Genomic DNA, 576716 nt, shown 5'->3' with positions numbered 1-576716 from the left:
TTAAAAAGGACATTTCAATGCATGTTAATGATATAGACGGAATAGGAGATTAGTTATTAAAAATTGAGGTAGTAAAATCCCCACTGTGGAGACAGAATTGCACACTCAGCACAGAAAATAATAATAATAAAAAATAATAAAAAAGAAGAATCTGAAATGCTGTTGTGTGCCGATTGTTCTTCCATCTCTGTAAAGCGCAACATGGAAATTCATATTTAGCATTTTTTTACTATGGCGACCAATCCACAGTGTGCACAGGCCAAAATGAGCTGGGATAGTTAATCAACTAATCAATATAAAGTTTTTTTTTTTTATTCAGCTCACCTTTCTTTAACCACCTGTCAGTTTTGCCCACTTTCTTTCATATCCTCATACCTCGTCTCAGCCTGAATGACGAAAAATTAATAAAAATACGAGCGAAATAGAGACGCGTGACCTTCAGTAATCATTTCATCGCTTCTATTTTTTGATGACACTTAACAGATTCTCTCTCTTTTTTTTGTTTTTGTTTTACAGCCTTCCCTCGCACTCACACAAGGAAGATTCTCACCTTGGTATATAAGGTAAAGGTCAGCCTTTGAACTGATCATCAGTACAAGGTTGTGTTCATGAAAAATGAATGCATAAAAATATGTGTAGTGCTTCATGAAATGTATGAGACCAGCTGTCCTTGTTTGTCTCAGAGACCATCAAAATAATTGAGGAGGGGACACATCAAGTTGCAAAATCACTGTTTTTGTGTTCAAACTAGCGCTGTCACTATCAAATATTTTAGAATATTGATTATTTAAACGATTACTCCATGATTAAAAAAGTTGTCGATTAATTTGTTAATCTATTACTTGTCGATCAATCGATTAATTTTGACAACTTTAGTTCAAAACCTAATATAAAAACATTACTTTGGCACTATGTCGAAGTGAGGGGAGGAGCTTCATTTAGTCAGGTCGCAGACCTTCCATTCTGTAGAGTAAATTTGACTATTTAGAGTGGGACCAAATAGACTCAGTTTTAGAGTAATATTTACACTTGGAAGGGAGTAAGAATAAAAAATCTACTCCTCGAGCCGCGCAGCTCTTGCTGTGTGTTATTATATCGCTCGTGTCAGCTGGAATCTTCGTAACTCCAACAAACAAAACAACTTTTTGGGTCTCCACTTGGAGGCAAGCAAACAGTAGGAGGGGCATAGCTCAGGCGGTATGTTGGCAGTCTCCCAAACTAAAGGTCGTGAGGTTGTTCCTCAACCCTTGAGTGACTTGTATTTATTAATTATTTTCCCCAATTCTTTATTTTACTCTCTTCCAAATGTAAATATTACTCTAAAATTTAGTCTATTTGGTCCCACTCTAAATAGAGTCAAATTTACTGTGTACAGTATAGGAAATAAAAATAAAAATAATAATAAATATAATAATAATAATAAATAAATAATGCTACTAATAATTAATAAATAATGATAATAATAATAACAGTTATTAGTATTATTACGATTATTATTATTATTTCTTATACTGTACACAGTAAATTTTGTAGAGTAAATTTGACTATTTAGAGAGGGACCAAATAGACTAAATTTAGAGTAATATTTACATTTGGAAGGGAGTCAAATAAAGAATTGGGGGGGAATTATTAATACTAATAATTAATAAATAATGATAATACTAATAACAATTATTATTATTATTATAACCCTTTTTGGGTGTAGATTTTCATGATTTGTAGCATGGGAATGCTGTGTGTTTGAACCAAGTGGTTTAGACGATGCAGTTATTTGAGTCGCAGACCCCCCTGGGATCCTGCAACAAGATAGTAATGTTAAACTACTGGCGGGAAGAGAGACTGCTGCAGCCCCACGGTCTGGCATAAAAACACTCTTGATGTAATCGGGCCATCGAATAGAAATGTTCCGATCTCATCTCCATCTTTTCTACCTAAAAATGCTAAATTTTGCCCTCCCTCGGCACAGAGGAGAGCGAGGATCGAGAGAGAGAGAGAGAGAGAGAGACAGACAGAGAGAGAGAGAGAGACGATTCAGTGTCAGAGCGTCTGCCTCGACTCTCCTCCACATCCTCTCACGCTGCCTATTGCATCCACATCTCCTCCTCCCGCTGATGCCTCTCTTCCTCACTCTTGTTTTTCTGCCCTCCTCCTCCTCCTCCTCCCCCTCCTCCTCCTCCTCCTCCTCCTCCATCCTCATGTCCATGTGAAACGTTCTACGCCACTTGCGTGCGTGCGTGCGTGCGAGCGTGCGCTTCCAAACGGGGGAAGAGATTAAAAACAAAAGCGGGGGCACATGCTCAATGAGGAGGTGAAGGAGAAGAAGAAAAGGAAGAAGAGGAGGAGAAGGAGGGTGAAAGGCGCACGCAGGCTTTTTTCATTGAGTGCCTTCGCCCTGAGCCGAGCAACAGCATGGATCTCTCCTTCATGGCCGCGCAGGTGAGTCTTCGTCTCGGAACTTTTCATTTTCAGAGTGTTTTCTTTTAGAAAGCACGATGTAACTAAATTGCTTTGCCAAAACTACTTCATCCCACTTAATGTACTTTGCCATGACGATAGCGGGAGTGAATCGGAGATCGGCAGTGACCAGTGTTGGGATTCAAAGTCTTACATTTAGGAGCTCATAATAAAAATAAAAATAAACATTCTTTTCTATGGTAGCACTGCTCAGGGTGAGGGCAGCCCATCACTGCTGATTATAGCTGTGTCGCATTTTATTGATCATCAAGCAAGCACACATATTTTGTGTACCCCCAAATGAATACCCCCTCAATCGTACGTGTTAATGGTTCGCGGTTGATTAAATAAAAATAATTTCCTTTCTTTCAATTTCATTTGAACGTTTAACTCTTACAAAAGAAATATGCTGCCTTGAAAATAAATGAGTAAAATAAATGTAGGAATCAAAATAAATAAATAAACTGTCTTTGTTATATTTAAGTCTTATAACATTTTACCACAAAAAAATAAAAGTAGCTACTTTGAGTAAGTCCCCTTTAAACAGCCTTTTAAACTCTAAATATCGGGAAAGACTTCACTAGATGACATATTCCGGTGAACTAGTGTCTCAGGGCATATTCCAAAATGTTCCCAAAAAACATGCATGTCAGATTAACTCATTAACTGCCATTGACGGTTATAGACGTCAAAGTTCCATTTTAACTGTGCTGGCAGTGAATAAGTTCATCAAAGGCTCTAAATTGTCCGTGCAACTGCTTGGCAACCATCAGCTGGGATGGATAGATCGATCAATAAGTGAAATAAGTCCTCTTTCATACCACACGTCACTCAACTTAAATAAAGAAGAAACGAAAAAGGGAAAGTGCAACTGTTGATAAACAACGTGTGAAGGAAATGTATTCCCTGGTTGACCCGCAACGCTAACGAGGACAATTAAGGAAAACGGGGCCATGTAGGGGCCTATTTGCTAACCAAAACAGCAGCACCCACCAAGCCATCAGGCTGCATAGTTCCCTGCGCACAGGGGCGAGTCAATCATGGGGTCACCCCCGTATCCATGTACGCAGTGGCAAAAGTTTTATTTTCACACCAGCACAAGCTCGTTTGAAATCTGTGACAAAAATATCCAAACGTTTTTTCATATGTTCCTTTAACAGCAAAGATTTTAAATATTTTTGTCCATCATCAACTAAATGTTCATTTGAGAAAAAACTCCTCGTTCCCGAGCTCAATAAAGTCCTTGAAGTGAATCATCTCAATGCTTTTAGGGGAATTGTTAAGAACGTGAATCCAGCATTTTGACGGCTTTCATACTCGCTCGCACCTTTTTGACAAAAAGCGTTGTTTGTGTCACTCTCCACTTCTCGTCCACTGCATTTTCCTTGACTGGAAGTGACAGACAGTGGCACGATATGTAATAGTGTCTCGCTTTTTGGTTTTTGGTTGAAAGCGTTTGCGGTTTTGCTAAAATACTCACAACGGTGCCAAAAGTTGACTTTGCTGTTGTCTTCCTCTCCTCAATCAAGTCTGCACACGCATTGTACTGTACGAAAAGGGAGCAGCAAAACAATGTTGTTCAAATTTGGCATTCTCTTGATTATTTTACCGATTAATTGGATTCAAAAACATGAAAGAAAACATAATTTATGTCCCTTTATTAAAAAACATTATTTCAAATTGAAAGGACAGAAAACATCCAAATAGAAATTACCGTATGATTCAGTTATTGGTTTGGTGCGTCAGAAAATAGACACACACAAAAAAATGCTGATCGTAGTTTCCGAAGTAAAAGATGTTTGCAAATGTTTTTTGGATTCAACACAAAGATAATCAGTCTGCTTTCATGAAGAAAGTTGAGAATTTGAAATGCCAACGAATCTGGACAATTTAAAATTAAAGGTCTCTAAACAACTGATTGATTATCACAATATGTATTGATTAATTTGATCATGGATAATTTAATAGTCAATAATTACTTTCATGAGTCATATTTTTTGGGGGGTGGGGGGAGGGGGACTTTAGCCTGCATTTGCCTTACCGTAAATCCACCCCTGCCACCACAGTATTATTAACTCATTCACTGCCATTAACGGCTATAGACGTCAAAAATTCATTTGAACTATTTCTATTAGTTTAACATTTTTTTTCCTTTTTTGTTAACAAGAGTATGAAAACCTAGAAAAAAAATTTAATTGTACATTTAGAACGATATAATATTTATGATTAATCGTGAGTTAACTATTGAAGTCATGTAATTAATTACAATTAAAAAATTGCATCGTCGGGCAATTTAAATCGTAATTAATTGCATAAGTTCATGAGTTAACTCACAATTAATCACAAATGTTATATCTGTTCTAAATGTACAATAAAATTAATTCTAGGTTTTCATACTCTTGTTAACAAAAGTGGAGAAAAAAATGTTAAACTAATAGAAATAGTTCAAATTAATTTTTGACGTCTATAACCGTCAATGGCAGTGAATGAGTTAAAGATGATTCTTTGTTGTGCAGATACAGTAATGCTGTCATTCCACAATGTGCGTCCATGTTTCTGACGTCTGATGTAGGCAACTTATTAAATTCCTCACTCAAATACTGGTAGACGCTTCTCTTTTCTACATCAGAAAAAAACCCACCACAAAATCTGCATTTTCTTAAACTTTTCTATTTTAATAAAATTCACTTTTATTCAATGAACTACTGACAACATAGCTCTCAAATATTGTCATTGACAGCATTTATCCCCCCCCCCCATTGGTGTATATATTCACAGACAAACATGTTGAACCCAGTCAAACACTGTCGCTAACTGAAACAGCAGCACCTATCAAGGCATGTAAATGGTCTCTCAGACGGAATAATGTGTTGAGTCTCACGGCATGTTGCAAATGCAATATTAATTATGAAAAAAAAAGTAATAAGACAAAAAAGTGCTGAAGCTTATTTGCCTACTCAGAGTGGTGATTTTTGGTCATTTTATTCCGACCGTTGAGTAACTAAGCATCCCTGGCCATCTTTAGGAAATACAATAGTAATTAGGAGCAAAAAGTGGCGTTCAATTTTTGTCGTTAAATATTATTATTATTATTGTTTGCTGTCGTGTAGTCTCCACTGTATGCAATATCGCGGCTCTGGTGTCGTCACGGCGTATACAAATGCTCGCAATTAATTTCTACAGTCTTTGCGATGTTGTCTCCGAACAAGCATCACCTTCTGTCTTCCGTCGAGAAATGCATCGGAGCGCGCCCCCTTCGTCCCAATATGAATATGACGCGAGCGAGCGCCTCCCATTCGCTAATTGTGTCAAACTTTTTTCCGTGAGTGAAATATCAAAAGCGGTAAATTATTCACCTCACGAAGGCACACGCACCCAAAAAAAAAAAAAAATGAAAAAAATGTGACCGAGCTGCTGGGCTTTTGAAAAGCAAGAATAAGCAAAAGCGGAGGCTGGCAGCGGTCTTGGAAGCAGAACTACCAAAGGGAATTTCTTATAATCATATTCATAACTGGCGGATGGTTGCGCATCATTGTGTTGAGAGCCGCGGGTCGCTGCCGTCTTCGTTGCATGCGCTGTGTGTTACTTTTGAGAACATTGAGAAGCAAGTTTGTATTAAATAGAAAAAGAGCAAAGTTGCATCGCTAAACTCTTGATTCATGTTTGTGAACTTGAACTTGCGTTGTTAAACGGAAGCCAGATGTTACGTGAGCTGTTTTTCACAATTTTTAATTACATGCGTCCCATCCATTCTATAGCTTGTCCTCATTAGTCGAGTCGAGATTTGCATCTGGGACGGCGAAACGGACGCGCAAATGTTCACTTATAAACTCGTGGTTTAGCACCCACACATTTGCATATTCATTCATTTATTTGTTATTTTAAATCTTTTAACAATATTTCTTGTACGTTTTGTCCCCCCCCCCCCCCAAAGATTTTTGGACAGATCATTAAAAAAAAAAGAGAAAACAAAAGCAGGTTACAAAATGTACTAAAAAGAACATACATCGACCATGTTAGAACATTAGACAGCAAACTTTGAAAACATTTAGCGTAAGGAAGTTTAAAAATAAATAAATAATAATAATGAAAAGGAAAAGAAAATATAATTAATCAAAGGTATTTCTAACCTGGATTTAAAAGTATTTACACTCTGGGCTGACTTTTGTTTCATTTGTGTGCAGCATAACAGCTAAATGCAGCTTCACCATGTTTACTTCGCACTCTGGGTTCCACTAGTTGGCCAATGTCTGTAGATCTCAGAGCCCTGCTGGGTTTGTATTCAAATCGGCATTTGAAAATATTCAGGACCCAAAGCATTCAAAGATTTATAACAATAGCAGAATTTTGAAAGCTTTTCTTCAGCTGACTGGGAGCCATTTTTTCTTAAAATTGCATGAAATGAATGGCAATTTTCTATTCTACTCATTTCTAGTTCTTGAGAGTAAAATGGCCACAATACTGGTATCAGTACTCACCCATCCTAAAAGGGATACTCATTTTTCCACTTGCTGTCGACTGAAGATGACATCACGGGTGCTCAGACTACGACCAATCATGGCCCAGTTTGCTGACCAAACCCAGAAAACAGGTGAGCCGAGATTGGTCGTTACCTATTTCCTCAGCACGCGCGATGTCATCTTTAGTCAACAGCAAGTGGCAAAATGTGTTTTTAGGTGTTAATTGTACATGAAAAATAATGAAGTTATCAAATTAATCCTGGACAAAATCGTAACTCTTTACTGCTGAAAATGTCTCAATGAGTCAAGTAACCCTTTCATAAAAACTACAGACAATTTAAAACGATTTTGAACAAAACATAATGTGGTATTTAATGGAATTAAGTGGCATTTTTTGGGTTAGTTAAAAAAAAATCTTAGTTTTGCCCAATTTCACAATCGAAAAATATTAAAACGAAACAGTTTCTGGTGGGGCACTGCCCCCAACGCAGGGTTTACATTTTACAGATTAGAGTTTCATTTCATGACCGATTCACTGCTCTGTATTAAATATAAAATACATATTAGAAGGACAAAATCAGACCCCCTGCCCCCCAAAAAAAGCACATCACAGCAACTTCTATTTCCTGTTCAATGGTGATCATCACAATTCAAATTGCTTCATCGGTAAAGCATACATTAGTATTTTAGCAGCTGCAGTTTAAGTTGAAGTTACCTCCAGAGCCTCAAGGCGCCCCCAGTGAGGCTCCAGTGAACCTCCGCCATCATTTTATTTCCTAAAGATGACAGAATCCGTCTAATAACTGTCCTCCACCTTGTGAAGCTTCAGTCATTTGAGAAGCGGCGAGGATGAAGTGACCATTAGAACCGCGGACTGTGACAGCACGCCATGTTCATTAGTGCTGTAAATCCACCAGAGAGGAAGAAAGTCGTCCCTCAAGACGAGAAATTGCGAGTACAGAATCTCGCTCCCAGCTGGGAGCGCAATTAGGCCTCGTATCACCAGTTTAGTGATGCAGTCGCACAAACATGCTAAATAGCAAAAACAAGGATACTCTGAGTACTCAACGATGCCAAGTACCTCGAGTACTTTTCGTATGTAAATATTACAAAAAAATCTGGTGGGGCACTCTCGACCCCTGCCCCTAATGCGGAGTTGACCGAGAGCATGCTATGAACCCAAAATCACGAACCACGTTGAGCCAGACAGATGACTTCCTCTCCTTAGTTAGCGACCCACCAACCTTGAGTGAGCGCGTTTCAGACAAGTGCTACTTGGTTCCTGGGCAGACCGCCACCCTCGCACTCACTCGGGCCCAAAGGAGCAAACGCACCGGGTGTCAAACCCTTCAGGGCTCTCTCGGTCAAGAGCGCGTTGACCCGATGGTGTCAACCTTGTACTTTCTCCCCTCCCTCCCGTTGCTTCCCAAACGTCTTTATTGAGCTTGCGCAGGAATCGGTTATGGAAACGCTAAATGTTCAGCATTCTGGCCTCGGGTGTTTTGTCTGCGACGGGCGACAGCCCATCAGCATATCTCATTAGATCACCTTGTTCGGAGAAGCGGCGGCGGCCGAGACGTTCTCTCTGGCGCGGTTGTCCGTGTCAGCCTCGCAGACAGATGAGTGAAAGGCCAGACAATAGCCGCACGATAACCTCTTCTAAATCCTTCAGCACATTCGGACAGATGACAAATATCTACTCGGATAATGAAACGTGTGCAAAATGCAGGTTGGGTGTTTTCATCAAACGCACTAACGAGCACAATGGCAGCCGCCATACGATCCAGACGGAGACCGTCTTTGTTCTCGGGTGGCACAACAATTCAATTACGGGATCATGTTGTCTCACTGTCTATTCTTCATTATAAAAAAAAGAGCACAGTCTCGGTCTCTATAGTTGAGGCTTATTTCCAGGATGTAATAAGCTTTTTAACTGGAGGGGACAGACTTCCTCTTTTCCCAGCAATTGCTTTTCAGTGACGCTGCGTGTCTTGGATAAATAGATAACTGGAGTGGCACTCCATCGCAACCAGGCGTGGGGAGTAACGGGATACATGTACCGTCGTTACGTAATCAGATTACTTTTTTTTTTTTAACTGTATTCCATTAGGGAGAGAGAGAGAGAGAGAGAGAGAGAAAGAGAGAGATTGCCCCAGCTTAATAATGCTAACCTACAAAGAGAAAAACATTACTTCTTTGCTTGTGGAAAGAAACAAAAAACATTGCTCTTAAAAAGATATTCATGATGAAAACCAAAAAGATACAATTCATGTTGCCCTTTTCTACCATATAATTTCATTAAAAATACATTAAGTAGTTGTTAAGTAATATTGTCAACAAATATCTTTAAACAAAAAACAACAAACATTCAACTATCCTTGAGGGAGGTAATAACAAACAGTTATGAAACCACACCATCCTCCGTTGAGGATAAAAAGTTGAATTTAAATGGTTTTCCTTGATCTGCGCTCTAAAAACAGATGGGTCCAAAATAACCAAATTTGGGTCAAAAAAGGAACCAACCTGCTACTTGAGCCAATTTGACCCAATTTTCTGTCTTGTTTTGTTCAAGATAATTGTGTTGGAAAATTGATCCAAGTGCCTTTTAACTCATTTGGGTAATTTCGTATTCACTTGGTTTTGGATTATAGCCCCCCCACACACACACACACTTTTTTGGTCTTATCTTGTTTACAAAGACAAAATAAAACATTATCTTCTTGGCAGAGGCTTTAACAAACCTCTTCAGCAAAAGTAAAAAATCTTATATTGAAATGAGATTTCCTTAAGCCTGTGCTCCCCAATTACACACTTCCATATAAATCAGTTTGAAATTGTTTTTGTATAATCCTATTAATCAAGAAATACCTGAGGGGTGGGGGCACATTGTCTCCTTGACAGAGGTAATAACAAACCTCTTTGGTGGAGGTCAAAAAGTTTAATTGAAATGGGTTTATATCCTTGGACAACAGTTTGCCCAACAGTTTTTGGTCGAGCTGTTTTTGTGTTATGCTGTTTCCAAGTAGGAGTAGGAGATATCCTTGAGAGAGGACCGGTAATAAGAAAGGTTCTTCCCTTGGTGGAGGGAAAACACTTAATTTGGGATTTTTCCTGGGTGCATGTCCTCCTCGACAGTTTTGTAGAAATCGGCACATATCGTCCTTGGGGGAGGTAATTGCAGTATAACATCAAAACATGACACAGGCATATATTACGACCATTAAAGCAATGCTAACGTTTACTTTGGTTGCGTAGCTGCCTGCTTGCTACTAGGAAAAAGATACATAGCGAAGCTGGCCTCCATGCTAACCCCTTAGTGGGGGATTTATTATTATTATTATTATTGATGGGTTGAAGGGTAGGTCAGCCTCTTCGCGGCTCACTTTCACACCATTGAGCCATCGTGTTTCCAGATCACATTTGAGGATTCCAGAGTAATCCAAACCTACCACTGCCATCATTTAAAATGGAATAAAAGAAGTGGTTTTAACAATGCTGGACAAACGGATTCATCCAAGTGTGTCTGGCCATTGTTGTTGCGGTTACTGGGGTCAGGCACACCTGGATGAATCCGTTTGTCCAATCGTGAAAGACAGGAAATGAAGGAGTGGTACTGAGTTCAGGAAGTCGTGGATTTGTGCAAAGAGCCCATTAAATAGAATAAAAACATATGTGAGGTTAGTGCCTGAATCTTCTCGCAAAAACACTTTAAACAGTATAAAAATCAATGACCGTTGAAGTACAAACATTTTAATTTGTCTCCTTCTCTACTGTGGAATTGGTTCAATATAGTATCATGATTATCCTGTCAATCAAAGTTTAAAAAAACAAACAAACATTAAAAACAAATATGGTGAATGATAAACTTACAAACTGTTTTCTTCCTAGTGAGCTAGCTAGAACCGTGGTCAACTTTTCACTCTGGTATTTCTGGTAAATCCAAACTAGATGCCGCAATTATCTATTTATTTATTTTTTAATCAATACATGACTTTTGAGTCATAAATAATAGTCATTCTTATGTGCAACAAATTGTTTGCTTTGCTACTGAGCTAGCTACTACAGTTATACAGTTAGCAATAGCATTTTTAAAGATTGTGAACTGCATATGATTTTTATTAATTTTTTGCCTTTGTGAAATAGTCTGCTGCCTAAATTAAAGGTTGAAAACTAGCTCATTAATTCAATACATATGATCTAGATGTCATTAATTCTTAAATAATGCAAATGTTATTTTGAATGACAATCCAACAAATTGTTCACTTTGTTAATGAGCTAGCTACAACAGTTACACAGTTATCAATAGCATTTTTACAGATTGTGAAATGCATATGATTATTTTAGCCTTTGTGAAATAGTACAACCAAAAACTCAAAAGTTGTTAACTTGACTAGCAAGCAAACGAGCTACAAACTTTAGCTGTAGCATTTCTGCTGGCTAAATTACCGGTCACAAACTCGATGATCTAATTCTTTAGTAAATCACTTCCGAAGGTAACTTTAGCATTTTTGATGGCTAATTTACAGGTTGCCAACAAATTATGATTATTTTATTATGAATAGATTACATTCATAAATTACTAAATAATAAAGCCAAGAAAATTCATAAAGTATTTGCTTCTCGCTGCAGCATTTCTGCTGACTAATTTACAATTACCATTTCTAGCTTTCATGCATTAAATCAATACGTAATTTTGGAGTCATAAATTGGTAAATAAAGCCATTATCGTGAACAGTCCAGCTACAATGAAAGAGAGTCTTGATAAACTGCAAAGTATGTGGTCATAACATCTTTCCCTAATAGACCGACTCCATGATGCTTCCTGTATACAGAAACTGCGCCTTTGGTATTAAGAAAGTATGAATTATGCATTCCTGCATAAATTATCTATTCCAACTCAGCATGGGATTATTTCGAAGCATCATCTTGTATTGGTATGTCCCGGAATAAACTAGATCTATGATTCGGGGTGAAATAATGACAAATATCATCATAATGTAGCTCCGCACTGATGCGCGCGCCATTAAAGCGCATCATCAAATGCAAATATGAAATGGGAGCGCGAGTGGAAAAAGAAGCACAATGAGAGTTTCATAAGTGGGTGGAACGCAGCGGCTGATTAAAACCAGATTTGAGATTTGCAGATGAAATATGATTGCGGGTAACCATCAGTCTGGCTGCTTGAATTATTGTCATCATTTGAGACGCAGTAGTATGTAAAACACAGAAATGCGAAACTTTTAAAAGTGCAAATTTCGTCTGAATTGTGGCGTGAAACTGAATGAATGAGGCGGCCTTGTTGGCTCTCAGGAAAGGCTTTTGACTGAATTTCCCCGATTCAATCGATTAATTGGTAGTGGGATTATTCGGAACTCCTGTTCCATTGCTAGTGTCGTCAATTTCTCATTTAAAAGCTGTTCTTAGCTGTGAATCCTCAAGTGGAGGCCTTCACTTGAATAGATGCATTGTCTCAAATAATTGCTGGGCATATCGTCCCATGACAAACTACGGTGAATATGTTTATATATATAGTTTTTTTTGGTTTCATTTATTGTACTAAAATATATGACAGGCAAGCATCTTTTCAGCTGAATGTGCCAAATGGTAATGTCAACTTTTCTGACCACTTCCGACTGGCACAGCGAAGTGGATCCATACTTTTCAGTCATTATTTTACATTAGGCCTCATACACTACATCTCCATTATTTCAGCCTGACAGCTCATTTGTGTGGACCGCATGCAATCATTTCAGCTACAAATGGTCTCGATTTCCCTCCTTCTCAGAAAATATTATAATATTATATCCTATGTGTTGCTTTGGCATCGGGAGATTTATCGAAGTTATTTTCCATCATGCTCGTCAAGCTGCCCGGGCTCGTGGCTAATGGTTTATATAAAGCACACATGACGGGGGGGACCGTCTCATTTCGGATGCATGCAACTTTAATGGAGAGGCGATGAATCGGGCACTTGCAGTATAGTGAGTTGTATTACATACAGACATGATTCCGGATGCACACCGCCGGCATGCTTGAGTGCTGGTGAAGTACACTAACTTTGATTTTCCTGAAAATGTTTAATTTTTTATGGCGGCGATCCCCCAACATTGCCGCCTCCCCCCCCAGTGCTTTCCTGGCTAAGGCTGTTTTGCTGAGCTAAAAGTCTCAATTGTGCATTCTCGGGTTCTGGCTTGAAATATACTCAACACAAATATAAACGCGACTCAAAGATCTAAAACTTCTTCCACATACACAATAGCATCATTTCTCTCAAAAATTGTTCACAAACCAGTCTAAATGTGTGATAGTGAGCACTTCTCCTTTGCCGAGGTAATCCATCCCACCTCACTGGCTGATTTAGACACCATGATTAGTGCACAGGTGTGCCTTAGACTGCCCGCAATGTGAGGCTTTGTAAAGCGCTTTGGCCACTATAGCTAAAAAAAAGCGGCAAAAAAAAAAATAGATAAACATTCAATCATGGCTGATTACTGATAAACCCAAATGATGGTGGTAGGCTTTTGCTTTGTCTTTATTGACAATCCACGCAAGGTAATGGATTCTTCATGCCTCATGCTTGCACTTCACTCACTGCAACATTCATAATCACTCAAGATTGAGGGCATGCCTCTGAAGTGTTGCGCTACGTGAAACGCTGTATCTAGGCCAACATGCTGCACATGTGACAAACTCCAAACACATACAACTCCGCCCCCACTCTCGCGGCTCATCTTCCCGCAGGGAAATATGTGCGGCAATCATTCACAAACGCCGAAGACCACCTGCCGCAATACACACCTCGCTATAGCAGCTACGCCCACGCGCCAATTTCATTTTACAGCTGTTGTGTTGTCAGGCTGTCGGCTAATTGTTATTATGGAAGCATAAACTGTCATATAATATGGTAAAAGACATTTTGCTGCCCATTCAAATATTTTCGGTGACGGGTGGTGGGGGGGGGGGGGGGGGGTGGCTGTGGATGCCCTTCCCTTTGCACGCCCCTGGCATCCATTTTAATGTTTTCAAGGAGCTATGTGAATTCCAGGTCTGACGTTTTATTTCAAAATCTGTTCCAGTATCCACGACAATCACAGCTCGTCACCTTTACCTACATCCTGTTTTAACCAGGCTGGCCTGAAATGGGATTGTGTAAATATAGCATTAGCATTCTGGTGACAGCTGTTCACATTTGTCTAATATAGAAAGGGGAAGTCAACCCCCCCCCCCAAAAAAAAAATTCTTGACAATAATATGTTCTATGCAGCCCCACTAGTCTAAATATGTTATTCTGGTTTATATTGCGTTAGTGGAATATGAGTTAAGCAGCAAAATCCAGCCGTTTTTTTCCCCATCTCATGGGGCGGCCATTTTGCCACTTGCCGTCGACTGAAGATGACATCAATGTTGCTCAGTTGTCCGGTAACAACCAATCACAGCTTCAGAAAACAGCTGAGCTGTGATTGGTCGTTTTGCCTGTTGAGAATCTGTGATGTCATCTTAAGTCGACAGCAAGTGGCAAAATGGCCTAAGATGGATAAAAACAGCTGGATTTTGCTGCATAACTCATCTTCCACAAATGTAATATGAATCCGAATGTCATGTTTAGAATTATTATTGTCAAGAAATATTTAAGCTTCACTTGACGTGCTACTACTATTATTCCAAAAATGCCTCCCCCTCATATTCAGTTTTTTTTTTTTTTTTTTTTTTTTTTTTTACATATAACTGTATCAAAATATTAAATAATATATACAGTATATAAATCATAAATGCAATTCTGCTGGTGACCGGTATTAATGTAACAAGTTTGGCGGTGCAGCATGATGACAGCAGTCTCGCACTCTCCAACCTTATTCAAGTCTGATGGAATCAAAGAGTTAACAGAACCTTGGCGGCATCATCCATAAGCACACATTCACATTAGTGCAAGTAGGACAATTAAGTTGAGCAATACCTCATTTTTCATTTTATAATGAGACCGATCACAGAGAGACACATTTGTAATATTTATAGTGTCAGCTAATGCAGTGCATGGCTCATATATGTGTATAAGATTAACAAGCGTTAGAAGTTTGTTCAAGAAGTTTTGCTGCGAAGAAAAGGTGACCATGCTGTGTAATGTATTCAAATAGAATTCCACCGGAAGGCCGCTTGCTTGCGTTGGGTCTTTTGTCAATGTGTCCAGAGCTTCGTGTTTAATGGCCTTCTCAAATAATAGGAAGAATTGCAGGGCACGTTAAATATGCAACGTGTGTACATATTGACTCACAGAGTCAATATGTGTTCACTTGAGCGCATTTTCTTGGAGTCGACATAGACTCGCATTGACTTCTAAGATTATCAGACATAGATGAGAACATGTTATTGGTTCTTACTGAATTCATTTTTATAACTGATAATGAAGAATGTTAAAATCATACATAGAATTTTGCCCGTATAGTTATATAAATAAAGTGCTTGGGTAAATATCGCTCTCAGGTGCCTTTGTTGTCCTCATCTCAATCATTCAGTCATCATGAAAAGTAAAAGAGTTAGGTAAACAAACAAATTTAACTTATCATCTCACAATATAGATCAATAATAATGCGCAAAGACATACATTATCAAATGAAACTACAACCGTTGCTTTCTGTAGGCATAAAAAGCAGGATTACAGAGGATTGTCTTTAGCAAAAATGACGCTGGACTTGAAATACTTCCTGTTTTCACTTGTTTACAAAGTTTCGAATTAAAAAGTGTGACCCCATCTAGTGGCTGATGGTGGAATTAAGCCCCAAATAAACAAGAGGCAGAAGAAAACAATCCTTAATGCACCCAAAAATAATAATAATAATCTTTGAAATGGCAGGACCACAAAACCGGAACCCATGATTGAGGGAGGTTTGCTGTATACCAGTATTTTGTAAAATTATTTTGTTGCTTATAACAAGTTATCTGATCAAATAGGTATTTTTGATCATGTACATTCCATTTTAATAATCATACTGAACATTTTGCGTGCCCCTAAAAAGCTGTTATAGTGAAATATTAACAGATATAAAATCCTTTCAGAAATTTGAAATATATTTGTTAAACTTTACAACTAACATGAGTCAAAAATGTCCACCCTGTCAGCAAAATCACTTTTTTTTTTTCATGTACATATGCTTGCAGTTAAATAAAGATGGCAGTAGTTAGACAAGTTTTTCTATTTCGATTTCCATTATATCCTATGGAAATGTTTCCAAAAAGAATACAAAACCTAAGTGAAAATCAATGACCAACCATCTTGCCGGATTAGATTGATTTCATCTTTTAATCTGAAAATAAATGAATTTTTGTTGTTTTTCGGACAATCTGTCACAGTTTGGAGTTGAGGCCATAGAAACTCTGTTGCTAACCAAAACAGCTGCACCGAAACACATAAGTTATACATTCACCTTTAAACTTTCATATGGAAACATTTATGAGGGGTGCCAGTTACTCACTTTTTCTCTCTCTCTCTCTCTCTTAGCCACCACATGAATAATGACTTGAGAGCCGAGTTAAATGAGAAACAAGAAGCCGAGCGGCCTAATGATGCTTCGCATGCCACGTTTGCTCTCCCGCCGAGTACGATCCATGTGGCCGACGCAATTTGACAATTCACAGTGTCGACAGAAAGTGGAGGGGCACTTTGTAAATGTCTGGCAGGCCAATTTTAACATTTATTTGCAATGATTCCAAGTTTCATGACCTTTATTTATTTATTTTCGCCATGCAAAAACATAACCTCAAGGCTTGGCGACATTTGGGTTTGCAGAGACGACGGGAGGTGCGATAGTTCTTGAGGAGGTGTGTTACCATGGCGTGTGATGAGCAGCGAGCGTTTTTGCAGCCTTCGGGCGTCGGGCGGGGAAAAGATCGCAGAGCAATAATGACAAGGTCGCAGCGGCCGGCTGGAGCTGCGAGTGGCGTCCGTCGCCGAGCGTAACCCGGAGTGCTTGGACGCGTTGTTGGGAAGTTGTTGTCCCGCACCCTGCGAGAGACAATTGACGTGCGGTGAGCGTGAGGAGGCTAAAGTCAAAGTTCCCTGGGCATTGTGTTGCACCGTCTGGGAGGACGGCATTTTATTTTTGTGCTTTCGCTTTCTATTTTAGTTTTGGAATTTTCATTGTAGTTAGTTTTTATTTTGTTTTGAGTTTTTTTAATTTGTATTTAGTTAATTTTAATTATTTTTCTGGGCAGCTCTGTTAGTTTATGTTATAGTTTTCATTTAGTTTTAGTATTAGTTTTACTTTTTTTTTTTTAAATGTGCATTACTTGTATGCAAGATTTAATAAATACCACGGTACCATGAAAAAAGTAGCGCACTTCTTACCTAGCGTTGACACGGTGTGGCAGTTTTAGGACTCAGACGCAGAGATTGGGGTTTGAGGCCGAGGCAAATATTTATTAAACAAAAAAACTCCTGCAAAGCAAAGGCTATTAAAAGTTAACTAAAGGCGCTCACAAAAAGGGAGGATGTCTAAACTACAAACAAAACAATATAATTCCTAAACAAAACCATACTGTGGCTATACAAAAATACAAACCAAAGTTATGACGAGATACAGGACAACAAGGCTGAGGCTTGAGTGGCTCTGACGAAAACACTTAAGCACAAGACAGGGGAGACGCAGACCATTTAACACATGACGGTAATGGGAAACAGGTGGACACAATCAGGAATCAGGGTTGACACTGACACCACACGAGGAAGAGCAAGTGACCTGAAACGAAAGGAGTCAGAATTTTCTAAATAAAACGGGAAATGACAAGACAACCTCACTGCGGTGTGACAAGCGTGGCATTTCGACTGAATTAAATGAAAAAGCAGGCAAGGCGAGCCATTAGAGCCAAAAGTCAAACATGCAAAACTAGGAGCGACGTCATCTCAAGGTACTTTTCTATTGGCTGCTGCTTGATGACATCACTTCCCTGTGACACTCTTTCTGGTTAATATAAAAATAAATATACTTAAAATCACATTTAAAATCATGCTCATGTATTAAATTAATTACCAAAGACGAAAACTAAGAACATTTTAACTATAATTATAGTTGGTTTTAGTTAGTTTTGTAAATGTAATATGTAGTTTTAGATAATTTAAGTTTTTTAAAAACATTTTTGTTTTTATTTTATTTTGTTAACAAAAATGTTTTTGGAATTTATTTCGTTAGTTTTAGTTAACTAAAATAATCTTGATTCAGGCCCAACCCAATATACTTTTTTAAATTTTATTTATTTAGGCCTTATCACATTTAATCTTATTAAAACAGACTTGAAAATAAATAAATGTCAAGCCTAAAATGTTTATAATAATAATAATAATAATAATAATAAAAATATATAAAGTGTTTAGATCCAGACTTTTATGTTTGATCCAGGGTAATACAATAAATAATTTTCATGATGACCATTGAATTTTGAAGCCTTGTAACTGTGTTTGATCTTTTCAGCATAACAGTGATTTTCCCCTGAAATTGGTTGCATCATTACTTAAAATTATGTTTATGTGTCTGATGGCAACGCAGCCTTTAAAATCTTTGTCTTTTTCATGACCTGTATCCATTAGTGAGAAAAAAATTAGATGGTCATCATAGAGTTGAATGAATGAATTAAAGGATTTTTTTTTACATGTTCTTATTTAATGTTAAAAAGCTGCTGTAGTTGGTGTCGCAACATTTTCATTTCCATCGTGACCCAACCTTCATCATTTATAAATGGTGATGTTCTCAGGGTTAAAAATGAAAAAAAAAATCTGCATCTTGTCGTCGCCCTACGCTCTGCACTTTAAAGTGGATTAAAGTCGCTGTGCCATGTTATTTTAGTGGTAGGGAGGTGAAACCCCCCACCCACCACCATCGACTCACTCTGGACCAAGTCTTACATGAGTGGAGATTCAATTAAGGGCCTCCATCTCAATGCCTGGAATGTGTCTGCACTGCAGAGACGAAGAGCTTGTTGAAGTCTTTCCTTCTTTTTTTTAAACTCGTGATTGGACTTAAGGCCTAGTCATTAATTGGTTGCGTTTTAATCATCACATAAAAATATTTGACACAATAAACAATGTCAAGTACATTACAGTGCATGCCTGCCAAACCCAACTGGAATGGACATCGTAAATAAATACAGTTGGCACCTAACACAACATGCTTTGAGCGTTTTGAGACTCCACATACAGTTTATCTACTTTTATTAAACCATAATGTGATGGTCAGGAAGAATTGTTTTTAAAGAGATGAAGTGGGTGAGAATGAAAGAGTGTGTTGATATTTTGAGGGGCTGCCTTAAATCGACAAATAAACATAAAGTAACGTAAAGTCTCAAGAGCACACTGCTGCCGACTGTCAAAACAAATCATAGATAGGCTTTTCCTGTCTTTTAACTAGGAATGCTAATGCTAAAAAAATAATGCTAACATGAGCGTTAAATACAGTAGACAGGATTTCCTTCATTTGGAAAATCCAGAAGATCACTATCAGGACCCACCAAATTTCTTCACCTCTATCCAAGACAAACTAGCCATGCTCGTACTGGAGCGGCGCTAATGCTAGCTCCATGTTTTTGCATTAACGTGACATTGTAAGGGCCCTGATTTTTACACTCCAGACATTTCGTCCTGTCTGTAGGTGTCTTTGTCGCTCGTAACTTCATTTGTGAACTGCTATTCATTGCCGCAAAAAAACAAACAAACGTCAAAGCCTCTAGCGAAATGCTAGGATGTGCACTAGATGCTAACAAGTGATAGCGTACAAACAGCTGGATCCTGAAAAAAAATGAACAAAAGTGCTCAGCGGGAAGGTGTGACGCAGCGGGGATGAACAACACAATCAAGTGACGAGGATTTGAAAGGACTGAACAAAACAAACAGTCAGACGTAACACAGCTGTGCATCCCATAATGTCGTCACATTCATCTAAATGACAACAAACTGGCTAGAATCCTATAGTATTATTGTATACAATCACCCCCAAATGGTGGAAAATAATTTATCTAAACGAAGCTCCTCAACTCACTTCAAATTGTTTCCTTGGCACCAAAATGCCAGCAGATGGAGCCTCCAAAATAATATCTGCCAATTTGTGAATGCCAAACTGCGAATATATGGCAGTTCGCTGTACTCATCAGTCCCCACTTTGCTGCAGCACTTGTTTTTCTCTCTGCCTCAAGTCTCCTTGTGAAGAGAAGTAAATAAAGGAGACCCTCGTTCTCCTGCATCGTTGTTAATTGTCAGCGCGCCTCGCTCCGACTGATGATGAAGTAATCTAAGGTTTACAGAACCGTAACACCCGCTGTATGAGTCATGTAATCCTTAATGAGCATTGTTAATCTCCGCGTTTGCATGCGGTCAGTCATCTTTCCTGCCTTTGTTTTTGTGCAACCGCATGCAATAAACGGAGCCTGTTGTTCTGCAGAATAATGCCAAAGCGTCAGTAATTACTGCTGTGCTTGTATACTTGCAAAAGAAAAGCACAAAGCAAACTAGAGAAGGACCGTTCTGGACAAAATGCCACAGGGTCAGGATGCAGTGCTTTATCATCATTCTTTATTGTCTGACCGTGACTGTCGCCTTGTATTTGTCTACAATAAAAAGCCAACAAAGCCACATTTTCTCATTAAACAATGTCAGTATTGTACTTAGTTCCATTTATTTTACATTTTAGTATAACTATTAACTTATTACTTAGTACATAACAAAAATAAATCAATGATAACAATAATTTAAAAAAAATAATAATAATTCATTATTTTGTCTCATTACTTCAGTAAAAGTGATTTTTTTTTTTTAAATAATTTTTTTTTTTTTACTAATATTTTTTTTTAAAGTAATTATCTGGGGGGGGGGGGATCATTTCTATTGTCTATTGTCTTAATCTTTTTTCATCCCAAAAATAAAAATTTTATTTTAAGAAAATAAATTATGTATAAGAAAAAAATGTATGTTTAAAAAAATTATTAACAATTATTTTGTTGTCTATTTTGTTTGAAGTATGTCGTTTTATTTTAAATAGGAATTAGACATTTAAAAAAACCATCCCAATATTTAAAAAAAATAAAAGATTTTAAAACTGACTATTAAAATATTATATATATATATATATATATATGTGTGTGTGTGTATAATATTTTTTTCTGCACTGTTGTGGCATTGATTTTATGATGTTTATTTTAAAGATTTTTTTTCAACTCAAATTAAGCATAAGTAACATTTAAATATTTATAAATGATTAAATGAAGAAAATCAATGACGTATCCATTAATGGCTGTTTTAGTTTATGTAGTACCTTCATGGAACTGAAAGAAAGAAAGAAAAAAAAAAAGAGTTTCTAATGTATAATGCACCAAGTCGTGCCCCGGGCACCGTCCTCCATCTATATGCAGCCAGCCAGAGAGAGGTGGCATGTGACTTTGCTGTTGAAAAGGCATCACAATGCAAGATGCATGAGCGGGTTGTGCATATAGATTTTGAAGCGCCGTGCGATATTTCACTGCTAGAAATGTGTTCTTGCACCATGATATGGTTCTATGGTGTAAAGTGTAATAACATAAAACACATGCTGCGCATAGCCAGCTTGATGCATATTTAAAATATGTGCTTTGATGAATGATTCATGGCCTTTGGCTTTGGGTGAAAAAGAGGCATATTATGTCAATTTTTAGGGGGGGGGATATGATGATGGATATGGTGATATGGCTGACAAAGATACAATAAGTATATTTGCTTCTCTTCACATTTAAACCCAAGAAAATCAGCTACACTGATTAGTTATAAAGAGAACGTCGTATTCTTTATTGTTGCCAGCGGTGTCCGTGATTACTTAGATTAGCGGTCGATCATATTGGTGACAAGGCTGGACACGCCCATTTTATGCTAGTACTAGTATTAGCGCTAACATGGCTGTTCAGAGTGACAAAACTTGTTAGACACCGTTATAACAAAACATAGATCCAACTGTAAGAGTCCTGGAGCAAAAAAGGCTTTTAACATTAATACACTGAAGTATTTATATAATTTTAAAAAGTGCTTTTGTCACATGTTATGTTAGCATCATTTAATGTAGCCTAGTTTTAACAAAGTTGTGTGCAGTGTTAAAAAAAATTGAAGATGTTCGGTACAATTTTGCTTTAGCTTTATACTAGCTACCTAAAATAAAATAAATAAAATACAATCAGTACATTTCATAGACGTTGAGAGGAACCAGTTGAGGTGGCTCGGGCATCTGGTTCGGATGCCTCCTGGGCGCCTCCCTGGGGAGGTGTTCCGGGCATGTCCTACCGGCGGGAGGCCCCGGGGACGACCCAGGACACACGCTGGAGAGACTACGTCTCACGGCTGGCTTGGGAACGCCTTGGGATCCCGTCAGAGGAGCTCGCGGAAGTGGCTGGGGAGAGGGAAGTCTGGGCTTCCCTGCTAAAGCTGCTGCCCCCGCGACCCGACCCCGGATAAGCGGAATTGAAGACGGAACGGAACGGAACATTTCATAGAAGCTAGCTTTCATTATACCTAGTTATATCTAAGTTTTCTTTGACAAAGTTGTATCTTATTAAGAAAAATAATATCTCAAAGGCATTTATTGCATGACTTTGAAGGGGAAAAAAGTAACAGAAGTCCTTTGTAATATTTGGGCTTTTGTGGCTTAGGAGCAATAAACCGCAATAAATCTAATAGGTGATAATGTGTTTTCGTAGTCACACAACCTCCATGAAGGTGAATGTAATAAAATTTTATTCAATAAGCGCTCTTCACACCAGAACATAAAAGAGCTTCTGTATCACAAATTTTATTCCGACAGGACACTGTTGTAATTAGGTTAAAGAAAATCACTTTATTCTTCTTTGGGCCAAGTACAGATCTGAAGGAGGAAACTAAATGACATTCTGACGCAGACATTCCAACTGCGCTTGACGGCTATCGTCCCGTACGATTTGGCTCGTGCGAGGGCTCTGAACAGAAAAAAAGAACAGTTCAGTCATTTTGGCTATGATGCCCGGTTTGCGGTGGCCTTAACGTGCTTGTTTTGAGAATGTGTAAACGGGAAGGCTGAAATCAAGATTCTAACTCAGAACCTCCGAATTGTGAGGCAGAGATGCTCACCACTAGTTTCACTGTGCTGCTATTTTACCTTGATCCAACACAACAGACTGGCCCACAGTTTGACTCGGAATGCAACGTATCCCCCTGGGCTTCCCCAAAGTTATACAATATACATGCTTTCACACACTGCGCTGTAATTCCCATCTGGCGAGAACAATAAATCCTTTTTTTGTTTGCGGGGCGTGAGGGGGAATTCTCCAGTTTCATAATTGATGCATTCAGTCGCATCTCATACTTGCGTTTGTCGTGCGACTGCAAATTAGTGGCGTATATTAGCGAGCGACGGACCCAGATGCAAACATGCACTCGCTCCCTCCTTTCTCACGTTTGGCAAAGCACTTCCTCCTCGCACACCACCTTTGTTTTGCTGGTACCGTGCCTCCACCATGCCTGCTGATTCAAGAGATTCATTTAGCGTTATTCCTTCCGCACAACTAGTTTTCTACGTTTAGAAATAGAGATAGAGATATCAAGAGACAAGCAGGTAGATAGATAGATAGATAGATAGATAGATAGATAGATAGCTAGTTTGCTAGCTAGCTATCAACTACATAGATGGAAAGCTAGCTAGCTGTCATCTAGATAGATAGATAGATAGATAGATAGATAGATAGATAGATAGATAGATAGATAGATAGATAGATAGATAGATAGATAGATAGATAGATAGATAGATAGATAGATAGATAGTGTTAGAGTAGACAATATTAAGTATTGTACTCTTTGCGTGTTCAATTAACTGAATGGTGAGATTCTGGTGAAGAAGTCCCTTTGCAAAGGTATTATAATTATCAGAAGCTTCTGATGACAAAGACTGACGACACTGAAGCCGTGTTCTGGTCAGATTGTGTGTCGTCTACTCCGGCACATCATTATTTATTGAAAAGTGGGTGAATACGAAAAGTCTCCTCCCATCAGCCCACAATACATTTGTTTACAACTCAGTAAATACAAGAGAATTCCTCTCTCCTCCCTTCTGCAAGTTCCCATAGCTATAAATCAGATTAGAGAAAAACAATAATCAGCCTGTGCCTCCCTTCCGACAGAGACAGGTACCAGACTACATACACTCCCTTATTTTCTCAGGAGCGTGAGACAGATACAATAGACAATCCCATTCATTGAGCTCCACAGCTATAACTAAATCCAAAACGGCTAAAATATAAATTGAAACTGAAAAACAATGTTAATAACTTAACAATAGATAGATAGATAGATAGATAGATAGATAGATAGATAGATAGATAGATAGATAGATAGATAGATAGATAGATAGATAGATAGATAGATAGATAGATAGAGTTGACAAACAGGCCCGGGTGTCAAGCACAGATCACGTTACACTGAGTTGCAAGATTTATGAAAAAAGGGGAGAGACGAACCAGCACAGACCAGAAGTGGGGGAGAGAAAAATCAATGAGAAGCGATGCTGTAAATCTGCGTAGCAGGAACCAGGCTTGAAAGTGGAGGTCTTAACGCAGCTGAGAGGGTGAACAAGCTTTCTTTAAACCGCCTCACAAATCTCCCGGCAGATTTACAGTCAGACGTACAGGCGATATGCTACAGTAACGCTGCACACATTGTTCGTGTTCTTTTGTTTTTACGAAGCGTTGATAGTCTTGAACAAAAGTAGCTGCTAGTATTTGTACCTTGCCTCATCAGAGAGTTGTGGTCATGTGTAAAGATTAATTTGTTCATTTGCGTAGTATCAGGTATAGCGTTTACTGTTTTTGACCATTTCAGTTTCCCTGATTTTTGGTGGGACATGACACACTTGTCATCCCTCCCACACCGTCTAAGAACTGAGGGTCTTTGTTCCATTAGTGGCGCAATTGCAAGTTGCTTTGTTATCATTGCGTGCTGATTTTTACAGCGACAGCATGCTGGTTAGCTAGCTAGCTCGGTGTCTACAGTCCAGAAATGCACCATAGCCACAGTTTAAAGAACAGCTCAGCGTCATTATTAAAATTCCCAAGTGTTACCATCGTATTGGCTAACCCTGCCGCCCATCCGCGGCATCCATAAGCCTCTTAGCACGCAAGCTAGCTGGTGGCTAGCCTCTCTTGTGGAAAAGCCCTGTGACGACTCAGTGAGATATTCAGTATTCCACACACCGGAGGCTTTAAGCGGATATATTTTTGTGGCTCAAACATGTAGGCATATGTTAGATTTACAAACGTATATGATTGACGGTTCAAAGACGTGCGGTACGTGTTTTCAGCGCACAGCTTCCACCATTCAACCATTTTTTAGGGTAATGTAGTAAAATGAGCTCCAATTGATGACTGTTTTGGGATGATAGTTTTTCGTATGTTTATGGTTTGAACTCTTAATAAACCGAAATAAATTCAAATTCTTTCTAGGGGTGGTATCAATTACTTGCGGTTTTTCAAGTTACGGGGACTTGCTAGTGTTAGTAATGTCAAAACAAATACTTGAACAAAACTTGTCTTGCAGGTAAAAAGAAAAGGTGCTGTTCTATCCTACAGCGTGCTGTCATCATAAACAAGAGTCTATTCTTTCATACTCCAGGGGTCCACCCCAGTGGCTGTGTTGCTTCCCCACCCCCGTCCTCTGAACAGCTTGTTTCCTGACGACGACAACACGAGCCTATCCCCTTTGAGAGTCTTTTCATAAAATCATCGCCGCAGGCAAAAACGCAGCCACATGAGAGAAAGAGTCTCGTGGATTTTTTGGATTCCCTCCATTGCATAACATTTACATACATTGTTTACGGCCATGTTGCGAAGTCAGTTGAGCAAGAAGTCAACTGGTGGTGGAAGCAATTACAGCTCATTCTATTTCACATTTATCGCGATCATCCATGTCACGCCATGAGAGGTGGAATCATAGTCCGTCCTAAACTGCCTGTAAAAGTTGGAATTTTTCCAGCTATCTGGAATTGGGGGGCGCGACATCAGAGATAGTATCAGAGTCGTAATAGACAGCAGACATGCCGGTTAAAATTTAAAATTGTAAAATTAGGTAGACTGAAAATGGAACCGTGTTTGCGCCGGTCCATGTTTCTACATGGAACTTTTTTGTAGACGCACGCAGTGCACAGGACATTGTTGAGCTTATTGTCTCAAAGAGGTTTAAGACTATTGTTGAAGCAATATCTGTAAAGGGACTTTTAAGACACTATTACATGTAAATATGATGATTTATGTGTGAACTAAATGGTGGTTAGTGTTTGTTTACCTTAAATGGTGCTCGCTAGCGCGCTAATGCTAATCGCAATTGCTAACTGTTTAGCATTGGCTAATTTTGTTGGTGTTTAATGATGTATATGTACCGAACATAAATAATGAGTAGGTATATACACGTAGTAAAACTCAGGTTCAACCTTACTGGATTAAAGAAAAAATATTTTTGTTTTAATTAATGCTCTACTGAAAACCTTCACCCTCAAATCGCAAATTTGCTAATTCAACGAAAGCCCATAAAGCCATTTAAGGGTGAACGTCAGGGTATGTTCAAAGTCGCAAGATGTTTGCCAGACGTTTGACAACAGTTTTAATGGTTTTACTTGTCACAACATTCAAAATTTCCTTGCGACAAGAAAAACTGTCGGCGACCATTAAAACTATAGGGCGAACGTCTTTGCGACCTTGAACGAACCCTGACGAAAAAATCTATATCGGCTACCCTCGCAAACACTCGCAAACGTTCACCGCTCAGTGGGATATGGACTTTAGAGTCAAGGCAGTCTAAATGCTGTAATTATTTTTTTTTTTTATCCATGGCATATTTGGACAGTAGCGTGTCACAGACAGCCGGAAACTGTCTCGTTTAGAGCAACTGTCAGAAGGCATCACTGCTATAGATGAGCTCATGTTAAATATATTTTTGCTGACAACAACAAGGACCTATGTTCATAGGGACATGTCCATTCTGTGGGAATTTGACAGATGGGTTAGTTTCATGTTGTAAATAGGGAGAACATAATGTGACAGTAGCAGCTGCCAGGACACATTCCCCTCGCCGCGGATCACAAATAGTAAACCATCTGGCTGAAGATCACAAGGACTTGTGTTTCGAAGGGAAACACAGCAGCTATCGGGCTAAAAACAACAGAGCGCTCCAATATTTTAGTGAGCCGTGTCCGTCGGTAAGAATTTTAAAAGGTGTGTCACTCCTTTTGGATATCAGACACGGCGGGTAACAGGGTCTGACAGGAGAGTTTCTCGCTGTCAGCGCGAGTTTCTTCCGCTACAACGGACAAATTTGGGGATATCCGGTTGGAGATCGCAGGGCGTTTCAGTTGAAGGGAAACAAGAGTGCAGAGTGTGTTTGCCAGAGCTTTTAGCCTCTTTTCTTGAACACGACCTGACAGCGTTACTCCCAGAATGCAATGCCATTGTGACGACGAGCAAATTTATGGTGACGGGAGATGGCCGTTTGTTTTATGGAATACGAGTATGGCATCTTGAAAATCCCTGTGCAGAGACATTGTGGATCCTCCCAAAAGATGTAATTCAAGGCTAGACAGCTAGGGGTCAGGACATGCTCTGAAGTCAGAAATATCTTATTTACTCTGTTCGGCTATTGCGATTGGGCAGCTCTCCATCAATCTGAACTTGGAAACTTTTCCTCATCAGAGTTGGAAAATGTCATATTCCACAAGCTAACCACCAGAGAGAGATGACAATGGCGCTCGCTAGTAGAACTAGACAACATTTTGACTGACTTCAACTGTTTGCTAACTATAATATACACACAAAAAACAATACGTTAGTTTTGGTTTTGTTGTCCTGACCTCATCTTATTTGGCAACATCTATCTGTGTTGTGTTTTTTGTCTCAATACTGCCTTTTGGTTATGTCCCGACATATTTCTAAGAATACATTTTGGGGCCATTACTCATAACTTCACAACTTCATATCACCTCACCTCCTATCACTTTCTGATGAATGTTATTTTATAGGGAAATATGGTGAAGAAATTAATTTGTGTTTGAGGCCCAATAAGAGGGGTACAACGAACCAAGGTTATTTTAGTAAATTAAAATGAACGATATAACTAAAAGTAAAATTCGAAAAAATATTTTCGTTAACTAAATAAAATAAAAACGAAAATGCTTTAAGAAAAAATAAAACTAACTGAAACAACATTTTTTCATTTACAAAACTAGCTCAAACTAACTATAATTATAGTGAAAATGTCCTTAGTTTTCATCTTTGGTAATTAATTTAACACATGAGCCTTTGGGGTTGATTTTAAATGTCATTTAAGTAGATTTTTTTAAATGTATTATTTTAATACTGAAAGTGTGTCGCACGGCAGTGACGTCATCGAGCAGCAGCCAATAGAATGGCACCTTCAGATGACTTTTGTAGCTGACAATTTTGCGTGTTTGACTTTTGGCTCCAATGGCTCGCCTTGCCTGCTTTTTCATTTAACTCAGTCGAAACGCAACGCTCGGTAAGAAGTGCGTTACTTTTTTCATTTGACCACGGTATTTATTAAATCTTGCACACAAATAATACACTTTTTTACACGAAAACTAATACTAAAATTAAGCACTGAATTTTTTTTTTTTTACCTAACTATAATGAAAATTCCAAAAGTATAATAACCCTGCCACAAAATGCTGTATTTAGTGTTTTCCTAATTGGCTTCATTAAGAGACCCTCGCCCCTTTCACACAGTTTCCATAAAATTGTTGCATCACGGGCATAATATTTCTTTGACCCTTTAAATACCATAATTACTGTGTCAGTGTATGACCTCAAACCTCACATCTGGCAACCCCAGCCACCGCTGCCGCACTGCCTCACGCGTCATAAAAAATAAGTGAATGACTAAATGGGTGGCAACAATGTAGAAATGACAGTATTGTGAGTGTAATGACTTACAGCAACATATATAAAAAATATATATAAAAAATAACTAGTTTATTTTTGAAACTGTAAACTAAAAATGATGAATGAACCCTTTTATTTAAAAATGTGTGAACTTCCAAGGAGTTTGTGTAGAAATTGAACTTTCAACTTTGCACTGTGCTTCTCCGTCAGGTTAAGCATTACCATCTGGAGGGCCATATCGTACGGGGCCACTGGAGCCACCCATCCATGAAATGTCAATAAGCATCCATTCCCTGCCAGTAATGCATAGGGGACGCCTTTCTCCGGGCCACTTAAGGGCTAAGACACTTTCGGAATGTGGAGTTCCATTAGTGATCAACCTCTTGTTGCATTTATGTCAAGCGTGACATGCTCATGGGATTTGCGACTGTAGAAAACACACAAAGGTGAAACCCCAAAGAGGATCCAGCACTATTGACATTTTGATGTACTGTATATATTTAGGCACCGCATACAGAAAAAAAAAAAAAAAAAAACTTAAACCCCGACAATGAAATATTTAGAAGCACGGAACGTCGACTGGAATATCTTTGCACACTTCATTTTATTCAGTGCACTTCCCAATTTATGCAAACAGCTCGCTTCTGTGGACAATGAGTTACTGAATAAAACATCGATATAAAGAATGTAGACAGCGTTGAGAGCTTCCGTTGAGCATCAGGCCAAACGCTGGAGAAAGCTGGCAGAGCAGAGTCTCATTTTAAACAATTAAAATCAACAGCATGTTTTAATATGACCCCTTTTTTTTCACTCTAAATAACATTTTAATTTCCCAGTTATCAATTTTTTTGATTGGCTCGGAATATTTTATTTGTCATACTATAAATTATTTTTTTGTGGAAAAAAACGAATCATGCTTATAGCATACTCAACAATGTCACTGTCCATTCAGTCGCATTTCAATAAAGTTTTATCCAGTTAAACAACACATACAATTTGCATTCTCACAACTAGAAAAATGTCAAACTAACTTTTAACTACTGTAACAACTTAAACGCTAAGACGCATACGATTAAATGCAGCAAAAATTAGGAATTTCAATGAATTGTGTTATGAAGCGGTAGAAGTAAAGAAATGTTCCACCAAAACTTGTTTAAACCAAGTAAATCCAATCAAAGCACTTGTGAGGCAAGGGGCTGCTGCATTTCTGTTAAAATATTACGTTTCAATCAAGTACTTCATGGAAAACTAAGCGTTTTTAGCCGAAAAAGGACACAATAAAACAATTAAATAATCTCACATTTTTGTGGTGCTGATGTTTAATTTCCCCACATACGCACACAAAAATGGGATCGAAACACCAATGTGGAATAATTGACCCCCCCCCCCCCGTCCCCCCAAATAAAAATATCAACTAAAGAGTACAGACTATAGACTGCATGGGCTGTCTGTGTGCGCGCGCGTGTGCATGTCTGTGGGGGAGATTGGGGGGGGGGGGGTGCGCAGGTTTGCTCGACGTGGCGCACGCCTGTCTGCCTCCATCATGCTCACGTTAACAGCAGGCGCTCCACAGGACGTGTCATGTCATTATTCACCACCAGGGGCCAATGAAGGGAGCGGGGGAAGACCTGAAGTGTGTGTGTGAGTGAGTGAGTGAGTGAGTGAGTGAGTGAGTGAGAGTGAGAGAGAGAGAGTGAGAGAGAAAAAGGTGAGCAAATGAGGAAGCATGAATTTCTGTGAGTGCAACATGCCTGCGAGGTATTTTTAGCATTGTTGTTCAGCCGAGTTTTTCAGCTGAAGCCCGCTACACGAATTTCTCAATCACACACACACACACACACACACACACACATGCCCGCCATCAATGCAGCCGGCGTATGGAAAACACACGCCACACACAAATGATATACACCCACTCAGACACTCTCAATAGAAAGTTCCTTCTGCTCTAATGACTGAGGCTTCGATTGTCCAAAGCGATCTATCATTTCTGCTTGTCATGTGTGAAATATGAATTCCATGTTAATCATGTTGATCAAGCACCGCTTGCTAAATGTATGTGCGCAGGTGGAAACCTTGAGTTGTATTGACTAGTACGGAAAAGTATAAGGGCCAGAGAAGGGAGAAGGGGGGGGGGGGGGGGATTCTGACTTAAAAGTGAGAATTCTGATTTTAATCTCAGATCAGAATTCTGACATAAATTTGAGAATACTAGCTATCTTTTTTTTCTTCTTCTTCTTCACTTCTTCACTGGCCCTAATCTTCTTCCGTAGCAAAGTAACGCACTTGAAATAACTTTGGCTACATTTTTTATAAGTAATTATATAAAAGATTAAAAAAAAAAAAAGAGAGAATTGTAAACCCACATATATATGCCGATGAAAAACCTTTAAAAAGCAAAAGATAAAATGTATATTAGTGGTGTTAAAAAAACAATTCGGCAATATATCGCGATATTACAGCGCACAATTCTCGCATCGATTTTTAAAGCTCAATTTTCAATGGAAATATTCAACAAAATGTCTTAATTAGAATTAGGGTTCACATTTTAAGCATGGAAGAATGTTATATTAATGGAACATTAAGCCTTCAAATTTGATTTCAATGCTGTTTAAACATAAAAACAGATTACAACCTGTTTGTTAAATACGGTGGACCACAGTTATATAAGCCTGAAGTAGATCTTCGTTCAAATCTTACAGTGTACGTGTACAAGTTTACTGATTAGTATTTTCTAAATTTGAGTAAAAAAATAAATAATAAAAATTCGCAATAATTGATTTATAGATTCGTATCGGGATTAATCGGTTTCAAATCGAATCGTGACACAGATAGAATCGCAAGCTACTAGGCAATTCACACCCCTAATATATATATATATATATATATATATAAACATGTATTGACGTGTGCAAACATGAATGACATAAAATGGTGGTCGGAAACATTTTTGACCGTGCTGTTCTTTCAGATCCCAGTCATGACGGGAGCCTTCATGGACTCGTCGCCAAACGATGACTACAGCGGCGAACATTCGCTCTTCAACTCATCCGCCAGCGTCCACGCTGCCGCCTCGGCGGCCTCCGTGCACGGCCAGCCGGACGACTCGCAGTCCGTGTCCAGCGACGCCATCTGGCTTTGGATCGCCATCGTGGCCACCATCGGAAACATTGTGGTGGTGGGCGTGGTTTACGCTTGCACCTTCTGAGAGGAAACGTACGCTCCCACGGACAAAAAAAATCCTCACGTTTGTTGCTGGTCTTTTGGAGAGTGGGTATGCCGCCCCCGCCCCCGCCGCCGCCATCGAATCGCATCATGAGCGCCAAATACTCCTGCTTTTGTTGGATTCCACCATTTGAGGATAACGCGCCGTTAACAAGAGGAAACCTGTTCTCTCTGTTTACGAATCAGAGGAATGTTCCTCCCGCCTAAGTTTCTTTCCATGTCTTCCCCCCCCCCCCCCGAAGAACACACTCTTCACTTGCCATGCGAGGGAATGCGAATGGAGGTTAAATGGGGCTTGAGATTCGGGTTGATCCGGGGACGTCGCCAGCCTCCGTCGCCACAAAGCAATTTAGGGCAGCGCTGTTTAATTATGCCGTCCAACACGGATGGCGAACGTTAAAACATTTAGAAGGCGCCGGGATTGTTTTCATCCGAAGCAGCCCCGAGGCCCTTTTGCCATTAAGGGCACATGTGAGGAGAGGAGACTGTGGAGCGCACACGGCATGGACACACTTCATGACTTGATCATTATTGCACACTGAAAATCACACGGATATCAAATCCGAAGGCCTAAACTTAACAAGGCAATAATTCAATTCAAACCCCAAACTTTTAGGCTTGATCTAATCGCCGCCGCTGATCCGAGCCATTCCTTATCTTTGACAGGGTTGCTGGGGTTGTCGGTATACGGTACTGAACCTTCTCCCGCTTTGGCAGCAGGCGGACAATCTGCTCGCTGTGACCTTGAGGTGTTGTTTCTTCAGGTTTAAGGGCAAGTTGTAATTATTTTGTTTTTCTTAAGTCTTGCTTCATCGAAGGTACGTGGCTGCTTTGTGGACTAAGGTTTTGACGGTAAACAACAATTCAATGTGACCCAAATCAAAAACGAATCAGAGCTTGACTGGCCCAAAAAAAAAAAATCGGCCCTGGCATTTTGACCTTAAACCCTGGCTGATGTTGGTTCAGTTTGTTGTCTATATTCCAATTGGATTAATGGACCAGTCCCTCTAAATTGTAGGCCAGTCTCTTGGGGTAAAATGCAGAAAAATAATAATTAAAAATCACTGCATTGGTCCCAAATGACGCCGGCCCACCGGGCATCTGCCCAGTATGCCAGCTGGCTAGTCCAGCCCTGGGGAGAATGCAGCTTTTCTAGTAATTTTGTACAGTCGTCAGTGAAATGCATCAAGAATCCACAATGGGGGAAAGGAACCATCAATTAACAGGTTGTTGTTTTTTTAATTGTGGATTTCATAAATACCGTTATTTTATTTATAAACACACAGTGGACATCACAATGCTTTTATTCGGAAATGAAATTAGTTAAGCCAAGTAGTGCTCTCAATTGTTTCTAGGCCTGATGAATTGACAATCCCAGGTAATTGACCACATCCTTCAATAGAATGGAGTAAAAAAAAAAAATCTGTGGATTTAAGCAGATGCACAAATCCGTTTGAGAATTTGATCACATAAATTCCATTTTGTCAATTAAAAAAAAAGTCATTTGAAAACGAAGGCTGTTGCGCAATGTTGTTTTCGGATCCATCTTTTATTGTGTTCTGAGTAAAAGACAAAGTCGCATAAATGTTTTGCGCCGTCTGGGTAAAGGACGCTAATAAAAAGTTGTTGTTTTTTAAAGCAGGGAGGCGTCGATGTAGTTATTTTCTAGTCATGATGACGACTGCGTGTAAGGGGACTTCAAAGTTGTATTGAAAGCAATTGTCATACCACGATGCCCTTGCTGAAGTTATGATCTCATTGTGTTTCTTTTTGTGGTACGCCGCGTCGCCATCTAAAATCCAAACAAACGGCAGCAATTTTGTTGTTCTTTCGTGCTTTCCGCCGTTGCAGCGGAAGTCATCGCGTATTAAATCTTACAGCCAAAGATGCCGTTTATTCTTACGTAGGCGCCATTCACACAAATATACGACGAGCTTGTCGCCTTTGTTCCAATCCACTTTATTGATGTTTTGTGCTTTTCCCAGTTTGTCATTTCTTCTCCAACGTGAACTTGAAGTCGTTTGGCTTCCGTAGAACATTTGTTTTCCTTCAGCACATGTAACCATGTTATGATGAATATACAATAGCATAACACTGTTGTAATGTTTTTGTAGCAACTTACAACGTATCGGCGTCCTCGACACGAGTGTACATACTCGCTAAATGCTCCTAGGGGACTTTTCAGGCCTGCTTTTTAACAACTGGTTGATGTATTTAGACTGTGTTGTGAACCACGGACACGAAACTTTTGTAAAGACGTACGCTTTTAGAATCAACGCAGCATACTGTTTTTCTCTGCCGACACAAAGCTACGGTATGCCGTATAATCGATGTGTGATTTTTGAGAAGAGCCGCGGTGAAGCGTTTGACGGCGGCCATTTTAACACGGGTTGTTTGGAACTCCTATTCTTGTGCACCCCACCAAGTCTGTAATCCATTTTTTTTCCCCCTGGAGACGGATGAGGCCGGAACGGTGAAGCATTGTAACATGATCTTGTGTTTTAGTAAAAACAACGTGATTTCTCAGCCGTTTGACTCACTTGATTTTTTTCTGATAAATCGTGTTCAGGTTGTTTGGCCTTCAAAGAAAGCACTTACAGTGAAAAGTTTTGTAATATTTATTGCATTCATTCAGCCATTCTTGTTGTCATTGTTTTAGCTCAAATTGATGTGATTTAGTCTCAGGGGTTCAGCGGAGGTCAAGTCGCACACAAGACTCAAATGATATGGCGGGGAATTTGGAACGCTCTTCACTGGTGTGATGGTACGTCGTGTGATTTATGTTATAATTGTAATTAGGGCTGGGCAATAATGAATAATAATAACAATAAAAATAAAAATGTATATAATAATATTAATTAATAATAATAATAATAATGATGATAATAATAAATAAATAAATAATAACAATAAATTCGATTAACTGTCATTTCAAAAATTGAATCGTTGAAAATTTGCTAAATCGTTAAAACAAGCGTTGTCTCCTGGACTATTAAAAACTGTTGTTTTTTTGTTCTGTTACACCCAAATGTTATTGCAAATTGTAATTTTGCACAAGTGGCAGAATGCTGTATGAGTAGTTTACAAGTCATGTTTACAATAACACTACCAACTACTTAATTGTGGCATTTAAGTGCAAACTATGAATGTTAGGTTTATGTTCAAACTGATTTAGAATCAGTATACATTATTGTTGTCTGAACATTTTTTCACAGGAATTATTTTTTAATAAATTAAACCTTTAAATAATAATAATTTAATTTTAAATAATTGTTTAAATTAATTTAATTTCAATAAATAATAATAATAACAAAATAATAATAATGTTTGTTAGGTTTATTAGGTTAAAATCGGTTGAAATCGTAATAGTCCTGAATAACAGAAATAAAATGGGGATTTTTTGGGGGGGGCCTTATCACCCATCCCTAATTGTAATCCCTTCTCACTAACTATGATAAGCAAAAAAGAAAGTGGTCGGACAAATATGTGCAATATGAATTCACATGCAAAACGGAACAAATGGTGTTCCACAGGGTTCAATTCTGGGGCCTCTGCTGTTTTCATTTTATCTGCCCCCCTGGGTTCCATCTTGTATGCTGCTGGGCACACCACAGACCGGTCGCCAACCAATCGCAGGGCAAATATAGACAAACAGTCATTCTGGCTCACATTCACACCTACAGGCAATTTAGAGACTTGAAGTGAGCCGAATGTTGACATGCTAACCTCACACGGGAAGGCCGGAGCTGAGATTCAAACCATCAGATGTGTTAACTAACTGTGCTGCTGGAGAAATGTATCAAAAGATAAAAATCAAGGTACATTTTTCCGATTTTAGGTGTACAACAAATGTGTAACCTTGACCACAAAAGTTTCCTGTTGCAGGTTTGAAATGGAAAGCGGCAAGTTGCATCATTTTTCTTCAAGTGGAGCAAGGTTATCAGAAAAACCTTGTCCGTGAAACAAACACAATCCAAGAAGAGATAGTTGTTCTTTACACACCGACTGCGTCTTCTGCACCGCAAAGACAATGAGTCACTCACGAGGGCTGCAAATCCCCCCCCCCCCCCACACCCCCACCTTGAGGAGGAGAAAGTAATGTCTGAGAGATTTACAGATCGCATTTGTAAACGCACTTGTCAACCGACGCGCCACCTCGCAGACTGAACGAGTCGCCTAGCTACCCCGCTTTTATCCCCCCCCCCCCTTCCCTCCTCTGCTTGATTCGATCAGCTCCCCCTCACGTTCTCCGCGGGGCCTTTGCGATCCCTCTGGATGGAAGCGATGAAGGTTGTTTTCTTGTTGCTTTCTGCTGCTTGTTGACTGGAAAAGATGTGACCCCTGGAGGCAACGTTAGATTAAATGGATAATCACAGGGTCTCACGAGCGCTTAATGTATGTTAATGCATGGAGGGTTATTAGACGCTCAGGTGGGAAATCTATAGTGGCTAACTGAGACTTTGCCAGATAAGGCCAACTCGAGACGGTGACTAATAGACACCGATGGAAGTGATTCATTGGTCTGGGGCGATGAAAGGAAGGAAGAGGCCTCTTTCACACCACCTTTTATTTATTTACGGAGAACGGATTGAGGAAGTTGATCTGTAAAATAATCCCTAATTGAGCACACCGTCATTGGGAGTGTCAGTCTGCACTCACAGTGGCCACTTTTAATTAAAACTAAATATCTGTGGTTACATCGTCACAAAGTCTTTTTCAAAGGTCTTAGAGCCACGAGTGATGCCATCGATAAAACAATGAGCTGACTAATAATAACGTAATATGCACTGCGTACTTCCTTCTGCAATGACGAATTTCATTATTGATTTGAAAGAAAACAGCCTCACTGAAATATTTCGAACCTCATTTATTTTCATGCATTATTGTCTCGAAAACATGGAGTTTTACAACACTTCTCAGATCATGGAGCGTTCAAGAGCATTGAATGGTAAATCCAGGCAAAATGTTCTACTCGCCTTCACGAGCCTCAACTTGGTATTCTGATTAATATTCTATTTGTGGAATAAGATTTAAGCAGATTAATCCATCCATTTTCATCAACGTCAGGGCGCATGCATTTTGTCCTGTACTGCCCTCTGCTGTCAACTGAAATTGACGTCAAAGTGCCCTTGGGCTCACATTGCGAACGCCACGTGACCAAACTCAGAAAATAAATATGTGAGCCCTGGTGAATAATGAGTATATGTAACCTCCATCTTCCCCCTTCTACTTAGTGTCACTCCGTAGGAGCTGGTTCTGACCGTTTTCACTTTTCATTTGATTGTCATGGTCTAAAAGTGTTTTTCATACAAATATTTCATTTAATCTAATTCTGACCAGGTAACTGCTTTAGCAAATGTTCGCGATAGACTAAGACTAGCGATATACGGATCTGTCGTACACTGAAGACCCCTCCCTCCCCCCCCCCCCCCCTATATTGTGCGATAGCTCTGCTTGAAAGAGGCAATCGTCTCACAGGACGGCGAAGTCTGACCTCTGTCTGGTAAAACGTGACAGGCAGGGTGAGGAGATGCTGGCTATGCTAATGTCTGCCAAGCCGCTTACGAGCATCCTGTCAACCTGACACTTAGAAGAACGCTATTTTTATCGCTCTCTTCCCATGTCCATGCAACATTCAGATTGACGTTACCAGGAAGTAGGTTTTAAATTATGTTTGTTTGTTGGCCAATTACTAGAGTAATAGATCATCTACATTTCCGTTGCAGATATCCGTAATTCGCATAGCAAATGAATTGTAAATCTGGCAAACCCAATTTACATGGAAAGCAAATGTGACGTCATTTCCCCTTGACTAAATAACATTCCAGACAGGTAAACTTCTAATTGGGCATAGGAAGAATATAGTTAGTTATCTGAAAAGTTTATTTTTAATTAGGCAAAGCAAAATTACAGATATCTGTAACACGTATCCAGTCTCGATGTTAAATGGTAACTTGACGGGCGACGTCACACATTGCGTCAGAACAGGAAGTAAGAAGTAAGAATGGTCTTGCTTGCACATACAACATATCACCACTAAATGTCGCTGTTTATCCAAATTAAAAAGTTACATAGGATTTTTTAAAAAGTTATTTAAATTGTCATAGCTGTGTTACCATTTACTTGTAAAATAAAATGTTACCCAAAATCTCAAAATAGCCCATTTGTGGTCTAACATTTCAACTTGATAATTAACATTGTTTTATTTCTGAAACTTCGTTTTTGTTTTTGTTTTGTGTGTGATTCCTTTTAACAATAGATGAGATTGTTTGGCTGTCTTTGATCAGTTTTGGGAAGCATAGCGCTGTGAGTTAGCACATCCTCCTATGAAGGATGTTGTAGTCTTGGAACTTCCTGTGTGGAGTTTGTATGTTCTCCCTGTACTTGAATTATAGTTTGTGGTTATTTTTGCCTATATGTGCCCAGCAATTTTTAGCAACCAGGACAGGTTGTACCCCAACTTTTGCCCAAATGTAGCTGGAATAGGCTCCACCCACAACCCCAATGAAGATAAGCAGTCTAGAAAATAAATGCTAGCTAACATTAGCTCTTCGACATGCTATCCATTTTAGCGTGAACGCAGGAGAGATGATGACTAAAATCATCGTTCAAGGACGTGCGAGGGATGTCATGGTTAAAAGAGCTATCGTTTTAACTTTATTACGTTTTCTTCTCTTGTCGCTTGGTTGATGACAGCGCCGCAGCGCCCCCGGTAGGATGCTGGTTCAATAACCACATTTAGTATTGATGGAACTGTTATTGAATATTGAAGGGGGAAAAACAGCCTACGTACGAGCGCTCGTATATCCGGCTACCATTTAACAACACCGAACTCCCCAGAGGAGCCACATGAATCTTTTTACACCGCAATTACAGATGTCTCCTTGACGGCGGCGACCACTGGGGCACACAAACACGGCAGTGTTGTAAACTGATGTAATCATCACACCAGTGGCAGGATCCCCCCCCCCCCCTCCCAAAAGGAACAGTGGAATTTGTTCTTGATAAGAAGGAAGAGCGGCTTGGCGAGAAAAGGATTTGAGGTCATCTGCTGCCATGGCAACAGCCGACGAGAATGGATTTGGGTTGCATCTTGTCGGCTTGTGGCTGACATTTCCGGAACTGACTTGTGTTTGTTTCTGCCTCTTTTGTTTTTATCACAAACACTGCCTCTCTTTAATGGGGGCTCATTACAGATCCTTGTCAATACAGCTAATTATCTTGTGAGGGTGCGCGGGAGTGGGCTGATTCCATTGCATGATGGGAGCTCAGCATCAGATGTTATCTCTGTCGTTTGGATGCATCAAGGTGGAATTACAGAAAGATGGCATTTTTCCCTCACATATGGTGGTTTAACCATTTCCCAATGCCTTTTAAAGGCTGTCATGTGCATGCCAAAGCACAGGGGGCGCTATGAAACTGAATTATTGAAGAAGAGGGTCATCAATCATGTTGAATGGTGGTGTTACTATATATTGTAAACAAACTTAAATACAGATTTTTTTTTCCTATAACAATCCGTCAATAGCTCTAATGATTTGAAAAAATATTATCAATAAAATGTAATTGAACATATTGAAAAAATTATATAGGTCATTGTTAATACTAATTATAGCAATTAAATGGAAGCTACTTAAGTTAATTAAAATGATTTGCTAACTATTAAATGGTCAATTTATTTTTATATCTAGTTGGAATAAGCATTAAAGATACAAAAATGAGGGTAATTATTTATAGCAAATACAAAAAATATATATATAAAAATTAGGTTAATTATTTACTGTAAATACTTTTTTTTAAATTATTGAGAACAACAAAAAAAACGCATATAAAACAACTCTGCATGTTTTTATATATATATATATATATATATATATATATATATATATATATATATATATACACACATTTGTTTTGTTTGGAACAGTGGACCAGTGTTCATTTTGACAAGAAATTTTAATTTAGTTTTAGTTATAGTCTTTCGACTAAAATTAATTAAAGTTTTAGTCATAATTTAGTCATCTGATTGTATTTTAGTTTTAATCCAATTTTAGTCAACTAAATTCTTAATTTAGTCTGTATCTTTAATTTAGTATCCATCGAGAAATGGATGGATAGTCTGTGTTTTCCTTCAGCATACATTTGAACTTTTATCCAGACAATTATAATACAGTTATTTGTAACTGTAGTTTAACACCCAAGACACATTTAACAACAGTGTCTTTATTAATTGTTGAACTGACAATAATATGCCGTCTTATAACTTAGTTTTCATCTAAATAAAATAAAAAAAGCATAATTGCTTGAGATTAATCTTAGAGCTGCACAATGAATGTAAACATGAACATTAAATAAAGTCCAGTGAACACTGAACAGTTTCTGACTGGTTATTTTCTCCCACCCGCGTTTCATTCCTTCTGATTGGATTGTGTGAATTGTTGTCAGTCAATTTTAGTTATCCAATGAAAGGCTTCTATTTTAGCTTTCATTTTTTTGTTTTTGTTTAATTTGCGCACGACTGATTAGCAAAGGTTGTGAGTTTGAATCCAGGCTCCGGACTTCCTTTGTGCAGTTTGCATGTCTCGAGATACTTGGTATTTCTCCCACATTTCAATAATATGTATGATTGGCTAGTGGAAGACTAAATTGTGCTTAGAGGTAAACGATTATGATGGTATAGACATACAATAAACAATAAGTAAAATACTGATGCATATAAACAAATGTAAAGTTTAGAACCAAAAAATAGACAAATATAGAAATGCAAAAATTAAACATCGATTTGCTTTCTGGTATTTTTCATATATGAGAATAAATACCGACCTGCATCGGAATTTGCATGTCGGCAAAAGGTCGAAACCGCATAAAAGATATACATTTACAACATTGCCCTACAGTGTCATTAGCGACCTTTAATGCTTTTGCATAAAGTCGCCTGTAGACAATAAAGATGATAATGAAACATAACTACGACATATAGCGCACATACAGAGATGTGAGGAGAGTTGAACTCAAGTAACCTCTCAACAATCTTTCATCATTATAGTGAAGAAGAATTGAACTGCAACCACGACGTGATGTTTCATCTCCCAAACAAGGAAGCATGTCAGGCGGCGGAGTGTGTCTCCGAGTTAATGGTGATGACTTTGAGCTCAACAAGACGTAATGAGGTATCAATCAGCATGCGCAACATGTAGCCTGTCACTGCGGAGACTGACGGGAATCGCTCATCACTCATTGGCAGACGAGGCGAGATGAAAGTGGAAAAGCACTTTGGAAGGTCAATGGAGGCGACAACGAAAATACAACAAAAGAATGGAGGGAGAACAGGAGCTCATTTCCTTTAAGATAATATCAAAACACAGCAAAATTGGCAGTGTTAATTCGACACCTACAGAGTTAAATTTAACAATTCTCAAGTGTTGATACTGGTCCACATGAGATATAGTTAAAACAACACTTTTGAAAGTGTTACATTTTTTACACTGACAAGAAGTTAAAACAGCCCTGATGGTAGTTGAAATGTAACACTAGTCAGCACTGGTCAGTGTTGATTTTACACTGCACTAGTATGTATGCTAACATATTACACCATCCAGTGTTTTATTTTCTAATACTCAAAACAGGTTGCTTTCATTCATACTTAGAAATGTTAATATTAACTCATGAATGTGTTAAATCAACACAGGCAGTTGAAAATACTCAACTTTAGCTCTCCATTTTTTGCTGTCGTCTCGTCTGTGAGAGAAAATGACTTAATGTGCCCAAACTTTTTTTTCCCCAGTAATAAGCCAAGAGGAGGAAAATGGCTCAGACTCGTCTCGGAGCTTAATTACATCTCTGCAGAGTTAAATCTAACACGAGATGGTCAACTGTAAAATAACACCTACTCTGGACACCATTTAACTTTTAAAATGTAAAATTACACTTCAGGAGTTAAAATCAACTTCCCAAAATTCTAGCAAAATTTAACCAACAACTATTGTTTAGAGCAATTGTGTGACATAAAATTGTTCAATTAAATTAAATACAAGCTGTTTGTATGTGTTTATTCCATTGGTTGTAGTTTTCAGTAGTGTGGAAATCCACTGCATCATACAACTGAGAGCTTTTTTCTAATACTTGGTTGACCTTATGACACGATTGTGAGGAGAAGTAAAATGTCACCGTATCCAGCATTTTTCCTGTACACTTGTCTTTTTCAATCAGAGAGACGTTCCAGTGACGACGACGACGACCGTCGAGAAGTCCCGTCGAGAGATACTCAGTGGCCCGCTCAGTGTGAGTATCGCCATGTTGTCAAAAGTCATCCCGTCAGTCGTCAGGCAGTCGGCCGTCTGACTATGTCGGCTGACGGATGTCAGTCCGCATCAGCCACAGCACAACAACAAAATGACGTTGTTTCATGTGTTTGTGTGCGGGACCAGCCACTTACGTGGAAAAAGAAAACTTCTCCAAAACAATTTGTATTTATATGAAATTATGTTTATTAATAAAAAAATTAAAAAAACAATAATGCTGTCGGATGAGATTTAACTGACATTAAGGGATTATAGTTTGTGGTAGAATTAAAGTTTGAAATAATACTATGGGAATTAAGGGGAGTAAATGGCAACATTCTCAACAATCAATCAACTACTATGTGTGACTCACTATAAAATGTCAAATGCTATTTTAGCTAGCGACCAATATTGAGAGAATTGCCTCACGGAGGCAAAACGAAAGAAAGAACACCAACGAGATTGCAAAGAACCGCAAGATAAGCACTTTTTGATCCCACACCGCCCTCTGCTGGATGTGATGGGACACTCACCATGAATCAACCAATAAATGTCCTGTTTTGATTAGCCTTGCACTTGACCAACTGTACTTTGTGTGGTGAGACTTCAAACAGAATGTGCTGAGAGGGAAGTGGCTCCTGAAACAATGGTCAGGTTGTATCATGTCAAATGAAATCCTCCTGGAAAGGCTAAAAAGCACTTTTGTTTCATCCTGAAATGTCACCCGGGAGCACAATATCACAAACTGTTGATGATTTGCCACCATTATTCACCCTCGATAGTTTACATCTCACTTTCTAAACTATAAACGTCCTCCGCCAGAAACATCTTCGCTCAGCTTGAGCACAAACACGTTTATTTATCACCCAAGTCCAAGTTTTGAGTTTCATTACGAGGAAAGTACCCGAATGGAGACACGTAGCCGATCCAACTGGTTGCACGGAACCTCCTCATTATGGTCTGCTGTAAATATAACATGAGCGGGTGGTCTGTGTGGTTTCTGCCACTTTGCATCCAAAACATTTAGAACGCATACAGTATGTTTCCACGATAGCGCCATTAGCACCATCTCGCTGTCAAGTTCGAATCGAGGTCGCTTTCTGAGTCCAAGCCAGACGTTGGCTTGAGTTCTGTTCTCCTCCTCAAAAGGCCCGACTCTGGCAGACAGCTGCGAAAACAGCCGGGCCAGGCCCGCCGTCTCGAAAGAGGGACGAGTTATGAACGAAGCCGCAGGGACGGGAGCGGCTCCCAGTAATCCAGCCGAGCGCCTGCGAAGCACGTTAAGCGAGTATACGAGGGAAATGGGCAGAGTGTGTTTTGGAAAAGAGGCGCGGGGCCTGCCCGCCCCCTCAGCCACATGTCGTGGTGCTTGCTGCATTACGGCCCATTTCACATCAGTGAGACATAACAGTGCAACTGCTTCCATAATTAGCCAAGGGACTTTCAGATCGTCACAATAAACATGTGTACTCAAATCATGAGACCTTAACAATGGTTTGTAGTGGAGCGGCATTCAAAAGTACAGCACAACCCTTGACCTTTTAATGTGCCTTAAATATTTGTGTGTGGCCAGCAGCATATACCAAAATGTTCAATTGACAGCCTGTGTCTGCTTTGTGTCAAGGTCAGCTGAGTACAAATTGCTCTTGTTTTGGTTCTGGATGTGGGGATGGATGGATCTATTTTAGTTTGACACGGGGCCTCTGGTCACCCAAAAATACAGAAGAATGTGTGACTTTCTGCTTTATCACCAAACTTGATGGATGGATAGATAGATGGATAGATGGATAATGTAGCTAGCTAGATAATTAGCTAGCCTAATATACAGGTATAGCTAGTGTTGGATTATTAACATTGTTTTTCAGTTTCAATTTATATTTTAACCGTTTTGGATATTAGTTATAAAGATATAAATATAAGACAACAGTTAATTCATATGTTAAGCCAATCTATAGTCCTTTGTTTTCTTGCCTGGGAAGGAGACGGGTAACAAGTTTCTTTTCTATATTATCTAAAGGGAGCATAGCTAGTGCCAGTCTCAGTCGGTCGAAGAGAGTCCAAGGACAGGCTGATTTACTATTGTTCAAGTCTAATCTGATTTGTACTCATGGGAACTTGCTCATGGGAGGGGAGCACTGACTTGGAATAAAAATCTGTGTGCGAGAGGAGGGGGCACACACAATCTGAACGGAACACGGCTTGAGTGTCTTCATTTTGTGTGATCAGAAGCTTCTGAATAATTATACCTTTGCAAAGGGACTTCTTCACCAGAATCTCACCATTCAGTTAATTGAACACGCAAAGAGTACAATAATAATATTGTATATACTCTAACAAAATGGTGACCTCCGACGCTGAATTCTAACGAATGGTGACGCAAATATTTTGACGATTTGCGAGCTGCGGCGTTCCCGGACGGGCGGAACTTCTAGGCCTAAATAATAAAGTACGGTAAGTGGAGACTTTTATCCACGTAGGGAAGTTCTGTCTGTTTGGGACCGCTGCAACTGGTTTTTCGTCTTCCAAATTGTCTAAATTTTTACATGAGGTCTGTGTGAACAAGTTGTAGTTTGATGTCGTTCTAGAGTTGGGATTTTTCCTACGACATCGAACTGTACACGTACGTGGGGTGGTGCATTTAAAAGTGACGTAAGTGCAGACCTAGAGATAGCGGTTTTTGAAGCAGGATGAAGTAGCGAATTGATTTTTGTTGTTGTTTTGTTTTCATCGATGTTTACAGCGATGATTGGATTTGTGTCGCTGTATTTGCAATCGAGAGATTACGTGGTTTTTATTTTTATTTATGCCGCTTCTACTTTTGTAGTTTTGAGGTCAGGATTACCGTATGAATTACTTTTGTTCTACGGTTTAATTCGATAGCGCGTGACGAGTTATTTTGAAAATAAGCGCCTTGCAAAAATTTTGCAATACATGGAGGACAGTTTAGCTCAGCGGGATTGGGTAACCGCTGTGTATAAACGAGAGGTCACGTGATTCTTATGTGTGTGTATGTTGTGTGGCCATTATGTTATTCCTGTAGATTGTTTAAGCGTTGTCGACATTGTTTAAACGTTGTCGACTAAATGTAACCTATTGAACTATTATATTAAAAGTGAGACGTCACTGTATTGATAAATATTAATACTACTTGCGTAGAATATAAACCGAAAGTACAAAAAACTACAAAAATGGAGGGCGATTTCGACCGGGATACAGAATGGTTTGTCCTGAATGTGCTTCCGGTTTATAGTCGGAACTTGTGCTTGGCGTCGCAGCCATGCAGAAATAAAAGAACGTCGATGAAAAATGAAAAAACAAACTATGGATCGATTGTATGAAAAGCTGTCGCTGGACAAAATGGTACGAGAGACTTTTGTATTTTCTTTGATAGATGCTGGTGATGATACAGTGTCTGATCTTGATGCTAAAATAACTTCCCCTCCGAAATAAGTTAACCCGTTTATTGAAATTACCGTACAAAACTGCGGTTTAAATGCCATAAGATTTGTAGACAACGAATTGATAGAATAAAACCGTTTATTATTTTATAATGACTATAAGTGTGTGCGTATGTATTTGAGTGTGTGACCTAGCTTCTAAAAGGTGGGGGCTATTATTGTGATTGTGAGTGAGAAATGTGCGTATGGTGATTTTGTTTGTTTTTCTTCAATATCTTTAACTAAGTTTGGTGTTGTTTTTGTGTGAAATGAGACTGGTGTGATAGTGGCGTTTGTTTTTCGAATGGGAATGTGGTAAAATAGGTTTTGCGATGTATAATGTTAAGATCCACCCCCCCCCCCCCCCCTGTTTCTAGGTTAGAAGAAAAGGAGGGGGCTGTGGGTTAGAGCATAATGTGTCCTCGTAATGGGACTTTTTCTCTTTTCTAGGTAAGAGAGGAATGATAAACAATAAAAAATAAGTAATAGTATTTGAAAGATATTGTTGAGTTTTTGTAGAAGAATATTAAATTAGTGTTTTATTTTTTATTTTTTTAGTGACTGAATTGATAGTCTTTTACACTATAATAATTGATGAAGATGGTTAATTTGTTGACTTTCCCTTTTCGGGGCAAATTAATAAAGAATAATGATAAAATAATAGTATTTTGTATTGAGCTATATTGAGTTAACATAATTATACCAACATCTGTGGCTAGAAGTAAGATAGTTGAATAAGAAGTTATAAATGTTTTTGAAGTCGACATAATGATAATGATTTTTAATATTTGTTTTTTCTCTGAGTGTGTCATTTCAGAAACTGATGCTTAAGTTCCAAAGCAGATGAGGGTTTGATGGCCTTCACTGATTACAAACTGCGAACGGGATGCGCCCCAGCTGCTGATACGTTGTATTTGCAAGTATTGCTAGTAGCTATTTTGAAGGGTATTTCAAAAAAAAAAAAAAAAAAAGCTGTTGTTTTTTTTACGAAACATTTTTGAGAAAGCAGGAAGTGAACTATCTTGCTATGATCCCATTTCCTCAGCCTGGCATTGTAGTGCACAATAATACAATTGAATACTCTAACACTAGCTACATACATACTATAGATAGATAGATAGATCTGTGCTGCATCTGAGTTTCACCATATTTGTTTACAACCAGAATGTCGCTAATATAATATTCCGTAAATAGTTATTGACTGTATGTAATGTAAACATAATGATTGTGCTTTTTCTATAGGATTTGAAAGAATGTGCCATCAGTATGCAAAACTCTGCTGGCCAATGACAATCGATCACTCGGGGTTGGCTGTTAGCTTGCAAATACAAATGAATGCACGAGATAGAGCACGCGTGTGCAAACACGTGCGCGCCCACGCATGGGGCATCCAACATGACCAAGCAGGCCTTATACTGCAACCCGGAGGCAAAAGAAAACCACTAATCCAACGAATTTGGAGGAAGGTTAGTTGTGGCAGAGCCTAAAGAAGCGGCAACATCTTGCCCAGGACTTAACAAATGAGCTACACTCTCTAAAGAGCAAGGTCCAAGAAGAAGAAGACATACTTGTTAGTACGTACCTGTACAGACTACGTACTTTTAAATGCATTCTATGAAGGACATATTTGTAAGTACTGCATACTTAAGTTGTGTTTGTGGTGTTATCAGTCAGTTAGTCGATAAAGATCAATAACACCACTCATCTTGTTCGTTACGTCATGACAGTAGGAGTAGCAAGGTGGGAGTTCAACATGGCAACATCAAGTAAACAGTGCAAGGGGTTGCTAAGTGGGAGGAGCTGAGCTGTTTCTAAAATGAATCGCAACATTTTCCTTTCTATTTTTCTTGGTTTAACTGTTTCATGTCAGGAACCCCTTGCACTGCCGATCCTATTGGAATAAAGTCACTTCGTAATTTTACAGGCAGCCAATGAGTGGATATTTCATGACCACTAGGGAGGGGGCTAGCTTTGATAATGAATGTGTTGTGGGGGGGGTTACATTTGATATGTTATTTAATTTATTTTACAGGGTAGATTTTTTATTTACAAAATATTTATATCATTTTAAATAAATATTCATAATTATTTATAAGAACAATCACTATAGTAAACAAAACATAATATATTTTGTATAAAAATTCTATTTGTAAAATAATGATTTACGGGAAACAAGTTGTAATATAAAATAAATGTAAAAAATGTATAAGAAAACATCATAATTTTATGAGAATTTATTTAAGCATTTATTTTAGCATTTATTTTATGACAAAAAAAAAAAGTCATACGTTTAATCATTCTCATTTATACTGTGTTCATGGAATATGAAAAATACGCCTGATTTTCTCCATTTCAGGGGGTGGCCATTTTGCCACTTGCTGTCAACTGGAAATGACATCACAGTGCCTAAGGTCTCAGGTAATGACTTCACCTGTTTTCTGGGTTGGCTTGTGACTTTTGCTGAGCTGAGCCCATCGGCGCTGTGATGTCATTTTCGAATTTCGGTTGACAGCAAGTGGCAAAATGGCCGCCCCCTGAGATTTTTCTGCTTAAACTCATATTCCACAAATGCAATATCAAATACAATACCGTGTTTAGACTAGTAATATAGTATTGTAAAATAATATTTTTTGACTTTCCCAACAAATATGTTACATAATGAATTTTCATTCCAGTGTTTTGGTATTTAACTTTCTCGATGGGTTGTTTTTTAGTTTGTTGTTTTTTGCAGTGCATTTTGACAGCAATGAAATGTCACAATTAATGCTTTGTTAAAGATGGAACCCACAAAATGCATTTGAACACATTTTGTTCCTTATCTCGGGCTCCAACAAGGAAACACATAACGAGTAATTCCCACTTTTTAGACTGCTCGTCCGATCTGCCGTCACAGGAAGCAAACTGCGGGCGAGAGAATGGAGTGACACCACTTCCGTAACTATGACGACTGAACGCCAACTTTCTGGAGCCACACTTTGCGTCTCTAACAGCCGCTCAATTATTCATTTTAAAGTACTACAGAATTCTTAAAAGCCTCCGTGCACGGCAGGAAACTGCAGCGGTGGATATGACCAAGCGGATGTTTTCGCACATTATCGACTACTCTCAAACATGCAATCAATGCTAACTAGAAACGTGTCCTTCGGGAGCAAATGCATTAGGCCTAATGAGCTGAGCTGTGACAATTGGACAGCTCACAAATTGCTGTGTGGCGCATTCAAATGTGAACCGCGAAATCGCCAAAAGCTCAAATGCTAACTGCACTTAGGATGCTTATTTGAGTGGTCTCAAAACTGGAGAGAGCAGCAACAAAGACTCTTTTGTTTGAGATTATAACTAAAAAAAAAAAAGTAGTTTTTAAAAGGGTATTGCGTGATTAATCACACAGTTAAAGGGTATGTAATGTAGATGATGCTTTTATTACGTATAGTTTTGCTAGTTTCTGGTTGTTGTTTTAGTGTTGACCTTTGCCGCAAGAATAAAATAAGAGCGTTAATAAATTAACTCATTCACTGCCATTGACAGCAATAGATGTCCAAAAATAATTTGAACTATTTCTATTAGTTTAACATTTTTTTTCCATTTTTGTTAACAAGAGTATGAAAGCCTAGACATTTTTTTTGTATATTTAGAACAGATATAAAATTTGTTAACGAGTGCAGTCATGCGATTAATTATGATTAAAATTGTAATCGCCTGACGCCCCTAATTTTTAATAATCTTTTCTTTAAAAAAAAAACAAAAAACGATTATTTAAAAAAAGGAAAAAAAAGAAAAGATTATTAAAAAATTAGGGGCATCAGGTGATGACTTCACTAGTTAACTCACAATTAATCACAAATTTTATATCTGTTCTAAATGTACCAAAAAAACTTTCATACTCTTGTTAACAAAAATGGGAAAAAAATGTTAAACTAATAGAAATAGTTCAAATTAATTGTTGACGTCTATTGCTGTCAATGGCAGTGATTTAAAAAAAAAAAAAAAAGCATAATTTTTAAATACTTAAGTCTCAAGTTTCCAAGAACATTCTTATGGGTGATAATGTGTAATGAGGAAATCACAAGAATCAACAAAATATTTAAATTTTTCTGGAATTAAGAATTATATTTGCAGGAAAATACTTTCACTCTTACAAGAGTTGTTTTAAATTTTAAGAAATTACAGTAAACTTTTAATATTACAAGAATATCGGAAAAAAAATTGTGTTTGTCACACCATCTGTTTATTAGTCATCAGGCTACTTTTAGAGTTGTGGAGGATGAAGTCAGATGTTATACATTGTGCAATGAGTTGATCATTTTGAACAACTCAGTGTGAATGAAAACTGCTAGATAGCGAGCAAAAGGTGAAACCGTCAAACAGCAATCTGATCAAATGAATTCAAAGCTCAGATATATTGTAAATCAGTACTTATGGTATTAGTACTACTAGTGTTCATGCTCACTCTGTTATTATTTGAAAGAATCACTGCCCAAGTAAGTACAGTTCAATTGTATTTGAGCGCTTAGAATTGTTTTGTGTTGTTACAGTGACTTGCAAATTTTTTATTTTCATGAATACTTAGACCTACTAGGACAGTATGGTGGCACTTGTCAAAACTGATTAGAAAAAGAGGAGCATGAGCGTGTGCAGTGTATCAGAAAATGTCGAAGACGTCCTCATAACATTAAATGTCAAAAGAATTATCACATAATCTCACTTCAAATTTGGCGAGGGAAACATTTTTTATTCATTAAGCGATTAATCGTGATTAATCAAAATTCTAAGATGTGATTATTCTGATTACAATTTTTAATCGTTTGACAGCTCTAATAAAAATGCAAGTAATGGCCTCCCCATTTGCAAGCATTTGCACAAGCACAGCTGATTCAATCATGAAATGTGTTTTCATCTCCAAAATATGAATCCACTGGAAAATTAAACACGTGAACAGTTGCAAAAATGCAGACATAATGTTACTCACTGTAACATCATGTCTGCAACAACTCAAAAATGGGAAAAAGCGCGTGAAGTGAAGTCATATTTTTTTTGGCTGACATCAATCACTTCATCTCCAGTTTCTTTGAAAAGAGCAAGTCACAGACGAACAGGGCGGAGTCGACGAAGGGGGAAGCGCGTCGACGAGCGCAGGCTGGCATCTGCACACTTCATTCACATCTGGACTGACTTTCCTCGGGGGCAAATGGATCTTCCGACTACAAGGTAAACCCTTTCAGATTGCAATCTTATTTCTGTCTTATTGCGAGGTTTAACATACCGCTACTGACCGGGGACTCTTGGATCTGACTTTTGAAAAAGTTAGCGCAGTTTCCTGCCATGCACGCTCCGTGCATGGCAGGAAACTGCGGTGGTGGATATGATCAAGCAGATGTTTTCTCACATTATCGACTACTCTCAAACACGCAATCAATGCTAACTAGAAACGTGTCCTTTGGGCGCAAATGCATTAGGCCTAATGAGCTGAGCTGTGACAATTGGACAGCTCACAAATTGCTGTGTGGCGCATTCAAATGTGAACCGCGAAATCGCCAAAAGGGCAAATGCAAAAATTTTTTTTTAAAGAAATACTTGGAAGTGAACTTTTTACAACAATATATATTTTTACCTGACTGCATATGACCCCCCCCCCCCCCACACACACACACTTGCATACGTAAATTCAATTTGTTAATCTAGTCTATTTAGTTGTCTAATAATAATGCGCAATGCATGCTTTCATTATAAAACACTTGAAATGACTCAACCGTGATTCTTCCAAGAAAGTTCAACATTTATGAAATATTAATTTGGGTTATTGTCAACTTTGTTAATATAGTCCGTCCACCCCCTTACAATACTGCTGATGTTGTCTTAATGGCCTGAAGGAAAACAGATTGCCGGACGTGCAGCACAAAACTCATAATGCGCTAACTCTCTTTTACACAATTACAGTCGGCAGACGCCAGCCTGTTGCTCATTACTGGAGCTGATTCCGTGGCGGGGACGTATAATATGCACGATGTGCTATATGTGGCTAAAACGCTCGATAATGCAGTTAACTCATTCACTGCCATTGACGGCTATAGACGTCAAAAAATTCATTTAAACAATTTCTATTCAATTTTAAAAAAAATCCACTTTTGCTAACAAGAGTATAAAAACCTAGAATTTGTTTTTTGTAAATTTAGAACAGATATAAAATTTGTGATTAATCGTTGGTTAACTAGTGAAGTCATGTGATTAATTCATATTAAAAAATGTAATCCCCTGGCGGGCCTAATTTAACAAAATATATTAAAAACGAGGGGCGTTTAATCCTTATTAATCGGGTTTTATATTATAGGATCAGAGTTTACATTGAACATTTCACAAGGCATTCGAGGCAAGCCTTGAAGTGTCAAAAGCTAACTGAAAAGCTAAATCCAAACAAATCCTCATGATTTATGATACCGGGATTTCTTTATCATGGGAGGATCTGTCCGTGATTGTACAACAGATGTGAACTGCTGGAGAACTTAAGTGGAATGCTGAGGAGAGAATACATTATCATCTGTGGTTCTTAAAGCTGCACTTTGATACAATTTGCCCAAAAATATCTTCACAATAGCCTTTTTATTTAACCATTTATGACTGAAACTTTTTTTGAATTCATAGATTGACATATTAGCTGCTCATAATGGGAACTCCTGTAAATCCTCTGGCCAATAATTTGAAGACAGGATTCGGGTTAGAATTTCCCGCCCTCTGTCTGCGGAAGTGACATCATGTGCGCGTTTTGTATGTGAAGAACGGAAAACGCAGTTTCTTTCTTCGGCCTCGGGTGGCAGTAGCGATTCAAAATTAAATTCAACCCCCCTCCAAATATGGCATTCTGGTTAATATTGCGTTAGTGGAATATGAGTTAAGCAGCAAAATCCAGCCATTTTTATTCATCTCAGGGGGCGGCCATTTTGCCACTTGCTGTCGACTGAAGATGACATAAATGTTGCTCAGGTATCAGGTAACAACCAATCACAGTGCAGCTTGAGAAAACAGGTGAGCTGTGATTGGTTGTTGCCTGAGCCCCGGGCAACTGTGATGTCATCTTAAATCGACAGCAAGTGGCAAAATGGCCGCCTCCTGAGATGGATAAAAATGGCTGGATTTTGCTGCTTAACTCATATTCCACTAACACAATATTAATCAGAATACCATATTTAGACTAAATATTGTAAAAAAAAAAAAAAACTCTTTTTTTTTTTTTTTTAAATCGCTACTGCCACCCGTGGCCGAAAAATGAAACTGCATTTTCTGTTATTTGCTGCATAACTCAATAATAATAATCAGAATGTCATGTTTAGACTAGTGAGGTCACAATAAAATATATTATTGTCAAGAAATGTTGAAGGTTGACTTCCACATTAACCTGGGTTCGATCGAACGGTTTGCCGGAGTTCAAGACTCACACCCGACTCAAATGATTGTAATGGTACATCATGTGACTTCTTTATGATTGTAATCTCTTTCCCTGCAGGCTGCCAGAGCTGAATGGCACGGCGACAGACGGATACCAAAATGAAACGGTTCAAAAGAGCTGCTTAGATCCAGACGTATGGGAAGCGCTCACCAACAGCCAGCCCATTTACATGGGGGTCGTGGCCGTGCTGGGAATCGTGTTGAACGCCTTCGTGCTGCTGGTTTTCTGCCTTCACAAGAAGACGTGCACGGTGGCCGAAATCTACCTGAGCAACCTGGCGGCCGCCGACTTCCTGCTGGTGTCCTGTCTTATCTTTTGGGTGGTCAACATCGCCAACGATTTCAACTGGCCTTTCGGTGTGCCCATGTGCAAAATGGTCAACGCGGGCGTCAAGATGAACGCTTACAGCAGTATCTACTTCCTGGTTCTGGTTAGCATAGATCGCTACGTGGCGCTGGTTCACCCCATGTCGCACGGGCGAATGCGTCGGCCCAAGTACGCCAAACTGGGTTGTCTGCTGGTGTGGGCCTTCAGCTTGTTCCTGTCCACGCCGACGTTGGTGTTTAGGGCGGTGAAGCACTTCCCGCAATTTGGCGTGACCGCCTGCATCTTGGATTTCCCAAGCAGCACGGTCATGCTGCTCTGCGATGTGATGCTAATTAGCTTTAGCTTCCTCATCCCCATCACCGTCATCTCATTCTGCACCGTCAAGATCATCCAGGCGCTGAGCAAGCGCTCGATAGAGAGGTTCAACGCTGAGAAGAGCGAGCAGAAGGCCACCACGCTGGTGCTGGTCGTGCTGGTCGCCTTCCTCGTCTGCTGGCTACCATTTCACGTCGTCACCATCCTGGATGTGCTTATAAAGGCCGGTGTGATGCGAGGGTGTCGGCTGGAAGCCGGCGTTGACATTTCCAGGCAGTTATTTGACTACTTGGCTTTTATCAACAGTATCATTAACCCCATCTTGTATGTCATCGTTGGGAAAAACTTCCGGAAAAAGGCTCAGGAAGTGTGCAAGCAGTGGCCTGTCAGTGGCATGACGACAACGTCCACGCGTTCAAACACTTCTGCAACATTGAGGACGTTTGCATAAAAATCTCATCAGTCGGGTCAGGGGTGAGAATTCGCCTTGGCATAAAGTGGTGGTGATGAAAAATTATTATGGAAATACCTCAACTACATACCAGTACATTTACATTCAAAGGCAAAATTCTCCTACAACACCTGATTCAAATGATCAGCTCATCAGCAAGCTCTGTGGAAACCTGATCATGATTCTGATCATTTGAATCAGGTGTGTTGGAGGAGGGAAACATCTGAAACAGACAGGATAATGGCCCTTGAGGACCGCATTTGGGCACCCCTGTTTTTGATGTTTCCCTCCTCAAACACACCTGATGCAAATGTTCAGCCAGGTGTGTTGGAGGATGGTAATATATAAAACATGCAAACCTTTAAGGTCCAGATTTGGACGCCCTTGTTTCAGATGTTTCCCCTCTTCTGACACACCTGATTCAAATGATGGTCCAGGTGTGTTAGAGGTTGGAAATAGCCAAACCATGTTTCAGATGTTGCCCTTCTTCCAACACATATGATTCAAAGGATGGTCCAAGTGTGTTGGAGGTGGGAACTATCCAAAATATGCAGGATAGGGGCCCTTGAGGACACCTGTTTTGGATGTGTCCCTCCTCCAACACACCTGATTCATATGATCAGCCAGGTGTGTTGGAGGGAAACATCAAACATGCAATATAGTAGCAATTGAGGATCAGATTTAGACACCCCTGTTTCAGATGTTTCCCTCTTTCAAAACACCTGATTCAAATGATCAGCTATTAGAAAGCTCCAGAGAAGCCTGATAAAAGCCCTGATCATTTGTATCAGGTGTGTTGGAGGAGGGAAATATATAAAACATGCAGAAGAGTGGCCCTCGAGGACTGGATTTGGAAACCCTTGTTTTAGATGTTTCCCTCATCCAACACATCTGATTCAAATGATCGGAATATCACCAAGTGCTGCAAAAACCTGATAACGATCCTGATCATTTGAATTAGGTGTGCTAAAGGAGGAAAATATCTAAAACATACAGGGTAGTGGCCCCCCAAGGACCGGATTTGGACACCCCTGATATAAAACATGCAGGATAGTGGCCCTCAAGGCCCGAATTTGTTCACCCCTGTTTTTGAGGTTTCCCCTCAAACAACACACCCTGATGCAAATGATCTGGATTGTCAACAGGCTTCGTCAGACCTCGTTGATGAGCTGATCATTTGAATCGGGTGTGCTGCAAGGAGGGAAATATCTAAAACATGCAGGATAGAGGCCCTCGAAGACCAGAGTTGCCACCCCCGGTGCTTTTATGATCATAAAATCTGTCTGGTTACTATAAAGTCACTTGATTAAGTACAAATTCAAATGTCTGCACACGTTTCAACTTTAACTGTCGCCGAAGTACTCGTAATTTTCTTTTAATGAGTTTAAAGTTTGGAGCAAGCAAGAGAAAATGACTCAGTGTCCACTAACAAAGTTTCCAGTGGTGACGCGCCATCACGCTGTTTTCTTTTTTTTCCACGACACCACAATCAAGCAACCCACTCGGTGTTGACTCAGATGTCTGTGGGAGGGTTCACGGACACTCCCCAAAATAAAGGCATGCAATACCAAAAAGGCAGTCAGCCTTGAACCACATGCCAGGCTTGCGGACTACCACTGGAGTACATTAGATGACCTCAAAATACGGCAAACATTTGAGATCTTGTCGCCGGGATCCCCCCCCCCCTCCTCCCCCAATCTTTCACGATTTCTGTCACGCAATACAATTATTGCTTGTATTTGTTAGCATAATCAACTGTCTGCTCGTATTTATTATTAGAATTGTGATGTAAATGAAATACAAAACACGCAAATAAAGCTTTTTGCACAATCCAAAAAGGTGATTATGGGTTCCATTTATTTCATCATCTTTCACATAACGCAATACAAAAAAAAAAGAGGATAAAATATTGATCTTAACAAATCTCGTTCAGTCTGACTGCCTTTTCCAATAAATATTCGTGGCAGTATAAATAACCACAAATGGCGTATATCAAACTCCCGTTGCAGAGGAAAACTGCATGACCACACACTAAAACAGTCAACCAAACAAAACCACCCACAGAAAACATGTGGGTTGTGTCAGGAAGGGCGTCCAGTGTAAAAACGGTGCCAAACAAATCATGCGAGTGAAGTGACGTCACCTTACAGGAGCACTTTGCTTTTTCCTCTTCTTATAACATTTTGGTCATACAAATTGCCAGCTATACTGATAACCAAGTTACCAATTTCTTGGTAGTTTTAACTCTTAATAGTGGGGAGTTTTGAGGAAGGTGCAATCCGCATCATTACCACAAGACGTCGCTGCGTCAGACCTTCAAATACCCTTGGATAGTTAACGCACTTTAAAAAAAATAAATTAAAACAATTCTGAAACACGTCAAATCCACCAAAGAGAATGCCGTCATACTTTGAAGAAAAAAAGTCATCAATGTGTCATTTATAAGCTCCAGGTGAGAAAATCCAACTTCCCTCTCTGTCATATAAATCTTCCGTTGTCTTAACAGTTTGATAAACTGGGCACATTTGGCGCACTGTGAATGTTTTTCTCCATTTAGGGTCTCGCAGAAATTCGCGGATTGGGGGCTGTTCATAAACAAGCTGCTGTGTCGGGGTGTTGCAAGAATGCCGCTCTATATACAAAAACGTCCCCTCGCTCTACTGCTCCTAATTCCACTCGCTGCATGAGCACACATCAGCTGCTTGATAACTATGGTAAGAACTTTTCATATTCTATTATTTATATCGACTCGAATGAATCTTAAATAGCAGAAGTGTGGAGAGTGTTTATAGGAATCGCGAAGGAGCGGAGGAAGCGTCTGTTGATTGAGTCATCATATTGTGTCGTAAATAGGAGGTCATGACTAAATCACATGGTAAATATTTTAAGAACTTAAAAAAAGCTAAACATGACTTGTCAGCACTTGTTTCATGATAAGTTATGCTGCTCATAATTCAAATACTTATTCAGTTACCTATAAAAAGAAGCTTGTTTGTAGAAGACGGCTTGGAGATTGTCACGCAACGCAAGCATTAAAACTTAAGTAGCCTATTGTGTACTCTATTCAAATGTCACCTCGGAACAAATTTAATAACTGCCACCTTTTTTACTTCGGTTGTCAATTGTCCATTTGTTAATTCTGAGCTTTATTCAAAATAAAAGGCAAAAATTACCATTTTAAGGGGTTTTGTCCTCTAATTTCTACATTTTTTGACCAATTCAAACCAGCCCATCTAACTTTTTTCCTCCTCATTTCAAATTTATTTTGACCGATTCAAAATGTTCCAACTTTAAACTGTTCAGAAAAACACCAAACGTTTTTCTTGTTTGTTTCTCTCTTCTTAGTCCCACATTTTTTGAGCTAGTCAAACAGCTCCAACTTTAAACTATTCAGCTTAACTGAATATAAATTTTGCCCTCAAATTTTTTTAAATAAATGCCTTCTAATTTACAAATGTTTTGATGAATTCAAACCGTTGCAACTTTAAACTGTCCAGCTCATTCCAAGTCATTCAATATCATTCCACAATTTTCCATTCAGCCTCCCAGCCTTTACTCGCAATTTTTCCAGAAATTGCATTATTTAGTTTAAACTGTATTCAAATGTTATGGGATCTTAATTTGTAGTACTAATATTGGAAACTGTAAAAAAAATATATATATATAGTTTAGTGTTTTTTTGTGTGTGTGTTTGTGTAAGCATCGTAAATGACTACAATAAAACCGCCGTTATTTTTGTTGTTGTAAAGGCTATGGAGCCAGTGACCCTTCAAGCTGCGACACATCAGTGGTGTGAAAACAGCACCCTTTCAGCCGCTCTGGCATCCATCGAGTTTGTCACCATCCGCACCATCGTCCCTCCATACATCATCAGCGTATCCGTGCTGGGCCTCGCCTTGAACGCCTTCGTCCTGTGCGTGTTCCTCGCGCAAAGGGATCGCCTGACGGTGGCCGAGGTCTACCTGGGCAACCTGGCTTTGGCCGACTTCGCCCTCCTGTGCGGCCTCCCCTTCTGGGCCGCCAACATCCTCAACAATTTCCACTGGCCGTACGGCGACGCCTTGTGCAAGATGGTCAACTGCGTGATGACGGTGAACCTCTACACCAGCGTCTACACCCTCGTCATGATCGGCGTGGACCGCTACCTGGCCATCGTGAGGACCATGAAGGCCAGGGGGCTGCGGCGGACGCGCTACGCCAAAATGGTATGCGTGTTGCTCTGGATTTTCGGGCTCTCGCTCAGCACGCCGACCATGCTGCACAGAAAGGCGATGTACTTTGAAGAAATCCAGATGACAGCCTGCATGCTGGACTACGGCCACGGTAGCGCGTGGAAGTTAGCCAACCAGGTTTTGCAGAACACCGTCGGCTTCCTGATCCCCGCTCTGGTGATCGTCTCCAGCAGCGGCGCCATTGTCAAGGCTTTGCGACAGAGGAAGGAGAGTGTCGGCCTTCGGGATGCGAACGACACAAAGGCCTCCGTTCTGTTGTACGCCATCACTCTGCTGTTCATCCTTTGCTGGGGGCCCTACCAGGTCTTCACCTTCATCGACACCCTCTGCGACATCCACGTACTGGACGTCAAAGCGTGGTCGGACGCTTTGGACATCGGCGGGCAGGTCTCGGTCTATCTCGGAGTCCTCAACAGCGCTCTCAACCCCGTGTTCTACGTGCTCTCTGGGCAATACTTTAGGAAGAAAGTTAGCGCCATCTATAGGAGGGCGCTGCGTCACCGCAGGGGATCGGACATGACCACATATCAGCGCTCTGTCGTGTCAACTTTCATTAACAGACCAGAGCAGATTAAGCCTGTTGTCATATAGGATGATGGGGGGGGAAGCATTTCTATCATGTTTATTCAATTCTACATAAGGTGGGATGCAATAATACTACAGTTTAAGTCATGGTATGATATGATATACAGTCTACTGTTTGCAATATTACTGTATGCGATTTATTGTATAGTATGTTTTAGGGGTGGGGGACTCGGGTCAACCGGTGTCACTGATTTTATGACATGCTTGACTCAAAATTAGAACGGCTCAATTTTATTTTTGACCCGGCATATATGAGGCTCTACTTGACTTTAACTCAAAGACAAGCCATTTTTTGTACAAATGAAATCTATTTTTTAATATTATGTGCCATTATTATCATTATAATCGCACGCGTGATTTTTGCCGCTTGAAGATAAGAGACAGAAACTTCGACATTTACCTTCATCTGCCAGATGCAGGTAAACTAGCTGTGTAAGCTATGAAGCTAAGCTAACTAAGTTAGCTTGACAGTTTAGCTCACGAATAGCTGGTCAAATATTGACTAATCTTTATGCTAGTTGTGCTTTTAATTGAGAAGACAAAACGTGATAAATTAGACACTACGGAAACTGCAATCTTGTGCAACCAGGGCTACTGCGGGGTCTAAAAAAAAAAAGTCTTAAAATACAGAAACTTACATTTTAGGCCTTAAATGTCTTCTTTTTTTTTTTTTTTTAAACTATTTTCATCCCAGGTCTATAATTTAATTTACCCAATTCTTACACCCGCTCATCCATCTGTAGTAGGCTACAAATAATTTTTTAACATGTTCAAAATTAATCATCACAATTAATAAAAACAAAGAAACAGGCGTGCGCTGACTGCACTCTTTGACAGACGAAAATGTCATTACGCAGGTTGTCACACCCCGTCACAATAAAGCTGTAGGGGACAGCTTTAATAGGTCGACACTTTTATTTTGTAGGTACCACGGGAAGTGTTAACTTAATCTTCATGAAGAGTGGATGGGGGGAGGAGGGTCTTGTCTTAATCTCATCTGAAAGGTGTCGCGTTGGTAAACATCGATATAGGCATGAAAACCACCATTGTTGGTCTAAATTTTGTCATAATGGTTAAAAAGGGTCTAAAAACATCTAAAAATTAACTTAATATAGCATAAACTATATTACGTACGGTACAGTATGTAGTATAGTACTGTACATGTATGCATATGTTGTGCAGCACTTTGACCACACGGGGCCGCTATGATCTTGCACCAAATTCAAAGCGCAAAAGTCTGAACAGGACAATGTGCGGGCACTTGGTCATCTATCTTGACAAAGTCATGCAACTGACTAAAGTAATACATTTGGACATTTCAAAATTTACCGCATGTAATTGATATTTTCCACAGAAATCTCACACCAGTATAGGCTATACATTTTGCGATCATTGATAAGAAATATTCAGCAATAATCAATCATCCAGCAGTGGAGTCTCTCTTTAATCTCGTTTTAAGCAAGTGAGGGTTTTCCAGTGCATGTGCACACAGTGTAACAGTCGACCAATCCCTGTGTTTACAGAAAACATTTTCCCCCTCCAATCTAATCAATATATATATTATTGATATACATAAATAATCATGGCAATCAAAATGAACCTACAGCCTTGTTCTCTCCATTCTTTCACATGTATATTGTTAAACGCAGTCGTGTGCCGCCATCTCGAGGCAAAAAGTAGAATTACATCCCGAAATAAAAAAACAAAATTGAGTGATAACCAAAAGAAATAATCGAAATAGCGGGATTTTTAACCCGGAATATGGGATATAAGGTATGTACTGTAACTACAAATTCAATAAATTCATATCTTAAATACTATATTGATAAACAAGCAAATACAGTTTGTACTTTTGCACAATGAAAGTGATATATAAAAAGGAATCGAGGTAGACACAAATGGCCAACTAGAGCCCAGCAGAGGGTTAATATTCTTCCCTTTAAAAAAAAAAAAACCTGGATGTAAACGAGCATGATTTATTCCCTCGACATTACACGCATGACACTTCCAAATGAGAAAAGGCCCGGTGAGGAGCATGTGCTATGCCATGTGAGTGCTTGGCCCTCTCCTCCCTCCTCCATCCTTGCCTTTTCCCATCCATCCGTTTCACTTAACGTGCTTCATCTCAGTAACGGCAAAAGAACCCGCATCAGCACAACCCGGCGGCATTTTAGTCTCAATGTTCCATTCTTGGTCACCTTCGCCTGTCCTCAGCTCTTCTGCACATTTTTCATCACGTGGAGATGGAGATAAGGGAGGATCAATAGATTTTTTTTGTCTAGCTGATAGGGAGGTGTTATCTGTACAGGTGACCATGATCTGCGGACATGGAGCCTCTTTTGGGTAAGACTAATAGGTAAAAACTACGGCTCATTAAAAAAGGAAAGCAGATGGACAAATATAGCAAGCAATGAACAAAATTACATAAGACACGCTAATAATAGCATCACTTTTATACTGGATTGTGTTGACCTTTATGTGTGATTCAAAATTCTCTTTTTTAACATTCATAATTTTATTTGGTCACAAATAAGCTTTGGTGGTTTACAATATTTTGAACAATTTTATTATTTTACCAATTCCCAATTATTATTATTTGTATTCTTTCAAGGCTGATTTTGATGTCCCCAGGAGGATACAAATGTCGATTTTTGTGTGTATGGACTTTTCCTAACCTGTCACCTGATGTCACCTCAAAATTGTTGCGGTGTGGTCACGGAGCGGCCTTGGGTGTCTGTCGGCGTGTGAAGTGGAGGACCCAAAATGCAGGGAGGCAGGAGAACCACAGCAGGAGTGCGGGCGAGACTGGCGTGCGTTATTTTACAGAAAACACTAACCAGGGTACTCGCTAATGCTAACTAAACAACAAACTGAAAAGATACAAAATCAAAATGACAGCCTGAACTCCGGTGGTGACCGTGACAAGCGGCAATGATCCCACGCCGACTGATCACCACCCGGGAACTAAATACACCCACACTAATTGGGTAACTAGCCACACCTGGGGCCAGGCACAAGTGGCTGAGGGCTCGGATTGGTCAACTCGCGGAAGGGCTGGAACCCACTCAGGACCAATCGGGAGCCTCAACCAAAACCAGATCTTCCCAGACATGACAAAAATAAACACAATGGCCAAAATGTTGGGTGCTGTGGATGCCCACCCCTTTTGGCCCCACCCTCTGCACGGCAATGGTTTGAAACCCTAATTTGAAACATTCATCCTTGTTTTAAATTCAAATTTTAAACCCTAACCATAGCTATAAAACCCTCATTTGAAACCCTAACTATCATTTTTATACCTTATTCTAAAAACATAACCCCAATGTAAACCCATATTTGAAACCCTAATAATATTTTAAAGCACTGATTTTAAACGTTTACCCTAGTTTAAAACCCTACTTTTAAACTATAACTGCTATTATTTAATTTAATGTTGTTGTTGTTGCAATTTCCATCTTATCCCTTTAGGGGTCGCCAGTGTGTCACACGCATGATTTGTTTGGCACAGTTTTAAGACCTTCCTGTTCCATATTATCATGGCTAGTATAATAGTTTAACGGCTACATTTTTCTTAACCTTTTTTTGAAAAGGTTTTCTACTGACTTCTCAATGATTACTGGTCTGAGATTTGCTTTAATCATTATTTTTTTTTTAATAGCTAGCTTTTGTGCTTTCGTTTTTTCCTGCTAAATTTGTCACAGATTTTCTTCTCACCACCCCTTATCGTCTTCCTACTATTAAGGTGCATATTTATTATGATACTCTCACCTAGGGCTTTGATGTACAGAATTAGATTAACGCTCAGTCTCGTATTGGATGTGAAGCCTCGCAGGCCACCGTCTCACACTTGCCTGGCGCGTTCACACGTCTTCCGGCTGCGGGTGGCGGAGTGGTTACCGTCACTTGCCTTCGTTGCAGGTTGGCAGGTGTCCGTATATCTGTCTGAGTGCACAAAAAAAAAAACGTTCACACCTCTTCATCTTTCTCCTACTCCTGCTTCTTCTTCTTCTTCTTCTTCTTCTGCTCCCAGATGAGAGGGCCAGGTAGCTCAAACGCGGTTTTCACAGTTGCTTTGGTGTATTTCTCAAATCACAACAAAAATTATCATCAGCGATTTGACGGTCTTATTTTCTTAGACAATGAAATCAAACACAGATATTTACTTTTGTAGCCCTACTTTGAAACCCTAAACCTAGTTTGAAACCCTACTTCCACACCCTAAACTAAGGATTTTGAGCAAGAAACCATGATGTTTTTCTGTCTGTATGACTTGTTTTGAAAAATGACACTTGATGTTTTGCAAATGACAAGTGTCAATATATCATTTCCTATGAATGTTTTTCTTTTAGGCTTCTCTGTCTCAAAAACAAGTCGTGATGAGATGCAAGTCCGAGGAGAATCACGAAGCAGACGTGTGCGAGAGATGGGAGCGAGACGTGCCAAAAGGAAAGAAGGGGTCACGTTCACCTTGGACGAACACTCACATACTCACGAACAGAATTTATAGCCATCTCACGCCCCCTGATTCATTTGTTTTGTGGCGCTGCCAGCTGGCTGCAAACATTTGGACGCACGTGACTGCGGGCATGCACGGACGGACCTCAGGCTAGCCCGCATTACGCCAATTACATAATGCCTTGTTTCCTTTGGAAAAAAAAAAAAGGTGCATTGAATGTGAGCTTATTCAATAAGTAAGAAAAATGTGGGGTGAAAAAACGTTATTGAATCCTACAGAGGTGGGGCTTTGTTGACATATGCAAATGACTAACTTTGCAGAGTGTCACTCTGTCCTTATTTACTTATGTTGAAGGGCAAATGAGAATTGGCAACTAGAAAAAAAGATTTTTTTAGACGTGTGAATACAATGTGTATGATATGAAGGTCAGATTTCATCTAATTTCTTTGATATGAATCATAACTCATCTCTATCCCTGATCATAGCCGACGGTTGAGATTCAAATGTAAAGAGAAGACGTCTGCGTTGACATTTTTTTTAACCATATTTATTATCTGCAAAACCAAAAAAAAAAAAGGCACTGAAAACAATTAACGTGGAATTTTCATAAAACGTTCACAACATCATCACAGATGGCCATGAAGAGGTTATAACCATTTGTTTGCAAAATTACCTTTTAGAATGCCAATAATCAGCTTTATGATGCATTTGGATGCGTTCTGCAGTACCAGCAGTACCTTTTTGTTGCATTCAGTTTCGGAACTGAATTATCATTTCATATTGTTTTTAGGTGGAGACTAACTCTTAACTCATTCACTGCCATTGACGGCTATAAACGTCCAAAATTCATTTGAACTATTTCTATTAGTTTAACATTTTTTTCCCCACTTTTGTTAACAAGAGTTTTGAAAACCTAGGAAAAAAATGTATTGTACATTTAGAACAGATATAACATTTGTGATTAATCGTGAGTTAGCTATGAAACAAAAGAAAGAATTATTAAAAATTTGGGGCATCAGGCGATTACAATTTGTAATCATAATTGATCGCATGACTTCAGTAGTTAACTCACGATTAATCACAAATGTTATATCTGTTGTAAATGTACAATAAAAAATTCTAGGTTTTCATACACTAAAAAAATGTTAAACTAATAGAAATATATATATATTTTTTTATTGACGTCTATAGCCGTCATTGGCAGTGAACGAGTTAAGATCATTTAATGGACTAACTGATTATTATACTCACCCCAGATCCGGCATGACATATCAGCGAATAAAAGTGTTCAGAATGAGACAAACAATTAACAACAATACAAGTGCCTCACTGATGTCGAAAAGAAACGATTTCAAATATGCAAAAACATGCTCGCTGGGTACAAAAAAAATGCAGTGTTAGAAAAAGTTAAGTGCCTATCAATCCTGATTTCTTTCCCCTCAATTCCGAGGGAAGTGCATTGCATTTCAAAAAAACACTCAAGTCCATTCACAAACAATAAGGCGGATTAGCATGATGCGGTTTCCAGTCACTTAGTGCGTGTTCATTGATCCGAGCCCTGTCCCACCTTCCGCCACGTCTTCAGCAGCAGTCCAAAAATAGACACATGACGACAAAGCGGCAATCGATAACTCAGCCCGCAGATGGACGATCGTGTGGATTTATGTCCAAGTTTGTTTTTCTTTTTGAGCAGAAGCAAGCTAGCCTAAGAAAAGAAGCGTGATGAGGTACTGAGACGACTTCAAGTCTCCTTGGTTTTGCTTTGTTTTGTTTTGTTTGTTTGTTTGTTTGTTTTTTTGGCAACAGGTTTCGCTTCCCGTCATTTTATGGCACGATGACAGCGATTTCCGGGAGCGGCTCCAAACTAACCGAGGGAACGGAAAAAAGGCACATTTCTTCAACGTATGCCCGTGGACCTTTGCAAAAACCAAGGCTTGCCAGTGGGGATGAAAACCTCACTGGAGTCCAGATGTTGCACTTTGAGAGGACTCCATTTGAAAATCTCTTCCTTGATCTGGGAAGTTTCTCGAGCAAACATGGAATCATTTTGGTTTATAACAAATGTGGTACGCAAGCGTTCACCTCGGAGGCCAGGAATGATCGCAATGGCGTGCGATTCTTTTCGATGGAACCTTGAGCGGCAAATATGGATTCCTTCCACAATTCTATATTCCGTTGTGTGACCAGACAGGGAAGCATTTTGGCGTTGGGCAGTTTTGGTATGCACTTGTTCGAACAACTTGGAGGACTGCTTGAGAATTGATTTCTATGATTATAGGCCAATGGTGCCGTTCACGATTCACGATCATTATTTTTGATGAATTTCTCCAGCAAGCGGCGAAACGGTTCACAGTTCTGGTATGCAAAACGTTCATCTTGGATCTTTTACCTTGGAGTCCAGAAATCGCAAATATTTTTCAAACGTATCTCAACGGGATTCCGCCAGTCTATGTCCCTCCGTCTGACGAGTTCCTCGAAAGAACTGCTCATCATTCCGTTTTGGACAGTACCCGTATGCAGTGCGGTACCCGGTCCTTGGAGTCCAGAAATTTTCCCAACGGGGTACTATGATTTGGACTCAAAATGACTGGAAAGTTCTGGTCCAGGTATAAATGCTTCTTGGAGTCCAGAAATGATCCCAATGGAGTACAAGTCTTTGAGACTTCAAGGGGCATGAGTAGACCACGACTGACTGTTTATATTACCCTTAATCAGATGAGTTTCTCCAGAGAACTCCTAATGGTCCTGGTGGTTCGACAGTTCCGGTATGCAGCCGTTCAACTTGGAGCGATCCATGGAGTACTGCGACAGGTTTGTCAAGCTGGTGTTCCTCTCCTTCGTCTCTCGGTTTTCCTCATCCATCTCGCCGTCTTCCTCCCCGCCCTCGCCCCGCTCGACGTCAACCACGCCGTTCCCGTTGCCGATCCCGACACTGGCCCGTCGAGAGTCCCCGGGGATGTTCCTCCGGATCTCGCGGTTCTTGCTACGCCTGGCCAACTTGGTGAGCGTGCCGAAGCGCAGGTTGAAGAGGTTCTCCTCCGACGAAGACGCCGTCTGCGGCATCTGCTCGACGCCGCGGTGGCCGTAGGGCTCGCAGGCGCCCTTCAGCCGCAGGTTGTTGAGCTTGGTGTCGATGCTCTCCTGGGACGAGGTCTTAAAGCGGCCGGCGTCCAGGCTGGCGAAGACCGCCCTCTTCTCGGGCGACAGCATGTCCAAAGAGTGGGCCCGCTGCTCCAGTCCCAGCTGACGGCGCTCCATGCTGCGGATGGTGGCGGCGCGCTGGAGCTTGTCATGGATCTCGACGCTCAGCCGCCGCCGCGTCTCCCGGAACTCGGCTCGGACGTTCGCCTTCCATTCGACCGCGTGGGCTTTGAACTCTCCGACCTGGGAACGATTTTGAAGCATGTTCGGACTGATGTTTAATCGTAGGACACCGTTTACATTTCATTGACAGATCGAGACAATTTAGGCTCTTCAATTAATTCATTCGTTCCCAGCCATTTTCACTGAAGTAAACCCCTTCGCTCCCGGCTGTTTTACTGGATTATGACTGATTTTGCAAGGCCCAGAAAGAAAGATTCTTTCATCAGGAAAAAATAGTTGCAAAGTTTCATCAATACTCACATTCCTGGTGTGTCACTGACAAAAATAGCTTGTTGCAACATGACCCTGGATGATCTCTTGTACTCTGCTGCCACCTGCTGGCCTTTATTTATTTATTTATTTATTTTATTTTTTTAATAAGTACCATTTAAGAAAAAGCTGCATCAAAGCCTTCTGTATGCTTTTGAGTAATAATAAATAAATAAAAACATTAAAAAAAAATGTAAATCATTTTGGGGGAGTGAAGGAAAAAGTATTTTAAAAAAACGCGTTTACATGTTTTTGGGTTTAAATGAGATAGTAGTTTGAAAAAGGCCCTTTTTCCTTTTTGCGTGACTGGACAAGTGACAGTGAGACATGCTTGGTTGATTTTGGTCTGGAACATCTTTTTCGATTGTCTACCGATTTTCCTGTTCAGGCTAAGCTGAAGTTTACCCGAACTGACTATAGGCGAGAAGCATGTTTTCTTGGGGTTTGTTTTCTATCCGTCTCGTTGGGGTTTTGTGTCCACATGTTGTCGTCACGCATGCCTTGTCCAGGTGTTCCTCGTCTCGTCAGTTTGTTGGTCTATAGTTCCCTGCTTCCTTTCAGTCTTGATTAAATTGTTGCTTCTGTTTGTAGTCCCTGTCAGGTATCACATCTTGATGAGTTTAGTTTTTGTTTTTCTTGTATCTGCTTTTCTGGACTATTCATTCCAAAGTGCCTTGTTTTCATGAGGCTCCTTAAATTAACTCATTCAAACCCAAACACGTGTAAACACGGTTTTTAAATACTTTGTCCTTCACTCCCAAAAACGTATTTACATGTTTTTTATGGTTTTGATGCAGCTTCTGACATGAAGAGGTGGCTTAAAGCAATGGTAGTTATTACAAAAAACGGCGAGATCAGCCAGCAACAAGCTCTTTTTGACAGTGTTTTCACCAGGAATGTGAATATTGATGAAACTTAGCTATATTCTAACACCAATTGCTGTAAAACGGAAACAGATACAAATGTACTTTTTTTTCCTGATGAAAGAAGAGACTCTAAACTTTATTTTGGTAGGTTCCATGTTTTTATAGCAATAGAACACAATATTCTGCGGGCCTTGCGAAATCAGTCAAAATCCAGAAAAACAACTGGGAGTGAAGGGGGTTGCTTTAGTGAAAATTAGTTAAGGGAGGAGGACACAACCCCGCCAGAGCTCAACACCGACCTCTTCTTTGGTCTTCTTGGACAGCACCCGAAGCCAGTCTCCGATCATGCTGAGGACGGCGGCAAAGTAGGCCAAACCCACCAGGATCCAGAACCACACCAGAGGCTTGTACCACTCCATGTAGTCAATTCTGCGGTTTCCGCCTGGAAGAAAAAATGAAACGATCAATCGGTCAGGTTGGACTTATTGATTGCGAGCACATGTCAGGTTGGATACAAACCCGCCACGTAGTCGCCGATGCCCACTGTGGTGAGAGTAATGACGACAAAGTAGATGGCCTCCAGCGTTGTCCAGCCCTCGATGTGTTTGAAGATGACGGCAGGAACGGTGACAAAGACGATGCAGCCAGCAAAGATGAAGAGGATGGTGGACGTCACCCGGATCTTCGTCTGACTGATCTGTTTGTGTTTTTGCTGTGGAGAGGAACAATGGGAAAGGGCCCTGTCAGAGTCATGGCGGCATCACTCGGACAGACTCGAGGTTTGTCAGTACTTGCAACTCACCCGGAAAATCTTCTCCACTCTCAAAATACTTTTCACAAAAATAGTGCCCAGCTGATCTCCAATGCCGGCCAATAGGAAACCGAAAAGAGGGATGCCGAATATGGCATAAAGGATGCAGAAGATCTTGCCGCGCTCCGTGCTGGGAGCGATGTTTCCGTAACCTGTCAGAAATTACAATCTGTCATTTTGGTACATACAAAGAAATGACGCTTTGACATCATCGAACTTGCCTTTGCTGACAAGCTCATAAAACGCTAATAAGGGCATCTAGATGTGCTCCAAAGGGGGGCGGGCATTAAGACGAAGATGATATCATCAATAGAAGCCCTTATGTAATGTTCCTGGAGGAAAGGGTCAGGGCTAAATAAGATTACAGAAAGTCAATAATTAAGTTGTCCTTAAGGGGAAATATGTTCGTTATTGTCAAAGAAGCAATCTCAGTATGATCGATAACGATGAGCTCGGTTATATCAATAATCCAGATTTCCTACTACGCATATTTTCATTAAATGGTAGAGTTTGGTTCACTTGTTTGGAAGGGTAAATCGTGATCTGGATGAAGTTTCCGCTGTCTAGTTGAGATGAGAGTGTAACAATTACATTTAACAAAGACCCACAAAAACCTCGGTCAGTAAGTCATTGAAGGGTGTGAGCACTTTACAATTGGATCATGTATACATAAGTCACACTAACACTCGAAAATACAATTTCTAGACTAAAGCAATGTAGTCCCCCCCCCAAAAAAAATGCTTTCTATATAAGTTTTTTTTTTTTTTTAATAAAATAATATTAACTCATTCACTGCCATTGACGGCTATAGATTTCAAAAATTCATTTTAACCATTTCTATTAGTTTAACATTTTTCCCCACTTTTCTTTAACAAGAGTATGAAAGCCTAGAAAAAAAAATGATTGTACAATTAAAAATGTGTGATTAATTGTGAGTTAACTACTGAAGTCATGCAATTAATTACAATTAAAAAATGTAATTGCCTGATGCGATTAGAAAAAAAAGAAAAGATTATTTAAAAATTAGGGGCGTCAGGCGACTAAAATTTTTCATTGTAATTAATCTCATGACTTCACTAGTTAACTCACAATTAATCACAAATCTCACAAAAAAAATCTAGGTTTTCATTCTCTTGTTAACTAAAGTGGGGGAAAGAAATGGTTTTTTTACATCTATAGCCGTCAATGGCAGTGAATGAGTTAATTAACATCCATTTTTGGGGGGATTTTTTTGGGCTGCCAAAACATTGTTTTTGGCGCCACAATATAGCACTTAAGTATTACCTTTTCAAGTTTGGCAAAAAAAAATTGCTTTCCAGCAAGACTTTTTGTGAAAATATTTTGATGCAAACCACACATTTTTGGGGGCGCAAAAGATTGTTAAATATTGCAAAATATTGAATTTCTGTGCTAAAATATAATATCCAAAAGGGGATTTCATTAAGGTACCGATGGTCGTGATGACGGTTCCGGCAAAGAAGAAAGCGCTGGCCAGGTCCCAGTAACTGGAGTTGTAGGACGTGTCACCTATAGGACTCACCCCGGCACTCACAGCGTCGATGGAATGCTGCAAACACACAAAAAGTTTCGTTTTTATAGCACATGTCATGTCGTGTGCATGCTAACTACTTTCTTACGCATCCGTATCATTGCTCGGTATGGTACATCGCAAAAACACATTGCAGCTTTACATTCACTCTGATATTATTCACGCTCGTGCTTCATTACGGTGCCATAAAATCTCCATCTGCTCACTTTCTCACTCACAATGTTTAGTGTGAATTCTTTGTTTCCCTGTCTCCATGGTGACGTGCACTTTGCCTCTACATTCTGTGCGGGAGCCAACACTCCTGGTGGCATAATAATAATAATACAGGTTTCATTCAAAAAGCCGTGCAGTGTTAGTATAATGCTAATTGGAACAAATGACTGTGTTTTTGTCAAAACAAACTCACAAAATAGTGGCAAAATCCTGTGTTTTGTTGCGATCCATTGTATTTTAGCAAAAAAAATTAAATAATAAAAATAAATTAATTAATAAAAATAAATACATTCATAAAAATAAATTAATTAATAAAAAATAAATAAATTAATAAAAATAAATTAATTAATAAAAATAAATTAATTAATAAAAATTGCATTTTGATAGTAAAACATTGCACATTTGTGATATTTTTTAAAAATCTTTTGTGACAAAATAGTGTTTTTATCCAGTACAAAAAATTAAAAAAAATTCAGCAACATTTTGTGTTTTTGTGGCAAAATATACCATTTTAATCTATTTTGGGGGAACGTGTGTGCTTGGTGGCTCAAAGTTGCATTTTTTGGGGAAGAACAATTTTATTTTATTTTTTGCAAAATGTTGTGATTTTGTGGCAAATTACTCACTTGTGGCAATGTGTAAAAAAAATATGGATTTTTTTTTTTTTTTGCATTTAAATGCCTTTGTGTGCTAAAATATAGTGGATATGAACAGTCTACCCAGCTCTGTTCAAAGGTCAGCTTCTTGTGTTACAAAAAAAGAGAGATTACGAGAAAAGTAAACCAAATCAAAATCAAAGCTTTTTCCATTGTTAATCTAACCTAGAGCATTAACAAAAAAAATTATTTTCAAGAGCAGAAGTAAAAACAAACAACTGTGATAATGTCATTGCAAAAGTGTACACACCCTTTTGTAATCTAGCTGTGTTCAGAATTAACCAATCGCAAAAACTCATTATCAATGAGAATCAGCACCATTGAAAGTGCCTCTGATTTTCCCCAAGTCACAAAAATCCGACAACAGGGGTGTGTAGACTTTTATATCCACATTTTAATGACATTGCATTGAATTTTTGTGGCAAAACATTGCGCCTTAATGGAAAAAGACTGCATTTTTGCGCTGGCCAATTGTTGTGATAACGCTCTTGAATGTACCGCTCCCTTATTCAGGGCCGCCCACACACATTATGTGCAAGCGTTTTGAGAACGACTGCATTATGAAATGTGCATGTACTCTCGTGACATACATTTCAAAGTAGACTGACGGACCTCTTCAGGCACACATTATTCATAGTGTTGCACATGTTCATTTCAAATCCACCACCCTTTTTTAATTAACTAATTTTCATATCTATAATTAGCTAGAACAAATATCAAAATAATCTCCAAATAACCTATTTCGAGTGTGGTGGGAAGGCTATAAATAGCCGTGCAATGTGTCTGAATATTTTATGAGCTGTTCTATTTATAGCCATCGTCTGTTTGCCAGCCAACATTGTGCTGCATTGAGGATGTGGAAAATCCTCTTTAGTGCACGTGCACTTTGCAGGCACGAGGAATCCTGAAGGACTCCTTTGTTTTTGTTTAGATTTTTTTTTCTGGTTAGGGATAAGGCATTTCTTTTTGAGGGTCAAAATATTGCATTTCGCAGTAAAACATTGCCTGTTTGTGCAACTTGCATGGCAATTTCTGTGTCAAAACGTTGTGCTTGTGGCAAATCATTGCACTTTTGTTGGATAAAGACTGCATTTAAATAAAATGTGAGTTTTGTATGTTGTTCTTCGGGGCGGCGGGGTTCGGTAGGGGCAATCCTATGTTGGAGGAAAAATATTAAAATATTGAATTTTTCTAGATAATCAGTGCATGTTGCAATGTGTCAAAACAGTAATTTTTTTCTGTCATAGTGGTTTATTTATTTATTTTCTTATTTTTTATTTTTTTTTATTTGTGTAATTTTTTTAATTTTGTAATTTTGTATTTTTTTAATTTTTTAATTTGTAATTTTTTAATTTGTAATTTTTTAATTTGTAATTTTTTAATTTGTAATTTTTTAATTTGTAATTTTTTAATTTGTAATTTTTTAATTTGTAATTTTTTAATTTGTAATTTTTTAATTTGTAATTCTTTAATTTGTATTTTTTTTATTTGTAATTTTTTCATTTTGTATTTATTTTGTATTATTTGTATTTTTTATATATCTTTTATATATCTTTTATGTATCTTTTATTTTATATATATATATATATATATATATTATTTTTTTGTGTGGCAATAAACTGTGTCTACAAGTGTAGCCGGACATTTCAATGGTAAAACCTACTTTTGCAGCATAATATTGTATTTCCGTGTCAAAACAATATGTCATTTTTATGTAAAAATATAGCATTTTCGAAGCAAACCACTGTTTTTTTTTTGTAGTGAAACATTGCCTTATCATACGCAGTTACAGTAGGGATAAAGTGTCTTTCTGGCCCACATCAGCAAAAGAGACGTCGGCGCCCTACCCTTCAACGCTCGCTCTAAAAATTCCGTGACACGGCGCCAACCACTGCAGCACTTTCACTAATGTCTTTATTGTCATGCTGGCCGGCTTGAGCTGCGCCGATTGCTGCCAAACAAGATTGTCTCAAGATTGATGGTGTGAGATTGTCAGGAGCAAAAAAAAAAAAGAAGCTTACAATACAATATGGTGAGAAGGGGCTTAAAAGATTACCGAGGTGAAGAGAAAGTAATTTTAAAAACATTTGTTCAACTTTGACAAGCAGCGGTTTCTGCAAGCTGTAGATTGCGCTCTGAAAATAATGAGGCAATACATGGCAATAAGTATAGCGTTAAGGGTGAAGTCAGAAGCAAAAGACGTGACCTGCATACAACCTGTTGACTCTATTTTGGTGGGTCTAAAAAAAAAAAACTCCCTAAAAGTCTCACAATTTGGAGATACAGTTTTTTTAAAACAGTGATTATATAACACTTATTAGCATTTACAATATACTTTTGTCTTTTTAAGCCAAAACAAAACAAGTTCCTAATCAGACAATATATGAAAGCAAAAAAAAAAAGAATAAATAAATTGGAGATACATGCCCATTTTGCAAGATGTTGACATCATATTTCTTAGCATTTTTTTTATTTTATCAAAAGATAAGATGGTGGGGTTTGGTAGGGGTAAAAAAAGAAAAGAAAAGAAAGAATATTTGAAAGCACAATGAATATTAATATATAAATACAGTTGTGTCTTTTGAAGCCAAAATGCTGTATTTTTATCACAAAATTTGAATATATGTTTTTTAATCAATGTTGTTTTTTTACTTTTTATCCCAAATATAACAAATCCCCCCCAAAAATGAAATGATTTAAAACATTTCAATTTGGCAAGTAAAAATATCAAATCATTGTTTATTTATTACTACTGCTTGCTACTGTTTATATTAAAAAATAAAATGTAGCGCTACACCACTGCAAACTCAAAACAGTCACATAACATCTCTTAGTTATTACGACAATCAAACGAGAGCATTATGATGATGGATGTGTGCCTTGACAAAGATTTTTTTGCGTGCGGTGACGTAACGGTGCTGCAGGTGTGCTGAATCGTGACTCATCACTAAATATGGCCTGTAAATAATAGTGCGGCGTCACATTGTGCCACAGAGTGCGTCAGCCCCCGGGGCTTTGGCAGAGGTAATTATAAGGATGGGCAACGTGGGGGGACGTTCACAGTGGGTAGGTGGACGATGAAAGAGCAAACATGGCGACGCGGGGCATTGAGTATCTGTCAATGGTTATTTTTTTGCAGCCATTTTTCTTCCTGTGGCTTCTGTCTTCCAAACTCCCCCGCAAAAAAAAAAAAAAGAGTGACATGAAACAAATGCATTGATAATGTGTAGAAATTGAAGTAGCAGCTGCGTGGCCGTGTATTTGGATTCCGATATAATCTTAAGGTGCAGAGACAGATTTCTGATATTTCCCCAATGCAGCGCTTCATTTTGTATTTCTTTTGCCTGCGACTAGCATTCAAACCAGGCAGATTTTTATAGTAGTCAAACATCATCTCATCACATTTTCAAATCAAAAATAATCCTCAAAAATCAAATAATAGCGATACAAAATCCAATGCTTTTCAATGGACGGAACGAGTCATTTCACAGAGTGGGCTGCCATTTTGATTTAAGCTCGGAATTGTCAACGGGGGTATAGTTGACAATTCTTCAAAAAAAAAAGAAAGATTTAAGCTGTTGATGTTGTTGAAGCTGTTTACTCTAAAACTAAATACACATGATGTATTTAACCAAACGACATAACTCTGTCCTACAAAACACCTCACTCTTACTGCTAACGCATAATGTGAAACGCCTTAGATGGGCTAGCAAAGCTAGCACCTGATGTGGGCGGAGCATAGCGCCAGCGTTTGAGGAGAATCATTCGGAGGATTCGCCACGAAAAAATAACAAGGTGGCAGCTAGGGCCTGTCCATTGCTTTAATTATAGTTATAGCCAAAGTATAATCATTCCTTCAGCACTTGAAAGCCGATATTTAGCAAATAGCATGTTAGCTTTTCACTTCCTGCTCGTGTTGTATGTGGAATCGGCTCATTTGTCCAGCTGCTGCTTCTGGCACTTCAGGAGGTCTCCCACTCCTGCCTTGTGCGATGAATAATTGATTCCCTCTGGACCCCCCCCTTTGCCTAACACACCATGTTAAAGGTTTTCATTTCCTTCCCCCGCTCATTGATTTCTACAACAAACTCTCTCTAGCCTCTCTTTGGGAGACCCTGAGGTTAGTCAGGAAGAGGAACGGACGCTTGTGTCGGTGTGTGGGCGCGAAGTGTAAAAATAAATATATATATATGGAAAGACGGACCAAAATTCGCCAGTGCTGAAGATGTTAACATCAAACGGGATTGTTCTGGCGGAAAGTGGGCCACTCTAAATTGTATGTGCTCGGTTCCCTGGTCGTCGGGGTTATTCCGAGTTTAGCAGGATGTCAAGAGGGCGTAATTATTTTATTATTAGTCGAACAAGTGAGAGCATATTACAGTTGAATGTAACCAGAATTTTCCGGAGGAATATGCCTCAAAGCAGCATGGCGGACTAGCGGTTAGCATGTTTGCCTCACAGTTTTGAGGTCTTGTGTTCAAATCTAAGCTCCAGCTCCAACTATAGTGTGTTTACATAATTCTTCAGGTATTCTCTTCTCCTTCCATTTTCCATTATCGGTCATGTTAGATTAATTGAAGATTCCAAATTGACCACAGACAAGCGCGACAGAAAATAAATGGATTTATTATGGATTTCCTCAAGAAGCCTAACAAACATTTGTACTTTGGTTTTTTTTTCCATCTTTGTCAATTAATTTCTGAAATGATTTTTTTGGGATTGATTTTCAGTTTCACAAAATGGCAAAAAAACAAATCAGATACTGCTAATTTGCATATGACTAGCCTTGAAATCACCTGTGATGCATGTATTTTCTTTCACATCCAACCGCGTCAAACTGTCAAAGGGTGAACAGTTTCACTTTATTTATTTTTTAATTTGATTTTTTAATACTTACCCTTGTGTGACAATTAAAAATGAGAAAATATTACATAAAACCTAACAGTGAACGCTACTTTACCACGGTCTTCTGTTGTTAAAAATCAAGTTTTGCTCTCAGCCAACTTATATCTCGATTAACACTGCTTTTGTTCCCTAATTAGCATAATAATGTATTGGGGATACACCCAGTTGCATTGTGATGGGGAAATTTGGTATTTTCTGCATGATCGGCATAAACACGAAAGAGTGTGTGAGAGCGACAGAGACGATACATATGGCATAAAAAAGACTGCACTGAATCTCCCTGTCACATTTTTTTTTTTTAAATCAATCTTTTCCGTTTTTCAGGTGCCTTTATGAGACGTTGGCAACACAAGATTACCCGTCATTTTTATAGCCGCGCTGACTTTGACTCAATCTTGTATGAAACTGCGAGTAAAAGAAGGTCACAAGGTCCATAAAACAAAATGTCTGCTTCTCAAGTATAATGTATTTCATACATTTCATACGGTGTGTGTGTGTGGGGGGGGGGGGGGGTAGATAGATAGATGGATAGATGGATAGATGGATAGATAGATAGATAGCCAAATATACAGGTATAGCTAGCTACATACATAATGTAGCTAGCTAGATAGCTATAGATAGATAGATTAGCTAGCCAAAGATAGATATATTAGCTAGCTAGATAGATAGACAGACAGACAGACAGGCAGACAGACAGAACGTTAAATGCCAGTTATACACAACACGCAATACTTCATTAAGGGCAGACTGTTATCTAACCGTCTCTCCCTACAGACAACTTTGATGTTGTGTTATGTAACACTGTTTACCATAAATTGTCAAGTGAAGTGTCACTGAGCATTATGGGTTGTCTCGCAATGCCTGAAGGTAAGATTGAGGTTCCTGCTGGAGGACTTCTCTGCTTGTTGCGTATTACGTTTTTTTTACGTATCAACTGTAAACACCAATACAGGTAGTCCATCCTGTTTTAAGATGTGTTTCCAAGGAAAACCTGGAAAGCAAATGAATGGCCATTTTTCATTGTGAGTAGAATGTGAAACCTCTCAAACAAAGTTTAGTCGAAATTGGTGCGTAATCATGCTAACAAATCGCTGCACGCATGCTCATTGCATGCAATCATTCTCTAAACCCCAAATGGAACCATTAACATAAACTCGCAATAGAAGGCTTCGTTTTTTCTTCAGGACACTCAGCACATAAAGGATCCGACCGTCGTAATTCTCCAGGGGACATGAGCAGCCAATGAAACCACATCTAATCACCCAATTACCCCGCCAATGGCCATCTATAAAATCACTGTCATCAACTCACCTTGATGAGAGCCTCCAGCTCGTCGCGTGTAACACAAGGATGCCTCGCCAGGAAGGAAGCCTTCTCCAGGGTGATGCTGGTCTTCTGGTGGCTCTCAAACGGCTGCTCCAACGCCCTGAACGCCAGACCCCCACACACCAGGTACAGGACCACCACGATGAACACGGCCAGCACCGTCTTCCACTTCATGACCGAGTGCAGAGCTACCAGCGAGCCGTCGCAGCTGGTGTCCATGCTGGCCACCACGCTGGCGGAGCGTGACGAGATGGACAGGCGAGGCAGGGAGCAGTGGCCGTTGGCTTTGGGCTCACAGCCCATCGGGTTCTGCATGGTGGCCACGCTGGCCTGGACCAGGCTGGACTTCACCACGCCGGGCTGGGACTTCTTGGGAGGAACTAAGTTGGTCTGGACCGCCACTGGAAAACATGGTAGCAAAAGGTCAAGATAGGTTGTGATCACAATTGTAGCACACATAGTTTCCTTAGTCTTTCAAAACTCTAATATGAGGAATGTTTATGGTCGATATCAGAGTTTCCTCTTTTGTCATCGGGCCTGCAGCTGGCAATACCAAAGGCAACCTTTAAATCGTTGTGCCACCTGACGAATGAGTTTTAGGCGCCGCACATTAAAGCCATTAGTCGGGCGTTGCCGATCGCTAATGCAGAAGAAAACCGCATCGCCGTGTATAGGATTCACACGAGAGATGAAGAAATCATGCTGACTTTGGGTGCGTTATGTGAATGATTATGTGCGAGACTATTACATCAATCTATAGCATAACTTGAAAAGGTTTGGAGAAATGTGAGGCATATTTTTCTTTTTTAAGAACATTAAGAGCTATCAAAATGTCCCACACCCAAACTTACTCCTACGTTTGGACCTGAGTCAACCTTTAAGTCAATCTTAAACATTTCTTGACAATAATATGTTATATGTGACCTCACTAGTCGAAACATGACATTCTGATTAACTCATTCACTGCCATTGACGCCTATAAACGTCAAAAATTCATTTGAACTATTTCTATTAGTTTAACATTTTTTCCCCACTTTTGTTAACAAGAGTATGAAAACCTGGACATTTTAAAAAAGTATTTTTTGAAAAAAGAAAAGAAAAGATGAATAAAAATTAGGGGCGTCAGGCGATTACATTTTTTTAATTGTAATGAATCGCATGACTTCAATAGTTAACTCACAATTAATGACAAATTTGATCTGTTCTTAATGTACAATACATTTTTTTCTAGGTTTTCATACTCCTGTTAACAAAAGTTGAAACAAATGTTAAATAGAAATAGTTTAAATGAATTTTTGACGTCTGTAGCCGTCAATGGCAGTGAATGAGTTAATATTACATTCATGCAATACGAGTTATGAACCAAAATCCAGCTGTTTTAATCCATTTTAGGGGGCGGCCATTTTGCCACTTGCTGTCGACTGAAGATGACATCACAGTTGCTCAAGGCTCAGACAACGACCAATCACAGTTCACCTGGATTCTGAAGCTGAGCTGTGATTGGTTGTTACCTGAGAGCTGAGAAACTGTGATGTAATTTTCATTTGACTTGAAGCAAAATGGCTGCCCCCTTAAGATGGATACAACAGCTGGAGTTTGCTGCTTAACTCATATTCCACTGACAGAATATTTAACCAAAATACGGTATTTAGACAGATGGGGCTGCATATATCATAATAATATTATCCAGATTTTTTTCTGGTGGGGGGGGGGTGACTTCCCCTTTAATGCTCCAACTTCACTTTAATAAAACAAATACGGCATGACAAAGGTGCCACCTGGCATCCACTGTAGCAACAATGATGCAAAGCTCAAAAGTGGGAGTGAGGTTTGCCCCACCCACACGCATACAGTGGCAGGATGACTCAAGGACATCCAGGAAGCGTCCCATGCACACCCACTGCACTTATGAATCTTGTTAGTTCATCCTTGTTGGATGACTGAATCAATTACGACTAAGTGATTTTTCTGTTCTCCCCAATAACACTCCATGACGATAGCAGCAGGGCTATTTTTAAAAACACAAAATAAATGACGACTTTAAGAATGAACCAGCAGAAAGATACCGAGCCGGAATTAGTATTCTGGGATGCATACGATGAGGTCATTATGACGGGAAAATTGTCTTACAAAGACATGAATTGTATTGTTTTGCTGAAATGGATTTAAAATATGTTTAACTTAAATTAACATGACGTTAACTGCTAGCTGACAACGATATTGCCGCTATATGCATTCTATAGTCAAAGTTTTGCCTTATATTTACACTTGTATAGATTCGTCCAAGAGCCACTACTGCAGTGATGTTGTTTTAATGCCTTATTATTGCAGCGGTTAACTTATTGTTACCTGAGTCTTTGAGTTAAAAAGCTATAAGGCTGCCTGTACAGTCAAGAAAGGTGTTAATAGGAGACAGTTTGTCTCGGGAACAAACCAAACTCAGTTTTAGTATTTCCAAAGGGAAAATTCCTGATTGGATTGCCTCGTACTGTGTTATAATATAAATTGTATTAACGTTTCTTGTGACGTATGCAACCATCAAAAATCCAAGGCACTAACTCCTCCTATTGATTGCGGCTAATTGAATAAGGCTTGAGTGGAAAGCCATATTTTCATCTCAGACTCTCGCTTCGTGGGGAGCTCTGCCCCATAGCATGAAAATCCTGAGAGTTATATGTAGTTAAATGTTGTATATATATTTTTCACACAAATATTGCCACATAATTTTCTTGTATGCATACTTGGATTTGAATGTATTCTAATCTTGACACTGTCAAAGATTCAACAGTACTAAGTAAGCAAGTAAAGTAGAGGAGTTTTCGGTCGAATTCAAGGTTGTTGTTGTTGTTGTTGTTTTTGCACGTCATTCCGGGAGAAACACTGCAGGTCGAGGGACACACTAGCAAGAAGGGGGGGGAAAGAGATAAATAAATGATCAAGGGACGGACGAGCTGAACCTTGCAGTGCAAAATCTAACAAAATCGGACAATTATAGCTACTATTTCCGGTTACAAAATAAGATAAATTTACGTATAATCGTTTTTACGTCACATGTTGATAAAGATAAGATTTAAAAATTCAAAAATCACACTTTACAATGTATACAAGAGGGGTTTATATGTCTAATGAATGGGAGTTTACCGTTTTCAAATTCTAAATGCTTTTGTTTTGACATGACTGTCGGTTGTTTGTGCTAACTTGCTTTGTGGTTACACACCCGCAGCTCCGACATTAAAAACGTGTATATTGATCTAAATAAGTAATGTATAGATATGTACTGACCTTGTTCAGGGTCCCAGTTAACTTGTTTCCTCGGGGTTTCTATTGGGAATTTCATCTTTTTCCAAAATAATTCCAATAAATAGATAAATTAGGTTAAAAAAAATAACCGTTTCAAAAAAGCAAAATGCATATATTATACATAATTATAAATAATATTTCTCCCCATCTTCAGACGTCAGCACGTTTGTTTTTTTGTAAGGACGTGTCTGCTAATGACAAGCGAGCAAATAACCGCATTGTCTGCTGTTCGAGTGTCCCCTCCTTTTTCTGCATCTCGCCTGGACCAAGTGAGCGAGAACCGCGTGAGATACTTTTGTTTTCGAGGGGTAAAACACAAGTCACCCCATGCAAACGCAAACGCATACATAAACGTACACTAGGGACTGGCACACCCAGTGGGTGCCCACCCAACTTTATGCACGCGCCTCAAGGAGAACAACGAGGGAGTAAAAAAAAAAAAAAAAGAAGAAGAGGGATGCTCTGCTTCCTTTATCGTGCTCCCCGTGGTCCTTTAATAGAGACTGAAGCTGAAACAAATCTACTCCTGAAATGTACACTAGTATCAAATATCTATTTCCAATACTCACTTTTGTGTGGGTTTTTTTTTCCTGGCTGGCGCAAAAAAAGGTGGATTATTTGTTATTCCCTCATCGTTGCAGGCAGCCGGTGAGCGTGTGTGAGCACATGGTGCAAAGCGACGAGTCACGCCCAACCATTGGTGGACCTCCGCGGTGACATCATTCATATGTATGAGGAGTATCTGCATTATTGATGAGCCTTCAGATACAGGGATGGGGGACCTTTAGGACAAATAATAATAATAATAATAATAGTAAATGTTCTGATCTATAGACATCCAGTTAAGATGGAAGATTAGTTTTTAATCAATGTCAGCAATTTATTTTATTATATGGCGTCATATGTACAAGGGAGACAACACAAATAGCATACACTGCCTGTTATACTTTATGATTATAATTGTTATGCTTACATCTGATATTGGCAGTAATTGTACACATGGGATTTTAACTAATCTCAACATTATTAACAAAGTAAATTTAAAACAACAATTGCTACACAAGTTCTGTATATATGCAGTAGAAATCAGCCATACAATAACAAAGGCAGGTAAAATGCAATAATTAATAACACAAAACAAATAAATAATTATTACTACTCTTTGCTGTCTTTTCTAGGGAGGTGTTCACAAATTCATCCTGCTAATTTTCTGCCTTCATGTGGTAGTAACATTTATTATTATTATTATTATTATTATTATGTGGGAGTTGTTTTAGAGTTCTTTTTTTTTTTAAATGTAAAGTATAGATGTGAAGCTATCTGACCCTACGTCAGTTGTCGATGCTATACAACATCGCGTTTAAAAGGAAAAGTTTTACGTCATCCGTCACCCGCCCTGAACTTCCGTTTTTTTTGTTGTTCATATGCGCATGCGTTCGACGTCATCACTCCTAGCAACTGGCATGGCGACGGCGAAGCTTTGCAATCCTCCGCTACTGCTATAAGAAGCTAGCTTCACGTTGTTCATTATTAGTCACCTCGTCGCAATAAAATGTCAACAATAAACCGCCTTGTGCTTTCCGGATGTAGCGCGTTACGGCTTCGGAATAGTCCTGGAGAAAATGAGATACGTTAAGAAAAGCGTTGACATGGAGTCGAGAAGAAGTACGTAGCAGTGCTAAGCATTAGCATTAGCTTTGTGTGTCTGACAAATGTACTTAATGGATAATGTAGCATAGCAATGTTTATCATTCTGGATGAACAAACGAAAATATAGGCACGTAACCAACAAAATACCACAAATGATCATTAATGCATGCCATGCATTTGATGGCGACCAAAAACTTTATGAAGACAAGTATTGTTTAAAATAGATGGATAGTCTTTATGTTGACAGCACCCATAAGTAGTATATATGTTTATCTATGTTCTTATTTTAGGGAGCGTATTATCTGGTCCTGGGTCCAGCTTTAACATCAGTGGGCACGCATTGAAAAGTAGCCGTAAGTATTGATTTTTACTCATTTTAAGACAGTATGGGTTGAATTTGAGAAATGCTTCTTGTTGTCTTATTTTTTTTTCAGCATTCTGTCCCCACTCCTCCAGCAGGGTGGCTCAGGCTATGATTAAAGATCACATGATGTCTCACTACAAACGGATCTATTCAGCTAAAGGTGAGCTTTTAGGAATAATCACAGCACATAGGATACTAGATCTCTTTCTCCGTGAAATTTACATTTTCTCACGTTTTCTTGCAGCTGTTATCGACACCTCAGTACCCAAAAGCCTTACGCAGAGTGTTAAATGTAAGTAACATGTCACAGATTAATTCTTAACACCCAAGTTCAGTGTAAAATAACACTCACAGCACATGTTTGACAATTAAAAGGAGCTATATGTGTCATGCTGTGTGCGGACAACCTGCTTGCTGAGTAGATTTTCTCAAATGGTGCCATGTGTAAACAGACAGCGACCGGATGAGACAGGAGCGTATGAGGAACGGAGGTCGTCCCCAGTCAGCACAGTCTCTGTCGCACAGGAACAGCAGAGCCTCATGTTACTCGGCGCAAGTAAACAAAATGAATACTAGTTAGCCAAATCCAAACATTCAATTCCTCGCAATTTTTCGCTGTTTGCAGCTTGGCTCCACAAAATTACCGTGTCATTTTTCTTCTTCGTCAGAGTCGTTGTTCCGTGCAGTCAGAATGCAGGCCTTACCTCTGCTCAAGAAACTCCGTGCACTCCAGCCCCGAATTTAACAGCTCCCTTCACGCAAAGGAGGTCCGTTCTCCGTCAGCAAAAGCTACCTCTAAGAATCATCATAATAATCATCGACCTCACTCAGCCGCGGAACTCAAGTTCCGAAGCCAGGAGCCAACGTCGCACAGGCAGCCATTGGCGAGTTACCTGTGCGCCTCGGGCGAATCCGGCTTCCTCAAGGCGTTCCGGGATCCCGTGCAAAAGACGTACAGCGGCGACTTGCTGGAGAAACATTCGCAGCGTTTCACACAAGACAAACCTTTCACGCCTAAGATGCTGAAGTCGGAAAAGAGCTCATACCTGTCTAGTTATCGCTACTATCGAGCGCCGCGGGGCACCAATCCGCCTCAGGAGTGTGACGACTTGAGTGCGGAGAAACGGTAGTCGTCGCCGTTTCTCACCTCGAATATGTCTTCAAATTGATTCATGTTTTGTCTCCTTCATGTAGAGGAAAATCTGCGCAGCACACACTGGAGTTGGATGAGCCAGCAGAGGTAATTTTGCTATCAAAATCTTTTACTATTACTATAAATTTAACATCACATAAACATATTAGGTGAACTTAAAAAGTCTACACACCCTTGTTTAAATGCCGTTTTTTTTTTTTTTTTAATGTCACCAAAGTTAATAATTGAAAAACTTCCCCCTATGAATATGACCTATATAGCATGTTCAATTTTAATGTAGTTGCACAAGTTTGCACACCCTCTAATAACTGGTGGTTTTGCTGTGTTCATCATTAATCACTCTCATTTTTAATATCACAAATCTTGGCTTTTAACTCATTCACTGCCATTGACGGCTATAGAAAAAAAAAAATTTTTTTTTTATTAGTTTAATATTTTTACCACTTTTGTTAACAAGAGTTATGAAAACCTAGAATTGTTTTTATTGTATTAGAACAGATATAAAAATTGTGATTAATCGTGAGTTAACTAGTGAAGTCATGCGATTAATTACGATTACAAATTGTAATCGCCTGATGCCCCTAATTTTTTAATTATCTTTTCTAAAAATATATATAAAAAAATAAATAATAATAATAATAATTAAAAATATATATTTTTTAAAGAAAAGATTATAAAAAATTAGGGGCGCCAGGATTTGAATCGCATGACTTCACTAGTTAACTCACGATTAATCACAAATGTTATATCTGTTCTAAATGAACAAAAAAAAATTCTAGGTTTTCACTCTTGTTAACAAAAGTGGGGAAAAATGTTAAACTAATAGAAATTGTTCAAATGAATTGATGACGTCTATAACCGTCAATGGCAGTGAATGAGTTAAACAGGTGTGTAATTTCTCACTGTAAACTCAATGTAATATTGTAAATATAACAACACTGAATGCCTCTTTGTCCCAGGAACTCAATAAAGAGCAGCAGTCGGCAGAGGACGAGCACACCGGCACATATTTAATAACGCCAAAACAACAACCAAACAAAAGTCGAGACTATGATCCCTTCGACTATTCCACCAGGTAAAAGTGTACAAAATGACATATTACTCTGTGTGCTTTATTAAAGGGATACTTTCTTCTAGGTTCTCCTTGGAGGGCGGAAACATGTCTCTAAGTGCCGAGTAAGTTAATCTTCATAAGCCCCAAATGCATTAAGATCAAATCAATAGTATATTAGGAATGTTTTTGAAAGAACAATACTCTGTTCTTTGGCAGGGATGAAGAATTAATGTACCTTGAATTTATTAACGATGTAACAGAAGACATCTTGTCCAGGGGATCAGTCTCTGACAGGTGAGGTGTGTTATCAGTCAAATGTAAAATTGCTTCTTGTTTTATGCGCGTTATATTTCAATATGTTGTGGGATCTTAGTTTCAGAGTGGGCTGAACGCAAATAGTTGGAAATAGCTTCCAGATTGAAAATAAAATAAATAAATAAATAATTATTTGGGGGGGGGACTCCAAAAACATAATATGTGGATTACTCCTTCCTGTTTTGATTTTGAAAACTTTGGCCGGGGTCCCATAAAAAAAAAACGAAAAAACTTTGCAAGTCGTGATGGGGAAACCTAAGCTCTGACATCATGCGTTTTCAGACTTTTTCATTATTGGGTTAACATCCACTTTAGGGTGGATCGCGTACGTGATGGTTACAGGCTGCAGCGTATTAAATGTCCGTGTCTCCTTCAAGGGTCCTCAACCGAGTGATACAGCGGCATATTGATATGAATCTGCATCGTCTGGATGAAGTGAGTATACATGTGTCTGGTTGTGATTTATAGCCATATACATAAAGTATAGTCCTGGGGGGGGATTCAAGGCTTCAAGGTGTCACCTTGTGTTGTTTTAGGCTAAAATGCGCCACCTTCTGGACATCCTGCGAAATAACCTGGACGAGCCTTCCACTCCTTCCAACAGCGAGGAGCTTGGGAAAAAAGACCTGCTCGATTCCCTCCTGGTGATGCCCGAATCGGCGCCGGGGCGGGTACAAGCCGAAGAGGACACCAACCTGTTTTGTCTTACGAGAGAAGGCAGCAATTCTCAAGAGGCCTGTCTGGAGCCCGCGTTGAGCCCCACGCCTTTGTGGTCTTCTGAAAGAAGTTCTCAGCTGACAGCTAATGAAAAGACAGAAGAGGAGGAGGACGACGAGAACTGGGGAGAGGGCGCGAGCGAGCATGTTAGCGATAATGAAGAAAAGTCTGAAGAGGACTACCCGCTGGTCGTGACGGAGAAGGAAGATGCAGGCGGCGATGCCAGACATGAGGAGCTCCTTCAGGACCAAGCTGAGGCAGATGCAGACTCTGACGAAAAATCCAAAGCGCTTGAAGACCTGGAAATTAGGTTTTCAGAGTGTCTGCATATCCCTAAAGATGTTAAAGGTGACATTTTGGACTCTTCCAGTGAGCTCCAAACAAATACATTGGCCTCTGTCAGTGATGATGACTTTTAAATGTTGCATATACTGAACTTGAAAGTCGCTGCATTAGAAACGTTTTACGCAAAGCACAACCATGACAACTGTGATTTTATTTTACACAGCAATCCCGCTACCGGACAATTAGGCATGTAGATGTAAAAATCATTAGTCCTTTTGCCACCTGCACAACCAGAAAGGGGCAATGAAGTCCAAACTCCATTTTCTGTAGAGCTTTTCCTGTTTAGCCGTTGAGCTGCAGCCTATCCCAGCTACCTGGACGAAAAGGCAGACTACACCCTGGAGTGGACGTCAGTCAGTCACCGGGCACATATAGACACAGACGATCACCATTTGTACTCACATTCTCACCGTCACCGAACCCATGCTGGATTCAAAGACATGAAATTAGAGCGGGAATTTATTCACCTGTTGTGCCTTTCACACAGATCGAGATATTGCTTTCAACAGAACAGGACAGGAGAAGTGAGTGTCTAGCAGGCAATGTAACACCACTGACCTTTCTTTCCAATAGGGTTTTCCCGCTTTGTTGCTATTTTGATATTCACACCTTTTATTTAATTTTTTTTTACTTTTCTTGTTATTTGCTGAAAACATCATCCAGTTTTTGTGCTCCTTTTAAAATACTCTAAAATGCCACAAGATGGTGCCAAAGCCCTAGCAAATAGGAAATTAGTTTTTTTGGCACCATCTTGTGGAATTTATAAGCAACTGCAAACCTTTTGGGGACGCATGATTTGCTGGGTTTATTTTTGCTATTTGTTGCAAAGCTCTGTTTATTCACGGGGGTTACTTTACTCCCTTTCACACAGCTGATGCCCTGTCTGTTACACAGAACAGCAACTCAACTTTAATGATTTCCACTGTGATACTACCTCCAAAGGCGAAATATTGGCGGAAATAAGGCGAAAAAGTAATGGCTTGCACTGACTGTGTGAAAAGGCTTATGTTATCAGCTACGTGTTGCTCAAGATTTGTACATTTTACACGGATTTTTTTTTTATGTGTCATAATATGCGTTTGAGTGTTTTATTTTTATTTTTTACTTTTAACTGCCTGAAAGTGTTGCGTCACCACAGTGTCGTTTTCATTTGCAATATTTACAGTCCACTGTATTTGCACGGCCTATGATTTGGCGGAAAAATAATGTGACTGTGGGGGTTATGTTGCAAACAAACTTCGGTATTCTTGCACAATGCGATGTTTATCGTGCGTGATAAGGGCGGGCAGCCGAGGTGGAAGGTAAACATGGAGGTCAGCGGCCAGCCGGACCGGTCAGCTGTCCGTCCGTCGCATTTAGAGAATTCTCACCACTCGGCATTCCAGCTGTCTGAGGTCACGGCTCCCCCTAAAATCACCGTGTATCCCTCCGCGACGGTGCCACAGTGCTTGTTTACGAATTTTACTCAGCCATAGTATCATTATGTTTGCAATTATAAATGTTTTAAGTATACTGTATGTTTGTGTTATGCTTTTACTGACTAATAAAACACAAACGCAAAAGTTGTAGATCCGCGGATGAAGACACTTGTTGCGCCTCCTATCCCAGGAAGCAAAACACGCTTGGAACCTGAGTGATGCGGGACGCGGAATTGGGCATGGAGTGACACATTCGCCTTGACACAGGAACTCACGCATTTGGAATTTAATGTAGTTATTTAAAGTTGTAAAAAAAAAAAATTGCAATAGATTTGTGGTCGAGCCGCCGCTGGGACGCAAGCTCTCTTCGGACCTTTAAACTCTACTGGCGGATCAGCGGTAAAGTCAAGCGGCTCCGGCCAAAATATTTACCGGCGACGTCAGCTACTCGCGGGTGCCGTCTATTTTCTGGGTCTGTGTTAGCAAGCTAGAGCTAAACCTGCAGTTTTTGCGTTTATATAACTCACCCGAGTGACTACCGAAACGAAATTAATGACCCGGTCGGTCACTTTGATATCACGAGCTTTGGGTGCGATTAATACTATAGCGGTCGTTGTCATGTAGTGGAGTTGAAGCGTAGTTTTGGCGTAAGTTCATTTGAACCTCGGCTAAGTTAAAGGAGGCAGGGATTTAAAGTATTTGGATCCGACTAATGACTGGAGGGCGAGTCACTAGAGTAAATTACTAAACATTCAGAACTGCGCAGAACTTCTAATTTTATTGTTTACATTATTTTATGAATGCATCGCTATATCAAAACTAAAAAAGTTGGCTAAATTGTATGATGTACACCTGCGCAGTCTCCATTGTTGTTGTTTTTTGTTTGTTTTTAGCAATTGACTACAAAGGTATAGTTAGACTAAATACTAGTTGTGTAACTAAATGAGTAAACCACAATCGTCAACTTTTTCAAATAATGGCCCAGGTCCGAATAAGTCATACTTTGACAATAAATAAATATCTCTTGATACTGGTCATTTTTGCTCAAATCAGTTACATCCCAAGTTAAACAGTTCAACTCTATCCCTGAAATGAAATTAATAATACATATAATTATATAATCAGCTATTAGTTAAGCTTTTCATATTTTCTGAACAAAATAATTAAAAAAAATGGCATAGGCTTTTATTTTAGGAAGGTGACCATTAGAAAAGTTCTGCGCCATGATAATCACCCCAAAAAAAGCATGGCTGACATCATTACCCACTAATAGTATACCTTGTCACCTTTTCAGGTCTGCCTGACAATGAGCCCCATGATTTACATCATTCATAAGGTCTTATTAGAAGGACCAGCGAGGCGAGTCATTTGCGAGGACTAGACACCAAGGATCTGCACCGGCGTGAATCATGCCCTTGCCTTTCGGCTTGAAGCTCAAGCGCACGAGAAGGTACACCGTTTCCAGCAAGAGCTGCCTGGTCACTCGCATCCAGCAGCTCAATGGCGAGTTTGTGGAGTTCACACTGTCAGTGGAGAGCACGGGCCAGGAATGTTTGGAGGCAGTCGCCCAGAGACTGGAGTTAAGAGAGGTATGTCAGCAATAGACAGCTTTGCTTGTTCTTTTCCCATATTAGGTTTGTTATGCAAAAGGCAAGAAAATGACAAGGATTGAATTGTTGAACAGGAGGTTATATAACATTTGCTATTACTGAATTAAATTTACACCATATAATGCAATGGCTGTATCATACCTATAGAGTAGAACCTGCTTAGTCTTATGTGTACCGGTCATATGATGTTTGCGTTTTCTCCACGCTAGATAACATTCTTCAGTCTATGGTACCTGAACAAGCAGAGCCAGCAGAGATGGATCGACCTGGAGAAGCCGCTGAAGAAGCAGCTGGACAAGTACGGCGTGGAGCCTACCGTCTACTTCGGAGTGGTCTTCTACATCCCCGGTGTTGCCCAATTGCAACAGGAGATCACAAGGTAACAAGGTTTTGTTTTGTTTAGACCAAACGAGAGAAAAAAAAAAAAAAAAAAGATGACTTGTTCAAAGAAATTGCCTGAATGCTGAGAAACGCCACTAAATAATATAGTGGAACCAGTGAGGGTCAAAGAAACAATATTGTGGCTAGTAGCACTAGCGGCTAATGTTAGTGGTCAACACCATTCCATTGCATCTTTAATTTGTCCACATTTTGTGGTACAACTGTACATCATCACTGTATGTATATCATAGCATAGCCTGCATATCAAGTAAATGCCCCACATAGTGGCTGAATGCAACAAAGGCGACTGTACCAAGCAGTCTGGCTGGACGTTTAGTCAGTGCTATGATCTTCCTGCAATGCCATGACGGTTACATTTCATCATTAACCTGACAACATATTTTGTGTAAATTCATGCTGTTGACTGTTAGCATTTTTTTGTATAATTGAATTTTGGACAATTACATAGGATAATTCTCTTTTTATTTTTTGACAATTTGTCCATTTGCTGTACTAAATTGACCGCATTTGTTCTGACAGATATCAGTATTATCTACAGTTGAAGAAGGACGTGCTGGAGGGCCGCATCTCATGCACTTTAGAACAAGCCATCCGCCTGGCTAGCCTAGCCGTACAAGGTAACATGAATGTTTTACATGCGTCTGCTATTTTGGAACTGATTCATCACCTGCTGTCTCAGACACAGTAATTGCTGGCACGACAAATAGAGATTAAACATAAGACGCAATGTGAACAACATACCATGGAACACTGCCTCGCAAGTAGTTCCCCGTATAGTGGCCTTTGATGTCGATTAGCTCTGTTGCAGAGAGGAGCTGGCGTTTAAAACAACTACCTCAAATACGCATACTTTCCACTTTCTGGACTGAGTCCATTTGCACTCATGTTGCTAACGAAAAAAGCAGCACCAGCAGATACACCATATACCTACATTTCTCCATAAAAGTTGAGTATAGTATAATGGTAATATTGTTCAATAATGTAGTTAAAATGTTTTCTAAATCATATTCTCAAAACAGACGTAGACTTGTAAATGTGTGAATCTGGGTTCCAGTACCATGCGTCTAAAGCGCTGACATCCTACCAACCTTTTGGCCAGCCAGAAGAATCTCAAACACTGCTAGCAAAGTTATATTGGGCTCTACTGCTTGTGTGCCTGCAAGTTAGCATAGCAGAACCTCTGAGATCCATTTTGTGCCTCAAAGGCCTGCACCATTTGCATATTTTTGTTAGCTTCCACCACTGCCTTAAAAAAAAAAAAAAAGTCAATTTGCGTCCAAAATAAAAGGTGTAACTGTCATGCAGGCGCTGGAGTGAAGGGTGTGCTTTAGAACATTGCTGATGCCGAGGATAGTGAACTTACTTGCGAGTGTTGCCAGCAGTCAGGCTGGAGCTTCTGAGGTTGTGCTGACACCGTTTGACATGTTTACGTCTGAAAGAAAAATACAATTACTATACCCCATTCTTAAATGCAAGTTTTACCTCTCACCATTTGACAGAATGGACTTTTCTTGACTCTTATTTTCCTCTTTTCACAGCCGACTTTGGAGACTTCAATCGCTACGATTCCCAGGAGTTTCTCCAGAAGTTTGCGCTGTTCCCTATTGTAAGCAGTTTCCCTGTTATCTGCTGCACCCAGATGAAGAAACGGTATCTTGCCCATTGGTGGCATTTTCTGTAGTCACTTTGCATCATTGGGGTTTGATCCTTGCAGGACTGGATCCAGGATGAGCGGGTGCTGGAGGAGGCCACTCAGAAAGTGGCCCTTCTCTATCAGTCTTACAGGTGAGCGCCATTAGCGTACTGTCAGTAGTCCCCGTTCTCGTCGTTTGAATGAATGCCTCACAACAAACCGCAAAGTGCTCTCCTCCCGTCAAGAATGTAAACAGGAAGGAGAAAATATGCTAATAAACACAACAGTGATGGTAATCCAACTGTAATCTACTCAACCACAACAGAGTTCTCTTGCAAGATGGCCGACACCGCCTCTTCAGTCTTGGCCCTCATTTGAGCAGTGTGAATACGTTGAATTCATTGACTTGTATCGTTCTCAGGGGTTTGTCGTCTCCGGAGGCCGAGATGTTGTACATGCAAGAGGTTGAGAAAATGGAGGGCTACGGCCACGAGAGCTATCAAGCCAAGGTGGGTTCCGGTTAGCCTCCAATGCGCGCCATGAAATGTCAACCCTTTATAAAAAGGAGTGACTTTTCCCATGTTGTGTAAACAGGACAACACGGGCACGGACGTGACGTTGGGCTCCTGCCTCGATGGCATCTTTGTCAAACACAAAAATGGCAGGCCTCTTCATTTATTCAGGTAATCCAAGTGGTTCTTAAAAGGAACTGAGTCAGGAAGACGGACAGCTTCATAAACATTGTCTCACTCTTGTACCTAACATGAATTGCTCTCCCATGCGTGTCGTCGGTCGTGAGCATTTTGCTGTGACTGCCATGACATCATGCGTTCTCTTCTTTTTGCTTGAATTGGCTGCGCAGGTGGAATGAAATTAACAACATGAGTCACAACAGGTCTTTCTTTGCCTTGGAGTTGCTCAACAGAGAGGAGAGTGTCCAATTCCAGACAGTAAGTCTCTCTCCCTGCACCTTCTCGACATTGCGCTCTCTTTTCGGAATTAGGTTCAGCCAGTCAGAACAATGTGCCTGTGTTGTTGTCTGGCCATTAAAGTCCCGTCAGCTGAAAGTCTGTGTGCAGGAATGCGTTCTCAGCTGCAATCCTCTCACCTCTTTTTCACTTCCCCCTTTTTTTTCTTTTTTTTTTGTGCCACAGGAAGACATGGAAACTTCCAAATACGTGTGTCGCATGTGTCTGGCCAGACTCAAGTTTTATAAGCTCAACAAGAGCAGCCTGTAAGTTTCACACGTCTAGCCCACTTCCTGCCTCTTTTGTCGCTTGTCTGGCGAGCGCCACTCCTGACTTCTGGAAGACTCACTTCTGACCTCCTCAGGGAGGAGTGCGACCCCATGCCTCCAGAGGGCTCCCAGAAGTCCCTCCTCTCTCTAGCCTTTCCTCGTTTTCCAATGCTCTCTCGTCCCTCTCTGCCTTCAAATAAGGGGTGAGCAGCGCAGTTAGCCAAGTTGCACGTTTCAAATACAAGTACAACAACCACACTGTCAGAGAGGTGTTCATTTAACAAGGAGTTGATTCTTGTGGATTATTATTCACGCAGTATACTGAGAGCTGTTTTTAATGTTTTTGTTTGTATTTACCGGTCCCTCACCGCCCCACTTTACCTCTAAATTAACGATAATTTTGATCTTGGAATTGTTTCCAATTCAGAAATTCTTATAGTTCCTAAAAACGTTGGGGCGGCGTGGCTCAGTGGTAGAATGGTTGTCTTCCAACCCAGAGGTTGTGGGTTTGATTCCATGCCATTGTGACCACGTCAAAGTATCCTTGAGCAAGATACTGAACCCCCAGTCGCTCCTAATGCTGCATCAGTAGTTGAATGAGCAGTCGAATGTAAAGCTCTGTGAGGGCCTTGCAAGGTGGAAAAGCGCTATATAGATGAAGTACTGTTTACCATTTATTTGGTAGATGCGTTGAATCTAAAATTGGACTCTTAAAACACAATTTATTGCCAATGACAGCTGTCAAAGATGTATGGCCTGGCAGTGAATGAGATAAAAAATAGTTTTCCTCCTTGTGGCAATTTTACTGAGTTGTGGCTTGTGATGAGTTGACTTTTTTGTGTTCACTCCTAAAATCGGGACTGCATATTTGTGTTCTAGTGAAAATATATTACATGCGTTTAAGTGTCCTTTTAAGTAATGTGTTATTTTTTGGTGGTTGGTTGACTGGCTTGTTTTCTCACCAGACAAACACAGTCCACAGTCATCAACCCAGTCAGACGCCGATCGTCAACAAGATTGTCCCTGGTGAGTTCAATGCTCGTTCTTGGTATTTAACTGTTAGTTCTCACCAAGCAATTTGATTGGACAAGAGTAATTCCATGAGTGCAGTTATGCAGTACATCAACATTCTGACTTTAAACTTTACACATCATTCTGCTTCATGTGTTTTAACCTGTTAATTGGCCTGCATCAACGGTTAGTGGTTATCTAACATTACTGCATTGGCCATGCCAAATAATTTTATCACTTGTTGTATAAACATCACAAGAGTACTAAGTCATTCAAATTTTTTTCTCTTTCTGAACAGCAGCCAAAGCCTCAGGGCTACATGATGCCCCCGCCACCAATGCACTACAACGGCCACTTTACGGAGCCTTACACCTCATCGCAAGGTAACGTTCAACTTGTTGCGTCGGTATCGATCAACGGAGCTCATCCTGGGCTTGTTGCTCTGTCATAGACAACCTGTATATGAACAGCCAGAATGGTTACTACTACCACTCCCAGACCAGCCTGGATTGCCCACCAATGGAGTACAGCAGCGGCGGGCGCTTGCGTAACGGCAGCGTGTACAGCGCCCACAGCACCAGCTCCCTGACCAACCCCCAGCACTACCTCCAGCCCTCACCCATGTCCTCGAACCCTTCGATCACCAGCGATATCACCCGGCCTGACTACGTGCCCTCGCACCGGCACAGCGCCCTCATCCCGCCTTCCTACCGCGCCACTCCAGACTACGAGACGGTGATGCTGCAGAAGAACCGAGGCGGCGGGGGGATGCTTTTGTCCCAGGAGCACCGGCAAAGCCACTCCATGAGGAACCTGAACATCGGGAACTCGTACGCTTACAGCAGGCCAGACCCTCTTGTTTACAGTCAGCCCGAGATCCGAGGAGAGCACGGCGGCGCCGCCCAGCACCACCACCACTATCCTTTCCACATGGGCTCCAGCTTCCACAGCCCGTCGCCGTACCACCCTTACCCCATTGAGAGGAGACCCGTGGTGGGCGCGGTCAGCGTCCCAGAGCTCACCAACGTCCAGCTACAGCAAGCCCAAGAGTATCCGGCCCCCAACATCATGAGGACGCAGGTGTACAGACCGCCGCCGCCGTACCCCTACGCTCACCCCCGGCCCGCCAACAGCACGCCGGACCTGTCGCGCCACTTCTACGTCAGCAGCAGCAACCCAGACCTGATAATCACACGTCGCGTGCACCACTCGGTCCAAACGTTCCAGGAGGACAGCTTGCCCGTGGCTCACTCTCTGCAAGAGGTTTCCGAGCCCCTTTTGAGCGGACCCATGCACAGACACCCTTACCACGCCCAGAAGCGCAACTCCATCGAGGTAGCCGGACTGGCACAGAGCCTCGAGGGGATGCGGCTAAAAGAGCGACACATGTCCTCTTCGGCGGTCGAAGCTGCCACTCCTCCTCCGGCCCCGCGTGGAGGTCGCTTGCAGGGTTCCCAGCTCAATGTGTTTTTGGAGCGTGCCAAGACCGAAGACAGGAGTGACACCAAAGAAGACGTGCAGTACGGGCACAAGAAATCCCTCTCTGACGCCACCATGCTGGTGCACAGCAGTGGCGATGAGGAGGAGTTTGAGGACGACGCAGGGCGCCACACGCCGCTCTCTCATGACGCGGTAGCCGCCATCATCCCAGAGGAGTCTCCGCATCACGTCTTCACGGCTCCTCAACAACAGACACCCCTTGAGCCCCCGCCTGCTTATCCCATCGGCTCGTCTCTGGAGCCCTCGCTAGCCGCCGCCCTCACTTACAAGGCTCATCCTCTGATCCACGAGACGGAGCCTCTGTACCTGCGCGAGGTGCGGCAAGCCAGAATTATGCCCTCGGTGTCCGAGGGAGACCTGAGCGGCGAGGCCAAGCACAAGTCCAAGAAGGACTTCAAGAAGAGGCCCGTATCTGATGTGCCTCATTCCAAGAAGACCATCGAAGGTTTGCCTCCTCCGGTGAGTCATTTTTTACATTTTACATTAAGCCCCTTTCAAACAGCCTATCATTGCAGGTTTTTCTAGGTCGCTGTCCTGTGTGTTTGTTATTAGATAGTTTCATAGTATTCCTATGCAACTATGCATAGTGTAGTTTTTGGTTCCATTTTAAAATGTACTAAACATTTACAGCTAAAAATGTTAAGGCCACAACACAGTATCACCTTCAATGTATGTTGCACCATCATTTACAAGCAATTCAGGAATGCTTGTGCAAGCAGCAATTACATAGGATCCAATTAGTTGACTAATTATGAATATTATCAGTGACTAGCAAAATAGACTTTGGTGGCAGCCCTACTTCAGACTTCTGCATTGTTCAATTTTTCTTGACCTCACCTTGGAATATTCAGTAAACCCCCGCATTTGAACCATTACTGCAACCCGATGACAAGTGGCATTTTTTGGGCGGGTTATCTCTCTAGTACCCACCCACTTTACTAGCTAGTTTCATATGTCTTAAAGAGCTACAAACAAAAGTACAAGCACCTTGTTTTTGTCCCCCTCCCTTCTTCCATATAAGCTCATTTTCTGTCACTGGCCCTTCCACATGGGCCCGTTCAATCTCAATAGGCCTTAAGCATTGTATCAGTATGACAATCAGCCGCTGTGGTATGCGATTTGATTTTCAAAGATGTACGTCAGGAAACTGGCTGGGTGACATTTCACGAGGCTCCCACCGGGGACGTTTGTTGTCTCCACCCTCGAAGCCAACTATAACACAGTCGCTGGCTGTGAGAATTATACAGGCAGTCATCCTCACCATTTCCCTGCATGTGTTCTTCTTGCCACGCCAGGGCATGAAAAAGAGCGTGCGGTCGGATGTGAGGAAGATGGGGCCCCTGAAGGTGGCCCATCTCAACGGCCTGTCAATGTCCCGGCACCCGATGCAGAGCGAAGTCAAGGGTCAGCCCGAGCGAGACTCCAATGACGAGAGGGTAAGAATAAATTATAACACTTTGTGAAATTTAGCAGCCATTTGACTTGTTTCTAGCTCAACTTTTTCACCCAGATTAGCTTTAAACTGTGCAAAACAATTTATAATAAATTCACTGTGAGGTGTGTGCATCTTGTGGTGGAAAGCGGGTTCATTCCAGCGATATACCCGAACGTGGATGAGTGTGTACAGTGTACACTATGTGAATAGTTAGTTAGCCATCTAATCAGCATCAAATCAAAGTTCAGCAATGAAGCCCATCTCAGTAATTTAGCAACACCTTTGTCCTTAGTTTGCTGTCGGCCTCTCTTTCACTCAGTCACGCACGGCAACAAACCATGATTGTTTGTCCTGTAGAGAACGTCTCACCAGCTAGCTAGCAAGCTAGCTAACTACTTTAGCTACAGGATGCACCTGATCCTTACCAATGCCATTGTACAACACCATTAGATAAACTAACCAAGCCAGATTCTGTTTGGTAACAATGCAGAGCAAGATGCTGGTTAAAGTAAGCCATTTTAAACTTCAAAAGAAGAACTTTTAGAAGTTGTAGGAGTTGAAAGTAACGTTGATGGCTGCCGCTGTACTTTCCAAGTTATTAAAAAAAACGGAAATATGAGGCTTTGTGAAGCGCTTTGGGTGCCCACTGGTGGTGAAGATAAAGTGCTATGTACCATTTTGATCAAATTTAATTTTTCATCTGTTGGACAATGACATGTTTTTTCAAAATGTGTAAAAGATACAAATCAATTTGGAACTCGTGACATCACAATGAATAGTGAATCAGGACTTTGGGAGCAAGCCCAAGCTGTAATTTATACACAAGGCCACACATCTGCCGTGCTTCCTGAGGCAAAGAATAGTGGGTAAAAACCTGATAAAATCTCAGCATAAAAGAATAAAACATTAAAATGACAAAGCAGAAATGATCAAGTTTAAAAAAGTGCCCAAGTCCGGTCCTCGAGAGCCCCTATCCAGCCTGTGTTCCATGTTTCTCTCCACCAACACACCCGATTCATGATCAGGATCGGTATTAGGCTTCTGCAAAGCTCGCTGATGAGCTGATCATTGGCTGTAGCTGCGCTGGAGGAGGGACACATTGAAAACAGGCTGGATAGGGGGCTCAGGAGGAGCAGACTTGGGAACCTCTGTCTTAAACTATTTATGAGAAAGAGGCAGGGAACAAAGTTCTGGCCAGATTGAAATTTCATGTGAACAGTGAAGTAGGCTGACTACACTGGCTATTGTTAGTAATTGTAACAGCAAAGAAGCAGAAACATTTTCACTTTTACCTTCGATGGTGCATTCAAGAACCACCAACACGGCACCACATCTGAAATGCAGACAAAAAAAAAAAGGTCAAATTATTGAATTAAATTTAACGACACAATAACAAGATTTCACATCATGTCCGGCCTATGTGCGAATGCATTGCCCGAGTCCCAAGTCTACCGGTAGTTTTTGGGAGAACTTTAAATTGCTGGACTTGACTTTGAAGGTTCCACTGTGATATTTTACTATGTCAAGTGTGTTCAGAGCGTGCTTAGATATTGCTTTTGGTCCATCATCGTTGACAACAGCAGGTTATGCTTTTCAGTTACAATAACTTTGACACAGCATACTGGGGAGAGAGGGAAAAAAAAAACTCAATCAACGCTGCCTTGTTATGTCATTCAGTGCAAAGTCCTGGAGCGGCACATGGAGATGGGCGAGCTGCTGAAAGAGTACGAGAGCATTCCCAAGTCTCGCCCGGCGGCCGAGTGCACAGTCGCCCAGATGGCCGAGAGCGCAGACAAGAACCGCTTCCAGGACGTGCTGCCCTACGATGACACTCGTGTGGAGCTGGTGCCCACCAAAGAGAACAACACCGGATACATCAACGCGTCACATATTAAAGTAAGCGCTCGCACTTTATAACCGCATACAAAGTGGAATAACAAAGGACGTCAGCCATTTTGGTTTTCATTGGTCATTTTGTAGTTTTTTGTTTTTGTGTGTGGGGGGGTTGGGGCGCTCCTCTTTATTGACATGAACTTGCCCTCGACATTTTTGTCTGATTGCTACCAAACTTGAGTCATGCACAGTAGACCAAATAGTGATGCTAAATTGTGTAACATTTACATTTGTCATTGCGCGTGGGCGGAACTTGTTGACTTCTTAAAAAAAACTCTTGCGTCCGATGGGGTGGCCGGTGAGTGTTATCTGTGAGAACAAATGACAAGCGTCCAGAAAAATGTGCGGCATGCTGCGTCGCAAGCGAGTGACGGGAGGCTTGTGGTGTGACAGGTTTCACTGTAGCTTGTGTTTTTTGTGTCTTTTTTTTTTTTAAATGTTTTTCTTAAAGAGGAAGTGTTTGTTTTTTGTCTCGGCAGATCAATGTAGGAGGACACGAGTGGAACTACATCGCCAGCCAGGGGCCTCTTTCCAACACATGCCAGGACTTCTGGCAGATGGTGTGGGAGCAAAGTGTCGCCATCATTGCCATGGTTACCGCCGAAGAGGTGCGTTGATTGTTTTAGGAGGCCCTTTCCCAGTCTGAAATTTGTGAATGAGAACAATGAAATATGATGTGACGTTTCATACTCACTCAGCATTGAGTTGAAAGCGATTGTCTGGCCTGTCGTTGCAGGAGAGCGGGCGAGAGAAGAGCTTCCGCTACTGGCCTCGCCTTGGCTCGCGGCACAACACGGTGACGTACGGCCGCTTCAAGATCACCACGCGCTTCCGCACCGAGTCGGGCTGCTACGCCACCACTGGCCTGAAGATTAAACACCTGGTGACGGGTCAGGAGAGGACCGTGTGGCACCTGCAGTACACGGACTGGCCGGACCACGGCTGTCCTGACGATTTTAAAGGCTTCCTCAGTGAGTGGGGGAAGTTTTTTTTCTTCTATCATGGTTACTTTTTGAAGCTTAATGTTTTGTGTTGCGTGTCTGCAGCCTACCTGGAGGAGATCCAGTCGGTGCGGAGGCACACCAACAGCATCAGTGAGCCAAAGAACAGCAACCTGCCCGTCCTGGTGCATTGCAGCGCCGGAGTGGGGCGCAGTGGCGTGGTTATTCTGTCGGAAATCATGATCGCTTGCTTGGAACACAACGAGGTAAATATCAGTTCTATCGAGACAAATAACTTTAACGTTGGTCCTTGGCACCAAGATGACGCCAAAGCTCTCACGAAGAGAAAAGTAGGACTACGTTCCTATTTAGAAATGGCTTTGGCGCCCTCTAGTGGCATTTCAGGAAGAGCACAAAAATGGCAAATAACAGAAGATGGGTTCCCCATAAAAATGCAAAAAGGTGACTTTGCTGGTACTGAACCATAAATAGCGGTACAAACACTGTATGCTAACCTCTGTAGCATGTTATTTAGCTTGGGGGTAAGGTTTTGCATTGAGTAGCCGGACTATTTCCTGTGTCTCCAATAATAGTTTAATGACTACCGTCCCACAGATGCTAGACATTAAGACTGTGCTGATGAAGCTGCGCCAGCAGAGGATGATGCTGGTCCAGACCTTGTCCCAGTACACCTTCATCTACAAGGTGCTAGTCCAGTACCTCGGCAACTCCCGCCTCATCTGAGAATGCCAAAAATATGCTACGTGCTACTTCTAGGCTGACCCCACAACTCTTCGAAACAGTATTATAGTGTTTTGTTTTGTTTTACATTGCTGATTGCTGGATAAAATAGTTTCATCTGTGCTGTGCTGCATCAAAACTATTTCAACCAACGTGACTTGTTGACAAAGCAAGCAGAAGGTGACAAATGGATTAAGAACAGCAGCATGAAAGTTTTTTTTTTAACTTGAAAGTTATGTTTTTTTAATTTTATTTAAACATTTGCTCAAGTGCCTCCAGACTGTATTTTTTTGTTTATTACGACGAAGGAAAGTTTGATTGCAGTGAGAAAGTGTGAGTGATGTTTGTGTGTGCTCAACTGCAACATAGGTCAGTTACAAGCACAAGGCGCATGCATGCACAAAGACGCTGTGTGTGTCTTCAAGTCCTTAACAATGAGTTTCAAACCTTCTGATTCTTTTCAAACACTGATGGAGTCTTAGTGCAAAACAAAGTGATTTTTGTGGCCGTTTTGTCCATGTCTTTGTTGATAATGTACACAATGTAAGATTTGTTATGCGTGTTGTTTACTGTACAAACTGTATAAAGTCTATGATGCAAAAACAAAAATGGTGTGCCTTTGAAACACTGTAAGAGCATCAAAAAATGTGACTAGAATAAATATCTTTAAAATGTTCATACATTGTGACCAGGCAGTGATTATTCACTCAATAGCAGTCAGATGTGGTGAGATCATTTATTTGTCCTTGCACGTTTTCGGAATAGTAACTACTTCATTTAGAGCAGCGGTCACAAACCTTTTGGAAACTCAGCTACTTCTTGGGTACTGAAAAGGCTACCAGTTTGATACACACTGCTGAAATAACAAATTTGCTCTAATTATTTTAATGATATACAATTATAAGAAGACACTTATGTTGATCTCTCACAAAAATGAGGAAGCAAATACCATGCAACATTTTATTTCTATAAATTGATGCTAGTGGTTACATTTTCAAATGATCGCTTTTACAACATTCTAGGGAAAACACAATATCCAAACACTGATGATCCTTAGGGACTAGGTTGTTGACCTAGAGAAACAAACGTAAAACAATGAACCAGTAAAGGTATGTAAACATATACATACCATCCTGGACTGTGGAGTGACCTCATCTACATCACTGCTAGACTAAAGAACTTGTCTCCACATAACATAAAATCACTAATACTGCACAGGTTCCTGTGAATACTGTAGTATATATATATAGTATATTTTTCATGACACCACTGTTTGAGTGAGGCAAATGCCACTGAAGTATCGCGCAGTGTGCAGTAATCAGCAGCGGTTGACCTTCAGCAACAAGTACTGCTGCGATTCAAAATTTGAGTCGCAAGTGAAGCGCATTGCAGATATGATGGCCCCAACATGTTATGCATGATCTTACGCAACAAAAATTATGTTTTCGGGTCCAAAGCCAGATCTAGCCTGGTGTCGCCAACTGTACCAAATGATACATTAATAATAAAATATGAAGCACCTCAAAATATTTCTCAATAAGAACACCAGGGGTCACATTTGTGCAGCTAACCTAAAGTGGATGCACCGCTGGGTGGCTAAGTGGTCATCATGGTGTCTGAGTCGGGATGGGCTCTATTTGAGGGGTAGTTTCCTTTGATAAAGTGGTGGTATAATAATCATACTTTTCCATGAGTACAAGTTGAGAAAAGCAGTAAGATACTCATTATACAATGAGAGGTTATTGAGGTTGACGTTTGCTGATTAAAAAAAAAAATTATTCAACTGCATAGTCTATTACAGACCGAGCTTTTTCCGTTTCATTCAAAAGTTTTGACGGGTCATTAAAAAGAATACGAAAACATAAAGTCAGTACTGGTACCGTCCTCGCTTTCCACCGTGTCCATCGTGGTTGTGTCTCCCACCACGCCAACCTCCTCCTCCTCCTCCCCGCCATCCGCCTCCTCCAGCACCTCCTCCTCCTCCTCGCCATCCTCCACCTCCTCCATCTTTCCTTTTCTGCCAAGGGGGCATCTCAGGAAGCGGGGCTTCTATCTCTGACGGGCGTCCACCTCGGTCAGGGACTCTTCCCATTTGGATCTGATAAACATTGCCAAGGTATAAATGTGAGTTTTATTGAGATGTAGGCACTTTTATTATGGTTGTATTTTTTTTACATTTACAAATGTGTACATGTTTCTTTAAAAATAAAAAATAAACATTTTAATGCAGGTTCTTGTGTGCACCTTATTAACTGTGGAATAGAATTTTCATAAAATTAAAAAAAAAAAAAAAATTAAAAACATCAATTAAAATAAACCTAAAATTACAATAAACAAGACCTCCTGTAGTGTGCCTTTTGGTTTTGCGATTAAAAAGGAAAAAATACAATAAAATTTAACCTTAATGATTGTGCAAAATGTGCTTAAAAAAATTCATCCATAAATGTAACTTGTTGACTTTAATGAATAAATACATACTTATAATATGGAGGAAAAAAAGTGCACCTGGTATAGTCTTTTTTAAATATTAAATTATTTTATGAAATTAAAGAAAAAATAAAATAAAACTGTATTAAATTAAGAACTATCAGGGAAGAACATTGAGTGCACAGCATTTTAAAAATAAACATTCTAAATATATTTAAAAAAAACTTGATTTTACCTTCCTTGAAATGCATTGCACGTGTTCTACTGTTTCATGTTTCTATATTATTTTCCCCAACTTGCTGTTTCCTGATAAAGGAGCTGAAAGGCTAATCTGAAAACAAATGTTTGATGCCTGGAAGAAGAGACGGCGGTGCCGCGCTCGTACCTTGTTGACGGCGCAGGCGGTGTACTCCCTGCTGGCGCCGCTGCTGGTCTTGACCACGTTGCATATGTCCTCTCTGGCGGCCAGCAGGGCGGCGGCGTCCACTGTGGCTTCGGCCCTCAGCGCGTGTCTCTTGGGCTGGTACGCGTGAGCCATTCTGTCCACCTTTGCCTGAATACAGAAAAAAATTAAAATATAAATACAAATGCAAAATGTAAAATGTAAAATTCATGTACAAAATACATACACATGTTTTTTCAATAAATAAATAAAATCATTAAAGTTTACTTTTGTTTGTTTAAGTAGTTTGGATGCTACACTATGGAATGTTGCAGTAAGGTCCACTTCCTGTTCTATAAAAAAACAATGACAAAAATAGACTATAAAAATACAAAATAAATAAAAGTAAAGTAAATTTAAAAAATGAGTGGACCCCATCTATTCAGGATTAACGTGTGAGCCCTGCAACAAATGGCGAAAATCTGCTAGTAATTAAAAAAAAGTAATTATTTTATTAATAAGTTTGTAATTGCTTATAAATGCCACATGAGGGCAGCAAAGCCCTTTTTTGCTTTAAATTAGACATGGCTATGACCTGACGACTCTATATGAGAAGCTCATCCCTCAAAAAAAAAAAACATCTGTGAAATGGCGAACGGGTAACTGTGAATATTCGGAGGTTTACTGTAGGAAAATAAAATGTTTGCCAGGCTGGGGTGTTTCTTGTATCTGCGTGTACCTCTTTGGTCGCTACACTACTGCTACGCTGCAATAAGATCCACTTTCTGCTCTATGGTTGCCATCACTCTTTGCCATCAGTAGTAACCTTCTGTGGTGACATCACAAAAAAAAATGCCAAAGAAAAAGCAAAACGTGTGCTGTTACTCCTATACATACGTAGACAAAAGTGTTGGTACGGCTCTGTCATGGAAAGAAAATGAAATTCACCTGAGTAATAATGATTTACTTCAAATTTAATGTGGCAGAACACAAACGTACTAAAAATGATATCATTATTACATTCGGCACACGACTTCAACCTGCGCTGGGTGCAAAGTAGGAATAATATCGATTTGATATTTGACACATTAAAATTCGGATAAATGATTAATTGGCCGATTAATTTTAAAATATATATGGAATAAAAAAAATCAAACTTTTTTGAAACCTTAGCGCTCACAACAATAACAATAAAGCAGAAGAATATTTGACTGTTTGACAATACTTTGTACTACAGTTTTAGTTTAACTTTAATACAGAGAAAAATCTACAAAAATCTCCCAATTTTTTTGTGCTTTAATTTTTTTATTTATTAAATTGATCGGACTCTAGTGCAAAGAAATTTCAGGGCTATCAAGGCATTCTTAAGTGTTGCGATATGTCAGGAAAAAACAAAAAACAAAGAAAAAAAACAAGCATGACCAAGGGAAAAAACACAAAGAAAAAAAACCCTAGTGGTCTTTCATTAACAGAGGGGTACCAACAATTTTGATTCTCAATGAACAAGTATCTGGCATGATGATGTTTTTGAGATACTTTTTCCCAGTTCATGTTGGTTGAACTCTACGTTTTGGAGTTGGAGTAGTCTAGCTAACAGATGAACGTGCCTTGGCCCTGTCGGACCACCCGAACGACTGGATGGTGACATCCAGCCGCTTGATCAGCATCCTGCGCCGACACTCGTACTCTGATGACATGATCGCGTTCATGCTGAGGAGCTTCTCCTGTGGAAGGACACGCAAGTGGAAATCGTTATTCATACGGTACCATACAATATTTATATCAATGATTCCCAACCACTATGTTGTGGTACCCTTAGGTAAGAGATTGAGAACAATATTTTTTTTTTATAGCTTTTACGGAACTGTCATTTTAAATAATACAAACACATTTAAACATATATTTCAAGAAAATGAGCAGTGGTTAACACAAAACACAAATGCAGTGTAATGATCTGTCTCCATTTTCACAGTAAACAAATCCCAGTTCTTCTTTCACATTTACCATGTCATACATTTTAGTATACCGCCATCTAGTGGTCAAAAGTGAAGTTACACCCAAAATAAACAAGCCGTTGGACAAAATAGTTATAACTGTAATGTAAAAGTGTCAACCTATCACTGTCTAACTGAATCCTCATATCACCAAAACCTACTTCTGAGGGAAGAAAAGTTGACATATTTCTTGAGTTACCAAACACCACATCGTTTTATTATTCCTTACACTGCCATCATATAATGGTCCTCAAATTCAGGTTAAATCGCTAGCTTAATTCACAAAATAAAAACCCTATTCATAATTCATCTATTATTGGTTATAATGGTACCTGCTCATCAAATTCTGCGGTCACGCAGAGTCTCAGACTAAAGAAAAGGCTTTAATATTCATCTTCTCAAACCGATGTAATACAAAAAAAACATGATCTGACGAGGTTGTCTAATAAGCGGAAATTACTTTTGTGGTTGACTGGGTTCCTTCTGCATCATCCCCCCCACCCCCCAAAAATTGCCTACTGAAATGTATAACTTAAATATTTTCAGTCATTTTTGTTTTAAGAACATACAGACCTTTAACTCTGTGGTGATGTAATGCCACGAGGCTCCCGTAAAAGTCAAGAATATGTTAGTCATGCAACACGTCCGTGACGGACACTTTTGATTGGTTAATAATTTATAAAACTAAAAGACCACATGGAAAATAAATAACCATTGTCCAAATGTGATATACAATCATCACCATCATCATTATCACATACCCACTGTTTACTGCTAAGCGCTTTCTTCAAAGCAGGCATTCCCACTGCGCCATCAGGGGACTTCTCAACAAGTGTGTCCACCTGTAGTGACACATTCCACCTCAGTTTCAGGACTTTTTTTAAAAAAATGTTTACATTTTCAAACGCATACAAGACACAAGTGAACCTCACCTTGTCTTGGATGAGCGAGAGGACCTCAGCAGCTTCCTGTCCCTTATGCAGCGAAACGTTCAGGGTCTGGGAGATATCTCGCAACTCCCTAGATGGCGAGCTCGCGTTTCGTCCTCGAACGCCGCCTCGCCTGATGACGGCAATCTGCGCCGCCTGAAGCTCGGAGCTTAAAAACACTACAGGAGAAACAACACACAGCACAAGATTTGTTAAAACACAGCGGTACAAAAAAGAAAAGTTTCCACGGGAAATCATTTATAATAATTCACTTAACTTAAAAAAATAATTAAATATAAATAAATACATATTAAAATAAATAATTAAAATCCTTCCAAATGTTCCAATGATCAAATTGCGGTTGTCATATAACCTTTATTAATGCTGGACTAACTTTTTTTTTTTAAACAAACTGTACCAATGCACAATAAGGCTGCGTTCACACTGCAGTTCAATTCCGATTTTTTCACAAGTACCTGATTTTTTCCTTCAGTGCGAACGGTACAATTCCGATTTTTTCACACCCGACCTGGGCCTCTTTCGTATGTGGACATAAATCGGATATGTATGGGATGCGTCTGCACTGTGAACGCTCATCCTCACACATCCGATTCATGCGTAATCAAAAGCCTGCTATGCGCTCTAACCCTACCTCTATCAACCTCGGTAAAAATAAGTCAGATGGATTTCTGTTGCTGTTTGTAAACAGCACGTTCAAAACTAACGCACAAGGAAGCCAAGGATAGCAGCCAACCAGAGGCGCGGGCGTTCGTACAGTTGTATTTGCATAATGTGTGCAGACAAGACACATGAATCGAACTCCTACCATGTCCGCGAAACGAGTCCACCAATCTGTAGCGTGCGTTGGCACAACTAAATTTGCATATGACACTTATAAAAGTCGCTTGCCTCAGTGGCTTGGCTGGCGGTGAAACGTCGCGAGTCGGGTTACTTCCGTGAACACGGCAATGTAACGTTGTTTTGGGTGTACGTCACTCAACGTGTGCTCTTTGCGCATGCGAGTCGCATCATGGGCGCGTTGCGTTCACATTAGACGTCGCATTTGTTTTTGTAATGTGAACAGTACATAAAAAGATTGGATTTAACTAAAAATCTGAATTGGGCATCATGCCCTGCAGTATCAAAGTTCAATACCTAGGATCAAATGACAAACACAAATTATTATCATCATTAATATTATGTTTTTGAATTTTCATTTTATCATTTACAATAAATCGATTCACCGATGATTCAATAGGATATAAATAAAAATAAAAAATACATTAAAAAACAATATTTGTCATATATGTTAAAACCGTCTTTATAACCTGCCCTGACAGTAAAATATTAAAATTATCTTTTTAAAAAATCACCCCACTCCGGCCCAATCTTGCGCCTCAAATTGTATTTTAATTAGAATTCTAAAACACAAAGAAAATGCTGGTTGGACTATACTTAGCCATATTGTACTGAGCAGCCAAAAATCAAGACATGGACTTATCAACTGCTTTCCTCTCTCTATATTTATATTGTTTAACACACTTTTGCTCTTTGCATCACTAGAAAAGAAATTCACAGAAACAAGCCAAAGAAAAAGGAAAACACTAGCGTGGCAGGCTTCCACTGCATGTTGACGTTTAGCAGTGACTTACAGACACATTTTAGATGGTCTTTCGTGTTTCCATTCACTGACACTTCATACGGGCAGCAAAGCTCCTTCAGTAAGCCCCTCATGTCCACCTCCAGGCTGTCCATGTCCTCTGTGGAGACACACGGCTTTAATAAAGAAATACATTTAAATACAATGGTGGGGAAGAAAACCAAGAGGTATATTCGTATTAAAACGCTATGTTTTCTTTACTCCATTTTAAGTGTTCGAATGTTATGTACCTACATAAGCATACATAAACAAAGTTGATTCATTTTAGGTTCACCTGGACCGGTAGTGATGCTCTCCTCCAAATCACACAGCGGCTTCAAACGGGACACCAACCACTGGCACAAGTCCACATACTCAGCCGACGACAGGCCACCCTGCGCGGCTTGGAGCAACGCCGCCTCCTCCGTCAGGGGACCTTCATAACTGAGCGGGAGAAATATTTTAACTCGACATTTTTGAGCCGAGTTATAATCGACGTTAATATGGCGGGAGACCGAAAATGTAAAGCTAAGCGTTAGCATGCTATCTGGGTTGTTAACTCACCCGAGTTGCTCCAAAGAGTCCAAAATGTCACACTCCATCGCGTCCTCTATGGTTTAGCCATCATAACATGACAACGTTTAAGTATGACAGTGAGTTTAAGAGGGGGAAATAAGAGTACATTTGTTGTAATTCCATTCATTCCAAACAACACGGAGGTCGTGTAGGCATGTTGTTCCAGTTGTGTTCTTGTACCGATCGGAAACCGGAACTTCCGAACAATGGTTCCGCCTACTACTCAAGCCGCATGTCGACATTTGAGTTAACTTTTGGTTTATCGGTCGATATTTAATATCTCCTAGAGGCAGTGAAAAAAATAAATTGTTGTAAAAATATAACATATCTACAATTTCTTCTTCTGTAAAGCATTATTTCATTATCATCTACATGCACTTGTGAAATGATATACACTTATACTACAAAACAAACACAATGATATGTACACAAATATTTTACAGGTTAATTTAAATTATCTTCAAATTAATTCCCATAATTTAAAACGTTTTGATAAATTTACTAATTTAGTTAAGACATTAGTATTTATTTTAAAATTAATGTAAAGTTAAATTTGTAATTGTTAATATCATGCATGTAATGGTAGTTGCTATTTCATGATATTAAGCAGCTTAAGTCTCATTCATATTTTTAGTGATATTGGATATTGTGTGTCTTAAAATAATTAAATCAAACAAAAAAACATACACAGACAGGTTAAAACTCACAATTTTATTATGATAATGTTATTTGATATGTCAAATTACAAGTGTATGATGTAACATAAAAACAGTTACAAACATATGTATGCATATTTACATTATATATTTATGAAAAGTAACAAGCTACATCTGTATAAAGAAAATACAACTATGCCATGGGAGTTATTGGGACTATAAATTTTACATCATATACTTGGTATTCTCAAATCAACAAAATAATAGAAACCGATAGAACCAGAACAGACAGATGTTAAACTGATGGAGACTAAGATGGACATGAGGCACTTCTTTTGTCAGCGTTGTTTTTGAGGTCGTCAGGATGGCACTAAGGAACTTAAATTAACAAAAAATAATATGCGCAAGAAGGGGAAAGGGGAAACAAAATGAACAGGCAGTGTTTACAGAATAGTTAATAGTACCATTTAGACTGCAAGTTTTCCAAAAAACACTTCCACTATTTCAGAACTAATCACATAAATGTTACATCAAGCGCTGTAAGATGTCAAAAAAGCATACATCGAGTAGTATCAGTGCACCGAAGCCTTGTTGGAGAACCCGAACTAGAACACTCCAAGAAACTGCTGTGAAAAGTAAACCGTTTTCTGTTACTCTTTTTCAAACAATGCACTGAAAAGAAAAAAAGATTTGTTAATATATATATATATATATATACATATATATATATATATATAATAATTCTACTAAACTTCAACAAAGTACACTCATATGCATTCCCAACGTTATGCACAAGTATTTTCTGAAGCTCGAAAGACTAGCAGCAAAAGTGGTTAAAACTGAAGTCTTCATATATATATATATATATATATATATATATATATATATATATATATATAGTGTATGTGCGTGTTAAAGCAGACAGATGTTTGTTGCATATATAATACAGTACATGACAGTAAGTAGCACTGTGCTGGTTAATGCAGAATGACAAAAGTATTAGTTTTATTCTCCATTTCCTTTGTATTAAAAAAAAAAAAAAAAGCACATCCTAGATTTTGCCAGCCAGCAAGTTTTTAATCAGCTTCATCCAACCTTGGTTCAGCTTGACGACAGGAAAACACAGACGCAAACAAACACACACACTCACACACGTCGCACAAAAAAATTAAAGAAAAAAAAGTTTAATGCTGTGGAGAATTAGGGTTTAACAGTCATTCATAGCTAATTTTCTCTGTCAGCACAATAAAATTAGTGATTGTATCTAGCAGCCTTAAATTCATGTATTTATATATATATATATTTATATATAAAATTTCCAAAGCGAGTCGAGTGCTACTCCTGTACCGTGTTAGCGCCATCTCGTTCCATCTATCGTACAAAACTAGTGAGAAACTTTTATTAGAAGCTCAATAGTCATTTTCTTTTGTTTACCCCCTGACCCGTTGCAAATGCCCTCTACTTTTCAATGTGAAATAATACTACAAAAAGTGGACCTATGTACACAAGTATGCTGTCAATAGAAGCTACCATAGATAATGTTTGACAGCCACGATAAATACAGCTCTATCTTTAAAAATACAACCTCAAAGACAAAACAAACCAGTTATTATTATTATTATTATTATTATGATGATCAGTATTTAAATACAGTGTTACATATTTACAGGTGTTTGGTACCAAAAGGGGAGGGGGCTCATCTACTATGACTACCTACGAAGGTCTAAAAAAAGAAAAAGAAAGAAAAAAAGTGTCCTGTCAGTCTTAAGAGTGTGTCCCATGTCATAAGTTTGCATAGAAAGATTAAAAATAAAAAGGTCTGAAAATAAAGAGTCCTAAATTGTTATGGTTTGTGCTAATTGTAGTGTTCTTGTCCACTACATTAATAAAAAACAAAAACTAAAAAAAACATTTGACTGTTAAGAATCTGCGTGAGGAATCGACTGCGGATTTACCACACCTTGAAAGCAAGTAAACTTGCCTGCAACCACCAATTTACAGTTTAAAGTAGACAACGCTTCAGGAAGTTGTCAAGTGTCTAAATTACTGATTGTGAATTCTGGGAACTTTACCAGGGGTTCAAATGAGTCTTTCACACTCGGATCCAGCACAATTGCCATGTCAAGAGCCCCAACATGGAATTCATCCGCAGAAACCAACAAAAGCAGGCTTTTAACAACATATCAGGTGTCATTCCCGCCCGTTATAGCTCTGATACTACTACTAAAATTGCTAAATTGATGGACAAATCTGCCATCACGAATCAATTGCTGCGAATGAGAATCAATTAAAATATACATGACCAGAACAAATTATGAGATTTATAATGCTTTCTAATGACAAAATTTGTATTTGGAATTTGGGGTTTATGTTGCCAGTAGTTTCTAGAATAATATGCACTCTCTCAAACAAAGCAAGTATTAGCTAATTGTGGTGGTGTCATTGGATATTTCAGATTGACCTGTTGTCTCGAATGCAGCACAAAACTGAATTTCCCAGGGACCTCGGTCTACGGCAACCCTGATGTAGGGTTTGTGGTTTGCTGGCCAGCAAAAGAATACATGGTCATGTGCAGTAATAGAAGACAGTTATCACCATACTTATTGTATAATAAAAATAATTGTTTTATATTTGCGGTGTTTTTCACTTACTACTGCGCTAGCATAGGTTAGTGTTAGACTACACTATAAAAAGTGAAGAGCGAAGAGTACGCGCATACAAATTCAGGCTACGCTGCCTCCGTAAGAACCAAAACAAAACTCCTTTGTAAATTAAAGTAATATTATGGAGATCTTCAGCTATTTTTTTTTTGTTTACGATCACTTTGGATGTTTGATAGGGCAAAAATAAAGTGGTGAAAAATAAGAATTAATGCTTCCTGTTACCTAAATTTTTTGCTGGTGTTTTAAACTATTAAAAAAAAACAGTATTGTGCCAAAGGAAATTGCCTTTTACTTTTAACCATATCACACTTTTGTGCTGATTATTCTGATTGCTAAGACAGTCACTTGTTAGCTGCGGCGAAAAAAAGTCTGGAATCTCCTAAACAATAAATATTCTTTTAACGTGTTTGTCGAAAGAGTCATCAGTCAGGACGTTACCAGTGCATGTGAAGGCCTAAGTGCACGCACGCACGCACACACACACACACCATCTGTATGTACTTAATTGCTCAGATACTCAACATTCCTGAAACAATGCGCTCATTCATCCAGGGCTTATTAAAACGAAGACACATGAAGGAGTGGACTGGCGACATGAGGAGAGGCACGAAGGAGAAAACATTTAAAATAAATAAAAGTGTGGGACAAACACGCAACTTTTTGGAGGTGGAGGGGTGCTGCAACCAAAAGCTCGGAGAGCAGTGCTTTTTTTTTTTTTTTTCAGACAAATTCCAGAATCACAGACGGTCGTCTTAGTCAAAGAATAAGCCTCGTTTTAAGTGCCTGGTTGTTTTCTTAAAAACAACAACAATAATAATAATCGGATAAATCAAAAATAGGTTCACCGTCACTCCTCACTCACCGAAACAAAACTTGCTGGTTGAGCAAAATTTGAGCTTTGAATCAGAAGGTGAACAGAAAAAAAGAAGAAGTGGGCTTTCAATTTGTAAAGGTGTCATCTTCCACAACATTTTTGGGGGGTTTTGTGAGGGAACGTCAGCATGGTAAAAAGTTACCATTTTCCCTTGAGTCCCTTTATTTTGGAATGCAATCAAAAAGGTCGGAGAAAAAAGTGGCCACGTACCGCACCACACAGTTTCAATAACACTACATGGCTAAAATGAGGAAGGGGAAATGTGTCTAGTGCACGTTTTTTTCTTCTCTGTCTACGAATTACACTGTGATGAAGGGAAGGAAAGGCCACTGTTACCCGACTGCAACGTTCACACAAAATAAGCATAAGAACATATGTATCCCTTTTAGCATACTCAAACAGCAAGTTATTTGACTGAATAGTTGTGTTTTGTCTCTGTACAAAAAGACAAGTTTCCTTCATAAAGTTACACGTTTCTTGTAGTAGAGTTCGTCCAGGTGTATGTCAATGCATGTGTGTGTGTTTGTGGTGCGTTTAGTAACATCTCCAAGTCTGTTAATCTCAACGTCCTCATCTCCTCATCCAGATTTAGCTCGACGCAAAGCTTAAATTCGTCCTCGCTGCAGCTCGTCGGCGACAAACGCAAACTGAAATCTCCAAAAGCCCTCAGAGCTGGCGCTCAACAACACCGCCCCGTCCGAGAGAGTGAGCGGGGGGGTTGGAAAAAAGGATGCCGGCGTTGAATAGATCCGCTTTGATCCGCTTCTTGTGTTAGCTAGCTTTGAGGGGGTCCCAGAGGGGCGGCGTGGGGTCACCCGGCTGCCTTGTGCTTGCCCCCGCAGCAGCGGCACGCCTCGCCGCAGTGGTGGCAGGCGCGCAGCGGCAGGTAGCAGCACATGCAGGGCGCGATGAAGGACAGCGCCACCAGGGCGAGCCAGCGCAGGCAGAACTGCTCGTCGGACGTGTCGCACGAGCACGGGTCCGAGAAGTCGCCCTCCGAGTCGGACATGCAGTGGTAGAGCATGCTCTCGGCGCACAGCATGCAGCTGACTTTGTAGATGCACTGCTTGATGGGGTCGGGGGCGTCTTGGCACTGCCCCCGCCAGTTGTCCTCGTGGTTGAACATCTCGCGGCAGTAAATGCAGCGCGAGCGCTCGCCGTCCTCCCGCCGCCGCCGCCCCTTCTTGGACTTGAGCAGCGGCGAGGGCTGAGTCTTGATGGCCGTGTCCTTGCCCAGGCCGAGGCCCATCCCCGTGCCCATGCCGGAGCCCGAGTGGGGGTCCCCGCCGGGTCCGTCGGGGAAGAGGTACTCGCACTTCTTACTGTCCAGTTTGTGGAAGGTGGCCGGGAAGTCCAGGTCTTCGTGCTCCACTTCCTGTTTCCACATGACCGGGTGGCGGTAGTCCTCGTAGCCTCGTATGAGCACGTCCTTGCGCGGGTTGATGCGGACGATCTCCTCCTCGTCCATGTGAAAGCTGACATGGCGGGTCGATTTGAATGACACCTTCGGAACCAAAATGACAGAGTTAATATAATTGCACACAATCAATTACACAGCATAGTTTCCCCACAGTGCTTTATAAGCCTGGCGGCCCACCAGCCATTGACGAATATTTTCCCGGGCCGAATTTTGCTCCCCATCCATCGTCAGCCACCAGAGTCAGACATGGCAAATGTATGGGGGGAAATCCTGACACAGTATCGATAAAAATCGCTCACAAACTAAGCTAAAAATTTTAAGAAGAAAAATAATCATTTTTTCCACTAGCTTTTACTCCCTTTGATTTTCCTTTTCGAAATAGTATTGTGAAAAACTCGCTGCACTGAATGCCAAAAAAACCCACCAGGAGGCACATTTTAAACTTAAGGCCTGAATTAAGGCAACTTAACTATACTTATATTTTTGAAATTGTTTCACCTTTAATAAAAAAAGAAGACTTCTTCAGTTTTAAACGTTAGGCGTGCAAGTCGTACCTAGCTGAGGAGATGCAGCGCAATGGAAAAGTAGCACCAAGGAGCCTTTGTTTAACTTTACTAATTTTGCAATTTTCAGCAGTAAAAAGTTTATATTTTGTCTATCATGAATTTGATAACGTCGGACGGAAAATGACATCACGTGTTGAGGGGTCAGGTAACAACCAATCACGGCTCAACTTGTAACGTTTAGGTAAACCGTGATTGGCTGTTACCTGAGCCCTCAACACGTGATGTCATTTTCGGTCGACAGCCAAGTGGCAAAATGCCTTTTTAAAGATGTTAATTGTAAATGAAGAATAATGTTATCAAATTCATGATAGACAAAATAATCACCTTAATACTGCTGAAAATTGTAAAATTAGTGAAGTATCTTTTAAAGGGGAGGTCAACCCAAAAAAGAAAAATTTGACAATAACATGATCTATGCAGCCCCACTTGTCCATTTTATGGTATTTTGGTTAATATTGCGTTGGTGGAATAGGAGTTAAGCTGCAAAATCCAGCAGTTGTTATCAATATCAGAAGGCGGCCATTTTGCCACTTGCTGTTGAGTGAAAATGACATCACACTTGCTCAGGTCATAACCAATCACAGCTCAGCTCCAGAAAACAGGTGAGCAGCAATTGGTCGTTGTCTAAGCCCTAAGCAAATGTGATGTCTTCTTCAGTCGACAGCAAGTGGCAAAATGGCTGTCCCCTGAGATGGATAAAAACGGGAGGATTTTGCTTCATAACTCTTATTCCACAAATGTAATATTAATCAGAATGTTATATTTAGACTAGTGCGGTCACATAACATATTATTGTCAAGTAATGTTTAAGGTTGACTTTCCCTTTAAGCCTTTTGTCCATTCAGTGTATAAACATGGCTCATGTGGGGACAGGATCACACCTGTGGCGGCAGGTAACGTCGATTGCTGGAGGTGAACTCGTCAAAGGGCTGAGCACGCACATAGCAGCCCCTGAAGGGCTCGGTGGACACCACATTGTTCAGGGGGGAGAATGGCTCTTTCATTGGCGTGCAGATGGAGGGAGGTTCCTCACACGCCTGCACACACAGAAAAAAAACATGTTGAGGTATTATGCCACCATTTTAGTAAGCATAAACAACAAAATAACCTTTTTTCCCCCTCACAACCCGATCAATTTTGGTTTCACTGTTGTGGTTGCTTTCCAAATGTAACCACCAGAGGGTATACTGCACCTATGCTTGTCAAAGGGTGATGCAGCAATGACTGAAGACTTTCTGTGTGAGAACTCAGAGTTCCCAACAGCCCTTTTACAGCATTCCCACAAAACTGAAGAAAAAGATACAAACACAAGCCGAAAAATAAAAAGGGCACTTTTTCATTTCAAATGAAATGAAGCGCATTCTCACTGCCTCGTTTCACAGCGTCTCCAAATGAAACGGATCTCACCATTAACAACAATCATGCTGAACTATCTATAAATAGCATTTTGTGAATGCCGCAGAATGCATCGCATAGGAACATATGCGCTGTGTGGGGAATATACATTTCAGGCCCATGCAGGGTAGATTATAAACAGGCTCCGATAAGAAATAGTGCCAAGACTTTAGTACTCATGGCAACTAATGTGACGGCTATTTCATGATTCATGAATGCAGAGGTGCGGGAGAAACAGAGAGAGAGAGAGAGATGGGGGAGGATATTACTTCAGGAGCCAACATTATGTCAGCGCAAGCATCCGAGCCCCCCCTCCCCAAGCTTGTCCACGCACCAAACCATCACGGATACAAAGTTGTGTCAAAGTTGGATCGAATTTGCAAATAACAGTTGATTCATGCCAAGTGTTGCTTTGTGAAGAATAAATTACTGAAGGAATACTAACAAAAGGTACAAGACTTTCTGTGCCAGGATGATGGCCATCTTTATTTTTTGGGGATTTGGAAAAAAAAATCTTCTATAGGAAATAATGATCTGCTGACAAACTGACAATTATGAATGTAAGTTTATAAAATGTGTTCCAAATGAAAGCCAATTAAAAGTGATGATGATAGTTCAATAGACAAAAGGGTGATTTCACCCACCATTTGTGGGTCTTTCTTTTTTCAAGGGTTTCCTTTTGGGAGGCATAGATCGGGGATGTAACCGGACGGTCAACAGTGGGCTTGTGAAGCACTTTAAGACTCTTTTGTGATTTAGAGCTATACAAATAAACTTGACCTGACCTGACTAGACCCCACTCAAACTTTGGTTAAAACTACAGGACCACACAATCGTCGACATTTACTGACATATTTAAGCAAGGAGGATGACCTCAGCACAACATTCCTTGTTTTCCCCCCCAAACATTTGATGGTAACTTCAAATAGTGAGACGTTAATGTCCGTATGGGATTGCCACTTGATTTGGGATAGAGAGGAAGACCACAGCCCAGTTTTGTCATATCCATAGTTTTGCTCAGAAAACATCCCAACATATTTAGTCAACATTTAGTCGACTACAAATCTAGCATTTTAGTCGAGGAAAACTATTTTATTCATCTAGTTTTAGTCAACAAAAACTGTTAACGTTTTAGTCAGGACAATCATTTTACCTCTGTATATTTTTTTGTCAGCAGATAATGTTTAACATTTCAGATCTAAAACTATTTCACATCAAATTTTCTCAAATCTTTTTGATGAAAATCAACTTTTACAATTACAGTGGCTACTATAGCTCCATGCTACGAGCTAGTAAGTTACCCAGCATTCGTTAGTGGTTGGATTAACATTATTGTTGGAATGTTATAGCTGTTGGATTAATGTTACGTTATAACTATAATTAACTTCTTTTTTTTTAACCTTTCACTGGGAATCCACCTCCTGTCTGTCCCATTTTTGTGTGAATGTTGCACTCGCTAGCTGCAGATTCGAAAGGCGGTGTGTCACATGACAGTGTCACAGTGACAGATTAGCAGAGACAATATTTCACAAATCATTTAAATTTAGTGTCGTCTTTGTTCATGAACTAAAATGTCCATAGAGATTAGTCCACTTTTTATCAAGATAAGTATACATTTTTGTCGTTTTTGGCGTCTTCATTAGTTGACAAAAAATGCATACTGATTTAGTCGCAGTTATTGTTTATGAATAAGGTTTTTAGTCTAGTCTAGTTTTTGTCTGGTGAAAAATGTGTTGACGAAAATATTTTTGTTTAGTTACCGTAATTAACACTATCCCACACTTAATAAAAATGTTATACAAGTTGAGTTTTTGTTTACCATTTGGTTACATTCTTTATATGTTTATACAGAACCAGACTTTAAAAAGCAAGGTAAGCAGTATGGACCACTCATGGGGTCAACAGTACAATCCCAGCCCTAAACAACTAGCATTAGCTGCTAAAGTTAGCTGTTAGCGGTTAGCCTGGATTTTCTTCTTCACTGGCACTTCTTCTGGAGTATGAGCCGCAAAAAGCCAAACAAAAAAGTATAGAGATATTTAAAGCTTGCTGGACTGAGCTCTAGAAAGATACATTTACAATCATACAATAAAATTTGTCAAGTTTTGAGGCTTTTTTTGCTGTGCGACTTTTGGGATCACCAAGCTTAGCTCACAAACGTGCTTTCAAAGTTGCTCCATTCTTGAAAGGCACGTGCACCATCAAAGTTTAACCCCAATCCAAACGCCCCCCTCCCCCCAGCAACCCCTCCACCCCGACCTCATCAAGGCTGGGTTAGTACTCTCGCTTCCTCTCAGTGGCATGTGGGGGAGGCTGCTGGCTCTGGTTAGTCAGTGCCGTGTGTAAAGGAGCCCACGCCAGTGCTTTAACGCACAGCGGAAATCTGGTTTGCTCCCAGCTGCTGCAACAGTAATTACTGTCCTGTGGTTGCTAAGAGATGCTTCCTTTGACTTCTTTTTCCCCCTCTTCTCTTTCTCTTCTCCCCCTACCCTTCAACTTTCACCAACACCCCACCCCCACCTCACAGTCTCTTCCCTTGAGCTGCACAAAGTGTATGTACAAAGTATGTGCATGTGTGTGTTTGTGCGCGCGTGCGGGATGCCTCAAAACATACCAAATATTTAAAAGAAGACAGTGGAAGGAGTGAAGAGGAATAACAGAGCAGGAAAAAATGACTTCGCATTGGACTCAAGTTTGGATCCATGTGTGTGTACACGTAAAAGAGAGAAAGAGTACGCGAGTGAGAGGCCAGAGAGTCTGCAGAGAGAATGTCATAAACCAGCTCCAGCTGGAGAAATGCAGCAGAGAACTTAAAAAGCCAGATGACAGCTGTATGTGTATGTGAAAGGAAGGCAGAAAGGAGCAAAGGATGGAAAGGGGGGGGGGGGGCGGGGGGCGAGGATCAAAATGAGAAACAGACTCTGGCTTCCTTTTTGAAGCGTTCGCCTAAGCCCCGCCATTCAAAGGCATGCGTGGGGGCCAATCTGGAGCTGATCTGACCCCAGAGATGTGGCCGGGGGTGAGGGAGGAGAGGAAGGGAGGACTGGATGGAAGGGAGGACTGGATGGAGGGGAAGACACAGGAGGGAAAGGGGGGGGGGGGGGGGTGGCGGGTTAAGTGAAGCAACCTGGCCTCGCACGAGCGCCAGGGAACATCCCGTGTACTTCCGTCGTCACATGATTTCGGAACAGAAAGGCCTGAGGTCAGTCTGAATCATCTCGTTGGCACACGATGAGTTAAACAGTAAACCGCTTCATTAATGATAAACGTTCACTTTATACTTCATAACACAAGATTCTCTGTTTTATCATGAACATATACTTTTGAAAGCAGCTAAACAGCCAATGAAAACATGTTTTCTAATATGTTTTTAACACGTGTCAGAACTGTTCGTCCAAACACATTTTTGTGTTCCCTCATTTAATTTGTTTCAAGCGATGAATCACAAGACCCCCCCCCCCCCTCTCCCACACCCACACGACCAGTTGAATCCCTACGAAATTACCAGAAACTAATACCTCTGCAAAAAGGTAATGTTCTCCATTGTTGTTTTGAGCCAAAGGCTAACGATAACTCCGGGTAGCTAACCTACCACGCGTTTGTTGACTTACTATTTACTATTATAGTCAACAAAACTATGAGGTAATATAAATTCATTCTTACCCTGCTTGACAGGAACAATGTCTAAAAACTTCAGTTTTGCTGAAGTGAGTGAGGCGACTCTGTCTTTTTCTGACTTCTGTAGCAGCAGGCGACGATATGTATTTCTTTTGTTTTGTGGCAAAATTGCATGGTGAGGGAGTGCAGATACCCTTCACTAAAAATTTTAAAGCCTCTCTGCTTGCTTCGATGACAAATATCGGCGTCCTGAAAACACCTGACCAAGAAATCACAAGGAAGCTCTGACAACTTTGCCATTACTGTGGATTCACTTTTGCTTATCTTGACCGTTAAATGTCTGAAGGTGCTGCTCGTCGCATTTAGTGGGCAGGGAGGGACGTGCCACGGTAAGGTCAATTAATCAACAACTATTCGATTATTTGTTTAATAGCTTGACTAATCAATAGATTCTAAAAATATTCGATCGTGAGATCCCTATTCAATGCTACTCGCTTATCCATCGTCGTCCCACATGAAGTCTTTGCGCCCTCAATATAAAACTTTTAAGTGCTCTTCGCCCTGACTCAAGGTGTGTTACAGAGCCATATTCAGTCACGCCAAAACCAGCCATGCTATAAAACCAAGCAGCCAGTATAACCTCAGTGAACCTAAGTGATAAATTACAACTTCCTGTTGGTTCTAAATTCAATGCAGAAGTTGTGGGTGGGGTGGGGGCTTGCAGCATTGTGAATGATTTGGAAGTGCGGCGTCAGTCTTGGCAGACTGTTCATACAGCCGAGTTGTGCAACTGCATTTGTTCTTTGTGGGTAAAACAACTCATTTGTTTGGAGTTTCGGCATATGAGTGGACAGGAAGTTGAGGTCACCGTCTTGAACACACACATACTGTCCCAAATCCGCTGTGGTTCTAACAAGGCTAACACAAAGATGCTATTCGTATCTCATGCAATGAGATACATGGCTATTCCGCACTGCACTTCCAAACTGTGCCGTGACTTGATGAGACCTGATGCTGTGCTATTTGCTCGGTCTCCACTTGCAGAACTTGCGAATGGATCACTTCTCTTTCTCCGCAGACCAGGTTTGCGACCGCAACATTCGGATGCCAAATCACCATGGTGACACCCTCGGTGGCTCACGCGCTGAACCTTGTGAACAACCCCCCCACCCCCCACACCCCCCCTCGCCCCGCCCGTCCCGTAGATACCCCCCCCTTTTTTTGCTGCCTAGCAACACCAGTGCCATTGGATTTCCTGTGTGTTCAGCCTGATCCCTTAAAGAGGAACTTTGCCACAGGAACAGGAACGCAGCTCCCTCACTCACCCCTCTTTTTAAGATACTGAGGGGCAGGGGTTGAGGGAGTCAAGAGTGCTGAACATGTAGTGACTTGTGACGTACAGCAAGATATCAAAACATGAGATGGCATGCCTTGCCATAAAGAGTGGAATATCTGAATTACAAACATCCCTCAATATGTACAATTCGGTCTCAAGTCCCACAAAACTTTGGCGTTTGCACCGCCATCATACATGACATTGTGTGAGCCACTGCATCCAAGACCTCATTGCAGTGTTCCGTTTTGTGTTTTCTATGGCTTTTGCAAGACACTACTCAAAAAAGGATAAGACTCAAGTCTGGTGTTAAGAAGAACATACAGCAGAAGTTATGCAAAGTAAGGAGACCCTCTGGAAAGAGTCATCAAACGCATTGCAGAGATAGACCGATATGTTGTTGTTTTTCTGGGCCGATGCCGATTATCAGTAGACAACGAGGCCAATAACTGAGTATTTTGAGCCGATATTCATGTTCGCTAAAAGGGAGAATATTGGCATATAAAAAAATAAAAATTAAAAATAAAAACTCCAATTCTCAACTTTACTGAAGCATATGCTTACAACTTTTCAGATTGGCAAAATGTAGATTTTTTTTGTTCTTTTTAAATCTTAGACAATAGACATCTTTGTTTTAAAATTCAGATAAAAAGTGCAGGGTCATCAGCATGTCTTAAAAAGTTAAATGAGAATTTAAACAAGTAAATAGCTCCTTAATATTTTCTCCGGTAAATAAAGTTTTCCAAAATTAAAAAATATCTGAATGTTAAATTTACATTTATCTTAGTTTTAATTTCAAACCAAAATGGAACGTGCAGAAATGTGCAGTTTCCAAAGTCAGCAGTATCTCTTATAAAGTTCACTGAAAATTTACATAAATACTTCCCTAAAGTGAACAGTTTTAAATTGATTCATTATCGGACATCAGATAAAAAATAAAAATAAAAAAAAACAAGGCTGATGCTGATATTCACGAAAATGCTGAATATCAGCGCCAATGATCGGTCTATCATTAACCCATTATCACTTTTTAAAATTCGAGTGGTTAACCTGTTTTGTAATTGTGTTGTCAAATCCTAAAGAAATGTATACAAACTGTCCCAAGAACAAGACTCACTGGTCGTCCATCCTCTGGAGTATCCCCTTCGCCAAATGGTCGACAGCCTAGAATGGGGGGGGGGGGGGGGGGGGGAACACAAGATTAATTAAATAAATCTTCTTCTTTTTTTAACACACACACTCGCACAATTAAAAACACTTCTTGGGATTATATGCAGATTTGAAAAATTTTTAGTTATTTGACTAAATAGCTTGGCTGTCAAAAAGCGTGACTTATTTCGCCAGCTTAAGCAAACGGATGTACGTATTCTCCTCAAGTCAAGCCAAAACGAGACGAGACTCGCACTTCCATCCGACTGCAGCCTCAATGGGGAAATGAAAGCTGCTTTGTGTCAGTGGGGCACACGGAAGTTCATGAAATATGCATGCCACGAATAATGTAACCCGACCTCTGCTAAAACGCCATGTGCCATTTCCACATCCACCCCCCTCCCAAAAAACACCTCGTCTGCAGATGCTGCAGACTGGCAGCTTGCGTTTCAGGTATCAGGGTGACCGCGTTTCGACTTTTCCGTCGTGGATGACGTAAGCTACACAGAAGTCACTGAACTTTTAACACAAAATGAACTTTCTTGTTTTTCTTTTTGCTGATATACTGACAGTGTCACATTGACATCACTATTTGTAATGGATTTATTTCCTATTGTTGGAGTACAACTAATTCTTTCAGCCGATTAGTCAGAGTGCAAATCAACTTAACTAAGGCCAATTTTTCCTTCCTGTACAAATCAATTTGTTTTCTCGTTGCAAGTGACCTTCATTCAAATTGTTGTCATGAGAATTTTTGCAGGAAAAAAAAGTTTAAGGGTGAGGGGGTTACGGCATCCGCAAACCCCCAAAGCAAAACACTAGTACTGCTACAACAAACACCACAAACATGGCGGACATGCTGCAGTGAGAATGACAAATTTTGCCCTGCACAGTTCTCAATGAGAAACACATGAATTACAGTATTATTTAATCCCAACAGAGCGGGGCCGCAATATATATCAGTCTTGAGCCTTATGACTCATCAAGCCTCACTGTTGTCTAGCTTCTCTGCAGTATCATGTATAACCAGGAATACGATCAAACAAAAAATTGGCATTAAGCATATTAAAACAAACATTTCCTCGAGCCAAAGCCTGTTTGGTGCAACAATCCCACCGGTTTGCCGTAACGGAATCACCAAGGCTTTTTACTCAAACAGATACAGTAGTGATAACTGCTTTCAAAACAACACAGTTGGAGAAGTCAGATGTTAAATTTGACGAAACAAATATCCTGATACACAAACTCATAGTTGATAGCCCTCGTTTCACATTGGTGCACGGAAAATGGCGGCTTTAACAGTCGCAATCTTGAAAGCTAGTTGATATAACTGGCACATACACCTTATATAACTGACAATGTGATCTCAATGGCTTCAGCTAGTGAACACACAGCCCGACTGTGTCTGACAAAAACAAAGCTAGTGTTCTTTTGACGTGAGAACCTTGAATGTCGAAAAATGGTTGCAAGCCGGGGTCATGCACAAAATGGCAATTTAAAACAATTCTACCGGGAGGAAGGGAGATACTATTACTACTATTAAGAACACAACAGAGGACTTCAGTCTCAATCACATGGAGAAGGTATGTGCGCATTTCCTCAATGCTGGGGAGGAAGCGAGAGAGAGAGAGAGCGCGAGACAGCGAATGCAGCACGACTCGGCTCTGGAAGCTGCCTGAGCCATGTGCCCGGCGTTGCCATGGCAACAGAGGACTGCAAGACCGATACACACGCGTGCGCGCGCACATTCACAGGGGCGCAGCATATTCTCTCGCCTACCAACACAACACGGGCCGCCCCCGACCCTCCTCCGCCACCCTCGCTCGCACACATTGACGAAGCCGAGCGACCGGCAGCGCGGCGATGCAATAGGAATACAGAGCAACCCTTCTGTGTGTGCGCGAGTGAGCGCAGAGGAGGCATTACACAACAGTGGCAGAATACAGAGGATGCCAGGACACAGAGGAAGAAGGAAACAGAGAAATACATTTAAAATTAACACTAACTAATATCACATCTTCTTTAGCATGTTGGTGATTGAAGACCGAATAAAAACTGACCTAACGCTTTTTTTTTTTTAACACTCTTCTAAAGGATGTGGAGAGTTTGTATGGGCAGCTGGCGCTAACAAGATAACACAGGAGGGGTCGTGCTTAGCATTCGGAGACATCCTTAATCACTAATCAGCTCACTGCATCTCACATGGACATGTCCTAAACAGGTGCCCACCTTGGCTGATGTCCTCAATGGCCCGGCGTATGCCTCGGTCGAAGGCGCGAGCGTCAGCGGGGCTCTGGAAGGTCAGCCCGAACTTTTTGTCATTGATCCTCCAGTGGTGAAAGATGGGGTTGACCTTGTTGTACACGAGGCCCTCCTGCAGGACACACTCCAGCACCACCTAGGAAGGGGCAAAAAAGACAAATGGACACTGTCAGGTCATTTTTGCCTACAAGCCTTGATGATAAAACAAAAGGATGAAGAAGAATTAGTTGAACAATAGTTTTTTTTTGTTGTTTTTTAAGTAACCAAAAACAGCAAGGGTGAAAATGTTCTATAAAGAAGTCAAGCCACTCTGTTAGCTGGTATTTTCCGACTAAAGACATCAATGGATGGATTCTGATGTGTTCATTTGCACTTGCATCAAGACATAATTTGCTGTTTGGAGGTTTGTTTGTTTGTTTGACAACTTTTCTGTAGCTAGTCTGGTTAGTTTTAATATTCAAAATATGGCACATTCAATCATTCAATTAAACATGAGGAGTTGAATAAAGCCTCTGAAAGTATACACAACTCTGGTGTTTCTGAAATAGGACAAAAAAATAATAATCACATATTTTTTTAGGCCGATTTGTAAACCATATTGAAAATGGTGTTCTTGTTTTAATTACAGATGACTTGGAAGGAGGCAGTGAGGGAAGAAGGGGCTTTGAGTGGGTTTTTGGAGGCAGACAGTCAAAAGTGTGCGGCGGAAAGACACTGTATTTCCAAAGCCTATTATTAATCAGGGCTACTGAGCCGCCTCTTGGCCTTCCTCTAGGGCAGATTAAGTGAAATGAGAGACAGCCATTACAGTCTTTGAGGTTTTGACAAACGTGCACGAGAGTGGCTTAAACGGAGTGCGAATGTGCGAGCGCGGGCGTGACGGTCCATGCAAGATTGTTGCGATATAAACCAATCATTGTTGGTGGGATAAGATTGGCAAACGATTCTTGTAATAATAAAAAAAGTAAACGTTGGGTTGAGTTTTCCGCTGTATGATTTAAAGCAGGTAATATATAGTTTAGCATAGCTATAGACAGTGACAGTTTCCATTTGAATGTTTCCATTGTGATTAGGGCTGGGTATCGATTCTAATTTCCTCAATCGATTTAATTTTTAAGTTCAGTTCGATTTAGATTTGATTCACTTCAGTCCGATATTAATTATGGAACTTCAATTCTTCCTAAATATCAAGGACATGATAAAAACTCCGCAAACATTAAATTGCAAATATAATTGTGAGTACTAGGCAGTAACTAGTTAAATTATATATTTTATTAATTCAGGGCCAATCCCTAGTCAAGGAGGCCAATAACCAATATTTAAAGCAGATATTAATTTTCTGTAAAAGGGGGGGAGAAATTGCTGTCAAGATTTAAAAAAATACAAAATACAACTGTTAAATTGGCTTAAATGTCTTAAAGCATTAATTTATTTAACGGATCTTTGTGCAGTTTATCACTTTTTTACACGCCACTAACACCTCTGGCCCAAAGCGTAACTGCTTCAGAGAGCTCCCATGACCATCAGTACGTTTTAATAAATCAATCACCACCCCCCCCCCCCAATTTTTTTTTATATATAACTGATGAGTTAAGATTGCATGCATCTTTGTTTTAATTTCAAACAAAAACAAAAGATGCAGAAAAATCCCAGGGTCAGCAGCACCTCTTAGAAAGTAAACTGAAAATAAAAGTCTTAAATTGATCATTTATCGGCTGTTGGACAGTATCTCTCAGTGTCCAGTGTACTTTATTGCATAAGTTATTCAAAACTACGATTGATTTTAGGGATTAGGCTTTAGAGATTTTTGTCCATATATTTTTTCATTGGGTGTCAGACATGAAGCTACCAAAAGTCCTAACTTGAAGGTGACCTATGCCGCCGCAAGCGTATCACAAAATGTTTTCCTCTGCCTTCGAAAGAAAAGATGGGCCAGGGGTTAAGCCGGAGGGATGAAGGGAAGAAGAGAGGGATGGACACTGAGGAGGGATGGCGTGGGATCAGGTGATAAAAGGGAGGCGGATGGGGTGTCTGTGCCTCTGGGGCTGATTGTGGAGGGCGAGACTGAACGGAGCCGGAGCAGGTAAGATGAGCGCCACACGGCGAGGCCTGCACAGACACGGGAGGAAGTATCGCGTGTTGCGAGGGAAGGACAATACTCAACGTTGCATTCCACAAACCAGGCTTGGAGGTGACAGGGCAGACAATGTTGCACGAGGGGGACAGAGATAGTCGGAGGTGCGATGCGCCGGAAAGCAGACACAGAGTAAGATAGAGAAGATCTTTGAACTCTTGGTTTTGTGAAGAGTTTGCAAATAAGAAGATAAGCTTTGTTACAGAATCAGCGAATGATTGAAGATTTTCTTTCATGTGTTCTGTGATCATTCAAAGACTTCATCTGAGTTTTTTTTTGGTTTGTTTTTTACACTCGCCATCTATTGTGTTCACAGAGTCACAAGCTAGTCACATATGGAACATTATTGGCGCTTAGATTTTACAAGTTGGGTGACACCGATAGTCTCACAGATAATAAACCGCATTTGGCTGGTAAAGCTCAACAAACAAGCAACATGCACGTATCGCGAGAGAGAGAGAGACACACACACACACAGAAAGTCCTCGCCAAAAAAGAAAAGCTAATTTTGATGAGCCAGGAAGGCGCCACCATCACAGCTGTGAGCAATCCTAGGGAGGCTGTGACGAGCGAGGCAGTAAGCTCAGCTCGAGATCTGACACAAATCCGAGAGCCGGTGTCGTAAGAACTCGTCAACCAATTAGTTTTTTTTTTTTTGAGAGAGAGAGAGAGTCAGAGTGATTGAAGAGGGAAGAGAGAGAGATTGGTGGCTATATGGAGAGCCAGCTGAGTCATCACTGGTACACTTTGTGCCGCATCACTGCGCATCACAGTCACATTCCCACCACCTCTTCTTATTCTATCTGGCGCCACCTATGATTACTTTGATGGAATTTGACATTTTCCCCTCGATACCTTCCTCATGCACCTAATAACATCACACTCCGTTTGCACAGTTACAGTTACACATACCCTCAAGCTATTTAAGGTTACGATCAGGTATGGGAACAATCCGTTACCCTATCTTTGTTCAGACACAACAAACTCAAATTAAAGAGCGATATCAGCATTATTTTGAGAACAGAAGAGCATGCGTCCACAAATAACACGTTGTTTGCCAAAGTTGATGCATATGAATACTATACTCGCTTAAAATTAAGTAAAACGTTCATATTTATTTTTGTAAACAATTCCCACAATAATCACATCGCTTTACACACACTTGATCTCTGCTTAGCAATGTGTTGAAAATAGATGTGCTTTAGAGCTAACTATCAGGGATGTGATTTGACCAAAGTGAAATTATCTGAAAATTTAGCCGGGGGTCTGGGGGCCGCGGGCACTCAGCTCGGTCCAGAGCTCATGGGTTTTCCGTGTTTTTAAGTACTTTCAATGCACTCAGATGACAAAGAAATAGACAAAACAACAGCATAAATGTTCAATGTATATTGAACTATCCCATATAAAATTGCAGTTTTAGTCAACTCAAAATCAGTCACATTCAAAAACATTGGACTGCCTTTGCTTTTAAAAACTATCACTGAGAATATCATCATATATATTTACCATGCAATAAATCATTTAATCAATCATTCTTAATTTAATACATAATGCATAACAAAAACATAAAATACCTCATGCAGCAAGCTCTGGTAAAAACACAATCATGCATTCGGATTGACTAAGATTATCTCTGAAACTGCATACATCAAGATAGTCAACATATTGAAACCTGAAAAGTGCAAACATGCAGCATTCATTTGAGTTTGTGTCAATGATTAACCATGTTAAATATTTATGGCCATTTTTATTACGTTATAATATTTTCAAAAATTTGATTTCGATTAATTTGAAAAGTTTACCACCGACCTCAAAATTCACGACTCTATCAGCAACTGGTACAGGTTGTTGGGGTGGATCACGTCTCTCTATTACCGCTTCCGATTGTGATGTCAATAAGGGATGGAGGCCGTAAAGTTTTGGAGTTTTCGTTTGGGCACCGAAACTTCCAGCGATGGAATAATTTGTTGTTCTTGACTGGAGTTCTTTCACGTGTTTTTTGCTCTTTGCGTGACTTTCAAGAGCTTTGAAACCTCTCCCACCATAGTCACGATCGATCTTCCGAATAAAGTCACTGAACAAATTCGTCACAGTCTTCTTTCCAACATTTGTAGATATATCCTTCTGTAACCAGTCCCATCGAAACTTGTTTTTTACGATCTTGTCAATTTCCTTAACTCGCGGAGCATCATTGCGTTCGATCACGGACATCTTTCTTTAAACACCCGGCAAAAACGTCTGAGAAATGAACAATGGCATACTCCTATGCCTTTATAACAAGCGCGTTTATTGGTCAACAAACAATGGCATACGCCTATGCCTTTATAACAAGCGCGTTTATTGGTCAACACGGAGACTTCAGCCAATCGCAAGATCAGTTTCATTTCAGTTACGGAAACACTAAAATGGAATGCTGTCGAGAGACGAAATCGGATTTTTAACCACTTAAAAAATTGTAACATTTTATTTTTAGAGATAAAAAAAGCGGAATTCCGCGAATTAGCGGAAAAATCACATCCCTGAACTATGCTAAACTAGAATCAAGAATCTTGATTGTCATTATGCAAGCATATCAAAATTTTGTTCCAGCAGCTTTCAGCACAATTTTAAAAAGGCAAATAGTATAAAACAGCAAACTCGACTAAATAAAGAAAATTAAATAAATAGTTAAAAAGTGCAACTAGGAGGATATTGCAACATTTTGTAAAAGTGTAGTTCAATGTGGGTCTTTGTTTAAAATACACAATCCATAGGTGAAAGGAGGGTGAGTATATTAGGAGATGAGGTGATGCATTTCACCGCTCTGGCAAATAAACTATGCCTCAAGTCTGTTGGTGTGGGTCCTGATGCTCCTGTACCTCTTTCCGGAGCACAAACGGTTCGTCTTGCTGGTGTTCCGGAGGACACCAGTATGTCAGGTGTTGAATCTTCTCTCTGTAGTGGGTCTCATCGTTGTCTGATGAGGCCCACTACGGTCGTGTCGTCTGCAAACTTCACAGCCATATTTGTTGGATGAATAGCAACTAAGTTAGCTAGAGAAGCTTTAACATGCACCAAGACAGGTTTAACCGAGAACGACAATTTAGTGTGAGATGCTTTGCACCCAAAAGGTTGTGATGGGACGCACTGTGATGATGGTTTAAGCTTGTTCATTGCTAGTTTACTTAAAAATCAAAAAACAAACGGGCAACAAGCGTCATTTGCATAATAAATACAATACGGTGTGTAGTCCACAAACACCATGGAATGTGTTCTAAATAGCAATGGTAAAATAAACAGTATTTCATTAACTAATGATTTGTTTTTTTGGTTTTTTTACATGATACCTCTAGTAGTATGAAATGTAGTTATGCGTACACATTCCAGTGTCCCGTCTCCAAGCTCCACCCGCTCCACTTTGAACATAGTTCTAGGTGTCGCAAATTTGTCAAAATTACCGTTTTCAAATGATCTATTACTGTATAGATTAAAGGCAGACATTTTGTGGCAACCAATTTTTGTGGTCGACTTAACTGAGTCATGCATTTTTCCCCAGTCTTAATATTTACCTATAATAATATCAACATATGTTTATTTGATTTTACAGAGAGTCCTCGAGTTACGGTCGAGTACTGTTCCTACGCTGGCGATTTAACCCAAATTTCGACTTAAGTCAGATTTCACCGTTAAAGTCCATATTTACATTAAAATACTTCTGTACAGTAATTTAAAAAAACATACTTGCTCGACCCGGAAGAGCTGGATAAATAATCTAACAACAATAATAATTCAAACTTAAACACGGAAGTGTGACACACCTGATGGCGAGCAGACATGCTCGATGGATGTCCGTTGCTGGAGGTAACAACACGTTAAATAACTTTCAAATTGTGTGATTACTGTGGGAAATTAACAAAAAAAAAAAAAAGGTGCTACGGATGAGGCACGGGCGCCGTAAAGTCGAAACAACGTAGGTCGCGTACGACGTAACTCGAGGACTCCCTGTATTTGTATTTTTAAATTATAGACGTCATTAGGTGACATACCCCTAATCAGTCTGTTTGAAAGGATTTCCATTTTAAAAACTGTAACCAGGAAGTTGCACACCAGAGAACAATCAGTGACAAAACCACACAGACGAAAACGCAACCTCCTTGGTGGAGATAATTACAGTCTGTCAATAACTTCTGTAGTCAACTCGCTGATGGTTTCAAACAATACTGCGGTAAGAGGAACAGATAATGTCATGCTTTGCTGTCTTGTATGACTAACAGTCGTTTGTGGGTTTGTCTGTGGTGGTTGTTTTTCTTGGACTCATCGCTGTTGTCGTGCTGATGCCCTCAAACAGTCGGCAGAGCTGCGGCCCATGCCAGGCACCCCGGCACTGGGTGGCATCCTGACAGACCTACATATGGCTTCGTGTTTGTTGTGGTGACTGGGGTAGATGCTGGCGGCAAGCTGGGTGTTTTACCACTTCCCAGAACAGTCGCCGGGGTCTCTGAGCCATGTGTATGCCCCAGCCTGTACGACAGCATTCCCGTCACACCCTTTCCTGTGCCACACACACATGCATAGTAATACACTTAAGAGGCCTTGAACACAAAACACATAAAATGTTCTCAGTCAAAGGCGATTCAGACGCCAGGCAGCCTGCGAGCCGCCAATGTCGAAGCATTAAAAGGCCACCAGAGCCTCTACGTCACTATGTTTGCCACAGCCTTCTGACATCACTTTCACACTTTCATTACCAGAGTCTGGATTATCCCACAACATCTACTCCATCACTTTTACATCCACCACACAGCTCTTGGAACAAGAAGGTCATAAGGGCTAAAGCCTTAAGGATTAAGATAGAGATGCTATTACATTGATTGGGAGGAAGAAAGACAGTGACAATGTGTGGAAAGGAGACTTTAAATTATCAGTGTTGTATGGGGTAATAGAAATGAACAAACAATCAATAAATCCACGCGTAAACAATAAGTGAAGCAAGAAATTTCCAGCCAACAACAGCACGTTACGCGCAAGAACAGATTCTTATTGTATTCAAACTTGGAATAGCAAGCCCCTTCTACACTGTCTGTAAAAGCCAACTTTTGTATGTTACTGTACGCGTGTTCTTTATATGGAATGGGATGTTGAAGCCATCTTGCAAATTTTCTAGGCCTAAGAGACGAAGGATATATATATATATTTATTTATTTATTTTTAAGATATCAGGCCAGACGCTGGGATGGATTGATATCACCATATTGGTGTGTAGAATATCCTTGCTAGGTTCAGTGTAAAAGGTACGGGTGAATAAATGGCAATATTGTAAAATAAATATATGAATCTTTGTCATGAATGTGGACTGTGTGCTCAGATTTGGGGTGTTGGAATTAATCATACAATTGAAGCACTGCGATGTGACATGAACTATTGCGGATCGATGCAGGCAGACCATAATCAACTGTAATGTGATGACGTTGTTCTCCGATTTTGGGCGAGTGGCATTAAAATTCTTGTGATCTGGGGCAAATTCTTTGGATAGACACGTCCAGGGTGTTATAGCTCAACTCTTATCTAAATGGTGTCATTCATCCCATACAGTACGAGGCCGCGAACCAAGAGTTAAGGATTCTCCAAATTATATATTTTGCATTACGTAAAGCCAGTCGCACAAAAATCATAACAGGAACTCTTCCAACTTAATTAAAGGAATAACGGTAGCAATTTCCACCTTGAGTTGCTAACTTCACTGTATAAGGAAAATGCACAGTTGGCCGGTGCAGCAAATAAATGACATGAGTGTGTTAATAAGCAAGCCTAACCCGGGCAATGTGAAGAAATAACCCAGGATCTGGGAGACTTTACAGCGAAGGATTTATGACCGTATTTCGTAGTGGACAACGTCGGCTTCCAACACTTGAGATCATTAAAGATGCAATACAAGTTTCCTTTGCATCGTCAAAATAATTAGCAAATGTAAAAATGTAGTATTACAGCCAGACATGTGGTCATTGTACAAAATGGGTCAGCATCCTTATTGAAAGTCAGACTTAGTTCATGGATACTGATTGATGTGAAGGGCTTCTAGTTTGATAAACACTTCTGACATAACACACTTACTCAAATTACATTATTAACAATAGTTCGCAAACTCCCGAAAACACAGCTTGTACCGAGTCCAGTGATTTCCAGCGGTTCGGACCAATCACAGAGCAACATTGTGTTTGGGGGCGTGATATGCAGCCGTGACGAAACCAGGAAGCCAGCGCCAACGCCGGGGCAAACAAACAAACCTAACATGGATGAATGGACGCTGCAATTAATTCTGTTCTTGCAGAATTACTCACCGTTTCCTTGTTGAATGTTGGCGCTTCGTGAATTTTTAGCTGGTAAAGATGTTCGTGCCCCCCCTTTGGCGAGAACGAAGACGGAATTTCGCATGATCTCCGTGTTTAAGACGGATAGGGCATCATTTGACAAAACCTTCTGAGGCTAGAATGGATGACATCAAATAGTAGGAGTGGGAGAAGGCGACTTAGGGCCAAAAATAACATTCTTTTACTCAGAAAATGTTATGAGTAATGCCAGTGACATCAATGTACTGTAGTAGGAATATGCAGCATATCGTTGTCTTTATAAAGAGGCGTAACTGAAACGGCAAGAAAGCCCATTTGGGATGCCGATGTTGTCGTGTTACATGTCACACGTCTATCTGAGAACATCACAACACTCTCTCACACTCCATATACTCCAAAGCTCACTACTATCGTGTGTTTTTCGGAATAAATTTGATGTCACAGTCTATACGTGACACACCACAAGTGAGCAAATTTTCAGGCATTTTATTTGGTACTAATTACAAGGTTGAGTATATGTTTCCACGATATATTTCCTCCTTTGAGCAAAGTAGGTTTCCCACATCCTTCATCCATCATTCTCTGCTCCTGAGTAATCTGCCCTTCTCCAAGATGATGTAATCATGCATCACAGCATCACGCAGTTTGTTCCTATTTTCAGATACCTGCGCCACAGAGGCAAGTTGAACAACGCTTCCTGGGCGAGGGCCTTTGAGAATGACAGAAGCACGGGGGATGGTGGTGACATCATCCCAAAGAGACGTACACTTTCAGATTGTTATATCTGAGTGAGCATGAAAGAGTGAATGACTAAATAGCAGAGGTGGGCCATTCCATCTCTCCGTCATCCCTGTCGTTGACAGATGCCCCTGCCAATATTTTCGGCAAATGCTTTATGACGCGAGTGAAGCCTTGAAAAAATACACTTGGGACCATCTGTACTGATCTTGTTGACATATCAACTGATGAAAAACCTGCTTCAGTCGGTGCTCAGTCCGTGTATTTTTTTGAGCCTTTACCTCATAAAAGCATTTGCAGACAAACATCAATGGTTTATCACATAGCCAGTACATCACTGAAGCAATTATCTATTCAGTCAAACTGGACAGAAAGTAAATGATAAGGTCTAAAACAAGCATCGTTGTGGGTAAAAATGTGACTGGAGTAAAGTGAGGGTTACATTTCGTTGGTCTGAGTATTTCATAAAAGGATACTAGGAACAGCTGCTGTAGCGGTATCTTTAGTACAAACAACTAACCACAAGACCAAAGGCAGACCAGGGCCATTTGCTCTGGAAGTTTAAGGAAAACACTTAAATCATAACTATAGCCATCCAGAACACAAATGTTCTCCTTCCCTCTCGGATGCTCTCAAACATGAGACATCATGAATCCACAAATCCACAGCAGCTGCACGATGGCATCACGTCAACATCAACCCAAATCTCAAAGGAACGTTTCCAGCACTCTGTGGAGTCTGCAATGGGCGGTCTAACCAGACTACTAGATCAAGTGATCCTTACCAGTTTGTCTTTGAGCCGCTCCCCCTTTATGTAGAACTCCACAGCTGTTGGACTTGGGCTGGGGCTGGGGCTGGGACTGGGACTGGGACTGGGCGTCGGACTGGGGCTACAAGGGCTGAGGTTGCCTGTGCTGCCCCGGGTGCCGCTGCTGTGGGTGCTGCCGCTGTCCTCCGCCTGGCTGACCTTGTAGACGGTAACACAGCTGAGGCCGCCGCCGCCCAGGGGAAGCCACCCGCCGCTGGAGTCATCCCGCGTCATGACCACTGCTCTCACACGCGCATAACTATTACTGCGAAAAGAGGGAGGAAGCATGCATAAGTACGGTAAAGACTGGAGCATGTAACCTACACAAAACTTTAAATACATTATAGCACATTTCCACACAGTCAATGTCAGATAAAAACACTGTTATCTCTATGTTATGATATAGCTGCTAACTGCTGTTAGCAGTAAGAAGCCTAAGCAATAAAACATGTTTTTATAACAGTACAAATATACGAATATAACCTATATACACCAAAACTAAGATTCATATTACGGTAACTAGAGCAGCGACTACCACCACAATCAAATAATCAAATAATTAAAGTCTCAACCAAAGTCTCTCCAGTCCTTTAGGTGCCAGTAGTAAAGCGCCCGGCAGGAGAAAACCCATGTGTATCTTCTCATACAGATTTTTTTATTACGAAAAATTCTACATTACAATTGCCACAGAATCAATGTTCAGTCACAAAGAACAAGCTGAACATAAAACATGAAAAGTAACAAAGACAAAGATTCCCGGCTGGATAAAATATTATATACTGTATTTCTTCACGGTCTATGATACAAGGACTACTACATTAACTATTCCTGATTCATTGACGTACGACACTACTGCACATAAATAGTAATTCAGCATGTTTAAACACCACTGGAAAGTGACTGACCATTTGTTCAAGCGCCACTGTTAATTTCCAACTGACGTATAATTTCCACACAAAAAAACTCCAAGTAATTTCTTAGCTACAAAAAAGAAATTAAGCTAAATTTCCTTCATGTTTAGCTAGTCCATGTTACCACTATACTGTATAACTGTGCGGGTACTGTTGTATCACTCAACAGTAAATAAAAATCATTAATCATAAATCCTATTTGCACGCCCCGGCCCCTCGTTACATTTTCTGCTGGCTCACCAGCGCTGTAGCCTCGGTGCATCTTCACCTGCAGTCAGATGTTTGCTGATTAGATAACACAAACTGCATTAGGCCACCGGAAATTACAAAGGTCAGAGTGTGCTGAGGGCAGCGTTTTGCACGGATTCCTGGTAACATATTAAAGATTTGACACGCAGGAAGAAATTAGTAGAGAATGTGACACATGGCTGAGGTCTCTGATGTTGTGACGGTTTTGTATCTTAAAGGTTTCTTTTCAGGATAACTACCATATGTAAAAGTGTCCATTTGAGGCTCAAGAAAGTCACCGACTGAAAACAGCGTACCTTGGTATGCTCCCATTTAACCCTGCCCCTTTGAATCTTGTTAACTCAACATGGGTAACCTTTGCTCTCCCGCCTTCCACACCCTTGACAAAGACCATTGCTGGAATTATCAGTTAACAATTCCTCTATTGCCTCAGAAAGTTTTGTTCTGCGAATCATAAATAATTTTGATAAACAACCAGATGGCCAAATATCAATCACAACATTTGTAAAAAAAATAATAATAATAAATGTAAAGCCTTATTTACATGTGAGTTATGTTAATTTTTAAATAAATCCAACTTTACATACAACTCGGGCTGGGTAATAAATCAAATGAATTCGATTAATCGTCATTTGGAAAATCAAATCGTTGAAAGTTTGCTAAATCGTGAAATCAGATGTTTGTCTTCTGGATTATTAAAAGCTGTTATGTTATGTTACATCCAGATGTTATTGTGAGCTGTAATTTTACACAAGTGGCACTGGCAGCGTGCTGGTTTACAAAATATGTTTACAATAGCTACCAACTCAGTATGAACTGACATAAGTTAGCAATGAACATAAAGTGAAACATTACAACAGTCAAAGTATATTTTATGTTCTTTCCATTACATTCATGTTTATGTACCATGCCACCACTGTTGGCACATATTTTAGTTCCCTTTTCCGCTTTTAACGATGACTGGTAAAAACGTCTGAACACAAGTTAATAATTCCTTCGCAGTCAGTCTTATCCTTGAAAGTATAAAACAATTTGGATCATGCCACTCAGCTCTCAAACCAAATAATGATGTTTGCTTTCCAAATATGATTCCTGTCTGTATTCATATTGTGTTTACTCCCTAATACTGCCCCAAAGTTATGGGGTAAGAGAACAACAGCTTCCCTTACAAGCTCCCAGCACCGCCCTTTCTGGTCACACCTTTTTACAGCGCCAAAGAGGCCGTGCGCCACTTTACACCACGACCCCTGGCCTCATCACAATAAAAATGCATTTTGGAGCAATTTACAAGCAGGAAGAGATGGAAATACAGCGGCTGTTAAAGTCCCCCTCACTTCAATAAAGGATGTGGGGGTGATGGGCGCAGGAGGGGCTGTCAGTCAGGCAGGGGTCCCTGGGGTGAACAGAAGGCAGGCGGTGGTGTCGCTCAGCCATGACCAGGGCACAATGACCAGGACCTGACCCTTCAGAAGTACCATCTCACACATGCCAGCACACGGACACTCACAGGGAGGAGGGGGATAGCGGGTCTAGACCCCAAGAGGAAGTTAATGTGCTTTCATTTCGCACCCATTATAGTACAAGACCCCAATGAGGAACAACAGAATTAAAGAACAGTAAAACCAAGCAGATATGTGGCCTAATCTTTTCATTCTTTTTTTTTTTTCAGAAACAGAAAATGTTACCAAGTGCAAAACACACATGGAAATTTAGACCAGGATGGTGCAGACAAAGGCTGTCCTCCACGCCCCTCGCTGGGAGTACACAGTCCACTGGACACACAATCGAGAGCGGAAGCACATCAGCTGGCCTGGGCCTGTGAGTCCCATTGAATGGAGGGGGGTGAGGGGGGTCGGAATAGAGAGAAAAGCGCCCCCCATTCCAAATTATTCCAAGTTATTCTGCTGGATGACTGACTTCATTTCCGACCAAAAGCAAGAGAGAAAAACAGAGGGAGTTGGAGGGAGGAGAAAGTATTGGAGGACCGTGGGGGAGGAGGTGGTGGCGGATGGGAACAGGGTGGAGACTGGAGACCAAGGTGACAGTCAACAGCTCCTAAGTGCATGTGAATAGAGTCTTTTCTATTCACAAAAAGGATGTACGCAGGCCTCACCGCCTCCATAAAAACGGTTCGCATTAAGGGAATTGGCAATATTTGACTACCGTATTTCCTAATGGATGCCGAGCCCCAATTAGTCACTGGGTGTGTCATCCACTTATAAATACTTCCCCTCACATAGACCCCTCCCCTTTTCCTCTCCAGGAAAAACACAGGTAGTAACTGTATACAGTACATCAGTTCATAGACGCTACTGTTCAAAAATGTCGAGTAAACTACTTAGTCCATTTGAACTCTGTTGCGAACCAAAACAGCAGCACGTCTCTAAAATATATAACGGTATCAAGATGTTGTAAACGAGTTCCCTGCATACTAGTAAAGACGATCTGACATTATGTGGAGACAATAGCCGACTTTTTTTGTCATTCCAACTGATATCCGAATTAAGATTTCTGGTCAGCTGTTTACATGCGATGTGATCTATTCCGATCTGCCATTTATATGCTCCGCTATGTTAATCAGATCAGCTGTGGGACACGTGGAGATCGATGTAAACATCATGTGATTTATCGAGGTGGAGTTTATTCATCTATTTAGCAAAATCTGGCTTACGAGTTCGTACTTTAAAACAAGTACAGAGCATGCGCAAACCGGACGCAGCCTGGCTATTATAGGAATCTACTACCGCAGTGTCATTTTCATTCTGTTAAGTCATTCATTCATTCTAATCGGAATACATGGCTCCACGTAAACCCAGCTATTATCTTGAACAACAAATCCAGTGGACTGACTGATGTGGTTACTCTGCAATGTTGTGTGCATCCATGTTCATGTCGCTACTTTTCTCCATAACAGTAAAATCTATTTTCCTTAAAATGCCACTTTAGCTTGACATTGTGCTATCAGCTATTTCTCTGATTTTAATTTTTTATTTTTTCCTCATCAAAGTTAAGACCTCTCATTCCATAAACGTGATCACAATAACGGTGGCGATATAGACTCAATATTATAATATTACTATTTAAAGAAATGCTATGTTAATACATTGGAAAATGCAGACTTTTGAATTGCGGATGTAACAGTAAGTATCCTCTTTAAGATAAGGCGTTGTTATTATTCCAAAAATGTAATGGTACAAATGAAGCCCCTCACCCTAGTAAGACACCTTCCCCTGGATCTGCAGGTAAATAAATACAGTCCATGGCACTATACTCTTATAGAACGAGAGCTCAAAGAGCATGAGTTTGACGGTGTTCAAAAAAAAAAAAATTTTTATTTTGAGTGGAAGGAGGAAGACAAAGTAGGACGTTGTGGTGAAGAGAGGGCGTGATGGTATAGCACGTGCAGACCAGGCAGGCCGGGGCCTCGAGACCGGCTGCTCTAGTGTGTGCCGGAGAAGGGGGATCCTGGGACAAGCATTTCCTAAGTGGACAAAGTGGCCGTTTGTCTACTCACTCTGGCCCATGGCTCACTAGGCTCCAGTATGCCATCATGCTTGTGCTTGTGTCTCAGTCTTTGGCTTCCTATCCCGATGGTGGGAGGTGGGAGGATGGCAGGGGGGGGGGGGAGAGAAAGGATGTGGCCTGAGCCCGGGGAGCCGGCCAAGTCGCCCTCCCTTCACTCCGCTCTGTCTCCCCCTTCTACCAAAACCCCTCCCCGCCTGCCTCTCGCCACACAATGGCTGCTTCTCTGCTGAAATTTCACGTTATTGGATGCCGGGCCTGGAGTTTTGTACTCCCACAATGTCCAGGCAGTGGAGCATGCTGCAGGGGAGACACACTCTGCAAGCTAAAAGCTGGAAAACCATTCCTCCTTTCATTAACATCAGAAAAGGGGAGAAAAGTCCCCCTTCTAAACTCATTTTTTCCATCTGCCCATCGCTCCTCTGTATCAAAAACTAGAATAACGTTGTCCAGCTCCGCAACACAGATTTGGCTTGTAGGACTTTAAGAGTGTGAGAAAGAAATTCATTAAAATATCATTGGCAAAATAAACAAGCTACTTATCCCAATCCGATTCTGTAGCTTAACCTCTGTTAGGATCTTGGAAATGAAGGGGGATGTGCAAAAGCTAAGTGAGGTTTGAAACAAATCAAGTCAGATTTTACCACGGACAAGAAAAACAGGTATGCAGTTTAATATAAACAACAACGTGCAATCTGGGCCGCGACCATCGATTCCAGCAGTGCCAACTAGCTAATTAGGCGTGGTTCAAGAGCTCTAAATAACCAGCCAAGTTGAAGGGCAGCACTAAACAAATGACACGACCCAACATGGATGCAGAGCAAATTATGACACAAGGACAACAAGACGGCTCATCGGGGTGCTTTATGTTAGCCGTTAATAAAAGCCGAATCCGTAATTGGACAATGCCCACAAAAGCAGGCTGCGTTTGCACGCCTGCTTTATTAGCTGCGCTGAAAGCTAATACTTTGCCTGTAGAAGGAGAAGTGAAAGAGAAATGTTACCGTATCTTCTTGCAACACCTCGAGGGTGCTGGTGAGTCATCTCTCTCACAAGAACATTCGGCCAAAGCTACCAACTGACTCAGGGAAAAATAACACTCTGCAGCACTAAACAATGAAAATAAATTTTACCTCAAAATAAATTTTGCTCAGCAGCCACTTGGACAAAATAGGAAGAAATGTGTTGACAAATTAACTAATTGCTGTCACGTTAGCCAGGAGCAAACATAAAACTATGTGCTTGAATGCTGCTGGGCATAAATTATATATTTTTTCCTGAATTGGTTGATGGGTTTAAACACTTAGTGGTGATTCAGTCTTTAATATTGGTCAGAAATGCTTTTTCACCGCAATGGAATGAAATATCTGATATCATCTCGATTTGCGTTTACACCTGACCAAACAGACACTACCAAGGGAAAAAACTAGGGATGCACGATAATATCAGTGGCTGATAATTATTGGCAATTATCGACCAATTTCATGTCATACAGATAAACCAGATGATAAAGAAATCCGCCGATAATAAACTTTACGGCTCCACACTTCCCCTTCTCCTATGGTAGTGTCGCGTCGCATATTTGTGACATCATAATGCGTGTGACCTCGTGTTCACAGAAGATGCATCATGGCGACTCGGCTTACTTATCGGTTACTGACACCGGCATTTTTTTAATGATTGGTTTATCGGAATCAGTTGAAAATAGCATTATCGTGCATCCCTAGAGAAAACATACTGCTGTCCCATTAAAATGAACTTAACAGTGCTTGTGTCAAAGGCAGACTGTTAATTGTTGGATCCACAATAGCTGCTATTTGAAAATATATCAGACATCCAACCCACCACCACCCAAACATGAAAAAAAAAAAGCCACAGACTAAGTAGATCTTAATTTAAACCACACGCATTCCGGTAAATTAAAACCTTGCGCCTGACATTACCGGGGGTCGCGGATCAACAACAGAAGAGGAAACACAAGTTTTGACTGTTCCACAGCGTCGTCTATGTCTGCTTTGATGTTAGAGTAGTCTCGAGGGATTGTGATTCTAATTGTAGTTATTCTAACTATAGCAGGAGTAAGGCGGTAGGCTGGGAAGATGCAGGGATGAGGCATTAATGCTATATCATACTATAGCAGATCTTACTGTAAGAATTTGGATAGTTACTATCATCAGTACTACCAGGTCCAGGTTCACGAGAAAATATGTCCCGACTGGACTTTTTCCAGCAATTTTAGTGTCACTTTTTGGAATAGTAGAATAGCTGTCAAAAATCGATCAAGTGACAGTCATAAGTCAGTTAATTTTGCGGAATTGATCGTTTGTTGTGTCTTGATCAAGGAAAATTGAGTGCACTACTAGGCCGCAAACAGCAGAGGTGCTGTTTAACCAATCTCATCGAGTTTGCTGTCTAACAAAAGTACCACATGACATCTGCTATGGCAAGCTGAGAGACATCCATGTTATAGCCAACTCCTTAAACGATGTGATCGTTTACAAACCAAATACACCCACAAAACAATAAACATTGAAATTTAGGAAGAAAATTAAATCAAATGACAATCCCTAGGTCAGTATAAATGTACTTTTAAACAATCCCAACAAAAACGGCAATTCAAGGTTAAGTATATGCCACAAATATGGTGGATATACGACACTATCTTTATTATGCTGAGATAATGCTATATTATAAAGTTATATAATTACGTAGTTACAAAATTGTTTGGTTCGTTAAACTCACTTTCAAGTAACCCAGAAAGATCTTTCAAATTTTCATAACATAGCATCATAATTTTTTTTACAAAAATTTGGTATATGTTTATTGAACGCTTTTACTTGCCAAGTTGGATTTAAGTTATAACTATAGCAAGCTGCCAGTCAAAATAAAACAAAGTTTTCCAGTATGATCTTCTTCTACAAAATGATTCATTCACTGAACGATTAAATGAAATGCAATGATTTAAGATCTAGGCATATCTCGAGAAACACACACACCAGCAAAAATACATTTGGCACGCACAGAAACCCCTTCCTGTTCTCAAAGGGTTTTGGGAACGCCATCAAAGAAACAAGGTTTAGGATTTACATCTGTGCCCTTTTATGTCTGCGGCCTCGCAGGGAAGAACTATCTCAGGCCAGCTGCAAGCAAAAAGCTCGCAACAAGGCGCAGCCTTCATGGTCCCCACATGCTGCACAACTGCAAACAATATCCACGATTGAGACGCTTATTGCTCAAAGCGTCTCCTCACAGGCCCTGAGATATGGTCTGTGAACATCACAGGCCCTCCATGACCAAGACAAAAAGAGCACGTTCTGATGTTCTGCTGAACCCCAAGCCGCATAGGAGGTGTTTGTCTGAAAAGGTATAATGTGCCCTCAACAGTGCTGACATTTAAAGCACTTTAAACACTCAAAGAGGAAATGAAAAATGTAATGGGGAAGTGGCTGGGCTTTTAAAAACGCACAGAATCCAGGCCTGACTCCAACCATGGGAATGGAACATGCTCTCCGTCACAGGCAGTCCGAGCAGTCTGGTTACTCAGATCACCGCTGCCATTAATCACCCCAAACAATCCCACGGCAGCTTCTAGAACAAGCAGACACTGGATCATAAATATTGTGTCTGCTAAATAACTTTAGGAAACCTCTCCCACTGAGAGCAAATCATTCTGCAATACAGGAGCTGTGCGACTGAAGTAAAAACAAAAAAAATGTATTACGTCAAATAATAATCAGCAATGTCTTGGGATATGAATAGAAGAAGTTTATCGGAACAAAGTTGCTGCTTGAGCGTATCTGCTATTGCTCATGTTTCAAACGATCAGCTAATCAGTTAGCTCTGCATGGAGCCTGATAACGATCCTCAGCCGTGTTGGCTGAGGGAGACATGGAAAACAGGCTGGATAGGGGTACTCGAGGTTGAGAAACCACTGTGCTTGTTCTTCTATGGAGACAAACAGCCCTCTGGTCAAGGCCAACTATCTTATGGCCTTGAGACTGGATGGATAGTCAGGTGGCACCTTGAGGGAACATTCTGGTGGTTTGAGTGAAAACCTACTGTACATATATTCAGCAGAATGTGGAGGCAGTGCAACTCTAAAATAAGGCCCTGAGGTCATACAATTTGGAATTTTAAGGTGAGAATTCAGTGGGCTATATCATTTAATTTCGATTATTTCCTATGGAGCAAATTCTTTACAGTAGTGTTGTTCTTAAGGCCAGAATGATACAAAATGTACACACACGGGCAAGTGGCAAAATGGTCGTCCACTTAAGCGGTCAGTTGCTTTTTCATGAATGTATTTGTCATGGAGGATTTGAGAGGCATTTGAAGTTAATGCTGGGCATCAATTCTAATTTATTGAATCAATTAGATTTGGATTCACAAGAGTTCAGTTCAATTCTATTTAGATTTTTCCCGAGTCACTTAACTTCAATCCGATATTGATTAATTATGGAACATCATCCATCCATCCATCCATCCTTCTTCAAGGACATGATAAAAACTCCACAAAGATTAAATTCCCAATTTTTTTTTACAGAGGCAGTAACTGGTTAAATGATTGTTTATTAATGAAAGTAAATTGGGTTATAATCACTTACGTGTAACAAACATTGACATCAGCAAGGTTGAGATAAAAATATTTTCATAATTCTAATTACATGTAAACATAAATCTAAAAAAAAAATCTGAATTGTTTTAAAGTGCAATAAGTCAGGCCTTTCACAAATGTAAGAAATACTTTTAAATTCATGTGAACAGATAATTTCAAGAAAACAGTAAGAGACAAAAAAATGTGTCCTTTAAAATTATATTTTCTTATAAATTTATGGGAAACAGCAATATTAAAATAATTGATTCATGGTTTTACGAATCGATAAATCGATGTCAGGCTTGAAAAGGAAAATCGATTCATTATCGATTACTCGATTTATATATTTTTTGAGCCCAACCCTATTAGAAGTGCTCATTCCATGTTTGTTTGTTGTTTTTTTAAACTGCACAAAGATGACAGCCAATGGTCTCCTTGCTATTACCAGTTTAATACAAACTTCTGAAATAATATGCTCAACTTGGCGTTAATAATGTTTTCATTTTTTGTTAATAATGAATGATATTCATATAAGTGGAGGCATTGATCGTGTTAATGGTTTGTCAAAAATAATTAGGAAACAGGTAAATATCTAGATCGGATTAGGTAGTAAAACGTACGTGTTCAAGCTCACATCCTGCCATTGGCAAGGACTCCAAAAATGTAATCTTCAACAAAAAAAACAACAACATAAAATCAGGAAATTATTTAGCTTAACATAAGGGTTGCAGGATATCAGCAATCACCCAGGGCCATAAAACACGAGGCCCAGCAGCTGAAGTAGCTGTCTCCCTTTGTCGTTTCATGACTTGATGAGGGCTGTTTGGGAGGAATGCGTTTAGAAAGCGCCGCCACAGGAATGGGAGTGCAAAACAGCCACAGGTGATAAGATCACAACACCCGCATGGCAGATAAAAACGCTGAGCTGTCAAATCAATCACACAGATAGGAAGAGGACACAGTGTGAGGGACCGCCAGAGATCACCTGACCGGCAACAAGACAATAGCGTGGCACAGCAGGAGTCTTGAGACAATGGGGGCCCTAGCCTATACTTGATCATTTCACTACAAGCAATACAAGGCCAAATGACCTCTCGCTCATAAAGAATGGAGGAACACTTTATTGGCCACCAATGACAGCAATCCACCAGCTTTAGTCGTAATTACCTTTTACGACACATTGCAAACGAGATGCATTACATGAAGCTTGTGGACCTTACCTGCAAAATGCGGTATTTGCTTAACCATAAAATGAAAGAAGTATCTTTCCCTTAGTTCCTGTCCATGGGCAGTCATCCAAACAGCCCAGTGGGCATCGCTGGCATGTCATTATTACAGTGATGTTACTCTACTTTGTACTTCAGTCAGTCAGAACTAGGGGGCGTTAGAAAAAATCGATTCGGCATAATATCGCGATATTACAGCGTGCAATTCTCGAATCGATTTGATATGCGGCCGAATCGATTTTTAAACATCTATTTTTTATGGGAATATTCAGCAAAACGTCTTACTTAGGGTTAGGATTCACACATTAAGCATGGAAGAATGTTATATTAATGGAACATTAAGCCTTAATATTTTATTTCAGTGCTGCTCAAACATGAAACAGACCGCAACCCGTTTGTTAAATGCAGTGGCTCAGTTATAAGCATGAATTTTCATACAAATCTTACAGTGTACATGTACAAGTTTGCTGATTAGTATTTTCTAATTTTGAGTAAAAAAAAAAGCGCAATAATCAATTTATAGATTCGCATCGGGATTAATCGGTTTCGAATCGAATCGTGACGTATGAATCTTGATACGAATCGAATCGCCAGGTACTAGGCAAGTCACACCCCTAGTCAGAACTATAGTTCAACCTAAAATGACTTGTATGTCGGGACTGTCACAAACCAAGGACCCCTTGTAAACTGCTTTTGCCAATGGGAAATGTGCATTAGTGGTTGCTTTACTTTTTCCCCGTAGAGTAAGGCCAACAACTATGGAATGAAATCTAACTACATGGAAGGTGAAACACAGTATATGCAGTAGAAAGCAAAATTATTATTGCAAAAGAGCACAGAGAGGAATAAAGCCTTTACGAGTGACGGCGGATCAGCACCAATTAACAAGGTCACGCCACAGAGTGTTTACTGTACATTAGTTTGGACTATCTCCCATCATTCCTTGTCCGTCTTGTGACAAAATTAGTAGGCAAGTCAAATCAAATGACATCATCATTTGTGTAACCGTGCCTTGTAAATAAATACAGGACAAAAGAATGAAGACTGCTGCTGTAACGTTCAGTATCTCGCTCCCTCTGTGTTTCTATGAATCATACACCCAGCAAGACAGGTGGTGGAATCCTAGCAACAATATTTGGATCACTTCGCCATCTTAGCAGCCGCCATTACGCACAGAGGAACAAACCATAGCACATCGTGTAGGCCCAGTCGCAGCGTTTCCTAACGTGCAGGCCCTGTGGCTCCTTCCACTATTGAAGGCGAGCACAGGAAAAGGCTACAATTCACATATGTCGATGCTCACGTGTATGCACGATCACTTCTCCCAAAAAAGATTTATATTGCTACACTATCTAAGCATGACCAAGATCGATTCTGTAGCAGTAGCGTGAATGCCGTTTGGTGGAGTTTTCAAAACTAAATCCGATTTAGTTCAATTGTATTTGAAGCCATTTGCTCCAGAGTCCAAACTGCTGCCGTTATAAAAACCTTGAGCGTTACAAGGAGTATTTTAAGTAACATTTTAACAACTGCTAATGTAATGGAAAATACAACACAATATTGATCACAAGTGACAAGCATGTGTCAGCTCGTGCAAGAAGCGAACGTAGCAATCTACGCCTTCACTCAGTGTTACTTGTCAAACCGCATGACTTAAAAAGATACAACTTAACGTTTACAACAAGCTGGTCAGCACTGAGTCCTTAACAGGACCTGGAAAAAAAAGCAACAACTGAGCAAATTACAACCATTAATAGCACTAAACTGCTGGCCAGCCAGTCTCCAAATATCGTGACACCGAAACACTCAGTGGACTTAAGTACTGCAGAAGTCTTATTCTGCTGGAGCAGAAGGCTAATGAAAAAGGCAAAATGCAAACAGAATTTACCTTGCAGGTTGGTTAAAATGAGGTTTAGTGAGGTGCACTGACACGCAGTACGACAGGTTAATGTCCACAGCGTCTATGACATTTACGGCATATTTACGAGGCATATCAGTTGTTCCAGGGACCAGGACTAGTGTAATAAAATATACATTTCAAATCCAAACTAAAAACTACAAATTTTGCACTTCAAAGTCTAATGCACTTTCCCAGCTTTCTTTGCCAAGCCTTTTCATGCACTTCTGGAAGGATTGTCTTCTCCGCACCTCCAGGCAACCCCTCTTAAGCTTGGAAAAGGGGGAAATAATAAAAAATATATATATATTAATCATACGCAAATAGGTTGAGTGAGTAGGGAGGTTGCTCCATAACTACGATGTTTCCAGGAAGAAGTGCCGGATGCTCAAAGCATTTTGAACAGGCACAAGGTACCACGCCACTTCTCTCACCTCTTCTCGCACACTGAACGAAGCAAATACCGGATGTCTGGTTGCTCACCTGACCGACACTGAATGTAAAAACTTAAAATATATATTTTGTGACATCAGTCCTGCTGGAACTTTGCTGACACACCTCGTAGGTCGTTCGACCTTCGATTCTAGAGAAAATACAGACGCACACACTAATTCAGGTATGTTACGTAAACGCATAGTTCAAGGACAAAAGCATCTATGCAACGTATCGCCGCCCTGCCTTCTGCGAGACAAGTAATGGAGATTCGGAACATGGGTGTGTTTGACACATTAAAAGCGTGACAGTGTAAATGGCTGGGGGGAGGGGGGGGGGGTTGAAAAGAGAAAAAAAGGGCAACAGCACATGACTTCCTCTGTGACAAATACATTATCAAAAGACACAGAACAGTGTCGATGTGTTGCGCACGAACAAACGCGCGCGCGCGCGCGCACGCACACAAACAGAGAGACATGGCGTGAAAAGGAAATGTGATCATTGTGTGACCGCGGCTGCAATGCGAAACAGCGTACAGTTGAATGTGAATGGGGCCTGGCAGGTACTTTATGAATGGAGGGGATCATGTGACCGCAGCACCTCCCGAAGCAGATATTTCTCACTGGCTGTCAACAAGCGCACACAAGGGATCAGCCGTGTAAAATAATACCCCCAAATATTGTAAAAACACCAAAGGGGTTCGGGACAGGAAAATAAGTACCCATTTATACGACGTTTCGACGACTTACGAGACGCGTTTGGAGCGTTCGGGTGTCAATTTTAAGCGGTTTTTTTTATGAATGGAGACATGTAAATGAGCGTGATTGAAGAAAAAAAAAAGATCTTCCGCCTTTTGGAAATGAAACATCCATTTTAAAATGTTTATTGTCATTTTTACGACGACAATATGCATCCCCGTTATTGTACATAAGCGTATGAATGCTTAAAATGGCGTTTTTCGCCCTTGTGCTGTAGTCTACATGTTATTAATACACATTCGCTTGAGGATTTTAAATGAATTACACGCCAAAATGAGCGTGAGTTGTTGAGGATTATACTCATGACGACACCCATACACGCCATTCAAAAATATACATTCATATAAGCCGTGTCGTATTTATGAAGCAGCATACGTCACGATCGCGTAGCAGCAACATGCTAAGGTCACAAAAATGAGAATTTGTACTCACTCGTTGTTTGGATTTGTTGAATCTTCACTCATTTTCTTCCTCACGGGGATCCGAGTCCTAGCACTAGCATCGACAGCGCTGTGACGGCGGGACAAAATAGCACAAAATTCACCATTTTCCTCCACATACGTACAACTGAGCCGTGTTTTCGTTTGGTGTTTATTAAGGGTGGGGTGATCGGTAAAAGCGTAAAAATGCTCTCCCTCGGTGAAAAAAAAAACAGCAAAAAAAAAAAAAAAGAAGGAAAGAAGTGAAGCTAGCGTTAGCCGTTAAATTGCAAGGAGGAAGAATGACAATTTCGCCTTCTCCTCCCTGGAAGTAAAATCCGACCACGACATAAAATTACCCATCTTCTTTCCAAGCAAACTCCGGTTTGGTGGGGAGATACAATTAAAAACACAAAAACAAATAGTCCCCGTCGCGTGTGTATATATCCTCAAAAAACACAGAAAATGTTGAAGCCCGTCACGTTCGGCGGCGTAATCGTCGTGGCTTGCTGTCGAGCATCCATTCGCCAACTTGAAAGCTCTCCGGGACGACACTTGAAGCAGCGCCTTGTTGGAAAGCCAGCCTCGCTCCGCCAACGTGTCCGAGTAATGTCCGCTTAAAGGCAAACTCGACGCCCGGTAGGGAACTGGAAGGGAGGGAGAAGGGAGTCGTGGTTTCTCCACAAAGGTTCGTTAGGAGGGAGAGAAAAAAAATACTTTTTAATTTCCCCCCTCAGAAGTTGCCGTACATCTGCTTTAATCGAACTCCATTTTCAACAAGGGGAGGGGAGGCATCGGGAAACTGGGCGGATGTGTCGACCCTCTCCCCCTCTCTCCTCTCTCTCGCTCCTCTCTCTCTCTCTCTCTCGTTCTCTCTCTCTCTCTCTCTCTCTCTCTCTCTCTCTCTCTCTCTCTCTTCTCTCTCTCTCTCTCTCTCTCTCTCTCTCTCTCTGTCACTCCAGAAAATTAAATCCTTCCGCGGCGTGCTAGAAATGTTTAATTTCCACGCGCCGCCGCTCGATTTATGTTATTTCCGATAATCTGTCATTCATTCCGACTAATAATGAGTCACGTTAGTGACAAACGACGAGAGACAAGCGCGTGTTTCCGGAGTTGACGCAAAGTAGTCCCAGCGGCGCTTCTCCCAAAAAGAAGTTTCCCTTCAATCACGCATTACTCCGAGATAGCACGCGACGTAGAAAATAATCCCAGCGGAAGGAACTTGGTCATTAAACTTGATATCTGTGCCCCAGTCGTTCCTTTTCACAATCTCTACTTAATTCCAGCACCTCCTGTAGAAACATGGAAATAGTGTAGACGGCGAGCGAGCACATAGGCAGGCACAACACGTGGAATTACATCAGATCCCGTTCATGATTTCTGGTCAAAACAAAGTAGCGCTGATCTAGAAATTGCATGAAAAACATCAAATGCAGCCTCAATTTCCTCCATTGTTTTAATGAAAATTCACCACAACAAAAAGTATGTACTCGCAAAAATTTGTTATTTTAATGTTTATGCACATTGTAGCCTATATTCAAGTTGTTTTAGCAATGCTATGATGACCATGAAGAACAAGATTACTTGTTGGCCTACTAAGTAGAGGACATACCTTCCACATGTCTGACATAAGTACAATATACTGTGTTAATATGTGTACGTATGTGTGTACGTATGTGTGTACGTTAGTTAGGCTGTTACTTCCTAGTTTATGGAGAATGTCATTAAATGGGCGGTACCATTATGATTCCAGGGTGGGGGTGGAAAATGTAACGATTCGGTTCCGTTCCATCAAAATCAACTTTCCGATTCAAATTGGTTTTAGCTACACTCTTAATTAATATATTATTGAAATAAGACAAATATGGTTTATTAGGTTTATAACAATACATCCAAATTAACACTCCCCAATCCCCGTAGCCTACTATTTCCGCACCGTTTGGCAATAAAGCCACACACAGGTGTTTTCAAATCATTTAAAAGGTTTTGCGGAGCAGAATCGTTGGCCCAGATTGCATAATATTCAAATGTTATTGGACTGTTGTGCGGCGTGTGGAATGGCAAGAGATCAAGCTAAACGATTCTGTCCTGTTGTCATAGTGACAGCATGTTGTATAAGAACTTTGTCTTTTTTGATACGCGCTTGTGCCACGTTAAATGTATCACCCAAACCAAGCTGACTTCATTTTGTACGGAAGACAGACAGGATAAACTTGATTTAGCATGATGCATTTGATGTTCTCAGGCGTTGCTCTGATTGTCAAGGACTGGATTTAGTGCCCAAATCTGATATTTCATGTTTAGTATTGGTAGTATTTATCGATAATTACTGCCGACGTTGACTCAATTTCAGCTGTTGACTTGACTTTTGGTCCTCATGTAGATTGTTTCAGTTGTCCAGTAAATGTAAATGTAGTGATATCGGCTGGTTGCAATGTAAACCCAACCTTAGTTACCTATTTCCTCAGCACAGGTGATGTCATCTTCAGTCGACACTCGACAGCAAGTGAAAAATGGGTTTTTAAAATGTATTGATTGTAGATGAAAATTTATTAACTTATCAAATTAATTCTAGACAAAATATTAGCTTTTTACTGCTGGAAATGACTCAATATCCCTTTAAGGCCCCAGCAGCTGAACTCAACATCTTATATTGTACCTATGATTAGTGTACGAGTGCCTGCTTTTCTCACAAGGCTCACAAATGTTTGGTGTCCCGATTGCAGGGTGGTGAGTAGTAAAGGTATCGAAGATGGAGGGGATAGTTAGTGCAAGGCCCTTCAGGCATGTCTGACAGGTTCTCTCTATGAAATGTGACCACTAAGAACATCACATGTACTCATTCGTGTGATGCTCTAAATGCCTTTGTTGTTCATGCTGCATTGTCTTCATTTTGTAGGGACATGGGGTGACGTTTGTCTTATGAGAGCGATCAAGGATGTTGGATCGGACGGAAGGTCAATCCGGTTGAAAAGCCCTTGAGGAAAACACATACTTAGGATGGTCTAAGTTCTGCAAATAGCCATAAAGTAAAATATGCGGGCATCTGGAAAATGACATTGGAGAACATGACGAGGTTAAACTGGACCTAAATGTACATTTATAGTTCTGTACTGTATTGTTAAAAAAAAAAAAAAAAAATACAGTCTCAATAACACATTTAGAAAATGTGTTGCTTTCAGCTGCTGTAAATTCTGCCCCTTTACTATTTCCTATTGTTTGTATGCTATGCGTGGGTTTGATTGAAACCCGATCCAGCCGGGGGAAGCTGGTGTTTAGGGTGAGGTGGACGGGCCCTGGTGCTGCCTGAGGGGTGTTTATTTGGGCGGCTTCACTCAGCTTCCCTGTAATCATGGTCCAACCCCACAGGATAGAGGGGATAAATGAATATGTTGGAGGGGAAGTTGCAGATGACTATTTACCATTCTCATGGGGACGAGAGGGAACAGCATGGGAGGCGTGTGTTTGTGTGTATTTAAAGGGGGGGCATCTTGAAACATTTGCAGATGTTTGTGAGATGGAACATGGACCAAGGGGAATGTTCTGACCACCGCAATCTGTTAATGAGCTGGACTCCTGCAATGGAAGCATTTGGCCATGTGGCTTCTACTAAAGGACTTCTTCATTTGGATCCAGATTCAGAGGTGGTGTCCTTCCAGAACCAGTAAATACCAGAAGTGGGAGATTTGAGTCACAATAAAGTAATTGACAATACAAGACTGGCTTGGGACTTCAAAAAGAGAGGCTTCGAGCTTCGGACACTGAGACAGACACTCGTAGCTTCGCACCCGTCGGCGGGAACGCGCAATCGTGGGGCACAAAGCGCAAGTACTGGGACGCGGTCCACACGTCGCAAACCGGAAACGGAAACAAAGTTGATGGGTGAAAACACGGAAGTCGGAAGTCTCGTCTCCTCCGTGGCATAAAGTCCATTACAAAATCTATAAATGCTTTTACAACTTGACCATTCTACAAACACATGTATTTACATTGCCTTTACCTATTCTGTACATCAAACAGTGCCATCCATGTCAAGTGAAAAAACAGAAAATACACACCGCTAGCCCACACAATAACCTGCAAAATGCACATAAAACACTTTTTGCTAATCCTCGGATGTGATGACACGATCTGCTTCTTTTCTAAATGCACACTTTTGGATTCACAGTTATTGTCTTTCTTCTTTCATTTTCTTGTACTGCTGAAAAATGGATGGCGGGCCGCAAATGGCCCCCGGGCTGTAGTAATTTCTGTTAAAATACTGTGCCAACATGTCATCTTGAAAGTTAGAATGAGTGTGGGAACATGTGAAGCAACCAGGAAATCCCCTGCAGGCAAAACTGTTTGGAGTTTATTTACTCAACTGTAGATGGGGGATAGCGTCTTTTGTTTGGACGGGAGTGTACCAAAAAAAGCATTTAAGAATGATAGTAAACAATTTTCTAAAGTACTTGAAGTGAAACTGGAATTTAAAACGAAACAGAACCCATAAGTTACGAAGCTCTCCTGGACATAAACATAGACGCACAGCTCTGTGGAGCAAAAACCTGTCAGAGTCGACTGCAACATTAACCGTCATTGAAGATGACATCTTGACATTACCTGAGCTTGTTACTAATACTACCGGCATGTACACATTCCAGTTTGTTGTTGTTTTGGTTAACATACCGCATCACTAAATCAACTTTACTCATGTATGAATTTAATTGACAAATACATTTTTGCTATAATTACAGTTTTACTTAGTTTTATCAAATGTAAAATGTGCTTTGTTATTTTGTAATTTAAATGTAAAAATAAATAAATAAATCATTTATTGGTTTTTTTTTTAAATTATTAAAAGGAAAGTCAACCCCTTTCTTTACAACAATATGTTTTATGCAGCCCCACTGGGCTAAACACCGCCATCAACCAATCACGTCTCACCTGCTCTCTGAAGCTGAGCCTTGATTCGTTGTTACCTGTGCCCTGAACAACTGTGATGTCATTTTCAGTCTACAACAACTGGCAAAATGTCCGCCCTCTGAGACGGGAACAAAAGAAGTGGTAGATTTTGCCATTTAACTGATATTCTCGCTGTGTGGGGGCACTACATATTTTGCAAGTTTTTTTTTCCTTCAATTTTAGTTCAGGTTATTTTATAAATTTTCGTGAACTTTAATAACCTTTGTCAAAGTCGACTGGAATACTTTTCAACATAATGTTAGATTGTCCACACTTCTGTTAATGTCTGGTGTTATTTTGGCTAGCAACAGAGGATCATCAGTTAACTCTTTCCTCTTAGTCCGATTTGTTTTTTTTTCCCTAATGGGTGTCTTGTCGGGGGGCGCGGTGTTTTCAGTTTGAGGAAATAACGACGCACATACACTTTTCTGAACAATACCCCTCCCACGCACACACACCTCTTCAGCTGCTCTCCCCCCATGGGCCTCCTCCACCTAATCCTCTCCCGCTCATCTGGGAACCACCAGCAGCACCCCTCCATGAAGAGATGCATTGTGCCGAGATTATTTGATTGTTTTCAGATGTCGGAGCTTTTCCGACACAAACGCAGGGGAGGGACGGGGAGATCAGCCTTTGGGCCAATAGACACTCTGGGAAGGGTGGGGTCCGACGTTGGGACGCACGAGTCACAGGAAGTGACCCCCGCAAAGGCCGATGACAAACAATGCGGTCTCACAAACTTCTGCAGTCCTCCACTATGGAACGTACCACTCCTGCCAGATCTAAAGGGGTGGTGGCACTTGTAGGCGGAAGGAAGGGCGGCGTTTGTTCTCTCTCTTTCTCCCTAATGCGGCGTCCATTCATTGTGTGGCCAGGAAGCCACTTCACTGATGAAAAGTCGCCACATGGGAAGGGGAGAGAACTGGGCCCAAATCGGAGGTGGGGGGGGGGGGGGGGGGTGAAAGAAAGGCGGGAATTGGCTGAAGAAAATGCTCAGAGGTGGGAGCAGGGGGGAAAGGGGAGGACAGCGATGGGAATAGAGGAAGGGGAGCGTGACGGTGACGGAGGAATGGTCTCGTCAAGCGTGGGGTCCCGTGCCTGGCCATTAGCATGAAACCGGCAACTTGTGTGCAAGGGGAAGCAGCACATTAACACTGAATGGCGCTTTTGTTCTCAATGCCATGCAAGCCTACAGATTACTTTGAAACAAGGCGAGCGTCAACAGGAATTCCCACTCCCATTATTCCCCCCAACTGTTCCCATTTGATTCCCTGCATGGCAAACCTACAGGGAACCTGAAGTGCCGGATAAATGAATAAGAAAACAGAATGTCGGCATAGGAAGGGGTGCATAACACCGCCCCCGTGCGCTGCGTCACGCGTGACTCACCGCAGCAAATTGCGAGCGCCGTATGAACTTCACAGCGAGGCTAGCTGTACATTCACGCCATGCGCTTTAAATAGCTTGGCCTCCTCGCCCAAGCACTGAAGACATCCACGCATTGAGAAAATGATTCAATCATACACAAATTAAAGAGGCACACATTTTCAACTTTGCATATGTTCAGATTTCATTAGATTTCCCTCATAGGAAATAAAAGAAATGGCGAGTGGGATGAATGAGTACCAGTTTGTCTCACAGTTTTAAAGTCTTTGTTTAAATCTTCACTTAACATGCTCGCAAGGATTTTCTCTTGGTACTCAAAATTATCCATAGGTGTGAATATGCGGTGCCTTGAGAGACAAGTGAACAAGCAGAAAAGAAGGGCGTCATGCCACTCCCAGATGAAGTTGACTGTCAAACGAATCATAAAAAACGAGAATGACGCATTGTGTATTTAAAACAACCAAACGACTTCCTAAAGAAAGGCTCCACTAGATTAATGCTAACATAGGGTGACCAGCTGTCCCAATTTCTATGAGACAGTTTTGTTTTGAGCATTAGGTCCCTCATTTTGTCCCGCTATTACACAGGTCGTGTTCCGGCGTCCTGTTTTTTTCTCATAAAAGCATTAAAAAAAAGACAATGACACATTGTGTATTTAAAACAACCAAATGACTTCCTAAAGAAAGGCCCCGCTAGCTTAATGCTAACATAGGGTGACCAGCCGTCCTGATTTCCACAAGACAGTCTCGTCTTGAGACTTGGGTCTCTCATTTTGTCCCGCTATTACACAGGCCACGTCACGGTGTCCTGTTTTTTGGCCATGTGTAAGGCCATGGGTGAGACGATACAGGTAACTGTAATGATATGTGGCCCAGGATAGCGATAATATCACAATACACGATTTTAAAGATATTTGATATATTATCAGAAAATGTCTCAACGATATATCACGATATTCAGTATGTGAGTGACAGTGAAAACTTGCCGACTGTTCTTCTTCGCAAATAGTGTCTAGACACCAGTTCTTCGCCACTGCTTCTGCCTACTTTACCGCCATTTAGGAGATTAGCGCCCCCCAAAACAGGACAGGAGAGATTAAGTACTGACGGTGACAGCAAAGGATCACAAAAGTCACGGTTCAGATCAGATCACGGATTTGAGTCACATATTGAATTGTTTTTTTGAAATGTAAAACAAAACAAGATACATTTATGTATGAAAAACGTTTGCCCATTAAATTAAAAAAGAAAAATTAACAGTCTGCCAAATTTCCAAACACAGTAAACACAAAAATGAACCTACACCAGTTTTTACACCAATTGCACATGTCCTGTCTACAAAAATAAAGTCTATAGTGTTACTCAAGGTGGTCGCTGAACTTAAGTCTCACATAACATCTTGCATGACGATGGGTGCCTTACAAGGCACATTTTCCCATTGTAATTTGGTTGAACTGCAAACTGTCGCACTTCTGGAGTGTTTGGAAATTCTACTGTACCATGTAAAACTATACTTACTAGGTAAGGTTGAATAGACCGTGTGTGTGTGTGTGTGGGTGCGTGTGTGTGTGTGTGTGTGTGTGTGTTGGGCCAATATTTTGGGATTTCACAGAGTTGTGGGGCCCACCCGTCCTTGTGAGGCCATTTTGCTGGGCCCCAAAAGTTTAGACCTTTTTTTGAGGGTCAAGACTTGGTTTTAGAGTTTAAGTTTGAATTGGGTTATGGTTGAGGTTAGGGTAAGGAATGGGGGTAAGCAATCATTTTTGATGGTTGGGGTTAGGGGAAGGGGCTAGGAAATGCATTATGTCAATGAGATGGCCCCACAAAGATAGCACCGTGAGGATGTGTGTGTGTGTGTGTGTGTGTGTGTGCGTGTGTACACTGGAATGCACCTGGCCTGATATGCAGGCACAGGAATGCTGAATACCTTCTTCTCTCGCCCAGGGAGGCAGGGCTGGAATGTGGCCCAGGCCCCATTCTTCTTCTTCTTCTCTCCAGTGCGCACACACACACACATACACACACGCACCTGTGTGTTTGTGTGGGCTTTTATGTTCAGGTTCAGGGGACGGGTTGTGGTGGCGGTGGCGTGATGTGGGCGTGGATGCAAGAGCTTCGATAACCAAACTTGAGTCACGCAGTACAACTGTAGTCATTCGCCCCCAAAATGTTTTATTTCCTGAAAAAAAGACCTTCAAAGTCAAAGAAAATGTCAAACAGTCATCTTGCATGACTTCAGCAAGACTTCAGATCAGTGACCAGCAAGCTGCAGCAGGGGTGGGCAAATTAGGGTCCATTCTTTAATTCCAGTTACCATTTACGTTATCAAGAGTCGTGAAGTATTTGTTGCATAATTTGACTGTTTTGTTTCCCAAAATTCACTAGTTAAAAAAAAGGTCAGGAAATAACTGGTTTGTTGATTTAATATGTCAAAACTAAAACTGAAATCAGGTAAAAAAATTAATAAATCAGTTTTGCAATTTTAGGCTAACTCAAGGTCATTCACGTCAGGCCACGCCCCTTAATGGCATACCAACATACCACACAACATTCAACACATGAATATTACATTAGTCCAGTAAATACAGTTTATATAACCTTTTTTTTTTTAACATTCTCTTTTATTCTTTGTAGTCAAGCTCTATTGGTTCTTCATTAAAACACAATCAAAAAAATCTCGTTCTGTAAGTCAAGGCAATGGCTAACTCACATTTCTGCGCTTAAGACATTTTAGGACAAGTCTCGAATAAATTTGTTCACTTGAAGATTTCCTATTTGTTTCGAAATTTGAACTTTACTCTGAAGTCAACCAGCGTCACATGTTGCCGCGGCATGCGTTATTTTAACATGTGGCAAAGGCAGACGCAATTTCGATGACGCTCCCTATTATTTACACAACAGCTACCTAGAAACAATACAAACAAGCACATAAATTTTGACAGGGACATAAATAGGAGCGTGTCGACGTCCTTCTCTTTTCCTGCTGCGGTTTGTAAGACACGCTAGCCATGCTCGGCTCAGCCACTGCGCCGAGTAAATTACAGAGACTAAAGGAAACGTGGTCGTGGAGGGGGGGATTCGGCCTCCGTGCTTTATGTGTCTGTCACTAACAAATACACACACACGCATGCTTGAAAACTTTCCAGTCTTAATCGATCCATGCAGCTTGCTTCCTTTGCTGGGAATCGCTTTTTATGGAAAGCATTTTGAGCATTTATTCCATATCTTTGACATCCAGCTAACTGGTAAAAACCATTCAGCAGACTAAACAGGACATGATTTTAAAAGTAACTAAGTTAGATTACAAGTTATTGTACTTCATTAGTTACATTCAGCAGCTGCATAAGGACACAACGGAAAGGTGAACACAATACCAGAGTATAAGCCCTACTTTCAGACCTAAATCATTCTCTAAGCTAACATAGCACCGAACTTAGCATAATATGCTAATTTAGCAAATACAAGTAGGTATGAGACAGACTTAACTTCACAATTGTACACACACAAAATGGCGGCATGAACTTTTCATGGACACACCTTCCAGGAGGAGATAACTGTTTTATCTTTGATAATATGTGAAATAGGCTACTGCTAGCTAATAAATAATTTTCGTATATAACGCATATCAGTAGGTCAAAAGGAGCACTAGTAGCTGCTCATTTTACTAGCGTGCCCTTGTTCCACGTCATCTGTAATGACAAAGACCTTAGTACATGTACTGAACTTTTAGATAGCTATCAAGGCTATCAAATAAATGCTCAACGTGCTTTCCATAAATTTCCCCGATGGTTGGCATTTCTTTTCAGTCCTTATTTCCAAGCGTGTCAGAGGACAAGATAGCGATAGCGTGCTAACAGTCCCGTCATTCAGAGCCAATTTCCTGCATGGCGGTCTTGAGACTCGCACTGCCAATTGATTTGGGCCCCGGCTTTTTGATGTCTCGCACAGTACCAGGAAGTCAGTGATGGTTTCTCTTTAAAAAAAAAAAAGATATACAAAAACAAACACATAAAAAGACAAACAAAAAGGGGTCTGTGTCCCAATATGTTAAACTTCAGCTCAGTGAGTATGTATGCTTCTTTGGGCAAAATGGAAATGTTGTCACTGCTGAGTGTCCCATTGGTGAGCAATGATGAACTTTTACAAGTCGTTTTTCACTTGTATGACTGTTTAGAATGTTTGAAGTAGGCGTGACTATGTCATTTACGTATTTTTCAGCCATCAAGCTTCCCTCCCATCCTATGTTTTACTTTCAGACACTCATTCAATCACATTCAGATACCTTCACGGCCTTGCTGAATTTATGTGTGCGTGTAACGTGCGTGCGTGCGCGCGCGCCTGTGGAGGATCCCGTGGAATCCTGGAGGTGTGTCAATGAACAAGCAAGAGTGATGTTGCTAGGTGAAATTTCAACCGTTTATTTATCAATCCTTTATCTTGGTCTATAGTGACACACTGTGGCTGACGATTGAACTACATTTGAAGGAAAAACATCACCACCATCTAGTGGCCACCAATACTGTATATGAATTCATTAATAAACAATACAATTGCTACTAATGCTACTTCTACTAGCAATAACAACCACAACAATGATACAATTTAACTGCCGTGAATTAATTAAGAAGTGGAATGCATTAAAAAACCATAATTTTATAGCAATAATAATTATGTTACTTCTATTATTATTATTATTATTATTAATACTACTTCTACTACTACTACGACCACCAACCATTAATCCATCCATTAATTGATACAATTGTAGAATATAATCTGAAACTAGTAGAACCATATATTTATCATTTATTTTTTAATTTTAATATTAAGAAAAGGTTAATAAAAATAAATTTGCCATTAAAATATGTTCATAAATTGATAATAAAATTTGTAAATTAGTCTTTAATTTGTATTATTATCTTTTCGAAGTGTACATTAATAATAAATTACTTCCATCTTTTCCCTATCAGGGGTCAAATTTTGAAATATAACGTCTGTGAATATTGTCATCCATCCATGTCATTTCATTTTCAGTGGACTGTTATGGTTGCCATGACACCACAGACCTCCAAGAGTTGATATGGTCACTGCAACTGAATCAGCTATTAGGGAGAATAACGTAACAGAAACCGAAGGGGAACAAATTGTTGTAGACAGCTTTATCCAATGCCAAAGCCCCACTTCCCAACCACTCCCAAGAGGAAAGGACAGCTCTTCAAACATGTATAAAATTGTATTTAGAAATAAATCTCAGAAAACACTGTACAGGGTCTTCAAATAAATAGCGAATTAATTAAATAAATATTGCCATCATTAAATACTGTAACAAAATAATGAATTATTTGAAGTATTGGTATGAATTTTGAAATTAATAAATATTTGTTTAAAATTTATTTATTATTGTAGTGGAATAATAGGATAATTGCTATAAATTATTAATTGCAATTTAGTAAATAAATCCACCAAATGAACGATGTACTTAACTCCTTTTTAGAACATTTTGTCACCTCTAGGCCTCCATACCATTGCGACAGCACCGCCTGGTGGTCTCACTCGGTTAAGCGAGTTCAGCGCACTTAAACATTCGACAGAAAATGATTAAGTGGTGGGATTGTACAGTTTTGTACTGTTTTCCAAAGTTTCACACGGAAGGACGATGATTTTGGGAGCTAATTTTCATACTCTTTTGAATGAGCTTTTAAAGATTCGGCAGTGAATTCCCTCCATGATGAGGTGAGTTGAAACACCTGTGGCATTGTGTTAAATCAGTTGATCAAGCTAACTGTTCCTGTAACCCGATTGTGGCTAAAACTGCAAATTGTCTCCCTTTCCTGTATTTATTCAAAATATTATGTTGGTTTGTTGTTGTTTTTTACTTGCTAGGCTTGACAGGTTCAAGCGAAAGCTAATCTATTTTCTGCGTATACATTTTCCAAAAAGGGGTACCCATTCAAGTTTAACTAAAATTATTAATTTCCGCTAATAATGCCCATGCTTTTGAATATTAGCCTATATCATTATAGAAAGTATTATTGTAGAAAGTAGTTAACACGTCTGTTTACCCAAGAAGAAGTTGTTGTAAAGTAAACAAGACAACATTTTTTACTTGCCACTTAAGTGTAAAACATTTGTTAACCACTATAACATAAAATCTACATTTTAAAAAACTAACTTTTTTTTATGTCTTTCAACAAGTGATGCTAGATTCATAGCATCCACTCCGTGACATGCTTAGTGCCATACGACACAGAGGCTTAACTAATGCCTGTAAATATGCAAATGAGATGAGTTTATCATGGATAAACAGATGTTTCAAGATGTTGAGGAAACTTCGCTGTGCCCCACTCAAAACATGGCACACCGACTCGTCTCCTCGAGGCCTGGCCAGTCACCGCCGCTTTGATCAGCGTTCATCCCGTCACCGCGCGGAGGGATCAGCGTCATTTGTCATTTAACACACCACGCTGGAAAAATAAACAGCCGTCTCTCCCGGATATTTATATGCGTAAACACGGGATGTGTGACTTCATCGTCATCATCAGAAACGCGAGAGGTTTGCGGCTTCTTGGCTAAACATCAACATCTGGCATCCCGATGATTCCAAACAAACTTCATTTTGTTTTGAAAAGTATCTTTTGTCAGGTTGATGGGGTGAGTCGCAGGGCTTTTGACGTTGCCTAAAACATGACCTAAAGAAATATTTAACTCTATATCAGATTGGCCAGTATTTTTCATTTTTTGTCAATCTTGTGATCGGCGGCGTTGTTGCTGCCATAAATGAATTTTGGCCGCCATTTATGTCTGATAGATTGTGACAGTATGGCGCAATGGCTAATCAGCCATGGATGGCGCTACTGAAGAGGGAAAAAAAGTAGAGCAAACAAAGGGACTGGAAGTCCCCAGGTTTATTTTATGAATAATAAGAAAAAGTAGGTTTCTTGGCGCTACCACGCGTCACGATTTCGCGTACAAGTCTAAAGGCATCAAATACACTGATGGCCAAACGAAAAAGTGCTGCATAGGGCAGGCATAACAAAAACAAGGAGGCGCCATCTTGTGGCTCGGCGCCATACTGCGGATTGTTACACATATTCAACATTTTGACAAATATTGGCATTGCGTTAAAAAAAAGATCTGACAACCAGTAAGATATCAATTTAAAACAGTTTTCTTTTTTTTGTGTATGTGAGAAAAAAAAACCGCTTTCTACTCTGGGAACTCTTCGCATCATTTTTTGTTTAAAAATCTGTTATTTTGAAAGGAATAACTCAGATGTCATGCAGTAGTTTTGTGATTGTGAAGTTTTGTACGCTCTCAATAATTCAAGCATCCCATTATTAATGCTAAATTCTATTTTTACACACAGCTTGCCTTTTGGGGGCTTCTGCTTGATTTAGAATCAACAAAGCACCTCTTTTGAAAAATTGTGCTCGACTGTTTTAGCAATAGCTCACCTTAAAGTTGACGTGACCACAAATAGAAATGCTATTTTTAGTTTGGAGACTTGTAAAGTTTAAGCACATACTTTTCCTTCTCGCATAAATGTATTGTTTGCTCTCATGTGTCCCCTGTTGATTTATTCCTCGCTTTTATCACATGACTTAAGTATAAAGAGGTCTCCGAGGGAGGGTGATCATTATTTACATTGCCAACGGCGCTTTGTAATGTAGCTACTTTAAAAGGCAATCTACAATACGGTAACTACCTGTAGATAGATTATTTAACACAATGGCACTTAAATACCCCTGTACACCAATATGGCACATATAGGTGTATACTTTTATGTGAGAAACATTAACTCACATTGAGGCCAAGCACTTAATTTTTGCCGTGGACTGAAAAACAAATGTACAGGGTTTAAAATTTTATTCCAGGTTTTTACAAATCCTGTATACCGTATCAAGATAGCTCCCTCTGGTTTGAACAGACATACTTTTCCACATGAACCAAAATATTTTGCACTATAGTTAGAATTGTAACCAACATGAAAACCAGAGAGTTCCCAATGGCTGAAAAACAAGCAATTGTGAAATTAAGACAAGATACGCAATAGGCCAGAGGCAATATAACAGTGCTGAATTAATTTTGAATTCCCTGAAAAAGAACCAGCTGGTGTTCTAAGTAACAGACAGTGACATGGATAACAATAGCAGCCGACCAGTGAATTAATGAGAGAACAATAAAGACCCTAAAACCACTTCCACAAGATCATAAACACAAACAAAAGCTTAGATGATACACTGCAGGATGAAAATAATAATAATTTGGAACAATAATAGGGAGGCAAGGCTGTAGTTTACCACAAATAAATGCTGATGCTTGTAAGAACCCCCCCCCCCCCCCTCCAAAAAAGGTAGAAGGTAATGAACAAGAGCAAAAGTACAGATGCCGCACACAAAGATGCAAAAACACTGATGAGCTAAAATAATTGGAAGGACAGCCTGGAGTTGATGTTGGTTGACAACAAAATGGTGGCACCCTATACTAGCTTGGCCAACTTTCTTTAACTCTCAGTTAAGTATTAAACAAAGCAAAAAAAAAGACATTCAAATTGATTATGACTCTCAGAGATGGTTGTGTTCCCCCCAAGCTATCAAAGTTTGCTGCTTTGCTGCCCCATTGAACATGTTGGTGGAACTGGAAGTGATGCTAAGTGTCCACTAGAGGGCGCCATTGATATCTATTTGGAAGTCAATTGCGTTTGAGTGCAAATGTTTGGATTGTACAACGCTTGCGTTATTATACAGAGTTGATGGCTACTATATTACATTTTCTTTAAGCAAATGATTACATTAGAACAAAGTACATATTTTTTTATATAAAGTGTAGAATGTGGGAGTAAAACTGGTCTATGAACTGAAGCAGTAGACTCGAGTATACAGTGTCTCTTTGCAGCAAACTAATGCACTCAATTTTGTTCGATATGCTGATTTATCTGTAATATGCTCTTATGGGACTGTAAATTATGACAGTATTTTCTTGAATACGGGAAGAAACATTTTACTACCATAATGAAACTATCGATTAGTTTTAACCTTGCATGAGAGGAGAAATTGCATTAAGCAGACACACAGAATGCAGCAAGGCCTTTTTTTGACTAACATGCCAGTGTAGGTCACGATTAAATAAACTCTATTACTCTAAGTGTGGCACTTTGTAATGCACAGGGACAAAGAAAAAGAATCTCAACTAGTACCCAAAAGAGCGTCTGCTCGACAGCTTTCGGCTCTGTGAACCTTCAACAACACAAGGGCAGAAAAAGGAGGGGGGGGAAAGGGGATCAGGGTGGGAAAACGCGTCACATGAAACGAGGAAGATCCTCCTGTGATAAACACATAGCTACACATCCCACCGGACCCCGGTGTCTGCGCGCTAAATAGTGAGCGTGTCTGCGCCGCGCCACTACAAGGCGAGCAGCGGCGCCGAATCCGTGTTTTGTCCCTAGGTTGTTCGTTTGAGAGCGTCACTTTGCATTCTCCAGACGCGCTACTCCGCAGCGCCCCTCGCGCGAGACGTGCATAATCACAGCAAGCGGGGAGTGCGCCGGAACAAAGACTGGGGATGTGTAAAGCATCATATACTGTACATGGGGGCCTTTATATTGTAACCCTTTCAGGTAGTCTTATGGGTGGTTAGGTTTTTGTTTTGATTTGACGCGCTCACAAAGGGAAACGTCTCAGCTCAGTACTTCAAAAAAGGGCAAATTCCCCCTCGACAGACCACATTTCAGTAGAGCATGCTGCGAGAAAGACAAGAGCTGTTGTGGCTTCTCGGCTTCTCATTAAAAAAAAAAAAAACAGCAATCAAACCCTTGATGTGCTGTTGAGTGATTGGAACTGTCAAATAAAGCATACAGTCGAGAAAACCCTATCTCCACTCCTGGAAAAAAAAGACAAAATATATATATATTTTTTACAAAAAATGATTGACTAGTTGTTGACGGTGAATTCTCACCTAATTGATGATGGTTAAAAAGTCTCTTTTTGTTGAGGTTGTCACGGCAAATACATGGTCAGGACCCCGCGGAAATATACCGCTGGTGAGAACATGGCCAAACCAATTACTATTTTTGTTGTTGTTGTTTTTTTGTTTCCACTTGCTGTCGACTAAAGATGATAAAACCTGTGCTGAGGAAGTATAGGTAACGACCAATCATGGCTCAGTTTACTGACCAAACTCAGAAAACACGTGAGCCACGATTGGTCGTTACCTACTTCCTCAGCACAAGTGGAAAAATGTGTTGTTAAAGTTATTATTTAGTAATTGTACAAGAAAAATAATGATGTTATCAAATTCATGCTGGACAAAATGTTAACTTAAAAAAAAAAAACTTTATTTGGAACATTTAAAATGACAATAAAACAAAAGAGCATCATTTGACAATTGTGTCAAAGAAACAAACAGAGACATTTAAGCAAGTTATTCCACAAAACAAGTATGAAATATAACTTTTCGTTCTCCATAAATAATAATAATAATGACTAACAAAGAAACCCATTTACAAAAGAAAATAATTACTGTTCGAGATGGAATGAAGGATGAAGCAACTGCTAATGTAGTCCTATCCCACTGCTGAAAATGGCTCAATGAGTCAAGTATCCTTTTAACCCCCCCCCCCCAAAAAAATCGGACAATTTTTAAAGATTTTTTTTTGCTGTCTGCTAGAATTATTTATTTCAAGTTTAGCATCACACTGTACCTCTACAATTTAAACGGTATATTTGCTAGATTGGTTGCTAGCTTGATAGCTAACATGGCTAATATAAAAATCGAAATTATATAAAACCCCCCATTGAGTTTTAATGAAAACTTTGTGAGGTCGACTATGCGACTTTATTTCTAATGTTTGACATGATGTGCTACTTGGAGAGCTAAGCATTTTTTGAGCTAGATACTTTTAATAACAATTTTGGGAATCACTGTTGACCATCATGCATTACCTCGTATGGCCTCTGGATGGCAGTATCAGGCTGCGCTAGCTCCTGCCAACCATGTCTCCCCTCTCCCATTAGTGAGGCCTAGCGGAGGCCCCCTCCAACATGTCTCATAAATGTCAACACCAATACAAGTAAGGGAGAGCGTGCCAGCATGTAACAAACACAGACATCGTGAAAGTCCACGCTGTCTGTCAAATCAATCAACTGGGCCGAGCTGCCACAAACTTGCATGTTCACACCTCGCTTGGAAACTACCTGCAAGTTTTGTTTGCTTGGCTTTAAACACCAGAGAATGAAATCCCAGTGTGTGGTTGTTGGGAATAGTTTTGATTGAATTCAACCTAGCATACTTTGATAATTTTTTTCCCTCCTGCTTGTAAATACTGAAACTTCTGTTGTATTTTGACAGTGGTTGACTGGCCGTCCGTTTTGACGCGTAAGACCACCGAGTAAAGGCGAAGACTGGCCACCCACTGGCTTGCTGCCATGCGCTTGTCACTTGTGATCAAAAAGTAGCGCGTTATGCGTACATGTGTGCTTTATGTTTTGCATGGCAGGGAAGCCCATTTTTTGCGGGAGAGGTGTCCCAGACTCACCCGCAATAAGAGAAAATTTGCGATATAGAGCTTGTATAAGACATATAAATAAATAAAAAAAAGTTTCCCCCTCCCTCCCACATGTTCACTTTTCTCTCGACATTTAATAAATGGCGAAACAGTTCATTGGTGTGACTGTGGCACTCTTTCGAATGTAAATAAATCGAATGTGTACATCAGTAGAAAGTGACTAAATATTGTATGTATTAAATGAACATATATTTAGCAGTTTGAACATATGAAACCGTTGAGAGCTTTTTAAAAAATGATTATAATTTGTCTTATTCTGGATTATACAAAATTTTATATTTTTCCAAACTATAATAAAGTTCACTATTAAGAGACGACATGCAATTAAAAATAATAATAATTTAATTTCGGTTGGAAACTTTAAAAAATTCCTGCTTTTTTTCAACTGTAATTTCAGTATTGCGTAACAGTTAATGTAGAAAAAATAAAATAAAAAACGAATGGTCAACTTCTGGTTGTATTGAGTTGCAAGGCTTAATCAATGACAAATTAGTTATCAAATCAATAGATAATTATTTTGATAATCGATTAATAATTTCTAGGCTTTTTTAAAATTTGAAATTGTGCAAATATTCAGAATTTTAGCCTCTTTCAATAGTAAACATCCATGAAAGCAGACTGATGATCAAAACAAGACATTTTACAAATGTCTGCTTTTACTTTGGAACAGTTTCTCTACTTCTTGTCCTCATTTGGGTCACAGCTGACTATGGGCGAGTGACCCTGAACTGGTCACCAGCCAATCACAGGGCAAACAATCATTCACACTTGCGTGAAATTTAATCTTCAATGAACCGAGCAATCCTAGCATGCATTTTTAAATTGATTTGGAAACCGGTCGAAGTATTTGAAAACTTCAGAGGTAGTTATGTATGATGTTACTTAAAAAAAGCCTTTATAGTTACTTATGTATTATTATTATTATTATCATTATCACAATAATAATGATAATGATAATAATGAATAAGTTCTTCTTCTTCTTCATTATTATTATTATTATTATTAATAACTTGTGGGTACTTTCACTTTGCTCTTCCATCACCAAATCTGCCTCATCCCTGCCCCCCTCCACCCCCCCTTTTTTTTCTTCTTCCCTCCCCCTCCTGTTCCCATTCAATCGGCCCACAGGAGCAGGTGTATAGGAGATAACTCGCCTTTGCGCTTTTGTTTTCTGCCCGACACCGTCATTAATCATTGGCCAAGGCTGCACTTGAACGTGTAATAATAAGGCCTGGCTGCCCGCGCCTTTCATTGCCGCCATGCCAAATTGGAGGTGAGCGGTCATAGGCAGACACAACTCCCCTGTCCCCAGACTGTCTCATCATTTAGGTATTTATCCATCTCAGGGCTTGTCTGCCGAGCGTCTCCGAGCCTCTCCCGAGAGGCATGAGATTGTTAGGGGTGGGAGGATCAGATTTGTTGCTCCGGCTTTATTCATTTATTTTTTTTTTGCCTTTGATTCTGTGCCTATAAGTTAGGGATTAGAAGCAAATTTCCCACAGGGCAGCGGTGGATTTGCTGGTGTTTAAGTGTTTAACCTGACTTAGTCCTGTGAGGCAATAGGGGGCGTGGGCGGTGACTGGGAGGGAAGAGGAAGTGGGCTTTTAGGGAGAGGACGTGGTCAGCGGGCCCTGAGAGACCCGGGTCGACTAACGTGAAGTCAGGCCTGCCATTGACAACAAAGGCCAGCTTATCCGTCGCAACACTTGCACAGCACTGCAGTGTTTAAAGGGGAAGTCAACCTCTCAGAAAATTCTTGACAATAATATGTTCTATGCAGCTACACTAGTCTAAATATAGTATTCTGGTTAATAGCATTGTGTTAGTGGAACTGGAATATGTGTTAAGCAGGAAAATCCAGCCGTTTTTATCCATCTCAGGGGCGGCCATTTTGCCACTTGCTGTCGACTGAAGATGACATCACAGTTGCTCAGGGCTCAGGCAACGACCAATCACTGCTTAGCTTTGGAAAACAGTTGAGCTGTGATTGGTCGTTGCCTGAGCCCTGAGCAACTGTGATGTCATCTTCAGTCGACAGCAAGTGGCAAAATGGCCGCGCCCTGAGATGGATAAAAACGGCTGGATTTTGCTTCATAAGTTATATTCCACAAATGTAATATTAATCATTGTCAACATTTTTTGTAAGGTTGTTGTTGTTGCCGGTGTCCACCTTCTTAAGCATTAATGCATCAAAAGTATTTGGCAACCACCAAAAGAAAGTAGAAGAAGAAATGGAATCAGCAGTAGTAGTCATGGCAACTAATATGGGATGTACTGTATTGCTAGTTTAGAATGCTAACTTCCGCCACAATAAATATTGACTATTTACAGGACTAAAAGGCGAAATAACCGACCAGGATTCTACATTTGGCCACAATGCGACGCAGGATTCTAGTTAAGGTAAGCCATTTTTAACTACGTAAAAAATAAAAACTTTTCAGCAATTCGAAGTGGAAGTTTCGTCCAATCAGAATTCGTTCGCTGCTGTGAGGTCAACAGTTGGATAGTCATTTTGACGTATTCGGAGAGGCAGAGCGTAATCCCTTCCACTTAATTGCCGAACACATCATATACTATAGACAAATCAACTGCTGAACTGACGGACTAGCCTCCATTTTAAAAAGTCCCTAATCTCACAGACGGAAGCAGTCTTGTTGCTTGTTTTAGGGTCATGTCTTTTGTTGGCTATACTCTGTCAAAACGGGCCTCGGCTAGCAGGAGGATCCATGTCCTGTCAAACATAATCCAGATGGATTATGGTGATCTGAGGGCAACTTTAGGGCCTTGGGCGTGAAGGTGTACGCTTAGGGCCCTCCTATCTTCTGTAAACAAAGACTAAATCCTGCGCTGTGCTTTTACTGGGTGCCACTAGAGAGCGCTTCTGCCATCCGGCTTTCATTTGGGCAGTACTTTGCTCAACAAAGACCTAAGACTGGCTGGAACTCGTTGATGCTTCCATTAGCTGTTCTTAACCCTTAGGCCGTGTTCTGTTTCATGATCCTTTCATCTTTTAGACCAAAAGTGGCCACAATCTACAATCTAATTGTGATTTTATCTTTCCTCAATAATGTGATTGAGAAAATGTGATGCAAAGAGTATATTGTTGGTAATCAAGAGCTGAAGTTGGAAATTATGACGTCAGACCATTTTGAAATAAAAGCATTTTTTAAATTTATTTTTTATTACAGTGTAGTGTTTCTCGATTTACAACAACCTTGCTATATAACTTTTGAATGACTTCTATCCTTTTTTTGGTCACCAGAGACTAATATCTCTAGTACCAATGCCAATCAATAATACGTTTGATATATACAATTTCATTTAACACAATGACAAAGCATTGTGAACAAACTGCCACAGTATAGCGCCACCTACAGCCAAGGAGGACTAATTTGATGTCAGATTTTCATTGTCTTAAAGGGATACTTGACTCTTTGAGCCAATTTTAGCAGTGAAAAGTATAATTTGTCCAGGATTAATTTGAGAACTTCCTTATTTTTCATGTGTAATTAATACCTTTAAAAAAAATTTTTTTCCATTTGCTGTCGACTGAAGATGACATCACCTGTGCTGACGAAGTAGCTAACGACCAATCATGGCTCACCTGTTTTCTGGGTTTGGTCAGCAAACTGAGCCATGATTGGTCGTTACCTACTTCCTCAGCACAGGTGATGTCATCTTCAGTCGACAGCAAGTGGAAAAATTAGTTTTTAAAGGATTTATTAAATTCATTCTGGACAAAATATTAACTTTTTACTGCTAAAAATGGCCCAATGAGTCTAGTATCCCTTTAAGCCTCATTGGCTGGCTTCGTCAGTCTCCATGAGTACCTGATACCTAAAAATAAGGCTGGTATCGGCCCAATGCTTATTCACCCATACCACTGTTATTTCAATTGCTGCTTGTTTAACTATTTGAGGAAGCTTTAGTTGATGATAGAAAAACTTTTTTCCAGTTGTAAAGTACTTTCCAGCCAGTATAGCAATTCAGTGCTTGCAAATAATCTTAATTTGACACTTTCTCACCGAGGCTTGATACCTTCTATATCACTGTGACACGTCGACAGTAAAGTGTCCCGTGCCTACTTTGGAGCCGTTGAAATATACTGCAAAACCGTATTGATCTTTAATTAAAGGAGCTCTTAACCTTGGCTCGGCGGCGGGCCCTCAGGCCAGCGGGTTAATTAATGTGCTAATAGTCATAATATTTGTGCTGTGCACGGGAGGTACATAAAAGATTATCTATTGTATGAGCAGTTTATCAGCCCAATGATGCCAAAGCCCCGTGCTGCGCGTATATCACTATTATGGGCTGAAAAATCCGCCGTACGGTCAGAATGGAAAGCAGGTGTAATACCTCCCCCCTCGGTTCATGAGCAGTTTAGCAAAGCCCCCCGTTTTACCTCCTGGGATTTTCCCCCTCACGTCGTAACCGGGCCCACATTGATGGGCCTTTTTAAAGGCACTAACGCTTTGCTACCTTGACAACGCGGCGCCCGCTGTAAGCCCTCGAAAAGATCCACTCCTTCTCCAGAGGAGTCGGTAGGAGGGTGGGGTCCCACTTGAGGGAGGGGGGGCGCTTCTCATCCCTCGATCAAAACCCCATATCGCTGACCTTTATGTTGCGGACCCCCTCTAACCAGGAGGGGAGGGCGAGCGTGTGTGCGTGACAGGCCCGACACACTGTGATATCACCCTTTTATAGCTTTATTGATTTCCTCTCAGGATGCAACTATTAACGTCGAGCCGCCTGGCCCGGTGTTCTCCACAGGTACGCATACTGTCTCGCACTCCCCCCTCGGGTCTTGTGGATTCTATATGAGGTGGGGGCACATGCTTTTATAATTAAGGTCAGCTGGGATGCATTACGGCATTTGGAGGTGTTAAAACAGGCCCTCCTCAGAGAATATGTTGGCATTGCCCGTGCTCGTAAATTAGTCACAGTCCCTGCTGAAGAAACAGGAGTTGCTGGAGGGGTGGAGGAAGGAGAAGTGGGGCTTTGAGGGACAGAATAGGAAAATGGAACCAATAAGCTTGCTTTTTTTATTTTATTTTATTTTTTTAATGATTCGTATTTGCAGATTTTAAGGTTTACTCCAAATAGTATTGAACGCAATTAATGGACAGGTGTAACCTGTCCGGTGTAGCCACAAATAAAGTAGAACACATTTCCTAAGTCTGAGGAATTGGGAACATTAACAAATAATTAATGATCACTTATTTTCATTTTTATTTTTAGAGGTAGATTAACAAATAAAATCTTTATTTATTTTTTATTGTGTTTTTGTGGCTACTAGAGTGATTCATTTTGTGATTTTATTTTCCAAAAAATTCTTTTCAGTAATAATAAAGTTTTTAAATTCTCTCTACCATGTTTTTTCTGCACTGATGTTTTCTTATTAATTATTATTAGATTATTTTTTTTACATATGAATATAACCCCCGCGACCCTTGTGAGGACAAGCGGTACAGAACATGGATGGATGGACATATGAATATAGATTTTTTTCTGTATTAATTAATTAATTTTAATTATATATATATATATATATATATATATGTATTTAAAAAAAAATCTAATGATAATGAATTAGAAAACGTCAGTACATAAAAAAAGATGACACAGGATGCTTGAGGTTTAGTACTTTACTTTAGTTTTTATTTGGGATGGGCAAATACCGATACCAGGTGTCTGTAATGGGCCGATATCCGTGGGTACTCGTGACAGTCCTTGATACAAGTATTGGAGACCTCGAGTGGCTGATTTACCCATCAGGAACTAGAAATGAGAAATGACAAGATTAGATGATTGCCATTAATTTCATGCATTTGAAGGAAACATGCTATATTGGGATATATAGGTCTTTATTTAAAATTATCTGTTTTTAATTTTTTATTTAATTTATCAAAAGTACCTGTGAGATAGGTACTTTGTATCGGTGACTACTCGAGGAGTCGGTATGAAAAGAAGTTCCTTACTATTTATTTGATTTCATTTTTAAACCTGAATCCAACCATCAGGTTTGCTTACAGAATTTGGATGCAACTAGCGCTCGATGCAGTTACACTTGACCCCTTATATGTTCTGTGTGGGAAACCTAATAATTGCCCCATGGTATCACAACACATGCACACACACACACTTTCACAGGTGAAATAATAGGCAGGTAAGGTGTGTTCAAGCTCTCTGCGGGCTGAGATCAGCTCCGACAAGGCGATCCAAACAAAAGCCGGGCCATTCGTGTGCACAATGGGGACACTGTGGAGTGTGGACATGAGGTGGGGAGAGGACAGCGAGCAAACACAACACAAGAGTGTCACAAACAACACAAAGTCACAAGGCGGGACTGGTCGGATTGGGACAAGTCAGGTTCAACCAAGGGTCATTGTGGTTTTTTATTCATGGCCAGGCCATTGTTAAGTGTAATACAGTATATACAGTGCTTAAGTGGGATACACACACACACACACACACACACACACACACACACACACACACACACACGGATTTTTAACCCTTTACAGTATGTACTGTTGATTTTACATGCTCACATGACCCAAGTCACCTACCCAAGAATATCCTTGACATAATTGTCCATGTAGTACATTACAGATCTTTTAAAACTGTGTTAATAGCCTGTCGGACAATAATAAATGGTTTATTGATCCTTAATGAAAAGAAGAAATTAATATTTTTATTTGCTAGTGACCTCTGTGTGACTTCTATCCCTATTGTTGAGTGAATGATCATTCTTAGGCTGTTTTATGCTTTTGCGATTCCCCCCCCCCCGTGACTTTTCATAGACCAACAGGACAGGTGCATGTTTCTGTGGTAACCTGTGCAAATATTGTGGCTACACGGACAGTTCTCAGGAATGTTTCAAAGTTCAAATCCCTTCCTGAACACTGACCCCATTGTCCCATCAAAAAATACAAATACTGTACATGACTTGGACTCTTCCTCTGTTTCGAGATTCCCACATAACCCTTCAAAGACAAACAGGTGCATGTTTCTGCGAAAACCTTTGCAAATGTGGTGGGTAGACAAACAGTTCTTAGGACTAATAAACAAAATAATCAGAGACATCCGATAATTTGAGGACTTGGATCAGGAGAGAGTTAAAATGTTCAAGTAGGCCAGTCAATTTTGCGGCTAAAATTTGTTAACCGACTCGACCTTTAGCACCTTTTTTGATTTTGGCGCATTGATTTTTGTTTTTCAGTCAACACTGGGAAAGAGGGCCGTACTTTGAGTTAGTGCGGTTTAGGATTACACATGAATAGAGATACTATAGTTTTTTTAATCCCACTCTATTCATAACCTTGTAAATGATGGCATTGCATTTAGTAAATTATTATTATTTTTGTTATAATAAAAAACTAATATATACATTTTGAAAACGGTTGAAAAATTCATAAAAATGTATCTAATATATATATATATATATATATATATATATATATATATATATATATATATAATTAAAAAAATATATAAATTTTTAAAACAGTTGACAAACTAATTGATTTATCATTTAATTAATCAAAAGTTACTAGTCAAATTTGGCTGTCTTTAGAAGGATAGCATGACCTCAGTTATGGGAAGCTGAGCGACATCCATACAGACGGTACAATTCTTCTCGAAAAACAATAATATGACCAGTATACATTGTATCATCTGCAAATTATAAGAATAAAATGTAAGAATAGAATAATGTAAAAATAAGATGTTTGCCAGGAATGATCTGAGTCTGTATAATGAGGAACCTGTAGTAGTCTCTTGAGGCACTTTGGCTGTATTCAGTATTTGAAAGCTGCACTTTTTGTAAGATGGAGCGAAAGGTTCCCGTGACCCCAAAGAAAATATCACAACGAAACTCAACTCACCGCGGACGATAGTGGTTTTTTACTCCGATATTTATTTGACCATTATGTTCAATCGTTGCCATAAAATACACACTTGGCAGTGGCGTCCTCTGAATGTCGGCGCGAGCCGCTTAAGTGTACCACTGGAGGATAGTGTGTTCCCGTTCAACTCGATAAATAAAGACAGTTTAGGAAGGATTTTGCAGCTTTTTCCTAAGAGACTTGTAATAGAGAGCACGGTTCTGAGATAAGGGCACGCAAAGTACGTTTATAAGGAACTGCAAGAAGTTCTCCAATTACGGTACAAATAATGTAAAGTTGGCTGCTGCACTTGCACCAAATCACGCTACACCAAATTGTGTTACACCACCTGCGCCACAAATTGGATCTGGTTTCACCTAGTCAAAAGTCTGACCTACTTTCTGTCTGTCTCTGTGGATTTTGGCTATTTATGGCAGAGGTTATCCCGAGCCCCCCGAAAATAGCGATGGTTCATTGCAATCAAGCCAAATTGATATATTCCAAGTAGAAAGTCGCCCTGGATAAAAGGAAAAGAACAGTTAAAAATAGATATAAAAAAAAAAAAACATTTTATTTTCACAACCACTTTTGGCTATCACTCTAATATTCACAATAGTAGAGCATCTGGCTTCAAAAGAAGATTGAACAAGAAGTGAACCGTCTCGCTAATTACTTTCCTTCTGGTTTAAAATAGGAATGGGCGGACACAAAGCGACACTTATTGTAGCCGTCGGACATAGCCGCATTTCCTCCACGTTGAGTTCTTTTTCCCCACAGCAATTTACACTTCGACCATTATGGCGCGACGTAGGCCCCTCCCCCTCGACCTCTGTCCTTTCGGAGAAGCGGGGCGAAAGTGCGTTTTTCCTGATTAACGACCGGCTGCACGTGCACATCTCCAACTGCAGCACCTTGTCCCACCCGCGCCGAGGTGACAGCCTCCTGGGCTCTTTATGGAAATGAACGGCACAACACAGGCCAATTAGAGCCGCATTATTACGAATAAAAGCACAACCCGGAAGAGACACTGCAGCAAATTAATGTGGAAGTACATTGCCAATGCCCACATCCTGTTAAATGGAAATTGCTTTTTAAATGAGCAGAGGATGGCGAGGCACAATTGCGAGGCACAACTCTGATTGGGGAAGCTTTAAAAAAGAAAATATTGCTTTGTGATCACTTTTGTATCATATTATATAATTAGGAATACATGGTAAGAGAATTCAAACTATCAACATCGTAAAACTCTACAATGTTTTGTTAAGATTTCATGCAAACAAAATACAAGTGTAAAAAATGTTAAGACTTACGCTGGGGTTAGGTTCCAAAAAATGCCCACAATAAATGAAATTCGCGAAGTAGTTAGCTTAATGTTTTACATTTATTATTGTTTTAAGGCTCTAAAACCCCTGTATACAAATCTTGAAGTATTGCAACTAATTGACATTTTTTTTTGGACTGGTTATGAGTACATTTGGCTTAAAATAAGAAATACGCAACACAAAGTTCAGGAATAGTATAATCACACTTGTATTAGGAATTTGGTGCTTTTTTTTTTCTTAATAGACTAGTTATGTTTACTTAAAAATAAAAGTTTTATTGCCGGGTAATTTTGCTTCAATTAAGCAATATTTAATTACTTCTGTCTTATTTTGTAACTCCAGTTTTTGAGTGTACCTGTGTGTTTCACAGTGTAGATTTGTTTTTGTCATAATGAACACATGCTGGATTTAGTTCCAATCAGATGCAATCCATCAGACACACTGTTGGGGTATGCCAAAATGTTGTAGTACTCTACGTTGCGCTGCTGAGCGAGTTTTGCGGTATAGATGTTTTGTCTTTTTCCCCGGTATGTGCTGGCAATATCTGCTGACTTTTTAAATATGCTTAAGACCCCCAAAAGGGGATTCAACTAGAAATAATAAAATATATATAAATAATAATAAATAAAAAAAACAGAAGTAATTATTAACTGATTCCTTTGGGATGTTGTTCTTCTCATAATTTTCTGGGGGAAAAAAAGTGTCAGAAGAAATCCTACATGTCGAGTTAATCCTTTGAATGTTGGCTGACTGAGGTCATGCAAGGTGCAGTGATATGACTTTTATCCCCAAGATCACATATATTATGAGATTTATATTATACCACTGTATAGGTACAGCCTCCCAGTGGAAATAGTAATACAGAAATCTAATTCTTCATTTTGTTGTCTTTGTTTACAGTTTGTTAGAGAGGACTACATTTTCCCACCTATTATATATATATATATATATATATATATATATATATATATATATATATATATATATATATATATATATATATATATATATATATATATATATATATATATATATATATATTTATAAGGAATGTGAAAATGGGGAATTAAGCATCTGCATAAGGTCTTTTCAGATCGGCCTCTTAGCCTGATACGCTGTCTTAATTTCCCCCTTTCTCTGGCCACTGCAGCGAGTATTAAAAGCGGCGAGGGGGAGGGTTCTTACTTCTATGCGCCAGAATACATTGTGGAAGTTGCAAAAGGGCAGAGTCTCTAGGAAATCTACTCTTTCTTTTGGGAAAAAAAATGTCACGGCAGAGATAGGAGATTGGCACCACAAAGAGCCCAAAATAGCACCGGCCGCTACGCGTTGTCACACGAAATTTGGGCCAAGACATTGACTTTTGTTCTGCAAAGTACTGGCCTCTGAAAGGGAGACGGGAGGTGTAAAAATTGTAATTTCTCCTCTTCGCACCCCTCGGTTGTAATGCGATACACTAGCCTGGGGTTTTCCCAAATGTTTTTTTCCTCCAGACCTAAAAAGTAGACATGTGGTTCCTGTCGGGAACCCAAAATACACCAATCTGCCGCATGGTGACAACCTGCACCAAAAATCATGCCTGTATGTCCAAAGATGACGATACTCATCTCATAGTTTTTCTTCTCCAATTTAGTTGAATGCTCCTGAGCTGATCACAAACATATACTAATCTTTATCGTTATATAGAGAAACAACTTGAGCAACATGCTGCTAAACCATGTCTATAGACCAAGCCTATTCTGGTAATTTTCTTGCGCAGAGTCATGAGGTCGATGAATATAGACACAATTTCACTTAAGTAACTCCAGTGAACCCAGTTCCGATAGCTTGATAACAAAGGCCTTATATATTTAATGTCGGGGTTACACCCTCGGCCACGTAATAGGATTATGAATAATTTCTGCAAATTTCAAAATAAAAACCAATCACATGGGCCGGCTTAAGCGTTTGCTAATAATGTCTCCATAGCTGATAGATCAAAGCAAGGTGCAGCCACCGTAGGGCCATGCGAGTAGGTTGACCTCGGTCAGGAATTTTTAATGAAAGGGTTAATCTCCTGCGAGGTGACCATTCAGGAGCAAGCAGTGTGACCAAATGGAGATAAATACAAGAATTCACCAGAGTGCACTTTGCTTACGGCGAGAAGAGGTGACTCCATTTTGGGTCTTGAACCATTAAGAGAGATGTTTATGGAACTCATGCCTACCTAATGGTTACATTTTGAACGACTTTAATAATCCCAAAGAAAACTCCCTCAATTCTAATTGGCTTAAGATGATTTCATGCTCCACGAGTTCCGAAAGCTAAAAAAAAAAATGTTTACATAATACAGTAGAACCTCTTAAGTCAAACAAAATCAGTTCTGAACTGATAGAGAGGGGGTCACGATTGTCTGTGGAGAAATTGTTGTCTCAAGTCAACCACACATTAGAGCAGTAGAAACCTATAATATTAATAATATTATATGTGTACAGTACACCGCTTTATGTCTTGAGTTTTGTACAACTTGTGCACATTTCGGCGTGCAATTTCAAATGCACACGCTCTTGGGCGTTCAACACAAATAAGCGTGACCGTGTATACTTCAAATTGTAGACCAATGTGAGAAACCCCAAACACATATTCTTTCCAATTAGGACAAGTAGCTAAATGGTATTTAGCCGCGGTTGTTTCGGCTAAACTGAGTCGTGAAGCACCTCTTATGCTTACTGTAAGCACACATGCCCTCTTGTGAGTCATTAAACATGAATGTCTCGAATAGAGCAAGAGAAAGAAAGAGGCAAAAAAAGAAAAGAAAAGAGAGCCACATTTATAAATACATATAAGCCCTGGCTGGCGAAGTGGCTTTGGGAATCTCATCAAGTCGGCGGCAAAATGGGCCCCCTTTGTAATTAAGAACAAATGAAAATTGCTTATCGCTTACCGAGTTACTTTGCTCGCGTTGGGCCGCCTTCGGAGGGATTAATCAGTGGGCTATTGACATTACATTGTTCCACAATTATCATTCATACGCTCTATGGTAATTGGGCATATTTCATTAAGGAATTATGGCGCCCACGTAACATGCGGCAAAATGGAGATAGGCGAAAACAAACATTAATCATGCGCCGCAAGTAACAGAAACATATTTCAGCTGCTGATGCAACAGAAAGTCCAGATATACAGTTGAATCACATACTGATTAGCATTTTAAAGGGGAAGTCTACCCCTAAAAAAATTGTTGACTCTAATATGTTCTATTCAGATCTTTTCAGACCCATTTGTCGAAATACGGTATTCTGTTTAATATTGCGTTCGTTAAGCAGCAAAATCCAGCAATTTAAAAAAAATTCTGTATCAGAAGGCGGCCATTCTGCTACTTGCTGTCGAGTAAAAATAACATCACAGTTGCTCAGGTCTCAGATAACAACCAATCACAGCTCAGCTTCAGAAAACAGGTGAACTGCGATTGGTCGTTGCCTGAGCCCTGAGCAACTGTGATGTCATCTTCAGTCGACAGCAAGTGGCAAAATGGCCGCCCCGTGAGATGGATAAAAATGGCTGGATTTTGCTTCATTAATCTTATTCCACAAATGTAATATTAATCAGAATGCCATGTTTGGACACGTTTAACATATTATTGTCAAGAAAGGTTTCATCAACCAACCAACCAAATCTTTATTTCTATAGCACCTTTCATACTTTAAAAGCAACACTAGGTGCTTCATATAAAAAGCCAAAAAATAAAAAAAGGAGAGAAAAGAGCCACATTTTCAAAGAAAACAATCAAGGTTTTCCACAAACTCCAGCTCATTAAGACTATAAAGGGCTGATTACTGTATGTTGGATGTTGGAGGTTTTGCTGTATTCTTCAAATTAGATTTCCAATTGGTCCACCAAAAAACACAAATGTTGACACCAAGCAAATAAACCCAATTAATACCAATCTGTCTTGTTTACAGTCTAAACTTACAACCCTCCTCCCTTCCCTCGTGTTCTTTTTCCAATAAGCTCACGACCACACACCTGAAAACACCATGTCATTGTCGCAACAGCCGGGGGCGCTTGATAAAGGAAGAGTTTGCCTAATGCTTCCATAAACATGTTAGGCAAAGTCCAGCAGGTTGTAATTGCGTCTAATATATTTACAGAGGATCGATTTCCCTCCCTCCCTATCCAACCACTGTTGCGGCGTGACAAGCCGCGCTCAGTTGGCCCGGGTCACTGCGAATGAGTGTCCTCAACCAGGCCGAGACAATGGAAAGTATTGAAGCGTGGCTTAATGAGGTCATTAGTCAAAAGCCATGACGAATCCTTGGAGGCTAATACCTGTCACCTTTCGATCCTTCGTTCCTGACACATGTGTCTGGAGGACATCCAGGAAAAAAGGCAGAAAAATCCAATCTGTAAAACAGACAGGCAATGTATGATGTTAGAAATGTTTTTTTTTTTTTTTTTTTTTTTAAAGATAGTGATTAAAGTGACTTGACTCTCCCGAGAATAGTGTTTTGAATATTTGCCTCACAGTCAAGAGATCTGGTTTGAATCTTTGTACAGAATAACAGCAGTGACAATGAAATAGGCTTGTTTTATTGTCATGTGACCTTATTGGCTCAGCGGCCCAACGCATCATGGTCTAACGTAGTTTACAATGCTGCGTTTGGCTAACGCGAGCAAAAAGTAATGTTTTTTGATGGAGATGTTGAAAAATAATTGCTGCTATGACTGATTTATGGGATTTATGAGGGTGCTTGAACTGCACAAATGGAATACAACCTCACCATTTTAACAGATGCGCAGCTTTTAATATCGTGACATGACGACAATGATTTTCGGCAAGCGATATCGCAATATTGACGTTATCGTTACGTCCCTGCTACTTTCAGTTTATTTTCTGGAACCAGACCTTCGTTATCTGCTGACGATCGTGTATATTTGTTGTTTTCGTGTTCTCTTATTATTATTATTATTATTATTGTATTTTATTGTTTTTTATTATTATTTTGTGTGTGAAGATGTTTTAACCCTGTAAAGCACTTTGTGACCTGTGTCTGTGAAAAGTGCTATACAACTAAAACTTACTTACTTACTTTCGGAAACATCCAAGTCTTTGGCACGTCCAAGTCTTTGGCAAAAGTTTGGCGGATTTTCGTGGGAAGGATCAATCTCACCGGGTATTACTATAGTCACACAAAATTAGCCGAACTTGTAGTGTAGCATACTGAAATGTTATTGAGTCCTGGCTGTGAACACATCTCATTATTTAAGATTTTTGACTAAACAATTTTCAAATGAACTCAACCGTTAATTAAACCATGAAACATACATCTGTCTCCACGGATAAGATCACAAGTGATGGACATACAGCAGCATTTTGGAGAAGCTAACGTAGCAGTACGAGCTTGGGCTAAGAATCCTATCGGGCCAACCAGAAAGGGGAAAACACAAAATGCAAGCTTTACCTAGAATTGAATAATACCACAAAGCTCCCCTTTTTAATTGACAGCGCCGTAATAAAATCTTCACCTGTTTAGAGAAATAAGTTTCTAAGAATCGACAGCAGGCAGCACAGGATTGAGAAGGCAGCAGGCTGATATCCACCCCCCCCCCATCCCTTTCTTTTCTTTTTATCAGGTTACATGACTGGAGGCTTCATTAATCACCACCTTGACAGCCTCCGGTGGGGTGGGCTGAGGGGGCTGGTGGGGGCCTAACTGCATTTGGCCCAATTAGGCGCCACCGAGACAATAGGAACAGCGAATTGCGCCTCGGTGTCACGAGCCAAGCTTTGCCTCCCTGTCATTACCTTAGAGAAAGGGAAAAAATTAACCCCTACCAGCGTTTGCCTGCTTTCCCTCCATTGATCCGAGGCTTTTGTGGCATCCCTGGAGCGTGGTGCACAATTACAGATATTATTACATCTGCATTGATTTCTTTAAGAGAGCAGAGTGTCTCCAAGCAATTAAAAAAAATTACACTTACGAAGTGGGCCAATTAAAAGGCCCCTGGCCCTTGATGGTGGCGGCTGCGTTGGCGGTGTTGGAAAAGGAGGACTTGACTATCAAAATGTGGCAGTTGTACTTTGATCTCTGTGCATGGCATACGTTAGCTGTAGAATATCAATTGTATTGATGCAAATGTTAATATTTATCAGTTGAGTGTAATGAGATTGATGCTGCAGTCTTTATCACACAAAATATCAGACAGGAAATGTACAAATATTAAATAAAAATACACAAATATTAGCATATATACGGAGTATATTTTTCACTATTATTTTTTTGAATGAATGAATTTATTTCGCACATGTATATAAAAAAATAATAAAATAAAAAACATCAACAACAAACAAATTCAATTCAAAGACAGTTTATTTCTGTCAAACCACCACTTTATCCTGATTAACACATTTTTAAACATCTCTAAAATCTGCTACAAATTCTCAAGACATTTGTGTCATCTGCAAACAAAACAAACGTCAACAACTTTGAGACTCTACATATATCATTAATATATAATATAAACAATAATGGGCCCAATATTGACCCCTGTGGTACTCCACATGTAATGCTACTATGCTGAGATTTATGATCACCTATTTGCACAAACTGTTGTCTAGTTCTTAAATAGCTCTTCAACCAGCTCATGCCAACCCCCCTTATCCCATACTTTTCCAATTTATTAAATAATATGCAGTGTCAAAAGCTTTCTTCAAATCCAATAAGACTCCAACCGCTATCTTATTGTTGTCTATACAGTTTGTCATTTTGTCCATCAGCTCTATGAGTGCAAGTGAAGTTGATCTGTCTGTTCGAAATCCATATTGACAATAAGCAAGTAGGTTATGTTTTCCTCCAAAATTGTCCAATCTATTTTTTTTTTAATCTTTCAATTATTTTTGGAAAATTGGGGGAGCAAAGAAACAGGCCTGTATTATTTATTATTATTTATTATTGATTTATTTTTTTATTTTATTTTGATTGACATGCTTGCTGACATGATTCTCAGCTACGAAAAGTTGAGCTACATCCAGCTTCTTGGAGGTCAAACTAAAAAAAAAAACAAGCTTTTAAGCCACGTTATATCAACTTATTACAAACAAACCACCTGGGTGAGTCAAAATTATCATTGTGTTTGGGCGAAGTCCATGCAAAGTCTTGTCTCAATCAAGGCCATTTCTGGTTCGTCGTTGTGTTGATCATAGGATTTGATGCTTTCGGTTTGTGAGCGAGTTGTGATATGCAACTCCCGATTGATCTTTTGGTATTTGGTTGAGTTCATTTACTTCAAAACAGTAGGCACAAATCATGGTTTGAAGCTTGTTCAGATCAAAGCACAAAAAAAATCAGGGAACTGTCGTTTTGATTCGTTGAGAGTTGGGAAGTCTCATCTGCTCTAATTTGACAGAAGGAAAATATTTTTTAGGAGGTAAACAATATCTTCAAATAGTCTTACAACCTAAAAAGACAATGTATGTTACAGAACAGGAGGAGATAAATGAAAACACTGGGTGCGAAGGGAATAAGGACAATGAAACCTCTCGTTCAGAGCTGCAGTTGTTTTATCACCCGAAATGTGTTTGAAGTCGAAAATAACTGTTTTCTTTAATCCATGAAACAGTCAAATGCATTTACTTCTCTTGGATTAAAAACAGTAACAATAGCAGGCGGTTAAAAAGCAAGCCTCCTCCAAACAAACCGAGACGAGGGTGCGGCGTCTGGCTTACGGGGGGGTAAGCCCTCCACGTGCTGTACGTCTTGGTCTGTTTCATTAGCGGAAACGTTTTATTATTATTGTTTATCTATTCAGCTCCTGATTAGGAAAAAAAGGAACCGTGCTTCCCTTTTTGGGATTACAGAGTTTGTGGAAAGGTTCTTGGCTGGATTGCCAGTATTATCCATAACATTCGAAAACATCCACTTCCAGAAGTTGCTAAAAAAAAAAAGAGAGAAGAGAAAGGATTTGGTGTTGTAGCACTTTTATTATTCACGGGTAAACATTTGAACTATGTTGCTAACCAAAACAGCAGTACCTGAAAATATTCAAAATATGCATACAAACGATGCCTGCTGCCCTCATAAAAGCCTACTCCCACTAGTATGCGCATACATTGTCATTAGAATGAATCAATTTTTATTTTTTATTTTTTTTAAGAGCTCAGTATTGTTCATTCGGTAATGTCATCATCATTGCTCTTTATTTTATTTTTATTTTTTTAAATATATATATATATATTTTTTTTTGTATGTGGGTGAGTATGTGTATGTGTATGTGTATGTGTATGTGCGTGCGTGCGTGCGTGCGTGCGTGCGTGTATTTGTTAGCTCACCAAAAACCTATTAGAAAAAAATCCCATACCGTTCACCTAAACCGAACACCGCCGTCAGGAGACCCGAGGGGACCAAAGAAAACAAAGGAAAGTGAAGGAAAAGTGAAATCCAGAATGAATCTATTAATAAGCCAAGTCTATGTGTAATAATTTAAGATGAGATTTTTAAGTGAAATATGACAAATTTGCCTGTTCTCGTTGGTACCTGTTTTTAGATGATCAGTTATACTTGGTGACAAAAAAAGCCAATAGGAAGGCCTAACTAAAACCATCCGGAGTATTCCCTTTGGCTTTCATCTGTAAGCTGTTATCGCCCACTCACATTTCCACAGTGAGCCCCAACATCCCCCCTTCCAAAATCATTCCAAACCGGCACCTTTTGAGAAAGCCCTCCCACTGAACTGAAACCTGAACATTCAAATGAAATCAGCCAGACATGCCTCTCCTGACAGTCAACTGCTATGACACGCTTTAAGATCCCATTTTGGTGGGTGGAGGGCGGGGATAGGGGGGGGGGGCTTTAAACGTGCTGACATGTAAATGACTGGACGCAACAGAGGCCCGAATGGGACGCGTGATTCTACATGATTTTAAGATGGGGAGACTATAGAAAGGGAGATAGACGAGAGGGGAGATTCTCAGGCCAAGCATTGAGGGGCGGACACACCGTGCCACTTTCATTAGGGGGACTGTCGCATCAAGAGGTGATGGAAAGGGCCCCGCTTTTACTTTTTCTGCCAATGCACCCCGGGACTTGAGATTCACCCCAAAAGAGGAACCAGCTTTATTTGAGCAGGAGCTGCTAACTTACATCATGGAATCAAGTATCACATTTATTCATGATAAAGCATATTCATTTACAGTAGAATTTCTTTTAATACATATGCAGAAATCCGAATATCATGGATAATGCTGGAGCATCTCACCTGACTAATTTCAGCCAGCATCAAATGTTAAAATGACCAGAAACCATTAGAGCTCTAGTATTTGGAGATGATTTGCTTACTTCCTGTTTTGGTTCTCATTCCCATTTACTTGGAATTTAGAACTCTAAGACAGCAGCGGGATTGATTAACTTTTTGTGAAGAAAATACTTTTTGTATTTGGATCTTTTGTAACTGGCGTTTGTAATGCTTGGGGCACTGAGTGAAATGAAGACCGCTAGGTTAGCTTCTTATGCTACCTGTCTTGCTTGCACTTCATTAGACCATCAAAGGAATGACTTGGCACTTTTTCTGATTGGAGGATCAAAAAGATCATCACACAATAACCAGACATATTTAAAGAAACTCTAGGAGTGTTGAACGTATCTTACTGAGCGTTTATAGTCAGATTTTTTTCTCTCTCCATTTTTTATTTATTTTTTACTCAGGTTTCAAACTCCAGTCCTCGAGGGCCACTATCCTGCACGTTTGAGGTGATTCCCTATTCAACACACCTGCTTCAAATGATCAGTTTATCAGCAAGTCCGCAGAAGCTAGATAACGATCCTGATTATTTGAGTTAGGTGTGTTGGAGGAGGGAAACATCTAAAACATGTGGGTTAATGGCCCTCGTGGACCGGAGTTGCCCACCCCTTGTTCAACGTCTAAATGATCAATTAATCTATCATTATGCCCATCTGTAGGTCAAATAACGGCACTTCTGTCTATAAAAAATAAATAAAAATCAAAGGAACATTGTACATGGATTCTTTGGAGGTGCGCTACTGTATATTTATATATCCGAGCAAATCACCGAGGCTTGACATATTCCTTTCTTCCCCGCTTGAAATGCGCAGGTAGTGCGGCGAGAAAGTTTTCTCCCCGCAGCCAGTAAGTGCCAGGCCGTGTCAAAAATGACACGCATCTCCCGCTTCCATGTCATGCCATGCGTGTGATGTGATGGGCAAATGAAGGCGCTTCCTGCAGAGACTAGTGGGGGGTCATTATTAAGCCTCTTAAATTAGCGCCAGCCTACTACTACACCCACCCTTCTTCCCTCACCCTGCCTTTGCAATTGCAAGACCCACAACCACATGCAACGCCCCCCCCCTGCCCTTACCTGCCCCCTTTGAACCCCACACACTAGACCTGACAAAAAAAAAAAAAAGCATTTTCAAAGTTTACTTGCAGCAAGATCATTTCATGTGTGATTGAATTGTACGTTGAAACTGCGAGTCACACATGGACGCTTTGAGGTGCCACCCGTGCTGTTAGCTCTCTATACACTCTGTCAATTGCATGACCCACGCAACGCAATTTACATGTCTCGCCGTCACGTGCGCTTTTATCTGGTTCAACTCACAAGGGCATTTAGATGGAAGGGAGGGATGCACTGGTATGATAGCATTTGTACTGTGACAGCAATGAGGTGAATGCTGAATTCAATTATGCATTTTAGCATTTTTTTCTTTATTTACTCTTTTTGTTGTTGTTACGCCATCACATTCTTTTGATAGCATCAAAGCTAATCATAGCTAGCTCCTACACAATAGCATGCGACATGTAACAGGATTTTTTTTTCTTAACAGTTACAAGCATTAGGTAAGTTAACAAAAGAGGGAAAACATTTTTACTTAAAAATCACAATCGCAATATTTCACACACTTTAATGCAGCATAAATAATAATAAATAATACATATGCATAAATAGTATATATATAAATAAAATAATAATAAATATTTATGATTTTTTTATTATATTATTTATTAATTTTCCGCGTTTTCGGCGAATGCTTTATGGCGCGAAGCCTAGCAAAAATACACGGAACGAGAAGGACCATCTGCACTCACCCCGATCGATGGACGTAAACCTGCTTCAGTCGGTGCTCGGTCCATGTATTTTTTCCAGGCTTCGGTGGAGATCGTCGTTGGCGGGAATTGCCGATTAACGGAAGTGCCCACTTCTGTGTATATGTATATAAGTATGTAGATATATGTAGTATATATATTAATATGTATAAGTATATGCATATCTGTGTGTATATATATGTATATTTATCATATGCACGTCGCTTCCGTTTTGTTTTTGTAAAATATAATGAAAGTAAAGGGCAAAGGTACGGGAGTGGGGTTCCAGCGTGAAGGCATCTAATATCAACTGCATTTCGCTTCTTTTTCCGTTTTTCAATCTGTACACCGCCGTTGATCCCCCTCTGCCGCCGCGTAGTGCGTATGTATATTTACAGGAGTGCACATAACTGATGTCTAGGGGAAGAAGAGGAAGAAGAAACGGTGGGGTAGGGAAGCCATTAGGGGAATAAAGAGAGGTGCTGCCTCACAGCCGAGCTTCACAGGCCACTGGAGCAAATCAAATTGGTTCTTGTTCTGCGTCTCACACACACACACACATGCACACACACGTCGCACACACATACACAGACATTCTACTCTGTGACAGGAGTGGAAGTGTAGGATGGCCTCTGGGACGTAGCAGGGCCGGGCATGTTTCGGGCGGCCCATGAGAGGATGCAGGCTTGACCTCTTACTCTCCTGAGTCGCAGGTGAGCTCATACAGGAAGCGTCACTAGCGAGTCCATTGTCACTGTTTGCGCCCCCGGGAGACCTCAGCATACTTGTGGATTGCCGCACTTGGACTAGGATTGAGGCCAGAGTGCCATTATACCCAGATAGTATGTGCACAGTTGAACCTTGAATTTCAAGTGCCATCATTTATGAGATTTTTCATTGGTCAATCAAAGCCCCTCCCCTTTTTTTTGTAAGGGAAGGGGGGGGGGCGCTTTGTGTTGTAATTTGCTGCACTTTCAGCATTTTAAATAAAAGATAATATACAAATACAAAATGAGTACATAAACAAAAATAAATAAAAACAAAAATAAATAAATGCATATAAATAAATAAATAAATAAATTGTAAAAATAAAAAATAAAATAAAAATAAAGCCCAGTAGCAGATTTTGTGGTAGTAAATTTTCCACAAATTTTTTTATCAATAAAAAAAAAAAAGCCACTAAATAAAAAAATAAATATAAATAAATAAATAAATGAATACGCAAATAAATGAATAGTAAAAAAAATAAAAAATATGAAGCCCAGCAGCAGATTTTAGTGGTAGTAAATTTTACTTACACACACACGCACGCACCCCCCCCCCCCCCATATATATATATATATATATATATATATATATATTAAGGTCTAATGGCAATATCCATCAACCTTGACTGCTGCTAAACCTCATTTAGGGTCAAATCCTGTTCAGATTCTGCTTCCTAATGTTCTGAATGAGATTTAAGTTATTAGTAAGATCATAGCAAAGCTGAAGAATTGGCAGATTACGCCAGGTAAAGGGCACTAAAGCTTATGAAACATTAAGGAAGAGCCCTTGTTAATTCTTTGGTTTCATTAGAAATACATGGTAATAGCAGCAAAACCTTAGTCAACATAATGTTCATGGCTATTCATAACACACCAATGCCTATAGGGCACTCTTCCTCCAAAGAATGGAAATAAAAAGATGAAATGCATGCCAAGCTTACCATTCCTTCTTCTGCGTAGGATTAGCACCACAAATCACTTTTGCGCAATTCATTAGATGGCCCGTAGAGAGCGTGCAGATGTGTGATGGATGCTTGTCTGCAAATGGACTGGTGCCTAATAGAAAAATGCACACACTTTAATTAAAGAGGGCCGGACAAGTGCATCCGCACTGGAATTGTTGGTTGTCTCTCTACATCTGCACAGACAGGCTCGTACATCACAAAGCTCGCAAAACATGCCGTATGGAGCGTTTGAATTTAAATATGCGCCGCACCATAATTAACAATTCAGAACGGGGAACATACTATCAACAAATGCGAATCGAAGATTCTGAATGTGTACATGCGCTGAACAGTACGTCATCGCTTTAACATCTGACAGTCCACCTTCGTGTTCCCCAGCAGGTCACTCAGACGACACAAAAGCCTCTACTTTTGTCTGAGGACGGGAAATTAATGAAGCGCTCTTCAGCTAAATACATCTTTATTCTGCGATTAACGACGCTGCTCTGACGTGAGAGCAGGCCCAGGCCCCTTCAAGTGAAGTCCGAAGCCTTAACAGCCACTCAGCCATCAATCAGGTCTTGTGTCCAGTAAGTGCCGCCAACATTTATGAAATATTCATCAGCTACTTGCTTTTGCTTTCCACTCAGCCCTAATCATTATGTGCGGGCAGCATTGTGTCACCTCTTCTCTTTAAAAAAATAAAATAAAATAAAATAAATCACTGTAGTGAGGGGAAGCAAATTTGGGAATTCCTGCTATTATGCCAACCAGACACTTTGGTATTATCGTGTCAGTCTGGTTTCTCCCACCCACTTGGGATGTTTCATTAGGTTTACCGAGGTGACTGCATGTGTAGAGTTGCGGGTTCTGACTAAGGATGGCCAAATAAAATTAATTTTTAGAAAAATTATGTTCAATCCAACATTCATGAATGGTCAATAATATTAAGTAAAATTATTTTGTGGCAGAAGATGACACCAATAAATTCAGCCAATTTTTTTCCCAGCACCCACATATTTTATATTTGACGATTTAAAAAAAACAAAACGAATTTGCTCCCAAAATCGTATAAACACGTTCTATTTTAAATATTGCTCCGACAAAGAGCGTATTTATTTAAAGCAATGGTAGTTATTACGAAAAATGGCCAGCAGGTGTCAGCAGAGTATAAGAGAGCTATCTTGCAACAGGCTCTTTTTCCCTGTGTTTTCAACAGGTTTGTTAATAATGATGAAACTTAGCTATATTCTAATGCTAATTGCTGCAAAACGGAAACAGATACAAATATGGTAGGTTCCATGTTTTTATAGCAATAGAACACAATATTCTGTGGGCCTTTCAAAATCTGTCAAAATTCAGTAAAACAGCTGGGAGCGAAGGGGTTTGCTTCAGTGAAAATAGCTGGGAGTAAATGAGTTAATGAAAATATATATTTAAACATAATGTATCCTCTGTTATTTCTCCTATTCACTGTTTTTATGCACAGGTCATTTTTGGTGCTAAGGAATTAATTTGAAGGGGATTAAGGTTCTCATAAAGACAAACTTAGTCTTTTTCAAACCTTTTTAGGGGAATTTCATTCATACACAAACAACATCACCCAAAATGTTCTTAAATCGGAACATGCCTAGTATGTCACTAACTTTATACCAATAGGAAAGTCAGTAGAAAGGTCAAAATAACCGTAAATATTTGTACGGTATAATCTTGATGGAACCAATGGACCCAGAAAAAAGTGTCCAGCTCACTCAAAACGCCCTTTTGTACAGTACTATTCAAATTTCAAAGTCTGTTGGTTCCAGAATTGGCTGCAATTAAATTCCAAATTAAATTATCTCTTGTTATAGATAAACAAACTAAAACTAAAAAGCGCAACAATGTGGCGGCCATCTTGGCAGGGGCGACTTTCCCCATCAAAAGCAATGCATGTACATATGTGGCGACCATGTTAGCAGGCATGACTTGTAACTACCGACTACCGGTACACTGGGCATTTTTAGTCAATGAAAAAAAAGCCAATTTTGTACAGCATTGGATATTTTTAAGGTCACGAAAAAAAGAACTTCGACAAAACGGACAATTGGTTCTAACGGACGGTCCCTAACTTCAATTAGCCTATTAAATTGAGGTTCAACTATACAAAAACACTCGTAGGGCATAATCCTAATCTGTGAGTTTTTCAGCAAATAACGGAGGATTTAACGGTTGTCCCCTAAAATCTGCGAATCTGCAAATCTGCAAATGCCAAATGGACCATGACAAAACTGCCAATGTAATTCAGTCACTTTTGCATTACATTCCCACCTTTATGGTTAATAAAGGTTTTAAGATGGCGACAGTCCCACTGTATGCTACACAAACATCATGTAATGCCCGCTGTTCTATTTCTCCGCATGACTGCTATTAATGTCATTATGGAACAATGAACATGATGTACTCGTCACTCTCGTCAAGCAATCACCAAAGGTTGGGACATTCATCATCACCGTCGGCTGACTACGCAGTCAAACACGCGACATCCCGGTTCACAAAAGCAACGGAAGATTCCACCTTTTTTCCCCTCCCCTCCTCCCCTATTTGCAATTCTTATTGCAGCGAGGAAGTTAATCTATCCGCGGTGATAACTCATTGGATGATACAGCTTAAGAGAACACGTCCTCAGTCGGCCGTCTTGCATTTTAAACAGGAGCCTCGGTACAAATTTCCCAAACACAACTGAGCTAACACTGATTTACTGCTCCAGTTTATATAAGTCATATTAGGAATTCATGGACCTGGCGAAAAGGGATTAGAGCATTTATTTCAGGCAGGGAAGATGATCCTGTCATTAATGGTCGATACTTTCATCATCATTTAAAAACCGCAGGAATTTGCCCGCTGACGAATCATGGGCGGATGCGGCTATCTGGCTGGCGCAGCCGGCTCGGCGTTATCTCGCTGCCGACCCGCTCGACTCGCGCGAACGCGGGGACCGGCGCCCATCAAACTCTCTGGATTAGGCTGTCAATCAGCGCCGCGTTACAATTTCTCCCAAATGTCACCGAGATCAGAGTCATTTCTTGGCTAATTGCGTCTCGTCTCCGCTTTTAATGTCGCCGCCGTTGAATGGTTTTTGTGACAAGATGGCGTCCGGGGAAAAAAAGATGGGCCTGCTTTTTGTTTAGCGACGGAAATGAGCGAGTAAATGACTGCTCAAAGTTCAGAGGGCGTATCGCTGAAATGGCAGCAAACAAAAGGGGAGGAAACAGCAAAACGATCCCAATCTTGCTGCGCTGCGACATCAATTACACCAAATTCTCATTAAAAAGGGGTCGGCGTGCATGTCGCCTACGCCGTTTTTATTCCCAAGATTGTTTCCGAGCCGAGCAATTTGGAGGATTTTCTCCCCCTGGTGACACCTTAGCGTTCCTTTTACACGCCGTCGCTTTAGTGTAACGTGACAAATGCAGTGTCAGGCACTCTGTCCTCAGCAGTAGCCACAATGCACCCATTAATTTTCTCCGCTCTCAAACGTGCTTAAGGGAAGTATTATTAGCCACGTTGAATAAGCCCGGGAAACGCTAATTCCGCTGCATGTCAAAGGCGGGGATTACATTTACATGACATGCAGAGCTATCTTGAAAGGGACGACATACAAATAATGACTAAAAGCCAAATTCCAAACATAGGCAAAGGGTCCCATTCGACACATGGCTAAGTCACAGCCCTGAAATGCAGCTGGCCAATCATAGCGCAGCACAGAACACAGGTCAGACACTCACAATATATTTTTGCTGTTTCAAATAAGAATTATGGTTCAAATAAAGTGACATGCATTATTCAGAGAGATTAAAGTAGGCCTACTCAAATTAGCCCAGATCATTGAACTACTCTGGATGAAGTTCCACACACGATTTGTCTTCTCCACAATGTACACTACCTGAATTATCTGTAAAGTAATGGTGTGTTGTTGATAGCTACACTATTCTACACTAGATTCTGATGGTACGATAACTGTGAGCAAAAAATACTGCGGTTTCATGGTACCATGCTAATGCAATTACAGCTCTTTTTGAGTTGACCGAGCTCAATAGGTACATTAGCAAGTTTATTGAAGTTAAAGTTTTCTCAGAAAATGACTTCTCTGCTTTGTCACGGCAAAGTGATGTGAGCCATGCTAGCTAGCTGCTTCTGTGACGAGTGTGTGTGTGGTATTTATTTCACCAATTGTATACATGCTAACTCCTTGTAGTCTTCATTTTAAGACATATCCTTCCTTTACCAAGTTGTAGTAGAGGTTAGCTCAGTAAATAGATAAAGCTACAGTAATTTCTGGACTACAAGGCGCACCTTACTATAAGCCGCGCTAGCTAAATTTGGGGAATACTCGAGTTTGTTACACATATAAGCCGCACCCGAATGTAAGCCGCAGGTGTTTTTAATGTTACCGCACCGGGTTCCTGCTACTTTCTTTTCCATAATGAGGGCGCAAATTGTCTTGCTCTTGTTCTGTCTCTTCTTCTGTATTTGGGCTCACTTGGTTTGTTTAGTTTGCCTGACGCTCTTGCGCTTTTTTTTTATAGTGCGCCCCCTAGTGATCTGAAGGATAAGCCGCACCTTTGTATTAGCCGCAGTCCAGAAACTACTGTAATCAAAAACTGTACTGTCATATTTAAAAAAAACCCGGCATACTGATGTTTATTTGTTAATACATGAAGATATTTGGTTGTTGTTTGCGTAGTAGAAAAACAAAAAAACAGGCACAAGGTAAACAATATGTGCTATGCTGTTCTTAACTTGTTAATGGTAACGTTTATGCTACAGTGTTGAGCATAGTTTTTACATAAGTCTGTGTTTTTACACAGGATGCCCTTCCTGATACATCCCACAATATTTTACAACAAAGGCAGTGGCTTGGAATTAGGGTCATACCATAGGCTAATTTAGTTGCTTTGTTTAATAATGCATATTGTCGCTGCTAAGTGAAAAACACTTAAGTCAATTTTTGTCTTTTTTTTTATTTTAAATTTTTATGTTTTTGGGATTAAACTGATTGCAGACATCTAAAAAAATTTAAATTGTAAAAAAAATTACAAAAAAAGTGTTTTCACGACGATATGTACATAAGATAATAATGAGTAGTTATATCTATATATGAATAAAAATATGGCGGTGGCGCAATTATTCAATGTAATAATCTATAGGATAATCAATTTGAAAAGGATTTGATTGTGACAGCCGTAATCAACAGGCACACCTTTGTCCCGTCCAAAGTAAGCAATGCACTTCTATTATACGCACAATAATGCTACTGTAATGTGAATACAACACCAATGTGCACGTTTTAGTGTTTAAATATATTTCATCTGTCATAAATGCCCAAAACTTTCTTTATGCATGCAGAAAGTTTCACGAGAGACACTTAAAATTACGCACTAGCATCATTTTCTTTGCAAGGACGCATAAAAGAGCAGCCATTAAAACATCTTTTTTTCCCCCCTCCCATCGGCGAATCCAAACTCTGAATATAGAAGAGAAAAGAAATAATGGGGGGCACAATAACAAACACTTAGCTGCCTTCCATTAGTGCACTTAACCTCCTCTTCATGGTGAGCAATCCCACTTTACATTTCCTTTTGGCTAAATGTGTGTCTCTAATTCACAAATGAAGGGGACGCTTGGAGTGGCCCTCCGTCTCCAATGTTGCAATTAACTTTGCCTCCGCGCTTCTCCCAGCTTAAGGTGTTTGAAAGTCATTAGCTTCCACACAACGGCGTCTTCCGGCCAAATGTAAGCAGGCGCACAGTCTGTGTCGTTTATAATAAGAGTTGGAGGATAAAAGCACACTGATGTTATGTTATTCAAAGCTGAGTTAATGGGAGAATCTGACTGTTATCATTTGTTTTAGTTCTAAAACATGCACCACAGCGTCAGTCTTTATGACATGGTAGATGACTTTACGATTGGAAATGTTGAACAAAAATCACTAAACGTTGATTTTCTTAAAATTGCATGGAAAATTCCAGTGTAAATAATAGTTAGGGAAAGTTGGGCACAAATTTACCATGATGAGAATAAGTGGAATTAAGTGAAATACTGTATAAGGCAAATTGTTCGGATTGTATACAAATATTTACACACAGATAATATCATGATAATTGTAAGTAGTCTTTCACTTGTATAGCACTTTTCCAACTATCAAAGCGCTTCACACTGATTGCACTCATGCACCGACTGATGGCGCAGCATCAGGAGCAACCGGGGGTTCAGTATCTTGCTCGAGGACACTTCAACATGGTCAAAATCTCTGGGTTGGGAGACGACCATTTTACCACTGAGCCACGCCGCCCCCAATAGACATTTAATTATGAACAAAACAATATGAGCTTGATAAGGATGTTGACGTTTTAATACTTACATTAAAATAAAAACTGGTTTTGACAAAGAATATTTAATTTATTTAAATAGTTAAAAAAACATTTAATGTATAACAGTATTTAACATTATAATTGATTTAAAAAAATAAAAATTTACCTTATAAATTTAAAATAAAAATTTAATGCATATATATATATATATATATATATAACCACAATAACTAGAAAAACTGGAAAAATATCTATAGCACAATTTCATGCTGTTGAATTATTTTTGTTTAATTGTGTCATTGAAGGCGACTTGACTGCTTGCTGTCATTTATTTTGTGTTGATAATTTTTTTGTGTTGATCAGGGGCAGATATAATACATTTTACTTCTTTCTGTTCCCTTTAATTTCCTTTTTTTTTAAAGAATGAAATAAACATTTTGAATTTAATGTAATTGAATACATTTAAAAAACCTTCGGTTAAATTTTTTTTTATTAGTTGATGGTTGCAATCCTGCTTATACGGTACATGCTCATGATGGTGCTGTGGTGACTTTTGCATAGTAGCGTGTTTAAAATATACTCTATATTCTGTATTGTGTCAAAAGTGAGCACCTTAAAAAGGCAAAAAAAAAAGTAACTGAAAAAAAAAAAACAGTAGGCCTACAACATAATGTGTTGTTTGTATTGGTGCTGACATGGTAGCGGTGCTAAATAATCAGCATATGTCAGGGATAAACTTGAATTAGGCGCGTAATGATGTCACCGCCACCCCACGCGCGTCTTGTGCTCCCGTGCACTCGGCTGCCTGCGTGTCATTGCAACAGCAGCCGGCTGCATCCATAAGCAAAAAGGCTGCATAATTGGTGACACGTGTGACACCGTACGCTCTCTGTTGGCACTTTTTTTTCCCCCCCGTCTGCTTGTTGCCCAAACTCCCTAATTATCGGGCTTTTCAGCAGGGAGGCGACGGCGAGGAGGAAGGCGTCAGATTCTGTCAACCGTCGCCTTGTTTCAGCCCGGAATCCCTGGAGTGAGTTTGGGGAGAGACCCACAAAGAGTGGCCATATCAACAATTCCTAATCAAAAGCTCCAAATTGTCAGCTGTCACACACTTTTTGTGATCCTTGATACCCGGCGCCTCAGCTGACCCTGACCGCCAAATGATAGCGAACAAATACACAAAAACCTACCTGAATAATACAGCATACACTCGTTCACGTTTCAGCTTAGCCGTGCAGGTTTTCCCCCCCCCAAATACACGTTTCTGTTTCTTAATATAGAGCTGACTATCTGAAGTGGAACAACCACAACGGGATAAACTATTTCCTTACTTTACTTTCTCACTTTGTGTGTGTGTGTGTTTTTAATTGCACATCCCCAGCACATCTGGTAATTTGGTGACCAGAAGTAGACTATGAACTCGCTAAAAGGAGGTCTAAATTGTGGTGCAGGTGGTGTAATGCGAATTTCATGGCATTGATCAACAGATAGATCCTCATCTTATTTTATTATCAAAAGGCTAACTTTTGACAATGTAACAATTTTTTTTTCTAAATTGCCACATGGTCTTAATGTGAAAGAAAAAAAAAGAAAACCAAGCTTTTCGCAGTTCTCCCTTCAATGCAGAATCCTCTGTTATGAATGCAAACACTTCCACGCTCCAACTTCTCAGTATAATGACTTCCAATGCGACACGGCTTTAGCAATGCCATTTCATTTTGCCCGCCAACTCCCAACCTCCCCCCTTCTTTCAGATGATCCCAAACTTGTGCTTCAGTTCAGGGGAGGATGGAAAGGCCGCGGTGGCTTTGATCGGCCGACTGTTACTAAGAAGCTTTCGGGGGGCTTTGAAGGGACCTAAAATGTTTTTTAAAAATGGACAGATCAAGAGCGAGCAGAAATTTGACGGTTCAGAGGCAGGTTAAAAACAGTGGGCGCATTCCCATCATATGCATCCAGTTCGTGCACATCGGGCGATGCGAGATGACATCAATGAAATCGAAGAGCCGATTAGCGACAAAGTTAAACCTTCACATGAGTGGGGGGTAAAAACAACTCAAAACTACTTTGCTCCCTCATGGCGTGAAGGCCTATTTGTAAATTTTGGTCTGAAACACAAACACAGCATAGAGATTAGGGCCTGACTGATCATGTATTTTTTTAGGCCAATGTTGATTCCGATATTAATTATGATAACCGATTAATAAAAAAATATAATAAAACATTAATTAATGAAGTTAATTAACTCATTTGCTCCCCAAAACATATACATATGTTCTATTTTAAATGAAATGAAAAAAGTGTTTAAAAAAAAAGAGTTTTCTTATGCTAGAGCATACAGAAGGCTTTGATGCAGCCTCTGAACTGCATAGAACGGGTGAAGCAATGGTAGTAATTACAAAAACGGCCAGCAGGTGGCAGCAGAGTATACGAGATTAACCATGGCCATGTTGCAAAGAAGCTCATTTACCCACAGTTCTAAACGGATTTGTGAATAATGATGAAACAAATTCTAATGCTATTTGCTGAAAAACGGAAACAGATAGAAATGTACTTTTTTTTCTGATGAAAGAAGAGACTCTAATCTTTCTTTTGGTAGGTTCCATGTTTTTATAGAAATACAACACAATATTCTGCGAGCCTTGCAAAATCCAGTAAAACAGCCGGGAGCGAAGGGGGTTGCTTCAGTTAAAATGGCTGGCAGTGAATGAGTTAAATGAGTTTTGAGAAATGATTTAAAATATATATATATATAAAATTAACAAAATAACATATTTTTTGGTCCTTTAATGGTAATAAAGATTGGAATTACAGGCAAAACATTTGACTTATCTTTGTTTTTTGTTGTTGTTTTTTTTGTATTTGTTTAATTTTACAACAAAGAGAGAAAAATTGCATAAATTGGTCCTTTTTTAAAATGCCATTATCTTGTGTCTTATGTTGTAATGCGTTAATGTGGAATAAAAATCAGGAAAAAAATGGGCATCTTCCCTAAGCCAGCACCGCCTTGTGGTCAAGACTGCTGCACATTTCCGGTGCTTGACTTATACATTAAAGTAAAATTATTTTCAAAATAAAAGAACACACATTAAATCATCTTTCATCATGCTGGACCTCTTAGAATCGGCCACTTTTGTTCCTCACGTTCATTTGTCTCCAATGCATGCATGATTAATTTACTCTTTAAATGGTGGGTGGGGAAAAAAAAATTAACACCAAGAACAGAATGTTATTAGCGTTGTTCAAAAATACTATCATCACTTAATTGCCATTTCATTTGTAATAAATTGCCGGAAAACATTTCCCTTTCGGTTAATAAGGAAACACGACCTGGTTAATGAAACAGGCTGGGCCCGCTAATGATAACTGTTATTTATTCGAATGCTATGCCAGGTTTATCTGTGTGCCTCCGCCGCCGTGAACCCCGTTCGCTTTGCCAATTAAGCGTGTTGATACTGCAGGATGCTCACCTGCAATTATGACGTTTTAATGAGCCGCTGCGGATGGAACAAGGGCACGGTGAGGTCAGCCAGAGGCGGCAAAGCATTGGGGTTTTAATAGACACTTAAATGCTGTTAATTTAGCTCCCGCTAATGGGCGGGAGGCAAGCGTGCAGAACGTCATCTACGTCTGCTTTGAGGTGGGCTCCGAAGGCAAGAACTTCATTATATTCCATGTAAATGAATACCTTTAAAAAATAATTTTGCTACTTGCTGTCGATGGATGATGACATCACCTGTGCTGAGGAAGTAGGTTACGACCAATCAAGCCTCAAGCTCAGTTTCATTAAGTCAAGTTTATTTGTATAACTCGAAATCACAAAAGAGTTTCAAAGGGCTTCACAAACCCACAATTGTCAAACATTAGCGGAAGGGAAGGATTAAGGGAAGTCAACCTTAAACATTTCTTGACAATAATGTTTTATATGTGACCTCACTAGTCTAAACATGGCATTGTGATTAATATTACATTTGTGGAATATGAGTTATGAAGCCAAACCCATCTCAGGGGGCGGCCATTTTGCCACTTGCTGTCAACTGAAGATGACATCACAGTTGCCAATAACCAATCACAGCTCACTTGTTTTCTGAAGCTGAGCTGTGATTGGTTGTTACATGAGCCCTGAGCAACATTGATGTCATCTTCAGTCGACAACAAGTGGCAAAACGTAAAATTTACCAGAATACCATATTTAAACTAGTGGGGCTGAATAGAACATATTATTGTCAAAAAAATATTTTTTAGGGTTGACTTCCCCTTTAAGGTGGCAAGATGGAGGACTTTTCTAACTTGGACAAACGTGCAAGCATAGTTAAATTAGCAGCAATTTCTGGCAAGTACTGGCAGTGCTGCACATGCCAACAGTTGTTTTTATTCTTCATATGTCTTGGCTACGAGAAGACAGCAAGCCTTTTCTTCTAGAGGAAAAAAACTGTCCAAGTCTGGCTTCAAATGTCAACATTAAAGCAGCTGCTGGCTTGTATTGACTTTTTCCGATGTTCATGAGCATTTAATGACGCTGTACGGTCTCCGCTGCATTTGTTCGGAACTGTTGGCCGTTGATGTGTATTATCTGCATTCAATGATATGAGCTCCATGTCTTGACTGCGTTCATGCTATTGTTGTAAAATGCAGAGAGAGGAGCCCATTTTCGCGCCTTGCAAGTCTGCAGGTTTGAAATGACACACCATATGCAGAGGGCAATATTATTCTCTACAACCTACGCTGACTGACACTGTCACAAAATATCAGTGTCTTGCAGTTTTACTAAGGCATCATTTCAGGTGCTTAAGCGCGGAGGGTTAAGTCCCGGCCAAGAGTGGAGGATTTTTTAATGGGAAGACGACGGTCCCCGCTTTTAATGTCCCGCAAGAATGTGTTATGGCGCTGTAGCTCCCTTTCAGCTGCGGCCCTCCTGAATTCAAGCCGATTATGGATAACAACCACATTACAGAGCGATACATCAAAGTCCTAGCTTACTGCTCAGCGGGGAGCCACTCTGGCACATTTCAAAAATCGACCCGTTCAAAAGCCCTCACTGGTTATGCGTTCAGTGTGTCACACAGGAAAGTTTTCTCCCGTTGCCGACCTCATTGCTGCCGCCATGTAGTTCAGATGCAAAAATTAAATCAAATGAGGCGGGGAGGAGAACAAAGTGGCATAAACAAAGACTTGCAAATGGGAGTATGGAAACAAAGAGGTTGAATCGAAAATGAAAATGGATTCAGCCACGGTTTAATGTGAGGATAAGTGCAAAATTACAATTAGCTACACTGAAAAAGAAAAACACTTTTATGGTATTAGTTGCTGCTGATTGCAGTCATGTGTGGAAAACAGCCAGTACTTGCCAGATATTCCTGTAATTCCTTTAATCGGACTAATTTCGCCCTGTTTGGACGTTGTTCTTCATAAGAAGAGGTTTCTGTCCTGTTTGATGATCCTGTGTAATGTTCTGCTTTCCTGACGTATTTGCATGCCTTCGCACCTGTTAATAAAAGTGCTTGTTTTCCCCAAAGAACCTCCATGCGATGCTGTTCAGGCGCACTTTCCACCCACGGCTACCATAATGGCTGTTATCACACCACCTCGGCAAAGAAATCACGCTTCTAATAGCATGTGTGCTGTCACACCGCTGTGTGTTTATATACTGTAGTTGTGCGCTTACAAAGTCAAGGCAACTCCATGCATTGGAATTGAAATCAATCCATCCATCCATTCATACAACATCCATCCATTCATACAACATCTATCATCTATCCATTTATCCATCCATTCATTCAACATCATCTATCAATTTATTCATTCAACATCTATCCATCCATTCATACAACATCCATCCATCCATCCATCCATTCATACTCCATCCATCCATCCATTCATCCAACATCCAACCATTCATAGAACATCCATCCATTCATCCAACATCTATCATCTATCCATCCATTTATCCAACATCCATCCATCCATCTATCATCCATTCATTCAACATCCATCTATCAATCCATTCATTCAACATCATCCATCCATCCATCCATCCATTCATTCAACATCCATCCATCCTTACATCTATCCATCCATTCATTCAACATCCTTACATCCATCCTTACATTCATCCAACATCCATCTAGCCATCCATCCATCCATCTGCCCATCCATCCATTCATCCAATATCCATCCATCTATCTAGCCATCCATTCATTCAACATTCATCCATCCACCCGAGCTCGGACTTGCACCCAAAATATGACCAACGTGCAAATAACTGAATTAACTTGAAACAAGCCCCTATACCAGTGAGGGGCGAACGTTTGCGAAGGTAGTTGAATGTTCATTTCTCGTCGGGGTTCGTTCAAGATCGCAAACATTTGCCAGATGTTCACCAACAGTTTTAAGGGTTTTAATGTTTTTTTTTTTTAAACTGTTGGCGTCCAAACTCATTCAGTGCGAAAAACGTTTTAAAATGTGTTTTAGAGTCCAGTCCCAGGTACTTATTTATAAATATATTTTTAAGTATTATCGTAAAGGAGGGTCTGAAAATAGCTGGCATTCAAAACTGTTGGCGAACATCTGGCGAACGTCTTCGTGGCCTTGAATGAACCCTTACGAAAAATCAATATCCGCGCTTTGTTGCGCCAACACTTTTTCAATATAGTGTGAATGACCCACTGTGCTTGTTCAGAGCACTCAAAACTGAAAAAGATGGAAACAGCCAGACACACAGTGGGGACATGGATGAGATGGTGGGCGTGGTTGACAGGGAGGCTGTGTGTTTGTAAAGCGGTGTCATCAAAACACACACAAAGATGAAAATAACATTTCAAGTCGGCTGACTCTCTGACATTAGCACAGCGCTAATCGTTGGGTTGCGGCGTCCTTCGTCAGTGAGCTTCTCGGGAGTTGAATGGAGGCAAGCTCGTTGGGGCCCATCATTACAACGGGGAATGGCTGTCCACTTCCCGCTGGGAAGAGGTGCCCTTTGCTTTCACTTAAGCGCTAGTTGCTCACAAAATAACAGCATAGCAAGTGATTCCACCCCCCCCCCCCCCCCCGCCACCCCCCACCCATCCACCTCCCTCTTGAAGCGCCTCTGGATAAAGGATACGCCTCCATTTCAACTTAAAAGTGGGTGTGCGATGCTCCGCTAACAAGGGAAGTCATAATTGCGCCATGGAAAAGGGTGTCATCATCTGAATGCACAATTACATCCGTGAAGTATTCAATTTGATATTTTTCCCCTCACAAAAACAAGCTGGCCAAGCAAAGTCAAATGGAACCACTAAGTTGACCATCCCTAAAATTAGGGCTGTGCAATGAATTGAAATTCAATTACAATTTCAATTGTTACACTCCACAATTACACAGTAAATTCTGTAGAGCAAATTTGACTATTTTCAGAGTGGGACCAAATAGACTCAGTTTTAGAGTATTCTAATATTGACGATGGAATAGAGTAAAATTAAGAATTGAAATAAATAAATAAATAAAAGTCACTCAAGGGTTGAGGAATGAACTCACGACCTTCTCCTGAGCTATGCCATACCTACTATTGGCTTATATCCAAGAACTTGGAGTTACGAGGATTCCAGCTAACACGAGCGACATACTGGCTCAGGGAGTAGATAGGCTGTATCCCAAACTGAAGGTCGTGAGTTCGTTCCTCAACCCTTGAGTGACTTTTTCTTCTTCTTCCCAATTCTTTATTTTACTCTCTTCCAAGTGGAAATATTACTCTAAAACTGATTCTATTTGGTCTCACTCTAAATAGTCAAATTAAATGTAATTAATTAATTAATTTACATTTATACATTTGCACCTTTTTATTTTATTTTAAAATAACTAATTTAATAAATTTTGTGTGGTCCAAAAGTAACTTGAATAATTATAGTGTTTCAAAGAATTGTATTTGTCTTAATATTTTAACATTTTCTTAATGATCATCCTAATCGTGATTTCAATTATTACCAAAATAATCATGATGAATATTTGCTTCATAATTGAGCAGCCCTACCTAAAATCGTACAATCCGACGAAAGATTTCAAAGAAAATTATGCCTTTAACATGAACTGTCTGGATGTTCAAAATTGGCATAAGTTAAAACTGAGTTTTCCTATACAATGGTTAGCTAATAATGAATTCTCCATTATTTCCTATGAGAAAATGTTGGCAAGCGGATTTCTCCTACAAGCCAACCAAAGCACTTCTCTATGGCTGCCTGTGACCGAGCGTGAGGCCTCGCTGTGCATCATCAATCTGTATTGCGAATAGCTCCCGAGGTGTTTTTCTTTTTCTTCTCTCCCCATCAAGGTCTTATTCACTCGAGAGCTTCAGCAGATTAGCGCTCCACTGGGGTGCAATGGCTTCTCGGCGCGCCGCTTCACGTCCAATTTGAAGTGTCTAAGAGCGTTCTTGTCGTTAGCGTTTACTCCAGACTGTTTTTCACACTGAGCGAGCGTGACGTTAAAGACAAATAAAACCACATCAGCCCGCGTTGATCTTCTCCAACGCGGGGGCCCCGGCATTCGATCTTGGCGGACAGCTGTTTTCAGGGGGTTATGGATAGGCCCGCTTGCTAACGCTATTATTTACAAATGGCCCAAATGTCAACGCTCCTTTTGTACCTCTCGGCTTTTTTCTCTTTGAATGGTTTGCTGGCGTGAAAAGACTGCACTTTAACAGAGAGGTGAGCCGCCGACAGAAAAATATTTCTAGCGCGCCGCCATCGGATCAATAGAGATGTGTTTACTCGTCCCGGCGGCGCAATGTTCACTCCATAATGATGATTATTAAACAGCCTGTTGACTGAGAGCCTTTGTCCACCGGCTTGTCAGTCCTCTCGCCCGGCGGAGGGTCACACACTCCCGCTGTCAGGTTAGCGCGCACACCTCCGGCAAACGGCATCTGTCAAAAGAGCAGGCTGAGCCGTGCTGGTCGCCGGATCCCCTTTTAACCTCTTTGCTGGACAAAAGCAAGTCGACGGGTCAACGAGATTCCTCGTAATTAAACTGAAAGGGGTCATTTTCACGGCAAAACTCAGAAGCCCGATAGGTTGAAGGGGCTAAGTTGGGGCCATTTGAGATTTGGCCTCTGAAGGCTCGTGTCTCTGAATGTTGACATATTTGATATTCATGGCAGAGATTCTGTTTGCTAAATTAAAGCTATAAAACGCTATAATTTCGAAACGGTTTTGAGCCAAGCGACCTCAGATTTTTTTAATTAAATAAAGTCAATCAGTGAATTTGTATTCGGGCGGGCGGTGAACGGTTTTGCCTACAAATGGGGAGGGGCATATAACAAACAAAATAAACCATACACTCCTCTTAACCTTGGCTATGAGATAACATATCACATCATTCTGAAGTGATATGTTGTTGTGTATGTATGTATGTGCATGCCAGTATGACAGTTATGAAGTCACATTTCCGTCTATTTGTGTCTTTTCCAGAATAAAAGGTGTAATAGTATAATAAAAAAGTTGTACTTTTGAAAGGCTCGTTAAAACGTTCTATAACTTACGATAACTTTATTCTGATGTTAAGCTATGAATTTCACAATACATTATTGATGTTTTGGAAAATACAACTGTAATCATGTAAGATTAAAATTTGTTATGTTCTTTTAAAGATGACAACTTTTTTCTCTATAAATACCAATGTGTTCTTATGACAATGCAACTTAAATTTAATAAAATTAAAATAAAAGATACAATTAAATTAATTGTGTCAAGAAGCCTAAAAAAATATGCCAAAACATGTTTATCTTCCATTCTCCTTAATTATTATACTGAATAGGGATTTTATTCAGAGAACTCTCTCAAAATCTATATTTAGTGATTAGCCAGTAGGGAATGAGTCAATAGTTCCCAATACAGCCGAGGTCTTTTGTGTGAGATATTTGAAGGTCTTTCATGATTTAATGCCATTTGAAATCAGCTTTTGGGGTTGAGAGACGTGGTCTCCCCCAAAACTTTATACGAAATACAACAAAATGATCTTGAAAACTATAACTCTAGCTAGCTGCACAAGTGATACAGCCCAAAAAAACAAAAACAAAAATTGGTCGACTTTTGTGATGGTCAGTTTATTGTTCAATAAATTGATAAATCCAGTAATTAATTTTGTTGATTGTTAAGTCATTCATTGATTGCTGATTAATCATGTCTGGATGCAATTCAGGTTGAATCGATATCAACTAGTTTGCTATTGAAACATAGAAATGTAGTCATGTAGTAACCATTTTGTTTTTGGAATGTAATCCTCAATAAAAGAGTTTAATGTAACCTCATAGAGGAATTTTGGTTGAATGAAAGTGAGATGCTAGCTGTGGATTTTTGACTGAAATTGTCCAAGTGAGTGCAGGTGGGGGGGGGGTCATTTAGAAGTTGTGTGCGTCTCAAATCCCTACAAACTACTGGTGTGTATTTTTCCATTCTTTCAGGTGAATGAACAGCGGCCTTTAGGTTTAATGGATTTCTAGGCGCTGAGTGACAGCGTTTGAATGGCTTGCAGCAAATGGGGAGGTAAAAGGGGCATTAGGACTCGCCAAAGAGATGGGGGTTGGCCAAAGACTGACACCGTCTTCTGCATGTGACAGACGCAATACACGTGCCAACATTTTCAATGCGGGCTGCAGTCGTTTCATTATTTCCATGGTGTGTGTGCTTTTGTGTTTTTCAGTGTGTATTTGCAAAGAAAAGCAAAAAAAAAACCTTTTAGCTCTTTGTTTCAAGTCTGGCATGACTGCAGTCTTCCCTCCTGGAGGTGACAAAAAGGCCAATGTGTCCAAAGACGCAAGAGATTTCATGTATGCTCAGGATGCCAGCAATCCGGTCATATTTTCTGATCTCTTTGTTCTGGTCAGAACCCGAACTGCCTCGTACAACAATTTGTAGCCAGGGAGAGCCCACACCGCGACCTCGCTTGCTCAGCTATGAGCTGCTAAGCATGGCCAGTGCAGAGGCAGTAGGGCCAAACCAGCCAGTCTTGGACAAGAAAAAGAAAGATGCCTTGTTGTTCTGTTATTAGCCATTAGCCGGCTACCGCGGTTAGCTTTATGCTCAGTGGCTGTTGTTTTGTTATTAGCTATGAGCCACGGGCTTCCGATTAGCTTCATGCTCAGTTATTGTGTACCTTGTGTATTGCTGCTTCAAGTTGTGCCTCAGAGCGTGTGTTTGGTAACGTTGGGCTAATTTGCAACCCAAGAAGGGCAAGACTCACAGAGGAGCACGTTGACATGTCATGACAAAAAAAATCTTCCAATAGCAAAGAAAATTCAGACCAGTGAGACGACAAACTTGGACAGTAGAATAAAATGCACTTTTATAGATTTTTGCACTTTTCAATTTTAGCATAAAAAAAGAAGGTGTAGCTGAGTGCAACTGCAGAATTTGGTGTTTATTTTTACTGATTATTTATTTTTTGTGTAGTTTACTACCTCAAAACAGAGTTCTGATTACTTGTAACCACCTCATTTTTTTTCTTTTCTCAGACAACCAAAAATGCTGTAATTGTGGCATTTTTTGACGTATTCTTTCATTTGTGTTATTTATAATTTATTTGTATGTGATTGTCTTGTTATTTATTCATTTAAAAAAAAATTCAGATTATTAATAATTTTATTTAATTGATTATTTGCGGTTATGTTCATAAAAGATTTTTTGTTTGAAATTTTTGTATCATGACAACCCAAATATTCTGATCATGCTCCACTTTGGAGGTTCCAATATCGTAGTTCCAGTAGCAGTGCACTCATGGATGCACTCATTGTTTGTTGGGTAAACTGTCACTGCGCTGTTTACCTTTAATAAAACGTCCAATGCTATTTACTTTATATGGTGATGATGATGTCTCCTTGTGAAGAAAGAAAAAAAAAAAGGCGACAACAATAAGAGTTAAAAGCCTTATACTTGAAATAAACCATTTTAGGAACAAGCCTGCTCTTGGATGGAGCTGTAAGCTATGTCTTGATCTAAAATAAACATGTCACACCGCATGCGCCAGTGTTTAGCACCGCCAGACGTCTGGATAACCCCCCCCCCCCCCTCCCCCCCACAACGTAAACAGAAAGCATGCGACGATAAGCAAAAGACATCCATTGTTATTAATTTGTTATTTTCTCTTGTGTTTGGTTGCTGGCGGGATTATCACGCTGAACACACAGTCCAAATTCCATGGCAAACATTTGCAGTTAATCTGCTCGCCAGGCCTCACCCAAACCCTGCAAAGTGCCTCCTTTACATAAAGCTGATCAAATTAAGATGCTCACGCTGACCAAACTCTGTTGTCACAAGGTGAATTGTACCGAGCGATGAATGCGACGCCGTTACAGTAACTAACCGTCATCAGTGTACGGGTTTATTTAATCCCCCCCCCGCATGTCTCGACATTCTCAGTCGAGGCTCTGAACCGTAATGGCCGTGCACAACAGCAAATACATCCAGCGTGCTTATATGCGAGCGTAATCCTTTAATTGCTCCGCTGTGAAACCGTCGATACCATATTAAGCTATTCAATGCGACCAGTTAATGGAAAGGCAGAGGGGTATCATGTTTTGCATAAAACCTTTAAAGCAAATGCTTTGCAAATGCGCTCTGCCCTTTTTTCCTCCATTTTGATCACTGTGACATATTCGCATCCCTGGTAATCCCCTACCTTTTTTCCGGGCTCATGTGCATTCACTCGGAAGGGCGAGTGCGTGTTACTTGAAGGGAAATACTCTTTTTTTTTTGGGGGGGGGAAAATGACAATTTTGTCTTGGTTTTTAGGCCAAAACAAGAATAAATGTCTAACACGGTGTAAGACCTCGGTCAAGGCAGAAAAAAAGAAAATAAATCTTGGCACAAAATGTGTAGTTAATGTTATACGCTCTATGTACAGCGGTTCTCAAACACTTTACACCAAGGACCAACGTTAAAATACAGTCGCTTAGTTTTTATGTTTTTGTGACAGCTACGGCTGTTTGAAAGCTCAATATAAATAAAGATAAATTGACTTGACATCAACTTAAATGAATATAATTGAACTGTACTTAGGCAGGGATTCTTTCACATACCACTAGAGGGAGCCCATTTAGTTATATGCACGCCACAATTTGATGATCACTTTATCAGGCATTCTATCATAAAAAAAAAATAATAATTACTATCCAACATCATTAAATCATCATCAACATCATTTTAACGCTGTGAACAGACATGAGGGAGTTAGTGAGTTAGTATGGAGGTAAATTTGGTGCAAAACTAACTTGTGCAAAAAATGTGTACCTGTAGAAAAAAGTCTAAATTTGTATCTGTAAAAGTCGTGATTTGTATCTGTAAAAAAAATGTGTGCCTGTAAAAAAAAAATTTGTGTCTGTAAAAGAAATTTGTACCTGTAAAAAAAAATGTGTATGTGTAAAACAAATTTGTATCTGTAAAAACAAATTTGTACCTGTAAAAGTCATGATTTGTATCTGTACAAAAAAAAATTTGTACCTGTACAAAAAGTATAAATTTGTATCTGTAAAAGTTGCGATTTGTACCTGTAGAAATGACAACTTGTAGTCAAAGAAGTCGCCACTAGGAGTCACAAGTGGTTTTTCTGCTGCTGTTCAGTGACGTGAGTTTTGCTCCATTTGTCGCGCTACGAATGGAGCAAAACTAATTTGTACTTGTAGAGCGCCTGATTTGTACTTGTAAAGAAGGGGGTGGGCTCTGGTGTAATGAAGGGTTGTTTTGACCAATCAAGTGAGAAGGATTTGAGCGGATTGGAGCGCAACCTCATTGGTTTAGCGAACGACGGTGGCGGGACTCGCGGAAGGATACAAGCAGGACACATCGTCGCCAACCAACATACATATTAAGAATACTTCAGTCGACTGAAGTATTCTTCCTCAACATACATATTAAGAATACTGACGTATTCTTCCTCAACATACATATTAAGAAGTATTCTTAATATGTATGTTGGTTGGCGACGATGTGTCCTGCTTGTATCCTTCCGCGAGTCCCGCCACCGTCGTTCGCTAAACCAATGAGGTTGCGCTCCAATCCGCTCAAATCCTTCTCACTTGATTGGTCAAAACAACCCTTCATTACACCAGAGCCCGCCCCCTTCTTTACAAGTACAAATCAGGCGCTCTACAAGTACAAATTAGTTTTGCTCCATTCGTAGCGCGACAAATGGAGCAAAACTCACGTCACTGAACAGCAGCAGAAAAACCACTTGTGACTCCTAGTGGCGACTTCTTTGACTACAAGTTGTCATTTCTACAGGTACAAATCGCAACTTTTACAGATACAAATTTATACTTTTTGTACAGGTACAAATTTTTTTTTGTACAGATACAAATCATGACTTTTACAGGTACAAATTTGTTTTTACAGATACAAATTTGTTTTACACATACACATTTTTTTTTTACAGGTACAAATTTCTTTTACAGACACAAATTTTTTTTTTACAGGCACACATTTTTTTTACAGATACAAATCACGACTTTTACAGATACAAATTTAGACTTTTTTCTACAGGTACACATTTTTTGCACAAGTTAGTTTTGCACCAAATTTACCTCCATAAGTTAGTAGCATTAGGAGTTAGTGAGCTAGAAGTTAGGGCATGCTAGTTAAAAGGGAAGTCAACCCCAAATTTTTTTTGACAATAATATGTTCTATGCAGCCCCACTAGTCTAAATATGGTATTTTGATGAATATTGCGTGAGTGGAATGTGAGTTAAGCAGCAAAACCAGACGTTTTTATCCATCATAGAGAGCGGCCATTTTGCCATTTGCTGTCGACTGAAGATGACATCAATGTTGCTCAGGTCTCAGGTAACAACCAATCACAGCGCAGCTTTAGAAAACAGGTGAGCTGTGATTGGTCGTTGCCTGAGCCCCTGAGCAAGTGTGATGTCATCTTCAGTCGACAGCAAGTGGCAAAATGGCCGCGCCCTGAGATGGTTAAAAACAGCCGGATTTTGCTTTATAACGCATATTGCACAAATGTAATATTAATCAGAATGTCATGTTTCGACTAGTGAGGTCACATATAAAACATTATTGTCAAGAAATGTTTAAGGTTGACTTCCCTTAATCCTTCCCTTCCGCTAATGTTTGACAATTGTGGGTTTGTGAAGCCCTTTGAAACTCTTTTGTGATTTCGAGTTATACAAATAAACTTGACTTAATGAAAATGACTTTTTACATGAGTATGAAAACCGTTTCCTCCTTTTGAAATCACACTACAACTATTTCCAGATATATATTTTTTAATGACTGAAATTAATATGTAGTTCCTCCTCTAGTCTTTCAGTCCAGTTTCTTTTTTTCTTCTTTTTTCTTTTTTTTTTACTTCCCGGAAATCTTTATTGACATCCACCTGACAGGCTACATCAGGCCCCTTGCGATAGCCTGCCCAAGGGACATTGGCAATTTACTGTAGGGAGCCCAGTTGGCAGATGCTGTTTTATTGTTGAGTATGACAGACAAAAACAAAGAATCGACTGTATGGCGGCGGTGGGTGGGGGAGTGTCTATAAAAACATCTGACCTGCATCTGCATAGCTGTCATAATGAGAGATTTGACGACATCCAAAGAGGATGTGATGGAAAGCGCCAAACCACGGCTGGTGTTTGAAGATTCGTGGTGTTCTCCCGGGGGAAGGCTGTCGTAGCGGCAGACTTTCCTTTTTATTTTGCTAGCATCATTCACAGGCTACTAAATTGACCGGAATGTTTTTGGAATCAGTTAGTCCATGTATGCCCATGTGGCGCATAATGAGCTCCAATTAAAAAGAGAGCCTGCCTTTTATGAAGTATCAGGAAACGCAGCGTATTAGTCATAATGGTGGCATCGAGTACTGTAATTGTTCAGGAATGTGTGGGCATAATAACAAAATTCATATTAGGGGAATTTGGAGGTCGGTAGCAATGGCACTGTCGCAGTTAAAAAAAACAACAACAATTGCATGTTTGTGATTGATGCAGCTCAACATTTTAAATTAGCGTGACGGAAGATATTTTATTCTTGCATTTGTCATCTTTAGTCATTCTCCTGTATGTTAAAAAAAAAAGGCACCACAATAGCCTGAGAGAACACATTTGACTGTTGCCAGATAAACTCACCATTGTCAAGGCCAACATGCGGCTGCATTGATCGCCATGCGAATCGACCTTAGCAACGATCCGGTCCAAGCATTCTGGAGGGCTTGGGGCTCTGCGGGGTCACGTCTATGGGCAAAAAGGTCCAAAGCAAAGGTCAAAAGGGCTCAACTTGGGTTTTTCTACTCTTAACAAAAGGTTAAAACTGCGGCTTAGGGATCTGATTGTTAACTGAAAAGCTCTCCCTTTAGTTTGTTTTTAGCTGTCTTGTCATCTGGGATCAACATTTTGTCAACCGTGTCCTTTTTGGGCAAAAGTTGTGTTTGCATTTATTTTTTTGAATTTGACCAGACATAATAAACGATTCATATCTTTAACAATGAATTGACACAATGTGGATTGCACAACATCAGCTAAGGCATCCACGCTGTTTATTTTTATGAAATAACAATGAATCAAAATGTACAATTCTGGTCGTCTTTATGGATTTAGCTAAGGCCTATGTCTGCACAATAACCCTGGCAGCAAAATCATGTTGAAAATATATCCAGTTATCGATTGTTATGAATTTGGTGCATTATTGAGGAGAATTGGAGTGCACTACTTGGATGTGACCAGCAGAGGCGCTGTTGATTCAGTCTAAACTAGCTTCTTGTGTGAAGAAAAAAACGGCACAAAAAACCCAAGGACAAAGAAGTTGTTTTGGATTGAATTGAACATGGCTCTGTATCCGTCCATTGGCATGAAACCGTTATTTGGTTTACTATAACGCTAACTATTCACTTAAAATACTGGATTTCCCCCAAAATTTGTCATCATTTGAAATATGAATATTTGAGTAACGTCTTGTCCCAAATTGAAATAGACTTTGTGTTGAAAATATATTTATTAGGGATGTCAAAATTAGTGTGTTAATTTTGAGTTAATTTAAAGTTCCTTTAATGCCACTAATTTTTCTAACGTGCGATTAATGACCGCCCCTTACTTGGAAAGCCTGTACTGGGGCAACGCAGCAACACGGCCATGTCAAAATTTGGCAGTAATGAATGTAATAATAATGCATATATTTGTGGAGACTCGGGTGAAGTTGTCTTTTACAACTTTTAAAATGTGCAGAAAGATTAGATAGCTCTTAATAAGAAAAGAAAAAATGCATTGAGCTGTCACCGATGTCTTACAAATTAAATTATGCCATCTAGTGGCAGAAAAATTACCTCAACACAAACCAATATCACACTTGTTTTTTACAGTACAGTACATCTTTTTAAATCATTTATGAATTATTATGAAATGATGGTATCAATGACTAAAAGATGCAGCCATAATTCTATTAAACATTTTTTCCACTTTTATGTTAACAATGTGTATGTGATTAATCGTGAGTTAACTATTGAAGTCATGCGATTAATTACGATTAAAACAATTTCGCCTGACACCCCTAATAGTCATAAAACTTCCATTATCTTGCTTTTGTATTTGTTTGTTTTGTCCGTCTACGCCCTGGGAAAGAAAAAGCTAATTATTTTTGACACATTTTGTTATTACTATATTGCAAATAATTTGAGCGAGGATTGGCTAGGTTATGAAATTATGATTATGAAAAAAAAATCCCATTGTCGATGAAGGACGTGGTCTAATTATGCCAGCCTACAACTCGATCCGTGTCGTCCTCTTGTAACTTTTTGATGTAAACTTCAAAAGACCCATCTGTCTATATTCCGCACGTCAGCACACTTTTTGTTGCTTTCAAGTCAAGATGGTAATGTGAACAAGCGGAGAACAAGGCGGCCGAGCTAGGACAATGGATTCCGGCTTCGGGGACGGGGGATCTCATGGTAGACAATAAGTAAGATTCATTGGGTCATCTTTTTTACTTGCGTCTGCCAAGATGGGGAATGAAATGTTAAATGTTTCATGGGCTACGAAAAGGGCAGAATTTGTCTTTGTGTTTGCCGCCGGTGAGGGAGCGGAGGAGTTTGATCGTCGGAAAGACTCAAAACAAGGGCAATTAGGAACGACGGGGAAAGCACTGGGAGCGAGAAGGAAGGCAATGGAAAGGGTGAGCGAGGCTGTTTTGGGCTGTCTGATGGATGACGGTGTAGTCGGCTTGGTGGGGGCGGCGTCTGCTGAATGATGATGGCCTAATATCATCATCCCCCTGTCAGGCCTAATAGGCTTTCCTTGGTGGAAATCACTCACACGGAGCCGCCATAATGCCCGGGACCCCCTGACAGCATCATCCATCCACTCAAGCCAAGCCAATGTCTCCAAACTAATAAGGAAATACATGCTTCAAGGAGATCTGAAAAATTAAACAGGTAGCTCGCCCACAATTTCTTTCAGCGGGATGTTGTAGTGGCGGGACAAAATGTCGATATTGCCTGGTATCGTAGTCTCTAAAGATGCAGTTTTGATACACCGGCACAGCATATTGGTGTTTTTTGTGTGTCTTTTTTGATGAGGTAAGCAGCTAGCTTACTTACAACATCTCTTTTTGTGTTTGCGTGCATGCAGTCTATATGTGTGTGTGTGTGTTTGGGAGTTGTGGGACCCACCCGTCCTTGTGGTGCCATTTTGCTGGGCCCCACAAGTTTAGATCTTTTTTTGAGGGTTTTAGAGTTTAGATTTTAATTGGGTTAAGGTTGAGGTTAGGGTAAGGAATGGGGGTAGGCGATAATTTTTTATGGTTGGGGTTAGGGGAAGGGGCTAGGAAATGCATAATGTCAATGAGATGGCCCCACAAAGGTAGTGAAACAAACGTGTGTGTGTGTGTGTGAGAGAGTTTGTGCTATTTAATTCACCTAAGACCTGTTATAAAAACAAGACCCTCCACCTTAACCGGATCCTTCAGAGTCCCGCCAGAATAACAAAGTTGTCAGTAGACCAGAGGAAGGAGCAAAAGGAAGGGAAGTTAATGCAAAGTGAGATCCAACATCAACCTCCACCAACAGTTACAAATCCAGAATCTTTTACCAACCCCAGAGACATCGGAATTCCAACCGGATTAGAGAGACATCAAGAGATCAGAGGAAAGACTAGAGGAAGGAAGGAAGGAAGAAAGGATAGATGAGTGAGAGCCACAAACCCCCACTGATTCAGCGACGGGCATGTACTATAGTATCAGTGGGGCCAAGCCCTGCCATAAATAGCGAAGATCTGCGAGTACTGTAATTGATACTTCCCCAACAGGCTTATAATTGCCTGGAGATGCTGCAAGATGTAAATAAAACTCCTCAAACTCATTTCAACATAGTTCTTGGGCACCAATATGCCACAAGATGGTGGCAAAGGGTGACTTTTGTCTCAATGAAACTCCTCAACTCACATCAAAATATTTCCCAGTGTAATATATTTATTGTTTTTGCCAGGACATGAAAAAATGTCTGCGCAAAATGGAGGATTGCTTGGTCCCCACCCGCCCTATGCATAATGTGTAAAAACAATATGGCTGCAATGCTTCTTTTGTCTAGACAGATGTCGTGAATTTTTCTAGATTTCTACCAAATTTTTGGTGACTTCCGTGAAACAAAGAAAAACCCACCCCGGCGGCTGAAATAACTTGAAATTGACGAGACTGAAATGTTTCAAAATGCATGCTGACAACAAGCCACAAAGCTTTCGGGAGGATGTTCCTTGGACAGATGAGACAACACTGCAGTGTTTTTGGCAAGTCACATCAGCTTTATGTTTACAGACGTGACAATGAAGCAGACAAAGAAAAGAACTCCGTACCTGCTGTGAGACACAGTCGGGGGGCTCGGTTATCTTCTGGGGCTGCTTTGCTACATCTGGCAGTGGATGTCTTGAATCTGTGCGAGAGTACAATGAAACCTCATTCTGCATAATAACTCACTAATCAAATTGGAACTTGTGTCTGCGTTCAGTTCCTAAAAAGATAAATTAGTGATGCAGCACGTTCCTAAAAAGAAAATATTTCAGCTGTTATATGCGATTAAACATTTTGTTTCCCGACCTTTTATCATTACTTCCCTTCATTTAGGCAAACCCACATTTTTGTCTGCCAATGTTGAATTAGCAGCATATGCGCGCACGGGAGTGTCATTATCAGGAAGGGTAAAAATAACCCTTTGGATCGGACGCATCTTCTGAGGTATTCTAATTTTAGCCCGGGCGCCTTTAGAGGAGTTGCCCCCGCCGCTGTTTTCCTCGCCGCGATACACCTGTCACTGCTTTCCCTGGCGCAATGGCTGATCACAGCACACTTTAAACATGCTTACTCTCCTCTTATCTCTCCCCGTAGCCTGCCGATCCCGCTATCTCCGATCGCCACTTTAATCATGTGACACCTTCCAGCAAACCACCGCCGTTCCCTCCCTCCGTGCCTGCCACCTGCCAAACACACACGCACACACACATGCAAACTGCCGGCATCAATAACGCTGACAACTTTTTTTCAAAGTCTTCTTTTGAAAGCTTCTGCCGCGTCAAAATTGTCGGATTTCATTATGGACGGTGTGCTATTTAAAAAATAAATAAAATAAAAAATAAATAAAAAAACGCAAGTGCATTAGACAATCATTGTTTTTCTTTTAGAAGCTATGCCTACATGCATATACCCCCTTAAGATGACTGCAATACATTTTCATCACATGTCCAAATGGCTCTTTTTTATGCATATAAACTAATTACCAGCGTACTCGCCAGTCACTCTTTCCGACAGTCCACATTTGAAGTTCCATGGGTGTCACATGCATTTCTTTGACTACACTTTGCATATGAGGACACTTTGTAGTGGCTTTCAACAACAACAACAACAAAAATGACAGCATTTTTGGAGCAAATATGTCATAATCGATTAACTGATCATTGATTGATTTGTATTTTGTGGAATCAATTGTTGATTCATCAGGCCGGAAGCATTTGCTGTCCGAAGAAATGGAAGTTGAGCAACGTAAACCTTATTGTCAAACTCCTTTGGATAAAAGGCTTTTGGAGCCGTTTGCTCACTCCAATTTAAGTCAGGGGTTTGAATTTGCTGATAGATGCTACAAGATGGCGAAAAATGAAGATCCTCAATTCACCTCGCTGTTTCCCTGGTACAAAAATGCCACCAAATGGTGGCAAAGAAATACAGTGAACCACCAAAATTCCCGGGGGGGGGGGGGGGGGGGATATAGTAACCGGGCCGGCCCGCAACTCAAAAAACTGATGGCCATTATACATTTTTTGGGGAGCGGAGTATATATATATATATTTTATTTTATTTTATTATTTTTTTGTATTTTTTTAATTAATTAATTAATTAATTAATTTTTTTAAACCCCACAAATCCTTTCACCAGGGTTATAATTGTTTGAGATTTTTCAATCATAGTTTTTATTTCAATTTGACTTTCGTTTATTAAATCAGATTTGGTTCTTTATTTTTGATTCTTTGTTTTAATTTAGTTTTCGTTAGTTTTAGTTTAAGCTTTAGATTTGTTTTAATATATGGAGTGTTTGTCGAGTGCAATATATAAAAAAAAGGTGTCAAAAAAGTGTAATAAAGTGAAGGAACTACAATTCTCAAACAACCGATGTACAGTAATATTGAAATAAAAAAGTTTAAAATTAACCCACAAATTTCATGTATGATATTAATTGACAAAGTTGAAAACGAAGGACATTTTCTCCATAATTATTGTTAAAATTAGTTTCATAAACATAAGCCATAGTTTGTTGCATCGTTTTTTTAAGTACTTTAAAAAAAAGTTTATTTAATTTGTTTTTGTTACCTATATTAACCTTGGGATACTATATGCGTTGATTCCCACCAAAAAACAAACAAACAAACAAAAACCAACTAAAATCTGAGAGTAGGCGAATTCCCGGAGTCTGAACTGCGATTATGTGCAGTAAACTTTTAGTTTTAAGTAAAAAAAAAAATCTAACAATTCTTTCAATCGGAATAAAACAGGCATACTTTTACTTAATTTAATGAGAGAAGGATACTCAATAATCAATTAGCCCAATTTGCCAACGCTGCACTGCAAATGTGTTCACTGCAGATTGTTTGTGCTTTCAGCTCAATTTCTCATCAGCTTTAATCCACAAACACACGCATGGGCTGCGCGCACAGCGATGTTAGCATGACGCGTGTGCCTCTCCGGTCGTAGGCGGAGCCCACAACATGCGAGTTGCGTGTTAAAAAAAGAGAGGTGTGTTGCCTGGCCATTGTGGTCGCCACGCTGGCTGCCTCTCTTTGAGCCGTGAAAGGCCGATGCCATACAGTAAGAGCCGGAGGCAGAAAGGAGCTGTCTGTCGTCAAGACGGCTCAGACACCCGCCTCACCCAGGGGGGCCGTGGAGAATAGAGGGCAGGCAGCTGCTATCGGCCCAACAGGAAGCGCACTGGAAACCGCATCAGCAGCTGTCCCCGAGCCCAACATTGCCACGCAAGCCGGCAACAGGTCAAATGAAAAGCAAAGTGTTTGGTTAGCTGATCCCGTCATACTGTATCCATGCGTGCGCCTTTTTTTGTGCGAGCCCTCATTAGGGCTTTGTCATTTCACAGGTGACGACAACATGGCCGCCTGTGAATGTTGAGTAAACAAGACAGAAACAAAAGCTGAACCGGCGCAGACCTGAACCGCGTTGTGTACACTAACTGCTCCACTCGAACCTTTTCAATAGAGGGCAATTATTGTTTACTCTAGAAGGGTTACTGTTGCTATCCAGTGGATAAACATTGACAGTGTTTTGACATTTTGAAATGATAATGATGATCATGATCAGGATTTCATTGGGCAATGCCAATAGGCTGCTCTCTTTATGCCTCTCTCAAAAAACTAATGAATAAAAATCACACCCCTTAATATAAAAAAAAAAAAAGTTTTGTATTTGTCATTTTCGTACAATGTATTTTTATTTGATTGTTCGTTTTTTTTTTTAAACACTGTTGTGTACTGCTGTTACACATTAGAGGATTTTAGCCGATTTGATTTTATTAATTTTTCTTAAAGCAAAAATAACTTTTTCCACCGAGAAGTTAAAACTTCCTAACCCAAATTTTGTGATTAAACAATAAATTTATTTCCCTTCCCCCCAAAATGTTGTGGTTATAAAAAGACCATAATAATTTTTTTAAAATGTATTTCTGATTTAAAAATAAAAAAGAAGAAGAGAAAACTCACTAAATTTGGAAATAACTCCATGGACCAATTTAACCAATTAATCTGAATGGGTATTTACTTCTTTTTTTTTTGTGTGTGTGGCTGTTTTTCCAGATAAATTAATTTGATGAAAGCTCATTGTCTTTTTTTATTTTTTCAGATTTTTCTGATGAACTGCATTCTCAGAAGAATTTAATACAATTCTGAAAAGCAAAACAGGGCCATTTTTGCTCAATATAACGAAAGTAGCATACTCAAATCTCACTAAATTAAAACTCTGGGGTTTGTCCTGTTTTCTGATAAGATTTGTTGATTTGTATAAATTAGCATCAAACAGACAAATAACTAAAACTAAATGAAACTGGACTATATCTGCATGTAATAAATAACTATAAAAATAGTTAACTTAAAAGTTGACATGCTCTGTAAAGCTCATTAAATCCAAGAAGTATTTGTCTGATAGGTTTGCTGGGCTGCTGATTTAGCACACAAAAAACGTTTTATTAATAATAAACTTAATAAATTATTAAAAGTAATATGCTCATTAAAACTGACATTTTATGGCAAAATATAGCTCTTCCGGGCGTGCTGTGTCACGTTTTCGTATTTTAAAATTATTTAATTTAAATGTATTTTTTCCAAACGTAATTTGTCATTTTACCCAAAATATGTTTTGTTTGTTTAGATAAACATTTCTACGTTAGCTGCTGCCTTAGGAATGCCAACGAAAGATAAGACTACCCAATTTTTCCACTACCTGTGGCCGTTACAGTGACCTCAAGACCAGGTCAAGAAGACCACCCCTTCCCTCCAGCAGTCAATAAATCATGATGTCACCTCCGCTTGCCCGATCACCTCGCGCTATCGCTAACTTTGAGTGTCCTCCGCATTCTTTCACTTCCCCCTGCTCCTCGCCTGACCCCTCCGTCCAAACAAACCGCCTGTCAGCGCTGCACCGACAGGTACGACAGCTCCGGCTAATGTGAGGAGTGATCTCTCCCCGGAAAAAGTAACACTCTTCCTTCCCCCTCACCCCGTCCTCGACTTTGTGTCTCCAGCACCCTCCCTTCCTCTTCCACCTTCTCCTCCGAGATTAACGAGGAGCTGAGAAAATATGTAATTACCACACGTACTGCTAAGCTGTTTGAAGACGGAATGCGATTTTAGTCCAAACTTCCACATGAGGGTTCTCAAATGGGGACGAAAGGGCGTCGTCTACACTATCTTTACTTAAGTCTTAGTTACATCCAATTTGCCTGAAGCTTTAATTCGCCCTTACACGGCTCATTGTTGGACGTCCATTTGGGAATCTGCCGGCATTATCTACCATTTGCTAACTTTAATACCTCGCCGTGGATTAGCGCTTCTTCCGCGTCTGCTTTTTGTGGGAGGGGGGGGGGGGCAATTCAGCACCTCGACGCGGACGACTCATTGGGGTCATCTTTGCAGCGAGTGCAGCCCTCCCTAGTTTACATTCTTAGGCATCATTAGATGAATAAATATCAATGAGATTACCTTGTAAGCCTTCGGGAACTCCCCCCTTTGGACCATATCTTCCCGGACATGAAGAAAGTATTAAAGGGCTATGTCTGTTAGCATTTAAAATCCCGTTTACTTTATAGGCTGGCTGAATGATCCCACATCTTTTTCATGTTCTTGTCGCCAAGCCCCAAAAATGTGCTTAAGCAAAAGACGGACAGGAGAATCTGCTTTCAACGACCTTATCTGCACCTTTGAAGCCAGGGTGAGGTGATTGGCAGGTCAATTTGTGATTGTATCGCTCCATGTACTCGCCGGCCTTAATGCTCTTTTTTTTCCCACACCAGATAAGTCGGCCCTAATATGAAAACTGTCATAATTCATCCCCATGCAGGTTTTTTCCCCTCCCCTCTCCCGGAATCATCAATCCGGTCAACTGTCAAGAAAAAGATGTCCCATTCCGCCGCCGTCCGCCCTTGTGTGATTTCACTTTATGGAGATTATCCCTCACTCTGATTATTTTATGTTTGAATCAAAGTTTAGTTCCCCACCCCCGATCCCCCCGGAATACTGACGTCGGGGAGGTGCCGCAGCATGGTTGTTATTCCTGCTTTTTCGTCCACCGTCCCTGTCAAAAAGCCATCAAGGCTGCCATCCGCCCGGCTCAGTCGGCAGTTTCCTGTGCAAATTAACAGACTCAGTGGTGAAGGAGATTTCCAATTTCGAAGAAAAAGTCCACTGTGCAAATTAGCCTTTTTTTTTTCTTTTTTTTTTTTTAATTAAGCCCAGTGCGCGGCGTAAATGAGCAAAGGGGTGGCATTGTTTCCGGATGGGGCAGGTGCAAATGTAATCTCTGGGGGAAGCGCCGTCGTGTCCGTCCTCCAGCCGAGTCCCATCTTCGGTCTAATCAGTCCTCAGCTTGAGAAGCAGGCTGCAGTTTGGGATCCCCTGTTGTTGGCCGGTGTCCGGAGGTTTTCCAAATGTATTCATTTGGAACATTTCCATTAACTGTTGACTCTTTTTGGTAATGGTAACTGTGGGTTCTTGCAAGAATTTCATGGAATTTTGTAGAAAAATGGTAGTAGCGCCAAAGCACAATAACCTAGTGGTTAGCATGGTTGCCTCACAGATATTAGGCTCATAGGCCAACGCAATTTAACCAGAGGTTTTATTTTCTATTTAAATTTTTTTTTACAAAATGTTACTTGTCCGTCATTCGTCAACGCTCTGGGCACTCTTACGTCATCGTCAGTCGACCTAACTTTATTCGTCAGTCCGCCATATTTTCTACACTTCCATTCTCTCTTTGTCAACCCTATTTTAGGACCGACAGACAGACGTGGGCATTCCGTCACCATTGATGGACAGTCCATCAAAAACCCACTTCTGTCAGTACTTAATCCGTTTCTCATCACTGGTCATTTGTCAGCAAAACAAAAGTAGAAGTTGAAAGTAGTAGTTTTCTGGGATTAGGGCCATTTCCGGTGGTCATACCCAAATCAACTCCAACAAACCTCTAAGGGAATTCAGCCACCAAAATGCAACCAAAAGACAACCCAATGTACTAGACATGTGAAATTTGTAATCCCATTCTGTGAGAGCAACATTTGATCTTTATGTTTTTTTATTGAGAATAAATTTGACTCTTTAGAGTGGAACCAAATAAACTCGGCTTTAGAGTACGGTAATATTATATCTCGGAAGAGAGTAAAATAAAGAATTGAAGAAAAAAAGTCACTCAAGGTTTGAGGAACGAACTCACAATCTTGATTGCCACACTACCACCTGAGCTATGCCGCTCCTACTGTTTGCTTACCTCCAAGAGGAGACCAAAAATATTGTTTTTCTTGGCTTTAGGAGGATTCCATTTGACACAAGTGATATAATAACACACAGCAGGAGTAGATCGGCTGTCTCCCAAGCTGAAGGTCGTGAGTTTGTTACTCAACACTTGAGTGACTTTTATTATTATAATTTTTTTTTCAATTCTGTATTTTACTCTCTTCCAAGTGTAAATATTACTCTAAAACGGAGTCTATCTGGTCCCACTCTAGAGTCAAATTTACTTTGCAGAATTTACTGTGTAGCTTTTTAGAATTGCCGATTGTGTTTGTGCCAACCACAAAAGAATGGACATTTGAAATGGAGCCCTAATTGTGGAGTGGGTGGTCTGTGCATTATGAAAATTCTCTTCTTCAGTGACAGAGGCAATTGCGTCTCGTCTCCGGCGTCCTCAGTGGGGGCTTGAATGAGACCGAGACGAGTCACAGATAATGAGCTGCCTTTAATCATGCGAGGCAGTACTTTGAGTCGCATTTGCAGAGAAGAAAAAAGGGTGAGGGGTCTAATTAACTGACTACAGAAAAATCACACGGCTTCGCGTGTCCGTCGGAACCGACGCTGAGGCCTAAGCAATCTTGACAGGAAGTGACAACAAAGACTCTGGCTCTGTTCTCGAACCGTAGCACGCCAAAACAAAGACAACAAAACTGGAGAAATCTTATGATTGGGAAGGTTGAAATTAATGACAACCTTTCTGTGTATTTCTGCTTGGGAATCATACAGTAGATAAAATGCAGGTGGATTGTTGACAGCATTGACTTGTTAAAAATTGCAATGCCTGACAATAAAACGTGAACTTCCAATACATTTCCGCGATGCTTCTCTTTCCCACTGACAGACCAAAGATGAAACGGTGTACATCAAAATAAGAACGCAACAAAATGGAAGCGAGGGATGACAAAACAGGATGGAATTGACAGTATAGCAACGTTGTCAAAACATGCTTGAAATAGATTTACAGTACACGGTTCTGAAAGGGTCAGGGGTATCCGGGTCACGGCACCAATTGAAAGGCTCTGAGGGAGCCCTTCACTCAGTCCTTTTATCATTAATGCTGTCAATATTATGCTAACTAACAGAACATTATATATTCTCTGCTGAGCTCTTTAGCTAGCCCATGTGACAATGTGTGAGTGACCCTATGGTGTTTTCAACTAGATATGTGTGCAAACGTGCAGAAAGATCGGAAGCAGCAGTTGCACGGATAAAGGTCATAACGACGCAACACCATGAACTAACAAAACATTCGATCCCATAAAGTCTTTTGTTGTGTTTCTGATTTTATTGCGGTTCCTTTAATGTTATTGAACAGAATCTACATGTTTTTTTTCTGCCTGTACTGAACCCGCCACAAATTATTATGAACAGAAAAAAAATTCTGTAATTTGTTATTGTGATGTGAAATGTTATTGTGATTTTTATTCTCCACAATTTTTTTGCAGAGAAACAACTCCCACATAATACTTCCGATTTACGTCGTTCAAATTTCAACTTGCTTGAAAAATTCACGCCTTCCCACTTTCCACGCCCGCTTCCATACATACAACTGACCATCATTACCAGCTGCATGCCAAGGTAGCGCTATTGAGTGATTTAAAAAAATATATATATTTTTGGGATATCATTAGTTCCAGTTTTCCATCTAAATGAATGGAGGGTACTTTTTTTTCCATATAAATATCAGATTGCTTAAAAAATTCACGCCTCCCGGGTTCAAGTGTTCTTTTTATTCATTTATCTTTCAACTACAATTAATACGTTGTAATTTTCACTTAATTTATCTCTCAATTTACTTCGTAAACATCCAGCTATTAGCATTCAGCTTTCAGCATTCCCACACAATCTCTGCAGAAGTTGCACTCAGTCTCGTTAAGTTAATGAAGCCTTGTTTAAAATTGAACGGATGACATCTGAGTTTTGATCATTCAAAGAATCAGATTACAATAATAAATACATTTGTTTAACACAGTAATCCGGATGCTTCCTCACATTCCATTATATGAACGTAGCTGCCTGAGATAAGTTGTCCAATCCCTCCACTATTTCATGCTCGTCCATATCCATAAGCAGACCAAAAAGATTTGTCCTGTAACGCCGAGTGAGCATTTGCATCTAAAACGATATTGGACGTTTGTTATCCCCATCAATCAATACCATCTTTCCCCCCCTATTCTATGCATAATCTCAGAAGCCGCATGCAAAACGCTCAACAATAACACGTATGTTATACAAGACGCCATATATCATCACTGGACGCATTTACATGGTGTTAACAATTTCTCAGGGCGGATTAGAGGGCGCTGAGGCAGCAGCTCAGATCCCATGAGAGCTGGGCTTTGGGAGCTGATAAGGCCATAGACGTAGCAAGGCAGGATTAATACGTATGACCAGGACACATGGCGGCCCCCCTCTGATTATGCCAGCGGAAAAACAGTCCTCTCCCATCGGGCCCGGCGTGATTAAACACAGCCCGAGTGCGGACACGGAGGCAACGGGATGCCGAGATAACTGCTTTTTATATATGCGAGCCGGGTTGCCGGGCAGATCAGGCTCCAGGATTGTTCACGCTACGGGGGCGAAGGATCGCATCGGGGGGCTCACCCCTGATCTCACGCACGCACACACACACGCACGCACACACACACACACACACACACACACACACACACACACACACACACACACACACACACACACACACACACACACACACACACACACACACACACACACACACACACACACACACACACACTTTCCCAGTTCACTGACTTTCTGCTGCAGAATATAGATCAAGTACTCACACAATGATTCACGGCATGGGTTAGTAAGTTAAGTCATTTTTAAATATTTTACACTTCTAGAATTTTTTTGAATTATGTTTTGAATTTTAACAATACAAAAAACCACAATGGGCCTTGTAAAGTTCAACTTTGACTTCCTTAAGCCACTAAGTTATTTTTCTACTTCACATCAAAATGGCTATGAAAGCGATCACACTTTATTTTCCCGGCGACCCGTAACGAGAAGTTCAGCGAGTTTTAGCAGTAATTTCAGTTCACATTGGATTCTGTACGCAGGCCTCTGTGGGAGCGCAGATTACCTAATTAAGTCCCTCAAAAACATCTTGTTATGGATTGAATTCCTTTTGGTAGGTTGGGGGAGCTTAATTAATTAATTGTGCTAATGGCCTATTAATGGCGCTGCACCATGAATTATAATGAGACACCTTAATTAAATATTATCTCAATGTTTAATCATTGGGTTTTAATTATTCACATTATATTTTCTGGGGAATCAATTTGAGTCCTGGTTCAGAGGAAACAGAAACACGAGTGCACTACTATCGCTGACTCAGTTCAGATACGCTATTAATTGTCAGGAAAATACGCCATATGGTTATGAGAATGGTTGGATGAATTTAAATTGACCTCAGTGTTATTTTAAATATTTTTGAATCAGAGTATTCTAAATAATGGGACTCTAAATTTCATATTTACTTACAGTATTGCGATCATTGAAGTGGAATCCTGAATTGTAAACAGTTTGGACGAGGAGTTGTCATATTTGTGACATAATCATGTCAAACAAGCTTTCAGTCAGCGTATTAAAGACACAATAAAATGAATCGTTGTGTGTTTTGTTTTTTTACTCAGAGATGATCGGCTGTAGCCAGCGTTGCTTCCGTTAAGTGATATTCAGCACTTTTATTGATTTTCTACTTCATATTTTCATTCCCATTCTACTTGATTCATAGGACTCTTCGGTTTTGAGTTTTCGTAAACAAAGGGACTTTAAAAAAATAATAATCCGTTATTGGTGTCATGCGTTGGATTCCATCTATTTGTGATGTTTGAATAGAACGAGCACTGAGTATAGAACTAAAGATGCAGACTCCAAGGTAGCTAGCTAGCCACCACCTGGGTAGCTAGCTAGCTAGCTAGCTAGCTAGCTGCTGCCTGGGTAGCAATTAATTTTTTACTTGTGATGAAAAGGTGTTAAGTTACATGTGTGTGGTTGTGGTACTTTATACAGTACATAAGTGGTTGATTTCATTTCGTAGTTCTCCTATATCACAGTTGATGTCTGTAATTGGTAGGCTGCTTTTCGCCCCCAAAGTCAGTTGGGGTAGGCTCCAGCTTACCCGTGAGACGAGGCATAAAACATTATGTACTGTATGGTCGCTGGATGACAATCAATGTTAATATCACTGTTTTGTTTTTAAGATATTAATATTACTATGTAACTTCTACTCATGTATACACTGGTAGTTTATGTTTGTCAGGATACGAGCTTATTATTATTTATTTTTTTCCCTCGAGTGAAGTGAAAAAAAAAAATGGAGACCACCATCGCTGATGAACTTTCAGTTGTTTCATGAATAAAATAAAATAAAATAAAACTAAGAAGACTCACAAGGAGCTAGAGTAGGTCGAAACTTGCCTCCAGTAACTTACAGAGACTAACTGGCAATGTTACCTGACACCACTCACTAAGCCACGCCTACTTTAAAACCACATAGCTCAGGCACACAGTTGTTGTTGGGAGTTCCGACAAGTTCTAACGTTCAGTAATTAAGCTTAATTTATTTATTTATTTACAAAAGATTATTTCTGAGATTGGTCATGAGATGGATTTTTCAACTGTTGAGGCAAAGTGGCCTTGTTATGATTTTTTTTGGGGGACCCTATCTTCCGTCAATCACTAATTTAATGCTCAAGCCATAGCTGTGTCTAATATAAAATGATGTTGCTATGTTGAAGTGAGGGGAGGAGCTTCGTTTATTCAGTCCGTTGATTTGTTTAAAAGAAAAAAAGTTAATTCCTCATGGGAGGGCTTGCACCGCGACTTCTGAATAGCATTCATTGGCACGTCATCACCAAATTTTGGCCCATCCTTGGAATCTGCGCATCAGCGAGCCAGCGGACCTTCGCTCTTCCTTCTCATCTGCCTTCTCTCTCGTTTCTTCAGGACAAACTGGAAGAGCTCAGTCATCATCCTGGTTTTAGCTCAAATTTGGTGGGATCAAAGGTGGCCAGCTGGGCGGGGGCGGGGAGCAGATGGTTGCGTGCTCATGGGGGGCAGAGAGGAGGAGGGCCGGAGGGGGCACCAGGCAAAGGCCCTTCAGGCTTTAACACCTCCTCTCCCCTGGGTGCCCGCTTGGTTTGGAGCGTGGGGAGTTGGTAAGGGGGTGATCCGGTTATGGGGAACTTACCTGAGTTCAGTGGCATGACCAGCAGGCTTCCAGGGGGGGCCACCCCCTGCTTCCCTCGCATATGGTGGCAACCACAGGGGCACCTGACCCCAAGACAATAAACCGCGGAAGGACAAGAGACGATAAGCCTCGCTCATTAAAATGAGTGCATGTTAGTGAATCTCTTTATTGGCAAACTTAACATTTAATTCACTTTAAGAATTCGTTCCAAATATCTTCAGTGGCAAGACACTTTAATCTGAATGTTCTCGCAAAATATTCCCAAACATCTTCGAGAGTTCAAACCATCGTATGTAGTCAGTGTGTCGCTAGACTGTCTTTCAGCCGCTTTTTTACACAATTTGTTACACTCTGTTTTTACTTTCTGTTTTTGTTTCCATTCCTGTATCAAGCGTGTTTTGTGAACAAACAACTTTGATGATTTGTTGTTGTGCATTTGAGTCCATCTGTTGGTGCGGTTGGAAAGGAAGGAGTGAAGCGGTAGACTGCTACATTAGCTTCTCATGCTAATTGAACTTGCCCGATTAGCTGCCACAAGTTTGTCATTAAGGATCAAACAAGGAGTCCTCCAGTTACGTCGTTTTCGACTTTACGGCGTCCGTGCCTCACCCGTAGCATCTTCTTTTTTGTTAATTTCCCACAGTAATCACGCCATTTTAAAGTGATTTCAAGTTGTGTTGTTGTTACCATCGAGCACGTGACATTTACGTGTTTACGTTTTTATTAGCTCCGTCAGCAACGAATGTCCGTGCGGAAACACGAAATATCGGTTCCGGCTCTTGCAAATATGTTTCTTTTTTTTTTTATTACTGTACGAAGTATTTTCATGGAAATATCGACCTTCAACGGTGAAATCCGACTTATGTCAAAATTCGGATTACATCGCCAGCGTAGGAACGGAACTCGAGGACTCCCTGTATATTTATATATATATATATACTTGTGTATTTTGATTTCACATGTTACATTACATTAGTTTATTTGCCGATGCACTTTTGGCCATTTTTTGAATGGGACAAACAGTCAAACACAGACTCAACTGGCCAACCTGACTTTGGCTCACGACATCATTCATTAGGAACACTTTTTAAAGGCACACATCCAACACACAAATATTACAGTAAATGACACTTCATAAAAACGTCTTTTTCCCTTTATATTCTCTTTGATGATGATTATTTTCATGCAACGCAGAGATATTTTTCTTTATTAAAACACATAATGGTGGGGTATCTGGGGAGGGTGGGGGGTTGAATTCCTGAAGTAGTACCTCAATTAACCTGTTTGTTGAGGGTGAGTAGGGGCCAACACTGGCTGGCTAGTTACGTACAGGCTGCAGGTGCTCGTTCAGATTAATCCCTGTCTAAATCAGCTCCGCCTCAGCAATCTCAAAGTTCCGGGAAAGGAGCCTGCTGGGAACGTCAAGTGGTACTTGTGGTCCAGGATTATGACTTTCAGATTTGCTGGCCTTGAGAACCCAAATGTAGCTCATTGAATTGTGTTCACAAGGGGCAATACGTTTTTCTATGGGATTGTCCTGGCAAGCGATTTGTTTTTTTGCGGAGAAACTATTTTTCCCATAAATCCCTCTTAAGAAGTCACATTCACCCTGTGGCTAATAGGATCATGATGGGAATAATCTTTGCAAATCTGACAGAAAAAAAAAGAAAAGAATATCCCGACCTTCAACTTCTTCCTTTCGGTAAATGAGCAAATTCAAGCATCTTTCCTGTGGGACCGGGGCGGGAAAAAAGGAAAAAACACTTTGGCAACTGACTCAGAAGAATTAAAAAACGCTTGCGCAAACATTTTTCACACAGGAATTTATCATTAGAATAGAATGAATGAAATTTGCTTTGTCGACCTTTTGTTCAGAGATCCTCAGTTTACGATGCTTTCGAGGTTATAAATGGTATGTATGTGCAACGCTGTAAAAAATATGTTGCCATGTGGTACAAGAAGATACGCTCAGTTAACGCCCTACTTACTACTTTTTTTTTTTTTCATATTTATAAACTAGAAGTGCTTTAGAGCCAATGTGGCACCTTAGGCAGGATTTTATTTGGTGTGATTTACTGTAAATACAAAATAAATGTGTTAGGATAGTTTTTAACAATGTATTTAACTCATCCAGTAAAAATAAATAAAAAAATAAATAAATAAAAGTGTAAGGCAGATATGGCAACAATGAAGAAGCCATGCCACTGTCCCATCATCAGCCATCGCTTTCAAATTGGATCAGACGAAATTCAAAAGAAAATGACAATAGATTTCCATTACAACCAAATTAATTCATCAGGAAAAAATTTTTTTTTCCTTCCTTCTTTCACAACTTCATCCTCTCTTATTTGTGATGTCACACCTGCTATCATTCAAGCGCCGTACGGTCTGTCAGGGCAGATTAGAAGCCGGTGCTAGCGAATGGGGGGGGGGGGGTAGGCTGGGCTTGCGCCTCGACAGCCATCGTACAGTATCAATATTGTGACGGCTGAGGAGGCGCTCCGCCCTCACATCTCCCACGAGTGCAAAGACAATCGAATAGACGACACGTCACGGAAGCTGACACCCGAGTCACTTCAAGGAAAACCCTTTCAAGACGAATACAAAAACCTCACCTGACAACGCCGAGCCAGGCCGGGACGAGAGTAAATAGCATCAAACGGCAACGGGCGCTTCCACTTTAACAAAGGGAAATATTCAGTTGAGATTTTCTTTTAAAAAAAGTAAAAAAAAAGGTTGCAAAAATTACCAAGAAGTGACACTTACTTTGCTCTGGAGGAATACAGAAAGTTATTGTTGAAGCAATGTGAATGGCCTTCCAAGGATTCCCAAACGGGTAAGATCAAAAGTGAACCTTAGTCAGGACCTTCCAAGATTGGTGACATAATCCAATTTTTACGTGAATCTGAATTCCACCCTATACTGCTGTCCTACGATAATGTAGTAGCGAAGTCATAATTAGAGCACATTAAATATTTGTATGAAAAACAGTCAAACACTTCTATGGCATAAATAAAAAACAATCAATTGAAAAACAGTAAGGTTTGAAGCACACCAAGCAACGGAAGTGGACCGTCGCAAAAAACAAACAAAAAAACAGTGGGCAATATTTTGCCGCACACAAAGTGATTAAGTACCGAATATCCATTGATGCGCTGCAATGGAAAAAACTGTAACCGAGTATTGTATTACTTTTCATTGAACCACAAAAGCATGGCGAGATTGTCAATATGTATATTGCAGTATTACTGACTTTTGGACACTCAGTATAGTTGCTGAGACTCGTGTATCGCCAGGCTAGCTAAATTGTTAGCTGCGTTGTTTTTGCTAACCGGGCAGGCGACTCGATTGTGACACAATTACACCCCTCTTATAAAACGTTGTCCTTTCTTCTGTTGCATATCATGACGATTCCGCCAACATATTATCGCACAATCAGTGTATTGTGTGATACGGTGTCATTTGAAATATATTGCAAAATTATTTCATGAGCTATTCTGTGTTCCCAAACACAAACAAATCCCCTTTTAATATATTCACCTAATATCTTCAACTGAGATCATTCATAGCTTTGACCAAATGGAATCATTTCTGCTAATACCAGACCGCTTATTAACCCCAATTATCTTTTTTCCAGCCCTTCTTCCTAATTCCATCTGGTCATTCTCATCTACCAGTTTAATCTAGGAGACTAAGACTGGGAAATAAGACAAATGAAAAATGCGTAAGGAAATTAATCACGACAAATACATTTTCTAGTTAAGTAGACATGTCATTTGTGCAATTTTGTGTCTTAAGTCTGGTATTATTAAATTCATATTTCGGGAGTTTGTCTGAAGACAAACTGAAGATTGACTTTTTGAAAACTCCAAAATGTGAAGATTTTCTGAAACATGTTAAAATAAGAACACAGCGTGTCATAAAAAAATAAATAATTGGGAATGTTCGATAACACTTTTTTGTAGACCAATACGATGCTTTAATCTTCATTACTCACGATACCAAGTGCCGATACCATTAGTACTTCAGATACATAAAATTTCCCCCAAAACAATGACAGACTTTTTTTTAAAAAGACCTTTATATCCCAACTATTGCAAATTTCCTTAAAATTGCTTGAAATTAATGGCAATTATATATATTTTTCAATTTTCTCATTAAAGCCATTTTGCACAGAGCACACAATACAATTTTCAAAAAAATCCAAAATTTTGATAAATAAAATGGCCAAGGGAAAAAAAACGTCCCAACTTTTAAGGAATACAGTAGGGCTGCAACAATCGTGTATTTTCGTTTTCGCATACTCGACTGAATATTCTATAGGGTACTCAAGTACTTGGATAAAATATATTTTTGCTTGGATAAAGAGTAATTTAAACTACACAACAAAAATCAGACATTTTCACTTAATAATGAAAAAACAGTTGGTTTCCTTTTTTTTTTTATACAAATAAAAGATTATTAAGAATTAGGGGCGTCAGGCGATTTAATCATAATTAATCGCATGACTTCACTAGTTAACTCACGATTAATCACAAATTTCATATCTGTTCTAAATGTACAATAAAAAAAGTTCGAGGTTTGCATACTTGTTTACAAAAATGAGAAAAAATGTTAAACTAATAGAAGTAGTGCAGATGAATTTTTGACGTCTATAGCCGTCAATGGCAGTGAATGAGTTAATGGGGAAAATTAAATAAGGTATTTTTAAGGCATTTCATTCTTGACAATAATAATAATAATAATAATACAATTATTCTCCATTTCAGTTAACTGGTGCCTGCTGTACACCGATTTCAATCTAAAAATGTCAATGGTATATATTTTTATTACTCTTCCAATTAATTGGATTAATTAATCTTAAATGTATTCTGCCAAATATTGGAATTGGCCTAAAAAAAGAAAGAAAGGTTCCTGCAACAGGATGAAACAAATAGCATGAGAGAGAAGTGTAAAAATAGAAAGAAAGAAAAAAGTCCCAGGGTGATTACAAGACCCGCACGCCATGGTACAATTACCATCACTTAGAATTTGAAATGGCCATTTAAAGGGCAGCAGAGCATCCTCGAAAATTAAAGCGAAGCCTAATTAGAGCACTCCAACCTGACAATGCTGCGCAGCTTTCAGCCTGGCTGAGCAATGCGGTCAAGCAAGAGAAGTAAGTTAGCGAGCGACGGAGCCGACCGACCAAGCCTCGGCCCTCCCTGCTCTGTCGCCGCTTGCAAAAATCCTCAACTTTTCACTCCATTTCTGTCACTTCCTTAACACATTTCATCCTTATTTACCACTATGGAGCTCCAGCATGTCTTCCATCCCTCAAGGCCCATGACCCCTGAACCCCTCACCGTTAAATTAAGTCTCCCCCCCCCCAGTTGGGTGTTGTGTCAAATGTCAGGAACGACCCTTCTAATCCCGTCTGGCTGTCAGCTCAGCCACTCAGCGCCCGAGCAAGTCAGCCTTGCTCGTGTACGAAAGCGCACCTTGGCCGTATCAGCACCGGCATCGCAAGCCGGGACCGCCGAACTGTCTGCTGCGCCTGAATAATTTGCTTTTCATCGACCTCGACAAAATGACGAAGCGGACGAGTTAGAGGAGTTTCCGGATGAAACTTTGACTGTCAAAGTGAGCCAAAAGTGGAATAGCAAAATCCTGCCTGAGGGATGTAAAAGTGCTGAGGGGAGGTGAAACTCGACACTGTCAAGACAGCTCGCAGGGTGTGTGTGTGTGTGTGTGTGTGTGTGTGTGTGTGTGGGTGTGTGCGTGCGTGTGTTTCACTGAGCCCTAGGGTCTTTATTTCAGTGTAGTCAAAAGAAAGCGAGAGCCCCCATGGCTAAATCTGTCACAGACCACAACAGGTCGACTGTAACTTTGCCTGAAAACTTAGTACACTAAGTTTGATAGTTTATCTTGCAAACTGATGTTCTAAAACGATTTCGGAGAAATTTTGAAATATTTTGACTATCTTTTGTGTTAGTTTGTCTAGCGCACGCCAACGGGCCAGGCTAAATGGACGTTTAGAAATTTGGGTTGGGTTTAAAATTAGAGCCGAACTATTAACTCATTTGCTCCCAAAAACGTATTAAAACGTTCTATTTTAAATATTGCTATGGTCCCCAAAACGTATTTATACGTTTAAAAAAAATAAAAATTATGCTCGAGCATACAGAAGGCTTTGATGCAGCCTCTGACCTGAGGAGGGCGCTTAAAGCAATTGTAGTTATTACAAAAACAGACAGCAAGTGGCAGCAGAGTATAAGAGATGAACCAGGGCCATGTTGCAAAAGAGCTCTTTCCCCCAGTGTTTTAAACAAATTTGTGAATAATGATGAAAAAATACAATAAAATGTACAATAAAATGTTTTTTTCTAAGTATTCATACTCTTAACATATATTTTTTTTAACTAATAGAAATATGGCTGCATCTTTTAGTCATTGATATCATAATTTAATAATAATAGATAATATTGATATGTGATGAGGTAATTTTTCTGCCACTAGATGGCATAATTGCATTTAGGAGACAGTGGTGACAGCTCAGTAGATTTTTCCTTTCATATTAACTCATTTGACCTCAAAAATGTATAAATACGTTCTATTTTCAAAAATGTGAGTGTCCCAAAGATGTATGTATATGTTTTTTTGTTTTTTTTATGCTAGAGCATACAGAAAACTTTGATTCAGCCTCTCAACTGCAGAGAACGGTTGAGGAAATGGTAGTTATTACAAAAACAGCCAGCAGGTGGCAGCAGTGTAATAGAGATCAACTGGGGCCATGTTGAAAAAAGCTAATTTACTCACAGTTCTAAACTGATTTGTGAATAATGATGAAACTTAGCTATATTCTAATGCTAATTGCTGCAAAACCAAAACGGATAGAAATATGCTTTTTTTCCTGATGAAAGAAGAGACTCCAATTTTTTTTTTGGTAGGTTCCATGTTTTTATAGCAATAGAACACAATATTCTGTGGGCCTTTCAAAATCAATCAAAATCCAGTAAAACAGCCGAGAGCGAAGGGGGTTGCTTCAGTGAAAATGGCTGGGAATGAATGAGTTAATCTAGTTTAAATCAATGAATGCAGTTTTGGGGAAAACGGCAGATAATAAAAAAGGCCAAATGCAGATTTGCATCAAAATGATGAATATCTGCACCTGTAAAAAAATAAAATAAAGTGTGAGGCATAAAACGCATAGCATTAGCAAAATCCTTTGACAGATGTTCCTGATGTTCCTAACCATCTTATTGATTGTGGCTAGCAGATTATTTCCTGTCGTCGGATCAATCCAAACGTGTTCCGGAGACCTTCGGCGACCTCTCCGTAAAGCAGCCACGGAGAGCTACCGGCGTTGTCGGAAAAAAGGCGCAGCTAATTTGATTTGAGTCAAATGTTGGGCTCAATCATTGTCGATTAGCGCTGAAGTAATTAGACCAAATCGCGTTATTGTGTTTGATGACAAAGAGGTCTGTGTGGGAACCTCATTGTCAGATCATCGTTGCCTTGTCTCGTTCATGTCATAAAGTCAATGGAGAATGGCAGTTGACTGTATGGATTATAGCTGGAAACAAAAGGTTTTAGATTATTGTTAATGGCGGCCATGGACTTTATATTCAGTATACTTGGACAGAGATTTTCCTGTTGTTCATTATTTTTCATAAAGTGTGTGTGTGTGTGTGTGTTTTTTCCAACATGTGAATAGCTGTCAAGGCTATTGTTGTTTTCGGTAACATTTTTGTAAGACGTGTTTTCTTACATTAGGTTGAAAAAAATGCTAATTAGATACATTACAACAATTTATACAATATTTCAATTTCCAAATCTAAAATGTTCAATTCAAACTCAATTTTCACTTAGAAAATTTTCAAAATGTTCAATTTCAAGCTTTTTCTACTAATGCCCAGATGAGTACGAAGAGCCCTGACTGTTTTTTTTCCTTCTGGCAAACTTTTTCTTACCTCATTTGAAGTCATGTCTTTGTTTATCAACTTGGCTGTCGCTTTAAGATCGTGCGCGTACTCGCACGTGCACCACGAACGAGCCTGACACAGATGCTGCAGTTACGCTTTAGGCCAGAAGTGGCAGTCGTGAGTAAAAAAGTGACAAACTGCACAAAGATCCTTTAACTATTTTAAAATACAATCAAAAATAAAAATAAATTTTTTTAGACAAACGTCATTTAAATTGAATTGCAACCATAACCCCCTTGCAAGGATTTATTTTTTTATTTATCTTTTTAGAAAAAGTGGTTTTGTTACCAAATCATTCATAACTACGTTGATAATTTCCTTCTTAAAATAATATTAAACTGTTTTTAATATCTGTTTTATTAAACTGGATTTTTTTTTTTTTGCATGCCTATACAGTAACATATAATTGATGTTAGCTTAGCGCAGGGGTCACAAACTGAGAGCTACTTCTTGGGTACTAATTAAGAAGGGCTACCAATTTCATACATACTTCAGATAAAAATAGGTTTAATTTATTATTATGTTTTTATTATTACTAATTAATGATATTCCTGTATATGAAGACACTTATCATGTTCATGGTTTCTCCCAATTAGCAGATAAATATCAATATGCAACATTTTATTTCTATAAATTTCTGTGTGTATATTTTTAAATGACCACTTCTTCAATATTCCTAGAAAATCACAATGTAACATCACTGGTGAGCTATTTTTATGACTTGTCACACCTGGTTTGGCAGGTTTAAGAAAACATGTTTTTATTTTTTTATTTTTTTAAATCAAGCTTCTTATATAAACATAGTAGATAACCCGGTGGGTAGTAGGTAATGTCTGGTCGGTGCTGGATTTCACTTTCCTTTCTTTTCTTTGATCCTTCCTCGGGTCTCCTGACAACCTCACGACTCTAGCTGGATTCTGAAGTATTCGGTTTAGGTATATATTTTTTTTATAGGTTTTAGGTGAACTAATGAGTACACACTTACACGCACGCACACATGCACACCCACACGCACATGCACATACTCACCCACATACAAAATAAAAAATAAAAAGAGAGCAATGATGATGACATGTCAAATCGGTAAAATTACCGAATGAACAATACTGAGCTATCTGAAGAAAAAATAAAATACAATAAAAATAAACATAGTAGATATCACATAGATATCGATATCTACATATATATGTAGTGAATGCGGATGTGTCACAAAAGCTTCATTACTTGTTGACTAAATGTCGGTTACATACGACCGCACGTCAACGGACGAAAAGAGCAAATCAATCAACTTGAAGTCCGAATGACACCAATAACCGATACTTTCTACTTTCTTGTTTGACCTTCGTCTTTCCTTAATGCCTTTCTCCCCGTTGGAGTGACATGATATTTTTCTCCAAGTGACGCGCTCAAACCGACGGCGGCTTGGCTGCACTTTTCCAAAGTGCATCGAGCCGCCGTCTGGCCGAAGAATACAAATTCGTCTGCAATCGGAGGTGCGCAATCCACGCGCGCGCGCGCGCACACACACACAAATGACTGCCAATTATTTCAAGCCCGCGTTAAGTGATAACTCTGTGGCCACTCGAGCGTGAAACAAGGAGATGAAGATGAATCTTCCTCTTCCCCATCATTCCGTCCCATTTAATTGACAAGCGCTTGCTTGCTGTTAATTTTTTTTTTCCAACATTACAAATATGAACGGAATCTCGAGCACCCTATCCGGTACAGCGAAGCGGCTGCAAATTAATCGACATATTTTAATAAGGTGTCAGTGGCGGAGGAAGGTGTTTGCAGACGTTTAACGTGATATCGTCTGCTGTCCCCGCAGTTGGGAAATGGAATAAATATCTTTTGCACGAATGCAGCGCCGGGAACTGCTTTGGGAACCTTGAAAAGTGTCGCAAACAATTTTCCAAAGCTCCCAACCGTCGTTCACATTAGCAGACGAACGAGGCTGTTACGTCACGTGTGCTCACTAGTCTTAGACGTCGGGCAATTGTCAATCTATGTAAGAATTAACCGTACTTTGACTAGTTTGAAAACGGTTACACCTATTCATATTTAAAACTGAGGTCTCCCTAATTTGTTGGAATTGAGATGTTTCTGGGGTTGGGTGAAAGATTCTGGTTGGTAACCCGGTGGGTAGCTGGATTTCACTTCCCTTCACTTTTCTTTTCTTTGATCCTTCCTCGGGTCTCCTGACAACCTCACGACTCGAGCTGGATTCTGAAGTATTCGGTTTAGGTGAACGGTATGGGATTTTTAATAGGTTTTAGGTGAATTAATGTGTACACACTCACATGCACGCACACATGCACACACGCACACACGCACGTGCACATATTCACGCAAAAAAAAAAAAGAGAGAGAGAGCAATGACGATGACATGTCGAATCGGTAAAATTATCGAATGAATACTGAGCTCTCTCAGGAAAAGAAAGAAAGAAAAAAAAGCTATTTTCTTTCATAATAGTGACAGCGAGTGAATCGTACAATATTTTAACTTTTTGAATCCCTTTTATTTTCTTAGTTGGTCTTTTAGCTTTGTTTTTGCCTTTTGTTCTGTTTTCTTTTAGCTTTCAACTGTTTTTATTTTGTTGTCTTTTAGGTTTTAGCTCCAGTGTTTTGTGGGTGCCTTTTCTCACATGTTTTTTCTGTGCCCCGCCATTTTCTTTTTTATTATTATTGTATTATGGATGTTTTAGTTGTTTAGCACCTTCAGTTGCATTTTAATGTATAAAAAGTGCTATATAAAAAAAGTTTGATTGATTGATTGATTAAATAAAGAGACTCACCCCCCCTTGGTATGTTTACAACAAAACAGCTGTAATTTTATTTATGTCTATTTGCAGCATTATCTATGAATGATATTAATAAAATTAATACAGACTGATAGCGTACAATGTATTAGTTTGCCTACTGGCGCAAAAACAAGAGGTCACGTTTAAAGGTTTTATTGTGGCGACCATTTCTTGAAGCCCTTCAAAATGCGACCATAAAAAGAAAAGCATTTAAGAATTTCAAGCACTCGTGGGAACCCATGCTAGAATTTACCTTGAGAAATGTGAGACAGGAATTTATTTGATGGTGATGGGAGTCCTAAGAGGCAGTACAAAGACTCACTAATATATATATATATATATATATATATATATATATATATATATATATATATTTTATTTCTATTTTTATTTTTATTTATTTTTTATTATTATTATTATTATTATTATTATTATTATTATTTTTTTTTTTTTAAGACCGTCCCATTGCACTTTGGGGGATCACTTTTAGCAATTGAAAGTTTCACAGATTATGCTGAAAGGAAACAGGTCACTCATCACCACTTCACGAAAGTGAATCCTCATTTTTATTCCCAACATTCGATGATGACACATCAGCTCTTTTTATATTCCGAGCACGTCACGCTGTATCCTAATTTTGCGCTTTCTGATGAAGTTCTTGCACAAGATTTCATGTACGGTCGCCAACGCAAATACATCGCCGCCCTCCCACCACCCGCCGCCCGCCGCCCGCTCGCTCGCCAAACACGTTCCGTCAGTCAGCAGTCAACGCATCCGAGTGCCGAGACAACAGGGTGATGAATCAGTGCCGTGACAGTGATTGTGTCATTTCCGAGCGATTTGTCTGCCGCTGTCCCGTCTCCTGGCCCGAGTGAGACGTCACGAGTCAGCCGTGATTGACAGCTCCCACTCCAGTCGGTTAGCTGCGGGGGAGCTGCAGGGAGCGATAAGGACATCTATCTGTGTTGTCCCTAAAGGCAGGTTGGAGGGTGGTGGGGGTCATGAGAAGCCCCCCCCCCACCCCTCCCTCTCCTGGATCTCGTAGGCCTAGTTCATGTCTTCTTTGACACCTGTCCTCCGATGACCTTTCAACTCCTGCTATTTGATCATCCATGAGGATATTCATGTTGTGGCATAAAGTGATTGTTGATTTGAACGGAACATCATAACACCTGTGTGAGGTGAAATCGAGCGGATGTCAAAAATAGTGATACGGGGACGATCGTAAGACTGTCAGCGGTGTTGTCGTTGAGTAATTTAGCAAAACATAATGGCTAGCCTGCTAGTAAACAACAGCGCGCTAGCCATTTCAACGTTCACGTCTGTGCCGTTAATCAACAAAACCGTTGTTAGCGTTTCTACGGTGCGGTTAGAAATGCTAACCCGGGCTTGTTTTCCAAAATCAGAACGATTTCCAACAACTACAACTTTTGGGATCCAAAATAACGGGAGTTTCCATATTCAGTAGAGCTGTCAAAATTAATCAATTAATCGACAACTATTTTAATAATCGAGTAATTGTTTGGAGCTATTTTTCAATTTAAAATGGTCCAAATCTTCTGATTTCAACATATCAACAGTAATTGTTCACTGATTTATGTGGTAATTGATGAAAGAAAACTCATTATCTACTGTGTCTAATCAAAATAAGATATTTGCAAACATCTGTTTTTACTTTGGAAAACAATGGCCAAACTGGAATCATAGTACATCAATCCCATTTTTTTCCTGTAAATAACTATACGAATACAAAATACGAAATAAACACCAATCACGGGTTAATAAACATTAATCAGGGGGGAAAATGCTTTTGTAATACACTTTAATGAAAATTTTAAATGAATCCGATTAGTCAATTAATCGATTGAATAATCGATAGATTAATCGGTTCTAAAAACATTTGACTAATTTTTAGGTATAAATTAAGCAATGAAACATTTGAGATGGTTTGTAGTACTGTTTACAATTTTGATTAGCGTCATTATGTGCTAACACTTTTTTTTTCTAACTTTATTGCAATCTCCAGCACCTCATTCCTGTCTCACTGCCATGCTTCCACGCATTTGGGTCCACCATCCCTCAACCAATCACGACCCCCATGACACAACACAGGCTGCCAAAATATTGATGTTTTTCTAGGTTAATGTGTCAGGAATTGAAACTTTTTTGGTGGGATCCTCGCCTTGCGTTTTTCTTTAATATTCATGCATTTTCATGAAGGAAATTATCTAGAGCCGCACCAACATTTAAGGGGTTCTTCCTTGTTCCAAGCCCCACCCCATCGCTAGTTAGCATGTAATCCCGTGTTAACAAACTAACAAACAAACGACCAATGAATACATAACCCCCCTCAGCGGGGGCTAATTAGCATTAAGTGGCTCAACAAAGCGAAGATCTTAACACACAAGTAGTGGGCCAGACTGCACAATACCATAAGTGTGTTAGTGGATTGAAGTGCCCTTTACTTTGTATCTCTTCAAATCTCCTTATTTGGCTTTATACAAAAGCAAATCAATCAAGCGTTGCAGGGGTGCTGCGAGGGAAGGGGGGGGGGGGGGGGGGGGGGTATGGGTTTTGCAATGCCACTTAACCCTAAAGTACCTTGTATTTAAATCCTGCAGCATATGTAGTCTGGGTTGAAGATCCCTTTGTTTAAATGTGGCTGCTTCGTAATATTGTTACGTGAGCTTCACTATGAGGCCAAATGGCTTTCGAACGCACGATGATTTACAGCAACACTAATTTTAATGACATGATACGTTCATCTGAGCTATATGCCGACGAAGGAGCAACATTTTTAAGTAACATTTTTAAGATTACGATTTGTCATACAAACAGAAGTTAGACGTACTAATATTCGGCAATTATGAAATTAAATGAAGCACGATGTGGCGTTTCAAACTTGTGAAATCAAAGTGAATCTTTTTATGGGACAACACTATATGATAGTGATATTTTGCTATAATTTAAAGTAGCCAATTTAAAGTTTGTATGACGGTGTCAAGTTCCTGATCCGTCAAAATAACTGCTGGCATCAAAAGTGTGCAGAACCCTAAAAGTGAAAATGTTGTGGATTGGCCAAGCATGTCCCCAGATCTGAATCCGAGATATTGCTTCCGTATGATCTCTTTGACTTTTTGGAACAGACTTATAACAAAAACAAAATGTTCACTACAGTTAATATTTCTTTGAAAGACACTTTTAGGCTGTAAATCTGAAGACGATCACTTGAAAAACTGTAAGCATTGTGGTAACTGTATGTGCCATGTGACCAACATTGTCTTCTGTTTAACCTGCAAATCTCTTCTTTCATCAGGAAAAAAAAAAGTATATTTCTATCTGTTTCCGTTTTGTAGCAATTAGCATTAGAATATAGCTAAGTTTCGTCATTATTCACAAATCTGTTTAGAACTGTGCGTAAATGAGCTTTTTTCAACATGGCCCTGGTTGATCTCTATTGCACTGCTGCCACCTGCTGGCCGTTTTTGTACTAACTACCATTTGAGAGGCTGCATCAAAGCCTTCTGTATGCTCTAGCATAAAAAAACAAATACATACGTCTTTGGGACACTTACATTTTTAAAAATAGAACGTATTTATACGTTTTGGGATCAAATGAGTACATATGAAAAGACTACTGAGCTGTCACCGATGTCTTACAAATGCAATTATGCCATCTAGAGACAGAAAAATTACCTCATCACATATCAATATTATTTATTATTATTATTATGAAATTATGATATCAATGACTAAAAGATGCAGCCATATTTCTATTAGTTAAAAAAAATCCACTTTTATGTCAACAAGAGTATGAATACTTAGAAAAAACATTTTATCGTACATTTCATAGTAAATTTAGAACAGATACAACATTTGTGATTAATCGTGACTATTGAAGTCATGTGATTAATTACGACCCCCCTAGTTTATATATTATATAGTTTGCAGTCCATATATGGCCCACGGGCCATAGGTTGAGCACCCCTTCTGGAGCGTGTCTCAAACCCACGGATGACCTTGTGTGAAAGAAACCAAGGATAAATGCAAATAGAAAACGCAGGGAGTGACGCCGGAACAACGGGACATTTTAAGGAAACGGAAAATGTCGGGGCGGAGGCGTGAAGGCTAAAGTGAGAAAGCCTCGCTTATTATCTCAATCAGCGAGCGGAATAATAGGACGGCAAAAAGCGCGAGTGCAGTCAAAACCTCGCTGCTGCTGCCCGCCCGTTCCGACGTTGCTAAAAGGAGTTCGTCAAATCACCGGCAACCCCGGTGACCCAGAACAGCCATCTTGGTGGCCCCCTGCGAGACCCCCGCTGAGCAAACATTGCAGCCACATTAAACACTCCTGCACATTTTGGAAGTCTAAACGGAAATGACTGCTTTTTTCCCGCCCATAAGGTTTTGGCCATTGGATAAACTGCAGTGACGACCCATCACTTTATTTCTACTTGAGTGTTGGCACAATTTGAGTGGTGGTGGTCGGGGGATGGTGGGGGGTAATAAGTTCTCAAAAAATATAACATTTCAGTCAGAAATGTCTTTTTCGTCCTATGCAAAATGTGTGCGCTGTCCTTTTAATTGTCACATTGATAACTTTCATATCGCGTTCCTTGCCATCCTTTTGGAAATAATTCCCCCCCCCGTGGCTTTGTTACATGGCAACATTGGAATGAAAGTGTGTTATTATATAAATACTGCTGCACTTTTGACTCCAGGAAGCTACTTCCTGATGTGCAACCCCGAGTCATACGGTGGGGCGCTGATTTACAGTAAGTGGACGAGGGTGGACGCGCCTCTCCCGACACCTCCTTTCTTTTCCCCTCCCCTCACGCTTGACAGCCACATTTCCCCGTCTAATTTTAGGCCCGCAAGTCTCACTCTTTGACATGTCCCGGGGTTGATTTTCACCTCGACCACCAGCGCAGCTGTCCGTCCGTGTGACGTCCTGAGGCGTCCTACTTTATTAAAATGTGTGAATACTTAAAAAAAAAAAAAAAAAATGAAATTGTGGTGGGAGGAGGGTGAGACATGCTAATAGAAGGCTAGTTAAATTAGCGCACTGTATGAGACAGTGGTCGTTGTTTGAATGGCAAATGGGAAGGATGCTTGTTTTGTCAGGCATGACATTGAGAAGCAGACATTGACAATATTAGCTCATTCACTGCCATTGACGGCTGTAGACGTCAAAAATTCATTTGAACTATTTCTATTAGTTAAAGTTTTTCCCCCCACTTTTGTTAACAAGAGTATGAAAACCTAGGATTTTTTTATTGTATATTTATAACAGATATAAAATTGGTGATTAATCGTGAGTTAACTAGTGAATCTATGCGATTAATTACGATTAAAATTTTTAATCGACTGACACCCCTAATTTTTAGTAATCTTCTTTTTTTTTAATCACGTCCGGCGATTACATTTTTTAAGTGTAATTAATTCGCATGACTTCAATAGTTAACTCACGATTAATCAAAAATGTTATATATATATATATATATATATATATATATATATATATATATATATACGTATACATATATATATATATATATATATATATATACGTATACATATATATATATATATATATATGTATACATATATATATATATATATATATATATATATATATTTATGTATACATATATATATATATATATATATATATATATATATATATATATATATATATATATATATATATATAAAAAATTGTCATCTTGTTAAATGACCACCAAATGACTGATTTGCATTTTTTACTGTCGTCAAACTTAATATGACTTAACCATGTTTTACTGAGCATCCAGGACAAACACGCGTGTACCAGATGAGCATACGGATGAAAAGAAAGAATGCCGATGCGGATTAATTCGTCTAACAAACTTCTCAGGCAACTTGAGGTAAAGCACAATAACAATTTACATGACACAGCGAGCGAGCGAGCGAGGGTGGAAGAAGAAGAACAACGTTGCAAACTCCGCCGCCAATCAAACTTGCTTTTGTGTTCAACACAGCAGATAAAAAAAGAACCTGACTTCCAAATCAAAAGATCCAAACAAAAGCTCCCTTGTCGAGCGTCTGTAATGGCAGCAGCTCTATCCGGCTAGTGATTATATAGAAAACAACTGCAATTACATTACTGGCTTCACTAGAGAGAGAGTGAGAGAGAGAGAGAGAGAGAGAGAGCGGGCGAGTGAGAGAAGAAGGCCCAGGAGAGATGATTAATATTCTTATTCTTATTTGGATGGAGCCATCGTGCTGACAGCCACGCCGTCTCGCTGCTTCTCTCATCAGGCAAATGCAAAGCGTGGCCACCAGGAACAGAAAAAAAAAAAGGAACAGAAAAAAACATTTGATGAGGCGTGTTGTAATTTAAATGTGAAAATCCCAGTTCTCTGAAGGCGAATGATGCCGCTTCTCCCCTGCGACTGCCTAACATCCGCACTCAGCTCATTTATTAAAAAAAAAAAAAAAAATCCTGAATAATTGTATTGTAATTAAATTAATATCGGATGTAATAATTACCTTTGTTGCGCTAACAGCTAGCATTTGTCTGCCACGATTAGAAAATAGATTTCTGCTATTGTAATGTGTCTGTGCAATTTCCCATGAAATTAGCAGGATTGTGAATGAAACTTTCTTTAAAAATAAATAAATAAATAAAAATAAAATTATGAGCATGTTATGAGCACCAGAACTAACTACAGTGGAACCTCCATTTAAGTTAACGGACTCTGGATTCATCAGACAGACGATGTCCCGTCTACTTAAAGCTCCCTCTCTAATGTGTTCTACACTCTAAAAACAGTTGGGTCCAAAATAACCCAACTATGGGTCAAAAATGGACCGATCCTCTACTTGGGTCAATTTGACCCAATTTTGAGTCAAAAAATGGGACTTTCAGTGTAAAACAACAACGACCCATAAAGTGAATCGGTCCATCTTTTGATCCATAATTGGGTTACTTTCGACCCAACTGTTTTTAGAGTGTACAACTGGCCAAATGGTGTTCTGGCTTCCGTTGCTAACATCATAGATAAACTTGCAGTAGACTCGAGCAGGCTAAAATGCACCAATGTGGCAGCCATGTTCGCAGTGGCGATGTTTCCATCAAAGGCAATCCATGGCGGCCATGTTTGGAGGGGCGACTATCCCATCAACAGTAACGGAAAGCATTAATATTAGCTTAGCATCAGCGTAAGCACGCAGCTCAAAAAAGCGTGTCGTATCGACCTATGGCTGTTTTTTGTTTTTTTACTCAGACGATAGTTGTGCCCATGTTTCTCAAATATGCTATTTAATTGTTCACTGCACAATTGTTCTTTTTTTTTTTTTTTTTATTGTAACAGAGTTTAGAAAAAAAACACTTTAAAAATGTTCAAACAGTTTCAAGCTTTTGGTGTATTTATTTAAAATATTTTTATACTGTTGGGTATTTTTAGACTATGAAAAACTACTTTGTTTAGTAAAAACTGTATTAGATGTTATTAGGCCGCAAAAAAGTACTTTGATGAAATGGACAATCAACCTTCCTCCAATTATTAAATCGATGTTCTACTCTATATGTGTATTTGCATTGGGTCCTAGCATAGGAATAGTGATGTCAATATTACTGCTAAGGTTAGAATCCAAAACAAAGAATATTTGGAAAAATAGTATTTTGTATGGTCATTTTTAGAATGAGTGTTTACTAGCTACAACCCATGTGTCTTCATAATGGACGACCTCTGAGGCGAGATGATAATGCTGCTAAAGTCGGAACCTGATCAAATAATTTGGGCAAAATAGCTTGCTTAAGTTGCACAAAACTTATTTTGCAGTTACATTAAAAAAAAGACGAATGTACAAAAGTTTTGTTTTAATTCAGTGCAGAATATTTGTTAAGGACAGTTAAATTGTATATAATTTTTAAGTACAATACATTTACATTTAATCTTTTAGAATTGTTAGCTTTTTAAAAACAACAACATTTATTTAGGTAATAAAAGCAATAACTCGCACAATATATTGTAATTGAATCATTTTCCATTGGTCAACACTACGCTACTGTTATTTAATGTTATGGTGGTACTTTCAAATCATTTTTTAGGTGGTGTGAAAAGTTCGACAACCACTTATAAGAGCATGCGGAAGTTACACACGGTGAGCAAACTTTCACAGCACGTTCCACTTACATAGACAACAAATCTAAAAGGTTTAAAGGTTGGGTTTTTTTTACGACCTGCCCTCATTGCGCCTGAAGGGGCATGACCTTTCAGCGACAAAGGTGAAGAAGTTCACGCTTTTTTTGAAACGATTAAGGTTGACGCATGTCGGCCGTGCCGAGCAAAGGTGCATCGCTCTCAATCTCCACGCGAACATCCGCACCCGCTCGTGAAGAATCGCTACATTTGTCTCATGCCTGTCATGGAGCCGACTTTATTCCGAGTCATGTGACTGCCCTTCGGTTTCATTCACATTTCTGCCGCACATTTGAATCGCCTCATTTTCCTCAACCGACTTTGGAGTACTTTGACTTTCATCTTGGTGTCTTCAAAGAACCTAACAGGCATATTTTTTTGGAATGTAGAAGGAAGTTGGAGAAAATGCAAACTCCGCAGAAAAGCTGGTTAAGCCGAAATTTCGAACCTCAACTTCCGGACTGTGATGCGCCGTCCCAACTGAATTCAATGATGTCTAAATATGTCAGTTTGTCAATAGTGCTGAGATCCTTCTCCTACTTCAGCCCTTCCTGTAGCCCGACAGATAAGTCCGTCCATTTGTAGTGACAACTGTGTGTGCGTGCGCATCACAGTGCCCCGAGTGGATGCTGACAGGCAGGTGAACCCTCACCCCCCCTCCTTCCTCTTCCTCCGTCTTTCTTCATCTACTTCGCGCCCGACGCCCCCGATCCGCTTGCACTGTCACTGCGAATGAAAACGTCCCCTCGTTATCTTTGCCTGTGTAATTGCTGTCTTGTTTGCGTAGGAGATTAAGAGGGGGCCTGAAACTCTTTGTGTGGTCTCTCGCCAATTGAACAAACATGCAGCAGGAGAGAGAGATCCCCGTCGTCCGAAAAGCGCGAGGCGGCCCCGCGTGTGACCGTATCGTCAGACAGACGAGAAGTGGGATGGTCGCAAGCGAAGATCTGGCAACACACTTGTGAATACGTGCAGGTTTTGCTCCATTTTTACATTTAATTTGACCTGTTTGAAAACTCAGCACATAAATATGATGTCATTATTATTTTATTATTGGCTGCGTTTTATGTTTTCATTGTATCCGGGTCATGGCACCATCTGAAAAAGGTCTGCGCCAACTTTCAACAGTTCTTTAGCCTAGTTTAACAGTGACTCTCAGAAGAAAAAGTTGAACTATTCATAGATGCCAAGCATATTGATTACACAGCCATTGAGCCTTTCCGTGCTGGATGCGGAAGAAGATCTAATCCCCTCCCAGATGATCGGTGATTACGTAGCCCATGTGACAATGTGTGACTCCATGGTCTTAATTGGATTCAACGAGCAGAGGTTTGGCTTTAGCCCCAGGTGCTAGCTTGCTAGCTCGCTAGCTAGCTCCAAGGGTGCTTGTTTACCTGATAGGGGGGCTAGCTAGCTAGCTAGCTATCACGAGGGGGCTAAAGCCAAACTGTGGCAGGGTTTACACTTTCTGGACCTGGATTTGCCATTTTATGTCAACTAGTATGTGTGCCAAGAGTGCCATAGATAAGGAAGACCATAGCAAGTAGAAAGATCACAGCAATATAATGGCCGAGCTCAAGTCACTTGTCTAATTACTGTACGTGTGCCAAAGAGGACTAAATCTAAGAGCACCATATCATCACAATAAATGTACAGCACTATGTTACAAATACAGTTTTTTTTTTTTTAGTGTTACATAAATTTAAAAAAACATTGTATCTGAGAATGGCTCATTAGATCATATATTGAACCCTTGATAACTTCACTGTTCACAAAATCTTTCGTTTCTGTGAAATCAAGTGACACATTTGTTTTTTGTTTTTTTAAATGAAAGAAAAATCTGTTTTTAGTTGGAAGCGCTCTGTCCAAATGACCCGTTTGATTTCGAGCGTAGCCCACAAGCATCTTTTCAGCAGCCCGTGCACGAGCGCTGCCCCTCAAGTGTTAAAGTTGGGCCTTTTGTGTGCGACAGCCTGCACTTTTACTCCCCGTCTCCGAGGGTGGCATCCCGTCAGCGGCCTTCACTCGTGTACAATGCCACACTCCTCACTCTTAATGGCAAATTTCCATCCCAAACCCTCCTTCTCGCCTCCGGACTCCCCTTCGCTTTTCTTCCCCCTGCGCTTCGCTCCTCTTCCCGTCGGTCTCCTCTCGTCACGGTGGGCAAAGCTCGCGTCTGATACCGTCAGATGGCCCGGAAAATTAAAAACCCAATTAAAGTGGCGGTCCGGGAGGTCAGCTCTTCTGCATATCAAAAAGCGCGCCCCCCCTCCTCTGGCTATTCGCTGCAAATTATGTCTTAACGGCTCACGTTTGCTGAGGCTGCAACTGCGTGCGTGCCATTCGGGAGTAATAAGTGCGCTCCTGTCTTACTGTTCAAAAAAAAAAAAAAAAAAGTCTGCTGAGCTGGAAGAAATAACCACGTTCAGAAGCTTTTATTACATTATGTGGACAAAAGTTTTGCCACACCTGACCATTATGTCTCCAAGTGGTAGCTTCTTTAAAGGCATTTGATACGGAAGGTTGTGAATCTTGTTTTAAGGTATTCTCACATCCTATCTATGATAGTCATTTAATTGATAATTAACATACAGTAGATGTGATGGCCAATCCAAAATGTCATTACCTTTCACAACAAAAATTAGGTACCAAGTGAGATCAAGACAGCCACCTAAGCCACACCAATACAGGATACGGTATACATTTTTATTGTGAATAATATGATGTACCTGTGGATAAAATGTTGTGCCTGTCTCCTCCCATTGTATTATTATATTTTTTCTTGACAATCGTATTTTTTTAGCATATAAAAAAATATACTTATACTTAATTAATCATCACAACTAATGTCATATTTCTTAAATACAAACGTGGAAATATACATTTGTGTGATTTTTGGCCTCACGATACCACCATATCCTTGTCTTTCGGCCAAACAAACAAGCGTTGCTAGTGTTAAATCGGTTGACGCTAATGCTAGCTCTGGTGACTGCGCTTGCTGCAACAGGTTTTGTTTTAAGTCTGTTATGAAACGTTTTTAGATGGGTTTCCACCTTATTAGGACTGGAGTAGTAGTAGTTGTTATTATTCTGACAAATGAATCGGTTAGCCTGTCACACCATTTTCACCAGTTGACAAAATTGAGTGTAAAAGTAGCGAGCATGCGCGAAAGAAAACATCTTAAGTGCTCATCCATTAAATTGGGTTGGAAGTCGGCCATTTTGGTTTGAAGCAGCCATATTGGAGGAATTTCTATATGTTCTATTAATAGTTGTATCCCAATTGCAAGTGTGTTTTGTTGACAAATGGATGATGCTGAATTGTAAAGCTTTTTTTTTTTTTGCCAAAGCATGGCGTCAAAAACATTCGCCATGAAAAGGGGGAGCAAAGCCCATTCAATGCTCTTTGCACCTTGAATTCTATTTATTCTTTGTCCCCATCTGACTGGCTTCACTTCTGTCCATGTGCATGCCTCCATTTTGGAAAAATAGCCACCCACCTCAGCACCTCATTTCTTTCTTTCTTTATCTCTCTCTATCTCTCCATGCTTCTTTTGTGTTCACTGTTTTACCCACGATTCATTAACTCCTGTACGGTGGTTGGAAAAGGGCAGAGAGAAATGGCCAGCCAAACTTAATGGCATACGTCTCGGACCGGCACATTAATATTCAGCGTAATGTTTCTTAGGAGGAGGAGGGGGGGTGGGGGTGTTGGGGGGTGGTGCTTCGTTCGTCCAGACGGCCTTATTAAGCAGCTGGAGTGGAATGATGCTAGCTCGGCAACACGCGCGCACACACAGAAGACAATTCAGAAAGCATCAGGACCACTCCCACCATCCAGCTGCATCCTCAAAGCTTTTGCTAACTTGCGCAATCTGTTTACACATTTTTACCAGCGACTACTTCCTTCGTGTTTATATTCCTACAAATGGACAAAGCCTTGACATTTTTTTCCCCTTCAAATCCATGTTTTATTTCAAGCTCTCACTTTTTTTTTTGTCTACCCTCCAGCAAGCCACAAGTCGTCCACGTCGGGCCTTTTAGTTCCATCTCATTTACATTTAATGGCATGATAATACACATTATCAGACTATTTCCGATAATTACAGCCTTTCACTCGCTTTTCACCCTCACCTTTCAAATGCTCCCCGACAGCCATTTCTTTTTTCCCCCCCTCTGAATTTTCACATTTCTAATTGCAATCATTCTGGATGGTTTGCCCTTAGAAATCACATGAAATAATAATAATAATGTCAACCACACTCAAAAAAAATGTGAATTTTTTCAAAATTGGTGCTACGAATAGGACTCTCAGATTTTTGCGCTTTTGGTCGTTAATGGCAAAACTGGTGGCGTTTAGGCAGACAATGCGTTGACAGCTTCTGTGTTAGGTCACCCGTGACCACGATTCATGATGTTTTTGTGGACTTTTGCATTTATTCTGAGTAGCTTTAGTTTTGTTTCAAGGGATGTCTTGTTTTCCTGTATCCCATGTCTTGTCTGCTCGTTTGGTTTTTGTTTCCACCTGTTCTGGTCAGCCCTGTTCCTTGTGTTAAGCACTTGTGTCTCGTCCAGGAGTGCCTTGTTGTTTCTGTTATTTGTTTTCTTTTTTCTTTTTTTTGTTACTTCCACTTGCACTTGGATCCTCCACTTTTGCCACCAATCCAGTCATACAAACCTTCCTGGAGTCGTTTTTAAAAAAGTACTGCCCAAATAGAACTCAAATAGACACTGTGTCGCAAGTCGCGACTGAATTTGTTATATACTTAAATAAATAAACACCATTTCTCAGGCAGGTGAGGCCACCATGTGTCACAACTTTATTACATTATATATATATATAATTACGGAAAATTGAACACAATCAGTTCAACTAAAAATGAAAGAACACATTTTCATTAATAAAATAAAAAAATTTAAAGAAATAAAAAGAAAACTACATGAAGCTCAGTTATATGTTGACATATTATTATTATTATAGTGAAAATGTCCTTCATTTTCATCTTTGAATTTTTACTACACGATACAACAAATCTATTTTTTAATCTTGCACACAAGAAATACACAAAATAAATCTAAAACTAATTGGTTGTTTTTAAAAATAATATTTTGTTGAATTTTTACTACACAATACTTACAACGGATGTATTTTAATCTTGCACACAAGAATTACACAAAAATAAATCTAAAACTAATACTAAAATTAATACGAACTAAACTAAAACATGGCATTTTTTTAGGGGAAAAAATAAACCTTATAAAAAAAAACTAACAAGCCTGCTCTGAAAACGAATTAGAACTAATTACATAAAAAATAAAAATAAATAAAAACTAACTACTGTTTAATGACCATTCCAAAGCTAACCCTTGCACCAACTGTAATTGGTTTATGCAGTGACTGTTGGAAAATAATAATAATAATTTGTGCCTGTATCATTGTGGTAACAAAGGCTATTTTTATTGTTGCATTTATATTTCCCATGACATGTATTTGCAGGGTTTAGCCACATGGAAGAGCAAGCAGCCGGCTCCCTGGCAGCGCCCGTATGAATCAACTCCTCACATTTGCTCCGGACAAATTAGATTAACACACCAGTATTTGTAAGTAATTTTATGCAAATTACAACATTAATGTCGATGACGACGATGTTTGTTCCTCCCCGTGCCAAGAACAGTCGACACTCTGCCCTCATTCTGCTCTCAGTGCGTTCAAAAGGTTTTAATACGTCCGAGTTAGCTGCTGGCTATTGGCGGGGAGGCTGCTTAAGATGCGCAAAGACTATTGATGTCGCCACAAATACAGCAACATCAAAAGGGAAGCCACGAGCGGGATGTCATCCGTTACGGCGCAGAGGCTGTTGGCTAGTAAATATTCCACGTGAAGCATTGTGATGAATTAGCTCGTTTCCACGTGGTCTCGAGTCGCTGCTTAATGAGCTTTTTGCACTTTTATGGAGTTCACCGACACTCAACTGTACTCTCTTCAGGCCTGGTAGAGGGCAGGATTTACACCGATTTTTTTTTCTTTTTTTTTTTGTTACCAAGCGCATCCTCGCATTTCATTAAATCCCGCCTAATGAGATGAGCGTCTCTCCCCAAAGAGCAGATGATGAAGTACCTTATGCCACGGCGCATAAATTAGTATGGCGAGGTTAAATGCTGGAACTGGCTCGTGTTTCACAAGAGGACCCTATCCGGCAGTTAAATCAACGCTCGTAAATTCTGCCCGCCGCACCATCGGCCGACCCGGCCGCGGTACAAAACGAACACGTCATTTAATGGATATGACGTGATACTGTAAATAACGTACTCGTACGGTTGCTTTTTTTTTCTTCCAAAAGACAAAGAGGATGCATCTTTCGCACATTTTAAAACATTTCCCAAGGTTCCGTGACATGCTTTTGTCCAAATATCTGAAGAATCAGTCATTTACAACCCACTTAACACCCTCTGTTTTTGGTTCTTGCTGAAATGAGCCTATTTTGAGGTGGTGGGCGTGTCTCATGCAAATGATCCACTGATCCGCCCCTTCTAATGCAGACCGAGCTGCCACACTTTTTCAGAAGGTATGTTCCCACCATCCTGCATACCAATAAAGGTTATTATAATTAATGAACGAAATCACTACAAAATGAACTAAAACTGAAATTATGTTTTACATTTACAAAACTGACTAACTATACTAAACTAAGCAAACTATGATTACAGTATAGCAAAAATGTGCTTTGTGTTTTTCTTCAACTTTCAGAAGCAAAACTACGACAGCGTATGAGGGCCACGTATATATATATATATTTTTTCAGAGGGTGGGCAATATTCCGAGAAAAAACTCCAAAATACATATATGCAAATCTAATACGCCGTCGTACAAAAATGACTAAAAGAACATATTAACAGCAAACTTTAAAAACATTTAGAGTAAAGAAATAAGAGTAGATTTCTAAAATGATTTTAAGGAAGAAAAAAAAACATTATTTAAAAACGTTTAAAAGACCCTAATAAAAGTTATAGGGAAAAAAAAGCAAAGTTTAAAAGCATTTACACTCGGGCTGACTTCACTTCTGTTCGCAGTTTATCCCATTTGTGTGCAGCATAACAGCTAAATGCAGCTTCAGCATGTTTACTTGGAACTCTGGATTCCACTAACTCCGGGTTCCGGTCTGTGTGGGTAGGTTTTTCTCTAAACCTCAATATTGAGGCTTACGTCTTTCTGTCCACGCTTCACAGTCCCAAAACGGCAATGCATTCTCTTTTTGTAAGAAGATTTACAGCTAACTTGCAGAGTTCACGCACCATTTGATCGTCGTTCCTAATTGAAAGATAATTTTCAAAAAGCCTTTTATATATAATCGTTGACAGCTTCTGCCCTCCATTTCTTACACCGTATTCGCTCCTTTGTAAAAAAAAAAAAATGCCCTCAGCAGAAGAGGAAGTGACTGGATGCTGGTTGTTAGCAGATATTCCAGGTACTTGCAGCTTTTGGATCTGCATATGGTGTAATGGACTTATTTCCAAGCGCTCCTTGTCTCTCTAATTAGTGCCACCCCCTCCCCCACACACCCCCCCGCCCTGAGCCGCAACAAGGGCATTGACGAGATGGAGGGAAAAGGCTTTCTCCAAATGATAATGTGAATGGATACCTGCAGGGGCAGATTTCTGCACTGTTCCTCATCCTGTCAGCCACTCTGGCTAACACTGGGACTTAATGAACCTGAAAACAAGACACTGTGTGTGGCGAGGGTGCGTGCGTGTGTGGCTGTCCAGATAATTTCAGTGTTGCCAGTCGTAAATTCTGAATAAATACAATCCCCGATAAGCATGCAATTTGATAGAGTGCGGTAAATTCAAAAATGTAAAAAAAATAAAAATATATATATATTCACGACACACCTCAAATAGATTTCCTTTTTTTTTTTTTTGCTTCAGAAAAAAATACAGGTTGTGGGGGTAATTAACTTTATGATAATCATTTTTGAAACTTAAAACTTTAAGATAATCATAATAATAATATTTGACAGAACCAGGTAGACACAGCTCTTGCCGAGCAGAGGTTCAGATTTGAAAAGTGACATATAAAGTGCCATATACTGTAGATGCATATCATTTGTTTTGTACAGTTGTACTTTAAATGTGTTAATTGGTGGCAAGACAGTGAAAAGTGCAGATTGTCGTCATGTTCACCTGCCTTTCCTGTACTTCTGAAAACAGGTACCAACTTAAACATCCTGACGCAGTCTCTCTAATGTGCACAAAAAAAAAAGGAACACAAACTTTTTTACAACCAGTAAAGGCATCATGCTTATTAAATGCAAATTATACTTAAACATGTGATATTTTGATATTTTATTCTATGAAAACAAATCACCAACAACGTGAATGGTAATCGTTATACCAGACGACCACTTTTCGTCTTGCGCACCTCCTGGATGGAATTTACGCAGAGTGGGAATCGCAAGTTCAACCAAGCACACGGAGTGGGTGTAGTGTACACCCTCTCACCCGCATGCACCATGCGAACACAAAACAAGTTACAACAAGTTGGCATCCTATTTAATGACATGCAAATTAACCTTAATGCTAAAAATATACATGTTGCAGCGGAAATTGGTTACGTTGGTTATACGTCACACAAGATGACGAGCTAAGTAGATTTTATTTATTTATTTATTTATTTATTACAAAGCAAATGCTGTTATAACAACTCCTTATTTTGTAAAAAAAAAAAATTTTTTTTATAATAATCTCATTTGGGGGGAATTCATCATACCCGACATTATTCATTTAATCTTGCGCTCCCCCTGGAGAGGGTCCTTCGGTATAGTAATCCCTGCTTTAAGTCATTGCAAAGCTCGCTCTAAATTTTTGTTACATTTTAGCAGTACTGTGGACCAGGCAGAGAGTTGGTGCACCCCCCTTCCCTGCAAAAAATACAATAAATAATCATGCCAAGTTTGGGAAAATAGTATATATATATATATACATATATTAGGGGTGTGAATTGCCTAGTACCTGGCGATTCGATTCATATCACGATTCGTATCACGATTCATAGGTCACGATTCGATTCGATACCGATTAATCCCAATACAAATCTGTAAATTGATTATTGCGATTTTTTTTAAAACTCAAATTTAGAAAATACTAATCCGTAAACTTGTACATGTAAGATTTGTACGAAAATGTATTTATTTATCTGACACTTTAGGGTTATAACTGTGAGCCACTTTATTTAACACACAATCTGTTGCAATCTGTTTCATGTTTGAACAGCATTGAAATCAAATATTAAGGCTAAATGTTCCATTAATATAATAATAATATAGTGTGAATCCTAACCCTAAGAAAGACGTTTTGTTGAATATTTCGATAAAAATGTATGTTTAAAAACCGATTCGGCAGCATATCGAATCGATTCGAGAATTGCGCGCTGTAATATCGCGATATATTGCCGAATAGATTTTTTGTAACACCCCTCATATACATATATATATATATATAGAAAGAGAGAAAGACGGCTCATTGCCGTACCCCCTTAGGTATACGTATCACAGTTTGGGAATAATTTCCCAAAGTCCTCGCAAAGCGGGTTGTACAATATGTTTTTATTGTAGCTGTGCTGTGGAACAAGAGGGAAGCACCTGCTCAAGAGTGATGGTGCGCAGGAGAACACGTGAAAGTAGAGCGTCAAAGAGAGAGTGAAAGATGCCGTGAGACAGAGATGGAGGAAGGGAGAACACAGATGTGTCAGGGCCTGGGGCGATACAAGTCATTATGGTGTAAAGTGCTCCAGTGGTGATGTTGTTGGGGAGAGCCGAGAGGTCACCGGCTCGGGGGGTGCGTTGCACGATACGTGCGCGCATACGCATAGGGCAGACGAGCACGCGTGTAGAAAAATTGAGAGAACATCTGGATATGTGCCACCTGCCTGGAGGAAGTCATCTAGTTTACATGCGGTACACGAGCGAGGGGGGGGGGGTTGTCCCTTCCTGGGCGTACAACCTTCCTGCAAGTGTGCACCACTGGGAGATGTTGGAGGACGTGGTGCCGAGTGAGGAGCGTAGAAACCAGATGACACACTTTACGGGAATTAAAGTAAAGGGTGATAGCGTGATCTCGGGCAGGAATCTCCTCTGCAGATCGTGTCACCACTGGTTCTGCTTTTGGTGTCCGACTTGGCCATGGGGGTCTGGTCCAAGGCTTCATGGGATGATCGGTAACAAATGTGATATCCTCAGATAACTTGTTTGAGATGTATTAAACGATTTATGGTGCGTTGGGAAAACCAAGTACTATGTGATATTATTTAAATAAATACAATGCAATACAATACAGGTCATATTCGTAACACCAAGCGCACCGGGAACTCAATACCTAATGGGGTTTGCAGTTCCCCGCCTACAAACGAGGTGAGTCAAGTCGATCCAGTACTGTGCAGTAGAAAAGCTGCAAAATGAGGTACTGGTGACCATCTGGCTGCAGCCAAAGTGAGCGTGGCGCACAACAATTGCATCCTTTAGGGTTAATTAATCATCGTGTATGAGCTCAATTTCCTTTTTTTGTAGCTCGCGGGAATGTGGCTCATAAAGACGTGGCTTCCCCGGGCCGCTTGTGATCTTTCGCACAGGCTTCATGCATTGGGAAACCCTTCGGGGTTAAACGCCAGCCCTTGCACTGTTCCAATAAAAGTGCCAAATGGAAGAGCGTGATCGCTTGGGCAAGTGAGAGACGGAAAGAAGGCCGAAAAGAAAGGATGTGGATGTCGGCCGGCCGGGGGTCAATGAGCAAGGGGAAACGGAGGCACGTGACTAAATGTATTCTGATAACTGAACAGCAGATGTCTCACACGGAGTTCCTTTGTTGCCCGAACAGCAGGACCCTACACTTCAGTGGGCTCACTTTGCACCGCATTCATTTGCCTGCCAGCTGCCAATTTGGGTGAAGAACAGGTGGAATAGAAGGCAAGACTGAGGGTCCGACCCGCTTTCCCTCCTCCCTCGGCATGTCTTGCAGAGAGGCTGCCACTCGGCTCTCTCGTCCCCCGGTGGCCTGCACAATTAGAGATCTGAATCACCACCCACACCTCCACATACAGAGGAGGGCCCGTGTGCTGCCTTTTGTCTTTTGGCTGCTGCACAATGAATCACTTCGGTCAGAATCCAGTAACAGTGACACGAAACTCTTTCCTCGAAAGCCAAAGAACAGGTCACCTTTGCATCTTCATGGTCAGAACTGAGAGAATATCCCTTCTAAAAACCACGGAAATCACTAGCATATGTACTTTCACTCCGTGGAAGCGCACTCTCATTAGGCCCACACAAGCCCGCAGTTCATTAACACCTGGGTGATAACAAATTTGCACCCCTCTGCTAAGTGATGAGAGGCGAGGCGTGACGGCGTGGAGTCTTGCTGTGCGAGGCTCAGGTGACTGCAAGTGCGACATTAAAGCTCACCTAATGACTGCGAGCTTACTGAGAGCCAAATCACATCTCACTTTACCCCGCACATCCAAGATAAGAGATGAGTGTCGGTTATAGCAAGATTAATGATCAAACTATCTTGTCAGAGGCGCCAAAGATCACCACGTCTTCTCTTGGCCTCCCTTTACAACTTTCTTTACTGGGTATTCCACAGGTGCCCTTATTTTCACGGCATTTCTTCAATACTCTTACGTCGTTACATTCCAAAGTCATTTTCCATTTCGGAGTCCTGCCCTCTACTTATCCATTCCCTTGGTTGTGGAGGGAACTGGTCTAAGTTGAGATGACCAGATGTTCCACCGGACCCAGGCCAGCTGTAAGAGGTACTCCCTTCCAGCAAGAAGAATCCAGGGAGGCGTCCCAAGCAGATGCCAGAGTGCCTTTCAACGCGGCTCGCCTGCTGCTTTGTCGTTGGTGACTACCGTAAGCTTTGGTCACGACCCAGAGCTTGTGACCATAGATGAGATTGAGAAGATAGATCAGTTAGATCTAGGCTAAGATAGTATCTTAGCAGGAAATCATGTTGGACCCATTGGACTTTCTTCAGCATCAGCGTATGGTTGATAGGGCTGCAGTGTGTCGATCTTCCTGGTATCATTAAGATAGTCTTAACTGGGAAAATACAGTCTTTTGTCAGTTATTGTTGGTATAGCGAGCATTAAAGACAAAAGAGCAGAAATTCAGAAGGAACCTTTCAGATCAACCAATTTAAGTGACAACATATCTAGGGTCACCACACCAATTTGTTTGTCTGGGAGTGATCACATGATCCATCCTTCCTTCACTGGCCAGAGGTGAGTGGTGAACTACAGTAGGAATTGACCGGCGAATTGGGAGTTTGTCTTATCACTTTATCCAATCAAGTTAGTGATTCCGCTGTAGGGTTCTTCCTGCTTGAATTTCGCTGTGGACAATGTGGAATCTATTGCTTCTCTAATTAAAAAGTAGCAAATGTCATGAACATTCCTCAGTGCACTAAGACTTGGTAGTTTTAGCACTGGCTTGATTTGTTTTGGGATGGTTGCAGGAAACTGCTCTGTCGTTCAGTGAGGCATACCATACAAAGTTCAAAAAGGAGACTAAGGGCAAACGGAAAATTTTCCTGTTACAGCAAAGTGGACACTCAGACACCAGGCTGATTGTCACCAGAAATAGTACCTTGTCTTGCCGATGTGAGAACGTCCAAGACAAGACCTGCAGGCACCACGAGCTTTACTGTTGGATGCCAACGGGCTCATTCCAATTGTGCTCAGTTGTTGCAGTACAATGATCCCTCTCGTCGCCCTCCCCAGTGTCAACTCACAGGACAAGCAAATGAAACAAGCATTGTCCCGATGTCTTCGGCTGGAGGAGGAGGGGAGATGATAAAAACTTTTTGATTAAGGGAAGTGAATTTCATTCGGATTCAAGCAGCCGCAGAAAGAGCGGGGGATTAATCTTAAGTCTGTCCTTTTTATGCCTGTCCCCACTCCTGTCTCGCAGTTGAGGAAGCGGCAGTGAATAATGGGGTGTCCGTCAGCCGTGGGCTCAAGAGCAGATTGGGATTTTCTCTTGGGGATGATACAAAGCAGGGCGACAATTGATGATTCTCGTAATGTACAGTTTTAGCCCGCGTAGCGATAGCGCCAACCATTGTGGAGGGCTCAGGCTTTAGCGTCGTCTCTCTGACGAGGAGACAGGAATTCTTTTGAAGGGCTCTTCCGCTGAGGATGGGAAACAGCACAAATTTTTTAAATATGGATTTAGAACATCATGTCGTCTGTAATTCCTGCATGTGACAAATGGCACTTTGAAGTCATATGGTGTGGGTGGGGGGTTGGTGCATACCAATGGTCCATTGTTATGTTCACTTGCCTTGACTCTTATTTCCTACACGTGTGAACTGAGGACCATCTCTCTAATAAAGTTGTCTGATTCTCCATTCATGTGAGGGGCACCTGTCGTTCCAGGCAGTGGGTGGGCGGTGCTGTTTTTTTTTTTTTTGGCAGGGACGCTATCCATCAGTGCTTCCATTTGATATTTAATTTAGACTTTTATGAGTCTTAAAGGATAGGGCATGTCATCTTTCTCTCACAGGCTTCTTTCTATAGGGATGAAGGATAAATTCCTCCCATCCGCGGTGAAGCCGAGGTAAGGTTGCTGCTGATTTATAACTATGTGAATGCAATAGTAGCAGTAGTGGACGATCTACTGGCCTACATTCAAGCATTTTCCCCTCTTGATGTAAATAGGACAAAAGTCCTGAAAAAGCTCTCAGCAGCTGCTGAGGCTACCTTTAATATTTAGTGACTTAAGGCTGTACCTACAGGTATTGAGTAGATTTTCAGACTACAACTTAAAGAATGACAAAATGTTTATGTACTGTATTTGACTAAACCTCAAAATTCTCGATATATGATTAATTAATCATTTACTATATATTTATCTGAAATATATATATATATATATGACGTGATAATCATTAAATCAGTTAGCAATTACGAGCTAACTCAACTGACATGTTTTTTTTTTGTTTCAATGAATTAGGGTTGGTGTAACACAGTCAGGGTAATTCCAAAGAGCGGCAATGCGTTTAATAAACTAATCCTCTCCTAATGGTCTGTTTTAGTGTAAAGCATAGCCTAATTCATTACCTCCTTTTGTTCTAGTAATTATTTCTAAAATACCAAAGAGCCATCTTTTCTTCTCCACCTCTGATTTATCGCCTCAGGTCTGGCCTGACGCTGTCTTCCCAAGGTGTGACATTTCCAAATATTTATAGCTCTGGCACATTAAAACGAGGCCTTCGTTTGAAGGTGACCCACTGCTCTTCCACACCAGCGTAATTAATAGAACCACCGCTTGTTCGCCTTGTGTTATTTAGCCGCTGCATTCTTTTCAAACTGCATCCGAAGCTCATGAAAACACTGTTTTTATTTATTTATTTTCTACACTCTAGATGCACTGCTTTTCATGAGAAAAGACCCAAAAGTTTAATATTTTATTGATTAGATCTAAACCTTCTGCCCAAAGTGGCAATTAAAATTCAATTAAATTGACTGAAAGCATCATATTAAATTTCATCTCTTTATGAGCTCCCAGATAATGCTGGAGGACAAGACTTGAATATCATCACATTCTTTTTACATGATATCATCCTGCTCGTTTACGATAAAAATGACACTTTGGGGTATACTTTCGATATTTCTTAACTATAACTTTGTAATGAACACAATTTATGGATATTAAATCTGATGTTATTGGATTTTGTAATAACAAGGCACAGCACGGCAGAAAAGATAAAGCGATGATGATGTTTATAACTGGCCGTTTATCCAGCGACGTGCCAAACAGCGTGAGGAGTCTTGCTGCGACATATCACCAACAAGGCAAACATGAAAGACAAGAGTTTGCCTTGAAATTGCGTTAAAAATGCTACATTTTTTATTCATTGGAATTGCTTTAGTCTAAAAACGTGCAAACTCTTGAAGCCTCGCTGCAAAGTCATAGGCAGAGACATTTTGTGTAAGTTAGCCACACTGCTACGTCACAATCAGGCTGAAGTCAGAACAGTTTGCTCACAGACACTTTTCGGAAACAGGGCACTGAGTGACCACTTGCTTCTTTTGTTAGTCGCTACCTTGTTATTGAATAATATATATTTTTAATTCATTTAATAATTCCAGTTATCAATCAAGAATATTGATCTAAAACGCGATCTTACAAGTGCATCCCAAACAGTATCTTCCTTTGTACCAATATTGTATCATATTCATATAATTTTAAGGGTCTTGGGTGGTGGGGGTTGCACTTACTTACGCTCTCTCCTCTCCAGTGCATCCTCAAAGGATCCAATGAGATGCAGTCGTAAGATAGCTACTTCCTGTCATCGTGTAGCAGCCCATCTGGCTTTATTTTGTTTGAGTATATGGCTCACTCATCCCAGATTTTATTGTTTCCATCTCTGAGCGGCGGCGGTAGCGGGCTTCGCACCACCCCCCCCCCCCCCCCGTATAACACGAGTTCGTGACTCGGCACTCGGTAATTTAAAGCCGTTATGGAATTGCAATTTCAGGGCTCAGTGCTTGTTTTTCTAAAATGTACTCAAGGAATTAGCCACTCCAGCCACATATCAGCCAAATTTATGCACAGTTGTAATACACTTTATGGGCTCATGGTACATTGCTTCAAAAACAGCAGATGTGAAATGATGATAAATATAATGAGGGTTTTTTTTCCCCCTCCTTGCCATCCTCCTTCGCCGCAGAGTGCGGCGGCGGAGAGGGACGTGGAGCGTGTTTACTTACCCCGTACAATGCATTTAATGTCTTAGTAAGGGCCGCCGACAAAACCTGATTAATGTCCTCATCTCTTTTATTAAAGATAAGCGTGCCACTGCAGTCGCGAGATAGAGAGAGCACCATAAATCTCGGGGCAAAATGAGCAGTCAAATAATCACTCATCAGAAATGAAATCTACATACATTAACGCACTGGCGCGAATGTAAACACTGGCCGCCGTCTCCATTTAGCCCGCTATTCCTGCTAAGGGGGGAGGGGGGGGGGTAAAGCGTCTGTGGGTGTTATGCGGGACTCGTGCCCACCATTAGGGCGTTGGATGACAGAGTCAATTAAGTATCCCCCTGAATGGGGATGTAATGTTGCTCCATGCCTTGGATTAATCAAGGCATGCATTCGACAGTGATGGGTGACCCCGCGCTTCGGCGACAAAGTGATTCCTCATCCCGTGTTTGGGGATTGGGATCCCAAGGTTCCCCCTAATGCGAACCCTCCCACCGCCCCCTCACATCATTTATTCCCTTTGACAGCCATCAACTTGTCTTTCTCTGAGCTAAGGAACATTATCTGAACTCCCAAGGCGCTTTTAACGACAGGGACAGACGATTCTAAGTGGTGGTCGCACACCAGCAGATATGTAGAGCAACCCTGCTGCCTGCCCTTGGAACTGCGGCAGACATTGTCTTGCGTAAATGACGTGCAGACACAAGTATAGATATCAAGATTTATTGTATGGGTGGATCTTGATGAAGTAGAGAACCCTCATCATGGTGTCGATACATGCATACGTGAGAGATTATATTGGAATGGTACATTAGGTGTCTGAGTTTGAGGTATTTAGGTAAACACAGTTCAGATTAGCCTCTGGCTAGCAAACGTGATGGCTCGCTATTTGCTTTTGTCAGTTTGTCAATAGATAGATAGATAGATAGATAGATAGATAGATAGATAGATAGATGGCTAAATGGCTAGCTAGATAGCTAGCTAGATGGCTAGCTAGCTTGCTAGATAAATATTTTATTCATTCCATACGTTGTTACATGTTTGAAGATATTTCTTGAAAGTGTGTGAAGAGAAAAAAAACCGTTGTCAGATACTGAATTGCGGCTATAAAGTTTTCAACTGTTTTTCACCATTTCTATGTTTGTTTTTTGCCCATGGCTAAAATGGCGGCCCATGCCGTAGTTGGGTAATCTGCATGAGTCCCTCCTCCCACACTACAAGAATGTGTACCTTATCTGACTGTATTGACAAGCCTGAAATGAAAAACAAAAATTGTTTTTTTAGATAAAGTTTTGAGGCGCCACTATGCGTTTATCATTGTGTTTGTATCTCTTGTGTTAAAGCTCATTCAATTGTGATGGTGAGGATGGCGAATGTATACGATATCACCGTTTACATGTGTGTAACCGCTCATGTATGTATGCACGCATTGTTATGCATCCGGCACGTTTTTGCCGTCTTCCTGACACACATCACAGACACGTCTCCGTGACAGATGTCACATGTTGCCGTTGAAAACAGACAAATGCACAGCTATGCCATGGTTTCTCTTTGTTTTGTCAGATCTTGATCTCGAAATTATTTTTTGTTCTTTCCTCTCTTTCATTTGCCACTGGCATCTGGCAGACACAAGCTGACGAGGTGTCTTCGTGGCGGAAATTGCCACAAATTGATTTTCCATGCTTGATAAAAGTCACATGCAATTAGAGAGAGTCTCAAAGCGCTTTTAATGCATACGGTCGAGTTAAGTGATGCCGTACCACTCATAATATTGTCAGGGATGTTTGTTAACAATAATGATGCCCATATTTTGTGTCAGTGTATTGTACTTTTTTACTTATACTCAAATATTTTTTTAAGGAAGTAATGCTGTGCTTGCTTTGGTACGTACGTAGTTTACAGTATGTAATTGAAAGTGTCCAGTCGTTCTGCTCTGTTGCTGCATTTCCCCGCCCGTCCACACGGTCACCTGCTCCACCAGGTCGTTAGAACGTCATTAACTCAGTCGTTGAGCGCGCGACGAGGGCCCGTTAGCATGGCCGCCAAGTCGATGTTACAATATGCTCCTTGTTATTCCAGGCTCATTGGCGCTAAACTCTGGCAATCAAGACCGTTTTGTCCGAGCTCATTGGCCCAGTGGGCTCTCGTCTGGCGGAGCGCTGGCTCCGGGTTTGGGTCGTTAGGTAGAACTCAGCGGAATAATGGCACATTAGAGCCTTGCAAATCAAAGAGAAGGGGTTTCGGAGCTTGCGCGATGTCATTGACAGAGGATGGAGAGCCGCGTTGTATAAAGACGGATAGTTTCTGGCTCGTTAAAACGCAGCACTTGCTACTACAGATGAGACATCTTGGCTATTACATGACCTGATTGGAGCAACGCTAAAAATCCTCCCAACGATCTTTTTCAACAATTACCCTAGCATTGGAAGTACTTTAATTCACAGGAGTCACATGGGGGAAATTGAATCAGGATTTTTAATTGAATTCTTTGCCTGATCCTCTGCTACATTTGTACACACTCGTTACACAATGTCCACCAAGGAGGTTCGTTCAAGTAAGTACGTATAATATTCAAAGGCCAAATTTTCCGAACGTTTTCATGGCCATCTTTTGTTCAAAATAACCATTGTCTGCTGTTTTTAACTGTGACCTGCCAGCAATGCCATAATTGTCATGTGGTCCAAAAGAGCTCTAATTATTTGCCAGATTGTTTTCATTGCTGTGAAAACCAATCTACTCCAAACTACTCCAAAAACAAAATCCCAAATTAGAGCAGTTCAAGCTATGCGGTCATCCAGGTTTGAACATTTGGATCGCTCAAAAAATCAATAGGCACACTTTTGTCTGCTGCAAGGCAAACTGTGTATTTTTGATGAATGATGCGGAATGAGATTAAATTGTGTGGAAAGGGAATGAATGGGGAATATTTTTGGTGGGCCGTGGACATTTTTGGCATGTTGAAAATCGATATCGAGGTGAAAATTAAATGGACTGAATGTTTTCAATTTCAAAAGGGAATGATGATGTGAACCAGTTTTGTTGAATGTTTCATTGGGAATTAGTAGGGAGTTTGGGTGGGGATTTTTGTGGTGAATATTTTTGGTCAGTGGGAATTTTTTTTGGTAAGTTTAAAATTGTTCCTAAAGTGAGTTGAATGAGCTAAATATTTTTAAATTTCGAATAGGAGCAATGGAATCTGTTATGTTGAATATCCCATTGGTAATGAATGAGAAATTTATGGTTGAAAAGGTTGAATTTGGGGAAAACTGTGAATATTTGGAATGAGAAAAATAATAGCATACAAGGCATGATTTTTTTGAATATTTTTAAATTGGAATGATGGGATTTGGATGAATTGTGTGGAAATAGATGCATGTCAAAAATAATGGACGGAAGAAAAATAGGAATAACGTGTGCTTTCAGCATCCACATGGTAAGCTATGCTTCTGTTAGTTTGTCGATAGATAAAGACCTTGGGCCGTTGTCCGCATAGTCGATTCACTCTCTCACTCTTGTGATTGTTAACCAAACAGCTAATGTCACGGTGGTGCTACTGATCTTAGCCGCAAACGAGGCAAGCAACACATGTAGCTAATCGGAACGTTGTTGTTTGGCTTTTGAATGCTTGTAATAATAAAATAGGGAGCTAGCCAAGCTTCACTTCTTAATATTGTAGTCAATGTGGTCGTTGGGCTTTGCTCTGTGATCTCTTTGCGTTAGCTCAGAATCACTTTGACAAGGTTACTGCAGATCATGTCAAGGTTATGAGATTCGTCCCGATTTTCCGGTGTTTTCTGACACGAAGCTGAATGATCGGATGCTAACCAGCCTTTGCTATCATTGTGTGTTTAGGTTAAATATAATCATATATGTATAACCAGTATAGTTATTGTGGTTTATTAAATTAAATTTCAAAAATGTCCAAGTAGCCCTGATATTCTTGAATTTTCTGTATGTGACCCTCGTAGGAAACTAAACTAAATTGTCCTAAGGTGTTAATGTGACTGGTTGTTGTCGTCACTCCATTCCCTAAGTTGATTGTCGACCAGTCCAAAATCATCGGGAATACACTCTGGCACACTCGTGTCCCGAATCAGGACTACAGAAAATCCTTCCGTTTGTTTTAAAAACCTCCAGTTTGTTCACCTGATCCGTGGAAGCATCTTTAGATGATCCCTTTCCCTGTGGGGTGTCGACTTCTAAGAGGGGGGAGGGTTGAGGGGGGGGGGGGCTGCCACTGCAAAGCTCCTCCAGGAGAAGACATGTTGTCAGCGGGCATTAATCATCAGAAACACATTCCCTCATAAGCATTTCCACTCATTAGAATCAGAGAGCTGCTGTGCTGGTTTTGGAGGGAGAGCCAGGGATTCACGTGTTCATTGTCGCTGTCACGTAAACAGAATACATCAATATCAAACACAAGCACATTTGCAAATCAAGAGTCCATTTTAGTTAGAGAAAGAACACCGACAACCCTCAGAGCGGAAACACGAGCTCGCCACAGGGCGGTCAAAAACAAAACAAAAAAAAACAACAACAACCCTGCCGTGGATGTTTTCCGAGCTTTTCCCAACCGTCGTGCCATAGACAAAACATTTCAGATTTACAGCCACTCCAGGCTGTCTGTCCAGCGTGATGGATGACCTTCCTGGTGGGTCCGATTTTCCTTTCTTCATATTCCACTCCCTTGTTGACATGAATAAACACTCTTCTGTTTGCTTCTATGAAGGCCACCGAATCAGCATTTAATTGAGTTACTTGATGTTTACCTGTCTCACAATGGTAGCTAATAATGGTATCGCCATTATTATAAAATCGGTTTTCCATGGCAGCAAGCTAGTTGAAATGGTTTATTTCTAAAGTGCATGTCATGCACAAGGAATTTTTTTTTTTTTTTTTTTTTTTTTTTTTTTACAGTTTAGTTCAGTTGCAATCAACTTTTAAATGGTAAATGGACTGAGCTTATATAGTTATATAAATATATCCAGTGGGATACATTCCGGTCAACTATAATCATAACATTTTCAGTTAGTTATTGACATATTGACATTGACATTTTTTAGTTTATTCCAAATTTTGATTTTATAATTTTTCTTAAAATCTACTGAGCTAAAACAGAGTTAATGTTACTATAACCTCTCCATGCTTCGATGGAGTTGATCAAAGTGTAAGCCCTGGAATTCAACCAAAATGGCTGCTTCACACCAAAATGACGGACTTCCTGTTCAATTCCATCCATCCATAGACTTTATTCTGTCGGCTGCTTCTCCTTAACTCTCGATCCCTCCGACTGCTTCCATCAGCTCCTTTTTTTCCCTTAACTCGGTGGTTTTGCAGATTCCTCCGTTTAGCCCGGCAGCCCGGGAGAAGTCGTTTTACAGTTCAATCAGGAATTCTAATAAACTGACCTGCGCTTTAATGACTAATTCATTGTCTCCTTTACTACCTTCATGGGTATAAAGTGGATTAATGACTAGAGCAAGGTTAAAAACAGTACCACTGCGCTTTGCTGCCGTCCACCATCCATCATCCTTTGGATTCTTCAGAGAGCGGTGGAAATTGAAGGAAAAATTAGTTATGCTTTTGATGGATGATGGCATAGGTGGGTGAAGATTTAAGTGGAGCTATAGCATTGATGGCGGGGGAGCTTGCTTTGCGTGCAACGACGGGAAGATTCCGATTCGGTGCCTCCGCACTCTGTAACTACCTGGATGTCATATATATTATGTTGGTTATACTGTACAATGGTTATGCCTGATGTCATCATGTCACTGCTCAGTAGACCTGGGTTGTGTGTAGTCTACCATTTTGTTTGGATGTCTACTGCAACTTTCGTTGTCAAGAAAGAAAGAAAAAGCCACATCAGTAGACCTTGTCTCAAGCAGCGTCTAAATTAGAATTTTTTTGTGTTTGATTGGTGCTTTCGTGTCTTTTTGCTTTTGTTTGGGTATTTTTCTAAGTTTTGCTTTTTGTTTATATTCCCATTGGGTGAATAGGATTCTCAGCTGTAGCTGGTAATGACCAACTTAAAAAAAACAAATGACTTTGATTTTGATGCCTGTGACTTGTGTCATATGTTTGAGTCCAAGATACAGACTGCTATGCTAGCTTCTTGTGCTAGCTAGCAACTGGTTCGTTGTTGTATGCTTTTCACCGTGACCATTTTACATTAGATTAGAGTTTCATTTCATTTGCGAGAGAATGTTTAACCCCTGGTTTTACTTTGACAATGATCAAGAACTGGTATTAATTATACACCTTTGGTTTGAAAAATCTCTCCATCCATTTGTGTTGCTTGACAAGGAGCACTGACGCAGATGTTAGCTTCTTGTGCTAGCCCCTGTTTCGTGAATTGCCTTGTGCTTTTCACCTGGTATAAACCAACACTTTTTGAATAAAGGACTTTGATTTGGTCTGTGACTGGTGTCATGCCTTTAAGTCCATCTGTTTGTGCTGTTTGTCAAGAAAGGAACACTGAGTAAATATGTAGACTGCTATGTTAGCTTGATCATGCTAGCGAGTAAGATGCAGGCTAACCACAGTTGCGTGTGTTGAAATTGTACTTACAACTTAATGTAAAGTTGAAGGTATTATAATGGCGATAGTTTGTACTCACGATGGGACTATCATGGAGTTACATTGTGGTTGCACTCTGTAGTTAGGGTGGACACTTCTATAAGGTCAAAAAGGAGAACATATTTTTTACAAATTAATAAGTGCTCCCTTGCTATAACGCGGTTCACTTTTCACAGCCTCCCTGTTTTGCAGATTTTTTTTTTGTACATTTTTTTTACAGTAATGTGCCTATTTTATAAAATTTATGTTAAAATTTATTTAGAACATTGAGAATGTTTAAACGAGAGAAATGTGAGAAAATCTAAATGCCTCAGTGAGAAAGTATATAAACTGTTTATTTATAATAAATGTAAAACAAATCTATAACTACTTCGCGGATTTCATTTATTGCGAGTATTTTTTGGAACCTACCCATTAAAGCCGGTAGAGCGTATAAGTCATTTGGTTTTTGTTTTGACCAATTCAGGACGCAGGCCATGCCATTCTATTTGTAGTCGATTTGACTATTTCTCTACCAGTTGACACATCGATGCCAGTGACTGAAATGTCCCAGAAATATAATCCATTGCAGATTTTGCTTAAGAAAAGATTTCTAGTGATTTATTCAACTTTCTTTGACAGTTTATTTACTTTTCCCCACTTCTTTCTTGTTGCTCAGAAATCCCGAGGAGGAGACAATGAAAACACAAAGGGGAAGCAGGTTCAAGGCTGCCTCTCTTTTGTTTACCATCCGACGTTCCCGTCGCACGTGCCTCCACCGCATGTTGCTGGTGGGAGGGGTGGTTTAGGGGTGGGGGTGTTCTCCTCTTCCCAGTCATTTCTGACAATGTTAATGATTTAGTGGCGAGGCCTTTCTCGCCGGATGATTTGTGACACGTCGGAAGGCTGCAAAACACGGGAGGACGAGGCAGGGAGAGTGTTTGGGATCCGGGGGATGCCTTGCAGAGAGCGATTCATTATATTGAAGACAAGTGTGACATCCCACTTCAAAAAGCCGCCGCACATATATGTATGGAGGGGGGATTTTTGGGGTGGTCAAAGCGGGTGGGGGGTGGCCGAGTACAAAGGAATGCCTGGGTGTTTTTGGATATGACATCGGAACAGTAGGCAGGCATATGGAGACAGCACCCAGGAAAATAATGGCTAATGGAGGGATTTAGCCCCAGGCTATATGCCTGCTTTGCCTACGTCTGTATAACTAGTATATTTATAATTCAAATACATACCTTTAATAATTAACAAGCAGTGAATATTAGAGCAGAATGCGGGATATATTTTCCCGACGATGGAGGCAGTTGGAAATTTTTTGACAGCAGCTCGGAACAAAGGAGGAGGCAAAATTTAGATTTTCAAACTCCTACGGGCAACAAAAGCTCGTTGTTGTGAGCGGGTGACTTTACCTCCCTCCCACTGGACAGTACGCGCGTGTGCGGGGGGCGTGGGGATAAAAAGTGACAAATATTAGCGTTGCCGAGAGGCACACTGGGCCCATTGTGTCTCGTTTCTCTTGGAGAGTTGCGGCCACCAGCTGGGAACGACTGCCTGGAAACTTAAACAAGCGAGAGCGTCGCTAGGATGCACTTTTTGGATTGTCGTCTGCACTAGAGAGATGTCCATTTGGCTAAATAAACAACAACAAACAATAAACTTGATTTGAAATGAGCGGAACCCTAGCTAGCTAGCTAGATAGATAGATAGCTAGATAGATGGATAGATAGATAGATAGATGGATAGATAGATAGATAGATAGATAGATAGATGGATAGATAGATAGATGGATAGATAGATAGATAGATAGATAGATAGATAGATAGATAGATAGATAGATAGATAGATAGATAGATAGATAGATAGATAGATAGATAGATAGATAGATAGATAGATAGATAGATAGATAGATAGATAGATAGATAATGTAGCGTTTTATCTTGATCATATGTTAACAAAGCCATATTCAATTATCTCATTTAAACCTATCGTACCTAAGTCCAGCCCACACCGGCGTCTTTTTTAGTTGAAAACAACTTCATCCAGCGTCGTATTCTGAGAAGCTGCAGAACAAATGAGGTTTTTCTTTTTTGGTCCCATTTTAAACCCATCGACGTCGCTACTAGCCTCATCCTAGCTAGCGCTAAGCTAGTTTGTACTGGTGAAAATGCAAAAATTGGCAATGCCATTGGCTGGCGACGAGTCTAGGATGTACCACTGGGATGGGCACCGTCTCACTAAAGACCCTGATGAGGGCTACTGCTGTAGAATATGGACTTACTTTATGCTTATAACGAGGCGACATTCACTCTGCATCAACTTTGATTTCATTTACGCTGCTGCAATTTGTCGTCAAAACGTGTTGAAATGCAGCCCGTTTATGAACATCGCTCTCAAAAATCAAACATCCCAAAGGACTGTGTGTTTCCTAGGCTGCGCATAAGTGGCACAATAACGATTTTAAAAAGTTACGCAAACACTACAACTCACTGGTAACTACCTCATTTGCATGTTCCGGATCGGAAACTGCATTCAGTGCCGGCCCCGTTTTTTTTTTCTTCTACATCTCCGCTCTTTGATGTGTCCTCATACATATTGACGAGCCGCTGTTTGAAACACAAACGCACCAGCTCAATTCAAGCATCCTTTTATATTAAATTTAAGAAAATGGAGCATTAGTTTGTCCCATTTATAGTTCCGTGGATAATTAGCAAGTGAGAGATTGGACAATTAGCTCATCCGTGCTAATTTATTATAATATTACAACGTGGCCATGATAAGACGAGCGTGAGATTCCTTGTTCCACATTCCTCCGAGGGATTGCTAATATATACAATGCATGTGTGTAATGAGGGTTTTAAAAGGGCCAAATCAGCTGGGGAAATTGTTAATTCTATTGCGCTCAAGATTCAAAATGAATTGTCTGTGTATGTGGGGTGGAGGGGGGGGGGGGGGGGGGGGTACGGCTTGACAAATGCCTCTTTTGATTTGGTGCGACGTCAAAGCAAGATGATGAACATCAGACCACGGCCTTGCTTTCTTCACAAGTTAGTAGAAGGATTTTGTACAGAAATAATAGATTGTTTGCATGACTATTCTTTTTTAGGTTACATATGGGGGGTGGGGGGGTACACCAACTCTGTCGGGATCTTAAAGGTAATTTCTAAAAAATAGTTTGGATCGGATCACGGATTTGAGTCACGGATCGGATCGTTTTTCAGATCAGCAAAAAAGAAAGAAAAAAAAGAAAAACAGTACTTTGTCTTCATTTATTTTGTAAAATGCTTTTTCCATTAAAAAAAACATTTTAATTCAAAATGTCTTATATAGCTGTGTAGGATTTAGTGTCTTCATTTATTTTGCAAAATGCCTTTTCCCATTAAATTAAGAAAAAAATCAATTCAAAATGTCTAATATAGCCGTTTACGATTTAGGAACACAACTTTTAAGTGCAATATGAAGCAGAAACGTTCTTATTTTTTACATGGTCCATGTGTAAAATAACAAGGTCTTAATGGCTTAAAGTTGTGTTCCTGTAACAGCTAAGTTTGACATTTTGAGTTGAAAGTTTTTCTTGTTCAATGGGCAAAAGTGTTTTATAAAATAAATGAAGACAAAAATCGATTTATTTATTTTTTTCTGTATTTTTTTTTTAAATAATGAAAAGACCTCAATGTGCAATTTAAGGTACGTTCCCTTCCTTTAATCATGGAAAGTGAATTACAAAGTAGCCTTGGTCCAGAGTATTGAAAAAATAATTAAGGTAAGCCAGGTACCAGCTGTCAAACTTATTTACCAGCTGGCAGCCAGACACTTGTTAGTGATGCTAACAGCTAGCCGCTTACGTCGGAGACTTCTGGCGTATCATACAAAGGCGGCGTAATTAATTAGCGGTTACTTAGCATCCCAAATTAGCGACTGAACGTGAGTTCGGCATAGCGTTGTGTTGATGTTGGCCGATACTACAATGTCAATCAACTACGATAAAGAAAGTCTAAAAGGGAAGTCAAGCTAGCCAACATGCCACGACGTGGGCTAACTTCAAAGTGTGCTAAAGCTATTTGCATTGCCGTCAATGGATTACTGTATTAGGTCAACTTTATTTTGAAGTTTTATTGATCTAGTGTGCGTGAATAATTAAAGCAAGGTAAGGAAAACGGGGGTGCCTCACTCTGTTAGGGTATTAAAGGTACATTCAGTTTTTTTTCCTTTTGTCTATAAATGAGCTTTGGTTTAATTTTACTTAGGATGTGTGCGAGGTAGAGGTGGCGCGCCAACTGTGTGGCATCACTGAGCTGGGCAAAATTGTCGTTCCATCGGCCCGCCATTGACGGATACCCGCTTTTCGGCGAGGGCTTCCACATTTTTGGACTCGCCGAAAGGTCGGCATCCGTTAATGACGGGCCGATGGAACGACGGAAGTGCCAAAGAGGTGTGATGGAAGTGTGTTTGATGCCTCTGCGATGCGATTTTCCTTCGCTTATGCTGCTAACTTGCATGACAGTTGGCTCATGTAGCTGGAATCCATCAGACTGTTCCTGAATGCATGGACATGAATTGCCCGCGCGAAGATAAACAGTGTGTTGGACAGATTTACCACACAACACCCCCCCGTGTCCATACAGTGCATTGAGATGCACTCTTTCACCATTTACCACTCACACAGGCCCGCTTCTCTCCCAACTTGTCAAATAGCCGGGGTGTGCAAGGATCCGGCGCGGACCTCCTAACCGCCTCACGCTGGTGGGCCCCTCTCCACTTCCACGGGGGCGGGGGGGGGGGGGGGGTGACAGTCTGTCAGGGACCACTAACCGCAGGAAAGAGCGGCGGGAATGTGACGTTCACCTGAAAAGTTCCTCTATGTGTGTATGTGTGTGTGTGTGTGTGTGTGCGTGCGCACAAGAAATAACTAAAAGATTTACATTGGTCGTGGAGATGTTAGGGCCCCGGGAGAATGAATGATATGGACCCCGTGGAGAATTTTATGTATTTCCAGCACCCATAGAAAAGTGCAGCTAAAAAAAGAAATGGTGCATCTTGGTTGTGCTTAATAATTAATAATAGCCCATTCTGCCTCTCTATGAATATTTACAGGGCGTGCGCGCGCCAGAGGGAGGGAAGCTTGTGTGTTTATAGCATTAAACGCTCAAACATCATCGTCGCCATTTCGCCTCGGAGCATACAAAGAGCATTTTATTTGGTGCGGTACATTGTCGCCTATTCAACTTGCATTTACACGTGGCAAGTCCCATTACAGGCGCACCGATCCCACGACGACGCTTGTCGACATGTGAGGGGAGCAGGGTGAACGTCCCCTGGATATTGTTTTGCAATTGGGACGTGTCACAATGGTGGTGCACCAACTCTTTAAAAAAAAGATGAAGAAGAAGAGCAGTTTATGGGCAATAATAATGAAAAAAAGATCAAAATGTGACAAAATAATTAAAAAAAATATCCTTTAACATCTTGATGGATCTGGTACACCCCCTCTACCCTGATTTTTTAATTATTTTTATTATGTTTTTAACCAAAACCTGTTTAGCCAGTAATCATGCAAAAATTGATAGTGTGAAAAAAATTATTTCAGCATCTCGGAACATTGCCACAAATTTGGTACACCCCCTTCCTTCCCATCATGTAGCATAAAACGTGTTCAAAAATAATGCTGATAAACAGCCAATAATCAAATCATGATCAAAACAGAGGGCAAAATAATCAAGAAACACCCTTCAATGTTTCCACAACATTGGTGCACGCCCTCTCCCTATACACCTCTGTTTTGTTTTTTCAACCAAAACCTGTTTAGCCATTAATCATGCAAAATTGGACAAAATGTGAAAAATTAAAATAAAATAAAAGTACCTTTCAGTATCCTTTAACATTGCCCAAAAAACTGTTGTGCACCCCCTTTCCTACCAGCATATAATTAAAAATAATGTTTTTTTAAACAATGCTCATTAACAGCCAACAATTGAATCATAATCAAAACACAGGGCAAACAATTCTATAAACACCCTTCAACATTTAGAGTTGGCGCACCCCCCACCCAACCTCACCTGAATTTTTTTTAAACCAAAACCTATTTAGCCAGTAATAATGAAAAAATGAGGAAAAATAAATAAAAGTGCCTTTCAGCATCCTTTAACATTCCTACAAAATTGGCGCACTACCTTTCCGCCCAGCCTATATCTTATATTAAGTATACTTTTCATGAATAAAACCTCTCACTACTCGAGAACATTTATTTGTTGGTGATAAGGCTGCTAATTTGAGAGCGGAGTAGAGTATTTTTTTTGTAAAAACTGACTGACAACGCCTGCCTTACACTAAATATAGTGTGGTTCTAAACCGAGCCCCCAAAAGCATCACATTCATGCGCTTCTGAACTTTGACCTTTACGGGGACTGCAGCAAAATGCTTCTTGTTCAAATAACTCTGCCCGAGACTCCAGCGCCTTGTGATAATGGCCAAGCGGGCCGCCTTGTAGTACAAATAAATATTGTGTTTTCTCGTCAAACTCGCCGTGTTTGGCTTCGCCACCGACGCCACTGATCCCGTCGGCGATATTTATCCAAGGGAGGGAAAAGCGGGAACGTTGCCGTTTCTTCTCGGCGAGTCCGCGAGCCCTCAGATCTTCCTCTTTGCCGAACGAGAGCCGGCTCCAAAAGACAGCGCTTCGCTTTTGATATTCCATTCTCTGCCTGACAAGGCCGGATAATTACCTGGCCAACCTTAACACTTGATCATGACCAGAAATCATCAGTTTGCCCCACCTCCTTTAAAAAAATTTTTTTTTTGACTTTCATTATGTCAGGATGAGATCATATGGTTGCCATGGAGATATGTGCCAAGTTATCCATGTGTTTACAGAAAAGAGCCACCTGGAAATATACTTTCAAATCAATTTTATTGCATTCAAGAAGCAACCAGGAAGTAGAAAAGAGTACAGTATTCCCATTATTGGTATGCAAATATATGTTGTTTAAACAACACTATTCATTGCAAGAGATGAGTTTTGGGCTGTTTGTTTACATACAATTTATGTGTTTAGGCTCATGCGCGAATATATGGACCCTTGTCAATGATGGTTATTGAATAGGAGAGCAGTGTTTACTCTGCTGTGTGACTGGAATATCAAAATGTGTGTGCGTGAGTGCGTGCGTGCGTGCGTGCGCGCGCAGCTCTGTTCAAGCTGACTGGCTGTGAGCTCACAAACCTGCAGTTAGAACACAAAATGGCCTCATGGACAGCAAATTTAGACCAACGTGAAGACTGCTGGTGGAAAATAGAATAGGAAGAAATGCATTCAGGTCATATACAATAAAACATAACATATATAAAATATAAATATAAATATAACAGGTGTGTTAAAATAATGCAGTGGAATATGTCAAATTAAAAGGCAATCATTTTAGTAAAATAATCAAATACAGTAGACTGCCACTAGTCACGGGGGTAGCGACAATATCATTAGTGAAAGTTAATTATTTACCCACCACCCCCCCCCAAATTTTTTTTTTTAAATAATCACCCCCAAGAAATATTGAGGAGAAAAACAAATAGTTGAATCTGCTGGTGCCAAACTGAGAGTATGCAGGGGTCCTCTATAATTTAAAATCAAATAAATAAATGAAAAATACATAAAATTAAATAAAAAATTTTTTTAAATCTAGTAAAATAAGGAATACATTAAAATCAAGAGAAACATAAAATCTTGCCAATAAAACAAGTAAAATAAACTACAAAACTACAATAAAATGAAAAAAAACTATTATAAATAAAAAATATATTTAAAAAACGTAATTAAATAAAAAATAAATAAAATATGAAGTACAATACGATAATACAATACCGTACACAAAAATAAAAAATGGATCTAAACGATAAGTATGGTCGAGTAATGTATACGAAAAGAAGAGATAATGTTAACAGAATACAATAATTAAGTCGTAAAATGATCTAAAATAATGGCAATAAATAAATAATATTAAAATAAAACATTGAAAAGCCCAAGTTGAACCTGGCGTCATAGACACTAAAATGCCCCATTAAAGTACATTGAAAATGAAGCTAATTAAAAAATGTAGTTAAATGTATAAAGTAAACTACATTAAACTAAAAAAATCTTGTCAAATAACACAATAAAATCCCATAAAATGGAGACCTGTGACGTATTATTTAATACAATAGATTCTATCTAAATAAAATAAAGTCAAGCTAAAAACAGGAAACTAATAGAACATTTTGTCAACTAATAAAATGAGAAATCTTAATTTGAGTGATGTGTGTGTGGTGAACATATTTCTAACTGTACGCCTCCTTCTTGTCTTGCCATTTAGGCCGTGATAGCATCCCACCCTCCCATCCAAGATGCACGAGTGGCGTCAAGTGTTGCTTTTTGCCCAAAGCCATGTTCACCCCCCCCCCCCTCACCCCCACCCCCACCCCAGCCCTCTCTCTTTTTATTGGACATGTTTCTATTTCCAAACGTGCATTAACAACAGTCTGCCATGCTTGCATGCACACTTCCTATAATGTAGATAAGGCAAGAGAGGCCGAGGGGGGGGGGGGGTGATATGTAATAAAAGGTGGGCCTTTGCTGCCTGTTTAAGCCCCTTAAGCCTGATAAATGATGAGCGACAGAGGCGCAGCAAGAGGGTGACCGCTATTAACTCCACCCCCCTCACCCCCATTTCCAGCCACCCATGCAACTTTTGCTCCCCAGCTGCACACAACACCCCACCAATAACACTCCGAGGGATATTTTGTCGTTTGTATGGCGCTGGATCACGTGTGTAGGGTGGGATTATGTCGCCTGGACTGCAGAAGTATTCTGGGAAAGACACAAGCTCATTAAATCAGCATTTGCTGGGCACACATGCGCAGGCGTTAACGACGAGCTCTAATCTGATGACCTGCTCTTAACTACGCTCTAAAAAGAGTTGAGTTAAAAATAACCCAATTAGGGTCCAAAATGGACCGAGCCGCTACTTGCGCCAATTTGACGCAACCCAATTTTTTGGGGGTTTTATGTACAAAATGGCACAATTTTCAAAAAAAAAGTTGGGCCAAGTTGGACTGGTTTTTAAAGTGTGCACACACACCTCACCTATATGGGGAAAAATGAAAACAGTTGAGTAAAAAATAACCCAATTTACCCAAACTACTTGGGTTAATTTCTCCCAATTTTACATTTTATTTTTGCACAAACCCATTTGCACAAACTACAAATAATAATAATAATTATTATTATAATGAGAAGAAATTGGGTCAAATTGACCCAAGTAAAAGTTGGTCCATTTTTCACCCATATTTTTTTTTAACCCAACTGTTTTTTTTAGGGCGTAGTCAAAATATTAGAAACAGCTCTGTATTGCACTTTTATAATCCCAATTTTAAACATATTCACATCAACAAGCAAAAGTAAGCACCGCCTTTGTAAAAAGTAGATTTTAAAAAAGTACACTTAAAAAAGTAGACTTGAAAATGTGTTTAATTGTAGGGTAAAGTGCAGTGTAACATGGAAGTAGCCTAAAAAAACCCATTGGCATTCAATTCTAATGCAACGAATTAAATATTTGTCATGTGACTTTGTTGATCCTATTCAAATGAAAACAAAATAGTGTGTATGTGCATCCATTGTGTGCATGAATGTACACACACACATGAATGAATTATGGCCAGCACGAGTTATTTCAATTCTTTTTTCTTTTTTTTTCAACTAATTCAGTCATTTTAATGTGAAAGGGAAAAAAAAGAACCATTTGTCATGTAATGCGCTGCTTATGATTTTACATAAATTATCATTTTAAAATGATTATCTTTCAGCATGTGTACATCCATATTACAAGCTGGCTTTTTTTGAAGTATGTTTATTTCCATTTATGCTCATAAAAACAAATGTTCCTTCAACACTTCACATTAATTGGAATTTTAACATAAATCTACTTTTGAGTGTCATTATTTCCACATTATTTTTTAATTTTTTTCACTTTTAAGGCCTTTGCCTCGTTGCTGAGCAGCGCTTGGACTGTGTACCGATGCGCCGCTAGGTGTCGCCAAAGGGCCGCCTAACTGTGCTCAACCGGCAGCGCCTCGTCCAACTCCTCCTCCTCCTCCTGCTGCGAGGAAGGAAGGGGGGCCAAAACCGCGGCTTTTGGCGCTGAGAGAATTGACAGTGAGTCGCGAAACTTTTACAAGTATTTGCCTTTTTTGAAACCACGTCGTCACATTGCACCGGCGGGGGTCGCCTGGAGTTCAGGTGCACTGCTAAATAGTTGCGCTGAGGCGGGTGGGGGGGGGGGGGGGGGGGGGATCTGAAGATGTATTATTAACGATATCAGACAATGCAATTCATGCACAAACGCTGAGGAATTAATTAGAAAGGAAGAAATGTGGGGAAAGAAGATGAATGCGAGGACAGATAGGGCCAAATTTTTTATTAATTTGGGAGTGATCTGCATGGATTATGTGGAATTCTTTTTCGAATTTTATGATTGTTGAACACTGGTTTGGAGTGGTTCATTAATGGTGAATTTCTTATATTTTATGATTTAAAAAAGTGAGATCTTTAAAAAAAAAAAAAAAAAGACATTGGTTTAAGTCGTTGGAAAATTGAAGTGAATTTGTTACATTCATCAGTTTTTCCAAGTGCTTGAAAGTGAAAAGAATTGCGAAATGTGCAAAATATTACACAGGTGTTCCAGAGCTGAGCTGTTGGAAGTGAATTTACATTTCGCCATTACATTTCATTCAAAAGTGTTCGTAAAGATCTGAACTGATGTAACCAGTTGAGGACTCCACATTGACGTGAACGTGGTACATAAATGTTTTTTTTTAACCAAATATGGAATTTATGGCAAGGTTGAAATTTAAATTAGTGGAGATTCTGTGAAATGAAAGTGACCTTTCCACATTTGTCCAATGTGCAAAATACAGCACGTATAAGTTCCAAACGACCTGAATATGTTTACATTGAAATGTTTCTACGCTGTAAAAAACACTATTTGTATTTGTTTGGAAGAACTAACTTAGATATATCAATTATGAACATTTATGGCAATTTATAGCTAGCAAGCAAGTTATTTGCTCTAAAACAATATACTGAACAGTTTCTGTTGAGTCCAGTTCAGTTCACCCAACTTTTTTTATTATTATTATTATTATTATTTTTATTTTTTTTACAGTATAAATGCTTTCCGTCAAAAGTCCAAATGAGCACAAAGGAACTTCAAATCAAATCAAATTTGTCTCTGTAAGAGGATTTCAAACAATAATTTGGTGGGTTGTGTTCGGGTTCGGGTGGGTTGGGCTATATACATCTCTTCAGGATCTCTTGCGGATCTTTAAGCCTGCTGATTGTCCCACTCGTGTTTTCCTTGAAATGGATCCCCCCCACGCACCCCCCCCCCACTCCTCCAAGTGCACGCACCTCTACCCCCCCCCCCTCCTGTGATGAGTCCAAAACGCAGCTGGCCACGTCCCCACACGGACACGGAGAGCTTTAACCCTCCGCTGACCTCCATTTGACACCAGCAGATGAAATGTTAGCGTCCGTTAATGGCGTTTGATGGTTCCGTCCACTATTTATACACACAGAAGTCGAGAAAATTACCCTTGGAAGCGCTCGCATGCACTTTTATTGTTGCCACTTTTGAAAATCGCATTAACGAGTCGCGCTCGACGTGGGAGGGCAAATTGAATGCGTGGACAATAGAGTGATAATTAAGATTAAAAGTGTAACGCTTATTTGTTTAAAACCTGTTATTTCATCGTAAATTCACATACAAAACGGTCAGATTACAAGATTGTGAAAACATGTATTTGTTTTAAAGTAGTAGTGCAAAGTGCTGAATTTTCGCACGTCGCTGTAAATGTTTGATTTAATTACAAGGGCCAAGAAATTTCACATTTATATATTAAACCTAAATTGTTTTATTTTCGTGGAAAATCTACATAAATATCTACACTGTGCGTTCGTTACATTTATTTAAAAAAAAAAGCATGAATATTTCCATGTTACGTATTTTTTAATTGTCTACGAGTCAATTGAGTAGCAACATTTGCAAGCTGTAAACGTGTTTGTTATATTCAAATAGGTTGCCCATAATTGTTGAAACTAATACAGAAGTTGTATACAAATACAAATAAATTCATTAAAAGCCACATTTGCGAACAATAATTAGTTTTAACAAAAAGTAAATTTTTTTTGCAAATTGAAAATTTCACGAACCACATGATTTAAAATGATTTATTTATTTTGTGTTTGATTATATCTGTATGTGTTTTGCCCGTGTGTGTGTGTGTGTGTGTGTGTGCGCGCGCGCGTGCGTGAATGAGCCTTACATTGGACACGCGTAATTAACCTCCAGTGTTTTCACACGCTCTTTTGCCTGCTCACATCACTCTGCTATGGGGCCTTTAAAAAAAAACGCACACGGTATTCAACCTTAAATCCACGCGAGGAAAAAAAAACACACACGACGTGTTATATAATTTTAATATTTTTATTTTATTTTTCGATACATTGACATATGTTGCTTTTTTTCTTTACATAAAAAGAGCATGCAAAATATGACTTACCGGTGTAATCCGACCTTAGTGTTGATTTTTAGTGTCAAAATTGTGAGAGTGGAGTTTGGCTCGTCCACGCTGCTCGTGTTTTTCGCTCTCTCTCTCTTTTCTGCCTGTGTGCGTGCTCCTTCCCGGGGAATTGCTGCTTGAAATGTCCACGCAGCCGTTTGTCAAAGCCTTACTCGCGATCCTTTGCACTTCCCACACACACACACACACACACACCAGCCACCCCCTCCCAAACTCCCCCCTTTCCACCACCCTCCTGTATGCCAACGTAACTGTTGTCACCTTGCATTTATTAACCGGTTTGTTTGTTTGTTTCAGGTTGACTTCCCTGCAGTACAAGCTCCTCCTATAATCCCTTTTTCGAAGTTCTTCATCATCATCATCATCATCATCATCATCATCATCATCATCCTCCAACCAATATTAAAAGTCAAGCATATAGCGAGGTGGCCCCGTGCCTAAAGAGCTCCTGGAGGGTCTTCACGTGCAGCAAACGATGCCCTCCTTGCTCCTCCTCCTCCTCCTCCTCCTCCTCGTTGCCCTCCCCCCTCCTTGTCCTCCTCCTCCCCCTCCTCCTCTTCTTCAGCTTCAATCTCCCCTCATGATTGATGATGCCCGCATGGCCATGCTTTGATAATTGACCAAATACTCCCAGGCACTGATTCCTATCAAGAGGGGAGCAAAAGAGCGTTAAAAAAAAAGGGGGGGGGGGGTGGCTTGCAATGCATTTCATTTGCATGAGTTGCTTTAGTTAGCACACTGCTACAATAATACAGTTGTATATAGATGATTGTATGTAAAAAAAAATAGTCCCTTGATATATATATATATATATATATATATATATATATATTTATATATAATATATATATATATATATATATTTATATATAATATATATATGTATATATATATTAGGGTTCAGACTGTTTTTCTATTCGAAATAGGGAAAATGTGAAGTTGGCGGGTTTTGCTGTTGTTTCTACAACATTTTAAACACCCAAATCTGAATCACAAACTGTTTTTTGTTTTTTTAAAGGAAAGTCATAAATGTTCTTTACAATAATATGTTCTCTATGTGCCTCCGCAAATGTCAAAACTGTCTTCTGGTTAATGTGGAATATCAATTAAATGGTAAAAATCAGAAACCAGGAGAGCCGCGATTGGTTTTTGAGGACTTTGGCACTGCGATGTCATTTTCAGTCGACAGCAGGTGGCAAGATGGCTGCCAACTGAGATGGGTGAAAACAGGTGGATTCATTCTAATTCATATCCATAAACGTAATATTAATTAGAATGCAATGTTTTGACTAGCAGGGACGCATAGAGCATAATGGTACGAAGAAAAAATATTGACTTGACTTTCCCTTTAAGCTTGAAAACTGTTAGCAAGATTTGAATGTAACCCGACTTCACTCATCTAGTAATCTAATAATGAAATGTTACTATAACGCTAACGAGCTAAACCTAAGCAAACGAGCAGAAATGTTGCTAATTCCTTGTTGCTAACCCTCTAAGCTGCCTGTGGCCCCTCCTCCTCTGAAAGGCGACTCCTTCGGTCACCCGTGATCGTATCGACAAAAGTTCGCTTCCTTCTTTTTTTGTTGCTCACCGGAGTTTGATACCTCACGATAATGTCAGCAAAGTCAGCGCGAGTGCGAGGCAAATGATTGCCACCTTTGGTCTGGGAATGGTTGTTTTTCCTTTGGCGCGTTGGTTGCAATAGGTACAAAATGGAACCGTAACAGATGACCCAAACATATCATGTTACTAACGTACGACTGTCAGATTTATACTGACTTTATTTTAAATAAAAAGTCAAATAAAAAGTGAGCGCACTCTAATGTTCAAATCTGGATCTGAATCAGAAATTAAAAAGTAGTGACAACCCGATTGATGGATTAAGTAAGAAACATCTTTAAAGTAGTGGAGAGAAAAAAAAGTCGGCCCAATTGGAAAAGTCACAATTGCGGCGATACAGTTTTTGCTTTGACTACATTTATTGTCAACTGATTAAATGTGAATCAGAATGATCAATCACCACAAATGCAGAAAAAAAAGTCTTTCGGAATCCCACTCATGTTTAAAATGGAAACAAAAAAGGTCACCACAATTGAGGAAAACGAGATTCCATTGGCAGTGCTTCCATTGGAAGATGGTTTGAAAGTGACGTCACTCCAAATGGAAAAATGTGCTTTTTTTTTTTTTTGCTGTTTACTGCATTTCATCATCATCTTATTGGCCCAAGTTTGAAAAAGAAGTCATGGAAAAGAGGGAATCATTTACATTTAAAGCCATACTATAGCTATGCGTACTATTATTTTGACATCAGAACGATCTATGTTTACGACATCTCATCTGCAGGATTGCAGTTTACATTTTTACAAGAGATTCATCTTAAACGGTCAAAGCCACACTGTTGATGTTTTTGCTACTTGTTAATATCAGCGTGTGGTTATTTGCACCCTTACTATTGCTATGCGTACTACTTTTGAACTGAATTATTTCACATTTTAACATCAGCTATTTGTACCGTTGCAAGTTTTACGATAAACAAAAGCATGCTAATGCTTTGTTTACTACTACTACTATGATGCCATCAAAGAAAAGCCATTTCCAATTTAGTGAAAAAGTTGCACTACTTTTTACTTTTAAAAAAAAATCAGTTTGCTACCCTTATATTTTATTTAGAGAAATGCCATATTTAGAAAGAGCATGTTCATAATAATAGTATAGAATCATTCATTTATGGGGGGATTTGCACCTCTATTAAGACTTTATGAATCCACACAAATGGTTTCCACACTCTAAAAAACAGTTGGGTCAAAAGTAACCCAATTATGGATAACAAATGGACCAATCCACTTTATGGGTCAATTTGACCCAACTTTCTGGGTTGTTTTATACAAAATGGCCTAATTTTTGACCCAAGTAAAGGATCTGACCAATATGTATGAGTTGTTTTACACTAAAATACCAATTTCTTGACTCAAAGTTGGGTCAAATTGACCCAAGTAGAGGATCGGTCCATTTTTGACCCATAATTTGGGTTATTTTTCACCCAACTGTTTTTAGAGTGCACCCTTCTAAACCCTTGCGACATTTAATAAATTTCACTTTTTAGCATGCAAAATATAGAATAAATACTGAGCTTCTTGCTTAAGTTTTTCTTCTTAAACTTAAAATGTCTTACCTTAACCAGAAACCAGGTTACAAATGAAAATCTACGATAAAGTGAATCTGCAATAGCTGAACTGTGAAGTAGTGAGGAAACACTGCATGCATTAATATATATATATATATATATATATATATATATATATATATATATATAGTGAGTGTTGTATGTTGCAAAAGTGGTGTTGTGTTGCTGTCCAAACGTAGATCCCAAAAGTATTTTGGGTGGGTGGGGAGGGTTGTTTTGTGAGGTGGGGGGGGGGGGGGGGGCTGGAGGAGAAGAAGAAGAAGAAAAAGGAGGAGGAGGAGGAAGAGAAGAAGAAAAAGGAGGAGGAGGTTTGTCTACTACTACACACAGTCCACTCACACACACATTGGGAGGAAGAGTGGGTCTCTCCTCTCTCTCGCGTGGGAGAGCTGTTCGCCTTGCCTTGGCGCCCCACCACTGGCTGGGGCCAGCACGCCACTTCCGGGATCCGTCATTGCGCTCGCCCACCGCTCGGCGCGCTCGGTGCGCTCACTCAGTCAGTGTGTTCGGAGGACGCGAGCCGGCCGCCAAGCTGACAACACTCGCTGACACTCATTCACTCAGCAGCAGCCAGCTACCAAGCCGCACAGCACCAACCGAGCGAGCGAGCAAGCGACGGACCTGGAGACACATTTCTTTTTTTTTTTTACTCTTTCCCCCCATTTTTTTTTAACCCTCCTCCCTCGCCGTCCGCTTGTGCAAAAAAAAAAAAAAGTCCACAGTGGGGCGAAGCAGACATTTAAAGGAGACAGAGCGGAGAGGACACCGGACTAACGCGCACGGCACCCGAAAAAAAAACGAGAGAGAGAGAGAGAGCAAGAGAGAGAGAGAGAGAGAAAACTTGAACATCATCGCTGAGCGTCATTCATTCATTACCTTGACAACCTCTGGCTTTGATTGACAGCCGGAGTGGCAAAAAGCCATGATAGACGCGACAGTTGACTTTACGCGCCGCTCGCTGATGGGCCAATTGTAAACCTTCCACCGTGCTTTTATTTTTGACACTTTTTTTCCCCAAAATTATTTTCCCTTGGAGGACAACCCGATGCGACGACTGCGACGCAACCGCCTTGGCGAATAGGAGAATTCGCCCAAACAAAACAAAAAGTTAGTCGAAAAAAGGAGGAGGCAAGAGAGAGCCGGGATTTTTTTTTCTCTCCCACGGGGACGAGAGGGATTTAAAATATTGCACAAAAACTAAAGCAGCACGGCATATTAAGGAGTTTATCGGAGCCTGATGGCGCAAAGGGTAAGTATACGCTCCCACCGCACTTCTCCACCTTCCCGGTCATAACAAGCGCCAAACTCCGGCGGAAAAGCGCCTAAAAGTCTCATCGCCCGGCGCTAACTTCTCCCCCATGCGTCCGCTCCCGCAGTACGACGAGCTGGCCCACTACGGGGGCATGGACGGCGTATCGGCGTCCATGTACGGGGACCCGCACGCACCCCGGCCGCTCCCGCAGGTCCACCACCTCAACCACGGACCGCCGCTGCACGCCAGCCAGCACTACGGAGCTCACGCTCCCCACCCTAACGTCATGCCCACCAGCATGGGCTCGGCGGTCAACGACGTCCTAAAGAGGGATAAGGACCAGATTTATGGGTAAGCTGCTAGAATCGTGATTTTTTTTTTTTTTTTTTGCAGGCACTTTTTAAAAAAAGTGTTTACGAGTAAAAGGCTCTTAAAAGGGAGTTCACGACCAACAAACGCAAGTCAGAAAAAAAGCCCTGTTTAAATATTTTTGTTTTATTTATTTTTTGTGGAATACAACAAAAATGTCCCACAAACTCGGCGAATAGGATTTTTCTTTGTTTTGTTTGTACAATTGTTGAAATAGTATAGCTTTAAAAAAAAACGTGCACACATGCAAAGGCAACGTTCTCGTGCTTTTGTAAATAAAGTAGCCAAGGTGCACGCTTTTATAGTTTTTATTTTTTTACATGGATCAATCTGCACAGCTCAAAATGAGTTGACGTTATTTAAATAAACGGACATTTTTAGTTTGACAAAGAAACGTGCTATTTATCCGAATTTCGAATTGTATGTTCGACTGTCAGTGCCGCACGTAAGTTTACAAACGTCCTCGCTGCTTGAGGAACATACACTAAAATAAAATTTAAAGAAAAGTAAGAGTATTTCCCTTAATTCCCCGTGCCCGTGTATGTGTGTGTGTGCGCGCGATTCACTTTTGTGTTGCACTTCTCACGCTTGTCACGGTGCACTTAAGAAAACGTCAGTCTCCGCCATGTGGATCAATGAGAGGTTAAAAATGTGGTTAAAAGCAGCTTATCATAATAAAAGTGAAATATTACCATGATCCAGGCTTTTAAAAATCGTCTAGTGTTTTTTTTGGGGGGGGGGGGGGTAGGGGAGTAATTTTTTTTTTTATAGCTTTATATATAGATTATTAATGTATTTATTTAATTTGGGATTTTGGATGCACGCTCCGGAGTTCTATCCCGACACGCTTGCATGTGCCGTGCTCAGGCCGTGTTTGCTCGCCCCCGCGCAGGCATCCCCTGTTCCCGCTGCTCGCTCTGGTCTTCGAGAAGTGCGAGCTGGCGACGTGCACGCCGAGGGAACCCGGGGTGGCCGGGGGAGACGTGTGCTCCTCGGACTCCTTCAACGAGGACATCGCGGTGTTCGCCAAGCAGGTCCGCAGCCGACACCAGCACAGAAATTGGATTTGAAATCAGATGCGTTCACGCACGCACGTTTGTTTGTTTGTTTGTTTACACAACTTTTTTTTTTTTTTTTTTTTTTTTGTAATTGTTTGCTTTTAGGTCCGAGCAGAAAAACCTTTATTTTCATCAAATCCAGAGTTGGACAATTTGGTAAGTCCGCTTTGGAGTGTCCAATACGAACTGATGATATATTTTGAATGTAATAATTATGGCAAATCGTTTTAAAGTTGAAAATCAATTGCTTGCAATGATTGTCATATATATGATGGGTCTACAATTTATTATTTGTATGTGTTTCAGATGATACAAGCCATACAAGTATTACGGTTTCACCTCTTGGAATTAGAAAAGGTAAAAAAAAAAAAAATCTCTCTATATATATTTTTTTTACTTTTTTTTTTTTTTAAAGCCGCCTTCTTGGTCGAGTCATATTTAATGCAGGCCAGCTATTTAAGCAGCTCAAGTAACAATTGGTGCTCAATTAAGCCTCTTTGGCGCACGTTATTGATCCGCATGCACGTATCTGCTTTCAGCTGCCGCCACTTAATACGCCCCTGCACTTTATTTGGATTTTAGATGATGATTTTATCTTTATTTGGTTTTTATTTGTGTGCGCTTGTTACACTTCAACTTGTTGCTGCGCGTGTCTCGGGAGAATTAATAAAGCACGGCAACAGTTTGCCTTATTGTTTGGCCCTCGCACTTAATTGGAGTTACTGTATTCTCGGAACGCTTGGAGCGTTCCCAACACACATCCTGGAAAAAAAACAAAACAAAACAAAAACGGAATTGTGTTTCTTTGATTTGATTGCAGGTGCACGAGCTTTGTGACAATTTCTGCCATCGGTACATCAGCTGTTTGAAAGGAAAAATGCCAATAGATTTAGTGATCGACGAGCGGGACGGAAGTTCCAAATCGGATCACGAAGAGCTGTCAGGCTCGTCGACGAATCTCGCTGATCATGTAAGTGAACGCAACACTTTCTGTTTTATTTGTTTGTTGTTGGTTTATTTTTGTAATCGTTTTGAGTACACGCCATTTTCTTATCTGTTGTATCTGTGGGTGTTGAACGCACCCTCAACACGGCATATACGATATTTAAAAAAAAAAAAAAGGGATTTGTTGATAGTGTACTTGAACGCGCCATTTCTCGAACGCTTGGAGCCCTTGTCGAATATTTTTCCCCACGTCTTGAATCACCTTCTAACCTCGTCGATCTTGGACATGAACGCACCGTCCTCTCGCCTCCTACGCGCCCTGCTGGTCTTGAACGCAGCACGGCTTGTTGCCTGTGAATTTCTTTGAAGTGTTTGGCCTACATATTGAGTCTTAAACGGTGTGCGCGCTCGTTTCTCCAGCCGGGATGTGCCGGTGGGGGTCAAAAGCTAAACGCGCTACAATAGCCTTAGTTATTGTTTTAAGTCTTTTGATTGGGTGCGCTCATGCGTGCGTAATGCGTGTGTGTGTTCGTGTGTCTGTGTGTGCGCGCACCATGGAGAGACAATTACGTGTTAGCCGCTAAGCTTTAGCTTTAGGCCACTATTTAAAAAAAAAAGAAGAAAAAAAAAGAGCGAGAGAGCGAAAGGGGGCTTTCCACGCGAGGAGGCTGTGGGAGTGTTGCAAAACTGCCGTGGATTGTCTCGGCAGAGGTGCACGGAGGTTGAGTGTGTGTGTGTACAAATGTGTGTGTGCTTGCCTATTGCAACGTGAGGCTTTAAGCATCAATGTCAAGTTCACATTGCATATGATGCTTCTCTACCAGAGACCCCCCCCCCCTCCTTCTCCTCCTCTCCCTCCTCCTCCCACATGCTGCTGATGTTAATGTGTTTAATTGTTTCCTATTGATTACTACCTTTTTTTTTGTAACACTGCAGTGTGCAACTCTCCTTCGCCCCCCCCACCCCCGCCCTTTTTATGACTAGCTCCTTTATGATGATTTTAATTATAAACACCTATAGTGCAGTAAGCTTTATATTAAAATCACGCATTTTTGGCTGTATTATTATTATTATTATAGGTTTTGTTATTATTGCTGTATGTGAGTTAAATTGATAAAGATAATGTTTTATTTGCGAGACACACACGCGCGCGCGCGCACACACACACGCGCACACACATACACACACCGAGGTGCACTATATGTGGTGTTGCACTCAGAGGGGTTAATTTTGTTCATATTGTTAAGCGACTTTTACCTTTGCCAAATAGTGAACCCAAATTTAACTTGACTTATTTACTATATAAATGTAACTATGCAGCACCTTTTTAATGATAATATTTCCTACTTACTGATAATACGTTTTAGTCTTAAATGGCATTAAGTGAGGCCCGAGCATCAACTTACCAAATAGCGAACTTATTTTTAGCTCAAATGATTTATTAATTATAATTGTCATTGCAGCACGCCCTTTTAATTATATTTCGTACAATAATGAATTTTAAATAGCATCAAGTGGATAAATTGCACTGCTCTCTCATCAACTTGCCAAATAGCGAACCAACAATTGGCATTATTGATTTATTAATTTTTAAAATGTCATTATACCACGCCTCTTTAATTATGTTTGACACTTACTTACAATAGTTAGAAATGACGCAAACACATCAAAGGAATTAATTGTGTGTCCGGAGCACAAACTTGCCAAATAGTGAGACAATGCTTACTGCAGTCATTTTGGTCAATAGGGCTATGAAAATATCTCAGTTTAAGGCGCTTAATTAATTATGATAATTAAATATATCGAAACAAGTATATTGGTGCATCTTTAATTGTGCCAAATTTTTCCAATATAGCCTACCACAGGATAATTTAGAATGATTGACATGTAACAAGCATGACGTCATCAAATAGTGAGCCTGCACTTTGTTTTTGGTCATGTTTATTAACCGTTTATAAAGTGTTTATTACATTATTGTTAACGTTTATAAACACTCTACTAACCCCTATTATAAAGTGGTACCCAGAAAAATGAGATATATCGAGTAAGACAAGTTCGGGAGGCTTCGTGTATCTTGCAGCCATTTTACTCGTCAGGTATTTACACTTTGAGGAATTAATTCCTCCTTTGTGACGCTGGTCAACTTTTTACGGCGGCTACTTTGGCTAAAAAGTTGATGGATGATATAAAAAACAAAACAAATGTGGGACAAATCCTGACCTATTTACTGCTTATATCAAATTAATTAGTCGTTTCCCAATTAATTGTCATCCCCAGTTTACCAGGATAGCTGGATATGCTAATGAGCTCCGATCCGGATCTCTCACGTCCACTTTTCTCCGCTTTGCATTTTTAATCGGCCTCCCTGGACGCCAGCGTCTCATGTGGTGAAAGTTGGATTTAGTGTCGATGATGAGGAGGGTGCGTGTGTTTTCATAATACCCCCCCTGCCTCCCCCTCCCCCTTTCCTCATACCTGACAGCATCGCAAATAGGCGCACTTTTTGTTTACACTTGAGTGCAGCATTGTCTTGGTCGTGATTGGATTACGCTGGAGCGAGAAAGAGGATGAGAGGCGTTCACTGACACTGTTGATTTGGGCACTGTCTCCGCCGCCGGAGCCCACCCAGGACTTAACCCCCTCCCTTTTAGACGAACCCCATCCCGGGTAAAATAGAGGCGTTATGTTTTTCTCTTAATGACATTTTGCGCCGCTTTTAATTCAACACAACTAAACGGGTTCGAATATGCGCGGCAGGCTAGTAGTGGCGTGTTGCTTTTGAGGACCTCGCGGGCTTCTCGCTGCTTTGTTTTGGAGATCCTTCCTCAGGGAGGTAGATAGGAGTTCCCATGGAGGTTACGCGCTTGCTTATCTTGACGCTGGATGGCTGTAAAGAGAGGAGGAGGAGGGGGGGGGGGGGATAAAAAAAGGGGGGGACGGTTGAATGTTTACACTGGATTTTCTGCAACAGGCAGGGAACTGGTAAGGCACGGTGAGCTCACTTGGAGCGTCAGTCAAGTGTTGCAATAATACATGTAGGGGTCTGTTTGTTTCAGGTACAAAACGCACACTGAAAAAGATACAGTACTGCATGCGAGGTCAGTAGGCGATGACGTCACAATGTGGTATAATGATTACGCTTTTTTTTCCTTTTTATTGAAGGCCTTTATTGAAGCGGTAAACTCTTTTTACACCAATTGTAGGTCTACCATATAAAAATAACTACACATAATTTAAATACATATAAAATAACTACCATAAAATAATAAAGTAACAGCATCATTTCAACATTAAAATAATCCCAAATGTTCATCAAAATCTTAAAAGGTATTCTTAATATTATTGTAATTTAAGGAAATGATTCTTTAAAAAAAAAAAAAGTATTGTACGCAAAAGTTAAATTGAATTTGTACCCAAATAAACATTTGAAAACAAACCGTTCTAAATGATTAAATGAAAATGTATTGAACATAAAAGTTAAATGCAGCTCAACTTCACTTAACAAATGTGCTGTTGTGGATTTAAACAAACAAACCTTAAGACACTAACATAACAAGTATGTACAGTTCGAACATTGTATTCAGTGATTCTTTCGCCTACCACTAGAGGGAGCCCCACACACTGCTAATGGTTCATATACCCGACTTTGACCACTGCTTAGTGGACGCACGATATTGAGCAGGCTGTAGAACGGAGTATCAATGTAATAATAGTTAATGAACACTAACAAAATAAGTAATACTAAAATTGAAAACAAAACATTTGATTGCAAAAATAACTAACTGAAATTCCATTTTACATGAATAAAACTAACTGCAATCAAAGTGAAAAAAAAACGTCCTTCATTTTCATCTTTATAATTATTTTCATTCACGATTTTAAAGGTATTATTTTTTATTACTGTTCGGCTGTACAGAAGAAAGGAGGTCAAACAGTTGTTTCGAAATTGTAGTCTACTTTATTACGTAATACTTTTTTCATCCTGCACTCCACAATTATTCCATAAATATATATATTAAAATACTAAAACTAATACTAAAATTAAGACAGTCTAAACTAAAAGAAATTATTTAAAAAAAAAACCTCTTAAAACAAGATAGCAAAAAAGTCAAAATAAAATAAAAACTAACTAATGAAAAATAAAAAAATATATTATAACCCTGCTCTGAAGAAAATATTTTTCTTGAAAGTGGTGCGCAAACTCTGTCCAGTTTGTTTTTGCACTTAGACAGAACTGGTCATGATTTGGTCTTCCAAAAATATCCACTTTCAGTCCAGTTTCAAAGTATTTCAGGGTCCCAAATCAGCGTTGCCAAGTAAACAAAACGGCGCACCACTTTATCCAACCTTGTGTTGCTATGCACTTCCGTCTAGCCTTACATTTCCTATTTGATTAGCGCTCCCAGGGCCTGTTGGGAGCCATATCTAATCATCATGGCTGCAAGCGAGAGAGGGAGCCGGAGCAGGAGAGAAGCTTTGCTCACTTGTTGCACAAAGTGCATTGCTATGCAGCCGCCACAAGGTCTTATACTGTACAACGCGCGCGGCACACATATGTTCAGTATGTGCGCTGGTTTTATTTATTTATTTTTAAAAGAAAACGTCTGCAGGTAATGATAGACGTTTCTTCACATCACTTGTCTGCTTTTTATGTGCACCACTTTATCAGGCGCACCTCGATAAAACTCCCCCGGCGAATCCCCTCGAGCATCGTCATCATTATAATAACTTTTTATTGAAGGTGTTTGGAGAGAGGCCTTGATTTATTTAGGGGTAATTTTGGTAGGTTATAATTTGTGGTGTGCGGGCGTGCCACGTAGTATTAGGTACATCTGAGCTCTCTGTATATGTTTAATGAAAAAAAAAAGAAAAAGATGTGTTTAACAATGTTTGATATTGTTGGGGACTGCATCACACTTTGTATTATTTTCCATATATATATAATATATATATATATATATATATATATATATATATATATATATATATTAGTGCGTTAATTTGGAATTAATTTAAAGTTCCTTTAACGCCACAAATTTTTTAAACGCACGATTTATGACTGTACTGGGGGAATTTCACACAGCACAGCAGACACATCCACGTCAAAATTGAGCAGTAATAAATTAAATAACAATGCATATATCTGTGGAGACTGGGGTCATGTTGTATTTTTACCATTTTAGAAATGTGCAGAATTTCACAAGTTACTTCATGTTAAAGCTCGATGGCTCTTAATATGAAAATAATTTTATTTTGAGCTGTCACCAACGTCTTACAAACGCAATGATGCCATCTAGTGGCAGAAAAATGACCACAACAAAAATCAATATCACACTCGTTTTTTTACAGTTCAGTACATTTTTTTTTATTTTTAACTCAATTTTATGAATTATTATGAAATTACTGTATCAATGGCTAAAAGACGCAGCCATATTTCTATTAGTTTAAATTAGTTTCCACTTTTATGTTAACAAGAGCATGAAAACATTTTATTGTACATTTAGAACAGATCTAAAAATTACCCATTGAAGTCATGCGATTAATTACGATTAAAAATTTGAATCACCTGACACCACTATAGAAATCAATTCATGTTTTTAAATATAAATTTAACCTCCTCTTTCCAAAAGCATATTTTTTTTAAAATGCCATTCATACAGTGTAGTGCAAAGTTGCCCTCGGAGAAAGTTTTCAAGCCGCCTTGTCTTGTCAGAACACAGCCATGATGAATTATTAGCTGCTCAGTTAAGGAGCCCATTTATTCTTCTTGATAATTGAGGGTGTTAGTGTTATAACACTCAGCTGTTCAATAGGTGCGCACCTACACTTTTTTGAGCTGCATGTAATTATGACCTCCCCTCCTCCTTTGCGTGTTTACGCCGTGTGGCAAGATGCGTCTTGAAATATCATCCGGCGTTATGATTTATGACCCTTTGTGTGTGCGGGTGCTTCGTTTCTAGCGTGTCAGCGGTTCTTTCTGCGATCAGCACCGGATCCGTATAACCTCTCCGTGCGCACCATCCTTCCCTTCCCTCCCTCTATGTGTCCCTCGAAGCTTTCAGGGGAATTGGAGGGAAATTCAATGACGCCGCTAAATCAATTTTAGCCGAAATTTCAAGGGATGCGGGCGTAGCGCGAGGCAGGTGTTTGGAAAAGCGAGACGAGGGATTTCTTCACTTGATTTTTTTTTTTTTTTATTGTTACAGTTGAACCTCTAAAGTGGAACATAATCTGATAGTGGTTGACTTCCGAGTTCACATTTCAAAGCAAATTTTCCATAGGAAATAAATGGTATTAAGTCAATTCATTGGATCAGGTCAGTAGGGCCTAAATATGTAATGCACATTCTATTAGCATCTTCTTGGTACAATTAATACACATTTAAATGTTTTGTAATTGATTTTATTGCTCATAATGTATTGCCGCATTTGATTTAGTTGTGAAACTCTTCTTTTTGCATTATGTCCCCCGTATTATAATCACCAAGGAACGCAGTTGAGTGTGGCAAGATAATTTGAGATACAAATGTTTTGAGTTACAAGTGTGGTCACACTACAAATTAAAGCCCTAAGTCAAGGCACCAGTGTAATTACAACTTGCATTACGACAGCAAAAGGCAACCCCCCTGAGACTTTGCTCCTTTTGCACCCCCCCACCCCGACACTGTGTTGTGTGTTTGCACGCCGCCATTTCCCTCCATCTTCCTCCTGCGCTTTTGAAGACAATTAGCGCCGAGTACGCTTCTCTTAATTACAGCCTTTCTTCAGGGAATATTCGCACCGTTCCCTGTATATGCCCTTTTTGCTGTTGTTGTGCGTAGCGTCTGCCTGGCTCGTGCTCGCTCGCTTGTTGTGTAGATTGACTATTTGGCTGACACGCACAACTTGTTTGAACTTTATCACACCCACAGGGCCCGCGACAAAATGCTTGTGTATGTTTGTGTTTGCGCGCCGTCTGATGATGATGCCGCCGCTGCGCCCTCCACTCGGAGAGGGGGCGCCGTAAATAATTTATGAGGGAAGGAGAAGAGGGCTTTTGTCGAGTGCACAAAGTTACAACGTGCGCTGTGATGTGTTTCACAGACAGGCTTGTGGATTACAGGTGAATAAAAAAAAAAAAAAACTTTTTTTTTTTGCGGTTATGCTAGTTAACTCCTGCTGCGTTTGTGGTCTACGGGAGGTAAACAACACTTTTTATATAGGAATGTTTTTTCAAATAATAAGAAATGATTTGATATCAATTATAAAAAGTGCGTACCTAAGAAATAAGAACATACAATGAAATTGATTTTTAAAGTGCTTTAAAAGACCTTAATGTTTGGGGGGGAAAGTTTTTAACATGAATTACTCATTCACTGCCATAAATTATTATTATTTTTTACAAAATATAAAAAAATAGGGGTAAGAGGCGATTAATTAAAACATTTTTTTAATTAATCGCATGACTTCACTAGTTTAATTTAATCTGTTCTAAATGTACAATTAAAAAAATCTAGGTTTTCATACCCTTGATAACAAAAGTGGAAAAAAAAGTTAAATTAATAGAAACTGTTAAAATAAATTTTTGATGTTTATAGCCGTCAATGGCAGTGAATGAATAAAAAAAAAGAAAGAAAGAAAGAAAATATTTTAAAAAATTCGGGGCATCAGGCAATAAAAGTTTTTAATCATAAATATTATAATTATTATCACATGACTTCACTCGTTAACTCGCAATTAATCACAAATTTCATATCTGTTCTAAATGTACAATAAAAAAATCCTAGGTTTTCATAGTCTTGTTAACAAAAGTGGGAGGGAAAAAGTCAAACTAATAGAAATAGTTAAAATGAATTTTTGATGTTTATAGCTGTCAATGGCAGTGAATGAGTTAACCTGGATGATTGCGGCATAACAGCTACATGCTTCCTCACCATGTTTGCTATTGAACTCTCGGCTCCACCAATTGATTGAGTGCAATGCATTCCGGATGTATTTCCAATTACTGAAAGGTTTGACTGAGTGGACTTGTTTAGCTTGACAACATAAATGACGCATCATATGATGAAAAGTACAAAACATACGTGTAAATATTTACTCTGCAAGTAGCATCTGTTTCAGCAAAAAAAAGAGAAGTGTCTTATCACTGTACTGGACTGGACCGTGTGCAAATGTTTGGCCGCTCACTGTATAAGAAAATGTTGGACAACCTCACATCTCCAGGGCCCAGCCTAAATAAATAAATAAAATAAATTCTCTTTAACGCCATTAACTGCAGCCTGTCTTCAGATTTAATTCAGTGGCGGCGCCATTAAAAATGACACATTACTCCCGCAATGATAGGTGATTTAAGTCTCATCGATTGGTTACATTAAGGCCGCGGAAGTGCCAGGCCTCACTCCAGTGCGGCCGACATTCAGTTTTCCGGAGTGGAAGCCGGTCATTTTCTAACCCCCCCTGCTGAGCCTGCCGCTGCTTAATTACATGCAAGCTGCACGTGATGAAGATGCAACCGGATTATTTTGGGAAGCGTCCTGCTTTTACGCAGCGTTCCCACGGCTGCTTGAATGTTCAATCAAAAACAGCAACATGAGCATTAATGGAATACTACAGTATTTTTCTTTTAATTGATTGATAGTTAAGGCATAATAATCAATTGTGGATGTAGGATGATTGAGTCATGTCGTGACTGAGACGAAATGGAGTACACAGTATCCACAATATTGCCATGGAAATAGGAGCTGAGAACAAGTCATCAATCTTGTTAAAAAAAAAAAAATATTCATTGGAGATCGGATTTCCCTAATTACAATTAAAAAAATGCTTAAAATTTACTTTGGAAGCAGCTGTATGGAGATACATACTTTCCTTTGAACAGCTACAGGAACACTGTTTAAAATTGCAGTCACTCTAATCAACAATTATCTGTCTGCCTGTCTGTCTAGCTAGCTAGATTGCTGTCTGGCTAGCTAGCTAGCTAACTAGCTGTCTGTTAAGCTAGCTAGCGGTCTGTCTTGTCAGTCTGTTTGGCTAGCTAGGTAGCTATTTAGTGTCAAGTGCCTTATCAGATGCGAACATTATTTACTAGTTTTTCAATGTGATGATCAAAAAACTGAAAACAAACAAACAACTTTTCGGTAATATGAAATACTATATTTGTTGCTTTGTATTCAGGTTCTGAAACATTTTAGCTTAAGACCTTACACATTTGGTATCTCCCCAGAACATAACAAAGAACAAAACATTGAATGCATACAAAGAAACACATAAAAACTAAACAAATAAAAAACTAAGCTAGAGACCAGTGAACAAAAATCTTAGAATGTTGTTAAGGCTTTAATTGCCGCAAACAAATTTAAAGCACCATTTTCCAACCAAATGTATGACTTGCTATCCGCAATTTTTTTTAAACTAGGGTCTGATTGATATAAATTTTGTATTTGTATTTTTTTATTATCTTTGTCTGATGTCGCAATGTGTTATTGTGTAAATATATTTAAAAAGCATTCAGCAAAATATATATATATATATATTATTATTTTTTGTGTGTGCCCATTTTAAAAGCTAATATTGGTGGGTTAATCAGGCAAGCCCATGTTTCAAACCGATGAAAACCAAGCTAGGACAAGCTTGAAATTGACTCGGAAGTTGCTGTATGAACTCCCTGACAACAGACTTTAGTGAAGTGTAACCGAGCGTTTGTCGATCAATGGCCCAGAAAGTGAACTGAGGCACCGACCACTTTCCCCACTTCCCCCCTGGGCTCACTTTGGAAGGTCCAAAACCTCTGCACGGGCCTTCTTTGTCATGCCCCTCTCGTGAGTTAACCCTCCGAGCTCTTTTTTTTTTTTTTTTTTTTTTCTCGCCCAGCGCCATCCGGTGAACAGCTGACGCTGAGAGAGCCTTGAATGCAGGCGGAGGGGGCGTTCAAGGGCCTTGTGTAGTCGTCTGCACCCCCTTTAACAGATAAAAGGACCCTCGCTCGCTGCACGACAGGACTCGGCACCCAGAGGAGCCAGGCAGCCGCTCGTCTCATAGCCTCCATTTCCTCCTGCTAAAATTTCACACTATGAGCGACTGTCCGCCTTCAGGACAGCTCACTCCAGCGCAGGCAAGGTGGGCACCTCAATTTAGTGTAAAAAAAAAAAGAGAAAGAAGACTATTTTGCTGTATGTACAGTATTCTTCCTTGTTTAAGGAAAGGGGGAAAATGACATGGCGGGAACTGAAAAGTGGGTTGAGGTTTGCGGGAAGCCTCGATGCAGGCTCGTTTGTTTGCCTTGGGCTCCGCTCAAGGGGCCCTCCTCTGTCGGGGGCCCTCGAGGAGCATCAGGCTAACATTTTAATTGACGTCGCCAAGCTGTTTTTTTCTTTTTCTTTTTCTTTTCGCAACATCCCTACGGTATCGGCTCCCAATTTTGGGGCGAGTGACGCCATCGGTCAAGTCTGAAACGGCGGAGGAAATTCCAACCCGAGCCTGCCGTCATGTGGCACTGATAAAGCCTTTCCTGTAACAGCCGGAGTCGCCGGCTTCCTCGTGGGCTGGGGAAGGAGGCAGAAGAGAAGGCAGGGAAACAGGAGGAAAAAAAAAAGTGAAGTCCTCTTAAGAGCCAGTTTGGACGTGGGCATGAAAATTTTTATACTACAGCTGCCTGAGATTGCGAAAAAGATTTCCATAGGCCATTTTGGCCACCAATTTTCAGTACCGTATTAGAACAGCAGAAACACAACTTGTCATCTTCACGATAATAATAGGAATTAATTAGAATTTTGATTCAAAGTACTGCACATTTACAAAAGCGCCATTTGCCTGTTCGTTTGCGCTATAACCGCGACGCTAGCTGATTTACAAATGGAAAATGTGTTTCAACTTTCGCGGGAATTTGTATACAATGATTTGTCTTTTCATCCTTGCTTGGGATTTCTTACATACAGTGTTACAATTTGGCCACTAAGCAAGCTCGTTTACATGAAAGCTGCTTTGATTTCCATGTGTTACAAGGAAGAAACCATTACATTCTGACGAAGGTGTGAGTACAGATTTTTAAAAAGCAACTTCACTATATCATGAAATAAACTTTGCACATGTCATTTGCGTTTGTCTGGCAGTTGACAACCAGTTTGTAACTCATTACCACCACCTATAGTACTGGAGTGGGACAGTGGTGTAAGGTCGGATGCAGTACTGAATTTTAGCTGCTAAGATAGCAACAGAAAAGTAGCTCATTTGCATGAAGACCAAGGAAGAAGCCCCCTAATTTGTGTAACCCTTACAACTTGAATTTCCAACCTTCATTGACAGGAGAACAAGTTTTAAGGTGCTTACTTGATTTCTCTTCCTACAGTATATTAGTTATTAGCCGCTAAGCTAGGAGGGAGACATTCCACCATTAACTAGTGTTATTGTTGGGCCTTGGCTAAGGCCTGTTCTCTGAAATGAGTGCCATTCTTGTTCTCAACCTGAATTTATGAAAGTGAATGTGTGCATCCGCGTGTTTATACTTCTCGCTCCATTATGTCATGCGTGTGAGTGCATATATGTGTGTGTGTGTGTTCCTCGTGAGCCTCTGTGGGCGTGTGCACATTTTTGGCAGATTAGCAGGAGAATCACTGTCATATCTTATTTTCACTCCTGACAGCGGTAATGATTAATGGCGGCTGTGGTGTGTTTGGACGTCTTACCTCTGTATTTCGCACTTGACACGGAAGTCTCGCCTGGTAGTGCTACAACAATAACAAGAAAAAAAATCTGCAAAAAAAAAAAGAAAAAGCGAGCTGCGCTGCGTGTTTAGACAATTACTCAGCAGAGCTCGTCGTGCAGGACTCCGCATTGCAAGCGTTCTGTTCTCATGCATTAATGAAGCTCTTTGATTGCACAATTTTGACTGATTGCCAGATGCTGCTGTGCTTGTTTCTCTTTTCTTTGTCTTGTGTGCTTGCGGTGTGCTAGCTAGCAGCCTGTCGATCAAGGGGGTGTAAACTTTTGTGCTCAAGGGCCAAATGTGTATGCATGGTGAAGATGTGTGCGTAAAAGGCCAAATGACTATGTCATTTTGCTAATAGGCTACCAGAGTTAATGCAAAACAAAAGGATGTTTTTCCAAAGCTCAAACAGTCATTCTGCAAACAGCAACTCATTCGATAAAATCAACAGGGATGAATGAAAGCAGAATAGATATGTGGTGTCAAGTGCCATTCAGGCATTCAGTTGGCATCATGTCCATCCAAAAGTGGAGCAATTTGATTAGAGGCTTACATGCACCCTTTCAAAATGGAAAAATAAAATATATTTGTTTCTAAATTAATAATATTGGTATCACTGTGTTCAAAAACAACTAATTATTACACTTTACTAAAACCTTACCGCAATGGATATTCAAAACAAATCAATGCTCTGCTTAGCTTTGGCAATTGACACTCCTGTATCAATTTCATTTTTATGTCTACTAACCTCAAATGATTGCTTGCAAAGATACAGTGTATCAAATAGTATGAGGCTTTGTACAACTTGTTGACGCCAAAAGGCTAAGAGGATTATTGGGCACACACGCACACACACACGCGCACACATACAGTGTGTGTTTCTTAACTTAGCGGATCCCCTGAGACTGGCTAATAAAAAACACTGGATCAGGGCATAGGTAGCTCACTACCTAGCTAGCTAGTTAGCTAGATAGCTAGATGACTGTCTAGCAGCTAGCTAAGACATAGCTATCTAGCTAGGCAGACAGACAGATGTCAAGCTAGTGAGGTAGCTAGCTAGCTAGCTAGCCGTTTGCTAGCTAGACAGACAGAGACAGCTAGGCTAAAGTAGATAGATAGATAGACAGATAGATAGATAGAGAGATAGACAGACAGACAGACAGACAGACAGACAGCGATCCTTCCACATGTCACTCACACGGACGTCCTCTCTTTCTTCTCTCTCTTCGAAAACCTCAGAACCCGGCGTCCTGGAGAGACCACGACGACGCCACGTCCACGCACTCAGCCGGCACGCCGGGGCCCTCCAGTGGGGGCCACGCGTCGCAGAGCGGCGACAACAGCAGCGAGCAAGGTGAGTCCCTTGCAGAGACACAATAACACTAACAAACGTATTGATATGTACTGTATCCTTCATATACAGTGGAACTTGAAGGTTGCGCAATTCTGAATTCGACCAAAGCAGAATGGCTATAAGAAGTCTACACACCCCTGTTCGAATGTCAGATTTTTGTGACATGACCAATATTACCAAAATACCAAAAATGACCAATATGAATAATTTCAAAACTTTTTTTTTACCGTTGACGAGACCTATAACGGGTACAACTAAATTGGAAAACAAAAAAACACAAATTAGGCGGGAAGTAAAAATGTAACTACTAATACTAAGTGAAATCATGTGGTTGCATACTTTGAGTACCGTATACACACCCTATGAAAAGTGGAATATGGCTGTGTTTTGAATTAACCAATCACATTCGGACTCTTGTTCAACTGCTACCATACTGCATCAATTGCCCCTGATTAACCCTTAAATAAAGTCAGCTTTTCCCAACATAATGTTTGCTTTCTAGCAGAAGTCCAAAGGACTGGCTGCTATTTGGAACTGTTTATAATTCCCTTTACCTTGACTACTGTTGCTGGAAAAAAAAAAAAAGACCATAAGCGTGACGCTACCATAATATTAACAGTTATTAACTTTTTTTTTTTTTCAAAGGAAAAACATGCATCAGCGACATGACTGTCAATTGTTATTCAAATAAAATGTAAAATGTATTTAATATCAATAGTGGTCTATTTCTTGTTATGCTTGCAGGGTAGCTGGAAAAAAAAAAAGGCCCATTGACCTTACGACCGGTGACCCCTGTAATGTTAAAATGTTAATTCAAAAATCGCCTGCACTGTTAATAAAGGTTTTACAACGGCAGCAATTTGACCCTGAAACCGATGATTTCAATTTCCACTATTTCCAATGTGGAGAAACATTGAATTCAACCTAAGCTGTTCCACTGTATATGAGCGTCATCATCAACATGCAGGGCCTTGTAATCGCCCATTGCCAGCACTTATGATGACATCCCAAGCCATCTCCCTCCTTGTGCTCGTTTGGATTATCCCTTCTTTTGACTGGCGTCCATGTAAACACAGTCACACCTCAAAATGAAGGCGCTTATCCACTCTTACAGTCAAACACGAGCAATGCACCCGGGAAAAAAGGGCTTTCCAGAAATGTTACTATTTAGAGACTCGAACAAAAGGCGGTGACTAATAGTTCCTTTCTGCCAGTTCTCCCTCACATTTAAAAAAAAATAAAAAAATTAAGTTCGCTGCTCACAACAGCCTCTAATTACGCGTTAGTGTTATCTAGCACACAACCTGCCAAACGGGAATAAAGCGTTTCAAAACAAACGTATTGGAATGCATTACAGATAGTGTGCGCCAGTCACAGATATCTGTCTCCATTTGCTCGTCACGCTCGCTGTCAATTCTGACGCGATCAAAAACATGTGCAGTCTGGATAAAAAATGTTTATCATGTGCGAGTGTGGCCTAAAATGTGGATATATTTATGTATTTGTGTGTGTGTGTGTGTGCATTCTGGCAGTGTCCAGGCTTTTGCACGAAATTTCATCATCTTTGTATACACAGAAGCAAGCGTGGCGCTTGTATCGTTTTGCCAATAAGTGATCAAACATATTGATGGATGGCGCACTCTGCGGCGGGGCTGCTTTGAGACCATCTCAGACGAGCCATTACCCAACCGCAGACCTCTGTGGTCACCCGCATCGCAGACGAGTCGGGCCTCAGGACCAGGAGATCACTTGGCTAGGACCACGGGGAATGTTATTGATCCTATTGATCCTATTATGGAGCGTTTTCATGTGATGGTCAACTAAAATCAGGCTGTCATTATAGAGAGGGCAAAATGGTGGAAAAATAGTAACTTTATAATTTATGAATTTATCACTGTGCTTAACGGCTATTTATTTTCTACGTTTTTATGTAAAATGAACCTCATATTTTATAGACAGTGCTGGTGATAAGTCGAGCGCAACATTTTCAGATTTTGAATTAACGTTTCATGACAAAATATAGAAGAGTCGCCGATGCTGTGATCTTATATATTCAGACGACTGCTGCATGCAGGAAGCAGAGAGCAACGAGGATGGGATGGGTAGGGGAGGGGAGGCAGGAGAGAAACAAATGCACTGCCTATTGATTATCTTACACACATAAGTACAAGTGACCTGTAATCCACAGAGCACTTATCGACTCCTATCCGCACCGTATCCAGTAACAGACGATCGATACGAGGCCAAAGACAGTTACGGTATGGCACTTTGCGCCGGGCCAAGACAGACTCCAGCGCCTCATTTACATTGCCTGTCAATAATAATAATAATAACAATAATAATAATAATAATAATAATAATAATAATAATAATAATAATAATAATAATAATGATAATAATGATAATAATAATAATAATAATACTCTCTCTCTCTCTCTCTCTCTCTCTCTCTCTCTCTCCTTTTTTTATCTATATCTATATCTAATTTGTTTATTAGTGAGTTCTACAAGAGTTACGTTGTATATAAATGATAATGCCACTAGTGATACAGTAATTCCATGGAAGGAATAAAATCTTTTGATAATTTTTTATAAAACCAATCAAAATAATTTTAAAATATGTTAAAAAATACAAAAACAAAATATGGCTTGTTGCATTTCTAGATAAATAAAAAAAGTCTTAAAACCACAAAAATTTAAGCAAATGAAAACATAACAAATATTGTATTTTGAAATATTAAAACCTATATATAAACAAATATTTAAAAAAATCTGACTTGTTGCAATATGCTTTCGTCATAAAAGTTAATAGTCTTCTCTTTTTTTTTACATTTAAATATCACCAAGCGGACGCTGTAAATACTAAACAATAGAGGGCCGAGTACCAATCCCTGCGGGACTCCGCATGTAACATTACAATATTCAGAGGCGTTAAGCAATAAACTTTTTACATCAATGTGAATTAAACAACTAAAAGGAGTTAAAAAAAAGAGGCGTGTGACTCACCTCATTATACGCATTAGTCATTAGATGTAATGACAATAGCGTCATCCATGAATACCATGTCAACACCTGCATCCAAGTAAGCAGCAGAGAAGAAGAGGAAGCAAAAGTAGGAAGGATAGAAGGGCGCAAGAGGGGGGTCAGCTGATTTAATGGTCTAATGAGGCCGTCCTCCAGCCAGTTGTTTTGTGTGCGCCGTGCTCTGACCTTTTGCTCCGCTCGGGAGCCCCGCCGCCTCATTTTTCACATTCTTGCAATTACGTTAACGCTTGAAGCGCTCGCTGACTCCCGACTCTGGCCCTTTTCCATTTTACCACCCCGCCTGCCCCGCCACCGCTAGTACTACTCACTTCCCCCTCCCCACCCTTTCCCTCTGAACTCTATCTCCTGATACGTTCCCACATAAAATTTGCACTGCGTGCTCTCTAGTCCGCAGAGAAAATGTGAAATGTGCGCTTCGCAGCAGTAATGGGGTCTTTAACAGCTTGGCCCCTGTTAAAAGGGGTGAGGACGAGGATCAGGCAGAATGGATGGGAGACGGCCAGATGGGCACGGAGTACTTTCTTTCAAGAGAAATATCCACTTTTTCTTGCCAGCTACTGTAGGTGTTGCGTACCATAAAATTGGAAGCTTGCCTAACATTGGACAACATAAAGCCACGTAGTGTCATGTTTTTTCACAAGACTAGCACTCCACAATAAGTACTTTGTATTAGAAAAAAAAAACGACAGTAATAACTGTTTGTGTATATTGATAATTCAATGAGCATTGTGCTGCTCATTCTGTTGTGCGTGCCTTGGCCACAAGGGGGCAGTGCAATGCACAGTACATTTGATGATGAAACAGAGAAGAAGACAGTCTTAAAAAAAAATTAATTACCGCAATATAGATGCTAGTTTCATAAGATTCTATAAGATTTTGCATTGTGTTAGCATTAAGCTAACGGATTTCGTGGCTACATAATGTGTAAGATCTTTTTGTGTATGTTTCTCTCATAAAAAAACGGTGAATACAAATAATCCAGTTTGAGAAATACAAATGTTTTGCTCCACTTTCCATTTGTAAACATATCACCGAAATAAGAAAACACTACTTTGAAGAATGTGAAAGTGGCCCTCGTATCCTCCATTTTTTCTGTATGCGGCTCCTGGCATCGCACAATTCAGTGCACTCATCCTCTACTCGACCTCTCGCGTACAGAGGGGGCCTCGGGATGCTTGCTGCCAGCGCAATTCACCTCCGCCCGACTCTCAGCGTCGAGTGTGGCTCTGAACTTGTGCCAAAAAACAATTAAACAAGTGTGCGAGCGTGTTTCGCCACCTCCACCAGGAGCCGTTTATTGCCGCGCAGTAAAAGAAGGGGACCCACGCTCGCAGAAGTCAGTCAAACTTCTGGCAAGACTAAGTTCAAGAAAATTGGGAAAATACAATCTCGTGATGAATACATACACTTCCGACTTACCCAAAATGGAGTTACCGGAAGTAACAGCCCATTTTAATAGACGAGGTATGGTACACGTTTTATCTGTATTAATTGGTTGTGGTAAATATCGCCATGAAGTTATGGGTTGAAATGTGTTTTGTAGAGTTTTATAGAGATTTGTTACAGTAAGTACTGCTGATATTCACAAACAGCAAAACCTTTATTGCAGTCGTAGGCTATGTTTTTTTGTTTGCGTTGGACGAAAAACAACATTGGACCTCTTTAGAACTTCCCAGCAGTCTCATACTAAAGGCTTTTTTTCAGTGCAAAAAATATTGTAAAACAAATGTAATGTAAATAATATTTGTAATCTTGAAAAGAAATACAGTAGTTCCATATTGAATTTGTGAAAACTCTATATTATTATACACCTGTATGATGCATACATTTACTGTACATAATTGACAATTATTTTCTAAATATGAACTCATTCACTGCCATTGATGGCTATAGACGTAAAAAAATCTTTTGAACTATTTCTATTAGTTTAAATGTTTTTCTCCCACTTTTGCTAACAAGAGTATGAAAAGCTAGAATTTTTTTTATAACAGATATAAAATTTGTGATTAATTGTTATAGTTAACAAGTGAAGTCATGTGATTAATTACAATTAAAATTTTGAATCACCTGACGGGCCTAATTAAAAAAACGTTTAATCGTAATTAATCACATGATAATTTTATATCTGTTATAAATGTGCAATAAAAAAATTCTAGGTTTTCATAAAAAATGAAATGAAAAAAAAGTTTAACTAATAGAAAGAGTTCACATGAATTTTCGACGTCTATAGTCGTCAATGGCAGTGAATGAGTTAAAATACACGTACGAAATGATCCAAATGTTTTCTTTTACTTTGATTATTTATTCACTTACTAAAAAATATGTATGGCCAACTGTCGTGCTCTAACCCTATAACCTATGACGATCCTGAAAGTCGTGATCTTATGATAAAGCAACAAAAAAGCCACATGGAACGGTTATATTCATAAAAACGCCCGCATGTGTGTGCGTTCACAGCAGAGTGACTCCCCTATGTTGTGCGTAGTGTAGATAAACAAACACCAAGTGGATTGGATGGCGCACGCAATAAAGTCAGCGGCTCATGCCTTGCCCTGCGCATCATTTTGATTAACAGTCTTTTTGGAAGGCGCCCAAGCTTATCTCGCAACATCAGTGGCAGGGAGTTAAACTTGATGAATGTACGCTACTCTCCTACCGAGGTGCCCGCAATTGTGTGTTACCGCCGCAACGCTGACTGCACATTTGACAAACACCCTCCGACATACTCAGACATGAACACTTAATCCCAAAAGCTGATTCAGAAAGGTAGAAAAGCATCAAGTCCACACTTGTAATTATTAGCTATGCATGAAGACTCGAGTGGTGAGTGAAAGCTTTTTCCCGTGGTGGGGAGAAAAAAAGGGGCAGAAAGCATTTTGTAGCATTTTCTCCACAATTGAACAATCCCCACGCTTTTGTGGATAGATCGACTCCCCAGAGGGGGCCGGGATGGACAGAGTGGAAGGGGAGGGAGAGTGCGCGGCCTGATGCTGTTGTGGTACATTTGTGTGAATGAGCAGGGAGCGCGGAGAGCTTTCGGGAAGGCCCCGCTGCTCTGCGAGACCCTTTGCGGTGCGGCCACCCGCTGTGTCGCGTACCGTGTGACAGATGTATTGCAATATATAATAATTATTTTTAAGATCTTGATGGATGGATGGATAGATAGTATCTGTTAGATACTCACCAAAAAGACTGGGATTCTATCAAACCCAGATTAAGAAGCACTGGATTAGGACATAGTTCGCTAGCTCGCTAGCTAGCTAGCTAGACGAATGGATGGATTATAGATAGATAGATAGATAGATATTTTAGCGACCAGATTATTTTCTCCAAAAACTTTCAATTTAACCATTGTAATTTGTTGTAATTTATAGTTTTATCTATAATAAACAGTTGTGATGTACAAGTACTACTGCATTTCTCAGTAGCGTGTTCGTAAAGTAGAGTGATAGCATCCGCCAGAAGCTACATTTTCCCCAACAGTTCTAAACCTAAAAGTCCCTGTAAAGTCTGTAAATATAAATATGTCTTCTAAATTTAACACACCAAAGAGAAGAGTGTTTTTAACAACTCTGCCAAATTTGAATGATTCAAAAAAAAACTGCCAAGTGTGTTAAATGAGGCTCGAAAATCATGAACAATCAAACCATTGTCTGGCTGACTGAGTGGCACCATTGCCTGCAAAAAAAAAAAAAGCTACTTCATCCAGCATCTGTTTTATGCCTACATATACAATATTTGAGCCGTTAAAATATATTCGCTTAAAGCCCCTCGTGGCTGAAATATATCCTGCTAGGAAATATTAGTTGTCACGGTGCTTTTCACGCCACAAGAGGTGCTAGCCTAGCCACCTGCTAGCTCACCACCAGCTAGCAGGCTAGGACCTCATAATAATAACTATGCCGTTTTCTTCAAACTTGTATAATGTACTTCAGAAACGTCATTTTACAGGGTCTTCTTAGTCAAAGATTAATAAATTAATGTTACTTATCATAAAAAAACAAATTTGAAAACATGCCTTCTGGTATTTCCAGTAGTCAAGCTAACCATCACAACTCATTCAGCAAACATCAATAGCAAACACAAATAACTAGCAACAGGATTTTGGCGGGCATAAAACAGAAAGCAAAAAACAAACAATGTTTGATGAAAATAAACCCATTACGATGATTTCCATGTTTTGTTGGCTTTGTTGTTTTGTTACCAACAGCGTGTAACAGTTGAAATGTCATGCGTTAGAATAACACAGTTGTTTTGGTTGAAGCCAGTCAGAAAGTAACTCAGATGGAGTATACGGTTGAGAGTGATATTGCGATATTATAACAGGAACTAATGAAATGTAATGATACATTTTGGAAGCAAGTTGCCCAACACTGCAGTGCGGGTCATCGCTCGTGTGAATGTGTGTGTGCGTGTGTGTGTGGGCATGCGTGTTCCCTCTAAGTGCCTGTTAGGCTTTAATTTAGTGTCGTAATTAAAGCTGAACACTGGCCCATAAACAACAGATAAACAATAAAGCAGAGCCAAGCCCCGCTGTTTCATGGCCCTCACTCCCAGCTGCTTGTGCACTGATAATCTTTACGCCGCGCGCTACCTCACTCAACTCCACACACACTAAAGAAACACGAGCATGCGTGTTTTTATATTGTATGTGTGTGAGGGTTGTAAATGCAAAGTAGTGACCGTTCCCGCCAGTCTTGTGCTATATTTTGTTCAGTATTTTGTTTTTCTCCCTTTAATGTGATATGTTTTTTTTTTTTTTTTTGTATTCTATCATCATTTTGCTGGAAAATTCTACATTTGAAAATGATTCATATCACATTAGTTTACACCCAGATTTTCAAATCATAAGGAATTATAAGATAAGCGGGTTTAAATGCAATTGCAATTTTTTGTTGTATATTTCTGTTAAAATTTCATATCAAATTGTGACATGCTCAACTGCTTAACTGTTTGAGTTCCATTGTCCACCATAGTTTTCCATGACAACATGATATGTCTACAATTTCAAATCCATAAACGTTTAGGATGATTTTTTAAATATATTTTTTGTGATTCATTTGTACTTTTTCTTTAAGCGCTGACTCGTTCCAAATCTGAAACATAGCAACATAGGCCTCAAAGGTGCTAACATGTTATATTTTGCCAAGATTTCCAGACGCATGCTAATAAGTTTGTAATTAAATTAGGGGTGTGCATCGCTCCAATAATAGTCGATTCAATACGTATCTCGATATTTCAACAAACAAAAAAAAAACCTAAATCAAATTCATAAACACAATCATGAAGCTTCCGTTATATATACATAACCATACCTGCCCTTGACAATGCTACGCGTTAGCATTGAGCTAATGAAGGCTGTGCAGTTTGCTCGTGTGTGTGTGTGATGGTTTTGTTGGGAAGGGCTGGAGTTCTTGTTGAAAGCTGAGAAGAGTTGAGGGGGTGAAAACACGTTTACAGTGCGGAATGGTTGGTGACGGCGTGTGTGTTACTGTGTATGTGTGTGTGTGTGTGTGCGTGTAGGGGGGGGGGGGTATACTTTCATGATCCCATTAGCATAAGAGAGGCTAAATTATTCATGTGGAGTGCTTAATCTATGGGGAAAAGTATAGTTAATGCACATAGTTTTAAAATGGATCTTGCCCTGCCTCTGCTCTAACACCAGATTCCTGCTGGATTCAGCATTCAGGGGCATTTACGGGAACAGCACACACACACAAACGAGCACGCACATGCCGTGCTCGTCCGACATGTGTGTGCGGGTACGGCAAGCTGCTCCGAAATCCCCTTCCTCGTCCTCCCCTTCCCACTTATTGCCCCCCCCCCCCTCCCCCTGTTCCCCCTCCTCACTTTCTTTCGCCCCTCGCAGGACCGCAGACTACCTGGCCCTCTTCCAAAATGTGATTAAAGAGAATGATCAGCTCCCTCTGCTCCATTCTTCCTTCCTCCCTTCTGCTCTCTCTCTCTCTTTCTCTCCAGCTCTATCGTTCTTCCGACCCGCTGTTCTGTTCTGATAGATCACGTTAGGACAAACAAAAGACTAACAGGAGAGGGAAAAACTCAACCGACCGCTCACTTTCTCCTTTAGCATGAGGAGTGCTTTAGCCCAACCAGACCCGGTCTTACCCGGTTCAGGCCCGACAAGGCGGGAAAAGGCAAATGAGCCGAGCCTAATCTGCAAGATAATGTTCCAACATGGGGAAGAAATTAGCCAGATTATTCTGACACCAGCTGAGGAGAATGTCAGTCTGTTTTGTGCCATTAGGAGCTCCCCCGTACACACACACACGCACTCACACAAACACGCGCGCACACTTTTCCGCCGAGAAGTCGATGCCGCGTCTTTGAGTGAGCTGACCGTAATTAAGAAGCGAGGAGGAAGCGGTGTTGCAGGGAAGTAATCACGATTGAACTACAGTAAAAAGGAGGGGAGTGACTCCTTTTTGGCTGCTCATTAGATGGCGGCTTTACACACCCGCGTTACATCGCTGATTACCCGAGCGCCGAAGAGAATGCAGGGGAGCGCGCACCGGGGTCTGATGTAATACGCCTAAAAGGGATTGGAGCCCCGAAGGGCATCTGGGCGTCCATTAACGCAGCCTCCTGTGTATTTTTCACCGGGATGATGATGATGATGATGATGGCGCTCCCGTCCTTGAGAGCGGTGTTGGGGGTGGGGGCGGTGTTTTCCCTGGAAATTTTCTTGTTTTGTTTCAGCACACTCTCGCCCCAAGGGGGTCAGCCAAGAAGTCGGCCCTTAAGAGGTGATAATCCAATTGCTCCAGTCCTCGCCAGATTTGTTTTGCCCCCCTCGCGTCTGGCGGCGTGTTTGTGTGTTTACATGGAGTGTAAGCACGCGTGCGGGGATGTAATGGACGGAAAATAGGAGGGCAGGATCTCAAACCCCCCTCAAGACCCCCCCCCCCCCCACTTTTTTTTTTTCTACTGGCCCCATTCTGGATCAGAGTGAGGTTACCGGGGCCAAGTGTGTCAAAGGCACACCTGCAGGGGGGGACGGCTTACGCCGAGCCCCGTTTAAGGTGCGCTTAGTTTAACCCTGACTTCAAATGTCCTCTCCCGCGCTGCCCTTTTGTGTTTGACCAATGGGCCTTGCGCTCTTCCACTTTCTTTCCTTTCTTCCACCCCCCCTCTTTAATCTCACCCACTAACCCCGTAACCTCCCTGTTCTCCTCCTCCCCGATGTCCAAGCCCACATCGCAACATTCACAACAACAACAACAAAAGGCGGCACATTGCGCTACCCTAAGCTAACGCCATCCAAGAGAGTGGGAGGACGTTTTATCAAGTGCGTTCCAACCCGAGTTGTGCTCATCATGCAAAGCTTTCGATAAGCTCATTTTCTAGTCGTTCTCGAGCAGCCGATTTGATGACTCTCAAGTCAGTTATTTTTAAAGGTGCGATCGGATCCCCGCTGTCTCCACACATGATCGTTTTAGTTTGAGCGTTCCATGGATATTGGGGGGGGGGGGGGTGCAGTCTATCAGCAGGTAGTGCCGTGAACCCTCGATGTTTATTGGAGGCAGGCATCTCATGATTTTTGATCACCCCAGAGGAAGCGTTAGCCTTGTTAGTCAGCAAGGATAAATTCTCATTTACACGCCCCAAGCTGTGAACGCTCGCAAAGGAAAGCCGATTCTGAACGCGCTACCAAAAAATTGGGAGGGGGGGGGATGACTTCTAAATGAAATAAATGCTCCATCCCCGGCTAGGCTGCAGGGGCTGAAGCTGAGAAAAGCCTTCATTATGCATTTACAGTAATTCATTTAAGGGGTTATCAATTTGCAAAATAAGAGAGAGGGGATGTTTGAGGGAGAGCGCAAGGAACAAGGCAAGATGAAAAGGCGTCAGATATGCAGAGGATAGCTCACTCAATGCCAATTACACACTTTTCCATGTTCTAAGGCTAGTGTTAAACACCGCAATTCTCTCGTGTGTCACGCTCCACCCACCCTGAGAAAAAAAAAGACCTCTTTTCCCTTCGACGAAGGCACATAAATCCCGTTCATCGCTATTTCTGTTCAAATCATGTCCTTTTGCTCATTTAAAATCATTGTTTGCATTCTGTGTGGCTTTCAGGGCAGTTACGTGATGAGTCACATGACTTGATTAGGGCGACCAGATTTTCAAAATTACAACGTTGCTGGAAATCAAATGTACAATCAATTCTCACCAGGAACTATTTCTAGCAACTCGAACCCACAACCTCACAGATGCGAGACAACCACTTGAGCCACACCGGCCGAATTTCCTTATTGTAACATTGGAAACATGGCGCCAGAAAAGCTGCGCTTTCATTGGGTCTAACCGGCAAACGCAGCGTTAGGCGAGTAGGACTACAATTCCCATGATTCTTAAAGAGAAAGCAGGAAGTAGTTTTTATTCCGCAATGACTTGACTTGTACCGCAATGACTTGAGACTCGTACATATGTGACTTTCTCCCGCCTTCGGCTTACTACAACATGTTTTCATTCTTCCCCTCCGTTCTCCCTTGGCAACGCGAGTCGAAGCATCATTGCCATCTTCTGCAAACAAGCCGAGGATGACTCAGGCCCCTCGCTTGAACAATCGCAGGAAACGTTAGGAGACGGCAAGCATTTTTTTTCCCCAACCAGAAAACACCACTTATCTGCTGATAAGCGTGTGCGTTCTTTTCATTATCAAAGAGTCGGGGGAACACAATCTATGGTTGCATTCAGCCTGAAAACAATGAGGAAAAAAAAGAAAGAATAAAGGAAAACATTTAACTTTTTCCAGAGAAGGAGGGGGAGGAGGGGGGTGGGGGTGGTTGGTGGGTAATGCCGCATTGTTTAGTATGAAGGCTTACTCCCGGGGATGCAATGTTTAGACAAGTGAGTGTCTGCAGGAGACATCTGTGAAGCTTGGCCTTGTGACCTCGTAAAGAATGCTCTTAAGGTGGTGGTGGTGGCGAAGGGGGCGAAAAGTGCCTTCCACGTAAATCATAGCCTACGGGACAATGAAGTACAACTTGCCGGCCATAACATTAGGCACACCTGCACAGTCCAGTTGTAACATAATAAGGTAGCAGCTGAACTATGTATTTATTATTATTGTGCCAAATCATATTTTGAAGTCAGCAAAATATTAGCAACAGCTCTCAGTGTGACGCAGTAGAAGTGTGAATGTGAGTGTGAACGCGTGTTTGTATGCGATTGGCTGGCGACAGTTCACCGGCAAGGTTATTATAGTTAATGAAAATTAAAAAAAAATTGTGTTAATGAAATAAAATGAAAATGTAACTATTAAATAACTATCAATTTCATAGATGAGGGTTCAGTGTTTATTTATTTTATTTTTTTAATTACACAATAGGTATTTTTAATCGTACACTCCTGATATCTTTCACTCAACAAACAACTCCATGCATATATTATTTTTTAAACCATATTTATATAAAAAAATAAAAATAAATAGAACTATGAAAAACTAAAAGAATAAATACTAGCTAACCCAAAAAAAAAAAAAGATGTAAAATTTGCTGAATTAAAAAAAAAAAAAATCAAAAACTGACAATAATGGAAAATCCAGATATCCCTGCTTACCGGTGATCCAATGACAAGCAACACGGACACGCTAACTTGGTCATATTTGCTTTCTACCAATGTGTCACAGGCCGAGAATGAAAGAATCACTCAATGTTCTGAACTCATATGTCCATCCGGTAGTGTGCCGAACAAATTCCCCCATAGTTGACAACGATGTAGCTGATAGAGCTAGCATAGCCGATACAGCGTAGCGGTTGCATCCTGATATCCTTCTTGAGACAGCAAAGTAACACACACTAAGTCGTTCTAATATAGTGATCAATTAAACAGATTAGCGCTTTGCCCACATTTGAGCAGATCCTTGTGCCTCGCAGGCTTTGACGCTCTTCCTCCTTTGCACCAACGATGAGATCATTTTCATCCTTTGAGTCAAAAGGAAGCCCGGTTCAAAATGAAGCCCTGAGAGTGAACGAGGTGGGGGTGGGAGGTGTGGGCGGGGGGGGGGGGGGGGAGTTGCTCCCTTCTGCTATTCAACGCACCTGCCATTGTGTGTCCATTGTTGTGCGAGCTCTAAAGGCATGCAGCAAAGACCCCCTTGTTGTTGTTGTTGATGTGATGATGGTTGTTTCTATCTTCACCACAGGCTGTGGCCTTTTGCCCTTTCTCCCCCATATTACACCATCATTATTTGATTATTTTGTTGTTTACATCACCGCTCGTGTGCCCTCACTTCCTTTTTTGTACTCCCACTCTTCTTCTTGCTCTCTTCCTCTGGTGTACAGTATATGCTTATTGTTCTTTTCGAGCACCCTCATTATAGCCCTGTTGGATTTTAAGAGCCTTGTTCTTTGATTTGGCTCTCATGGGGGGGGGGGGGGGGGGGTCTGTTAGCTCCTGGCTAACAGCTACCAGGGTTGCTGCTTCTCCCCCCGCCCAGCCAGCCGTCTCAGAGAGCAGGCTTGGGGGTATCGCCGGGCTGAGGGTGCATGTGAGGGGAGAATTGAAACGTCAATAACTCCTTCGAAAAAAAGGGAGACAAGAAAAGAGGGGGGGGGGGGGTGGAGAGCTTCAAAAAGCTGAGGATGCTAATTAATGGCATGAGAGAGAGGCTTCTCTCTCTCTCTCTCTCTCGCTTCTGGAACTTTTGACGCTGTGTTATGAGGCGCTTATTTGGAGTCGGGTCCATTCCTACCGGCAAGACAGTAACAGTAACAAGTGCTTGAAGTCTCATTTAGATGAGAAAGAGCACTGATTGGTTAAACTGATCCTGCAAGATGTTTCCTACTAAAAGAAGTGACGATGCTGTATTTAACAATGGTGACAGTATTTGTTGTCGACATTGGTCTTAACTTATCAATGCCTTGGTCTCCGCTTTATCTTTAGCTTTGCGTTCACTCAATCTCACATTGACTTGTTGACTAAATCTCAATTTGTGAGAATTTTGGTTGCACATTGTCCACAGTCTTAGTCTTAACTTCCCAAAGTTTTGCTCTCAGCTTGGTTTTGACCTGCCTCGTTCTCGGTCTTGACGAGCTCTTTTTGATCTCAACTATTCAAAGTCTGGTTCTTGGCTTTTTGGTCTCAAAGTCTTAGTTGCACAATGCCTTGGTGTTGGTCTCGACTTGATCTGAACTTTTCAAAGTCTTTGTCTTGACTTGGTCCTCAACGTCTTCGTTATACATTTCCTCAGCATTGGTTTCACACCAACCTCTTTCTTCCTCTGAACTGGATCGTAACCCCTCAGTATTTGAGTTTTGACATGAGCTCGTCTTGGCCTTCACTTGGCTACACATAGTCTCAGTCCTGGTCTCGACTTGGTTTCAATTACTCATGGTCTTAGTCTTGGTCTTGACCTGCGTTTTGGTAGTAACTCCCTCCTGCATTGCCTCAGAGATGCTCTGTGTCTCAGCAACTCAAAGTCTTGGTCCAAACCTTAAGTCATGGTCTCAATTTTTCAAAGTCTTGGTCATACTCAACTCTTTAAGGAGTTGAATATGAGCCAAGACCAATTTGTATTTCCTATCTGCTCCTCACACCGAAGCAATCTCCGCTGTGGATATGGAATTGGGATTAGTACTGGATTTTACAGTACAGCGCAAAATGAAAAGTCAATACTAGACACAACCTCTTGGATTCTCAATGTTGTGATCCTATTAAAAAGAACTAGTGAGCGTTTTCGCAGCACTTCCTCTCTTTCCACAATCTCTTGTAGTTATAATTCACTCAGTTTTCCACTTTTATAGAGTTTTGTATAAAAATTGATCCTACTGTGCTCAGTCACCAGAACTGTATTTTGAGTCATCTCAGTCTGTTGTCATGCAATTGTAGCAGGAATTTGTACCAAACAACAGCGTGTGGTTCCTAAAACCTCCATAGTTTGGTTTTGAACATTTTAGGATCTCTTACCATTCCCCATAAAAAGCCCACCTAGTACTTTGAGGCTAAACGAAGCTAACACAAACTGGTGCATTTCCTATAGCGAGGGGTGTAATGTGTGCCAAGGCCCAATGGAGGACACCCGACCCGGGTTATTGACTTGTAAAGATGCTGGTAGGTGAGGGGTCTTGACAAGACGCGAGCGGCTCGACGCTCTCGTAAAGCCGACTGATTTCTACACTAGTTGGCTCCCCGGAGAGAGAGACAGAGAGCCCCGCTCGGCTGTATGGAAAAATGCGACGATGAAAAGAATGAAAGAGTAGTTTTGTGAAAGGAGATGCTCGTTCCCGCTCCGTCTGCCCCCCCCCCCCCCCCCTACCCGCCTCGCAACCCCGTTTCTGGCGGGAATGAGAACAAGAGGGGCTGGCGAAGAGGGCGGAGTGAGATCTCTACTGTATGTGTCACTGTGTTATTCTTTATGTGAGATTTTGTAGTAAAAACCTGTATGCTTGTTCGTTGTGAGGCATTATAAACAGCATGAAAAGAGCATACAGATCATGTATGAACTCCTCTTGTTACTGATGGATGAGGCTAATTAATGAGGCTAAACTGTACTGACACGTTTGTGGTTTATGTCAGATTTTGTAGTATACGAAGACATGTTTGTTAGTTTTGACTGGATACGTCTAACATTAGAAGAGCATACAAAGCATGTATGAACTCTTGTCAATACAGGCTTATTAAGGTGAACTGAACTGGTACGTTTATGGTTATGCAAGATTTTGTCATATAGTCCTGCATTTGTTAACTGTGCCGGGTATAAGCTACAGCAGAGGAGCATACAGGATGTATGAACTCCTTTCCATGCTCACTAATCAGACTAAATCATGATATTAGGACAAACTAACCATTATGTTTAATGTAATGATGTGTAATTCCGACCTGCATGAAAATAATCAACAACCGGAGAGAATACAGTCTGTATGAACTCCTTCACTGCGATTCGACCAGACTAATTTATGAGGCGAAACTGGACTGAGAGTTACAATTTATGTAACCGTTTATAGTACAGACTTAAGTGTTTGTACATTTTGATGAAATATAAACTGCAGGAGAGCATACAAAGCATGTATGAACTCCTCTCCATGCTCACTGTTTAGAATAAAACACGAGGCTAAACCAAACCAACAATTATTTTTATCGTTTTCACAACCTGCATGTTTGCTAGGCTCGTGACAAAATATAATCAGCAGCAGGAGGCATACAAAGTATGTATGAACTCGTCTTTATGCCGTTGGATCAGATTAATTTGAGGCTAATTTGCTCTGACAGTTAGGATTTATTTCAGTTTATAGTACTGTACAGATTTGTTAGTTTGTTTGTTAGTTGTGTTGAAATCTAAGCAAAAGCAGAAGGGCATGCAGAGCATGTATGAACTCCTCTCGATGCTGATGGACCAGACTAATTTATGAGGCTAAACTGCACTGACATAGAGCAATGCAGGCGGAGGGGGGAGAAGGAAGTTTTCATTGACTCTCCGGCGCGGGCCCGAGCCAAAGCCCCCGCAGGGATCCGGCTGGGTTTGAACTTTATCAGGGGCTACACTTAATCAATACCATATCGGAAAAAGAATTAATTACTAAAGCAGAATAAAACAGCCGCATTTTAAAGCCAGGATTCATCAATTCCGTAATCTCTTGGTTACAGCTCAGGTGTCAGGAGGATCATTTCAACTCGGTGTAATGAGGAACTGTGGGAGTTTACAGCCAGCCTCCGCTGTCCGACTCCTGTGTGTGCACGCACACACACACGCGCGCACGTACATACACACACAACTTGCAAGCAACTAACTCCCAGCTCTTAGCTTTCACCTAATCAAGATATTTCCCTCCCCTTTTCAGCTTCGTTCCCGAGCATTTGTATTTGTTTACATGCTCCGTACTGTTCTCGGGAGAATTAAGACATAAAATGAATGCATCGTAATTTGTAGAAAAGATGCATTTTAAATAAAAATTATAATAAATAAATAAAAATCCTAATTAATGTTATGGAATAAATATACCTGAGAATTTTGGTATACAGTGTATAATTTTTTTCTGGCTAGTGTGTGCCATTTTTATGGCATGTTTTTGCTGGTATAAGTTCCTTACGTGTGCAATGGCTAAAGTTCGGTTCTGAATCATCAATTTTTTTTAATGGTTTCCTATTAACTCATTCACTGCCATTGACGGCTATAGGCGTAAAAAATTCATTAGTTTAACATTTTTCCCACTTTTGTGAACAAAAGTATAAAAACCTAGAATTTTTTTTTGTATTAGAACAGATATATATATATATATAAAATATATATAATCGTGAGTTATCTAGTGAAGTCATGCGATTAATTACGTTTAAAAATTGCCCGACGCCCCTAATTTTAAATACATTTTCCTTAAAAAAAACATAATTAAAAATAAAAATATGAAAAATTTAAAGACAAGGTTATTAAAAATTAGGGGCATCAGGTGATTAAAATGTGTAATCGTAATTAATCGCATGACTTCACTAGTTAACTCACAATTAATAACAAATTTCTGTTCTAAATGTACCAAAAAAAACTTTTTATACTCTTGTTAACAAAAATGAAAAAAAAAAAAAGTTAAACTAATACAATTTGTTAAAATTAATTTTTGACATCTATAGCTGTCCACTTTGGTTAACAAGAGTATGAAAACCTAGAAACAAATATTGTACATTTACAACAGATATAACATTTGTGATTGATCGTGAGTTAATTATTGAAATCAAGTGATTCATTAAAATAAATAATCGCCTGACGCAATTTAAAAAAAGAAGAAAACATTTTTAAAAATGAGGGGCATCAGGCAGTTAAAATTTTTAATCGTAATTAATAGTATGACATCGGTAGTTAAGTCACGATTAATCATAAATGTTATATCTGTTCTAAATGCACAATAAAAAATTCTAGGTTTTCATACTCTGGGAAAAAATATTAAACGAGTAGAAATAGTTCAAATGAATTTTTGACGCCTATAGCCGTCAATGGCAGTGAATGAGTTAAGTTAAACTCTGTTGCGCGAACGCCGATTCCCGCTGGTGTGACCATCAAACTGGACATTCCTCCTGACCAGGCCGGGACACCAAAAGAGTGAGCGGCATGGGGGTGTCAAGATCAAGCCGCCGTGCTCAAGTAGCCATAAAAAGATGTTTTTTAATACATAGGGAGCCCATTTCGATGCTAGATGTGCTCTCCCGACGACGGGGCGCTTTCCAGCCCTCCTAGCGCTAACCCTAAAGTCTGTAAACGGACTGTCCTGGACTTGCCATAATGTTGGGAGGCGGAATTCAAGGCAAGGTTGCGAGGGGGTTATGGGTGATGAATTGGCTTTTTAGTGAGCTCATTAGGAAGCCAAACAGAGTTTAGACTGGCAGAGCAGGGCAACAGCGCAGTAATCAGTTCTGCTCGCTTTGTTCCTTTGCCTCCAGGACATTCATGGGAAGGAAAAAAAAGAAGAAAAAAAAAGGAGAGAGACGGAGAAAAAAGTTGATGGTGTTTGCTTGATGAGAAGACTGCTGAGAAGCTCGAATCTGATGGTTGACTTGTTGATTTATAAACCTTTTCATCCCTCTAGCACGGCGGTGTATGTGAAAAAAAGCTGTCCATCAGGATGTCTTTAATAAAAAGAAAACATTTTAAACAGTAGGTTGGTTTGGTAATTGAGGATGGAAATTTACTACTGATGCAATATAAAACCATCATGGCCATTGTGATTCGAGTGCATTTCGGCAAAAGACGCGGTTTTGTAGCGCAACATATCAATATTTGTTTCTGTTTGGCTCTTTGGACTTTGGAAAAACGGAGCAGCATATGGAATTGTATAAAGGTATAAAAAGACGCTTGTTAAAACTAATGATCGTTGTTTTATTTCAACATAGCCTCACTTGCTTTGGGGAATCCCTGTCGTTTAATATTTAATGCCCGTGTGTGCTCATCGGGATGCCCTTTTTCTTGGCTATTGTAAAAAAAAATGGAACAAACAGTAACGCGTAGGTTCAATTTGACGCAAAATGGTTCTTTGTGCCATATTTGGTAGAGAAGCCTCGAAAACATGAATTCCTCAGGAGCCCCGAAGAACGTGGAACGTCCGCCGGGTACACAAAGCCCCTTCATTAGCTACTCATCCTTGCCGTCTGAGTGAGGGGCAGTCATGGGCATCACGACTCCCTTTGAGTTTAGCAGCCACCCCTGCAATTTAGCCCTTTTGCCATCCATGCAAATTGCCGCCTGACATCTGCAAGTGGCTGCTTCTTCGTCTTCATTTCCTGTGGCTCTTGTTGAACCGCCCACCAAAAAAAAAAAGAAAAACGAAAAGAAAAGAAAAGTTTTGGCTTTCGTTCACATCTGTGCATTATTCTGATCAGTGGAAACAGGAGTTCAGAACATCCAGGGACACGTTGGTATGCATCCTTTTTGGTATGATGAGAAAGAAGAAAGAAAAATGTATCGTCGGAATCCCTGCCAATGCTCACGAGTTTTGTATTTAGCCTGTTTGCTATTTTTAAAACCACAAAAGAAAAAAAAAAGGATTGTTTGTGGAGCAAAATATTGAAATCTAGACGCCTGATTTTTAAAACATATAGATGTGACAAAAAATGTGTATGTAAATTATGTAAAATGGTTTATTTAAATTAGGGGTGTCAAAATTGGTGCGTTACTTTTGAGTTCCTTTAATGCCACTCATTTTTTAAACGCACGATTAATGACCGCCCCTTACTTGTAACGCCTGTACTTCAACACAGCAACACGTCAACATTTAGAAGTAATAAATTTAATAATAATGCATATATTTGTGGAGACTGGGGTCAAGTTGTATTTTACACACTCATAATGCAAGTCGGAATAAATCAAAGTCAAAATTTGCTGATCGTAAATTTTATAAGATAATAGGCGTGTTAGAAAAAATCGATTCGGCAATATATCGCGATATTACAGCGCACAATTCTCGATTCGATTCCATATGTGGCTGAATCGATTTTTAAACATCAATTTTTAATATTAATGGAACAGTAAGCCTTAATATTTTATTTCACCGCAACCTGTTTGTTAAATGCAGTGGCTCAGCCTGAATTTTCAGATAAATAGATACATTTTCATACAAATCTTACAGTGTACATGTACAAGTTTACTGATTAGTATTTTCTAAATTTGAGTAAAAAATAAATAATAAATCGCAATAATCAATTTATAGATTTGCATCGGGATTAATCGGTATCAAATCGAATCGTGACTTATAATTTGTGATACGAATCGAATCGCCAGCTACTAGGCAATTCACACCCCTTCTAGATAATATAGTTTTCTTTGTTGTTTCTTTGCTTTTGTGTGCTATCTATCTCATGCACTGATTCACTAGCTAACAGATTAACGAGTGGAGAGGGCCGGACCGAAAGTGTCACACATACCATTTTTTTGTCCGCCCTAAATTTTCTATTGTAATTTTCAAAAAATTGTATCTCGAATCAGCTTTGCATTAGTCGCTACTTTTTTTTTTTGCCTTGAAATTTAAAACAAAAAAAAGAAATGCACATCAAAAACAACCTCCACCCCCTGGTTTCCGACTTTTTGGGGCGTGGCTGTGCGCGTCGGGGTCACGGCGAGCGGCCTTGTATCGGCGGAGAGGCGATACTTATCTCCGGCATTCCAGGGATGACAGAGAGATATGTGCCTGATGGCGGGGTTAGGGGCCTTAGAGAAAGGGGGCGGGTAGGGGAGGTAGGTGCAGAAGTTGTTGAGCAACTATACCCCGTCCCCCACTCCCACCGCACCACTCACCCTTTCTCCCCCCCCCCGCCTTCCTTACTGCCTGACTGCCTCGGCTCCTCGCATGTAAAACCCATCTAATTAGACGCTCTTATTCCACTTCATTAAGGGAACACTTAACGATGTGTTTTTGGGGGAAGACAACTGCACATTACCTCTCATGCAAGTGGAGCCGTTCAGTCGTAGCCGCCAGGATGCACGTACAGCTGCGTTTCAAGCGTTTGTCTCATGATTGCCGGAGGAGGAGAGCCAGAGCGCGGAGGGGGCAGTGGCGGTTTTTTGCCTCTTTCACCTTTAGCCGCTGTCCTGGTGGCAGAAGGGGGAAAAGGGGGGGGGGGGGGGGGAGAAAGGCGGGTAGCGACATCAGAGTTTGGCAGGGAGCCTCGCTGAAGGAGAGAGTTTGTTGTAATTGCTCTGACAGGTTTTAGGGCTGTTAATGACTTGGGCCCGAGCGCTACCAATTTGTCAGCATGCTCGCTGTTTACTAAGCTGTTGTTTTATGGTCCAGCGCGAGGGCCTTGCCGCTTGTTTAAGCACAGATCAGGAAATAATCAGTGTAAAAAGTCCCCCGGCTGCTGCCAGGCTTAAAAAAAAAAGAGGGAAAAAAAAAGGGGTCTCTTTTAAGAGCTTTCATCTACTGTATGGATTTAAATGAGTGCAGTTGAACCAATTCTGAATGGGGAGGTCGCATGGCACTGTTGTTGTTTTTCGCAGTTGGTTGACATGACAATGACTTTTCGGAGTCTGAAAAAATGCCAACAAAGTGGATGTTTTGAAAGAAATATTGCTGTCGTCTTTGTAAAAACTGAAAAATGTGGTCTTGCATGTATTTGCCAATTTGACGAGTTCACAATTTATGCAAGTAAAGGTTAGCACTTGACATCATGTCATTCAAACATTTGTTGTTTGAGAGTTTATAATTTGTTGTCAGAAAAAGGTTGTTATAGTTCATGAAAATCAACAAAAATAACTAAAACTAACATTGAAAGTCACAATATTGAAAAGTAACTGAAACTACATTTTAGGTTAAGAAAACAAACTAGTACTAAAGTCCAAAACTATTTACTACTATCATCATGGCTCCCACCTGTTCCTAATGATCCTGTGGGATGTTCCAAATAGGTGTTTGATGAGCATTCCTTAACTTTCTGTCTTTTTTGACACCTTTTTTGGAAGGTGTTGCAACCATAAAATGCAAAGTTAATGATTATTTACTAAAAGCAATCAAGTTTATCAGTTGGAACATTAAATATCTGGTCTTCGTAGTGTATTCATTTGAACATGATTTGCAAATTCTGTTTTTATTTATGTTTAACACAACTTCATTGGAATGGGGTTTATAATTTGGTGCAGTCACATGACTTCCAATCTCTGATAGGGGTGGGAATCTTTGAATGTCTCACGATTCGATTCAATTCCGATTTTTGGGTCTTCGATTCGATTCAGAATCGATTTTCGATTGCTGACGATTTTTGATTCGAAATGATTTGATTGACAATAATTTTTGCTTCGATCTATAGATGTGCAAGGAATTGTAATGATCTACTCAAGTCTGACTCGCTAATGCTAATTAGCGCGCTACTCGCGGCACTTTTCTCACTCAAAAGAACGGCTCCACACTGCAAAAAACAACAACTTTTATTGGAATAACTTGATGGTGCCTTTTTCCTTCTACTCTCTAATGTGGCTGCAACTTAACAGTATATCAGACCGCGTGGAACCACACTGCCCCTCAGTGGCCAAACCGGGTACAACATGAACAGCGCTCCAAATAAAGGCACACACAGACAAAGGCAAGACAGTATAAAATATTGTCATTAAAATCGATTTTGGGACATTTAAAATCGATTCTGAATCGTACTAAATGAGAATCGCGATTCTTAAGAGAATAGATTTTTTTGGCACACCCCTAACCTCTAATGTCAACCTGTAGTCATACGTGATGCAATCTACCCCAAAAGTTGAGCCCTTCCTTTAGCGTGACCACTTTCCTGCATGTTGGTGTATGCGTGATTAGGTGTGCATCTCGCGCATGAAGCGGCAAAGACCCCTCCGTAAATCCAGAGTAAATAAAAGGGGGTAACTAGACGGACAAAAGCGGGAGCCCCTACCGCTTCTCCTATTGCGCTGCCATTTGTGAGGGGGGTGAATGTGCTAAATGCTGCTTATGTTGGTGGAAAAAAGAGCCTCCTAAATCCCTCTCTTCTTTTCTGCTCATTCTCCGTAGCCGAGCCTGCGGGGCGAGAGGTGCTGTAATGGGATGTTGGCGGAAGGGAGGGGCCCAGTCACTATGGCGAGCTCATAATAATGCCCCAAAAGAGCGACCCTATATAAAATGTATAGCATGTCCAGCGACGCCGTCGTCCTCTCCTGATGAGGCTTGGGTCAAACATGCCTGACTGGTTTGCACAGAAGGAGGCGGGGCCCCGTTGGTAATAAGTCACTTGAAGCACGGCTTCCATAAGCCACTGCCTCAACACTTTGGCTTCATTAGCTTGAAACAAACACCGGGGGCCTCCCTGTGCACCGCACAACATGTAAAGCCCGTGTAAAGACTCTCCACTCGCTATATGAATAGTAAAATGCATCACTGGCTCTCGTGCCAGTGGATTACTCGCCTTGACCATTCATTCTTGAACCTTCATCGCACAGCACTGACATAGTGCAGATGTGCTAAAATGACTTGAAGCGCTAGCGTGCATTCCAGGTAGTCGATGGCAACATTTTAATAGTGAATATTTGAATATACTCGTCTTTGCTTGTAGTATGTAGTGTAGTAGGGGACGCAATATTTTGTTGGAGAAATTTCAAATTTAAGGTGAATTTTTGACAGTTAAAAAAAAAAAGTGCACTTTGATGCCTATTTTCAAATGTTTACATTTTTAGGCTTGAATAGCAGGCTAAAAACAATATATATATTTTTTTTAATTTATATTATTATTATTAAAGTTTAGACTTAGTCTTATTTTTTTAATCTTAACATGCCAAAAAAAACACTGTAAAAAATCGTATTTAATAAAAATTAATTCATCTTTTTCATGTGCTTTTGTTTTTGAAAATTACAATCAATTATTCAAAACATGGACAAAAGCTATTTTGAAAACATCTGTTTTTAGCTTAAATTAAAAAAATTTTTTTAATGTTGTTTTAAAAAATTGAAGCATGAAAATGAGCATGAATCAACAACGATTTTAATAGTTGATTAATTGTTTAGAGACAGTGGTTCACTAAAAATTGTCCAAATCCTCAGAATTTCAGTCTCTAAATTTTTTTTAAATTTTCAGGTTTCTGTATTCCTTCATGGTAGTACACTGATTTTTATTTATTTTTTGGTTTAATCAAAATAAGACATTTGCAAACATCTTTGTTTATTTTGGAAAACAACGTTCAACATTGTTGATTTAAAAAAATAAAATAATAGACTAGATCAATATTTTATGTTTGTACATTTTCTCACTGGAATAATATCCTGGTTTGAATTTAAAAAAAAAATTCTTACCTGATTCATCGCTTAATCGAAAAACAGTTGACATATTAAACGATTGTTAAAACAATTGTAAGTTGCAGCCCTCCATCAAAGTGAACATTTCTAACATCATCGTTTCACATTAAGATTTTTCAAATGGCAAATGCCGAGCGGCCCGCTGTACAATTTTTTTTGTGAACCATATTAGTGCATTGTATGTATGGTGGGTGGGGGGGGGGGGCATACATACAATGCACTAATATGTTAGATAAGCAAGAGTTGCGGTGTGTTTACAGTCCTCCTCCACCGACCCGTTAATGAGCTCAGCCCCGAGACCAATTTACTCACCGGGAAGATCTATGTGAATGCATTTTTAATAAGCACCCACTGGTGCCGAGTTGCGCGGGGACGTATATGAGCGCGGCGGGCTCTTGGACTTGTTTGTTTGCCCGTTGTGTCTTCGGCGTTGCGTTATTAGACCGACCCGCGCGAAATTATGCGGCAACTTTTTTTAAAGTCACGGCATCGCCGGCGTGTGTTTAAGAAAGAAGGCGAGCGGGAAAGAGAGTAGCACCCCCCCAATCTCCAAGGGTGCCGCTTTTCCAAAAGTGCCCGAGGCTACACTCCAGCATCTCAGCTCCCCGAGGCCTTTTGGCTGCCTCCTAATAGCCAACCCCCATCTGTGTCACATGGCCAGATGATGGGACGCTTCCCCCTACTCTTGCCCTACACACTTTTTTCTCCCCCTTCCTCCTTTCCTCTGCCTCCATTTTTTTTTCTTTTTCCCAGCGTGCACATCCACACAGGTTAGAATGGCAGAGTTGCCAGGGAACAGTCAGAAGCCATTAGCGTTTGGGACAATTTGCCCTGCAGCGTTCATTCTCTGGCTCCTAAGAAAGGAGGTGGGGGTGGATGCAAAGCACCAGCTCTCCTTTAGATGTAATGAGGCTGTGCAAGTTGCCTCTTCTTTATTCTTCTGCTCCCTCGCACCCTCTCGCTCTTTGTCTTTTCCACCTTTTTCTTCCGTCGCACCTTCTGGCCATCGCCTCAGGTTTTTTGTTCAAATAAACACATGGACGTTGACGACCTCGGTGTATGCCACGGGGCATCCGCAACATGCCCCGAAACTCCACCATTTTTGCAAGCATGAGAATCCTGCTGCATATGTATGTATATTAGGGGCCCTGAAAAAAGGCGAGTATAGTAAATACTCTAGTCTGATTTCTGGCTACTGCCAAGTTGCCCTTGAGCAAGGTATCATCATCTATACATCAGTGGGAGTAGAATTTCCCTTTTAGGGACCCCAAAAAATACAAACAGAGTGTCTACTTCAAAAGATGTGTATTCAACTACTAAACATGTGCTTTAACTCAAAGTTTGGTAAACTTCCCATCAAAAGTGGGAATTGGACCAATGATTTGCGATACAGTACTTCACAGTACATTTTGGTCCATGTTGCAATTTTCCCAAAAAATGGTTTAGGTGTAGGGCTAAACATATGTTATTTATTTATTTATTTATTATATAGTGTCTAAATAAGTTCATTTCTTAACTCATTCACTGCCATTGACGCCTATAAACGTCAAAAATTAATTTGAACTATTTCTATTAGTTTAACATTTTTTTTCCACTTTTGCTAACAAGAGTATGAAAACCTAGAATTTTTTTTTAAAAATAATCTTATTTATTTATTCTTAAAGAAAAGAAAAGATTATTAAAAATTAGGGGCGTCAGGCGATTTAAAATTTCAATTGTAATTAATCACATGACTTCAATAGTTAACTCACGACTAATCACAGATTTTATATCGGTTTTAAATTTACTATATATATTTTTTTAGGTTTCCATACTCTTGTTAACAAAAGTGGAAAAAAGTTTTAAACTAATATGAATAGTTCAAATGAATTTTTGACGTCTATAGTCGTCAATGGCAGTGAATGAGTTAAGAAGTGTAGTCCAAGTGTTTGCATATCGTTCTTTCATGAAAAATGAAAGGTTTAAATGATAAAGCCATGCATTCGTTTGCATTATTGTTGCAATCTAATTCATGGCTGTCTTTTGTTTGCACCACATGTTCGGTAGAATGTTGTGAACTTGTCGCAGCCAATGCAAGTGCGTAGGAAGTTAATAACTCTAATTGAAGTAGATAATTAAATCAAAGTCTGTCATTCTATGGGTTCATTGTTCATTTGCATAACAAATCTGGTCCTGTTTATTGTCATACAGATTAAGGTAGTGCTCGTGTTTGTTAAACAAAAAAATGTAAAAAATTAAATTAAATAAAAAATAAAAAACATGGAAAGAATACCTTTTAAAATAAATAGTAATATTGAGGCGAGAAAAAAGAATCACAATTAGATTATTTTTCTAAAAGGTTCAGTCCCATTTTGTACTGTTAACCCCCCCCCCCCCCCCCCCCCCCCCCCCCCAGTACAAATCTCCGATACGCCAGGGCTGGAGTGACTCAATAAGCCACGCCCCATTTAAAGGCACACAGCTCAGGAGTGCAGATGGGACTTCTGACCCAACGTATAATAACCGCTTTAAGGCTAAATTCATATTGCAGGTCTTAATGCTTAATTCAGATTTTTTTGGTGAAAGTCAGATTTTTATTTTTTATTTTTATCGTTTTGGGGGTCTTCTGAAATGTGACGATTTTCTTCTTGTACCTGAAGAGGTGCAAACTTTGAAAATTATTTTTTTGGGGAAAAAATCGGAATTGAGCAATAAAAAAAAAAAATCGGATACAGTTTCTTTCTATTAGGTTATTCCCACAATACCATGTTACATGCATCCTAATTCAAGGTCCCGCCGTACATAGAAGAATGCCTCATGTCTGGTTTTATCCACGTGAGGAGGAACTGAAAGCTTCGGGGTCCGGTTTCCCCCTTGCAGGCGGAGAAGGCGGTAGGCAACAAGCATGCTGGGTAATGAAGTGACAGGTCACTGGGTAAATACGCCCGGGTCGCCCCCGCGCGATGGCGGCGGCGCTTTTGCCGGCAGAGGCTATCGCGTTGCAGTGAAAATGGAAACGTCAATAAAATTAATCTGCCAGCCTTTTTTGGCCAACGTGTGGGTTCCGCCGCGTGAGGCCTTGACCGCTCACAGCGGGAGAGGGATTTACTAGGAAAAAAAAAAAACGAAACAAAAAAAAAATCCTAGTGGTCGACACACAAAAAAGCAAACAAACAAAAGTGTGTTGCGACATTATTCAAGAGGCAGGGTGTTTAAAATTCACAGCGTCGTGTTGTTGACTTCCGCGTGGAGTCGCGTTTCTCAGGAAGCACCCCCCCCCCCACCCCATCCAACCCCTCACAGTCGGAGTGGAGCGGAGTTTATTGTTTTAGGCTTTCCTGAACAAGGATTCGTACTTAGTGCGGGATTTACGGCGCTGGGCCGGCTAATGAATGTCCGTTGTACAACGACAACACCCCCATATGTCCCTCAGAGGGGCTGTTGCTTCTTTGACTTCACACACCGAGTGCTAAGTCGGCACTTCTCCGTTTCCCCCCTTTCTGGTGTGGCTCTGCACTAATGATGTGGAAGGAAAACAAGGACAGAAAGGACTGAAAGAGGAAGGGGGACTAGTTCCAATTCGGATCCCCCTGCATGCTGCTGTCCTTGTGTTCTTCATTTATTTAGCATTTTGATTGCACCGGGAGTCTGTCTTTTTTTTAAAGGTCATTAGTTGAAATATTTATGCGAGATTAACGCTCATATAGGCGCCGGTGATTGACGCCGCTCCAAAAACGGTCCGACGTGCCAGTTTCGGATTTGGAGAATGTCCGGGTCCTTCGCTGCCTTGGTGGAGGAGTTTTTCAGATACATAATTTAGATGCCCTCAAGGAAGGCTTTCAAGGCATCTGTGCCCGGGGGCAAGGAAAATAACCACCACTGTTAAAAGCAAATCATTTTTTTGCTAATTAATGCGGGGAAGGAGGAACGAGAAGCAGAAAAGAGGGTGCAGCCTTGCAAAGTTTTTGTTTTAAAGAGAAATTGTGTTTTCCTCTTCTAGTCAAACACTCGCAGACGTTAATGCAAGCTTACACTAGCTTGCCATGCTAATCGCAAGGGGGGGGGGGGGGGGCATTATGTGCAACGACGCATCAGCCCAAATCACATCTACTTTGTTACTTCCAATATGCATGGAGCTCAAAATGGCTCTCACCAATAGGTGTACAAGAAGTGATTGGAAATTGCACAAAAAAAGTAGACGTTAGAAAACTTTATTTTTGGGGTTTGGGGCTTATTTGCAGCTTTTCCGCCATATTTGTTATAATTTGTATTACTGACATTATTTTGAACACAGACATAGTGTCTCTCAAATTATACATCAAATAATCTTAGGAATGTGACTTAGCTTTACCTGATACATTGGACAAAAGTCATACTTTTATATTAGTACAAAATGGACACACTGAGTTACTGCACTCACTTTAAAACTTTAAAACTTTAAAACTATTATACCAAGTACATTTTTGCTATACAGTTAATTACCGTTAGTTTTAGTAAATAATAATAACCGGCAACCAGTTCAGGGTGTACCCCGCCTACTGCCCGAAGCCAGCTGGGAGGACAAGTGATTAAGAAAATGGATGGATAATAATAATAATAAATAACAATCATAATAATAATAATAAACCCCCACCCCACAAAAGGTGGCAAATGTAACTCACTATATTTTCGTTTATGATAATATGCATCGGGAAAACATCGTTCATTGGGGTTGGGGTGGGGGGTGGGGGGGCTTCATGGTGATTAAAGACTTGGTTGCGCCGCCCCTGCGTACACGTCCGCCGTTCCCAATGTTATGTCAAGTCTGCAAATGTAATTGAATTAATGACTTGGATTGTATAAGTCAAAGCTCCTCGGTGAGTTGAGTCCCCGCCCCCATTATACTGTAGATCTGGTTTCCAACCATAATACTCCAGTTCTTAACCCCCCAGCCTCTTGTACATGCTCTGGGATATGTAACAACAGTGCTAGGCCTCAATGTAAACCCTTCACTCAGCACGGGCCTTTGTCTAAGGCCATCTAAATCCTGCCCCCCTCCCCCCCCCCCCTCCCCCCGAATGCTCCTCCCACCTTCATATCTTCAATTCATAACAGCGGAAACTTCACTGTGTTGCCTTTTTAACATCACTCTTAGCTATCAGCTGTGGTATTTGTCAGTTTATCCGTCCTTCACGAGACGCGCTCTGGTATGCCCGTGCGGCATTTTATGTCTCATGCAGGCTTTATTTTCCGCCCAGGAGATGGTTTAGACAACAGCGTGGCATCGCCGGGCACAGGGGACGACGACGACCCGGACAAGGACAAGAAGCGGCAGAAAAAACGCGGCATCTTCCCCAAGGTGGCCACCAACATCATGAGGGCGTGGCTCTTTCAGCATCTCACGGTGAGTTTCTATTTTTTTTATTGTTGTTATGATGATTTGGAGTGCAGCTGTCACACAGTTGCCACCGTGAGAGAGAGGGGGGGAAGGGGGGGGGGGTGGCTCACCTGTCAGCCACCTGTCACCGAGGGGCACGTTGACCGGGGTCAATCTAATCACTTTGGACTGTTTACCCTGCTCAGCACACTCTGGACGGACCAACGCAGGACGGTTAATCCAATGTTGGGATGCGCAATGTTTGTTGGGCAACATTGGGAAGGTGGCAGTGGGGAATCGTTACTTCCTGGGGAACCTTAAGGACATCGCTGTCTTTTGTTACTGAATGCAGGTCGGCCTGCAGGGAGGTGGAGATGCTAATCTGAATATGAGCTATTCTAAAAAAAAAAAAATCAATAAAAAAATCCAGCATTTTTCAAACTGTAACCATCATAAAATCATTAACTTTTTTTAACGTTTGTAATGTAACTTTAGCCATTTATACTGTCATATCTTACTGTTATAAGTGTAGAACGGCATACATTTTTACTAGAAAGTGAGAAAAAAATTCATAATCTTAATATTTTAGAGTGTAAAAATAAGATACCAACATTCAAATAAAATGGAATAGTAGGTGTATTTAATATTGTTTAATCTATTAATTTTTTTTAATTTTTTGTGGTTTTTATTTTACGACTGCATGTTCGAAATAAAACATCAATATCATTCTAAAATACTGTAACAATATTCACAATTTGAATTCTTAGATATAGGAAATAGAAAAATATTCAAACTTATATAATTAAATAATTGCGCACAAATTGGACCTAAATATATGTGTCGAAAATTAACATTTAAAAAGATGAATTGCAAATATTTTGTACTTAAAAGTTAAATACAACTCAGCTGTACTTTAGCAAAAAATATTGTAAATTAGGGGAAGAGTTTGAGCTACTGTGACATTAGACACAGTTTCAGTAATTTGTTATTTTACGACTAAAAGCAGCCCGCTTACCACTAGTGAAACTTTTGCAAACATTAAAAAAAAACTTCTTTTTTTTTGCTTGTCCTACAAGTGTAAAAGTCATTCACTATAAAAAGTTAAACCACTCCACCATAAGCAGCATGTTACATTTGCTAAAATAGTCGAAAAAAAATCTAAACAAGCATTTTTAATACTTTCCTTTGCTGAAATGCCTTTTCTGATGCTCCATGACTTGTTGAAATGATGCACCACCGTGTGTCATTTCATTTCAAAGCGCAGAGGGGATCGACTCCATAAAACCCCCAACCTCCCCTCTTGTACCCTCGCTGATGTCAGTACATTATCAGAACATCAGGCCTTATTGATTTTGCCACACGGCTCACATTTCAACAACAGTAAGCGACACTCAAGCTTGGATGCAGCGAAAAGCTAGTCAACTTTTATCCTGATCTTCAGCCAAAGGGTGACCCCCCCCATACCCCCCCCCCCCCCCAAATCCCCTCTACCAAAACGTAATGAGTGACCAGCAAATATGGCCTAATTGAAAGGGCTGTAAATCCATTACATATTGGTCAGAGGATAATCAGGAGTGCTTTAATCACTTTTATCTATTCAGGAGCAGTGAAGCTGCAACTGCAAAGCCCCCGAAGCCGCGCAGGCAAGGCCCGCTTATTGCTTATTATTCTCATCATTATCAAAATGACTTCGGCAGCTGTTCGCAGCTCACTCGCTCCCTGACTGAAGGGAAATGTGACCATCAAGTTGAGGAAAACAAAACGGAACAAAAGTGACTTGCTTGAGGAAATGTCATGCGCGTGCGTGTAAGAATGTTTGGAGTTTGAAGATTCGACTTTTTAACATTGAGGCAAGTGTAAAAAAAAGTGAGCCAAAATAAAAACAAATTGCATTTTCAAATACTTAATATCAATAACAAAGGTGTGAGGGATCACTTTGTTTCCTTTTTTTTTAGGGTCCTAATTTTCCTGATAATTTGGAGAAAAGGTGAAACGTAACATGCAAAACTAAGTAACCTTTGAATATTCTTTGTCTAACAAGTGGAGTGGTGCAGTCTTCTATTCCAAGTTTCATTTTTTAACATTTCAATTGTCATACAAATATAAAATGAAATAAGGCTTCAAAAGAGAAAACAAAAAAATGCCATATTCAACATTAAAATGTTACGGTTTAAGTGCAATTTGAATGGTGTCCCTGTAATGTGAAAATAGAAGTCTTGTCATTTGACACACAAAAAAATGTAGGCAACTTTGTGCTAGCATCTTTCTTGTGCCTTAACATCCCTTCAGCCATGAAAATATAACGGCCTAAAGTCCCTAGTAACTGAAATATATCCCACCGAACCGGTGGGGGCTTTCCATGCTGTGACAAGAGGTGCTAGCCACTAGCTAGCTAGCAAGCTAACAGCTCGTGGCATAGTAAAACAGTAACTGAACTAAATTGCGGCAGATACTGCGCCACAGATGCAAACAAATAGTGGACGAGAGGGGAAATATTGATGGTAAGCCGTTTTAGCTACGTACAAAAAAAAAAAAGAATCAAGAAAAATAGTTTAACACTATACCTCCACAAATGTCTTTACACATTAGAAACAAACAAACTACAGTGTCTTCAAGTAAAAATATATTTAAAAAAAAAAGGATTTAAAAATCAGATTTGTTTGTGTGACTAAGACCTCATGCAAATAAGTGCTGGTCCGAAATCAGAATGGCGCACACAGAGCTTTTGGAGTCTTTCAAATGGTTTCAAGGAAAGAAGGGAGTCACTCAATGGACAGTTCTTAGGGCGCTGCTTCATTCAGAGTGTTTTCAAGCACCCCCCTCTTTTTTTTTTGCCAGCTTGTAGATGTTCTCTCCAATCTTTATTTGTTTCCTTTGTGCAAAGCGCGGGCTCGTCTTGTACAAATAATAATCCCTCCCTTTTAACCTGCCTTTATTTCGTCACTGAGGAAGAGGACTAATTGAATTATCCCCCTTCTCTCCTCTCACCATCCAATTCTCCCACCCATAACCCCCCCCCCCCCACACACACACACACCCGCCCGTCCGTCCGCTTTTCTTTTAATTTGTTAAGCAAATGTATTTGCCGTTGCTGGATGCATTTGGTGTTGAATTCTGGGGGGACTTTGGCCCCTGAATGGCCCATAGTGGCATTCTGTCACGGGCGCATTCATCAAGTGAGGGGTGAGGAGTGAAAAGGAGCCGCTTGGTCTTCCGTGAGCCACGGGGGTCTCTCTACATATGTTCTCAACATCCAGCCATTGTCGCGTTTGTCTCAAAAGCTCCAAAAGGACAGGGTAGATAAACCCCCCTCTTCTACTCTACCCTAACATACCACCTAGCCCCCCCCCCCCCCCTACCCCCTTCCCCCTTCCACCAACAACTATTGGCTTCTGGATTCAGTATGACAAAATTGCACTCAGTGCCCTCTACCCTTCCAAGTAATCATAAGATATTTCTTTCTCATTAAGTCCTGCTACTTTTCTGTTTTGGGGGTTTCTGTTATTACTTTTTTGGCACCATTGTGTCTGAGTGCCGACGACACCTTAAATTAAAGCTGGGGTGCTCTTGATTCAGCTAATTTGCGGTCTCAAGAAGCTCCAACACATCGTCCACTACAGCATGTTGAGCTCCAGCCTTTCAGTATCTTTATGTGGTATGAGAATGCTTTAAAAAAATGAAAAGAACTGTAACTACATTTTACGTTTATACAACTAAGTGTAACTAGAGCTGCGAGGAGCCCGGGCCAGTTTTGAGGTACTGGCACATTGGAATTATTATTATTCTTTTTATGCCACAATAAACCTTTACGTGTTTTTTTTTGTAGTTACTGTTATTTCATTAGTTTTCATTAACTTGACTAATCTTGGCCAAAACATATGGTAAAGGTGGGCACTTTACGCTTTGAATGTGAGTCTGCTTACTTCATGGAACTTCCACGTATTAAAACGTACTCAAAACGTATTAAACGTCTATTAAACTTGCTCGTAGTTTCGTCATAGTGAAGGTCATTTAATTGCGAGACACACAACGGTGCATTGATTGGTTGCCAACACGTATATGAAAGCCATAATGGATTATGGCAATTTCGATTTAGTTGTTGCTGCTTCTTCCGTATGTCACATTTGCCAGTACTGTGATGTCACACTTTTGACCATTTTGCCTGGACGACACATGGTGGAAACTCAAGCCAGGTCGGGATTTACTGTTCCAAGCTGAACTAAACCGTGCCGCTTGGTGGTCGCGTATAAAATTACCTCGCTGCTGTCAGTCCTCCATCTGAAAGGCAAACTGTTGCGTCATAACCCGAAGTCCATATGTTCATCTCCAGCGGAGCACGGTAAGGTGGCAACCTTAAACGCCGCGCACATGGAGTTGGCAAAGGGCCGCACGGGGTCGCAGCATCACTCGACTCCCTCCCGCTCTTTAATACCCCACTTGCCTCCCTCCCGTCCGTCCCCCATGAGGTTCTGGATGTCTTCCAGCCACATTAGAGGAAGGGAAATCCCAGACTGTTGGTATAAGCTTTTCAATTCTACAGGGAGATTATGTTATCAGGAAGGTAAACTTAGGCGTGGGGGGGGGGGAAATGTACTACTGCGCCCCGATTGTAAGGATGACAACCAGGCAGTGATATAGCAGGACAGATTGACCCCCCCCCCCCCCAGCTTTTTTGAAACACGTCCCCTGTGGATTGCCTCCACTGTCATCTTTTTGGCCTAAAATATACTTTTGAGGATATGAATGAATATTTTTTTTAAATATGAAAGTTGATTGAATTAAAAAAAAAAGTGTACTAATTAGACCACATTAGTTAGTCTCGCAGATTCGAGAGAAAAAAAGAAGATGCGCCAAGAGACTCCACCATCCAGACTTTTAAACTGCACACAACTCAATTTGACACTAGAAGTGGAAAACGGAGTTCAGAACATTCTGAAAAAGATGCTCCCAACCACACTTTTAATCTCTGTCAATTAATCGATGAATCTGAAAAACAGGACATTATAAAGATTCAGCTACAAGTTTGATCCATAATATCCATGAGAATATCGGCAAGAATGTTGATTGTTAACATTTCCCAAGTAAAAGCAGACATTTGCAAAATTTCTTACTATGATTCAACTAAAACATAATCAGTATGTTTCCATGGACGACTGCAGAAATCTGAGGATATTTCCTGTTGAGAAGATCTGTGGCAATTTTGAGTTCAACAAGATCTCACAATGATTAATCAACTGTCAAAACAGTTGTCATATAATATAAAAATTAATTAATTGTTGCACCTCTAGCTAAGTGCATTTGGATAGCGATTTCCCAATCCGCGCTTTTAACATCGCGCACCCCCGTTTGAGAATCCGTGTGCTAGAAGCCACGGAGAAGGATGAATAAAGGCCGTAGTGTTGCTCTCAAATGCACAATTAGCCCCCCTGGCTTTCCTTCCCCTTCACCCTCTGCTATAGCCCCCGCTGGCCCTCCTTCGCCCGCTGTAAAGACAAGGCTTGGCCTCGCTATGAAAACAGGAAGCAGTCCGATTGGACTGATACCACTTTGGCCTTGTCTTTGGACTTTGCGTAAAGCCCACTAAACACCTATGAAAATAAATAGCGCGCACGGAGCGGTCAGTCAGGAGAGTAGGTAGCCCCTCCGCGCCAACAACCGTCTCAAGTTTTGTTGCCGGGTCACCCTTTGGCCCGGGCGTTTGGGGGAAATGCTGTTAAGCTCCTAAGCCAGGTGTATTGGTCCCTTGGGCTCCCTGAAGGGGAAGCAATACATCCCTTGGTCTTTTTTTTTTTTCTCAAGCGCTTGGACGGGGGCGTAGATGATTGGAGTTGTACAGTTACAGTGGAGCATTGAAAGGGGAACACAAAACAATTGTTTATTAACATCTTTAACTGTCATCTTAAGTGTTTATATGGATTTGATAGTGTTGATGGGGTTTTAGTTTGGGTTTCATGTATAATTTACTCAGTTGATTGCATGTCTAAAACGACAATTTTTCAAATTGAGAGCTCCTTCTTCACAAGGGGTCACTGGAGCACCCTGGACTGGTCGCCATCCAATCGCAGACGTTGCTCATATGACCTCAAATAATGTTTTATATATTGTTAGTCTTCGGTGTCCTCCGCGAGAATGACGCCCCAAATTCCGAATTGCATTGTACATCTTTGGAGTTTGTACTGTATCATCAAGTGTAAAAACAAAAAACAAAAAAAGTATACAGTCCTCCGTCAGAGCCACGCGATTCACCCGAGTGAGGACAGATCCCACTCCGCGAGGAGATGAGGGCATTGTGCTGCAAACATCATTAGATACACCAGTGACAATGCTTGTGCCCGCTCCTCCTCCTCCCCTTCCCCATCCCCAGCCCAACGTAGAATTAGTCTCCATGACAACAGGGTGTCATCGCCAGGTCGAGCCCTCCTATGGGAGCTGCTCTCTCAACCGCCCTTTTATAGATGCACATAAAAGAGGCAACCCGGGTCATTCACGAGACATGGGTGCAGGCCAGGCCAGGCCAGGCCAGGCCGGGCCGGGCCGGGCCGGGCCGGGCCCTGGCAACGGATGTTTGTCCCATATGATAAACAAGTGTACGAGTCGGCGCTTTGAAATGGGAAAAGGCCCATGTTGTGTTGGGGAGGCCCCGTTTGTATCGGCACTTTTGTTGAAGCGCTTGTCGTCCTTCTAATCCATACGGATTCAACGAGCAGAAAGAGGCAAAAAGCTCAACGTATCACAGCAACAATATATTATGTATCTGTATCTACAAAAACAATCTCAATTTGCGGGTTCAACTTCAATCTCGAGCCCCGTCCCTCGTCGGAACCTTACACGCGGCAGCAGGCCGAGAGAAAAATGGCTTGGCGGCGGCTATTGGGATTTCTGCAGTACAGCTAGCTGATGGCTAACTAGGTTTTTATGATAAATCCAATCAAAAATACACCTGCAACCCTGAAGACTGAATTAGAACTGAGCTGATTGACAGATCGGCAGTCAATGAGCGGCATAAGGCCCCCGAACCTGTGTCGGTTACCCTTTTTCTTATCCCTGTGTTGCAGCACAAGCAGCGTTTAACTGGTTGAGAAACATCTGCAAACACTTTGAACAGCTCTTCCTCTTTAAAAAAAACAAAAAAAAAACGATCCTCTCCATTGGCTGCTGCTGCTGTCCTCATGGTATGTCCTCTCAAAGTGGACTATTTGACTTTTTCAAGCCAAGGTTTTCAAGCCCGGACAAAAGAGAAGCAGGGAGCAGGTTTTAGGGTCTTGATGCTGGCGCAAAGGCAGGGGAGGGAGGCTCCTAAAGGTCACAAAGGTGGAGGCCTGGAGGAGGCCCACACACTAATCTGTCATGTGCTTGTTTGCCTCGCAGCCCAAAAGTCACCTCTCCAGTCACCCATGGCAACCCCGGGCAGCCGTTTTGCTTCCACGGCCCCGAAATGTGCGACTATTAGTGGAGAGAAAGACGAAGAAGGAAAAGAAAGTCATCACGTTACTTTAGTGACAATAACCCACAATGCTTTGTGTGAGTTTGTTTGCCAAACAGACATTAGGCACAATTGGACAAGCCAGTTTCCATTGGGGGGGGGGGGGGGGGGCTTTGATAAAGACGGTGTGGAGGAGGTGCCTTGGCTATTGTCTGGTGGCTGCTCAACGGCCACCATCTGCTCATTCGAATCAACGCCGACATCGACCTCCATTACCTTTTAAATGTCTTAACAAGAGCTCTTTATTTATACGTAGAGGAGAACGGCAAAGACGGAGTGAACGTTTGGAGGGGGATCCGGTGACGTCGCATTTTCACAGGCTGTATAATTATATTACAGGCCACATCAACTCCGGCGTCACACCGAGCCCGGCCGCAGCTCAGCAGTCGTTCTTTGCTTGCACTTGTAATAAGCCTGAGTGTGTTTGAATCGCCGCCGTCGGACCTTTATACTTTGCCCCCTAATCCAGATCTGTCATAGTTCCACTTCAAAGCCACCTAAGGTCACGTGCAATCCTCTGACATAGAAAGTATGAAGCTTGCGTGCGTCTTTGCAAAGCAGCACGTTCCGCACTTTTTTTTTTTTTTCATCTAGATGAGCCCCATATGTTTTGTGTATGTGGAAATGCAAGGAAAGCTGCCGTAATCCTTCCCCCCACTCCAAATACCATCCCAAATCTCCCCATTTACGCCCCTTGCCCTCCCTTTCACTCGCTTTAGGTTAATTTTCACTCCTGCTGTTTGCAGCTTAATGAAGAAGCAAAAATGAGTGTTTTCGCCACAACCAAATTCCCACTGGCGGAATCCCCTCATGCCATCGAAGACAGAAACATGAGGTTATGCAGTTTGGGGAAAAGGGGTGTAGTTTAAGTATTGGATCTTGAGATTCCTCACACAGAACTCCAATGCTGTGGGGACTCACGCTCCACTGAGAATAAAGCCACGTTTCCATCGAGTGGTCAAGTTTGGTTCACCACGGTGCGCTTTGTAACAGGAAACACGAGTCTTTGGTTTTTCGTTTCCGCGGCTGGTTGCTGAGGCAGGCTGGCAATAGAGGCATCTGCAAGTTTAAGCCGCCGTTGAAGCCAACAACAAAGACGAGGAATACGAGGGGGGGGGGGGGGGTCCTCGGTTTACAACGGCCCTAATAAGTGGTCACATGTGGGGCTGAACGATTTTGAAAATAATCAAATTGTTTATTTTCTTTACATATTTTATTTGAAGGTGAATAGTGCCAAAAAATGGTACAGTATAGTTTAGATGTTTTTTTAATATATTGTCACTGCCCTGTAAAAAAAATGTTTTTTCCAGTTTCATTCAGTTTCACTTCCTAAATGTAAAAATGTTAAAAAACAAAAGAAATGGCCATACGTGTTTTTCACAGGACAGCGACGATATACGTTTTCAATAGCAACTTTGGATGACATGCAGTAGTGCTGAATCAGAATTCTGTCTATTGTATAGAATTGTTAGCCAGGATTTTTCTGCCTAACTAGTGTTGGAAATCAAATCGATTTGCAAATTGGCCGTCAAAACGTAATCATCAAATTTTCGGATTGGAGTCCGAATGAGTCAAAGCATTGTCGCATCTATGGTCACAGTATGTGTTACGTATACATGTGGGGAGTGGCACATGTGTTGTGTGAAAAGCACGCTACCTTTGAGCAGAACACCCAAAATTGTGTATTGGAATATTTAGCCAGCTAACAAGTATTACTTTCAACTGTTAAGCAGTCAGTCAATAAAGCCCAGCTAGGCAGTGCATGAAAACCTTCGTCTTTGTTACTTCACGGCTGGCCTCTCATGCCGTCACGACAGCTTACGAAGTGACAGGTTAGCTTAGCGCTAGCTAGCTGGTATGACACAATACATGGATTTACTGGGTAAAAGCAAGAAAAACACTCTGGATTTTTAGAGTTGGCCAAGGTAGTACGTGTTCGTACGGAGCAGAGTTTCAAACCCCAAGCTCAGATTTGTGCGGCAGACATGCTAACCATGAGTCCACCGTACTGCCTCAGAAACACTGATTGAGACTTTCCCATAGTCAAATATCCACCCCGAATGGAATTAACGCTACAAACCACTTTGTGGAAACAGGGGCTGCATTCCCAGCCACCGTCGATGTAGTCATAACACAGATCAAAAATGTGGCCGGGCCGCCTTAACTGAATGATGTCATCTGTAATTACAGACCACGTAAGGTAGCCTGTGATAGCGTACATGCCCCCGGTGGGGGGGGGAAATGGGTCTTATTTAGATGGCGATGGCTGATTTTGGGGATTGCGGGGAGTTTTTTTTTTTTTCCCTCGCTTGCGTGACCTTTCAGGGCTCAAAGCGAAAATATGTAAGCGGATTTTGGTTTCGCATCTCAGAGTTGGTTTCCTCAAATTACCCCTTAACCTTCCGTGGGTGCCGCCCTGCAGGCGAGCCTCGCCGCCCCCAGTTGGTGGTGGCTGCTGCTGCATGCTGGCGACCAATGAGGATTGTGCTGCAGGCCTCAATTCCGCTTTTGATATGCATCTCACACCCAGAGAAGAAGAACATGCATAGGGAGGAAGTGTAAGCGTGGAAGCAGGCTTAAAAAAAAAAAAGGCGAAGGAAAAGAAAAGGTTGAGGGATGGGGAGGCGGTGTGCGCAAATCAAAAACAGACCTCGTGTTTCACTGTTTGGTTTGTCATGGGACTCTGACTGCACCAAATCCCAAAACTGCCATTCCCTGTGATTTTTTCCCCCCCTCCTCACACCTCCTCTCTGATACACGCTTTTGTTTTGCCCCGGCGCTCCGTCCAGAGGCGAGCGTTGAGGATTCCTGCACAGTGGGGTCCTTATAACTGGGAGCCACGTCTCTTGTTATCACCTCTCCCCCCCACCCACTTCCTTACCTTTTCATCCCCCCCTGCCCCCCCCCCCCCCCCCTCCTCCTAAATATATCCTCTCTGCTTCCCTGTCTGAGCGCACCGACCCGCTTTTATGATCCCGGTTGCTCATCAAAGACTGAGGCTGAGCAGGTCAAGTTGTTGCTCCTTTACCCGCCAACTCAGTGGACCGTGTCTGCGGAGCAACCATTTACCCAGAATGCCCTGCTGCTTTGGCCTTTATGCTGCATTCGAGGAAGGTGGGAAGTCGGACTTTTTCCGTCTTCATACCAGGAAGTGCGTACGGGAACGCCCCCTTGAATTTGGAAATCCCACATGCGAAGTCGAGGGAAAAAAACACGATCCCAACGTCACCGATCGAATTCAATGTGGCGTCACTCTACAATGGCGACCACTGTGGAAATACTCAAGTATAAAGCTAGATAGCTTTCCAGCATTCATAAATATTTGACATCATTTCACTTATCTACAGTACAAGACAGTATGCCGCTATCTCCGGGGATGAAATGATATGGTGAACTACTGAACTGTATGGAATGCTTATGAAATAAGATAAATACAACAAAAAACAATTGATCACTAACTGCCATTTTGGTTGTTTACTTTCACCTAAAACGTTTGGGATAATTCCGACTTCCGACCTTCCTCGAATGCAGCATGGGAGACACTGACTACTTTTTTTTAAAACCCTGAATAAGACCCCTTGCTTATCCCTGTTCCAACCCAATCATATAAACACGTTTAAACGGAGCTCTGGTTTGTGTTCTGCTCATCCTCAATTCGCAAGAAATGTTGGTCTTTTGAGAACAGGAACTACTTGTATGCGCGGCAGCCATCTTACATCTGAGGCACTCACTTGAATACATTGATTTCTCTGTGGCGTTTTCACGTTATGTAAACGTCAACGTTATGTAAATGTCAACGGGTTATCCCGAATGCTTCGAACGAAACCGAATTTTGACCATACCCTGAATATTGACGCCGTGTAAACGTAGTCATTGAACCTAATGCTCTGTTGGTCATGGGGTTCAAGAGAGTTTGGTGTCTCTGAAATTACCAGGGTACAATTGTTCACAAGCCCCTTTTTTTTTTTTTTTACTGTTCTGTGATATAGTATAGAGGTGGGATGGTGGCTATTTGGGTGGTAATAGTTGAAAGCCATATTTCAAGTATTTCATACATCGTACCAGACATTGAAGCTGACGTCACCACATTTCTAATCGTCTGATTACTGGAAGGATAATCTCTGTGCGACAGTACACACATACTTACTACAATGTCCTTCTTTGCTGGTTTCACTGTGTAAAAAGAAACACAGGTGAATTAATCCACTGTTACATCTCTGATTTTTTTTTTTTAGCTCTCTTTGTGAAAGAGGCTGTTCACAGCTACCCCGTTATTAGCATCATAGACAGCAGCCCCTGAATGATAAAAAGCTGCACCACATGCTGATACAGAGAGAGAGAAAAAAAAAATCCCCACATTAGAAGCGGTGGAAAATCAAAGAAAGAGAGAAAAGAATCAAATATATAAATCCAAATGTAGGCCTTGGCTCCAGATGTGAATCCGTCTGACTATTGATCGCTGGTGCCGCGGATCCCCAAGGCTGCGGCGTCTGACACACAAAGCGCCCCGCTAAAGCCCGTGAAGCAGCCTGTACAAGTATTTAGATGACGACAACAGCCTCCCAACCCAGAGCATCCTCCTCCTCCCCCCCCCCCCTCTACCCGCCTTTCCTTCGCCTTTTCCAAGAGAGATGCGGAAAATTAAAATGCGTAATTAGCGCCACATCTCCAAATGGATCCCCCCCATTATGTTCATTACTGAAACCAGGGGGCAATTACAAGTTCAAAGGCGGGTTTTAAGGGCACCCGCAAGCCAATGAACGAAGCGCCGTTCATTTGTCACAGCGCCGCCAACGCTGTCACTGTTGAGTCATCGGCCTTAAATGTGAGCCACCCCACGGCGTCTGGTTATCGGGCCTCAATCCTCTTATGCACTCATATGCTTTGTTTTCATCCGACAACAACAAACCACCGCTGACATCTTCACTGTACTCATCCTCTTATTGATGTCCTGTTTGCACTCAAAATCCGCCCCCCCTCGCTGTCTGTCCCCGCAACACGTGACAGTTTGCGTTTCACGTCTGTCCCCCCGGCGTCGCGTCTCGGTTACCTCTCGGGCCGGGTCACGGCGGGCTAATCTGGTCTTCAGGTGGCTGTTTAGCACAGTGGGAGAAAAGCTAACAGGGGGGCCGGCAGGCGAGATCCCGTTACAGGACTCGGCCGAGCAAAAAAGGGGGGTCACCTCGACCTGGAATCAGCACGCATGTCCGAGCTCACGCATACATGCACATGCGTGGACACACGACACATTAGCGGGGCTTTGCTTATCTGTGCCCAGCTGCCTCGGGTTTCATCTCCTTCGCTATCTTCGGACTGTACGGCAACTCTTTTAGGCTGCCTCCGTCTCTGTAGGACGCACTGATATGATCGCCGTGGCGAGCCGCTCCGCCGGCCATGCGTTGCGCCCTCATTGTAAATCCTACAAGGCGAACACAGCTGCTGAACTTGAGGGGGTGCCCAGGCCAGAATCGGAATGCCGGGCGTATAGTACGTATTATTGTTACTACTGCTGACCATTTTAAAGCGACACATCCAATTACGACGGGCTCATAAGTTTGACTTTTACAACTTTATAAAACGCCTTTTGTCCTTTAAATGCCGCTGTGCACGGGGGTGGGGGGGGGGGGGGTGGGGGGGCCGAAGGGGCTGAGCTAATATTCCGTAGCAAACTAGTATGCACTTTTGACAGACACATTTTAAATTAGATAAACTGATTCACATGTTTTAAACCTTTAGTACATTCGTGTGGAAACAAAAACATTCAAAAATGTTTTATATTTAATAAAAAATAATGTACTCTAAAAAAAATTGGGTCAAAACTAACTCAAATTGGGCCAAAAAAGGACCGACTTTTTAGATAATTCAATTTACCATTGGGCTACTTTGTGGGTTTATCATTTAATTTGGCCCAACTTTTTGGATTAAATAACTCAAAAAGTTGAGTCATTTTTCACCCAGTTCAATCGATCTATTCAAATAACCTGAAAATTGGGTCAATTGAATACGATACAAAACAACCCCAAGTGTTGGGCTGCTTTGTGGGTTAATTTAATTTGACCCAACTTTTTAAGTAACAATTAATAATCATCATATTTACAAATATTGAGTACATTTACTTTAAAGTCATGTCATATTGCTGTGCAAAAATCTTAATTTTTAATTTGTACTTAATAATAATAATACTTCCTATTCACATCATTAATAAAAAATAATAATAATAATGTGAATGTAATGGGCGATAATGTAAATTTTGGCCAATTATGCTCCATTACCACCATTACACGGGTAAACATTTGCTGACATTTCATATATGTTGTTGCTAAAAAACAACAACATATAAGTAGGTGTTTTTTTATTATATCAGTATGGCTCGTAGTTGGGGACCACTGCATTATACACTCAACTTCCCTGTTATACAGATATTAAATAGTTTTGCAGTCAAAAGTCAACATAATTAGACGACAGTGTTGTTGAAAATAATAATAAAATGCATTACTCTTGCTTGAGCAGCCCTAAAATGGGTCTAAATCGTCGGCGGTGAGATGGACTGGAGCCCTATCATGTGTAACTGACTGTGAGAAGTCATTTTTCACCAGTGGGACGCCATCCATCACCGTGGCCAAGCGCTGGCCGTTTCATTAAGTAGCCCATCCAGGCAGACAGATGTGTTCGGCAGACAGTCGTGTTTGCCTATGCAAGAACGCGTATTAACCCGCAATCCTTTGGGGGAGATTAATAGGCTGCGAGCCTCTTCCCATTGATTATCTTCATGCTATCCCCCCCCCCCCCGCCCCCCCGGCCCCCCCGCCCCCACTTCCTCGTGCCAGATATTAAAAACTAATGAAGCCTATTGAAAGCGGGGTGGGGAAAAGCGAGCCCCTTCACGGATCATTTTGGGTTGATTCGGACTCAAACGCAGAGGGGATCTCTTCAAGGCGCAGTTTGAGTGGATTTAAGAAAACAAAATGTGGGCGGCGGAAGAGACAGTGGGAGTGTATAAAACTGTCAGCGCTCTTGAGAAAAGACAACGGGGCGCATGGGGAGAAGCGACGAGAGACGAGGCAGATGTTAGCAATTGGCGCAAGCGCAGCAAAAGCATTCCTAGTGTTTAGAACCTCCTAATTGCTATAATGGAGGTGGTAAAGCTGTTGACAGTAATGGAGTCGTGGGGATCCATCCCGGCAACCCTGAATTAGGGGCCACAAGCGAGATGCACTTTGGGATGGGCTTTGTTATTTTTTTTCTTCTGTCGCCCAATCTGAAAGTAGGACGCTAGAGTGCGCTGACTAACGGCGATGGTTTTTTTTTTTTTGGAGGTTCCCGAGATAGCCGGGTCCGAAAAGTCTCAGGGAGGCCCCCGGCCGGCAAAGAGTTAAAAGGATCCATGTGATGGCCTCACCTCTGCAGCGGGCCTTGGTGAAAGGCGGCAAGGGCGCTCTGTCGGGGGAAAATGACTTCCTGAGACATTACCATCAATCACCAGACAGGTCAGGCCCCCCGATCCTTCCATCAGGATGGAAAGTAAAGGGGGGGACCGGGTGGGGGTGGATTAGACTTGAGGGGAAGACTGGGTTGAGGCTTGTCGAGGGGAAACGGCTATCAACAGTCTCTTTCTTTCGCCGTCTTGACTGTTTTATGTCCTTCTCTTTCCCTTGCATCTTTTTCCGATTTTTCCGGGACATTCCGGAATGGTTACGAGAACCCCCCCCCCCATTCGATTGCATCATTAATTATTGCGCAGGCAACGGGCCCAGAAGCAAATCTTAAAGCGAGGGAAGGAAATAGAGAGGGTTAAAAAAAATAAAAAAAAAGGGAGATGTGCGACAGCTGTCCGACACTCACAGATGTTCTTCCTCCGACCATGTTTTTCTGTCAGTCTTAGCTTTTTTCTTTTTTCTTCTTCTGTAAATGAAGGATGGGATGAGAGGGAGGTGCTTGGGTTACCTCAGCGAGCGGTGTTGTGTTTACATTCCAGAGAAGGGAAGGGGTAGATGGCGTGGGGGGGGGGGGGGGGGGGGGGGCGGAGGGGGGTGTTGCTCAACGAGTTGTTGGTGAAAAGAACACAGACGCTTGTCAACAGCCCCCCCGAGCCGGGAAGCCATCATGCTATCGCTTCAGGCCCAGAGGTCAATGACCCCCTTGTTGCGCCCGGATAGAGAGAATGAGGAAAATTCATATTTTTGTTTTGGTTTGTTTGTTAAAGACGCAGAATGGAAGTTTCCATAACACACTCTTGACTCATGGACCAACACATTTTCAATTTTCTTTTTGCACAATGCTAACTGTGTCATTATTTATCATCTTTATTGGCCAAGTATTTATAAAACACGCAGGAAATGTGTCTCTGGTATGAGCTATCCAAGTATTTGGTTGGGTTTATTTGACCTCTTAGGAACTTGTTTTTGTTTTTGTGGGGGGCGGGGGGGGGGGGGGGGGGGGGGGTGCGCTGTACAGGGAGTCCTCAAGTTATGGCGGAGTTCCATTCCTACCCTTGCGATGTCACTTTTAAAGTCAGAATTCTGAGAATAAAATCTACTAGGAATTATGAACTTGGCCTTGGGGTGTGTTTGTCCACGAAATATGCTTTACTTTCTCCCCACGGCCAACATGGAGTCGAAGACGAGCGGGGGAAGCGGGCAGGCTTGGCGAACCCCTCGGCAAAATGGCCCATTACATTCGAGCAGTGAAAGTTCATCAGCTTTATTAACGCCAAGGTGTATAAACGAAGTCTGAATTACCTGACTTTTATGGAGTGGAGTCATCTTATGATCTAATGTTTTAGTGAGCTGCCGTGAGCCCGGGGGGCTGGGATGGGGAGGGGGTCGGGGGGTGCCGCTGAGGGGTCCTCTGAGTCCATCCAGCGTGGCTGGACGTTTGCCCTGATTGTCGCTAACACGCATAGCTGATCGGGTTAGCTCCTAGCGCGTGGGGACATTTGTCGCTTGCAGCCATGGTAGTAAAAAAATAGCCGGCTTGAGAAGAAGGTCGGCCTCATTGCTCACCGCCGCACAACATTTACGCATTGAAGGACACACGCACACACACACATGCATGCGTGCGTCCCGCCATCCTGTAATAAGCGGTAAGCTGAGCTAGCTGATGGTCATCCTCCCATGGGGCTGCTGGTTGGCTGCCAACTTCCTGCCTTGCTTTGTCAGTGGATAAAGCCCCTAACAAACGACGGGGCTGTAGCGAGGCAGGCGGGCCGGCCGGGTCAAAGGTGGCCCTTGGCCCCCCCGGGCAGGATTGAGCCTAAAACCGAGGTTGAGAAGAAGGACGGAGGAACGCTGCTCCGCCATTTAGCAACGTTGTTAGCTTTTCTTCTTTTTGGGTCGCACGTCGTCTGGCTAAAAAGCGAAAGCTCCTCGGAGGCATTTGTTAGGCCGCCCTCGGCTGTGTTGCGCAACGACAGGAGATGGCGTCTTGACGAGATGAAAGGAGGACTGGGAAGACGTTTGAGAGGGCCCCAACAAATGTGCAGCCGCAGCAGGTTGGGGCAGGGTGGTGCTTATTAAAGGCTTGGCCGGCTTTGTTTTCCTGCATGTTACTTGGAATCTCGCATGAATGCATTTTTGCTCACCGTCAACTCAATCAGTCGTGCTGCAGCTGGAGCACAAGTTGTTCCAGTTTTTAAGAACATCCACTTTGATTTCAATTTGAAAACTGTTTTCAGACTACAGTATAAATAGAACTAGGGATGCAACTAACGGGTATTTTAATAATTGATTGATTTGTGGATTTTTTTGTTGATTAATCAATGAATTCGTTTTTAAAAGCGGGATTTAATTTTCATCTATTTATTCAAAAACAGCATTTTTTTGTGTGCAAATTAACAGTGCACTAACAATTTTTTTCAGAAAAAATGCAAAGATGTTGATCATTGGTTTCTTAAAAAAAAGTCTTGTTTTGACATTTTTAATATTTGGACAATTTTAGGTCTCTAAACTATTAATCAAGAATGAAAAATAATTATCAATTAATTTGATAATCGATTACTTGTTGATTCATCATTGTACCTCTAAATAGAACATGTCTTTAAAATACACATTACACAATACGCAATACACAGAGATCGACAAAATGTACTGCGCTAAAGGCTTAAAGTGATACTTGACTCATTGAGACATTTTTAGCAGTAAAAAGTTAATATTATGTATGTAGTAACTTTATTTAAAAAAAAATTTGCATGAACAATTTATAGCTTTAAAAACTATTTTCCCACTTGCTGTCGACTGATGATGACATCACCTGTGCTGAGGAAGTAGGTAACGACCAATCATGGCTCAGTTTGGTGACCAAACCCAGAAAACAGGTGAGCCCTGATTGGTCGTTATCTACTTCCTCAGCACAGGTGATGTCATCATCAGTCGACAGCAAGTGGGGGAAAAAATGTGTTTTTAAAGGTATTAATTGTACAAGCAAAATAATGAAGTTATCAAATTCATTCTGGACAAAATATTAACTTTTTACTGCTGATAATGACTCAATGAATCAAGTATACTTTTAATGACAATGTTTTTTTGTTAATATTTATATAACGTAACGTCCATAATAATTTGAAATGTTTGTAATAAATAATAGATCAAAACACAATTCAAAAATACACTCAGACTCTTAAATGTAATTTTCAACAATTTTAAGCAATGGTAAAACAAAAACATTTGATTCATTTGATAAAATACACAAAATGTACTGTTCTTTGTATGTTTTATAATAATCTAAAGACAATATATCAAAACGTTTTTATAATCTACTGTGCAGAAGTCATTATTTAGGTTATTTTATAACAATAGGACTGTTAAAAACAAAATAATTTTATTTTCCTTTTTAATTTAAAAATGCATGTAATTTAGTGGGTTGATGACTTCCCCATCAGCAAAAAATAAATTAAAAAGTGTCATATTAGTTTCATATCTGTCTACATGTGCTTTCTCACCAAAATTGAAATCGCATATGTCAAAAAGCCTTGCTCTCTGTAATATTACAATTTTCATGGTTGTTGGTTCAACAAACATGCATTCTTTTTTTTTTGTCTCCTGAAAAGTGAGCATTTTGGAGGTACTGTACAAAAAGTAGCATAATCCTGCTAACATCCTGCTATTTACTTTGTTACTGTCTATATGTCTACCAAGCTAGTGGTGGCCTCAAACTTTTGCACAACGTGACACATGCAATCCAATTATTAGCTGCCCCCCCCCCCCCCCCCCATTCCCCACGTTAACACACTGACCGACACAGACAAGCCAGTGGAGGAGAGGAAGGCAAATCTTTCTTTTCCAGCTCGCTCGGTCGTGAGCGAGGGAAAATTTGACACGGCTGACTTGAGCGCATTTAGCATCATTAGCAAACAGGAAGTTCCCCCCGCAGCTGTTTGCGGCACGGAGGGGGGGGAGCAGATGGGAGGGGCTGCGGCGGAGGGGGAGTAATGGACAAATGTTACCCACCACCACCACCACCACCTTTTGATTTTTTTTTTTGGTGTGTGTGTGTGTGTGTGTGTGTGTGACCTGAACACAAAAAAAAATGACATTTCAAATGTCTTATGATATCTTTGAAATTGGCGTGACATTCCACAGTTGACCCCCGGGGGTGTACGTGTATGCGGGGGTTCTTGTTTGTCGTCGGTAAGTGCTTGCGCTCTTGTCGTGTCCGGAGGCTCGCCGTTCGAGCGCCGCGGCCTTTCATTGGAGAATGTGAACTCTTAGAAGCAGAAGAGGCAGAGAGCAGAGAAGCCTCGGCTTGTGTATCCCAATACTTATGCTCATTAAGTTAATGCACAATGAAAGGGAGAGCCGTCAAGTGGAAACTCTCAGAAGCTTCTATTTGAGCAGCGCCCCCCACTCGGCTTCGCTCCCCTCCTCATCCTCTTTTCTTCTTCTTACCCTCACAAATGAATCTGTTTCAATTTCAACTGAAGATCAACCCCACTTTACTCGCAATTGGCAAGTCAAACAAGGCGGCACAATAGGGATTGGCCTTAAAAGGAGATTCGGTGTGTGTTAATATGAAGTCCCAACAAGATTGTCTCCTTACAATAGATGAGCTTTAATGTAACGTGATGCCAGGTGATTCATTGTGTTCCCTTCAGAGCTGTTGAGAAAATCACCTCAGTTTCCTTTCTTTTACAATGTGTGCGTACGTCATTAAATGGCGGCGCTGTTTATTCAGAAGCTTAGTTAGCTCGGCGTCGCTGCCGATGACTTTATGGCTGCTAACGGTGGCAAGTGCTTTGCGTGGCAGGCTGACGCCGGTTTGGTTGCACGAGCAGGTGTTGGGAAAACAGAAACGTCAGCTTAATTGACATGAACTGCTTCAATCTGCTTTTTAGTGGTCTTCAAAAATACCTTGTTCCCTTTTGCTACTTGCGCTACTGCCAAAATCTGTGAAACAATTTGTGAACTTTTGCCATAAATTATCAAATGTATTCTTTTGCTCTTAAAATATAACATTTGCGTTTGAGTAATAGTAACCACAATCCGTTCTGTCTAGCACAAGAAGCTAAGATAGCAAATTCACCCATTCAAATCTTCCGTTCTCCAAAAATTGATTGATACTGACTGAGAGGCTTATCAAGCCAGCATGAATTGGAACAAAAACAGGAAGTAGATACCAATTTTAAAACGAAAAGGCTAAAAAAAGCTCCAAAAGGCGCTAGCTTGATGCTAGCTAGCTACTAGTGTAATAAGCGAAAAGTGAAAATTACCTGTTGTGGAAGCTCCAAATAAGTCATTTGCTCATAAAAAAAAGGCGGTCTGTAATGAAAATTGAAACAAAGCAGTAAAAAAGAAAAAAGAAAAAAAGTGTTATCTTGACGCAAGTTAGCTACTAGCTAGTGTGATAAGCTAACAGTGCAAGTGCCCGTTACCTGTTGTAGAAGCACCAAATCCAAGTCATTTGTTCATAAAAAGGCGGTCTGTACTGCAAATTGAAACAAAGTAGTAAAAAAAAAAACAAAGTGTTGTCTTGACACGTGCTAGCTTCTGGCTAGTGTGATAAGCTAACAGTTCAAGTTAACTGTTGTAGAAGCTCCAAATCCAAGTCATTTGTTCATAAAAGGTGGTCTATACTGCAGATAAGAACTGAAACAGAAATAGATAACCAATTTAGAAATGGAAAAACAAAAAATAAAACAAAAAACAAGCTACAAAAAGCATTTGCTTGACACAAGCTAGCTTCTGGCTAATGCAATAAGCTAACAGTGCAACTTAACTGTTTGTCTGTCATGCAAATTGGGGGGAAGCAGTTAAAAAAAAAAGTTTAGGTTGACGCTAGTTAACGCTAGTTAGTGTGATAAACTAACAGTGCAAGTGCCCATTACCTGTTGTAGAAACTCTAAACCTAAGTTATTTGTTCATAAATAGTTGGTCTGCGCCGCAAATTGGAACTAAAACGGGAAAAAAGGAGAACATTCGCAAGGCAGACACCGAAATACATTCACACACGATCGACTCCAGCTCCTGATGTCACTCACCAGGCAAAGCCCATTATTTCTTAACACTCTCTTTTATTATGTTTTTATTCAATACAGTACTGCTTTTCTCTATTAAAAACAACAAAATGGTTGTCGTTTTTCATTTTCATGTTCCTGCTGCACTTATTTTTTTCGAGAATAACCCTTTGGCTTAGTCATCGCAGCCAAACGTCTTTAACACACACACACACACAAAAAAAAAAAAAAAAAAAACTCTTGTAGTTTGCTGACATGAGGTGAGGCATAAAGTCAGTAGAGCGCCGGGTGCCCCTGAGCGGGCAGTTATCACAACAAAGCCGAGCAGGGGCCGGTCTGCAAAAAAGCGGGCCAAATTCCTGCCCTGTAGGACCTGGCTTACAGCTCTAGCGGAAGCTTTGAACGACGGTCGGGAGGGTGGAGCCATGAGACGAGGCCAGGCGGGTTAGCAAGAAAGCGATAGCTGCTGGGGCCTGGAGAAGACGAAGCAGCGCAAGAAGAACTCAGAAGCACCCCCCCCCCCCCCGACGGTGGGGATGGGGGGGGCGTATTGCTCCGCCGTCATTAAAATAGGCTCGTCTCTGCAGCTGCCGGCTAAAAATGAGATCAAAACGCAACTATTGGCAAACTTTGATAGATTACTGGTCATACATTTAGGTACACCTGCTCTAATCTAATGAGCTTTAAACATACATGATCTAACAGTATGAGAGGTGCAACGATTAATCGATAACTAATTGATTAGCAAATCAATTGCTAATTATTTCTGATAATTGATGAATTGTTTAGATATGTTTTTTTTATTTATGACTTTCCAAAAGCTAGGAATTTCAGATTCTCAATAGTAAATATCTGATTTCTGTCGTCCTCCCTGAAAGTGGACTGATTATCTTTGTGCTGAGACAAAAAAAAAAAACACAATAACTTTTGCTTTTTGCCAATTTCGTAATTTCATAATAATAATAATCATAATTTCATAATGTATTTGAAATAATTAGCGATTACTGTAATGGGGGTATGTTATTTGCTGCTGTTTTGGTTAGCAACGGAATTCAAATGGCCTCCCCGGTTAGCTTTATTTATTTATTTATTCATTTAGGCATTTATTTTTTTTCTAAGTGGTGGTGGCAAATGAATCCTGCGACTAAATGGAATATTTGAGGAAATATGGTGTTGTAAAAATAAATAACACTCCGACAGTGTCAGTTATTATCCTTCTGTTTTTGTGCTGCTGTTTTGGTGAGCAACAGAACTCAACTGGGCTCCGCATACTTCCCTTTGCAAGCCTTTTTCAGTGATTAATTAGGCTACGGTATTTATAAAAGGGACAACTGCTATATAAGAAAATAAGGGAGCAAACAAAAGTTATTTTATTCATTCTATAATTTTTCGATTAATTTGCCGATTAATCTGTTATGTGGATTTTTATTCTGCCAAATATCGTAATCAGTATTAGCCTAAAAAAATTCATTGGGGTCGGGCCCGAATAAATACCTCTCTGACATGCTTATTTGTATTCTGTTTCGGTGTTAGTGCTGCTGTTTTGATTAGCAATAGAGTTGAAATAAGCTCAGACTGCAAAGAATGAAGAATGGCCTCCATGAATGGAACCATAAAAGGGTCATAGGAGGGAAGTGTTTATTTTTCTTCGATGGATGACACACCTGATGACTATTTGAAGAAATGTTTGTGTTCTATGAATACCTCCGTGATTCGCCGCTGCACCGGCGAAAGCCCACCCGTCTTCTTCATGTGTTTATATGAAGCCGACGTGTAAACAAGCGCTTGTTTCTCTCTAAGTCTGGAGGTGCGCTGGGATTGCGTGGGAGTGATTGCTATTTAGCCTCGCCGAGCTCGCAACAATCACGGGGGCTCCTTTAGTCCTCTAAGCCCCTCCCCCCGTCCCCCCGTCCCCTCCTCACCCGTTCCACTGTCGGTTTACAGCTCGGCGCCAACTCCGAATGAACGGTGCAGGGCAAACAGGCGTCCTGGCGCCGGTCCAACGGCGTCGGTGTAGTGGCGATGCACTGCCGAGCTAGCAGGCAGATAGTCAGACACGCAAGCCTTCTCCTTCTTTCGCCTCGGGCCTCACCAGTCGACCTTGTGTTTGCAATCATCACCATTTTTTTACTGTCAAAAGGGCAGTCCACTGCCGGCCCCCCTCGCACGGGAGGTGGTATGTTATGAATGTGCATGGTGGAGGGACGAGGGCGGGGCGTAGATATGAGTGCACTTTCTTTGGTTGTTATCAGCGGTTGGCATGTAGTGGTTGCGGTTTGGAGGCTGGCATCGGGTGAGCTCTTTTTATAAGCGTGGGCGGTTGTTGAGGTGGTAATAAGCCACAGAGTCATGTGACGTTCTCATGAGGATTTAGTCGGAAAAGGCCATTCATGTTGTATGTTCAGACTGGGCTATTTTCCAGCTAGAGTGTCACACAGCCTTTAGCCTTGCACCCCAAGAACATTTTTTAAAGTTTTTTTTTTTTTTAATAAAACTAAAAAAAAATCATGTTCATGGTCAAAATATGTCAGTATATTATTTTCATAATTAGATCTCATTATTTCTAATACAATTCTTATTGAGCTCCAACATTCATGTTTTCGGCCTGCATTGCAAAGTGTAATGAAAATCAATTCTCATAAGAGTCGCGATTCTCATTTAGTGAGAATCAGAATCGATTATAAATGTCCCAAAATCGATTTGATTTGAAAAGTCTTCCTTTTGTTTGTGTGTGCCTTTATTTGAAGCGCTGTTCATGTTGTACCCAGTTTGGCCGGGAAAAATGTAATCAACTCAAAGTTGAAAAGCATTGTATTCTATTTTAATTCAAAAATAATTCCTCGCAGGTTGGTTCGTTTGAACAGTAATATTCTCATTTTTCTAGTTTTCTCAAATTTATGACCAGGAAATCTGTCAAAAAAGAGGCTCGTAAACAAACATGATTGATTCAGAAAAACATTATTTGTCATATCTTTTTGATCCGCGAGTGACGCTGATATGCATTCGCCGTCTTTGTCATTTGTCACCGCCGCCAATTGAAACGTTAATAACGGGGAGTCGATATTTAAAATGTGCCAATCTTCCTCCCCCCCCCCACCTGGATGCCGCATGCAGATTTCATATTAAAATGTCATTCTTTATATTTGATTGCATTCATTTTCTGACAGCGAATAATACCATCAACCCGCCGTCACTTTGATTAAAAACAAATACGATTCCAATCAGCGCCGGGGATATTGCTGTTAAACGACACCCAAAACTCACAACAAAAGCCATCAAACGCTGCCGTTATTTGAATATTAAAATAAGCGCTTTAAAGGAATAAATACATAGATTAAGGGGTTGATTCTAGAATTCTAACGGAAGAAGAATTTGTGTTGAACAAATCCTTCAAATCCAATATCCACACCACAAATGCACCAAAATGTCCGAACAAACACATGACAACACAACGTCCTCGTCCCGAGGTCATAAAACTCCACCTATATTTCACGGCGGTCATTAGTGGCCAATCCTTTCCGTGTCGTTGTGGCGACGGGGTAAACAGCCAATACCCGGTTCTATTTCCTGGGAGTCATTAGCGTGGAATAGGTTTTCGCAAAGCCATACCGCAACCTTGTGACCGCCGTCTATAACTCATGTCACACGCTGATGATGTCATTCATCAATCGGAGGGGTCCGCTGTGGCCGGAGGGGAGTGGGGGGGGGTTGACATCATCAAGCAGGGCCGAATGAAATGCGGGATAATGATCCGACTGAGGACGTTTGTGGCGAATAGGTTGGGGACTGTGGATGGAGCTAAACAATTAATCGGATTCAAATCGATGTCGCAATGTTGTAGGAGACAATTTCGGTTGCTCTGTAGTTTTTATTTAATATACATGTTTGTTTTATTTTTACACAAATCCTAATTTCTGTATTTATGCATGGTAAATAGACTACATAGATCTGATCGGCTGGATCGTATTGGCAGATCGGTAATCGCTTGTAATGTCATAATTTGCCGATTGATCAACGTCCTTGATCGGAGCCGCAAAATAAGACTTTACAGCAAACACAATCGGGTTTGGGTGTTCGGGTTATATTGCCCCATTTTTCCTTATATTGAGTGTTTATTAGCATTTTAAAAAAAAAAGTATATTTGCGTCATTTATGCACAAATTTTGGCTTTTTGTGGAAAATTGAAATTAACAAGTTGTTTAAATAAATTCTCATCATTTTTTTAAATCCACTGATCGGTGATCGGCACCAAAATCCTGATCCTGTAAAGCCTAATAATAAATGTGATATTACAAACAAAACAATAATCGCATATTAAATCGCAATCGGTATATTGAGGGGAAAAAATTGCAATTACATAATTTTTCAAAATTGTTCAATGCTAGTGGGCGTGTCCCAAAAATTGCATTGAAGCACATGAACACATCACACGCTGTAAACGGGCCTCAATCACACACACTTGCGCAACGTTATCCACCCGCGTGTGCGCGTTAATGCGTTTGTGTTCATGTTTTGCGATGATAGACAAGACGCTCGCGTCAGCATGGCGACCTTAACTTAATTAACGAAACGTTTTCGATCCGAGCTGACAAATTGAAGCTTCTTGTCTCGGCCGCTAATTATTTATTAGACTGCGGTCAGGCCGCTTTTAAGGCTATTGGTCAAAGCTAGCTGCTGGGCGGAAAAGGGAGGGGGAGGGGAAGCGGGGGAGAAGCGGGGGGGGGTGCTATCAATAGTGTCTTCTTGTGTGTTTGTGTTCCATCCATTAAATAATCATGTCCTAAAGTCTCGGGAGGATACAGCGAGACACGCTCAGGATTTCGGCTGCAACGCGTTTAATACAATTCATTATTGGCCTTCTCGTGTCATTTGATGTTTGTGTTCACAGGCTGATTACATGCGCGTGTATTAGGAGGGCTGCAAATGTCACATTGTATCGTCTCGTTTCCTCTTACGGTTTACTGGCGCTACCGTAAATGTGTCCAATAACCTTCGTTTGTGTTTTGTTTGCCTCAAAGTACGAGTTGAAAATATCGTTAACATGTGGAAAAAGGCCGTAAAAAAAAATGCATTGAAAATATTAAGTATAAACAAATGTTGTGTTTTTTAATAAGCCCAATAAAAAAAATAAAACAACACAAGTTTATCAGCTTGACTTGTAATTAAAAAAATATTTTAAAAAATTATGGTTTGGTGATCCTTTTTTTTATTTATTTTTATCCACAATGTATCCGATAAATAAACAAATAATATTTCTGGGACAATTTGTGAATGTATTGATCTTATTTAGAATTTATTTGAACCAGGATTCCCTCCTACTTTTTATTATTATTATTATTGTTATTATTATTATTTATTAATGGGATACTTATTTTGATGAAGATGTGGACTTAACATTAATTAATATGTTTTCATTTTCTATGTACACTATAGTATACATACATTATATTGAGAAAGTGGGAAAAAAAATATCCCGGTGATGTGATTTTTTTTTTTATATATATATAAATACATACTGTATATTTAGAAAGTGAGAAACTACCCTGAATGTTTATCTTCCTCCAAATCAGTGCCCCCCTCCCCCCACCAAAAAACAAAAAAAACACTCTCAATAAATGAATATTTAAATTTAAATAAATAAATAGATGAAACAAATATGCAAATGTACTTTTTACATATTATTTATTCAATGGATTAATTTTTTTCTTAAATTAACTTAATAAATTAAAAAAAATGCTGACTCCACAACTTACAATTTACCCTCCGAATATTTCTTTCAAAGTCCCTTAAAAATGGATCAGCTTCATATTTAAATGTGTTTCACTTTCATATTCAGTTGCATCGATTTCATGGTCCATCCTCGATGTTTTCTTCCAATACAACAAGAACGACGCAGCCGTCCTATTGTTTGTCGTCGTTTGCGATATTCCGTATCTGCCATTCCCACCGCAATTAACGTGACGAGGTTGCTCGGAGGTCGCAACAGTCGTTCTCCCATTTCGCGGCTGCCGCCGCCCCGTAACCGGCGGGCCCACCACGGCGGCCGGCTTCTCAAGTCCATCTGTTTGTGTGCGATTGTGCGTCAGTGTGTGCGCTCGCTTGTGTGTTTGGAGCTGACATGCATGAAGGAAAGCTGCCACAACATAAAGCGTGGGTGGCCTGCAGTCGTAAAAAAAAAAGGCACGTGTTGGAGGTTTTGGGGGTTTTGGGGGGTTACGTAGAGGAGGTGGTAAGAAAGCAATCGGGGTGATATGGGCGAACCAAATACAGTGGAACCAGGAAAGGACCCGCCCGATTTGGAGTCAAAATACACACACTGGGTTGGTTCCGAACTTGATCAAAATGTTTGAAGCCGTGTTTGTTTTTTTGCAAATGAAATTAAAAGTTTTGAAATTGATGATAAAAAGAGACTCAAAGTTAGTTTGACCCTTCGACAAATTATTTCGCAACGTTGTCGTTCGTCCGCGGGTCGTTTTAGCAACTTCGCTCTCCTTGATGAGTGAGACGTCATTCCCGTTAGTTCTGACCGCTCGTTATTATCATTGGTGCGACTCTCTGCTGGTGCGTGTATTTATCAGCAGCCTTCATCCAATGTAAATGACCCACTCCCATTTCCAATCTTACGCCGCTCCTCCATGTCATCCTCGCTGTTTGTCGTGCGTGCGTGGAAAAGGAGGGCGTGAGTTTGACCGAGGTCAACGATAATGTGAAAACACAGAGAAGCACGTAAGAGGGAGGAGGGACTCCACTGACATTACATATTTCGGAAATTACTTTCAAGAGCGTATTTGTTTGCCTTAATGCATTTTATGGATATATTAGGGCCTTTTATATCGCAATCTAGGCTTCTCTGGCTAAATTTTGGCATAGCATGTCTGCCATCTTTATACTACATTTACAGTAGTTGCAATACAGGTTCACTTTATTTTGGAGGTGAAATGATGTAACATGGTGGATAAGGACCACGAATAGTGAAAATCCATGCCCAATAGAAAAAAAATGCTAAAAAAAATAAAAATAAAAATACAAATTAAAAAAATACAAATTAAAAAAATACAAATTAAAAAAATACAAATAAAAAAATATATATATATATTAGGGGTGTCAAAACTAGCGCATTAATTTTGAGTCAATTTAAAGTTCCTTTAACGCCACTTTTTTTTATTAAACACGCGATTAACTTTGACATCAAAAATTCAATATTAATACTATTTCTATTAGTTTCACATTTTTCTCTACTTTTTTTTAACAAGAGGATGAAGACCTAGAATTTTTTTTTATTGTACATTTCGAACAGATATATTTAATCGTCTGCCGACCCTATTTTTTTATAATCTTTTCTTTTTTTAATTAGGGGCATCAGGCGATCAAATTTTTTTATTGTAATTAATCGCATGACTTCAATAGTTAACTCACGATTAATCGCAAATTTTATATCTGTTCTAAATGTACAAAATATATTTTTTTCTAGGTTTTCATACTCTTGTTAACAAAAGTGGAAAAAATGTGAAACTAAGAAATAGTTCAAATGAATTTTTGACGCCTATAGCCGTCAATGGCAGTGAATGAGTTAATGACCGCCCCTTACTTGTAAAGCCTGTACTGGCGGAATTCCAGTCGCAACGCAGCAGACACGTCCAAGTCAAAATTTTGTAGAAATAAATCTAATAAAAATGCAAATATTTGTGGAGACTGGGGTCAAGATGTATTTTACAATTTTACAAATGTGCAGAATTTCACAAGTTATCTCATGTTAAATATTCAATAGCTCTTAATGGAAAAGAAAAATGCACTGAGCTGTCACCAACGTCTTAAGAATACAATTATGCCATCTAGTGGCAGAAAGATGACCTCAACACAAATCAATATCACACTACATATTTTTATATTTTTCATTTTAACTCAGTTTTATGAATTAATATGAAATTACTGTATCAATGACTAAAATATGCACCCGTATTTCTATTTCTATTATTTTTTCCACTCTATTAAGATTATGACAACTTAGAAAAAAATATGTCATTGTACATTTAGTAATTATAAAATTTGCGATTAATAGTGAGTTAACTATTGTGATTAATGCGGTTAATTACGTTGAAAATTTTTAATCACCTGACACCCCTGATCTATACATAATGTGCCACTAAATTTGAAATGGGTACATGTCAAACACAAACAACCACCCATTCAGAGGTGTTAAAGTGGCATATCTGTGTCATGCGTGTACTCATGCTTGCACACACGCACGCACGCACGCACGCACACATACACAAACACATGCAAGTAAGTCAATGAATTCGCTCTGTCCGCCAAGCCAACGATCTGCCAACACCTGGCAATCAAAAAGTGTATTTTGCATTACGATCATTTGACATATCAGCAAGCACGGCACATTAGATGAATCCCTGGGCACAGACAGGAGTCCAACCCGGGGAGGCTTGCCTGTTAATTGAGTGCATTCTTCAAAGCCGTTTTTTTTCATGTTTTAATTAAATATGAGTGTGTTTCAACAGGCAACACTAAGAAGAGCTTTGGTAGTTAACAGGGGTCAAGTCAAAATGGCAACATTTTCGATTTTTATTTTTTTGGGTTTCGATCCAACATAGTATTATTTATTTGATTACCTTCGCCTTGCATCTATTATCTTTAGTACAAAGAAAAATACAATTGACTTCATTTAGCAGGGGTCCCCGCGTGAATCTGCGTTTTGTATGGGCGTGCAAGGGAAAATAAGTTAGAGGGGAAAAAAAAAAGAAAAAAAGAGTAAGACATGTAGGTGTTTTTTTTTAAGGCGAAGAATGTTAATGGAGCTTGAAACCACCTGAAAATGGAGGAGGATTTAAGTGTCATCTTTTAAAAGGAATTCTTGCGCGCGCTGATTTGCAGGTGTCGACCCTATGAATATTTCTCTGTGCGCGCTTTGTTGGCGCGTACGCGCAGCAACACAGTGTCGCATTTGTTTCGTTTGCGTGCGCCCAGCTCCTAATCTGGCCCTTAAAGACATCTGTCAGTGGCAATCACTGTTGTTTTGTCATGCTTCATAGCCAAGCAGCCCAAGGCCCGCCATGCATACGTCAGCACACGTTGCCTCCATCGGAGCCGACACCGATGGCGTCATGGCGGCCTCAGGTGGAAACGTCTCGACTGCAATGTGTCGATGCAATGAAAGCATCCTCACAAGTCATAATATCAACATATTTGTTTAGTGGCATGTTAAGCTTTTTTGTTACCTAGCATGAAAAGATGAGCAAATTGCTTTTCTGTTACAGCAGCTTAATTGTCCGACATTTTCCATGGCAATAATTGTCATGATAGAAGAAATCACAATTGCGCTAGAATAGAAAAAATGTGCATTTAGTATTTTGGTTGATTTAAAAAAAAAAAAGTGTTTGCCACCATTTAATGCTTAGTAATGAACTGGAACATTACGGTATTTGTAGTGTAGCTGGAGACTGCTTTATATATATATATATATATATATATATATATATATATATATATATATATATATATATATATATAAATGAATGAATATATATATATTTTTTATGTATTCCAATCACTAAAATTTATGCTCAGATGATATTAATATATTCTACAATACAAATAGGTCTAATGACAAAAAGTGGATTGACATAAATAAATGATCTCTAAATTCAAACAAAACAAAATTAATGATGTTCTGAACTGCAATAATTGAAGGTGCTCAGATAAATGAGATAAAAAAAAAAGAGTTATAATTGACAACAAGTAGACGTCAGGCATTCTGTACAAAAATTTAAATCTCCAAAAATATTGAGCCAAGAATTAGAAAATTGAATTCAATGACTGAATGAACTGAACTGATTTTATTGAAACTTTGTGAAGAGCTGGCCCATGGGCCAATGATCACCCCATTAAATTGTGACGCTGATCCAGATTATTTTCCCCATACCGTCATTTAACAAGCTCACGGAAAATGAATCTCGAATGCCGGGAAATGGGTCAAATAAGAACCCATTAGAATTTTGTGCATATCCAAACAATTTGATGCCATTTGTTTTTTAAGCAATGCTGGCCAGGGAATTTTAGATTTGAGATTGTTCTGCTCTAGAGGAAGTACAAATGAAGTCTTGACTCTGTACATACATGTCGAGGCTATACATTGTGTAAGGGTGGGAGTGAATCAGTCAGGTTGACAGTTTTGACAAACTTGTTTGGCCAGCTCTGACAGGTTAAGCTCAATTGTATATGCGCGTCTGTATGTTTGCGTTGATGATGGGTGGGCGGGCACGTGTTTGCCGCCCATGTCTATACCGTGCAAAGGGAGCGGCGGGGTTGGGTGAAGGTCACGAAGGAGGTGCAGTGCAATGCAGCCAACATGGGGAAAAAATGTCGAAAGCAACCGGCAAACCGCAAAGAATTTAACGTTGTTGCATGCCTGTCTATATTTATGAAGCTAATGAGTGTGTTTGTGTTGTCCCCCGCAGCACCCGTACCCGTCTGAAGAGCAGAAGAAGCAGCTAGCCCAAGACACGGGCCTCACCATCTTACAAGTAAACAACTGGTGAGTCCACATTTAAACATACTGCTGCCTAATTTGTCTGGGTGGGGAATTGACGCCCTCACATACGTATATACGGTACATAGAAGCTCTGGAAAATTGTTGCTAAAGTTATGCTAAGCCTGAGTTGCAAGCTCTGGCAACTTAGCCAACTGAGCTAAAGGGGCTAGCTCCTGCTTCCAACAGGCTATTCGGATGATTGTAATAGTAACTAGAAAGAATGTTGTTCCTTGATCAGGAGTGGCAGTAAATCCATGGGGCTAGCGGCTAAGCTAACAAGGCTAACTGGCTTATTGCTTTTGAATGGTCGCAAAGTGAATTGCGAACTAGCTAGCTTTACAGGAAGCCTTTTTTTTTTTTAGATGCCTTGTTGATCTGTATGAATTATTATCATAAGAATCCCTCAAAAATCAACCTTTGTCTTTGTTTGTTAGCTGTTAACCAAGAGGCTAATCTTATCTTACTAACAAGAGGCTTGTTGCTATTTGTGGCAGTAGCAGAAAAAGCTCATGAGTCTAACGAAATGCTCCTGGCTCCAACTCTTGTATTGGTCTATCGCTTTTAGCGTTTGAATGATCGTATTAGCAAACAGAGAGCGAGTCATATTCATTATTTGATTTCTTTTTATGTATCTGTTGCCCTTGCTAGGCTAGCATAGCCAGCAAAAGATACCAAGGCTTAGCTCGTTTCCTCGAGGTTCCCCACCTCTTTCCTAAACTGTGAAAAACGTTTATGTGCATCCCTTCCTACCAAACACACACGCGTGTAAACACACGCGCGCTTTGTAATATTATTATGTGTTCCGATTATCGCTTAAGTCAGCGCCTCTTTTGTGGCTTGATACACATGTATTGACTGCCGTCTATTTAAGGGAGATCATAAGCTACCCCTGCAGCCCCCACACCCACAAGCACAACCTCAACCCCCAGCCCGCCCCCTTTTTGCCCACCCTTGCCATCCCCAAAAAAAACCATACCAATCTCCGCCACCGGTGCCCCCAGACAAAAAAGCGCCAGCCGCCCCCTCCTCGGTGCACGGCAGCTATACGACGGGATTAAGGTGGCGGTGGCCAGGCCAGTGAGGCCTTTGTAGACGGCTTAGCACATAACTGGGGGTGGTGGATTAAATAAAATGATCACAGAAGCAAAGAAATGATACAGGAATTACTTATCAAAATACTAGCCCCGGTTTTATCTGCGGCTTAATTTGGTTCCGTACATTCTCAGGGAGATGTTCAGATTAATTGAAGTGACAGGCTCCTTTCAGCGCGCCGGGAAGGTATTTGCACGGATTTCAGGTTTTACACAAACTTAATTATATGGAACCCCATTTTATCATTCTAATTCCGTGTAGCGGGGGGTTCTATTTACAAATGACAAGTCTGTGCCTTTTATTCGCAGCTTTCCTTAATATATTTATCAAAGCGGGTTCATTTACAAAGTGCTCTATCTGCCGGGTACAGGCGGGCCCACATTAACGAAGCTTTTAGGTTTATCAGGCGCGCGGGCCGACAAGCCACCCGAGGGTCAATTGATTTTTTTTCTTCTTTTGCTTCTCCGAGTCATTTTTTTTTCTCTTGGTCTCATTTTTCTTGGATCACAATGAGAAACATGCCTGCAGAATTAGCCTGGTTTGTCAGCCTTATCTATCACAAGCCCCTCCCACCCCACAACCTCCCGTTCCTCCCTCATCCTTCTGCTTTATTCCCCCTCCGAGCCGAACTACTTAAATTGGCCACAGGAACCGCTGCTATCAGACTTTAATGCACCCTACAGTGTGGATAGCATTTCAATTACACCGGTAAGCAAAGATTAGCTGCCTGTTTTCATGGCTCGCACCAGCCGTCGACGCGCGCCTTACCTACGGGAGCAGAAAATTGAGTTGCCTCGCCTGTGTCATGGTGATTAATACAGCGGGAACCGGGAAGCAGGCAGAGGTAGACTTTGGAAGAGAATGCGTTTCTCATGGTCTCGTGGTGCCGTGTTCGCAAAAAAAAACACGTGCAATCATGAGAACGCTTAGTCAGGGAAAATGTCTGCATGTGTGACTGGTTCTGAGTGTTTTGGACTTGAAGAGGTTAGCATAGATGTTGCTCAACTTCTAATAGTGGATGCTAAAGGCTATGCTAAATTTAACTAATATATCAGGGACATTTTTTTTTTGGTTAATTGTTAGAGGGATACATAGTTCATTCGTCCCATGAGGGAATTTTCAAGCCGTAGACGCAAAAATATTATAAAGTGACATTGCCAACTAGTGGCCTGGCATGCATATTACAACAACAGATTTCGCAATTTTCTTGTGATCGAAGCTCGTTTTAATTTGCGTTGTCGTTTAAATGTCCTCCTCCAAAGTTTGCTGAGGCTATATCCATTTTTTAAGAGAGAAATGTTTTATAGCGCGAATATCACGCTGCTTTCAAATAACTGTTTTATTTGCCCTTCTCCGGTTTCTCTTTCCACGCTGAGATAGGCCGCCCGGGACATGATGACACACCGCTGCCGTCCGAAATTCCTGTTAAAAATAAAAGCTCTTCAAATTCCTGGCTAGTCCTTGGCATTGTTCTGTCTTTGCCTTTGATGCGCGGCGGCTGCCAACGTGACGGGCCAAAGACAGACAGCGGATCGGCGGCGGCGGTGGTTAGTAGAGGAGGAGGGGGTGGGGGGGTGCGTCGGGCTGGATGGTGGCCGTCTTGGGTTTCCAGCGCTCTCCCCCCATGGGGGAAAGGATGTGCTGAATCAGGGCTTTGTCCTCTGCCACAATTGCGGTCAGGCGACGGCACAAGGCTGCCCTGTGTTGCAGTCGCTCCCCTCCCACCCGGCAAACCGTCCTCCCTTTCCTACCTGCGGCTCACCTGCACGCACCCAAAACAACCGCTTTAAAACCTTCAGTCCGTCCGCCCTTTCGCCTCTTATAGTCGCTATCTCCCGTTTGCGTCATTAGCTAACAGCCTCGCCTGAACGCATTAGTCGGCCACCGTTAATAAAAACACAGGGGAAGGTTAAAGTCCACTATTCTGTTGCTACTTGATTATGCTTTTAATGGTAGCCAATGTGTGCATACTGTGTGTACATGTTATTTCTAATGTGTCTCTGTGACCTCTCCTGCTATTTACAGAGGTATCATGAGTGCATAGTTTACCCTTAGTTACCTCCGCCAAGGAGATTGTTTTTGGTCCATCATGATTCTATGTAGATTTTTTTTGCATTTACTACAAAAACTGATTTCTGTCAGGTTTATATGTGTTAGAATAAGATGCAGATCAAGGATATTTTTCACATTTCTAAGCATTTCTTAGTAGAACTCAGAATTGTGTTTTCATTGCCGTTTATTGTTGTTAGTGTAGTTTAAATGCAATGGTCAATATTCCTAAGTACAGTACGGAAAAGAAGAAAGAAAGCAAAGTTGCCATTGATGTTTGTTGATTAGTTAGCATGATTACTGTTAAAAATAAATAAATAAAAACTTTCCAGTAAAATTATATAAAGTGCAACTTTAAAATATGGAGCAGACCCAGGATTTTTTTTGGGGGGGTGGGGGGGTCAAATTGTTCTCATGAAAACTGTTTCCAAAAAACATTATTCAGAGTACAGCTGCATGGTCATCATGTATCTAAGTTCTCCAAAAATGAAAAATGGCAACGTTCTATTGCTACTATCCAATAATTTTATGTGAGGTGTGGCTCCAGATTTTTCTCTCTCCACATTTATACACATACACCTAAGTTGTAATGCGTCGGAAAAGATTCAGAATATTACAAAACAAAACAAAAAAGCCTACATTTGTGTATTAGCAGGGTTACTGAAAAAACATCTAACGATACACTAAATTTTACGCGGGGTACGGCTTCAGGATTTCCCACCCCCCACATAGATGCAAACAAGTAAGTTTGGTGAAGATTCCTAAATACTCGACAGAAAAATATAAATACCATTGCTTTGTTTTTTATTTAACAAGCTCAGCAAAACTACTTTCCGCTAATTTCATGTGGAGTGCGGTTCTAACATTTATTTATTTTTTTACTCGCACATTTATACACATTTGAGTTGTAATGCCTATTCCTAAATACTGAAAAGAAAAATGAAAATAAATGTTTTATTAGTTTATTTTAGATTTAAAAAACTTTGCACGTATTTTATGAGGGGTGTGGCTCCCAATTTTTTCTTCCATACATCTAGTGTTGAAAATGTGCACATTTTTGGGGGGTCACCTGAAAAGCGATTATTTTGGAGGTTGTTCCAATGGGTTGGAAAGATTTATCCTGGGATTTTTTTCATACAAAACAGTAAGGCGTGCACAATTCTGGATTGTTGGGCTTTGGCAAATATCTGCCACAGATTGGGAGACGAGCGGGTGAAGCTTGAAGCTAGTAGGACACCATCTCTCGCCGTGTTGACGGGCCATCATTTGGAGCTAAATGGGGCCTGACCGCATCCTGGTCATAGGACCCAGCACGACATCCCGCCTTTATTTACCAGCACTGCAACGCAGCCATCGCATAAACACACATGAGATGACGGATGACGGTGAGAGAAAGGCGGCTACAAGAAAGGCAGGAAATCGTCCGCTCATTATTCCCTCGTCTTCGCAGGCAGCCAGAAAGAGAGAATATGTCACTTCTTGGCATATATGATGACGGACTGCTGTGCCAATGGAGCACTAATAACAATAAAGAGGGCACTAAGCCACTCTCTATTTTTACTCCTCTGGCTCGTCTCTACAGCCCAGGGGGGAATACGCACACACACACGCACACACTCACACACACATGACAGAGAGAGAGAGAGAGAGAGAGAGAGAGAGAGAGAGAGAGAGAGAGAGAGAGAGAGAGAGAGAGAGAGAGAGAGAGAGAGAGAGAGAGAGAGAGAGAGAGAGAGGCTCTAATTAGCGGCAGAAAGGAATACAATGAGTGAGTTATTAAGACACAGGGGCGGCTCTCGGCCAACCTTTGCCCCGTGTCGGAGCACAGGTCACATGATAAGGGAAGGATATCCGCCAGACGACGGCGCCAGGCGGCCTGTGCCCACTGACGACGTGAAATAGCTGCAATAGATGCGGCCATTCACACCACCGAGGGTACATAGTACACTGATTATTATTATTATTATTATTATTATTGTTGTGAAAGGATCAATCAGCTGGTGAAATGAGTGGAATGAGCCAACGGCTGCATGCTCTCTCGGGGGCATCCGGCAGATGCAAAAAAGGGGGCAAAGGAAATGAAAGTGAAAAGGAGGCATTGATTTATGCTTTCTCAAAATGTAATGCAATTTATGGCAGGAATTTTGACGTTAACAATAGTTAGAATTTTTTTCAGTCATTTTTCCTTTACTTTTAAATAATGAATCTTTACCATTATAAAAATAAATGGTACCAACAGCTATGATTTTATGGTGAAAAAATGTGATTGTGAAAAAAATATATCGCAAAAGTAGGTTTTTAATTTCTATTAAACAATTTATGGAAAACATTTGTTGTACAGTATTAAAATTAATTTTAAAAAGGGAAATGTTTTCAGAGTTCTCTAACTCGAAAAATATTTGTATTATGTAATATATTTTGTAATTATTGAATTGTTATATTTTTTTAAATATTGAATTGATGACAATGAATGTTTTTAAATCTAAATAATGCATGGAAGAAAAATTCATATTTCAGAAACAATAATTCTTTAAAAATTAAACAAATTCATATGAATTTTGTAATATTTCTGTCACCCAAATTCCACATACATCAAAGGCATTCTTGCACTTCGGCACCCGCAAATTCTCCTATTCGCAGACATTTTTAGAATATTTTTCTCAGTATTTTTTGCTTGTTAATTGTTTATATAAGAGGTATCTCAGCATTTATTTAAAATAACATTTTTAATTTTTATCCTTGAAGCATTTGAATGGGTGTCATTTATATGTATATTTTTACTATTCACGGGCCAGCCTGGTTTCTATCCCTCCACTCTATATCGTTAGCCTGCTAGCATAATTGCTAAAGTCATTACTGAACGTTACAATGAGTGCAACAAACAGAACGAGTCTACTTGTACCAATTCTGCCAACAATGACCTGGATGACTGAGAATCTACACAAACATAAGAAAAAAAATACAATTTTTAACACACATTCATATTTTGTGCTCGTAAGCCCAAAGACAATTATGCTACGATGCTAACGATATGTGGAACGTCGCTGTAGAGATTTGACGCTCACGTTGCTCCCTCCACGAATCCTGCGTGAGTCGCATACTTGATTCTGTTTGAGTCTGAACTTGAAGGTCAGCCTTGTATTCCAGCGGCGCGCATATTTGTTTGCCGTGTGCACGTCCAAGAAAAAGTCACAACAAAGCCAACAACGTATTCCTCTCGCTTTACCGAGCATTTTCCAACCTCCCGTCTCCGGCCAGTAAGAACTGTCGGACCACTGACTTTTATGTTCCGTTTTTTATGATCCTTTCGGTTTTGGCGGGCAACAAGAAGTCGTCATATTTTCCAAACGTATCATAAAATGATGAAGAGCTTCTCATTTCCCCCAAATTCTTTGAAGATCTTAAAGCCTCCTGAGCATTCCTCGACATCCTCCTTTTGCCATCTCTTCCCGTTTTTTAACCGTCTTAACTTTGACCCAGATGGAAATGTCAGCGCCTTTTTTTGGCTGCAACCTGGGACTTCTGTTGGTGGCCATTTTGCGCCCGTGGCTTTCTATATATACCGCCGCAGTGCGCGCGATTGGCGGCGAGAGGCGGGGGGGTCGCCGGGAGTCTGCGGCGATGCCAACACAGGCATCATGATCCCTCTCATTTAGGGAGCGCTAATTGGCAGTTAATTAGCCGAATTGTTGTCAGATCCCAAGTGTCATAACCCCTCCTAACCACCTACCCGCTCAATTCATTTGATCTGGCTGTTTTCTCCATGCGCAAATAATAATCGCTGTCGTCTGGAGGGCGGCGGCAAAACGCTCATTTCCACTATTGGCAGATTGCGACCCGAGCAAACGTTTTTGGATTCAGTTGAGCGGTTGTCGCCAGCCTTATTTCGGTTGGCAGCCATTAAACAGCTGATGCTAACGCGCGCTACTGTGTTTATGTTTGCTTTTTTGCCAAGCATACGTGCAATGTGATTAATGGTACCCACTCCCACTTTTATCAGACGCTCGGGTCACAACGCAGCCTGGTTACACAACAGCTGTGTGCGTCGACAATCAAAACAAAACGTGTTGCTTCAATAAAAATGTTACGGCACTCCGCTTGTGTCTCCATTGAGCGAGCTGTGAGAATTTAGTCGGATTCAATACTTGGGTTTTAGTTTTTCAAATTTGAGGAAGTTTATTACCAGGGTACCAAGATTTTGATCAGTTTTGGTGTGTGACGATTAAAAAAATAATTTATCAATCAATTGGTTGAGGTTGGGGCGTGTAGCTGAGTATTGGTGGGTGGTATTGGTTTAACTTAAGGACGTTTGATTCGTATCCAGAGCCGTGCAAAAGGGAGGGCTGAGCGGGCAGCAACCCCCAGCATCCACCTGAGTGGGATTCGGTGTGAAAAATATTAGCATAAAGAATGAAATGATACCACACATTTTTACGACGGGTACTTTATTGAACATACATAAAACTAATCAGCACAAGATTGGTTAGAAAACAAAATTTAAATAAATTAAAAAAAAGACAGCATCCAATTTTATTGTTCGAACCAAATGTACTTGTTCAAATACAGATTTGACTTACATAATAATAATGGAATAGGAAGCTAATCATGTGCCCCAAATGCCGAGTTTGCTTGCTTTAAGATGTTTATGAGTCACTCCTGTCAAATACTGTACATCTTGTCTTTGTCGAAAGAACGGAAGTGGGACAGATGCACAGTGTAGCTTAAAGCACCTTAAAGATAAGCAGACAATTTATTTAAGCATCAAAATGTTCCCTGTCATTTTGTCAAATGAAAATCTGCTAGCCTAATGCTAACATTCAATGTGAAATGTCATTGATGGGCTCGCAGAAATGAGATACATGTTAAGAGCTATAAAATAATTGCAAAATATTAAATTTTTAGACCGTGAACGTTGTGCACTGTTACACTGTTGTGCAAGAACGCTGCTTAGGAATGTAACATAATGTACAGTTCCCCGTTACACTCTAGCAGGAATACTGTACATTGTCCTATAGGACCGTGTGAGTCTGTGTAATAGCTGCAGCTGAAAGAAGCATTGCAGGCAAAGCATTAGAAAGAGATGAGGGGGGGGGGGGGGGGGTTAGGGGGGCGGATTTGGGTGTCTTTGTACTTTTCGGCACCTTTTGGCTCTTTTATACCTCAACAGCTTGGTTTTATTGGCGGGGTCGTTTAATAACAAGAGCTTGCACGTTTGAAATAAAGCCGAGCCGCGTTTTGTGCGTGGGCGAGACTCCTTTTTCTTCCTTGTTTTAATTCATCGACGGATAATTTCTGTAGCAGTGGGGAGGAGAGGTCGACAAGTGTGGGAGAGGGAAAAGTAGGTTAATTTATTTCATTTGCAGAAGGGAGGCATTCATATGTGGAAAGAAAATGGTAGAATGCAATATATATATATATATATAAATCGATTTATTGATGATTATTTTTCAAAATTAGCCCTAATAGTCAAGGAGTGAAAGTGTAGGATGATTTGAGGATTTTTTTCTGAACACAACTTAGCTTAATGCACGCGGGCAGGCGTCGTAATCCTGCCAAAATCCTCCCTGTGCCCGGAGGCCATCTGTGAGCAGAATAGCAATTTTATGACTTTGCCATTAAAGCAATTTCACAGCCGTATTGTTTGTTAATGAGGCCGCCGCAAACGAGGCGAGATGTCACTCAATGGCGGCGACTCCTAAACCTCAACCTGCACCATCTTCTTCTGTTTCTTCTTCTACGTCTTCTTTTGTTGCTTTCTGAGTCCTCCCCCCCCCCCCCCATCCACCTCCAGGGGTCCCCGCCCGGCTCATAAAAGGGAAAACTGCGAAAAGATCAAATTCAAAGTCTATACAGTCGAGCCTCTTGTTCATGAAGCTTCCATTTGCTTTTGGATCTGGTTGGGACAAACGAGGGAGGTTTTCTTAAAACAAGCTTGAGGGGACGTTTACAATAACGTCTTCAAACCGTTTCCATATTGAACTTTTCATCAACTTACAAAGCTGTGTCCAATCACATGAAACTTTGCTTTAAAATTACATTTTGTTAAATTATTTTATTTTTTTTAAATCAAATCGAATGATATACTGTGTGTAGTATTTTAAAAATGTTTTAATGATTTTTTTAAATACAGAAAACCGTAATAAAAATAAAACAAATATGCTTACATAGATGGAGGATGAAGAAGAGGTGGGTGGAGGAGTTATTGAGTAGAAATGAAAGCTAACAAAAAAATAACAATGAAAAAATATTTTCATTAACAAAATAAAATCAAAACAAAAATGCTTTTTAAAACACTAAGACTGAAATTATATCTTTCATTTATAAAACTAGCTATAATGATAGCAATTTATTTTTTTTATTTTTTTTCAGGGTTAATTTTAGATGCATTTATTGTTGTATTACTGTTCGGCCGTAGAGAAGAAAGAAGGTCAAATTTTTGTTTGGGAATTGTACATTATTTCAAAAATACCCCCCCCCCCCCATGTGGGCCCTCCCCGTAGCTTTGCACAAAAAAAAATACTCCATAGTGAAAACAAATACAATGTTGCCGTTTAAAAAAAATCAATAAAACAAAAAAATAATAATTTTACTTGCTCTAAAAACTAATTTAAAAATAACCAAAATTAAAACAGTCAAACCGACGAAAGAAAAAAAAAACTACATGAAATGAAAACCCCCAAATTGTAAGCCTGCTTTTCATTGGTGGCATTTGCTGTCTGGTTTGCTGTTGGTTGCCATTATTCAAGTAATTAAGTTAGAAGTAAATAGTAAGTGGTATCGCCAACTACTGGCCTGGCATGCACATCACTGCATCACTTTTGCACCTTTTGGGTCAATTTTGGTCCGTTTTTGTTGTACGTGTGTGCAGCTTGTGACTGACTGGAGATTTTCTTGCGAGGATCAGACAAGCTGACAGCGTACATTTGGAATAATTACTTTTATCTGCTGAGGGAGATAGCCATGGGAATTGCGTGTCAGCCACAGGGAAATGCTTGGTGTGTGTGCGTTCATGTGTGTGTGCGTGGAAGGCTGAGGGTGTGGGGGAGTGAAAGGGATAAAGGTGACCAGGTGTAACAGAATGGCCTTGAGGGTGTGTGTGTGTGTGTGTGTGTGTGTGTGTGTGTGTGCGTGTGTGTGGACAGGATCTTGCCGCTCAGGCTTAGCTCTTTAAACTCTGTGAACCTCCAGCAGGTATGTTCTCTTTGTTGAGGCATGCTCCTTGTTTTTGCCTTCACCTCACTGCTTCACACTTTGCATTCCAGCCCAAAGCCCCCTCTGTCCTTTTTGCTTATAGTACTGCAGAAAAAATGTATACGGACTCTCTGTATGTTCAGCATATGCACAAGAGTGAGTCTAAAATGACAACAAGCGTGCGCCTATGGTCAAATGTTTACATTTTTAAACTGTTTTCCTCCATTGGAAATAGCGGAAATGGAAATAATCTGATCCAGTGTCAGATTGTGATCCTCAAATGGCATAATGGCGACCTATCCCAATACTTTTGTCCATGTCAATTTGCCATTCAAGTGTAAAAAACAAAAAGTTACGACATAAAGGCGACCTATCCCAATACTTTTGTCCATGTCAACTTGCCATCCATGTGTAAAAAAAAAAGTTACAACATAATGGCGACCTATCCCAATACTTTTGTCCATGTCAACTTGCCATTCAAGTGTAAAAAAAAAGAAGTTACATCATAATGGCGACCTATCCCAATACTTTTGTCCATGTCAACTTGCCATCCAAGTGTCAAAAACAAAAAGTTACGACATAATGGCGACCTATCCCAATACTTTTGTCCATGTCAACTTGCCATTCAAGTGTAAAAAACAAAAAGTTACGACATAATGGCGACCTATCCCAATACTTTTGTCCATGTCAACTTGCCATCCAAGTGTAACAAACAAAAAGTTACGACATAATGGCGACCTATCCCAATACTTTTGTCCATGTCAACTTGCCATCCAAGTGTCAAAAACAAAAAGTTACGTCATAATGGCGACCTATCCCAATACTTTTGTCCATGTCAACTTGCCATTCAAGTGTAAAAAACAAAAAGTTACGACATAAAGGCGACCTATCCCAATACTTTTGTCCATGTCAACTTGTCATCCAAGTGTCAAAAACAAAAAGTTACGACATAATGGCGACCTATCCCAATACTTTTGTCCATGTCAACTTGCCATTCAAGTGTAAAAAACAAAAAGTTACGACATAATGGCGACCTATCCCAATACTTTTGTCCATGTCAACTTGCCATCCAAGTGTAACAAACAAAAAGTTACGACATAATGGCGACCTATCCCAATACTTTTGCCCATGTCAACTTGCCATTCAAGTGTAAGAAACAAAAAGTTACGACATAAAGGCGACCTATCCCAATACTTTTGTCCATGTCAACTTGCCATTCAAGTGTAAGAAAAAAAAGTTACGACATAATGGCGACCTATCCCAATACTTTTGTCCATGTCAACTTGCCATTCAAGTGTAAAAAAATAAAGTTAAGTGCCGGAAAATGGATAAATAGCGACACACAGCAAAAACACATCCTCTTTTCCGTCTATTGTCACTCTCTGTGGACCACGTGTCCCAATACTTCTGTCCATTTCCACAAACTTGTGTCATTCATGTTCCCACTTCAATTGACTTTAGCGTAGTGACAGTCGAGCGGCAGTTGTGTTGTTTTTGGCGTGTGACGCAGATATTTGTTTGGTTTTTATTATTGCGAGTGTCACATCAGAAGTGAGGACCACAGGGGGCGCAAAGCGGGGGTGGTTCTGATCTGTGAGGTTTTGCTCTGGGGGTCCGCCATGCACATCAGAGTCCCTGCGGCCAGCAGTTGCAGCGCCACAAACAGCCGCTATTTATAACTCGCCTCCGCCTGCCTTCACAGCCCTGCTTGTGTGTGTATGTGTGTGTGTGAATATATGTCAAAGCAATTATGTGCAATTGAAGCTCTTATTAATTTTTCAAAAGCTGGGGAACACGGCGGGGGCCGGACGGTCGGTATACTACCATGCGGCATCATGGAAACTTCCAGGGTGGAAAAACCCGTTCGCACGCCACTGACACAATTATGAAGAAATAGGTGACGGGGAGGGAGGGGCGATGCTGTCCTCCCTTGTGCTATGTGGGACGCCATACATCCCGCAGTGTATAGGTGTCGCTCGAAAACTTGACATTACTCACAGATGATAGAGTCAAAATAATCCAAGGGAAAAAAAATATGGGAAGAAGTTGGAATATGTTGAAAAGTAAGTCCGAATATGAAGAGAAATAGCCAGAAATTGTACATTTAATCTAATGGATAAGGTTGTAAGATTACATTGGCTCTACAAAATAAAGTTTTAAAATATTGAAAATAAAGTCATGATATATTCTAGTACTTTAAATTGTAATACTTGTGCAAAACAAATTCCTAATATTGTCAGAATTTTTTTAAATCTTTGTAATATAAATACAATTGATCAAATATAAATAAACCATACACATATATTTTATGAGAATATAATCATATGTCAAAAAGTTGTCATTTATAAAAATAAAAAAATACATTTTACTGGTAGAAAGTATAGTATTTGCAGTATCTACAACTATATACATTTAAAGTGGGCATTTTCTAAGAATATAATTCTAATGTTACAAAAAATCTTAATTTCTATAGAAAATTTATTTTTTACTAAGTAAGTTTAAAGTATGAATTATTTAAACAGTAAATATCAATTTTTCAATGACAATAAAGCTGGAATAATGCAAGAATAAAGTTTTGGAAAATATTGAATCTTATGAAAATAAAATCTAAATAAGGCGGCAGAAAGCTTTTTTCTTTTCTTTTTTTTCTTTAGAAATACAACTGCTATTCACAATAACTGCCCTACAAAAATAAAACATCACTATTACGACAAAAGTTAATATTTTGCTTTTTTTTTTTGAAAAAACATAACGCTTGAATTTTTACTTCATATTAGTTGTTGAACAAGTATTTATATTTTTTATTTAAGTGTCACTTTGGATGCGATACCTCTTTGGTGTCCAACATGTGAATGTCAGGTTGCATGTTATATGGTACTAAAAAAGTACCGCCATCACATATTTTCATTCCCGGTACTTCCGCTCAGTTGGGCAACAAAATAGGCTAAGTGTGCTGACTTCAATCTGATTATTAGTCACACGTGGAAAGAAGGAAAGCCGTAACGTACTTTACTTAGCCTCTGGCGTCCCACACAACAACACGGCGAGCGAGGCGGGACATCACCTGACACAACCATTGAAGACAGAAGTACTCCATTTTATTTTTGGGCCGTGACATGGTTTCAGTATCAGTATCGAGATACTTTGGAATTTTGGTATAGCGACAACACTACATGCATGCCCGTCTCCCCCCATAACAAGACATCACATTCCAGCCTTACAAAAAGGAAGAAGAGCGACATCTGATCCCGGGGAAAAAGCAAGTCGATCGTCCTTATTTCCCCGCCGCGTCTGCATGGCACTCAATTTGCTTGGAAATATCACGCCTCTATCATGTCATTATCGGCTCCCCTGCTAATCCACAAAGCCGCCCTGTTTGATATGTGACAAAAAAAGGGAGGAGGAGGGGTGTCGGGTCACAGAGTCGCGCAATCTCTCACTCGATTACCAGGCACTCGACGCGGGGAGAGAAGAATGAAAGGCAGCACCAGAAGAATCAGACAAAGAGGAAGGAGGAGGAGGAAATTGAAGATGCAGACGGAGAAATCAAAGTTGTTTGATAGCACTGAGAGGTGAATGGATGCTACAGACGCTAACCCTCCTTAAGGAGCGCTACAAGCAGGCTGGAAGACAATCAGGCTGAGAGTGTGAAGAAAAAAGAGCTTGAAGTCTTCCCTCCACATCACGGGAGAGGAGCTAATGATGGCCCTCTCGTCTCCCTGTGGATTAGTTGTGCATGTGGTCTGACGAGTGCAGGGTTGGGGTTCCTGCCAAGCTCATGCAAACCGACTAAAGAAATAGAAAAGCTTGAAAATAGGCTTTAAAAATGCTTCAATTTGACTTGGAGAAACGCAAGCAGAGATGTTTGATTGATCCCCAAATCATCTTTGCCCATTGAAATGAATAGAAATGCCATTAATCTGTACCAGCCCCCAAGAAATACCAACAAAAAATTGTGTTTTTTTAATAAGACAAATGCATAAAATGAGAAGTGGCAGATTCATCATTGCGATGTTTTTATTATACACGGCCAGAAGCAAGAAAAATAAACATGCATGCTAACATTAGCATGTCCTTTTCTCTCGCTCCCTAACCCGTTTCTCAATTGGCATTTTTGTCCATTCTTGCGTCCTTGTCATCTTGTGAAACGTCATCAGTCGTGGGCCAAGTACTGTTCCAATTGAAAGTCTGAAAAAGCCAAGAACGCAGTCTGTAGGAAGATACACTGCTTGAAATGACAAAAGTAAACACACATGCTAATGTTAGCTTACACTGTTGCTTCATTTTCATACTCCACAGGGTCCTCTTGAATGAATTTTTTTCTCGAGAAGTAAATTAGGGAAGTTCTTGTTCTCCAAATTCAGTATTGTCACATTTGAAAATATGTGGCCAGAAATGACAATAACAAACACCCATGCCAACATTAGCTTAGCCTGTTAGCTACAATATTATCCCTCAAGAGAAGAAAATAGGAGAGAACGTCATTCTGTGCATCAGTCGTTAATTAATCGAAGATACGTGGTTAGAAATGACCAAATACAATCACATGCTAACCTTAGCGTAGCCTGCTCTGATCATTTGTCCAAACAATTATATTGAATACAGATTCCCATCAGTTTGTTACAATGCCAAGCAGAGCTTGACTTTTACATTGAATACGTCAACAGAAAAGCATTGCGGCTGTCAGAAAAGTGCACAGCGAGAGGCGGCAGAGCAAAGCGTGCCGCAGTGCTATTGATTTATTTTAATTAGCTCCTCGTTAAATCCTGCCAGTTTGCACCGCAAATATATATAATTCTTTCTCTGATTTTTTTTTTTTTTTTTTTTTTTTTTAACAATTTAACAACTCCCCAGTTTTATTTTGGGGGTTGAGGGATCACAGCCGGAGCGAGGCGAATGCGACTCACTTGTGGTACTGCTGGGGCGCCACAAAAGGCCAATGAGCGCAGTAATAAAAAGGGGAAGAAAAACAGGTCAGTGAAAGTCCATGGAGGAGAGGTGAAACAGTCCCTCTTTTGAGAGACGCACAAAAGAGTATGAAAGGGGGGAGCAAAAGAGAGAGAGAGAGAGAGGTATGTAAACACAGCAGTTGCCCCAAATGAGGGCCCTCACCCTCAACCTTCTTTAAAAAAAAAAATAATAATAATCCAGCAGACTTCTAACTCCGCTTCACATCTGCACCAAATCAAACACGGCAGTGAGGTCATGTTCACCCGCCTTCAAGCCCGAGAAAAGGCGGAAGCGCAAAAACATCCCAATCTCAATCCCCCCGCGGCCATTTGTCACATTTGCGGCGATAGCGTACGATGAATCAGCTGATAGCGTTAAGTCGGGCCTGCATGCGTGCTGATTCAATCAGTCTTGTTGTCACTACAGCAGATCAGCGTTGGATGTTCAGTAGGCCGAGACCGCCCCGCTGCAGGGCCGCAGCGTAATGAGCGCTTGCTTACAATAAACGCAACCTCCTCGTCTCCTCGGCTCCTTTTTCAGGCGATTTCTGCCTTTCTTTTTTTTTTAAACACCCTGTGTTGACTCCAGTGGAAGTTTTGATTTGGAAGTTGAAGTATAGAAGCAGTCCGCTTGGGCCATTTTAGTTTTTTAGTTTTTTTTGTTATTAAAATGTTTGTTTTTTTCTATTATTTTTTACTTTCATTTGTATTTTATTAATGTTTTATTTTTGTATTTATCGTTTTCAAGTTGTGGTCACTAAGACATTGTATTATGTTTATTTTTTTAAGTATTGTTATTATTTTATTTTATTTTACGCACAATGCAGTACACCAGCGACCCTAGTAAGGATAAACAGTACAAAAAATTCCTGAATGGATAAATTGATTTTTTGTTGTTGTTAATCTTTTTATTTTTTAGGTTTCTCATTAATACGTTCCCAAATCTGTGGATAAAAATAAAAAATAAAAACATAGATAAAAAAAAAATAATAATAATCAAATATTACCACTGAATTTTCTTTTTACTTTCTTTACTTTTATTATTATATAATTATTTATTGTTTTTAATTTCAGTGTTGTATATGTATATACATTATATTTTTTTCCCATTATTTTTTCTACTCTGAGGTTTAAAAAAAAAAGGTACATTAATGAAAAAATCACAGCCAATGACAATCAAAGATGGTGCTGCAGCATCAAACCATAGGGCCTTTTATCCAATCAGAAGCAGAAAGTCATTTCCGCAAAAAACGCAATGTGAATGAAAAAGGCATGAAAAACAAAACTTTTTTTTTCATTTTTGTGTGCTCCATAAGTTACCATGGTAACCAGGAAGCAGCGGTACAAGTTGGAGGACCCCCCCTCCCCCTTTGGCCTTCGAGCATCTTTTATCAAACCCGAGTCAAGCCAATTGAGCTTATCGAGGTCGTCGCTGATAACGCTGTTAATGGTGTGTGCTTAGGTCCACGCCACCCCTGAATCCTCCGCAGGGGGGGGGGGGGGGGGCGTGACTCTGGGTTCGACCCACAGCTTTGACCGTAGGGACCGTCAATTCCATCTTTCCACTGTGCTGTACGCAACATTGTGGACCACACTAGTGTGTCCTCAGCCCAGCCTGAACCTTCACACAAACCGAAAAGTGCCGCCTTTTATTATCTACATCTGGTGGTGGAGCTTATTATTGCCTGCCTCTGCTCAGTGTTCTAGAGCACACACACATACACACACGTACACACACAGCATGGGAACTCCTTGCTGTCTTCAAACAAATAATTAAAGGCAAGGTTAGGGGGTCGTGTGGAGGTCATTCCTCGGGATACGCGGCAGAATGTGTACATTCTCCCCGGGAGAGAGCCAACTAGTGTGTGCGAAGGGGGGTGGGAGGGTGCGTGAGTGGTGCTGGTAGCTTAAGCGAGTCCACTGCTGTTTAATGTGGACCTCTTCTCGAGCAGCCTTTCTCCAAACTTGTTAATTTACGCTTCGGTGTCTCGACATACTACTAGGCGGCGCACCCCGTTTCCCCCGTGCGCACCACATTAGGTACGATTTTAGGAGGGACTGCATGCTGCGATTAGCTTAATTACGGGTTGGTGACAAAATGGCTTGAAAAACAGAAAATCTATTTTAAAATAATAGCAAATAGCAATTAATAACAAAATGAATCCCGGCTGTTCCTGTTGTGCGCACCTTTGCCTCTTAGGGGCACTGCGGTGCCGGGCATGCTATATAAAATAGATAAAAGCAGTAGAAGAAAGTTCTGTTGTGAATATTTGAAGGAATATCACTCCTGGAACTTGATGCTAATTGTCTATTAGCCTGTCAATGAAATTTTAAATTCACAACGTACCAACTTGATAACACACACATTGATAATATTTCTCCAATTGTATTTTCCGTGCTAAAATTGAGTTCCAACGCCCCCCAAAGGCGAATCCCTCTCCTATAGGCTAACCATCAAGCACATTTTCAGGCCGCTTATGCTAAAGTGCTCCCCAAGTGCTAACTATACCTTCACGCATACGCGCGAATGCGTGCACACGCGTCTGCCGTGTGTGTCAGCACATTCTTTACCCTACACGCAGAACGCCATTTGCACTTACAGCAGCAAGTGGACGTGCCCTAAAAAGGCATGACACAAGGACGTACTGTACGCGCGTATGCATACGTGCGCACACGTGCCGAGACGGACAACAATCCACAGTTTACGAGCGCTCGGGAGCGTCGTGGCCGTGCGGGGCGCGCGGGGGAAATAACAGTCAGGGTATGAATGATGGAGCCAGGACAGCGGGAGTCCACTTGACACGAGGTCTCGGCTAGGCTGGATCAACACGGCGTCCCTCGGCTACTAATATCGGCTCACGCACGAGGGGGGCGGCGTGTTAAGTAGCCTAGCCGGCACACAATGTTGTCTTACACTCAGTGTGTGTGTCAGTAGACTTTCAAATTGTATATTTTTCTAGACAGTCGTCCACGTGCGAACTGTAGTTTTTTTATTTTCCCTAAAGCAGACTTTAGGGAAAATACTCCAACAAAAGCAATGTTTATTTATCACTATTTCCTGACATTACATAATACTTTTTTTCAGTTTTTTGGGGGGGGGGAGGGGGGGGGGGTCATGCTGTTTAGATTCAAGAATGATATTATTGAATATATATTCTGATGGTGTTTGACACAGGGCCCCAACATGCTTAGGGCCCACAGAAAGTCATCACATTTTAAGCGCAGGTTGATGCCCATGTTTGCAAATTTCCCATTTTTTGCAATGCTCCGAACGGTTTCAGTGGCCTTGCAGTTGTGGGTTGCATAGCAACTTGTTGCTCTGACAGACTTTTTGTGAGTATTAAAAAAAAATTGTGACTGGCTGAGAACTAATCCAGGTTGTACCCCGCTTCTTGGTCAAAGTCAGCTGTGTTAAGCCTCCAGCCCACACGTGACCTTAATGGATGAATGGATACATTTTTCATTTGTGACGGTGATATCTCCTAACATTTGCTATTTGAATTATTATTATTTTTTTCCAACTTCTTATTCATGTAAAAACAAACACTCAGTGATTATGTGATATCACCTGTCTCTTAAACACACACTTTTTTTGTAGACATGTATAAGGATTATTTTAACCTAACTGTACAGTACGTAATTTTTTTTGTAATGCTTTCTACACGCTAAGCTCGGGGTGTCCAAAACTATGACATTGTCCGATTTGTATAAAAATGCTAAAGCCAATGAATGCAGCTATTATGTATTATACACTCTAAAAAAAACAAAAAAACAACTATGGGTCAAAAATGGACCGATCCTCTACTTGGTTCAATTTCACCCAACTTTGAGTCAAGAAATGGGGCTTTTAATGAAAAACTCTTCATTAATATGGGTCAGATCCATTACTTGGGTTAAAAAATTGGGTCATTTTGTATAAAACAACCCAGAAAAATGAGTCAAATTGACCCATAAAGTGGATCGACCCAAGTTGAGGATTTTTGATCCGTAGTTGGGTTATTTTTCACTCAACTGTTTTTAGAGTGCATATTCAGAAATAAAGCAGAAATTGTGTTCCTATTTTAATTGTAAATAATTTCTTTGCATATCTAGAAAAGCTCTAGAAGTCTAATTTATTATTATTAGAGGTGGTTGTAGGCCATGTCAAAACATTTTTATTTTTTATTTAAGACGAGGACCACTAGAAAATGGCTGTAGTTTGGCCACCATTGCTCTAAACACATATGTATGATTGACTTCATTTTCTTGTATTTGCTGCAAAGGACATTCTTTGAATTTGCAATTGTTTAAAACAGCCTACGTGGGCTTTTTACAGCAGCACATGTTAAAAGCTACTCGAGGAGCAAACAGCTAGCCCGTATTTGCGGTGTAATACAATCCAAATGTGCAAAGAAGGCATTGTTTCCACAATAGCCGCCCCACACGCGTATCTCCACATCTCCGCATGTCACAATGGTCTTGTTTCTGGTTAAGTGACTCAAAGGCCACACCTGCTAACTGGCTTCTGTTGTTAGCATTCCTTCGCTGAGAAATCATCATGCCAAAGCAGCCCTCTCCCTGGAGCCGGGCCCAGCCGGAGAAACGTGAGAGGGAGGGAGGGAGGTAGACGGGAGGGAGAGGGCCAATCGCCGCAGAGACGGCGGGGGAGAAACCGGCCAATCAGGAGTCAGGTCACTGGTTTGACGACTTTGTCGAGGAAGGAAAGAGAGCGAGTGGTGGAGTCAGCCAGAAATGAGAGAAATGCTAAACATGTCTGCAAAAGCTGCTGCAAGAGTAGCGTTACAGTGCGCGTGTAACTTTTTTTTCTTCGTTTTTACTATGACTTTTTATTGCCTGTATGCAAATGTTTTGACAGTTCGCCAACAGGAGATTGAAGGCCAAGTTCCAGGCAGATACATGCAGAATAGACGGGTCCACATGAGTGCCCCCATTTTTCCAACTGTCAAGATATTTTATAGTCTCTCATTTTTCTTCATGCGTTTAAATTATTTTTTTTTTTTGTGTTTGTATTTAGTTTATATTTTTTTATCCACCCAAACCTCCCCCCCCCCCGCCTATGAATATTCTGTTTTTTTATTTATATAGATTTTAAAATTCTGCTACTGTTCTATAAATCGCTGAATGGTTTATTTCCTGATTACATTAAATATCTGGTAATGGAATATAAACGGAGCAGGGTTCTGAGGTCTGCAGTTTCAAGTCAATTAGTGGAGCTCAGAGTTCAAAGCAAACACGGTGAAGCAGCATAAAGCTGTTATGCTGCACACAAATAGAAAAAGCTTCCAAAGTTTTTTGTTGATTGATTTTCTCATTTTTAATGTAATATGTATTTATTGAATTATTCATATTTATTATTATTATTATTAATTATATTTTCTTTTTTTCCCCCTCTGAATATTTATATTATATTTACGTAAAAAAAAATTCTATAGATTTAAAAATTCTGTAGTGGTCTGTAAATGGATTAGGTCCTGATTACATTAAAGAACCGGTAAGGGAATATAAACCGAGTAGGTCTCTGAGGTCTGTAGACTCAGGTCAGTTAGTGGAGCCTAGAGTTCAAAACAAACATGGTGAAGCAGCATTTACATGTTATGCTGCACACAAATTGAATGAGCTTTGTCGAATGGAAGTGTAAATGCTTTTAAATCCGGTGTCATTTGAGTTTCGTTGTTTGGAGCCAAAACCCAACAAGACACAGAAGTAAAAAAAACAGAGGGCCTTTATTGACAAAAATACAAAGTAACACGAGAACGCAGGGCAGGATTCAAATGGCCTTGAAAAAAACCATGTCTAGACCAAAAGGTATAGAAAAACTTGCCTGTCAGTCCGAATGCATTATTGCACCTTTTCCTTTGCCTACCGCTGTCATCATTACTTTAGTACCCCTCAGTGATTCGTTATTTTTCCGCCCATGCATACCTTCCCTTTCTCTTCTTCTTCTTTCCCTCGTGTCCCTGTGAGTATGTCACTTGGAGGCGGGCAGATTAGCGACATTTAAAGTTCATCGGGGAAGGTGAGGGCAGGTATCAGGACTTCATGGGGGATTAGGAGCCCAAATTGGTTCCAGCTCTGCCTTTCCGCTAATGACCACCTTTTGAACCATTCCATACCTTACACTCGTGATTTGAAACCACATTTTCTTGTTAATATCAACCACATGGCCGTATACCTGCAGCGCTATTTTTTTTTTATGGACGTGGATTAGACGGTGTAAAAAAAAAAAAAAAAAAAAAAAAACAGACCTCCAGTGGTCAGCCCCCAGAACGAGTTAAAAGGTCACCCCTGGCTGGCAGTTACCTCACCGTGACCCCACCAGATCCACCACACTGGAAAGTTTTTTTTTTTTTTTTTAGTGGCACTGCGATTATTTGCTACTAAGGCTGGTGATAAAACTTCAGATGGTCTAATTGATGGGTTCGCTGACATCACTATACCACGTGAAAGTGGCCCATGCCTGGTCCTCATTTATGGACAGCTGGAAAGGGGGTACAGGGTGGTGGTGGTGGCGGGGGGTGTTTAGCTCCTACAATACATCCAGAAAAGAGGTCCCATTGACGGGTGTGTGTTAATGTTTTCAAAAGGCTGCATTACATTGTACAGTGTAATGTGGTCACCCCGGCCACCCCACTAAAAACGTCCTCGCTACGCCCCTGGTGAAAGGCACGCATGGCTTTTAAAAAACAAAACACATTTTTAAATACTGTCCTTATTTCTGGACAGCTGGAGACGCCCCTCCCCTGAGTTGGGCTCCCATTGAGGGGAAGGAAGGCCTGAAAGGAAGCATGTGTATCCTCTGCGTTCCTTCATTAAAGCTTCCTTTCCCGTTCCGACGAGGGGCATCCCCACGCGGGGGAAGACGGGAGATCCGCAGAGAAGTTGGCGTGCGCAGGGCCAAAGTGTCTGCGAGGGGAAATAAAAAAGGACGGCGGCAGAAAGGGATGTGCCAGCGCCAAAGACAAAGCCCCCCCCCCGCCTGACCGGCAGCTAATACTTGAGGAATGTCTCCCCGGCGCCCGTGGCAACCCGACGTAATCAAAAGCTTTATTAAACGAGGGGGGAATAGATCATAAGGAACATTAAACGTGTCCCTCGCTTGGTTCCCAAGTCGCCGCACAATCGGCCTTTTGTTTGTTGTTGTATTTGTGTGTGTGGCCGGCGTGAATGTCGGCCTGATTTAACGTCTGTTTCTTCTTCTTCTTCTGTCTCTGCCAGGTTCATTAATGCCAGGAGAAGAATAGTACAGCCCATGATTGACCAGTCGAATCGAGCAGGTAAAAAAAAAGAAGAAAAAAGAATGGATACAGTAGCACTCTTCTTCTTCTTCTTCTCCTCCTCCTCCTCCTCCCCTCCTTCTTCTCCTCCCCTAAAGCCCCCCCTGGTGTGAAGATGTCCTTTCCAAAAATCCCACTCGCATGCACACTGTTGCCCAGTTTCTCTTAAGAAGAGGGGGGAGGGAGGGAGGGAGGGAGGGAGGGAGGGGGAGGCGTCTTACCTCAAGTTACCCCCGCAGACCATCTTCTCAATGTGCACACTCTAATTGGAGATTTCCTATTGGAAGTGCCCGGAGAACCCTTTTGAATATTCAACAGGCACTTCATTTATGGTTGTTTTTAAATCTACTTTTGTATCCAATCCCAAACTGGCAGGAGTGGATTTGTAGTGGATTCGGAAATAACTAAATATTGTCTCTTTATTTCCCCCACTTCATAGAGCAACTACCGATTACTGTAATTGGTTAATATTGAATATTTTGTCAATTAACTCATTTGCTCCCAAAAACGTATAAATACGTTCTATTTTAAATATCACCATGCTCCCAAAGACGTATTTATACGTTTTATGTTGTTGTTGTTTTTTATGCTAGAGCATACAGAAGGCTTTGATGCAGCCTCTGCACTGGAGAGAATGCTTGAAGCAATGGTAGTTATTACAAAAGCAGCAGAGTATAAGAGATCAACCAGGGCCATGTTGCAAACGTAAATCTTAAACAGATTTGTGAATAATGATGAAACTTAGCTATATTCTAATGCTAATTGCTGCAAAACAGAAACAGATAGAAATATACTTTTTTCTGATGAAAGAAAATACTCAAATCTTTCTTTTGGTAGGTTCCATGTTTTTATAGCAATAGAACACAATATTCTGTGGGCCTTGCAAATCCGGTAAAACAGCCTGGACTGGAGCGAAGGGGGTTGCTTCAGTGAAAATGGCTGGGGGTGAATGAGTTAATTGATGAATTGGATTTAAAAAATAAAATAATTTCCATCCCTTTATTTAAAAACGGGACATTATTTCAAATAGATGAATAAGTTATGATTTGGGTACTGGTTTGGTTCGTAAATGTCAGAAAATTAGCACATTTGTGATCAAAATCAGCCATTTTTTTGATGGGGAGGAGGACAATGTTTGAACGTCATTATCTGTCTTATCTTGTAATGTGTTAACAATCTAATAAATAAATACTATCTTTATGCAGTTTTGGAGGCCTACCTGTATAGTTTGACTTAAAGGTTCAAATATAATACCAGACACCTTCTTTTGGGGATGATTAGCATAAATGATTAGCATAAGCAGCCATTTGTATTTTGTTTTGGATTCCTCTGATTGCTGTATGGAGTAACCTTTGTTAGCCTACATCCAGACTATCCCAATTAAATATCTCTTTAATGAATTAGCATGACTAACACCTCTCCAGCTAATCCCCGCCAGTTGCAGATGATCCGAGATAATTCACTTACGTGCATTTGGGCTAATAAAAGACAAGAGCGATGCAGATTCCGAGTCACGTTGCCTCTCGAATTGTTATGATAGGAAGGCCTCATTGTACGCTTTCTTTGCCCTCGAAGAACAATGTTTGCGCTGTATGAGCATGCCTTAACGTAACAGTGCATGTGTGTGTGCGTGCGTATGTGTGTGTCACGCGTCACTGCGGTGCACAAACATAAGCACAATGTCTTACAGTATGTTTGGGCTGGAAGCTGAGACAATTGCTGATTGTCTGGTGTCTTTTCTCTTCTTCTTCTTCTTCCTCCCCGATCCTCCTCCACCTCCTCCCTATTTTTTTCTCATGCCCGCGTGTTGACTACAATCAGGTTTTCTTCTTGATCCTTCAGTGAGCCAAGGAGCAGCGTACAGTCCCGAGGGCCAGCCCATGGGCAGCTTCGTGCTGGACGGGCAGCAGCACATGGGGATCCGACCGGGCGGTGAGTCCACGACCGGCTCTCTAACGCCGCCCAACACACACACACACCTCCTCACTCTCTTCCTGGTCACCTGTGCTTACGCCGTAATCCAGCATGAGAGCTGCTAGGCTAACAGCTAACACCAAAATTGCTAGCACAATGTTGCCACTTTTTTTCAAAATGTCTGGTTTTGCTTCTTTTTCTTCTTCCTCCAGTTCAACAAATATGACCACATGTGATGTTTTTCAACAACATCATTAGGGATGGGAAGAGTAACCCATTAGCAACATTTTACATTTTACCCATGCTAGCAACGCTAGCACCTAAGTTAGTGAGGTGTACCCAGGCTCGTTAAAGGCTAGGCTAGAGATGTTGCACAAGTTACACAGGCTCGCAAAGTTGTTAACACTAGTTTACCCAAACTAGCAAAGTTAGCATTTGTTTACCAAGGCTAACAAAGTTAACACCAGTTTGCTCGGGCTAGTGAAATTGGCAAAGTTAGCAAGTTTAATCAGAACATTTGGCCCAACTTAAGACAGGCTAGCGACATTTAGCAGCGTTTTAGTCAACTTAATGAATTTAGTGCTAGTTTGGTCAAACTAGCAGAGTTAGCACCTGCCTATCCTGGCGAGTGTAGTTGGCTAGTCAGGCTAACAGAGTTAGCTTGAATTTACTGAGACTAGCAAAAGTTAACGGCAGTTTACCCTAGCCTGTGAATTTAGTTAGCATGAGTTTATACAGGCTATCAAAGTTAAAATTTTACCCAGGCTAGTGACAAAAGCACCTGATTAGACAAGCTACCAAATGTACCACTGGTTTACACAAGGTTCAAAAGTTAGTCAGGTGACCCAGCCTAATAATTGGGGGCAAGTATACCCAAGCAATTTGGCCCCAGTTTAGCCCAGCTGGTACCATTTTCACTAGTCTACCCAGGCTAGTACAAGTTGGCACAAACGTTTACCCAAGCTAGCAAAGTTAGCACACATCTATCAAGGCTAGTGAAGTTAGCTCAAGTATAATCAGGCTAGTGAAGTAAGCATGGGTTTCCCTTGGTTAGCGTAGTAAGTACCAATTTACTTTAAATTAAAGTTAACATCCGCTGGCAGGGCTAATGGTTAGCAAAGTCAGTGTCAGTGTGTATCCTGGCTAGCTAAATTAGTACCATTTTACACAGGAGGCGAGAGACGTTAGCACCAGTTGAGTTTAACTTCCTGTTGTACTCTCCAACATTTAAAACATATTTTAAAAAAAATATTGAATTATTGCATCTATTGTTTATATTTAGCCTGATTCCAATCCCGAATGATCACTTCCTGTCTCCTCTTCCCTCGTCCTTTCATCTGAAGCTAACCTGTCGTGTCTCTGACTCCGGCTGACTTTCCTCTGGCATTTTCTCTCCTCTTTCCAGGGCCTATGAGTGGAATGGGGATGAATATGGGCATGGATGGGCAATGGCACTACATGTAACCTCCATCTTGTAAAGCAAAAACGCAAAGAAAAAGGGGGAAGTAAGTACTGGGCTCTTTATCTTTTTTATCTTTCATTTTCTTTCCCAGCTTGGGGCCGTTTCACCCTCGGACCTCCCGGGGCTTTTTAAAGGATGCTTTCAGCGCGATGGGAGGCAGGCATAGGGAGTAGTTAAAGATGAATTAACTTGGGAAAAAGGAGGCTGGGGCCGTCCCGGGACAGAGAGGGACGAGGACTTGTGGCGCCAGACAACAACAAGAGAGGACAGTGCAAGGAACTAAACATTTATTTATCGCAACAGCGCCATCGCTCTTCCCACCCCCCTAAAGGACGAGGATGCAAATGTCGGACATTTAGGGAAAAAATAACATCTCCTGGGGAATGGGCTGACAAGGGGTTGTGGTTGTGTGTATGGGGGGTGGAGTGGGGGGGGGGGGATTAAGCAGGCTCCAGTGAAGCGATAAAGAAGAGAAGTGAAACTGTCCTCGGAGTGACATAAATCTGTCCAGGAAAGGATTGATGCCCAAATTATCTTATATGCAAAGATGGGAACGTCGCAGTACATTACGCCCCCCCCCCCCCAAACCATTCCCCACCCGGAATGAGATATATGGGCCTGGATGAGGGGTGGCATGGCCCCATCCTTCACGGGGGGTTTGTTTTGAGCAGTGATGTGTTTTGATTATTCTTCACTGGACGGTGACAACTTAAGGATCAGGATGGGGGCGGGGGCAGGGGCGGGGGCACTTTGGTGGGGTACCCACCATTGAGACATTGAGATAAATTTATGAGCCTGTAGCTGTTGGCATAGTGGCTCAAAGACAGACACACTAATGCAGTGTTTCCCAATCTTTATTGAGCCATGGCACATATTTTACATCGGGAAATTCTCACGGCATGCCATCAATGTCACAAATTGTACATGCAGCGTTTCCCCACTAGGGGATACGGATCTAACTCTGCTGTGATTAGCGACATTTGTAATTGGTTATGGATGCAAAAAGATGGCGGGAAAACACTTCTTTTTTTTAGCAGACAAGGTTATGGCACGTCAACATAGTTCATTGAGCTATTTTTTTTTTTTAATATTATGTGGTGATTTTGGTCTGATCACAAAAACGGCATTTTTTTCATATGCAAAACTAGACCTGGAATTCCTATTCACATATCTACTTTTCAAATAGAAGTCATACAGACGATGTTTATATGCAGTCAGAGAGGGCAAATCCAGGTCCACAGTTTGGCTTTAGCCCCTTATGCTAGCTAGCTCCCGAGCAACGAGCACCATGGGAGCTACTAGCTAGGGAGCTAGCTAGCTAACACCTGAAAGTAAAAACCCTGTCACAGTTTGGCTTTAGCCCCTAATGCTAGCTAGCTAGCTAGCTAACTCCCTAGCAGGTAAACGAGCTATCTAGGGAGGGAGCTAGCTAGCACCTGGGGCTAAAGCCAAACTTTGGCAGGGTTTTTACTTTCTGTACTTTCAACCTTTCAAAAACTGAATATGGGCAATATTTGGGTTTTATAAACACACACAAAAACCCGAAAAAAAACACCTTTGTCTAATCCAAATGGTCATACAAACGCAATCGGATTACTTCATGGGTCTTTTGAGTCAAAGTAGTTACTTGCATGTGCGGCGGCCATCTTATGTTGCCATTCGCTAATGGATCCTAACCTGATTACATTGATTTCGCCGATGCGTTTTAAAGTTATTTTCGTCTCTACGGCGAAAATGCCACAGTGTGTATACATACACAGATATATGCGGGTATATAAGTCCGTGCATCTGGCACACAACCCACCGGAAATACTAAAGCAGAGGTAAACAAACATGGCGCCGTAGCGCAGAACTACACTTTAGGAGCAAGGAGGAAACCAACTGCGTTGTTAGTGTGGTGCGTGACATGACTAACGTCTTTTATTGTCCGTAGAAAGTAAGAAGCGGAAATGACGTCTATTTGCGTAACGCTAGTTTAGATGGGGATCGATCACATTACCGCGGAGACGGGAGTAACGCTGTCTACTCACGCATGTAAACCGGAATTTTCACCTTAACCCGAATATTGACGGCATGTCAGTTACGTCGCTTATGTTACCTGGGAATTCTGAATCTGTACCTTACACACAGGCCAGGCAGGAAAAAGTTCTTCCATAGCCAGTGTGTAAGGTGCTTTTGAGATGGATTTATGACCCCCCCCCCCCCCCCCACCACCACCACCACCACACACACTAATGCATCGAAATGGAGTCAGCCTGATGAAGGTGGCCATCCTGGCCACACAGAGCCACTGCGGCGCTGACATTTGAAAAATGGAGACATATCACACCCCAAAGAGCGTCCGGGGGCGGAGGCGGGGCGGCTGCGGGGCTTCCGAGGCTATTTTATCTTAACACCTAAGCCGTGCGCTGGCCAATGAGCCACAATATAATAGCACTTACCTTGATTAAAAGAAGCCTTTATATGCAAATGGCCCGACTGGGTTTCTTTCGACGGGTCAAAGACGCCATTCCGCCGACAGAGATCGTTTCATCCCTCTGGTCTTTTATCTCCTCTCTTTCTCTCTTCTGTTTTGTCTCTCGCTCGTCTGCTGGCGGCGATGAGAGTGGCGGAAGCAATGTCCCCTAAAACAGCCGCACAGCGACAACATTTGCTCAGGTTGGCTAATTCTTAATACCGGGCCGTATAATTTTGAGACTATTTAATTACGCCGGGGCACTTTTATACGCCTCATGACCAATTACATTAATAGCTTAATGCAGAGGAATATTATTCTCTCTTGATTTGATTACGGCGCCGCACAATATGCTACGGACGGCTACTTAATTACGGACGGTTGTTGAGCGCGACCACGAGCACTGTGCCGTAACAAGGAGGTTCGGTGCGAGCGTCCGGTATTGTCTGTGCGTAACACTCTTGTTAATAACGAGGGGGGGGGGGGGTGTTGTTGAGGGAGGGGGGGTCTACTTAACGCGATGACTGCAGCTTCTCGCAGTTTACAGTGTCAAAAAACATCTGCTGGGCCTTTTAACAGGAGCTGCTCCAGGTTATATGGAGGCCAAAGGGGCACCTCATGCCCATAGACCCCCGCCCCCCCTTCGCCACCCCCCTCGCCTTGAATGATTTATTTATTTTATGACCCCGGTAGTGAGGTTTTAAGAGAGCTGCTCTCACAAATATGTGCATTTGCAATGATGTGACATGCAACGGTGGCGTATTGGAAAATGGGCCAAGCTCTCAGCCAATGAGACCGGTCATTAATCTCACAAACACCCCCCCTACCGGCCCACCTTTCCTCACCGCTGTGTCCTCCTCTTCCCCTCACAAGGGCCCTCCAGTGTCATTTCTTAATTGCAGTGTACTAAGGTGCAGGAATGCAGCGAGCGAGCATGCTTAGTGACCTTGCGCCGACCTCTCCCCTCCTATTGCGGCTTGTAATCCCCCAGGGGTTCACATTACAAAGCGGGCCGGCCCCGCAAAACCCAGACCCGGACCCAGAACCAGGCCCCCTGGCTCCGGCAGGAGCCACCCCCACCCCGCTACTCCAACCCCCTCCAGCCCACCACCCCCATGAACGCCGGATTTGTGTTGCTGTGTTTACAACAAACAAGCAAAAGCAGAGCCGTGATCATTTGGGACTTGCAAAAAATCGTCTTGAAGATTCAGACTGTGGATCAAGTTTCACTTGGTAACATACAATTTAGTTGGTGTGCTTATCAGGAGTAGACCCACAAAAAGAGTCTCAAGAACTCATGCCCCAAAAGACACAAAGTCAGCCATGTTGATTTTAAGTGGCCATTTTACAGTCATTTTAGCCCTTTTCAGATGTCGATTAGAGATAAAGTGCTCTTGTTTTGAAAATTCAGCCCCCAAAGCTGGTTTCACTTGGTAGCATGAATTTTGGCAGACATGTTTATTATGAGGAGACCCACAAAAAAGTCTCAAGAACCCATGCCCCAAAAGACACAGGAAGTCAGCCATATTGATTTTAAGTGGCTATTTTGGCCTTTTTCAAATGTATATTAGAGATGAAATACTCATTTTGAAAATTCAGCCCCTTAAGCCAGTTTCACTTGGCAACATACATTTTTGATAGGCATGTCTATTAAGAGGGGACCCACAAAAAAGTCACAAGAACCTATGCCCCAAAAGACGCAGGAAGTCGGACATTTTGGTTTGAAGTGGTCAATTTCCATTCAGGTGTCCATCAAAGATGAACGACTGAATTTCAGCCCCCAAAGCCAGTTTCACTTGGCATCATACATTTTGGTGGACGTGTCTAAAACAACAACAACAACAACAAAAAACACCCCAAAACACAGAGGAAGTCTGGTAGGGTCATTTGGCTGCCCAAACTCCACACAGTAAGACATGTTCAGATTGAAGCCGGACTTGAACCCCGGACCCTCCACCATATTATAGACTGTAACCCACCCCTGAGGAGCAGTGGGCGGCAACAATAAAAACGGAACAAGGCCCGAGGGTTTAAAAGCGATAATGTTGTAAAAAATCCAAATGAGTGCTGACGTGTTGCCGTCTTTTCTTTGCCAGGTCTGCCAGGCGTGCCGGCCGACTACGTACCTCAGAGCGGTCCTATGGGCGTGAGCATGGCCCCGGCCCCTTACAGCAACCCCCGTCAGATGACCTCCTACCCCGGCCAGATGCGTCACGTGCCCCCACCTCTCAACTCGTACCCCCACCACCCTCACCACGCCATGCTGATGCACGGAGGACCCTCCTCGTCCCACCCGGGGATGTCCGCGCAGAGACCCCCCTTGCTCACGCCCATGGACCCCACCACTGCAGGAGCGGGCCTGGACATCCACGCCTGACAGTCAGAAGGGAAACTTTTTTCGAGCGACTGCCGCGGCCACTTTTGAATAAAAGGAAGAGAAAAAAAAAAAAAGCAGCGGCACCATTTTTTGAGACTTCTTTTTTTAAGAGTAACAATCGAAAAAGCCTTCGGAGCAGAACTGAAGAATTCCAGACAAACTGTGACAACCACGACTCTTTTTTTGTTTCTTTTGTTTTTTTTCCTAACGTTTGTTACATTTTCACCCGAGCGGAGGACCAAGCTAACTTTGTAAAGTCTTGGGCTTTAAAAAAAAACTAAAAAAAAACTCCAAACACTCTTTTCATGTGGCGCTTTTAAAAAAAGAGAAAGAACCATCACTCTGGAAGACTTTCAAAAAGGAAAAAACAAACTCCAAGAGTTATAACTACTGTAGTATAATAAAAAAATTATATAGGTAAATAAGTTAAAACTTGTTGTTTTGGATCACATTTTTGTTTTGTTTATTATTATTATTTTTTAGGATTTAACCCTTTTGGGAGGACTGGCAGCACAGCACTAAGTCAACAAAGAAGAAGATGGAACATCTCAAAAGGCTTCAACAGGGGCCACCAGGTCCTAAATACCCCCCACCCCCAAGGCATGATGGGAAAAGGCTGCTAGAGGACACCCTTGAAGATTTCTCATGCTTTTTTTTTTTTTTACTCAAAAGGCTCTTGAATGAATGTTTTTAAAGAAAAAAACATTGTTTAAAATTGCCCAAGCACTGGATTGTGTTGGTTTTTATACTTTTATTTTTTATGTTTTTTCTACTTCGGGACTCTCATTCTTACAGAGCCGAGTGAAGGAAGAAGGGGGAAAGAAAAGCGAAAACACACACACGGACACACATGTTGATTGTGCAGCACTGGAGAGAAGCTATCATGCACCAAAAAAACAACAACAACAAAAAACAATTAAATTATGAACTCAATGCTTTTTTGGGGGGGAGGGGGGGATACACTCTTAAAAAAAAAGAAGAAGCTGAGAGACTATTGTAACAAACTTCGTACAGAGTTCAAGTCTATTAATTGTTTCCTGTTAGATATTCTATGTGTTTACCTCAATTGAAAACGAATGTTTTTTGCTAGTTTCAGATCTGCTGTGGCATTGATATTGTATTATGTCCATGAATTCCTTCCTCTTCTCTCGTTTCTTTTGTTTGTTTTTTGCTTTTTGTTTGTTTTCTCAGCACGTGTTCCTCACTAGAAGATAAGATGCCGTCTCCCTTAAAAGCTTTGTCAAAAAAACAAAAACAAAAAAAAATCCCTAAACGTAACAACAAAAAAATACAAAAAAAAAAATACTTGTATGAGGACTGTGACGTATTGTTTTAAAAGGTGTTCAGTCACAAAATGCTGTAATAAATATTTCATTTTGGATTTTTGGTAGATTTTTGCCTGATTAACTTGTGTGCTATCCATCATATTGCAGCAGGTTGTTGTTATTGTTGTATGTTTTCATTTCCATTTATACAATTGAGTTGTTGTTTTTTGCACAACTCAAGTAATATATTTTTTGACAAAGGAAACACTTTCTTCTTACATATGGATCATGTTTACATTTGAGTGCGCATGCTTAAGGCGTGTAAAACACACACACACACGCTCCGTTTACATCCTGGCAGAATTTGTATGTTTGCCATTTTATTTTTAAAGAAAACATGAGTGATCATGCAAAACATTATTTTGAATCGCATTCAAAATGAACTGTAAGACATAAAGTAAATAATGAGATCATCCTTGTTTAGTCATCAGTCGTATTTACCACAAAGGGGACAGTATTTCATAAATTATGCAAGGGTGTGTATGTATATATATATATATATATATATATATATATATATATATATATATATATATATATATATATATATATATAAAACCTGGGTAAACAAAAATCTATAGTTTGGAAAATGCATATATAAAACCTGGGTAAACAAAAATCTATAGTTTGGAAAATGCATTTCTTCAAAAAGCTGTCTTAAGAATACTGTATTTTAAAAACATTGCAGATTTAAAAAAATAACAGCAACAATATGTAATATTTTTTATGTAAAAACAATTAATGTAAGATGGTCATCTGGAGTTAAGTACTGTAGATGCATATGGAAAGAAATATCTTGGCTGTCTAGTTCTTTAAAAAAAAAAGTCAGTTTCTTTTTTTTTAAATAAATAAATCATGAAAAACAATTATAGTCTACAAGGGGAAAAAGACACCAATCTTCAGAACCCCCCAGCTATAAACAAATGTATAATGTACATACTATACATGCTACATACGTACAAAGGAACAAAGTGTGACGGTTAAAAAGGATAACATTCCCCCTCGCTCCCTCCCTCAAAACATATTTGAAAAGAAAAACCATGAAATTCTCTCTAGACGTGATTTTATTTTAAATGTATTGCTACTTAAAAATATAGACTACGAAACAATCTAATTGTAGAAAGTGTTGGACAGAAAAGGAGCAGCGAAAAAGTGGAGCAAACGCGCTGCTGTCGTTCAAGCGTTTGACAGCGACGCCTGTCGACCACTTTGAATACTGCAGTGCAGCATCCTCAGCCTCCAGTAGGCCAACTCGCTCTCTCACACACGACACACACGACACACACTCTCTCTTCTCTCTCACGGGCTCGTTCCCGGTCTTGTGTTTTGTCTCTCACTCGTGGATTGAGGCTCGTCCCGAAGCAGCTCTCCAAACCTTCCACGACCACCGCGGCCAAACTACTTACTTACTTTTCAAAATTTCACGTATTCATTTTTTTTTTTTTAATATAGGCCTATAATTGTTTTTATTTATTTATTTTTTGCCACGCAAGTCCACATGTTAAATGTAATTTTGTGAAAAAAACAATACAACTCATTCTGATAAATAAATAATTATAGCAAAAAGACCCATTTCTTTCCTATTTTGGAAAAGACAGTCAAAATTAATTCAACTCATTGTTTATTTATGCAACATATTTAGTAATTTTCATTTGTATTGTAAATGGGCACTATACTTTACGAAGCATTTTTTCGTGTTAAAGGAGAATGAAAAAATATAGTTAAAAAAAAATCTTAACATATATATTTGTAGTTGTTTTAATTCTAGGAAAAACAAGTGCAATGCAGATTCGTCAAATGTTTTACGTATCCATTTTGAAAAATGAAAACAGCGTTTTATTTAAAAAAAAAAAAGAATAAGTAAAAACTAGCTGTGATAATGGCATTTAACTAGAATTAGTTTAATTGAGCGTTTAGGCCCAATTTCTAGCACGTGCTGAAATTGTACTTTTTAATTCTAATTTGTTGTACGGCGTTTATTTTATTTTATTTTTTACAGTTACCGTCTAAAAGTGTTTTCTTGTCCTAATTTCCCTCTACTCGCCTTTTTTGCTGCGTTTTGTGCTTTCACGCGTATTTGGTTTCCTTTTCTTTCCTTTTTCGCAAACGATGTGCCTTCTTATTTTCCAAGGAAAAAGGAAGGGTCCGATAGAAAAAGCCACGATTTTAATATTAGTATATATTTTTTTCTTCTGTCTAGTCTCTTCTCGGTGCGCCCCCCCACTGCCTGCCCCCTCCCCCTGTGGACGAGACAGAAGGTAGATTGCCTGTGTGCTGTTTTCCTTGCGTCCGTGTGTCTTGACAGCGGATGATGGATGATCCGGCCTGAACCAAACAACTCCGCCCCTTCATCTCCTCCCTGTCACACCAAGCCAACGCACCCCCCACGACCCCCACCCGCCCTTCCCGCCACAATGCAACGAAAATCGAAAAGAAAAAGTCCACCTCCGTCACATGCTTTAATGCACATGTTGGCCTTTTATTTCTTGATTTTATTTCCACTTTTCAGCACCAGAAGGGGTTTCTACGACCACGTTATGCGGGTCACGGGCGGGGTGGAAATGGGGTTGTTGGGGGGGGGGGGGGGTGAAGGGAGGGGGGTCCTTGTGAGGAGAAAAAAAAAGGTCCGCATTTGGCCCGATCATTTATCAATGTCAGCCACATAATGATTCTCCCCGCAGTCACCCTATTGATGAGGATAATTACATTAGCTCACAGTCAGTGATCAATAAAAGCCCGCCGAGAAAAAGAAAAAAAAAATGCTTTAGTATCGCCAGTCAGCAACACAAAAACAAGAAAAGGAAAGAAAGGCTTTATTCGAGATGAGGAAAAACAGATTAGAACATTTCATGAAAAAAAAAAAGGTTTTGATATTATTGTTAGTTGTTTTTTTTAATGATAAATGTTTTAAATCCAAGATGAAGGTAATTTAAAAAAAAGATGATTTCGATGAGCTAATTCTTTTAATTTAGTTTTAATTCAAATAAATTGTTACTATTATGTAGCATTGTTTGCATTACAGTATTTGATGTGGTTGTGTGTTTATTTTAAGTCGCCTGATTTTTCAACAGCAAAAAAAAAAAAAAAGACGATGGAGATTTTGCTGCGTTTGTGTCTTTCGTTTGTAGTTATCGATACAATTAGGCCGTTCATTTGTCACATGCACACTTTTATTGAATTACTTTTTTTTTTTAAATTAGTATTACATTTAAGGAGCGACGAGTACTGTTGAATGTATTTTTGGGATTAGTACTATCATTAATTTATTGTATTTTACGTGATTTCATTAACGCTACTATTTTAGAGATACTAATGTCGTCAGGACAGTTGAACTTTTAATGTTTGTCTGCATGCATTTTTTATTTATTAATCTCTTGGAGGGGGGGGGTCAACAATTTAACGTTTCCATGTTTATATTTGTCACGCGATATTTTTTAATCTGCAATGTTCGGCAAACAAATATCTATTTTCTATGAAACCTCGTAACGCACACACGCACGCACGCACGCACGCAGGCCTCGCTGCCTTCTCTCTTCACACTTGAGCAGGCGCTTGTCTACTTTAAAATGACTGACACGCACACTCACCCTCCTCCTTAAATAAAACACACACCACACACTGCTCTCAAATAAATCTTAATGATGTAACAAACGGAAAAAAAACGAAGGATAATTAGTCAAATTAGTGGAGCCGCGGGGAGGCTTGAAGGAGGCACAAGTGACCATTGGGGGAGAATTAAAATAGGAACGAAAGAAAATAAAGTAGGCCTTGAGACAGACATTCAAATTCTCCATTTCGATCACTTATGATCGAATTATGGAAGCCTACAGGCCATTGCAGTGAATATTAATTCATTTAAAAATGTATTTTCCACGTCATGAATGTGGCCTGGAGGTTCTTTGACCGCCTCTTCTTGGACAAGAAAAAAAAGAAGCGAGAAAAAAAAATCACTATTTTCACATTGCTTTTATTTTTTTTTAACATAAGGTCAAACACATTGACATTATTCCAGCTTTGATTATTCTTTTTAATAGTTTAAAAGCGTAAAAAAAAAAAAGCCGGTATAAAACATAGGTTGTTGACGTTATTATTTATATGCAAGTAGCCTAATTAATTACCCGCCGCAACTCGCACCCCCTACAGGATGCAGAAGGAATTATTCAACATTGGAGACATTCACCTGCATGGGAGACAATCAATCAAGATCGATCGACGAGGAGGATTGGCGTATTATTATTATTATTATTATACAAACCACCCATCCATCTATTCATCACACGGATATAGGCCTAACAAATATTTTTATATCATCTTCATCATCATTGGTGTTCTTAATTGAAAATCCGGTGACATTGTTCATCCAGGATCTGATACACTGCTACGATTTTATTAAAAAAAATAAAATAATTAGGCTACTTTAAAAAAAAATTGGGCAGCACGGTGAAAGTGGTGATTATGACTGGGTCACAGTTCTGAGGTTGGAGGTTCAACTCTCGGTTTTCCTTTGTGGTGATGCGGGGGTGCTTGATATTGCGTTGGTCTTTGCGATGACGACACAAGGTAAACATATATGTAAATAAACATTGAGATCATGCATCGGGTTTTCTGAGGGGGGAAACGCACACAACAAAGCAGGGACAGCAACGTGACAAAAAAAAAGGGAGATGTAAGATAGGCCTATCCTGACCTCATTTAAGAGAATTATTTGATGTTGTTAGCTACAAAAATTATTCGTTTGCTACAAAACCAGCATCTGGTGCGGTCAAAAATGCTCATCGAATCTGAAAAAACAAAAGACAAAATAATTTCTTATCAGCTAATTAAGCAAAATTGTACATGTACAGTGCAGTAGCTAAGAGACGAAGAAGAACATAGAGTCGGATGTATGCATAAACAAGTAGGAATCATTACAAGACTGTGTTAAAATACAATAATAAATGAAATAAACAGCGCAAATAGAAATAAAGACTGCTTCTTGAGACTATCACAAGTTATAAAATAAAACGGTGACAGGACAACTTAAGTCATATTTAATCAATGTTTTCTCACCAAAGCCACGCCCCTCACAAATGTGCTCTGTAAACAAGCCAATGTTAGCCTCGGCTGCTACGTTGCTAGCATGACTTAGAATGGTGTTATTGTGTTTTAAATGTAGAATTATATATATATATATATATAAAAGGTGATACATTTACCAGTGGAGCAGAAATGTTGCTAATTCTGCATCATTTGTGAATCCTCTTAGCCGCATGAGGTCTCTTCACTCTGCTTCTGTTTGTTAGTCTTAGCCCAGTTGAAGGCAAAAGAGGGATGGGCATGCTTTTTTTTTTTTTTTTATTCCCAGAGATGAATTTTCCACCATGGTCTTACACCTTCTGTGTCTGACAAGATGAAGACAGAGTGGGCCGATGTTTTTTCCCTTCTCAGATAATTTTCCTCACGTACTGCAGTTCTGACCATTTTTCACAAAAATTACATTTTTTTTTTATTTTAATCACAAATATCCCGTCTTTCTACTTGTACTTTAAAAATGGGTAGATTTGGTACTACTTTTACCAGAGTATTTTTTTTAACACATCTGTATGTCTGCAGAGTGTAAATACGTTAAAGTACACACTCCCCCTTCCCTATCTGAAGTGGCACACAAAATATTGGCAAGGCAGGAAAATCCTTGTTGATCCCTGTTAGCAGTCAAAAGCCGCAGTGATGAAAAGTAACAACTCCCCCCCCCCCCCCCCCCCCCATTACTACAGCTGCTGCTACTGAGCAGCAAGGGTGGCTACATGGTGGGAGTGGCTTATTTTATATATTTTTTATCTCTAGCAGACAATAAATGCACTATGTCCAACTCAGGCGACATCAACATACGCGGCTATAATGACAGGCAGCCGGCATCCTATCTTATCTTCAGGCCAGGTAGCGGAGTACCTGCGGGGGTGGGGAGAGGGCAATCACTGCGATAACCCGCTTCTGGACCAATAGGAAGCCTCTCTGGCCCAACCACGCGAGTTAATGGAGAACACCACTGGAGACGGGAAGTCGTCGGAAAAGTGAAAAGCACTTTATGGCACACCTGAATGCCCCGGCGTTGGGTTTCCCGTCCCACTCCCGGCGGGAGAAGCCCATTACGGGGCCGTAACACAGGGTGGTTGCAAGCGGGGCGACAGAGCTCAAGTGATGTGAGTGACAACATCACGTTCCGCCATTCATTAGGTGACCCGAGGGGGATCCCTGTGGGACGCGCTGGGGTTACACTGAAGAAACGGACCCGGTCCAGATAAGACTTTCTCAAGGTGTAAGAGTTCACAGGAAGGATGGATGTTGGACTACGCTACAGAGGAAAATAATAACATCCAGTTTGTTAATTTTATTTAGCAGGAAAGTGCATTTTAAATGACTAACTTTGGTAGCCTGGACAAACTTGTGCTAACGTCTTTAGATAGGGTCAACTTTAGTGCAGAACTCAGGTGAAGGCATCCTAACGCCGTGAGTTAAGTGCATGCCAACTAGCCTGAGTAAACTCAGGCTAAGTTCACTAACCTTGGTAAACTCACAGTATCTTTGCTAGCCAGGGTAAATTGACAACCAAAATGTAATTATGCTATCTTAACTCACGCTACTGTTTCTAGTCTTGGGAAACTCAGCTAGCTACACCGACCAGAGTAAACGTTAAATGTGCAATTTTGCTAGCCAGTGTAAACTCATGCCAACTTTGCCAATCAACTTTTGAATTAAATTTCTTACATTGAAAGCTTGGGTTAATATATAAATACACTAGATTTAGTAAACTCATGCTAAATTTGATAGCCTGGGTAAATTTGTGGAAACTTCACTAGGGTGGGAAAACGCGCTACGTCACTATCGAGCGTAAACTCATGCTAACATCCAAAGACTGGGTAAACTCTTGGTAACTTTGCTAGTCAGGATTAACTTTAACTGCTACCATTAACAGCGTGCGTAATTTGTTGTAATTTTTCTGGCTTGGGAAAACCCATGTTAACTTTCACTATCTTAGGTAACCACAAGATAACTTCGCTAGCCTGGTTAAATAAGTACTGTATTACATTCACAGGCCTGGCCTTATGCTAACTTCACTATTCTGGGTAAACCCGTGCTAACGCCGCAACCTTTGGCTTTTAATTTTTTTTTATTTACTAACCTCGGTAAACTCAGGCTAAGATCACTAGCCTAGGTAAATTGGAGCTAACTTCACTAGCCTGGATAAATACAGGCTATAACTTCAACAGCCAGGGCAAACATGCGCTAACAATGGTAAACTTGTGCAAACATTGCTAGCTTCACCATTATGGGTAAGCTCATGCTACCTTTGCTATCCCAGGTAAAAACACTCTTCACTTTCTATAACTTGATTATGTTGCAACCAAAGGAATGGGGAAAATTCTCTCTGAATTTTCTGAACTCCTGTTTCTGTGTGAGTGCCAGCAGAACAATATTTTGCAATCGGGTGGATGCCATTTTGCTTCTTTAGACGGCAAACTACTACCACTCAATTTTGTGTCGTTGCTTCCAGACGCGACCAATCGACAATCATTCACTCAATCGACAGAATTCTGAACGATCAAGGTTGCCGACGCCATAACCGGCAGTGCGTTGCGACGTGACATCATCAAGCCTCTAGAATTGAAACGCAGATCTATCCCTGGAGAGTTGAGGTCCTATAAGTCACCTGAAGTTGACGTCGTGTTTGGACACGGAGGTGTATATTTACCTGCTGGCGGCAAGCCAAGGACGATGCGGCCGCAAAGTGTTTTGGGAGTGATGAAAACGAATGGAAAAAAAGCGTCACACGACATGACAATCACGTTGTCAGCTTCTTCACAGTTTTTGCCAATCCAAAACCCAACTCTATTTGTTATATGGATCATTCCAGTATTGGAGAGATTTTCGGTCTCCACCAATAAAATGTCAAACTTATGATTTACTGCTTGCATCGAACTTCAAAATGAGTCACACCTCTTTAATGGTTATGCGCTCAATTTTTGGGTTACGCATTTTCAAAAAAGAAGCTTCAAGCAGAAAATTGACAACTGTCAAATTAACCGTACTCGTGGATGCTACCGGACTTCCTTTTCTTCCTCTTTGGTCTCTCGCTGTGGTCAGGAGATGACACTTTTTTTCTGGGTCGCTCCTGTCACAGACCAAATGTCACACAAAGGGGGGTTGGGAAGCAGGGGAGTTAGGTGACCTTTATAGTGGCTTGCGAAGGAACATGCTGCCTCCATGCTGACTGTTAGGCACAAGATTCTCAGCTCTACTTTTGGTAAAAATACGTTTCCGTACCGCACATGAAATTAGTCACGTCGGACCTCAAACGGATTAGCGTTTTGCTTATATTATACATCTGTCATGCGGCTAGCATCAAAAAATTAACTCCACTTCCAGAAAGCAACAAATTTTGGGGGAAAAACAATTTTCAAGTTGCGGTTTGAACCGCTTGTCATGCTTGACGCCGCATGAAACGTTAGCAGACTGCAGGACTATTGAAAGCAAGAGTGAGTATTTAGCTTAGAGCCGCATGGCATATAGCCACTACAAACACTACAGTGATTTAATCCAAAACATTTTTGTTTTAATAAACAAGTATCAGGAACTATTTTGTAGCATTGTTGCTGCACACTACACAGACGTGAACAAGCCTCAAGGCTGACTCGCATCCCCGTGTCATTGTCGTTCATTTCCCCGTCAAATGCGCCATCATGCCTCCTTCCTGTCAGTCAAACGCGGCCTCTCTCAATCCCTCGGTTCATGTTCTCATGCTCCATTGTTGTTTTAAATAACATCTGATTAGCAGGCACAGCTTCCTAAAAATAAAAATGAGCTCTCTCGTCATATCTGCTGGAGAGCCCGTTCCCCCCCTCCTCCTCTTCGTCCAGCTCCCCTCTCTTTTTTTATGTTTTAAAACAGTTCCTCTGGCTTTTCCATGAAAACTTTTATTTATTTCCACTCTGTGATATCTTCCTGGCAAGAGAGGATTGCCGACTAAAAGCTCCATGCTGCCCGGGGCAAAAACAGAGCGGCGTTCTCTGCACATAAATAACAGAAGCGTGGAGGAAGTCTGTGTGGTGGTCTGCTGCAGGAATGAAACCTTTGCCTCAGTCTGTCTGAATCTCAACGGGCCATTCAGACGTTTGCTTGAAGACGCATTAAAAAAACAACAGAATATGAACCCAAGATGGACATCTGAGTGGCTCCGCAGTGGATACTGGAACTAAGCCATCTGGTCTCACGAGAATTTTAGTAGGAAACTCTACTAAATATTAAGTGTTACATTACTCTCAAATTGGACGATTTGCTGGAATACTGTTGCGCTCTACAAAACATTAAAGTCTTCTTGCAAACCGCTTTCAAAACATGACAGACGTGCATAGTAAAACATGGTAAATTGTTTTATGGCCAAAATAGAAAGCCATTTAGGGTGAGGCCGTATTACTTTCATTTTCAAGTAATAGTAAATGCATATACCTTCTTTAAGATGTTACATACAACCTGACAGGAACAATGTTGAAACTTGTGAAGTATAAAAAACAAACAAATGGAATACATTTTCCACACTATGGATAGCTCGAAGTAGCTAAATAAATAGCTTGATATCGAGCTAGTTACATAAATGTCTCTACAAAAATGTTGGAACTTGTAAAACATGTACAACCCTAAAAATACAAGGGTCATTCGAAAATTAGTTAATTAAGGCACGAGCGTTTTTTTTTAAATCTATTTTTGTCACACTTTCAAAATTAACATATAATGTCATATAGTTTGTTGTATTTGTCGCAAACTTATTACAGATCCTCAGGCAGGCACCTGAAAACATATTTGAAAACAAATGCTGAAGAATAACAACTTAATAATTCATTAAATTTCAATTTTGAGAAACAATTTAATGTTTGTATTACTCTCATGACTAACAGGGTTGCAAATAAATGCTAATGTTAGCTTTCACTAAAGAGTACAAGCTAGCTGTGTTAGCTGGGATGCGATCTAATCAAGAACAAACTAAGCTAAATAATGCAATGTTATTGTCTTTTAACCTAAGTAACAGTTATCTTTGAGTGACACACCGTTAAAGCTGAAAACACTAAAAATAAATGTGCAACATAGAAAAGATGACTTCACTTGGTAAAAGCAATATGTTGATGCAATATGTCATGTTGCTCACTTTTTGTTCTCTTCCTCTTGATGGCTACAAAAGGTTTCACATATGTTGAAAGGCACAAATTCAGAGCATAATTACTGCTATTTAAAACGTCGAATTAAAACAAATAAAAAAGCGACATCGACAAACTAACTGGAAGTTAGAAAGATTGATAGTTGCCTACAAAATAAAAAATGTTAAAAGATAATTTTCAAAAGGACAAAATTCATGTGATAAACAGTCTCATTCTGAATTATTTGCTACTCATTAACATTCCTTAGAAGAAAAAAAGATTTTAAAATCTAAAGTGGATGTCAACAAAGTCTCGTTGTTTTTATTAGAAATGATTAGTCTGCAGCTATATTTTTGTTCTATATTTGCTCTCACGTGGTGGACTGGTCTGTCCAGCTGCCATGACTTTGAAGTAGGCTTTGGAGAGGCGCTATTTAGCTGGCATTGTGTGCACAAAGCTAATTTATAGGAGCTGACCCTGACTCCTCTTTTGTGCCACGGCCATCTTGGAAAACAATGGCAGGAAGGCTCGAAACTTGAGAGGAACTGATTCTGCTGTTTTTTTTCTTCTTTTCTTTCTGCTCTTATTCAGCTGAGAATTTTCCCCCGGCGAGTAAAACAGCCCTGTTTTTGTGTCCAACAGGAGCCATAAAGTGATGCCTAAGCATTCCATAGGCAGGCAATAGGGTTGTGTTTAACTGGACACATGGGGATAGTTGTTTTGTTGAGAAGGAGGTGAGAGAGGGGTTCGAGAGGAGGGGGGAAGCCATAGCCGCCTGGTGACCCAGCAGTGACCCAGTGGCCTCCTGGTGGAGGGATCAAGGCCTGGATGGGAGCCGGCTAAGGGTTAGAGGTTTGAAGGTAACAAATCAAGCAACACCTCGCCAGCATTCAAGCGTGCATACCGTGTCTTTTTGGACTGTGTGAGTGCACAGAACAAATATAGAAATGCTTATTTTTATTCTCTGCGGTGGAGATGGCTTCCGTTTTGGAAGTGAAATAGATTAAGGGCGAGGGGGGCGGGGGGGATATTGCACAAGTCTAAAGCCCAATCGTTTTGCAGCTGGAACAAGGTGACGTTAGTCTTTCAGGTGGGAAACATACAGTACTGTATTTCAAGATTATATCAAAATTTAGACATATGCTTACAGTGGAAATACAAAATTCTACACACCCCTTATGTTTAAATACTCATGATGTTCTGAGGCTATAAACAGTGGACATTGAGTATAACGTATGTATTTATTCATGTACAGTTTTCTATTTACATATGCATCACCTGGTGTAAATATGATACACTGCATGGCAACACCTGCTTTATGGGGACTTTTTTAAAATATTTATTTCATTGAGCTTTCAACATTTCTACCATTATAGATAGGAATGAAACAAATGGTGTATTAACCACTGCTTAAACACTGGTAATATTTGCTAACTGTTTTTCATTTAAGGCAGCTGTGCATGTACTGTACATCCAACCATCCATCCACACATTCATTTTCTATAGCATTTGTCCACATTAGGTTCACGGGTGAGCTGGAGTCTATCCCAGCTGACTTTAAGTGAGAGATGGTGTACACAAAGGATTAGTCGCCAGTCAATCGCAGGGCAGCACCGTGCATAGATGTTATTTTTCTTGTATTTATTATTCGTGGGTGCCACACGCACCCACCATAAATTCCCCATTTTGGGACAAATATAAGCATCTTCTATTCCATCATGATAATTCCTAAACTTTCAAGATGATCAAACCAATTACAGTACATCTTGAAGTAGGGAAAAAAATCTCTCTCAAGAGTTATGTTTTAACATGCTCACTTGATGCTGTGAGCTGGCGATCCCAAAAAAGTGTCAGCTGTATGGCAGCATTGTCAAACATTAATCATGCTTTCATGTCATTTTAGAAAACCTCTAAAGACAACGACCGCCCTATAGGCAAGACATATCTGCGTCTAAAGGCATCAGTCAACTTTATGGTCATCTTTTTCGTTTTTTACAGGGCTCCACTTGTGTTTCTGTCATTAGTGTTCGCCCATAAAATAATTTGAGGTCGTAAAGATGTGCTGCCAAACAGTCACACGTCTTCCCATTAACTTCAGGTGCTCTTGTGTACCCGTGAACACTCACAGAGGCAAAATAACCTCAGCAAAAATACAGACATTTTCAACCTTCTTTAGGCAATTTCAGGAAATCTGGCTTGCTGAAGGTTAGCCAACATCTGCGCTTTAGATGATCTGCTGAACAAGTTCCAATTCTTTAAAGACACTTGGTGATAATTTGGGTTCTCTGTCAAGTATAAAATGACAAACATTCATTGGTTCAAATATGGGGATGTTTTCCATTACTTTGCTTTGGGTCATTTAAAGTATTTCGGTTCTGGAATGCCAGTCGCACAAAACCGGCAAGGAATTGCAAAATTAATGACATGTAAAGAAAAACTTCTCAAATTCTAAGATATACTGCAACACAGATGTGGAAGACTACAGCATGTCCAGTTAATAAATCATACATAGAAACAGTCCATAAGATGAATTAATAGAAATCTTGAGAGGAAATTGAAAACATGGAGCAAAGAGGAAAAAGGGTCACGGTGAGGCCGTGGCCTTAATCAGCCGCCATTCTGTTCTCCCGCTTAGAGAGTGACTGAGAGGGCACTGAGTGACGCAAGTGTGAGCCAGGCGTCCAACCAGCCCCCCCAGAACCGCACCTTGCTTATCTGCTTACGGAACGGAAGAGGAAGGAGTGACAAAGGCCAGGACTCTGGGTGTGATAAGGAAGGGCCTTGTGTCCAAGCACTGGTCCTCCATCACACCACGCCGTCCTTTGAGAGAGGCCAACCGGGGGACAGGAGTTGACCAGGAACCAGGAACCGGGAACCTCTTCAAGATGGAGTTTTTGGTGCCTATTTGCACTTTGTAGCAAAAGCCAAGAGTCAGGAAGGTAGTGGCAGACGGAGAGTGAGGGTCAGCTAGGGTTCAGGGCAGCAAAAGTTTCGACTCCAAGCAGGAAAGCTAAATTACTTCCGGATTTCGGCGTCTACCCCGATGTGACTGTTCCTACCCTTCCTGCTCCGTCATCGTCCACTCTTATTCCTTCCGTCACCACCCAAATGTGTTTTCTTGCTTTTTGTCCGCGACTGGCTCATCAGTGCTGCTCGGCGGCGTGTCCGAGGACAACGATGTCCGTAGGGAAGCAGTCTTTGAGAAGGATACCTCGGTCTCTCTGGCAGTCCAGCTCACCTATAAAACCGTACCAGTAGATAACAAGCCCAGGTCCAAATCTAAGGTACAAAGAAAAATAAGGAAGCATTTAGTTTTAATAGCAATGAGTCATAAAAGCTGCGTCATATGACAACATGATAGAGAAAATATGATACAAGGAGATAGAAAGATGCACGGCCAGCGAGTCTGATCTGTAACAAATAAGGTCACAGTCTTTGATCACCATCCAGAAAACTGAAAGAAAAACCCTGCTGTCCAGCAAGATAAAGATCTCTCTAACAGGGTGATACACACTTCATCACATTACAATCGCAGGGAAATAACAATAATAAGTGAAATAACAAAGGCGCATAAAGGCCTCCGGAACCTGTCATCGGAAGCCTTTGCAATATCGCAGAGCACGCAGAGTTCAGCGCAAAGCCTCAGACTTAAATGGTGCATGTGGCGGTTAATGTTAGCCAGTCCAACAGAATCCAGCTGTTTCATTCACATTTGCTTTGAAAGCCACCACCACCCCCTGAAAAAAAAAGTTGGTGAGCTGTGCCGGTCCCACGAGACGCAAGTAATGACTTTCCAAGCAGCTGAGAAATCAGATTCAGACTATTCAAACATGAACGACTTCTATCTTTTGATATTCGCCGCAATTCTCGTGCTCTGTCGCTACTCCTGAGGGTCGGAAAAGGTGCAGAAGCAGTCAAACTGGAGAAGCTCTTCACCAGGAACGTCTAGGGCTACCTAAAAAAAGGACACTAAATCATCTTTCAAGCTCTTTATTGCACCCCAAAGAATCCCCGGTGGCCTCTCAGCCTCGTGGAGATCATACATTTTCTTTGAACGGCGGCTGCCACGCATGAAGACATGTCACAGTTGAACTCTGAACCGAGAGCACCTTCCTTCGCCGTCCCCACGCAAAAAGCAGGATTTGGGGTGCTGACAGTGCAGCCGTCCCAGACACTGTCGACAGTTAACACCATTGCGAGCCCTCCGGGGACCAGGACAGGAAGCGGGCAAAAAGGGCCACATGGCGCTGCACAAGTTCAGCTCCGAGGTAAAGTGCATAAAAACTTCAGCCGGGGCCAAATTCACATTGAAATACAGCCTCCCAAGCGCCCTCCCTACGGTGTGGTTTTAATATCAACTTTGGGAATCTTTTGTATGATTATGATTTATAAGCACTTACAAGACACCTACATGGTTGACCTTACAACTTCAACAGCATATTTTAATAGCATATATTAAAAACACCCCTACTGTTCTAGCACATGACGGCTTGTATATCTGTGTACAGTCTGGTGCCATACTGACAAGGCCTTGAGGCCGTATTCTACTTACAGACACATTAAAAATATGTCAGGGTATAAGCACCCCACCCCACTCCCATCTCCCTGAGAGGCCCAAACAGCAGTGCGTGCTCCTGTCCTGCGCCTCATCCCTGCATTCTAACTTTTACTGTGTGTGATTTACGGTGCTGTATCTATGGGCGAGCAGGCTCAGAGAAAGCACACAGATGCACGCTGCAAGTTCACCGCAAAGTCACACACATACCTCAGCCTCTCAACACTGCAGACCAAGTAGCCCCCCCCCCCCCACTCTAAAGTCCCACCGTTTCCATGGTAGACGGCAACACGTCTGCTGGGTCTTAATATGGAAATGTTATGGAAACAAAATGTAAACATTTACATTAGAGGACTTTTGAACCGGGGGTATGCTTCTTTTTTATTCAGCTGCTGTGCTGTACGTAAGGCCAACGGTGCGGAGGGGTGGAGGGGTTGTCTACGGAACGCTGAGGAAAGGGGGCTGCGTCGAGCAAAGGAAAGGTTAGAACTGTACATCAACAGATAAGACAGCGAAGGACGATACATCACGTATTGTCCTGCCAAGGGGAGGGCAAGCACAAATTGAAACGCGCGAAATTATCAACACCAGGGGAGCCATGTCACCAAGGCCTTTCCATACGCTAAAAGAAAATAAATGGACTTTGAATTGTGCTCAGAATGAATTCTACTGGGATGCTGAGGTAAGAAGCAGACACTGGGGATTGAAACAACAACACTGAGGGGGGAACGGAGCGGTCAGGGGCCACGGCCGAGCTGGAAGTCATCACTATGGGATTGTAACTCAGAAAGTGTAGAGTCACAGACGAAGTACTGCAAAAATACAAAGTGTGTATAGCGAAGGAGACGGTTCTCACAAGAATTTGGCAGGCTTTTGTACTAACTTTCCAAACCTTGTGTCAGGATCCAAAAAGGATCAGTTTTTATTTGGTCGTCGATTATTCAAAGAATGCTGAAAGAATTTTAATCAGTGCCAAGCTTTGTGTTGTTTTTTTTAGGTCGAGTTTGGGGGACCACATTGGGTTCTGAAGAGGAAGTTGTGTCATGAAGTGAAAAATTGGTGAATGGAAATGCCAAGAATGTGTGCGACATAAACAAGGAATTTGCCTTGGTATGTCGGTACGTACAGATATCTAAAATTGAAACTAAAATAGTGCAATACTGAATGTAGTTAGAATCAGCTGTTTGTTAAACACGACCAATAGAAGTGGCCGATGTAAGCTCAACAGTAGACTGTAATATGAGTTGTCATTGAGTGTTTCTGATAAACCTCCACCTAAGGATGAGGCCTTAATCTTGTCTTTCTAATTCTTGAGAATTTTAAGGATCAGCTCATAACTGGACTCAAAATTCAAGAATTATAGCAACAATAAAAACACCAAAAATGTTTGGGTTGGGGGGGTTGTCACTTCAAAGGTTTGGTCCACAGATGCTAATAAGTGCTAAGAAGTTTCCCTACTAACCTCTTGTGAGAGGCTGTTGAGTGAAGCATGCAGTGCAGTAATGAGTAAGCGAACGGTGCTTTGATTTGAATTTGTAGGCTATTTGTGGTTTATTATGCAGAGGTGGGGGTGACTTTAACCTGACATGTGCTTATTATATATACGGCATCTTCCCATAAACACCTGGCTACTGTACATAACAACTTGTTTGCAATTCCAGAAGGGGGGCCACTTGATAGGCTAGGGCGCGGATCTGTCCTGCCAGCAGTGCTCCAAGTTGGTGTTAATGAGGTGGTCACATATAAAGCAGGTGATAAGCAGCCAACTATGGGAGCTTAATGAGCGCTTGAACACAAAAGCAGTGAAAGCACAATCTATCCACACGCTGTAGACTGGTAAATATTGCGGTTTTTACTCATCACGGTTAGGTAACTTGGTTTTAGGGTTACAATTTGATTCACATTTGGTATATAACATGATATTTCAAAATAATATACGGCATATGTTAATAATATATAACAGATAAAAAATGTTTTTCAATAATTCATGGTATTCGCAGAGCAGCCAACTTATAGAAATTCACTCTCAGAACAAATGTTCTAAATTTTCATATTTTTTAAAATGTGTGGACCCAAGTTAGGTGGGTTTTTAGTGCTGCTGGCCATTTTCATGTAAATATTTCCAAAGAAAGTACTAAAATAAAAAACAACTATCACTCATCATTAGTTATGCATAAATGAGCCGTTGTTTAGCACAAAGTTGTTTGCGCATTATTGGACATAATAATCTTTCTGCCAGTGAGGCTTCACTTTGTGCCGCTGCCCTTGTTCCTCACGAGTTATGTGAACCTCTTAGGACCAGCTGCGATCAAGTCGTTAGCTTTCGGCTATTGTCGGACACATCTGCTATAGTAGATTCCACTGCGAATGAGTCAGCACCACGTCACTGGAGCCACTAGCAAAACAATGCTGTGTGCGGCATGTTGTCAAACAATGTTAATTAACTAGACAGTATTTCTGCTGGTTTTCCGACCTGTTTGAGCAACGTTCATTTATCGTTTTTATTGCTGTGATTATATTTTGGACGTTTAAGGTTCTATATGTAATGTTCAAGCTGACCTAAGCAGTACATAGTAAAACATGTTTTCATTGCTTGTTTAGACACTCAGGGAGGAGAAGAATGAGATTCACATCTTATTAGAAGGTCAAAATAGCCCTAAAGTGCTTGGACATAAGGTATTTGACACTTGTGCATAGATACTTTATCGGCAAACTTGCCACATCAGCAAGCGGTGTTTGATGGACACACCAAAGTTCATTCAATTTGCCAAATTCAGCGAAGAAAAACGTGAATGTGTAAGGTTAAAACATATCAAGCAGCTTGATGAATTATCAATAACATCAAGATGCGATCACACTCTTTAAAAACACCAACAATACATTAACCCACAGACTTATTTCATACAAATCCTGCAGCAATAATTTTGGCAGCCTGTGCCTCCACTCCCTGAGTCCTCTCAATAAAGGCGTCTTTATTTTCAGCATCTGTACATCAGAACACAAGGAAGTGCTGCCAAACATTATAGCTTAAATCTTTTCTTTAATGGCTTAAAAGTAAGATCCATAAAATAACCTTGAGAACTGACTGGGGTGAGAGCTATTGAGGTGCTGGAGGATGCTGAGAAAGTGGAAAAGGATTAGTGGAATGTCATTATGGATTTATTGGCCGTAAATAGGACTGTTTAAAAAATGGTTAAAACTAGTTAATTTGGATGTCTATTTACACAAAGCATTTCTGAAGCCAAAATAGGTCTCAAAAAGTTTTTTTTTTTTACATTATTAACATTTTCAAAAGTTAATAGCCAGACGAAAGCACCACTTATTGTTGCTCTTAATTATGACATCTTAATTTTATGACAATATGGAAGAAAACAAAAACTAAAAAAAACTAATAAAAATAAAACAAGTAGGACAGAGAACTGCTGTTTGTGTATGATGCTGCAAAGGAACTTTAATTAAGATGGACAAGGACACACTAAAGAATAAAATATCTTCTAGTATTTTATTCTCCTTTAAACACACTTTAGTGTTGTCAGTTGCTGCGTTATGGAAATACAAGGTAAATGTGGATGTGGTTCGTCTTAGTCACTGCTGGAAGTGGAGGGAATGTTTGTTTTTTCTCTACATGGAGGTATGTTTGTGTATTGTGCTGATGGGTGAGCGTGTTATGTGTGAGGTCAGATTGAGTGCTGGGAATTGTATGTTTCACTAATGTATACTCATCTGTGAAACTTATCAGTGCCAAGACAGATACAGGAAGATTACCAAGTGTTATTTAGTTGTCATAGCAACAACACTGGGGTCAGGGCATACCCCATTTGACCGAGAATTATGATATAATTTGCATTATATCGTTAAAGTTTATTAAAAATAAAATAATTAAATAATAATTAATAATAATAATAGAATGCTAACATATCAATGAGAACACTATTTCAATATTACCTACTAAGTAATAAATAAATACTAGCTATAAAGCTTCATTTTAGATTAGAGGTGACAATTACACAATCCACACTGGATCTGAGAATCTAAGAGTCCCTTTTTTTAAAATGAACCTTTGGCATTTGTAATCCCCACAGATGCTCAGGCACACTCCCACATTCCTTCTTTTTTTTTATCTCCCAATTGCAAATTCTCACTTTCTCTGACCCCCCAGTGTGCCTGACAAAGCTGCCATTACCTCCGTCACCTTCTCACACTTACCTTAAATTCTTATCTCACACATACACATGCATGCACACACACAGTTTGACTGACCCTTTACCAATCAGTTCACTGATAACCTATTTCACACAATGGGGCGTGAATAAGCACATAGCGATCTTATAATAGAATGACTTATTTGGGGATATTTGATTTGGAGTTCATTTTGTAACTGTGAAATCCTTTAACTGCAATGCATCAGCAACACATACAGTTAAAGCAAAAATGTGTCATACTCTGGCCAAATTCGGGGAAAAAAACTATTTGGAAAATGGATGTGTTATGGCTGGTAGTGTGTGGCTAAATAATTTAAAAGGATGTGTTAGTTATAGTGGCAAAGATTTGCAATTTAACTTGATCTTATATATAACATTAACATGTTGTACTAAAGCACACTAAAATTGAACATATTTTATGTGTCAGACGGCTACATTTGAATCTTAAGCACTAATAATAATGCTAGCTGGACCTGATCTCTGCGACCTGATCTCTTCTCTAACAGTGACTCCGCATCCTGGCTAATCACCACCTACATCATGAAAATGGCTTGATCCCTACAGTTATGACACGCTGAGTGAGAATTCATTAACACCTGATGCTGATATTATTAAAATGCTATACAAGCGATCTTGCACAAGTGTGATATTGCAATGATGAGAGGGTAATAATAACTGCGTGCAGAGGCCTGACATACCCTTCTGATATCGAATACGTCCAGTAAAAAAAAAAAAAAAAACTTATATTTGAATTTCACTGAAGCTGAATAGTGGCCATAGCGCTAATTTGAAGAGCTGTTCACATAGTCCCTGTGGCATTGGACGTGTTTGATGTCTCTGAACCTAGACATGGAGATGAGAAGCTCCCCATGGTGGGGATCGGATGTGCAGACAGAAAGGAGCGCAGTGCCAAGGGGATACATGCTCCTTTAACCTGTTATTGTGAACCCCCAAGCAGCCCTTGCTGATAATTGCCTCCTTTCTCTCGGGACAGGCGGTCAAAAGAAAGGCACGGGGACAACCATTTTGGGACAGCCTCACCTCCTCGGCCCTGGTCCTAATCCTGCCCTTAACCCTGGCGGCGAACATGTTTTCAATTTAGGATGCTCCCCCGCTGAAGCCGTGGCCCTAATCAACAGCAGTTTGTACTGTAACCCTATCTGGCCTTGTGAGGGCAGCGTCAGGCTGACCGGGCGCCTGCAAACCTGATGTGTCCAGCTGAGTGTTAAGTGTGTGCATGCGTCGATGATATTGTGTGTATATGTCAGGTCACAGGGTGTGTGCCCGATTTGTCCACATATTGCTGTGATGTGGACATAAACATAAGAATCACGCTCGATAAACAGTCCAGCAGAGGAAAGTGCTACATAATTAGACACTCAAGATTGGATGTCCCATTTAAAAATGTCAAAAGCTTGTCCTAAGATGTAGCACAGTGCACTAAATTTCGATACGAAAAGGAGCATACGTCATAACGTGGCTAAAGGTTGAATGTGAGGCTTTAAAATTTAAATCTTCACAACTACATTTTTGATGGACAATTTATGTATTTTTTCCTACTATTTCATTGAGCGCTAAAACTAGTACAACCAAAATGGTACCTTACGGTTTATTAGAGGTGGGTGAAAATTTGATTCACAATGCATTGCTATACTTTGAAGTTGAATGCCTCACCATAAAACACCAAACTAATAAGTCAACCTCAGAAGGTCAGAGCTTGACCAAATGTCCTATTGTGGGATGAAAATCCCGTCCTGAAGAGATTCATAGGCACGCCCTACTGGCATAAATCTATAGATGAAATAACTCAACTGCAGACACTCTGATTTTACTACAACCTTTTGCAACAAATGCACCCCTAGGACCTGTTAATTGAATCCCGCGGCTTTGATTAATTCATAGTTATGAGCTATTGTCTCGAAGAAACATATTTCACTTTATTTCCAGCAAACTACAGTATGAATTTATCTGGTCTTTACTGAGGGCTAACATGAAAGTTAGGGATGGTAAAGCAGGTGTGAATATTTGTCGTGGAGGGCCTGCTGGCCTCTCCGTGCACCACTAAAATTCCCTGGCCCAAAATTAGAGCGTGGCCTCTAATGTGTCCCTGGGAGAGAGAGGGAGAGGGAGAGGGAGAGGGAGGGAGAGAGAGAGAGAGAGAGAGAGAGAGAGAAAGAGAGAGAGAAATAAAACAGGCCTGGCTTTCGTCCAAGTCAGCACCTTTGGAAGTGCAGTCGTGTTACCGCCACTAAATCAACATGTCAGCACCCGGCCTAGTAAACTTCTTCACCCAGACTCCACTGCTTGCAGCTACCCCACACACCTAATGAAGTGGTGTGAATGCCCATGTGTCTGGCGGGGGGTCCATACAAAGAAGGACGAAGAAATACATACATTTTGTGTGTTTATTTGAACCGAGGACCGATGCAAAACAAACTGGCTTTTAGTGGGTTACGACACCCGGGTCTGTCGACCTTGGCCTCTGATTCCGAACTGTCCCAGTTTGAGGGGCAAGGTTGGGGATGGACACGGCCTGGGGGTTGGCATGGAAAGCTGTGTGCTTACTCTGCACTCTGTTTACATTCCTGAGGGTAATTTTAGCCCCAGGGGGAGGAGGAGGGAAGGGGGTTCGACATGTCTTTGGGGCTTGTGAATAGTCGACGGCCCAGCCAGCGCAGTGCCGGAACCTGGACTTGTGGGTGGTACATTAAAAATATATAAATTACGATCCAGGGCAAACAAAATAATATTAATAATAATAAATAATATTAAGCTTGCACATCTCCAATAAAAGATGACATTTTCTGATACAAATCGGTTTTTGTTACAGCCCTAAATACAGTAGCAATGTTGTTATTGTGTATGTGGTGTTTTTCTGAAATTTCAATGGTAAATATGAGGGTTTAAAGGTCAAATTCAAAACTGAAAAAGAGCCGCAGACACTTTTTATATAATAGAAATAATAGTCACTGCTGCGTCCAATCTGTATTAAGTGCCAAAAGATCGAGAAGGAGCCACAGAACTCTATGGCTGAGTGAAATAAACGGAACAGCGAGGAGACCAAAGCAACTCATTCCAGCACTTGCATTGATCAGTTGTAAATACACAAAGCAGCACAACAATGTTTCCCAATCCTAGCCTAAGTGAGGCTGATCTGTTTACTCAAAAACCAACAGAAGGTGTTTCGAGGAGAACAGACCAACCACAGTGTCCGTACAAGGCAGTTACATCCCCTTTTTGTTTTCACAAAATTTAAGGGTGCAAATCTAATTTCATTGTAGTTTTAAAAAATTTGCTACGCAAACAAAACAATAATCCCAGCTCAAGAATCGCCTGCTGGGATTTGTCTCTTTATTACTCCCAGCTCTACAAGTCCCCTCAAAGGCCACAGAATGTCCGTGTGTTTACAATGTTCCAAAGAAAAGGAGGGTAGGGGGGGACCGCATGAGGGGGAAAACGCGATGACGAGCGAGAGACAGAGCTTATCGAAACTAATTAGGCGAGGATCGGGATAGAAGTTAAATAGTGGGCTACATGTAATGAAAGCAGCCGTGCGGGGGACACCGAGGGGTCAGGCCCACACCAAACAGTGGTCCTCAGGCAATCTGGTATTGATTTTCACTCGTTTGGGGATGAAGGTGGATAGTGGTAAAGGGAGGGGGGAGTCAGGGGGGAGTCATGTAGCAAAAGAGAAAGAGAGCGAGTCAAAGACAGATGCTCAGCTAGAGTCTAAGGGTCTTCTGAGTTGTCAACTTGACAGTTTAACCCCTTTCGGAGGAGAGCAAACAAACCAGGGGATCTCTTGGGCTGACAGCGTTGATCTGTCATAGCGATGACACTGCAAAGCCCCACACAATGCCCACATAGGAGAGGAAGGGCTGTGTTATGTGTGTGTTGGTATGGCAAGCATGGGTAAAAATATGCAAAAGCACATTCATTAAGCCTTGGAAAATAGGACTATGCAAAACTTGACGCAATGCTAATACTGCACTCAGGATTTGTTATTGATTTGACTTTGCTATCAATACAAGCCCTCTAATGTGTTATGATTATATTACTTAAATTTTGTAACCGTGTCAGGGGCCTACTGTGTTTGTATGACCATATATTTATGGTGTAAATTTTACAACTTTTTCCCACTGCATTTCCCATGTAAAAAAAAACAACAAAAACATGCAAGATAATTGCAAATTTCCAGCATGCAACATTTATAGACATTATGTCCAACTCTATCACATAAAATTTAGTAGGAAAGATAATTTTGATAAGATTGTATTTCAACCCTGTTGACTGCCAGAGGTGGTGCCTAAAAGCACGGTATGTCCCCGTAGTAGTATATACGTATCTGTTGTTTTATCACTTCAAAGCACAGTGAATATGTATGAACACTAGAGCTGTCAAATGATTACATTTTTTAATCAAGTCAGATTAATCACATCTTAGAATTGTGATTAATCATGATTAATCGCTTAATTAAAAAGTATTTTTTTAATCAACATTTTTTGCCCGCCAAATTTGATGAGCACATATGTGTTAATTCTTCCGACATTTAATGTTATCAGGACGTCTTCAACATTTTTTGATCCACTGCACACGCTCTTCCTCCTCTTTCTAATCAGTTAACTACTTGCATAATTTAAAATTGAAAAAAATGACCCCAATATTTTGACATGACCAAATATTCTGAAAGTCATACATAAACATTTATTAAATGCTTTACTTTAATGCATGTAGTTATGTTTATTGCTCAAACACAACCTGTGCTACATTTAACAAAGCCATCTGCTGTCAGCTAAAGGATTGTTTGCGGTCAAAATTAATAGTGTGATTAATCGGTTAATACATGATTAATGCAATAATTTTTTTGTGATTAATTAACGTTTAAACTTTGACAGCACTAATGAATACACAACAAATAAAGCTTACCTTACAACTTTTCTAAACACCATATAAATAAATGGTTAAAATATACATAGACAAAAATAAAGCCTACCGACCCCCCAAATTTTTTACCCTAAATTGCGAAATCACATTCTACTACATTGCCAAGTTAATTTGAATTTGAATAATTGTTCAGCACTTTGCAACATAAAAAACGTAAAAAATACAAATAAAATCATATGATCTGAAAACAAAACTTTCCTCAATAACACTTCAGAAAAGGCTGAATGGAGGTCTTGCCACAAGCGCACAGACGTCAATGCTCTTCTCTTCTCACTCAATCTGTGAGGCGATCGCTTGAAGCGCCTTCCTTTTCATGTTCTTAAAGACATCGTTTCCCTTCTAGGACTCACATTGCTTTGTCAAGCCGAGCACCTCCCAAATCAATGCAATACTTAAAAAACAGACACACACCCAAAAGGCTGTGCACGTCAAAATTAGAGTGGCCCTTATTGTCCCCATTAAGGCCTCGGGAACGCTACATCGTGACGGACGCTACGGGGTCCCTCACTTGTCAGGAGTTGTCAGACAGATAGTGAGTCAGGACACACACACGCACAGTTGACAGGTAATCCGAATATCTTCAATTAGCCCAATTAGGGATGTCATAAACAATCCAATAAGTGCTTGAGCAACACAAACAGATAAACACACGCACAAGTGCACAGGCGTACACACCGCAGGGTCTACAGGGTATTAATGAGAAGGGTAATGGGTATATCAGCGGACGCTTGACTTGTCTTTTGTTTCAAGAATGAGTGTGTGTGTGTGGGGGGGGGGGGGTGTGTGTCCCCATCTAGAGGGCCCCTCCTTGCATTGCTCAGCTGTGCACTGCTGGCTGCTACCTGGTCACTTCAAATTGCGCCATCTCCTTTCATTAGCACATTGCCGGCTGAGAATCTGAAAGGCCGTGACAAAATTCATTTGAGACGAGTGGGAGCAGATTGCCTGAAGCAGGTGCTATAAGGGAGATAAAACAAAAGCAGCACCTCTGTGTGCACGTGACACTGTACGTGTGCGCCGTGTTTTCAGTTGGTGTGTGTGTGTGTGTGCGGGTGGGTGGTGGACGCTTTTCCCTGGTCTTCACATTCGGTTCTTGTCTTGGCTATGGTAAATGGGTAATGACATATAAGTGCTTTTGGGAGAGGGGGGGGTGAAAAAAAAGAGAAAGAAATGGACCGGCCCAGTGCACACTTTTACAAAGCTGTGTTGAAATCTAAATATTGTTTTTAGCGTGACTAAACAGGCAACGCCTTAGCAGCGAAGGGATGTGTGACAGCGCTAACATTGTTTGATTTGGTCTCCCCTTCATATTATCTTATCGCAGTGCAAAGGTGACACCCACTCAGCTTTTGTCCTCAGAATGTTCCATCTACACGCATTTCTTTAGGCGCAGATTGGCTGACACGTTTCGGCGCGAGCTAATCTTGAAAAGGACGATTTCACAAACACGAGACTCGAGTGGCATTTGCATCAATATTTGAACAAGGCCCCGGCATCAACACTGCCGAGATCTCATTTGCAAAGGTTCTGAAATGGCACTACATCAAGCAACAAGGTTGACATGTTCAGTGCGGCCCTTAGAAGCATCTCTTTGGGTTTTCAGGGCAACCTTGGACCAATTTTTGGATGGCAGCGCTGTCTCGAGTGGTATGGTATCAAGACGCCAACATCAAATACGATACTGTCACTTTCCAATGGCAAAATACGTGTGCAATTAATTAGATTTACTTGTTAATGCGACATGAAACTCAATACTCTCCAACTTGAACTGTCAACCAACAAAAACACGTCTTATTATGACAAAAACTCAACAATGGAGGAGATCATTGTGACCATATTTTAATGAACCAAGTGTTGACAACAATATTTAATGAATGCAATATTTTAAGACAACTGTTTTGTTTTGCTTTTAATACAAAGATCAAGTTCATAGACTTACTGAAAACATGTTTCAGCTCCTAAGATTGAAGAATTATGACATTGTTGAGAATAGAGTGTTGTCACTAACTTTGTGTTATTTAATTAAATGATGACTACATTGACTAATGAATGTAATTATTTGAGCTGATATTTTCAAACAAAACAACCAAACCAAACAAACAAACAAAAACCCCTGCTGAAAACATGTTTTATTATGCCCCGTTTTTGGCTTCACAGAGCTGACTGTTGACAGCAAAGGTGAATGGAGCAGATGGTCGTAACTTTGTTTTAATAAACCAAGTCATGACAGCCTTGATAAATGACCACAATGTGAAAAGTGATTTCACAACTGATGCTTTACTAGGTCATGCATGTTTGCATTTTAGTTGATTGATTAATAAACACAATTTAACATTTGACCTTTTTTCGGTTTTACATATTGTAATGTATCGAGAATGTTTTTCTGCCAATATATTGATTATTGTGTAATTAGCTCATCCTGATATGAGCATTATTGTTGGCAAAAAGTCAACACCTCCATCTACCTTCCTATTGACTGCTTTCAGTACGGACCTGATCTCAAATGACGTCTGCAATGCAAAGCAAAGATAAAAAGGGGGGAAAAAAGACAAAGGGAAGAGTCATCACCGGGAAGTTGTAATGGGAAATTGCTCTTGGCAACTATTTGTTCAAGCACCGGATTTATTTCGTCTTCATGCCAACCCGACAATCCCCCATTGGAAAACAGGGCAGGTTCCCCCTAATGAGTAATCTATTTCCAAGCAGTCGTGTCTGGGCATGACAGTTTACTGAGAAGCTTGAAGAACTGGTAATTACCAGTGTTACGGGGCAATTAATGCATATTACACTGCGGCACTCATAGCGGTGACTGTCAGCTCCCCAATAAAAATGAGCACTCTTCAGCTAAAGGGTGACATTAATTGGGCCCTTAATGACAATGCAGAGGAACCAAGCCAAATAGGAACAAAACAGTGGAATCACTTTGACTCCGACAGAGGGCTGGAAATTGGACTAAAAATGAGATTAATTGCTGTTGGGGAGGAGGGGGGGAGGGGTGTAGCAAGGGGAAGGATGGGGAAAAGAGGTTGGAATTATAGGGTGCAGAAAGAGTAAGGGGTGCTCATACAGATGACAATTCAATTAATTATTTTATAGTGGATTTTCTATCCAGACCAAAAGGCTAGATTCTATTTTGAGCTCTTTGTCCTGATGTTATTGAATACCTGAGCTATACAGTGTAGTGGAAAAATATTTGCATTATTCTCAAATTCTTATTTTTTATTTAATTTTTGCATGGTACTATGAATTCAAATAAAATTTGCTTCCCCGTAGTCCATGCCAAAGGAAAACCAGTCCTACAATATGTCCTCAAATCATGTTGACAATCTAGGAGAGAAACTAAGTCATCATTGGACGATCTAAAAAAACAAATGTGTTATAGTCAAGAGATGTTATTGAATATCTTGTGAATCAAACCTAATTCACACCAATGGGAATGATTAAAAACAGAACCATATCATTATAAAATATGTGGGGGTTATTGCAGAACAGGCAGCATTAGTAATATTTGCTAATCTTCAAAAATGTTCATGGATTGCAAACCCCATACACCAACAAATACGACTGAATAAAAAATAAACAAACATAATACTGGAGCAAAAGTAAACAAACAATACATGAACCCCAATTCATCAAATAGCACTTCTGATAAACAATATAATAATCAAAACAAATAAAGTAAACACAACATACATTAGAAAACTAAAATCAAACATAAAATATATAATAGATTAATTTACAATTAATCATTAATAAAAACACATTAAGCAGAGCTTACTGTAGAGTGAAAGATTTTTAAAAAGTCATAAAGTCAGCTTTGAGTAAAAGTAACACATTCCACCCCCAGAAAAGTTTAATGAATCGAGGATTTGCCAGAGATGTGAAATTCCAATTAGTGTTGCAATAAATCTATAGGCCTCCACCTCAATAAATGCAAGCTCCAAAACCATAAATAATAATAATAATAAAAAAAAAAACGCGTACAAACATGGCACCATTTGCATACATTTTTGATTTCGGATTTCCTGGCTATTTAAATATGCGGTTAGAAATAGTGCGGCGCTGCCTCTTGCGCTGTCACGCTGCACACTCACGCTGTCATTGGCCCTGATAGAACTCACGCGCTTCAAAGGCGGCTTTGCAGCGGCGCGGAGAACGAGCAAATATTTGAATTGCAAAAACACCTCATCTTCCGAGGGGAGCAAATTCAAGACAACTTTTTAAGGAGTTTGAGACAAACCAACCCCCACCCACTGCAACCTCTAGGAAGCTCACCCCTCTGCACACAGCGTGGAAAACATATTCACAGCGCAAGCACTCCCCTGGCTAATTTACCATATCCAAATTTGTGTAATGGGATATGACACATTCTACAGGGGATTGAGAAACTTTAATACGAGGAGAGAACCGTAAAATGTTTAAGCTTGCCTTGTATATAAATGAAATCCACCACCCAAATCCAGGTTCTCAGACAAGCTGACATGGGTTTGATTACAGAATGAAGCGTAATTAGCTGCTTAAGTTCTCCAGCGAGGTCTTTCAGCGATCCTTAGATTCTATACAAACACGTTACACCTCGAGACTTTACATATGTTCACTCAAGATAAATGTTAGAGCGCTTCCAGCTAAAGAGAAAATGTCCAAAAATAATCTGAATCGTAAATCAACAGTGCGGCTTATTGGTTTTCTGAAAGTACGATCCCAAGCGTTTGATGCCAGAATAAATAGCACAGTTAAGCCAAGGAAGTAAAAGTCGAGGCATGAAGGCCACGGACAACCTTAACATCAATAAATAGTCAACGTCAGACATCTAAGAAAATATTCTTGCAACAAGGGAGACTCTCATCTCCCGTTTTTATGATGAGACACATCTGCAAAACTTGAATCCAAGATTTTAGGAGTCAGCAGTTTTTCATCATGCTTAATATGCCTTAATATTTTCTTGGTGTTTATCATCACTAAATCATATCCTAATGATAGAGAGTAAAGGAGTGGTTGGCGGATGGATTAGTTCTTGATCTGGACCAGCACCAATTTCCATCCCTCAGTTAAGGATAAAGACCTGCTCATTTTATGTCGTCTTTGTTTAAGGATAATCAAATCAACAAATAGCAAAGAGCATCATTTTCTTGTAGATGTGCACAATTGCACATTTACACATTTTGGGATTGTGTGTTTTTAGTTTTTGTTAGCTGCTCCTGTACAGTTTTCTGTTAAAGGGCAATGCCACATTGTGGTACTAGACTACTAGTAATGGCTTATTTCACAGTATATTGTCTCTGTTGGGCAAAAAACGTCCAATGTCCAAATGTGGACTTTTTCCACATTTTTTTCCACAGATGTTTGTTCTTGTGACGTCCTTTCTGGGTCTATCATTTTGGGGCTCAGGTGGGAGAATGGTTGTCTCCTAACCTGAAGGTTGTGGGTTGCCTTCTCAAGTCCTTTTGACCTTTGGCAAAATACTGAACCCCGAGTTGCTGTTAATGGCTCAACAAATATGTCGTCTTTTGCTTTTTTTGCAAAAGTGATTGTTTTGCACATGTGAGGATGCTAGTTAAATACGGCATCTTTTATGTATATTGCTTTGCTTTGCCAACACAACAAAACTCAACTAACCATGACCACCCCAACGTGATGGCCTGTAGTACAGAAAACGCTGGGGTGAACATGGCAGACCAACAATACCATAATTAGCAGGGCAAAAAGCAGTAACACAAATATTCAGTTAAGTCTATGCTGCAAGTTGATCGGTGCACAAATCACACCACCAATCAGCCTTTTGCGGCCCTCTCCCAACATGCAGACAACTTGGAGACAGTTTTGAGCCCAAATCAAATATGAATGATGGATAACTTTACTGCACAATGACCTCTGTCACTGGGCTCTTGCCCTAAATCAATGCTCAGCGATAAGGGGCCCCACGCTAGCACTCACCTTGGTATGTTCGCCAGCAGACCTTATCTGCAGCTTGAGGAAGTTTGAGTAATAACTAAAGACAAGCCACAACAAAACCCAACCCCACCTTGTCAAACATCATTTACAATGTATAAGCTCTTATTTCCAGCTCTGTGGCTGTTAAGACAACAATTATATCAAAACCACAGACATTTGGGGAGTGTGTCAAACTTTGCAGTTTGTTATTTTATCGAAGATTACAAGGAAACATAAGAAGGAGATACTAGCACAACAATGAAACCTACTTTTTTTTAATTAGAATGATTGATTTTGCCAAAATTTGAAATAAAATTTTCTTTGGTGATTAAAAAAAAGAAGAAGTCTCGAACATCTTCATTAAGATGACAATTATTGCATACTAAATAAAGAAATACAATAAAAGGATACAGTCGATTTTAATTTGTTACCGCAAGATATATGTCACCACACTTGCGGTCTAAAAATAGCATTCAAGCGGTATCCTATTGTAATGGAATTTTTATGCTATTTTATGTATGATCAGATAATAAAGACTTTGCCTTTTTGGCACAGTGGATAGCATGTAGCTCATTATCCAAAGGTCATTTTATGTTAGTAGTCACAAGGTGGCTTAATGTTGAACTCATTTGCTCCCAAAAACTTATAAACACGTTTTATTTTAAATATTGCCATAGTCCTAAATTTATTTATATTTTTATGCTAGAACATACAAAAGGCTTTGATGCAGCTTCTGAATGAAAATGTTGCTTAAAGCAATAGTAGTTATTATGGTACGCCATCAGGTGGCAGTAAAGTATAAGAGATCAGCAAGGGCAATGTTGCAACAAACTCTTTTCCCCAGTGTTTTTAACAGGTTTGTGAATAATGATGAAACTTATATTCTAATGCTAATTGCTGCAAAACGGAAATGGATACAAATACACTTTTTTCCTGATGAAAGAATAGATTCTAATCTTTCTGAATGAGTTAATGTAAGTGGAACAGCAGCTGCTGTGTTAGAAAAACTTGAATATTTTGTTTGCTCTGTACAATTTATCATCCTTTGCACGATTAAACCTAAAACGATGACACTATGTTTCCCACTGTTCATTATGGTAATACAGAAAATACTGGCATGGCACATATAAAATTACACTTTCGTCAATACAGATTTAAACAAAAAAGGTGCAAAAGTTAAGTTGTAAATTACTAAAATAAAAATTTATTTTTGATCTAAGGACTATTACAAAGACTGACCAAGTAATAATAATTAAATAAATATTGCCTTGCATGCAGCGAATGCCCATGCTTACGCAAAATGATTATGGTAATTACTGTTGTGAAGAGAAGGAACAGGGAGGAGGCTGACAATGAGCAAAACAAAAGGCGCTGAGGTCTACAATATTTGGAACTCTAAGACCTACATGTGTTTTCTAATTGGAATACATGTGATGACGTGTTTATGCGTGTGTGAGAAACAGACACAGCGGCGAGAGCTAGCATGCTTCCAGGCAGTCGCATCAAAACGGTGGAGGGAGACCAAACATGACATCAAACGTCGCAATTAGCTGACCCCTTTTCCCCGGAGTCACAGTTTGAAATGGCCTGCCTTTAAAAGCGTGATTAAAATATGTTTGCTTTCTTATTCAAAATGACATTTGACAAGGTTAGCAATATTTCAACTAACTGCAAAAACATTCTTGTGGCCGTAATCCTTTACTTTTTTTCCATTGCGGAGCAGGGGCGCAGGTAACCTCCGAGTGAGTTTCCCATGAACTCATAGCTACAATTTTAGAAAGAAAAACCGCTGGGAGGGAAGAAGAAAAAGCGTGTTTTGTTTCACCCGCACAGTTGAAGCTAAATGTTTTACAATGATTATTCAGGGAATTTAACCCCCCTTTTATTAAGTCATTTCGGTAACCACCAGCTCCATGCTTGCACGGGACATGAAGACTGTCAGCAGCTCAGCGGATCAAGTTCCTCAAACTGTTAAACCCCCTCATCACCAAATTAGGAGAGGTGTATTCCACAGTCTAGTGGTCAGTCCAAAAAAGACCAAAAGTAAGTTGATGCGAGTTAATGGTGCTTTTCACAGGCATTACATAAAACTACAAGCATAAAACTTGGAATTGATGTGGAGGCTACAAAGACCAATGTTTAAATGGAGTGTGTAGGCATGGCGTCCTGACAAAACAAGATGCAGATAAGCAATGATTCATGGGCCGGGATCAGAAACAGTCACTATGAAGTTAATGGTTTTCACATCCACTCTCGTCACAGGAGAAGAGAATGTGAAGTGTCAGGCTCGGACAGTGAGCCAAGCTGGGCTTTTGTGGCAGCTGGCCTCAAAAACACGGCGGTGGCACTTTGGATCAGAGGCCTTTTCGCCAGACAGCTCAATGCTGCCGCTTTCACTTACAACCTCCAACCAAATCAGTGTTGTCATTTAAAACACGTGGTCATCATGGAAGAGACAGATTCCGCGTTTAACACTGAAGATTCTCAGAGTGAATTATATTGATATCGCTCAAAATGAACAGCAAATTTCTCTGACATCTCGATGACAGACATTTGTAGAGGGGTGATGCAAAGGCAGTACTTTTGCACAGACTCGCTGAAAGACCATAAAGAAGAAGTAGCATTCAATACACCTTTTCTATTGCACAATACCACCTCAACACAGTATGGCCCTAATTGCTATGGACGCTTTTCTGTTGGAAAAAACAAAAACAGTACTATTATATACAGTGTTGCACCACAGTACAAACACCCAGACAAGCATAATGAACATGCAATGTTAATGAATTGACTGCTGTATATATCAAATCTGAAGAAATAGAAATAGGCTGAAGTCCTGCATGATTTGCAAAGTCTCATAAGAAGTAGCAGAACTCGTCATCATCATCACGGATGATGATGGTTTGATTTGTTGCTTTGGTGCTCAAGGTTTCGAGTACTTCAGTATTTCGAAAAAAAAAAAAAAACCACAGCCACAGACTCAGAAAGTCCCATACCGAGGTCAATAGTGGAGCAGGGACTATGCAGCATCCACCCATCTATTTTCTATACTAGTTATCCTGTTTGCGGTCGTTGACTACATCTTGGACTAGTCATCAGTCAGTTGCAGGGCACACATCGATACAGACAACCATTCACTCTCACATTCACACAGTTACTGAGTGGGGACTGAATCCGCGCTACCTGCACCAAAGTTAGGCTAATATACCACTACACCATCAGTCACTAGCATGCAGCAGAAAAAGGGACATGTACAAAATGTAATATGGCTTTATTGTTTTTAGAACGATGAATACTTTGGAGACAAATTTGTAAAGCTCATGACGCTTGTATATTTACCCTCACAATTGATGAGCATAATCAGAAGGTCAGCACTTGGACACAAGCTCCTCATGTGTCTTTGATTACACACTCCCACTAAGAGAGACGCAGGCAGCAAGGTTTAAGTTATCAGGCAATCAGACGGCGGACAGACGTGAAACTCAAAACAGAGGCAGTTTGAGAGGAGAGGGCTGCCTGAGAAAAAAAAAAGATGGCTGGAAATGGGTCCTGACGAAGGTCTTTAACAAATGCCAGGCCGGTGAGGAAAGACTCAGATGTGCTTGTATTTCTTTCAGTGTCTAGCAACAAGGTCCTGAAGAGAATTAATTGTGAAATATCATACAAAAACAAATACCTCTTCTTCTGGCCTTTAAAATCTGTTACCTACGGTATGTCAATCAAAAACGACTGCCATGAACTACAATCAGATAAAGGTCCAACACATGGAAACAAAAAATCCCAACCGTATATCAAAGCTATTCCGGTTGATTGATGAGGTCATCCGAAGACCGAAAGTTTTGAAAACCCTCTTCCAAGCAAAAATGAGAAATGATGGATGGAAATTCAAAACAGCATCACAGCATTTGACATTACTTATTGTGGGGCATGGATTGATTTTAAGGTGTTTTATGGTTCTGTGGTTTTACAACTCTGCTTAGAATTATTGTTATTGTATAGGATCATCTCAGTTAATGGCTGCTTGGGAGCCATGCCAATAAAAAAAGAAGGAACAGAGAGGAAAAAGGAAGACAAATTTCAGAATATCAAAAGCCTGCTATAAATCAGCAAGAGCCTTTAATCAGGATCTTTTTGTTAAAAGCAGAAATCCGCTTTGAATGAGGAAACTACCAAATACATATACATGCCTAGCTTAACCAGGGAATTGCATTTCCTCCAACAATATCTTCCTTCCATATCATCATTGATTGCATGGAATACTTCAACAATGGATCATTTGTAAAAGGTGAGGAAGGAGGTAGGAAAACTACAACTGGAAAAAAGAGCGAAACAAACCAGGGGTGGGATAAAAAAACAAAACAAGGTTATGTGTGGGACAGTGGACCTATAAAAAGGAGCCCGCTGTCTAGGTTATCTATAAGAAACCACTTATCACAAGCCAGCAGCCCTGCACAGTGACTGATGGGCCTCCACAGAGCATGAGTACCGGCGCATTATCTGGTACACACAGAGCGGCTCTTTAAACACAAAAGGCAGAAATATGAAGCATTGTTTCCTTGGTCTGTCATTTGGTACAAAACAACGTATTTGCTGCACCGTCTCAAATAGAACGGCCCAAACATTGGTAGACAACATGGAAATTTAAACCAAGATAAGGAAGGTGAACCGAAGAATTTATGATCTCGGATTTAAAGACTTGCATGTACACCTCGTATGCTTCTTCATATATTCTGATTCTGTACTTATTTTTACACAATTTTGCGTATTTGTCTAATAGTCTGTGACATGATAATAAATTAGTGTCATTGTTATTGCATTGCTATTATTGTAATGTTTTTGTAAAAAAAAATCCTTATTATAGGACTGGGCCAAGATAATTGACGACTTGATTGTTAAAAATAAGAATGTTAAATGTGTGGAATTAATTTTTGCTTAATCATCTTTAAAAAAAAAAAGACAGAAAGAAAGAAAGATGCAAATAGGGTGCAGTGCTCAACTAATTTAGAAAAATAATAATTACCGGTAAGCTACATCCATAGAGGACATCTCGGGGCAATATTATTGTGTTTAACACAACACTGGAATGGAAACAGGAGTTCAGAACATTCAGCGAGAAATTCTCCTACTGATTAATAATCCTTCATTTTCCCCATATAAAATTTTAATTTTCCCCACATTCAATCAAGTAAATTCAGTCCCCTACAGTATCCGCATTTTCTCATGGCATGATTCATTTGGAATTTTTGTCTTTCCTTCCAGTCCAGGTTATGGGACAATACTGACATAATGGTCCAAAATTAGGGACTACTGTATCTACAAACCCTAACCCAAAATAACACAATACGACACATTATAAGCACTATAAAGGATTTGTTTCAAACATATATGGAAATTTAGATTTGGAAAAAAAAAAAACATTTTGTGCAATATGACATTTTGGTTGTGTGGTTTAAAAAAATCTGAAGTGGTTAGGGGGAAAAAAGTAAGGAGAAAATACAAATATTACACGATCAGGTCAATGAAATGTGGTTTTATGTAATAAATAAATAGCATGCTTTGTTCAAATCAAACAAAATTGGACTGACGTGATCTATAATTAGAGGGAAAATATAAGAAAAAAATACACAATATACGTAATTTGGGAATTAGTGTATCAATTCTAAACACAAACCAAATCTGCTGTTGTATACAGGATGCATAGAAAGAAACTCACAATGAAAACTATACTAAAGTCACACTCTCAACATAAAAATATTTGTCCAAGCCCAGTGGGGCACAGTAGGGAAGAAAAAAAAACACTGATGTGAAGAAGCATGTCTTTGTGATTCTGACGTTATACATTGTGAAAGCTGACAAAAAACATGGACATTCATCTTTTAAAAAAGTTCCAGCGCCCTCCCCCCAAAAAATAATTCACAGCGTTGACACTCTCGCGCCTCATTTTACTTGAGGCTTTCTTCTCCATCTCACAGCTTCACGGCCAAGCAGGAGGACAGGAGGAGGGATATATGTACCACCAAGGTGCCACTTTCTCTACCGCTCCACGCTTGTGCGTGGCGGCCGTGTCAAAACCGGCTCTGAGTCTCAATGCTAAATGACAAATTTGGATAATTCACACATATGACCTTACTTATATAAATGGCAGACATGGAGGGCTTAACTAAAGCTAAATCCCGAGGCTGCTGCAGAGACCTGAGAGTGCGGATTACACCGCGGATGCCTTAAACAATGCGCCCAAATGTGCATCCTTAAAAGCATGAAATCCTTGAAGCATCACAGCTTACTTGTCATTTGGCATTAATACTCCAGGATGCCTGTGCAGAAGGGCGGGCGACGGCATTGCACTTCTGTGTGCAGTGGCGCCCCAAAACAAACACGTGCAAAGCACTAAAGGAACTGGCATTGTGGAGACCTATCCCCCCCCCCTTTTTTTTTTTCTGGTTGTGGATATTCTATGAGAGGATGTCATAACAAAGGAAACAATAAAAGAGGCCACGTTCCTCCACAGCATGGGGTGCCCATAACTATAAATAAGAGGAAGGCAATGTCACATGTGCTTATGCTTTATCAGTGGAGCTAATATTGCTGCATTCACAAATAGCACTTTATTAATATTCATAATTTCCCCTGCATATGGCTCTTTTGCTTATTTGCTTGGTAGAAATAATACACAGGGCGAAGATGGTCATGACACACGACATTTCGAGGTTACGAATGGCGCGCAATGAACTATTTTGCGTAAACTAGTTATCATGCAGCAGACTGATGATTACCACCCTATTTACTATTTGATTTGATTGTTTTATATGTATGGCCTAGAAGTATTTTTCATAAATATTTACTGTAAACAAGACTTTAATACTGCTTTAGCATAGTTTATTCATAGACTTAGCGATGTACAAAATACATTGCAGCCATAGGAACAGAACACCCCCAGTATAATTATGCCTAGTGCAGGGGTATTCAAACACACATTGTAAAAGGACCACAGGCCACATGCAGTAATACTGAAATAATTTAAACAAAATGTCCTTAGTCATGCCATGTCACCTATGACAAAACTCCTTTTCACTTCACATTTTCGTGCTGGGAATCTCACTGTGACAGTTGTCCCAAGCTTTAATCACAATGCTACACAGGCTGGGCACATAACTGTACGTTCAATTGCCACCACTCGGTACAAGATAAATCAAACTAAACTGAATTTTTATGTGGCTTCCCCAAATATTAAGTGCAAAATCAATTTATTTTCCATTTAATTATATATTTCATTATATGTATTTCTTTCTTTCTTTCTTTTATTCTTTCTTGGATAGATAAATAAATAACACACAATTTAGCAAAACTATTTCTGATATTAGTAAAAAAAGGGGGGGGGGGTTAAAAATTGGAGTGGAAAAACTGGACATTATCTGCAAATATTAAATATGAATTCCATATATTTGCCTTAGCTTGATTTTAGTTGTTTCAAATGTCCATTTTGGCTCCAATTTATTGTTGTGGCAGGACACAGGACTTGCAGGTGTGACACTGTCACCCTAGAAGTGCTGGGATCTGTCCTCGGGGACGCCTTGTTATGTCCAGCCACATTGAATCAGAAGCAGTAGTCATGGCCTTCGGGTGCTCGCTCTCTGTCTCAGGTGACATCTCCTATCTATAGTAGCGCTATGATGACCCAGTTGCAAAAAATATAACCCAACCAAACAAATATGATATTCTATCTGTAACTAACTCTGGTTTTTGGAGCAAGTCAACAATGATTGTCTCAGGCCCCCCATCATTACCTTCAGGTAATAGAGCACTAAGCTATTTAGAAAAGCCCAACAAAAATGATAGGCATGTCCATTAAAATAGGACAATGTTGAATCAAGAAATTAAATTGCTTCAATTGACAGGCATTAACTGAATTAGCGCGGCAAAACTTACAGCGTGCGTTTTCCGACCGTAATTGGAAAAAGTTCACAAAGATCAGAAGCTGTGTAATTGCAGCTGTCAACTCATAACGAGCATCACAGACTCCGTTCTGTCTCATTGTTAGACAACGCGTCAGTGAGCAGATTAATAACATGACAAGTTTCTTATAACTCATAGTTAGAAAACAAAGTACAGGAAGTAAAAAAAAAAAAGGAATTATGACTGACACTTTCAGACCTTCACAGTTTTTTGCTAAGATTAGGTTGTCAGAATCCCCTAAGGATCAATCATTTTATTTTACATTCAACTTTAGTTAAACAACCCTAAAGTAGATTGTTTCTATTACCACAATTTCTTAGGGGATGGGAAAAAACAAAAAGCGTTCAAGAACGGATTGTCTTCGATCCTAGCGGTTCCAATGTGTGTATACAATAAATACATACAAATGTATGTTTGCGCCTGAACACATTTCCAGGTGGTCAAGACAGATGATGTATTAAGGTAAACTCAAAGTCTTAACCCCTTCTTCATATGAGGGAGAAATGAGGCATACTGTACTATTATATTGTTATCAATCATTTTTTGTGGACGTCTGACAGCTCCTTATCAGAGCTAACCTTTTCACGCCTCTGTTAAGGGAGCCAACATTCAACATTTGCAGTTTACAAATCTCACAGCTGACTGAGTTTGGGGGGGGTGGTGGCATCTATGGACTGGCCATCATGGGGATAAATGTGAAGAAAAGACTAAACATGCATTCTTTTAATCTACTATGCAAAGACTCAAAGCTATTTTGTGCCAGTTCTCACATTATATTCTGATTAGCGTTATTGATTCTTTCATAGTATACTATTGCACTAGGGAAGGCAATTAAATGGTACATAGATATTTCATACTTAGAAACATTATTAATGGGTGGACTTTGTCAGAAGACGCTATCGTTAGACTTAAAAACAAATAAAACGAGGATTAAGGTACAAAAGAAAGACAAGCTTACAGGCTTAATTGCCCTTGTGGTTTGTGAGGTATGATGTTAATGTGCGTTGTTTTAGCGTTTTGATTGATTTTGTGGAGCGATTCAGTGCACCAGGGGTCAGTACTGTCGCCTTGCAGAAGGAAACTTAGGCAGGAGCACTGCTGGTGCCTCATATTTGTCCTAAAAAAAAAGAAGAAAGAAGTAATATTCAACTTCAGAGAGTCCCAAGGGCCTATTTGAAAAGCAGCCTTTTTAGGGGTGGGGGGGAGGATCACATTGGTTAGTCAACAGAATTGTTATGACCATGATACAATAGGTATAAAATACAGTGCAGTAACAGCCTTGCAATAGGAACTGCTATTGCTATGCTATGTGTTGCTATGGGTATGAATTTAAGAGTTATGAGTCTTTAATGTAGCACCACATTGTGCCGCGAAAGCCGAACAGCACTGAGGTTTGTTTAATGGGAGAACAGCAGCGTAAAAGAAGAAGAGGATGAAGAACAAGAGGCAGCGAAGATCCCCAACAAAACTCCAGTAATCGTAATTGTTGGACTGCTTTTTATACAGCGCTTTTTCTACACCGTACGGTGCCCAACGCTCTTTACATTGCCTCACATTTACCCATTCATACACACTTGCACACAACAGTAATCGGCTGCTGCCATGCAGGGCGCTGCCAAGTCCACTGGGAACAACTCTGGGTTCAGTGTCTTGCTCAAGGACACTTCGACATAGTCATTAGGGGTGAGGACTGAACCCACAACCTCACAGATGGGAGACAACCACGCTACCACTGAGCCATGCTGCCTCATGCCACGGAGCAGAGCGATTACAGTATATCCCTGTGAGTATGACAGTGGGCGAAATAGTCTTTGTTTCCTTATGGTGATAATATATGAGAGGATACATTATCCACTTCTCTCAAAACACATGAGGATCATTATGTGCTTAATATTCACTAGCAGGTGAATAACTTTTATGCAACTCTGATAGTTGGGCAAGATGGATAACTTAATTATCTGAAAGTCCTTCAGAGCAGAAGGGCTTGCCGGCTCTGGAACGTCACCAGCCAAGATTGATAGCTGAACAACGCCAATAGCAACGCAATTCGGCCGCTTCATTTTGGTACTAGGCTTGAACAGGGTGTTTGCTTCCAAACGAACATTTTTCCACTAATTTTCCCCCAGCTTTTCCTCCTCCTTCTTTGGAGCATTGTACGTGAAGCATCATTACCCCTCACTCCACTGAAGAGGGGTTCATTATAGGGTTAGTGTGTTGGCAAGACTATTGTTTGGATGACAAATGTAGTTGGTTAGAGCTTTGGAGAGAAAATTACTTGTTTTCCCCCCCACTTCTTTCTACAAACCCATGTTCCCAGAGCACCCCTTATTTCTAGAAACTGAAAGCAATTAACACAAAGGGCGAAGCAGCTCGGTTAAACCAAAAAGGGAATTCGGGTAAATAAGCAAATCAGTGGATGTGTCAATCAAGGGCAATGAGGTAATCACAAAGTCTGCTGTGGATTCTTAAAGTAAAGCTCCAGGGTTTGTAGAAATCTCAAGCAAAAAGGATTGGACAAACACCCTAAACATCAGCCCTTTAGGGCTCGTTTCTCTGTTTATATGATCAAGCACTGACCAAAAATGACATAAATACCTGAGACGATGATGTAAAAGGTCTAACGATGAATGAAAAGTGATTTCACATTTTGAAATGTCAACATTAAATGTCAATTAAAAAGTAACGGTTGCTGGATAAGGTTGGGACTGACAGTTTTACATTTCTATTCTGACACAACAATGTTTATCTGATCGGGCTTCAGGCTGACATGATGGAATCTACATTGTCAGTTGTCTAATACACTTGGACAAGGCTGTGCCACAGAATATCAATGAAAGACACCTCCGGGCAATATATGTAAGGCTCAGGATAACCCTAACCTTCCAATCAGCATGTAAGTATCATGATGGTTTGACCTACGGGTAACTGGCGGCGCTGAGATAAAAAAAAATGCCAACCAAAGAGCCTTTCTTCAATCTAAACTAAAAAAGAAGAAAATCTATTTTTGGTAACATCTGATCTGCTTCTCTTGCTGGATCTACCACTACTCATGCAAACTCTTGTCACTGTTATATCGATTTAGTTTTTTAATGAGACAGGCACATTATCTTATATTGTCTGATTTGTTTTGAGGTGTTAAAAGAGGCCAATTGAAGACAGGAATTGAAAAAATGTCCCTTTCAACCACATTGCACCTTTTTCCATCACACCAGTTAGAGCTGTTGGGATGACTATAGTAATTGATTAGTCATTTGTTAAGAATTGAGACAAGCATCAGCAAGGTCTAATCAAGTCTACACATCCGTCCAGCGCAGTTGTAAAACTATACTGATGTTATTACTTGCTTTGTCTCTTTTCAACACAGTTGTCATTGATTGATTTCTCTCATTGAAATGATGGTTCATTTTTTTCAATAAGTCAAGGACATTTGTAAATTAAATGCAAAAGAAAAATCTGGAAACAAAGACAGACCTGTTCCAGTAGCTCCAAAACTGTTCGTTGAGATAGGTGCGGTGACTGTGGTCATCTCCAAATGACGCTTTGCTTTCAATCCAATGAACAATGTGTCCCTCCACAGCTTTCCATGAACACAGATGAACAAGTCATACCACCAAAATCCAGGAATAACCATTCACATTTGCACCAACTACATGAGGGCACAGTTCAGTTTAACATAAGAGAATTCAGATGAAGACAATGGTGAAAAAAATACTAACCAACGGGAACCTCCAGGATGATATCAGGTGTTTTGTCATAACCTTTAGCCCTTAGTTGGTTTTCATCTAAAACAAAGGGCAGATGAGTTGATTTTGTATTAACGTTTGATTGCGCAAGATCAGTCCAAAAGCTTCACCAATACTTTGTTTGCCAAGTTTCCTTGGTGTGGGGTGTAACATTTACAACAATTGCTGTGTATTTGCTGTCTTTGCACAAAAACGCTGAGGTCCCGTTTGTAGTTTGGTGAAGCTTCATAAAATATATAGCAAGGGGACAAGGTTGGCATTATAGCCTGAGTAAGCCCGACCCCAATCCTCACAGACTGCAGCCATTGTCCTTGACTTTTTGCACACTTCAGCCATTATCCGCACAACACCTGATTTCTCCATTAAATCTCGGGCTGACCAGGTCATTCGGTTCCAAGGGCCTGCCTCTTTGTCTCCAGTCAAGCTCGACTAATGGGGCACGGAGGAGAATTGAGAAGAGATGGAGGGTGCTGGTGTCAGTAAAGAGGCAGCATCAGCCAAGGATGGAGAAAGGGGAGCCGAGAGTGAGGTCAGAGTGGCTGCCAGAGGCCTGTGGTGCACGGGGGGCATCCTGGGCTCTGCTAATGTGTCTGCATCAGGAAAGGGGACCGCTATTTGCCGTGGCTGGGCTGTTGACATTGTCATGTGGCTCTGATCGCCTTTTTACACCACCTTTGATTAAAATTAATGGGCCGTCCCTGCTGTTGGGTAGCTTATTTCCAATCCATTTATCAACCGGGGTGAGGTTGCCTCAGTGGCCCTCGTGCCCTCTGACAGTTTTAGAACAGTCCTCTGTATAGCCGTGAAGAAAGGTCAACACCGCGGGTCCAAATAAATGATGTGGTCTTAATGACACAAGGAATGACTTTCATCCTTCACTCACCTGACCTATGGGATGATGATGATGGGATGGGGGTGGGAGAGAGGGAAGCGGGGGTTAAATAATAACTTCCACAATTTCACACAAGGGCACTACCTTGATTAAATTTGGTTGTGACAAATTCATAATTCCAAATCTATAACCCTACACAGTGCTGACTAAACAAAAGAGTTTGTTTGTTTTTTAAATAATGATGTTCATGTAAAGAGCAATTGGTTCATCGTAGTACCACCAAAGGCATGTGTCCTTAATTTTCTAGGCGTCCTCATAACTAATTTTGGGGACGTTATGTACAGGACCTCCATGATTGGGTTTGGGAAGAAAAAAAACCGTTCACAATTTAGCATCACACATTTGTCTAAGAAACCTGGCACTCATCTGAGCAAATTTCCAAGTCAAAATTTAGTAAATATGAAGAGTGTGCTTTATGGCACTTCCTGTCGCCATAGAGTGGGACAATCTAATTGAGAAAAAGCCGACATTGGATCTTTTCAGGGCTAGCGTCTTCATCACATCCAAAGGGGTTTGATCAAGATTTTCCTTTTTCTTGGTGTATCTTAGAAATGATTGTCACCATGCTCCTTCCTCGGTAGATAGAGTAAGAGTAAAAATATTTTGCAATTCAGCATCATGCATCTATCTAGGATACCTGATTCCAACGGAGACACATTTGGGAGAATTCTCCACAATTTTTTTGGTCAAAGTACGAGTTCTGAATACGGCCTACAATGGCTGCTTCAAACCAAAATGGAAAATTTCATGTCTCGGTCACGTTTTCTTGTCCTTTTGTCCACAACTACACAAATACCGTGTCGATTGGTGAAACTGGTTTGAGAGGATACTTAACTTTTTTGGGAACAGCAGTGAGTAAGTGCGGGTGGGGCATGGGGAAGTTCGGTACCCCTACAATAAAATTGTTATCACCTGGGGGCCAGGCTAGACAAAATTAATTTACTTGAAATAGAACTGATAACAGTACAACTTAGATAGTATATGCTTGTCGTCAGCAGGGGGGGATTACACTTTTACTAACATGAAGCTATTAGCAATAAAATCACATCAATTTTGCAGTAATCAATCATAAACAGGTCTTTATTTACCAACCCTGCAACAAAGGTTACACTTGAATGACAACTGCAATTTTATAGAATAGGGTTTACAGGTCAAATGACGACTTACCCAGAAAGGACAAATTCTTCTCCTTGAGTTTGTCACAGAGTAGCACCTCATGCTCTTGGCCAATAGCACTGTGGGTACAGAGTCAAGGATTCCAAAAGCAATTGTTGTAAACCAAAGCACCAAAATGTATGCACTGTAAGCAAATAATAAAAAACATTATTTGTGCACAGAACCATTGCTTTGACATGTGCTACAAAACCTATTGGGGTGTATTACGCAAAGTAAAAGTCGGTTATTTTCATGCAATTAACTCATTCGAAGCACAAGGGCATAATCAAATTTTCTGGTCAACCTCAATCAGCACTCATAACAAATCTCTGAAGTGTATTTCTGTAATATGGAATTAGGAGGAGAGGCTGAGAATGTTACATAACGTACATACATAACATATCACAACTTAAATCTGTCGTAACTTAACAGCATAACAATACTTTCTTAGTTTGAATTATTAACTATGGACCTTGAAATGTGAAACAAGATCAATGAAATTAAATTGCATAGGGAAGGTGAATGGTGGCCCATTACATGAATTGAGTAATTGTACTAACCAACACGAGGCATGTGATGAGTCAACTTTGCATTTCATAGTTGTACGTCTGTATCATTATTGAGGCAATTAAAAAAAAAAAACGTTGTTAGTATTGCTTTAGTTTGAGACACAAAAACAAAAAGCATTCGTATCAGATTGTTCTGATTGACTTTCAGAAAAAGCGAATTTTCTCTGCTTTATGGTCAGAAACTGGTGATTTGAGCAAAACCAGCCGACTTGCTGATTATAAAAAAAGAGGAAAAGGTAGAAAGAAACATTTCTTCTGGTGAAAGAAAAGATTCTACTTTTTCTTTGGGTAGATCTGATGCCCATATTGTATCAGAACACATTATTTTAATCGGTCTTCAAATACCAGTCAAAATGCTCTAAAATGGCTGGCAATATGAGCAATTCTGCGTTGAAAACAATTCGTTTTGAATTAGTTAATATCATCACTGATTATACATGTATAATTGAACTTGAAATTAATAATATTTGTGGTAAGCACTGCCTAAGTGGCTAATTCTACCCATTCTGGAAAAATGTGACCTGAACTCTCCATGGTGCTGAACTGTATCTGACTGATGACAAAAGAAAGTAAGAATATTTATATGATACAAGGAAGCCAGCTGGGATTAATACCATTTGTTTTCATTCAATACCACCAAACTCATCTTTTTTTTCTCTCTTTACTCCGATCCACCTGGTGCACATGGACATTTAGAATCCCAGCCATCCTACATCTCCCTCCGCATCCTGTATCATTTGCTGTAAAGGGATGGCAAACGCCTTCTCTGTGAAGCAGAACTTTTATGTGGGGTGAAGGCAGACACATCTCATCCCCTTCAATAGCTCCTCGTCAATTTCAAGCTTAAAATTTTATGAGATAGGATACTGTTTGATGCAGTCTACCAGTGGTCCATAACAGCAGTCGTTTACTGTGCACTGAGGAGAGCAGGGGGGAAGAAATATTACGGCATGTGGAGAGTGAGAGAGTGAGAGAGCAAGAGAGAGCGAGAGAGGTGGACGTGAGGGAAGGAATGCTATACAGTTATGAGCAAGGAGAAAACATGGGGATTCTGGAGGATAGTTGTTGGTTGCAACAACATACAAAAGCTCCTTATAAAAGTAGTCAACATGCAATTAAACAAAAAATGAAAAAAAAAAGTGTTAAGAATTTACTTGGTATATGTTCTTGGCCAAGGTTTGGTCTGGTATTAACGATGGTTCCTTGAGCATACTGTTGAGGACTGATTTAGAGGCTGTGAAGAAGAAGAGGACAAAACAGAATGACAAACATGATGATGCGCAGAGTAAAGTTGAACAAAAATCAACCATGTTTTGCTTAAATAGGAGCCTCAGAATTTCATCCTTTCAACAGTAAATATTGTCAGATTTCTTTAGTCATCTATGAAAGTAGACTGATTATCATTGTGTTGAATCAAGGTAAGACATTTACAAACATTTACTTGCAACGGTCAATATTTTGCCTATTATCTGAGATGTTACTGATCAAACCAGTAATTAAACCATACAAAAAATAGGAATGCGCATTTTCTTTACTACCAAACAATTTTTTTTACTGGTTTTGAATGAAAGGATTTATAATTAAAAAAAATAATAATAATAATAATAAACAACACGAAAACATACAGTTAACTGCTGGATTAGCACACTACTCCATTAAAGAACAGCCACTTGGCGTCTATACAGGTCTTCAATAGACAAATGTTTCAGTCCAGAGCACAGGAGCTCCATGTAGTTTATCTATGTTACAAACGCCGGCTGTTCTGCATGTCTCATCCCCATTCTTACTCTACTAACAATATAAATCAGACAGAAAAGCCTGCCGGATGGGTTTCCCTGGGTACCACAACTGGGCAGAGAGGAAAGAAAGAGACGGGAAAAAACCCTTAAATCATTTCTTAAAAAGATTTGGATTAAATGGATTGTAACATTGTGTGACGAAATGGCGGAGACGCGCCATTTTAGTGATATATATATAGACGCGTGCTCCTGACAGACTCGCCGTATTACAGACAATACATGGGAATGTTTCAATTCACATTTCAGGCATGGATGGCTCCTGGAACAACACTGAATAGAATCCCTTGCTTATTTAGAAAATATATTTGTATACATCCAAATTGACAAAACTGAATGACTCCGGAAGCTTCTTAAATTCAAAGAGATGCTTGAATGAAACCTTTTTGATGGTCTTTTACAGGTTTTCTAGCTGTGAGGAGGACGAGCAGTGCTTCGAGCACTCATCTACGTAATAAAGAAGGTATGGTGGAAGGGGGACGGAGCCTTAAGCACTCCCTCCTCGCTGACGCCTCTTTTATTTGTGCTACCTTCTCTGTTTTAGCCTCACCCTCCAGCTCATAACCCCACACACTCCCTCTCAGAACTGCAAAGTACCGGCTTTATTTCCTTGCTCATTTCTCTCCGAGGTTGGTCTCTTTTTCTTTTTTTCCCATCCATGGCAGATCCATACCGCACTCCCGAGAAGGAAAGAGGGGTTGTAATTTCCCCTTGAGTTAGGACACCTCATGACAAATGATAATGGGTAATCAATAAAGCAGGGGAAATATGAGGCGGCAAACTTTATGAAGCCAGGAGACGTATTACTTCACAGACAACACTGTTTTCCCTTAACAAAGTCACTACTGGAGTGTGCCTAATAATCGGAAGGAAAATCAAAGGAGCTGCAACCACATCAGCAATATTGGCAACTTATTCCACTTTAATGGCATTTGGATTGATTCCTCTCCCCCCACCCCCCACGTCCTAATGGTCCTTTTATAGATTTGACGCTGCTTCTGCAAAACAGTCATGTGTATTAAACCTCCCTGAAGGCTAACGGTAGCCATTAAAGCCCTTGTCTCACTAGTGTTCATAATTGGAGGTTTGACCACCACCACAATTTGGTCTCACATAACACACAAATACACACTTCAGTAGCAGACTATTATCCCTCTCAGTCCCCTAAGATTGTTTTGTACAGTGAACTTCCAAAGTCCAATATTTTAACATTCGTAAAAGTTGTCTTAAAGTAGACATTCTATGCATTTTTTTCTACAACTTAAAACAGGTGTTTTAATAACATGTCTGTAAACTTTTATCAGAATACTTTAAGGATAAAAAATTACAGCACATCTCAATGACATTTTGCTGCCTCGTGCAGATGACCCACTGATCATCCCGCCCCCTCTAATGTCGGGCCAATGTTGAGTGTGGCTTTCATTACCATGGCAAACTGAATAAAGCTAGGGGGCTACAATCGGGAGAACGGCTTATACTTGTGGAAGTGGGGGGGGCACAGTGTGTTCATAAAACAGATTTTCACTGATGGAGGCAGCACTTCACCAACCAAGCCACTAACTTAACACTTGTTAATTAACAAAGCTGATCCATGCATGTGGCGCATACAGAGGAAACATAAGAAAAAACAAATATAAATAATTAAATAATGACTCAATTCATACAGATTCAATTCAGAACTAATAAGAGAGCAACAGTGTCAGTGTCTGTAAAATTTCTACTTCCTGTTTTGTTGCTATTCCCAGACTCTCCTGCCAGAGTTGCTATTGACCAACTTTTCATCAACAAAAGACTTTCATTTGGATCTTCATGTGAGTGCTGTTTGATAAGAAGGAACGCTAAGTGAAGACGCATACTGCAGCATGCATCGCTAGTTGTCGAATGGCTAGCTACAATAAGCTTATAACGTGTGATGAAAAGGGAGAGGTAGAAGGGTTACATAACTAAAAAAGTTTTTTCCCACCTAACATACACATTTTTGGGAATGTTGGAGGAAGCCTGGGTACTTGCAGAAACTCCAAGCAATCTAGACGGACAGATATAGACAAACAACACTTCACACTTACATTCACGCCCACAATAGTAAAATACTGTCTACACAGGACCATTCGTTCTGCACAAGTTGGTGGTTCACCAGTGTCACGGTCAACTTTGGAGCTTCCACTACATTTTGGTGACTCATCACAATAAGAGTTGCTCTTCTCCTCCTGCTAGATACATATATATTTTTTTGCTGTAGTGGGGTTAAAAATAGCTATAAAGTGGACGACCTTGGCGCTGACATTGTGGAATTCCAGCCAAGCATCGGACGTGATGAAAATCGAAGGCCGGGCCGCTAATAAATCACCATGCTTTTAAAATGAATTTACCCTAATGCTCATTCATCACGCGCTGTAATACCTTTGCAGGCCCTGGCTCGGTTTCGACGGTGTGCACAAACACAGCAGTAAATAACAACAGGGCGCCCGCGTCCCTCGCATCGCAGCAGCTTCCGACATCAGCATACATTAACAGACGCCCCCGCCTTGCACTGCATCGCTCCTCCATGACATTCTGAGCTCATCTCTGGAGCGAACACACACACACACACACACACTACAAGCAACGACATACATAAAATAGAGGAATATAAAAAGCACAATCTGAAGAGCACCAGACACAGAGAACAAAGCCCTGCAGCGCATCTTTGCCCCCTTGTAAACATTCACCAAATTTACTGTAATTGTCCCGCGTTGGTATAAATTGTGACTAAGGCGCCGTATCACACATTCAGCATCTGAACATGGCAAGAACAGAGGAGGAGGGAAAACAACAAATACGCTGCTACACCTCCGTTGGGATTTGCTAAACAAATCACAAGGCTGCCTTGGTATATAAAACTCTAAAAGAAGATGAGCTAACAACAAAATAACATTGATTTATCACGGCTCACGTGTGTCATTTCTTTCAATTCCTCCGCCAGGGTGAAAAAGTCATTATCGCAAATGCTGAGAAACCTCATTAGATAGCAACATTTGTTGAGGGAGGACCGTAATAAACAATAACGGATGACGATTGTTATTGCCTTTGACACTGATGAGCTCCTCTGCAAGTTTGTTTATTAATAAAAAAAAAAAACACTTTATCCACAATGTGTGTGTGGTGTGGGGTTTGGGGGGGGCACTTAGCTATTTCCTCTACATGCCCACCACTACACCCACCCACACCCCCAACGCCCCCACGCAACCCAAGCCATTGAGCTGTGGAGTGTGTGTTGGGGGGGTGCACTCGTTCATCAAACTTCATGGAGCAAGGGAGAGACAGGGCCTGATAATGTGCGCCGCGCTAAAGCTGATTTTCCATGATGAATCTCGGAGCATATAAATTGGCTAATATCTGAAAACATTTACAGATACTCCAGGAATTGACTACTTGCGCGACGTGATGGATGAGTCTCCCCGACGCCGGACGACAGCTCCGCAAATCTCCACGGCTGCCTAAAGCCCCTCATTTGATTTTCCAATTTAGTCCTTTTTAAATGCTTCCTCAAATAGAAGATGTGGATGGGGGGGGGGGGGGGGGGTAGTCTGTAGGACATTTAGAAAAAAAAAGAAGAAAAAAAAGATCTTTTTAGACTTCCCGTGGTTATATGAGGTGCAGGAGGAGCCGGTTCCCTGAAGAGGTTACTGGGGCAGAACTGATCTGCTTCCACCTGATTCTCCCTGAAAGCGCTGAGATGAGACCCTACATTCCAGTGTGTGTGTGTGTGTGTGTGCATGTGTGTAAAAGAATTGCAGCGGTAGATCTGGCAGCACCGAGGCTACATAGGTCAGGCCATTAGACTGCGGCAGAGGCTGGCTGGAGCTCTTCTCATGAAAGGGAGTAATTAGTATACTTGTCAAGTGGAGTGCCACGGCGCTGCTCGCCTCCACCGCACTTGCAGAAGAATCGCTCATCGTTCTTCCGTATGCACTCCCTTCCTACTGCTCTCATTATTTCGACACACACACAAACAGTTCTTGCCTTCAAGTGAGCGAGAGCTTTAACAATGACAGTGGACTCCCAAGTTTGACTGGATGCAACACAATGTGACATCCAGCTATCTACAAAACACCGGAGCCATTATGAATAGATCAAAAGGAGCCTGGAAACATTCTCGCGGTGTTAACATCAAACGCGGGACATTTATAACCGGGCATACGGGGCTTCTGTAAAGGAATGCGACAATAAATCTTGAGGGCGCTCGAATCACACAGTTACAAAACACGCAGGGAGCAATCTAATCTGGAGCCGGGCCTTGGGAAAATGGAAAAGGTCAAATAGCTAGCAAAATTGCCTCCTCGAGAAAGAGAGAGAAAAAAAAGTATGTCTAAATCTAGAGCGCCTGTCAAAGAGAGGAATAGATAGAGGGATGATGAGATTGAAGCATAGCAAAGATGGTTGGGAGGCGGGTGCCGAAGGAGCGGGAGCACCTGCGCTGTGGCCGCTACTGACAACAGAAATTCCACAGTATAGATTTTAGTGAATGCTATTATCATATTTTCTAATCTCGTGGACAGGTACCTTTTATTGACTGTGTTACAGAAAGTATTGAGCGTCTATTAGGGTTCAGGCTACAACTATTTTTTAATAATAATATTATATCAAATTATATATCGAGCGATCCATTTTCAGCTGATGTCTTGAGAGGGGGAGGGTACACCCTGGACTCAGAAGTCAAGGATAATAGTTTGTATAATAATTTTTCAAGTTACTGTAAAAAGGGTAACAAAAATCCTTGCAAAATCTCAACGTATTTTTTTTACTGCACATGAGCATTTGAAATTCTGCTACAGATTTTAGCAAGGATCATGGAAGATAACACATGATTTGCTTTTTGTGGCCTCATAAAATGATGTGGTGAGCCAGAATTGGCCCCCGGGCCTTGAATTTGAGTCCTGTGTTGTAGACAAACAACCATTTATGCTCATATTCACACTTACGCACAATGAGAGACTTGAATGAACCTAACATGCATGTTTCTGGAATGCAAGAGGAAGCCGGAATTCCCGTACAAACCCAAACAAGCAGTGGGAGAACATCCAAATTCTACACGGGAAGACCAAAAGCAAGATTCAAACCCACTTGTCCACCAAACTGCCCAAGAATAAATCCATATTGTACAAAAAAGTACAATTTTGACATAATACTTTATCGAAAACCATGTTATTAACTCTAGTACGTAGACAAGTTGATTGTTTCAATAATGGTAATGAATGATTTCAGTTTCCTTGATACTCATGCATGGGAAACGTGTGACCTTCAAATAGTGGACAAAACCTGCATTAAACTTCTCATGTGACCTTTCCCTCCCAACTGGGACAAATCAGCTTCTACTAGACAAGGATCATTATGATTGCTGATATCATATTCAATACATACTAAACTGCTTTGAAAGCATTGATTTATTTATAAGAGCCACCAGATAGTATTTCATTCTGCTTCGTCGACACTCGCCGATATTTTTTGCAGAAAGAACTAAAGGAGGGGAAGGGGAATTGGTCGTCATGGTGAGGTGACGACAAGAAGCAGCAAAACAAAACAAGGAAGGCTCAGAAAACAATTTGAAAGTGTGTATCGATCCAGCACGGGTGATTGTACATATATTCCCGCACCCAAAGGCACCATCCCTATATCTCTTAAATGCAAAGGGGAATGGAGAGAATTAAAGAAAAAACGACAGTGAGCCACTCCCCCAGTCAGGGTTAATGTCCCTTATATAGAAGCCTATTGATCTTCGCAGGATGCTTTGGAGTCCGAAAGGAACTCGCGTGCAAGGAGGAGCATGACAAATTCGCCTGCCACTAGCTCTGAAGCAGCCCGTTAGCTAATTGCCAGAAAAGACAATTACCTAGGCATTGTTTCATAATGGTCACACATGACTCGAGTGCAATATACCATTGCATTTCAGACCTGGGCCTTCATTGGGGACTTAACTGAACTAATCCATTTGTAATATGACCACTATCATGTCACAATTTTACAAAATAATACACAAAACCATAATTAAACAATGCTGGAGTTACAGAAAAATGTGATGAACACTATTATTATTAAGGAACAAAACATAATTAACTCTTCATTCTCTTCCAAACCACAACACTACAATATCATTAAGAGCAGTTCACAATATTTTTTTCCCATTGCGCTATAGTTAACTGTGTAGTCACATTCGTACATGATACTCTGGAAGTATCAAATAAATAATTTATTTATTATTATTATTATTATTACTACATAATAATAATTTTCCGGGTTGAGTCAACAATGGCGTTGGCCTTGAAAATTAATTTTTAATAATGCCTGACATTCGTCGTCCTGTGTCACCAATTGTGCATAATGCTAAACTATTTAGCTCAAACAATCAGGGAATGAAAAACAATGTTTATTTCAATCTAGGAGAAAGCCAAAATTAGTGAATCTGAGGTGATGTGAACGTGTAACGGAATTGTTCAATATGCATTAACATCTTGGGGAAAAAAAGTATTCGGTTGATTGATTTGATCAAATTGGAGGTTGAAGAATAGACATAAAATTATATATATATATATATATAATAGAACAGAATAGTGCTCTAAAATATACTGTATATGTCACATTTTGTATTTCTCCTTTATCATTTGATAATGATGCTCTCACAAACGTTACTATTTTCAATGTGTTATCAAATACGACAAACAACAACAAATCATGCTTTCACTGTATAGCAATGCAGGGAAGCGGTCTAATATCATCCGAGATTGCCTGCGTCTTCCGGATGAATGACCAGCTCTACCAGCTGCGGCGACTTGTATTTTGACAAGCAGTGGATAACAGTGCTGGAGGTCCAAAGCAATCACACTTTGACGTTGACAAATCGCCGGGCTGTGGTGAATTTGAAAATAACACACATCCCCTTTCATCTCTTTCGTGATTAAATCGCAAGCACATCTCCAGTGTTCATCACCCAGGCTTCTGCATAGGTCTGTTGTATTTGGATTGGTGTTGATGTTTTCGCATTTGAAAGTGATTTGTTTTTGAAAAATTAGGTGGGCAAGTATCAAATGACTATGTCAAGCCTTCTTAACATTTAACAGCAAAACCTGGATATATGTTTAGCAGATACTGTATTTGTAATTCAGTTTTGCCGGGTCAGAAAAACAAAAGAGAAAAGAAAAAATAAATCTGTAACTACCGGTACGTATTTCCTACCAACAAGTAATAATTCAGATATTTGTTACGTCCTTCTGCCAATCATGTTTATAGGGTGCAATTAAATTCATTATATAGCTCATAGGAAGTATATCACTAACTACAGCACAGTTGCAGATATCCATAAATTGGTGGCCGATTTCTAGATATGTTATGACAAGTGCCATTAATTCAGTTATGACTAGACACAACTGAATTACAGACATCTCTATTTTGTTTCAATTAGTCCGATTTCTGTTACTGTCGTATTGAAGAAAAATTCTGACGACGACAAAACATAATTACGACTAGTCAGAAAGACATTGATGATAATGTTATTTCCCGTTGAATCCGCTTGCTAGAAATTACCGATGCATTTTTGCTAGCACTTGCCTCGTATATGTACCTGGACATTTCTGACACTATGTCTGGACAATGTCTTTGACATGTTCAACAAAAATGTTATCATCTGGAATTTACTTCCCCTGCAGCTCATCCATCAGCACTGCCTCAGCACTGTTTGCTTTTTATTTTGTCACTTTTCGCCAACTCAATTTCCTCAGTGGAGCCCAGCAAGGTTGTAGAGAGGATGCAGGAATAAGGAGGAGGAGGAGAAGGTACGTTAGATGGATGTAACTGGGGATGAAGGGGGAAGGACTAGAATGTTATAAATAACACTGATGAGGTGAGCTCGCATTGATCCAAAGTGCAGTTGAGGGGCGGCGGCCCTCCCTCCTACCACTCAATCGTACTAGAGGTAGTCTGTTGCACATTTGGACGGAGCAGAGAGGAAAATACAGCAAAGGCTGGAACAGAAGGCGGATTCCATAGACAAACGACTCCAATTAAGACTGATGGACACAATGATTGAGATGGCGGATGGAAACTCACGTGTTTCGCCCTCCAGGTCCTGAAGGAACCTGTCGAGGACGATGCGAGCCATCAGTGCAGGAGACAAATCCACCTATAAAGCGAGATAATTAGCTTTAATGGGTAAAACAAAAATAATGTATAACATGAATACACAATTTACACAATTTAATGAATTACCATATTGTATTATTTCCTTTTGGCAAAGGAATCAATTTCTAAATTGTTCTCAATTCAAAACACGTTTCCCATAGAAAACAATGAAGGTGAGGTCAATTAGTCTACCATAATTCTGTTGCTTCCATAAATCATTTACTATAACCCCACAGCCATGAAAGAGTCAAATTGCTTTGATTTAAACTTTGTGGATTACTATGACCTGGATGACTGAACATCTACATTGACATAAAGAAAAACATGATTTTTAGAAAGCACATTGGCATTATTTTATTATTTATAGCGTGACAGTCATTAAAAAATGAATTGGGCACCTATGCTATTTAGGCAAACAATTTTAATATTTGCAACTGTCTTAGAACATTTCTGAAGACAACCAATAGACACAATGGCGATGGAAAAGAAAGGTAGGTTTTTGTATTGGTATGGATGGATATTACTGTAATTAATGTTATATGCTCTAAAAAACATGGTATAAATCATTTAGATGATTTGAGTTGTCACAAGTCAGATGATGTTTGGTTTTGTTTGACTTATGAGGAACTTAGTTCCAGAAAACTCCAAACTGTACCAATTTTGGGGAGTTCCAATTTTATTGGTTGCAAATCTTAAATCAAAATCATTATTCTCCACATTCTCATTATGTGGCTGATTGAATACAGGCGGTTTTACACTGGAGCTTTATCTTTCGGTCTTAATCTTCGACCCATGCGGAAGTCCTCTAAACGTTTTGTGGAAATTGGTTATGCATTTTGCTGCATCAAGCAAGCTGACAGATAATCAAGGGCACTTTGACAGAGGTAGTTAAATAATTAGCTAGATGCACCCTGACCACTATTGTTTTTAGTTTAATCAGCCATGAAGTGCTGGACACTAAAATTGCTTTTGAAAACTTTTAATTCAATTAACTCAACCAACATCTGCAACAAGAAGACATTAAGTCATTAGAAACCTTTTTTGCTTAAGAGCAAATTAAGCGTTTCTTTGAGGACTTTGGCATAAATACAACAAAAATAATACAATATGTGAATCTTGTTTTCATAATAGGGACCTAAAAAGCCTTTCAGCTCATCTTATTGACTCTTTACAAGAGTTTGTCCTTTTAACGTCAGTTTCATTCGTTACAATCACCGCACTATGACATTAAGAAGGCAAGATAAGAAAGGCCACTCTCAATAAAGAGCAAAGAAATCAGATTTTCCTACTACATTTTCCTTCCCTTTGTCTCATCCAGGCACTTTCTCTCATCTTATTAGCCTTTTCTGCATTTTCAGATCTGGACAGCAAGAGAAAGACAAATTCCCACTAAGCATCATCCCCGGAGATGACACATGAAAACTCACCAACACACTCTCAGCCTTGAGTAAGGACCACCTGATTAGTTCAAGTGGTCGTGTCACCCTAATTTTCATATTAATCATCAGTTTGTTTCTATTCTCAAGTTGGAACTCAGGCGTTATACCACTTTAGCAGTCACAGCACTTCTTTGTTCTGTGGAAAACATGTTGTGTGTATTATATTCTAGAGTTCATCCTTCCCCAGAGCTAACAGGTGTTAAATAGTCGAACACAATACCCATGACACTGGTCGACCTACAATTTTTGGATTTCAAAACACAATTTCCCCGTGAGATTAATTACATTAATTACATTTCGTTCCGATGCCAAAACTTGGCCCTCATAGAAACTTTATTAACTGAACAGGAAATGCTTTCATTACCATTTTAACATTATTAAGAGTCAAGTATAAGCAGAAGTTAAGCACTTTAAAATGACTTTGTAAAAAAAATAAAATGGAATGATTCCAAGACGCATAGGACAGCTAGCCACTCGCCAGCTAGCACAAGAAGCTAATGTAGCAGTCTACATCCTCACTCAATGCCACAGCAAAGACTATTGAAATAAATGTTTGCTGTGCACAGAAAGCTGGGCCAATGCCATAGCAGTTTACATCTTTACTCCGTCTTGTTAAAAGGAACCCCAACTGTCATGAAAAGTTTGCTCTATCTTATTTATTTGGTTGTTATTAACATAACTATGAGATTCATTTTTGAAAAATCATTTCCAGTTTAATAAATTTTGTAGAAACTTTATTTGGACGTACGACGCGAGTTAAGGTTCCGCTGTATTGGCATCTATTCTAAAGCCTTTATGTTTAACTGACCTTTACATAAAAAGTCTATATCGGGCATAAAACAGCAATATTCACGGGGGACATCTCGGGGCGAAAAGGGTCCGGTAGCAGTTTTCATCATTGTTAATCATTTCTCACCATTGGAGATATATTGTCTCATAAAGGGATGAAACTACATCAATTAGTGGTCTGAGAGAGCATGAGTGCTTGGTTTAAATGTTAAGTAGCATATTAAAATGACAGTTAAATGGTTCATAGACAGTTATCTCTGAGTTGGAATCAGTCCTTTAAAAAGAGGAAGAAAAAACCTTGCGTCAATTAAATGGAGAATGAATAATGACAGTTAGCTTTGAGGCGCCACTGATGCATGTGAGCTCCTCTGATTTTAGATTAAGAAACACTCCAGTGCCATTGACTGGTCTAAGGATGCAATAAAAATTGTAATGTGCATTTAAATGGGCAAACTAAGGCTAGAGTGACATGAAGGCAATGTGCAGAAATGACAAATAAATAAAAGAAAGTGATATTTGGTTTCACAAACTCATAAATTAATAAATACATATTCAATATAGACCCAGTTGATATTTGTGCAGATTGTGTAATTGGAAGCACAATGTATATTTTACAAATTTTTAGTCGTGTAATGTGGTATGTATTTTTTACATGTGTAATTGTTTAGGTATAGTGAATACCCCTGACTTAACCTAACGCACAACCTGCGACATCATGTCAAATCAAACAAGCAATGAAGTGATAGAAGAAGGAATTAACGGCTGACCCCTCACTCCTCACCTGTCTGCAGTTTGCACTTTGCCCGACCGGTGCAATTTGGGGAAAATTGCACGATAAAACACAACAAAGTATTTTCACATCTGCTTGATGGAGGTGAGAGCTAATTACATTAAATAATTGATAATGGAGCGGACCATTTCAGCAATTTTCATAATGACTAACAGACAAGAGAGAAAATCAAAAACCGCTGCCAACCTCTATATAGGCATTGATACGAAAAGGACATCAATGAAGGAGATGGAGGAGGGGGTGGGGGGGTTGTTTTAAGGTTAAGGTTAAACCATTACCTCATTGGCCAAATCCAGCAAGACAGGAGCACAGGGATGTGCCGTGGCTTCGCTCAGATACCTTCATTACAACAAAAGCAGAACAAAAGCATTGACAACAAATAGGAGGCAGACAGAAGAGGGGAGCAGTGCAAGCTAGCCGAGACATGCTAATGTCCCTGATGACTTTGCCCTGGGTGGCATATGGCAGGCTCGATGCGGTTAAAACAGCACGGCTCCGAGGGATTCTAATTTCCCCCCAAAGCCAGACATGAATATGGTGGTTAGTTAACCCCTGCCGCCCAAAAAGACAGTTTTCCCTCCCCAACTACAATCACTGCTGTCCTCAGGTCATTTCCAGATTATTATTCACATATTTATTCCTCACTAAAAAGTATTGTAGGGATACCACAAACTAATCTTTTTATAATTGATATTTCAATTGATTACTTGGGTAATCGACTGAACTCTGCTTTGCGGTAACAACATAAAACTAGATTTTTGTCCTTTTCGGTCTAAACCCCAAACCCTGTGCATTAGCATCATCATGTCGCTGGAAGTGTCCGTCAGTAACAAATGCCCTTGCAGAAACACATAAATGGCGAAACATTGGTTCCGTGCATCGCATATATGGTTTTAAAATTATTAGTTACAGTTTCAAGGCATCATTTTGTGGTCAACTTAACCGAGTTAGCTAACTTTTTCCCCCCCAGCCATATAGGATTGCTTGTCATGATTATGACTACATGTCCTCACACAAATTTAGCACAGACAAGCAGTTTTATACCCAGTAGCAAAAACAATGGGTAAGATAATACAGAAGGCCTCTATTGTAGAAATTCCTTTATGAAATACCATTAACCAAAGTTATTGTCATTTTACAATTAATGTCACGTGAAACTGGAGTTTAAAACAAAATGGAACACTTGTATACATATCTATGACATATTTTCAAAGTGGTTCAACTATACCCCGCAGTCACCCCCCAAAAAGTGCATCTGTTTTTCTTACTAATTACACTGCATTACTTTTAGTATGGAACCTGCAACAATCTGGATTGAATCTCGAGTATTACATGACTGTAGCCCCTTTCCCAGTGGCCAACAGGGCAATGACATAAAGCAGAGCATCGTACCTTTGGTAGTGGCTTTCAATTACATCAGGTGCATGGTGCCTCGATATTGTCCTTTTGGTTCGTTTCTGTTGTGAGACCAGGAGAAAAAAAACTGTAAAACCAGTATAAAACACATTACTTGCCCATACACGTGAATGTAAATGTTGTGCCCTGCAATTGGCTGGCGATCAGTCCATAGTGTACCCTGCCTCTTGCCTATAGTCAGCTAGAATAAGCTACAGCCCACCCGTGAACCTAATGAGGACACTATAGAAAATACGACAGTTTGACCCTAGAATGGATTACTTATATTTCCATTATGTCCTACAGAGAAAAAAAACATTTTGGAATCCAAACAAATTGACTTTGGAGGTTCTACTGCATAATATGCCATTGTGGCAGAAAATCACTACTGCTACTTCCAAGAAGATGCTAATTCACACCATTTAATTTGTCACAAAGTAAAGGATTTAATTTTTCCCTGTCCAAATGAATGAAATAAAGCCTGACGTATTTAGCCCTGGCATCTCTTTCGTACTCCTATGAATGAGCATGAGAGATCTTAGGTCACAGTGATTTATTTTCAATAAGTTTCCCAGAGCGGTGGTGGGGGTGAAGTGTGCAAAGGCAGCCTTGTTTAGCCCCCACCTCTACCCTCTTTTTTGATCAAACAATGATGCTATTCCCATGTTCCTCAAGCTGACATATCCATGCAATCTCCTCACCGAGGAGCAGAACAAGGTTTAGGAGAGGAATAGCATTGTTTAAAAAACAACTTATTTGAAAACTGCTACACAAGAAAAAAAATCTAATTCCACTGAGACAGCCCTGGTGACTGACACCCGTCAGGCGGATGATAAATGACTCCATTTTCTGCCCGTGCTGCCTTCTGCCACTGGCGGCGGCGGCCATTTATCATCATCGGCTGTCAAGCGTGGAAAGCGGCAGTGACAGTGCGAGTCAGCAAACATTTAGCACACGCAGCCGCACTAGACGGGGAAATTATTATTGTCAGAATAATAATGGTTTAGCATAATTTATTACAGGTCCACCAAATAAGCAGGGGCTAGATGTTATTAGACAGATGGATGGGGAGGCTTGGCAGCCATCCACCGAGGCTCGAGCAGGCAAGTGGCGTCGACGTGAGGAAGAGGAGGGGGTGAAATAAACGAGTGTATGTTGGCAAGGTGCAAGTGTGTGTGTGTGTGTGTGTGTGTGTGTGTGTGAGGGTGGTGGTGGTGGGGGGGGGGGGTTGAGGGGCATCCTCCAAACCAATCAGAGAGCTGGCAGTTCAATTACAAAGAAATAAAGGGACATTCATCATTCAATTAGGCACCTGTCAGGGCTCACAAAGGAAGAAAACTTCTAACCTGATACTCCAGGGAGAAGATGCTCAGAAGAGTGGACTGCGAGTGACTGGAACAAATAAAAGAAGGACAAAGTTAATTACCAGAAAGCATTGCACACATTGACAAAAGAAGAGAGGATGGGTGTGTGGTGGTGGGTTGTAGGGCGGGAGGCTTCAATGCTCGGGCCAGATGCCCTGTAATCTAAAAGAACATGAAAACAAGTGTGGCAAAGTTGTTCCAGATGATCACCTCTGACAGAGAAGACACGGGGAGCTTGAGTGACTTTTATGTCACTTTCATATAGTACGCACCAGTTTGATTCATTATAGTGGAATTGAATGGAAATCGTGGGGTAAGGGACAATTTACAGACAACCTGTGTTTGTTTGAATGCTAGAATGGTCACGAATCACGATACGGCCTCACTTTAGGACTGGCATGTGGTACTCACTGTGTGAAGCCCCCTCATCCACCAACCCCACATGGCAACCGGTGGGCTTTGAAAATGGAAACTCTCACTGCAGGTAGCACAGTGGCTCCCAGGAGTCCGTTCATTCCAAAAAAGGTTGCCATAAGCTACATTCATCCCCAGCCCCCGGTCAATGTCAAACACCTGGCAAAGACACCAACATGGGGAAACAAGCAGCAGCAATACGGACTGCCTTCAATATCCCTCCAGTTGTGCAGAACATAGCCGCACATTGCGTCATCGGGAAAAACATGAATGTTGTTCAAACTAACAAAATACAGTGAAAACATCAACGGTTGAACACAATTCTACTTGACCTCTAATTTGTTCATATTTGGAATAATTTCCCATGGGATATAATGTAAATTGAAAGCATTGATGTGGTGTAAGTCACCAGTTAAGTCGTGTTTGGTTATGTCAAGCCTTAGCAATATAAATTTTAACCAATGGAATAGTCACCTTGAATTTTAGTTGCAAGGCATAAATATACTGCCAATTCAAACAGTGAGAATTCATCACAGAGGTGAGTGCCATCACCCACAAGGTTACAGTGTCCAAAAATAAAGCCAACCAGTTACAAGCAAAAGACAAAAGGACAAAAACTCTGAGGACAAAAAACAAAAAAAACCACTGCTGCTTCAGCATTAATTTACAATGATGCTTGGGGACAAAGGGGGCCGCTGCAATTAGAGGGGGGCCATTAAATGGTCAACTGTCAACATGTGGACACTTAAGGGAGGGGTGGAAAAAATGTCTTCCACACTTCAACCTTGCACCTGAGCATTTCAACAACATTACAGCCTTATGGTTGGCATGGGACCGTCACGATCCCCCTGCTGGAACAGACATCTGTTAGGTTTTAAATGGATTACTCCATAATGAGCATGATTACAGTCTAATTGCTAAATCTATACCCTGTTAACTTTAAAGGGACATAAACTGCTCTTAATATCTAAGAAAATAGATCTGCTTCAAAAACGCTAAGATCTTTTGGAGCTTTTGTTTTCATTTCTTGAGTCAGGCCATTTTGAGCCCTTATGAAAACTGGACAAAAAGTGAGCAACAAACAGACATTGTTTATGTTCAGGTTTGAAAATATATTAATAAAATAGGGCATTTTGCAAGATGACTGCAGACATGTGGACCAAAAGCAAAAGCAGTAGAGGTTTAAAGGTGTCAGTTTTACAGTGCCATACCACTTTTCCATTTGCAGTACATTAGAAGTGAGTTACTTTTAAATAATCTATCAGTAAGTTGGTCTCCCCTAAGAACTATATGCTTGCTAGATATTAAAATGTGGAGCAATGTGCAACCCTCCATCTAGGACCCAGCCTGCCTCGCAATAGTAATTCTAGCTTAACTGATGCTCTACTTGTCCTATGATACAATGCAACACTGTTGCACTATTTACACAATGTTGGAGGACTGATAAAGGAGTCAATTTTTAACAAGGGATATACCGATAACAGTATTATTGTGTTTCGGGCTTGACTAAAAAATTATCCGATACTGTAGGCACCCATACAACATTATTCACTTGCCTGGCGTTGGCCTATACCTTCCAGTTAGAAGCAACGTCAGCCATGAAGGTGTGGAGATAGTTAAGGATACACACAATAACACTTTCAGGCAATTGCAATTTATGATCTGCAAAATTAATGATGGGTGGCTTTTTTCATCTGTAATATGTTTGATTTACATCTCAAGCATTATGACAATAAAAGAAGACCGGAAATTGGTGTATCACTATTTGTCCAGTGTCCGTGACCACATCTTGGTTTTGTAATCAATCAAACAATGGATATTTGTATGTGAAGCATCTTTTATTTTACTTTTGTAGGAACAAAGATTAAATTCCAGCACCCCACCCATTCCGCATGCTCTAGTTCTTAGCTATCATTTAGAACACGAAAAAACAGAAGGCTGGGAAACACTAGAGTGGCTGAGGAATTGTTCACTTTCAACCTCATTATCTTTCCCTACAACGTAAGATGGGGGCAGTAATATGCACTAACGCCCCAAATAGTCAAGCAGCCGATGAAATTAAAAATAATTAGCGCCTTCCAGTTTGTCATTCCACTGGTTTGTGCTTTAGGCTCGGTTAAGTTTGGCTATCCGCTGCTTAGGAAAGTGAAAAATTGAACTTTCAAGTGCAGAATTGTATTTTTTTTTAATTGTGCATAGAATAAAACACTACAGTCACTTCAACCTATTTAATATGAGATGGGGGATTAAAGAATATCAATTAAATTCTCCAATGCCAATAGACAAATAATTAATTATAAGCAATAGCGGTGATTTAGGTAATGAAAGCCACCTGGCTAATGACATTGGTATCATATGCTGTCGCGGTGCTTAGCATTTGGTGGATCTGCATGCATGAGAGTGTTGCGTGGTGAGACACTTCAGGGCATGAAACGGGCTAATTTAGACACAGAACATCTTTGACTTTTCTCCCATCATTGATGATGAGGTGATAAAGAATGTAAAGATTGCTTCATTTTTGTACACGAAAATTGTATTTGATATCGACATCAGTTGTCCTGATTGATGCCTTGCAAGATTGTTAAATGTAAAAGGCTAAAACATGAGGACTTGCTGACAACATCCACTCTTCTATCTGTCAACAGCTAGATATGCAAATGTTAATTACGCATGCTGATAGGCAAAACGCTAACATCTGTTTCACAGCACAGCATTTCGAAAACCGTACAATTTAGTTTTCTGTGTTATTGTATACATGTGATAATATTTGAGACGGGACAGAAACAAACAAGAATGTAGGTGTCGTGCAGCTTCAACAAATATTTGCACAACCACCGCATGTGGAATTTATAGCATTGTATGTATTTTGTACACTTCAGATTTATAAGCACAAAATAATACTTGCTATTCTGTTAAGTTCTATCATTACTGTTTTGATTGTTGCTACATACATTGTCTGATTGAACACTTAACATGCACGTGAACGTCCTTCGTGATCACAGAGGAGCTTTTTTAGCTTTTACACAGAAGTGTTTGCGGGCTGGCTTCAATACACCGTGGTCAACAAAACCAACAGACAAGACAACAACCTTTTTAGACCGTTTTAGTTATTAGCTATGGAAATGGATCCTAAAAGCCCAGTTTTTCTTTTTCTTTTTCTTGCCATTTCATCTCACTGTTTAAATGCACTGAAGTGAAGGACAATGCTAATGCAATTGGTCGGGATTGTTTCATACTCACAACATTCACACAGTCTGAAAGGTTATTTTCATCAACGCGTATTCCCTGTACGTCTTAGTTGGTGCAATTACTCCACAAAGACAGTTTCCACCCTAAAATGTGTCCTTATAAATGGTTACAAGGCCCACTATCCTTAAGATGCTTACCTCAGTGTTTTTAGCTCAATGAGTTGAAAAGTAATCTATCGAATGTACTTGGACAACATCCCTGATATGAAGAGAAAGTCGTCATTCCTGTGCTTCCTAATCAAGTAATTGATTGCATCTATTATTCATGAATTCCTCAGTCTGACATGAAGTTGTAAACTCAGCACAGCTTCTCCCTATTCGACGTTGCTCCTCTATGCTTACATTTCATTCATCATTTCACCCTTCCGGAGATAATTCTAGAAGGGTGAGCAGAAAGCGGAATTAGCTTGCTCGCTTCTGTCCACCATTAAGTCTTGTGCCCTGACTGGCATTTTTGTTTACAATTATAAGAAGATGCAGTCGTAAGTGCGACACTATGCACCGGAAGTTGTCAAACAATTAAAAATCTGAGAAAAATATGCCTTGAAAGTCGCACGAACTGTATGTATGATGAATGCACCAATATCTTGTGACACTTCAGTTCAATGAGCATCTATAAGGTTAACTCAACAAGTGAGGTATTCATAGAACAGTCCCAATATGTCAATGCGCGATGAACTTATTGTGGCGTGTCACAGTGTTGAAAGCACTAAATATGTCATTGCTCTGGCTGCACATCGCAATACGGTTAAACCAACAATATATATAATAATAATAACGATAATAATAATATCGGGTGAGTTTGTTGGGAATTCACTGAGGTACAAGTTACACTTGGAAATGGCCGAAATCTCAAAAATATACTATTTTTAATAAAAATCCATTATTTAAAAAAAAATACATGAAAAAATAACACAATATATTTGTTTTCTACTAATTTAAGTGCATTACTTGTCGAATAAGATCATATTAAATTCTGAAATGATCTGGCCCATTAAGTCCATATGTTTGTCACGTCAGCAAAATGTGCTGAAGATGCAAAGTGCACAGACAAAATGGGTTTTGCATGTCATTCGTGCTTCTGATTTTAATTGACACTCTTATTTGTCACATTTTAATAAAGCCTTCGGTGACAACAAGAATGAACAACAAGAGAATAAGTCAGTTTTTTTTTTTTTTTTTTTTTTAATCAACAAGTCAAAGATAGATGTGTAAAAAGAAATGTTTTAACCAGTGAGTAAAGACGAAACAACACTGTAGGCACAATAAATAATCAATGAGCAAGTCCCTCGGCTTCGTCTTGAGCCGAGATATTACCATCAAAAACAAAGTGTCTGGAGTCAGGAAATCACCATATCAATGGCACATGCCACAACAAGCCTGCCCTTTGCTTTTGCCTCTAAAGATCATGCTGGATAAACCCCCACCAATAACAGAGAAATTAACAAATGCTTGACATTTGCTCAACATCCATTATTCTGACACTTCTCTGTGAATTTCAAAAGGCTGAGCGCATGCTTAATCAACATTCATATTCCCACAGCGATCCACCGCACCATATTGCGGCCCGCCTCGGTGCCAATGAAAACGGCACATTAGGGCCTGGTTCGAAAAGAACGTACGGGGGGACTCCTCGCTGGGGAGCCGTGTGTGTGTGTGTGTGTGTGTGTGTGTGTGTGTGTGTGTGTGTGTGTGTGTGTGTGTGTGTGTGTGTGTGTGTGTGTGTGTGTGTGTGTGTGTGTGTATAAGTGTGAAAGCAATGGAGAAGAGAAAGAAATGGGAGGGAGAGGTGGGGATGCTTGACACCAAACTTTTAAAGCGTTTTCCAAAACAGTGGCATCTGCACTGCCTTTAAGGACGACATATGATGAGTGGGCTGAATGGCATTTTACATAGGGGGAAAAAAAACGGGGGTGGGGGTAATAATTACATCCACATCTATTCATAAAACACCACAGAGGGATAGAGGACTCACCTCCCCTCCCTTCTTATACTTAAGGGGACAAAGGGTATATGAACTGGGGGTCCCCCCTCCCTCTGGACCCAGGGGAAGTTAGGCAAGACCTCAGAGACCAGCCCATCATTTCCAATTCTAATGCATGGCAAGAGAAGGACCTAATGGGACTGATGTCACACGTCTCCCTACACTGGTCCCCCACCTTTGCTGCACTCCAGATACTTGGGCAGGACACCACATGCTCTCTGTTAGAAACAAATACGCGTGAAGCGTTTTGTCCAAAGTCTGTGTCGGTCTCGTCACGATTTCCATGAAAGCACAAATACACAATTCAGAGTCTTCAGGTAATCTATTTAATGTTTTGTAGAAAACCTACATGAGCCAGGTGAGATTATATAAATTCCACAGGCAAAATTTAACCTTACAACTATCTCTAAGTACCTCAAAATTTTTTGAATCGAAATAACAGTCAAGTGAAAAGCCTGTCCTTGCAATGGGTAGGTGCTTGAGGGTTGTTATTATTATTCAGGGTTGATATATTAGCATGCGTCTCCATTGTGAATTGGGCTAAGAAAGTGACAGCACCGTGTCCAATGCTTCACCCCCCACCGCCATCAAGCACCAACTCCCAGTCCTCTCCAGGAGCAGCCCAGACGCGGAAAGAGTGGCCAGGCTGACAGATGACTCCCAACATCTGTGTTATGCAGGCCGTTACAGATGAGGGGTCTCTTTCTAGTCCGTCTGTGGGACCCTCCCACTCTCCTCCCATTGGACTCATGGTTGGACAGGCAGAATGACAGACCCCCCCCCCGTGGAAATCAGCTTGAAATTGACTCTTACTTTCACTTTGTCCCAAGTTTGGTCGCTTCCCATTTGCTAAATCGAAACCTAATGATTCTAAAATGGTGTTGGCCCAATAAATTATTCATTGCTATTGTTTAACATCATTACGCACAAATCAAAGTTACACACATCACCATTCGTTTGCGTATTCATTAGTACAGACAAACCACCCTAAAATCAACCAATTTGGAATTTGAACACAATTTCCAGAAATGTTGCAGTTGCAGTACGAACCATCAACATGCATGACATCACGCAAAACCTCAATTCAGCGAGTGTTTTTCTTTTGTCTTTTTTAATCTTTTTCTTTTTGTGGCACTAAAGAAGAATCATTGTCATTTTTTTACGGAAATTAAATGAATGGAATGAAGTTGTAATATATGTCGTATCTATAAAGTCTGTAATCGCAATTAAACATTTTCCAGTTATGTAAATGTGAGTGTAACAATGTCATTTTACAAGACTGAAGTGGCATAGGCGAGAATAGAACATTAAAAGAAAAAAGTTGGACTATTTAAAAACATAAAGTCATAGAATTATGTTTTTACAGGCAAACCAGTCAGAATTTATTTTGAGATCAATTCAGAATATGAGAAAAATATGTCGTGTGTTTTTAGCTTTTTCTTTAACTTTTTGCAACACTTATTCCAAAACCAGAACAAACCTTAAAAAGAGTAGTGTAAATCATATAATAACAATATCACAATGCAATTTCACATAAAGTTACTAGGATTGATTTTGCCAACATTATTCAAGGTTGATCAAATGGCCTGGATAAAAGAGTAAATTGCAACACAATAAACATCTCAAAACCTCGGGAACAGGGGCACATTTTTGGCTGATACCAATATAGAGGTAAAAGTAATGCCAATAAAAAAAAAAAAAGTGTTTACAATGCTAAACATTATTTCACAGTCCTTGAAACAACTGCCAGGGCTATCTCCCATCATCTTATTTAACAGGTGCATCACTATAACAGTTTATGTGATACACAGAGTTGTTCCTATAAAATAATATTGCCTGCTTCCCTCCCACAAAATATTTTTTTTTATTTTTACACAATTTTCAAGTACCAAGATTATTGGACTATTTTTAACTTATAAAAAATATTCTTCCAACTGTGTTAGTGTGAACCCACTCCAATTCTCCAACCATAGTCACGATGGCCAATATTTACGCAGTGGCAGGGCTCCCACACAGTCCGAGGGGACGGGGGGACGGCAAGTGGGGAGGGAGGCAGCTGACTGGCGTACCCGAGTGCATGCTAAGAGATGATGGATGGCCTAGTCGATATGTTATGTCTTAAGAGCCTGATTTCCTGCCAGTCCAATCACTAACCCTCCAGAGTCCAGCTCAGCTGATTGGACAAGCAGAATAATTCTGCAGGCTGTGAAAACACTGCTGCCGTGCCTGCCTGTCAGGCCCAGTGAGGAGACTCGGGCATTTTAAAGAGCACGGGCCTCACCAAGATTGCTTATGCTGAACGAAATAATAACAATAGCCGGCAAGACTAAACAGAAGAGCCAGCACCTCCAGGAGGCTGAGATTGTGCAGAATTATTGGAATGAAAATGCTCCTGTGTTTTCCTTTAATTATTACACTCACCAGTACCACTTTCTTCTTGAGGGGAAAATGGCATTTGGACGGTGTGTTGAAGTTGTCGGAGCACAAAATACATGGTGTTTGTGCCTAAGCATATGGAATAGTGAATGTATTTTGTAAACATGTCATGACCTGAAAAACTATTGTATTAGGGCCGCACTGAGAAGAAAATACACTTCATGTAAAGGACAGTATTTTGATAATTTGGTCATAGAATACAGTAATAAAGTCGAAATACAGGTATTCCAAGAAAATAGTAGAAGAAGTTGGTATGTTAGTCTAAATTGTATTTTGAGGGATATAATTTCGCAAAGATAGATAATTATATATCTTAGCTTGCGAGCTCATTGTTAGACAAATTGTGTCATTGTTTTCAATAATTAAAAAACATATTTTTCAATGCTTTTTTACCCCAATTGCCCCCCCCATTTTTCGTGGAAATTGTATACTGGGTGATTTAACTTCTTTTTTTTTTTTTACGGGTTAAAAAAAATCTCCCAATGCCATCAGTTATAAGTGGATTTTCACTATTCCCGGGCTAGCGTGGTCGCTATTCCCCGTGAGTAGCGGGGGTTGACTGGACATGTCATTCAACATTTGTACAAAGACAAAGTATTCAAGAAAACAATATCATAGCAAGTTCGGGTTCAAACCATCATGTCATCAGCCCCTAGTTATTGTAGTTATGGCTGCGCAAACAGCAAGTCTGGCAACCTGTTTTCTAGTTTGGCCATATGACTTTACACATATGGCCCATTAAAAAAAGAACTTTCCTATCATGATATTATGACGTAATTTTAATATGATTATTTTTAATATATTTGAGTCCCTGATATTATGATTTAGTCATTGTAATTTGACAGTTTTATCTTTTAACTCTTTCATTCCACAGCCTGCAGGACTCAGGTCAAGTGCATATCGCCGAGCATCCCTCTTTGGGGAACATCTACCTTCCTCTAGATTGGTGATTAGGGCACAAGTGGAGGCGTACTAGAAAGCTCGAAATGCATGCGACTTTGTAAGTGACCTCAGTGGGATCAGCAGCGGTGGTGTCCCTGTAGCCTTGGGGGGATTACACATGTTACGTTCAATAAAGAAAAGGCCCTTGGTGTCAAGGAGAAAGGCAAACACCACCATTAACCCCTCACTTCGATTTGTGGGGGTGCAAGCGCTGCATGGCAAAACACACTTGCTAATTTTGCACCGGTGGATTACTCCAAAGAAAGGTGAGGAAACAATGGCCACAAAATTGTATAGGAACATACATACATAATATTTAACAATAACACAAAATGATGCAATGCAGTTTGGACCAAATGTGAGACAATAACATGCCATTATATTGTACAGCGTGTTTCAAAAGTCACAACACAATACACACTTATTTTTTTCTATTTTTTTCCTGTATCATTCTGAGAAATGTGGGGACAACACCATTTGGCAGATTAGGCTTTGCAGTTTTTGTAAGCACTGTACATTTTTGAGAAGTTTTATGGCCATCACATAACTCCTATGGGTGTGAATCGCCAAGTACTTGGCAATTCGATCCGTAACACGATTCATAGGTCACGATTCGATTTGATACCGATTAATCCCGATACAAATCTATAAATCGATTATTGCGATTTTTTAAATTCAAATTTAGAAAATACTAATCACTAAACTTGTACATGTACACTGTAAGATTTGTAAGAAAATGTATTTATTTATCTGAAACTTCAGGCTTATAACTGTGTTTAACAAACAATCTGTGGCAATCTGTTTCATGTTTCAACAGCATTGAAATAAAATATTAAGGCTTAATGTTTCATTAATATAAAATTATTCCATGCTTTAAGACGTTTTGTTGAATATTTCCATACAAAAATTGATGTTTAAACATCGATTCGGCCGCATATCGAATAGATTCAAGAATTGCACGCTGTAATATCTCGATATATTGCCAAATAGATTTTTTTTAACACCCCTAATAGCTCCAATGCGTAGAAGCTAGTGGTGCAGCAATTAACCGGTTTTACGATTAACCGTGGTTTTTAAGCATCAGGATTAAATAACCGCAGCCGTTCAACAGCACTGGTTATTTCTGCTCACGTGCGGTGCAAAATGAGCCATGCGGCATAGTTCATAGCTCTTCTTTTTCCACGCGGCCCATTTAGCAAGTGCACAACAACACAGGGCTCATCCTTGAACGCCGCCCGGGGAGAGTTGTGTACCCGACGACCGTGGGTAGGAATGCGAGGCGGCCATGCCAGGCCGTCCTCGCGGTTGAGTGGACGTAGGGAAAGGTAGGCCGAAACGAGGCGGAGGCGAGCGAGGCTTCAAATGGATGATTATGATGCTCAACAACCTTAAGTCGGTACGAGTAATATAGGAGTTCAGTTCAGTTGCCAATTTGGGGACGGAAAAACTTCTTGCCAGGTGGCAATTTTGCAGTACTTCTCCAATATCAATGGCTGAGCGATGAGCAAGGAAATGAAATGTTCACCAAAACTGCAAAGCCTGAGATATGATATATATCACATCTGGTCGAATGATAGTAAAACTAAACAAAAGGAAGTGTATTGTGACTTTTGGGACATCCTTATATACAGTACAAGTTGATTGTAGAATCATAAAGGGGGTCCTCAGTATACGAGGTTATAAACAGCACACAATGAAGCTGTTTACAGAGGTGTAAGAACAGACTCACACAGCACAAGAAGGCCGCACAGTTACCACCGTACGTTTTCGTGCCCAAAAGTATTGTTTATACCCACATTTACTTTTTATAAACTATTGCACATTAAAAAAAATCCCAGTTCAATAGGGAATATTTGTTTTTAATATATGAGTAACTTGAGTGACTTGAGCTTGTTAAATCAAGTTACCATTGAATTGTTAAATTAATACTTTTCTAAACTTGTAAATGAAATATGACTAATAATGTCATTGCTATTGGATTTGTCCCCTTGAGTGTATTTATCATCTCACACATTGTCTTTTGGTGCTGAAAGTCCTTACAACACAGGCTGGTGGGTGACTTACTTTGGAAATGTGTCCTTTAACATCTTCATACACTGCCGTGTTGGTCTCAGTTGCTCTGTCCATTTCACTATCTCGTTGTATTCGGCACGGGAAAGTTTCATCTTTATACGTCTGCGAAAACACACCGTTTTTTTAAATGTAACTAGCGGATCTTTTTAAAGGGAAATGGGCTCAGTTTAAGCTGTCAACAAGTTGCCATCATAGCTAGCAATGCTTCATCCCATGCTGTGGCAAACACGACGCATTCCAGACACAGGCAGGGTTTTTAAATGACTACCGAATCCCTGCCGTGTTTTAAAAGTAGTTAAATGTGATTACGGAGTGAAAAAAACCTTTAAGAAAGGTTTGTTTACCATTTGTTCGAGCCGCCTTGCGACAGCTCTCTTCCGCTTCCCGCTAGGAAGTTGAAGTGATGACCTGTGAGCGAGCTGTGCGCCGATTGGTCTACCCGGTCCAAAAACTGAGTATACCAGCGCATGATTGGCTCTTTTTGCCTCAAGTGGGCAGGACTCTGGCGATGACAAGCTGCCTCCCGGAAAGTGTGAGTGGAGCACACACGCACACACAGGCGCGCTCCCTCCACGCGAGGATTCCAAGAAAAGGTCTAAACAAAATAATATACAAATGTAAGCTGTGTTGTTGTGACTGTGAAAGCTTTAAGCAAATGTTGGAAACGTTGACAGGAGGACAAAACAGACTGTCGACTAAAAATGGAGTGCATTGTAGACTAGAGTGAACAGGTGTGTCAGGCTGAGTGAAGGGGCAAATGGCCAGCCAAAATATTTTTGTGTCCTTCTGTTAGTTTGTGTTAATGAAACACATCTGATGACTGAAAGTATTTTATTTGAGTGAAGTGGGGCTATCTAGAAATGTAATCCTCCACTTAACTCTTTGCTTGTGCCCATAGTTATAAGTTGTAGTCTGACTAATGAACATGTATTAAAATGGCTTATTATTGGGAAAATAGTAACTGATATTTTTACAAGTTGTTAAGTAATGACATACACGCCAGTTTCCGCGCACTTTCAGTGTTTTTTTTTTTTTTTTACATTGACTTGCATCTATATTTATCTATCATTATCCATCTATGAATTCCATCTATATTCTGCCAGTTGTAAATTTGTGTCAAAACATTTTATTTTGTAAGACAATTTTATTTTGACAATTGTCAGCTGACTATTGTGTGGAACAGAATAGCAGAATAGGACGATTTGTGTGATGCCAGAATAATCTGTAAATCATTTATTTTTAAGGATAACTGAAGATGAGTTTGAAATGATGTTAAAATATTTTGGGAGTTTGTGCATGGTATATTTAGAGTTTAAACTATTCATTTAGGGAGCTATAAACATTTGGGGGTCGTTCGTCAATACTCACAGCTTGTTTACTGTATGTATACTATTTATGATTATGTTTTATTTTTTTTTCATTTCACATTGCAGCTTTTGATCAGAAGATGAGGGGAACCTATATCCATACTCTTTCCTTAATCTGGAAGGATTGACATTCATTCACCAGAAAATAAAGGTATGTGTTGTCATACCCCTGGTGCTTTATGGACTCTGGGCAAGAGGCCGACTACTACCGGTAATATGTAAATGAAAGAAAGCATAGTTGTAACAAAAAAACATGCAGAGTAAAACAATGACTTTGAGACATGCACAACCACGTAGTCCCCTTAACACCTCTAATTTCAGATGTAATTTGATAAATCTTCCCCTTAAGATCGGTATTTTATAATGGCTTCATTTTAATTTTAATTGTAATTGGTCTCGAAGCGCTACTAAAACACAGTCTGCTTTAATTCATTCTTTGCATACCAATGCATAGATATTACACAGGATTGTGGATTTTTTTCTGGTTTTGTGTGTTTCTATTTAAAAAGTTAATGAAGAGCATGTGGGACCCCACCCCCCTTGTCAACTGGAAATGTCTCATTGCACTGCAAGGCGATAAAGTCAAAACATTTCATTTGGCAACACTATTGCTGGTTGCTCCCCATTGTGATTGAACAATGTATTGATGAGCACGAAAGCCTGTATCATGACCCGCGCCGCGTCGGGAAATAAAGGCCATTGTTGTTGGGCAGTGTAGTATGATGACTGAGATGAGCCGAGGTCTCGGCCCCGGCGCGTGTTCGGCGCAACAGTCTACGGGTCTGAAAGGGCTCGCTGCGCTGCGCTCGGCTACAAAAGGAAGCTGTGTAGTGGGATTGGTAGCGCCAGATAAGATCAGGGCCTCTGAGGAAGTCTGGTCTGATTGCTACAAAGGGCCAAGGTCAGAGGCAGGAGGAGCGCCTCGGCTAGGTATCAGAGGATCAGGGGGTGGGGGTTTGCTGGAGGGGTGTGTAATAGGTAGAAAAGGATCAGTGTAATGTGATGGCATTAAAAGATAAAAATCAGAGACCGGGTTGGGAGTCAGTGAACTGTGATGGCTTTAAAAGCGGTAGGATCACAGATTATGTTGTGTCTGTGCATCCTAGCTACAGTTACACAACAATGATCAAATGAAAACGATAATGTTTCAGTGAAATTTACCAAGCATGGGCATTCGGCTCAGTTATTTTTCAAGAGATGTGAGCCTAATGAATGTTTTGAGCTCAGATTTCCTTGGCAGTGTGGATTGGCTGAACCAAATAAGACGAAGAAGAATAGAGATGGCAACTGATTTTATGTTGTTCTCCATTAGACCACAAGTCTGAAGTCAGAATCAGTCACAAAGTAGCAATACAATAATTACAGTAAATACAATATTTGGAGAGAAAAAAATCTGGATAAAAAATTTCAACCAATCAAATGAATGGCAGTGAGTGTGATAATTTCTTTCCAGCAGTTGAAACGGTCCAAATCATTGCTTCCTTCGTTTCTTCCCACTAGTTTTCAATAAAAAGTTATGTAGCCACCCTGCCTTTAGGCTAATGCACAGCGCGATGTGCATTTTGTTTATCTAATGGCAATGTGACGAGGGACCACCATCTTCTTTTAAAAACAAACAAACAAAAACAATGGATTGAGTGAGCTTCTACAAAATAACTAACAAAAATAACTACTACTCTCCTGCCCACGCTGCTCTTTTCACCAATAATCCTCTAATTGTATCGCCGTTTGAAACACAACAGTAATTTTGACCCGTTGACATCTTGGAATTTTAGCCTGTATGAGAAATTGGTGAATATTTTTAACTGAATCTTGTCAGCCAATCAGAGAAGGGGGTTCCCTGTGTAAAAGACGGAACAAGAGAAATAATCAAGCTATACCATAATTTGAAAGTTTCCCAAAAATATTTTTTTTCCCAACACAAAAAAACTGATTTCCCCTGGAACCCATTGTCAGATTTTCCAAATTCTTAGTGCGTAGTATTCAGGTTGAAGTGGTCATTCTGACCAGACTCAACGTTTTGACAGACTGTCATTTTTGGGAAATTTTATAAGCCACATTACTAATTGTAAAAAGGCAACAACACACCAGTGGGGGATACATTTTGAAGCGTATCAAAAGAAGGAAAGTGCAAATTTTGGCTATGGAAACAGGTTTTATGAATAAACGCTGACAAGATCGGATACAGGTCACACGATTTGACCGGATATTATGACACACGTACGTTTAAAGGATAATGGGAATTTTTTAAAATGTATTTATATATATATAAATATATATATATATATATATATAAATAAGGTTTATTAAGAATTAAAAAAGCAAACTCATACGATGTCATCGCACGGTGCAATCGCTTCCTGTTCTTCTTCTTCTTCTTTTAAATTACCGGTGGCTCCCATCTCTATGGTGTACTGTATAGTCCCCTCTCAATATTCGCAAAAGAAGAACAGATGGAAACGGGCATAAGTCACATTTCCGTTTTGCGCATTTTCAAGAAATTTGCTTCAAAAATTCGAAACAATTGGATGGAAACCCCCCTATTGTGAAAGGAGCTGTCGTTGGAGGTTGCGCGCAAGCAGGGCAGTGGTACACACAGCACTGTTAACCAGCTGTGAAGCCTGCTCACAGTGGGAGGTGAATTTACAAAGGGTGTCTCCCTGTGATCTCCGAGAGAGGCTGCACTGATCTCTCTTCTCGCTGCCATTGTAGTGCAAAGCAAGGTGCCGCTAATGCCGCTTATATACCCGCAGAAGAATAAATGTCGGGGAAATTGACAGCATCCCCAGTTGACGAATATAATGATTGATGATTTGCTTGCTCGTGTAATTTCCTCTACTCGTCGCACATCTAAGGGATATTGTAAGATCTTCCACGTCTTGCCCATTAGTCCCTCTCTCTCTTTTCCACATCCAGTGGCATCGCTTACTATGCAAAGAGCGTGTTTGGTTTCACTCCATTGTCAGCATTACTGTCATAATGTTTCTTCCTTCTTCTTTTTTCCCCCCGCCGCTCAAGTCGGTGACTTCACTGGCCCCGCACCGCAAAATTGCTCTCGGAATCTTCAGGGAGTCTGGAATCTCAGCTCTAAAAATCACAGTTTAAACACGAGGGAAGCCAGAGTCAGGAAATGCCTGTAGTATTAGCAAGGTATCAGATTTGTGCCTTTCGAACCCCCCCACCTCACCTCCGAACAGCATGACTGCTCCAGAAAATCCCACATCCATATTTTACATTGCGGCAGACAAGACATGTGTTTCGCTTGAGCTTTCCACTGTGCCTCCTCCATTTATTTTATTATCCTTTTAATGAATCTAATTAGCAAGACAAGTAATTAAATGCAATTGTGCCCAATGCTCGCGAGACACAGGGAGAGCACACTGTTCGGCGTGAACGAATTTACCAGATTAATAGGGGATTGATAATATTTTGGGATTGTATTTCACTCTAAATGGCTGCGTGCGGAAACAAAGGCGGCAGCCCCAGCTCATTAATCATAGTCAACGGGCTGGCCGGCCGGGCCCAATTTGCATGACCGAAGGTGGCTGCACATGCTGCCGATTGGCCTGCGATGTTGGATCAGCCTCCATTCCATCCAGACTGTTAACACTGTGTCAATCAACAACACACACAAAAAAACATGCCACAAAAGGAGCGCAGTAAAAATCATTTTCCCCCTCATTATCCAACACCTTACTCTTGTTCCTTTTATGGGGTCTTCTATCTGAAGGAGACATTTATTATTAATTTTTTTACATTTATTTTTGCATCTCTCAATTTTTGTAATATTTGTCTTGAATGACATGGATTTGTAATTGAGGGGAAAAGGAGAATATCACTTGTTCATCGACAGTTTGTCCTCATCTGGATTCCCCCCTCTTGCACAAAAATCCATTTTAACGTGAAATAATTGAGTTGAAGCGCGCCGCAGCTAATCTCACCGCACCGGCTCTCCAATCTTGAATTCTAATTATCTCATCATGAACTTTAAGAAAGAGGCAATGCTTTAATGGCTTTTTAACTCCATAAGAGGTGACTGAGTGGGCCGTAGATAGTTAATGTGTGCGTGTGCATGTCACACACACACACCCACAGTTTCTTCTGGTCTAGACTACGTTGTGCTGCAGCTAGCGTCTCACGCTGTGCTAACCCCCCCCCCCCCCCCTCCATCACACCCCGCTTCCACCACCCGGCATTCCCCTAATATCCTGGAGGCATTTTTCTCATTATCAAATATTGTTTGATGTCTTTCTTTCCCGTTGATTAACCATGGTCACCAAACACCGGGCCGGAATGTTTCAAATTTAATTTTGGGCCTCGGAAGTACCTGCAGAAGGGGTGTGGGGTGGGGGGGGGGGATGAGGCGAAGAGCGCAGGGGACACAGCGTGTTTTATGTACGCCACACGCTGGAAAACACAATAAATCCTGGAGGAGAATCATTAGCGGAATACTAGTGGTTTTTACGACCATTGTTATTCAACGTTGTATTGAGATGCAGTAAATTATTCCTTTTATTATTGGTCCATGGATTCAAGCCTATATTCAGTTTAATTATGTTGTTCCTCATCCCGCATAGATAAATGTAAAAAAATAAAAAATAAATCCACTCTGCACAGAAATGCAAATGCTACATGTATACAAGATAAATATTTAATTCAGGGGTGGGGAAGCTTTTTTCTATCAGAAGCCATTTGAGTTTTTATCGTCCTCCGAGGACCATACTAAATTTAAGGAAAAATATCTAACAAATGTGTGTTGGTCTCTATTTTTGGCCTTTTATAAAACAGTCCTGTGAGGTTTCATTAACTGGGCTGCACCAAATGCCGCCATTGGCCTTATATGGCCAGAGTGCCATAGGTTGCACACTTCTAATTTAACCACACCAGAAGCAATTTGTGTATTTTAGTGTCACAGTCCATTTTTCTTGTGTTATGTGTTTTTATTGCAGTGACCACATCTGTTAGAACATCATAAAGACACAAATATTAGCCTTGTGCAAGAAGATGTATAACCAAATAAACACAAATAAGAAAGCCAAACTATTTTTCCTATAATCGCAGCATGTCATAAATAGAGCGAATGCTTAATATCTGTGCTGGCCTAATGATATTATTCCCCTCAAACTTGAAGCAAAAAGAAAAATGGTAGCGGCCTATTTTATAGAAACAAATGCAAAATGTCAGAGAGAGTGAGTAGAGGAAAGAGGAAGACGGAATAGAGAGAGAAAGTGTGTGTACTCTATGAATGAAAGGTTATGCGTCGCCCCACATGTTTGTATTGTCAATAACTGGAGATGGCTGTCAGGAAAAGTGGAGAGATAAAGGTCAATAACTCAGGCAAATGTGTTTGTATTTGTGCACTCCTGCTGATAGCAAAGCAAACGTCAGGGCCCTGTGTGTGTGTGTCTCAGTGTGTGAGACACCCCCACAACAATAACACAAATATAGCGAGGTCTTACGGCTACAGCGCAACGCTCATTATCGTCGTCGTCGTCGTCGTCGTCGTCGTCGTGGGTGCTGGAAATGAGAGGGAGCCTCAGCACATGGCGGTGACAGCCGGCACGGTGTCACTCAAAAGTCACTTAATAATGAAACACGCCAGAGATCAGAATAGACAACGATAAAGTGCAAACACAAAGACACCGTGCTGCAGGAACGTTTTAAAAAATATATACATATTTGCCCCATTTTTTTCCACTCTGCATAAACATGATCATTGCTGTGTGACTTTGGAGGCACCTAAACAAATAGAATTAAAATGATACCTCCACTCTTCAAATTTATTTGGCCTGGTTGAATTTTTAATCTATAATGTGTTTGATTTATTTTATGGTATTTTCTTTTAGTTTTTAATGTTATCATTTTATCATTTAATTGCACAATGCCATCACAAAGTCAAGTTTCAATGTTATAAAAGCTACATTAAAATTAATTACGACAGATAAAGTCATTTAAAAATGATCAATAAATGAATGGACTGTTGAAACATATTTCCTAATAAAAACAACAGCAAAAATTAAAAAATGTTTATGTTAACGTGGACAATATGTAAATGTATGGAATCTTATTTGTATTTTCAGACCAAAAATCAACAAAAACACCTTTCCCGCTCTTTGCTATGCTATGTTAAGCAGTAATCTAAAAGTGTAATTTATTTTTCATGCTTGCTCATTTGTATTATTTATTTATTTATTTTTTACTCACTCCTGCACCGTTTAATGCAGCTCTCCATAGCCTTGGGCGTCATAAATGTGCAATTAACAAACTTAACTAATTCATGAGGAACATTGTGGAACTAACGGAGGGCATAACTAGACGCCGCTGTCATTGGCCAATATCGTTATTGTTGTGCTTTTAATTGCCTGACGAAGAAGGTGGCGCTGTTCGGAACATAGCTATTGAGTTACCATGACGATAAGAAGCACTCCCAAGCAATTGGAGGTATTAACTTCACTGGTTTAACCAGTTAACAAACAGATTAGGCGCACACAAAAGGAGGAATTCACCCGTATGCAGTGATGCCTAAAGAAACACTTATGCGCCTTACCAACAAAACACTCTAGGTATGTCATTTTTAACTGTGCAATCACTATCACATCTTCTGTAAAGAACGCCCTAATTAAAGCGGTAAATCATCAGAAGCGGAGCTTACACCTAAAATGGATGCCTCTCATTTACTCATTTTGTTTCCGCAAGCACTTCATCTCCCACAATGCACAAATGTTGTCCTTTATGTTGCGAGCAGATGAGATTAAATGTACTCTTAGTGTGCATATAAAGTCCATAAGGGGAGGGAGGAGTGTAAAAAGCGCAGCCCTGCATCCCCTCCGTCAGCCACAGTTTGTTTGTTGGCTGCTTTACATTACACGTGATTATGCAAATCCAGAGCTGTTCCTGTGCATTATGGGCCAAACGCATCATCAAGATCTTTTCTAAAGCAGTCAAGGAGCTATTTTGGCATTCTTTTATTATCCGCAACAAAGAAAGTCTTTTGTTCACGCTTTGCCGCACACACACTTATAAGAAGGGGGAGAGAGAGAGACACACACACACACACACACTCACACACATATACACACCTATATGCACTAGCACTGCTTCTGCCTTCCATGACTTACTACTGTCCCCTAGTGGTGTGAGACTCTCCTGTTTCATTCCTAAACCCTGCATTTCCTTCAACTTCACCTGACTCTTGCCTCTGTCCCCTGTGCCCCCCTCTTTCCCTCACTTTGCCTTATCATGCTCAAACATTTAAAGGCTTGATTTGTTGTATTGTATAACAGAGAGCTCCCATTATGCGTCCGCACTGTGTCCACAGTGGCTTTTTGCCTCAATGGTGGCCTCAAACAGAGTCAACAAAAACAGGAACCCTGGTGTTTTGTGGCTATTGTGAGCCACAGGGCCCCGTGTCAATAAGGTATTGTTGGGCGAGAGCGACGCACCGAAACTGCTGTGAGAATGTTATCAGGGCCTGTGGACACGGAGGGTGTGCATAATGGTGCTAAAATGTAAGTATGATTGTTTGGACAAGCCCCGGCACAAGTTGGGAACAAGCCTCGATGGGGCACTTACTAAAATACTTGCAACAATTGAACCCTGCACAACTTTTTCAGAACTAACACAATATTGTTGTTTTAAAGTAACAGTTCCAAATATAATGTTAGTTATAGATTGTACATTAACTTATATACATGTATGCATAAATGTACATATTTATGCATAGTTTTTGGGCAAGTAGTCACACTTTTTTCATAGTATGGCTGGTCCAGAGACTTGTGCTTTCTTTGGCCCACTAAGAATGGGAGCTGATGGCCATTAATGACTGACAAGCCGGACCTTTAAACACCTGATGTAAATACTAAAGTAAAATAAGTAATTCATGACCACACTCAATTAAAATTATTGTATCTCAAATCATTTTTTTCCCCACTGAAATGAATGGAAATGCCATTGATCCGTTCCAGGCTTCCCCCCACAAAAACACAAAACATTCTTCCATGCTTATCGTGTTAACTCTAACCCTAAGTAAGACGTTTTGTTGAATATTTCCATCAAAAATTGATCTTTAAACATCAAATCGGCCGCATTGCGCGATGTCATATCGCGATATATTGCCGAATCAATTTTTTTAACACCCCTACCAGCTATGGTTCTTTGGCTGTAAATGGTTATTAAATGTTTTTACTAAAAGTATACACAACTCAATTTTACAACATTTGCACTGGTCCTCCAGTTCCCTCACAGGTAGCTAATAGTATGCATTTTTATACGTCCCATTTTTTCCCCGCTGTTTCTTCCGGATCACAGCTATCCCAAGCCCTAATTGGTGCGATAACCTGGAACGGTGCTAATAAACAGCAGGGTAAAAAGGGTCAGCCTCCAGTGGCAAGTGCACAGACACACACCGTCAAGTCACTCATGTCAAAGGAGCAATTAGACGGGTTATAGAGGATGGCACCTCCGCCTCTATAATGCGGCCCGCCACCGCTGGGAAGGCTTCTGGAGAAAAGAGGGCTATCAGTCAAAGCCAAACCACATGCATTCATTAGGCTGTTCAGCTGGACATCAATTATTCATTTAGAAGGGTGGCCACTGGATTATTTCTGTCGCCGTCAGGCTTGTTGGATCAAATTTTGATCATGGCTCGGTTGGTTAAATATGCATTGTTGTCAATGTGATCAATCAGAAGTGATTTTAAAACTATCAAGTAATGGTTCATTCAATGCATTTTTTTTTTTGTATCGACACTGAAGACCAGTGATATTTAGTTTTTTAACTTTTTCAACTAAATTTTCTGACCTTGTTTTACCAAACATACTATCAGCACATTTTTCCATTAACACAGAACAAACAGAACATTAGCCTACATTTTCCTCCTTTTGTCACATGACTGCATGTGAAAACTTGGCCAGGTAAAGCACAAGGAAACGGTTTTAACAAATGCTGGAGTGTTTGGGAGATAAGCTTCCTGCATATGGTACAGAGTGGCATGCATCCGTTTCATGTTTGCTAGGTTCTTTAGATGACAAAAAGAACGAAACTGGAGAAAACAGCAGATAACATGTGTAAACAATTTTCTCTGTCCTTTTCATAGAGCATCTATCAACTTTTAGAAGTGTTGCAATCAGAGATGAATAATCAACTTCTTTTGACTTGGTATCAACTCCTCCAAGTCTCGGTTTTAAAGCGATCTTAGACTAGATTTGGTGTCAAATCCTCCACACATTGGTCTTGACTTGATCTCAACTACTCCAAGTCTCAGTCTCGACTTAAAGGTTGAACCTGCCTTGGTCTTGGTCTTGACTTGGTCTCTACTCCTTAAAATCATATTCTTGATTTGCTGCCGACCCTCATTGATCTTGCTTATGATTTGGTCTTGCATTGCATTGATCTTGACTTGATTGCAAATTTTCCAAGTCTTGCTTTTTTGCTTTGGTCTTGGCTTTGACTTGGTCTCAACTTCTTAAGTCTGAGTTCTTATTCTTCACTGGGTCCCACATTGCATCGGTCTTGACTTAGCCTCAACCCATCAAAGGCTTGGTCTTGACTTTGTCTCTACTCAAAGTCTTAATCTCGTTTTGGTATCAGTTCATGGGATCTTGACTACAGCACTACGTTTTAGTATACTCAAAAGTGCATCGTAACCATGCCATAACTCTAAATGTTCACAGCAATAAAACAACACAAGTGGTACGTTGTCACCTGGATTAACCTCACCACATGGAGGAAAAAATAATGGCGCAAAAATAAAAAGGATGCGGGTGTGTTTTGTTTGAGTCATAATTAGGGTATAAACATTGTGGGGAGGTGACGAAGTGCAGACCTTGGACTTAGCCCTCATCTTTGAGCCCCGACAGGCACTCCCGCATGATGCAATGAAATGCCTCGGGGGGGTGAAGCCCTACGTAGTGTAAAGCTCTTTTCATAACACAGCTTTGCTTGTGAAAACAATAACCATTTTGCATTTGTGGTTAAATTCACAGAGGCCGTAACCTTATTCCTGCACCACCGGTGGATTGGCTTCATTTTCCTCCCCCTTACCCCGTTCCCATTGAGTTTGTGCTGCACTTGCAGAGTGAGTCTCTTCACAAGAATGTGTCTAATTTAGTGGCTAAGAGGCAGATTTATACCTGTGCTAGTTATGGAGAAGGTTGCTCCCCAGAGAGGACCGATGTCTGTTTACAGGCGGAGCCACAATGCCTTAGCAGATGATAAAGCACCTGCCAGCGCTCCCCCATGTCTGCGCCGTCCCGTTCTGTCTGCCCCGCTCGCATCCCTTCGCCTCGCCATTCTCTTTTTTTCCCTTGTAGCCCATTCTCATGCCATCCTTTTGCGTCCTAGCCCTCCTTGGGATTGTGTCGCTAACAACCATTTCCCACTTTTCTCCCAAGAGTGAATCCATTTTACTAGCTCGCTCTGCCGCGGAGCTTTCATCTGTATATCCCTCTGCTTCGTCTTTCCTCCATCCTGCTCCTCCTACACACACACGCGCACACGTACGCACGTACACACACACACGCACACACCCGTCAGCCATCAGCGCACAGAACTGTGGTCAGGTTTTGTTTATGGCCGGGAAAGGCAATATCGAGATTGTTTCAGAGCGGTGTCATCACTCGAGATGTATCGCTGTCAAGAGTGTGTTTTATACGTCTGGGCCGGCGGCCGCAGCCATTTTGGGAAGCAGAAAATATCATATCATATGACCTCCTCCGGAATAAAAGTAAACTATCGGCTGTAAATCCGATACACAACTACAGAGGGGTGTATTAAAAGGAAAGGGAAGTATGTGGGCTCTCTATAAAGATCGCCAGAGAAATAAAGATTACTTGTTACTACTGTGAATCTATTAAGTTTGTATTGGTGATAATTGTAAAACTAGGGATAGTTATATTTTTTAATGGGCTGCAGCAGTATGTAACTGACCTTCTTGAGACAGCATTCTAGTTGTGAGGGAATCAACAGCTTCTGTAGTGGTTGCAGCCAAGTATCATTATTTCAGTGCTTAGGTTCTGTCAATGTATTTAGGGTGGCATGGCTCAGTGGTAGAGCGGTGGTCTCCCATCCGTGAGGTCGTGGGTTCGATCCTCACCCTTGGTGACCATGTCAAAGTATCCTTGAGGAAAACACTGAACCCCAATTTGCTCCCAGGGGACCTTGCAGCGCCTTGCATGGCAGCAGCCGACCTCCGGTGTATGGGTGAATGTGAGGCTTCAATTGTAAAGTGCGTTGAGCTGTATAAAAAGTATTCCATTTACCATTTTTTGCCACTCACAAGACAAATATACACTAAAAAAAACTACTTTAGGCCTAGGAGTTATACGTATGCTCTGCATCAAGGCTGGATGGGTCTTACGTGTATACGTGCAATGTGGGAGCTATACCGCACCTGTAATTAAATGTCAGTTTATAAACACGCAAACGCTAATAACACTCGAGCCTCTTTGGCTGAGCCTGGTACTGGCAATAGCTCATCCATCAATGTCTCTAATGAGGCTCTGTATAGACAGGGGAGACTTTCTGGGCTGTCCACGCCACTTATTTTTTCCACACTCACCACAATAACAGCCTTAACGCCTTGTAACACAATATCGGCCAAGTTGCAGAAGTAGATCTATTAAGTATATGCAGTAGATTCAAAGTGTCCATCACAACACAATGTACCTTAATGGAGGCAATTGCAATCATGAATTGACCTTTTCTCCTTGTACTCCACCACTGGCCAGGAAGTACATCATCGTTTTCTACAGTATGTTCTATATATTCACATCACTGACATTCAGTAGATGCAGGGTGAGTGAGAGCTACCGCTCACTCTTCAACAACCATTTACCATCAGGTGTGTGTGCGGAACATAAGGCGTCTCGTTCAAGGATGCAATTAAGGGGATTGAACTGCGCCCCGGTGGTCGGTTGACAGCCCACTTTACATCCTGTCCCACAGCGACCTTCTCACAGGGGCAATAGTGGGGTTTTTAGTACAAAGACAGCAAATGGTAGCATCTAAGCAGACTTTGGCCTCAGTATGCCATAACCAGTGTTTTTTCTTTTATCTTTTTTTTCCTTGTACTTGAGAAATAATCAGCATACTTGACAAACACTCCATATTAAAACAAATAAATACAACTAATACAAAAACTAATAAAACCTCAAATGAAACAACATATTTTGTATTTATTTTTTTATTTTTTATTAATTAAAAAAACATACAGTGTGCCAAAGATACACTAAATTCTGTGGATTAAATTTGACTCTATTTAGAATAGGACCAAATATACTCCGTTTTAAAGTAATATTTACACTTAGAAGAGAGTAAAATAAAGAATTGGAAGAAAAAAAAGTCCCTCAAGGGTTGAGGAATGGAAAAAAAAACAGAGTGTCAAAAAGATACACAGTAAATTATGTGGATTAAATTGGTCTCTATTTAGAATAGGACCAAATAGACTCAGTTTTAGAGTATTATTTACACTTGGAAGAGAGTAAAGTAAATAATTGAAAAAAAAAGTCCCTCAAGGGTTGAGGAACTAACTCACGACCTCCATCTTGGGAAACAGCCGAGCTACTCCCTGAGCCATGGAGCTCCTGATGTTAGTGTATCACTCGTGTCACCTGTCTACCCAACTCCAAGAAAACAATGTTTTTTGTCTCCTCTTGGAGATAAGCAAACAGTAGGATGGGCATAGCTCAGGTGGTAGTGTGGCAGTCTGCCAAGCTGAAGGTCGTGAGTTCGTTCCTCAACCCTTGAGTGACTTTTATTTGATATATTTTTCAATTCTTTATTTTACTCTCTACCAAGTGTAAAAATTTGCCTACTCTAAAATTGAGTCTTTTTGATCTCACTCTAAATAGAGTCAAATTTACTCTACAGAAGTAATTCTCTCTTTCAAAGCAACAACTCTTTGATTTCGAACGTTTTCTGAGATCACGATGGAGCTGAAGCCTTAAGATAAATCTATACATGTTTTTTCCAATGGTGTACCGGTCATTTAGTTCTCTTAACCGCTCTTCCTTCAAACCTTCATTCTGCTATTTGCTCCACTTTAAAGATTTATAACTATGTGGTCTAGATATCAGGTCCAAACTTTGTCACTATATATCAGTACATGACAAGAGGAAGTGACGTCTGACAACTTGCAACCCACTGCTGCGACCACATCCAAGCACTAATGTAGGAGGAGGAAAATGGCAGCGTCACTCATGTCAAGTTATCATGTTTTAAACCTAGACAGTTGTTGTCGTTGGTGCAGGCCCATAATTTAATGCCATTAAAAGTGTCTATGGGGAAGGTTGAGCGGGAGGCGGGTTTCCAAAGTGAAGCAGTCGCCGGATATCGCCACATCGGAAACTTTTTGGCATCTCTTGAAAGCATAAAGACCAGTTGGCACTGTGAAGTAATGATCGTAAAGTCATTCATGATCGCTGGAAGCATCCGACAGTCGCTGTCAGTTCGTCCCCTCTCAGCCCACGACGACGTGAGACGTGCGTGGGGGGCGGTGAAGGGCTGCACGTATGTGTTTACACACATGTTCATGTGACGTGGACATGAACGCGCACAGGAGGACAGAAATGGTGGAGGAGGGTCCGACTCATTTTAAAGCCATACATAAATCAAAAACTGCTGACATGTTGTCTTAAGGAAATGGGAGTAAAAAAAAAAAAGTAAAGTATATATAATTGTTAAGATTGAAAAATCCCAAGTGGTAAAATTATAATGCCCTGTAGGTCCGAGCAACTCTCACACTGAATGGCTGCCCGTCGGAAAAACGTTGCTGGGAATTACTGTCAGTTGTTCTGATTTGTATGCGTGACGGGCCTTTTCATGTCAAAAGAATACCAGACCCCACAAGCTCTTTACATTACGGGCAAACATTTGCAATTATGATGAATTCCGCCCGCTTATCTCAAAAGGAACAGGTTCTTACTGATGGACACGTCGACGTTTTAATGAAATAAACGACTCTGAGCTGATGAAATAAAGATTGCTCCACCTCGGGGCGCTCTCAAATTAAATTATCAAGATGACTATGTGCGCGGTGGCCTCATTAACTCGGCTACGGTAACAGCGGGAGTTTCGTGCTTGGACTCTGTTAGAATTTCCAAAAGTGTACAGTAGAACCTCAAAGGTCGGACATAATCAGTTCCGGGACATTGGTTAATTATAGAAAAACATTGAAATGCTAATCATATCTTCTAAAGTCAAATTGGCACTATCATAAAAACATTTTAGCAACATTTTACCATTACTAACTCGTCATACAAAATATGGAAGAAGGTCATCGCTATACATGAAAACAAAACTGGTAACGCAATATTTGATGATATAGCTATGTACCATTATATATGAAAGATTGTGGGTAATATATCACATTATCTTTCGTAATGGTTCGTTAGGAGTAGCCTTGCGTAGAAGTTGCATTGAGGTATCTTTACCCAATTTTGAGAATTACAATGACTTATACTCCAAGTACTTTGGGGTCATCTTGCTGGATAGGATAGGAAAATAAAGTTCTTAAACAAAAACAAGAATCCAAAGAGATCCCAAGGCTTGCTCAAGGTATTCATGCATCACTCTTTATACTAGAGCCGACCAATACAGATTTTTCGATATAGATCGTCCAGTGCCAATTCTGGTATTTGGCAGAGTAAAATTCCGATAACCGATTAATTGGCTTATTAATACAAAAAAAATTTAATGAATAAAATAACTTTTTTTTCTATGAAATACAGGCAGGACATCATTTGAGTGTTTTACAATACTTTGTCCTTCAATATTTGTCACAACAGAGAGAAAAATTAGAAACAATTGCCCAATTGAATGCATTATGTTGTAAAGTGTGAATGTGTAAAAAATAAATAAATAATGCAATTTGGCCAATTTTTCAAAAGAGCTAACATCATCTGAGTACATTTTCTGGCTTTTTTAACAATCTTTAGAATTATACAATGGTTAACATATTTGTAAAATTGGATTAAACAAAAAAAAAATACTAGCTAACCTTCTGTGGTAGCATCCAAAAGACACTAGAACAGGGGTGTCCAAACTTTTTCCTCCGAGGGCCACATATAGAAAAATTGAAGGATGCAAGGGCCATTTTGAGAAAAACCCTAACCCACCAAAATATATCAGCCAAATCCCATCTCTACATTCAGAACAAAAACAGGAGCAATCTGTGGAAAGCTAACTTTTATTTTTATTTTTAAGCAGTTACTTGGCAATCATTCATGTGATATTTTCATAATTTGAAATAAAATGGCTACCGGTCCATATTTTGGACACCACTGCACTAGAAAGTCAAAGAAAAAGCAAAACATACAATGCACAATGGCAACCTTTGAGCCATTGAACTTTGGAGGTTCCACTGTTCTTTATATTGTTGCCTGCCCTGGTGTTCCCCCTTCTGTCCCGGATCCACGCTCTTTCCCGTGATAGTGAATGTCCAAGTGGATGCTTTTGACTCCACAGGGACAAACTAATGTTCAAACCATGTGTTGTCCCAAGAGTCCTCGTGAGTGGACAGTGATGCCGATAAACACAGAGCGCGATGGCACGTCAGAAGTCGCTCCCCATTAAAACAATGTTGGTGCTGGCGCGAGGGAGGGGGAGGTGACGGGCTCTGACGGGCAATGGGAAACACCTGTGTTGGGGTGAACGTCAGGGCAGTGGGTTGGAGGGCAGCGTTTTACCACCATTTAAAAAAAGAAGCCAAGGCAAGGGGGGGAGGTCTGAATTTACAGTACTCGACAAAGACCCGCAACATCCTTGCAGTTGCTGCTCAGAAAGAGAAGCTTTGGGGAAATAAGTTATTGTTATGTCTTGGTAGCAGACACTTTAAATGTATCACACGTGTTACTGTTGTGTAGCGTGCAAACCAGCACTCCCGAAAACAACTAAAATTATGACCACCCAAAACGTCTTTTTTTTTTAACAAGGGACATTGTACAATACATTTTTGTACTTAGGGTGTTAGGTGATTAAAATTTTAAATCATAATTAATCGCCTGACTTCAATAGTTAACTCACAATTAATCACAAATGTTTTATCTGTTCTAAATAAACAATATTTTTTTCCTAACTTTTCATACACTTGTTAACATAAAAGTGGAAAAAAGTTAAATATATCTACCTTTTAGTCATTGATACAATAAATTTATAATAATTCATAAAAATTTAGTTAAAATTAAAAAGATGTACTGTTCTGCAAAAAAACATGTAATATTGATTTGCATTGAGGTCATTTTTCTGCCACTAGATGGCATAATTGCATTTGTAAGACGGTGACAGCTCAGTGCATTTTTTTCTTTTCATATTAAGAGATATCTATCATGAAGTAACTTCTGCAAATTTTTAAAATTGTAAAATACAACTTGTCAGTCTCCACAAATATATGGATTATTATTAAATTTATTACTGCAAAATTTTGACATGCATTCCCTGAATTCCCCCAGTACAGGCTTTCCAATAAGCGGCGGTCATTAATCGCGTGTTAAAGGAACTTTAGATTTTGAAACCCCGAATAAAAAGATATTATAGAATAAAAATTTTTAAACATGTACAATACTGTATGATATATGTACAATATAAATGCTGAGCAAAATCTCGAATTCTGTTCATTACCTCCTCCATTTGAAACTGTCCTTGTAAGCTACAAAGTAAAATAGCCTTCTATCAGAAATGTAATTATGAAAGTAATCACATTTTATTTTATTTTGATTCCAGCTTTATTACTTCAAGGTTATATGACTTGAAACATCTCAACCCCTTGAGCACTCACAATAGCTGTTGTTTTATAGTGCATTAAAAAGGCACATTAGAAAGATAAGCATCGGGGATTCTATTGCGTGTTCCGTAACATCTATCTCTGAGAAAGTATGCATACGGTGAAAATAAAACATGTAAATGGCAAACGCCATGAAGAATGTGCAATAGAGCACATCCCCCTTTTGCGCAGCTATGAGCCTCTTCTCTGCGGCCCAGCGCCTCACCTTGCAGTCAGGTTGATCATCCCATCGTCGGCATCCCTGTCCTGAGGCCCCGGCTGTCAATTTATCAGCCTCTGCCTTTTAATTCCGCGCTTTCCGCGGCGTGAGCATCCGTCTCCGCTGTCTGCCTGCGCCGTTGGAGCATCCAGAGCGTGGCGGCGTACGGCTGACTGATGTGGAGCCCGCGACTGACAGGTGGAGGCAGGTTTGCGATGGAGTAATGATCCCTTTTGCACTAGAAAAAGCTGTCGAATAGTGCAGCTCTCGCTGTGCACTTTTCGTTATGGATTGAAAGCCATGATATGCTAGTTTGTATTTGAAAGCATCACTTGCTTAATAAGCCATGACTGAATTAATAGATAAATACATTATGATTTTATCATATTTGTATATACATTGCATTATTTTCTTTTTTAACAATTGATGAAAAAATATGAAATTTTTAATTGTACCATTTCATACTGTCATACCATATTTATTATCTTATACCATACCATACTATATCATTCCATACCGTATCATGTCATACCATAGCATACCATACAATACAATAGCATAACATAACATGCAATACCATGCCATAATATGCCATATCATACTATACCATGGTATACCGTACCATATCCTATGCCATATTATTTGCTGTATACCAACAGGTATCTAGGCATGGATTACCGGTTTGACAATTTAGCATGGTTTTAAAGCCAAGGTTTCACTAACCGCTAATACGGCTGTCACTGGTAAGGCGACATCTAACCAGGGCACAATCTGATTGACTGATTGACATGATTTGAGTAAATAATAGGGCTGGGTTTAAAAAATTGAATAATCAATATTGAATCGATTTTTCTTTTTGAGACTGATATCAATTCATAAAATAATGAATCAATTATTTTAATATCTTTTTCTTCAGACTTGACTTAATCTGAATAATTAAAACGGAAGGATAATATTAACATTGATCTATTTACTTAACAAGGTACAAGTTTTTTCTGTACCAAATATTCGACGTTATTTTTGAAAATAAAGTACAATTGCGTTTAATGGGGAAAAACATCGTGATGCCGTGATGTTTTTGCTCATGATTATCATACCGTCAGAATCAAATATTGGCCCATGCCTATAGTCAAATCATAGTCAAACATTTCCATATCATACATAACATACCATACTATGATAAACCAGACCAAGTTGAACCACATACCATATCATATCATGCTATACTGTACCATATCTTGCAATACCATACCATAACATGTTGTGTTATGTTGTGTCGTGCCATATCATGTGAGGACTTACCATTAGTACAGATTTGAAGGAAACATAAAATTTAAGAAATTTGGACTTAGGAGGTCTCCGCCCAACAGTGGCAACACATGAGTTTCACTGAGAATCATGGGTAAAGATCCCAAGACAGATTCTCCTCTTAAGATTTGTCACAATTTGTATCTGCCAGCACTGTGTTTGCTTCTGGCAAACCTATTTTAATCTTCAGCCTCCGCATTGATAAATGAGAACTAAAATATATTCCTGGACTCATAAGTATGCAATTACTGTGTGATATTAATGCTAAAGTCTCTCCTCTGCGTGATCGCACACCGTCTAAAACCAGGGAGAGACAAATCTTGCAGATGACACGTAAAATATCATAAATTCTCTCTTAATTTTCGTCGCGTCCTCGCCTTCCTCATCGTAATCCCCTCTCCGCCTCTTCATCACTCTCTCCTCTATCACACTCCAGCTCCCCGCGTCTAACCAAATTAATTACTGTGTGTTTTATTTCATGCAGGTGTCAGGATGGAATGATGAATGACTTGTAATATCAACACAATGCAATGAAGGGGACGCGCCTGCTTATGTCGCCGCAGTGCTTACATGCAGACATCACACACACATAAGGCGTGCACAAAGTCTCCAGGGCTACCGATATCCAGTTTCATATATGATATTAACTTACAGGGGGAGCCATTATGGCCGCAATGTCATTACTAGTGGTAGCAGCAGGGAATAATAGAAGTGAACTTTTCGAAAAAAGGTCCTTATAATTGCAGGCTGGACCCTTCTTGATAACATTTCATATTGCTACGTACTGTACACCAGTCCCCTCATTATGGCCACAGAGCATTTGCCGTGTTGTGTAATGAGCGTCGTACCAGCGAAGGTCATCTTAATGGGCTTCGACTTGCAGTCAGGGGGCCAGAGGTAATATTCTAATGAGAAAAAACCACTATGCCAATTTAGCAAATCTGCATGGATGCTGTTTTATTGTAGCTTTCCTACTGAAGGCCTTTTGTTGTCATTGGCAACGCCGCTCGTGCTTTCCAGTCTGCTTTACTGCTCAGGAGATTTAACACAACCATACACACACACTTATTTTTTCCACATTTCAAATCTACTTCACACACCACTCGGCGTTTATGGGATGCTACAGTTAATTTGTTGTTTACTCACAGCTGGACGAGCATCAGAACCAGCCGGCAAAAAGAATGAACATTAACCCCGCCAATGCTTGTCTGTATTTGCTGGCTGTCCATGCATGTAGTTTATTGTGAGTTTGCCAGAGCTTATGTCTTCTTTTGAATATGAAGAAGACGTGGGATTTTTCCTTCCTGACGCGTGTGTTGCCCCACGTGGTGATACATATATATTTGTGATCGTAATAATATCTTAACTTGGGTCAACTACTAATTTGGTCTCATTTTACATAGAAACAGAAATTGGATTAATCTGTACCAGGGTCAATATGTAACCATAGCATCTCATACCATGACATCATGGCATGGCATATCATAATATACCATACATTAGTATGCCATATAATTCATAAATCATACCATATAATACTATACCGTACCATGTCGTGTTAGACTCAATATCATCCATCCATCCATCCATATCATGTCAATATTATATGTCATATTATTTTATATCATATCATATCATATATCATATCATATATCATATCATTTCCATATCACATCAGATCATTTTTTATATCATAACATATAAATACAATTCTTATAATCTATTAATTGGCCAATTAATTTAAAGAATATATAATGAATACCAGTAATATAAGTAATTTTTTCGTCCCTCAACTCATTTACTCCCAGCCATTTTCACTGAAGCAAGCCATTTCGCTCCTGACTGTTTTACTGGATTTTAACAGATTTTGCAAGGCCCACAGAATATTATGTTCTATTGCTATAAAAACACGGAACCTACCAAAAGAAAGATTGTCTCTTCTTTCATCAGGAAAAAAAGTATTTCTATCTGTTTCCGTTTTACAGCAGTTAGCATTAGAATATAGTTATATGAATAAATGTAATCATTATTCACAAATCTGTTTAAAACAGTGTGGGAAAGAGCATTTTGCAACATGGTTCTGGTTGATCTCTTATACTCTGCTGCCACCTGCTGACCGTTTTTGTAATATCTATCATAGCTTCAAGCATTCTCTTCAGTTCAGAGGCTGCATCAAATCCTTCTGTATGCGCTAGCATAAAAAAAGTATAAATATGTCTTTGGGAGCATGTTAACATTGAATAATGTTTTTGGGAGCAAATGAGTTAACAATATATTCCAATTAAATCGGTCAGCCGATTAATCAGTCTGGCCCTAATGTATACCATAACATAAGGCTTTGCCATTTTATGCCACACAACAGGGATGGGCAACTTAATGTTTTTATCCGTGCTAATGGGGGGCCGCAGAGGACCACACAGCACAGCAGATATGACAACAGTGCTATCTGTTAAAGATACACTTTTGATAATTAAAAGTGTTTTTTTGGTGTCTGTTTTCAAAGGAAATAGATTATTGTTATTTTTCTCAACTTTGACACCAGTGCTGTCGTGCACACAACAGTTTCAATTTACATGCCACACCCAAAAAAAAAGCCCATTCACATTTGAACGTTTTTGTAAATGCCCATCCTCAATGTTTGACTTTCAAATTAAAACTGCTAGTTTCTGTTCTACAACACAGTGAACATAATATAACTTGAACTCTAATAAGCGGAGGCATGCAGGCATGTACACTTCGGGGATTTTGAAAAAGAGAAAAAAATAAAGCAGCCGTTTGTCAAATTCCAATCAAAGCACAAAGGTGTGTAAAGCACTTTTCAATCAGCATGCGCCGAAAACGGTCGAGTGTGGAAGAATGAACCCGCTCGGCATGCGACAGTGTAAAAGTGTGCGCAAGCTTTAAAGGTGATAAAAACGGCACGGCAGCAAATATCATCTTGAAGATAAGACGCCATCCTGCTTTCCACGGGCAACATCCGTTTTTATTGCATCTGGCAGCGAATTAAGGCCCGTGTGGAATAAAAAGGACTATTGAAAATGAAACCCCGGGCAAAGACTGCATTCAGCCTGACTGCTTTCTTCCCTCAGCGCCGACATTCAACTTTGATTCTCACACGGGGTCCTCTGATGACGATGATGAACCATAAAAAATGATATAGCTCAATAAAAGTACAAAAAGGCCCGAGTTCATAAAGAGGACCTGAGGGCCATGTTAGGTTCGATGCATTTCTCTTCCCTCTGCTGGCTTTTAGAGATGATTACCTCGGATATTTATGGACGAAATGTTTTTGATTACGGCGAGTTTGCGTGCCTCTTTGTTTCTATTTCATATCACACTTACACGTCTGACCGGTCATACAATAAACACCTAAACTGGTGCGCAGGGTAATCCATCTAAGGATTTACAAAGAGCCAGGCCAGTGACTGTACAGTAAGTGCTACCATTAACACTCAAACTGGTGCGGAGCAAGTTTTTTAGGTTAAAAGGGCTTTTGCCGGGCAATACACCACAACCACGGGAAAACAATGAATCCATAGGAAAGGGCATATGTCTCGCACAGAAGATGGCAAATGTATATAGACAGCAAATGTCAAATCTTGCACGTAGCTGCTGAGCTTCGGATTCAGCTATTCATCGTTGTAGCTCCACCGATCTCACCGCATACTTTGAAAATGGCTGTGAGCCGGAAAAGGATATCCGTTTATGAAGGCCTCACTTAATACTGCAGAGTGATGAAAATGAAAATGAAGATGAGCTTGCACGTTCCCGACATATCAAATGTTGGGATTTACGTGAAAAAAATCTAGTTACGTTTTTTTCCCCATCAAAAATTCTAGTTAAACTCCTTGTAAAATCTACTTAAAATTTCTGTGTGCATCAACCTTTACCAGGCTTTTTCAAGTAAATATCACTCCCTATTTTTACAGTGTATGCGTTTCTCCCTGACGAGCAGAAGAGCTGGTATGGTCTTCCCCATGCGTAAAAAAAAAAAAAAGTGACAAACGAACGTTTGGCTTCTACTTTTCGAGAAGATCCTTGAATACACCTTTAACAAATGGCAGCTACAACTAAGCCCCCCACCAAATCATGCATTTGCCTCAGGGCATCCACTTTGAGCACGCCGTCAAAAAAAATCAAAACTCTGTTACCTTACAGCTGTCAACATAGTTAATCTAACTTTGCAGCAGAATTGGAAAACTGCCACATTTTGAACGAAGTTGTTGTGGTCACTTTGGAAGTCCAATTCAATGTAGATGGATCACCTGATTCCATATGTCATAACAACATTGGCTTTTATGTCAATACGCCACATCAGAAGAGCCAACAGTGGGTTATTATTAGATATGCTGGTGACACTTTTATCCTCTCTGAGGCAGCGTGTGATGTGACTGCAACACCCTGATGCATACAGGAAATAATCAGGGCCACACAGGCCGGGTTCAGACGAATGCAAATATGTTCAGAGCGCATCATAAAAACAATACCACACACATGAAAAACACACAATGCATCCCTGCGCAGGCATCACACAACAGAGGGACTCAAAGGGGGATTCAAAAACAAAAAACGAGCACTGAGCGAACCCCCCTTGACAAAACTCTCCCCAAGTGCATTTGCATAAAACATTAAGCTTAACAAAATGATTACACCTGACAAGTTGAGTTGGAGGAAGAACATCGCCGGTGGCAGGCGGTTTACTCGCACATCCCCGCCATCATTCTCTCGTCAAGCAAGGCTTTCACGGCCGCCTTTTGTAGGCGCTGTCACGCCGCCGCCTCGTGATTAATCCTTTGCCTTTTGTTTTTACCCCCTTTCTCCCCTCTCAGTCCCTCCTGCAAAATCCAATAAGTTGCCCTTAAATCAGGTTACCCTGCACCTTGCAGATAGGAGCATTGTGACGGATATGCCAGAAGAAAAAAAGCGTGCCAGGCTCTGCGTGTGGAAGCTCTGTGAAATTGTACCGCTGTGATTGCACGTTATGGCGCTAAGTGTTTGTCTTGTAATGCAATTAAAAGCGCGTGTAAACCGCCTCCGCACACCTACTGACTATTGTGTGGCATATTTAATAATTTTATACGCACTCTTTTGTGACATTGCCCCCGGAGGAAAAATGGAATAATTTGGAGTAGCAGAGGGAAAGAATAACTTTTTAGAGAACAGATGACAATCAAAACATTAATATCCTTCTCAGTCGCATTACTTGGGGGGGGGAGAAAAAAGTCGAACGTTGAATACTTTGCTGAAGGATAGCTCGCAGATAAAGACGGGGAGATTATTGCCTCCTTTCATATCTGCCCCCCCCGGCAGCACTGGGTTATGGTAATATAGTTTTTGAATATGTGCGAGCGCAAAACTTAAGAAATGAGTGCTGATAAGGAGTGACAGTGTGACAGAGGCGGCCCAGATCTTCCGGCGTGACAGGTGATGTCAAGAAGCTGCGGCGACGCTGTCACCGTGACAAACTTTTCAAAAGAACAACACGGCATTATTGAAGCGAGCTGCTTTCAGCCTGCTCTGGCAGCATCATCCCAACTGTTACGGGCGAAAAAATGGAAACATCACCTAATTATGCACGCCTTTTTCATTTCACCGGAAGCTAAAACTTTTAACGTATGTCAACATGCTTGCAGGAGAGCGCTCAGTAGTATAAACACAGGGAAAAAAAAAAGGCTATGGTTCTTTTATAAGCAAAATCAGATCACGACCTCCGCCAAGGAGGTTATGGAACCATTGTGAGCTTCTTTGTTTGCTTACAACTTGTTTCTGTAGAGAATTATGTGGAACAAGTTTGTTCTCATTCACATTTTTTCATGGTCTAAAAAGACCCAATACAGTACAAAATTGTTTTGTACTTTTCCGTGACCTAAAAACACCCTGTGCAGTTCAAAAATAGGCTTTTGTAAACGGACAAAAAAAAGGCTTGAAACTGAAAAGTTTTAAAGATGATCCAAATGTACCTTGTTGCTGCTTGGGTGGAGTTTAATGACATGCATCTGGTTGTGTTTGCATGAGCCACAATGTTAGCGCCTTTTTCACCTCTGTTACAATTAGATACCATAGATAAAGGCTTTATTAAAAACTATACTGTAGTAAAGCACATTCAGAATACGTGTAATTACTCACTCCAGTAAAAACAGCATCCATAGATATAAATAAGTTGATCCAAAATACTCTTTTTAAACTAATTGGCTACTGCAGATGCTAAGCTAACGTCTGTGCTCCATAACATTTGAATGTGCTCCCCTGATGACCATCACGTCTGTCCATACTTTTTTTTATGGGAAAGTCACCCCTGCCAACCTGGCCACTACATTGACACACTTTTTAGCCTACTCTAGTCTACTGTGAAGTCTGTTTATATATGACAAAACGGTAGCACAAGCCCGAAACACGTGACTGTAGATAGTGACACAGCGCTGTTTACTGGCGTTATGGTGATTTGTGACCAATGCTGGAACTTAACAATCTTTGAAATTATGTTTTGAGTCGACTGGACACTATTTTTTTGTCTTTTGGATCCGGGGTCCGTTGGTTTTGGCTCTTTGCTTCCTTTGAATTAAGGTTTCACTGTATAAGCAATAACTCAACTCAATGTTATGGTGATTAGCAGTAATAATTGTAGTATAGGCTGCACTTCTAGGCAGAGAAGTTAGTAACATTAAAAACCACAAAAGCAACTTAGAAGGCCAACTGGAAACCAAGCCGAAGCAAAGAGCAATAGTTAAACCAGAAAAAAGTACAGATGAATATGAAAAGAATGAACAGCTAAAGAAAGCAGATACTTTATCGTGCAAACGTTACATTTTCAAAATCATTTTTGTATATATCAGGCATGGTGGTCCAGTGGGTAGCAGGTCTGCCTCACGGTCAAAAGGTATTAGGTTTGGTTCAAAACTCGGTCAACCTTGTGTAGAGTTTGCATTTGTATGATTGTTTATAAGTTGCGTTGTGATTGGAAGGCGACCATTTCAGGGTGTAACCCGCCTCGCTCACAAAAGTCATCTTGGATAGGCCCCAGCTCAACGCCTATCCTAATGACGATATGTGCTACAGAAAATGAATGGAGTGGCTTCTTGATGTTGATTGATTGTTTGCGCTAGGGACCTAACGCCTTCAACAGGAGTTTTTCCATCTGGATCACCTTAGATTTTATTCTAATCTGGCACCAGTTTTGATCCTTTCCAAGTGAATACGTTTGCGGTAAAAAAAATTGAAGAACCAGTGCTAATTTTGGCTCTAGCTCTGAACCAGCAACATATTTTGCTAGCAACCTAGCTGACTGTGAGAAGGCGTACAATCTCCGAAAAGATGCAGCTGGACCATTGTTTAGGCCCTGCCAGCTGTGTCTGTTTTCGTAACCTATTTTCCTTTTGTTCTGCGACATCTCCGCATTAAAACTGAATCACAAGGAGATAAACAGAGTTGCGCTTTACGATTTTCTTGAACTTTTGTCCTCGTGAGATGGTTTGTCCACAGTACCAGTCAGTGTGTGTCTCTGTGTCGAGCATAGGTATGTGTGTCAGGATGCATGTGCAAGTGACGCTGAGGAGGAAGGCAAGGTCTGTAATCACCTAATCCAAACATACACTCGGGGAATCTCATTACTGGACCTAACGTTCCATTTGAAGCTTATCTGGTTTCAATCAGCCGCCTTTCATTTGGAGTGAGGCGCAGAAACCCGATGCCTTTTGCCTACATCCAAGGGGGTCTCCCGTTTTTGTGTGTCCTGCTGTCTGTCACCGTCTTTTGCAAGCCCCAAAGTGTTTTTAGATGCGCAGCCGCGACTTCGGTGGCAGTCAAACGGGCTGCTTCTTGTCAACCGAGCTCATGGGTAGTAATGAGTGACATCAGCACGGCCACTGGGAACTCCCGCTAACCCCACACCCCTCCACACTAACCCCGCTTTCCCCCCTGCAGCCCCTCATCCACATGCAAACGGACATTAAAACGAAACCTGACCCTCGCCCTGGAATCTGGTTTTTTTTTCTTCTTTTGCCGAACACGGAATCCTGTTGCCTGTGAGCATGTGGTCCGCTTGGAGAGGAGGTCAGTCAGAGGTCAGCTCGATGCAACGTCAGCCTCTGAACTGCATCTCAGGAATCCCCCGGATTAAAGAACTCTAGAAGAGTCGAGAGATAATCACAGGATCTGGAATTCACAATAACAAACCGGTCATATATCTACCTGTCTCCGGCCTTCCTCCCTCACACGGCCACAGGGTCAGCCGAATGGCTGCATTCCATCAACTCAGTTTTTTTATCCTCCTGAGCTAACATTGATTTGCCTCCAAGGATCAAATATGGTTTCAGAGGGTAAACTATTAACTTTCATAATACTTAAAATATAGGTAAAGTCTGATCTGGCATGGAGTGGAATAGCTTGTGATCATAGTAGCGTGACACTATGTAACCTTTGAATTAAGTCAAGATGAGGAATGTGACATGAAGTTTAAGAAGTATTTATCAGGTAATAATCTCAGTTCAATGCATTTTCACTTTGACTATTCATGGTTTCCCCCAATGTTTTGTAAGCCTGGCAGCCCGCCAGGCTTTTTTTGCTAAGTGACCCCTCCCTCTCACACGTTTTGCCGCTTGTCTTTCCATATTTAGGACTTCTAATTTAAACACAAAGGGGAACGGGCAGTGAGTCCATCTATGCTTTTTCTATACAACTTCACACTTCATTCATCACAGGTGAGCTGGACCCTATCCCAGCTATTTTAGGGCGAGATGCTGGACACACCTGGTTGCCGGTCAATCTAATGGCACTTGAGTACCCTGGGAAAAAACCCATGTACACACAGGGCAAACTTGCAAACTCAGGAGGTCCTGAGTCCAAAATTTGAACCCAGGACCTGCTAAATTCTCTTCTACCATGCTGACAGTGTTACCCCAGGTCAAAGGTGCTAAAAAGTTATAGCGTTTTGATCCAGGATGTTTGTAAGCTTCAATATTTTTACAGTGCAAACTGTACTGTCTGTGGAAACCAGACAGTTGACACCACTTCAATTGTGACTGTAGATCTATTACCAGGCTTTGAGCTGCTGCTGTGTAGGAGCTAAGGTTAGAGGTCTGGCGCTTTAGTGCGCTTCCTCTGAGATTTCCCTCGATGCCACAGGGTGCTGTGGCGCTTAAGCCATTTCTGGCTTGAATTAACAGTCGAGCAGGGGAGCTGTGACTTTGTGTCTGCAGGAGGGTCAGCGGGGTCTGCTGTAGAAGGCTCCTAGGGCAGGTATGATTTACATAGCGGTGTGAGAGAGTCCAGGATCTAAGTATCTTCATTCCCAAAGGAGAGGTGCCGCATTGTGATATGCGTCTGATTTATGTACTCTGTGTACTCCTCGCTATTGGCTGACAGCGTCATTATTTATTTTCTGTTTGTTGTGATTCTTTGCTGTTATAGCTACGACATGTTTGTTTAAACCCGTGGAGAGACTCAACTGTTTTGTCGTCAGATCTGTAATGTTTGTTGTCTGCGTACGTTGAGTCCAGACACTGAGGATAATGTATCCCTTTGCTTGCTCTTCTTCTCAGCAAGGGAAATTACCTTACAACAAGGGCAAGGGGTTGCCGACACAAAGTAAACTATTTCGTCAGCACAGACTATAGCAAATAGCCCCAGGTTATAGGAGGAACTAATGTCTTGTCCAGAAGAAGCATGAGACACAATAATAATAAGAATACGCTTTTCAAAAAACTTTTCCAAAATGCTTGCAGATGATACATTTCATCATGTTTCTGCAGTGTGTGGATAGCAGCATTCCTCAACGTCAGTCATGCGCTCTGGTTCCTGACATTTCTTGGGAATTCAGGGATTAAGGCTGCAGGATAAATTCAGATATTGATTCTCTTCCAAAACACAAAGCAAAATAAAACAAAAGACATCCACATCCATAGCAGACTATTTAATTCCCTCCTCACTGCCGCATTCAAATTATTTGCTTTGGCAGTTGAAAATCGAAGGGCCGTAAACATTGACTTCCTGCACAAGCAGAGATAAATAAATTTCAGTCGTATTGACAGCAGCCAAACAGAAAAGCTATTGCTCGGCTTTTAATTATTGAAGACATTGATCAGCAGAGTGATTCATTTGCCACGGTTCGGTTAAAAAGCCTAATTGAGTCGCAGCGTGATGGTGGTGTAAAAAGGCTTTTATTTGTTCATTTGCTTTGGATCATAGAGAATAGCGATGAGACATGCAGACTTTAGAACTTCAAAGGTTGATGATAATCACAATGTCAGTCAGATAGATTGTCTAATAATTAACACCTATTGTGTATAAGGCTGTCGTTCTACAACTTTGACCACTTTTTCCACTTTTTTTCTTAACTCTTGTTATGGGAAAGTAAACTGCGACTATATAGCTACGTACTTGTCTACACAACTTTAATACTACATTGTCTAGTAACCATAACCTAGATTACGATAATGAAATTAAGATAATGATATTTATTTGTCTCGCTTTCATGCTGTCCGACTGTAGGGCTTTTGGCTATTTTACCAAGATTAATCATTGGACAAGTGACAAGTCAATCATAAGATCACTATTGACAGTTCCTTAACGGAGGAACTTGACTAAGATCCTTGAGCTGGCTGGATGCAGAGAAACCTCGGAAGAAACATCAAAATACAGAGAAACCTTGATGTATTGACACTAGGACCATGCTTAAGTGTAAATAACAGAATCAAGTTCTATAGAGCAAAATAGGAATGACCATACAGGACCTAAGAGTAAAAACTACAGGGCCGTACCAATAACAGTTACACCAAGTTAAAAACTTACACAAACTCTGTCAAATCGGTATTTATTGTTTTTAGTTTTCTCTTTGGGATTATTTGCATATTATTTTGTATTTAGCAGAACACTAACTACGACACTCCAATTCCAAGGCCCCAGTCCTTGCGGCTGGGTTACTGCTAAATGTATAACAGAACGTTGGTCCGCTAGGATGCTCATTAGTAACTGGCAATTAAGCATTGTGGTGGTCCTCCTGGTCTTGGTCTGGTACATGGAGAAAATCCATGCAAGCATGATGAGCAAAAGCAAACTACCACAGAGGAAGACCAAAACCACTAGCTCACTCTGCTCTCCCAATTGCAAATATGCAGTGTTCAATTGTTCTGTTTGTGCTTCCATAAACTTTTCTGCAAAATTTTTGCAGTATCGGGTACAAACATATCAGGGCCATCTATCCTAAGTCTCTGGTTGGTGTTGAGAATGGGGGTGGGGTTCAGGCCGCACCATCTCATAGAAGACAGAGATGGCAACGTGGAGATTAATGGCATTCCAAAGAGAAGACAGGGGCCTCCAGGTTGTGTCCCTGGCGCAGTTTGAGACTGCAGGGAAGAGTCAGACATTAGGACTGGAAGAAATTATGAGATAAAGACTGAGTGTAATGGGAAAAAAAATGAAAGAGAAGAAAGTAGGGGTGGGGGGGAGAAGACACCACAGGAAGGAAAAGTGGGTTGTTCATTATCTGGATAGATAGATCAGATGGAATGGAAGCATGCATCAGAATGAAGGCAGCTGCGCTTTTGGCAACGACTCACAAACAAGTCTCATCTTTGCTGTAGCGCACGTGTGCGCACACACATGCGCACACACACACACATATAAAGGATCTCCATGGACAGGTGAGGTCTTCCTCCATTGTGTAAGCCCTTTGCAGCAGGTCACAGCTTCTTCTTCCTCTTCTTTTTCGTCATCTTTTTTTCTTCTTCCTTCTTCTTTTTCTTCTCCTTCTTCTCCTCCTTCTCTTTCTTATTCTTCTCCTTCAGAGATTTAGCTGAGGAAGAAGTATTTAGCAAGGCCTCAGGGCGCAGAGCCATCTGAGCCTTGGAAGTGTTTCAGATTACCCGCTGTGCTCTTTGCGAGACACCACTTTGTCTGTGTGTTTGTGTGTTCTTGCACGCCCTAAATGTTTAGCAGTTGAATTTAGTGTGTTTTGGTAAAGCATGAAGTATCACAGGAGAAAAAAAAATACAATGAAATCTTAAAGATTGAGTAGAATTCTGAAATTCCAAAACAAATTGTTTCGTAGGAAGAAATGGAACTTGAATGAATCCATTCAGTTGGTGACTGGCATACATGCTAATGCTGAACACTCCATCAGGACACACAAGTCATGCTGCTTTTAATCTGAGTTCGGTCACTTTGCACAGAGGGTCTTCAGTTTACTACGGTCCCAACAAACGGTATTTCAAGTTTACGAAAGGCGTGCAATGATCTAGTTTGTACAGTGGCGTGAGAATATGGAACTGCTTTTCATTTGATTGTTTTATATTTAGGCGTACTTTTCTTACAAATGTTTGCTTAAATTCTGACTTTACTACTGTGTCACTATAGATAAACAACGTATTCTGACTTGCGTATAAGTTTGGGTTTTGTTGGCAATGAGGCAACGGCACTCCATTGAAAACAGAGGACCCCCCTTTAATTAAATTGAATATTATTTTCTTCCTATATGTTCTTTTCTAAACATTCCATATTGAAGCTGCTCCGAACAAAAAAACATGAAAGCACAACTGATGCACAATTAATCTTTCAACGCTTGCTAAACCCATTGATAGAAAAAAATATTGAGTTATCACTAGAGTTCAACTTGTTTTCTTCAACTTTAAGACACTTGCCAACAATGTTGCCCGGTTTCATATTTGTACCTGGAGTTATGGAATATAATTGTAATTATAGCTTTCAGAACTTTTTAAAACTTAGTGAGTTGAAGCAAAATTTTACATTTTACCAGAGTTGCGTAAAGTCGTGTAAAATTAGAGCATCGTTAATAACAGACACATTAAAGTTTGCTGCAGTACCTAATTTCATTGGTTGGTCCCACAGAAGCTAATCCCCCTGTATCACATACTTTGAAGCTACATGCTTTTCATTCAGGATGGAATGCTCAGAAGTGTCTTTAGCATATGCCACCATCCACATTTATCATGAGGCTTGAAGTCATTTTGAGTGAGGCTTGTTAATGATAAGTGGAAGTGCTGTGTCGCTGCTTCTGGTTGGGATAATACTTTACCGAGCCCATCACTCCCTTGGGCTCACTAGGGAGGAATGCTCTGCAGACCGGGGTGGTGGTGGGGGGACCCCGACCCCCTCGCTGGGCCTGTCTGCTTCCAGCAGTTTATGGAGACACAGCACGTAAAATGACAGTTTGATCCATGCCAACTGCTTCCCGCAGTCGTCCTGTTTCACAGTTTATCTCCGCCTTCACGTGTTTGTCCAAAAAGCTTTCTCTGCTCATCCTGTTTCATGCTATTTTTAATATGATGAAAGAGACACTCTGGAGAAAGGCAGATCTGGCCTTGTGCTGCGGTCCTTCCTGGGTCTGCAGGATCTCACTCAGGAAGCACTCTAAACAGTGTCGGGCAGAAATATCGACGTTCAAGTGGAGTTGTTTAATATTCCCTTTCCTCTGTAGATATGGACACAAGGGAAATATCGGTCTCTTAGGATCCTGCCAGCTCCCCCTCATAGGAACTATCTATATTCCAAGCGGAACTAAAACAATGACATTTGCAAAGACACAAGGGGGGCTATTTGGAGTGTTGGATCACTTCCAACGCATCAGGTCTCAACCTTTCAGGGCCCCACGCTCGACTCGGTCCATTTTTAGTGGCGTGCGCACTGAAAACAAGCATCAAGCGGCGGTTTGTCTTTTACAACCTTTGCATCATTTCCTGCCTGCTCAATTTTTTTCAAAACACAGCCAAAAATGGACTCACGCCATCCACTGACTCGTCCATCTCAGCCCTTCCAACCCTAATGAGGCTTTCAACTATGAGTGATGATAGACTGTTTCGATTCTTAAGACTGATCATTTTAGTCTCAGTGCCTGGGGCCTATGCCGGGGACAGATTTGCACTGTAAAGTTAACTAGATTGATACAGTCAAGTTGAACATTTCAGATGGGGCCCCAGGGTTGACCTGCGGCATGCTGGCGAGATCATGTCCCCAGCAGAATCTGGGCTACCTTGTTTAAAGCTTTCGCCCTTGCGACTCGACCCCGGATAAGAAAATGGATCAGATGTGTCAAAATGTAGCCTGCTATGTTAGCGTCTCACACTAGCTACTAGCCATTTGGTAGCTAGTGTAGCTAAGCCAACTTTTTGTAAATTAAGGTTGATGATTTGGCTGTATGATAGATATGCTTGCTATGACAACAAATAGTGTTGAATTTTTACGGGTAGTGACCGGGACTGGAAAATTCAAATAAATAATTCAGTGTTGAACGTTGTTGCCATACCACAAGAAAATAGCCTCATGGCTACTTAATAAAATTTCAAAAAGGACATTGTCACAGAAGTGAAGCACAAGCCACACTTAAAGTCACGAATTCAACATTTCTTGGTGAGCGCGAGTCCATGTGATGTGCACATGGGATCAAACAGCCGCAATAGGGCTCTATGCACTCTTTATTTACTGTAGGCATGTGTTTGGGCTTGTGCCCTGCAACACTCTGGCCCGCCGACAGAGAATATTGTTGAGACTTGTAGCTATGAGGGGGGAAACAAGTGAACCATTGTTAGTCACTCCATGGGGTTATTATTGTCTCCACTTACCGACACAATACAACATTATTTATGTTGAAAAATACACTTTCTTCTCTCCATATAACATACAGAATGGGGTGCATGACATTGATTCAACCTTTGCTCCCAAACATCCTCTGCTTTGTTGACATTAGATCTAGAGGATCAGTGTAGGGGCAGGGGGGGTGGTAGCGCGACTCCTTGGAACAAGCAGGACGAATCAGAGCACCTGTGATCATTTGGACATACTGTAGCTGTGTACATCGCACCATTTGTCTGAGAGCAGGAGAAGGGGGAATTCGAGGGGCCTTAGTCACCAGAATATCCTCAGAATGAACCCTGGAGAAGTCTTACTCATATGATTGTAAAGATGCCAGTAGGTATTTGGTTGTTTACTGTTAACTGTGCAAGATATCTATACAGCATATGCCACTTAAACTCTCTGAGAATGTCCGTCCTTTCTGTTGCATGGGCTTGCCAGACTTTATTGTACATACAGTACTTCCTCCCCTGAGGTTTTTGGTTGAACAGGTGCAATGTTATGGCCTACATTACAACGTTCACAGGATATGTCCAGGTCTCGAAAATGATACTAAATACTTTAACTGCTGTTAAGGTGTCTGAGAAATATTTGTTTAAGGTTAGGGTCAATGAATACTCCAAAGCACCATAGGGTCTGAAGAATTGTAGATGTTGATGGGAATCCCACCACAGCTCGATTGGACATGCAGTCCTTTAACCTAACCTGTCTCATGATCCTGAAACAGACCATCAGTTTCTCCATTTTCCTGGGAAACACATACTGGCCAATCACAGAGCAGCACAGATCAGCGGTCCAACAGTTATAAATAAACAACATATGTTTTCTGGAGTTTTGTTGTTGTTCCCAGTCAGTTTTATTTATATCAAATCAATCAAAATCAACAGGCAGAACCTATTATTTTACAAAATGAGGGCCTGTTACTATCCGTGATGCAATCAAGCTAATCCAGCTAAACTAACGAGGCCAGCTCCAATCGTTTGTAACATCAAGCAATGCGGTGGCTGTGGGTGGCGTTTGCTCTCCAATGTACATGTGTTAGCTTTCATTTTTGATAAGGCGGATGTAACCTTCAAATGCATACTGCAGTACACACCTTTCTGCCTATAGCTCTCCGAAATTCGATGATAATTCCTCAATGAGTTCAGGCAGTCAAAGTGTCATGTCGAAAGCTTGCTGGCCTTCGCAACAGTGACTAAGTGGCTGTTCGTGGCACGTCAATTCAAGACATTGACTTGGATTTAGAGGACAGGGGGTCCTTGGTTTAAGACAGAGTTCTGTTCCATTTTCATTTTCTCTTCACCATTGCTCTCAAGAAATGTTGCAAGATTGCTACTTGGGGAATATAACTAATCAAGAGCTCGGGGCTGACTTTCTACATAATTATTAGCTGTTACTCAGGCAGTGAATCAACATGTTTGACCACAACCACAATTACCTGATAAAATCCTGTTATTAAGTTCAAACATTCATTTGGAAATCCGTTTGATCCCCAGCTTAAACCCTTTAAAATTATCCCGTCGGGTAGATGTGATGTGCAGTTGTCCTCTGCCTTGTTCATCTTGACTGTCTCTGAGGAATGACAGGTAAATGACCTCCGAAAGCGCAAGTACTGTCACTCGACTGTCATAAATGCCCCCACCCACCCATAGAAACCACAAAAGCAACATGCATATTTATATTGCCCATAAACACTGGCCTTTATGTCACACCGGCAGGCAAGTGCGTACCTCGCCATGACACTCATATCACGCCCTCAAGAGCCAGGACAGCACGGAGACGTCAAAGAGAATGCCAGCCTTTGTCAAAGTCTACATGCTGGATTCCATCAAGGCATTAGAAATACTCATTAATCTTCCCACTGGGGGGGATTGATCCCAAACGGGCGGTCCAAACGGGAGCGTGGCCATTTCATCTTGTTTTGATTGGGAGGCTTCGGCTGAGATCTAAAGTGCACGAAGAGGCTAGGGCCCGATGATGAGGATGTGAGCGATCCTAACCTGTCAGGTATATGCAGGAGTGAATCCGAGGAACTCTTGATGATTAGTGCATGATGAGTCCAGACATGTCGCTGACTGACAGATTCGCCGCCCTGCCAAAGCCATAATCCGGGAAGAATGGCAGGCATTAAGCCTGTGCGCACTAGTCTAATGGCAACACAAAAACAGCATTCAGTGTTTTTGCTAGAGAAAAAAAATGTTGTTGCAATAAGAAATGTAGAACATTAATCATAGGATATGGCTTTTATTTTTGTAAAGATTCATTTCAATAGATTAAAACGAGGCTCATTTTATAAAAAAAATAATTCTTTGTATGCAAGAACTTGGACCTCCGAATTGCTTGGATACCCATCAAGTATGAACATAAACAAGTAAATCTTGGCCTATTTCTAAAAAAGAAATTTGACAACATCCTATAGAGCTCATTTTAAATAATACCACTCCCAACCAAGTTTTTCCGAACCTGAACTGGAATGGACTACACAAAAACATAGTCACTCCATGCCTCCTGGTAGTCATGGTAACGGAAGGCATTCTCACATTGGCACACCCTGCAGGCGCAGGGTGATCATTGACTAGTCACAAAAAATATTAAAATATATTTTTTAAATGGCATTCTTTGGTACAGGTGCTTCAGAGTTTGTGAACACTCGGGTGACAATTTTAGATCAGTGGTACACAGTAAATTATGTAGAGTAAAGTGGGACCAAACAGACTCAGTTTTAGAGTAATATTTATACTTGGAAGAGAGTTAAATAAAGAATTGGGAAAAACATAAATAAAAGTCACTCAAGGGTTGAGGGTTGAACTCTACTCCCTGAGCCGCGCAGGTCCTGTTGTGCGTTACTATACCGTTTGTGTCAGCTGGAATCTTCCTAACTCCTAATCTCCTAGAGGAGACCAAAAACAATGTTTTTGGTCTCCTCTTGGAGATCCGCAAACAGTAGGAGGGGCATAGCTTAGGTGGTAGTGTGGCAGTCTCCCAAGCTGAATGTTGTGAGTTTGTTCCTCAACCCTTGAGTGACTTATTTTTATTGTTTTGCTATTCTTAATTTTACTCTCTTCCAAGTGTAAATATTACTCTAAAACTGAGTCTATTTGGTCAAATTTTAAAGTAAAATGTACTCTCCAGAATATACTGTGTACCACTAATCTAAAATTGTGTTCACAAACTGTAAATATTAGCCTACTCTAAAACTGAGTCTATTTGGTCCCACTCTAAATAGAGTCAAATTTACTCTACAGAATTTACTGTGTACTCAAATGTTGGTGATCGACTCCAAAATTCTTATTGTGTAAAGTCTAATACTAAGCACAAGTAAGAAGTAATATGTTGGCCAAAGGGTGCCTTGAAATAGGCGTGAGCTCTACACCTGCAAAGGCAATAATCTGCAAAGATACACTTTTCCTTTGCTCTGAAATGTTAATACTTTTTTTAATGCCACACATGCTATTATTGCCCGGAACTTACTGTGTGAGAGAGTTAAGTAATGTGTTTTTGTGCAACAGCCCTTTGGTTCACCATTAATTTATTGTCAAGTAATTGCATATGTTTGTACTTTTGGCTTCCAAAATTTTCAGTTGGTGACGTGTAAACGTCCTGTTACTTTTGATACTTCTACAGTCCTGCCATTTGGCTGGTGTTAATAGGCAGGGACGCTTTTTCCAAACAATAAACCACCACTGGTGTGAAATCCTTTTTGGTCCCCTGTGAGGTGCACTCGCTATTCTCACCACGCCTCGGCCCATCTTTCATCTCGGCAGCGTTGCCCCGTGTCACCGTTGGCTTCCCCTGGCAGAGCTCGCTGTCAGACTTCCTGTATTCCTCTGTGCATGATACAATGGCACAGGCAGACAACTCACCTCTAATTGGTTTTATGTCACTTTTCTTTCCTCTTGGCCGCTATTCTATGTACAGTAGATTGTGATTAATGGTTGGAAATGCTGACCAACGCTGGCTTTTTTGACCGCGTGCAAAGTTGACGCAACCATTTTACGAACGTTAAGTAACCTTTGACTCGCATCTCCTGGTGAAAAGTGCCGTTGTCCTACCTTGAACGGTGGGTTGAATTCTCCAATCTCCTCCCTCAAAGGTCGGGCAATAACGGAGACATTTGTGAAAGATGCTTCCTGAGAGTTAATGTATTGACAACATGTGTTTCCTCTCTTTGTCACATTTCACATAAACCGGTGACACTACAGTCACGGAGAAGTTCGGACAACACAGCTGACGTGACTGAAGCGTAACTGAAATACGTGTTTACTCGGTAAGCAAATACAGTGCAGCTCAGCCTCTGGCTAGCCATAATCGTGGCTGGCATTTGAAACCGTATCAAATGGAAGTGCAGTAAAAAACAGTTGTCAATATTGTGAATGTGGTTCTTTTTTTTTGTATGTATGTATTTTTTATTTTTATTTTTGCAAACACAAACAATCAATTAGTTTAGCTAGTTAGCTAAGTCACTTAGCCGCTGTCATGGCTGGTGTTTGCATTACAATATTGCAATTGTGTTTTAATTTAGGATTATGTTTTTCAAGGTCCTCTTCCCATATATATTTTTAAACAAACACAAGCAGTCCTTTAACTTGCTAGCTAGTTAGATAATTCAGAAATAGGCACAACAGTCTGTCTTTCAAGAATGAAAGAAAATACAGACAAAAGAGAAGACTTATTGTCCCGGATCTGCCTTCACAAATGGGTATTTATCCTTCTAGGTGTGAATTGATTGGCAGGTGCTTTGGAACGCGTCAAAGGTTACGGTGCATCACACAGATCTATGCTAACCGTAGCCTCTAGTAAGCAGCACCTGACAGCAGGAGCCTTTGCTCGCGATGAATCGTTGACATGTTTTCTGCGGGGAGGGGGGGGGGGGCAGCCTACCCAGCGTATTATTTCTCCTGAAGCCAATTCTCGGTAAGTGTTGAAAGGATTTTGATTGCCTGCAAAAGTATTCAATGCACGGCAAATATTTTGGACGCTGCTCATGGTTTCCAGCGTTCTTGCTAAACCAAGCAGAACAAAACAAACCGAGCCAGCGGTGCGGAAGGGGGAAAATATATTGACCTTTTTTTTAGATCATTTTGGAGGAGCTCTGTGTCTGATAAATTTGTGATTATTCACATCACAAGAGAAGCCTTTCTTCAATAAAACGTACCCGTATTACTGTAATGAACTCTATGCATCTGCCCCAAGGTCTTTAAAGGGATTACTGCAACAATACAACATCGTCTTTGTCAGCACTTAAGGTCTATATAGCCGTGCCTCAGGATATCCCTCTCCCAGAAAGGAGGGATTGGCCCATTTTATAGATATATATTTTTATTTTATCCTCTTTAAACACTCTTACATCTCATCACATTAACACCTCAGTTCCACTGCAACGCAAAAAAAGACTCTCGTAATGGGATTAGTCGGAGAAAAGTTGCTGTTTTCCAGCAATAAAAGTTGACATTGTGTCTTTTTTAATCACGTCTAATCCGACAAAAAGGCTGTAAAAAAAAAAAAAGGATGTGTTTTTGCTGCTTAATAAATGACAATGATGCGATGATTTTAGAGGTTGCCGCACAATGAGGATAAGGGACAACCTAATCCCCCAACTCCCTTGCGTCCTTCCAGATGTTCTGGTGTGACATCCTCCCCATCTGCCAGCCTTCGTTGCATAATCAATAGCGAGTCCATTTGCTGTATCGTACAGTAGCATCTAAGCAAACACCGGATGGTATGATATGATGATAACCCTGGGGTGAGGTACACAGGGGGAGAACTTTAGACTGATCGATGCAGCCGATTTTTTAAATCTTTCAGAATGCTGAAGATCTACTTTTTATTATGTTCTACAACTGCTGGCATGGACAATAGAGGGGGGAAAAAAGTTCTTGATGACTATATGTCATCATTTGCCTTTTTCGGTCATTTTATAGGTCACGCTGCCCTGTCTCAAGACAGCAGCGGTGATATGAGCCTGCATGACATCACTCTGAGTGGCCACTGAGAAGCAGAGAGGGGCCCTTCCTTAGAGGGGGCCGAGGGTCTTCTGCATTACTCTGCCATCTCCTCTTTAAGGCAGCCTTCTGCTTCCTAAACATGGATTTAATACCCTCATTAATGATATATGACAAGAGGGGCGATCAATGCTGGCTGCAAGTTAGAGCCTTGTGTATGTGTGTTTATATGTGTGTGTGTGTGTGTGTGTGTGTGTTCAAACTCCATGCACTGCCTTTAATGGGTACATGCTGTTGTGTAGCATAAAGACTGGACCGCCTCTGGATATATTACATCTCCTGACAGAGGATAAGAACACCAGGCCAGGATGCCTTCAGAGGTCATTGCAGCTAATTGCGGAGAAGTCACCATTTTGTATAAGCATTAAGGGGTGTCAAAATGGTTGTGTTAATTTTGAGTTAATTTAAAGTTCCTTTAACGCAACACATTTTTTCAACGCAATTAATGACTGCCCCTTACTTGGAAAGCCTGTACTGGGGGAATTCCAGCCGCAACGCAGCAGACACGTCCACATTAACATTTAGCAGTAATAAATGTAATAATAATGCATATATTTGTGGAGACTGGGGTCAAGTTGTATTTTACAATTTTAAAAATTTGCAAAATTTCTCAAGTCACTTCATGTTAACGATTAGATAGCTGAGCTGAGCTTTCAAACCAATGCTTTACAAATACAATTATGCCATCTGGTGGCAGAAAAATGACAACACAAATCAATATTGCGCTAGTTTTTTACAGTACAGTACATATTTTTAATTTTAACTCAATTTTCCGAGTTATGAAGTTACTGTATCAATGACTAAAAGATGCAGCCATATTTCTATTTGCTTAACATTGTTTCCACTTTTATACTAACGAGTATGAGAACGCAGGAAAAAAAAATATTGTACATTTTATTTTAGAACAAATATAAAATTTGCGATTACTCGTATGTTAACTATTGAAGTCATGCAATTAATTACGATTATAGCTTTTAATCGCCTGACAGACCTAATAAGCATACTTAGACAAAACAGAAATTGGTACATTGACTCACGAATACCCCAACTTCAGAAAGTTGTCAGAAACCATAGCTTGGTCACTTTTTTGGAGGTAGACACACACTTTTGATATATGCCACTGATTGAGGGAAATTTAAAAAAAAGAAGCAATTTATGTATACCCTCATACCTGTAATTAGCTTCATACCTGCATACCACCGGTTTCTTTTTTTATATATATTGTTTGTATGATAGAATTTCTGTTTACAGAGCATCAAGGTTAAAGCACATGTTTTCAAAGGTAAAACTCAAGCACCATCCACTTGACCCTTCGCGACTTTCCATTTGAGAGAGAGCCGACCGGACTGAGGTGATGGCGTGCAATAAAGCTCCCCCATCCGAGATCAAAGTTTGGATTTGATTGCCCGCCAGCGCCGGCCTGTTGAGCAGCCGCCGCGACCACTCTGTGCTTTATTTTTCTTATTAGATTGCTCTCCCGGAATTCCATTTTTATCCACATAGATCTGGCCAGTGAATCACCATTAAAAGGGGCCCATCAAACTGTCAGGCCATGCGGTGCGCAGGTGTCGGCGCGGGGCCCCCCGCTCCACTGTAAACAAGCAAAGAGCAGTCCGGCTGAATAATGGCAATCCAGACTTTTTATGTTGTTCAAGACGACTTAAGAGATTCATCTCCTTCTTCTTTTTTGTGGAGGGGGCAAGTTTGCCTCTCAGGCTGCGGTATGTGATGAAGAAAAATGGCAAGAAAAAAAGAAGCAGAGATGGAAAATCTTCTGTCGCCAATCACCAGCTAAGCTTTGTTTTCCGGCACTAAATGGAGCACTTTGGGCCCCGCTCAGCAGCAACTTCTAAAAACATCTTCAAATCCAAAACATTTACTTTTATTATGCTTTCTCCATAATTTCTCCACTACTTTGTGAGGCTTTTTTCTTTTTTTTTTTACTTGACTTAACTCTTTAAGACGGCAGACAATTGCCTGCCGGTCTTTATTCCCCCAAGGTCAGACAGAATGAGAGAGAGTGGACTTGGCCAAGAAAAACAAATGCAGACCATAGTGTAGTTGTCACACGCTCCACTAACACACTGGAAGACCTGCTGCTCACTCGCCTTTTTTTTTTTTATTCGCAAATAAATTACCCCCAAGGAGTGCTTACACATAAATTGTGTTCCACATAAAGTGAACTAAAAGGGGCATTTTTCCTGTTTTCCTGAAAATTGTCCAATGCTTTTATGCCCTTCATTTTGAGTGATATAATTCATCCATTATGTTATTGCATATGAAGATTCATGTAGTGTTGTCTGAAAATCTTAAAAGTGTAAGCCGGAAGTAGCCAAAAATCTGAACAATTTAGAGGGCTGACATCAAAACTACAAACTACAAACACAAACAATGATTTGTTCTTTAAACGTTATTACATTTATTATACATAATGTTTTGGTCTTTAGCTTATGCTAAAATAAAGGCAAATGAACCATGCATTAATATGAAAGACCGTTTATTTATCTACTTTTATTAGATGTGTTAGTAAACACTTTGACTGTACAGAAATGTTTATAATCAGAGTACAACAATAATGCAAACAAATCTTGTTGCTTTGTAAAAAAAAAAAAAAAAAAAAAACATGTACTGCACTTCTTAATTAAGTGTGGAACTTATCTAGACACAATATAAATGAATAAATGAATGAATAATTTAAAATAAAATATACATATGCCGTCACCCTCTTAAAATAGTTTTTTTTGGGGGGTTGCAAAAAAAAATATATATTTTTTTTTTTGCTTAAATCATCTCATGATGCATTTTTTTGTGTTTCCTGAAAAAAAAAACGATTATTTCAGCTTCGGCTATTTAGACGACTATGTCGATACTGTATTAACGCTCTCAATACATATGACGTATCAATATGTCATAAGAGTCATAGTCGCCGCGTACACATGATGTATCAATATGTCATAAGCTTTTTTTTTTATGCAAGAGTGTACAGGAAGGTGTGACGCAGTTTCTGACTGAATTAGGCTTGACTGCAATGTGTTTTTAAAGAAACGTCCAGCAGGTGGCAGCAAGTATCACGCAAGTATCTTGTTGTAGAAGAAGAGAAGCAGGAAGTGTAGATTGGGACTGAGAGTGTCACCTGTCACTACTAGCAAGATGTAGAGCAGCGGGAGGAAGTAGAAAATAAGCGATCGGCAAAACAAAGCAACAAGCTTTTTTTCCCCAATTTTTTGAGCAGGTTTGTGAATAATGATGAAACTTATACTTAAACTTAAGCTATATTATAATGCTAATTCCTGCAAAACAGAAACAGATACAATTTTTTTTTTCCTTATGAAAGAAGAGACTAATCTTTTTTTGGTAGGTTCCATGTTTTTATAGCAATAGAACACAATATTCTGTGGGCCTTGCAAGATCAGTCAAAATCCAGTATAACGGCTGGTATTGAAGGGGTTTGCTCCAATGAAAATGGCTGGTATTCAATGAATTAAACAAGGCCGACTGACTGACTGACCAAAATGAAGCAGTTTTTCCCCCAAATTGCAGACTTGAAAATTACATTCTCCTACTTTGGTATGTCGATTTGAATTTGATTAACTGGAGTATTGAAGAGTATAGAGTGGAGTCCGTGGCTCAGGGTGTAGAGACGGTCGTCGAGTGAGTCCGTGTTACATTGGGAATGGAATGTGTAACTAGCTTGCAATCCAGTTGGAGCTTGTACAGCTATCTGGCTGTCTGACTATTTCACAGCTGCAGCGGAAATGCTAACCAAATCCGGATGTAAAGTAGTGACCCAGTCTTGTATACATTTTACGCGACATTCCATTGCACGTTATCCTAATGAGAGATTTCTGGCCTTCCATAGAATATGTTAAGAGAATTTGACCTCGACACTCCATCTGGAAAATTCTCATCCTGCAAATTGGTGACTGATCCATCCGTGTATGCTAGTTAGCACCTTAGCGCCGTGCCTTTGAAGCTGTCTGCTTATGGTTAGCTGTGATGGGCAACATCGCAAGCAGGTGGATCTTGAGTTTCAGCGACAGTGTTGCCAAACCGTAAAATATATGGAATTGGAAGAAAAGGGGGACTCAGCAGGTCTGTCGGCGAAGACGGACAAGTTAAAACAGATGATGCACGTAACTTGTCTTGCACATGCTGCTGCAAAGAACCCCGGGTCGCCACATCTGGCCAGGCTTTACCTCGAGGCTTGGAGGATTTGATGGGGAGTGCAGAAAGTGGGGAGCTGTCAGAGAAGACCAAACAAAGCCTTGCCGGCTAACGATAGGCTAAACACACAGAAGACCCAAGTGTGTTTCTGCTACTGTTTTTTTTAAAAGTCTTTCATAGTAGATGTCTTTCATTTTCAATGTTTTTACGATATGTGGCTAACAAGTCGGACGTGATGATGCTGCTGAGACACGCAAAGGAAAGTGTGGTGTAAGCCCAACTTAAAGTGATGCAATCATGTGAAATATATTGCAAAAACTCAAATACGTTGGATGTCAACTTACACTCCATATACAATAACATTTCTATATGTAAAATAAATGTTAGGGCACTAGATATATGCAGATTTATTTCCGTTTCAGCTCTGCTCGCCTTGGTTTTAAGCAGTTGGGTTTTAAAAAGTAACGCGGTAAACTGCAAAACCCAGACTGCATTGACTTTACTTATTTGTATATACGTACATATTTAAAAACCTTCAAAATACGAACCCGTCGTGCCCGACACATGTTTTTCAAATCACCGTAACTCCGGAAACATTATTGTTATCAATGTAATTCCAACGGCTTCGGAAAGCAGAGAAGCGTAGCTTTACATCGATAGTACATACATTACGGTAGCTGGCCGATTGTCACGTGTGGAGATCGGAGGGGGAAGTTGTGTGTCATAGAGGAGAGGAAATGGCGCATCTTTTTCAAATCACCGTAACGTCTGAACCATTTCCGCTAGCAACGTAATTCCAACAGATTCTCTAAGCGGAGGAGCGGAGCTTTACGTCGAAAGAAAACTACAACAACAACAGGCATACTGCTATAATAGTAGTATCTAAAGGGTTTTAAGTAGCTAAGGCAGGCTAATATTAGCCTTTATAAACCTGACATGTTTGGAACTCTGGATGACCAGATACGAGAAGAATATAACTTCCATGTTAACTAATTCAGTGCCAGAAATGTTCAGAAAAGACAACCCCTAAAGCGGCAGCCATTTTCAAGCATTTTGGCGGATTTTTCTAGAGTCCCAGAATATTGTGTTCTACCATTTTTTATATTTCGGATCGACCAAATGAAAGAAAACTCTCTTTTTTCACCTGAAAAAAAAGTTTGATTCAACCTTTTTCCGTTCTGTAGTAATCAGCAGTAGAACATGTGACTCCTAGTCGACAAATTGCAGCATTTTCTCCCTGCTCGTCCCCACTCAAGTCTTTATTGAGCCCAGGGAGTGCGCATGGCGACACGGGGTGACTAAAGGGCTCAGCGTGGCATCACACGGGACTCTTCTTGCTCGACATGTTGCCTGGCCCACTCGCTCCGGAGGCCAGAGGCCTGATTGCTGCGCTGGGATCCAGCCGCAGCGCGTTTTCATTAGGAAGAGGGCCAAGATCATCCGGGAAGGTTCCGGCCCATTAATACATTTGAAACGGCGAATGAAAGGGAGAGCAGTCGAGGAGGGGTAAGGGGGGGGGGGAAACTTGGGGGTTGTGGGTTATTTTGAAAGTGGAGAACCCTGTGGAACAAGCATGAGAGCTTTAGTGAATAAATGCCCTTTGGATCATCTCAACCTCATTTTACTTTTTTCTTTGCGGCCAATTTCCCCGCAATTTGGGATAAATTGTTTGTGAAATCCCTGTCGCTGTTTCCACAGGGAATCCTTTGACAATAGTTTAAGACATCAGGGATGAAGATCCTCTCAGTGATATCATCAGTTTCCCATTCCAGACACATGCTTTTTATCGCCATCATAAGCACACGTAATGTAGAAACGCTTTTTCACTCTCCGACTAAAAGAGGAAAGTTTGTATTGGCGAATAATGTGTGACACTGAAAGTGGCAAAAATGGCTGATAAATATGATATTTCCCCAGCTAGTTGACCCACTGTAGGTGTTTATTACCACCAAGGCCTTTGCTCGTGCAGGAAAGCAAATCTGCTCAGGTCAGTTTCCACATTAGTTAATATTTTATTGTGCATAGTGGTGTAATGACGCATATTGATTTTTCACCATCTCTTATTCATGCTGGCTTTGCGCCACAGCAAAACGCTAATCATGTACTGCGCCCTCACTGGACACAACTTTAGGTACACGCATACAATTCAGAGACTCTACGTTTGCATTACTCAGTGGATTTCGAAGTATGTTGTGAAATGAAAATTCAGATTTTTTTTTTCTATCACAATTTGTGAGTTTGTTAGCAAGCGACTGAGCTAGTAAGTTAATTTGTTCGTAGTTCAAGAGTTTGTTAGAAAGTTGATTAGCGAGAACTTTAGTTCTTGTGTTAAAGTAGCACTAAGGAACTTTTCAACCTTAATCAAATATTTCCATAACTTTTCTGATGAAACATCGATTTAAAACTAGTTGAATGGCACCTTGGCCATGGTCTGTATCATTTTGACTGGCACTGAGCAACTTTGAGGAGGATGGTAGGCAATAGGAGAGATGGTAGCAGAGTGGAAAAAAAGTCAGATATTTTGAGGATGTTGTAGGCTGCAGTGAAAAAATAATGTGTAGAAATGTGAAGAAGCTTAAAGTACCTCTAGGTCCTGGTGTACCATTATAATCGGATTAACCTATTCTCTTTTTCTTGCTGCTGCAATAAACAAATCAGCAGCAGCGTTGTAGCCCAATTTACTTCCTAACAATTGCGGACTACCCCATAGTGAATGTCACGCACAACACGAGTGGTGTGAAAGTCCCATACCTCTCTCCTCTACCAGGCCAAGGTTTGGGCATAAATCGACATCTAATAGCACTAGAAAGCACGTTCAAACTTTTGACCCCATCCGATGTGACGGGCCGGAAAGGAACGTACTGGCATTCGTGGTAGACCGTAGTGCGCCTTTGAGCCTCTGGGACTCAATAGCCCCTTGCCCCAAGGCCCGTCATGGATACCATGGTAGACCATGAGAAAAAAAGCAAGACCTGCATACAGAGGAAACAATTGCCGAAATCGCAGGGTGCAGTACGTTTTCAGGAAAACAGGTACTGCCACGGCCATGGGATCATCATTTAAACCTAAGATTATTTGGTGAGTAGGATAACGTAAAACCAATTACGACCAAAACTAATGCAAGGGACATAAACCAATAATCAGTGCACCTTTGTTGGACCAGCAGTTCACTGTTGCCAGTAGAGGGTTGAGGGTACTTTTTTTCCCGTTCTGCCATTGTAGTTCCTCACACTATCCATCATAATAACTGAGTCAGTGTTTTGTTCAAATGCCATCCAACAATGCCAGTGTGTAAATCAGTCACCTGTTCATCTTGAAGGACGCCAGGCCTGCGCAAATCGCTTTTGTGGAGGAGACAATGACGACTATGGGAGACTTTTCACGAGCACGTCGCGCCCTCCTTGACAGCTTTTTTGTTTACGCTTTCATTACATCGCCACTATATTATCTGATACCTACATGCTGAGTCCAATCTGGCGGTCCCGTGCCACATCGGGCACCGGAGAGAGGGCTTATATTACAGCGCATGAATCAAGGCGAAATGAAATGCACTCCAGTTGCTTTCAGATGGTTTTAATTCGTGGCCGAGGTCTGTGGACACAGAAGGGGAGAAAAATAAAAAATAAAAATTACATGTCATCTCACTACTTTAAACGTTGCTCATTTTATGAGTGATCCAGCTCTATTAGACTTTTTTAACACTTTAAGTTGTCAGTGATTGAGTAATCATTCTGGCAGGCAAACGGACACATGCATTTGCAACATTTCTGCAACTTTTACTGCAAATGAGTATTGATATCACAATGGTAAAATATTTCTCTGAGAAAGGCTTTCTACAATTAAGGGGTAATTAATGTAATGAAGTAATAACGACAATAAAGATGTGATTTTCTGATTTAAAAAAAATATATATATACCTTTTACAAGTAAACACTATTCATTATCATTTTAAAGAATAAAGTTAATAGTTTTCAATAGTCAGGTTTCCAGCCAATTGTTTTAAAAAAATGTAAGCGAATTTACTAAAAATGCGCAAAATACATATACACCATAGACATGTGATCCACCAGTAATTTTAAAGAAGACCAGGAAGCGACTGCGCCATGCGATGACTTCGTATGAGTTTTCTTTTGTAATTCTGTTTTCCATCTAAATGGCATTAATATTCGCTTCTGTAATTAATTCCTAAAATATTTCTGTTTCGTTGTCTCCCCAAACATACCTTACTTTATCGTCTGACATTGCTTTGGGACTACAAACGTACGTGACGTAATATCCGGTGAAAACGTGCAACCGGTGTTGCCAGCGGTTATTCACAAACTCTGTTGTTTCCATAGCCAAAATTCACATTTTCCTTTTTTCGATACGCTTCAAAATTCCCCCATAAGCGTAAAAACTTATTATTTGTTGTTTCTTTGGATTTAATTAACTTGAATACACTTGGGCTACATCCGTTCCATATCGTTCCATATTGAATCGAATGATAAATTCACTAAATTAAACCGAATTGAGCCGTTCCACTGTACAGTTCGTGAATTGATGCATACCGAACCGTCTTTTATTGGAGAGATGCACGTCAGTCTACTGTGTTTTTTCCTGTGCAGGGAAATTTACAAGTCTCCACACTGGAATTAATCTCCGATGCATGTTTTGATAGGTGCTGCTTTTTTGGTTATCTATGGAGTTCGCATTTCATTTTATTGAGTAGATGATACACCCAGGAATTCAGTGTTTATTTTTTGGGATATGTAGACAAGTCCTTACAAACAGTCAATGCATGTAAAGAAATAAAGCCGAGTGTGTCCAAGTTGATTTACGCATTTCATTTTCCCGGTGCCGGTTGTAACGGGATTGACTTCCTCCGTCTTGTCTTTATTGCGGTCCGTGTTCCATTGACATCTCACTTGTAAAAAATGATATCCCGTTGCGTGTCCTCCCGAGATCAAATCAATTTTCCAGTGTTGGATTTCTGTCGCCGGAGCAGAATCCATTATGGTCAATCCAAGCCGGCCGAAGCATTTAACTTGTACATTAACAGGTCCGCAGACAGTTGCTCTCAAGTGAGGAGATGCATCAAGTTTTAATGCTCGGAAAGCCACAGAAACCAATGAAAGATTAGTCGCTCCCGTGACTTGACAGTTATGACTTGTGGCTTTTAAACACGGCCGATGAATGTCAACGTTGAGATTTGTCTTGAGTGCTTCGTGGCGTTATTAGCTGCTTGTTCCCGCTTGGATGCGGAGGAAGTGCATCCATCAGCAGTTTTGGGCCTGTTGCTGAAAAACAAAATTGCCTCTTCCTTCCTTTCAACTTTGACCTTGGTGCAACCAGTGACAACTGATAAGCACATCTGGACATGTGAGGATGTCCCCGTGTCTTCCTTCAAATGCAGCATGTTCGCAAAACTCACAGAGGTGTGCTTCTCTAATGGAACGTTCGATAGCTTCCCAAACAAAGCCTTTCTCACTTTTTTCCGCCCACCAAAATTGTCATCAAACTTACGGCTATCCGTTGCTCATTGTCGTTTTGAAATTTTAATTTTAGTTAGTTTTTATTAAGTTTTTTTTTTTTTTTGTAGTTTTAATTAATTTTCGGGGTGCTTCTGTTAGTTTTTATTAGTTTTAGTTTTTTTATGCTTAGTTTTAGTTAGTTTCAGCATTATTATTTTTATTTTTTTAATGTGTAGTACTTGTGCACAATATTTAATAAGCACCATGGTAAAATGAAAAAAGTAACATTTCTTTCCTAGCGTTGCATTTCGGCTGAGTTAAATGAAAAAGCAGGTGAGCTGAGCCATTGGAGCCAAAAGTCAAGCAGGCAATTTTTTTCGCCTAGGCTAGGCGTGATGTCCTCTGAAGGTGCTTTTCTATTGGCTGCTGCCAGATGACATCACTTCTGTGTGACACACTTTCAAACGTCTTTATTCCAGTTAATATCCAAATAAACATACTTAAAATCACATTTAAAATCATCCCCAAAGGCTCATGTATTAAATTAATTACTTAAGACTAAAACAAAGGACATTTTCGCTATAATTATAGTTATAGTTAGTTTTTGTAAACATAAAATGTAGTTTCAGTTAGTTTTCGTTTTTCAAAATTTTTGTTTTTATTTTGTTTAACAAAATAATTTTTGGAATTTCAGTTTTAGTTTTTTCGTTAGTTTTCATCAACTTCAATAACCTTGATTATGACATAATGTCCTCGGAGGAGAATGCCCCTTTTCAGCATAACATACTTCTTGTAGTTCCCGTTTAAGTATCACATGCCCCCTAGTGGCAGATTTGATCATGACCATAGCAAATCAATCAAACAAAAGAATGAGCTAATATTTGCAAGTGTTGCTTGCAATAGATCCTTTGCTTGCGTTATTTTTCCATCTTTGTGGTACCTACGCATAAAAGTCAGTAATTGCTACGGCTGTGGCCTCAAAGTGCTTTTATTCAAGGGCCTGTCTGCTTGTAAACACACAATTACAGCCTGTTATGTTTTGATATGACAAGTGTCCAGGCACTTGATGGCAATTAGATAAACCAGCGTCCTTTTAAAGCCGTACTTTCTGACTATTCTTTCTTTCAACTTCTAAGCCTCTGCAAAGTTTTCTTAAACAAAGAGACCGCCACACTCTTCGCATTTGTCGTTTGCTCTTCTGCAAGTGTTGAAATAGTTATAAGTGCTCTGCGGTTGGCTCTGTAATGAAAAAAAAAAAAAGAAGCCGGGTTGGTGGAGCACTTGGAAGTTCAGAGGAGCTGCCGCGACGGGCTGTGACAAGACACTCTGGAAGCGATAACGGCAGACGCCATTAGCGCTCCGAACAGGGAGGACGATGCGGCACGTCGTGGCGGAGCAAAATAACCGCGATTAAAATCTCGAAAGGAAAAGTTGTTTTGAAAGCTCGCCATAGTGTCAAGATTGAAAATTTGAGTTTCTTTGAATTATTTTTTACTCTCAATATTATCTTTGTACACAAAATAGGTCATCTGTGTCTTCAACTGTCATATTAGGGCTATTCTGAAAAGAAGAAAATAAATACTATGAGAGTAAAATAATTTTTAGAAGTAAATCATGGTTAAAAGTTGTACTTTTACATTTTACATTATTTAGTATACTTTTTTTTGCATAAAGTAGAAAAAAAAGGCTCTTTAGATTGACCTTTTTCTTAATACTTGGATTGGTACAACTAAAACTTATGTTAAATAATATAATTTTTGTCCACAGTGCAACTTAAAAAAAAAAAAAAAATCACTCCCAAAACAAACAAAAAAGAGTAATTTTTATAACTCAAAATAACTTCAAGACGCCTTTTGACCTGTAATTGCCCCGTCCCCAGTTTTCAGGTCCAGACAAAAGTGTGTTTTGCATTGAGAATCGCTAACAAAGGAGCTAACGCTTAAGGCCCAGCACGAGGACAATGGCATGTCGCCCATCAGACGCGGCAGTGGGACCCGGGCCTTCGATAACGACCTCGCACTTCCCGCAAACGCGTGTATGATGAAGACGTGCGCTAGCTTTGTACCTTTGCTCTATTATGCGTCCTCCGCTGTGGCCCGCAGCCATTCGCACCCGCTCAAGTTGTGGCCGCACATCAGATGAGCAGCAGGAGGCTTCAAAAGCTTCAAAGCCAAGCTTGCTCACAGCGCCGTGTAAATTAGCCCGGTTACATATGCACGAGCTCGCTGTGCCCACAGGTCATGCGCCATGAGTCCAAAGACAACCGTGACGTTGCTCGGTCTCCAAAGGAAGACTTTTGTCTGGAAAAAATAAGAATGTACTCTTATTCAATCATGAACTTTTTTTCTCACAAGATGACCTGTTTTCTTTGAATGAAATAATTTTTTGAGCTTTGAACTATATCCCCCCCCACCCCCCGCAAAAAAAAAAAAACATTTTTAGAGATTATGACTTTTTCCTTGAAAAGCTATACCTTCAAGGGACTTATTTAAAAAAAAAAAAAAAAAAAACATTTAGAAGGAAAAACAAACACACATTTTGGGCGCGTATGGCTTTTTTCCTCACCAAAACAATTTTGGAGCGTATAAAAAAAAAAATGAAATTAATGAAGTCTTAGCTCTGACTTTATTCTTGTTTCAAATATTAAAATTTTCTTGTAATGTAAAAGAAAAAAAGAAAAAAAGACTTTATTCTTGTTACCTTATGCCATTTTTCTCATAAGATTCCTTTTTACTTTGGAAAAAAAAAAGCATGTTTTTGGCGCATGGCGCTTTTTTTTTGGGGTCTATTTTTGTTAGAATTTGACATTTTTTCAATAGATTACTTTTTTTCTTCCCAAAAACATTTTTGGAGCATATAACTTTTTTTCTTTTTTTCCCTCAAAACATATTCCAAGATATAAAAGAAAACCTTACAGGTTCCCACTTACTAAAACTTTCCTGAAACTTACGAATAACCCAACTTAATAATAATAATAATATGGAGGCTCAGCTCTTCTCTTGACTTCTCTGTACGGCAGTAATATAGTTGTTCTTCACAGAGGATAAAGAATCCATGCCTGTGAGTATTGTTTTATTGTCGGTCTACACTGCCCCACTGTTTGTGTTCAAATATCTGTTGAACACAGGGTAACAAAGCTGACACAGACACGCTAATCATGTGGTGTTTCCCATTGTATGTTAGTGGGGCTTTATGTGATTATATGAATTCACAACATCTATTCCTCTTTGTTTGATGTTTAGTTTCACACTAAACCTCTAAACAGCTTAAAGAAAGCACTTGGCTTATTTTATGGAAAAAAAATTCACGATCTGACCTTAGCACCATTCAGCATGTGTATCTCAAGTTTCACTCACATACATTGTAGAGTGCTATTTTTCAGATTTTAAACTCATATTGTAATAATTTGTTGGTGAGTAATAAGCTCATCTGTCGGCAGCCCTTCGCATTTATCAGTTAACGGCAGGGAACGGAAGTCATCTCCTGACAGATTTTTATTGATCTTTTTCCGGCGGCGCTGTCAAAAGGTAGCTGTGCCAAATAAGCGAGCCGCGTCCTAGCTTGTTGTCCGTTGCGTAGCGGTGAGGCCAGTGGCCAGCTGATCTGTCAAGCGGGCTGTCTTCTAAAGGGCATTCCCCATCTATCCTGACAGGAACGGTGGAGGTCAACAATTAACAAGTCCTCCAAAAAAAAAAAAAAACGTAAAGCATGCCGTCCAATTGTTCCCTTAGAGACCTTGGAATTTTCTTGCTGAGAGGAAATAAAATCATTAAAAACCTGACAGACAAACACTTGACTGCAAATGATAATGTCAAAAGTCAACCTTGAAAGTTTGAATTCAAAAACAGGCTTTGTACATATTGCTTTGTCCTGTTTGACACTATAAGTTTCAATTAATGGCATTTAATAGAACATTGGGTCATCAACATGGTGCCCGCTGGCACTAGATTGCCCCCAAATGAGCCTATTCCGATAACAGCGCAGCATTGATGGGACACTGTGATTTCCTAGGTAGGTATTAGAAGTCAGCATTTGAGATTTGTAGAAATAAAGTGTTGCAGATTGATTATGATCACTGAAAACAATTAGGGGTGTCAGGCGATTAAAATGTTTAATCATAATTAATCACATGACTTCAAAAGTTAACTCATGATTAATCGCCAATTTTAGATCTGTTCTAAATATACAATAAAATGTACAATAAAATATTAAAAGATTTACTGTACTGTAAAAAAACCCGAGTGTGTTATTGTTTTGTGGTGAGATAATTTTTCTGCCACTAGGTGGCATAATTGCATTTGTAAGACGGTGACAGATCAGTGCATTTTTCTTTTCACATTAAGAGCTATCTAATCTTTAACATGAAGTAACTTGCGAAATTCTACACATTTTTTTAAATTGTAAAATACAACTTATGAATTATTATTACATTTATTACTGCAAAATTTTTACTTGGACATGTCTGCTGCATTGCCACTGGAATTCCCCCAGTACAGGCTTTACAAGTAAGGGGCGGTCATTAATCGTGCATTAAAAAAATGTGTGGCTTTAAAGGAACTTTCAATTAACTCAAAATTAACGGACTGATTTTTGCACCCCTAAAAAATATATAACTTTTTTGTATATGTAAAAATTCCATTGAATTAAAATATATTCCTTGCAACCAGTACAGTAATTATTATAAGTTTGTGATTTATTTCGCTACTCAACAACTTTGCTGATAAGATCCTGTCATGTTTTCAATGAAATACCATTTTTGTTGTTTGATTGTGCCTAAAGATTGGACTGCTTTTCAAGCCTACATTTTCATTGCTGATAATACAAATGTCACAGCTATATTTAACATTGTTTCGAATAAACTTCAGTTCTTATTCTGTAAACGGCAAACAAAAATCCTCGTGAGTGACACGAGCGCCCCGTGAAGTGTCACATATTGCTAGCGTAGCGGCGGCGCGTGTATGCGCAAGCCTATTGTTTACAGCCTGCGTTGCGTGCCCGAGCGGAACGCGGCGAACCGGTGAACCCTCGAACCTTGAAATGCAGATCTGAGGCCCGCCGAGGAGCGATGACAGCTGTCATATAGCTGCTGTGATGAAGCAAAACCCCCAAGAAAAAGAAAAGAGAGAAAAGAGTGCGAAAGGAGGGCGAAAAAGAGAAGAAGCAGCAACTTTTGTGAAGACACAGGAGGATTGTTTTTATGTCTTTTTTTTTTTTTATGGTAGTGCAAGTCAGCATAAAAGGTGGTGGATTGAGGACTAAGTAAAATGCTGCGAGTGACCACTTGAAACGAGGAGGCTGCGCTGTAGGGGATTCTGCCTCCTTTGTTTAGATGCTAATATGCTGCTGTGATAGCAATATTGGAGGAAGGGGGTCCTCCTCTGCCTTTGATACCCATTACCCCCCTCCCTTCCCACTCTTCCCGTATCTTTTTTTTTTTTTACTAGCTTGGCATAACAATAAGACAATCCCTTGGAGAGTACATTTATTTAGTATTTTTTTCTCCATCCGCTGACCTAAAGGCACCGAGCGCCCATCAACTTGAGCCTAATGGCGCCACAGTAATCAGACTGCCTTGTACGTACATAGGACGCTGTTGTCCAAAGGAGCAATAATCTCTGCTTGTATTCATATTTAATGTTAACTGCAAGATTATTGGATGGTCCTGCACCAGCTTTTTCTCACCATAATTTAGTAGGATTCCATACAACGGAAAATAAAACAAGGTCATAAGTAGAAAATGCACATTTTCGGGGTTACTTTAAATCTTTTTTAGTAATGAATGTAATGAAAATTAGATGCTCTAACTGCTTTTACATTATAGCTTAATGCACTAACAACTATACACTTCACAGTCTAATGAGGTCCAGTACAAGAGCTAAAAGATAACTACAAATGGACAGGTGGGGCTCAGCACCCCCAGGTCATGCAAGATGGGAGAAAACATAGCACTATAGCGTGTATTGTATAGGCTATACATATATTTAAATTTTATTTTTGCCATTATATACACAGTATGTTCCTTTACTGTTATATGACTTAAATTTTTTACTTATTTCTTGTTTTGGTTTTATGTTTTATTTGTTTGTTTTTTCTTACATTTTAGCTGTTATTTGATTCCCCCACCCCCAATTACTCTAACCTATTTGTGTTTGGTAGGATTTTTTTCCCTTTAATTTTTGACATTTTAACTTTGTTTTTTGTTTTTATTATTATTACTTATTTTTTATTTATCTCTTATTAATTTTTTAATTACTTGATTTTTATAGCTACTTCACTTATTTTGTTTGAATTTTAATTGTATTTAATTGTATTCATTTTTTTTTCAATTTCAGTTTTTACAATTACAGTATTTTTTCCCACTTATATTTAATTTGTGTTGTTAGGTTGACTCATCCCACTGAGCAAGCCGACGTCGAAACATCGTTTCTACGTAATGGGCATTCGTAGAAAATACGTCACCGTAGATTAGTGACATATATAAAACGTCTGTGCAAAGTTAAAATTGGGTTCAAAATAAGTCATGTGGATGTCCTTTTGCCGCTTTATTCAGACCATATTTAACTCATTCACTGCCATTGACAGCTATAGACGTCAAAAATTCATTTGAACTATTTCTATTAGTTTCATTTGTGATTAATCGTGAGTTAACTTTTGAAGTAATGCGATTAATTACAATTAAAACATTTAATCGTCTGACGCCCCTCATTTTTTTATATTTTCTTTTTTTGTTTAATGACTTAATTATGAAAGATTAATCACAAATTTTATATCTGTTCTATATGTACAATACATTTTTTCTAGGTTTTCATACTCTTGTTAACAAAAGTGGAAAAAAAAAGTGAAACTAATAGAAATACGTCTATAGCCGTCAATGGCAGTGAAAATGACTAAAACAATGGTGTGAAATCATGCATGAAAATGCTCAATAAAGAAATAAAAACAGCGTACCAATCCAGTTTGTTACGGTTTATTTCTTTTAAAGCCATATGCCTATTTTGGCGGTCATATGGACGTAGAAATATGGTCCACAACCGGCCAACGCGATACGGACATGATCTGGAGGTCGAATGGACGTTGGATGTTTAGTGGGATTATTTGAGTACTTTTGTTCCATTACACACCCACAGTGACCTCAATCTCGTGAATCTACCATAAAGTACACCTTCAATTTTTGTATGATCACCTCCTAAATTTCACTGTTGGTTGCGGGTGAGACGATGTCATAATAAGTGACCCGCTGATATCCGCTGTGTCCTCGGTCACTGTGTAAAATGAGCCCCCATTGCACCCCCTTCAACTGCAGGTTATAGATCAGGGTCCCTATATGAGCCAGCATGCTCAATGTGTTCACATGTTCGTGTGTGCGTGTGGGTCAAGTGAGACTGCAGGCAGGAAATGGACAGGAGGGGATCAAAATGAGTGATGGGGCGGCGTAGTTGAGGGGGGAAAAAAAGAAAACAACAAAGTAAGAGCGAGGACCGTCTCCAGTTTCGTTTTAATAGCGGCGGGCCATTTTTCTCCCTTTACGCTAAGCACAGAGCTGACCATTATAGGGCCTCTCTGCAGAATGTGTCAAGCTGCTGCTATTAAAAACACTATTTGCACTGTCAGCTCCTATGAGCCAAATCTATGAGACCCCCGACCCCCCCACCCCCACCCCCCCACCCCTCCCTAACCCCCCGCCACCACCATCCTCTTTTTTTTTTTCTCTCCCCAACTTTCAGGCCACAATAACTATCATCCGTTAAAGGCGGCGGGGCCCATTACACTTGGCCCGTTCACACCGGCTTGCATTAAGCTAATATTATCTATTCCCAGTGTACCCCCCCCGCCCCCCTCCATCAGCCCCCTTCCCCGTAGTACCCCATCAATTATTAATATCTCTTCGCTCGCGGCTAATGTTTTGCTCTGCATTATTTAAGGCCATCTTCATTTATCAATAAACATAAATGTTAAACAAAGAAATGCTGATGAGCGTGGAGAAGAAAAAACAAGTTTATGAGATGATTTAGAAAAAAGGGAGTTGATTTATGGAGGTGATATTCGTCGGGAATAAGAGCGTTGTAAAGTCTGGGGGGGGGGGGGGGGGGTTCAACTTGTTTGCAATCTGGATAATGTTATGAAAGGGAAATTGAGCGGTTTTTATATGATTTGTTTAGTACAGTGGTGCCTTGATTTAGAAGTGAACAGTATGTCCATCAATACTTCTTCAATGGATGCTGAACTCATTCAGCCATTTTTAGCAGTAAAAAGTTTATATTTTGTTTTACGGTAAGGTAGGCAACGACCAATCATGGCTCAGTTTGCTGACCAAACCCAGAAAACAAGTGAAGCATGATTGGTCGTTATCTACTTCCTCAGCCACTGATCTGTATTGCCAATAGGCCAACATTTTTGAAGCCGCCATATTACGCCTCCCAAGAAACGTTTCTTGATCCTATACATTTACAGTATGGAAATTGGAGAACATTTGAGACCGTACTTAGTAGAAACCGCGTGATCTATGATGTTTTACATTTGTTTAACGTAAACAAGAGGACATTTTAAAACTTGTCTTAAATACATGTATAAATTATATGCTTAACTCCTTCACTCCCAGCCATTTTCACTAAAGCAACCCCCTTCGCTCCCGGCTGTTTTACTGGATTTTGACTGATTTTGCAAGGCCCATAGAATATTGTGTTTTGTTGCTATAAAAACATGGAACCTACCAAAAGAGAGATTTGAGTCTCTTCTTTCATCAGAAAAACACGTTTTTTTTTAAATCAGTTTCCATTTTGCAGCAATTAGCATTAGAATATAGCTCATTTTCATCATTATTCGCAAACCTGTTAAAACACTGGGGAAAAGAGCTGCTGGCCTTTTTTTTGTAATAACTACCATTGCTTTAAGCGATCTCCTCAGGTCAGAGGCTGCATCAAAGCCTTCTGTACACTCTAGCATAAAAAAATAATTAAAAAAAGATTAAAAAAACGGATAAGTACGTTTTTGGGACCATGAAAATATGTAAACATGTTTATACGTTTTTGTGAACAAATGAGTTAATGATGTTTACTTTTTTAAAGAATTATAACTTTTATTCAACAAAAGATGCCTCTGCCTAATCAAATATTGGGATCTAAGGAACTGAGCGATAAAAGAAAAAGGGGGTCTTCAAAGCAGCACATACCGTCCACTTGTTAAAAAAATAGTGACCACCCGCTACAATCCCACACACACCCGCCCCCTGGCCCTACGTGCTGTATATGTCTAATCTGTACATATACGTTTAGTTTATACAATAGCCTGCTCGCGAGATGGGAGCAGTAAAATGGCCGCCCTGTGGCTTCAACGGCTTGCATGGGCGTGCAGGGCTATCCACTAATATATACAGATCAGTGTCCTCAGCACAGGTGATGTCATCTTCAGCCGACACCAAATGAAGAAAATAATTAAGATATTAACTGAAGTTATCACATTAATTCTGGACAAAATGTTAACTTTTTACTGCTGAAAATGTCTCAATGAGTAGTCACGTATCCCTTTCAAGTGACAAAATGAAGCCCAACCCTTAAAGCTGCACACAAATGAAAAAGATGGTCTCCGTGCCCTCTTTGCCACCGAATGCTGGGAATTCCTCACAGTGGTGACAACGGGTGTAAATATAGCTTCTGACATCTACTGTAAGCTGGTGTGGAATTTAGGTGAGACAAAGGAGGAGATGGTGTGCAGAGTGGGTGGCATTGGGCCTCCTCCAGCAAAATAATAACATCCAAGACTGCACCACACAATCCACTTGTTGTCCTTGCATCTGAATGGACAGATTAGGACGCACGCTGCCATCGCAGCGATACGAGCGCATTTATAGTGACACCCGAGGGGTACGTTCCCTGGTAGCTAAAGATCCAAACGTGAGTGTCGTGCAGAACCCCCTCGTCAAGGCGCTTAAGTTGGTGGCTCGTGACAAAGCGCTGAATGAATGATTTAGGGTTTGCGGTGAGCGCTCTCCACAGTTAATTAACCTGCTGATAGCAGAAGACTTCAAGTCACATGTTACAATGCCTTTGGTTTTACCATGAAAAAGGAAGCCTCCTGCAGGGAGTCTCACTCAGTCCCACTGAACTACTGTATAATTCACCTCTGCTCTCTGCTCGGCATTGCCAGTGAGAATCTGTTCTCAAATTGCCTTACCTGCATAAATAAAGATAAAAAATAAATATAAATAAAAATGGAAGCATATTTTTTATGGGTTTTTTTTTCTTTCATGGGGATAAGCGGTTTTAGCAGATGGATGGATGGATGACTTTAGAGGTGGATTTCTTCAGATTTTTTTTAGGGGGGGGGGATTACTAAACTGCTCATCTTTATAATTTTAGCCCATAATTTTGTGCAACTTTCTCCTATTCCACTAAATTCTGAAATTCTGATTTTTGAGGCTTTTTCACATTTTTCCCACCAAAAAGTATTTTCAATTCAATTTCAAAATTTTAAGTTTTTTTGTGTGTGTGTGTTTTAAATTTGTGATATTACAGATATAACTTTTTTAAAGTATATTTTCCAGGAAAAATGTGTTTAACTTAAGTTTTGCAAGAATGTAGAAGCTTATTGGATTTTTTTGTGATTTTGTTTGTGTGCAACTTTAAAGTGGAAATCAAATAATAATAATAATTTTTAAAATATGTATTTGCTTTATGTCCTTTGTGCCACAACTAGTCTAAACCCTGTCCAGTCTAAACTAATATTAGAATTAAGCAGGAAAAAAAACATATTTTTATCCTTCCCAGGGGCCTGCAATTTTGTCCTCTCCTGCCACCTGCTGTACACTGAAATTGCGGTCACATTTCCCATGAGCTCAGCTTGCAAACCTCACGTGACCAACCCCAGAAAGCAGGTGAGCCAGCTGGTATTTCCCAAAATATCTCAAAACACAATCCAAGTATGAGCAGTGTGGGAAAAATAGTCCTGTGTTTTGATTAACATTTTGTATGTTTTATTAACATGTGCTAGAAAAGAACAACAACGTACTTGAGATTTTTGTATCACGCGCTGCTAAATTCTTGTGAGAAAATATTGGAATACAAGCTGGTGATTCTCTCGCTGTGTTCTGAAAACAGGGACCATTAACAGCGGGAGGTCAAGGACTCTGGGATTAGTGCCTGATTTGTTCTGGCCTGTTGTTACGATTGGGGGGGAGGGGGGGAGGGCACTTTGAATGTGGAACATTGCCACTCACCAGGATTCTGTAGAAACTTGATCAGTGGCGCGCTGAAAGCTGCATCCTCACCTGTTAGCAGCACACCTTCTTGTCTCCGGGGTCACCGGGTGGTTGCCACCCAGGACGGAATGCAATGCGGAGGAAGTGTATGTGTGTGTGTGTGTGTGTGTGTGTGTATGTGTATGATTCATTCCCTGTGTAATTACAGGGTGTCCTCTCATTTTTAGCAGCTGACTATTCAAACAGGTGCTGGGGAGATGTGCCTGAACAGGGAATGCTTACGTCTATACATTGTGTATAGACGTGTGCGTCTTAGTATCTATTTTCAAACAGTGGCACCTTTGTATGACAATGACACACAAAAGTTGTACTATTCTGAATTTGAACATATTTTTTGTCCATTTTTTTGTGAGCCAATGACGTCGATTTGGAACTCGTGACTGGATTAATGCATTTGAGTCACATCTGTTTCTGCCGTTCGACAAGGAACACTGAGTGTAGACACAGTTAGCTTTTTACACAAGCCACTAGCTACCAAACAAATGTTGTTAATTTGTATCTTCTGTAACTGGTGTGCTGCATTTGACTTCATCTGTTTGTAATGTTTCACAAGAAGAAGTTGAGTGAAGAAGTGAACCGCCATGTTAGGTTAGCAAACAATAGCCGCCAACTGACTAGCCGCTCTGGCTAGCTGTTCACTTTCTGTGAACAAAATATTTGGACATTTTTGTGAATGGTGCCATGCATTTGAGTCACATCTGTTTGTGGTTAGCATCTCACACTAGCCACTAGCCATTAAATGGGTAGTAGCCCAATGTCTATAAACAAATGAATTTTAGTCCGACCTTCTGCAACTGGTCTTGTGCATTTGAGTCACATCTGTTTGTGTCGCTGGACAAAACGGAGTGCTGCGAGATGTAGATTGCTAAGTTAGCTTCTCGCTAACAAACATGTTAGCTGTCAACTTTTTGTGAATGAACAACTTTGAATTTGATCTTCTGTGACAGGTTGTAGTTACTTTGAGTCTTATCTGTCCGTGCTGTTTGACAAAATGAAGGACCAAGTGAAAATGTAGACTGCTATGTTAGCTGCTAGCTAGTCATTAACTGGCTAGCTGTAATTGTGAACAAATAAATTTACTCTTCATTCAGTCATTGCACTGTTTGGCATAAAGCAACACTGAGTGAAGATGGAGACTGCTACATTAGCTTCTCAAGCTAACCGTTGACTGGCTAGCTGTACATATTTAAATCTTCATTGATGTTCTAATCTGAAATTCTACAAAGTACTGTGTTTTATAACCAATTAATGGCTATACATGTGTATCCCATCCTCTATATATTCACAAGCCCATTTGTAATGTAAATTCTTGACTAATTTACATCAGACCTCAAGGCTGTGCGGGGAAAACAATTTCCCAGAGACGTTAACTTAAAAAAAGATTGCATTGGGCAAAAAAGAACATGTAAGTAATTATTGACTCTTGCCCTTTTTTAACAGCTCTCCTAAGGACTACATAAATGTCTATCCATTTATATTAGTGGCTCCGGGTTGTACTTGTTTCATAACATGCTTTTGATATATTAATGGTTGTAATCAATTAGAACAAATATATAAATTCATATTCAGAATAATCAGTTTGTATTGTGTTAATAGGTCAACAATATTTGTCACATATTCACTAATAATATTTATTTCTTAAATATGTATGAGGGAATATGTGGGTTTTTGTCTATGGGGAAATACAGTAGGTCGCACTGATCTATAGGACTCAATGAAGCAGCACTCTCCCAAGGCACTATAGGATGTATATAGACAAAACAATAGTGCGTGTGTATGTGTGTGTCATGCCAGAAAAAAAAGATAAATCTATCTCATTAATCCCTTCCTCTCCCAGGCTGAGTGTCCCTTCTGAGGGAATTCGGACTGTAGAAGTACTTGGATGGTCACTTTGTGCATTATTATGAGTACCAAGAGGAAGAATAGTGATTATGGATGTTTGTAATATTTTTTTACTGGTCTTATGGATGATACTAATGATAATGGATAAAGTTGCGTTAATAAATGATAAAGTGTTCTCTTTGAAGGTGTGATTTAGAATTCGAATATAAAAAAAACCTTCTAGAATCTATATGAGTAGGGCTGAAATGGAATTATATGGTTTGTATTGGTTCAAACTAGCGGTGAGGCAAAAATACACTTTCAACAATATGATGCAGTCACAATTCAAGAAAATAAAAATATTCTTAAAAAGAAATGAAAAGGGCCACAAAGAAGAAAAATTAATAATACCTTCCCCGATTCAACACACACAAAATTAAAGAAAAAAAGTCGACACAAAATAAATGACAGCAATCAGTCAAGACGCTTTCTAAGTAACAATTAAACAAAATAATTGTGCTTTTATAGATTTTTATTTTTAAATGCAAATGGACAGAGATGATTTTGTTTTTGTAATCCACATCCACAAACTGACACCTTGAGTTGAAATACATCATTCTGTTTTGTTTTGTTCTGTATTTGGCTTTGGAAAAAAATATCTGTTCCTCTTAATTTGTACTCACTTTCCCTTTAAAAAAAATATAACAATGATTTGCATGTTAATTGGTAAGATTTCATGATGGGCTTTGTACATTATTTTAAGGCAGTTAAACTCCATTAATTAATTCCATTTTAAAGTTTTAAATTGCATGAATATTGGATTAATGTGATCCCTGTATCCACAACCGAAAACGACACGAATAGCACGTTTCTGTAAAAGAAAAATGGGTTCAGTGTAGGTTTTGGCTGTGTACCCCCACACTTCAATGTAATAGGTCAGGTATGGAACAATCAATGGAAATATGGTTCACTACCAGTTACAATACTACTGTATTCACTTGTGGTTTGGCACCCACAGATTCACATATTTGCATATTTTTTATTTCAATATTTAATTTATTTGTTTTTTGGACTTGGGGATTGTTTTTCGCTATTTAACCACCCCTCTGTTTTTTTATGGAAATATTGAATGTTAATCTTTTTTAAAGATTTTTTTTGTTGTTGTTCATCAATTATACTGACATTTTCAGATGTCATTAAATATCACTCATTTCTTGTCTTGTGATTTTATTACCCTTTGTAAAATATCTATTGATGTCATATCAGAAGTTTCTCTGATTTTCATCCTCATATTCAGACCTGCATTAATTCCACGCCATCGCCACTCTAATAAAGGATTGATGAGATGAACAGTACCTGTCATTTGGCAACGTATTGGAGATGCCATTGATTTTGTTTTACTTTGAAATTACATTGATTTTCCCACCCCTCCATATGAGATGGCCAAGGAGTCCATAAAAGAGATAAAGAGGTCATAACCATTTTACCAGCCTGTAGTCTCCCTCACAAAGATTTAGGAGGCCGTGAAAGGGTGATGGTTAAAAATAAGGCTTGTTGAGTATGCTGCAAAAGGATAGAAACATGCGCCTGTGAAAAAAATAAAAAAATAAACTGTCAATACGTTTGATAGATTTTTCTCAGGAGTTTCTATTGAAATGTTTTATTTCTCTCAAGGAACAAATTGCAAAGGATAAAATTAGTTTAGACTCACCATGGCTGAAACCCAAGTTGATTGCAAATTCAATTAGAAGTGCATTCCTCTCCTCATTTTAAAGGTTGGCGGACATTTGATACACCTGAAGCCAGATGATTTCCCTATGGATAAGGACACTAAATGTCAAGTTTGGGCCTTAAATGTTTGTTTACCCTTTTGTAAAGTTCCACCGTGATCCCTTGTGGGCCATTTGGTTTCCAAAGCATTCGCTGGTTTAGTTGTATTTGGCTTCTCCTCACAAGGAAAATTTGAGGGTGTAGGTTGAGGAATTGCAATGTTTAGAATTGCAATCTGGGTTGCAAAACGACACATTTGTTACGGGTGAGAATTCTTTTTATTTTTTGACCTCACATTAATCTTAACAACAAACAGATGCAGTCCTTTATGTTAACATTTTCTAATGTAATTGGTCCATGTTGTTGACAGCAAAAACATGGTTACTAATTCATCTCCTCACTTTCCACCTTGGACACCCTCGGGCCTGAACAAGGGCGTAAGAGGCGAAGTTAGATTTCAGTCCTGTCAATGTTTCAATTCACCTGTCAGGATGACGGCGGACGAGCAAGTGCTTGTTTGGCCTTTCAGTCGTCCTTAGCTGGGGTGCACGCTCTGAAGACCACCCCCTCACGAGAAGGAAGAATCTCTTACAAAAAAGTTCTTCCTCCTGAGATGTCATTTTCCTCACTTCTTATAAGGATGGGAATATGAGAAGAGGAAAGGGCGAAGGTTGCTCTCTCTGTGAGGTTCAAGGTCCAACTCTCAAAAAAACAAACTGTACTTCCTCGAATAGTGGATAAATAAATATTCATTTTTTGCCATCATGAAAAACGTTTTCCTTTTTTTTTTTTCACTGTTAGGTTTTTTTCTTTCTATGCGCTGGCGGATTCAGCTAAACTCTTAAAGCTGCTGGGTCAGAAATTGGCCCTTTTTTGTGAAAAAAATTGGACCAACCCACTATTTGGGTCAATTTGACCCAACTTTCCGGGTTGTTTTGAACAAAATAACCCAAATTTTTTTGTCTAAAATAAGACAATTATAAGACAATTAGACTTCATAGTGATACTAATTAAACTATCGGTCCCTTATTTTTAAGTTAGTAGAGTTCTGCTTCTTTAAGTATTATAAAAATGTACATTCATGTACAGAAAATATTCAGAATATTTCAATGTTCTTATGTTAACATTTCAGCTAATATTGGTTATCTGGCAGTTTAGCGGATATCATTTGGCTTCTAATGTGGTTGCTCCACAGTGTTGTGTGCCTCTGACTTTTTCATCTTTAAATGAGCTTGTTTATTTATTTATTTTATTTAGTTTAAAATGTTTGCGGCAATTGTCACTTCCTTTAATATATGCATCCCACTATTTGCAGGAGATAAGGTTTGTTGTATATGACTGTTTGTATATTTGGTGTGAGTCACAAAACGATATGTGTGGGATCGTGTAAGAAATGGTAAAAAAATGAATCTATGATTGCCTTTTACATGTTACAGCTGTGCGAGATCAACACATGAGGTAAGGAAGCGCATTTTAAAGCCAATTGTTGACATTCATCTCCGGCAAATCCGCATCGTAGCGTCAGATAATACCTCTGAAATAAATCCGTCTGTGTGCGGTCTGTGCTTGAAACTTACTTTCTATACTTATTTAACTCATTTGTCAAGAAGTTGCAAGACGTCCTGGCTGGAGTCTTTAAGGATATTAACTGCAGAGCTCACGACAAGATGCCTTGTGATACATTTGTGAACCATTTTTCAAATCAAAGGCACATTTTTCAACTCATGTCAGAGCATTATGCATAACCTTGTATTCATGTTTCACCACTTTGAGTAACTCTCCAGACTGAGTTAGTTATTTGCGATTAATCTCCATTACTCCCATAGCAAAATAATGAGAAGTGATTTATGACGTAGTTTACTTTGATGTACATTCTGTTCATCTTTTTATTATTACAACATTGTTCTATGGACTCTGTGGTCATTGTCACGTTGGTTGAATGAAATCTATGCTGGGATTTATGTTAGCCTAGGTTAGGCTTAGGCAAGCGCAGCAAAATCATAAAACGTACACACACACACACACAGAGGAAAAAATAATAATAAATAAAATATACTAATTTACAATGAAGCCCTCATTCAGGACCAAAATAACAAACAAAACACATGTAACCTGTACGCATCCCTCAACCCCCCAAAAAAAAGACATAATGAAAGCAAAATACATTCACAAAACCTAGCTTCCTAAATTAACAAAAACAGGATAAAATAATTTGAGAACAGAAAAAGGGGATCCTGCTTGTCCAGATGGATTGTTTGCAGGTATACGATGGATTCCTGGAACATGTGGAAGATTGTATGCCTATCCATCCTTTCTGTCAAGGATGTCAAAGACGCGTACATAATTGTCATTCTGATAACATGTACTCCGCAACATTGTCAGGACTCACGAGGTCGTCTCCACGGCAATGAGGCGATGTGTTTTGAATGCCCATCGTCAGCTACCCTTGTCGCCATTCCGTCCTCTTATGCGGTGCAGGTACGCTGTGAGATGGCGGGCACCTATCTATGGCTACAAACCCCTTGCTCATTGCTTATTGGCCCCCTACCTCACTTCCAAAACTGCAAGTATTCGAGTCGCTGTTTTTTGCGACGTCTCACTCTAATTAGTAAGCAGTTTGTCCTCTTTGGTTCTTTTCGGTGTCAGAGCCATATAAAAACACAGTTAATCTTTTTGATTGGTGCATCATGCAGATGTTGTTTTGCCCATTGTTCTCTTTCGTCTTCACGACCTCTCCATCTCAAACTAAACATCTGACTGTTACCTGACTTTGTGTTGTCAAGTATCCTCGCGTGTCAGAAATAATGGACTCATATGTTGCAGAAATGGACTATGACTGCGAGGCGGGGTCCACGTCGCCCCCCGCTCTCTCGATCAGCCGGTAGAAATCTTCCGCAAGGGAACTTGTGGAAAAAATCCTTTGTGTCGGTCGACTCTCCTCCTTTTTCTTCCCTGTCATCCTTTGATCACGTCAGGTTTCTTGTTCTCCTCGGCCCTCCCGGGCCTGACGCCACACTCTCGCCGCTATCACCTTCAAGTCTGCTCCGCCCCAACCCCGGAGAGAGCCTTAGTCAGGTGACAGGGTGGGCGAAAATCCAAGGTTTACCCTGATGCTTTTGATCAATGTTTTCTTTAATATTTTCACACACAAATGAGTAAAATAATAAAATAGAGGGGGGGGGGGTTTAAAGGTTATAAACAGATGTATAAAAAAAAACATGTTTTTTTTTAGTTAAGAAAAATATATTCATAATTCTATTATTAATAGCATAGGTGCCTAAGTTATATTTGAGCTTTTTTTGTAAATCAAGAAAAACGACGAAAATAATCGTGTTTTTTTTTGCAAGCATATTAGTATTTTTTTCAAGTGATATGACAGTATGTTCTTGTGGGGAAAAAAAGACAACAATTTAAAAAATAATAATTAAATAAATGTTATTAGGCTTGCGTTGCAAGAGTGGGAATCAAAAATTACAGTAAACAGTATAACATTTAAAAAAAAAAACAATATTTACTAATATTCAAAAGTAATCAAATGTGTTTTAAAAGGAAAGAAAACGATAGCTAAGACAAAGAAGCAAGAAATTAAATGTATGTGTAAAATATACACAGTACTAAAACTTCTACTAGTAATAATATAATAGCAATAACAAAATGTTGAAAAAAGTTGAAAAAGTATAATAATAAATAAAATATCTAGTACAATGTGTGCAGAATTATACTATAATAAAATATATATTGAACAAACATAATTTATTTAAAAAATAAAGTTATGAATGGCATGAATAACAAAAATGCCGCAAAAATACAAAACTATGTCAAAAAGTCATTTCCACTCAAATTTACAGAAATGTATTGTTAGTCAGAAAATAATTGGTGGCACTTGTTAATCTCACATGTTGCATTCACTGACCTCATCCTGGCTCTGAAAACCCATTAGCCTATGTTTTTGCACTTTCAAGTTGGTTGTGTTTGCCCAGCCTTCCTCATTCCAAACACTGCCCTCTCCTTTCTCTATACTTGCAGTGTTGTTGGACCGTCTGTCAATAGTATGGATGCGATCCGTTAGCATCCACTGCTGTCAGTGGGCAGCCGAGGCCTCCGATCCAATCCGCGCGGCGGTCGGCCATTCCGGGCCATTGACAAAGTGTCACGGACCCCGGCGCTTTGATTAGCCCTTCGACTAATGCCATGCTAAGCAGAAACATTACTCTGCCTAGCGGGGAGGATGAGGAGCGAGGGAGGGAGAGAAAGAGAGAAAATGTACTCTACAGGGAAATTAAGCAATGCGGATGAAATGGCGAAGCGAGGAACTTGTTGGATAAATTAACAACGCAATTACATTACATGACACGGCAGCAAGATGGATGAGGAAAACTTGGCCGCTGTTCTGTTCTGTTTTCCAAATTGCAATTTATTTGAGGGCTCTAATGGATGCTGTATTAAAACATCTCGGGCCGCGGTCAGATTTCATTGTGTGTCACCTCCAGGTGATTGATGAGCCTCTCTTCCACGCCCCTTGACCCCCCCTCACCCGTTCGCCACGTACACACACCACTTTACTCCAGCGTTCCGCTCCAGGCTGCACTCACAACACATTTATTGGGAATTCCAAACACAAGGGTCCAAATATATTACACTGATATGCTTATTGCTTCTTTAACGCCATCTGTTTTTAAACAACAGCAGTTGTGGCTTCCAAAATGATCAAATTAGCGTTCCCCATTGAAATGTATGGAAATGCCTTCAATTCCTTACAGTAACCCAAAAGGCCGTACCAAAAATTTGCGCCACGTGTTTTTTAATTAGGAAAATAGCACTAACATTAGGATTAACAAACACAAGATAAATTTATCTATGTTACAATAAACAATTTCTGATTTATTACACATAAATCATCATCATCATAAAGCACATAAATGTGTTGATGATCACAGCAGAAGACATGCAGTCACAACCAAGCTGTAATAATATTGATCATTCATCACAGAGGATAAAGAATATATGCCAGTGTGTATTGTTATGTCATTTATGACCCAAAAAAAGAAAAGACAATAAAAGCATATGTGGCTTCTTTAAAAAAAAAAAGTCACCTTTTCCCAATCCGCTGCTGCTTTTATTAAATTAGTTTGATTTAAATTATTTATTTAATACTATATTTGTGTCTGTTATATTAATCTATTGTTTTGCTTAATTATTTCCATACGTTTTTTAGTTATTATTTTCAAAAACTACCAGTAGAAGAATATTGGGAAAACAAATTAAAAAATAAATAAATGAAACTGAATGAATATTGATTTGAAAGAACAAGACTAAAGATTTTCTTTTTTTAATGATTTGCTTTCCCACTACGTGTGAGCCTGACAATAGAATCTCAATTCACATCCTAAATTGTGAGCTACACATCGTTTATTCCACTCACACAGATAACGGCAGCTATTCCTCGTTGATCACAACTGTTTGCATAGCTGGAGAAAATGCGTTGGGCACATCTGGAAGTCATCGGCGGCTCGGTTACGGCGCTATCGTCGCGGCTTTACATCACCGTTGCTAATGACTCACAGCGCGAGGGGGAAGACGCACACGCTATCTACTTTGAACTGCCGAGCTTTTCCTTGGGATGGCAACCCAATCCTTGACGGGCCCTTTCGTCATATCTCCCTCCCATTCCCTCTCCCAGACGTTAACGACATTCCGCCAGATGACATCAGCGAGCGCGCTTCCAAGCCACAAGGCCATAAACAGCTTTTTTTTTGTTGCATTTTTCTTTGTAGGTTTGTTTTAGATGTGAGCAAAGGGATGTGGTGCGCTGACGAGACATCAGGGGTATTAAAGTTAACAAAAACTAACAAAATACTGTAACTAAAATAAAAACGGGAAAAACATTTTCATTATTAAAATAAAAGTGAAACTAACTATAATTATAGCGAAAATGTCCATAGTTGTTTTGTTTTTTAGTTTTTTTTAAATCTTCATCAATTGATAATTATGTTATGGCCGTAAAGAAGAAGAAAAGTCGAACCGTTGTTTGGGATCTCTAGTTTACTTGATTATGCAATATTTATTGATGATTTTTAAATCACGCACTCACAGATACTCCATATATTAAAAAATAAAACTCAACTAAAACAAGGCATTTTCAAAATAATAAAAATAAAAACTAATAAACATCAACAAACTGAGTAAAAAAACAACACAAAAAACATCAACACAAAATAAAAACTAACGATAATGAAAAATAAAGAAATCCTGCAACACACATACATTTCACTTCAAAACAAACACGCAAAGGGCGTTTGAACTCAGGTTCAACGACCTACTTTCCGACTGTTTTCCGACTGTTGCCAATCGTAATTATTATAATTCACAATGAGCGGCTGTATTCACACAAAATGATGAGCGCGCACAAATGCGGAGGAGCATCTGGCTAAATGATATCATGCTGGAAATTGTGATTGGTGTTTTGAGTGAATGTTTATATTCCGGCAAGAGAGGAAAACTTGGTGTGTCAGTTGCCATACGAGCTAAGTAACTTCCCGTCATATTCCCAACGTGTGAATGCAGTGGTTATTTTTATTTTCAAACAGGAAGCTCATTCATATGCACAACCACGAATGTCCACATGACGCCCCTTCTTTTGTGCTATGCAAAGTGGTACCGTCATTTATTTGTTGACTCTAGCCCCGACAGTTTTCTCTTTGGTTTGGGGGGAATTTGCCTTGATTTTCCGTTTTCCCAAAGTCCATTTAGAGTGACAGCCGCGAGGAGTGCCTTTTGGCTTTTGGAGGGGTTGTCTAAACAAAGTTGGGGCCTTGTAAAATAGCGAAGGTTATCTCGGCATCATCCAGATGACGGCTGAGGAAGACCACCTGCTCTGGAAATAGGCCCACTTTGGTTCCCAAGGCTCGCCTGAATAGTTGTACGAAATTCACATCAGATCGTTAGTTTTTTATTTTATTTTATTTTTTTACTTTCAAAAAGTCTGCCATAAGCACTACTCCCAACATTTTGGTCATCTTAATAGAGCGTATTTAATACCTATAAAATGTCAAATTAAGGAGTAAGTCAACCTTAAACATTTCTTGACAATAATATGTTATATGTGACCTCACTAGTCTAAACATGACACTCTGATTAATATGACTATGAGGAAAATGATTGATCAAGCAAAATCCAGCCATTTATATCCATCTCAGGGGGGGGGCGTCCATTTTGCCACTTGCTGTCGACTGAAGATGACATCAATTTTGCTCAGGGCTCAGGCAACAACCAATCATATCTCACCTGTTTTCTGAAGCTGTGTTGTGATTGGTTGTTAACTGAGACCTGAGCAAATGTGTTGTCATTTTCACTCGACAGGAAGTGGCAAAATGCCCGCCTACTGATATTGATAAAAATGCTGGATTTCTCTGCAATATTAACCAAACTACCATATTTAGACAAGCGGGGCTGCATAAACGTATACTTGTCAAAAAAAAGAATGTTGGGGTTGACTTCCCCTTTACGCGTTATTTATATCATATATATATATATATATATATATATCATATTTTCGGGGCGCTTAAGAACACATACAGTTATTCCAGACCAACCCCCGTAACAGAGAAACTCTGCATGTGATGTAGCGGAATTACTTTTAACCAACTTGCGATTGCTAGCCTCGTATTCTACAGTACTGTAGTATCTGTGCCTATCCATGACTGAATGCTTGTGATTTTAAAAGGTGAGGTCTGGCATCAGTTGTGACAAGTGCACTTGCTTTTATTATGTAAACTTTAGTTAACAAAAGTTTAAACATGCAACTTGCTTGACTTATTTCGAATGTTAAGTAAATGCATTTTGTATGTGTATATTGTTGAAACCGTGTCACCCAATTGTCTATTTGGCCGTCGACTTTGATGGACAAGAGGCTCAACACTGCGGTTGCGCATTCCCCCTTTCTCCCCTCCTGACTCATCCCCCACAAGCCTTTAAGAGGTTACAAAAAGCCCCCCCGCTGTACATCAAAAACAACCAACACGTCACCCTCCCCGCCCCCACCCCCGCCCCCGCCACATCATCCGACATGACACGTGAGAGACAGCTCTGACCACAACAGTGGCCTCACTCAGCCTCTTTCGTGGCAAAACGGCTGTGTGGCTATTTACATGGATCCCATCACAATGTAGGCATAGTTTCGAGAGATCTCAAATCATCGTTTCCCATTGAAATGAATGGAAATGCTATGAATCTGTTCTAGCCACCCCCCAAAAAAAGTAAAAAAAAAAAAAAATATATATATATATATATATTAATAACATCATTAAGTATAATTTAAAGAATTAAACAGTTTGTGCATTACAATTTATTGTGATTGTGTGATTCCTTGGCTATTTGGGGGCAGTATACTAACGAGATTGGCATAAACAGTACAAAAATAAGACACAATTCAGCTCAGTTAGCTGCAGTGATATAAGTGTTTTTTTCACAGATGGTAAAGAAAATATGCCATTGCGTATTTATTTTGTTTGTCTACGTGTTACTGTTCCAATATACTTCGATTAAATAAATGATCCCAAATTGCTGCTCTTGCACTTCACTGCATCCTAAAAGGTTCCACAAGGTGGGAGCTCATAACAAGCCACATCATCTAATTAGGTTTTCCTTACACCTTCTTAATAATTCATGCTATCAGCGAGTGTACAAGGAAGTAGGCTCCTCGTCCTCCCAGGAAGCCTTCGACAAGGATCGTGTGTCCACTGTAAGTAAGGAAGTGTGAGCAACAATACATAGCAGCCTCATAAATAAATATGATGATTGTTAATGGGGTTTCATGTTACTCCATGGCGCACCAGCCAGTTGACCAATTATGTGCGACCGCCGTGGCAGCACGGGTGCAATGGTGGCTACATGTCCGTCCGCAAGGAGTCTGGCACCAGTGAGGCCACCCTCAATAGCAGGCCGGTCTCATTTTACACTTATTAAGAAGTATAATGTGCGTTGATCACCCTGCAGATCAAAATCCATTTATATTTATTATCTCATCAATTCTTAGTTTGTAACCTAAAGCAAAGGTGGCGACGAGAAAACTTTGGAGAAACAGTGAGGCTTATTTTGACCTGCAGCATACTATTTATTTGATTTTTTTAAGTATAATGAATTATTCACTTTTTGTAACGTATGGCTCGAGTGCTGACTAGAAAACAATGTGATTCTTGCACTTCTGCTTTAATACATGACTATTTTCCTTCAAATTGAAAATGATGCAGCCTTTTTGAATTTTTTCTTTTTTCTTCAATTCTGTGACTGGCTGGAACTTCCTTTTGCGAATGTAAACTGTCTGTGCTTATCCTGGCATTGCTAAACATGGTGAAGTCAGGCAGCATCTGGCCTTAAGAGCCGTGTTTATTTTTCTACTGTATGAGAGCGAGGTGATATTTTTTGGTGGTTTTTGGGACGTTTCTTCTCCTTCCTTTTCCAATAAATCACCGGAGACGTTCTATAAACGTACTTTAGCAGGACCGCGTATGTCCACTTGCGCTGTTATGATTACGAGTGTGAGGCAGGAGTGTTAATATTCCGTCTGTATCCCGCTGAGGTGTAGCTCACGTCTGTCATCTTTTTTTTTTTTTTTTTTTTTTTTTCTTGCTGCTGTGTGAAGTGTTTCTGCATGCTTGTATCTCCCCCTCCAGGACGAGCTGCATTCCAGTCCCTGCACTGCCACAACATGAACCGAGCACATTTCCATCTCCGCCGTCGGATTCTTCAATCTGTCATTGCAATCACTGTAGGTCGAAAAAAAAAAAAAATCCAAAATAAAACATCCCGCAGCCAAATGACGCTCCGGTGTGTGACAAAATAGTCGGAGGCGGCAGGCCGGGGCAATTTGCCTGGAATCTGTTATTCCCATCCCAGGCTCTCGTTTCGGTTCTCCCCAGCGCCCGCCTGAGCTGATAACAAGTCTGCGCGTTCGCTGGAATGATGGATGGACTTTAGCCACGGGCTTGTCAGGAGGGTGCGGGGCCATATGGAAGCTCAGAGCAGAAGATGGCGAGAGAGGAGGGGAGCCGCGGAAATATACTTTTAAAGACGTTGTGTTCTTGTGCTGCTCCCTTGCTTGATGATGAGTTTCTTTCTGATTCTTTCTTAATTTATGGCTAGAGCGGTGACTAGGAAACTATATGGGGACACAGGGAAGCGCATTTTGAACTCTAGTATAGTATTCTTATGTTATTGCCACTCCCAGTTGAAGTTTACTGTCAAAGTAAACAAAGAGAAAATTATACATTGTGTATTTAACTCATTTGCTCACAAAAATGTATAAATGTGTTCTATTTTGAATATTACCATGCTCCCAAAGACGTATTTATACATACAAAATAACAAATCATGCTAGAGCATACAGAAGACTTTGATGCAGCCTCTAAACTGAATGGGAATGCTTGAATCAATGGTAGTTATTATAAAAACAGCCAGCAGGCGGCAGCAGAGTATAAGAGATCAACCAGGGTGATGTTGCAATAAGCTCTTTTCCCCACTGTTTTAAACAGATTTGGGAAAAATTATGAAACATAGCTATTTTTTAATGCTAATTGCTGCAAAACAGAAACAGATAGAAATATACTTTATTTTTTTCCTGATGAAAGAAGAGACTATTTTTTATTTTGGTAGGTTCCATGTTTTAATAGCAACATCTATCAAAATTCGGTAAAACAAACACGATGGGGGTTGCGTCAGTGAAATGGTTTGGAGTGAATGACTTTGCCTTGTAAAAATATGTTAGCTTTATGCTAACTCACACTTAATTCATGTCTCGAGTGGTGACTAGAAAACAATAGGGAAACAGGAATGCCATTTTTGACTTGCAGTATACTATACGTTATTCATGTATTTCTTAAGTAATATCACACACGTTGAATTTTTTATTCCTTCTCAAAGCAGTAACTAGAAATTGAGCCTTAATTCTGTATAGAGTTTCTATATAAAAGTTAAATCAGCCACGTTGAATTTCTGATTGACCCTTAATATTTGGCTCGAGTGCTGACGAGAAAATTATTGTGAAACAAGAGACTTTCTTGTCTTAACTAATGCTATTCATATATTTTCTGAATTTGGCACTCACATTGAATTTCTGATTCCCTTTTTATTCATGGTTCAAGCAGCGAGTTATTTTATTAAGTATCTTTCGATTAAGTCATGATACAGTTATGTTTACAGCTGTGTGTGTGCATGCGTGTGTGTTCTATCAGGCAAGGATTTATGTGTGCACATCTCTGTCAGTCGTTCCTAGCGGCCCTGCGGAGAGTCTGGGGATGGGGGGGCCCTGAGGAACTCCGTTTGATTGTTTAAAGCCCCGCTTAATTGGCGCTTTGTCTGCACGCTCCTAAATGAGGCGGGACGCCCACGGCGGCGAGGAGGGGGTTCCCGTGGAGACCGCGGGCCGTTTGACAGGCCCCGTGGTGGGCGGGTGGGCGCAACCCCCTCATATACCCCCCCTCCAAACTGCCAGGCAGCATCATGACAGCGGCCCGTGCCGCACCAACCTTGGCCAATTAAAACTCGGCTGTCATGACCAGACAGTAGAGCAACCCTGTGTGTGTGGGTGTGTGTGTGTGTGTGTGTGTGGGGGGGGGGGGTCTAGTTCGCTTAATGTTGATACTTAAAATAAACAGAACTGTATACTGCAGGTAAAAATTAGCCTCCTGTTCCGACATAGTTTTCTAGTCTCCTCTCAAGCTGCAAATTAAGATGGAACCATTCCTTTCTGATGACGGTCAAGCCATAAAATAGGATAAAGGATTTAGAAATTCTCCTGATTCTTCTTATTTTTGTTTTTGTCAGTAATGAAGCTGCAAACTAAGAACAAAGAAGGAAATTAAATGTGACAAAACTTCAAATATAAGAACAGTACAGTGCAGATCTAAAATGGTCTCCCATTTGAACATAGTTTTCTAGTCACCGCTCGAGCTCTGAAATACGAAAAAAATAGAAATTCAAAATGTTTGATCATGCTTCAAGTATAAGAACAGAATACTGCGGATCAAAATGGGCCTCCTATTTCTCCTTTGTTTTCTAGTCAGCACTCGAGCTATAACATAAGAGGGAAGAAAGACATTTAATGTGACAAGACTTAAAATATAAGAACAGTACAGTGCAGATCTAAAATGGTGTCACATAGTTTTTTTTGTCACCGCTCGAGTTGAAAAATAAAATGTGTATAAAAGTATAAGAACAGAAATACTGCAGGTCAACATGGGTCTTGTTTCTCCTTAGTTTTCTAGTCGCCACTTGGCCCAGATCATAAGATGGAATCAGAAATTCAACATGAATGATCATACTAATAATGTCACAACATTGGACTGCAAGTCAAAATGGGCCTCCTATTTCTCCTTTGTTTTCTAGTCAGCACTCGAGCCATAACATAAGAGGGAATCAAAAATTCAGTTTGAATGACCTTACTATACTGTCAGAATGAGTCTCCTGGTTCTCTTTAGTTTTCTAGTCAGCGCTTGAGCCATGAAATACGAAGGAACTAGAAATTCAACATGTGCGATAATATTTCAAGTATAAAAATGGGTCTCCTGTTCCTCCTTAGTTTTCAAGTCGCACTTGAGCCATACCATAAGTGGGAGTCCGAAATTCAACTTGAGTGACCATACAGTATACGGACTGCAGGTCAAAATGGGTCTCTTGTTTCTCCTTGGTTTTCCATTCACCGCTCGAGCCATAAAATAAGAAGGACTCCGAAATGCAACTTGAGTGACAATACTTCTACTTTCCGAACAGTAGACTTCAGGTCAAAGTGGGTCTCCTGTTTCTCTTTAGTTTCCTTGTCAGCACTCGAGCCATAAATAAAAAGAAGATTCCAAATTCAACGTGTGTTACAATACTTAAAAAACAAGAATAGAACACTGGAGGTCACAATCGTCCTCCTGTTTCCACTATAGTTTTCTATTCACTGTATGAGCCATAAAGTGTGTGTGTGTGTGTGTGGGTGTGGGTGTGTGTTGTGTGTTGTGTGTGCGTGCTTTGTGAACTCAAGTGCTCAGATCGGGTTACATGCAGACAGATTTGTAATTGGCAGTAATCACTTAAGACAAGCCCTTACGTCGCGTGTTATCCGCTTGTGACTGTAGGCCAAAGTCAATACTCATAGTCAAGTCATGAAAAAGGGGCTCCCAGGAGTCGCTCCACTTCTCCTCCCAAACATTTCTTTTTCTTACCTGGTCTGCTCTTTTTTCTTGATTTTTGTCTGTACACATCGTTGTCTTCTTCGTCGTCTTCTTCGCAAAACTCAAGCAAAGCAATATAATGTGTCGTGGCAGTGGAACAGTGGACTGTTGCCCATATTTGGCGCTGGTTGCTAAGCTACCACAAAGAAAGTAGCTTGGTGGCTTTTCCCGCGATGGTTTATTAAAATTACAGCTTAGCAAGATGTATTTGCCGCTGTTTTGCTTATATTTAGGAAAAAGTACATCCCTGCCAATGCCAAACATCCTGTTGTGTTGTTATAATTGGCACAACACGATAACATTAGCATAAAAAATAGCTAGCAATTCAGATTAGTATGTAGTGTTAACAAGATTGCATTTTTTTTTTTTATATCGATGTGTTAATACAACATGAGTCTACTTAACTCCTTCACTGCCATTGACGGTTATAAACGTCCAAAATTAATTTGAACTATTTCTATCAGTTTAAATATGTTTTCCACTTTTGTTAACAAGAGTATGAAAACCTAGATTTTTGTTGTTGTTGTGCATTTAGAACAGATATAAATGATTTGATTAATCGCGAGTTAACTAGTGAAGTCATGCGATAATTACAATAAATAAATATATTTATATTTAATATAATTAAAAAAAGATTATTAAAAATTAGGGGCGTCGGCATGTTAAACTAATAGAAATAGTTCAAATGAATTTATGGCAGTGAATGAGTTAATAGGCCGCTTAAACAAACTCCATATTTTGTCATAACAAATATTTTGTTTGTGTTGAAAACACAAAATAAGTGCAAAACAGGTATTGTGAGACGGGATTACCGCGGAATGACAGCAATGAGTTAAACCACCCTTTGGCAGGTTCCAGATTTGTAATCCGAGATTCTGGCGCCGGGCACAGATTCAGTTTAATCTTGGCCCGAGGCAATGTGCAGTTATTGAAAACTTCTCACCTCGTAACCATTTGGAGGGCTCACCTCACAGATATGAAGACTGTCGGACAAAAAGGGATCGCCTTACCTTTGGGCTTCGTTATTATTGAGTCGTCTTTGCTGGACGTGTTCTGCGGAGTGAACAATGTAATGCTGCTGAGGGACACGATACCTTTGGGCTCGTCTGGATTTTTCTGATCAGTTGATTGACAGGCACTTTCTGTGGTGCACAGTTAGAAAGTCAACATCAGAACTCGTGCAGCAGCTTATCCAACTTGATGCGTCTTTCTGAGTGACTGAAATGCAACATTTTATACCCTCGGTAATCTGTCGACTGATGGCTCAAACTTTTGTTTACAGCAAATACCGTTTGAACAATTAAATCAGTCTTTTGCGCACCACTAAAGGGAACCCGGAAGCCACTCATGGTTTTGCTCAAATGCATGTCATTTACTCAACTCACTTTTGACCGTAATAAATAATAATAATTATTAATAATAGTAATAATAATGAACTATGCATAAGATTAAACGATGTAAAAATATATATTTGAGTTTTTAAACATTTTAAGATTTGTTCTTAAATCTGTGAAAATTATAATAGAATATTTAAAATATATGAAGATGTCTGTAATATACAATATATTGTAATGGGTGTAAAATGTATGTAAGTATTTTGAAATAGACGTTAAACCCGCTAAATACACTATGAAATACATTTTCATTTTATTTTATTTTCACCCTAATGAAAACAAAGTACATATATTGTGTATGCAACTTAACCTTTTTAAAACGTTTAAATCTGCTTGCTTCATGACCATCTTCTTCGTTATTTATTTTTGCATTAACATGTGAGTATGCCCCCTGGTGGCCAAAGTGTGCATACCCGTAGGAGCACAACTGTGCAAATCACGACGCACAAACGGTTTAATTCTTTGCATCCTATTGAATTACTGTATGTGTCGTCGTCGTCATCATGATGACCCGTGTCCTGCATCTGGAAGTAGCTGCACTGAAAAGTGTCTTCTTCCTGCTAGCTCTCAGTGGGGTGATTCTTTTTCCTCTTCGACTTCTTCTTCTGGGAGCTGGCCCACATCCAGAAAGGCTCCACAAAAGCGCCGCAGCTGCCTCAACAGCGCTTAAATGCAACATATGCTACCCAAGTACCATTGTTTCACCACTAAACATCCTCTTTTTTTTTTTTTTAACACAGCACACGAAGAGGCTATTTAATGTCACTTCCTTTTGGGCTCGCTACAATGAAAACTCGGCGGTGAGATTGAGCGATGAGCGTGTGTTATTATTATTTTTTTCTTTTAGTGTTATTTTCTCACTAATTATGGCAGTGATGACATTTTGATTCGCAGCCTGCGAGTTTGTGAAACAACACCATCTGTGTGCTTTCCTCTCATTAGCCTAATAGACGCAAAACTCCGCAACAAGCTGTTCACGTTCTATTTTGAGACTTTTCACCCCGACTGAAAAGTGAACATTTGCACTTTGCATCAATATGTGAGAATCTATATTTCAACCGGATGTGTCTTTTTCTCCCTGGTCATTTTAAAACGATACAGGAAAACTAAAAATAAACATTGAAATGCCATAATGTGCATCAATGATGAAGAACAACAAATGTTATTATTTGTTGCAATAAACATGATTATAGACCAATAAAATAGCTTTACTGACCCCCCCAAAACACTGAATGGCAACCAATGTTTTGTCCCCCACCCTCAATTTGAGAAACCCTGCATTCATGTAAAAAAATATATATATAAATGTTATCTGTTCTATCAACCGGAAAATATAAAAGATAAAATTAAATAAATCTAAAATTAACAATTGAGAATTTCTCAGGGTTATATGAAACAAGACACATTTGAAAAAAATCCAAGTAATTTGAAATCAAATAAAAAATATTTCCCTTTTTTTGCATTCATTTTCCTTTAAAAATAATAGTTTTCAATGTATACTTTTAATGTAAAAAAAAAAAAATGCAAAAAATATGGACACATTTCATCTTTGCAGGCCCATTAAAATTTACAATCTAAAATTAACAATTGAGAATTTCTCAGGGCTATATGAAACAAGACTAGTAACAAGTAATTTGAAATCCCCCCAAAAATATTTCCCTTTTTTTGCATTAATTTTCCTTTAAAAAAAAAAATGTTTTTAATGTAAAAAAAAATCTAAAAATATGTGAATATTTCATCCTTTGCAGGCCCATTAAAATATACAAAAGCAAAATTACACAAAGTTTTTTTTTTCATTAATTACACTTTTTGTGCTATAGATCAATTTCAATTTATACCCAAATAAAGTTCAGATGTTCTTGTAGGCTTAGTTGAATTAATGGTGTAAAACATTGACATATTTTATCTTCGTCTTATATTTTTATATATCAGGAAAAAAAATGTCATTTGAACAGGAATGTGTATAGTTTCTATCTCCACTGTAATGTGATGATCTGACAACAAGGACACTTTATTACATGTTTTGCCAAGAAATTGCGACGAGAGGGCGACTGCAATTATATGATGTTGAACCTGCTGCGCAATGTCACCATCATCATGCAAGCATCACATCATCTCCTCCATCCCCTCGCTTCAATCCCTCCTCGTCAAGCCTTAAAAACAGTGACACGAACAAACGCAAGTTAATTTGCCTCCCTCGGAACGCGTTACAATCAGCGGAAAGGTTAATGTTTCTGCTAATTTATAAATGCGGGGATGGCTGTCAGAGGAGGATGAGGAAGGGAAGGGGCGGGGGTGACGGGGGGTGAATTTTGAAAGGCCCTGACACTGTAAATTAAGCCTGTCACGTCATCTCATTGCAGCGCCGGCGGATCAGGAGACGCCACAGTCTATGATGTCAGACAGGCGGGAGGGAGGCCAAAACAGCCCTGAGGGACGGACCTCCAACGCCAAAACACGGCGGGAATGCCGGGAAACGGCAGGAAAGGTATAGCGGCCACGTGAGCGGAAGGCCATTGTCGCTGCTTGACAAGACTTGAGCTGATTCAGTCACACTCGGAAAGGGATTGTTGTTGTGTTGTTTTCGCAATGCAATGCATCATGGGAACATGGCAGCCATTTTGTGTATGTTTTTCTTGATTTTTGGCAGCCAAAACCGATTTTGACATCCGACAGAATAAAACCAATTAACTCATTTACTCCCAGACATTTTTACTGAAGCAACCCCCTACGCTCCCGGCTGTTTTACTGGATTTTGACTGATTTTGAAAGGTTCACACAATATTGTGTTCTATTGCTATAAAACCATGGAAAAATAGAAACAGATACAAGTATACCTTTTTTTTACATTGCATTCATTCATTCAGGACACAATAGTAACTGCTAGAAATTCCTTCAGATCCTTTAGTGTTACTAGGTTAGCCGGGTTTGGATATTTTTCGTTCGAAGAGTAGGCTTTTTTCTTGCTATCTTCCCTCATATATGGCCCAAACTTAATACCAGAGATTTCTGTCACATGTAGGACACAGACAAAAACTTCATGCCACTCCTTTTAATGTTGCCAATTTAGCCAGGATTGTATGTAACAGGACATTGTTGTCACAATGAGTACTTGCCAAAAAGTCCTGTATTTGTTTCTCTTCATGGGAAAAAAAAATGCTTCTTTCTTGCCACCATAGCCCAGACATATGAAGAATACAGATATAGCCACTACTTGCCAGCAATTCCTGTGGTTGCTTTAATGTCACCAATTGGATGTTTTTCTTTGCAACAACATTTTCAGTTACCCCAAATCTGATACAAAATCAAATCAAGTACGGTAGATTGTTGTCACTGCCAGTACTTGCCATAAATTCCTGCATCTTTTTTCTCTCCTTGCCACTTCACACCAAAGCCCAAACACTTGAAGAATATTTAAGATTTGTATCTTTTTATCTTGGATACAGCCAGGAAATTCCCAAAATGTCTGCAACTGTTGCCAAATTATCTGGGTGTAATTTTTTGGGGTTGAAGAAAAAACACACACACTATATTGTGTAGCACATAGCCAGTACTTGTAAGAAATTCCTACAGCTCCTGTAATATTGCCAAATAATAACAAATTAAAAAACAACACCTCTGTCTCGCCACCATGCCCGTAGCCCAAATGAAGAATATTAGATTTGTTTTTGTTCTTCGGTGTCTGTTTGACTTTTAGCAGGACTTCCGACATAATCGTCTGATCCCCATTAAGACAATGACGTTATCTGCATTCTGTCTACGAGCCGCAATTATACTCCGCTTGTTCCTGCAAGCATGCTCTGCGAAAGCCTCCTTTAAGTTGGCATCAACACCAAGTAGTTATTTTCTTAATCTCCTTCACTTCCTGCTCTCCCGCCACCTGTCAACTCGCTCTCACCGCATGACTTCACAGCAAGAGACAGAAATATACGGCGCTCGCATGCCAATTTTCTCTTGTTATGCCATCACTTTCTTAATCCGCACCTACTGTACATTTAATGATTTCTTCTTCCACGACAAAGTGGAACAAAGTGACCTTGGTGGAGGTAATTGGCATTGTTTGGTTGGATTAGCACGGCTTTTCTTGTCTCTTAAAAAAAACGCTCCAAAAAATAAATAAGTGAGTGGATGAGTGTGGGCGAGCGTCATTACCTGCAGCCTGTCAGCACCGGGCCTAATGGTGCCTCACCTGGCAGACCTCTCAGACTCAACAGCAGAGGTGCAGCACAAGATGCGTGTAGCTGGAAACGCCTGACGGGAAAAGATAATTAACAGCAAACTTGTTTTTCAGCGCAGTGACAGGCGAGGTATCAAATGTGTTGAGGGAAGGAAAGCATCACGTCACGTGCAGGTTGCAAAACCACGGGGCGCTGATTGCAATTTCCTTTTTTTTTTTAATGGTCATCATTCATATGCAGCAAGAATGCAAACGATTGAAGGAGAGCAATTAAAGTACAAATTGGCCTCATGCATATACTGCATGTTTTATGAGGGGTAGGTAGGCCACTGTTATTGGTGCACTGTGTGTTTAATTTTGTATTTATTATACTTTATAAACATGATTTGCTAAGGACAATACAAGTAAAAAAAAAAAAGCAATTTTATGAGAAGAAAATTATATTTATAACATTTATTACAGATTAATCCTATTTCACTGTGATTTGTTTGTGTTTTATTTTGTGCTTAATCTTTCTAATGCGGAGTGACCGTTTTGTCTTTTGTCATAAATAAACAAAAAATATTTATTTAAAATTATCTGTCATTGGTTTAATAGGAATTTTATGTATCAAATGTACTAGTAGCATCGGTTACTTGGTTTTAATATTGGTGAGTACTCTACTTGTCTGGGGGAAAAAAAGTGTATTGGATGTCTTAGCATTATGAGATAAAAAAATAAAAAAATGTTAAATCCAACTATCAAAAAACATATAATTCAGGTAACAAATAAAAAATATTTTAGAAAATAAAGTAATGCAAGCAAAGTTTTAGTTTTATGACAAAAAATTATTGATAACTAATATAGTGATTTTAATAAATTGTATTTATTTCCTTTAGAAATTATAATTAATTAAAAATAATAATAATAATACAAACATAAATTCAATTAAAGGTACTAATATATGTTTTAAGGAAAACGTGATTACAAAAACATAAATTAATATTAAAATTACAGTAAAACAGCTGTAACTTTATGATATTTTTTTACAATAGTAAAATAAATAATAAAATAAAATGTAGTGGTAATATATAAAAATCATTTATGCTTTTGCATGATTAAAGACGTAATGTTTCAAGCAAAATAAATGAATGAGATTGTATTTTAATTAGTGATGAAAAATGGAATCAACATATTGTGACATCGATTTCATTAAAAAAACTAAACTTTATCGTGCATGTGTGTGTGCATGTGTGTGAGCTACAACTACACACACTGGCCTTGTGTGTTGGGATGCCTGACCAAGGTCACGCAGACACATGTGGAATCACAAGACGTATGAGGAAGCTGCGGTGAAGGTCACATGATGTGAATGATAACAAAGTGTATTGATGCAGTTAAGAGAGCGTATACTTGCCTTATAAACTATGAGGAAAGATAAAAGAGGCAGGTGAGAAGGAAAAACAGGAGCGTGGTGAGTGCATGGGGGTGGGGGGGGGCGGTTTGTCAATAGATGACCTTTCCACAGAAAGCCCCCTCGCACGGCGTCTTGGGCCAAGGTACACTTTTATTTATAGAAGGTATTTATAGAAGTCATTTTCCCGAGGTTATCCTGAGCAAAATGCCACTTCTCATTACCGGCCCGGTCCGGCCTGTGCCTCATTTTACGGCTGGATGAGCCCAGGCGGCGGGCGGGGGACCCGGCACGCAGCCCAGGGTCACCCATTAAATCCTCCGTGTCCGAGCCGACGAACGGAAGTGGTTGTTCCGCACTGGGCGGGGCCGCGGGTACGAGAGGTGGTCAGGTGCGGGTGCACATGCGTGCTTTCCATTATGTGCCGGAGATGATTTATCACGCTGGTTGACCGTTAGTGCGCCGCACGGGCAGTACAGTGCCAAACGAGTGGCCTGACCCGGGTTATAATTGTTTTTTTTTAATTTCATTTTGCAAGTTAACTGAAAGTTAAATATAACGTTTAGCTAAATAAATGTTTTAAAAGTAATAATTAGGTTGTATTTTTTCTGTATTAATCCATGCTAATATCTTGAAAATAAAGTAAATACAATGCAGATACTTAATAAACAGGCATTGCTTGAAATAACATTTTAACACCTGTCAAACAAATTTAAAGTGTAAATTAACCACTGCATACTTTTTCCATCAAGTCAAAACCAATCTGTCATACAGTTGTTCCTTGTTAGATCTTTCCTGACATTGACGCTCCCTGCAGGCCGCGTTGCTACTTAATCTTCACTTAGCCGCCATTTCCCTGCCTGTGGGCGACCTAAACTGATTAGCCAAGACCAGCTGACCTCCCCGAACGCATTCAATATCACTTATTGATCAATTTCCCTATTGATCGCCGCCACCCTCTCCGGATCAAGGGCGAACGCTCGCATCGATGCATCCTGATTAGCCTGGACAAAATCTTGACAAATAAGCGTAGACGCAGCCCACAAGCAGGATATGACAAGGTGGGATTCGATTTGACGAGAGCTATAAGTGGAATTGATACAGCGAGGACTGCAGAGAGCGCTCGCTAATCAAGTAACACGCTATGCTAATTCGGTCACGCTTGCCCTTTAAATGCTTTGAGGTTACGAGCAGTCGATAGAGTTGACCCGAGCGGGCTTTAGATTGCATGCAGATAAGATTTGTTTTCACCTTATGGCTTTGATGATTTCTTTGACGTTTTATAATAAATAATAAAGACAATTCATATTTTCATATCATTGAAGGTTAGTGCTGATCCAGGATTGTTTAACTTTGTTGTACTAGATTGAGTTTTTGGGTGGGAAAATGTCCGACAGCGATAAGCACACCTCTGCAAATAACACTTAAGTTTGCTAAAGTTGATGTATATCAACACTATCCTCACTTCAAAGTAAACATTAACTTTCATTATAAGTCCTGGTCTGGCGTTGCGCTCTCTTGCTAGCTGAGCGGTACTGTGACCCGTTTTAGGCTCTTTGATGGCGCTGACCAGGCCATTTCAAAATAAAATACTGCCCACGGGTTAACTTTAGAAGAAGAAGAAAAAAGATCCAACCCTTGCTCACTTGCTCTTTATTTATTTTCCATACACAATTCCAACAATAATCACGTCACACTCAATCACTGCTCAGCGATGTGTTGATAAAAGTTGGAGGGAGCTAGCTATGCTAGGCTAAGCTAGCTGGAGGAGCTTCAACTTTCTTTAACCAGGCACGTTGATTTAGTGGAAGGAGCTGTGCTCTCAAAAAGTAGTGATGGCATTTACTGTTAGCTTGTTCAATGCTAATGCTAATTTACTTCAAAAGTACCATAACATGAGCTTCTTTTGTAAAATGAATACACAAGAGGGTGTAACCAGCAGACATCATAGAGTACGTTCTAGCTAGTAAGGGTTGGATATTCTGTATAACATTAGCTGATGGGTAATTAGAAAAAAAAAACATGTTTACTTTAATAATATGTGCTAGCTAGCTCATATAGTCATGTTCACTTAGTGCTCAAATTCCTGTGTGGATGTTTTTTCGCCAAAACGCGGGCATTATTTATGTATTTGTTTGTTTCTTTATTTTTTGTGTATTCCTCCATGTTAAGTATACGGGTGCGTCTGCAACAATTCTCCATGCTGTAATCATGTACTGTGAGTGTGACCAAACATGGTTCCGGGTGGCACAAATAAGGTTTTAGAATAATTAATTATAGTTTATTTTTGTGATCAACTTTCGACAAGTTTGATAATTTTTTTCCCCCCAGCCTTTTAATTTTGCGGCCATTGTAACGTCTCATTCTTCCGCCGTCAAACTTCAATTAATTTGTTATTTTCAAAGGAAGTCATTTAAATGGTTCAATCGACGTCTAAACACACTTTTCTTCCGTCGTCAAGCGCCGCTCGTGGCATACGCACGATCATTCCGTACGTTCATATCCAGTATGCGTAAAAAGCACAAGAAGCCATCTTGGTGCTGTCAAATTTTTTATTTTTTTTTGTGGCTCTCACCGTCGACATTTATGCGCACTGACACTTTGGGTCCGCTATTGTGCTTTTAAGAGCTCGGCGGGGGCACTCAGCATCACATACTGTCAACTAAGACCAAAACATACCTGTCACACGCTGGCCCGCCAAGGCTGCACTTAAAGACGTTCTACGCTCGTTTCACGTCAGCGACCTGTTGATCGCATAGTCACAAGTTTTTTTTTTTAAAAGCTAAAATGTCTCACAGTTTGTTATAACATACTCTACGGTTGAGTTTGTATTCAAACTACATCAGGAGGAAAGTACACCTGTGCGATCCAATACGAGGGATCGTAAAAAGAAGATTATTTTGCAAAGATGATAATCCTAACAACTGTCACAACCCAAATATAACACAGCACCGAAACATCACAACAAAAATTTGTTTTTGCACTTCCAATTCGAAATAATGTCTAGTTTTTAAATAAACCCCTGGTAATTCAACATGTTATTATTCGGTTCTTCGATTAATGGAAAATATATTCGACAAGTTTATTATACTGATCGTTAGTTACTGAAATGCTAATTCAATACAAACCAAGTAGGGCTTTGACGCCTGACCCGAGTCTGCAGGCAAAGAGAGACACCTATACTTATTGATAGTCTTTTTAGCCTGATTTTTAAAAATACTAATATGTTTGATATGTCTGTTTATTATATTTTTGACATTTATAAATGTACAAATTTAAAGCATTGTGACCGGATGTATCAAATATGACACAAATCAAGTCATAGAAGTTGAATTTCCCCCCAAAATAATAATAATTTGCTCAAAGGGGACAATTAAATACTCTATTTACAAACAGTCAGAATTTCCTCTCATATATTTCATGGTTCAGGCTTTATAGTGTTAATTAATAGAGCTCAGTTTTCAAAGCAAACATGGTGAAGCAGCATTTAACTGTTATGCCGCACGCAAATGGAATAAGATGTCATTGGCAGTGAAGTCATCCCCAGCCATAAATTATTTTAAAGTTTCTCACTGCTTTGATTGAGGTCCTTTAAGCATTTTAAAAATCAATTTGCAAGTTAATAAAGTGGCACATTTTCTAGAAAAAAAAGTAGCAAATTTGCCAATTTAGAAAGTGGCTAATTTACGACTTATATTTATATATACGTGACCCCCATACACCGTCATAAAATTTGACCCACAATATAATTGGAGGGTTTTGTTTTTAATGTTAAAGTTGGCACTGACTTCCAATTAAAACCTTCCAGTTCAAACCGACCCAAAGCAGTTTGAGCCAGGCTTCAACCTGGACATCGCATCCATATTCAAAAGCTGAACAATCTTTACATTGCGGTGTCACATCACCCTTTCCCTTCCCTCACCGTAAACAAATGAGCCCGCCGGCGGGGTCGCAGTTCAAGCCTGACACGGGAAGACGCGGCGTGACAGGCTTAGGCCACTCGGGCTCCGGAGCAGATGTTGGCGGCGGCGTGATTATCGCCACGGCAAGTGAGGAACAGAAGATGCTGGTAATTAGCGGGGCTCCCCCGGGACGGTGGTGACACGCGGCCGCCACTCCTGGAGATCACAGGGGCACCATTAATGCGGTGCTAACGGTTGTTAAGAAGGCGACGAATAAAGGTACGCGGAAACAAATGGATGCTTTGGACCAATTTTAAAAGATTGCAGCTAAAGGTGTTAGTTTGTCCCAAATTACATTTCTGATTTAGGTGAAACCTTAAATTTTGATTGTATTACCTTTGCCGAGGTGAAAAAAAATCTGCATTAACACAACATTGAAACATTTGTTTAAGCCTAAATCTAAATTGCACTCACTTGGTACAGTAGGCCTGTGATTAAGGCCACTTTCAAATCTGATGGGAATACTGTATCCTGATCTTACGTCACACTTGGAACTCAATTTATACATATCTTCCTCTTAAGTAAAGCAATCCGAGGCCAAGATTTCATGGGAATATACAGCTGCACAGTTATGGAACGGGAGTCGGAATTAGGCCGCAATCAGTGCGCAAATCCTCGGGAGACTATGAAGCCAGCTGCACGTTTTTCCTTATATCCCCAATTGGCCCAAGTTTGCCATGACAGGAGAACTTGGACATTTATAGCCACACTCATGAGAGAATTAAGAGATTAAGGAATACCTCTGTTGCATGTTTATTACATAGTTATTACGTATTTATTACTACATATATATTTTTATGTAATGTTTTCCAATTGAATCCTGGAGGAGATGGAAGAGAGCAAGAAAAGAGAACAATGCAGTTAAGTGGACACTAGTTGTAGTGTATAACACTGTAGCGTTAACAGCTAACATTGTTAGCATGTGTGTTTATTTTTGGGCATTTGTCCACATTTTAACCAAGCAGGTCAGGTACTGAGAGAAAAAAGTGATCCAGCAGAATGGAGACTGGAGTGTAATACTGTTTGTGTCCAGAGTGAAGTATGTTACCACGTGTTAGGTTTTTTTGTTCAGATGTTTTCCTTGAAGAGATTTGCAGCAGTAAGAGAATAGAGCGCTGCATAAAAATGCCTAATTTGCATTTGCATCAGTGAATAACAAAAAAAAAAATGCTTTGATCAAAGACACAGTCAAAAAGTGGCACATTTAAGCAGGTCAGAAACTTCCAAAGCTGTTTTTTTTATGCAGCTCTCTTTTTATTTAAAAGGCAATATTTGTCATCTGTGACATTAACGAGCATTATGAGGGAGGAGGGTGGGTGATTCATAAATATGCATGCAGATATTAGTGAGGTGTTAACAGTAAGCACCTGTCTACTTAGCCATGACAGGAAGTCTATGAGTGACTTTAGAGCCCCCCACCCTCCCATGGAGCCACATGTGTCCCGCTTTACTTAGCATATTGACACTGACAACCTGCACGAGGGGAAGCAGGGGGATATTTTTTGGGAGCTGTCAGCCACCCAGCCATGGTGAAAGCTCAAGGTTGCCCAATTGTATGCCGGTCTCGAAATATTGGAATTTTCTGGCATTAATAATGCATTGTGGTATAGGAAACAAGGGGGATTGAGCATCATATGCCAGAATAGATACAAAATCAACAATACAAATATAATGTTTTTATCATATATTTTTTAACATATTATTTGTAATCGATTTTTTTTATACTAACAGTTTGGCCCCAAAAAAATAAAAAATCTTAACTTAATCACTCGCAGCCATTTTCACTGAAGCAACCCCCTTCGCTCCCAGCTGTTTTACTGGATTTTGACAGATTTTGCAAAGCGGGCTATAAAAACGTGGAACCTACCAAAAGAAAGATTAGCGTCTCTTCTTTCATCAGGAAAAAGTACATTTCTATCGGTTTCCGTTTTGCAACAATTAGCATCAGAATACAGCTGAGTTTCATCATTATTCACAAATCTGTTCAAAACGCTGGGGAAAGGAGCTTGTTTGCAACATGGCCCTGGTTGATCTCTCATACTCTGCTGCCACCTGCTGGACGTTTTTTGTAATAACTACCCTTGCTTTAAGCGTCCTCTTCCGGCCAGAAGCGGCATCAAAGCATAAGCATAAGAAAACCTAAACAATGTATAAATACGTTTTGGGGCGTGAAGGACAAAGTATTTAAAAAACTTATTTATTGAATGAGTTAATAAATCAAAGGATGTGCTGCCAAATATAAACTGTATATAGTTGGACAAAAAATACTTTTAATTGACAACCAATTGATTAACAAATTTGGCAACAGTTTTAATATATTCTTATACATGACGTTCTAAGTAAACAATTTTATGTTTGGGATCACTGTAAAAGTGTACTGGTGAAGCAGCATGTGGCTCATTATCTAAGGTCATTCTCGGCTGCACTACTCTGTGTTTGTAAATATAAAAAACCGACGTATGTATTTAATGATTCCGGCTACTCCATGTAATCAGACATTGTGAAGCAGCATGTGGCTCTTTTTTGTTGTTGCAAAGAATAAACGAGAAAGACAGCAACCATTTCCCAAGACAATAATGTACAAATAGTAAATATACAATTTAGCATACAAAGTGACACCCCATTTGTATGATATGGCAAGAAGCGGCTGATAACACAAACAGCTGTTGTACGTCAGGCCATGCAGAGTGTATCGCAAACGTCACCAGACAGATGCAAGACGTAGTTGTTTACCGCCGTATTACTTCCCCTCCTGCCCTTCCCCTTGTCCTCCCATCACCTGTTTGCCACTGCAGGAGACAGGCGGCTTCCCACTACTTGGAGGAACAAAAACAACAAAAAAAGAATGCAGGTGGGCGGGTAGCAGGCTTGCGTGGCGGGTCAGACCCCAACAAGCTGTGCTGGGACGCACTGTGCTGCTCGCCCGTCCTGTTCTCCTCGTCTGTGCCAGCGCCAGGTGGCGGTTGGCTGCGCGCTCGCCTGAAAATGTCACTCGGCGCAGTGAAGTTTACTTACCAAACACGGGGACACCTGCTACCTGCCCTTGTCACGGATGACTTCTGCCTTAGAATAACTTTGGTGGCTCGAGCCACGAATTGATGACACTTAAAAAAACATGCGAGGATTTAATTGCCTCCTGTTTGGTTGTTGGTTTCTTAGCATGACAACAAAACTTTGCAGAATGATGTCGCCATGACATGAAACGAGCGTGACTGCGCAATGTGAGAGTGAGTGATTATCTATGGATGGATGGACGGATGGATGATGGATCTTTGGATTTATGGATGGATAGATGGATGGATGAATGTATGGCTAGAATGATGGATGGATGATTGATAGATGGATTAAAGGATTAATGGATGGACGGACGGACAGACGGATGGGCAGAGCCGTATATAGAAAGAGTTTGGCCAACTCGGTTTCAGCAGGGTAACAAGATGGCGTCCATATGTCATGTGACCAGCAGTTGACCAATCACAGCGTGCTTGATTGAAAAATGTGCATTTCATTTATAACCAAACTTTCAAACACACCACTTAACCACTTTTTTCCCTTCCCTCTTCTATCCACCACGTTGTTTTGCTTATTTTCTTTTAAAGTTTGTTTGGTCTTTTTCCTCTCTAAAAGACAAGAGGCAAATCTCTTGGTAACAGTCAGAACCATTTGAGACCTGACCATGGCAGACTTACGGCTAACCTTCATGTTCAATCAATATCTCTCTTTCTTTGGAGTTCTCCGGCTTGCCGTCGTAGCTGGATGATGAAATGGATCAAGCCTGTTGCTTTGCGTCAGTTTAGTATGAACTTGATTGCTTTGGAAACGACAGGAACAGAAGACACGCCTAAAGGAGCTTAGTCTCTGTCGGGGAATTGAACCACAACTTCTTGAATGGCTGAGATACTGTCCATTCTACAAAGTACTACACAGAGGCAGGACCGCATTTTGTCAATTCAGCATCTATTTTCGATAGCGCTTGTCCTCATTACGGCCATGGTCGACATATAGCTGCTGAATTTATACAAGAGTCAAGACTTGGCACATACTGTAACTGACTAGGCATTTAAACTAAATTCTCACACCTATGGGTACTTAAGAATGTTCAGTCAACCTAAGGAAGCAAGTACTCAGAGAAAAGCCCAGAGTCCGGATTCAAACCCCAAACCTCAAAACTGTGACGTGCTAACTACTCGTCCACTGAGCTGGTTTTCATAGTACGAAAACATGGTCTCTGTTGCACATTTGTGTCATACTCCCAAGTCGTAGGGTCGAATCTCACCTTGGGCCGTTCCCTGTTGAGTTTGCATGTGACTTGAAGTAGGCCATTGTGTGGCTGTGACCTTTCTCTCCTGCCTTTGCGTCTTCCTATCTATCTGCACTTTTGCACATTTAGCAGTTGAATCCAGTTAAGACCATCAGGTCACACATTGTCACATGGGCTCGGCAGAACTGCCCTCCTGTGTGGGTACAGCCAAGACAGTAGAAGAGTAGGAACCATTTTGGACAGACTACGGCCTTCTTCTGCATCTGGCAGAAAAGAGACGGGATGCCTTTGATTTTTCTAGCATCCATTAAATAGTTGAACTGAGACAGTATTTTTATAGGCTTCTAGTAAGGTTTTCTCTGAGCACTCGAGTTGTTAAAGTTGTTTATTGGTAGGAATTTGCCTCTTTGTGCCTATAATGATGAGAAACCAGTCCGTGGTGCTCCGGCCCACCCATGACCTTGAACAGGCTTAACTGTTCTAGTTGTTTTTTTTCTCTGTCACCTGCTGAGGTAAACCTGGACCAACCGTTGCCCTGATAGTGTTTGAGGGCCTGCTGACCGTGTGGTTCCATCAGTGCAGCCTGGTGTTCCGATTCTCTTTTATGCAAGTAAAAAGCCCCCCCCTTCTCCTGTCGGCTATTCGAATCCCAACAAAACATACCTTCAACCTGGAAGATGGATGAACCCTGGCTGCTCTGACATAGGTCAATGACTTCCCTTCCCATGTCAACCGAGAAGTAAACACCAGTGCGCAGGCGGCTATTCGGGGCTCCGTGTCTGGACCCGTGCACTCTGCTGTGAAGCTCAAGATCTCTATCTGAGAGGAAAGAAAGAGCACAAGGTCCCATCCCCCCTCTTTCTTACTCACCCATTGACTCCCTCCTGCGTGCTCTGTCCTATTACCTTCATTACACATTTTTTTGTTTATGCTTGGGCGCAACTGTGGCTGCTCCTGATGGTTTGAGGTCAGGCATGACTGGCCACGGGTTACTCTGAATAAATACACACGGACTAGCCAGGAAGGAGCGGGTAGGCTGCGCTCGCCGCCAAATCGCCCTTGATTAATCAGCTGGCAGATTCAGGGTGACTTTTTGTGTACAGCCCCCCTTACCGCCACACCACCACAAGCCATTCCTTCCCCCTCCGACATAGGTGATGGAATCGGGTCGGCGTGGACATGGAAATTCAGGCGGCTGAGCAGATGGAGCATTTCCACCACGCGGTCTGTCGCAAATGCACAAATGCAATTGCAGGCAAACTACGAGACCCGCTACCCCAGCGTGTGATCCGGAGCCAAAGTGACAGAAAGTCCTATTTTCTAGCCGCTCTGTGAAAGAACACATGGCCGGTTGTCACACTCGGTGGAGCCGCCAGTGAAAAGCTACGCGGCGGTGAGACTGCTTGACTTTTAAATGCTTTTAGCCACACTGTACATTCCAGTTGAGCTCTTCTTTTGCGATAGCTTCTTTCGTCGCACTCCTCAATCTTGCTTCCATCTCATGCTTCTGCCCCATCACCGCCATCATCTCCACCTTAGTGATGGTGCTGCACTCTCACCTGTCAGCTCCACTCAAGCATGGATCAGTAGAGCCTCAGCTGGACCATGCAGACCTTCCTCACAACCCTTGACCCTTTCTGGCTACGCCGTCTCTAGCCCCTCACCCTACCCCCCCCCCCCCCGCACACCCTCATCTGCCTCCCTGGGCCTCCCCTTCAGGCTGTGCCGTCCCGGCATCCTGCCCCCCCCCCCCTCCCCTTCTCTACCTCCTGCTCCTCATGCAGGCAACCAACCAGCCTGGCCTTAGCTCGCCCTCGAAGCCCCAGCATTTCCCTCACCCCCAGCGTGAACGGACCTATCCTCGGGCAAGGTGTGCCCCCATGTGGCACGGCTGTCCAGAATACAGGTTGGCCCGCTCTGATCGCCGCAATAGACTCCTTGCCAAACCTGCTGCCCTGAGGGGATGCAGAGGGAGAGAAGAAAAAGAGATGCGCCGAGAGCGTATATCGAGTAAACAGCAGTTGATGAGTGAAGGGAAGAGGACTCTAGAAGAAGAGGGGAAAATATAAAACAGAGGAGCAGAGATGGGGATGAAGTTTTGCCCTAAGGCAGGGATGAGGCAATGAGTAGTCCTCAAAAACAAGTAGGCAGTTGGAGACCACCACAGGCACTTCTAGAGGGAAGAACGTGGGGGCATTTCAGGTGGATGTCAAACACTAAGAGGCATGCTCTCTCTGACCGGCTGACCATTTGATACTGTGTGCTCTTGTATGTGTTCTTTCCGTTTGTATTTTTCTTGTATTTTCCTTTGTTCTTTTCGCCTCCCTGTTTGGGTCGTCGTAGTTAATGTATTTAAAGGAAAAATAATGCATTAAACCTCCGCCAAGGCCCAAACTAAGATAATATCAACAAAATGGATGAATGGTGGATCTTTTAGAATTGCTTGAATGAAAAATCATATGTCAGGAAATCATGTCCTGCAGGTGACAGTAATATGCCAACTATATCAACTTAACCTACCGACCAAAATATATATATACATACTTGGTCGGGAAGGCACAAAATCCAGACAAAAAAACAGCCCGATTGCTTTTATAAGTGTTTACCAGGCCTAACTTAATTACTAACTCGCCAACCAATTGTGTCCATTGTTGGATCTCAGTCCAAAGGATTCCACATGTTGCCAGACCAGTCCAACTGCCGACAAACCAGTTCAATCGCACGTTGGCAGCGCTTGCAAAGAGCGTTCGAGTTTCAAGCGTCATTAAGTCTTCAGCCGCTGTGTCTCTCGGTGAGATTGCCCAGCTGTCAGCGAACGCGGCTGCACTTCCCTGTTGCAGACATTGTAATCAGCCCTTCAATAATCACACTCCCCGAAAATGGAAAGTGCCGGGGGCCCACGCCACGGAGCTCTAATGCGGGGGCGGCGCGGGCAGATGGAAGCTTCCATTAAACATACGCCATCTCCAAGCAGAAGAGGAAGACATTAGAGGATGTAGGGAGGCTTTTTGGACATTTAGTGTCAGTGCAGGAAATTGATACTTGATTTCGCTTGATAGCATTTGAGGCCCAACACATGTTGCTTGATGACCAGAGGGCATTATGAAGATCTGAGCAATTTACCTTAACCAGGCCATAACTTAAGTGAATACATGAAGGTTCTCAGGTTTTTGTTTGCAACAGTTTAATATCACTGCTGACCTGACAATAAATATGATTTTGTTTTTTTTTGCTGTCACGTTGTTGAACGGTGGTTGGGGTCCACTACTACACACAGAGAGATGGACTTTGTGGCTTTCTACCACATCAAGCGTTCCTGTTCCCCTCCCTGCTCAAAAGTGACGTTGTTTATGGAGCTAGCTCTGTCATGACGCACATCTCTCGGCGCTAATTTATCACGTGCTAATGGCGGAGACAAGCGAGTGGACAAATAACGACGTGTCAGTCATATCGCAAAGAGACTGCCTAATGAGGCCAGCCGCAAAATGGATCTGACATTGTTTGCGCCACTAGCGGGTCAGACTGTGTGCACTTTCTAATCAGACCTTAATTTCAAAAAAGCTTCTCTGCTAACTGTAAATCATCCCGCGGACGACTCTTTGCCCCCCCACTGTGATTGTCCCTTGTCTGGATCATAAATCTCCCCGCGAAGAGCCATTAGCAAAAAAAAAAAAAAGCATTAAGACACTTTTTTTGTAGGAGCGACTTACCAGTCACATTGTAAAACTCGACTAAGTGCAATTTCTACAGAAATTGCGTGGGAATGCTGAAAAGCCGAATGTTAGGATTTTAATGCATGTGCTTATGAAGTAGTATTTAAAGATAAATTATGTGAAAATTACACATTTTTAATTGAAGTTAAATGACAAATGACTTAAAAGAAAACTTGTACTGCAATCTGTCTAAAGTGGGATTTAATCATTTCAGAGAAATTGTCATCCATTTCCTGATATGCGAAGAACGCTAAAAAAATAAACGCACATGCTAACATTAGCCTAGCCTGTTGCTACATTTATTATTATTATTTTTTTTTCCGTGGCAATCATAAGAAGCGTCAGTTAAGGTCCTCTGCATTCCCATTGAGTGTCACTATTTCCCCCATGTTGGCTTCCAACATTTTCTTTTCCTGCAGTAGCCGTTTCCTCTCAAATTCATTCACGACTTTTAAATAGATATAAGTAATCCACAACCGTCTCTGAAGTGGACAGTAATATTATCTTTAATATGGTCATCACTGCCGAAAAAACATATTCATGCCTTGACTTAAAGAGCAGAGAACCAATGTAGGCGAATTTATGGCCTATCTATAAGTGCTCCTTATTATTTCTATAAATCCTTAAAGAACTCGGTAACAGAGGTATAAATGACCTTAACCACTTCATTAAATCTAATTAAAATGAACTGACATTAACAGCCATGATTTCTGGACATCCCCCCCCCCCCCCTCACCACCACCCAACGATTGTAGATTAGCTACAGCCATGCTGGATACCGGAGAATGTTAAATACATATTGCATACAGTATTACAGAGTTAATGGCACAGATAATTGACAGTGAACCATAGGAGGTTAATAATAGAAGCTCAATTGACTCCGATCAATTTGTCACACTGAACATGATGGTCTTAACATCCTCTCCATGTGCAGAGAGCAGGCACGCTCAAATCCCAGTTTCCTCTTTAAGGCACATGTTTTTATGTGAAATTGTTCCTACGTTAAACTTTCATCAAGGAAGGAGGCATATTTGGTAGTTTAACCACTTAAGTCACAAAATATTTCCCCCACGGCTTTGAATTATCGCTTGACGCTGAAGTGCTTTCACATGTAAACCTTTATTAGTATTAACGGAAGGGAGCATTTTGATGGCTAAATAATTGTAATTACCAGATATGGTTCCTCACCATTCAAAATTAGCATCTGGCACTGAAAAATGTTTAAAAAAAATTATACCACTTTAGTAATGATTCACCTTACCTCCAAATTAGTAATTAATATTAAAGCAAACTAATGTAAACTTTTAATTATTTTTATTAAAGTAAGGAACCATGTTTGGTAGTCTTACCACTTTGGTTACTAAATATGGTTGCCTAAATCACCAAAGTAGGATTTGGCACTCACCTAACACTTAATTTGTATTAGAGCAAGGAACCATATTTGGTAACATAGTCACTTAAGTTGCCAAATAAGGTTCCTTCAAAATTATCTTTTGACAAATGGATGTAAGTTCTTGTACCTCTTAAATATATCTAGCCAAACGACCACACTTGGTATCTTAACCATTTTAGTTACCAAATATGGTTCCTCACACCTCCTAATTAGTATGCAGCAAATTCACCTAACACTGTGTTGTTATTAAGTTGAGTAACCATATTTAGTCACCTTAACGACTTCTTGTTTAAGAAAATAATAATAACTAGACGCCGGGAGGCGTGAATTTTCGAAGCAAGTTGAAATTTGAACGGTGTCAATCGGAAGTATTAACTGGGAGTTGTTACCCGGCAAAAAAAGTGTGGAGAATAAAAATCACAATAACATATGTGGGAATGCTTAATAATAATTGAAAATTGTAACAAATGAAGCAAAGTGAAGTAACGCCTTGGACACGTCTCATGTGTTTTGATGGCGCCGTGGTTTGTGACGCCGTGTTTGTGCGGATGGTTTTCTTTAAATCCTGCCCATGTAGTAATATGACAGGTCAGCCACTGTCCCAGGCCCTCTGCCCCCCCCCCCCCCCGTACAACACGGCTGTTTATAGATTATGTTTCACCTTCTTCCTTCTAAACAATTAGCGAGCTCGCCAGAAGGAAACCTGCCCTCAGATCCCGACGCGCCGTCCAGCCGACTGCAGGGCGGGCCGTCCAACACAGACAGGATGAACGTGGGTAAACACATCCACGCACTTCACATGCACCCGCCACAGAGACGTGACCCTGCCGACGCTTCTCATGACGCCATTCCATGGCTTGTACTGTTACTGTCAAAGGATCCCTGTTGTTTTTATGCCCTCGTAGTTTAGACCGAGGTAAAATGGCGTCGGCGGTGTTTTACATGTCACTCAAGACCGATAGATGAAGCCTGGACTTGGCTTAGAAGATTAATCAGGGCAATTATTGAAAGTGTTTTGCGCTGACGTCGTCACACTGGGTGCAATATGTCAGGTGCAAGATTAACAGTAAAAGGATACATTTAGCAGCGCATAGCAGCAAAGCAGCAAAAAAAAAGAAAAAAAAGAATTTATGAAGGAAATGGTGTTTTCCAATCAAGAGGCAAGCTATCTAAATCAACATCTGACACAGCATCTGAATGTAAGGAACAATTGCTAGCTTCATTACTGTAGTTTCCAAATATGGTTCCTCACACATCCAAATTGGCATCTGACACTGAAAAAAATAATAAAACGACTTGTTGTCGAGCGACTCAAGTCACAAGCGACAAGTGACAGTGGATAAGATGGTCGTCCATTGCTGGAGCTCTCCATGCAAGCCGGCGAGACTTCCATGTTCGCCGACCCGCTCACTCGACCAATGAAAGGCAGTTTGCAACGGCGAAGCCCAACCCATAACGCGCTTAAGACCGCCCCCTCGTTTGAATAACATTTCGACCCGACAGAGAGGGTTTTTATTAATTGATTGATATTTAATTATATTTAAATATTTATTTTTGTTTATTTCGACATTTATTTTTATATATATTTTTATGTTAGAATCTTTTTTTTTTTTTTTTTTAATATAGGGATATATATGTATACATAGCTTATTTCTGTTTATATATTATATATTTTTGTATTTAATTTGTGAATTTTATATATTTCTTTTTTTAACAATATATTTATTGGTTTTTAACACAACAAAAAACACAAAACAATGCAAAACCCATTTCCCAACCCTCCCCAAACACACTCTCTTATACACTAAACCTTATCATAAACATAAATGTGCATATATACACATTCACACACGTACATAAAAAAAACACATACATATACATATACATACCTACACTATATACATACATCATATCTGTCAATTGTTAGTGAAATGTGAATAATGCCTTCTTTTTGTTTAAAAGATGACCAATATCAGCATTTTCCAAATGAAATCATATTCATCCAGTTTTATATCCGTTTTTATTTTCACTTTTATTCATTTATTTATTTATTTACTTCGTTGTTTCTTTATTTTTAATTTCGGCAGTTTTGGTCCTCCATATTTGGTGACGTAACAATTGCGGTCGCCAAATATGATCCTCAAATTAGCATCTCACAGTGAATGAATAAATGTCACTTCACTTTTTTTTTTCTCCCAATAACGCAAAATTGATGTGCCCATTTTTATTTTAATAGCTAAATATGGTTCTTCGCACCTCCAAATCAGCATCTGACACAAAAAAAGGTTCACAACACCTCATTGTCATTAAAGTAAGGAACCATAGTTGGTCACTTAACCCCTTAGTAAATATGGTTCCCAACACTTCAAAATTAGCAATTTGAATATGAAGGAAGTTCATGTAACCCAATATATGTTAATGCAAGCCTTGAAGCATTTTCAGTAACATAACAATTTCTTAAATATGGGTTCACATACCTTTTTTTTTTTCTTTTTTTTTTTCATTTCCAAGAGCTGGACTCTTTGGTAATGTAACCCCTTTGGTTACCTAATATGCATTTGACATGCCTCAAAATTAACCTTTGACACTTGCCTAAGTTTTAGTAATTATTAAGGCAAGGATTCTCATGTGGTAACGTAACCCCTTTATTTACCAGATATGGTTTCCCATGGCTCCAAATTAGCATTGGTAAATGCATGTAAACTATTTTTTTTTTCTTTCATTGGGCCGAAGGTTTTCCCTCTCCTGATAGAAATCTATTGTGTTGGCCTGCTGTGATTACACCTCGAGCTTTTTTAGTTTCAACAGGAAACAAAAAGAAGTGCGCACATAAATTGACGTCGTCAAGAGATTCACAGGCAAGCAGTCTAAAAATATGAGACAAGTGCATGAATGTTGGCGCTCGCTTTGTCCTGAAGCAGGAAGCGGCAGATCCCAGGCTCTTAAATAATGCTTCGTGAGCTGGGAAATACTTTTTTCAAGTAGACAAATCCTCTGTATCAAATATTATTATTATGATTATCCACAGTTTTATGTGTATTACAGGGTTGTTATTGTTCTGGAATTGTCATTTTTTTGTTAGTTTTATTTTTTATTAAGTTAGTTTTAATTCGTTTTAAGGTGGTTCTGGTAGTTTTTATTAGTTTTAGTTATTTAAAAAAATGCTAAGTTTTAGTTTAGTATTAGCTAGTTTCAGTATTATTTTTTAATTTTTTATTTGTATTACTTGTGTGCAATATTTAACAACCACCATGGTAAAATGCAAAAAAGTAACGCATTTCTTACCTGGCCTTGCATTTCGGCTGAGTTCAGTGAAAATGCAGGCGAGCCAAGGCATTGGAGCCAAAAGTCAAGCATGCAAAATTGTTGCCCGGGAGCGACACCATCTGAAGGTGATTTTCTATTTGCTGCTGCTAGATGACGTCACTTCTGCGGAACACACTTTTTATTCTGGTTAATATAAAAAATAAATATATATTTAAAATCACATTTAAAATAAACCCCAAAGACTCATGTATTAAATTAATTATCAAAGACTAAAACAAAGGACATTTTCACTATAATTGTTTTGTATATGTAAACTATAGTTTGTTAGTTTTCGTTTTTAAAAAGCATTTGAGTTTTTATTTTATTTTGTGAACGAAAAAGTTTTTTAAATTTTAGCTTTAGTTATTTTGTTATTTTTCATTAACTAAAACATATTTGCTGTATTGCCCTTTAAACTATTTTGCTAACCAAAACAGTAGCACCTAGCCAAGCATGTACAGTAATCTGTATTTAACATAGTCTAACTGGTTCATTTGGCGACGTCATCTTTAATAAGTTACCATTCCAGTGACTCTGACGCGGTCGCCCCACAATGTTGTGTGTATTATCCTTAATAGTTATTTGAACTCTGTTGTTAACCAATGCAGCAGCACCTACCAAAGCTTGTAGGCAGCGGGTTGCCTGACCTGGAATGCAGATACCTGCTTTATAGTCGTGTAATTATGTGTGCCTTTGATGAAAGAAATACACTTTTTTTTTTCTTCTTTTTTTTTGCCTAACCTGCTTTTCACATAAATATCTGCTCTCCACAAATTGAAGACGTTATAAACACTCTGTCTGAAGCTCACGGGACATCACAAGGGTCTTCGGGGTCTCTTACGTCTCAGCGCCTCAGTTCTTCTGGGCAGCGGCCCAATTGGCTGACAAGTCTGCTGCCCTAACCCTGAACCCTGAGCGTGAGAGGTGAGCCAAGGGTCTGAGTTTGAGGGTGGGTGGTGCGCCGGCTGGAGGGTCAGGGGGGGGTGGGGGTCGAGGGGGAGTGACGGCTATTAAACACAACAGAGGAAGAAGGGCCCATCAGGATGTGTCTTTTATAGCCCGGCTGGCACTTGAAGGCATCGCGGGCCACTCCGTCAGATGAGAGGCCAGCAGATGAATCCTGTAAGGGTGGAAATGATGGGCTCACCGTTATTTTTTAAAAACATTTTTTTTTACAAGGTGATCGGGAAGGTGAGCGAAGGGTCAGGGACTCGGTGTTCCATTGCACTTCATCTTTATTTTTCCAGTGTGACTGTAAGTCTGTTAACTCTATCATAGCGTCTCATACAGTAGCCCTGAGCACGTGTTAACGATTGATTGGACATCAGGAACCTCGTGATGTCCAATCAATCGTTAACATTTGAAGAAAAGTGAGGAGAACCAATGTTGGAGCACTTTTTGTCAAATAAATAAATAAAATAAATAATGAAAAAAAAACAACAACTAATAAATACATAATAGGCATGACAGCACATTTAAAACTTATTATTGAAAAAAGTATTGAATGTATGCATTATTTGTGAAGTACAATAATATTAAAGCATTAATAAATAATTAAATATTATAAATAAAACAAACATAAAACCAAATGTAGTAAATATTAATTAATATTAATCAATCAGTATCTATAACTGATACAATTTTACAAATTTGAAAGAAAGAAAAAAAATACTGTGTGCATAAGTCCTAGCTAGTACAATAAACATCAATAAATGAATAATAAAAAAAATTAAAAGAGTAAATCATATAAATAAAGAGACCAAAAAAAAAGAATACATTAAATTAAAAAAAGGACACTAGGAGAAGAAAACAACACAATAACCCAAAAAACAAAAAAGGCAAAAAACAAACAAAAACGTAATAAATAATAAATACATTTAAAAAAAAAAGTAATGCTCACAAATAAAGAAATAGTCAAATAAAATTTCTAGGACAACAAAACTAAATTTTATTTTATTATTTTTAATTATTTTTTTTTACAATTGTAACAACATCCCCAGAGCTGCCCAAAGTGACCCCGGGTCACATTTGCATGAACTGAGCAATGCTTTGACATTCTGTGATGTGTATTTTCAGCACACCTCTTCAGCAGATACTTGAACTGGTTGCCCCCTTTCTGAACCCTCGCGGCAGCTCCCTAAATCACCGACTTTTAGAGACTCTGGACCCCCCATATTTTTTTTATATACTTTAATCACCAGACTTCAGTAAGTATAGGAGTATTGGACCCTGTGTGTGAGAAATCCTTCTCGTAAAAGCTGAAGCAAGGTCTGCTGATGGGCTTCTCATGTTGAGAATCTATCTTGTGATGGTGGTAGTTGGGGTGTGTGTGGGGGGGGGGGGGGGTGACAAGCAATCGCTCAGGACCAACAGGTTGCAGGTCATAAAGTTGAGGTCATCTGCTGTGTCGTTGCAGGAGGAGGCCTTGGATTTTGTTTGTTATTTACGGTTAGTCACCACTTTAGAAATCACATGACTTGACTCAAGTCGGACTTAAGTTACCACTTTGAGAACTTGCTTGACTAAAATTTGTGTAAGATGTCATTTACATAATTTTAATTTACATTTGCCAGGATAGATGTTTACCATTTTATTCCATAAAATAAAAAATTAAAAAAATAAAAACATGCAATCATCTTTAAAATTACATTATTGAATCATCTCACCAAAGCCCATCTTTATATATCCACTTTTGCCTCATCTCCAAAATCTTCCCCAAAAGGAATATCCTCCTTTCCTGCAGCGCGATTGATATTCAGAGCGAGTGTTGACATTGGACGGCGCGTCAGACCAAGACGTCCTGTCGCGACTCCAAAACCACAAGACGAACTGCAGACTTTTGAGCTCGCGGCGCTCTGGCGTCAGTTTTGTCGGTCTGGCTGACCTGGCGCAGGTGACGTCGTGCTGCAAGGGGGGAACAAACAAAACCGCCGAGGAGGAGATGGAGAGATGAAAGGACATGTGGCGAAGAGGAGGAAAAGGATGGCTAATGCGATTGGATTCATGTGGAAAACCGACGAGTTGCATCATTGCAGCGGTGGTGACTCGACAGATGGCGCTCTGTTTTTCTTTTATATTTGCAGTCAAGTGGGAGGCTATTTCAAATGGAAATAATAATAATAATAATAATAATAATAATACAAATAATTGTTCGTGGGTCAAACGATCTCCAGGTAAAATGTTGCTAACTGTAGTAGAAGTGTAAAAATATAAATCAAATGAACACGACTACAAAGTAATTTTTATTGATGTGTGTACTTTTGGACCAATGCCAACTTTTTTATTGTTCTGATTGAGCTCTCTGAACTCTGCCTAGCAACAAGACACAATACGCTGCTAGCGCCAGCTGCTAGCATCGTTTTCAGTTAGCATCTTTTTGCGTTCGTTCTTTCTTGACGCCTCTTCTTTTTGGAGTGAAATTCGTGTAAAAGCTTAAAAGTGACTTTTAGGGATATTATTAACAACAATTGTGTACAATTGGTGCCTTAATGCTGCTTCAAATGTCTTGGATGTATGTAAACATTTTCATTGCTTCAGTCATGATCGGGTCCTACGTGTTCTGCTGAGCAACAGGAAATTGGTGTGGTTTTTGCAATGGATTGCAAATCATTTATGTTGTCTAGGCAACTCATAACATTCATATACAATATTTTTTTTGTTCAAGCAATGTTTTTCGTATAAAATCACTATTGCCTTTGGTCGCAATGATTTAGTCATTTTAATTATGGTTCAATTGAAATAAACCGTTTTCTGGGAGAGCCTCACAGACTTTGTGGTGGTGGCTTTGAATCCAGGTGACATCATTTAAATATGGAAATCCAACCGTGGGGCCTTGTGAAACACGCAACGCATCAACATACCACAAATACACACACTCACTCTCTCCAGAGATATGCAAGCTCGTTTTTGCCAAGCCAACTTGGCAGCCGGCGGAATTTTGCGGTCCAAGAAAAGCAAGGCGCAGCCACGAGAGGGCTGAGGCTTTTGTGTTTGCCGAGTGTCACACTTGATCACCAGGGAAAGCCATAACAGGCCCGGGAGGATCTTTGAAGCAACGTGTGTTTGTGTGTGTGTGTGTGGGAATTGCCTAACTCTGATGTCAGCTCCAATATTCTGATTGCGAGCTACAGTAATGCTGGATTGGGATCACATTTGGCGGCCATTGTTGGGAGAGCAAACTAATTACGGCGCACCCGTTTACCAACAATGTCCATTGTTATTTCCAAATTGATGGAATGAGATCTCATCTTGGGGAAAAAAAGATTAATTAATTAATTAATTGATTGATTAATTTATTGATTGATTGATTAAACATGTAAATAATTATAATACACTCTAAACAGTTGGGTCAAAGGTAACTCAATTATGGATCAAAAATGGACCGATCCACTTTATGGGTCAATTTGACCCAACTTTGATTCAAGAAATGGGTCTTTTAGTGTAAAACAACTCATAAATATTGGTCAGGTCCTTTACTTGGGTCAAAAAATGGGGTCATTTTGTATAAAACAACCCAGAAAATTGGGTCAAATTGAAGCCCAATGTGCTGTGCAGTGTGAATTATACACTCTAAAAACAGTTGGGTCAAAAATGGACCAATCCTCTACTTGGGTCATTTTGACCCAACTTTGAGCCAAGAAATGGGTCTTTTAATGTATAACCACTAGGGGTGTTCCAAAAAATCGATTCTCATAAGAATCGCGATTCTCATTTGGTACGATTCAGAATCTATTTTAAATGTCCCAAAGTTGATTTTATTTAAATGATTTTATACTGTCTTCCCATGGTTTGTGTGTGCCTTTATTGCGAGCGCTGTTCACGTTGTACCCGATTTGACCCAACTGTTTTTAGAGTGTATAAATCAAATGGTAGGGAACGGCACATTGGACTACATTGGTGTACATGATGTGGCGGGATACGACCACTGTGTCGGTGATGGGCATGTGTGGTTTAAATAAAATTATCAAAAATAGTGAATAATTTACATTTATAGAGCAGATAAATCGAATAAAATGACCCAAATAATCATTCAAAAACAAAAAAGTTTTTTTTTTTTTTAACAAAAGAATCCATTTGTTTGTGTTGAATAACCCAAAAAGTTGAGACAAGTCATTTGTTGCCCCATATATGGGCTATTTTCGACCCAACTGTGAATATTTATCAGTGCAGCGTATGAGCCAACTCAGGTTTTCTTGGATTAATTAACCTGTGAGCAAATCAAACGACGTCGGGCATAGCAGACGGACTCGTGCGATTGTTTTCCGTTGGTGGTTTTGCGGAGTCGAGTGGTGTGCGTCTTCAAAGGTCTCGCAGAGGCTGCATTACAGAAGCGAGCGTCTCTGTGAACCATTAGCGTAAGATCTTGTATCAGCGTTTGGCTCAGGTGATGGCGGTGCGTGCAGTTTGCGTTGGCAGCGTGATAATTATCGGGACGGGGGCCCACTTTCACGGACCACATCCTTTTTGGCGGCAGCTTCACAGCATCGAGGCTGTAATTTGGGGTGTCCAGGATGTTGGAAGGGAAGCCAGAAGACTTCACATCAAGGACAAATGTTGAGGAAATTACATTTGTACTAAAGGATGTTTGGCTGGCCTGCGTGCTGGAAAGTCGTCTTTAATGGATAAGGAAATTATCGCTTTAGGGAGCGTAGATGAAACTTGAAGAGTGAGGTGGACATTTTGGTTTTTCTCTATTTTATTTATTTTTTGCATCCAATCCAATGAGAAAATGAGCACCATCCTCGTAAATCCATGTAATTATACAGTAACTCGCCACCATTTTTGAAATAGTAGTCTTTCCCAGACTTTTTGGGACTTCAGTGTCCGGACAGTATTTGCATCCCACTTTACACACACTTAAAATAAAAGGTAATAACAATAATGGTCTTGTTAAACGCTGCTATTTATTTTGTCAAAAGAAAAAAAAGTCTATAATAAAGCCAAATGCAGTAATAATAAAATTAATAATTAAACTAATATGCTATATAGTAAGTATATTAGTATATATAAATGCAGTGAACTGTAATATCCAAAATAAAAGGACACTGTTGTTGCTTAGTGTTTTTTTTTATTAATTTGTGATGTCATTATTATTATTATTATTATTATTATTGTTGTTATTGTTTATGTTTAATATTATTATTGATATTAGTTGGAGTGGTAGCAGTAGTAGTTGTCATATACTATGACTATAGATTATTATTATTATCATTATTTTCATTATTAATTATTAAGTGGTGGTAGTAGTACTATCCTAGTGTTTTACTTAATATTTTACTTATATATTATTATGTGATGTTCCATCCATTCATTTTCCGAACCGCTTATTCCTCACAAGGGTCGTATTATTATTATTCATTATTATCATTTGTTGCATCTATGTAATATTATGTATCAAGTGGTAATAAAGTCATCTGTTAATGCGTAATACACATTTTAATCCTGAAGGTTAAATTTGTGTATATCATGTGCACGTAGTCATAACCATCACATTTATTATTATTATTATATAAAGAAAAGGGCTGCACATGCCTCATGCTGGTTGGACTTTTTCCCCAAATGCCAATTAGCCCTAAAATTGTGTAGCATGTAATTTAATTTGTCTGGCGTAATAGTGCTTTGTTTGTGCCGTTCATTTTCCATTATGCAAAATAGCATAATATTTGAAATACTGTATCCCTTGATTAAATCTATCCGGTTTATCTTAATGTAATCATAAATACGAGAAAGGCTGATTCAACATTGCATTGCTTACCTAATTCCTGATTTCAACAGTGGAATAATAGTTAGCAAAAAGGACGGGGGGGGTGGGGGGGGCTTTTAAGGCGAAACATTAATCATCTGCGTTTATGTGAAAGCAGTTTGCAAGCCAAATGGAAAGACGGCGTAAGAGCCAAGTCTTCATGGGGGCACTGAGACAAAAACACCGTTGAAGACCATTTGGATCCAAAGCGCTTTTGACTTGATTTCACGTTGTCTCACATTTCCAATCAAGGAGCGATTAGCCTCCGACATTAATGGGCCTACTAATCCGTTTAAGCCTCTCGTGATAACAGTTAATTGTGTGTAAAAATGTGTACAGATCCCCCCGTTTGGGTTGTTTACTAACTGATTTGGATGCGGTTAAGGCCCTAAAGAGGTATCATTATGTTGATGGTTCTGTAGCAAAATGAGCCCCTGATGGAGGCAATGTCAATGAGGGGAGTTAACAACGCCTGAGCAAATGTAACGCGGCTTGGAAGATAACATTTGGTTGTCATTAAACCTCATTCGGCTTCATTAATATATATATATATTTTTTTTTTTTTGCTGTTTGTTTGGATTTTGAAACCATTTTTTTCCCACAAGAAATCATGGACATAGAAAAGAAGTGAAACAGAATCATTCAGCAAGTGTAAAGGCATTTTTAAGTAACGTTGTATCATTATCTGTCAAATAAATAAATAAATAAATATCCTGAGGTGGCCACTTTCGTCATTGAGTGCTTGAGAAGCCTCGAAAAAAATACACGGACTGGGAAGGACCATCTGTACTGACCCGGATCGACGAACAGAAACCGGCTTCAGTCGGTGCTCAGTTTGGGAAATGATAATTGCATGACTAGAAAGTGGAATGACGTTTTGCTTAAAGCCCCCCCAAAAATCGGGACAATATCAGAAGGCGGCCATTTTGCCACTTGCTGTCGAGTGAAAATGACATCATAGTTGCTCAGGTCTTAGATAACAACCAATCACAGCTCAGCTTCAGAAAACAGGTGAGTTGTGATTGGTCGTTGCCTGAACATATTCAGTCGGCAGCAAGTGGCAAAATGGCCGCCCCCTGAGATGGATCAAAATGGCTGGATTTGGCTTCATGACTCATATTCCACAAATGTAATATTAATCAGAATGTCATATTTAGACTAGCGAGGTCACATATTGTCAAGAAATGTTTAAGGTTGACTTAAAAAATATATATGCTCATCCATCTCTTCGATTTTATAAAAATGTCACGATGATACCGCGTTGCCATGTGTTGTGTTTCAAGACACTATGAGTGTGTTGATGTATGTGTGTGTCTGCATGTGTGTTTGAATTGAGGCCACCGGAGAGTGCAACCTTGGCCGGCCTGTTTGTTGTGACACTCAATTTATTGTGCGGTGATTTGAGGCGCGGCTTCTTATTACAAAACTTTTTGTGTCCTTGCGCGACAGAAATTAGCTGCGGCGCGCGCGTGTAAATCACCTGTCGTATGCACACGCTCTTTTAAGAAGAAAAAGGGCCAAGGGTGTCATTCGCCGCCTCGCCGCCGCTCTTTCATATTTATGCGTCTCATATTCACATGCATTGGGCTATCCATCAACTTTTTTATTTTTTTATTTTTTTATCCCCGATGCACCAACGATGCGGACATAAACTGTTTTTTTTTTAAACGTCAGCAAAAAAATGCTGGCGCATGAAATTGGAGCCTCTTTATTTGTCTGTGTAATAAACAGTATAAATTAAAAACAATAAGCGGGGACATTTTACATTTGCTCACATCCTGGGGGGGCTTTCATGGAAATTGCCGCACGTACGTGTGTGTGTGTGTGGGGGGGGGGGGGGGGGGGGGTATGAAATACAAGTGACAAAGTGGCAACAATATTGCGGCTCAAATAATGAAAACTGAAGGACGACCAAAACCCAAGAGAGTATATCACCAAAATAAGGTCGTTATTCAAACATGTGTCAAAGGAGCAATGTTTATTCAAGTCAAGTCCACCAGAGGTTGTTGTTTGGTGCTCATTCTCTCTCTGAACAACCAATTTCATGGATGGACTTGCAGACTTACAGCACATATTGGCTCTATGGGGGCCCGGCGCTATCTGCAAACAACACCAGAGGCTAAGTATAAGCAACAAAAATATAAACACAAGGCACACCTGTACACTAATGATGGTGTCTAATCAGCATCTTGATGTGGCACACCTGTGAAGTGGGATGGATTATCTCGGCAAAGGAGAAGTGCTCACCGTCACAGATTTAGTCTGGTTTGTGAACGATATTTGAGAGAAATTGTGATGTTGTGTATGTTATATTTTATATTTTATATTGTTATATTATTATTATAAATTATTTTTAACACATTTACTGCCATTGATGGCTCTAGACAACAAAAATTCATTTGAACTATTTCTATAAAAAAAAATCCACTTTTGTTAACAAGAGTATGTAAACCTAGATTTTTTTTTTTTTACAAATCCAGATATAAAATGTGTGATTAATCGTGTTAACTATTGAAGTCATGCGATTAATTACAATTACAATTTGTAATTGCCTGATGCAACTTTAAGATTATAACAAATTCGGGGCGTATTAATTGCATGACTTCACTAGTTAACTCACAATTAATCACAAATTTTATATCTGTTCTAAAATGAACAATACAAAAAAGGTTTTCATACTCTTGTTAACAGCAGTATAAATTTTTTTTTAACTAATAGAAATAGTTTAAATGATTTTTTTACGTCTATAGCCGTCAATGGCAGTGAATGAGTTTAAAAAAAAAAGTACACTATGTTGATGTGATCGAACATATTTTTTTTGCATATCATTGAAACCAATAGTGTTTTTTTAAACAAATGAATTACAGGGAGTCCTCAAGTTACGAGTTCCGTTCCTGCGCTGACGATGTAACCCGGATTTTGACTTAAGTCGAATTTCACCGTGAAAGACGATATTTACATCAAAATAATTTGTACAGTAATTTTTAAAAAAAAAACATATTTGCGCGACCCGGAGGGGGCCAGAACCAATATTTCCTGTTTCCGCATGGACATTCATTACTGACGGACGGCAAAGTGGAGCTAATTCAAACTTAAACACGGAAATATGACGCGCTTGATGGCGAACCGACCTGCTCGACGGACGTCCGTTGCTGGAGGTAACAACAACACAACTTTAATATAACTTTAATATGGCGTGATTACTGTGGGAAATTAATGAAAAAGAAGGCGCTACGGACGAGGCACGGGCGCTGTAAAGTAGAAACGACGTACGTCACGTATGACGTAACTCAAGACTCCCTGTACTAGTTCACCACTAGATGGCGCTCAATTTTACACACAGTTCCTTAGGAAAAGAAGAAGAAGAATATTTTTTGCATCACCGACTGCTTTTGCGTAAGGATATATTTTGGCGAGCTGTTGAAGCTGCGTCCCAGCAAATGTAGCCGTTAGCGGGGAGCTAGCTTACGCAAACCATGCCGTACAACATGGATACAAATGCCTTACTTAGTTTTGGTTTTGAAGTTGGTTCTCGGAAGCAATCGTTGGGGCGGCTGATTTGACTTCAAAGTGTGGCCGTAGTCGAGCCACAATATTCAGAGCGCGATCAAATATATTTTTGCCTTTTTGTGAAGAAAGAAAGTTTCGTGGCGAAAGTTTATTTACTAAAAATATACTCATATGCTCGCCTCACAATGTTGTGTGTCTGTGAGTCAGACCGCACGTTGTAAATGAGTTCCTTGAGCAGTATCATAGAACCATCTCGTAAATAAACTACAAGGCCTAAATGAGATTTCACAAATATTGTTTCATATTCCATGATGGTCCCTTTGTTGTGTTTTTATTTAGCTGTCCAAGGCCTAAAAAGAACTATTACCTGTCGAGCATTGTGTCTACAAATATACATCTGACTTTTGGGAGTTTGTATTCTTATTGTAGGCTACTAGACAATATAAACACAGTGCATAATAAAATGCTTACACAAGAGACCCAAGTAAATTGAGAAAATACATTGTTGTGCTCAACTGTACTTTTGGGGAATTCACATTCACCGGTTATTAAAAGTGATCCCGCTTCTCAATCTTTGCCGTCAAATTCTATCCATGCGCATGATGTAGATTCCCCCCCCCCCCCCCCATATTCACAACTTTCAAAATAAAAACTACAAGAGAATTCAGTTAAAAGTGCGAGGGTGAGGAGGTGCCTTTCTCGATTTTGTATACTCAAACAGAATGCGTTGCCTTTGGCCCGCTTAGGGGCAGAAGGTGAGCGGCGCACACGAAAGCAGCAGCAATTATTCGTCTCTGGCACAACAACAGAGAGCAAAAAGAGCATCAAAGGCTTTTCCTCTGAGCGAAAAAGCGCTCCCTCAGAGGGAAAACGCACAACCTACGTGTGCAAATACCAGTGCATGGACTTTTGGGGTCTCTCCAGAGAGAAGTGAGGCAGAGGATGTACGATGTCCAGTTTGTAGCCACGTTGGTGCTCTAAATAATGCGATGTGGTTGTCTCCACAGTAAGTTGAATCCATCGAAAATCAGCAGGCGCACTTTTGTCTGT

At 40.3% G+C, this 576716-nt stretch overlaps 11 protein-coding genes and 2 long non-coding RNA genes across 32 annotated transcripts in view; 9 read left to right on the top strand and 4 right to left on the bottom strand.

Moving 5' to 3' along the window:
* Positions 1 to 1272, top strand: part of LOC147162767 (uncharacterized) — a 66867-nt gene extending 65595 nt beyond the window's left edge. For 2 of the 3 annotated variants that reach the window (XM_086095794.1, XM_086095792.1), the window contains one exon: positions 517 to 1272. In XM_086095794.1, coding sequence (XP_085951920.1) covers positions 517 to 581 — 65 coding nt within the window. In that variant the 3' untranslated portion in view covers positions 582 to 1272. The remainder of the gene's footprint in view (positions 1 to 516) is intronic. The other variant, XM_086095793.1, reaches the window with a different exon arrangement.
* A 355-nt stretch (positions 1273 to 1627) lies between these two features.
* On the top strand, positions 1628 to 34571 carry LOC147162766 (uncharacterized protein C14orf132). The gene is made up of 2 exons (XM_086093995.1): positions 1628 to 2436; positions 31792 to 34571. Exons 1-2 carry the CDS (start codon positions 2410 to 2412, stop codon positions 32026 to 32028), a joined length of 264 nt encoding a protein of 87 aa, XP_085950121.1. The 5' UTR covers positions 1628 to 2409; the 3' UTR covers positions 32029 to 34571.
* Positions 34572 to 47234: 12663 nt separating this feature from the next.
* On the top strand, positions 47235 to 56113 carry bdkrb2 (bradykinin receptor B2). 2 transcript variants are annotated; one of them, XM_086095012.1, is made up of 3 exons: positions 47235 to 47391; positions 50836 to 50967; positions 53258 to 56113. In XM_086095012.1, the coding sequence occupies exons 2-3, from the start codon at positions 50948 to 50950 to the stop codon at positions 54291 to 54293; spliced, it is 1056 nt and encodes a 351-aa protein (XP_085951138.1). In that variant the 5' UTR covers positions 47235 to 47391; positions 50836 to 50947; the 3' UTR covers positions 54294 to 56113. The 2 variants fall into 2 exon arrangements, with proteins under 2 accessions (XP_085951138.1, XP_085951137.1); XM_086095011.1 differs by having other exon boundaries at positions 50823 to 50967.
* Positions 56114 to 56943: 830 nt separating this feature from the next.
* bdkrb1 (bradykinin receptor B1) lies at positions 56944 to 59270 on the top strand. Its single transcript, XM_086095246.1, has 2 exons — positions 56944 to 57007; positions 58043 to 59270. The coding sequence occupies exons 1-2, from the start codon at positions 57005 to 57007 to the stop codon at positions 59114 to 59116; spliced, it is 1077 nt and encodes a 358-aa protein (XP_085951372.1). The 5' UTR covers positions 56944 to 57004; the 3' UTR covers positions 59117 to 59270.
* A 4833-nt stretch (positions 59271 to 64103) lies between these two features.
* Positions 64104 to 83360, bottom strand: kcnk10b (potassium channel, subfamily K, member 10b). Of its 3 annotated transcripts, XM_086094109.1 has the most exons (8): positions 83247 to 83360; positions 81395 to 81607; positions 77511 to 77926; positions 70326 to 70443; positions 68868 to 69028; positions 68585 to 68777; positions 68365 to 68507; positions 64104 to 66950 (listed from the first exon to the last, which is right to left on the bottom strand). In XM_086094109.1, coding segments are annotated over exons 2-8 (1680 nt in total). In that variant the 5' UTR covers positions 81396 to 81607; positions 83247 to 83360; the 3' UTR covers positions 64104 to 66302. The 3 variants fall into 3 exon arrangements, with proteins under 3 accessions (XP_085950235.1, XP_085950236.1, XP_085950234.1); XM_086094110.1 differs by lacking the exon at positions 81395 to 81607 and having other exon boundaries at positions 83247 to 83322; XM_086094108.1 differs by lacking the exons at positions 81395 to 81607; positions 83247 to 83360 and adding an exon at positions 80808 to 81233.
* On the top strand, positions 82264 to 87940 carry spata7 (spermatogenesis associated 7). 2 transcript variants are annotated; one of them, XM_086094105.1, is made up of 12 exons: positions 82264 to 82490; positions 82766 to 82828; positions 82910 to 82999; positions 83084 to 83131; positions 83292 to 83395; positions 83508 to 83965; positions 84034 to 84079; positions 84952 to 85067; positions 85130 to 85168; positions 85263 to 85340; positions 85739 to 85796; positions 85898 to 87940. In XM_086094105.1, the coding sequence occupies exons 1-12, from the start codon at positions 82448 to 82450 to the stop codon at positions 86495 to 86497; spliced, it is 1743 nt and encodes a 580-aa protein (XP_085950231.1). In that variant the 5' UTR covers positions 82264 to 82447; the 3' UTR covers positions 86498 to 87940. The 2 variants fall into 2 exon arrangements, with proteins under 2 accessions (XP_085950231.1, XP_085950232.1); XM_086094106.1 differs by lacking the exons at positions 82264 to 82490; positions 82766 to 82828 and having other exon boundaries at positions 82928 to 82999; positions 83262 to 83395.
* An 89-nt stretch (positions 87941 to 88029) lies between these two features.
* ptpn21 (protein tyrosine phosphatase non-receptor type 21) lies at positions 88030 to 100920 on the top strand. Of its 4 annotated transcripts, none has more exons than XM_086094102.1 (20): positions 88030 to 88240; positions 89136 to 89430; positions 89661 to 89830; positions 90373 to 90470; positions 91392 to 91459; positions 91568 to 91638; positions 91908 to 91995; positions 92081 to 92169; positions 92349 to 92436; positions 92641 to 92720; positions 92819 to 92926; positions 93689 to 93749; positions 94036 to 94117; positions 94186 to 95693; positions 96530 to 96670; positions 98347 to 98565; positions 99042 to 99170; positions 99299 to 99533; positions 99609 to 99769; positions 100119 to 100920. In XM_086094102.1, exons 2-20 carry the CDS (start codon positions 89251 to 89253, stop codon positions 100245 to 100247), a joined length of 3705 nt encoding a protein of 1234 aa, XP_085950228.1. In that variant the 5' UTR covers positions 88030 to 88240; positions 89136 to 89250; the 3' UTR covers positions 100248 to 100920. The 4 variants fall into 4 exon arrangements, with proteins under 4 accessions (XP_085950228.1, XP_085950227.1, XP_085950230.1 ...); XM_086094101.1 differs by having other exon boundaries at positions 94033 to 94117; XM_086094104.1 differs by lacking the exon at positions 92819 to 92926.
* A 270-nt stretch (positions 100921 to 101190) lies between these two features.
* Positions 101191 to 108356, bottom strand: tslig3b (tRNA splicing ligase complex subunit 3B). Its single transcript, XM_086094111.1, has 8 exons — positions 108180 to 108356; positions 107911 to 108059; positions 107629 to 107736; positions 105980 to 106155; positions 105809 to 105889; positions 104661 to 104777; positions 103057 to 103224; positions 101191 to 102342 (listed from the first exon to the last, which is right to left on the bottom strand). Exons 1-8 carry the CDS (start codon positions 108215 to 108217, stop codon positions 102112 to 102114), a joined length of 1068 nt encoding a protein of 355 aa, XP_085950237.1. The 5' UTR covers positions 108218 to 108356; the 3' UTR covers positions 101191 to 102111.
* A 531-nt stretch (positions 108357 to 108887) lies between these two features.
* Positions 108888 to 148963, bottom strand: spred1 (sprouty related EVH1 domain containing 1). Its single transcript, XM_086094854.1, has 6 exons — positions 148155 to 148963; positions 134110 to 134398; positions 124095 to 124263; positions 121834 to 121880; positions 115252 to 115407; positions 108888 to 113888 (listed from the first exon to the last, which is right to left on the bottom strand). The coding sequence occupies exons 1-6, from the start codon at positions 148184 to 148186 to the stop codon at positions 113196 to 113198; spliced, it is 1386 nt and encodes a 461-aa protein (XP_085950980.1). The 5' UTR covers positions 148187 to 148963; the 3' UTR covers positions 108888 to 113195.
* Positions 148964 to 160021: 11058 nt separating this feature from the next.
* Positions 160022 to 281601, top strand: LOC147162758 (uncharacterized). Of its 2 annotated transcripts, XR_015097119.1 has the most exons (5): positions 160022 to 160203; positions 168365 to 168433; positions 188431 to 188621; positions 250550 to 250653; positions 280274 to 281601. It is a non-coding gene; the product is annotated as an uncharacterized LOC147162758 (long non-coding RNA). The 2 variants fall into 2 exon arrangements; XR_015097118.1 differs by lacking the exon at positions 188431 to 188621.
* Positions 281602 to 283493: 1892 nt separating this feature from the next.
* Positions 283494 to 393037, top strand: meis2a (Meis homeobox 2a). Of its 8 annotated transcripts, none has more exons than XM_086094468.1 (13): positions 283495 to 284409; positions 284537 to 284763; positions 285674 to 285815; positions 285945 to 285995; positions 286146 to 286196; positions 286660 to 286809; positions 299703 to 299817; positions 329284 to 329447; positions 360820 to 360896; positions 383390 to 383448; positions 385270 to 385380; positions 386768 to 386867; positions 391376 to 391525. In XM_086094468.1, the coding sequence occupies exons 1-12, from the start codon at positions 284398 to 284400 to the stop codon at positions 386824 to 386826; spliced, it is 1218 nt and encodes a 405-aa protein (XP_085950594.1). In that variant the 5' UTR covers positions 283495 to 284397; the 3' UTR covers positions 386827 to 386867; positions 391376 to 391525. The 8 variants fall into 8 exon arrangements, with proteins under 8 accessions (XP_085950599.1, XP_085950594.1, XP_085950601.1 ...); XM_086094471.1 differs by having other exon boundaries at positions 283496 to 284409; positions 329305 to 329447; XM_086094472.1 differs by having other exon boundaries at positions 283496 to 284409; positions 329302 to 329447; positions 385291 to 385380.
* Positions 393038 to 404408: 11371 nt separating this feature from the next.
* On the bottom strand, positions 404409 to 464322 carry cdin1 (CDAN1 interacting nuclease 1). Of its 2 annotated transcripts, none has more exons than XM_086094837.1 (12): positions 464257 to 464322; positions 463904 to 464014; positions 452798 to 452843; positions 451449 to 451513; positions 450335 to 450395; positions 446967 to 447039; positions 438246 to 438325; positions 437959 to 438008; positions 436535 to 436602; positions 434449 to 434514; positions 434204 to 434309; positions 404409 to 406426 (listed from the first exon to the last, which is right to left on the bottom strand). In XM_086094837.1, exons 2-12 carry the CDS (start codon positions 464002 to 464004, stop codon positions 406291 to 406293), a joined length of 852 nt encoding a protein of 283 aa, XP_085950963.1. In that variant the 5' UTR covers positions 464005 to 464014; positions 464257 to 464322; the 3' UTR covers positions 404409 to 406290. The 2 variants fall into 2 exon arrangements, with proteins under 2 accessions (XP_085950963.1, XP_085950962.1); XM_086094836.1 differs by lacking the exon at positions 404409 to 406426 and adding an exon at positions 430785 to 431849.
* A 126-nt stretch (positions 464323 to 464448) lies between these two features.
* On the top strand, positions 464449 to 545862 carry LOC147162755 (uncharacterized). Of its 2 annotated transcripts, none has more exons than XR_015097170.1 (4): positions 464449 to 464505; positions 465346 to 465430; positions 524523 to 524629; positions 545573 to 545862. It is a non-coding gene; the product is annotated as an uncharacterized LOC147162755 (long non-coding RNA). The 2 variants fall into 2 exon arrangements; XR_015097169.1 differs by having other exon boundaries at positions 464449 to 464529.
* Positions 545863 to 576716: the final 30854 nt, after the last annotated feature.

This window comes from Leptonotus elevatus, chromosome 14, assembly GCF_054856555.1.
Source record: "Leptonotus elevatus isolate MCC_2025b chromosome 14, RoL_Lele_1.0, whole genome shotgun sequence".
NCBI lineage: Eukaryota > Metazoa > Chordata > Actinopteri > Syngnathiformes > Syngnathidae > Leptonotus > Leptonotus elevatus.
The sequence above is the reverse complement of the archived record's forward strand: the minus strand, read 5'-3'. Positions and strand labels throughout refer to the sequence as shown.

Coding starts and splice junctions, on each gene's coding strand:
- LOC147162766 (XM_086093995.1), top strand. CDS start 2,410: ATGGATCTCTCCTTCATGGCCGCGCAG. Junction 2,437..31,791: donor TCTCCTTCATGGCCGCGCAG/GTGAGTCTTCGT, acceptor CTGTTCTTTCAG/ATCCCAGTCATGACGGGAGC.
- bdkrb2 (XM_086095012.1), top strand. CDS start 50,948: ATGGATCTTCCGACTACAAG. Junction 50,968..53,257: donor ATGGATCTTCCGACTACAAG/GTAAACCCTTTC, acceptor CTTTCCCTGCAG/GCTGCCAGAGCTGAATGGCA.
- kcnk10b (XM_086094108.1), bottom strand. CDS start 80,862: ATGAAATTCCCAATAGAAACCCCGAGGAAACAAGTTAACTGGGACCCT. Junction 68,778..68,867: donor GAGTGGAGAAGATTTTCCGG/GTGAGTTGCAAG, acceptor TCCTCTCCACAG/CAAAAACACAAACAGATCAG. Junction 66,951..68,364: donor CCAAGAAGACCAAAGAAGAG/GTCGGTGTTGAG, acceptor AATCGTTCCCAG/GTCGGAGAGTTCAAAGCCCA.
- spata7 (XM_086094105.1), top strand. CDS start 82,448: ATGAGATACGTTAAGAAAAGCGTTGACATGGAGTCGAGAAGAA. Junction 83,396..83,507: donor CCTCATGTTACTCGGCGCAA/GTAAACAAAATG, acceptor CTTCTTCGTCAG/AGTCGTTGTTCCGTGCAGTC. Junction 85,797..85,897: donor ATCTGCATCGTCTGGATGAA/GTGAGTATACAT, acceptor GTGTTGTTTTAG/GCTAAAATGCGCCACCTTCT.
- ptpn21 (XM_086094101.1), top strand. CDS start 89,251: ATGCCCTTGCCTTTCGGCTTGAAGCTCAAGCGCACGAGAAGGTACACC. Junction 93,750..94,032: donor CGTCAACAAGATTGTCCCTG/GTGAGTTCAATG, acceptor CTTTCTGAACAG/CAGCCAAAGCCTCAGGGCTA. Junction 99,171..99,298: donor CCATGGTTACCGCCGAAGAG/GTGCGTTGATTG, acceptor CTGTCGTTGCAG/GAGAGCGGGCGAGAGAAGAG.
- tslig3b (XM_086094111.1), bottom strand. CDS start 108,217: ATGGAGTGTGACATTTTGGACTCTTTGGAGCAACTCGG. Junction 108,060..108,179: donor GACTCTTTGGAGCAACTCGG/GTGAGTTAACAA, acceptor TCTCCCGCTCAG/TTATGAAGGTCCCCTGACGG. Junction 103,225..104,660: donor GGTGGTCCGACAGGGCCAAG/GCACGTTCATCT, acceptor TTCTGTATTCAG/GCAAAGGTGGACAGAATGGC.
- spred1 (XM_086094854.1), bottom strand. CDS start 148,186: ATGAGTGAAGATTCAACAAATCCAAACAACGA. Junction 134,399..148,154: donor TCAACAAATCCAAACAACGA/GTGAGTACAAAT, acceptor CTCTTTTCGCAG/TAATAGTTATGCGCGTGTGA. Junction 115,408..121,833: donor CTCCAGAGGATGGACGACCA/GTGAGTCTTGTT, acceptor CTGTGTGTGCAG/GCGTGTGAGGAACCTCCCTC.
- meis2a (XM_086094473.1), top strand. Junction 286,810..299,702: donor CGACGAATCTCGCTGATCAT/GTAAGTGAACGC, acceptor CGAAAACCTCAG/AACCCGGCGTCCTGGAGAGA. Junction 360,897..383,389: donor ATCTTACAAGTAAACAACTG/GTGAGTCCACAT, acceptor TGTCTCTGCCAG/GTTCATTAATGCCAGGAGAA.
- cdin1 (XM_086094836.1), bottom strand. CDS start 464,004: ATGAAACTTTCCCGTGCCGAATACAACGAGATAGTGAAATGGACAGAG. Junction 451,514..452,797: donor TCTTCTCCCTGGAGTATCAG/GTTAGAAGTTTT, acceptor GTCTCACAACAG/AAACGAACCAAAAGGACAAT. Junction 434,515..436,534: donor GAAGAATTTGTCCTTTCTGG/GTAAGTCGTCAT, acceptor CCTTTGTTTTAG/ATGAAAACCAACTAAGGGCT.